The 576716-nt window shown below is 46.1% G+C and overlaps 3 protein-coding genes and 3 long non-coding RNA genes across 13 annotated transcripts in view; 2 read left to right on the top strand and 4 right to left on the bottom strand.

Moving 5' to 3' along the window:
- Positions 1-87744: 87744 nt before the first annotated feature.
- On the bottom strand, positions 87745-105840 carry LOC146854838 (keratin, type I cytoskeletal 19-like). 2 transcript variants are annotated; one of them, XM_085652210.1, is made up of 8 exons: positions 105132-105840; positions 97392-97474; positions 96581-96737; positions 94413-94574; positions 94187-94312; positions 92839-93059; positions 90859-90887; positions 87745-88764 (listed from the first exon to the last, which is right to left on the bottom strand). In XM_085652210.1, the coding sequence occupies exons 1-8, from the start codon at positions 105594-105596 to the stop codon at positions 88742-88744; spliced, it is 1266 nt and encodes a 421-aa protein (XP_085508336.1). In that variant the 5' UTR covers positions 105597-105840; the 3' UTR covers positions 87745-88741. The 2 variants fall into 2 exon arrangements, with proteins under 2 accessions (XP_085508336.1, XP_085508337.1); XM_085652211.1 differs by lacking the exon at positions 105132-105840 and adding an exon at positions 100565-100693.
- Positions 105841-130230: 24390 nt separating this feature from the next.
- On the top strand, positions 130231-452578 carry LOC146854835 (uncharacterized). The gene is made up of 3 exons (XR_014981226.1): positions 130231-130393; positions 261800-262053; positions 452455-452578. It is a non-coding gene; the product is annotated as an uncharacterized LOC146854835 (long non-coding RNA).
- Positions 218046-301549, bottom strand: LOC146854837 (uncharacterized). Its single transcript, XR_014981225.1, has 3 exons — positions 301485-301549; positions 219043-219406; positions 218046-218320 (listed from the first exon to the last, which is right to left on the bottom strand). It is a non-coding gene; the product is annotated as an uncharacterized LOC146854837 (long non-coding RNA).
- Positions 325488-369503, bottom strand: LOC146854836 (keratin, type I cytoskeletal 12-like). Its single transcript, XM_085652208.1, has 8 exons — positions 369069-369503; positions 356407-356489; positions 354607-354763; positions 351159-351317; positions 350374-350499; positions 339602-339819; positions 339389-339453; positions 325488-325814 (listed from the first exon to the last, which is right to left on the bottom strand). Exons 1-8 carry the CDS (start codon positions 369501-369503, stop codon positions 325717-325719), a joined length of 1341 nt encoding a protein of 446 aa, XP_085508334.1. The 3' UTR covers positions 325488-325716.
- A 31163-nt stretch (positions 452579-483741) lies between the features above and the next one.
- Positions 483742-503286, top strand: LOC146854834 (uncharacterized). 2 transcript variants are annotated; one of them, XR_014981223.1, is made up of 4 exons: positions 483742-484212; positions 502522-502645; positions 502729-502796; positions 503157-503286. It is a non-coding gene; the product is annotated as an uncharacterized LOC146854834 (long non-coding RNA). The 2 variants fall into 2 exon arrangements; XR_014981224.1 differs by lacking the exons at positions 502522-502645; positions 502729-502796 and having other exon boundaries at positions 503157-503277.
- A 44311-nt stretch (positions 503287-547597) lies between these two features.
- Positions 547598-576716, bottom strand: part of CACNA2D4 (calcium voltage-gated channel auxiliary subunit alpha2delta 4) — a 1002329-nt gene continuing 973210 nt past the window's right edge. For all 6 annotated transcript variants that reach the window (XM_085652199.1, XM_085652201.1, XM_085652202.1 and 3 more), the window contains one exon: positions 547598-550279. In XM_085652199.1, the coding sequence (XP_085508325.1) occupies positions 550184-550279 (96 nt within the window). In that variant the 3' untranslated portion in view covers positions 547598-550183. The remainder of the gene's footprint in view (positions 550280-576716) is intronic.

Below are 576716 nucleotides of genomic sequence, written 5' to 3'. Positions count from 1 at the left end.
AACTTTTTCGTGTCTACACGCGCTAAGGTACTTTTGAATACTGCACATCCCCTCCCCTCTTTTTCCCCTCTACAGGTCACGACGAAGCTCCGACTGAGGAATGAAGTGGACATGGACCGCACCTTGTTCAATATCAGGAAAAACATAGACAAACGTTGTGGGGTAGTGCGCAAAGTGCAGACCACCATTGGGAACATGAAAAACTGTATGATATGACTGTGCGTGTGTGCTACAATTATACGGTATGACTGTGTATGCATTTCATGCTTGGGTCACTTGAAGAGAGCGTCACCGTATGATTGAAGTGCTCGTCCATCGACCAAAAGGGAGGAGAGTAAAAAGGTCCAACACCCCCCCAAGATAAACTACAAAAATACTGAATATACGCAGCATGCTTAGGAAAAAGGACAGGAAAGGAGAGGTCCCCATACTCAGCGTAGCCCTGAGTCTCCGTCTTAAGTTTCTGCGCTTGATGCATGTGCTGTTGCACCCTATCCGGTATTTGTGTGTACGTGATCACCGAATTTATGTCTTTCCCCCGCTTGTGTTTCCTTACATAGAACAGACCCATGCTACTCCATGTTGTGTGTGCACCAAGTGGCCTATTTTCGTACCCATGTCTCTCTCTCTCTCTCGTTTTGTGTCGTACATATGCCAAATAGCCTACTTGATGCACACGGCTCTCTCTCTGTCTCTCTCTCTCTCCTCTCTCTCTCTCTCTCTCTCTCTCTCTCTCTCTCTCTCTCTCTCTCTCTCTCTTTCCTCTCTCTCTCTCTCTCTCTCTTCTTCTCTCTCTCTCTCTCTCTCTCTCTCTCTCTCTCTCTCTCTCTCTCTCTCTCTCTCTCTCTCTCTCTCTCTCTCTCACTCCCTCCCTCACTAAAAGGCTCTTTCTTGCCCTCTTTCTTCTTGAATAAATTAACGACACATACCTCTTCGGTAAGTGTATAATTGGCCTGGAGCACGGTGGTGTTCGAACAAATTGACTGAAACAAAACGACCGTACTTTGCCACGTTACTACCTCTCCTTTCTACAAATATTGAGCTTAATTGGCTGAGAAAAGAAAGGACAGGTAAGACGACTGATGTCTCCCAATTTGGCCCTCATCACGGGGACTATATGTCAGTGGTTTCCGTTTTTTCAGAGCTTTAACAACACCATCTCCACCGCCCAGAATTACCCCCGCCCAATTACCCCGAAATAGAATGTCTAAAGCACCCCGTTCTCCCAAAATAACCCCAGCCCTATACTAGCCGCCTCAGAGTATTTTGAACGAAACAGCTGATGACCTTATTCTCTAATAATACATCGCCTAAACTGATAAAGGGTTACCTATTGTCGCCAGCAAAAATAATGCTTAGCTTATGTTCCTCCCCGAAATGGATACTCGTGAACCCGTGACAGTAGCACCTCGCACTTTCTTTTCATAAACTTAGCAGTCCTCGGAAGGAAATATGTATTAACAAAACTTGTGTTGAGACGAACGAGTCTCTGCCGGAGAAGCCGGTTCGAATTTTTAATAGACTAGAAGGTTGACAGATGTCAGGCTTCCTGCAACCAGTATCGGGCGCAGGAATCGGCACCTAGAGGGCCAGACGATGGACAGAGACACCCACAGAAATTTGCACCACAGCAATGATTAATAGATTAGTAACGCACACACTAACATCAGAGTTAATAGACACCAACCATACAGCAACCGATAAAAGCATGTCCACAACTACTCGGTGGTTGGGAGAGAGGATGAAGTATGTAAATGTCTTCCCTGCCAACTCTCTAAGATTTTTGTTTCTTGTACCCATTCAAAGATAACCTGCGGCCATCGGAAGAGAGGGGTCGGACGTGACGCACAGCCTGGCTGCGGACCATGGAACATCTATGGCATCGACCAAGAGGGAAGCATCGAAGCAAAAAGGGCGTGAGACGAGGCACCAATATCAGGATGATAAGTGATAGAACGAAGGGCTATATCAAGGCCCCCTGCTCACTGACCAGCGTGCCTGAAGTCCCAACCCATCGGGCCCGATTGATGGGCCCAGTGCTGGAAGATTCTGCTCTCCTTGGTCCGCATTTTGATCCGATCCCACTCCACCCCCTCTTCCCTCGGCATCCCGAAGCACGTCACACCCTTCTCTCTCTCCCTCTCCCCCTTTTATATGGATTATGAATTTGACTTAACTACAGAAGAACAAAAAGCAGGTACCCTGTCTCAAAGTACCTATGACGAACTGTGTTAAGGAACAGGACTGTGATCAGAGAACAGCGAATGGTCACACCCTGCCACGTGAGAGATTGGATTTGAGCTGGACCTTAGCTCCCCCGCCGGTGCTCAACAGTGCCAACGAAAGAAAAACAACAATAAGAGCTTACCAGTGATGGCTCTTCGTAATAGGACACTGGAAAGAAGAACCCATGTTAAAGTTGAAAAATCCTCTCCCAACCACCATTTTATATTAACTATCTTCCTATTGAGTTTTCATGATGTTGCATCAGTCACTTCCGACTGCACACTGAGAAGTTTAGAAAATCTAACTTTGTATAATGACCTTCATACAACACCAGCCATGCACACAACTATACTGACTATCTTTTTGATCCACACGAAGTCTGGGCCATATGTAATGTACGGAATATCCCTTGCTTTACCAGAAACATTTTTTTTGCTTTACAGTATCCTATTTGTGCTCAAACAAGCTCACATCTTCCTACCCCTGGGCCTGACATGCGGCGCAACTGATGTAACTTTGTATGTATTACCTCCTCGCCTACTTTATCACCTGTATGTAACTATGTACAAATGTGTCAGATTACTCCTGCCTGCCCTAAAAACTCTGTATCTTTAAGGAATGTACGACAGACATTAACGATATTATAGCTGAAGGTTAACGAAGGTGAATGTCGGCCAGGCAAGCTGGCGAGATATGTTAAAAGGGAGGACTGTGGAAATTTAGCTTGTAACTGAACATTATCTGCGCCATCTTGCCTCTCCTCAGCGCCACGCACAGCGAACGCACGGCCGCCATTTTAGGCACCCCACTCTCTCCCCCGCTCATTGTCGATCGCCAGCGCGTTCCCCTGGCGCTGCGAGCATCCCCCGCGCGCCGGCCACCCCCGCTCTCTCATACACGGGCCATAAACCCTCTCATTCTGCGCGACCCTGCCATGGAACCACATCCCACGCCTGACCGACATCCCATACATGGTCATGCCTCTCTTTGATAACCCCCTTCCTCTGCGCCCCATTGTCCGAACCGATCCCAGGCCATCACCTAGCCCTGCGGATGCAGTTTATTGCCCCTACTGTAAGGGAAACACCCCACATCAAAGGGATTACAGTGGATCAAAGCCCCTACCCCCTGAGACCCGGCCGGTTGCACACACCCCCGGGAATTGGCGGAATGTCCAGCTGCGTGATAGCCATCTCATACTGTAGATGGGGTGGGGACTTCTACTGTAGATATGTGTGGGAACGAGATTGAAGTGGGGGTTCCAAGGATGTCTTTCCGTACATCAAAGTCTCAATAAGAATGTACCATGTGTAATAAAGCAATAAACCTGTGTATAAGAGGCCAGGCCTCAGAGATGCAGTTAGAGCACCTCGTGACGATACCTTGCTGTCTGATCTGATGTGTTCTGCTCCGACGGAATAAAACTTTGTTTCCTGCCTTCCAGTCTCCGGCGCCTGCCTCTTTCATTGGTAAATTATCGAGTGGTATGAGAGGCGATTACCGCCGGGCAATACTTGAAGGGTTATCGACTGAAATTGCCGCTACCATTTAACACTAACTGCCTAACGTGAGTTTATCAGCGATAATCTCACGTTAGCTTGTTGATAGGGACTCACAAACTTAGCCATGATATCCACCTTCCATAGGATATCATGGCTAAGTCAGTCCTGAAGCAGGCTTAAGGACAGTAGCGATAACAGGGGTTATCGCTACTTTTCCTGCTGCTATGCTTCATAGCATGGGGCTTGATGATAGGAGAAATGTCGCTTAGCGACATTTCTCTAGTCATGTCAGGTCAGGAACGCCCACTTTGCATCTCATTAAAGATGCAAAGCTGGGCGTTAGGAATCCCCACGCTAAAGCAAGGTTTCACGCGTTACCGTGACCTTGCTAATCAGGCGATAATTTATTATCGCCTCCTTGTCCCTAAATTGGTCCATTCAGTGTGATATTAGGGCACACCTGGCGTGCTATAAACACAATCCCCGAGGCACAGGGTGAAACAGGACCCGCTAGCCATTTGACTTATGGCCCCAGCAATCGTCTCTCAAACAGTGAACTAGTGTGCAAGTGGCATTTTACGCACACGTGTCCTTCTACTCTTTGTGCATGGTTTTAAAAAAAAACTTTTACTGAGCATCAAAGAAACGCAGTGGCGTCACTAGGGTTGGTGTCACCCAGTGTGGTAACTCATGGTGTCACCCTTGCGGTCCGCACCCCTCGCGTGACGCCACTGAGAGAAAGAGTTGCCTTTGGGTCAGCCTGCTCATGCCACTGGGTTTCAGGTGTTTTTCTTTCTTTTGCCTTCTCTTGGGTGGGCTGCCTGTCAAGGACATGGCTTTCTGAGGACGGTCACATTCATTGTCTCATATATGTTTCCAGGAGAATTTGATGACGTACTTATCAAGTAGTCTGTCCTTTTGTCAGAATGCAGATGCAACGTTTAGCCTGTAACTGAGACCCAGGGTGTGTTTGTTATATATACTTTGCTGACACAGCAACATTTTAATTGCTGAATTAATACTAGGAAATGTGTACAGTTTGGATAGCTTACTCTTTAAGAAGAAATACTGGTATTCACTAATCGCCCTTGCAGGTTAATTTATTTCATCTTATTGCCATGTTTTACAGCTTTTTTTATTTCCCAAGTAAAGACCCTACTTGGTCAGACATCTCTTATGTGATTAGTTTTTAAGAACTTATAAAATGTATTTTCAACTCATTCGTGCAATATCATTCAAATGAGAGTCACAGGAAGTCCGATATCCATGCTTCCACGGGCATTGAGTTTTATGTTTTGTTCGCTCAAAGTCTGGCCTGGTATTTCAATCATGCTCGGTGTTTAGATAGTTTGGTTACCAGAGTTTCCTGCGTGTCTTTCATTGTTTTTGAACCACGTTTGTTCTTTTTTTGCCCAGGCATCCCCTATGAGTGACAACACCACAAACATCTTGGAAAACAATTCTGCTTACTGTACCAGTTTATGATTGTCTTTGGAAAGGGAATCGGGTTACACTGTCACGGAGGCATTCCTGTGTCTCTCTGTTTTGCCAAAGGCTTGTCCCACAATAAAGCGAAGTGCCCACTTTCACAATGACTTTCTTTTGTCCGCTTTTCGACCCCGCAATTCTCAAATAACTAAAAGAGAGAAAGTGAGGGTGGGGGTCTACAGACTGCGCATGCGTAAAGATGGGCAGGGCCGTTTCTAGGTGTTTTGCCACCCTGGGCGAGAACTGAAAAACGCCGCCCCCACTCTCAGCTGATGTACAGTTCTCAGTGCAGAACTGGTCACGGTGGTACTGCTATGCATGTATGAGAGAGGTGTGCCATGCGTACCCTAAACACCACCTGCTCAGCCTCTACTCGCGGACTCAGAGCAGGTGTTCATGAGTTTTATTGTTGCCAAGAGACAGAAACAATTACTGGGGCCCGGGCTGGGGCACAGGCTGAGGGTGGCGGATATCCTGTGCTATACATAAGCTATAATGCACTTTTGTGAAGGGCTAGAGAGCCTTTCAAGTTCAACAGAATAGTATTATGGAATATGTCTGTTTATCTAGGAGAAGTGTTTCCAACCAAAGTTTGCAATATATTCATTCAAACATGCATAGTTTAAAGTTGTTACCAGTTATTTCATCGTAATTTGCACAACACTGTGTTTGGCTCGATGATCAGAATGGCTTAAAAACATGAAGCTTTATTTTTTAAGCACATGCTCGCAAAAAACACAGCAACATTGTATGCAAGGATGCGAGAGAAAATGAAGCTGTGAAACACCCTATCATGCGGGGAAGCGAAAGGCTGCTTCACAATAGCTTAAAAGCGCATCACAATTAACACCGACGTCTGCAAACACGGTTCCACTTCACCAATTCAGCTGTCATAATTTACAAGCCAGGAACGAGAACCTTCCGTTTTTGGACAAAGGAAGCACTAAGCACGCATTCATTTCTATTGCTGCAGATAAGCATCACTCTAACGGACTTTGAAACGCAAATGTTTTCAAAATGCACGCCTCAAGCTAGGGAACCCGGGCCGGGGTTAAGTGTGCTGCCACCTGCTATTATCAATGACTTGCGCGGATTACTACACACCCGGAACCTACTGCGCAGTCAAAAATCGGGTCCTCCCGAGAACTCACTGGCAACTTTCGTTTCCAGCGACTCCATCAGATGAGCTGGGCAAAACCACGGGGAAAGGAGAGGGCCAGGGGACAGCAGCACAGCGGGAGGAAGAAGCGAGGCTGGCACAAGCACCCCTGCGGCTCCTCCTGCTTATTGCTACCGCTGAATTGCAAGGCAAACTTGCCAAAAACTACTACTGCAATTACTTTTGGATAAATACGGTCTGCTGCTCACTCTGGCACTTACTGATCATCATGCAGGCTCGGCGGCCCTGTCGGCTGCAGTCACGTCGTGCAGCCAGGGCAGGATCCTATCCACATCGTTCCAACTGTTGACCGCGGCGGCGATGAGGAGCTGGCTCTCAGCCTAAAACCGTTACCCCGCACCCCCCCGCCGCATTTGACTCTCACCCCCCACTGACCTTAAACTATAACACCTCAACAAGCAATGATTGGCCGGGCAAAGACTGACTTCAGCTACGCTCGTGTATCGGGCCGGGGGGTGGGGGTGTCTAACATGGATACATTGTTGTAGCGAAGAGAACAGTGCTCGAGAGCTACGAGCTGCCAGCCCTTTAGCCTGCCAGAAACAGCGCTGCATTGACAGCTAAGCAGGGCTATATTGCATGACTAAAGTCACTGTCACCGGGTGTCACCCCATGTGATGGTGTCACCCGGTGCGGTCCGCACCCCCCGCACCTCCCTAGTGACGCCACTGAAGAAACGCCTATGCATTCTTTCATTAACAAACAGGCTGCGATTGTTGACACAGCCATACAGCAATGAAATACTGTTTTTAATGTCACATAGCAACCCCGTCAATGAGAGGGTGCGGCTTAATGGTTGGGGGGGGGGGCGATTTTAAAGCTGAGGGACCATGTTCAAGTCTGCCAGAAGGCTCAAACATCCGGCGATTCTGGGCAAATTACTTAATATCCCTGTGTCTAAAAAAATTAACATGTCCACTTTTAATGCAACTGGTGCTCATGTAAAGCGCCTGATAACTTCGGGTCGGGTTCCCGCTAAATAAACAGTAACAAATAAACCAAACAGACAGCCTGAGCCTAGTGTTTAGATAGCAGCCAAATGCATTCTTGTGGTTGTGCGTAAGAACGAGGGAATATTAGTAGCATTCTTGGGGTTGCTGTCTTGCCAGAGGTGGACTTGTTGGTCACGAGCCTACATTTGGAATTTTAATTTATACTACTAAAGAAGCAGTGACATGGCATACATTATGCTGAGGATAAGACAGAATGGTCCGAAAAGAATGCCACAAGGTATCTGGTGTGTGGGCGGTTTAGCTCCTAAAAGCCTAATGTTTTGACTGCAGTTAGAGAGAAAGCTCTATATTGTAGCCAGTTTTAGATATCTTTCCTCTCAGAAAAACTTAACAAAAGCTTGTCTACCGCTACTATTTATCACCTGCTGGTTAGTTTATTATCACCTGCTCGTTAGTTTATTATCACCTGCTCGTTAGTTTATTATCACCTGCTCGTTAGTTTATTATCACCTCGTTAGTTTATTATCACCTGCTCGTTAGTTTATCATCACCTGCTCGTTAGTTTATTATCACCTGCTCGTTAGTTTATTATCACCTGCTCGTTAGTTTATTATCACCTCGTTAGTTTATTATCACCTGCTCGTTAGTTTATCATCACCTGCTCGTTAGTTTATTATCACCTGCTCGTTAGTTTATCATCACCTGCTCATTAGTTTATTATCACCTGCTCGTTAGTTTATTATCACCTGCTCGTTAGTTTATTATTTAAATAAACAACAGCAGAGCAACAACAAACCTATTCAAACAATACTTCTTATATTTCTTAATATTTGCAGATTAATCTCACATATTTGCCACTAAAGCGAAGTACACTGTGCAGAGAGTCCAGTGGGTCCCCAATTGGTTTACAGATGTCTCGCCTTTGGGACCTTGTAAGTGTTTAGCCACGCAACAGTTAGTGTTGTTGCACCAAGGAAATTGTGCTGCATAACTAAATACTTATAAGGTACCAAAAGCGAGACCTATTGGCTATGCCAATGCTTGTCGGTCTTGGCAGTAAATTGTTCTTTTATGTCAAAGGAGATTTGCTAGAGTGCTATCGTTTTGAGCTGGTGGCTTCCGTATGTGTCCCAGCTGAGTTAAATGGTAAATAAGAGTGTCGTTAAAGTTCCTGTGAACTTGACATGTTCATTCATTCTCTTATTTTCATAGGAAGAGTTTCAGGCCATAGTAGTTGAGAGGGAATCTTTTTACCACCGGCGCACTGCAGGAATTGTAAGCATTGCTTGAAGACAGGGCATGCTGTTGTGATTACACCATGCACATTTCTGCCCCAGTTGTGGATTGTGATATAAGCTGGCAATAACATTATTTTAGAAGTAATTCTTCCAGCAAAGGGCTTCCAGTAGGGGAAATGTAGTTTCTGTTTAAGCAATCTGCTTAATTGCATAGGCCATGCATGCCCCTTAAAGAGACCCCCACGTTTTTCATCCCACTTAAAACCCTTATGTCAGGCTCTTCCATTTCTGGGGCTTTGCAGCAGTTTTAAGATGATCTTAGAGTCTCTCGTTGCTCAAATGGTTGTAAAATCTGATATTCATATGTTTCCCCCTCATCTTCATTGCTTGATTTTGCGTGCGAGAAAGTGTCACTCATAGTCATTGAAATGTGACTCATAATTACACTGAAAGACTGAAAATGTCACACATAGCAATCTGAAACCTTGGCAGCTATGGAAATATGAAAAGTGTATAGCAACAAATGATGTGTGTGAATTGTACAATGTCACAATTTCTTGATGGTCAAGAAAGGTTTAGGAAAATAGTTGAGAATGGGCAAGATATAAGAATGACAACTTTGCTAAACTTACAGACTCTGTGGGCAAACCCACTCCAGCAATACAACAACACCATAGAACTCAAATGCGTAGGCATCACCAACATATGTTGCGGTTTGATGTATTGAGCAGATCAATTAACCAAATGGTGCAGGCCATTACCACGCTATCCAGGCGCACTGTAAATATACAAGCTCAAATGAGTCACTACGGTACAAATGTCAATCAGTCAATCAATCAGTACTTGTTAAGCACGGCTACTCACCCGTGAGGGTCTCAGCTGCTGGGGTAAATCAGGCTGAAGGTCCGACTGGGCGCTGTGGTCCTTTCGAAGAGTCAGGACTTGAGATCCTTCCTGAATTGTGTCACGTGGATTAAAGCATGTTGGAAAATATGCAAACCAGCCTTATATCTGGCCCTGCAGATTTAGGGGAAGGTGAGAGTGAAGAGGCATCAAGCCTAAATGGTCTCTCAGAGACTGATGTCTCCAACCTCAGGCGCACACGCCACCATACCTCTAGTGCAGATGTTAGTGGTACTCTAGAGACAGGTAATGCAGGGAACAGCAGTGCAAGCAGTTCCAGAGGAAAGATTAAATGTGGTTGTTGTATTTCTTATATTTTACCTACTTATCAGTATTTCTTTTTGATAAAACAAAAGTAGATAGAACACATTTGTGTCTGTATACATTTTTTCTTTTGATAATGAGATTATTATGATTCCGTAATAAAAGGACTTTTTGAGCTCAGCAGAAAATCCTTCTTATTAGGGTTGTACCTGCGAAATTCCTTCCTCAGGAACAGAATCCAAATCAATTCCCACATTCCGAAGACTCCTCCTCATGACATGATTGTGCAACATTGCACATGTAGCTATGATTTTACAACATATGCCCGGACAGTACTGGAGGGCTCCACCACTCTTATGCAGACATCCGAATTGTGACATTAGTACTCCAAACATCCTCTCTATGACGGAGCAGGTGGTTTTGTGAGCACAGTTGCATCTCTGCTCACTCCTTGTGTAAAATATGATGTCATGATCCAATACCATAATGCATATGCACTGTCTGTAGGCTTACCAAGTAGAAGGTTATCGCCAAAATCACCCCGAGACAGCCTATTATATATCACAGATATTATATATCCCACTGTGGCAAAACAGGGTCTGTAACAATACAGGAAGCATCATACACAACCTCTATATTGAGGGTGTGACTATTTTTGTGGTTTCTATAGAAACCTATATATCATTTGCAGATGGTGTGCAGATGGTAATATGTGTACCACCTATACATTCAATAACATTTGGAATATGTGCGACGTTATAAAATAACACTTTGGTATGTTGTAAGTCCTACTGAGATGCCGGAAAATAAATGTAATCATGAATTTTGGAGAGTACAATATCAAGAAACCTATGGAACACCCGCGAAGATGTACTTTGGGGCACTCCTCCTGCTACTGATATTACTTTCTGGTAACTTCAGTAGCTAAAAGGAGTAAGCAACACAGTACCTGTGCATGTGGAGGAATAACATTGCTTCTGTCTGTGGGGGGTCTGTAACTGTGGAGGTAAATCAGCTATTAAATCCCATATGACCTGACTACTAAGCCTGCACTTTTAAAATATCTCCACCACAGTTTGAGAAAAAAAGATTTACCCTAACCCTAAAAATCTTCCCCTGTCTCCTTCTTTGCATACCACCTAAAACCCGCATCCTCCTCACCAGAAAATACAATGCTGCCATTGTGAAATTGGCTCATGCATTTTGTGCCACTTTCTCACTTTATATCAGTTGCACCTGATTAATACCTGTTTTGATTTGATGGTAATTGTCTTTCCTGAAACTGCATTTTGTGACAAGCCGCAATTGGGAAATGCTTAATATGTACTATTTGCAGTTCGCGATTTGCTTTCCAACAGATTACCAGGACATAGAAAGATGCTAGTAGTTTTTCATACAGAGCTTGGTGGTATGGGGTTTGTTATAACCACAGACTAGATAGAGCATATTTTCATCCTATTTTCCTTGCAATGAAAAGATATTTTCTATTGTCACCCATTAGCCATTTTCTGGATGTATCTGCAAATGTAGCACAAGTTCATAATCCCAAGTTGAAGGGGTACCTAAACCCCATGATTTACAATTTGTATATTTATAATTGTATTCATATCAATGCTTTTTATTTGCCGTTTTAACTTTCTTTCTTTCTTTATGCTATTGGTTACAAATTAGTAAATGTAGAATTAGTTATGTTAAAAATAGATAGAAATGAACATCATTTCCTTCTCTTCCCCATATTGCCTTAACATATTATATAGTTAAATGTTATTCTATATCTCAGTATTTTAATGAAATGTGTTTATATTATATTAATAAACTCTCCTTTTCAACAAAAAAAAAGTATGCAGGTTTGGTGGTCGGAACACAGGGGAATCAAGAAGAGGAAAGCGAGGATGATGGTGAGAAATAGCAATAGTCAATATAAACAAGGTGAAGAGAAGAGTTTTTATTTAAAAACGTGTTTGTAGAAATTGTTGCACAGACTTGTGTAATGGACAAAGGACGCGTGAAGTTTGCAACTGAGAATAGAGGAATATGAAATGAATGTGTCCGCAAATGAATGTGGCGTACACATTTTGGAAACACACATGTTGCACCAAGTGGTTGAAGGCTACGGGGGACAAAATGTACATTTTAGAAAGAAGTATTGTTTAGGCTAGAAAGTAATGTTTAGGCTAGTCTGGTAAAGACATAAAGCCACACGTACAGTTTGACGTATGCATGAGGATGTAACTAAAGAAAATGCCATTAAGATACAGGTAGGTGTTGATTGAAAACTAGAGGAAGAGGCATCTGATAAATACATATAGTGACACAGAAAGTTTAAAGTATGCGTGCAAATATAATGAAGCAAAAAAATGCTGCTGCTAGAAACCTTTAAGGTTTGGTGTAAAAGTCTGTATGCATTTCTGATAGGTGAACAAGTAAAAGCAACGAAAATAGTACCTCAGAGCGAGCAGCAGAAGGTCACTAACCAAGATGAAGCAATCTGTTCTTGGTCTATACTCCCAAGTAAAGAAGAGGAAGTGAAGCCAGCAAATGCTGCTCAATTAGGAAGTAGAATATCAGAAAAGTAGGTCCCTAAATGTGAGCATTGGAAGGGTATAAATCATCCAATCAAAAGGTAAAGAGGCTATGTTCTTGGTGAGGTGGACCATGAACTTCTATTTTTACCAGTTAAACACTGTCTTCAGTGAGGTAACTGGACATTATCTTGCAAAAGATCAGTGATGGACTGAACTGATCCCGTTACAGATTTTGTATACTTAACAATAATTTACTTTGGCACCACAAGCTGCAAGTGTGCCTTTTTGTGGTATAAAAGGGTGTGGGAAGAGTTAGAAAAGAGACATGGACATGGTTGTGCACATGTGTGCAACTAGGTTGCTATTTCAATGTTGGAAAGCTTGGCTTGCATGTAAGCTTTTAGGTCTGGACCTGAAGAGGTATGCCGTAGACTCTACATCGAGTATAGCTGGATCCAGGCCTCTGAGCCTAATATCGGCACTTTCAGTTGGTTGGTGCAAGTACTATTTTCCTGTCTGCTGAGGATCTCAGTTGATGTGTGGGCCATTCGTGTTGTCTCAGTTTATGAAGAGTTTAGGTCCAGGTGGTCTATGTACATGCCATATTTTTAGGAGGCAAAAATTTACAGGAGTAAACCCATTAACCCAGGTGAGACTGATGCAGCGTGGAATCCAAAATCCTCCCTTTGTCACAGACCAGAGATCTCACTATCACATTCAATCAATACATTCACTGGTGGGGCCCATAACACCAACATTCACACCTCACTGGTCTGTTTTCTCCCGGGAGATGATTGTTCCAAACGCTGACATGAAAGGAATACCTTATAATCCAGGAAAACAATATGTTTACAAAGTTATGCCTCAACATGTCCTATACTAAAACCCTTTAAGTATCACTTCCATGTTACTCAATGGATCTGTGCTAGTTGCGGGTTGAAGTGAACTTCTAATTCTCTCTTATCCCTTCTGAATTGAACATTTCTCATTAATAAACAACACAACTCATTTCAATGATCAATAATAAATCTTTATCTAAATTGATGCGATCTGGAAGGAAATGTTATTCAAAATCACAATTTACCATATTTACTTATTCTGGCTAAAAGTCGTCCTCTAAGTCAATCAGTTTGTCAATCTATGCCCATATAATTGGTTCAGTTCATCAGGAAATTGGGCATTAATTCAGTCCGTCAAAGATTCAGGGAAACAGCCGTCCTGCAGCGTCACCGTCCTCTCCGTCAGCATAACGTCAGGAAATCGAGTTCGTCAAAGAAGAGCAAGTTTTTTTAGTTCAATTCCCTCTCAACTTTTATAATGAAAATAATGTCAAAAAGTATCAAGATCTGGGTTTTAAAAAGTTCTGATTGGTCGTCTTGGGGTCGTCCCACCAAGTTCTCATAAAGTTTATTTCATGGTGTCATCACACTTGCTGGTTCCGGTTTTTAAGACAGTCCTTTGTTCCCAAACTTCTGGCGGGCTTCCCAGGCTGTCCTTGATTGGTACAGTCTGACTAGGGTCAAGACGAGGCCACTATTGCTGGCGCTGGCGCAGGCGCACTTCACCCAGAACCTTGTGGAGTGTAGTCACGTCAATGCGGAAGCCATCTTGTGGCAGGTCAGAATAGTCAACTTAAGCAAAACAAACACAAAACGTAATTAATACGTAGAAATGGCTAATAAATTGTTAAACCCTTACTAATTCCCCTATGTGTGTGTAATTATCCAGCATAATAGCGACAATCAAAGCAATTATACTTACTTTTTATGCGACTTACAATATACTTGACAAAAGCAACACTTAACATGCAATATTCTAATTTCTTAGTATGCGTACATAAGTTAATTCACCTATTAATTAAGCCATGCAAATGCAATTCCCACGTGTAATTCATTTATTAATAAGGTTGATTTAGTGAATCACTTCAAACAATTAGAACAATTATAATTAATTAATTATTCTAATTAGTATGAACATGCAAATGAGGAGGGTATACAAAATTTTACATTACCTGCTCCAGCAATCCCCCCTTTGGTGATTGTATCACCACACCCTTAAAATTTTGTTATCTTCTTTTACGGAAATATTTGAAATGTGTTCTTGCTCTTATTCATAATTCAGTTTCCCCTAATTCTTCTCTCTTCGCTGATTTATACATACTCTCCTTCCACTCTTCCAGTTCTATCTCTTCAAATTCCCTATCTTGTTTCTTATCTTTTCTCCTCAATTTTTCTCTTTTTGATCTTTTCTGGTTTTGATTGTTCTTGCAACAAATACAACCTAATCTTATTACTAATATTATTGAAATTACACATGTTAGTGGAAACAATATTTTACCTATAAATGTACTACCTATCTTGACTAAGAAGTTTTTAATAGCTGATATTTTCTTTCCAATCATTTCCCAAACACCTTCAACCTCCAGTGGTGCAATTTCGTCATGCAATTCGGTAATATTTCTAATGTAAATTTTCAGATCTTTACTTTCATCAGGAATGTATGTACAACAGTGTTGAACCTTAAGCATTCCACAGACTCCACCCTCTTTTGCTAATAATATATCAAGGGCAAGTCGATTTTGCATTACCATAGCGCGCATGGCAACCATTTCAGTATTCACCAATAAGAATCTTCCAGCGGTGCTTGTTGACAAGCGATCCACTACTGTTGATAATTTTCTAATTTTGTTTGCATTCAGAGATATTCCCACTGCTGAGTATCAATGCTCCAAAAATGTCACCCACAATTTCTGTCCAAGATTCTCTCTTACTACGTACTAAATACTTACTTAAACTATGTACACCATCTTCTCCTCTATCCATATGGAAGATTTTTGGAAATACCAGGCCTACATAACATGTGCCATACCAATGGTCTGGCAAACGATAATATGCCCTGTTCCCACAGATAAAATATAGTCCAGGGAAAACTGGATCTCTTCCACCTTTAAATCCCCATCCACCCATGATTCGGTATGTATCATGGCACTCACTGTTACCTAAAAAGTAATTATCATATACAGTTTGATTCCTTCTTATATAAATTTTTCCTTTCTGAGGCCAGTCTAGAGCCATAGTTGGACTAGATTCTCCCTTCAAATGTTTTTCCATTTCTACATCCCATACTGTCTTTTCCACCTTTCCTTCAGATGCCTTTCTTTGCATTTTCAGTCTCCTTTCTTCAACCATGTCTAAGAATGTCTTTTCCTCTTTCTGCAAACTGCAAGTCAAATTGTTTTTAAATATGGATTCTAGTGTTAGTTCTTTAGTTTCTAAGAAAAATTCACCTAATACCTTAGCAGGTTTTACCTTATTTAATTTATTAATTGCAGGTACTTGCGCAAAAATGTTATCTACATCTGAAAAATAATATTCTAATTTTCCTGTTTGATAAAACAAACTAGCTATTACACTACATGTTATTCCATATGTTACTGGAAGGTGATGAGAAGTCACTCCTTCTGAAACAGAGGCAGGTAACTGCATGCAAACGTAGCAGTCCCTTACATCCATGGTCTTCACATATTCATATAATAACTTTGAAAACACATTATTAGAAAAATCTGTTATAGACCTATCTTTGTGTAAGTAATTTTTGTCTGTTACAGTCGGTACTACTTTTGGGATTTTCCCTACATTAGTTTTATTTTCACTATGTCCTTCTTCTAATGTATCTATAGTAACTTTGAAAGAAATCAAAAGAGCAAGTATGCTCCATAGCAGCATTAGTAATCCTGTACAACAACAACACATTTTACACCATCTTCTTATGAAGGTACATCTGCCTTTACTACTTTCTAGGTTAGCCATCTCTGCTAAAATGGACCGTGTCTTTTGACTTAGCCTCTTCTCCTTCACAACTAGTTTTCTAACCCAAGGCTCTAAGCATCTACTCGGTTCTACCAGTTTCTATCTTTTGACTTATTTTATTGTTTCTTCATCAGCGATTTTCTTGATCTATTCAGTTTAGCATATCATCATCTTTTGCCTTCTTTTCGTGATCCAAATACAGAATTTCCTGAACTTCCGTTTCTTCTTCCCCAATGTCGGATAAGAGAACTCTCAGGATTTCAGATTCTTCCTCTTCTTCAACCACTTTCAGTACAGTCTCCTCTGGATTTCCTTGACTATCTGCCTCTTGTTTTCTTTCAGGCAGAGCCACGTACGTCCATTCCGGTGACTTATACTTCTGGTTAGGTTTCCTTGTTCTTCTACTTTCTCTAGTTACACTTATCTCTTCTTCCTTTGATTTCTCCTGACTCGTCACTTCATTCACCTGTTCAGCCCTTGGTGAATTTACTCGTGTTAGCCGATAACTCAATTTTTTTATTTTATTTGGCCATACGTCATCTTTTGCAGCTCTTTTCAACTTACTTCCTTTGTCATTCTTTTCATTTCTCCAAGCTCTCTTTCTTAGAACTCGACCTTCAGGTATCTCATTTTCGCTTTCTTCAGACTCTGTCTCAACTTGCTTTTTCTTTTCAACAATCTCTTTTTCCACCACTTGTTTTGATTTCCCTACTTCTGTCCCTCCTCGAGTCTCCGACACGCAATCTTCCTGCTGACTACTTGTCCCTTCATCTAACTGGATGTTGCAGTTCCCTACACCTCCTCGGGGGTCTTCCGCAGAAATCTGTCCCTCTCTCTCTGTACCTGTCCCTTGTTCACTAAAACTTGTTATTTCAGGTGGAATTTCTCTCAGTCTCTCATCTGGTACTTCCTTCTCACTTATTCCTTTTATTGTCTCTTCATTGTCCTTTTCTCTGATCTTTTTATGTTGTTTTCTGGAACCTAGCTTTCCTTGTTCGTTTTCAGAATCTGAACTGGTATCAGTGATCTGCAATCTCCTTCTCAAGAGTTACTTATAGGGACTAGCGTTAGACTTGGTTCCGTTCCCCCCCTTTCAGAGTTTTCTTCTGCTTTTGACTCTCCGTCATCTGATTCGGTACTTGATTCTGATTCACCAAAATATTCCTTTTCAGTGCTGTCCACTGGATTTGGAATTCTCAGTGTATGACTCGCATGGATCCAGTTTTTCAATCCAGCACACTTTACAGCTGTGGTCGTGGTCAGAATGACTTGTCTCGGTTTTCCCCACCTCAGGACCAAACAGTTTCTTCTTCTGTGAACTTTTATCCTCACCCAGTCCCCTGGGCTCAGATCATGAGCTGGCTTCTTTTCAAGGGTGGTGGCATCCGCTCCAACCTGATGAAACACAGAATGGACTGCGTCAGCCAGGCTTTTACAGTATTCCAACACCATGTCATCAGTTATAGTCATCAGCTGGTTGACTGGTATGTCTCATGGCGCGTCCCATGATGATTTCATGGGGGCTTAACCCTGTTGTTCTGTCTGGAATTGATCTAATAGTCATGAGTACCAGAGGCAAGACATCAGGCCATTTCATACCTGTGGCTAAACACATTTTCTCTATTCTATTTTTGATAGTACCATTCATTTGTTCAACCACACCAGAAGCTTCTGGTCGATAGGCACAATGTAGTTTCTGCTGTACATTCAGTGCCTCACAAATCAATTTTATGATCTCATTATGGAAGTGTCCTCCTCGGTCTGATTCAATCATCACTGGGAACCCAAACCTAGGGATGAATTCTCTCAAAAGTAGCTTTGCCACTGTCATGCCATCATTTCTTCTTGTTGGGAATGCTTCCACCCACCTAGAGAATAGACAGACCATAACCAAAAGATACCTCAATCTGTTACAGGGAGGCATTTCAATGAAATCTACCTGCATTCTGGTAAAAGGCCCTCCTTCTCGGCCTATTGTTCCTAGACTTACTACTGTCTTTCTCCCAGGATTGTATTGCTGACATATTAGGCCTCTTTGACAAAGACTCTGCTACAAGTCTGAACTTTGCATTGTACCAGGTCTGCTTAAATGACCTGATCATAGCGTCTCTCCCTACGTGTCCTTGGCCATGATATATCCGTGCCATGGTAGACATCATGCTATCAGGCATAACTGGTCTTCCATCTCGATACACACCTGATCTTTCTCTCTTGGTGCACATCCTGCTTTTATCCACTGTTTCATTTCCTCATCTCCTGCCTCTTCTTGCAACTGTCTTACTTCTTCCCATGTTCCCATAATGTTAGTAAACATTAAGGAGCAAGAAAACGTTTCTCTTTCCTTAGCCCGATTGATAGAATTCTGATTTTGTGTGCAATATTATGCCATGTCATTTGCGTATATATTCCCTGTGGAGACATAGTCTCCACCATGACTATGAGCAGCACATTTTACAACAGCCAATTGCCTAGGCAGCTGTATTGCCTCAAGCAACTTTCCAACTATTTCAGCATTCTTAATAGGAGTTCCACTCGAGGTTAGGAAACCTCTCTGTGGCCATAGTTGGCCAAAGTCGTGGACAACTCCAAAGCCATACTGGCTGTCAGTTATCACAGTCACTCTCACGCTTTTCCCAATCTTACATGCTCTGGTGAGGGCCACTAATTCTGCTACTTGTGCTGATTTTACTCCTTACTCCTTTACTGCTGCTACTGTGCATACTGCATATGCTGCACTCAGCACTCCTTCATCTGTTCTCAAACATGACCCATCAACAAACATCACAAAATCACTTTCCGGTAAAGGTACATCTTTTATGTCTGGTCGTGGTTTTGTACAATAATCAAGTACATCCAGACAATCATGATCTACTTCATCTCTGACTTCCACATTCTCAGCATCAGGCAACAATGTTGCAGGATTCACATTCAAACATCTCACAAGACTCACATTAGTTGCACCTAATATGACCTTTTCATACTTAGTCAGCCGACTATGTGTCATATACTGAGTACGACTCCTTGTTAAAAGGATTGCCACATCATGAGGTACAAACACTTTCAATGGATATCCCATCACAATTCCTTCACTCTGCTCCAAACTTCGGCATGTTGCAGATACTGCTTTCAAACACCCAGGTAAGGCTACAGCTACTGGGTCGAGCATTGATGAAACATATGCAATTGGTCTCCTTAGTTTTCCATGCTTCTGTATCAACACAGAGAGTGCACATCCATTTCTCTCACTGCAATACAATTCAAACTCCTTCTCATAATCAGGCATACCTAATGCAGGTGCTTCACACAATCCATCTCTCAATCGTTTAAAGGCTGCCAATTCCTCCTTTTTCCGATCAATGGGATCTTTCACATCACTTCTCGTCAATCGTACCAAAGGTTTTGCAATCAAAGAAAAGTTGCTGATCCACTGACGACAATATCCCACCACTCCCAGAAACATTCTCACCTCTCTTTGGGTCATGGGAGCTCTCATTCCTTTTATGATTCTGATTCTGTCTATCGTTATTTTTCTTAGTCCTTTATCAATGTTATGCCCTAAGTGCTGTACTTCCTTCTTGCAAAACTGCAATTTTGATGGTGACACTTTTAATCCTCCATCTGCCAAATGATTCAATAGTGCTATAGTGTCTACCTCACAGGCTTCACGTGTTTTTGGCGCCACAAGGAGATCATCAATGTATTGAACTAACACTGAATATTCGGGCATTTCTAGACTTTCCAAAGACTTCTTCAATAGCTGATTAAATATCGAGGGGCTTTCTGTATACCCCGGTGGAATTCGGCACCATGCCAAGATACGCTCACCAAAACGAAATGCAAAAATTTGCTGACTGTCATGGTGCAAGGGGATAGAAAAGAAAGCATGGCATAAATCAATCACCGTGTACCATTCTGCATCATGGGGAATCTGATATAATATTACTGATGGATTTGGTACAATGGGACAACATGACACATCGATTTGTTTACTTTTCTCAAATCTTGTACTATTCTGAATTTCCCATTAGGCTTTTTCAGTCCCATTATTGGTGAATTACATGGACTACTCATTATTTCTCTCAAAATTCCTTGTCTGATCATTTTCTCTATTATAGGAGCTACTCCTTCAATTATTTCAGGTGTCAATTTATATTGAGGGACATTTGGATAGCTTATTCCTTCCTTTACTGTTATTTTTATTGGATCTACATTTCTCATTAGTCCCACATCTTCTCCAGTGAAATCCCAAACTTCTGCTTTCACAGATTGTTTAAATTCTTTGGGTAATTCGTCAGGGTTGAATACAGCATAGGTTTCAACAGCTTCATTTTCTCGAATGGCTATTGTCATTTTATACAGTACATCATCATCTGGTGTTTCAAATGCTATTCCATCAGGAGTACAAAATATGGTACAATTCATCTTGCACAGCAGGTCCCTACCTAATAAATTCACAGGACTAGTATCGCACACAACAAAGCGGTGCATTTCCGAGAATTTCCCTATGCTATCTTTCACTGGTTCTGGAAGGTAAGTTTTAATCTGTCTGTTGGACACACCAGCTACTTGGATTGTTTCATCCGAGAGAGGAAGATTCTTAACATCAGCTGATCTAACAGTTGATCGAGTAGCACCAGTGTCAACTAGGAAAGTAATATTTTCATCATTAACCTTCCCATCCACAAATGGGCCTCAAGTCAGAAGTACTTATATCGCGCACATATCACTCTTGCGAGTCTCAGGGAACTAGCAGGCTGCTCTGAACAATTAAAAACGGGACCAGAGGCTAGTTTCCAAAAAGCCAGGTCTTAAGCTTCTTACGGCAACAGCTGTGGTCTGACATGTTGCGGAGTTCGTAAGGCATTTTATTCCAAGATGCCGGAGCCAGGAATGAAAAAGCGCGCCACCCCTGTCTAGCAGTGTGAATTTTAAGGGGGGTAAGCAGAGCAGAATCGCTAGAGCGCAATGCCCTAGAAGGTTGGTACCATCGTAAATTTGGCGACCAGTATTTTGGACCTTTTTCATACATATGTTTATGTGTTAAACATAGGGTTTTAAAAAGAGTTCGTTTTCTTACAGGGAGCCAGTGGAGGGTGCTCAGACAGGGTGCCGACGGAGATCTATAAGGGCAGCCAAGGACCAGCCTAGCAGCAGTATTCTGAAGAACCTGGAGTCTGTCTAAAAGATCAGAGTTAATTGATAGCAGAAGAGCGTTGCCATAATCCATTCTGTTGATTATTAGACCTTGTATTAAGGGTCTGCGGGCCTCGAGGGGAAGCCATTTGAAAACTTTACGAAGGCTCCGCATAACACCGAAACAGGTGCCAATAATATGATTCACATGCCCCTTCATGGACAAACAATTGTCCATGTAGAATCCTAGGTTTCGGATTAAGTTCTTGTGGGGGGGACATGGACCAAGCCTAGGTGGCCACCAGTCCTGAGTCCAGTGGTTGGTCGCTTTACCGAAAAGCATGATCTCAGACTTGGTCCCTTTTAACTGGAGATGGTTAGATATCATCCATTTATCCACATGGATCAAACAGTCTTTAAAACGTTTCTTAGTTTCGTTGGGGTCAGGACCTAACGTGACCAGAATTTGTGTATCGTCAGCATAGGATATGACATCGAAGCAATATGTTCTGATCACTGCAGCTAGAGGGGCTATGTAAAGATTGAAAAGGGTAGGAGTCAAAATAGAGCACTGGGGGACCCCCATCTTTACTGGTCTTTCACTAGAGGTGGTATTTCCCATCTGGACAATGGTTTTGCGATCCTTCAAGTAGCTGCTGAACCATTTCAAGGCCTGCCCCCTGACACCAACCTCCCAGAGTCGCCGTTCAAGAATCCGATGGGAGATGGTGTCGAAGGCCGCAGACAGGTCGAGCAGAACGAGGATCGCTGACTGATGTTTATCTAGAGCTAGTCTAATATTGTCAGTGACCTCAACCAGAGCAGTCTCAGTGCTGTGTGCTACTCTGAAGCCGATTGCGAGGGATCTAAAAGTCCGTGGCTTTCAAGGTGGCACACCAACTGTTTATTTACCAAGGACTCCAGTATTTTCCCAAAATAGGGTAATAGCGAAATTGACCGGTAATTCAGAAGTACCTCCGGATCTGCCGGGGGCTTCTTCAAAATTGGTCTGATCCTGGCTGTCTTCCAGCATGATGGAAAATCGGATTCAGCCAAGGATTTATTGAATAGACTGACCAGTAGGACTGTAGGGGCCATAATAGGAAAAAATTTGGAAGGGAAAGGATCAGCGGGAGAGCCAGATTTTATTTTTGTCATGGCCATGGTGACAGACTTAAGGTCACACTCCTTAAAGTCGGTTAAAAATTTGCACGGATCAAGTGAAGGACACAAAGGTTCTTCAATGTACCTGTGGTCTGGGGAGGTGGAAAAGGTTTTGTGAATGTTCAGAATTTTTTTCTCAAAAAATGCTGATAGGGAATCCGTCCACTTTTGAGAGACGGGAACAGTAGGTTCATTAGCAGCAGTAGTGAACTCTTTGAGGATATGATATAGTTCCCTTGAGGCGTTTTCTGCCTTATTTATCGGATTTACCAAGTGCAATTTTTTGGCTAGTTTTATTTCGCGCATATAGCCATGGTGCTGTTTCTTATAATTTTCACGGTCTACGGAATTTTTGGTTTTCCGACACAGTTTTTCTGCGGTGCGACACAGATTTTTGGTGGTTTTTAAATGATCCTTGAACCAAGAAGAGGTTCGATTCTTGGACCTAATGTTCCTGACCGGGGCAATTAGATCAAGTGTAGTTAGTATTGCGTTATTTAATTGCACTGCATCGTAATTAACACTAGCTGCGGAATCTAAGGAATAAGGACAGAAATTATCTTCGAATAGCGGCGAAGTTACATTGCGCCACGGCCTGCAGGATACTTGATTGCTGTCAGAATTTGGTTTCTTTTTAGGGATAATTGGAATGGTGAATTTCAATAAGAAATGATCAGTCCATAACAGCGGCTCCTGGGTTTCAATGACCATTTCCAGTACATTCGAGAAAAGAGGATCAAGCGTATGGCCTGCGTAAGGGGTAGACCCAGCCACCATTTGGGCAAGACCAAGGGAGCTCATATTTGAAAGTAATTTGTCTGTGTCCGGATTGAGAAGCATTTCCGCATGGTTGTTAAAATCTCCAATGAGGAGAAAGTTGTCAGAAGCTAAAACATGTGGAGCAATCATTTCAACTAACTGATCAGAGAAGTTACCTTTTATACCAGGGGGTCGGTAGACCAAGGCTCCTCTCCAAGACCCATTTAAAAGACCAATGATTTTAAAAATGCAAACTTCCATCTGACTACATGATACATTTTCCAGAGCATTGATTGTTAAGGTGCATTTATAAGCAATTAGTAGACCGCCCCCCCCTTTTCTCTTTTCTGTCAATACGAATAATTTTATATTCGGGCGGAAGGGCCACATGCAGATCTGGACTGGCGTGTTCCTGAAGCCAGGTTTCTGTGATGAAGCATATGTCTGGGTCAGTTTGATCCAGTAAATCCCATATTTCCAAAGAATGTTTGGAGACAGAACGGGCGTTAAAATGAATTGCTTTCAGTGAGGGGAGGGGGGCTTTACATTTCCTCAAAGACCTAGGACTGACAAATGTGATTGGGTTGATTAAGGCAGGTAAACGTCTAATTTCTGGGCATTGGAGCAAATCCTGTCTGGCCTGTCTGGTCTACTTCTAGAGTTGCGCTAAGTACGCACTCTTCTTCCTCCCTTCGGCACCGTCAATAGCTTTCTTCTGTGTCGCTTTCATCGCGTTGCAGCCAATACTGCGAAACAGCGCTAGCGCGTGGCAGCTTATTTACCTGTTCTTCATCGTAGAATCCTGATTCATTACTATACTTCTGAGAGTTTCTGCTCTGTGGAAAAGGCGGTTTTGGCACCTGATTCTGTGGTGTAACAACCTGCTGCTGTTGCTGCAGTTGACCACTCACCTCACTCTGCACCTGTGGATTCAATGAGGGATTTTCATTATTAGTACTTGGGGGAAATTTACACTCGGATTTCCAATGCCCTATCCTACCGCAATTATGGCATGGGAACTTCTTTTTAGCTTCTTCTATATTAAAATTCCCTTTTCCTTTTTATCAGAACCGAATTTCTGTCTTGTTCCTGTATTATTAGCCTGCTCTACTAATTGTGCTTCCTGCCTCTCTGCTACCTTTACCGGTGCCCACATAGCCTTTTCTTTTAATTTTCGCTGTTTTGCTTCAATCTCATCACTAAAGTATTTAGCATGTCTCAGTACTTCATCTATTTTCTTATTTTGCCTATCAACAGTATGTTGCTTTATCATTTTACTAATTTCTGGACGTAAACCATATACAGATCTGTATACAAAATGACTTAAATCCTTTTCACTCAGATTCTCATCTCCACTAAACTATTTAAAAGCTAGTATTAGCCTTTCATCCTTACTTTCTTGATGTGTCCGGTCAATTTTTACCCAGTCTGTCTCTTTAGGAGGTACCTTATTTTTCAGGAATGCAATAACCTGTTCATATTTCTTCATTACCTCAGGGTCTGGAGCCCCTGTTTTCGGATCTCTAGGATATTCTTGAGTTGGCCAGTTGATCATAAGCTTACACTCTGTCCATAAATCTGCTGGTACTATTATGTCAAATAGACTATTCAGTTCAATCCATAATACTTTAGACAATTTTACAAATCTATCTACCTGCCTGTACCACTCGACAGGCTTTTCGCGCAGTCGAGGGAAATCATTTGTAAAGGACAAAATGTCCTGTCTTGTCCATGGGACATGTACGTATCCTCCTCCCGGAATCTCTCTCATAGGGCATTCTGTTACTACTTTTTCTTTTTCTCTTACAGGAAATGCTGCAAATGTTTTATCTGAGGCATCATCACGTTTTCTGTACCACCTGCTTTTCCATTTTCCCACATCTCCCCATTTTCTTAATAAGACAATTATATCCTTAATCTGACTTATTCGTCCTGTGGTATTCAAATTTTCAATATCTTTTTCAGTGAAATCAATTTGATATGGTTTCTACAAAGCTTTTACCTTTTCGATGTCTATTCCCATTTCATTTGCTACTTCTTCTAACCTCTCATGTAAGTTTTTCACTCTCCATGTCACACTTTTGCACAGAAATAGTAATTCCTCATCTTGGTAAGTCTTTAATTTCTCTGTAGGGATAGTTCCTACTATTAATTCTTCTAATACCATTCGTAACTTGGCCACATCTATTGATTGGGATTCTTTGTCTTTTCTCTGCAAGCTTCTTAGCCATTTGCTTAATTCTTCCGCGGATGGTCCAACTGGGTTTTCTATGCTACCCTGTTCCGGATTCTTTTGTGGTTCTAACAATGATTCTACTATTGTTCTACTCTTTTCAGGATAAATCTGACTTATGAATGGATTATTCGAAACATGTGGCTCGATCATGCTCATTGTCTGTCTCCAATGATTCTCATTCTGGATCGGTTTTGGCTGTTCAACCTGTTTATGGCCCTTATAAGGAACTGTCAAACAATGTTCGCTATCTTTTTGTTTATCGAATATGGGCATTACTGGACCTATCGTCACTGGAACAGTTACTGCTTTCAAATTTTTAGTCAGTTCTCTTATTTTCTCTGTTAATTCTAAGGTTGTTTTCGCTACTTCTGCAGAATTTTCACCATTTGTTCTACTCTCTGACGTCTTTTCTACCTCTCTAATGGAGTTACTCTTCTCTAAATCTGGTGACATTGGTTCTGTCTTAATAATTCGTAAATTTCTCTCATTGGGGCACTTGGTGTTAACATTTCTGGTTCTGGTCGATACGGTGGTGGATTTTTATAAAACATGTCATCGAGCACATCATCCTCATATTCATTCACTCCATACTCTCTTGATTCTACATTATGTCTTTTCTCAGTACACTTTCGTCCTCCATTGTCCTCTGTAGTTCGTACAGGAAACAGACCTTCAGTCATACTAGCATTCCACCACCTTCTCATCCGATCATTGTAATTTTCATGTCCATACTGTCGACCAAACATGTACCTATATCTCACACCATTCCTCTGTCTTTCTCGATCATGCATCTCCTCTTCCCATTCTGTCAATGCCTCAAATTGCATCGGTCTAGGTCTTGGTTCTAAAGTCATCATTTTCTCTCTTAAGTTTCTCAGAACCGCCAAATTAAATGAAGCATGTTCTGGGAAAGCCAAGACTCCATCGTCCTTTGTGTACCTAACCCAGTTGTCTAACCAAATACAAGTATGATATCCATATTTTGCAACCATAAAGGATGCGGGGGTTTTCGGTGGAGGAAGTAACTGTCCTTCCCTAGTCACAATTGGTTTGTCCGTTTTGAACCACCTTTTAATTTTACCAAACCATGACTATTTCTCTTTTTCCGGTGGATCGAAATACATTTTCCCGTCTTCCGTGTATCGCTAGTCTCTCCTTACAACTGTACCCTTTTTTTGTCCAATCGCAGCGCGACTCACACTAACGCACCTATCCGGAGCGTCTACGTCACCTCGATGATTCTCCAATCTCAGCGTGACTCTTACTAACGCACCAATCACCCTGTATTTTCTCCAATCCTAGCGCGGCGTACACTAGTGCACCAATCAGGAGCGTCTACGCCTCCAGACCACTGGCCAATCCCAGCGCGGTCTTTCTGACGTCAGCAGCCGCTGCTCCTGCTTCTACTGACCCCTCCTTTACAAAATGTTCTCGTTAAGTTTCTCAAACATTTTAAATTTACAAATCTGTTAGTAACTACATAAAAACACCACCATTGTCCGCTTCGCTAACCAAAGAATAGTAAAAATACCTTTTTCACAAGAATTCCGTCTTTCCCGAGAGCAGCGCTTACCTCTGCCTGACTACAGAATAGTTACTTCCGTTAATAAAGTAGCACATCCCTCTACTTTACCCTTCTAACAATCTGTTCTGCTACAGAATTATAACATTCGTTAACAAAGCAGCGCTTCCCTCTACTCTGTCCTTCTAGCAAGCTCAGAGAACACCTGCTGCCTTTCAGTGATAAGCGTTATCAGAGTACCTTCTGGCCTCCTGGTACCTAAGACCAAAATTTCACAAGTAACCTTCGCTATCATACACTCTTCTCTCATACAGAAAATGTCTCTAATGGCAACACACGACGATGCTACCGAATCGAACCCAGACAATGCCTCGTGCGACTTCACTCGTCACACGTTTCTCCCGTGTACCTATGGGTAACAACAATTCCGTCTTTCCCGAGAGCAGCGCTTACCTCTGCTCTACTACGGAACGGTTACAAACTTCCGACTTCCTACATCCCAGAAGCCGTGCAAACAACATGAAACTCGACGTAACTCAACATAGAGTGTTAGTACATAAACCAATACCAATACCAATCAATAACCAATAAGCAATGTACAAGCAATAATCACCAAACCCAAACAATAACAAACCTTCATCCTGCTACCAGGAAAACTGATGCAGCGTGGAATCCAAAATCCTCCCTTTGTCACAGACCAGAGATCCCACTATCACATTCAATCAATACATTCACTGGTGGGGCCCATAACACCAACATTCAAACCTCACTGGTCTGTTTTCTCCCGGGAGATGATTGTTCCAAATGCTGACATGAAAGAAATACCTTATAATCCAGGAAAACAATATGTTTACAAAGTTATGCCTCAACATGTCTTATACTAAAACCCTTTATTTATCCCGTCCATGTTACTCAATGGATCTGTGCTATTTGCGGGTTGAAGTAAACTTCTAATTCTCTCTTATCCCTTCTGAATTGAACATTTCTCATTAATAAACAACACAACTCATTTTAATGATCAATAATAAATCTTTATCCAAATTGATGTGGTCTTGGAAGGAAATGTTATTCAAAATCACAATTTACCATATTTACCTATTCTGGCTAAAAGTCGTCCTCTAAGTCAATCATTTTGACCTGCAGCACGCTACAGTCCCACAGATGGGATTGAGACCATAGGAGCGTACCCGTCAATCTATGCCCATATAATTGGTTCAGTTCATCAGGAAATTGGGCATTAATTCAGTCCGTCAAAGATTCAGGGAAACAGCCGTCCTGCAGTGTCACCGTCCTCTCTGTCAGCATAACGTCAGGAAATCGAGTTCGTCAAAGAAGAGCACGTTTTTTTTAGTTCAATTCCCTCTCTACTTTTATAATGAAAATAATGTCAAAAAGTATCAACATCGGGGTTTTAAAAAGTTCTGATTGGTAGTCTTGGGGTCGTCCCACGAAGTTCTCATAAAGACAGTCCTTTGTTCCCAAACTTCTGGCGGGCTTCCCAGGCTGTCCTTGATGGGCACAGTCTGACTAGGGTCAAGACGAGGCCATTATTGCTGGCGTTGGAGCAGGCGCACTTCACCCAGAACCTCGTGGAGTGTAGTCATGTCAATCCGGAAGCCATCTTGTGGCAGGCCAGAATGGTCAACTTAAGCAAAACAAACACAAAACGTAATTAATACGTAGAAATGGCTAATAAATTGTTAAACCCTTACTAATTCCCCTATGTGTGTGTAATTATCTAGCATAATAGCGACAATCAAAGCAATTATACTTACTGTTTATGCGACTTACAATATACTTGACAAAAGCAACACTTAACATGCAATATTCTAATTTCTTTAATATTAGTATGCGTACATAAGTTAATTCACCTATTAATTAAGCCATGCAAATGCAATTCCCACGTGTAATTCATTTATTAATAAGGTTGATTTAGTGAATCACTTCAAACAATTAGTACAATTATAACTAATTAATTATTCTATTTAGTATGAACATCCAAATGGAGAGGGTATACAAAATTTTACATTACCCGCTCCAGCAAGACCGGGTGAAGTTTATATCAAAACACAATGTCTCATCTTGAAAACATTTAGAAAAGGCAATTCTAAGGTAGTAGCAAAAATCACAAGGGAGGGAACAAAGGGAGACCACAACAGGATTGGTGCAGGGAACAGGATTATTTTATATAAGTAGTTATATCAGCACTACAATATAGTTAAATAAAACAGTGACCGTATCATACAAGTGTGCACTGAACGTGCAAGTGACAGTGGGCGACGCAGTGACACAAGGGTGAAAAAACGATAGAAAAAAAGATTAACGTGGTGAATGATAACAAAATATATACAAGGTCAATATAGGTCAATTGAGTGAATTAATTTGACCACAAAAGTGCCAGGGTTCTGAGCTGGATAGTCGACGGCGTTTCAACCTGATCAATTGCAGGTCATCATCAGGACAAAGGTCACGTGATTTGGGAGTAGTGCAGGAAGTCCGTGGTGGCGATGGTTGGTCCAACACGAAGAGGCAGTCAAGGGCAAAGGAGGCAATGTGATCCTGATTAGAAGCAAGGAGGTGCAATCACTCCGTGGGTCCACGCTATCCTGGGTGTGGAGATCTGGAATAGGGATGTCTGGGGAATCACGGCGTGGTGAGTCAATCATGAGGAGGAACGGCACGCGGACGAATCAAGCGTCTACGTGTACCGGCACACGTAGACGCTTGATTAGTCTGCGGGCCGTTCCTCCCCGTGATTGACTCACCACGCCGTGATTCCCCAGACCGGCGACCTTAATCTTCCAAATAACCCAGCCATTAACTTGCCACAACCCGGATTCCTGGAGTCACCCTCCCTATTCCGGATCACCACACCCAGGATCGTGTGGACCCCCGGAGTGATTGTACCTCCTTGATTTTCCACGCCGGACTCTTGTGCTTCTAATCAGGATCGTATTGCCTTCTCTGCCCTTGACTACCTCCTCGTGTTGGACCAACTAACGCCACCCTCTGGCCACCACGGACTCAGCTTCCTGCACTACTCCCAAATCATGTGACCTTTGTCCTGATGATGACCTGAAATTGATCAGGTTGAAACGCCGTTGACTATCCAGCTCAGAACCCTGGCACTTTTGTGGTCAAATTAATTCACTTAATTGACCTATATTGACCTTGTATATATTTTGTTATCATTGACCACGTTATTATTTTTTTCTATCAAGCCGTTCACGCTGTTTTTTCACCCTGTGTCACTGCGCCGCCCACTGTCACTTATACGTTCAGTGCACACTTGTATGGTACGGTCACTGTTTTATTTAACTATATTGTAGTGCTGATATACCTACTTTTATAAAATAATCCTGTACCCTGCACCAATCCTGTTGTGGTCTCCCTTTGTTCCTTCCCTTGTGATTTTTGCTACTACCTTAGAATTGCCTTTTCTAAATGTTTTCCAGATGAGACATATGTTTAGGAGGAGCACTGCCATAGAAAATCATTACCACTACCATAGATTGTATGTAAAGGTATCCTATGTGGATGTCCTCAAAAGATGATTTATGGTATCTGGAGCAGTCACACACTGTGAGCTAGACACAGCATCTTCAAGTTGATCCTTGCTCAATGTCCCATTGCAGCCTCACTCATCAAGGACCAAGGCCTTTTCGTCCCCAACTCATTAAAGCTGACTGTAGAGAAAGAGCCACTCTTGTAGTCTGGAACCCTATGATGACCATTTTAACTGATTTTAGTGTGTTATATTACCCTAGCCTTAATGTAGGATTGTCCTGCATATACTTGCTTCTCTTCCATCCTGTAATCTTGCTGTCTTTCTTTGACATGGCCTCATGTCATCCTGCCGACTACGCCAAAATGTTTTGAATGTAGCTTCTCACCAATAAGCCACACCCAATCCCTGCACTCCCACCTGGGAGGCAAATATACCACTGCACCTTTGAATAATATACACTTTTGAGCATGTCTTACCACCCCTGGTACAGCAAGACTTCAACACAAAACAAACAGCACCTTTTGAAAAGGGGTATTATTTAACAAAATGCAAAGACTCTATCACTTTTAGAATAAGGCTTGGGGTTTATTACATAATACTCTCTAAACAAAGGCTATCTCAGATACCAAATACATAAGATTCAAATACATGTAGCAAACTTATAATCTAAAGGCATGAATCGGTAACTGAGCAAACTATAATACTGATTAATAAACAAGCAATAACTGATATAAGATAAGATACACTGGACATCCTGCAAGAGATCAGAAAGCTATACATATATATAGAGCAGAGGAGTAGTCTGGATGTGCACCTCCCACACCACAAAGAAAACACCTCAAATGATCAAAGCTACTGGCCACACATCACAATGGCAATAACCACACAACTAAATACATCACCTGGTGCATACACTGCCTACTTCTGACTGGGGGAAGTTAATCCGTGGAGCAGACGTGCTGTCACGGAAGAGTAGAGGCTGGTGTCACCTCTGAGCTTTCGCCCGGTTCAAGCAATGGACTCCCCTTGAGCAAAGTGGGGTGAAATGATGGAGCATTAGGTCAGGTGTCTCTGTTACTAACTGTCTCTTGATTCTTTACTGATTCTCTCCTTTCCTTCTTATTTTCTGATTCTTATATCCATACATATATATTTCTACATATATATTTGCCTTGATTGTGTTTCAATCATACTATTGATATGTTAGAGTCTGCTATGATAGGTGCATTTGGCTTACTGTGTGGTGCTATTTACTCATAAATACATCCCAGATATACCAATTCGTCTTTTCCTTGTAGCAGGAGGTGTGGACTCTTCTTGGCCAAGTATTCTGTTGTAGAAGGATGGGTGAATTCCCTTCTAGCAGGTAATTGTGTTATAGGAAGTTGTTCTACTAAGGGCAAGTGATGTGTAAATTGCACTTCGCTCTAGAGAAGTGTTGTGTGTGTCATATGTTATATTGTTTTCTTGCCTTGCCTTTGGGGGAGTGTTGAATGTTTGCCCACCGTATGAAGTGCTGTGTATATGTTATATTCCATAAGTTTGGAACTGATATTCTCTCCCTGGGAAAGTGACGGTACATACCTTGGTTCAGGGGAGATCTAAAATTTGTCATTACATTTTTGGCAAAGTCGGTTGCAGGATGTGAACGTTGATTTAAAAGGGGAAGAAATATGTTTTCTAGAAATTAAAAGCGGACTCTCAGATACCAATTGATATATGTATATATTTGGATGGGAGCTAGCCCATATGGTGTGCTAGCCCGAGAGTGTGCTAATTGTGCTGGGCCGAGTGAGAATTGGAGTGTGTGTTTAAGTGTGTGTTGTAAAAAGTGCTTATACATAATTTGCTACGTTAAGCAGAAAGGGCTGGATCCCTTTCAAGTGTTTATTAAGAAATGCATACAAAATATGTTCAGTTGCAGTGTGAATTTGAGACATGAGAGACACGCTTTGTGGAGCCAAAAAGACCTCTGCAATGTTAACCTGTCAGAATAAATTATTGCAAATATAATTGGGAAACTTACAAGACTGTGGTAGAAAAGGATATGGTTTGTATCATGTAAAATAAGTATAGGAAAAGCAGAGGAAGGGTTAATAGGAGAACAGTGCGTTTAAAGGTTGGAATTGACTGGAACCCTGAAATGTGGGATGTTCTTTGTTTGAAGGTTTTGGAAAAAGTGCTTGAATTTTTTTTTCTTTTTTAAGAACAGGATAAAATAAAAGAAGCACTTGCAATTGCTTTCCCAGGCAAACTAATGAATTTGTTCCTTTTCTGAAAATGCCTGGATTTCGTTTGTTGTTGTCCTGGTTGTTCTTAATTTGAAAAATGTAACAAATGTAAAAATATGGTTTGATTAGAAGTATTAGAATGTATACATTATTTTAACATAGGAAGTGATTTAACATGAGAGAAATGTTAGGAAAAAGAAATGTGCGTTTAAATCAAAGGCAGTTCTATGACTGCTCAGGCCAGTGTGAATTTGTGCTGCACAGACACGCATTTTAAATGTGCACTAGGACAAGTGAAATACAGACTCATGGTCTGATAGGAGGCAGTTTATAGCTTTGAGATAAGAACAGAAGAAAGGGAGACAATGGTGTATTAGTGTTGAATAAAATGTTTAACTTGTGAATTCTGTTTCGTTCTGACAAGAGGTGAAAGGGTTGAGAAAAAAAACATGTGAGGCTGTTTTCCGTCTCTGACATGAAATTCGTCCTGGGAGTGGATGGCACATAAAAATCTGGTGCAGGTGGAGAAATGAAATACGCAATCTGTATTTTAGTGATGCTGAAGTGCTTGCATCTTTAAAATAGATGTTTGAAAGCTTGCAGTGAGATCATCCAGCAACGCTGAGAAGAGGTCAGGCTATCTGTTAAGACTGAGGAGGAACTCCTACGGGAGGGGTCATCCCAGCTCCTTGCCCCAGTAGACAGAGACAGCTTCTTTGAGATAGATGTTTGGGAGGCTTGCAAAGGCGTAGGTTTCCTCCCCCCCCGCCCCATGAGGAGAGTCACAGAGCAGACGAAAGTTGGCAGGAGTGCATGGCACTTCGGCCTAGAAGGAGATAAGGTGGGGGCTAGAGGCAGCAGAGGAAGAAGGCTCTGCTTGTTATTTTTGGCAAGGGGCCCAGAAGGTTCCGCGGAAGCCTTACAAAGGAGGGGCAGCGCTTAAGGGGGATTGAGAGACACACAGAGAGCAGCTTCTGATAGTGGAAAAAGGTACAGAGAATAGGAGTTAAAAGGTGTCCTTTTGCCATCCTTGTAACAGATTTGAACATTAGATGAAGAGATGTATTTTTAAAGCAATTAGAAAACAAGTGAGTTTTTTTTTTAAAGAGAGAATTAAACATGTACTCAAGCCATTTGTTTTGACCAGCTAGGATGAGTCAGATGTGAAAAAATGTGAGTTTAGAAAACGTGAGGAAAATGAATAGACCCGTTTTTTTTTATTTTAGATTTAACTATCGCTGTTCGTAGGTATAACTTACACATGTTGGTGAATAATAAATTTTACTTTACAGGGAGCAATGTTATTTTAGAAACTGAAATGTAGTCAATTCAGGAATGTGCAGTGTGTTCTTAATAGTTTTTGTAATGAACAGGGAAAGGAAAATATACAATGTGATTTCTCAGGTCCTAATGAAAAGTCCAGTGGTGGAAATTGAGATATAGGATTCCCCAGAGCACAGCTACTGTGCATGACAGCATTTAATTTCCTTTCAGATGAAAAGGCTAACAGAGGTGGTGATACAGGATTCAAATTTGGAGTGCATGATTAAATTTGAGCACCTAGGAGATAAGACCATACACACAGGTGGGCAGACAATGAAAGGACGTATATCCCCCTAGATTTCCTCAGATTTGTGATTCTTATATGTCAGAATGCACAAGCCAGACCAGCCCCACCGATGGTGAAGGGCGTGTTGGAGTAAGGAAAATTACCAGAGCAGATGAAGTGCCTTGGGCTGCTGCCAATTGATAAAGGGAGCACGTATTCAGCAGTGAGTGAAAAAATAGTCAGGAAGTAGACTGCCCCAGCCCTTCTTGCTGTGCAGGGAAAAAGAGAGTTTCATTCTCATACCAAGGATTCAGAGATTAAAGCGTGGGTAGAATTCTCAGACAATTCTCCAAAGCCAGCGGAGAGCTATGCAGACAAGAATAAAAATATTGTACTTTTAAGATAGGGACAGGAAAAAACATGTGCTTTTTGAAAAATGTTCTTTGCAAGAAGAGTGATGCTTGTTTCTTTTTCAGGTCATGATACTGCGACGTGTTGGAGTGCGTGATGCACACTCCCTGAGTGAGTGAGACCCCCTTCCCCTTCCCTCCCCCCCCAAGCCTGGAGTAATCGCTGGACAGTGGAAGCTGGAGTCCTGTGGCTGACTGGACCGGATGGGGTCCTCCTTTGCTGACTGGACCGTATGGGGTCCTCCTTTGCTGAAAGGACCGGATGGGGTCCTCCTTTGCCGAGCAAACTGTACTGATGTGTTGGAGATGGAGAGGACGCGACAAGCGAAAAGGGCTGTGTCTTTCACACAGATGAACTGCTGGTTTGAACACAAAAGAAGGTGTACAACTGAGACGTTGTGCTGCAATTTGAGCAGATGTTTTCTGAGCTAGAGAATGAAACAAAAAAAACTGTTGCCGTTGCTTTTAGCAAAATATATATATATCAGTTTGGCTGCTCCAGCAGTAGAAGTTCTAATATTAACCATTAGAGACATTAGGAGATTGAGTTCCAAAGCTTGATTCATTTATTTTGTGTATTCATTCAATATGTATCCAGATATGCATGAGCTATTTCTGTGCTTTCAGTTCAGCATATAAGTTGCAGTCTCAACATGTATTTAGGAAATGTAGTTCTTTACTCACATTTGTGTTCTGAAATGCAGTTCTTTCAGTTTTAGTTGTGTTTCTTCAGTTCTGAAATGCAGTTCTTCAATCATGGTTATGTTTCCAGTTACAACTTGCTTTCCAGTAATGCTTATCACATGCATTTTTACATTTGTGACTTTCAGTTATAAAATTAGGTTTTTCACTTATAGTTGTGTTTCCAATTAAGGAATGCCGTTTTTGTGCTTGCACTAGTGGTGGTGTCTTTAGTTAAGAGGTTCAGTTTTTGATATATGTGAATGGTGATAGTCGAAGGTCATGGGGTGGAATGTAGTGAAAGAGCCACTCTTGTAGTCTGGAACCCTATGATGACCTCCGACTGCCACCATTTTAACTGATTTTAGTGTGTTATATTACCCTAGCCTTAATGTAGGATTGTCCTGCATATACTTGCTTCTCTTCCATCCTGTAATCTTGCTGTATTTCTTTGACATGGCCTCATGTCATCCTGCCGACTACGCCAAAATGTTTTGAATGTGGCTTCTCACCAATAACCCACACCCAATCCCTGCACTCCCACCTGGGAGGCAAATATACAACTGCACCTATGAATAATATACACTTTTGAGCATGTCTTACCACCCCTGGCACAGCAAGACTTCAACACAAAACAAACAGCACCTTTTGAAAAGGGATTTTATTTAACAAAATGCAAAGACTCTATCACTTTTAGAATAAGGCTTGGGGTTTATTACATAATACTCTCTTAACGAAGGCTATCTCGGATTCCAAATACATAAGATTCAAATACATGTAGCAAACTTATAATCTAAAGGCATGAATCGGTAACTGAGCAAACTATAATACTGATTAATGAACAAGCAATAACTGATATGAGATAAGATACACTGGACATCCTGCAAGAGATCAGAAAGCTATACATATATATAGAGCAGAGGAGTACTCTGGATGTGCACCTCCCACACCACAAAGAAAACACCTCAAATGATCAAAGCCACTGGCCACACATCACAATGGCAATAACCACACAACTAAATACATCACCTGGTGCATACACTGCCCACTTCTGACTGGGGGAAGTTCATCCGTGGAGCAGACGTGCTGTCACGGAAGAGTAGAGGCTGGTGTCATCTCTGAGCTTTCTCCCGGTTCAAGCAATGAACTCCCCTTGAGGAAAGTGGGGTGAAATTATGGAGCATTAGGTGAGGTGTCTCTGCTACTAACTGTCCCTTGATTCTTTACTGATGCTCTCCTTTCCTTCTTATTTTCTGATTTTTATATCCATACATATATATTTCTACATATATATTTGCCTTGATTGTGTTTCAGTCATACTATTGATATGTTAGAGTCTGCTATGATAGGTGCATTTGGCTTACTGTGTGGTGCTATTTACTAATAAATACATCCCAGATATACCAAATCGTCGTTTCCTTGTAGCAGGAGGTGTGGACTCTTCTTGGCCAAGTATTCTGTTGTAGAAGGATGGGTGAATTCCCTTCTAGCAATTAATTGTGTTATAGGAAGTTGTTCTACTAAGGGCAAGTGATGTGTAAATTGCACTTCGCTCTAGAGAAGTGTTGTGTGTGTCATATGTTATATTGTTTTCTTGCCTTGCCTTTGGGGGAGTGTTGAATGTTTGCCCACCTTAGGAAGTGCTGTGTATATGTTATATTCCATAAGTTTGGAACTGATATTCTCTCCCTGGGAAAGTGACGGTACATACCTTGGTTCAGGGGAGATCTAAAATTTGTCATTACATTTTTGGCAAAGTCGGTTGCAGGATGTGAACGTTGATTTAAAAGGGGAAGAAATATGTTTTCTAGAAATTAAAAGCGGACTCTCAGATACCAATTGATATATGTATATATTTGGATGGGAGCTAGCCCATATGGTGTGCTAGCCCGAGAGTGTGCTAATTGTGCTGGGCCGAGTGAGAATTGGAGTGTGTGTTTAAGTGTGTGTTGTAAAAAGTGCTTATACATAATTTGCTACGTTAAGCAGAAAGGGCTGGATCCCTTTCAAGTGTTTATTAAGAAATGCATACAAAATATGTTCAGTTGCAGTGTGAATTTGAGACATGAGAGACACGCTTTGTGGAGCCAAAAAGACCTCTGCAATGTTAACCTGTCAGAATAAATTATTGCAAATATAATTGGGAAACTTACAAGACTGTGGTAGAAAAGGATATGGTTTGTATCATGTAAAATAAGTATAGGAAAAGCAGAGGAAGGGTTAATAGGAGAACAGTGCGTTTAAAGGTTGGAATTGACTGGAACCCTGAAATGTGGGATGTTCTTTGTTTGAAGGTTTTGGAAAAAGTGCTTGAATTTTTTTTTCTTTTTTAAGAACAGGATAAAATAAAAGAAGCACTTGCAATTGCTTTCCCAGGCAAACTAATGAATTTGTTCCTTTTCTGAAAATGCCTGGATTTCGTTTGTTGTTGTCCTGGTTGTTCTTAATTTGAAAAATGTAACAAATGTAAAAATATGGTTTGATTAGAAGTATTAGAATGTATACATTATTTTAACATAGGAAGTGATTTAACATGAGAGAAATGTTAGGAAAAAGAAATGTGCGTTTAAATCAAAGGCAGTTCTATGACTGCTCAGGCCAGTGTGAATTTGTGCTGCACAGACACGCATTTTAAATGTGCACTAGGACAAGTGAAATACAGACTCATGGTCTGATAGGAGGCAGTTTATCGCTTTGAGATAAGAACAGAAGAAAGGGAGACAATGGTGTATTAGTGTTGAATAAAATGTTTAACTTGTGAATTCTGTTTCGTTCTGACAAGAGGTGAAAGGGTTGAGAAAAAAAACATGTGAGGCTGTTTTCCGTCTCTGACATGAAATTCGTCCTGGGAGTGGATGGCACATAAAAATCTGGTGCAGGTGGAGAAATGAAATACGCAATCTGTATTTTAGTGATGGTGAAGTGCTTGCGTCTTTAAAATAGATGTTTGAAAGCTTGCAGTGAGATCATCCAGCAACGCTGAGAAGAGGTCAGGCTATCTGTTAAGACTGAGGAGGAACTCCTACGGGAGGGGTCATCCCAGCTCCTTGCCCCAGTAGACAGAGACAGTTTCTTTGAGATAGATGTTTGGGAGGCTTGCAAAGGCGTAGGTTTCCTCCCCCCCCAGCCCCATGAGGAGAGTCACAGAGCAGACGAAAGTTGGCAGGAGTGCATGGCACTTCGGCCTAGAAGGAGATAAGGTGGGGGCTAGAGGCAGCAGAGGAAGAAGGCTCTGCTTGTTATTTTTGGCAAGGGGCCCAGAAGGTTCCGCGGAAGCCTTACAAAGGAGGGGCAGCGCTTAAGGGGGATTGAGAGACACACAGAGAGCAGCTTCTGATAGTGGAAAAAGGTACAGAGAATAGGAGTTAAAAGGTGTCCTTTTGCCATCCTTGTAACAGATTTGAACATTAGATGAAGAGATGTATTTTTAAAGCAATTAGAAAACAAGTGAGTTTTTTTTTTAAAGAGAGAATTAAACATGTACTCAAGCCATTTGTTTTGACCAGCTAGGATGAGTCAGATGTGAAAAAATGTGAGTTTAGAAAACGTGAGGAAAATGAATAGACCAGTTTTTTTTTATTTTAGATTTAACTATCGCTGTTCGTAGGTATAACTTACACATGTTGGTGAATAATAAATTTTGCTTTACAGGGAGCAATGTTATTTTAGAAACTGAAATGTAGTCAATTCAGGAATGTGCAGTGTGTTCTTAATAGTTTTTGTAATGAACAGGGAAAGGAAAATATACAATGTGATTTCTCAGGTCCTAATGAAAAGTCCAGTGGTGGAAATTGAGATATAGGATTCCCCAGAGCACAGCTACTGTGCATGATAGCATTTAATTTCCTTTCAGATGAAAAGGCTAACAGAGGTGGTGATACAGGATTCAAATTTGGAGTGCATGATTACATTTGAGCACCTAGGAGATAAGACCATACACACAGGTGGGCAGACAATGAAAGGACGTATATCCCCCTAGATTTCCTCAGATTTGTGATTCTTATATGTCAGAATGCACAAGCCAGACCAGCCCCACCGATGGTGAAGGGCGTGTTGGAGTAAGGAAAATTACCAGAGCAGATGAAGTGCCTTGGGCTGCTGCCAATTGATAAAGGGAGCACGTATTCAGCAGTGAGTGAAAAAATAGTCAGGAAGTAGACTGCCCCAGCCCTTCTTGCTGTGCAGGGAAAAAGAGAGTTTCATTCTCATACCAAGGATTCAGAGATTAAAGCGTGGGTAGAATTCTCAGACAATTCGCCAAAGCCAGCGGAGAGCTATGCAGACAAGAATAAAAATATTGGGGCAGATTTATGAGCCCCTTGCGCCACTTTTGCGTCACTTTTAACATGGGAAAAGTGACGCAAAAGTGGCGCAAGGGGCTCATAAATCTGCCCCATTGTACTTTTAAGATAGGGACAGGAAAAAACATGTGCTTTTTGAAAAATGTTCTTTGCAAGAAGAGTGATGCTTGTTTCTTTTTCAGGTCATGATACTGCGACGTGTTGGAGTGCGTGATGCACACTCCCCGAGTGAGTGAGACCCCCTTCCCCTTCCCTCCCCCCCCAAGCCTGGAGTAATCGCTGGACAGTGGAAGCTGGAGTCCTGTGGCTGACTGGACCGGGTGGGGTCCTCCTTTGCTGACTGAACCGGATGGGGTCCTCCTTTGCTGAAAGGACCGGATGGGGTCCTCCTTTGCCGAGCAAACTGTACTGATGTGTTGGAGATGGAGAGGACGCGACAAGCGAAAAGGGCTGTGTCTTTCACACAGATGAACTGCTGGTTTGAACACAAAAGAAGGTGTACAACTGAGACGTTGTGCTGCAATTTGAGCAGATGTTTTCTGAGCTAGAGAATGAAACAAAAAAAACTGTTGCCGTTGCTTTTAGCAAAATATATATATATCAGTTTGGCTGCTCCAGCAGTAGAAGTTCTAATATTAACCATTAGAGACATTACGGGATTGAGTTCCAAAGCTTGATTCATTTATTTTGTGTATTCATTCAATATGTATCCAGATATGCATGAGCTATTTCTGTGCTTTCAGTTCAGCATATAAGTTGCTGTCTCAACATGTATTTAGGAAATGTAGTTCTTTACTCACATTTGTGTTCTGAAATGCAGTTCTTTCAGTTTTAGTTGTGTTTCTTCAGTTCTGAAATGCAGTTCTTCAATCATGGTTATGTTTCCAGTTACAACTTGCTTTCCAGTAATGCTTATCACATGCATTTTTACATTTGTGACTTTCAGTTATAAAATTAGGTTTTTCACTTATAGTTGTGTTTCCAATTAAGGAATGCCGTTTTTGTGCTTTCACTAGTGGTGGTGTCTTTAGTTAAGAGGTTCAGTTTTTGATATATGTGAATGGTGATAGTCAAAGGTCATGGGGTGGAATGTAGTGAAAGAGCCACTCTTGTAGTCTGGAACCCTATGATGACCTCCGACTGCCACCATTTTAACTGATTTTAGTGTGTTATATTACCCTAGCCTTAATGTAGGATTGTCCTGCATATACTTGCTTCTCTTCCATCCTGTAATCTTGCTGTATTTCTTTGACATGGCCTCATGTCATCCTGCCGACTACGCCAAAATGTTTTGAATGTGGCTTCTCACCAATAAGCCACACCCAATCACTGCACTCCCACCTGGGAGGCAAATATACAACTGCACCTATGAATAATATACACTTTTGAGCATGTCTTACCACCCCTGGCACAGCAAGACTTCAACACAAAACAAACAGCACCTTTTCAAAAGGGATTTTATTTAACAAAATGCAAAGACTCTATCACTTTTAGAATAAGGCTTGGGGTTTATTACATAATACTCTCTTAACGAAAGCTATCTCGGATTCCAAATACATAAGATTCAAATACATGTAGCAAACTTATAATCTAAAGGCATGAATCGGTAACTGAGAAAACTATAATACTGATTAATGAACAAGCAATAACTGATATAAGATAAGATACACTGGACATCCTGCAAGAGATCAGAAAGCTATACATATATATAGAGCAGAGGAGTACTCTGGATGTGCACCTCCCACACCACAAAGAAAACACCTCAAATGATCAAAGCCACTGGCCACACATCACAATGGCAATAACCACACAACTAAATACATCACCTGGTGCATACACTGCCCACTTCTGACTGGGGGAAGTTCATCCGTGGAGCAGACGTGCTGTCACGGAAGAGTAGAGGCTGGTGTCATCTCTGAGCTTTCTCCCGGTTCAAGCAATGAACTCCCCTTGAGGAAAGTGGGGTGAAATTATGGAGCATTAGGTGAGGTGTCTCTGCTACTAACTGTCCCTTGATTCTTTACTGATGCTCTCCTTTCCTTCTTATTTTCTGATTTTTATATCCATACATATATATTTCTACATATATATTTGCCTTGATTGTGTTTCAGTCATACTATTGATATGTTAGAGTCTGCTATGATAGGTGCATTTGGCTTACTGTGTGGTGCTATTTACTAATAAATACATCCCAGATATACCAAATCGTCGTTTCCTTGTAGCAGGAGGTGTGGACTCTTCTTGGCCAAGTATTCTGTTGTAGAAGGATGGGTGAATTCCCTTCTAGCAATTAATTGTGTTATAGGAAGTTGTTCTACTAAGGGCAAGTGATGTGTAAATTGCACTTCGCTCTAGAGAAGTGTTGTGTGTGTCATATGTTATATTGTTTTCTTGCCTTGCCTTTGGGGGAGTGTTGAAAGTTTGCCCACCTTAGGAAGTGCTGTGTATATGTTATATTCCATAAGTTTGGAACTGATATTCTCTCCCTGGGAAAGTGACGGTACATACCTTGGTCCAGGGGAGATCTCAAATGTGTCATTACACTGATATATCCACCTAATACAGGTACATACTTGGTTACACGAGGGAGAGCACATCTCCACAAGAGAAGTCTGATGCCTGTCTGTTGTTTATTAATTAATCTTTATTAAAAGTTAGGAACATAGGGAAGACACAATTGATGATCAGTGATGACAAGAGAAATTGCCTGACACTTACAGTTCAAGGCATATGACCCCAATTAAAGGTTACATAGCATGGGGATGCCAAAATAAACAGATACTTTTGTCTGATTTTACTGAGGCACTGGGGTAATGCAGGCCCCTGCAACCGCTGCAATGCAGTGGGGCCCCTAGCCCTTTAGGGGGCCATCAACTTATCAGGGGACCCCTATTGAGCCCATGACCAATGAACGTCTGTGAGATATGGGAGACTCAGGGGATCCTCATCACATTACGCCGGTGGGCCCCATCACTTTGCGTTATGCCACTTTGCAGCACTGCTGCTGTATGCTGGCGTTTAAGACAACTCAGAAGCTGTCTAACCACAGTCTCTGTGAGGACCTCTGAAATCGCCTCCTCATAGGAAATCACTACATCTATTAACAATCCTTTTGGGGAGAGGATGTAGCCTTAAGGCTAGAGCAGTCATCCTCAAAGCTGGGGAACTGGGTTTGAGTCACTGTACCGACGCCCAACATCTTGTGATTCTGGGCAAATCACAAATGGCCAGATGTACGACGCTTGCACTTTGCGACTTGCCAATTTGCGTTGCCTGGTGACTCGCAATTTGCGACTTGCAAAATGCAATGTACAACAGTGGCTCAGACACTGTTAGTGATTCCCAATGAGGCTGCAAATTGCATGCCTCATCAATATTCATGAGGCAAGCCCAATTTGCGACCCCATTGGGAATGGCTAGCACTTACAGGGATGGTGGCCTGCCGGGGTCAGCAGACCACCATGTCTGTGACTGCTTTTACAATAAAGCAGTTCCGTTTTTTTATATGTAGCCTGTTTTCCTTAAAGGAAAACGTGATGCATTTAAAAAACGAAAAATGTAACTTTGCAGTTTCATTTTTTAAGGGCAGGCAGTGGTCCCTGGGACCACTGCCTGCTCTTAAAAAATAATTTTGCACCCATTCACAAAGGGGAAAGGGTCCTCTGGGGACCCCTTCCCATTTGCAAATGATTTACCACTTACTTGAAGTAGGTGGTAAACTGCAATTGTTTTGCGACTGCAAATACGGTCGCAAAACAATGGTACATACCATTTGGACAGCCTATTAGGAAGGGACGCCCTTGGCACGCTCCTTCCTAATAGCGAGTCGCAAATGCTATTTTGCGAATCTGTGACTCGCAAAATAGCGTTGGTACATACCACCACCATTTTTTGCGGTCGCAAAAGGGTTGAATATCTCTCATGTCTCTCAGAACCTTCTGTTTCAGGCCTCAAACAGCAGAGCTATCCCCTGTCCTCCCACACCATACATTTTCAACATTTAGCCTTGAAAGACAATAGTTACACACTCAGACCTCAGGCAGCACAGCTTTAACAAACAGTGTTAAAGCTTGGGTGTGTGTAAGGGTGAGTGTTAACCCTACATGAGGGTAGAGATGGTTAATATTTGGGTTAGCATTAAAATTGTAGGGGATGATTAGGATTAAATTTAGGATTAGCGATGGGATTTGGGTTTGGACTATGGTTAGGGCTTGTGCTAACACAAGGATAAGCAAGAGATTTAATTTAAGGGTCACAGTGGGGCATGTGTTCAAGGTGACTGCTATGGTTTGGGATATGGTTAGGGTTAGTATTTGAGTTAAGTTTAGATTTAGGGTTAGAGTTAGCAGTTATTTTCAGCGTGCTATTGGCAGCTTTTCTAATTTTCTGATTGGCAGCTTATCTAATTTTATTTTTCATTACCATGATTTCTTCATAGCTTATAATTATTATATGTTTCTAATAAGCTCTTGTTCAAAAAGTACATTTCCTGCTTTTTAAATTCTTCATCATGCGAGACCTAGACTGTCCTGGCTGTAATGTTTCAGGTGAGACCCTGAGACATTTTTACGAAGCCGATGGCTGTATCTTTTACTGTATGTGCAGGCTGGAGTCAGAAGTAATGGATCACTGCCTGGGAAGTTGGCAGGCCAGTTATCACCTGGTGTACGAATTTTAGTGAAACAGTAGAGCAGCAGGATGCTTGATTGTTGTACTTTTGCAAAATATTTTGACACAATGCTTTATTTATATATTTTAGCATTATTAACTCTGCAGTAGTCTCAGTGATGCTGATAATCTAATTTGCGTATTTGCAAAACTCATTTTTAAACCTACTCTGCATAGCTGCTTCGGTCTAGCTTTATTTTAGCCATTGCCCTCCCATTTGTTTTCTTCTTCACTTTAGTGCCGCTTCCTCTTCATTGTCCTTCTGCCTCCCAGATTCACCCTGAGGATTAGTGCTTTTCTTTTGTTGCTGTTCCGCTGCCTCCCACTCCATTTTCCATTCAGCCTTCCTACGCAAGAAGCTGTGGCTCTGGTTTGTTTCTTTAGATGGAAATATGATCATGGTTAGAGTTAGGAATGGCTATACTGCTAGGGTGAAAGCTATTGTTAGGGTTGTGTTAGGTTTAGCACTAAATGAAATGTAATTGTAATTGCATTTATATAGCTCTTACCCTGACGAGGCATTGAAATACTATACGGCGAGTGGCACGTAACTCCGCAACCAAAGGTTAGAGGTTAATCCACTGGTTATTGTTAATTATTGTGATTAGTCATGTGCACTCAACAAAAATTATCATGCATTTACTCCAGTTACTTTGTGGTAGATCACATTCGTTACACTTAGATGTGATTATTAGTGGGGGCTAGGTGGTGAGATAAACTAGAGATTAGATAGTGTTAGGTTGCAGGGATAGAGTTTTAAAGAGGGAAAGGCTGTGATCTATGAAATGAGGCATAGCCAATTGCAGAATTACAATAAGAGAGATGAAGGCAGATAGGCATGAGACTCAACAAATGCTACACTAAGGAACAGAAGGCATGCGGATCTTGGCAGATAAGACGAGGGTCACTCTGCAGTCTGAACGGAGAGGAACCAAGGGGGAGGAAGTCAAGGTCAATTTTTTATGTAAGGTTTTAGGAGTATTGTGGGAGGCTTCCTGGGATAGCCAGCAATCTTAGGATATAAGCTGCAGAAATAAATTACATACAGTGCTTCATGTCTGCCGCAGGAAGCTTAAATATGCAAGTCCAAGTGTACACATCATTTAAACTTTAAGAGCCCAAGCCTGCTGTGTGCCAAGCCTAGGGCATCCCTTTAAAACATAGTCCAGATTATCCTAAACTTGGTGCAGGACCTGTACACTGCCCAAGGTTAGGTGGCGCAGATGCCGTCTTTAGGAAGTTTCCAGCAAAATATGTTGTATGTTGAATGACAACACATTCCCCAGTCGCGCAGACTGACTCCCACAGGAGCCCTCCAAAAAAGCTCAACAATGCTATGCAACCCTCCCCAGTCCTCACATATGATTGTTCCATTATGCAATCAAATCTGCAATCTCATCATTCCGGCCAGCCCAGACAACACTCCAGCGACCCAACACTCCTAACTATTCCTACCACTGGTACCCAACCCCACCACACACCCCATAGAAATCACCATCCCAAAATGGCCAACGCATTTCAGACATCCAACGATCCATACCCCCCCAATCCACCCACACCTCCCTCCCTCCCCCCAGTCTAATCAATCATCCGGGAACGAAACTTATGACACCAAAATCCATCCCTCAAAACAACACACCAGTGAGGTGACCAGTCCGTGGCCCACCCACCATTTTCTTATATTTCTTATATGCCACCTTATGTGCCATGTATGAAACCATTGTCAGCAAGACTTATATACATTGGGATGACAACACAAGTCTAATGACTTTCCTTGTGTGGCACTTGTTTTCATCTATACAAAATACTGCCCTCTCCCCTTTATGTTTAATACAGGCAAAGTCACAGTACAGACAACCAAGATCACAATGCGTGTTAATGGATAGCTAGGACTTTCAAATGAAGCACGTAGACCTGTAGATGATGCATACAAACTGTTGATGAGCCTTATTTATATCTGAGTCTGCTTCCTGGAAAGCGGCAAAGAGACAACCCCTTGCACTGATTCCCACAAACAGAGTCCATAGTTGGGATGTATGCCATTACAACACATGCCATTACAATGCATGCCTTTACCACACACTTTTCACAACGCCTGTCTTTACCACGCATATGCCTTTATCATGCAGGTAACTATTACTACGGTAAGTAAAAAAATGAAATACATGTATATATCACAGCTGACGATCACTATATAAATATACATATATGTGTGTGTGTGTGTATATATATGTATATATATTGTGCAGCTTGCTGTGAGATATATATATATATATACTATATTTTTTTTATTATTGCTTTTTTAGGGGGAGTACCCCCTAAATCTCCCACTCTTTTTTTATAAATACATGTAACAATAAATATTGGTAAACACTCCCCAAACCTCCCTTTATTCATTACCCTTGCCAGTCTATGCCCCTACCCACTCCTAATTCCTAAAAAAAATCCTTTACCAACCTATGCCCCTACCCGCCCTAAATCCCTAAAACACCCTTACCACCCAGTACCCTCACCCACCCCTAAAGACTAAAAACACCCTTACTGTCCTATACCCCTACTCTCCTCTAAACACTAAAAATGTCACCCAATGCCCCCATCCACCAATAAACCTTAAAAATACCCTTACTACCTTATATCCAGCCGCAGCCACTGCCGGTAAGAGAGGTGGGGTGGTAGGGCCAGGTGAGGGAGGATTTCGAGAGACGATCACGCTGGAACATCTTATAAATAATTCATTTTCCATCGTGGCCGTCTCTCGAAATCCCCCCTCACCTGGCCCGAAGCCCCTCCGCTCTTACCTGCAGCTGCCACTACTGCTTATACCCCTACCCACCCCTAAATCCAAAAAAATCCCTTTGCCCTTACCTAACCTAAACCCTAAAATACCCTTGCCACCCTATATCCCTACCAACCACTTAAGGAAGTGGGTTCCCTGGGTCTGTTCCAGGGCTCCCACAATTTACTGGCCAGGTCCTGGGGGAATGGGTCCATGGGGTTAATTTTGGCCTGGGGAGTAGGTCTGCATGCCCCCTACCCCCTTTACATACTGGCAATGCCATGGGATGGGGTCCGCGGGGTCAATTTGGGCCCGGGGATGGGGGCTGAGGGCCCCCTTTACATACTGAACACACCCTGGGGGATGGAGTCCCAGGTCCAATGTTGGCCAGGAGATGAGTCTGCCAGCCCCCTCCTCTTTACATACTGGCCAGGCTCAGGAAGACGGGGTCCCTGGGAATAAAATCAGGCTGGGGATGGGGTCAGGGTGCCCTTCCCCCCTTTCAATCATGAAGTGGGTGCCCTGACTGGGTTCCAGGGCACCCACTATTTACTGGGCAAAATTGGCCTGGGGAGAGGGTACTGCATGCCTCCCTCCCTAATAATTTAAGTGATGAGTCCTGGGGGATGGGCTACCTGCGGCAAAATCAGCCCGGGGAGGGGGACTCCATTCCCCCACCCATGTTGACTGCCTTTTGGGTATTAGCCACAGGGCCAGGACCTGCAGCCAACCTCAAGCCGTGCATGGTTGAAGACAATGTTGAATGGGTAGGTCAGTGGGTGTATGATAGGTTATGTATGGGTGTGAGTGATTCTGTCAATGATGTCGTCAGTCATGTCACTGATCATGTCATGACTGATGTAATATGTAAGGTCATCAGCAGTGCATTGCGAGGGCATAAGTTATAGTTAGCGTAGCTAACTATAACTTTTGAATTTCAGTGGTTTTGTATGAGTAAAATATAAGCCTAAGTATAACGTCCCTGTAACCTTTGGTTTTTTCAGTGAATTTCTATGTTTTTTTAAAAATTCGATTTCCCAACTATGTCCCTGTCACCTTTGATTTTTTCAGTGAATTTCGAAGTTTTTTTTAATGTTGTTTCCTAACTATAACGTCCCTGTCACCTTTGTTTTTTTCAGTGATCTCTACGTTTTTGTAATTGTATTGCCCTACTGTAACCTTTGAGAGTGAGTGTGTGAGTGAGTGCATGAGTGTCTCAGTGGGTGTGTGAGGGAGTGCATGAGTGTCTCAACAGGTGTGAGTGGGTGTGTGAGAGTCTGTATGAGTCTGGGAGTGGCTGTGTAAGTGTCTCAACTGGTGTGTGAGTAGGTGTGTGAGTGTCTGAGTGGGTCTGTGAGTGGGTGCATGAGTGTCTGAGTGAGTGTTGCAGTGGATCTGTGAGTAGGTGTGAGAGTGTCTGAGTAGGTTTGTGAGTGCCTTGATGAGTGTGTGAGTCAGTGTGTGGGTGAGTGCATGAGTGTCTGAGTGTGTCTGTGAATGGGTGTGTGAATCTCTGAGTGGGTCTGTGAGTGGCAGTGTGAGTGGCTTTATGTGTCTGTGAGTGGGTGCATGAGTGTCTGAATGGGTCCGTGAGTGGCTGTATGGGTCTGTGAGTAGGTGCATGAGTGTCTGAATGTATGTTTGAGTGCATCTGTGAGTGGGTCTGTTAGTTGGTGTGTGAGAGCCTGAGTGAGTGAGTGGGTGTCTAAGTGTCTGTGTGCACGTGTCAGTAACTGTGTGAGTAACTCTGCCACAAAGGAACCGCACCTGCCCTTTTATCCAACAAGAGTCCACAGTTCTGCATAAAATATCTACCCAAGTAGAGTTCTTTCTACTGGTCAATTACTAAGTGCTACCACCTTGGGTTAATGTCCAGTATGTATTCCACACTACGGCTGCGTAATAGAGCACGAAGAAATATAACAAGTGACCATGTGCGCTTTTGGCAATGCGATTGTTTCTGGTGTGTCTTTATCTAGAAATATGTGATAATATGAATCCTCCTATAGAGAAGACAAAGAGACTACACAGAGGTAAATCTCCACCAAACAAGGGTCCTTCCTCTAAATTATATGAAGTAAGGGCCTCCTTGTTTGAAGGAGGTGTCCTCATATTTCTCTGTATCAAGAACTCCTCACCAAAAACGGTGGTAAACGCGCTTGGGAGTCCACTTGTTAAGCTGTCCATCATCCTGGCATAGCCAGGAAGACCTTTGGATACTTCTAAGGTAGACAGAGCCAAATGGGGAAGCATCCATGTGAGTTCCACATTTGCATACTCCTAGAAATTTAAAAGGAGAACCATGGACTCTGCCCTCACCAGGACAGGACAACATTCAGCCCACTCATCACAGTCACATTCAAATTACGCTCCAAAAGGTCAATGATGAAGTCACCTCCACAAAGGATTTCAGATCATTTTTCAATATGATATTGCCAAGAAAACGCACTTGCTTTGCCTTCGCCAAGCCCAGGAGTGAGGATAATTTGTCCTTTACAGAAGTGGAGCTTCAACGGGGGCACCTGCTATGTTTATATTTGTAAGTGCCTCCTGTTGAAGTTTAATTTCTTTGAAATTAGCATCAGGGCCAGAACAGCCCACCCAATCCCCCGGTCCCTGACCATGACTTAATGGGGAATGGGGGCTGCGGGGTACCTCTCCCCTTAGCCGATTTCAGTACCAGGGACCCCATTCCCTGGGGCCCAGCCACATCTCACTAGGTGCCCTGGCCCCATCCATGGCACCCAGTCTCCATGTTGGAGACTGCGGGTTGAGCCTCAAGTCCCCTGCAGTCCCAGCTGTCTCCACACCTCCTGCAGAAGCCGGCAATACTCTTGCACTCAGGGAGCCACTGGAAATACAGCTCTTTGCATGCAAGATAAATACTTTTATCTCTTTCCCTGCCTGCATGTCTGCAGGCAGGGAAAGAGATAAAAACCCCGCTCGCAGCAAGTGGGAGCGGTTTGACAGCTACCGCTTGCTGGAAGCAGCGTGTTTGCTTTTGCTTGCTGGGAGCTGTCAGCTCCCGCCAAGCAAAAACAAACAGCTATGTCCCGGGGATGGATACCCCGGGACATAGCAGGAGCCGGCCCCGGGTGGTGGTGGATCCCATGACCATAATTGTCTCTGGAAGAGGGCCGACTTTCCTGTTCATGAGCTGGCCCCACAGAGGTATATGGCCAGTTAAAAAGTATTTGGCCCCGGGGAAGTGCTGGTTGCCGGGACTGGGGTTCTGCATGGACCACCTCTTTAATGTTTATTGTAGACCCAGGGAGGTAGTGGTCCCCAGGATTTGGGGGATCCATGCTGCACCCCTATTAATTTTTTTTATTTATAGCCCCAGGTAGGTGGTGGTCCCTGGGGCTCAGAGGGGTTCAGGCACCCCCCCACATTAACATTGTCATGAGCCCCTGGAAGGTGGTGGTCCCGGGGCATAAATAAGCCCTAAGGGGGGGGGGGGGCATGCGCCCCCCTCCCTAGTCATTAAAGGCAGCATGCCCTTGGGACCTGGTTCACCCGGGGGCAACATTAAAAGCAAGTGCAGGAGACCATGCTTGTGTTTTCAAAAACTTTTATTCATGGCGATATTTTCAAATTTCCAATATAAAGGGGACCCCTAAAAGCTGGTAATAGGCAGGAAGGGTAGGGGAAATATAAAGAACCAATACACAGAAGGTGAAGAAAAATTACAGTCGAGATAGGTTGTGGCGGGAATCCAGGGATTCCCGCCATGCTGCAGCCCGGAAATATCCTTCCATAATTCTGCTGTCTCGCACACTCGAAAAAAATCTAAATCCTTATGAGACATCTCCTGACTTTAATCTCACCGATACATTACCTGTACTATTGCGGCAGCCGTCGGCTGGTGGCTCCCTTTGACAGTTGTTTATCAGCTTCTGCTGTATCGAATTTCCAATTTTTGGCAACGTGGAGGCCTCAGGATTAAATCCTGAGTGGATTCACTGACCGCCTTCCTCGATTTATGCTAGTGGGAATCACCATAGTCATTCCCCACAGGTGTGTTTGTCTTGTCCCACACCACTCTTTTATCCTCGCCCTGATGAAGGTGTTGCCCCGGTTGGGGCCTTACACCGAAACGCGCGTTGGCGTTCAACCTATCTCGTGTTTGTGGACTGCAATTTTTCCCACAACCTGGATGATATATGAGAATTTGTCATCTTAACACCATTTGGCATTATTACCATCTTGATGTATTTGTGATGTTATATACTTGCTTTTTGTATAATATGAGTGTATGGGCTTAATTGAATGCATTTTGGTTTGATTGATATTTGTGAGTGAGTTTCGAGTGAGCTTTGTGGGACTTTATATTGATGTATATAACATTTGTTTAAATATGATAGCTTTTAGATATCTTGAATAAGTTCAATTATTCTATTTTTTGATAAAATGAAAATAAAAATGAAAACTATTTTTGATAAAATTATTTGATTGTTGGATAATTTTATATCTGTATTTGTCAGTGCTGGTGCTTTTTGGTCAATGCTTGGGACTCTTTCCTTAGGGCCCTTATGAAAATATTCTATATAGGCGGGTAACCTTCTGTGTATTGGTTCTTGATGTTTTCAAATTTCACCATGAATTAAAAAATGTAATTTTTCTTTGCCCTGCTGTGGTCCCTCTGGGACCCCAGGACCAAGGCTACAGGGTTAGGGTATTCATACCCTGCCCCTTTTCTTTTTTTAAATTTTTTTATTTGGGACTCGGCTGAAGCCGAGTCCCAAGATGGCTACCAACACGTCCTGGTAGAAGTGTTGGCAGCCAATCAGAGGTTTGCAGATCTCTGGACAAGCTCGTCATTATTCGTGAAGGCTTCGCGGTCGTAGATAAACAAGTTTCGATTACTTTTAATTTCTCGCAAACGAATTGACGGATTTACACTAAGTAACTGAAAGTGCAATCCGTGAACCAAAAGCTACCTTTCTGTCAAATTTAGTGTAATTCTGTCCAGCAGTTCAGGCTGTAGTCGTGTTCAAAGCCCCACCATGTGATAATTAGGGGTGGGCAGAATGTGCGTAAAGCAAAGCTCCGCGAAAAGGTAAAAAATCTCCGCGAGCACTCAGAGCTCCGCGAACATGTGGAATTGCTTGTTCCGCCCGTTCGCGATGCTTTTTTCCTGTTCGCGAATGCTGTTTGCGTGCTCTGGGGGAAATATCTCACGAACACGCATTTTGAAAGCGCGAACAAGCAAAAAATTCCACAAAGCCGCGGATCGCGGAATTTTTGGCAATTCCGCGTTCTCCGCGGAACGCTAAATTACCCAAATCTCACAAATTCCGTGAGCGGAACAGAATTTACCGCCCAGGCCTAGTGATAATCTGATGTACCTTCTCACACCCTAATAAAACCTTTGATACATCCACTCTAAAATACAGACTACCAATATCGAAACCATAGACAGACCAATAGCAGTATGTACATACCCACTCAGTGATTCCTAGGTCTACACACACACACACATCCACTTATTCACCCAAATATTAACTCATACATGCAGTCACTCATCAATACAGCACTATCATATGCACTCATACACCTATACATACACTTACACACCACCACTCATCCAGAGACTTACTCACACACCTACTCAGTCATGCAAAGAATCAATCACACCCATTTACTCACCTATACAGTTATACACAGACCACCTCACTTATTTATACAAATGCAAATCCCTCCACAACATGGGACCCAAATACCTCAATGAGAGAGTCTCTTTCCGCATACCCAAAAGGAACCTCCACTCTGCCGACCTCGCCCTGGCAGAGATCCCCCGCATCCGCAAAAACAGAGCAGGCGGAAGAGCTTTCTCCTACATCGCAGCCAAGACTTGGAACGAACTCCCAGTTAACATCAGATGCTCCCAGACCCTGCACACCTTCAGGAAGAACTTCAAGACCTGGGGGCATATGTATCAAACTCCCCTTTAGCGAATCTCAAATTGCGAGAATTTGCGATTCGCAAAATCAGATTCGCTAAACGGGATGTATAAAATATATCGCTAATCATTTGCGATTCCTTAAAAATCGCAAATAATTCGCAGAATCCCGTATTGCGATTTCTTAATAGCGAAATTCGCTAAATAAGAGATCGCAAAAACGGGAATCTGCAAGCCTGGTGCAGGCTGATGACATCACAAACAGGAAACTGTAGTGATTGCCTGCACCTGCTCACCTGAGCCACACCCAGAGGCTGCTTGTGGAGTGTGAGGAGGCTTTCCTGGAGACAGCAACCAGCAATGGATCCCAAACAAAACCAGCAGGGCAAAGATGCAGAAAAAAGAAAGAGAAAACACAAGTTTTCAGAAAAGGAGCAGGAGGTCCTCATTGAGGAGATGGTCTGCAGCCATGAGCTCCTGTTTGGGAAGAAGGCACTCAAAGTCCCAGAGGCCAGGAAGAGGAAAATCTGGCTGGAAATCCAGAGCAAGGTGAATGCTGTTGGAGTCACCACACGCACCATCGAGGAGCTGCGCAAGCGGTGGTATGATATGCGCCAGAGGTCCAAGGAGAGGGTGGCAGCCAGACTCAAGGATGCCAGTCAGACTGGAGGAGGACCATCCACTGCAGAGCAGCCAACCCCCCATGAGGAGCTTGTGGAGTCAACCCTCCTGCCTGAGAGCGTTGGTGGTGTGGCTGCAATCGACAGCTCCGACCCCTCATCCAGCAGACAAGGTAAGATGCATGCCAAATCACCCTGCACTCCTCCCCATCCCTTGCACACTCCCCCAAATGCGCATAGTTAACTCCCAACATGCCAATCCAGCCCAGGTCTTACAGAACACCCAGCAATGCATCATGGTACTCGTAGTACTGTGTCTGACTGTGTGTCCATGACACCATCACAAGTAAATGCAACATATGTGTTTTGGGGATCATTGAATAGAAATGTGTCAGAGATTAGCCGTCAAAGATCTGTAACTTTATTGAGTGCCACATGCAGACAGTAACACAAACTCATATAGTCCCCTTTACATCCACAGCACACGCCATGCCACAAGAAGACAGCGCTGAGGGAGAGGAGCCTGCAGACCCTGCGGACTCCAGCGATGAGACAGAGCAGCAGCCAATTCAGTGCAGGAAGCGCGCACATGTGCCCCCACTGCCTCCATTTGAGGATGAAGTCCCAGCAACAGGCGATGACACCGACAGGAGAGAGGGGAGTCAGGGTGTGACAGACATGCCCCGTCATGACGCACCAACACCAAGGCAAAGGGAACAGGCCATTTCCAGGTCAAGGCCCAGGAGCAGCACTGCAACAGAAGGAGAAGGCACCGTGTTCTCCGGCTTGGAACAGTGCATGTTGCAGGAACAGCGCCTGCAAAGCAAGGCAATGCGGTCAATGAATCGCCAGCTAGGCCGCCTACATCAGGACAATCGCAACATGGTAGCGGCAATACGAGAGCTCTGTGCCACTTTGAGGGACACCCAAGCTGCCAATGACAGGGCTGGACGACGTGCCAATGCACGGCTACACAATTATACCAAGGCAGTCAACCGCCTGTGCACCACCACCAGCGCACTCACACGCAGAAGCGTAACCATGCAGGTGGACATGGCACATTGCTGCCAGGACATAGCGCGAGGGCTGGCGCAGGTGACCACTGCTGTGGAACAGCTGCAGACAGCCAATGCAGGTGGCAGCGCACTAATGGCCTCTGCTGAGAGTGAGGACACATCGAGTCGCAGCAGCATCACTCCAACCTTGCCAGGTGAAAGACGCCGCAGTGGCAGACAGGTAGCAGGCCAAGGGCGCACCATGGGGGTCAACCACCCTGGACGGCACCGACGGAGGTGATCATCTGCGGGGACACTGACTGCAACACGGGTGCATTAACCCGCAAAAGGCTGTTTGCCCTATTTCTTGTGCCTTCTCTGCACTGTGTGTACAACATGTGCTGGGGACAATTACAATTTCTTTCATGTTAAGTGTGATTAAACACTTGACACATCATCAGGCTTTGTAGTCTCATTTCCTCAATACTCACCTAAAATTAGTTTTGTGTGATCTCAGTCCGTCTCTGGCGTCCAGCAGCTGCCCCAACTCCTGGTGCTGGTCTGGCAGGGGGAGCAGGGCGCTCGTCATCCGATGTGTCTGTATCGGTCACATCAATTGTGGTGCCTTTCCTCATTGCCATGTTATGTAGCATTGCACAGCTTGCCACGATTTTACAGCAGGTCTCAGGGCTGTATTGCAGTGCGCCTCCACTCTTATGCAGGCACCGGAAGCGGCTCTTCAGGATTCCGAAGGTTCGCTCAATGACACAGCGTGTGGATCTGTGTGCCCTGTTGTAGCTCCTCTCACTTGCATTTGCAGGATCCAGGTATGGGGTCAGGATGAAGTCGCGCACTGCATAGGCACTGTCACCTGCATGGAAAAAAACACAATAGGTGAGTCAATGTCCCCCCCCTCAACTGATGTAGTGGATGTATTGATGTGTGCAATGTATTTACCGAGCAGGTACCCCTCCCCAAACTCTCCAGCACTCAGACGTCTGTGTATTCCACTGTGTCGGAAGATGAAGGAGTCATGTGTACTGCCGGGGTATTTGGCTACGATGTCGGTGATGTGATACTTAGCGTTGCACACAATCTGTATGTTGAGGGAATGGTAGCATTTCCGATTCCTGTAGACATATTCAGTTTCTGCTGGGGGTGTGATGGCCACATGGGTCCCGTCAATGCAGCCGATGACGTGGGGGAAACGTGCAATCTGGTAGAAGTCCAGTATCGTTTGTTGTAATGCCTGTTGGGTGGTGGGGAAGTAAATGTGATGTGGGAGCCTCAGTAGCATTGCATCTAGGAAGGCATGGAAGAAGCGCGAAAGTGCACTCTGTGACACACCACCAACCTCCGCTATGACCCGTTGAAAACTCCCTGACGCGAGGAGGTGCAGGGAGCACAGGACCTGCACATGTGTGGGAATTGTTTGTGTCCTGCGAGTAGGGTGCTCCAAGTGGGGTTTCAGCTCCTCAATCAGGTCCATTATGGTCTGTGGGTGCAGTCTGTACTTGTCATAGATCTCCTCTTCAGTGTTCTGTAACAGGGTGATGCGCAGCCTGAAGATACGTTCCTGTCTCATTCTCCTGTGTGCAAGGGCCCGAATACGCAGCCTCCTGGCTATCACGTACATTGCAGCCATTGTGGGTGTGTTTGTTGCATTGTGGGCTGGTTTTTGTACCTTGCACCAGTTTACCACCTGCAAGCAATTGGTGTTAATTGCGATTTCTTAATTAGCGATTTTCGTGAAATCGCAATTTGCGATTTTTTCATACATGTGTTTGCGATTTCTTAGCTAGCGATTTCTTGTTAGCGATATTCGCAACGCTAAGGAATCGCAAATTAGGTATTCGCTAGGAAATTCGCAGTTTTCTTGTTTCGCAGCCTAAGAAATCGCTAATTTAGCGATTTCTTATTTTTCAGTTTGGAAGTGTGTCATACATATGAAATAGCGAAAAATCAGTCGCAAACGCTGTTTTTTGCGATTCGCAGCGTTTGCGACTAATTTTTGCTTTCATACATATGCCCCCTGGCTCTTTGACTGAACCAGAGATGCACCCCCCCCCCCAGCGCCTTGAGACCCTCATGGGTGAGTAGCGCGGTTTACCAACATCTGATTGATTGAGTGACTAAACACATACTCGCTCTCTTATACAATCACTGATACAAGCACACTCATCCATACAGCCACTCTCACAATCACTCACTCTAATGTATGGTCATTTATATACTCCAACACTCACATATACGGCCTTTCACATATGTAGTTACTCATACATATACCACTGAGACATCCATTCACTCACCAACATACCCATACACACACTCACCCACCCATACAGCCCTTCACAGATGCACTCTTGAACCCATACACCCAGTGAATCACCCACTCATATTATCTATGTGCAGAGTCACCCTCTCATACAGATGCTAAGGCACCCATACAGATACTCAGACAACCAATCAATAACCCATATAGACAGTCATGTAGCTACTCACCAACCCATCTAGCCACTTATACACTAACTGACATACAGATACAGACATTTACACAGTTTACTCACTAACCCATGCATTCAGTAAGATATGCTTAATCACTCACTTATGCAATCAGTCATGCACCTACTAAATCATCCATTCAGACACTTATACACCCACTCATTCTTCAATACACCTTGGCAAATATATATATAACATATTTTCAACTTTACAGAAACACACATTCACTGGATGATGTCATCAGTGATGTCATTTGAGATGTCATCAGTGATGTCATCAGTGATGTCACTGACCATGTCATGAGTGATGTAATATGTGACGTCATCAGCAGTGCATTGCTTGGGCGCGAGTTATAGTTAGCTCTACTAACTATAACGGACAAATTTCTCTGGTTTTGTACAAGTGAAATATCCAACTAACTATAACGTCCCTGAAACCTGTGTTTTTTTCAGTGAATTTCTACGTTTTTTTAAATGCTAATTTCTAACTATAACGTGCCTGAAACGTATGGTTTTTTCAGTGAATTTCAAAGGTTTTTTTAATGCTAATTTCTATCTATAACATCCCTGAAACCTATGGTTTTTTCCGTGAATTTCAAAGGTTTTTAAATGAGAATTTCTAACTATAACGTCCCCAAAACCTATGTTTTGTCTGTGAATTTCTAAGGTTTTTTAAATGCTAAAATCCTTATTAAGTCCCCTTGAATCCTAAGGGTCCCTGTGGGGCCAACTAGCCCACCAGGTACCTCCAATAAGCGCCACAGAGCCGCTTTGCAGAGAGGTGGTCCGAGGCCACGCCCCTTTTATATATACACACACACACATATACTTATCTTAACTATACTTACTGTGCATGGTAAAAGCATGCGTGGTGAAGGCATATGTGTGGTAAAAATAGGCATGGTAAATGATGCGCGGTAAAGGCATTGCTTGGAATACCTGTGTTGTAAAGGCTGTTTCCTGTAAGTGGCAGTGGCCCCAGATCACACGTTCCTACCCATGACTATTACAAGCTGGATCAAACCTATTTCGAGTTGTGTCCTTTAAATAGGGCGAAACATGCAGCTATAGGTGCTTTATATATCAAAATCTGCATGTACCGGTACCTATCAGACATTCCCAAACTCCACCCCCACCCCACCCAAGTATAACTTGGCAGGTTTCACATGGCAATTTTTACTTCGGGAAAATTGCAGGTTATCTGGTAATTATCACAAAACATATAATTTGATCCCTGAGCCAATAACCCTTGACCTTGTTGGTAGGTCGCTCCCCCACCACAAAGCTCCGCCTGTGTGTCCTGACCCTGCCCCAGCTGCCGCTGCTGTAGAAGTCGAGGCCCTCCTCCACCCGCAGGCTACCACCTGTGCCTCATCCCTGGTGGCCAGTGGTAGGCCTTAGGTTTGTATCACTGTCGCTGTCTGTCTGTCTTTCCCTGTACTGCCATACTGTCTTCTGGTGTCTGTGACCGCTGTTGCCTGTCTCCCCCTGTGCCTGCATTCTTTTCTGTGCCCGAATTTCTTGCCTTCTGTTCCCCTTGTTGCCCCTTCATTCTGTGCCCTCTTTTGCCTTCTGCTCCCCCTCGCTGTCCCTGATTTTGTGCCCGTTTTCTTGCCTTCTGTTCCCCTCGTTGTCCCTTTATTCTGTGTCCTCTTTTTCCTTCTGTTCCCCCTCGCTGCCCCTGATTTGTGCCCATTTTCTTGCCTTCTGTTTCCCTTGTTGCGCCTTCATTCTCTGCCCTCTTTTGCCTTCTGTTCCCCCTCGCTGCCCCTGATTGTGCCCGGTTGCCTTCGGTACCCTCGCCGCTCCTGTTCCCACCGCTGCATCCCCTGCGGCCTGCCCCCCTCACTGCCCATTCGCTGCCCCTGCCTCCCGCCTTCCGCCTCCCAGCTGGTCCTCCCTCCCACATCCCCATATATGGTGGCGCGCCTAAGGCAAGCCCGTCTGCGCCCGTCCGCGCCCAGCGCCATAACCCCTGGTCACCGCACCCGCCACGACGACCACCACCACTACGATGCCAGCACACTCCACGCTCTCAACCCCGGACGGACCCACACCTGCTTCAAGGCCACCCTGAAACACACACACGGTCCCTTCACCTGCCGGTACTACAGCTACACTAGCCTAAGAGCCGCTGAACAACCCGCCAAGAAAGACCTCAACCACCTCCGATGCATCCTACTGAACACCCGCTCCGCACGCAAACACGTCGTCGAGCTCTGGAACCTGCTCGACACATCATCCCTGGACGCCACCTTCCTGACAGAGACCTGGATGAACGACTTCTCCGCACCCGACATCGCCATAGCCATCCCAGATGGCTACAAAATCACCCGCAGAGACCGCACCAACGGAGTCGGAGGAGGAATCGCCATTGTCCACAAGAACAGCATCAGGGTCTCGACCAGCACCGACGACACTCTCAGCACCGCCGAACACATGCATTTCCGGCTCCACACAGACCCCAAATCCACTCTCAGAGGCACCCTCATCTACAGACCCCCCAAACCCGACCCCAGTTCAGCGACTCCATTGCCGACTTCATCAGCACGCATGCCCTGACCTCCACCGACTACATCCTCCTCGGAGATCTGAACTTTCACCTTGAGAACAGCAACGACAGTAACTCGCCAACCCTGATTGATAACCTCGCCAACCTCAGACCGAGGCAACTCGTCACAATGCCTACCCACTCCGCCGGTCACACGCTTGACCCCATCTTCTCCGCAAGCCCCCACGTCTCCTTCAGCCACACCACCGAACTCCTCTGGACCGACCACCGCTGCATCCACTTCTCCTTCCAGAAACCCACCACACACCACCGCACCCAACAGATCCCTCGCCGCTGCTGGAAAAAAATCACTGAAGACCAACTACACGCAAACCTCGCTCTCAGCCCACCCACCGAACCCTCCTGGATCGACGACTGCGCCAACACCCTCACCCCGCTGAAGAAACCCCCCCACAGAGACACCAGCAAGAGGGCCAGCTGGTTCACCCCAGAACTCCTAGCCTCCACGCGAGCCTGCCAGAAACTAGAGAAAAAATGGCACAGCGAATAGACTCCGGACAGCCACGCAGCCCACAAGGACGCCACCCGTAACCACCAACACCTCATAAGGACTGCCACGAGGACCTCCTTCAAGACCGCCTCGACAACAACGCACACAATAGCAAGGAGCTCTTCAACATCGTGAAGGAACTCTCCAACCCCAGCTCCAACACCAACGACATCCCGCCGTCGCAAGCCCTGTGCGACTCTCTCGCCACTTTTTTCCACCGCAAGATAGCAGATATCCACGGCAGCTTCAACACCCAGACAACCCCAACAGACAGCAACACAACAGACTCTCTGCACTCCATCGACCACGACCCCCTGCTAGCCTGGACCAGCGTGAGCATCGATGACACCATCAAGACCATGAGCACAATCCACTCCGGCTCCCCGTCAGAACCATTCCCGCACCACATTTTCAACAAAGCCAGCAGCTCCATCACACCCCACCTGCGCAACGTCATCAATCTCTCCCTTGAAACCGCGACCTTCCCAGAGAGCTGGAAACACGCTGAGATCAATGCCCTACTCAAAAATCCCAAGGCAGACCCTAGAGACCTCAAGAACTTCCGGCCCATCTCTCTGCGCCCGTTCCCGGCCAAGGTCATTGAGAAGATCGTCAACAGACAGCTAACCCGATACCTCGAAGAAAACAGAATCCTGGACCCTTCCCAGTTAGGGTTCCGCAGCAACCACAGCACCGAGACCGCCCTCATCACCGCCACCGATGACATCAGGACCCTGCTGGACAATGGTGAGACCGCAGCCCTCATCCTCCTGGACCTCTCCGCCGCCTTCGACACCGTCTGCCACCGCACACTATGCGCACGCCTCCATGCCGTAGGGATCCGAGACAAAGCCCTGGAATGGACCACCTCCTTCCTCTCTGGCAGAACCCAGAGCGTCCGCCTCCCCCATTCCGATCCGAAGCCTCCGAGATCATCTGCGGCGTACCCCAGGGATCCTCCCTCAGCCCGACACTGTTCAACTTTTACATTACCCCGCTCGCACATGTCGCCCGACAGCACAACCTCAACATAATCTCCTACGCCGACGACACTCAACTGATCCTCTTCCTCACCAAGGACCCCATCACCGACAAAGCCAACCTCCACGAAGGAATGAAGGCCGTCGCCGACTGGATGAAGATCAGCCGACTGAAGCTGAACACGGACAAAACGGAGGTTCTCATCCTCGGCTCCAACCCTTCAGCCTGGACGACTCCTGGTGGCAGACGGCACTGGGGGCAGCCCCGACACCCACCGACCACGCACGCAACCTGGGAATCATCCTCGACTCAACGCTCTCCATGACCAAGCAAGTCAACGCCCTCTCCCCCTCCTGCTTCAACACCCTCCGCATGCTCCGCAAGATCTACAGGTGGATGCCGACAGATACAAGAAGAACAGTCACCCAGGCCCTCGTCAGCAGCAGATTCGACTACGGAAACGCCCTCTACGCGTGAGCCCCAACCAAGTTCATCAAACGACTTCAACGCATCCAAAACGCCTCGGCACGACTGATCCTCGACGTACCATGCCACAGCCACATCACCCCCCACCTGAGAAACCTGCACTGGCTGCCCGTCAACAAGAGGATATCCTTCAAGCTCCTCATCCACGCACACAAGGCACTCCACAAGACTGGCCCGGCATACCTCAACAGACGACTTTCCTTCTACATCCCCAACTGCCATCTCCTCTCCGCCAACATCGCACTCGCCACCGTCCCGTGCATTCGAAGAACAACCACCGGCGGGAGATCCTTCTCCCACCTCACCGTCAAGACCTGGAACACCCTCCCACTGAGCCTACAACAGACCCAAGACCTGCTGACCTTCAGGAGGCTACTCAAGACCTGGCTGTTCGATCAGTAGCACCCCCCCCTCCCAGCACCTTGAGACCCTCACGGGTATGTAGTGCGCTCTCCAAATGTTTGATTGATTGATTGATTGATTGATTGAATAATAGTTTGGGCAGCGATCGCAAAAGGGTCATATTGGATCCCAAATACAATAACAACCTGTGCTTTACTTAGGCAGGGCGACCATGAATTCATCCCCGGATTCATAGCTAATACTCTAACCAGAGTGCTGTCTTTTGTGAAGTATAACAAACAGTCTAAAAAGGAGGGATCGCTACTACTAACCAAATTTCCACCTGATAGTAAGTCAAACATGTAATCTACGAGGCAGACTGATAACTGACTTAGAATGGAAGAGTTCCTCATCGTTATGTTGCTGTCCTGAGACAACACACCATGTTTGTATATCCATGAATACAGTACATGTATGATGAAAATTCTCATTTTCCACCACATATTCATTATTCATTATTGTCAACTTATAGAATTAAGGGGCATATGTACATGCCCCTATCGCCACCAAAACGTCACTTTTTACGACGTTGTGGTGGCGATAGGGGCATTGCCTTATTTACAAGACAGCATTAAGCCATTTAACGGGGCTGCCTTGTAAATAAAGCCCTCTTTCACGCTATGCTTAGAGTGAAAGGAGTGGGCAGTGGGTGTTGTGATGGGTGTTCCACCGCAACACTCATTGATTTTGACACTGCCCCCTATTTACAAGGGCATTGTAAATAGGAGGCAGAGCTAAAATTATGACCATGGAGAACCTGGTCTTAACTTGGCTAAAGCAGGAGAAATGCATTATTTCTCCTCGTTTTTGCTTTTTCCTTGTGTGCTGCCTTGCACAGCACACATGGAAAAAGCAAAATGCCTTGAATTGTTAATGTACAGGAAGGTCCCCCCTTCCTGTACATAAACAATCTTTATTTACAAATGCCACATTAGGCAGCACACGTTGAAGTGACAAAATGGCATTAAAGATTGTTTATGTACAGGAAGGGGGACCTTCCTGTACATAAACAATATTTCCCCTGCACGCAGTGCAAGGGTGTTTGTGATGGCGCTACACTGCTAAGTGTAGCGAGATCGCAGGGGAAACGCAAGGCTGCACAATATCGTTGTAAATAAGCTAGGATGCTTACCAGTTACAACGCTGGACCCAGCAGCAAGGTAAGTGTGTATATATTTTATAAAAAATGTACATGGGACCCCTCACCACCCCACCCGCGCCTGCCCTACCACCCGCAAGCCATAGCTGCCACCACTGTTCTTCAAGCGGGAATGTAGCTAGATACAATCTTATAAGGAGACCAAAATACATGAAATCGGTAACAAAGTACTACAAGCCATATTAAAGAATAAAATAAATTGAACGGCCAATAATGTCCTAAGGATTCCATCAGCTGAAACTAAAAAGCCGTGAATAAACCGTCAGTCTAGCTAACCCACATTTTAAGACCAGGTATGAGTCCTACAAACAATCTGACATTTCTCATGCGAATTTCAATCACAGAAGGGTCCCTGAGTCAGACTGTACAAGCTTTGGAGGGAAAGGACGCTTTATTCGTTCTTTCGCTACAAAAACATCAAACAAAATCTTTCAGAACTCAAGTCTGTCCGCAAGGACATGCATCTCGAATGGTACAGTACATCCAGTCTTCAAAGGTCCCACCGATAGACTAGACTGATGAATGGAAGAAATGGTCAGAAAGTGATAAGGAAGTTGCCAAATTATATCCAAAAAGTCAAGAATGATGTAGCAAGAAAATAAGAGCACACATCCCACAATGTTAACATCTGAGATGACAATGTCTAACTGAGGATCTGCCTGGGCACTGAAAGAGAGGTCCTTCAGATTTGAAACCCATTTGGTGGGACACAGGAACATGTGAGTTTACATTTAAGCATAAGGATTAGTGATAGGGCTTGTATTTCAGGTGATGGCAGCATTTTTTATCATTCTATTCATCATAAAGGTTTTGCCATAATTGTTGGTGCCCCCAATTTTTTTTCTATCATTAAGAGATTCTCATAATCATATGCTTAAAAATGCATTTTTCTATTTTTAAATACTTTCTAATCTCACAGCTCCAGGGCAGTGATGACCACTTAGGTTTTTGACCGAAATTAAGTGATTTGCCCAGAATCACAGCTGTGGACGCGGCCCCGAGGCTCGAACCGTGGGTTCTAGCTCCAAAGTCGGCAGTCTAGCCGTCAGACTACATCCTCTCCCTCTTCATTGCTGCAGCTGCTTTTGTGAAGGGTGAATTGAATGGGAAAGATGCCATGGGGTGAGGGGGGGTTCCCGATCCACGTTTAATTGGATTTTCATATTTCAGCGAGGCAGAGGGGTGGTAGAATGTCTCTTTGTTGCAGCACTGGTTTAAAGTCAAATCTCACTGGACCAGGTTCTGTGCTTTCTATATTCGTTCTTCACAGTTTAATTATGCGAACCCTTGAGTTGTGTCATCATTAATGCTGAAGTTAGTAAGATTTCTTTTGTCACCTTCTGCATTCTGATCGTCCTTGCTTTGTATTCTACAAAACAGTGTATCTTGGTACAGTCTTATTTTTGGCAAATTACATGTATCTTTTATGTTTTACTCTTTCCTTGTAGGCCTCCGGCTTTTTGTTTGGGGGTCTGTTCTTCCATAGACTCCTGGCTGTACATGCCGAGCTTTATTTTGGTCTTTTTTCACTCACGCTCACTTTATTTTCCATTGAGTCTTCTGCGCAAGACACAACATGCATCATTTAAGCCACGGGCACAATTTTTCAAAGTTCCTTCCTCCTCCGAATGTGCCTTTGCATGTGTGGCTTTAGGCTAAGAGGGCAGGTGCTACACACGAGCCAGTCTGACTCTGAGAAATCCAGCTCCTATCGTCATACATAAGAAATGCATTTAATTTTCATTTTAGCACATTGTATATATTCAGTATTTTCATCAGAATCCCGTTGTTTAAAGTGAATGATCCCGTTGCATTGCTTCAGTGTTGAAGGTACTCGGCCTGCACGGTTGTGGCATGTGCAATTGCTTTACTGCACGGCTCTAGTCAGGCGGGCAACGAGAGCCACATTTCGGGGGGGGCTGAAGAAGATTTCGGGGGGGGGGGGGGCTAAGTCTTCCAGCCATAGGCAGAGTGGCTGTAAAAAGGGGTGAAAACACAACAAAAGCCTCATTAACGAGTAAATGGTCTTTTAAAGACCTGCAAGGCTGCCCGGGGGGGGGGGGTTGTGCAGTAGCCCCCCCTAAAAGGGCGGCCGCCTTAGTGCCACAGGAAGGCACGGGAGGCACCGGTCTAGTCCCTCGGCCACGGCCAGGGAGGACGTCCGGTTGACCCACTTCCGGGAAAGGGGGAGGGGACAAGTGTATTTAGGTTGTCCCCCTGCGATGTTCGCCCTCTTGTCCCTCGACGTCTCGCCTTAGTCGCGTCGCTCTCGCTGGTCGTAGTGTTCACATCGCATCTGCTACCGGTGAGTCACTTGCTATCTTCCTCTCGCCCCGGCCCTGTCCCTGGGCAGCACCAGGTCGACAGGGTCCTGTGGTACCGATTACCACGGGCGGGGGGGGCCAGCTGAACGTGCTGTTAGGCCAGGGGGTCGATCGTTCCGTAGTAGGGGCGAGGGGGGGGGGGGGGGCTTGCATCCGGCAATTGCGGATTGGATTGCTTCTGGGTTTCAGGCCTGAGGCGGCCGTGTGGCTGGAGGCTGCAGGCAGCCCCCCCATGACCATTAGACCCCCCTCCTCCTCTCCCTCCTCGTGCGGGGCCCAGTGCAGCAGCGGGGTGGTCATCCAGGAGTATGCGGCGCCAGCCGAAACGCGTCATGTTTTAAAGCGGATGAATTAAAAAGAAACTCTAAAGAGAAAAACCCTGTGAGTGCTTTCCTTATGCCAGAAGGGAGAAAGGAGTGAGCGTGTATATATAGATATATATATATATATATATATATATATATTACCTACTGGCGGTCGCCAGTAGGTAGTTATAGTTAGGACCACGTTTCCATAGGAAAACCTCAACATTCTATTTTGAATAACTTTGGCGCCGGTCGACGAATCCTCGCGAATTTCTCAAAATAGGTGGGGCGCTACGCTCCGCTCCTACCCTGAAAGTCTCGGGGGGATTCGTCAAGCGGGGGCTGAGATAAAAGGGGGGTCCCAAAACGCGTTTTTCCCATGCATTTTTCCATAGGACCTTTAGAACGAGCTACAGCCCGAACGGCTGAACAGAATTACTAGAAATTTGGCAGAGAGGTAGTCCCTAGGTCAAGGAAGTGCCTTTTGTAGGTTTGGTGTAAATCTGTTCAGTAGATTCTGAGAAAATAGCCTTTAAATCAATATATATATCTGAGCCCGCTTACGGTACGCTTACCGTACGCTTACCGTACGCTTACCGTAAGCTTACGGTGGCGTGCGCGAGCGCGATTCTGATTGGCTCTTAGATCTTAGTAAACATTCGAATCGGCCGAAACCAGGAAGCGGCGTCCGCCATTTTGTCTCTCGCACTGAGTGTTGTTTATCAAACATGATGGCCAAAAACATGTTACGGGGCTGTTTTGACAACTCCCTCCCACATAGTCATGTTGAGGGAGTCCCCAAACATCCCCCAAGAGCAAAAACGGTTTTATTTTTTTTTCGGCAATTTCGCGGGGTACGCTTACCGTACGCTTACCGTACGCTTACCGTACGCTTACCGTAAGCTTACCGTACGCTTACGGTAAAAAAATAAAAATAAAAAAAACACTATCCACACTTACCCCACCCCCTGTGCTTTTGGTGGCCGCAGGCCACCAAATGTGCAGGGCTTATTAAAGTTGATAAAAACCGTGCACGGAACGAACTGCGTTAAGTGGGCGCGCACGCCACAAATGGCGTAAAGTAACTTAGCATTTAAAAAACCGTACAAATTCACTGAAAAAACCATAGGTTTCACACACGTTATAGTTAGGAAATAGCATTTAAAAAACCTTGCTAATTCACTGAAAAAACCATAGGTTTCACACATGTTATAGTTAGCTGGACATTTTACTGATAAAAAACCAATGAAATTCCCCCGTTATAGTTACTGTAGGCAACTATAACTCACGCGACCGTAATCCTCTGCTGATGACATATGTGTCTTTATGAAAAAAAATATTTGTAATATATGTATAGCTAAAATTTAATGGAAGAAGATATGGGCAAATAAGTGTCTAAATACAGTATTAGCATCAGCAGAGGATTGCGGTCGCGTGAGTTATAGTTGCCTACAGTAACTATAACGGGGGAATTTCATTGGTTTTTTATCAGTAAAATGTCCAGCTAACTATAACATGTGTGAAACCTATGGTTTTTTCAGTGAATATATATATATATATATATATTATACCTTGTAACCACCACAGTGGTGACAAAGGATGTGTTCGGCAGCGATTATTATATTTGTCTGCGGAAACTTAGACCTACGATGCATTGTTGTGCTGGTTTTATTTCCCTCCTCTTGCATGAATTTAAGCCAAGAGCCTCGCCGTTGTTGTGTTCACCGACCTCTTTGGACGAGCTTATTGGCCGGACACATTGTTCGGTAGCCGAGCATGTAGGCGCGAATCATGGGGCCGGGGCGATGCAGGTTCAGGGCCAGCGGACTAGTTGATACTGGGTTAGGTTCACCGCTGCCATGGGTGCCCAACCCAGGCGATGTGGGTACCTCCAACTTCTGCGCATTCTTGTGTTGCAGAGGTTCTCATCAGAGGGGGCGAGTTAGGCCTGCCTGCGCCTTGTTATTCGGGTTTTTTATTAGCAGTTACAAAGCACAATCATCCTGCATTGAACTGTCATTCTTTCTGTATCTTTCTCTTAAATCCACCAATGTGCGTAAGTCAACCTTGGACTTGCAGAAGTGCGGCCCGTCACTTATTTTCATCAGTTGCAGAGCCTGTTAGTATAAAGGGGAGTGAGTTTATCGTACTATGGAGTACTTTCAGAGATCGATTGTACAGATGTAGCAGTGGTTGATGCATACTTACAAACGGCACATTTAACGCCAGCACATGACACTACTATGCCAGTTGTAGCCATCCTCCTGGTATGGGTGTGGCAGCAGTTGCAGGATACTCGGGTAGACGCTCTCCTGTCCTGCACGGTCCCCTCCAGGAAACAAGATGTTTCTGTTCCTTGGACCTTCGCTCCACTGTGCGTCTGCTGAGGTTTGCATTAGTAGTGTTCTTGGCTACTCTCCTCTTTGGGAATGTTGTCGGGAGCCGGATTGTAATTGCAATGAGCCGTTTGGCGCCTCGATGCCCCTTTTGAGCGAATGTGCCCGGGGTGGGGAATTCAGCTAGTCGCTTTGGCCGTCACAGTAGCCTCCGGACCATGGGGAGGTTCTGGCATTTGAAAAGTGAGAACCCTGGTTTGCAGATACAGTGGTTGTATTGCTGGACACGATATACACAGAGTTTCTTAAGACACAAGCCGTGGTCATCGCAGGCTGCTTACTGCGGTGAATAGAAATGGATAGCCAGACGCCTAGCGGGCAGCTCTGGCTTGGAATGTCATACGGCCTTGCGGAGACTGTCACTTAGCACGTTTCCGTTCTGCATCTAGGCCGGTTCCAATACCCTCTAGCAGAGGGGCTTTGTTATACAGTGTGCTCTGTTTCCAGTGGGGACACACCCGGCCTGCTTTGGGACCGTACACAATTTTAAGAGTAATGTTTGCGAGGCGCTTGGTGACGGGAACAGAGGGGGTGTGCATCCAGTGCCTGGTTTGGTTGCTCGGCAACAGTGCTTAATAGTTGGTCACTGTGACGGCCTGCCACTAGGGCTATCATGACGGTCTTTTGTTGGATGCTGTTGAAGGTAGGAGTACCCATCTTCGCAGTAACTGTGTGCTCCCCTGTGGTAGGATCTGGCTTGTCGGTTACATTCAGCTTTCCTCCAGCCCAAGCTATCCTTCTAGCCTTGGGGGGGGGGCGGGTTTGCCTCTTTTGGCCTCTTGGAGTTCAAGGGAAATAGAGGCGTGTCAGCTCCCCAAGCTTGATTGCCACGTTGCTGCGCTTCTTGACAGATGTTGTATGTCTCCAGACAAGTGCTGCTTGCAATTTTAGTTTACATTGGTTTGGTGAACCAGCAGCACCACAAGAATTTGGGACTCCTGTCTTCTGACCCTCCGTATGACCACATGACATGCTTCCTTCAAAAAAGATCTCAAAGCTCTTCTCTTTGAAAGACACTTCCTTTTGTTCCCACTCACTCTTGAATGTCTGCTTTAATTTTTCCAATGTTCTATCTCAATTGTACTCCTACACTGATTGTTTGGGAACTGTACTCAAATATAGCTTTTCTCCCACTTACTCTTGATGGAAGTTTTTATCTCTAATGTACTCCTGTTGCGATTGTTTGGTAACTGTTCTCTTGTGGGGTGCTCTGATGCCTCCGGGCCATGTCCGCACTATATAAAACCACAGAAATAAATAATATACAAAATAAATAGTGGGCATGAGTAGCAGTAGGAACAGTTACCCACTGCCCCATTTTTTACAACGTTATAACAATGCTGGAGAATTCATTTTTTTAAACGTGTCAGTGAAGCAAAAAAGTCAAACACGTAAGTGTTTGAGCAACTTAACAATGTGATTATCTAGGGAAACCTTTAAGTCCACCATATTTAGTTTATCTGACCAGTTGCAAAATGGATCCAACCATATAAAAATCAATCTTGCTCACACATCACCTGGGCATTACATCAGGAGCTTCACAGGGCCCCCCTTTAAACATGAGTATATGTAATCTGTGACATGTATGATCTTATCTTGTATGATCAAGAGCTAATCAGTGAGCTATGAACTAAGTCTGACCACATTCCTCTCACATGGGAAAACTCACTAAGACACTGAAAAAGTGATGGATGGAACTGTTTGCCCAAAAGCTTAACCAAAGGGAATTCCCCCAGTAAACATTACCCATTATACATTTCTTATATCACATGTTTGTTTTTGGTGACTTAGCTTGAAAAGACTATTTTCTACAAAGTGCAGTTTACAATGGGCACTGATTTGAATACGAATATTCAGATTCTGTGTACTGTTCGTTCATGAATACATTGTTGGGTAAACAATGGGCAATGGCGACGATTGGTAGATTAATGCAACTCTGCGACTGCAGCGTTTTCCACATAATTATTTACCTTACATAAGTTGCCATACAATTTGCTTCAATATTTACGGATTTCACAAAAGATGCTGTTATTAACTCAAGTGGGTGAAAATATTACTGACAGAGAATGTGTCACACGATGAATTCCAAATTCCGGATTAGCTGATATTAGATTCACAAAATACAGATGACCTGCTCTGCACTGCATTGAGCCACAGAGTCACACTAAAAGAGCCGCGTACCAGAAATGAAGGAGTATTGCACACCTACTCCTAAAGTAACAGGTTGTGCTTTAAAGAAAAGTCACAAATTACAAATAATGACGTTGGATCGCTGGATATTTATGTGCTCATCAGCGAATTTTGCAGATCGGAAAAGCTGTGCATTGGCAGAGTTTGGTGCATCCAGTACTGAAAGATGAGAGACCGCATCTCGATACTAATGAGTCCAGTCAGGTAACTGGTACTGTAGTACTGAAATACAGAAGGTGTTTCGGGCTACAATTTAGGTGTTAGTTACACTGGGAGAGATGTGTAAGGTTCCTGTACAGGATTAGAAGAGGGCACTGCTGTTAAGGTTTTATGTACACCGGGAGAGATGTGTACGGTTCCCTGAACAAGGAACAAAGAGGGTGCTGCTTTGTACGTTTTAGGTACACTGGGAGAGATGTGTAAGGTTTCTGTACAGGATTAGGAGAGGATGGTGCTGTTTATGTTTTAGTTACTCTTGGAGAGATGTGTAAGGTTCCCTGTACAAGAAACAAAGAGGGTGCTGCTTTGTACGTTTTAGGTACACTGGGAGAGATGTGTAAGGTTTCTGTACAGGATTAGGAGAGGATGGTGCTGTTTATGTTTTAGTTACTCTTGGAGAGATGTGTAAGGTTCCCTGTACAAGAAACATAGAGGGTGCTGCTTTGTACGTTTTAGGTACACTGGGAGAGATTTGTAAGGTTCCTCTACAGGATTAGAAGAGGGTGGTGCTTTTTAGATTTTAGTTAACTACTGGAGAGAAGTGTAAGGTTCCTGTACAGGATTAGAAGAGGGCACTGCTGTTAAGGTTTTAAGTACACTGCGTGAGATGTGTAAATTTCCTGCACAGGAATAGAAGAGGGGGGTGCTGTTAACATTTTAGGTACACTGGGAGAGATGTGTAAGGTTCCTCTACAGGATTAGAAGAGGGTGGTGCTTGTGCTTTTTAGGTTTTAGTTACTCTTGGAGGGATGTATGACGTAACAACGCGAGTCTTTACAACGCGTGCAGTTACATCGTGGTTTTTACAACGACTGCGATGTTACTACGCTATGCCATTACAACGCAAGTCTTTACATCGACTTGCGCTAGATGGCGTGCTAACATTAGAAAAGCGTAATTTACTATTCCAACTCCAGTCCACTTAACAGTAGGGAAGGTGTTGGGATAGTAAACTACACTATTTGTAATGTTTGCACGCCATCTAGCGTAAGTCGATGTAAAGACTTGCGTTGTAATGGCATCGCGTGGTTACATCGCGTTCGTTGTAAAAGTTTCGTTGTAATGGTAGTGCGTTGTTAAAGTTGAGTTGTAAAGGTTGTTTACCCTCTTGGAGAGATGTATAAGGTTCCTCTACAGGATTAGAAGAGGGTGGTGATGTTTATCTTTAAGTTACTCTTGGAGAGAAGTGTAAGGTTCCTCTACAGGATTAGAAGAGGGTGGTGCTGTTTATGTTTTAGTTACTCTTGGAGATATGTGTAAGGTTCTTCTACAGGATTAGAAGAGGGTGGTGCTTTTTAGATTTTAATTAACTATTGGAGAGATGTGTAAACTTCCTCTACAGGATTAGAAGAGGGTGGTGCTGTTAAGGTTTCAGTTATACTGGGAGAGATGTGTAAGTTCCCTGCACAGGAATAGAATAGGGTGTGCTGTTTATGTTTTAGTTACTCTTGGAGAGATGTGTAAGGTTCCTCTACAGGATTAGAAGAGGGTGGTGCTTTTTAGGTTTTAGTTACTCTGGGAGAGATGTGTAAGTTTCCTGCACAGGAATAGAAGAGGGTGGTTCTGTTTATGTTTTAGTTACTCTTGGAGAGATGTGTACGGTTCCTCTACAGGATTAGAAGAGGGTGCTGCTTGTGCTTTTTAGGTGTTAGTTACTCTTGGAGAGATGTGTAAGGTTCCTCTACAGGATTAGAAGAGGGTGGTGCTGTGTATGTTTTAGTTACTCTTGGAGAGATGTGCAAGGTTCCTCTACAGGATTAGAAGAGGGTGCTACTTGTGCTTTTTAGGTGTTAGTTACTCTTGGAGAGATGTGTAAGGTTCCTCTTCAGGTTTAGAAGAGGGTGGTGCTGTTTATGTTTTAGTTACTTCTGGAGAGATGTGTAAGGTTCTTCTACAGGTTTAGAAGAGCGTGGTGCTTTTTAGATTTTAGTTAACTATTGGAGAGATGTGTAAGGTTCCTCTACAGGATTAGAAGAGGGTGGTGCTATTTATGTTTTAGGTACGCTGGGAGAGATGTGTAAGGTTCTTCTACAGCATTAGAAGAGGGTGGTCTTGCAATGTAGTCTTTAGATACATTAATAGCGATGCTTGAGGCTCTCGTTATCGAAGCAGCAGGGGTGCCACAGCCTGAAGTTTAAATTGTAGTTACAGTGGCAGAGATGAGTGCTGTGATACTCAAATAGGGCTGGGGTTGGACAGTCTTCTACCTAGACCTTATTTACACTGACATGGGAGTGAGGGTCTCAGAACAGCAGAGGGTGGGCGGACCATGGCCTAGGTTTTAGTTACACTATCGGATATGGGTGAGTGACTCAGTACTGGGATGGGAGAAGGTACTGCAGCTTGCAGCCTTGGTTTCATTTAGAATGTCAGAGATGTGTGATAGCCCCAGTACGGAGATACTGGAGATTGTAGTCATATTGGCAGAGATACGTCAAGCGGCCAGTACTGGACTTGCAAAGAATGACGCAGCCTGTACCTTACGTATCAGATATGAGTGACCGACTAAGTACTGCAATACCCTATGTTTCATTTACCTCCGCAGGGATGTCTGAGAGCTGACAGCCTCAGTACAGAAGCACAGCACTGGAATAGCAGTGGGTGCTGCAGCCTGCACCTTACGTTATAGTTACATTGGCAGAGGTATCTTTGGGCCTTAGTACTAGAATACCAAAGGGTGGTGTTGCTTACTGCATAGATTTTGTTTGCATTTTGCTGCAGCAAGCAGCCTAGTTTTCAGTTTCATTGGCAGGCATGTCTGTGTGTGCGGGTATCAGTACCATAACGACAGATGGTGCTCGACCCACTGCTTAGGTCTTATTTACATTATTATCAGGGATGTATCTGGCACTCAGTACTGGAGCAGCAGAGGGTGCTGCATCTATTGGTTTGCTTTACAATCGCAGAGACAGGACCTCAGTACAGATCTGAAACCTGCCGGTTAGGTACAAGGAAAATTGCCAGAGATAAGTGAGAGTCTCAGTACTGGTACAGCAGACGCCTCTGAAGTCTGCAGCACAGATTTTAATTGTACTGCCAGAGATAAGTGAGGGTCTCAGTACTGGTAGAGCAGACGCCGCTGCAGTCTGCAGCACAGATTTTATTTGTACTGCCAGAGATAAGTGAGGGTCTCAATACTGGTAGAGCAGATACCGCTGCAGTCTGCAGCACAGATTTTATTTGTACTGCCAGAGATAAGTGAGGGTCTCAATACTGGTAGAGCAGATGCAGCTGCACTCTGCAGCACAGATTTTATTTGTACTGCCAGAGATAAGTGAGGGTCTCAGTACTGGTAGAGCAGACGCCGCTGCAGTCTGCAGCACAGATTTTATTTGTACTGCCAGAGATAAGTGAGGGTCTCAATACTGGTAGAGCAGATACCGCTGCAGTCTGCAGCACAGATTTTATTTGTACTGCCAGAGATAAGTGAGGGTCTCAGTACTGGTAGAGCAGACGCAGCTGCACTCTACAGCACAGATTTTATTTGAACTGCCCGACATGTCAGAGGGTCTCAGTACTGGTACAGAAGACGCCGCTGCAGTCTGCGGCACAGATTTTATTTGTAGTGCCAGAGATAAGTGAGGTTCTCTGTACTGGTAGAGCAGATGCAGCTGCACTCTGCAGCACAGATTTTATTTGAACTGCCAGACATGTCTAAGGGTCTCAGTACTGGTACAGCAGACGCCGCTGCAGTCTGCAGCACAGATTTTATTTGTACTGCCAGATATAAGTGAGGGTCTCAGTATTCGTCTGGTATAGTAGAGCAGACACCGATGCAGTCTGCAGCACAGATTTCATTTGAAGTGCCAGACATGTCTATGGGTCTCAGTACTGGTACACCAGACGCCACTGCAGTCTACAGCACATATTTTATTTGTACTGCCAGAGATAAGTGAGGGTCTCAGTATTCGTCTGGTATAGTAGAGCAGACACCGCTGCAGTCTGCAGCACAGATTTTATTTGTACTGCCAGAGATAAGTGAGGGTCTCAGTACTGGTACAGCAGACGCCACTGCACTCTGCAGCACAGATTTTATTTGAACTGCCAGACATGTCTAAGGGTCTCAGTACTTTTACAGCAGACGCCGCTGCAGTCTGCAGCCTAGATTTTATTTCTACTGCCAGAGATAAGTGAGGGTCTCAGTATTGGTACAGCAGACGCCACTGCAGTCTGCAGCACAGATTTTATTTGTATTGCCAGAGATAAGTGAGGGTCCCAGTACTGGTACAGCAGATGCCGCTGCACTCTGCAGCACAGATTTTGTTTGTACTGCCAGAGATAAGTGAGGGTCTCAATACTGGTAGAGCAGATACCGCTGCAGTCTGCAGCACAGATTTTATTTGTACTGCCAGAGATAAGTGAGGGTCTCAATACTGGTAGAGCAGATACCGCTGCAGTCTGCAGCACAGATTTTATTTGTACTGCCAGACATGTCTAAGGGTCTCAGTACTGGTAAAGCAGACACCGCCGCAGTCTGCAGCACAGATTTTATTTGTACTGCCAGAGATAAGTGAGGGTCTCAGTACTGGTAGAGCAGATGCCACTGCAGTCTGCAGCACAGATTTTGTTTGTACTGCCAGAGATAAGTGAGGGTCTCAGTACTGGTACAGCAGATGCCGCTGCACTCTGCAGCACAGATTTTATTTGTATTGCCAGAGATAAGTGAGGGTCCCAGTACTGGTACAGCAGATGCCGCTGCACTCTGCAGCACAGATTTTGTTTGAACTGCCAGACATGTCTAAGGGTCTCAGTACTGGTAAAGCAGACACCGCCGCAGTCTGCAGCACAGATTTTATTTGTACTGCCAGAGATAAGTGAGGGTCCCAGCACTGGTACAGCAGATACCGCTGCAGTCTGCAGCAAAGACGTTATTTGTACTGCCAGACATGTCTAAGGGTCTCAGTACTGGTACAGCAGATGACGCTGCAGTCTGCAGCACAGATTTTATTTGTACTGCCAGAGATAAGTGAGGGTCTCAGTACTGGTAGAGCAGATGCCGCTGCAGTCTGCAGCAAAGATTTTATTTGTACTGCCAGACATGTCTAAGGGTCTAAGTACTGGTACACCAGATGCCACTGCAGTCTGCAGCACAGATTTTGTTTGTACTGCCAGAGATAAGTGAGGGTTTCAGTACTGGTACAGCAGACGCCGCTGCAGTCTACAGCACATATTTTATTTGTACTGCCAGAGGTAAGTGAGGGTCTCAGTATTCGTCTGGTATAGTAGAGCAGACACCGCTGCAGTCTGCAGCACAGATTTTATTTGTACTGCCAGAGATAAGTGTGGGTCTCAGTACTAGTACAGCAGACACCACTGCACTCTGCAGCACAGATTTGATTTGAACTGCCAGACATGTCTAAGGGTCTCAGTACTGGTTCATCAGACGCCGCTGCAGTCTGCAGCCTGCAGCCCAGATTTTATTTGTACTGCCAGAGATAAGTGAGGGTCTCAGTATTGGTACAGCAGACGCCGCTGCAGTCTGCAGCACAGATTTCATTTGTACTGCGAGGGATAAGTGAGGGTCTCAGTACTGGTAGAGCAGACGCCACTGCAGTCAGCAGCACAGATTTTATTTGTACTGCCAGAGATACGTGAGGGTCTCTGTACTGGTACAGCAGACACCGCTGCAGTCTGCAGCACAGATTATATTTGTACTGCCAGAAATAAGTCAGGGTCTCAGTACTGGTGGAACAGACGCAGCTGCGCTCTGCAGCACAGATTTTATTTGAACTGCCAGCCATGTCAAAGGGTCTCAGTACTGGTACAGCAGACGTAGCTGCAGTCTGCAGCACAGATTTTATTTGTACTGCCAGAGATAAGTGAGGGTCTCAGTACTGGTAGAGCAGATGCAGCTGCACTGTGCAGCACAGATTTTGTTTGAACTGCCAGACATGTCTAAGGGTCTCAGTAGTGGTAGAACAGACGCTATTGCAGTCAGCAGCACAGATTTTATTTGTACTGCCAGAGATAAGTAAGGGTCTCAGTACTGCTACAGCAGGCGCCTCTGCATTCTGCAGCACAGATTGTATTTATACTGCCAGAGATAAGTGAGGGTCTCAGTACTGGTACAGCAGATGCCGCTGCAGTCTGCAGCACAGATTTTATTTGTACTGCCAGAGATAAGTGAGGGTCTCAGTACTGGTAGAGCAGATGCCGCTGTAGTCTGCAGAACAAATTTTATTTGTACTGCCAGAGATAAGTGAGGGTCTCACTATTGGTCAGGTATAGCAGAGCAGACACCGCTGCAGTCTGTAGCACAGATTTTATTTGAACTGCCAGAGATAAGTGAGGGTCTCAGTTCTGGTAGAGCAGATGCAGCTGCACTCTGCAGCACAGATTTTATTTGAACTGCCAGACATGTCTAAGGGTCTCAGTACTGGTACAGCAGACACCGCTGCAGTCTGCAGCAAGGATTTTATGTGTACTGCCAGATATAAGTGAGGGTCTCAGTATTGGTACAGCAGATGCCGCTGCAGTCTGCAGCACAGATTTCATTTGTACTGCGAGGGATAAGTGAGGGTCTCAGTACTGGTAGAACAGACGCCACTGCAGTCAGCAGCACAGATTTTATTTGTACTGCCAGAGATAAGTGAGGGGCTCGGTACTGGTATAGCAGACGCCACTGCTGTCTGCAGCACAGATTATATTTGTACTGCCAGAAATAAGTGAGGGTATTAGTACTGGTAGAGCAGACGCAGCTGCACTCTGCAGCACAGATTTTATTTGAACTGCCAGACATGTCAAAGGGTCTCAGTACTGGTACAGCAGACACTGCTGCAGTCTGCAGCAAAGACTTTATTTGTACTGCCAGAGATAAGTGAGGGTCTCAATACTGGTACAGCAGATCCGCTGCAGTCTGCAGCACAGATTTTATTTGTATTGCCAGAGATAAGTGAGGCTCTCAGTACTGGTAGGGCAGATGCAGCTGCACTCGGCAGCACAGATTTTATTGGTACTGCCAGACATGTCTAAGGGTCTCAGTACTGGTACACCAGATGCCGCTGCAGTATGCAGCACAGATTTTGTTTGTACTGCCAGAGATAAGTGAGGGTCTCGGTATCGGTCTGGTATAGCAGAGCAGCCACCGCTGCAGTCTGCAGCAAAGACTTTATTTGTACTGCCAGAGATAAGTGAAGGTCTCAGTACTGGTACAGCAGATGCCACTGCACTCTGCAGCACAGATTTGATTTGAACTGCCAAACATGTCTAAGGGTCTCAGTACTGGTACAGCAGACACCGCTGCAGTCTGCAGCACAGATTTTATTTGTACTGCCAGAGATAAGTGAGGGTCTCAGTACTGGTACAGCTGATGCCTCTGCAGTCTGCACCACAGATTTTATTTGTACTGCCAGAGATAAGTGAGGGTCTCAGTACTGGTAGAACAGACGCCACTGCAGTCAGCAGCACAGATTTTATTTGTACTGCCAGAGATAAGTGAGGGTCTCAGTACTGGTAGAGCAGACGCCGCTGCAGTCTGCAGCACAGATTTTGTTTGTACTGCCAGAGATAAGTGAGGGTCTCGGTATCGGTCTGGTATAGCAGAGCAGCCACCGCTGCAGTCTGCAGCAAAGACTTTATTTGTACTGCCAGAGATAAGTGAAGGTCTCAGTACTGGTACAGCAGATGCCACTGCTGTCTGCAGCACAGATTTGATTTGAACTGCCAAACATGTCTAAGGGTCTCAGTACTGGTACAGCAGACACCGCTGCAGTCTGCAGCACAGATTTTATTTGTACTGCCAGAGATAAGTGAGGGTCTCAGTACTGGTACAGCTGATGCCTCTGCAGTCTGCTCCACAGATTTTATTTGTACTGCCAGAGATAAGTGAGGGTCTCAGTACTGGTAGAACAGATGCCGCTGCAGTCTGCAGCACCGATGTTATTTGTACTGCCAGAGATAAGTGAGGGTCTCAGTACTGGTACAGCAGGCGCCACTGCAGTCTGCAGCACAGATTTTATTTGTACTGCCAGAGATAAGTGAGGGTCTCACTACTGGTCTGGTATAGCAGAGCATACACCGCTGCAGTCTGCAGCACAGATTGTATTTGTACTGCCAGACATGTCTAAGGGTCTCAGTACTGGTACGTACACCAGACGCCGCTGCATTCTGCAGCACAGATTTTGTTTGTACTGCCAGAGATTAGTGAGGGTTTCAGTACTGGTACAGCAGACGCCGCTGCAGTATACAGCACATATTTTAATTGTAATGCCAGAGATAAGTGAGGGTCTCAGTATTCATCTGGTATAGTAGAGCAGACACCGCTGCAGTCTGCAGCACAGATTTTATTAGGTGCACTAATAATATGTAAAACTGCCAAAAATTTCAATTCTTGTCACATGCTCCTATCTCCCTCTCCAAGAATTAAGGCCCAAGCATTAGGCTTTGGTGTCTGAGGTCATTCTTGGAGAGGGAGATTATTTAAAACCTGTGTGAATGGAGACTGGCATCAACATTTTAATGTTGGTAGCTTTACAAAATGTTCAAGCAAAAACACGTTTTTTCTCCCAAGGCTATTTCTCACTTTCACTAAATGTTTTTTTTTTCCTTCCCTTTCTTTAACCTGTGTCAGGAGCACGCCATAGCAGGCAGAGGGAACATGATAATATTATGCACTGGCCTGCAGGAACATGTTACCGACAGTGCAGTACTTCGAGCCTCAGTCTCAGCCTCAGGAGAGATGCCTGCAGTGCTGAAGCCGCCCAGAATCCTGAGTTACCAGTAAAAGGAATGCGGGCAAGAATGTTGAAGCATACAGTAGAGACTTGGAAGTGGGAAAAAGAAGAGGATGATGTGGGAAGAGCTGGGCCTGGTACTTGTATGAGTAAGGAAGAGTCCAGAAGAGTGGATCGGTCACTTGTGATTGCTTTTACCAAGTTGATGTTCTGTTCAATGACCCAAAGTTTGAGCTGGTTAGCATGAATCATTAGCTTACTAATGTTATAGAGGAGCGACCCTTGACCTTGCCTGGTAGGTCGCTCTTCCCCGCTGCAGCTCCGCCTGCACCCCCGCTGTCGCCTGCTGCCGCTGCTGAAGTCGAGGCCCTCCACCACCCGCAGGCTACCACCTGTGCCTCATCCCTGGTGGCCAGTGGTGGCCTTAGGTTTGCATCTGCTCTCTGTTGTGCCTGTACTCTGTCTGCCCGTATCTCTCCTGTACTCCGCTGCCCTCGTTCTCTTCACCCATTCCTCTTTTGTGTCTGTACTCTGTCTGCCCGTCTCTCTCCTGTAATCCGCTGCCCTCGTTCTGTTCACCCGCTCCTCTTTTGTTCCCCCCTGCTCGCCGCCGCGACCTCCTTTACTTCAGTGCCCCCACTGCCCGGTCTGCTCTGTGCCCCATTTCTACTCTGTACCCCTTTGCCTGTTTCCTACCCGTTACCGCTCCGCTTCCCTGCTCCTGTTCCCCGCCGCTGCTTCCCCTGCGGCCCGCCCCCTCTGTGCCCATTCGCTGCCCCTGCCACCCGCCTCCAGCCTCCCAGCTGCTCCTCCCTCCCCACCTCCCCATATATGGCGGCCGCTGCGCGGTAAGGAGAGCGACCCTTGATCTTGCCTGGTAAGTCGCTCCCCCCCGCTGCAGCTCCGCCTGCACCCCCGCTGTCGCCTGCTGCCACTGCTGAAGTCGAGGCCCTCCACCACCCGCAGGCTACCACCTGTGCCTCATCCCTGGTGGCCAGTGGTGGCCTTAGGTTTGCATCTGCTCTCTGTTGTGCCTGTACTCTGTCTGCCCGTATCTCTCCTGTACTCCGCTGCCCTCGTTCTCTTCACCCATTCCTCTTTTGTGTCTGTACTCTGTCTGCCCGTCTCTCTCCTGTAATCCGCTGCCCTCGTTCTGTTCACCCGCTCCTCTTTTGTTCCCCCCTGCCCCCCGCTCGCCGCCGCGACCTCCTTTACTTCAGTGCCCCCACTGCCCGGTCTGCTCTGTGCCCCATTTCTACTCTGTACCCCTTTGCCTGTTTCCTACCCCCCGTTACCGCTCCGCTTCCCTGCTCCCGTTCCCCACCGCTGCTTCCCCTGCGGCCCGCACCTCCGTGCCCATTCGCTGCCCCTGCCACCCACCTCCCAGCTGCTCCTCCCTCCCCACCTCCCCATATATGGCGGCCGCGCCGCTGACACGCCGAAGGCGCACCTAAGGCAAGCCCGTCTGCGCCCGTCTGAGCCTGGACCGCACCCAGCGCCAGAACCCCTGGCCACCACACCAGCCATGAAGACCGACTCTGCTACGACGCCAGCACCCTCGTCGCTCTCAACCCAGGAAGGACCCACACCTGCTGCAAGGCCGCCCCGAAGCGCACCCACAGTCCCTTCGCCTGCCGGAACTGCAGCTTCTCTTGCCTCGAAGCCGCCGAGACACCCGCCACGACGGAACCCAACCAGCTCAGATGCATCCTGATAAACACTCGCTCCGCACGCAAACACGCCGGTCGAGCTCTGGGACCTACTCAACACCGCATCCCCGGACGTCGCCTTCCTGACCGAGACCTGGATGAACGAAGCCTCCTCTCCGGACATCGCCATAGCCATTCCCGACGGGTACATGATCACCCGCAGAGACCGCTCCAACGGAGCCGGAGGAGGAATCGCCATCGTCCGAAAGAACACCATCAGGGTTTCAACAAACACCAACGACACTCTCAGCACCGCCGAACACATGCACTTCCAGATCCACACAGACCCCAAGACCACCCTTAGAGGCACCCTCGTCTACAGACCGCCCGGACCCCGACCACAATTCTGTGACTCCATCGCCGACCTCATCAGCACGCACGCGCTGACCTCCACTGACTACATCCTCCTCGGAGACCTGAACTATCATCTGGAAAACAACAACGACAACAACTCCTCCACCCTGATCGACAACCTCGCCAACCTCGGACTAAAACAGCTTGTCACAACGCCGACCCACATCGCCGGTCACACGCTTGATGCCATCTTCTCCTCGAGCCCCCACGTCGCCTTCAGCCACGCCTCTGAACTCACCTGGACAGACCACCATTGCATCCACTTCACCTTCCATAAACCCCCCACACCCCCCGCACCCTACAGATCCCCCGCCGATGCTGGGGCAAAATCACTGAAGAACAACTACAGACAAACCTCGCACTCAACCCACCGACCAACCCCACCAACCCCGACGATGGTGCACGCACCCTCAGACGCTGGATGGACGACTGTGCCAACACCTTAGCCCCACTGAAAAACCCAACCAACAGAGACACCAGCAAGAGAGCTAGCTGGTTCACCCCAAAACTCCTAGCATCAAAGCGCACCTGCCGAAAATTGGAGAACAAATGGCACAACGACAAGACTCCGGACAGCTGGGCTGCCTACAAAGACACCATCCGCAACCACCACCACCTCATCAGGACCGCCAAAAGGAACTCCTTCAAAGACCGCCTTGACAACAACGCACACAACAGCAAGGAGCTCTTCAACATCGTGAAGGAACTCTCCAACCCCAGCTCCAGCGCCAACGACATACCGCCATCGCAAGCTCTGTGCGACTCCCTCGCCACCTTCTTTCACCGCAAGATCACCGACATGCACGACAGCTTCAACCCCCTCGACACGCCGGACCCACCGCATCCCATCGACCACGACTCCCTGACAACCTGGGCCAACGTGAGCATCGAGGACACAATCAAGACCATGGGCACAATCCACTCCGGCTCCCCGTCTGACCCTCTCCCACACCACATCTTCAACAAAGCCGGCAGCTCCATCGCACCCCACCTGCGCAGCATCATCAACCTCTCCTTCGAGACCACTACCTTCCCTGAGAGCTGGAAGCACGCCGAGATCAACGCCCTACTGAAGAAACCCAAGGCGGACCCGAGCGACCTCAAGAACTTCCGGCCCATCTCCCTGCTTCAGTTACCAGCAAAGGTCATCGAGAAGATAGTTAACACCCAGCTCACCCGTCACCTCGAAGACAACAGCATCCTGGACCCATCCCAATCAGGATTCCGCAGCAACCACAGCACCGAGACCGCCCTCATCGCCGCCACAGACGACATCAGGATCCTGCTAGACAACGGCGAGACAGCGGCCCTCATCCTCCTGGACCTCTCCGCCGCCTTCGACACCGTCTGCCACCGCACACTACGCACGCGCCTCCACGACGCAGGGATCCGAGACAAGGCCTTGGACTGCACCACCTCCTTCCTCTCTGGCAGAACTCAGAGAGTCCGCCTCCCCCCGTTGCGGTCCGAAGCCTCCGAGATCATCTGCGGCGTCCCACAGGGATCCTCCCTCCGCCCGTCGCTGTTCAACGTCTACATGGCACCACTCGCACGCATCACCCAACAAAACGACCTCAACATAATCACCTACGCCGACGACACGCAGCTGATCCTCTCCCTCACCAAGGACCACCCCACAGCCAAATCCAACTTCCACCAGGGAATGAAGGCTGTTGCGGACTGGATGAAGGAAAGCCGACTTAAGCTGAACTCAGACAAGACGGAGATCCTCATCCTTGGGTCCAACCCCTCAGCTTGGGACGACTCCTGGTGGCCCGCATCACTGGGGACACCCCCGGCTCCTACCAACTACGCACGCAACCTGGTAGTCATCCTCGACTCGAAACCCACCATGACCAAACAAGTCAACGCAGTCTCCTCTACCTGCTTCAACACCCTCCGTATGCTCCGCAAGATCTACAGATGGATCCCGACAGACTCGAGGAAAACAGTCACCCAGGCCCAGTCAGCAGCAGACTTGACTACGGAAACACCCTCTACGCTGGAGCCCCGTCCAAGCTCATCAACAGACTGCAAAGAATCCAGAACGCCTCCGCACGCCTGATCCTCGACGTCCCGCGCCGCGACCACATCACCCCCCACCTGAGGAACCTGCACTGGCTCCCCGTCGACAGAAGAATCCCCTTGAAGCTTCAGATCCACGCACACAAGGCACTCCACAAAACCGTCCCAGCCTATCTCAACAGTCGACTCTCCTTCTACGTACCCAACAGGAAACTCCGCACCGCTGACCACGCCCTGGCCACGTTCCCGCGCATCCGTAGAACCACATCCGGAGGCAGGTCCTTCTACCACCGCGCCGCAAAAACCTGGAATACCCTCCCCCTCAATCTATGACAAACCGAAGACCTGCTGACTTTCAGGAGACGACTGAAGACCTGGCTCTTCGACCAGTAGCAGCAGCACCCCCCCCTCCCCCCCCCCCCCAGCGCCTTGAAACCCTTACGGGTAAGTAGTGTGTTTTACAAATTAACTGATTGATTGATTGATTGATTGATTGATTGATTGATTGATTGATTGATTGATTGATTGGTTCTCTTCGAGTCATAGGGTGGGTTTTATGAAACTAGGAGGTTCTGCCGGGTGTCGAGAATCGTGAAGGAGATTGGTAATTTTGAGAAATCTTCCTTTTCCAGTTGAAGTTTCATAGCTTTAGAACAGGAGTTCTGTGGTTCCATTTTACAGGACTGAGGTGGGTTTCGGCAATTACAGTTTCATGACGGGAAATATTCTGCTTCTTGGTAAATGGGAAACATTCGACTTGGTGGTAATTTATTGGCGATAGAAAATTTCATAGTTGAAGTTCCATAAAGGGTGAGGTGTACATCAGTATATTTGTGAAGAGTCTTGGTGTGAAAGGTAGGTTCAGGTGGTTCAATTTTAAGAGTCCCACGACTTCAAAAGAGTCCCATTAGAATTTCGGGAGATGCCCGGAACTGAAATTTGTGAGGTGAAGTAAATTAAAAGAGGTTTGCACCAAGAGAGCTTTGAGGGGCCATGATGTGATTCACAGTTGCTGAACAGTCCAGCGCGGTGGTGAGTCAGGTTAGGGCAATTAACTGAGGTGTGAGAAAGGAAACAAAGAATGGATGAACTTTAAAAGCCTGGCGTCAAGCGTCGTAGGAGACAATGAGCAACATAAAGGGTTGTTGGTGAGAAACTGGTGAAGAGAAGCCAGGCTTTCCACTCAATATGGATCCATCCATACTGGCTCACAAAGCAGGCCTGCAGATGTACATTCAGGGACCCCTGTTGAAGCCAGGCTTTCCACTCAATATGGATCCATCCATACTGGCTCCCAAAGCAGGCCTGCAGATGTACACTCACGGACCCCTGTTGAAGCCAGGCATGCCACTCAATATGGATCCATCCATACTGGCTCCCAAAGCAGGCCTGCAGATGTACACTCACAGCCCCCTGTTGAAGCCAGGCTCTCCACTCAATATGGATCCATCCATACTGGCTCCCAAAGCAGGCCTGCAGATGTACACTCACGGACCCCTGTTGAAGCCAGCGTGCCACTCAATATGGATCCATCCATACTGGCTCCCAAAGCAGGCCTGCAGATGTACACTCACGGACCCCTGTTGAAGCCAGGCTTTCCACTCAATATGGATCCATCCATACTGGCTCACAAAGCAGGTCTGCAGATGTACACTCAGGTACCCCTGTTGAAGCCAGGCTCTCCACTCAATATGGATCCATCCATACTGGCTTCCAAAGCAGGCCTGCAGATGTACATTCACGGACGCCTGTTGAAGCCAGGCTCTCCACTCAATATGGATCCATCCATACTGGCTCCCAAAGCAGGCCTGCAGATGTACATTCACGGACCCCTGTTGAAGCCAGGCGTGCCACTCAATATGGATCCATCCATACTGGCTCCCAAAGCAGGCCTGCAGATGTACACTCACGGACCCCTGTTGAAGCCAGGCTTTCCACTCAATATGGATCCATCCATACTGGCTCACAAAGCAGGCCTGCAGATGTACACTCAGGTACCCCTGTTGAAGCTAGGCTCTCCACTCAATATGGATCCATCCATACTGGCTTCCAAAGCAGGCCAGCAGATGTACATTCACGGACGCCTGTTGAAGCCAGGCTTTCCACTCAATATGGATCCATCCATACTGGCTCCCAAAGCAGGCCTGCAGATGTACATTCACGGACCCCTGTTGAAGCCAGGCGTGCCACTCAATATGGACCCATCCATACTGGCTCCCAAAGCAGGCCTGCAGATGTACATTCACGGACCCCTGTTGAAGCCAGGCTTTCCACTCAATATGGATCCATCCATACTGCCTCCCAAAGCAGGCCTGCAGATGTAGATTCACGGACCCCTGTTGAAGCCAGGCTCTCCACTCAATCTGGATCCATCCATACTGGCTCCCAAAGCAGGCCTGCAGATGTACACTCACGGACTCCTGTTGAAGCCAGACTTTCCACTCAATATGGCTCCATCCATACTGGCTCCCAAAGCAGGCCTGCAGATGTACATTCACGGACCCCTGTTGAAGCCAGGCTTTCCACTCAATATGGATCCATCCATACTGTCTCCCAAAGCAGGCCTGCAGATGTACATTCACGGACCCCTTTTGAAGCCAGGCTCTCCACTCAATATGGATCCATCCATACTGTCTCCCAAAGCAGGCCTGCAGATGTACACTCAGGTACCCCTGTTGAATCTAGGCTCTCCACTCAATATGGATCCATCCATACTGGCTTCCAAAGCAGGCCTGCAGATGTACATTCAGGGACCCCTGTTGAAGCCAGGCTTTCCATTCAATATGGATCCATCCATACTGGCTCCCAAAGCAGGCCTGCAGATGTACACTCACGGACCCCTGTTGAAGTGGTTTCCAGGTGAGCTGTGTCAGGATAAATCTGTGCTAACACTCAACAGTTGAATCTGGGAGGTGGGTCTACATCCGAGAAGAACGCCGCTTTATCTTGCATGACATGTGCACGAGATGGTACAAATAAACAGTCAAGGATGCAGTCAGGTCTGTCAGTGAATCAGATGTGAATATGGGCGCCTCCATGTGTTGCTTATCATTCTGCTGATCCTGGCGCTCTCGCACATCTGCCACTGAAGGATGGCCGCAGTGGGGGCTGGTCAAGGCCGTGACAATGACGCTGCAATGGGAGCCACAGTCTTGCTGCCATAGGGCACCATTGATGGACAGTAACTGTCCAGTGTCTTCAAGCTGGCTCTGTGCAGTGCCAGGTGCAGGTTTCTGGGAGCAGGGCGGAGTGCCAGCAGGCACCCCCCAAAGACCTTAAGGGGCTGTCTTCAGCTGTCCCATGGACGCATGTAGCAGTGAGATTGAGCTCACAGGTGGCCAGTGAGAAGCAGCCCAGCCCCAGTGATGCACATGCAATGATGGCCAGGTTGCACACGTCATGTGGCTTCAACGCTGCTGCAGGTGGGATTGACGTTGTTTAGTCATTTATTGTCCAGCTTTTGCATAGGACCCCAGAGCAAGAAGAGAATCCAGCAGATTACAACAGCCTTCTGATGATCTCAGCGGTACAGCAGTGAGCTGGATGAGGAGGCAGAATTTAATGAGGTGTTCACGACAATGCCAACTGCCCCAACTGGACAGGAGAGGGGGACCCAAGGACCAGATTTGTAAGTGTGCAGCCTTTCTAATCTACACAGTCCTGAGTTTACTGTGGCTAAGGCAGACAAACACGGCCCCCCTTTAAAACCAACGGATTGGTATTTATTCCTGACAACACAGCAGGAAAAGGGGCACTGGGAGAAAGAAAGAGCAAAACAGCATGTCGCCCCACGACGAACTGGAGCTGCAGGACAAGCTGGGCAGAAAGAACCCTCTCATCAGATCCGCCCCAGGTATGGGGTCTTCAGTCTGCCAGGCACCTGTTTGATGCTCTTGATGACATGACCTAGGGCACCATGACTGCCACCTGGTCACATGATGTGCTCATCGTCCCGGAAGCCACATTTCTGTCATCAGTGAGTTCTTTTTCTTGTCGAGGGATCATCTATTACGCAGGGCTTAGGACTCGGAGGCAGGTACATAAATTTGTTTCCGGAGTCCTGAACCCTGGGCCCGCCCAAGCTCACTTCTAAACCAATAGCTTTTGGGCTGGGTCAGGCAATAATATATTCACAACTACGGGATATGGGGAGGAAAACAAAGGCTGGAGAGCCAACGTAATTTTGAGCTCTCAGTTTAGCTCAACTTTGAGTTATTTTAAGCACCCGAAGCAGGTCATTCTGTAATTCCTGCTGCAGCCTGTGGAATCAGGTTTCTGGATGCCTGACTCGGGATGCGGGAGACTAGCCTTCAAACCGGTAGTCTCCCGCCTGAATCGGGAGGGTTGGAATGTCTGTCTTTGGTACGGGTCTGGAACGGGTATTCGCTCTGACAAAATAACATAGATGAATTGCGGTTTGGGGGAGCCCAGCGAAGGATTTTTATTAGACAGCCAAAGCAGATATATATATGTATTGGAAACAATAACGCTTTCATCAATTGTGGAAACATATTACCCAGGGATGGGACAGCACCGCCTCCTCCCTGGTAATAAGAAGTGGTTTAAATGGACGGGCTCAATGTGTCACTTGACAGAAAGTCGTGGAAATCAACCTTTCCTATAATAGGAAGCTTAGTGTGACTGTGCCAAGGCATAAAACAAATAGTACATTGTTTATGTTCTGATTGAAATAATCACATAATGCAAACTATACCTCTCAACTCACCGTCACTGGAGAGTATCACATGCCTTTAAATCACCTTCACCCTTCATGACACATGCCTACATTCAGATAAATGTGTTCAGTCTTTCTCTAAACTTCACCACTCTCCCAAAAATTCACCTCATTGGACCACAGCTGGATAACCTTAAAAAACGGAAGTCACTTTGCGGGAGTGTAAATTGTTTGACAGATCTGTACAAACTTTGTTCATGGAAAAAACTAAGAAATAAAAGCCAAACAAATTGGCTTTGCCAATGGTTTTACTTGTATCACACAAGTCATGCAAAACAGCCATGCTTTCTTAGAGACAGTATTCCACTAAACAGGCTCTTGAAAAGCCATCGGTTGAGGGAGAGATAAAAACAAAACATTGTGCTTAGACCATAGTAGTTGACAGAATAATGCACCAACAGAATTCAAAAGGGTCATCATTTCAACAAAATGGCAGGCAGTTTCAGGCCACCGCGAGGAACCTTTGACTTGGAATCACGTTATTGAACCTTGTTCATGCTTGGAAACCAAACTGTGAGACTTAAAATGTCCATCGAGGTTCATGTTTTCTGGCTTCCACCTAGATGTTTCTCCTTTTCTTTTTAGATAAAATGCTGTCTCTTCTTATATCTGAGTCCTCCGGGTCTTTGGTATGCTCTTGGAACTGGGCTCCTCCCGCTTTTTCTCTAGGGGCATGCCTTATTTGCCCCCACTCTTTGAGCCTAGAGTGACAAAAAAGGGCAGATGTTAGGATTTCACACCCTAGGACTGATTTCGCTTTGATTGGTAGAAGGGACGTCTACTCTACTGATAACAGATCTTTTTCTGGTTGTTTTCAGTGCTTCTGAGATATGTCCTAAGAGTGCATGGAAACCTGGAATCCTACACTTTTTTTAATGTACCACATATGGACTTGAGATGTATCTGCCCACACATTATATAGTAAATACAACAGGAACAGAACAGTGGGCCACATTACAATGGCGGTCATTGCCGCGGGAGTAGGACCACCCGACAAGTAGGCAGCGGTCCCACCTGCCATATTTTGATTAGACCGCCGTGCAGGCAGTCGGAAAATGGCGTTTTTTCTACTGCAGCTTGTGGCCTAGAAAAGGGGCGCAGCACAAGCCGCAGTAGAAAAGGGCATTTTTCAGACACCCATGCACCGTGTGCCCGGCATCATGTGGTGCACACGGTGCCTGGACGTGTGGGGGGGACGAGGGAGCTGGTTGGGCCTTGCAAAGTCTAATTCCGTCTGCCTATCCATGGTGGTGGGACCGCCATGAAAAGGCATTTGGAAAGGGATATCGTGATCATGACGGCTGTGCTTAAGCTGGAGGCTCCGCCTCCATTCGGGATCACGATTCTGACCGCCGCCCCAACGGGATTAGTAGATCCGGTTGGAGGCGGCGGTCTGTCCTCTGAGATTTTAGGGTCCAACCACCTGCATCATAATGTGATGGTCGGCCCAAAGGGCTGTATGTCGGTGAGACAGCCATTGATGGCCTGTTGGTGACGGTTCCACCGGCATCGTAATGTGCCCCACATTTTGCAAACCTGGGGACCAGAAGGATGGGACTGGTGAGAGAGACCCAACCTGGGTTGGAAGTACGGACTGCGGACACAAGAGCTGGCCACATGGGGTGAATAGTGCAACAAATGATGAGGGCAGGAGATTGAGAAAGGAAGGAGAAAATGCTGAGAAGAAGTGAGATAGGGTCAAACAGAGAAGAAAGGGACAAATATACAGAAGAGAGAATTATTAGGAAACAGAGGAAGTTAGGGGATGGATGGGACCGAGAAGAGAGGGACGGGGTGAGAGCGAGAAAGACAAAAAGGTGAAGGAGAGAAAGTGTGCACAAAGTGAGCTATAGATTATAAAGAGAGCAAATAAGGAGAGAAAACAGTAGAGAGAGAGATATGAAGTTAAAGTGAGTGAGGTGACAAGCAGAAGAGGGAGCGAGAGAAAGATATAGACAAAGGAGAGGAAAAGAAGTGAGAGTGGGAGCAAAGACAGATAGGAGAGCCACTTTGTCATTAATGCCGCAGGACTTTAAGTGGGCCGGGTCTCAGTTTTTTAAAAGGGGCCTCGAAAGGGCCTCTATCGGGCTCTGTTTTGTGCCCTGGCACAGTTGGTCTGTTTTTCTCCGGACTACAGTGACAGCTGGCGCATCGATGTGCGCTGCTCACTTCTCGCAAATGGATGTTATGGCATGAGCGTTGTAGGGGAAGTGGAATCCTTTAAAGAGAGTCATTTTCTATCTGGTTTTCCCTTCTCTTTTTGAAACTCAGGAGCAGCAACATTGTCGTGGTGTCTCTAGGACTTTAAGTGTTAGCTTTTTCAATATTAATTACAAGCCATAGTTGCTGCTTATTTATATCATGCAGCTAACAACCATTGACAAAGCTAATAGTCCTGACTTGCTGTAGGTATGATGTTACTTGCATCATATATCTGGATGCAATGACAGAAACAGCAAAATACAAGTCGGGTGGCACACTATGAAAAAGTACAGATTTTTAACTTACGTATTTTAAGCCACACCCTTAATTACACTGGCCACGCCCCTTAGAGAGACCCCACAGTTTTTTCATCACACTTAAAGCCCTGAATACCCGGGTCTGTGCTCCTGGCTGCCTCCCATTATCATGAGCAAGGCCAGTTAAACCAGAAATGCTAGACTCTGGAAAGGTAGCCAAGTCCTCCAAGCGCTATTCAAGGTTCATAGCTTTACCGAATATACCCGTTTGCTCAAAGTGACCTGGAAGGGGCCTGCGTTTTGTAAATGTGAGATTAAGTTAAGAGGAATGCTTACCATCTGTGGAATGCGAGCCTCCGGACACACTGCGGGGAGAAGAGCATAGGAACGTGTCAATCTCGGCTCTTAATCCCGCGAGGCCCTCCCCTGCCCCCCTCCCCCGCCCCCCACACACACAGAGGGCGCTGTCTGCTTTTAACCCATTCCAGGGGCCTACACGTGCAACAGGGCCTCTAATTTACATAACACGAAAGCGCACAGTGTCACTGGCAAAGCTAATCTCGCCCTTCAGGCAAACTCCTGGAATCCTTCTGAGTGCATGAACTGGGCACTTAGAAAGGACTTGACAGAGATGATTAGCGGGCAGAAAAGTAACCGCCCACTTCCTGCAGCAGTTCATGGGGCTGTATGGGGAGGAAGACCAAACATTTAACACAGGTGTAACCTAGAATTGGGACGACGTGATGGCATTGCCTAAACTGCCAAAAATAAGTGCCATTTAAAGTGCAAGGGCCCGAAGTTTTGATTAAGCAAGTTTTCTCTCTCTTGCTCTGGGTCAAAGTCTGATGTTGATACATACATTCCTGTCGCCAAAAATGAGTTGTAGAAATTATGTCTGCGCTAACTGTTTATTCTATCAGTGACATTGTCTAGATCTCACTTCCTTGCTGCATAACATTGAGAAGTTTGCCCGCTTTGTTGAATTACAGAATGTGGACAATGAATGGCTCACACAAATGTCACACAAGATACCCACCAAACATTTTTTTAGCTAGCTCAGTCACAAAATTCTTCTTTTTTTAAACAAATTAATTGGTCACAACATTCTTCTTTTTTTTTAAAAACTAATTTCTTGAAATTAGCGGTGGAATTAACTAGATTTTAAAATATGTGCAGAAGAGAAGTATGGCCATTTTTCACGGCCCTGGTACATATTGTGGGGCAGGAACCTTCTTCCAGACACTTCCCAAAAAACAAAGAATTGGAGAGGAGACACATGCCTGAGTGAGTCTACCAATTCCGAACACGAAGGAATGAGGTGAGCATTGATGGACCAATGGTCAGCTAGAAGTGCTAAAGATGACCTGACCAGGCTCTGGATCCCACAGAGCAGGTCGTGCATGTAGTTACAACTGGTGAACAGAGGGTTTGTTGAAGGGTCTCCCAACCTCTGCTGGGGGAAAGTGATTCAAGAGGTGCATATGGAGACAACCATTACCCACTGAGGGAGAAGCTACTGCACTAAAGAGCCAGGTGAGATCCTCAAGGATATGGTTTCTAGATCACCCCCGGCAACCAGAGACATGTTCCGGTCCTGATGTTCCCTCTTCCAGACTTTTGCTTTCTGACATTTTATTCCCAAAAGCTGCACTTAAGTGAACGAAGATCACAACTACTAGGGGGCTTGTTTGTTGCACAATAAAAACTCGGGAATGACAATGGCTGCACAGGTTACAAGAAGCCTTATTGTGCATTTACCTGAATACAGGGCCTCACTAAAGTCAAATTCACCACTTCAAGCTATAGACAGAGCCCTGCAAGTGGACATTTTATGTTTAAACACTTTTCACTAGGTGGGTACTAGTACAAGTTTATGGGGTTATTTGGAGTTTTGCACAAGCAGGACATCTAACAAAATTTGGCAGATGCCTCATATGCCCTATTTAGAGTTTGTAGACACTCTAAATAGGGTGGACAGGACACCCTGCACATTTTGTTTACTGTCCAACATCTGCCAGATTTTAAATAACCCCTTTAGTGCTACAAATCAAACCCAAATCGAAATAGTTTGGAGTTATACGTTTTTGGTACGAAGTGGCTTCTCATAGATTGACCCATCGGCTTGGGTGATCTTTCATCTGCGATGGGATGCACGCATTCTAATAAGGTAATTCTAATGTGATAGGACCAGCAGCCCCTTCATGCTCACATGCAGGCATTATAGGTTAATTTCTAATAAGATATGACAAGAAAGCCCCTCTAGTATGCTCTATACCCTCATGGCTACAACATTGCACATCAGCCAGTCTTACTTACTGGGCATCGCCCCCCTCGAGCAGCTGGCGGTATGTGGCTATCTCCATCTCCAGCCGGTTCTTGATGTCCATCAGCATCTTGTACTCGTGGTTTTGGCGCTCCATGTCTGAGCGAAGGTCGCCAAGCTGGGCCTCTAGTTGCGATATCATGCCCTGGATCTGCTGGAGCTGTGCACAATAGCGGGCTTCTGTTTCTGCCAGGGTTCCCTCGAGGGAGGCTTTCTAAAAGAAAGAGAAGAAAATAACTTCTGTTAGCACACACAGGCTGAGGAATCTGGTGGGAGGAGAGGGCAAAGTGGAACCATGTCAGTTGAGGACAGGCTGCAAAGGGAATGCAGACCACTTCCCCTAAAATTCAGGTTCTGTTTAACAGAGACAGTCATTTGTCAACGGGACTACTCCCCAGGTCTACCGCTTTGATGGCAAAACTCTTGAAATCTTATATGCTTTTCCTCTACAAGACTGACAGGCTCAGTTAGGCAATCGAGAAGATGTGGGCAAGGCTGTAGAACCCTGAACTCATAATAAGGCCCCTAACCCAGAGAAAGGGGCTTTGAGTGTAGACCTGTCCCGGTCGTAAAGGGCCTCGGCCTGAAAATTGACTCTGACCTATCCATGTCCTGTCAGGTCACCACGGTGGTAGGAACCTGCATTGGCCTACTCAGGCAACTGCTGAAACTTGTCCCTCTCCTGTCAACATCATCATTACAATCCATTGTTTCCGCAACTGTCATTTCTAGGCTGGACTATGGGAATGCCCTATACATTGGCTTCCCTCAAAACCTTATCGGGAGACTGCAGGTGGTCCAGAACGATGCGGCCAGGCTTATCTTTGGCCTCCCTAGAAAGACACATGCCACCCCCCTGCTGCATAAGTTACACTGGCTTCCTATCAAACAGAGAGCGCAGTTCAAGGGTCTATGTATTGCTCACAAAGCAATCTACGGCCAGGCACCCAAGTACATAAAAGACCGCCTTAAGAAATACGTTCCCGGCCGGACTCTACGATCCTCTGAGGCATGCAGGTTAGCTCCCCCTAGGTACATCTCTAAATCAAAGGGGGGCAGAGCGTTCTCGGTTCTTCTCCCGCAGATCTGGAATGATCTGCCAGAACATCTACGCAGGGAACCGAACCTCCTCACTTTCAGGAAACAGTTAAAAACCTTCCTATTCAAAGAGGCGGTTACCACCACGTAATCTTCCTGCCTCTCCGCCGCTGCTATACCTCTGCATCAGCTACCGGCTCATCTCCTTCTCTTTCTCTATAAGCGCTTAGAGACCTGTGGTGATTTGCGCTATACAAAAATCATATAACATAACATCTCCAACTACCAGCAAAAAGGATGTACCATGCTAAGCTGTGATTGCAGCTCTATCTCCAGGCCTTGCATGGTGCGCCTGAGGTCGGTGATCTCTGTCCTGCTTGACTGCACCTCCTGCGTGTGGGTGGCCACCTCCTTGTTCAACTCGTCCATCTTGGGATAAAGTAGGATATTGGGAAAGAGAAGAAGAAGGTACGTTAGATGTGAATCGACAAGTCTTGCTTGCTCTGGCAGATGACTGGTGGTACCTTACCTTACTCATGAACCAGGCCTCAGCGTCCAGGCGGTTCTTATGGGCCAATTGTTCGTACTGGTCCCTCATTTCCGCAAGAATACGGCCCAGGTCCACAGCTGGAGCAGCATCCACTTCAACACTGACCTGGCCGCCGACTTGTCCCTTCAGAGCCATAAGCTCCTGCAAATAAAGTGGAACATATTTAAAGATGCCTCAGATACATTACTGATGAAAGATACAGCCCAATGTTTAGCCCCCAAGACAGGGAATCTAAGTTGTGTTAAGGGGCCCTACTCCGATAGGTGGATTATGTTCAAGGCAGGGCCTTCTAGCGGGCCACGTTGGGTGGGCTCGCCCTTAGATTATATGGAATACCTTGGGTGTTTTCTGAGTGGTTCTCAAACTTTCCAACTCTGACACTAGAGAACCTATACAGGTATCCTAGCTAATCCTGGCAGTAGCCAGTAAAAGAATATTATCCTATAGCCTTCTTTTGGAGGGGGAGGTTATATAGCATGAGCTTTACCTGAAGGTACCAGGTATCTGAGCGCTTTACATGAGCACCAGTTGCGTTGTATAAGGAAACATTTTTGCTAGGTATGGGGAGATTAAGTGATTTGCCCAGAACCACAGGATGTTGACGGTCATTGCCGAAACTCGACCCTGGTTCCCCAGATTTAAGGTTGGTCCCCTAGCCATTAGGCCACATCTTCTCCCCAGTCTTTCATAGGCTCTGTCTCAACCACGGTTTCGGCATCGGAGTTTCTATCTATCATATGTGCAGATTGGCCGCTTCTGCCAACGTATCAGAGGGAAATATGGTATTCTTAATGAATCTCCACTCCAGGGCAGATGGGGTAGGTCTGCTGAGTGATGTGGCTGAATATACCACTGGCTAAAAAATGGATTGGCGTATTCAGCAAACAGGCCCCCGTCATATCATCTTGATCACAGTAGAAGAAGCTAAGGGACGACTGATTTTCAGTCTCAATGACAGAGGTTTTACCTCCTCTAGCAAGATCCACACAGATTTAGAACTCTCTGTCTAAGTGTGCTAGGGGTTTCTTCCATACCATGGCTGCATCCACCACTGAAGGAGCCACTTTGACTGAAACCTCTGGTGCCTAATCCTCCAATTCCTTGCCAGGTCCTGGTAGAATTTTCATCATAAATATAGGCATTGAAAATGTACCCACATAGCGATTGTACTTTGTCAGTGCCCACATATTAACTTCTGTATTATGTGGAGACCAATTGCGCAACACAACTGTGATAAGAACATTTGTCATCCTTTACTGTGTAATCTTCCACAAAGGTCAGTCTGCCAGATTTGGAAGTAGATCAGCCATCTATATGGGGCTGCGTGCCGACCAACATTTATTTATTTAATATTCTTATATAGCACACTTGGACAAGATGGTATTATGATGCATCACATGAAACAAACAGCATGAAGACATGTATAGGTGGAGAAGTGTGGCTCACTGGTTAGAGCAGGCAGACCCTGAAGCAGAGGTCAGACCCGGGACCAGGGTTCAATTCCCGACGCGGCAGGGTCTTGAGCTCAAATGTCCATGGACTCGATAATTCTCGCTTCGGTGCCTGACCTAATCATGGGTTCACACTCTGCAACTCTGGGCATTAAGCTTGCTTAATCTCCACAACGGCCCCCCGCGGCGGGATGCCTGGCTTTCACCTTGGGGATGCCCTGTAGGGGCTATCTCACAGGGAAAAGCCAGGACGGGTTCCCAAGGCAAGCGCGGAGATACCCCTTCGGGGGTCGATTCAGGCGCTATATAAGAAACATAATAATAATAATAATAATAGCAGTTGGCTGTAGTTAAAAATGCAAGATAATATCCGAACAAGCTTAAAAGGATTGGGAAAAGAGATATTGCAAGAGGGACTTGCTATGGGTCCGTTTTTGAATTGTCAACAGAGATGTGATTTGTGGCAGAGTTACCTTGGCATACTGATAGAAGCTGAAGAGCCTCTACCGTGAGATAGTTGGCATGCAAGGAACTCTAAATCGGGTGGTTCGGGGGGGGGGGGGGGGGCGGGGGTTACCATTGCCAGCATCCTCTCTAACTCAGGCCTTCAGTGGGCTTGTTAGCTCTAGAGGCGGCCAGTCTTGACGCACCTGCTCCCCCCTGAGGCCTTCACATGCGGTGCAAGGCAGAGCTCACCTCCTCGTGGTTCTTCTTGAGGTAGGCCAGCTCCTCCTTCAAGCTCTCGATCTGCATCTCCAGGTCAGTTCTGGACAGGGTCAGCTCATCCAAGACCCGGCGCAGTCCATTGATGTCGGCCTCCACATTGACACGGAGAGCCTGCTCAGTCTCAAACCTTGCGAAAGACAGATTTGAAATCAGAAACAAGGGAAGAAATCGAAGGTTATTCTTGCTTTCTGAGGGTCTATGTAGGCTCTCTGGTCTACAGGTACAATTACCAAAGCCCGAACTATAACAGACATGACCACTTAAGAAATTTTTTGGGGGAAAATTATCGTTTAGGATTTTAAAAAAAATAGATTCATGAATGGGGAACATCATCCTGTGTTCACAAATCCAGGCTTCTGTATTTTCTACTGAGGCACCACTTGCGTTTGTTTAAGGTCCGGCTAGGTGAGCGCCAACAGAGCACCATGGGGACATAAAGTGTTTAAGTGACAGTCGTCTGCCTCTGAAATGTATGGAGGACTGTGAAAGGGGATGGAAAACAACGACATGGCGGACCAACAAAACCTTTCCTGCTAAGATCCTTTTGCGCCATCGCTCGAAGGTGCAAGATTTCAATGAGAAAAGCCTCCAAGAAAACATGCTGAGTACATGTCCTACTAGGGACTCATTTTGTATAGATTCTCATGCACATCAATGTGATGGTCCGAATGCCCACCCCACCTTTAATTATCCAAATGAGAAAGCATGAGTTCAAAGTTTCACCCAGATGACCTTTAATGTCATACCTATGCTTGCTGGCCAACAGGTGGTAAATACTCACTTGCTTCGGAAGTCATCTGTTGCCAGGCGGGTGTTGTCCACCTGCAAAACCACCTTGGAGTTGTCAATGGTGGCATTGTAGATCTAGTAAAGAAACATAAAATACGAAACCTTAAGTGTCAAGAGCTGGACAGTAGAGGAGTAAAAAAAGGGTCCTTTCACAATAGGAATATCTGCCAACTACTCCTCGTCAGCATGAACAAAATGCATTAATTAATACTTTTACTGTGCATGTCGGATGTTTTTCTATATTATCCAAAGGGAAGTGAATTCCTTCCAGGTGAGTGAGAACATTTGAGCCTACTGAAAAATCCCTATACAAGAGCATTTGTGCCCACTGCCCGCCCAACAGTGCCCGCTGCCTGTAGCATCCCAACTTTGAGCGCAGCTCCTCTTCCTGTTGTTGACGTCCTGCTGGGCGGGGTGCAAAGCTGACGGCGCTTGCTCGCTGAGGCGTCCTTGGTTACCCAGCAACAGCACAGCTTCTCCAGTGACGCGGTCCTCCTCCTCCAGGAACTCGGTCCAGAGCAGTGATCGGCAGACAACAGCTGTGCGCCGACAAGCGCACCAAGCCGTATGGGTGATCCGTGGGGTCAATTAGGTGCAGGCAAATCAGCCTCCGTGACAGACACCAGCTGGGCCCAGGTTAAAACATACATTGTCACAGGGCCGATTAGTACAGCACTTAATATGGTGTAGAACGCGCATGCGCTGCTGCCATGTTTACGTGCGAACAGTGCAGACGAAAACGGTAGTTGGTGGCCGCTGCTTCCGGACTACACGGAAGTCAGTTTGCCATCAACAGCCAGTCAAAACCAAGCTAACAAAAGCTATACAAACATTCAGCAAATGGCAAGCGGCAGGAGAAACTACGTCTGCTTGCCAACATATAGATTACTTTAAGTGTCGCTGAGACAGCGCATGCAGCGTATGCGCTGCCAAGGCGAGACCTAAAAACTATTTTGTCTGCAGCAGTGAAAATTCTTGCATTTCTTTGCTAAAAAAAACCCACAAGAACAGCTGGGCAAGGTGACAAGAATCCACAGAAAAATTGAAATAGGCCGTGCCAGGATGGCTCCTCTGAAAAACTGGCAATGCAGGGGCAGAATCTATCAATGAACTCTGGTCCTGACAAAGGGTTTATCTGAGGCACCAACCTGTGTGGAAATATTGTTCAAATTGGGCAACATCTGAGGGGCAAAATGTGCCCATACCTTTTTTAATTTAACAAAAACTGTTCCCATTCATTTTGTAAAAAGGCAACTGTCTCGGAACGGTTAATTCTGAAAGTTGAAATGCTTCAGCTGAAGCGCAAGGCAGTGAGTCCCTTATGCTGTGAAACTAAGGGTGCGGCAGACAGCTAATCAAGCCTTCTTGCCAGGGTGTAGGCTTACCTGAAAGAAATGTAAATGTGCGCAACTGGTTAATCTGCAAATGTAAAGGTTGCTTGGAAGCCGATATTGGCTTTAATTGATAGAATCACGTCAAGCTTCCTGATGACAGAGATTTATTCTTTTTGAATAGTATTGCAAGGCACAAATTTCCAGCTGAGCGGTGAAGTGTGTGCTTTTAAAAAACAGTTATAAATGATTTGCATTATGTACAGTCTGGGTATTACTAAATCTATATTTTGGAAGCCCTTTTTTATCTTAAACCTTTTTGCTCATTTTACAGCAGCCGATCTTCTAGTGTGTGTAATGCAAGTTTCAAATAATGACTTACATGTTCACAGTGCTATCTGTCACAGATTGGGACCTTGTAGTACTACACATGCACAAGTCATCATTCTCCACTGCACCAACTAGGATTCTTTTCTGTGACTGTCTGATTACAGACATGGACGTCTGCAGTGCATTAACAAATAGAGATTTCATAATGTACAAACACATTTTCCACTGATTAACTTAACTTGCATTTATTTTTCATTTAATCAGTGCGTTATTATATATGTACGTACCTGAAGGTGAAAGACCCAAAAAAGTTACAGAATATTTTGTTTTTTTAGCCACGCCTTTGACTCCACCCCCACGCTCAATCACCTCCCCTCATTTGCGCACAGCATCACAGTTTCCATACTTTTTTTTAATGCACTTCAACCACTGTGTGTAAGTGGTATTTGTGGAGCATAAACCTATACAAAGGGAGTACTGTACAACAGTGCTTTAAATGGGCCAGTACTCACAGGTACTGAGTACCGGCACTTCTATTTTTTATCACTCTGAGTACCGGCACTTCTCTACTGCCGTGGACAGTACCGGTACTCATGAAGGGTAGGCGCATTGGCCTCTAGTGGTGGTTGCCTGTCTCTTTGGCAGCCAATGCACTTGTATAATAGCCCTGAGCTGAGCCCCGCTGAACTACTCAGCGTGGGCTCATTTGCATGAAATCCGGGTGTTCGCCGTCATGCTGTGTAAGGAATCGAGGCAGACCAGTGACAGCACAATGAGGAAATCCATGGGGGGGTAAGAGGGTTAAAGGGGCTTTAATACCACCTGATTCTTTGTAAGGCTGCCCGGGGGGGGGGGGGGTTGCGCAGCGGCCCGCCCCTTTGAGGGCGGCCGCCTTAGTGCCACAGGAAGGCACAGGGGTGGGAGGTCGTGTCCCTGGGATAGACCAAGGGAGACCCCAGCAGATAGCTGCTTCCGGCGGGGAGGAGCCAGGGGGGTACATATTCTGTCTCCGCCCCCTCCTCGCCCTCTTGTCCGCTCGTTCGCCTTGAAGGGCTTGCGTCGTCTCGTCGCTGGTATCTCCAGGCCTGGTCGTGACTAACTGTTGCCGATATTGGCACTATTGTGTGAGAGCCTGCCTATGTTTGTCTGTTTGCCTGCTTGTGTGTGTGTGTTTTTGTGTGAGAGAAAAAGGAGAAAAATATTACTACACAAGGAAATGTTAAAATATCACTGTGTTTAACTTTCGTTTTGTACAACGAATTCACCTGTTTTGTTTATAGAAACACATTTCTCGTGTTTTTGGTATGTGCTGCAACCAATATATAAGTCAGTAAGCTTCCCATGTCTTGCCTTTAGCCCCGCACCCAGCCCCGCCCACTCACCACATTTAAATGAGTACCTGCACTATTTTATTCCCATTTAAAGCACCGACTGTACAGGGTCAATGGTGAAGACCTAGTCAATGAGTGAATGGAGGTTCTAGCTTCTGACTTTACAAACATACCCTCTCCGCCTCCCGCTTACGGAGTCCGCTAAGTCTCACATTCATCGGGGACATCCCCATTCCCAGTCCCTTCACGTGCAGGTCAGCCTCGCGCACATCCTGCCCTTCATTCATTGCCCCGGATCTCCTCTGGGGAAGAGGGCTGGACTGGGCTGCTTCTTAATCACCCAACCTGCCCGACCTGCTCTGCTGCTGCTCAACAGGCAGATGATCAAATATTTGCTGGATCCGTTTCTATAGATTTTTGTTTAATTTTTAAGGAAACAATGACCGCCGGGAGAAAGTGAGCCAAGCAGATCGGAGGACAGCAGAGCGAGGCAGGAGAGGGAGTGGGAGTGGGGGGGCAGACAAAAGCTTGGATTTGGGATGTTTGCCAGGTCCTGTGTACTCGGGTCGCGCCACGCGTGCACACAGGGGAAACGCAAAGGAAAACGGGCACAAAGGCAGCTCACCTCTGAAGTACACAATGGTTGGCTGCTGATAAAGGCCTGGTCGTACAACTCTGCCTGTTTGAGCACTCTAAAAACCTACACGCATCCAACTGTGTCTAATTTTGCAGAGCTGCCTACTGGCCCTATTTCACGGGTTACCCCTCAGCCAGTCCTGGCAATTTAGGCTGCGACACTTCATGGAACTATTCATTACATACTTACAGTGCTCAAACTAAAACTACAAGTCCCAGGGTGCAATCTGGTTAATAAATAAAAAAGGACTTACTGAAAGTGTCACACATGACAGGGGTCCAGTTGGGATGCGCCTTTGTTGTTGCACTGTGTATGCTGGGGGTGGGTAAGGGTCACTGGATGTGAGAGCTGAATGCTTGTGGGTCAAAATGTGTTGCTTCGTGTACAGAAAAGCAGCATCTTCCAAAGCAGTCGATGAAGCCAGTAAGGCTAGCAGATAGAAGTGAGACCGCTGGGCATAGCCGTCGCCTCACCCTAAATCTAGAGTGGGACTTTCAGCCTTTAGTAGGTGCTGCAATTAGCAGTACAAATCATGCTGGGACTTGTAGTTTCTTATTGCACACTACAAGGATGTGCCTATGGGTCTGGGCATATTTTGAGATGTTTGCTTAAAAAATGTTGGAGTGCCCGAAAGTCACTGTCGTGTCATTGGCACAGTAAGCAGCTCTGGTGGAAAATAAGGGAACAAGAGTACACGGCGAGACCAGGTAAAGGTTGAGGCTATGTAGAGCAGGCTTGTACATTTTGTGTTTGGCATACTTTAACTGCTATTTAATAATATAGTTTATAAGTAAGAGTGACACTCATTTGCAGGGTGTTAAAAGAAATATATGTGGCACCCGAAAAGTGGCATTGCCTCCCTCCCCCACTCCACGTATAAAATAACAATGTCTATCAAATTAATTTCCATTTGTCTCCAGCGTTAAGGTTTGTTTCGCTTAGATTAATATTTACAGGAACTCCCTTTTGGAATAAGTACAATGGATTCTTGGCACTTGCCAGGCTGCCGTTAAAATTGCAGCAACCCCAAGCCCCAATAAGGCAATGTGTTTGCTTGCCAAGCTAAACTGTGCAATGTTCAAGGAGGAGGAAGAAACAGACATTCATATTGTTACGACTTGAACAGGCTCCAAAAACCAAAGGAAACAGGCAGGCAGGCAGGCACGAGCGGAGTTCTCATTGTGCACTGTGGTAGCAGTGTCTAGTTTTCTTCTACTAACACGTTTGAGACCTCGAAGCCCTGTAAGGGCTCGAGTCGGGGTACCACGCGGGTGGACGGCGTCCCCCCACTTATTTTACCAGGAGCTCGATAACTGGAGCAAATGGAGCCACACATTCACTCTTTGGCCTCTCTGGGGCGAGATCGGAGCTCATTCGGAACGCTGCTCACTCGCTGGCTTCTCTGATGCAATGGCATCTGAGGGATGAGCGAGGGGAGGCAATGAGTCTGATGGTGCAAAGTCACATCGTGTATCCTCTCAAGCGCCTAGAGTCGGATGGAGCGCTCACGTTTCACAGTACCATGTGCCAGTAGCTTCGCCCTTTCTGTTTTTTTTTCTTCTTGCATTTTGAAGCCTGGAATGTGGATTTTTAAAGGAATAAACAGCACTAAAACTACAGAATGGAAAAAATAACTTGGGACAGGAGGAACTGTTGATGGATGGAAAGGGGCGGCGGCCGGCACAGAGCTCGTGGCAGTCCCCTGCTCGGTGTGTCTTAGACGAGAGCGCTCAAGCGCTCGCGCTGCTGCGCCTGCGCTGTTTATGTGAAATAACTTTGGACAGAAGGAACTGCTGATGGATGGATGGAAGGCTTCTGCGCGTAGCTCGTTGTAAAGGGGCTCTTCATGTGGCGCAGCTTCGGGGCGCTTTTTAGCCTTGGAACGTCATAGTTGCCAGGAAAGACCTTAGCGGTACTTGAGCGGCGACGACAGGTGCGCAGGTAACGGTAACGGCGAGGCAGCCGAGCCGAGAAGCCGCCTTCCCCTGGGGCAGGAGGCGGCGGCTGGAAGGTACCTGTTCTCTGAGCTCTTCTGGGCTCGCGCACTACCTGTTTACAAACGTCGGAACCATTTAACACCAGGCACGCTCTATGGGAGATGGAGAGCAGCTGAAAACACTACTTGCCGAGTTATTCCGCGTCATGCGTGACACCAACAGCCACGCCTGGCCTGTCAGCCAACAGCATGTTTCATTCTAGGACATGTAGTTTTGATATTTAACATGGGAAGCATGGGTTCCAAAAGCTCGGTCTTCCGTTCAAAAAGCCCAGCATGCCAGGGGCTGTTGATTAAACGTCAAGACTGGCTGAAGGCATTGGACACGACACAAAGAAAAACAAAGGGGCTTATTTACAAGCCCCTTGCGCCACCCGTGCGTCATTTTTAACATGGGAAAAATGACGCAAAAGTGGCGCAAGCGGCTTGTAAGTAAGCCCCAAAATATTTTGGAGCAAATGCTTCGCCTGCATGGAGCGCCGAGTTTGCTCAGGTATTATTTCCTGCCTAGTCGAATTCTCCAGTGATGACAACTTCACCAATCGGTAAAAAATAACTAGATAAGCATATATGTATGTATACATGTATGTGAGGGACATGAAAAGCGCACCTTGCTACGAAGCTTTGGCGTACTGTAGAATGGAGGGAGGATATCATCGAAGGGCGTGGGGGCACATTGGAGGGCGGTGTTGCGAGGTTGCCAGATGCCTACATGTCAGCAGGTTCACCAGTTCCAGGCCAGGACTTGCCTTTTGTGAATTATTGTTCACTCGGTTATTTTAGTTGAAATCAGCCAATATTACAGCTCTCAGAGTGCATTACCTTGATACTGGAAAGTCCATGACAGGGAAATAAAGTTCCTAATGACTGATTGATCTGGTAACATTGAGGAGAGATGAAGGAACAACAAATGTATACATCAGGGTGAGGAGTGGCTGGTTAAGCTCTGTTACATTGTAATAAGTACGGGACACTGCTATGGCATCAAACATCACCCACAATGTGGCCCCAGGGTCCCCTGATGTAGTGATGCTAAGAATACCCGGTGCAGACGTTTATGGCATTCACGGCAGGTCGTAGGTAATTTGGTGACAACCTTATGCAATGTGATCAGAGACACTCGTTTCAGTCCTCAGCTTTCATATGGGAACCAAACGCATTGTTGCTATGGCCGTCTAGGTTTGCTACCATTGAACAAGTTACACCAGCAAGACAGTAGTCCAATCCCTAGTTCTCTCTAAAATCGACTACGGGAACGCCATCCTAACAGGGACTCCAAAAGCTCACCTAGCCCCTCTAAGGGCAGTGTTGAACATGGCCGCTCGGCTCGTATCTGGAGTAAAAAGATTTGACCACATCACTCCAGCTCTCAACTCCCTCAACTGGCTTCCCATGGAAGGGAGGTGTATTTACAAACTGGCCTGCATCACACACAAAACCCTTCACTCTCCGGCCCCTAACTACCTGAACTACAAACTGGTAAGAGCAGGTCAATCCAGAACGCTGAGAAGCTCCAACTCACTCCTTCTTATTCCTCCGAAACTGAAAAAGAAAACCACACAAAACCGATCCTTCTCTGGCAACGCTCCCAGGTTGTGGAACGCTCTCCCTAGAGTACTCAGATGCAACCCCTCCTTCTCCTTTTCAAAAGAGACCTGAAAATCTATCTCCTTAACAAATACTTTCCTGACCAACGTCAACTAACCTAGACATCAATATCCGAGTTTACTCCTCTCTCTTGACATTCAAGGATAGTTGGTGACCGGACTGTGTTAACCACCTTATCTTCCATGCTGTATTTTATTTATCCCTAGTTTTGCTTCCTTACTGCCTGCCTACTATGTAATGCAATTTCCGTTCTGTTTTTTCTTTACAGTATGTATGTAAAGCGCTCTGATACCCACGGGACAAGCTAGCGTTATATAAAAGTTTTAAAATAAATAAATAAAAAGAATGAACTGTAGGCATGACGGTCTGATGGGCTGTGATTACCCTAGACACAAAAGTATACAGAATAAAGCATTGAGGGATGCCACCTCTTGTGTGCGGGCATAGCGGCTGCCTGGGCGGTGCTCTGAGCTCTACCACCCAGCAGCTGGCTCCGTACCTTGTCCCGCAAGTCTTCGATGGTCTTGTAGTAGTGGCTGTAGTCACGGGTTGGGCTTGGGCCTTGCTTCTCGTACCACTCGCGGATCTTCAACTCCAGGTCGCTGTTGGCGGCCTCCAGCGAGCGCACCTTATCCAGGTAGTTACCCAGACGGTCGTTGAGGTTCTGCATGGTCTCCTTCTCGCTGCCCCCCAAGATGCCTCCTGCAGCAGCATTGACGGCACCGAAACCCACCCCGTAGCCAGCGCCACCACCACTGCCATATCCCCCACCATAGCCACCACCAACACCGCCGCCGAATCCCCCACCATAACTACCCCCATACCCCGAGGAGACAAGCCTAGCGGAGGAGACAGACACCCCCTGCCCCCCATAGCCTCCATGGACACTTGGGGCCTTGAAGGCGACCACGCGTGGCCCCCTGAGGGAGCTGGCGCTCTGCCTGTAGCTGTAGCTCGACGACATGGCGGACGAGGCTGATAAAAGGGCGGGAAGACAGAGACCCAAGACTGCTCGGCCTGGAGCGCAGCAGCGGTGCGACCGTGACAGGTCTGAGAGCAGGAGCCGTGCAGCCCTTCCCAGTCCGCCTCCCTCCTTTTATCCCCGTGACAAAGGGTGTTGTCGGCAGAGAGGAGGACATCTAAACACAAGTGCAATGAAACCGCCCCCCTCGTCCATGCCAACTTTCTGAGGTATTTCGCATTGGCCCGCTGGTATGAAAGCTCGTGGTTTTTTGTCTTCCTCGCTGCAGACAAAGAGTGATTCATCGTGGGTGGCTCACGGCCCGAGTTGTGGGACGGGAGGGGGGCGGTAGAGGTAGAGCCAGGTTTGAAGGCAGTGGCATTCCTGGATATAATAGGCGAGCTGTGGATGCACACAATAGGTCCTGCTTCGCCTTTACCTGGCAGCAGCGGGGAGGTATGTCTATTGTGAGAAATCACCTGTCGCCCCAGTGAGAGGGGCACCCGTAGCTCCTCCGTGGAATCCACCCAGTTACAGTAGGCGCTGCGGGCACCGGGCCAGCTCGGGTGTGACTGGTGCAGTCGGCAGCTTTTTGCATGTGAAAGCTGTGGTGTGGCAAGCAGTGGCGGCTGGTGAAATTTGAAAGCAGTGAGGTGTAAAAGTTTATTATGAGTGACCTGTAATGAGCGAAGGCCACGAGCGAGTCCAAGCGTTAGAAGGGGTGTTTGGGGGAATTCTCCCCCGAATCATTTTGGGAAAAAGAGTGAGCAAATAGCACATTTTCAAGCACATTTGAGAAAGCAAGAAGGTTAATAAGGCAATTGTGAAAGTGTAGTTATGGTATGAAGAAAGATATTTCATATGAAGAGTTACAGAGGTAGGGAGAGGTTCTTAGGAAAAAAATGGAGTAAAGTGCCTTACAGGGACAAAAGGTACTTGAGCGCTGCAGATAATATCTGTGATTAATGTAAGGGTGTCGGAGACACTTTACTGAAACCACTGAGAGGGATTCTGTTACAGAGCTGACAGAGTCCCTCCTTATATAGGGATGGAGAGGGGAGAACACCTGAGGAGAGCTGGATGCAGGAATGTCTGAGAGAATAGAGGACCAACTGCTGTCAAATGGGGGGGAGGGCAGGGGCAGATTATCAGATGCATGGATTGCTGGGTCCATGAGATGGGATACGGAAGAGTGTACAAGAAACAGACTTGAAAGAAAGTACCTGAGTAGTGTGATGGAGAGATAACACCTGAGGAGAGCTGGATGCAGGAATGTCTGAGAGAATAGAGGACCAACTGCTGTCAAATGAGGGGGGGGAGGGGCAGATTATCAGATGCATGGATTGCAGGGTCCAGGAGTTGGGATACGGAAGAGTGTACAAGAAACAGACTTGAAAGAAAGTACCTGAGTAGTGTGATGGAGCGATAACACCTGAGGAGAGCTGGATGCAGGAATGTCTGAGAGAATAGAGGACCAACTGCTGTCAAATGAGGGGGGGGGCGGGGCAGATTATCAGATGCATGGATTGCAGGGTGCATGAGTTGGGATACGGAAGAGTGTACAAGAAACAGACTTGAAAGATAGTACCTGAGTAGTGTGATGGAGAGATAACACCTGAGGAGAGCTGGATGCAGGAATGTCTGAGAGAATAGAGGACCAACTGCTGTCAAATGAGGGGGGGGAGGGGCAGATTATCAGATGCATGGATTGCAGGGTCCAGGAGTTGGGATACGGAAGAGTGTACAAGAAACAGACTTGAAAGAAAGTACCTGAGTAGTGTGATGGAGCGATAACACCTGAGGAGAGCTGGATGCAGGAATGTCTGAGAGAATAGAGGACCAACTGCTGTCAAATGGGGGGGGGGGGGGGGCGGGCAGATTATCAGATGCATGGATTGCAGGGTGCATGAGTTGGGATACGGAAGAGTGTACAAGAAACAGACTTGAAAGATAGTACCTGAGTAGTGTGATGGAGAGATAACACCTGAGGAGTATAGAAAAGAGGGCATGTCTGTTGCCAGTGGAGGAGCCGTAACCATCGGTGAAATGATGTAGTTTCTGTAACTTCGCTCAGTTTGCGGTAAAGTGTCACACATGAGTCATGAAAGTAGTCTCTATTAATTCATGTAAGGCCACACTTAAGCTTACTGCAAACATGGTAATGTCAAACCTGCAATCCTGCAGAAGGGAGGGAGAGGGTTGCAGAGGGGTCCATATTCCCAAAGCCACTTGCTTTCCAAAGGCCCCCCACTCCTGCTAAAACATTCTTTATAGATTTTCAGCGAATCTGCCCTATTTGTTAATGAGGAGACAGCCAACATGGCTAATACCAGTAGATGGTGCCAGGCCCTCGTCCTATGCAGAGCCCACTTCAGTTCGTTATCTAGGCCTTGCTCAACTTGGCCTGGGTCAATGTGGTGAAATAATGTGCATTGGATAATTGATGTTAGTGCGCGTCCTGGAATGCTGATTGAAATATACATATGCAGTCCTCCAGCAAGGTCGAGTTTGTCTTTTACTTTCTGACACAGCCTGTGTCGGTAATAGCATGAAATGTTCTGCTCATGAAAAGGTCTGCAGTTCTATCTTGTGCAATGGGAGAGGAATTACATTTTAATGGTTCTGCCATGAAACGGACAAGAGCGTGATTTAGAAGCAAATGTTTCGAATTTAACATGATGGCCACCCTATCCATGGAAACGCAGTCTTGGAAAAGGGAAGGGTTTAAAGTAACTATGCAAGTGCACTTTTATCACAAAAGTTCCATGATTTCTCCTCGTTGCAACCACAGACTTTTCTTAATGAGTGTTGTCATTTTAGGAGAACAAGGAATCAAAGGTGAAAATATATTTAGTGCCTAGAAGCCACGGTCCAAAGTAGAGTAAAGCAGCTGGTAACAAGGAGCGCGATTTGCAAATCACTGTTTAATCAGATCTGGTCGGAGGTTGTTCTACAGCCCCCTCCACCACATTAAAATAAACTATTCCCTCCCATCCATGTGTGCTGAGGGGGGCACAGGTGTCCGGTTGCACTGCTGGGGGTCTAAAGCGCCGTGCTGCACACACTCTCTAAAAGGCAGCCTCGGTGCGCTCTATCTAACTCACCCACCTCTCCTGAGCAGGCTGTGACTGCTAGAGATCAGGCTTTCAGCAGCAGGGCCGGACTGGGAACCGAAACAACAAGCATTTACAATGCAATGGTCTCGGCATTGTTAAAGTTAGAGCTATTGGCATTGCTCATGACATTATTTTTGTTTATGTTTTTGTTTTTAAAACATTTAAAGAAACAGCATTGTTATTTACAATGTCAATAGCTTAATCACTCTCAAATGCGAGACCTATTGCATTTGCACCCACACACAGAGCCATACACACAAAGCCACCCACACACACAGAGCCACCCACACAGAGCCACTCACATAGAGCAACCCACGCACAAATAGAGCCACCCACAGAGCCACCTACACACACAGAGTTACCCACACACAGACAGAGCCACCACGCATAGAGCCACCTACAAAAAAAGCCACCTACACAGAGCAAGACCACTAAGTGCTGTACGCGGAGTCTGAGAAGGAGCAAGGCTTACAGGCGAGACTGAAGCAGGGAGACACCGACTGCCTGTGCGAGTTGACAAAAAGAACAGTGGCGGTCCGTCCATTGGGGGCGTTGGGGCGTCGCCCCCCCGCCCGCGCCTCGCGCCCGCAGCTTCCTCGGTGACGACGGTGAGGGAGAACTGTCAGTCAGTATGACGTTGGACCGTCCACCCCCTTCAGAGTCTGAAGGGGGTGGGCGGTCTGGCGTCATGTTGACTGACAGGCAGCCAGCAGCACACAAGTGCGCATGAGTGGGGACGGAGGGCGATTTTTGCACCGTGCCCAGTCATGCGCACTAGTGTTTCCCGAGTCTGGCGCATGCCCATTAGGAGAGCGAGGTTGAGCCAAGGCTCAAACCTCGGTCTCGTAATGGGTAGGCGGGCGGAGCCTAAGCCTGCTGTAAGCCAATCCTGGTGCTGCTCCAGCACCAGGATTGGCTGAGAGGGGTCAGATGGGCTGCGCCTGTTCCAGTGAGTGAGTGTGTAGGCGGCGGCGCCAGAAGTAACGGACGAACCTGAGGCGAGGCAGCGCGGACCCGGACCTGCTCAGGACAGGTAGGATTTTATTTTTTTTAAAAACACCCCCGCGTGACCCCCACCCCACTTCCCCCCCCACACGACACGAGCCGCGACTGCACTACAAAGCTATAAAGACACCAACAACCGTGACCCGCTCCCCCGTACGACCTCTCCTGCCCCAAAGCAAACACCACAGATAAAGAAACGAAATATTGTACTTTGTAATACAAGGGTGTTTTGAGATTATATTCACACTTTTTATTATATAAAATAAAAGCAAAACAAATAAATCTACAGTTTATAAAGATACAAAGTTTACGAACAAAATAAAACAAGAAAATGGTACAACAAACCACCTCCGTTTATTTAAGGATTCAGCAACATAAGCAGGCCAGCCTCAATCAGGCGCTATTAAAAAACATTTTTTGTACCTTGTAAATGTCGGCCTCGGACCTACACACGGAGCTGGGGTCCCACGCTGCAGTTCTGCTATGACATTATTGTGTACATATTTTCAGTAATATAACCACACCAATCGCCATACGGTAGTAGGCTAAAAACGTAAACATAAGCCTAGGACGTTTACACAAAGGGTGGGATCCAACCTTTCTGTCTGGGAAGTCATTTAAATATAAATAATCTAAGCACACCGATATCCAGAAGGCGCTAGAAAAATACATGTTTTGTGGCTCTCATAAACACAAGGCACACACACATACACTACCCTCGCACTGCATTTTCTCTCTGCCCATTCTTTGCACTATTGTATTCTATTCCCTCTATACTACTCGTCTACTCTGATCACTGCAACTTTTCTCACCTCATTCTGTGAAGCCCCTTCTACATCACTACATTCACTGCAGCTTTCAGCTGCTTCTATGCGCTGCATCTGCATTCTGTGTACTCCATCTCTGCTCTCTGTGGCTAGAGGTCGTTCTGTGCACTGTGCTCTCAACAAAGAGCCCCTGCTCTGGCCGCTGCATCTCACTGAATGTCTCTGCATTTTGTTTGTTCACTGGGCACTGAATCCCTCTGTTCTGCAATACATCTATTATGTGTGCACTGCAGTGCACACCACACACTGCACGTTGCGTCACCATGTTGAAATCTCCCCTGTACTCTGTGCACTTCCTCTCTTTTCTCTCTGCTCTGCATCCACATGCCACATGCACACTACGCCATCACGTTGTGCACTGCATCGCTGCCTCAGCGCACTGCACGGCCACTCTGAGTGCAGTGCATCCTAACTCTATTTGCACTGCAGTTCTGTTGTCTGAAATTCGTCCCCACTTTGCACAGCATTACACTGTGCTCTGCATCTTCATTCTCTACACTGCACCCACACTTTGTGCAGTGCATTCTCTGCATGAGCGCTACGTCCACTTTCTGAACACCTTGCACCCCGTGTCCCTTATAAGACCACACTGCATCCTCCTCCGAGGCACTGCTTATCCACACTGTGTGCACTGCATTCTTGCGAACACACTCTCTGTGCAGTTCCCTACCGTCTAGTTTACCATGTAATATAATGTATCTTCCTTCTGGGTCTATGTTGTGGTGTAAATGTTGGAATGGGATCCCAGGGGCCACCCAAATGAAAACCTCATCTAGCGAAATGAGAATACAAGGTGGAGTATAACTGATCCCTCCAGTATTTCTGCAGACATGGAAATGAGTCCTCCCATATGTGTATCTCCTCCAGGCAGGCCACAGCCATGTCATACCACTTCAGCATAAGAGAACACTCTCCCACATTTTTCAAAGGCTGCAATACCAAGAGCGTTCAATGTAATCGTTTTAGTCATGGTGGCTGACATAACATTCCATCATTTGTACCAGTCCTTGGCCTCATTTTCTCATACAACTCAGACACTGTTAAACCCTCTAGGTTCATTTCAATCAATGTACCATGACACAAGTGTCGAGGTGCCCTGCCTACCCTTCCCCCAACATGAACCAACTCCCCCCTCCCTCTAGGCAATAACTACCCCACCTACCCCTTAAAAGAGCCAAGGAGAGGGAATGTCGACCTCACCCCATTTACCGATGAGTCCCATTACACAGAAGAACAAAAAAACAGAAACATATGTCTCAGCGTACAGCTACTCCATTGGCCGGCCGGCCGGTGGGATGCGAGGACGTGCCTTCCCGTCCGGGTACCCGACTCTAGGGGCGCTGAACCCTGTCAACTAATTATCTTTAATGTAAAAGTATCCCCCCTTTTATCAAGCATGTACCACATGCTCCCAGTAGGGTGCTTCGGTTTAATTCTGAATCAATAGTGGTTTGACACTTCAAGACCATTCCAAAACCCACATACTCATTTGGGCACCGATTTAACTTAAACATTAGTGTCTTTGTTCAGAACACTACTTCTAAGTTGTGTCACGGACGACTCTTGTGAGTCCGGGATGCCATCTGGGATCTGTAGTGTTCCGTCCAGACATACTCTGACCCGGCCTGTGCTGCGGTCCCTGCAATTGGCGATTCAGGAGTCCTGTTTCTTTTGCACTCTGGGCGGTCTTGCCAAGCCTGTTGACTTGGATGAATCATGCCCCCGGCTGTCCTCGGGAGTCCAGCCAGTCAATTGCCTCACCAGGGGAAAAAGAACAGCATTTTCCCATTGCTCTCTAACCGCAGTTTGGCCAGGAAAAGGACAATGTATTTGAAATTTAAGTCTCGTAGATGTCGCTTTACCACCACAAAGGTTTTCTGCTGTTCCTGTACCCGTTGCGTGTAGTCAGGATAGATTGATATGTGACAGACCCTCACGGGTACAATAGGGGTACCGGCTGGTTCGAGGTCTGTGCAGTAAAAGTAATAGAGAAATCTCAAAATGTGAAATGTACCATGTGGTGAACGTCTATTGTGTGGAAAGTTAGTTGGTAAAATTGCTGCAGAGCCGTGTCCACGACATTGTGAGGTAAACAATCCTGTGTGGTGTAAGGTGGCAGTAGGGGTCTCTTATTACACGCGAACAAACACAAACGATATCATCGTTTGTGGAGAAGTGTAGCTCACTGGTTAGAGGAGGCATACCCTGAAGCAGAGATCAGACCCGGGACCTGGGTTCGATTCCCGACGCGGCAGGGTCCAGAGCCCAATTGTCCACGGACTCGATAATTCTCGCTTCGGTGCCCACTCTAAGCACGAGTTCACACTATGCAGCTCTGGGCAACAAGCCTGCTTAATCTCCACAACGGCCCCCCGCGGCGGGATGCCTGGCTTTCACCTTGGGGATGCCCAGTACGGGTTATCTTACAGGGAAAAACCAGGACGGGTTCCCACTGCAAGCGCCAAAATGCCCGTAGGTTGATAGCTGCGCTCTATAAGTACATCAATCAATCAGTCAATCAATCTGTGTTAACTAGATTTTTATTAAAATTGCTTGTTCTAGTCTTTTAGTAAAAGCTTGCAAGTGGTGAAAGTCTTTGGATCCTAGTAAAGATATCTCTCACGGACGGTAATGCAGTGACTGGAACATTCTGTGACGAAGTATTTAAAAATCACGTGGTTCTCACTTTATGTGGATATATTTGGATGCCAGAAATGTATGCTCTAGATATCAAATAAAGACATGTTTACAGTTAGTTAAGATTGGAGCTTAACTAAATATTTGTAAAAAAAAATAACGTATAAGCGAGAGGCCAACAGAGTACTTGGTTCACGTTATGTTGCCCTTTTTGGTGACAAAGCTGTCCATTCCAACAATGCGTACTCAATGCTCCCAGTAAGAAGTGACGTGTTCCAACATTTCCAGTGAGCAGGATGGTATTTATTTTTAATATGGCAAAAGCATTTCCAAGTCCACTTGGTGGCATCCTAGCTCTCACACTGAAGCACTGTATATTATGGCTCTCATTTGTGGTCCTGTGTCCTGTGCTCATACTACAGCAGCATGGTATGTCCTAGCTCTCAAACTGCAGCACTGTATATCGTGGCTCTTTTATTGTAGTCCTGTGCCATATCCTCAATCTCTGGTGGCATGTGCTAGCTGAGCTCTCATACTGCAGCTCTGTATATTATGGCTCTAATATTGTGTTTCTATGTCTTGCACTCATACTATGGTGGCACGATTTGTCCGAGCTGTCATACTGCAGCACTGTATATTATGGCTCTCATATTGTAGCCCTGTGTCATGTACTCATATTACAGCGGCATGGTATGTCCGAGCTCTCACACTGAAGCACTGTATATCGTGGCTCTTATATCATAGTTCTGTGCCTGATGCTCAATCTCTTGTGGCACAGTATGTCCTAGCTGAGCTCTCATAATGCTGCTCTGTATATTATGGCTGTTATATGTTAGTCCTGTGTCTTGTGGCCATACTGCGGTGGCATGGTATGTCCGAGCTCTCATACTGCAGAACTGTATATTATGGCTTTCATATTGTGGTCCTGTGTCGTGTACTGATACTATTGTGGCACAATATGTCCTGGCTCTCATGCTGCAGGACTTAATGTTATGGTTCCCATATTGTGGTCCTGTGTCTTGTGCTCATACTACAGCGGTATGGTATGCCCTAGCTCTCATACTGCAGCACTGTATATCATGGCTCTTAGAGGGGGCAACATTTACAATGATTGACCCGCTGTCAAATCCAAGGTCACAGCTTTTGACCCGTAGGTTGGGCACAGATTACTGGCATGATGTGAGTACATTAACTCTCCATCAGCACAAAACATTTTTGCTCCCTCTGTCTCTTTGTCATGTTCTTCATTATGTTGAGTCTCAAGATGTGCCTGTGTATGTCTGTATGTGTGTGTTATGGTATGTATGTCTGTATGTGCGACTGTGTGTGTGTATTTGTGCTTTATTGTACGTGATTCTTTTTTTTGTTTTTACAATGTGCTTAATGCATGTGTGGATGGTCTATGAATGTTCCTAATTTTGTCTGAAAATGTAATGAAGAAACAGGATGGGGAACTCATTTTCTGGGGATGACTCTCTTTGTTAAGTGGGGAAACTGAGATTATAATGTTAATGCATTTTAGTTTCAGCAGGACTTCACCTAAGAACATACCCTCTGCAGTGGGCTCTATGTGTGTTTGCAGCTCTAGTCTCTGTGCTTCTCAAATTTGCTTGAAAATGCACCCTTTTCAAAATTTTCTCGGGGGGAAAAACCCCCCGAACCCCCTCTAAGGTGGTCGAGCTCGCTCGCTGCGCTCGCTCGCCACGGTGCACTCCGACAGAAAGTTTACGCCCCACCACTTTCAAATGTCACCATCCACCACTGAAAAAGAAGAGGCACTGCCTGCACCCAAGACTGAAAGGAATTCTGTCTGCACTGAGGGGTTGCTGCCGGGGGCTTGGCAGACAGGCTTTCAGAAGTGAAGATCGCTGCCTGCCCTCACAGACGGTTCAAAGGAGAGCCTTGCCTGAAGAGGAGCGAGGGGACGCAGCCGCCTGCTCCTAGGGGCTGAGAGGTGCTTGCCTGCACGGACATAGAGCAGTGACTTGTGCCTGAGAACAGGAGCCCGTGAGGCTCGAGGCAGATAGGAACAGTGAACCCTGTGGCCACAGCAGGCACCTGGAGAAAGAAGACAGGCAGGGAAACTCGCGAACCCGTCCTGCCTGCTGCACTGCTCTAAAGCTCTCTTCCCCGTGGAGCCCCTGCAACCCGAGCCAGCATCACCCTGCTGCACCTGCCCTGCTCAGACCCTGCTTCTGCCTCCTCGCTCTCGATGCCTCCTGTGACCCTCGCCTGACTGCTGCCTGCGCTCCTGCCCCCGATGGTCCGCCGCAGAGGCTGAAGCAGTGGTCCCGCTTGTCTCCGGTTGTTCTCAGTGCTACCCTCGCCCCAGGCCCCCTATGAGTGCAGCCTTCCCCCCTCCCATGACGATGATGCATCGCCCCCTTGGAAGCAGCTCTGCCTTCAGCATAGACTCTCTCATAGGGAGCCCCCCGCAGCACAGCCCCGGGCACTTCGTCTACACCGGATACCCCATGTTCATGCCCTACCGGCCGGTGGTGCTGCCCCCGCCTCCTCCTCCCCCACCCAGCCTGCCCCAAGCCGGACACCCGCACCACCAGATGGCCAGCCTGGCAGCGGGCTTCTGCTCCAGCCTGGCACAGGGCATGGCGCTCACCTCCACCCTCATGGCCTCCCTGCCCTGCCCGGAGGGTTCCCCGGCTCCCAGCAGCTTGCAGGAGTCTTCATCTACCCGTGTGTAGGGCCCTGCATTGAGGGGAAAGGGAAATAATGTTTTTGTGAAAGAAAGAACTTGGTCAGACCAGCGAGCTGGCTAGGGGTGGAACTTCCATAGGTGCAGCAGGTGCAGTGGCACCAGGGCACAGAGGCCCGAGGAACCCACTGAACCGTGATTATTGTTGCATTTTATCATTCAAAACGCAGCCAAGGGGGGCCATTTTATTCCTAGCACTGGGGCCCATGACTCACTGGCTACACTTCTGACCGTGGGTCCGATAGTGCGATGCGATAATGAAAATCGATGTAATTGTTTTGTTTTTATGACTTCTCCTATCACGTTCCGCAGGAGGACCTTGGCCCAGCCTCAAAAGAATCGTGAACCCGAACCTTACTCAAATGGGATAATCATAATGCGCTTTCTTCCTCTGATCCCTGGACGCTCTTTCAACCTTATCTTAGTGGGTACAGTTTCTGGACTGTGCCTGGTGGCCTTGCACCTTCTGGCTTCCCAGACAGCGTGCTCACTTTTAGAATTTATGAGTCACGGGTTTCTAGAGTCACTTGATTTAGGCCACGCCCTTAACTACCTAGACCACGCGCCTCGTAAAGGACTCCTGGTCACAGCTCTACGACTATCCCACATTTAGAGGCCCCCCGCTTTTTGAATCTCGCTTAAGGCCCTGATACAAATTATTGTAAACACAGTGCCACAACACCCACGCCAGCACGCACCCCACACGCATGCAGAAGGGCACCACTGCAGAAAAGGCGGCATGACCCCTCGCGTGCAGCCTGAAGGGCGCAAAGCCCTGCCTCACACAACACGACGTGTAAAGAAATGCGTTGGTTCGTCACAGACGGAGTCACGACTGCTGCAAACCATAAACCTTGGTAAACCTTTAACCAGGATGTCAGCATAAACACCTGCATATTAGAGTGCGCAAATCACCTTTAACTCCGCACATCCGGAATTAATGGGGCGCTTGTAACTCCAAGGGTGCGTAAGTAACAACCCTGAATCCGAGGCTGTCTGGATGAGACATGAACAGCTATTCCACCCGCAACTGGGGAAGTGGAATTGGAACCAAGAGGCGCTGCGCAAGTTCGGCTCCCAGAGCCTGCAGGGGGCCCTAGACCGGCCTGAAGCAATGCAGAGCGATGGCGAGGAGGGGAAGACCTACCTGGGCAAGGAAAGCTCCATGCTGGCCTTCAGCTCCGCCGAGGTGGCCCTTGGGTAAGTAAGCGAGCACTTCTAAACGTGTGATCCTCAACAACAGCTAACAGGGTCCTGGCTGGGGGCGGGGTGCCGGGGTTATTGGAGTTCGACACTGGGGAGTGTGACTGGCATCATCACAAAGGGTCTCCTGAATTCAGAAAGAGTCGCCTGCCCTCTGGCCCAGGGACAGTAGCGAAATGTTTGCAAGACTCCCGCATTTTCGTCAACACGGAATACAGCCCTGCATCGCACCATGCGAGTCTACAGCGTGTCTTGCTCACGCTGCCTGCACGCGCCAGTAGGCTCTCTGATTGGTTGACAAGGTCCACCAATCACAGTGCTTATTTGGTAGTTGCCAACCAATCAGAGAGCCGACTGGCGCGTGTAGGCAGCGTGAGCAAGACATGCCGTAGACTCGCTGTCTTATGGGCGTGTTAAAAGGCGTGTCAAAAAAAGCGAAAGAATCGTAAAAGCACGCCCCCGAATCCGAAAAGGACGGGGCTTGTTTGGAGACACAAACCTCTTCTCCAATGGCTGACCAGCATTTAAGAGGCCAGCCAATGGAGAAGAGAAGAGAGGCGGGTTCAAGCCCCTCTTCTCCAAGTCATTAAATCTCGCGAGCGAGAGTGCGCAAGCGGAGCCTTCGCTAGCCGAGACCTAAAAACCGTACCGTGCAGATCGCAAAGTGCATATTAGTAAAGAGGTCAGTGCTTTTGTCAGAGAGATCCTTTTGTTCCTTGCAGTGTATAAGTTCAAATCCTAATATACAACAGTGAGCTAATAACTGACATCAAGGGCTGCATGCAAACTGCAAGGTATATTATTATTATAGCATTATGCTTTTGCACCCAGCCTTTCATTATTCTAACCTTGTAAAATAGGTTCATTTCTGTAAAAAAATATTTTTTTAAATATCAATTTGTATTATTAAGTGTAACCCCCAACTATGGTGTTATGTTTAAAATTCTGAGTTTGTGCTTCTCCAGACCAAGCACTCTTAAACTATACTGACTACCAGTATGGATGACGTGACTCCTACACCTTGTATTTCTCTGGATGTTGTAACATTTACTGTACACTGATTTACATACGTGTGATTGATTGTCTCTGTGTAATGTGTGTGTGATGTAAAGTGCTCTGAAACCCTACACTGGTATGAGCCGCGCTATAAACCTAATTAAATGCATCTCAGTGAGTGAGTGGTGATGGAGACGTGAGGTGCACTGTTAAAGGGTGGTAGTGACAGAATCCGTGGCAAAGGTGTTTGTTGGGGGCGGCCAACAAACATTGTCGCACCAGGCGCCAATAGCGCTAAAGTCAGCCCTGGCTCTTTTGCCACTGCCGAGCCTCTGGCTCCTGGTGGGATATCTCATGGCTCTGGATTGGGGAGTTATTGAAAAGGCAACCTATTCTACACCCATCCTCGAACAAACCCTCTGTCCTGTGCTTCAAAACAACTCCTACTTGATGTTGCTTGAAAAATATCACCAAATAATGATTGTTTTTTAAAGCTGAATCTGCACTGTTTTACCTGCTCATGTTAGCCTGTATCCTAGGCCCTGTGCTCGCAACATGCACTCCAGTGTTTTCTAAGGCATATAAACAGTGATGGTTCTAAACTGCAATCAGAAACCTTTGTCAAAGATAGCACTTAATTTATTGAGGTTCAACAAATCAAAAGAGCGCTAACATTTAAAACAAAATATGTCTTCCTTTAAAGAAATATGACTTCAAGGGGTGGGTCCTTTTGGATTTAATTGTTTCCAGCCTCACAGTAAGATGTGCCATGTATCTTTATATCATAATTTAAGAGTAAAACTGCCCTCATGTTCAGAGTCCAAAATGTGCTTAGTCTCTTTTGGAATTACAGTAATTGTTGCCAGTCACATGGACTGAGATTTGTTCCCTCCATGTAAAATGCCAGAGTTTGCTTTGGCCAAAATGGAAAGATAATCTAAATGTTGAGTAAAGCCCAGCTGGAAAGCCATCAGCACTAGGAGTTATATTGTTAGCCACCAGTCTACCTTCATGCATACTGCAAGGTGTAGATTAGAGGGTTATGACTTTTTCCCCAGTGATTCGTTTTCCCAATGTTGCAAAAAGGGTTCATTTGGGTTCAAAGTGATTCTTATTAAAGAGAAACCCTTAAATTACCAGTTTGTGCTTCTCTAGACAAAGCAGTCTTAAACTATACTGCCTACCAGTATGAATGGCATGTCACTTTTACACCTTGCAGTCCTCTGTCATCTCTAACATTTCTTATACACTGATTTCATACCTATGATTGATTGTCTTTGTTTAATGTGTGTGCAATGTAAAGTACACCCTACAGTGGTATGAGAGACTGTTGGACCTGTCAGCCTTAGGGTGGTCTCCCCCTATATTTTTGCCCTTGTGCCTCCCATTTTCACCGTACCTTTTTGTTGGACTTAGGCCTCTGGGCATCTCACCACTGCTAAACTGTGCTGAGGTGCAGGTGCTCTCCCCTAAAACATTGCGACGCTGCCCTGCTACTGCAGTGAGGCTTAACCCTCCATAGGCTAACATTGGGAACACCCCCTTATGGGATAATTTCTGACAGGGACCTAATAAGTCTGTCATGTTTGGTCTTGTTGGACTCGCGGCGGGGATCCCTTTCGAATGATATATGGGGTTTGGGCACTACTCCTTTAGCAATCCCACGTTTAGAAAGTTGATGTTTTCCTGCCTCCACTTATTCTGGGCACTGCAGACTCCCCCCTCCCATCTACACACTGATAGCTGCCTGGGTTGGGAGGTGGGAGTGGTGATTTGCACCTTCTCCCCTTGAAGGGGCTGTGAATGGCTGCCCACTGGAGCCTTAACGGCCCTGTATCTCGTCACCGTGACAGCCAGGTCAGGGAAGGCAGGGAACATCCCAGAACTCCCTGGACTCTTCCAGAAGCCCCTGCCCCAGACCCTTCCAGAGACTTCTACCACTTTCTAGTAACTGAACTGTAGGGTATAAAAGGGAGGTTCCTGGCCTCACATCTTTGTTACACTGCTGGACCACAACGAAACTCTGCTGGAGTACAGACAGCAGCACCAGGAGGATTGCCACTCTGCTGGAGCTGACTGTTCCTAGGAAATGCTGCCCTGTGGTTGCTGAGCTGCCCTGTCAAGAGGAGACTGAAGCAACATCTCCAGAGTGTCTCCACAACATCCATAAGGACTGATCCCCTGGGCACTGAAATCACCAGGACAGTAAAAACACCAAGGACTGTCCCTGCAGCTTGTGGAACTGCTCAGCTGCAGAACGGAAGTAAAAGGACAAGAGCGCGATCTGTAACCTTTCCATAAGTCACCCTGCAGCGCTGAAAATCACTGCTGCCGCCTGGGGACCCTAATTGAACTGTGAGGCTCTGTGAGGAGGAAGCGCTGTTAGCCTAACTCATCGCCATCTCCCTGGGACCTGAAGGCACTGTGGAGCGCCGGGCTGTGGCAAAGGAGCACTGTGTGGCCGTGACCCGCGCACTACTGAAGGAGGCGCGGTGTGTATACTTTCACCGCCACTTGCCCGGATTTTAAATATATTAAACTCTGCCCCCGTAATCACCGCCGCGGCCCGGGAGCTTCGGGAGCCCTGGGCGCGTCATCCCCAACATCAGGGGGAGGCCGCGCTGGGATTGGTTCCCACCCGGGGCGTCGCCTGAATTAAATGCAATGGTATTTGTATAGTGCATGGCTACCCGGAGGCATCCCAGCGCTGCAGGGTTGGCTAGAGAGCAGGTGGAATTACGGGAAAAGCCAGGTTTTCAGATGTTTGCGGAATGTAGGGAGGTTGGTTTCCCTGCAGATGGTGAGAAGCAGGGAGTTCCAGAGCCTGGAGGCGTTGTCAGAAAAGAGGCGGCCCCCTGTCCGAGTTTTCTTTATTCTTGGGGTGTCGGCCAGGTGAACATCGTCGGAGCATAGCTTTCTATTGGCTTTGTATGGTTTGATCAGGTTTCTTAAGATGGGGGACCCTTACCCTGGAAGATTTTATGCGTGATGCAGAGGGCTTTAAAGTTAACTCTCTCCTGAATCGGGAGCCAATGGAGTGATCTTAAGGCAGGCTTAGCCGAGCACCGATTTTTGTGCCTGTGAGAAGACTTGCTGTCGAATTCTGGACTACCTGAAGCTTAGAGATGACTGTTTTGGCGGCGCCCAGATAGAGGGTGTTGCCGTAGTCCAGTCTGGAGAGGATAAGCCCCTGAATTAGAAGCTTTCTTGAGTGTCAGGGTAAGAGGTGGAGTATTTTTCGCGTAGTTAGAAGCAGACCGTAGCAGACACCAGCGGTTTTCCTTGCTTGGGTTTGGAAAGTGAGGTCCTGGTCGGGCCAGATGCCCAGGCTTTTTATCGCTTTTTTAGGGTGAGGCGCCGGTCCCATACAGGTCGGCCACATAGACTTGGGGATGAAGTTTGAATGGTTGGCCAGCAGTAAAAGCTCTGTTTTTTCACCGTTAAGTTTAAGGTGTGATCTGTTCATCCAGCTAGTAACTTCTTTGAGGCAGGAGCACAAGTCCACCGGGGACTGATCCACCTGATTCAAAGTTACGATTAGTTGGGTGTCACCTGCGTAGGTAACCAGTTTAATTCCAAAAGGGGCTACCATTTCCTCCAGTTGGGACATATACACAGTAAACAGTGTAGGGCTCATGGACGAGCCCTGGGGAACCCCACAGTGAAACGGAATGGGTTGGGATCAGGTGTATGCCTGGAAGGTTCTCTTTTCCAGGAACGATTTCAGCCAGGATAAGGCCGTGCCTGTCACTCCTGCTTTGTTGAGATGGTGTACCAAGATGGAGTGGTTCACCGTGTCGAAGGCTGCACTTAGATCCAGGAGGATAACGGCTGCGGATCCTCCCGAGTCAAGAGTCTTTCTCGCCTCCTCCACAACTGCTATCAGAGCGGTTTCGGTGCCCTGACCAGGGCGGAAACAAGTCTGGGAAGAGTGGAGTAGACCACCGGACTCGAGGTGAGCAGAGAGTTGGCGATTGACGAATTTTTCTGCCACCTTACTGATTCCCGGTAGTAAGGAATTGGGACGGTAGTTGCCCATCTCAGTCGGATCTAGATGGTTTTTTTTAGTAGTGCCTTTACCATGGCCTTTTTCCAGTCCAGGGGGACGGTGACCCTTGTTAGGGAGGCATTGATTAAATTAATAATGGGGGGGTTGATGGTAGGTGCAGCTGACTTCAAGATGTTAAGCGGTGCCGGGTCGAGTGGGGAGCCGCTCTTGATTGATTCTAATATGGGGGAAAATAGTTCATCTGTGAGAGGGGTGAATGATTCTAAACAATGGGCATTTTTCTGAGGTTCAGGTTTGTGGGGCTCTAGGTAGTGATCATTGTTGTTAGGTGGGAGGTGTTTTAGGATATTTTGAATTTTGGTGGAGAAGAATTCTGCCAATTCCTCACATCGATGGCAGGACGGGGCTGGGGTGAGTCGGGAACTTTCAGGAGTTTTTTGACAATGAGTAATGTTTCCCTGGAGGAGTTAGAGGAGGATCACATTTTTTCTTCGTAGAAGGCAGCCTGTGCTGTTTTTATAGCCGCTTTATAGGATGTAATGGATGATCTATATTCGTTTGTTTTGTTGCTGGCAAAGTCTTTCCTCCATGCTCTTTCTAATCTCTTGCATTGTTGTTTTAGTTTACGGAGTTCCAGAGTGAACCAGGGGGATTTGTTTGTCCCTGTTAGAAGTGGGATTTCTGGTTGGCTAAGGTTACACCCAAGCCAGGCAGAAACCACCTCTCTAGTCAGGACAAGGGAGTTACATTTCTAAAATAACCCCTGCTCACCCCCTTGGTAGCTTGGCATGAGCAGTCAGGCTTTTCTTAGAGGCAGTGTGTAAAGCATTTGCACAAAACCAACAGTAATACAATGTAAGCACTACAAACGGACACCACACCAGTTTTAGAAAAATATTCAATATTTTTATATAAACAAGACCAAATACGATAAATATCCACAATACAGTACTTCAGAAATAGTTACTTCTCAAAAGGTCTTTAAGTTGCAAAATACGTTGAAAGACACAGTTTGTACGAGTCAGTAGCTCGGTCCGAGCCTACCGCGATGCTGAAAACAACAGAGTCTCGCAGTTCCAGCTGACCGCGTCGGTATGGGCCAGCAACAGCGGGACAGATTCGTTCACAGTACCTTTCTTAGTGCGGCTCACACGGGTGTGCGAGTCGGTCTTGGCATCCGTCGCGGTTGCAATCCAAAATGGAAGCGGTGCAAGGTGCGGTGTCCCTCGATGCGGTGCGAGCAGCGGCTCGGTGACGATCGTGCAGATGGCATCGGTGAGACCAAGGCTTGCGGTGCAGGGCGAGTCGGTGCTCAATGCAGTGCTGGCAGGTTGCGGTGCAGGTGACAGAGCTGGTTGTGGCGTTCGTCGTGGTCACGGTGCAAGGTGGATGCGGTGCAAGGTGCGGTGTCCCTCGATGCGGTCGAGCAGTGGCTCGGTGACGATTGTGTAGACGGCGTCGGTGAGACCAAGGCTTACGGTGCAGGGCGAGACGGTGCTCGATGCGATGCTGTTAAGTTGCGAAGCGAGCGACAGAGTCGGTTGGCGGGAATTGGCGCTGGCCGAGCCGGACAGCTGTGCGTGACGAGTCGATCACGGGTGTCGAGCCAGTAGCGACCGTGTCGGTGAGCCCAGGCCAGCGAAGTGAAGCGAGGCGATGCAGGCTGCGGTGTCTCTTTATGCGGTGCAGGCAGCGGCTCGGTGACGGAGTCCGTGAGACCAAGGCTTGCGGTGCAGGGCGAGTCGGTGCGGCCTGCGGTGCCTTCAGGACACAAGGCCAGCAACGGAGTCGGTGACGGAGTTGGTCGCGGTTCCCTCTTCTCTGTGGCAACTGAAACAGCGGTTCCAGGAGCGGTACCCAGAGGTTGGTGAAGTCTTTGCAGTCCCTGAGACTTCTTAACAGGAGGCCAGCCCAGTTCAGGCCCTTGGAGATACTCAGCACAAGTAGAGAAAGTTCAGTCCAGTCCTTTCACTGCCCAAGACAGAAGCAGCAGCTGCAGGCCAACCCAACAAAGCAACAACACAGCAAAGGGGCAGTACTCCCCCTGGCAGCTCTTCCAGCTCTTCGTCTTGGCAGGTTCCTTGATTCCAGCGAGATCTAAATTCTTGGGATCAGGGTCCCACTACTTATACCCAAAAATCCTTTGTCCTCTGAGGGCAGATGGGCCTTTGCCTAGTCCAAACCAGTTCTGGTCAGTCCTGGAGCACTTTGTTTACATGACTCCTTCCTTCCTTTCAGAGTGCAGGACAGAGACATCAGACGCACCACAGGAGGTAGAGCCAGCATTGTGGAGGGAAAGCACAGCCCTATTCAGGTCCCAGGTGCAACTCCTCCCACCCATCTACATGGAGATCTCTCTATTCAGCACTGTGCTGACTCACCCTGTCTCCGGGAATTCCCCAGCCCTGTCACTCAAACTCCAGACAGGGAATACACAACCTAGCAGAGGCAGGTTTGGATAGGTAGACAAGAAAATACCTACTTTCTAAAAGTGGTATTTTCAAACACAGAATGTTAAAACCAACTTTACTAAAATATGTATTTAATCATTCTGAGTTCAGGCATACTAAATTTGAATTTCTACCATGTTCCCTGAGTCAGTTAGGATTATAAGATGTATTAATCAAACTGCCCATGCTGGCCTATGGAGAACAGGTAGCCGTGCAATAGTGAAAAACGAAAATGGCTGTAATTCACTATTAGGACATGCCACACACATGTCCTACCTTTCACATACAAGGCACCCTGCCCACAGGGGTACCTTGGGCCTACCTTAGGGGTGACTAACATGTAGGAAAGGGAAGGTTTAGGGACTTGCAAGTGTGTGCACTTGCCAAGTCGACATGGCAGCCCCAGGCTGCACACAGGCTCTGCAATGGCAGGCCCTAGACACACTGTACCGGCTGTTTGCGTGGGTGGCACAATCCAGTGCTGCAGCCCACCAACAGCATTTGATTTATAGGCCCTGGCACTCGCAGTGCACTTTACTAGGGCCTGACACATAAATCAAATAGCCAATCATGGAAACACCAATCAAAACACAATTTACACAGAGAGCATATGCACTTTAGCACTGATCAGCAGTGGTGAAGTGCCCAGAGTCCTAAAACCAACACACACAGGTCAGGAGAAAATAGGAGGAAAAAGCTAAAAGTTTAGGGATAACCCTGCAAAAAGGGCCATTTCCAACAGTCCCACTTTTTTTTATTAGATTTTTCTGGGCAGTACTATGTCCAGTGCGTTCTCGACCCATGAGGAGGATTTCTTATCTGCTACTGAGGGGTAAGTATCATATGTGGGTTTGGTTAATTCTAGTTGGCGCGTCCAGTCCTCTATAGCCAGTTTGGGCCAGGGCCGTTCTAGGGTGTGTGCGGCTGATGTGTGGGGGCCCTCAGTGAGTGGATGCCAGATGAATGGTACTAAAAAATGATCTGACCAGGGGACAGGGATAGGTTCCATCCCTTTAAGTTCTGTTATGTTTGAAAAAATAGGGTCTAGGAGATGATCTTTCATGTGTGTAGCTTGATCGATCTTAAGGTGGAGTTGGTAGGCTGCGAGGTCAAGTGCTAATTCGTCAGCTACTTTTTCCATGGGTTGTCAAAGTACAAATTTATGTCTCCAAGAAGACTAAAGTTGGGTGAGACACTGGCCAGGGAAAGTACTCTTTCCAGTAGCGATCTGCAGAATTGTCCCTGTGCTCCCGGGGGGCGGTATAGGAGGATGCCAGAAAAAGATCTAGTGGGGGAGAGTTCAATGGTGAAGTGGGCGTTTTCACAATCTAGAAGGGGGCTGTCCAGGATACGACAAGTTAGGTATTCTTTATAAATGATTGCTATTCCACCACCCTTGCCACTTGTTCTGTCAAGGCGTTGAATCAAGTATCCCGGGGGAGAGCCTGCACAACGTCTACGTCAGAGCTTGGAGAAAGCCAGGTCTCTGTAAGAAACAGAACGTCAAATTTTGTGTCCTGTAGGAGAATGGAGATTTCCAGGGAGTGTTTAGGTAGAGATCTGCAGTTCAGCAGGGCCATGCTAAATGGATTCCCTGCTGGGTGTTGGATTTCTATTGATGAAAGTTCGTATGGGCAATGGGTGCAGTTGTTTTGCAGTTTCTCAATGGAAATTGAGTGAGAGCATAATATCTTTGGGGCCTATATTAATTGGAGTAGTTTTTCCCTGGAGTAGCGTAGGGGGGCTGTGGGAGTAGGAACGAGTTTCTGGCCCTGGGCCTGATCTGGCGTGGACGGGCGTAGACGGGCTTGCCTTTGGCGCGCCTTCGAAGCGCCCGCTGGGCGCATCCGCTGCGCGTCGAGGCGTGCATCAGGCTTTATGCAGGTGCTGTGGCAACTAAACCGCTAACCGTCCCAGTTGCAGTGAGGCACTTCCGGTCTGCGTTAGCCTTCCCTCCACTCAACTGGAGCCCGTGGTGGACCGGGTGAAGATGCAGACCTGGTGCACGTATGGGATACAGTGAACAGTGAGTGATTGTAAAATCAAATGCGGCGAGTTAAGAAACGGGGCTCGTCCCGAGGAGGAAACAGTGCCTAGAGAAGGAAACGTGAGGCGTTGCCAGGAACCTCCACCGCGTTTCAAGAATCAGCTGCTGCTGCGCCTGGTGTAACGCTGAACTTGCTGCGGGACAGAGGCGTTGCGGGTTACTGCCTTTCCGAGGATCGGAGGAGCCTCCTGCCGGCGCCAGGTAACACTCTGAGCGGGGCTCTGGAGTTCTCACGGGCGGGGCTGCTGAGGGACTGTTGGGCATTCCTCCTGTAATCGGGCCCGAGACTGGGTTAGGTTAACCACGGGCCTACTGGGACTGCTTGCGCCTGCCTCCTGGGAACGGGGGTCATTGACTATGCCTCTCTAAAAGCGAGACTGTGATTACCTGCATTATTAAAAGCGGGACGGCCCTCACTTAATAGCGGACAACTGGAGACTGCATTGTGAACAACAGGGCCTGCCAGGGAGGGACCTGGTATATTTGAGGGCAATTTAAAAGCACAGCCCGAACAGTGGACTCTGCCCCAAGCAATTGCTTTAAGGACATAACCCCCCCACCCCTGTCCCCCCTGGCAATCACGTGTTTCAGAGCCCATCCTCCACTCCGCTGGGGAACCGTCTTTGCCTGAATGTACTCCCCCTGAAAGTCAGTCTCTACTAGGAACTGAGTATCCACCTTGCCAAAAGACATTTGACTGACCCCTGCTGACTGCCTATGGGGAATTCTTACTATGGTTGAACCTTGCACAATTTCCAGATAAGGATAACTTTACCTTCTTTATATGCAACTGGATTTATCTGATTGTTGATCTTGCCTGGAAACTGGATTTACCTGCTTTTGGATCTCGCACAATTTTAGATAAATATTCTTTTTATTTTTATATAAAAACTGGAGTGGTGTCCCCTTTTATGTGTGTTTTACTGTGTTACTATTGGTGTGTGATGCACAAATACTTTACACATTGCCTCTGAAGTTAAGCCTTCCTGCTCTGCGCCAAGCTACCCTGTCGGAAGCAGTGGTCCCTACTTGGACTAGGGTGCATAGCCCGGCCAACTAGAGACCCCGGTTCTAACATAGACGGTAGAAAACAAATTAAATGCATCTCAGAGAGTGTGGTAATGGAGACTTGAGGGGCACTGTTGAAGGGTAATAGTGAGGGAATCACTGGCAATGGTGGTCATTGATGGGCGCCAACAAACATTGTCGCACAGGCCGCCACCAGCTCTAAGGACATCCCTGTGCGGGGCACATTGTGTGCCTCTGAGAAATAATTCATGTTAATTGCAGCACATGAATGGCGCTGCGATTAACATGAATACTCACACAGTCTCCACTTGATATTTGTCGCTGCACCCACACGTGCGGTCAGCTTCCTGGCGCACATAGCCTTGGCTGCAGTGCACAGAGACTTTACACTGCTGCGCACAGAGGGAATATTGGTGGTGAAATACATTTTTCATGGATTTGTCAAGCATGGGGGGATCTGCTAACCGTTTTTAGGTCTCGCTGAGACAGCGCTTTAGCGCTGCTCTCGCGAGAGCTTTTGTAAATGGGGGATCTGGAAGTGCAAACGAGTGCTTTCAGGCCTCCAAATACAGTGCATGTGTGCCGGGCGCGCGCACCATTTGGCAGCCTGAAAGCACTCGTTTGCAGTTCCTGATCCCCCACCATTTGGCAGCCTGCACACCATTTGCTTTCACTTTCGTGGCCGCACGGCCGCTTTGATGTTTGATCGCGATCAAACATCAATGTCTTCCTTACATTTTCCCCTGCGATCACTTCGCGGTTAACTTCCTTGTATATTTATGAAGTGCACTGCTTTGACTTCAAGCCCACACGCGCTGTTTTAATCAATTGCTTTCTGTTCCATTATCAGCCGCCCTCCACCCTCCGAACACAAACACAGCAGAAGCAGTCCTCCGGTGGTCCGCCCATTCTGGGAGCAGGCTTCCACCATCTCCCTGCTCAGGTAGGGAGAAGCCCGCCGAGGCGTACTGCACATTGGCAGACACAAATGTCGGACATCGGCAATCTGAAACTTGACCTTGCCAATGCTTGTTATCTTCGCTCCGGAACCACTCACGTATACTTAGATGCCCCTACTCGAGCTGTAGACCTAAATGTTTCCTAGTAAAACAGGACATAGCACAGCGCTGTCACTGGCAGTGGACATCAAAGACGGACGAGTGTACATTCCTGTCTGCGGGAAATAAATGTAAACATATTTGCCTATAATCAGAGTCCAGCCCCCTTTGCAGAGCAAGCTACCCCGGGCCGGGGCCTAGCCTTCCCAAATGCAGCATATGTTTGCCCACACCCCAGGCCCCGTGCAGCTGGCTCACCCCCGCAGAGTAGGCCTGACATGTGAGGGGGCTGGCAGGCACAGCATCAAAGCCCAGAGTGCTCTGTACCAACCCTGCGTGGCATCCCCCAGCCCGAGGGACATCTACGGCCTTTGTGCACGGTGGTCGCACCCACCGAGCAGGGCACACGGCTTCCGTGATTTACGGCTCCAGCTTAAGCTGCACTTCCCGTGGCAGATAAAAGGTGGAGCTGCCGACTGTAATTCTGAAGTAAAATCACTCCTTCCACTAGCGCGTCTTATTACAAGCAAATGGCTGATGAGAAACATTCTCGTACTCGCTTCTACTCCCTTCCCCGTCTTTAAATCCCAGAGTGCCCCGTCCTTTTGTGCAGATGCCATTGGACACTGTAATTTGCCAGAGGAGTTTTCCCTCTGTTTTAAATCTGTTTATTGCAGGCTTTAAACGTCAAATACGTTGACACAATAACACTGTTCATAAACACCCAGGGCAGGGGATTCCTTCTCCACGACTGAGTTTCTCTACACTCGGTGTTATACATATGCGTGTTTCGAGCAGCCCAGGGTGTCAGCATTGGTTATCGGCGCCACCTAGTGGCTGTTCCACCCGCGAGAAATGAACTGACAACATCGCCACGGTTCTCACTAACGGGAAACGCGAGAGTCTGAGCAAAGTGGCCAAGGTCTGAATGGGCACTGAACCTCAAAGTAACGTGGTTCGGTAGAAATCTCACAAACCATGATGTAAAATGTGCAACCATCTTAAATACTATTACTTAAGACAGCAGAACAAAATGTCACATAGCATGCTATGTCAGAATATGGCACAGCATACTTGACAAACGTCAAGCAGATAACAAGACAGTGCAACAAAATGTACCATAGTATAAATCCATTTTATTGCATAGCGTATAGTAGCATGGTAAGAACAATATGACCGTTATCTCCGTCTTCCTCAGTCACCCTCCCACTAGGCACCCACCCTTAATCCGTTCCTCTCTTTTGTTTCCCATGGCTGAGCACCAAACTCGCAGAGCCAGGCATCCAGAGTCTCTCTTGCAAGCCCTCACAACAACCACATGCCGCGCATACCTTATCTCCCTCCGGACCATAAATCTTATCAGGCTGCTCATTTGCTTTGCTCTCATGTCCTATCTCCCGGTGTCCGTGTGCTACAAATGCTTGTTTATGGTTGTTTCCTGGTTACGCATAAGCGTCTCTTACATTCAGTTGTTTATGCTGGGACATCTTCCCCAACCGGTTGAGAAGGCGGGCGGGAGATAAGGGCGCCAGCGAAAGTCTCAACAATGTACCATTACGGTGACTCAGATGTCATTAGTCCATCCTCATTAGCACGTGCTCCTCGCTGGAAACATACTTGGAGTAAGAGTGCGAGTACACAAGGAGAAAACCGTGGAGATGCATGGCTGGATGTGGGACAATACACACTTAATACACGCCCATGCAGAAGGTATCCTTTAATTTAATTTAATTTAAAGTTACAATCTCTCTTTAAAGAACAGTTCCCTGTTTAGCTGTCTGAAGAGGTGAACTTGAACTGTGCAAGTCACAGCACCACAGTAATGGAGTAACTTGTCATATTTCCCTCCAAACCTTTCCTCAAACCATGGGACGATCCTAGAGAAGAGATGTCTCAGTGGGGGCAGCCCTGCGCTGGATGATTAGACTACGAACAGTACTATTAGGATGGATTGTGAGCTAAAGGAATTGAGATTTGCAGCAGTTTTCTTTGAATAACCATTGTAAGGACACAATATTGCTGTAAAAAAATATGTTTGCATTATCGAGATTGCTCTCATGGTCTTTACACAGCTGTAATATTGAAAGTAATCTTTGCATTACTGCAAGCTGATATGTAGTTAGTAACATAGAATGTTGGCAGATGCCAAACAAGTGTATTCCACCATGCAGCGGGAGGATATTAAAATTGAGAGGGAGGAGGGGAAAAGTTCGACCATTCTGTTTTGACCTTACTTTAGACCTTGCGCCTACTCAAAGTAATGTGATATGTGTTTCAAATTATCACGATAGGTTCTATTATATTATTTTGTGCATTAAATATATTGAGAGAAAATCTTTCTCGACTAGTTTCTGCAAAGTACTTTTTCTGGTTTTCTCAAGCAGTCCAGTCTAAGTCGAAGAAAAAGACGGAGAAAGTTTGCAAAGCATTTAAAAATTCAGTTTGAAAACTGTTACAGTGTGTTACGTCACATCCCTCTCCTTGGATGCCATTGTGTGCCTGCTTGAAGTGAGTCATGCATTGTGCACAGTGATGCAGGAGGCCAAAGTGTTTTTATAGTCTGTCAGCATAGGCCATCTTTTAACAAAGAAATATGTGGTTTGTTATGATATGGCTCTTCCCGATGCTTGCAGTGAAATGTAAGATATACTCTGCAATATGTGCCTGGCTGACAAAAGCTTTTAGAAATTTTTGAAACTGCTCATTTTCCATTGGCTCTTTTGATTTGAGGAGTTGGGTTTGCACTTTGTTACTGTGTTCAACAAGCATTTGCAATGCAATGGGTCTCGCATTTGCGAGAGTTTAAGCTATTGGCATGTAAATGACAATACCGTTTATTTATCTGTTTTGAAAAACAACACATAAATAAAAGGCATTGTCATTTACAATGCCAATAGCTCAAACTCTCGCAAATGCGAGACCTATTGCATTGTCAATGCTTGTTTTGTGTGTGCCTCGTCAGAGTCACCTTATGATGCTTTTTTGTTGAGGATGAAGGAGAAGGGGACATGGGGAGTGGATGCTCCTTCCTGGCCTTGACCTCAAGGACTCCTTCATGGCTTTCCTCCTTTTCCCCTGATTCTTGGGTTTTTGATCAGGGTCAGGGAACAGAAGGCCTCAGTGGTTCTGACTGCTCTGGCATGGCCCCTACTCTTGCTGGGATCCTCTTCTGATCTCAGTGATGGTGTCGCAGGCGATTCTGCTTCAATCTCCTCATCTCCTCTGCAGTTTCCTCCTCACCATCATGATTCCTTGGAAAGACTGAGGGTATGGAGGTTGAAAGTGAAGGACCGAAAAAGAAAGAAGGGTCTTTCAGATGAGTTAGCGTAGTCTGTCCAGTCTTCCAGGAGGGCTTCTGCACAACTGGCACACAGGAAGCACTGGAGCGCTTCCAAGGCATGGTGTCAATCAAGGGAGTTGGTTCCCCTGGAGGTAGGTTTTGTTCAGATTCTTTTCTTTCTTAATGGTGGGTTTTCATTACGCTTGAAAGGTTCATCATCGAGAGCCCAGAGGGCAGGGTTCAGATGTGCCTGGGATGATCTATCAGATGAACATGGGTAGTCCAGAAATGATTGAGAGGGTGTAATAATGTAAACTCTCACACTCAAGCGTGTTCTCCAGCCATCCTTGCCAGAGGTCTTGGTGTCCGTTTTATCGGATGTAAGGACGCTTGAAATAGGTGCTGATTTTGCATCACTTGTACTCTACGTGTGTGCGCATGCAGGCCTATAATACTGTTCTCCTTTTTGATGATCGGAACAGTTTAAGTTTAATAAAATATAGCATTCGACAAACGACCTTTAACTTTACCATATAAGCTTGTATTAAGATAAGGAGACATTACAAAATTGTAGGGCACAGGTGAAATCACATTTGCTGGCTGGCTTTTAGCAGCTTGATTCAGTTGGCATGACCTACTCACCAGTAGTTTGCAATGGCGACAACACCAGAACAAGAGTTATTTGATACAATCCTCTGTCGCAATATTTAACTGGCAGTCTGTCCAATGCATAAGTCCAGAGGGACTTGCACTTAGTAATACATAAAGCTGTGATATCAGGACACAATGGCGTCGGAGAGGAAAAGCGTAGATGTGTAGTACGCTTTCCTTCTTTCAGCAGCTTCCAGCCTCAGTGTTTATATTGCCCCGTTGTCTTCTGACAGGCAGCGTCGGCCCATGAACAGAGAGTACAAACACACTGCTGCGGCGAGAGTTCATCGCAGGCTCACACACTGTACCTGCAGCAAGCGCGAAAGAGAGCCTGGCATTCAGAGGGCGAGGGGGGAGCGGCAGCAAGCGCGAACGAGAGCCTGGCATTCAGAGGGCGAGGGGGCGGGAGACGCTTCTATATTTTTAACATGGGAAAAGTGACGCAAAAGTGGCGCAAGGGCCTTGGAAATCTGCCCTTTAGTGTCTGTTTAATCAGGTGCACTGTGGTGTGACAAGCACATGCAGCTCTTTTGCTATCAACTTTACTCTGCGACGTCCGTGCGGGGCGTTGTGCCTAGTACTACAGAGAGCACACTACTTACACCTGTGCTATTATAGGTTTCAAGAAGGGCCCCCAAAACTCTGTGACATCCCAGTCTCTGTGACGTCAGGGCGTCCCCTCGGTAGTCTGATACACAATAATATCTTACTACATTGCCTTCTAAGCGCCAACATTCACGATAATAGACTAACCTAGCGCTTGAGGGGCGCGCACTGCTGTGGTGGACTTTCCGGCTTCTTCCAAACTGGCCTCTTCGATGAGCACCAGTCCCACCAGGGGCTCGGAGAAGATTCTGTCGCAGTGTGCATGCGTCATGAAGTAAAACTCGAGTGCACGCCCCCGTGCGCCCCGAGCTCTCCAGCCCTTGGGATATTCCACCTGTCTGCCTCTTTTTAGCGTCTGCGGGTTTCCCATGGAATATAAAAAGACCCACGGCCGGCTTTAGGGCAGCGCGACTGGTGCGGCCGCAGGGGGCGCCGACCTGATTGAGGGGCGCTGTGTCTAGCAGTAGCTTATGATTATAGAGATGAGGTGCACTTTTGCTGGTGGTACTGAGAGAATGTGAGGAGGCGGACATGGGGCGCGGGTGCACAAAAAATGATTGTCGCACCGGGCGCCACCAGCTCTAAAGTCGACCCTGAAAAGACCTGAGAGGGGAGGAAGTGGTGGGCCACTGGTGCCTGCCGGCGGCTGCCTCTGCTTCCAATTTCGGAGGATGTCTTCTGATTGCTGACATGGGGTCCAGAGCTGAGCATCGTGGACGGCTTCCAGAGAGTGGACCTGGCTTATGATGATATAAACAACAACGATGGCTCCCTCGGAAGAAGAATTAAACTCCCTTGGCTAACTTCATTTTGCCATCCAGTATATTGTGCATTTATTCCTTGTATGCTTACTTCTATTTTACAAGTAACGCATTTTTCAACATAGCGCAGTGCAAGTAAATTGTGACAGTGGTGCAACAGATGTGCACAGTGCCATGAATAAAACATGTATGCAGAACCAGGGGATGAAATAAATGCAGACGTTCACAGCATGGCTCAGATTGAGAGTACAGTGTGTGCATGAATGTAATTGAAATCAGTCCACAATATTACAATAATCAGTACAGTTGCAGAGAATGGAAAATCACAATTAAAAAGGTTTATTTTTATTTTCTGCCCATTGGCTTCTTCCTTTGCTTTTATAGCCAGCCAACAGGTGTTTCGTGATAGAAGGGAGTGCCTCACGACTTCTTCAGGACTGCAAGCTTGGCACTGTGCTCTTGAAGAAACCTGTAAACTGGCAGTCTAGTAACACATATGAATCCAAATCCACTGAGAGTTCTCTGTCGCATGAAGAGCAATCCTATAGTATGCGGCTACTGCACTTTTGACCACTCTACTCTGTGCCACTGCACTCTTGACCACTCTACTCTGTGCCACTGCACTCTTGACCACTCTACTCTATGCCACTGCACTCTTGACCACTCTACTCTATGCCACTGCAGTCTTAACCACTCTACGCTATGCCACTGCACTCTTGACCACTCTACTCTATGCCACAGCACTCTTGACCACTCTACTCTATGCCACTGCACTCTTGACCACTCTACTCTATGCCACTGCACTCTTGACCACTCTACGCTATGCCACTGCACTCTTGACCACTCTACTCTGTGCCACTGCAGTCTTAACCACTCTCCGCTATGCCACTGCACTCTTGACCACTCTACTCTATGCCACAGCACTCTTGACCACTCTACTCTATGTCACTGCACTCTTGACCACTCTACTCTATGCCACTGCACTCTTGACCACTCTACTCTATGCCACAGCACTCTTGACCACTCTACTCTGTGCCACTGCACTCTTGACCACTCTACTCTGTGCCACTGCACTCTTGACCACTCTACTCTATGCCACTGCACTCTTGGCCACTCCACCCTGTGCCACTGCACTCTTGACCACTCTACTCTATTCCACTGCACTTTTGACCATTCTACGCTGTGCCACTGTACTCTTGACCACTCTACTCTATGCCACTGCACTCTTGACCACTCTACTCTGTGCCACTGCACTCTTGACCACTCTACTCTGTGCCACTGCTACTCTGTGCCACTGCACTCTTGACCACTCTACTCTATGCCACTGCACTCTTGACCACTCTACTCTGTGCCACTGCACTCTTGACCACTCTATGCTGTGCCACTGCACTCTTGACCACTCTACGCTGTGCCACTGCACTCTTGACCACTCTACTCTGTGCCACTGCACTCTTGACCACTCTACTCTATGCCACTGCACTCTTGACCTCTCTACTCTATTCCACTGCACTCTTGACCACTCTTCTCTGTGCCACTGCACTCTTGACCACTCTACTCTGTGCCACTGCACTCTTGACAACTCTACTCTGTGCCACTGCACTCTATGCCACTCTACGTTACACCACTTTATTCTACTGTGCACAGCTGCACTCTGTGCCACTCTACTATACTGTGCACTACTGCACTAAACGCAACTCTACTCAATTCTGCACTACTGCACTCTACGCCACTCTACTCTGCACCACTCCACTTTATGCCACTGCACTCTACACCATTGCACTCAACACCACTCAACTCTATTCTACTCTACTGCATGCTACTGCTCTTTACGCCTTTGCACTCTACGCCACTCTACTCTATGCCACTCTACACTACGCAACTCTGCACTACACCGCTCCACTCTTCACCATTGCACTCTATTCCACAGCACTCTACAATACTCTACTCTGCTGTGCACCACCACTGCACTCTTTGCCACACTACTCTACTCTGTACCACTGCACTGTACATCAATGTACTCTATGCCACTGCACTCTGCAACACTCCACTCTATGCTTTGCCACTCCACTACACTGTACACCACTCCACTCAATGCCAATCCAGTCTATGCCACTGTACTATATGCAACTCCACTCAATGCCACTCTACTCTATAGCATTTCACTCTACATTACTTTGCTCCATGCCACTCTACTCTACATCACTCCAAGTCATTCTACTCCACTCTATGGCACTCTACTCTATGCCACTTCACTCTACGCTACTTCAATCCATACCACACTACTCTGCCCCACTCCAAGACATTCTGTTCCAGTCTATGGCACTCTGCTGTATGCTAGCTTACTCCACTCTACGTCAGTCTACTCCACTCAACACCATGTCACTCCACTCTACTCTGCACCACTACATGCCACTCCACTCAAACCTGGTACACTACACTATACGTCACTCTACTCTATGCCAGGCCACTCTACACCACTGCACTTTGCGCCACTCTACTCCACACCACTCTACACATGCCACTCCACTTCACTCTACTGTACTCCCCTCCACTCTACTTTGCTGTACAACATGGCTAAACAAAATTGGCAAAGCCAATAGCATTCACATAGGTGAAACCTATTGGCTTTGCCTACGCTGGTTACAGTAAAGTTTGAAGACACAATCCGTGTATGTTCAAGGATTGAAGATACAATCAGTGAGTAATTGAAGAGGAAACTGGGTTGTAATAGTGGAAATGGGCTGTTCCTTCATCGTGATGTAGTGTTTTCCAAGTAGGGGTGGCTTCAGCTCTTACACTTAGAGGGGCTGGAAATCCTCTTTGGACAAAGTGCTGTAAAAAGAAATATGACTAGATTGATAGGCGGATTGATGGAAAAGTGAACAAACAGCCAGTGTCTCAATTGACAGTCCTAAGATTCCACCTGCAGCTGTATACTTTAGGCATGTTTTACAGTTGTACTGTGCTTCGGTTGAACCTGAGAGACAGCCTATTGGTGATGGTTTAGCTGATAACCGAGTGGTGAATGTGCCATACAAACTTTTTGATTTACTAAACATAACCCATAATTCCAGTGGTTCCAAGATCAACAGCACTGCTTGTGACAATAATTAGGTCTCGCCTACGCAGCGCGCATACGCTGGATAGGAAAAATACCTCTTGTAAACGATTCAGGTTTGGCCCCAAAAACGTGCACGCGTTGCATTGCTTTCAATGGCAACACGTGCACGTTTGGCGATTCACTTGCAGGAGCGAGCTTTGAAACCATATGGTTCCTGCTCGCTACCGCAAGGGAAACAATTACAGGCCCCCTCCTCTCTCCCCTCCCCCTGCTGCCTCCTCCTCTCCTCGTCAGTGCTTGCCGCTCTCGCTTGTTGGGTTTGTAGCCATCCTTCATGACTCTGCGAACAAAGAAACATACTTTTCCGGATACTGCTGTACAACTCAAACCTTTCGCCACAAAAATGCAAACTTGGACTTTGATGCAAATTAAAAAATACATCAATCAATTACAGCAGCGCACTATCAGAGCAGTACTGATTGTTATCGAAGGAGACGTAAATGAAGAGAAACTATGTTCGGTTTACGGATGCCCAGAATGCACCTTGGCAGATACCGTTTCCCGCGAATTCATTTCAAAGAAGGGGAAAGGAGCGCAAACTTCCCAGAAGCGGCTCGTCAGCGTGATGGTGACTTTAGCCAATGGATTGAGAGCATCCGACAGCTCTATCGCCGGATTGCCTAGCGTCAACACGAGGGGGCGGTGTGGGCCGAAGGTGGGCGGATGGGAGGGGGAGCCGCCCAAAGAGACTGGTGTGTGTTGTCTTTGCAGTGAGGTGGGGGGGTTCTCGCATGGAGTTTTGCCTGATGGATCCGGGCGTAAACGCCTTTGATTCCCTATTTATGGGTTTCTGCTATATGTAGAATTTATTTTATTTAATATAGTCTTGGACAAAGAGCGGCCTCCTCCCTCCCTCCTGATACCACCGCCCCTTTATTTTTAAGTACACCTACAAAGATTTTTTGTAATCCTGCATATTTACATTTTTTTAAATAAAAGCACGGAAAATAGATTTAGCACATTTCTATGGCATCCCTGGTCGCGGGTTACAGAGGCGGAGGGGCGGATGGCACCTCATAAGCATGGCAGCAGCGGCTTGGGTCCCGGTTCTGGAGGATTTAGCGGCGGGTCTTCCTTGGGCAGTAAATCGAGCAGTGGGTCCGGTAACTTCCCGTGGTCGCTGCCTCTGCCACGGTGCTGCCGGTGAAGAAGCCGAAGATGGAGCAGCTTCAAGCCGACCACGAGCTCTTCCTTCAGGCCTTCGAGAGCGAGTGCACCGAGCAATATTTTGCCCTGAACGGAATCTGAGTCCAGGGGTTCTCTCGCAGGCCCAGGTTCCTCTGAGAACAGCAGTGGGCCCTGAGGGCTTCTTACATGGCGTGGATAGATATTGGAGCACGTGTGCATGTTATTACATGCGTGTATGTGGGTGACAATTGTGTCCATAAATAAGCATCTGCAATATTAAGGATGATGCTCGTACACTTATAACTTGTCAAGCGTTCCTCTGTGTATGACTGACTACCTCTATGATGTGAATGTGCACCTGGGCGTGAGTATAGCATACATTCCGGCTCTTCACAGACCTATATGCCCACTTCAAATGTGATACTGTAAAATATGTAAGCTATTCTTCATAAAAGCTTCCTCTCTTTTCCAATGTGCTCGTATGCATACTGTTAGAACCGGGGTCTATCGTTGGCAGGGGTATGCACCCTAGTCCAAGTAGGGACCACCGCTTCCGACTGGGTAGCTTGGCGTAGAGCAGGAAGGCGTAACTTAAGAGGCAATGTGTAAAGTATTTGTGCAACACACAGTGACAGTGACACAGTAAAAGCACTCACAAAAAGGGACAGCACACCAGTTTTTATACAAAAACAAATCTATCTTTATCTAAAAGTTGTGCAAGATCCAAACATATTGCACGCATATTCATGGACAGTAATAACGTTTCCAATGGGTAATGTCTCTGAGGAGATTGCCACCAATACCTGGTAGTAGCTGTCTCTTAGATGGGAAGTACTGGGACAACGAAACAAAACCAGTTCCCAAATGTAGGAGGTTACACACTGTTCGCAATATTTCTGAGCCCGAGTCCCTTTTGTTAGCACAGACTGTCCTTCATTGGGACCAGATTTAAGGCAACCAGTGCTGGGAACTGTTTGGGCTCCCACAAGGAGGAATACAGCAACGCTTGGATTCAGTGAAGTTCCCAGAGCAAAGCAAGTCCCAGACACTGGCCCGGCCTGCAACGGAGTAAATGCCGCCACGGGCTGAGGTGAGCCAGTTCCGAAGGCCAGCCCGCAGTTAGGAAGCGGAATAGTCCCCAGCAGCTTGCACAGTCTCTGCCATGAGCCCAAAAAGGAGGCTTCCTGTTTCCCCGCCAAAGTACACAGTCCCTGGAAGGGAAATGTCCCGTCAGTCAGCCCCGTTTACCAAAGGCATGAATACACATTCCCGGGTAGTCCCGATAGAGACACACGTAAGCTTAGTTCCTCAGCGGGGTAGCACTAGAGCCCGCAGGATTGCATGGTGCAGGGGTTGGGCAGGCGACAGTTTTGAGCGGAGCCGAATGCAACGATCCCCAGCAGGCCCCCTTTCAGCACGGCCGCCCACAGCCTCCCGGAGCGCACAACCACAAGCATTACCTGGGAAGTGGAATCTGCCGCTGGTCCGAGGCTATTGCTGGTGTCACCCGGTTGCGAGCAGGCAGCCCTTCCGTACTCCGAGGGCGGCCTCGCTCTGGGATGAGCACCTTGTTGCCGGGCAACGCTCCACGCTGACACCAATCCCAGCGCGGCTCCTCTCTGATATCAGAGGAGCTGCGCATGGGATTCCCGAGGCTCCCGGGCCCACGGTGGTGATTCTCGGGGATTTTTAAAAGCGTCTCTGATGCGCTTTCACTCGGAGACGCATCGCCATCCTTTGGGAGCAGTACGGACACAGGGCTACAGGGCAAACAACCACAAGCCCCAGGAGCCTGAGGGGCAGCGTCAGATACGGAGGTCCCGCCTTCTGACCCCGGGGCTCGTACTTGAGCACCTCGTGCCTCCCACTCCTCGGGAGACGCATCACCAGCCTTTGGGAGCAGTACGGACACAGGGCTACAGGGACAAACAACCACAAGCCCCAGGAGCCTGAGGGGCAGCGTCAGATACGGAGGTCCCGCCCTCTGACCCCGGGGCTTGTACTTGAACACCTCGCGCCTCCCGCAACGCGGGACACGCGCGGGCGAGCGCCGGGCTAAGCCCGGGCCAAGGGCGGGCCCATTTAAGCCTGTTCAAGACCGTGCAAGGACGGGACGGGCCACCCCCCTTTTATCCTGCCTGGGGGTTCGACGTGTGAGTGTACTGCATCCGATTCTTCTTATTGACTTACCGGTCTTGTCATGCCACCAAAAGAGGCCAGAGGTAGCGTGGTCAATGCTAACCTCACAGGAACTATGGACCAGTTCATTACCAGGGTAAATAGTGTTATAGATCAGGAGATTACGATAATAGAACGTCGAGTTTCCCAGGACCTTGCGATGGCCAGGAGGTCTTCAATGGGGCACATTGCTAATGTGCGGTCTCCTGCCCAGCAAGGCCAAAATAGTGGTACTGTTGTATTACCAATTTTAGAATCCCCGATTACACATTTATTACCCTGTGGTATAACTAATGTCTCCTCGGGAGAACAGTCCACGGCTTCCGACTCGTTACTGACATCTCCCCATATGTTGCCGCCTGTCCCCAGCTTAGTAATAGAGAATAACACCAGGCAACTGCGGGAGAGACACCCAGAGGCTATTCCTAAGTATAAGCAAGGGCTGTCTAATAAAAATGGTGGGAAGAATAACAATGGCGGGAAGAAAAAGAAAGCCACGAGACACACTAGAAACTCTAGACCAATCCCTGTTATATCGGAGCAGCCCGATATGGATGCTACAGCAAATATAGTTGCATCTTTAGTTGACCCATCACCCACCAGAACGGTATATCAGGCTGCAAGCGGGGGGACCAACCAAGCTGACAGGGCAGAGGGGATGGCTCCCGAGCTGACCAATTTATGTGATATACTTAGACTTCTCCTTCGTCCAGTGGAGGATAGATTAAGTAAGATTGAACAGCACCTAATACGGATTGAGCATGACTTTGTGGGAATCATTGACTCCTTAAAGAAGGATGCTCATTCCAGGGTTTCCCAACCACTGGATAAAGTCAGAGGAGAAAAAGTCCCGGTTGTCCCGAAAGACCCCTCAGCACTGACTACAGATCATCAGGTCCTAGTTGAAGCCAATAAGGGCATAGCTGCGGCTGCTGACAGTAAATCTTGCCAGTATAATACACCTCAGTTTAGTGAGGGTGGTGGGGTCTCCATAGCCCAGGTTCCTAGGGGGAAAAATATCCTAAATTTACCCCCGGAAGTCTGTCCGTTTGTGGTAATTCTAGCAGGGGTCCCTGAATTGGGTAAGACTGAAGTTGAATCTACCATAACTTTGAGGAACAGGGTTGTCCATTGGTTAAATAAAAACAGACCATTGCCACTACACATAGTGTGTAAAATACTTATGGTTAGGAGGGTGCCATGGGTAGGCCACCTGGCCAAGAACATAAGGGGGGATTGCATTCTGATCAACTTCAACGACCCCAAAATAGTTGAGCATATTTGTAACTGGAGACACCCTAGCTTAGGAGTAACTATACGCTCTCTTCCATTGACCTACTTTTATCCTCCAGGTCACTTTACATCTTTAGCGGATGGGTGGACATTAGTACAGCGGAATGGGAGGGGGCTGTCGCAAGGGGGTTGGCATAGGCCTTTATCATCCTTAGATCGTACCCCCATTCAAAATCGTTTCAGCAGTTTGGAGGCTGTCGATTGACTCCAGGATAGAGTAGGAGTACCGACTAGTCCCTTGTTCCCCTTAGGCAGCAGTACTTCTAGTCCTTTTGTACCACTCCAGTTTCTGGGTCCTGAATTACTAATTCCTGCCAGTGTATCACAGAGGGTTATTAACATTGCTGGCCGACACTTGGATCATTCTCCAGGTGCCTTAACCTCCTGTGATGGTCTTTCCAGTCATTTTAAGATTGTTTCGTGGAATGTGGCGGGCCTACGAAATAAGCTTTCTTTACAGGACTGGAGTGATTTTATTGATGGGTATGACCTGTGTTTATTTCAGGAAACCTGGAGCCCCGAACCGCTGTATAAGCCTGGTTTTTCCTGTTTCTATGTACCAGCTACTTCGGTAGGTCGAGGTCGTCCATCTGGAGGGCTTATGGTATGGGTTAGGGTAGAGCTCAATCTTAAGATTACCCACCATTCTTGTCCTACACTAGATGTAATGAGACTTTCTCTTAAGGCTACGAAGAGTAATAATACCTGGGAACTCTTTAACATATATGCTAGAGGCACCCACGGGGGGTAAAATCCTCTACCATTTCTGTTCTCTCTGATATGCTCCTTTCCTGTCCTTCTGACTCCTTTATTCTGGTCGCCGGCGACCTCAATTGCTCATTTGAGCCTCTAGCAGCAGATGACATCCTGGAAATTTATGATGAGGATGCCAGATGGGGCATCCCCTCTCTGTCGCTTAAGCCAGTGAAGAGATGGTCACCGGTTGTCATCCAATTCAATGCTCTAATGCTAGAATTTGGGCTAAGAGTTGTAAATGGGCGCACGATTTCTGATGTAATGGGAGCAACTACATACAACAGGGTCCCCTGTCAAAGTCGAATCGACTATATACTGGTTGACAGGAGGGCATGGAAGTTTGTGGATGATATGGTCATTATACCATCAGTAAATAGTGATCATAACCCCCTGTCTCTTACAATGTTGGAAATGTGGCATAGAAAGGAGCACACCTCTATCATTGGATTGAGAATGCTAACTAAGACAGTCTTACCATCTAATTGTAATAGGTTCCTCAAATGGCCTAAGTTCATTTTGAATGAACTAAGATTAAGTAACCTAGAAGAAATTCTTAGTGATCAGACTCTTAGACTCTCTGCAGCATGTAAGGATAGGGCTGCCCCCGTTGCTGCAGTAACAATTTATGCGGATACTATAGATTTGATTGGTAGCCTGTTTTTAGACCCCAGCAAAAAGCGCCCGATGAGTGCTAAGGCTGCACAGAAGTGGTTTAATAGAAACTGTAGACTGAAAAAAGCCAGTTTGGTCCTTGCTATTAAATCTAACAACCAGGGTGACGTCCGGTTGGCAAGACTACAATACAGGCAGGCCATTGTAGATGCAAAGAGGGAATAGGAAGAATCGCATTGGGACAGTCTAAAAATTGCGAGCCAGTCTAAGAACGGCAAGCTTTTTTGGACTTTAGTGAGAAGATCCAATGGTCGTGATTTGGATCAAATTCCTAATCATATAACGGATAGGGAGTGGTCTGAGCATTTTAGCAAACTGTATGTAAGGGATGAGCAACTAGGCGGCCTAGGGCCTCCAAGTGAAACCACAGCCACTGATCCTGTTCAGGTTTTATTTGATAGGATAGAGAAGAAAGAGGTGGAGGCCGCTATAAATAAGATTGTACCCGCTAAGGCCCCGGGACAAGATGGAATTCCGGGCGACCTATTTAAAGCAAACACTGAGAGATGGGCCGCTTACTTTGTGATTTTTATTAAAGCTCTGCTGGAAGGCTCACCGGTCCCGAATTCTTGGAAGGGGGCCGAAGTAATTCCTATTTATAAGAGGGGTCCCAGGGGGGACCCTGCCAACTACCGCCCAATTAGTCTTATAGACGCTGGACAGAAGTTGGTTGGCAGGGTTCTCCTGGAGAGGGTCCTCTCATGGGCGGATGAAAATAATATTATCTCACAGTTCCAGGCGGGCTTTAGGGCCTGTACAAGCACGATCGATCAGGCATTTATGCTGGCGTTTTTACATTGGAAGGTGGTTACCATTGCCAGGGGCGGTCTTTACTTGGCATTCATTGACCTGAAGACCGCCTTTGACTTGGTCCCCCGTGACCGCCTTTGTCTGGTCTTGCAGGAGATGGAGATTCCTCCGCCCATTTTGAATCTCTTGGTCCGTATGCATGATGGTAATTATGCCCGCATCAGATGGGGGTCGCAGGAGCAAAAAACTGATAAAATCCCTGTGAACAGAGGGGTCTGCCAAGGATGTGTATTGGCTCCCACACTCTTCACGCTTTTTGTGAACGGTGTAGTTTCTTTTTTGCTTGAAGTCAATGCCGACGCCCCGGTCCTGGCGGGTGATAAAGTCCCTGTATTACTTTTTGCAGACGATACGTTGTTAGTATCGAAAACTCCGACAGGACTACAGAAGCTGTTGGATCGCTTCTGTTTGTTTTGTAAGCTGAGGGGCCTAGCCATTAATACTTCCAAAACTAAGCTTCTTTACTTTAACCCGAGTAGAGCGTCCAGTTCTACCTTGTTTCTTGACGGGATGCCATTAGAGCGCATCAAAGAGTTTGACTATTTGGGGATCAGAATTTCCGACAAGTTTAAATGGCAGGCTCACATTGATAAAATGGCGTTAAATTAAAAGCAGTTAGTAGGAGTACTAGGGAGGGAACATCGTGCCTCTACTACTAAGCCCATTGCTCCTGCTTTGGAAATCTACGCTGCAAAAGCTATCGGCTGTGCCCTTTATGGTGCAGAACTTTGGGGCTTTGGCTGTGTAGACGTGCTCGTGTCTCCTCAGAAAATAAGTTCTTTAGGGAGCATGTATCCCTCCCGAGGGGCACCCCAACTAAGCCACTCTTGAGCGATTTGGGTCGGCGCTCTATTAAAGATTTAGTCACTCTGCGTCCTCTCTTATTTTGGGCGCGGTTATGGCGTACTCCAGAGATTTCTAGGTACGCTGATGGCTTAAGAGAGGTTATGAATCTTCAAGGAGCTTATAAAATTGGATGGCTAGCTAATATAAAGAAGCTTCTTTTGGCAATAGGCCTTGTAACTGCTTGGGAGTATGGGGCACTGTTATCTAAGGCAGAAATTAAGAGAGCCTTTTGGGCATGGGTTGACAACCAAGAGCAGAGGGACCCTAACCAAGGCAGTTTGACTGAGGCATTTCGGCAGCATAAGTCTATGCCCCGCCTGGAGCCCTATCTAGACTTTATCATGAAGCCTAGGGATAGATCCCTCTTCATTCAGTTTAGGATGGGCACTCTTCCTCTTCGTGATCGTTCCAGCAAGTGGATGCCCCCGCATCAATCCCCCGTGGATTGCCCAAACTGCTTAGGTGCTACTGAAAACATTCTCCACCTTCTCTTTGTATGCCCAGCCTATTCGAAACCTAGACTGAAATAGTTAAAACCTGTGTGCCTGCAGCTTGGAACTAGGGACCACTCTTTTGCACTTAGAATACTCAAGGCTGACGTTAGTACAACCTTAGTGTGTGGGGTGGCTAAATTTCTAAGTTGGGCATGGTTGATTAGGCGGAAGGCTATATGATGTATTTGTATTAAATGTTTTTTATTATTCACAAAGCTGTTAAAGTTTAATACACTGTTTTAAATTATTTATTGTAACAAAAAGTCTGTACATGACTTTTTCTCTTAATGTATTTTTTATGAATCGTGTTTTAATGTATAAATGTGCTTTTATGATATCAAATAGCGAAATAAAGCTTTGTTGATTGATTGATTGCTTTCACTCGGGGACAATTCCTCACGATGGCAGTTGCTGGTTATGTCTGATCCTCAGTGGGGTGCAGGCACTTGCTCTCAGCCCCCCGGGGGTAATTTTAAATAATGCTCTCACTCCGGGCCGGCGGGGGTGACTTCGGGGGTAATTTCAGCAGCATCTTGACTCTGCAGCGCTCCCCGTCACAGCGCTACACAGTGCATTAAGGTCCTGGGCCGCGACAGTGATTTTGGGAGCAGTTTTGGTCACGGTGGAAGTCCCACGTTTAAGCCCAGCCTCAGACACGCTGCGTGGTCACGATGTCGCATACAAAGTCCTCTTTAAGCAGGGCCGGTCCTCGGGTGGTTGTAGGTCCTGGCACCTAGCATTACAGAGGCAGTTTATAGGGACAATAGAACGTTGTAGTCCCCTTGGGGCAAAGGCAGCTCCCCGTGCGCAGCGTTGCAGAGGCAGTCCTTGTAGTTTCCTTGCTGGTCTTGTGATCCCAGTGTCCAGGGGATCAGTTAGTCTTCTTGGTGGAGACACCCTGGTGCTGTTATTTTGTTCTATTGTCTTTCTGGCAATGCAAGATCAGCAGGCAGCAGGGCAGCTCAGCTAGTTGGGGCAGCAGTTCCTGGGAGCAGTCAGCCTCCAAGCAAGTGGCAATCCTCCTGGCGCTGCAGGCTTTACTCCAGCATTGTTTCTCCTTAGTCCAGTGGTGTAACAAAGATGTGAGGCCAGGACCCTCCCTTATATACCCTACAGTCCAGTTACTAGAAGGGTGCAGAAGTCTCTGGAATGGTCTGGGGGAAGGGGCTTCTGGAAGAGTCCAGGGAGTTCTGGGATGTTCCCTGCCTTCCCTGACTTGGCTGTCACAGTGACGAAAGACAGGGCCGTTAAGGCTACAGTGGGCAGCCGGTCACAGCCCATCCAAGGGGAGAAGGTGTGAATCACCACTCCCACCTCCCAACCCAGGCAGGCTATCAGTATGCAGAGGGGAGGGGGGAGTCTACAGTGCCCAGACTAAGTGTAGGCAGGAAAATGTCCACTTTCTAAAAGTGGGATTTCTAAAGTAGTAGGGCCCAAACCCCATATATCATTGGAAAGGGTTCCCCGCCCCGAGTCCAACAAGACCAAACATGACTGACTTATTAGATCCCTGTTAGAAATTATCCCATAAGGGGGTTCCCAATGTTAGCCTATGGAGGGTTAAGCCCCACTGCAGTAGCAGGGGCTTGTGGCAGATATGCCAGCGTCACAATGTTTTAGGGGAGAGCACCTGCACCTCAGCACTGTTTAGCAGTGGTGAGGCACCCAGAGGCCGAAGTCCAACAAAAAGGTACGGTACAAATGGGAGGCAAAAGGGCAAAAATGTAGGGGGAGACCACCCTAAGGCTGACAGGTCCAACACATACTATTTGCAAAAAATTTAATCAACGATCAAGTTCTAGGTTTGATATTTGTGGGGGAAAGATAAAGGCTCATGATATTACGATAACTGTGTAATTTATCAGCCCATCCTATTACTGATCTGAATTGTACTACACTTCCCAGCATCCCCTCACCCGGTGACGCTCCCGCCGACCAGCTTCCCGCGCCTGGAGGCGCTTAAAACATCGAACGGTGGCGAGGACTCTGTGTGCTGCTACTGGGGGTTTGTGTGTGCGGCCGGGCTTGTGCTCCGCTGAGCACGCTTGTTGCTCCTTCACCCCTCCATCCTGCGACCGGCCGGGCTTGGCTCCGCCGGCCGGACTACACTTCCGGACTACACTTCCCAGCATCCCCTCACCCGGTGACGCTCCCGCCGACCAGCTTCCCGCGCCTGGAGGCGCTTAAAACATCGAACGGTAGCTCGTCCCGCGAGGACGCGCGCGGGGCGCGCCGGGCTAAGCCCGGGCAGAGGGCGGGCCGTCTGTGGCCGTCGGAGGCTGGGCTGGGCCACGTCCCTTTCCTTCGCAAGAACTGTGAGTACCTATTCCGGTTTTGTACCCAGCAAACTATGTCTACGCGCTCTGGCAAGTTGTTAAGGAATGAAGGCGCTAGTGGGCCAAATGCGGCAAGCCCCATTATTGGATCTATGGACCGTTTTATTACCAGGGTGGCGGCGGTGATTGAAAAGGAGATTGCCATGTCTGAGCGACGTCTATCTGAGGTTTACCTCCCCTCAAGACGTTCATCCCTGGGGGTCGACGCTCAATCATCATTTATAACTCCCAGTACCCTGGTTCAGGCTGCTACTCCGCCTAGTGTGTTTAGTACTTCCACAGACCCACCCCAGTTGGTAGGCATTGAACAAAATATAGGTAGGTTAGAAAGTTTGGCTGCTCTTTTTCCCATAGTTACCGTGGAGCCTGACAGTCTTGGTAAACTGATTGCATCACCATCTATTAATACCCCAAGTGAAATCATCAGTGATCTGGAGCCCTTAACATCGTCCACTTCGCCCTTGGCACTACCAGAAGGGGAGACAGTTAGGTCCCCCAAAAACTCCCAAACACCAATCATTAGTCAGGAGAATAGGCCCTTGAGTAAAAAGGATCGTAAACGTAAAAAGGGCTGCCCAGTTAGACAGGCCGCTCTCTATCAAAGTTTAAGAAAGCCTTTTGGGGTAGGTATGAGAATTACAAGGGGAAAAGCTATAGTGAATAAGCCGGACATAGCTGGGGATGTTTTGAACCCTTCCGAGGAGTTATATCCTGGTGCAAATAGTGCAAATAGTGTGAAACTTTTAAAGCTTCCTGATTTAGCAACGGCAGAAAACATTTTCGAGAAGGTTTATAGCCTCTTGAATCCGTTGCTAACTCAAGTTAAAAACCTTGGGGAAAGGATAGACAAACTCGAGCAATCAACCCTCGATGGCTTCCACTCACTTAAAGCAGTAGTTAAACAAATAAGTAGAGTGACCGTAGCTAAGAATTTGGTTGCAAATGTAAACGAGCCTTCATCTCAGCGAGTCCCTAAGCACCCAATATGCTGCGATGAGGGAGTCTCTAATAGTCCATCAACTTTGGCCCCAACATCTATCCCAACTCCCAAAGCAGGACCCCAGCAAAAGGGTTCCATAACCCACATAGAGCCCGTTAAAAATAAGCTTAAGTCTCCCCATCAAAAGCAGCCTCAGGAACCGAGTGGCATATTGGAAGTTCGCAAAAAGCTAGGGGTATGCACTAACTTTAACAGGCCAGCCCTAGATAAAACCCCTAGGCCCGTCCCCCATGCTACCACTACATCTACCCTTTCACTGGCCTCTAGTAAGCAAGTACAACGAATCCCCCCAGTAAACCTTCCTCCAGACTGTCAACCCTTTGCGGCAGTCATGGTTAATGTGCCCCCTCTAAAGGACGGCCAGTTGGAAAATCATCAATCACTTAAGAATAAGTGTATCCACTGGCTAAAGGCAAATAAGCCAATCCCACTAGGCGTGGATGGCATTATACTGAGTGTCCGTAGAGTGGACTGGGTTGGACAGGGGAAAAAAATGCAGGAGGGGGACTGTATAATTATAAATTTTCAAGATCCAAGAGTGGTACCATCGATTTGCACCCCTATTCCCAATATGGGGGTTCCGGGGGTGAAAGTGGTAGATCTTTCCTTCTTTTACCCCAGGCAAATCGTTGATTTTACCGGTGGAAGTTTAAGTCCCCCTGTCCTTGGTCTGAATTGGGATGGGGTTTCAGGGGACTGCAGGGAGAAACATCTGCGGCCAGCAGGACCAATCTGACTGGAAGTTGGGCATAGAGTAGATTTAGTGGAAGCATTATCATTTAGTAATATAAATCCTACTAGTGGGATAGGTGATCTTGTACCCGACTTGCATGACCCTCGCTTTCCTCATGTGTCTCCGAGGAGCTCTACAGGTGGGGGTATTCCAGGGCCCTGCGTCATATCAGCTGTGACGGACCCTGCCTTTAAGGTTTTCAGCTGGAACGTCGCAGGGATTGCAGGAAAGCTGGCCCTGCCTGACTTTATTGCTCCGGTTGACGAGCACTCTCTGTGCCTTTTCCAAGAGACGTGGAGTTGTGTGCCGGTCCACAGGGTGGGTTTTTCCTCTTATTTCGCCCCTGCGCTTGTTTCGTCTTCAGGGAGGGGGCGCCCAGCGGGTGGCCTCCTTATTTGGGTTGCGGCATCTCTTGATTGCAGAATTATGGAATTCCCCACAGGTTCTCCTGACATACAAAACATCACCCTAATAGATCCAAGGGGGAGAGTTGTTTTAAACGTTTATAATGTTTATGCCCGGGGAACCGTGGGCGGGAGAAAGTCTCCTGTAATATCTCTACTCGAGACTTTGTTAAATAATACCCCATATAAGTCTCGTATATTGGTTGCAGGTGATATGAACTGTACGTTCGAGCCCTTGGGCTCGGACGTTTCCCTCGACCAAGAAGAGGAGGATTCCAGGTGGGGGATTCCGGCTCTGGAAATCCCACCGATTAAAAGGTGGTCAGAAGTGGCGCTTCAGTTATACTCCCTGAGCCTCGAATTCAATCTAAGGGCTGCTAATGGGAGGACACCCTCGGATAGGGTGGGCGCCCACACTTACAATAGGCCTGGACATACCTCTAGGTTAGATTGTTTTTTAGTAGATGTATGTCTGTGGCCCTATGTGAACGACATGCAGGTGGTCCCCTCGTCTGAAAGCGATCACAACCTCCTTTCTTTGAGTATGGCCCAATGGTGGCGAGACTCAAGTAAGGATACTATTAACCGGGTAACAGCACCACCTGAGGTCTCGGAAGTCTCTCCTTGTGGTAGGCGTATTAAATGGGCCAAACTGGTTTTATCAGAGGGGAAGCTTGGAGAAATACAATTTCACCTAAACCATACGGTATTAAACCTCGGATTATCTTCGGAGGGCGTGGGTAGAGTGAGTGCGCTCTTTGTCTCCCTGATTGAAGCCTTAACTAATGTCTTTACTCTACACTTTAACAAATTGGGTAATAAACATTCTAAAAAACCTATTGATGGCTGGTATACCCAATCATGCAGGGTTTTTAAGACTAAGCTAGTTGAGGCGATCAAAGCTAAGTCCCGCCCTGTGATACAGGAAGCAAGGAAGGCCTACAATAACTCCCTTAAATTAGCCAGGAGGGAGTGGGAAGACAAATATTGGGATGACCTGCTCCAGGCCAGTAAATCCAGGGACTCAAGGGCATTCTGGCATCTTATAAGTACACGGAAAAATCCCGATGCACTTGTGAGACCCTGTAACATCCCGCCACAAAGCTGGGTAAAGCATTTTGGGTCCTTATACCTCCCTCCAGATGGGGATTGTAATGTGGGGGTGGATCTCACTCGAATAACTGAACCTCATGCCTATGATCTTTTTACTCCGTTAGAGCTTGAGGGGGTTATAGGGTGGGTAGCCCCACGCAAGGCTGCGGGTCCCGATGGCCTCCCGGGGGACCTTATGAGGGCATATCCAGCGGAATGGGCACGGGTCATATCAGCACTACTTAATGACATCATGATGGGAGGGGCAGTACCAGAATCTTGGAAAGGGGCGGTGGTGGTACCGATTTACAAAAAAGGGTGCAGGGAAACACCGGGGAACTACCGACCCATAAGTCTGATCGACTCCACCCAAAAGATAGCTGGTAAAGCCATCCTTGGAAGGATTCTCCATTGGGTGGAGGAGAACAAAATTCTTTCAGACTTTCAGGCAGGTTTTCGGGTTGGAATGGGGACAATTGAGCAGGTGTTTAGGTTGGTATTATTGGGGTGGAAGGTGGTGGAACTGGGCAAGGGCAGTCTTTATCTGGCCTTTATAGACCTGAAGACTGCCTTTGACCTAGTCCCCCGGGAAGATCTTTGGAGGGTACTTCATGAGCTGGGCTTACCCCCTTACATCCTGTCACTTCTCATCAGCCTTCATGCCCATACCTTTGCCCAGGTCCGTTGGGGCAAAAACGGTGAACTCACTGAGAAGATTCCAGTCTCTAGGGGCGTAAGACAGGGCTGTGTCTTGGCACCCACCCTATTTTCACTTTATGTGAACGGGGTGGTAAAACATCTTCAACAAGAACCAGCCGACGCCCCCTGTCTCGGAGGAGTCCGTATCCCCACCCTGCTTTTTGCGGACGACACGCTCCTGATTTCGAAGACCCCTCAAGGTCTCCAGAAATTATTAACACGATTTCAGGAGTTCTGTGGTGCAAGAGGATTAACAATAAATGTGGATAAAACAAAATATCTAGTCCTAAATCCTCCTAAGAAACTGGGCCGCCCACCGACTCTAAACTCGATCCCCCTAGAGAAAGTAGCCGAATTCGATTACCTCGGTATTCGGATCACGGATAGGATGTCTTGGGCAAGACATATTGACAAAATGGTCCTCAGCCACAGGAGAGTGGGAGGTGCCCTTATGAGGGAGTTCAGGGCCTCTCCAAGGAGATCACTCACCCCAGTAGTTGATATTTACAAGGCTAAAGTAGTGTCATCAGCCTTGTATGGGGCAGAATTGTGGGGTCATTGTTGTTTGAAAGACCTAGAGACAGCGGAGAGCAAGTTATTGAAATCCCTTATCTCCGTGCCCCTGAGCACTCCATCCGTACCTGTCCGGTTGGATATGGGCTGTAAAAATATTAAAGACCAGGCCCAGCTTCGCCCGCTTTTGTTATGGACAAGAATCTGGAGGGGTGAAGAATTAAAATCTTATGCTGATGCCCTGGGGGAAATAATGAGTTTGGGGGGTTGGGCTAAGATAAAGTGGCTAAGAGATACTAAAAAGCTTCTGGAGAGTGTCGGTCTAGGAGGCTGTTGGTCATCACGTTTAGCCCCTCCAAAAGAAGTTGTCAAGGCGCTTTATTGGAACTGGTGTACGGAGCGGACAATTACAAACTCTAATCACTGCAAGTCGACTGTCGCCTTTTTGCAAATTAAAGACACTGTGGTTTTTGAACCCTACCTGGACTTGATAACTCTCCCTTTTGATCGAGCCCTTTATTTTAGATTCAGAGTCGGATGCCTCCCCCTCGGTGCACTGGTATCGTGTTGGTCACCTGTGCCCCATATTTCTTCCAACTGTGCGTGTTGCCCAAGTAAGGCCGAGACCATTGTACACGTCTTATTTGTTTGCCCGGACTATGCAAGGCCTAGGAGTGTCTGGTTGAAACCCCTTTGTCGCAATATGGGCACACGTAGTTACCTTGAAGCCCTGCGTATCTTAACTACGGACACTTCCCCCCTTTTAGTGTGTGGAATTGCAAAATTTTTAAAGTGGTCCTGGCTTATTCGTTGTAAGAGACTGTCAGTAGCTGTTTAATTCTCTTTTTAGATAATTTATTGCGGGCAATTTATGTCCTTTTATCTTCTTATGCATTTTCTACTGGCTTCTTGTTGCTGTGTTTTTTATGTGTCTATTGTAATAATTGTATTTTTTATGTGCTTACAAGATATCTTGCATATCGAATAAAAGCTTATGACTGACTGACTGAATTGTACAATCAGTGTTTGTCAAAGAAGTTCCCAAAACAACCCTTCGAAGAATCGTGAAATGCATATGTTACTGTGATATTGCACGTGTCCCGCAACTTGCATGATTTGCAATTGATACAAATCACTTGAAACCTTCGATGCAGTGGCATCCTGGCTTCATTTCTCTGTATATCGCCAACGTCTTGATTAACGATAGAATGTCGGTTTGTTTAAAGTAGTAGATGGTGGGTGTCGGTGGATACCATGGCTCACTTGAATCTTGTCACTATCTAAATTGCTAGTTTTTGTTTTATTGGGTAGAACAGTCGTAAGTTCCTGTAGTATTCCGTTCTTCATTACTGTATTTGTCTGGAGAGGTGAACAGGTGCCACAGTGTTGACTTCTTTGCAGTGTACCTGCAGCACACCATCAACACTTGATGTTACTTTTAAAGTTGATCCCTGCTTTTGTCCATAACTTGTCGCATCGGAAGCTTCAAAGTGCCTGGTGTAGACATGGCAGCATCTTGTCGTTTCCGTTTAAGCTTCTGCCACACGTTCACCTGCTGCCTCTGCGAATCATGTTATAGTGATGAACATGTCTAGAGGTAAAAGGAAGCATAAGCACTTGCGCATAATGCAGAAAGCTAGGTGCACTCTAAATCGAGGCAAGTGTTTTTTGGTAAGGGCCGACGTTGACTGGGTGCTCCATTATCCAGCATGGTATCACTATGCCTTCATAGGCGCTGGAAGTAGGGGTGCTACAACTCCTCTTAAATAACCACCCTGGAGTTCAGAAGGTGAATGAGCAATAAAGAGGCCTTCATTTTTAATCTTGTTTTATTTACGGAGGGCCCGATTCACAGAACTAACTTAAGACAAAATCCTAAACTTACTACCATTTTCGTATTCACAGAAGGCACTTACTCATTTTGGTATTCACAGAAGACACTTACTCACTTCGGTATTCACAGAAGTTAGGAGTCCTAACTTTAGGACTCCTAAATGCCTTCTGTGAATACCGAAAGTCTTAAAATTAGGATTTTTCTCAGTTTAGGAGTTCTAAAGTTAGGACTCCTAACTTTACTACTACTAAACTGAGAAAAATCCTAATTTTAAGGCTTTCGGTATTCACAGAAGGCATTTAGGAGTCCTAACTATACTACTACTAAACTGAGAAAAATCCTAATTTGAAGACTTTCGGTATTCACAGAAGGCATTTAGGAGTCCTAAAGTTAGGATTCCTAACTTCTGTGAATACCGAAATGAGTAAGTGCCTTCTGTGAATACCAAAATGAGTAAGTGCCTTCTGTGAATACCAAAATGGTAGTAAGTTTAGGATTTTGTCTTAAGTTAGTTCTGTGAATCAGGCCCCGTGTGTTCCCAGACAAAGGTCAAATGTCATTCTATATCTTCTGTCAAATTACAGCTTATTCTTTTAACATATGGATTGGTGTTACTTTTATTTCTCTGACTGCAACCGTAGAGGATTTTGTAAAGTGAACTATCTGACTTTATTTCAGTAGTACAAGCAGTGTGAATGGAAAGGATGTAGGTTGGCAGTTATGTTTTTTCTAACACATTTATATAACAGTAAAATTCCTGGACACATTATAAATATATCAAGTTAAATAAGCTCAAATGAGGCACATTTTTTTTAAAGTTCTGAGATGGGCACAGATTTTTATCAGGATCAAAACACTACATGGTGATGTGGAAATTGTACATAAGTGCAGATACCCGATTTCTACACACAATTTTGTTTGCGATAAGTGGTTCTATCAGTACAACAATATAGTATGTTGGTGCGAATTGTGTGTGCGTTTCAGTGGAAAATGTGCTGACTGTAAATGACAGTGCGCTGCTACATCACGCTTTGGTGATATATTCGCGACAGTGTGCTCTCAAATTAACCACCAGCTGCATACCCCACCTATACCACTGTCCTGCTAAATAGCAGTGGCTCATGTGCAATATTTCTTCTTAGTGTGATGCTTGCATTGTTCACAATTCCTATGACTTCAGTGATGTAACATTGAGGTCAGCACCCCCACTCTGCAAATTGTTCCAGTGCACTGCATGTGTTACCAATAGAACACAGCCTCTTTGGCTGAATTAGAAGTTGCCATATTCTACAAGTAACGTTTCTCCAATGCTTCCCATAACCATGTTTATTATCTTTTCTTGGCTATGATAGCAACGTTTTCTTTTTAAATTCTGACTTCTTTCGTTGTTAAGGAAAGGACACCTTTTTAAAACATTTGTGTACTGTATTTGACTTTGTTCATTTAACTTATTTACAAGACCTGATGCATTCTCGTTTATGTGTTTTTTTTATTTTATAAAGTTCTTGCCGGTAATAATCTTGGGGACCAACAAACTGTTATTTTAGTAAGTAGGAATGCAAACTTCGGTTGCATCTCTACTGCTAATATGTATTTATTTGCTTGTGTTACTTGGCATACTAAGGGCACCGCTTGTAATGCAGATATTTGAATTGTTAGCTGAATAAGAAATATGCAAGCTACACAATAGCATTAAAAAGTAGCCGACGCATTGTAAATGACAGATGCTCTGCTTTACTCCTGCACGGAGTATGTATGTCGTATTTCAAACCAACGAGATCCTTCATTTGTCGTTTAATTGAAAGGTTTCCATAATTCGGAATCCACCACCAATGCATTCTGCTGTTGAAATCGTGCTCTGTATCAAAGGTTATTTCTGTGAAATACATGTAAACCTTCTGCTGGTTGGTGGTGTTAAAATAATTTTTTCAGTGGCTCATAGTATATTTTTCCATAATTTGTATAATTTATGATTTTCCTATTTTTCCAATTCTGTTATTACTTTGGGAAATATATACCATTCCGTGTTGTCATAACGCTTTGGCAACTTCATTCATTTTTAATGGTATGGCCAGATAAAAAAACAAGCATTGGCATAGCCAATAGGTCTCGCCTTTGGGACCTTATAAGTGTTTAGCCATGCAACAGTTGATGTTGTTGCACTAAGAATATTGTGCTGGATAACTAAACACTTATAAGGTCCCAAAGGCGAGACCTATTGGCTATGCCAATGCTTGTTTTTAATTGCCATTGAGTGGCACAGACCCCAAAAAACTGGCCCGACCCATACACAACAAGAACCAAAACCAATATTACCATTAATCTTCGAACGATAAGACAAACAAAAATAAACACTTTGACTCAACACTCAACCAGGTACTAAATGGGGTTCTATGGTTGGGAAACGAAAAACATTGTGGTGAGAAGTGCCAATGAGGCAGTCATCGGGGGCTATGAGGTGAGGGCAAGGAATGAGGTTGCATTCTGGTGCTTGGTTTAATAATGCTCACCCCTCTACGAGTGAATCATCACTAAAGCTACTTTTCCTGCATGTTCCAGCAACAAAGCTCACAAACCTATTGCCTTCTTTACATTAACTGTAATTGCATAATAGGAAGAAGTATATGATTATTAGTGTCTCGGTGTTGGAACACGCATAATGAAGTAGTTTTAGTAATCTCGATCACTACTTTAGCTATTTGACATTTTTAGCAATATACAGTGCAGGACTCATAGTGACCTCCCATCATGATCGCTTACTCATGTGTTGGAAGTGTGTAAAGAAAGGGACTAGAGTATAGGGAGGTTCAGCACCAGCATGCATGCAGCAGCCTACATAGAGAAAAGGGAGAGTGCACATGACTGCTTTGGTCGGCCACAGGGCCTACCAAAGCAGTCAGGACCCACAACAGTGGGCATGCCACTCCCCCCTGCCCTCGAGCAGGACCGCCCACCTTCCCTACCACAACCAGGTACTCCAGGTACTTATGCTTTCTCGCAGTGCGAAAAGCAGAAACATAAAATGGTAGTTTTAACATTTTATGTTTCTGCTTCTCGCACTGCGAGAAAGCAGTGAGTTGATGCCCCTACGCCCCAATGGAGGAGCCGCTACTGGTGGCAAGGGAGCATTTGAAGGCCAAGGAGCAGGAAACGGTACATCTGCCACACATGGAGTGTCCCCCAAAGTTAACATTAGATGGTATGCCCCACAGCCAAGAATTTGTTCAGTATTGCTGTTAATTTACTGACAGCTTTGTTTTGGACCCATGCAGCCTGGACATTTCACCGCAAACACTGCAGGCAGGCCTCTAATCCAGCATGCTAATGCACAGCTTGAATACAGCAGAAATAGAAAATAAACCTTCTAAGGTTTTTTAACACTCCAAATAACTTGGACTGCAGGTACCTAGCTCCTGGATACCTCACCTGTGGCAAGCAGTGCTCTACAAACAACCTTTGTGTGTGTGCCATTGGATGGCAATGTTATCTTCAAGCCAGGCATGGAGGGGATATTACCCTGCACTATAAGGATCAGACCACTTACTCCATCAGACCTTGTGAGGAATGATACCTGGTTCTAGCCTGTTAGCCATCATGCTGGCTGCGGCATCCTAGCTATGGTCTTCCATGGGCTCACAGGAGGCAAGGATGGCTCTCAGTTTGTAGTGGTCCAATCCTCTTCCAACTACCTCATACCCCCCCCCCCCCACTAGGTCTTAACACCTCAGAATTGCATTACTTTATTACACACATGTTCTGATGAGACTGGATCTAAATGGTCGGATAGGCATGTGAAGAACATATTCCGCTTTTCAAGGAGAACCAGGGACATAGTGATATTCGGGCGTGTGAATCTCAAATGTCCCATTTAAAAAAATGAAAGGGGTAAAGGGTTGAGATGACCAATGTTTGGGATGGACTGCTGCCATGAGGACCTGGGCCAATACTGATTTGCATTAGGTGGGCCTCTGTCTAGAGTGGCACAGTGAGCAACACACGAATGGCTGGAGTGCTACATTGAGCGATTGACACTGGTTAGACTATTAGCAAGCATTCATTTAATCTTTTGGGTGTTTGATTGCCACTAATATGTCTAGAAACTTGAGAATCTAGTAGCTTTCTAAGCCTACTACTGCCAAAACGGTTCTGAATTCCAAAAAGTAGTACATTTGCACTCTTTTAAGGATTACTTCTCTGGGTGCAGTTGTACTACTTTTTTGGTAAAACAGTCACAATATGTATTTAGGATCCCAAACAAATACATGAACAAGTTAAAACCTCATAGTGAAATAAGAATGAGAAAAACCGACAGACATAGAAGAGCCAACTCAGGGCCACTGACCCAACTTCCAAACCAAGAAGGCATTTGAGGGGCTTCACACCCCACAGACCTTTGCTGAAGCTACGCTCCTACCCACCCCACCTGAGCATGGAAGTTTTCCTTTGAAACTCATGACTGCGCTCACATACAACACAATGGCTTGGAGTCCATTCCATGTGGTCCCGAATGTTAGGTTTATTTTCACTCCATGCAATCTTCTTCTTCTCTGCTACAAGATGCCTCAATGGTAGTTTTATCAAATCTGAGCATGTGGTCAGGGTTTCATGGTTCTAGTCCTCAACTTTTACAAATCATTTTATCATGTTACTGATGGACCATGTACTAAGCCCGAGCTGCAAATAGAGGAGGGTGCATGGGCAAATTAGTAGGGCAGGCCGAGCCAAAGTCCAACCATGAGTCTGTCTGTCTTAGCTCTAAGACTATATGCATGAGCAGAGCCAATAAAACGGTTGGAATGTATATATTGCAACAAATATTATGTAAGAATATGATACAATCTCTTTAAAATAGAAAAGAAGTGTATTTCTTTCACACTGAAGCGTTTCACCACAGTACATCAGATTATATTACTTGATAGACAGACATACATTAAAAGTGATGTTTTTTAGAAACATTCACGGCTTGCCCCCAGCAGTGTCGATGCCATCAGTGAATTAAGAAGTAAATCAGTAGCCAAGTAAACCCTAAATTTGGCCTAGATTCTTACTATAGATGGTGCACCATTATAGTCCATCACATCAAACATAACGGGCACTTGTACAGCGCACATCTTGAATGTGAGTTTTTAGAAGGGGGCTCATATGTGAAATGAAAAAACAAGGTCTGTAAAATAAAATATTTGCCTAGGATTACACAATTGTGGCAAGTAGGGAAGCTAATATTGATTCCGGGTTATCTGGTTTCACACTTTGAAATTGAGTTACCAGATGGGTATCTCTGTCTTTCTCGCTTGCATCAAAGGTCACTGTTTCGTCTTTCATTCTTGGCTCACAATGAGAAAAACTGACACAGTGATAGTAAACCCGTCTCTGGCCTACCAAGCCAAGAATGCATTTATTTGGGGGGTGTCACACCCCAAACACTCCCCCTGGAGCTTTGCCCCTGTGAAGAATCAATCTCTTCCTGTTGACCATCAGACAACTTAGGAGCGTTTACAGTGAACTTACAAGTGCTCCAGGTTGGGGAATAAATGTAGAGGTTTCTGTACCATTACAGCTTTCACATATATACTCCAGGACCAGAGTTGCTGCAAACCCTTTAAGAATGGGTGTGGTCCTCCAGCTTTGTGTTTGTATTTAGTAAAGCTCTTCCATGATGCTTTCCACAGTATGAAGATGCCACACATCCTTCAGGATGAGACAATTCTCCTATATTCTTCATTCAGACTTCACATTTATTTATTTAATAATGTATTGATGTATTTATCCATTTTGTATTAAATTATTCTTTTTTGTTTTTTCGCACTTCAATTTGTCATCAGTTCTGTGCAAGAGTATAGCATGAATGTTGGTGGGGTCTGTGCATGCGGGCGGCTGTCTGGTAGTTGTGAGTTTTACAACTATTTACTAAGGATGTGCGAAGTTGTGAAGCCCTGGATCTTGCAACATTGTAAATGGATTTTTTTCCCAACTTTGCCAGCTTCTTCAACTATTAAAGTGCTAAAGTTTAAAAAGTAAAGAATTAGGTGGGAAGTGAAGGGAATAATGCATATCCCTCAGCACCCACTTTCTGCGGGTGTGAGGTGGTGCAGCACCATCTCCTTACACAGCTGCTGCAGATGCCAGGACAGGTTTTCTGTCAGCAGGGAATGGGGAAGATGTGCTGCAGTGCAGCATTTGTTATGTTCCCCAGCTACCACACATTGACAATGGGCAAGCATGTTTCTCTCCAGCCTGATTTCCCGTCCTTGTTGAGTTGAATATCCAGCCTCAGGGATTGGGGTCAGGCAAAGCAAAATTATGCCTCAGGTGAAGTCGGTAGACTTTGCAATTCTTTGCCAAATTCCAAGTTTCACAACCATGCCTGGTTTTATGGATATATTCTTTGTATTTATGTATGTGGTATTTCTATAGTGCAAACCTAGCCAAAAGGCAGTAGAGCTCTGAACATGGTCAAATACAAGCTTAAAGTCAACAAGTGATAGGAAAGATAGCTGAGTTATAGATGGTTAATGCATTGTGAGGTAGTGTTCTTTAAAGAAGTGGGTCCTCAAGTGTTTCCTTCACCCAAGCCCTAATCAGCGGCAGTCTAGCCTACGACTATGCACTCTACGCAGGGATCAACAAGAACCTCACCCGCAAACTACAGAACGTCCAGAACTCCGCCGCCAGACTAGTCCTCAACCTACCGCGCCACTGCCACTTCAGCCAACACCTACAGACACTACACTGGCTCCCCATTGAGAAGAGAATCACCTTTAAGCTTCTCACCCACGCCCACAAAGCCCTCCGCAACACCGGACGCACCTACATGAACCACCGCCTCACGCTCCACACACCCCAAAGATCCCTCCGCTCGGCCCAGCTCTCCCTTGCATCGGTAGAACGCATCAAGAAGACCAGATCAGGAGGAGGCTCCTTCTCCCTCCTTGCTGCCAAGGCATGGAACTCCCTCCCTCTCCACCTCTGACAGACTCCATCACGACCCAAGGTTTGGAAGGACCTCAAGACCTGGCTCTTCGACGGAGCTCCGTAAGATTTCGGGAGCTGTGCCCCCCCCCCCCTCTGCCTTGAGACCCCTTCGGGTGAGTAGCTGCGCTTTATAACCCCTGATTGATTAATACTGTGGTAAAAAGGTAAGTAAATGCGGAGTTCAGAGTTTTTGCAAAAAGAAAGATGGATATGGACGGGCAGAGTTTGGAGGCTAGAACAGAAAAGCTAGTGCCTTGGTGAAGCACACATAGGGGTGTAGGCATGCACCACCATATAAATGCAGTCACACTACAATACAAAGAGGGGAAGCGGCTAATGAATGAAGCTTTCTTGGTGCTGTCACAGCAGAATGATTGTGTTAAACTGAAAGAACTCTCTCTTTGTGCACCACCTGGCGCAGTCAGTTGCACACAGTTAACTCCCCAATGTGATCTCTTATGTAAACTGTGTCTGACAAGGCTTTGAAAGTAAACATGTCTTCTGTGTGCAGAGGCCTGTCTGCAAAGAGAAATGATGGCTCATGACCAGGGCCACTGCAAATATGGGACAGACAGTGGCGGCTCTTCCGCTAAGGCGTTGCCCCACTGAGTGAGCAACTAAAAACAGAAAAATAAAATTATACTAACTTTTTAATGTTATTTAAATATGCTGGCTCTGTTGTTTGGGGGCTGGACGTGCTGGACTGTTAGGAGGCTGGGGGAGGAGTGGTGGCACCCTCCTAAGTGCGCATGAATGTTTGGCCGACTCTATGGGGACAGCCAAACATTCATACACACTTTGCATGTTCTACACCCAGGCTGCATTACAGCCTGGGTGGGTAACATGCCCAGGGACCCATTCCCTGTCAGAGTGCCGAACCATGGCACTTAGACCAATCACAACGCTGCATTGCAGCATTGTGATTGGCTCAGGGGAGCCTGGATACTCACCAAACACAACGCTGCGTTGCAGTGTTGTGATTGGCGTAGGGGAGCCTGGGTGCTTCCTGCTTCCACAGAAACCAGGAAGAGGACAGAGGAAAGGCAGCGGCTAACCGCATCCAGGTAAGTAGTTTTTTCAAATTTATTTTTAATTCCCTCCCTCCTCTCTCTGCCACCTCCGCCCCCCACCCTCCCCCCCCACACCTGTTCGGTAGTACCCGCTACTGGGGACAAAGAAGGATCAAATTATGTGGCAGGGTTGGCTTAATTATGTGCAGAGAAAAAAAGGCAAATAATTCTGCAAAATATGGCTCATTTTGTGACAGTATTACGGCAATCTTTTGTAATTTCTACATATGTTACCACTGTCTGGGCAAAGGTTTCAACTCCTTAATAACAGTTTAACACTCACATACAGCAATAAGCAATTGAAAGACAATCAGTCGACTTTTGCAAGGAGCCTTTCACTATGTGACAACGTGTCACTGTGTTTTTAGTAACATTTAATTTGTTTGAGCTACCATTTTGTTAAATTCTGCAAATTATGCAGAAGAAGGTGGGCTATGTGGGAAATGCGGCAAATCCATAATTATATAGAAAATGCGGCAACCACAAAATCACAAAATTCCAGTGGCTTTGCTTATAAGTGAGGATGGGGAGTGACCCCACGCTTAAAGGCATGAAAATTGCATTCTGGAATAGAGCCAAACAGCTTGGTCATTTGGGCGCTATCTTGGTCTGTGCGATGGAATTGGTGAGCTCGCTTTAGCCCAGTATCATGCACCCCATCCTTACTGGGAGCCTCGAAGGGTACGTGGGACCCTTGCAGACCCCTTACAAAAGTCCTTTTTTCAGGGTTTTTAAAACAGACTTTTAACCTCGTCATTCTCCACCAATCCAGAGAGATGCTGCTTTACCTGGACACTCATCTCTGCAGAATTACCCCGGTGTGACCATAATAATGTAGCAACTTTTCAATTCTCATGTAACTTATCATTTCTTTATGGTAAGTGCTCTGACACCTTCGGGAAATGTCTTCTCTGTATAAAAATTAACCCTGGGCGGAGTACGTGGAGTGACACTATGCGGATTTAACCGGAGTTTCAAAAACAAGTCAGTGGAACGCCGTTCTGCTCTGTTTTGCTCCACCCTCCCAAACTTAAAAATAGTTAAAAAAAACACTTACCTGCTCTGGCGTCTCTGGCTGCCCTCCTCCTGGCTGTGGTCGCTCCTCCTCGCCGTACTCGCCGGTCGCAAACCCCTACGTTGTACATCTTGCGAGGACTGCACATGCACATGCTCAGTCCTCGCAAGAAATGCATCTTGTGGGTTTGAGACGTTCAAGGAGGAGAGACCATGGCCAGGAGGAGGGCAGCCCGGAGACGCCAGAGCAGGTAAGTGGTGTTTTAAAAAAAACTATTTTTTGGGTGTGGGCAGGGGCTAACTCTGCCCTGCCGCGGAGTCGGAGTTTTGCCTGAAATCTGCATTGAGTTGGCAAAACTCTGCAAACTCCACTGACGGAGTGGATCTCACCACCCGGGCCTAATAAAAATGCCCACATCAATAAATAAATAGAGGACAGGAGCGAAATGAAGAGATTAGATCATGTGACAGAGCAGCAGCAGCAAGGCTTCCAATTCAGTAGAATTCATGTCTAGTCTGCCCATTTCTGTCTCTCTTCCGTCTCCATGAAAACAAAGAAGTACTCACTCAGTTCCCGTGCTCAGAGTTTGAATAAAAGGCAAGTGTGAAGCCTGTGGGGAGCTTTTCCATGTAGTGAGGAGCAGGGAAAATCCAGTCGGAGTTGACACGTTCTAGGATTCTGCTCTTCTCAGAGGAGAACATGCCCATATTAATCCACCACTGCCAGTAACACATGAAGCCAGAGTTCCTCAATTGAAAAAAAAATCATGGATATTTCACAAAAGTCCACATTTATCATGAAATGTGGTTTGTATGTATCGATATCTCACATTACTTTTCTTTTTACCGCTCTTCTACGACCGCTCATGCACTTTCCTTTGCAAGACTCTTTGATACTTTACAGTGGGCTTAGAGGTCACCCATTGCTTACCATTGGTTGGTTGCATTGTCACTCTCATTTCGTTGCTTCTTATTTATCAGCTGCCGTAGCCTTCCTCTTTGATACTTTACAGGGGGCTTAGAGGTCACCCATTGCTTACCATTGGTTGGTTGCATTGTCACTCTCATTTCGTTGCTTCTTATTTATCAGCTTCCGTAGCCTTCCTCTTTGATACTTTACAGGGGGCTTAGAGGTCACCCATTGCTTACCATTGGTTGGTTGCATTGTCACTCTCATTTCGTTGCTTCTTATTTATCAGCTTCCGTAGCCTTCCTCTTTGATACTTTACAGGGGGCTTAGAGGTCACCCATTGCTTACCATTGGTTGGTTGCATTGTCACTCTCATTTCGTTGCTTCTTATTTATCAGCTTCCGTAGCCTTCCTCTTTGATACTTTACAGGGGGCTTAGAGGTCACCCATTGCTTACCATTGGTTGGTTGCATTGTCACTCTCATTTCGTTGCTTCTTATTTATCAGCTGCCGTAGCCTTCCTCTTTGATACTTTACAGGGGGCTTAGAGGTCACCCATTGCTTACCATTGGTTGGTTGCATTGTCACTCTCATTTCGTTGCTTCTTATTTATCAGCTTCTGTAGCCTTCGAGCCTCTTCAGGTGTTCTTCAAGCCCTACTTTTAGCTTTTTCTTTAAGCACTCTAGGATGGTGCATGTATTTTTCGTTTGTCCCCCTTGCATACTTCTCCCCCTCTGTATTCCTCCCCTGTCCGGTCTTTGTGCTTGACACATCCCCGCCCAACCCACTATTGTCCTTGTGCTTGCCCCAGCTTCTCCCATTCACCCTCCATTGTCCATATTCCTGCCCCACCCCCTTCTGCGACCCTCCATTGTCTGTTTCCTTTCCCTAGCCCCTCCTATCCACTGTCCATTGTCTGTCGTCTGCCTGCCCCCTCACCCACCATCCATCTGCTTAACAACCCACCCACTCTCCGTTGTCTGTTTGCTTAAACCATCTGTTGTTTATCTGCATGCCCTGAGCCCCTCCCGCCCACCTTCCATTGTTCATGTGCTCTTCCACTCCCTCTCATCTGTCCTCTCCCTACATCCCTTCCTGTTACCTCGGCGAGCACATGGCTAAAAGAAAACAAGCATTGGCAAAGCCAGTAGGTCTCACCTGTGGGACCATATAAGTGTTTACCCATGCAGCACATTATCCTGGCCAGGGCAGAAGGCGTACACCTGAGACCTGGGTCTGTGGAGGGGCCCAGTTCACAGGAGGCGGATACCATTTGTACAGCTGGGGCACCAGTCTCAATGACAGCAACTGTTACCAATGACTTCTGTAATACAGTTATAATGACAAGACACTAAGATCAGAAGTAATCCAGAAAGACCAAGTGGCACAATGGGGTAAGAGCAACTGCAGTCATGCAGACTGCTCCAGTCTGCTGAAGTCGATACATTTGTCAGCATTAACTAAACTGGGTAGTTATACTTCTTGCGATTAATAGCACTTCAAAACCTTTGGAAAAGTGGTTTTAAGTGCTATATTTAATAATGGTTAAAACATGTCATGCTTACAATGGGAAGCCATACCATTAAACATACAGACAAGGAACGGAATAGTCTAATTCAGATGGCCAGGAATTACCATCATAATTCAATTCCACGGGGCCACTGGTGACCCGGAGAAATGGAGCAGGAGAACAGGTCAGTTTCCCCCATGAAGTGCATGAGAAAGCTCCAAGTGAAAAAATGGGAGACAGACAAGGAAACACACAGTAGGATTGTTAGAGTGGCAGTTGAAAATGTATTTGTGATTTTATATAGCATGAATATGGCCCAGGGTAACGGCAGCACTTTACAAGCGATGCAGATCGGAATCCCGAAGATCCTTGATCCTGGATGCTTCACTACGTTTGCAGAAATACAATCAAGCCAACTAAATATCATAGAGGTAGGAAGGGACAGCACATGTCCATTCATGCGTTATAGCATTACAGTAAATTACATTACCATGGCCATTATGTGACCTTTGACCATAGTGACAATATTGAATGCAACACCTTTCACACCAAAAAAGATAACAAGCATTTGCAACGCAATAGGTCTCGTATTTGTGAGAGTTAGGGCTATTGGCATTGTAAATGATAATGTTTTTTACCCATGTGTTTTGGTTTGTAGTAGAGTGGATGTATGTGGTGTGGAGTGGAATGGATTGGATAGGAATTGTTAGTTGTGAAATTGTGTGTGGTGGAATTGTGCAGTGTGAAGTGGATTTGTGTAGTGGAATTATGTGGCAGGATGTGCCGTGGAATTATGTGGTATTTTGTGTAGTGGGATGATGTGGATTGGGATTGTGTGTCTGTAGTGATGATTGCTATCTATATACGTACAATGCTAAGTTAGCACAACCACGTTAGATGTTAGAAAGCCATCTTGCCGCTTTTGCTGCTTTTGCACACAACACTGTAGTCACATGTTATTAATCAAGAAAATGCTTGCTCGACTTTGCTTCACATGATGTGAGAAAGTGCCATCTTTCTTGCATGGTATGCCCCCACTTTTTGCTAAATTGCTGAATGTACTTTGACTGAGTGCACCCTGGACTCCTGCCAATCAGGTGCCCAGGGCCTATGTTCCTTCCTTAAAACACACAAACTCCAAATTGGCAAACCCTGGCCACATGTCAGCCCCTGGTAAATGGTACCCTAGGTATCCAGGGCCTTGTGACCAGGGAAGGCCTCTAAGGGCTGCAGCACTCATTGTGCCACCCTTAGAGGCCCTGTACCCTTACACACACACACTGCCTTTGCAGGCTGAGTGTCTGGGTGCAGGACAAAATGAAGAGTCGACATGGCACACATCTCTGTGTGCCATGCCCATCACCTACACTGCCAAGGCATATATCAGCCACCCCTCTGGCTGGGTGCCTTATGCCCATGGTGTGGGCACAGGAGCAGGAGCCCTGTGCCCCTACAGTACCCAGGTCCATTCCTGGGCACTGTAAGTGCAGTGCTGCCATTTAAGAGTACATGGTGCTGAGAGTTCGTCAAACACGAGCTCCACAGCACCATAATGGCAACACTAAAGACTGGGAAGTTTGGTATCAAACTTCTCAGCACATTAAACCCGCACTGATGCCAGTGTGGGATTTAATGTACCAAGCACCCCAGAGGGCATCTTAGAGATGCCCCCTTACAACTAACCTACAATCCACGTCTGCTCTGAGGCTGCCCAGGCTGCCACACAGCAGACACGTTGCTGGACCCCTGGGTGGGAGAGCCCCTGCTCTCCCGGGCCTGCAACAATGCACATCCTGGGTGAGGTGATAAATCTCCTCCCCCAGGATGAGCAAAGGGAAGCTTCAAAGGCATGCCGCCTCTAGGAGTGTCCCCAGGCCACTGCAAACCCCCACTCTGGCGGGAAGCTTGGCCAGAAACCCAATACAAGGACAGGGGATGTGCCAGCCTGCCCACCCCACCCCTCAGGTGGGGGAGGCGAGGTGTAGCACATCTCCGGGCTCTCGCCATCTTGAAGATGGGAGGCCCTACCCTATCAGGATTAGGCTACTGCCCCCCTCCCACAGGAGAGAGGCAGGATAGGGGGTGTACCCACCCCAGGACAGGGACCCATTGGTCCCTGGCCTTCACCTACCTGTAACGCCCCTAAATCTAGTATTTAGGGGCACCCTGAACCTTCCTTCCCCAGATTCCAGATTCCGAAACTACAAGAAGAGCGAGAAGAAAAGAAGACCTGCCCTGCAGCTGCGAAGGAGAGGGAGACACCAACTGCTTTGGCCCCAGCCCTACCGGCCTGTCGACCTCGAACCTGCTCCTGCGCCAAACCCGGCATCTCTTGTGGCCAGCAACCTCAGAAACCCCGGAGGACCTGGCTACCTTTGAACTCTGATCCCCTGGGACTCCCATGAGTAGAGGCTCTACTCAGAACCTACCTTTCACCCCTGGCAGCAGCCCGGAACCGCGATCCCAGCCCGCTCTGCACCAGCTAAGCCTGGCCGGTACCGGAGTGAACTAAACCCACGAGGACGACCCCACGGCGACTGTGACCCCGAGTCCGGCACCCAAGGACCCCCCGCGACAATCCTGAAGAAGCCTGCAGCCTCAGAACAGAGTGCCACCCCAACCGCGATCAATAGAGGGTAAGATTTTCCGACACCAAAAGGCACCCCTGCACCCGGCGCCCCATGGCCCTCTGTGTCCAATCCCGGGGTACCTACCTATCCTCCAACTACCCAACTTACCTCTCGAAGTGGTGGTGGCACCTAAAGAGTCCTCGTCCCCGAGCCTGCAGTCTTTTTCCAAACCGGAGATTTCCCATAGAAATCAATTGAGCGCCCGACGGCTCAAAAGCACCCTGCACCCAGCTGCCCGAGTGGCCCTGGCAGTGAAAACTCTACTCTAACCTACTTCCCCACTAGCCCTGAGAAAGTGACCAGGAGCCCAGCTCCCACAGCCGCGTGGCTTGCCAGACAGCAGCCACCAAACAAGGCCCCCCTATCCCTCATAGGATAACATTGGGCCTAACTCTCTCTGCACCCGGCTGCCCTAGAGTCGCTGAGGGTGAACCAACTGTACCTACCTGACCCTGGGAGACCCCTGAGTCTGTGGCCAGAACTTTAACTCTGCCAGTCGAGTACTTACCCTTAAACCGCAAACTCTATTTTCCTCATAGGGTAACATTGACTGGCTTTTTCTTGAAAATTCTTCGAAGTGTGAACTTTTCAAAACTGCAAATATTCACCAAAAATCAGCCGAGTGACAAAAACGAATTTACTCACCTGCTCTTAGGTGAGCTCCCAGTGCTGGATCTTGGTGCCCAGCACTGACTCTGAAAAGTACCCACAACTATACTTACCTCTAACTCATTTTTCTTCCATAGGAAACCATTGACTGTTTTTCTGTGAAATTTCTTCTAAGTGTTGATTTCTGCAATTTCTAAATATTCCTCAAAAATCGTACAACTTCTAAAAACGTAATTATTTACCTGTTTTGCATAAGTGTCCCAGTACTGAGTCTAGGCACCCAGTACTGGATTACAAAAGTAACGATAACCTACTGCACCGATAACCTGAATTTTCTTCCATAGGGAATCATTGATTGTTTGCTCTGAAATATTTTCTAAGTGTTAACTTTTAAAATAGCTAAATATTAGTTAAAAATCATTACAGTACCAAAGTCGACTTTCATCAACTGATTCTGAGAACTGATCCAGGGCTGGATCTAGGATCCAGACCTGGAATTACAAAAGTAATCCAAAAAGTAATCTGTTACAAATATCTTGAAATTATCATTGAGCTCAATGTATTGTGTTTAGAAATAGAGTTGCCTACTGCAACTACTTGTAGCTGTTTACTGAAAAGTCTATTGCATATACAAAAGTATTTTTTATGAAACATCTCCTGTCGAGAAATTATATTTTAATTCCAAGTGTTGGTTCTAAAATAAAACAATATATATTTTTTATATACAAACCATTAGCCTAGAGTTCAGTTATTGAGTGTGTGGAACTATTTGCTGACTGAGTGTATACAACAAATGCCTTACACTGTCCTCTGCTATTGCCTTATTGCTCGACCAAGCTACCACTTTAGAGAGTAAGGTTATATCTAACTTTAACCTCTGTTAAACCCTTAGGGTCTGTGGACTCTGTACACCCTGTACCTATTAAGGAACAGTATATACAGAGCCACTTTCTCACACATGAGAACTGTCTGTTGTTCACATCCCGAACAGTGAGCAGCGACCTTGGTCTGTATATCGTGTAAAGAAACAGTCTGGGTCGCTAGACGGTGCATGTTGTTGGGTTCAGGTTGATCAGCCCACTATTTAGCCATAACACGCACGCAGCTGCAAATACCTGAAAGTCGGGTGCTTTTAATATTGCAGTGTTACATGTTTTTCATTACATTCGGAAGAAGAGCTTTCCCAGGAGCAGAGCCTAGCTGATTCTGTGATGTGATCTCACTGAGCTGATCTTTACGGTATGGGGTTCCCCATTCAAGCCTAGAGACCTTTTACTAGTCTAATAATAATAATATTAGTTTGCTAGAGAAAGGAAGGTGGCTGAGATCCACTGTCATTTTAGTATGATTACTCCTTTCATTTTCTATGGTATTGTAACTATGCTGATGGTTTTGATCTTAATCATTTGTCTGCTTATGTTAGCCAAAGTACTGCATCTTAGGACACGAGGTTTATAAAATAAACTCTTTAAACTTTACCGTGTCTCTGTTCATTCTGTTGATGACTGATATGAAAATAATTATGAACAGGTATTTCTGATTCCCACCATTCCTGAGAATACCCTAAGTCGCTTGTTCTGGGTTGTCTATACATTGGCACCGCCGAGATAAACCTCGGATAACGAATGGGACACTGATGCTGGTCGGATAAGGGGTTCTGGGTTCTGAGGTGAGTTTTTGGTACACCACAATTCACTGAGGTCCTGGTTTCCTGTACATAGTTCTGTGCATAAGCAGAATCCCTGCAACATGGCGCACCTAACGTTTGGTCTATTGATTTGAAATGCCTTAGTAGTGCTTATATTAGTCCACAACACCCTCACTCTAGTTTCCGGTTGACGGGAGTGACGGTTTAACCTACCTGTGTTTCGACTAATAGGTTCCTTCAAGCTTGATCATTAAAAAGGTTATTTTTACTGAACCCCAGTGCTACTGTTGATATCGTTGATACTCTTTAGTGTGTCCTGATGGCGGTTGAGATAGCCGCGCATAGTCGTGCAGCTCTACGCCGTCATTTGACGACGCATGGGGTGCCGGATGATGGGATGGCTGTTATTTTTTTGGTGAGCGCTAATGCGTCTTACCCGTATGAGTTGTTTTACTCTTGGGTGACTTTTCCGGCAGTGGATGACGATGATACGTTTCATTCATTTACTCCCACACAGCTACCTGCGGTCTATACCCCGTATAGGACACAAGGAATTCCAATCTCTACCTGGCAGCATACCATTTAGTTTAATGGCGCCCTTCCCCATTCGTTGGCACCGGCAAGAATGGGCCCGTTGTCTATTGCAGGGGCCACATGGCCGAGCTGGCCGGCTTTACGCGCCATCCCCGCTATCTCACTGTGGCGGTGGCTGAGTTGCGAGTACTACACTCAGCCCTGATTACAGTCCATAGGGCTTTGGTGCAGTATGTGTCACGCAACATGCAGGTGGGGGCACCTGCTGTTGCGGGACAACCAACGGACCACCACGCGGTGGTTATTAGTCCTGTTATGGTTAATTCGGTAGTCGGCAAGCGCCTCCAGAGTAAGGATGAATTTCCTTACTGGCTTGCTGAGAAATTTGACCAACTGGAGGCGGTTTTTCCGCATACCACTCCTGTGGAGAAACACAGGATACTCACCATTAGTTTGCCGAAAGACTTAGTCCCAGATATGGCTGATTGCACAAACTGGGGCAAGGTCTTTGCCGCGACCTACTCGAAGTGCTATGGCACTCCGTCTATGTCTGTACTACCCTCCGTCATCAAAAAGGTTCAAGAGAATCACGGTGCGGAGGCTGCTATTGAATTGGGAATGAGGCTTGTCGACAGCTTCGATGTGGTGTGTTCCATGGTGATGGGCAACCTCAAAGGGGATGCCATGCAGTTCCAAGTTGCTAATATGATGGACCGCGTGGATGAACTCGACAAGCCCAAGGAGTTCGCTAAAATAATTGCGAAAGCATACAGGACCGTGGGCCGTAGTGCTTTGGGTGTAAAACCAACTGTAATCATTCCTGATATAGTACAACAAACTTAGGTGAGCTCGTCCACTAAAGACGAACGCCCCAATTTTCCTAAACAAAGTTGGAGAGCAAAAAAACAGGGGAAGCAGCAACAGAAACAGGGGTCTCGTCCTGCCTCACCCGTCCAGTCGTCCAGTGAACGCACATATGATCTGCGCGATCGATCTCGTATTAAGTCACCTGATAGATTTCAGGTTTCTGAACAACGCTCTCCTCGTTCTTCACAGGAAACATCGGCTTCACAATCCGGTGGCGGAGACCGTGGGAAAGGAAGGGGTGCCCAAGGTCGTGAGCAACCCCGACAGACTGACGGCAAAGGCAAGCAGGACGAGTCTGCACGTCAAAGACCCCCGTTTCAGAAGAAGAAAGTTGCTGCACTAACAGCGAGGTATGCCACAGATAGTACGGACGCAGCTTCAGAACCTGACATGGGCACTAAAGCTGCTCGACAGCGCGGCGGAAGTTACAGTAGTGCGACGAGCACTGCGTCCATATCTGGTGGCGACAGCAACTGATACATTCGTGAATATTGAAACTGCTGACACTCGCGTGGCTCCCCCTGATAGACTGTATAATATAGTCCTTTTAATTGAAGGTGACATACAACGTACAATTCAAGGTTTTTTTTGGGATAATCTGACCACTTCCTATGATATTCTATTGGCGGAGGCAGATTGGCCCCCGGCTTTCGTTTTAGATGCTCCTAGAGGGGAGGAGATGATCCTCCCGTCCATTGCGCACACAGTGCCGAAGGACCAAGCTAAAAAGTACGCCGAGGAGTGGGCTCAGGTGCTCGCACCTGCGTTATATCGTAATCAGGTTGGCTGGGATAAATTGTCTCCCAGCCATGAGATTCCGTTGCAAACCACGCCCCAGCCACAACCCCAATACCCCATGCGTCGCGAAGCAAGACCTCACGTCGCATCTATCCTTGAACAATTGGAATATGAAGGAGTAATTGAAACATGTGTGTCAACAATGAATAATCCTTTATTAATTGTGACGAAGCCTGACGGGTCGTACCGCCTAGTTTCGGATTACCGGCATTTAAACTCTCATTGCCGGACATGCGCAGTACAAAATACCCACAGTTTGGCTCTCGTCGATAGTCTCGTGAGAAAACGGTTTAAAACCACACTTGACATTTCCAATGGCTTTTACAGCCATAACCTGTCCTCTCTTAGTAGTGAGTGGACGGCATTTACCTCGGGTGGCAAACAAAAACATTTCAAAAGATTACCGATGGGCTATAAAAACAGCCCTTTTGTCTTTGCCGCTCGCGTGGTCTCTCTGTTTGAGAGCATAGACCCTGATGCGTACTCGTATGTGGATGATATTTATCTACAGATGACGAGTTGGGACCGCATCTCCGTCGCGTTGATCGCATTATTGTTTTGTTTGCAGACTTCAGGTACAAATTCAACTTTGCGAAGTCTCACATTGCGGAATATACAGTGTTGTTCTTGGGATACGAACTCAACAATGAAGGTCGAGGATTGGCTCCGCACTTCCTAGAGAAGTGCGCATGCCTACGTGCTCCTACGACACTGAAGAAATTACAATCTCTGCTGGGTTTTCTGAATTTCGGTCGAACTTACATTCCAGATTGTGCCCAGCGTATCAAGCCGCTTTACGCCTTGATACAACCTACTTTTTCCAAATCATGTTGGCTGCTAGAGCATTCAGCTATATTGCAATCATTGCAAGCTGATCTTCTTGCTTCAAAATACTTACTGACTCGTGATAACCACACTAACCTGGTAATACAAATTGTGCTGGGCGCAGTGGGTTTCACATACTTAACGTTCAATGAGGGCGACACCGTCCCCATTGCCTACAAATCACACTTGTACACTTCGGCTGAACTGCGATTTTCCGCTGTCGAGAAAGTTCTGACGCAGTGCAGATGGCGATTCTGAAAGAACGAGCGCTATCGCAAGGTAAACGCATGTTGGTGGTAACACCATATCCTGCCCTTGAGGCGGTGACAAAAGCAAGTGTACCAAATTCCAAAGCTTTGCATCCAAGGTGGATACAATGGGCCACTTCCTTGACATCGCCTGACGTCACATATATCTTTGACGCGGCTCTACAGACTCATGAGTTTTTACAGTATGAATTCGTTCATCCAGCTCCTCTGTCTTTGCGCCCGCTCGAGGATTACCATTGTGTCATTTACACTGACGGTTCTGCGAAACCGACTACTGGATCGAAGCACGCCTATTCAGCGGCCTGCGCGATTGTGGTTGGTACTTTCGTGAATGGTGAATTCCAATCGATTATCGTACATACGCAGTCATTGGGTGATTGTACCGCGCAGTTGGCGGAGCTTCGTGCTCTTGTGCTAGCGCTAGAGTTTGCTGATCCCCGAGTCACTACCCTTATAGTGAGTGACTCATTTTATTGTGTCCAATCTTACAACGACAATCTACATATTTGGTCTCAGAGTGACTACCATGATTCCAAAGGTAGCACGATTAAGCGTAAAACGCTTTGGGTTCGAGTGGCAGAACTTAAAGAACATCTGCCTCTCGTGAATGTGATTCATACTCTTGGTCACCAACGAGTTGGTGCCCATGCCGTCGGAAACAGCTTGGCTGACGAGGCAGCAAAAACAGCAGTGGCAACATACTTAGTAGCAGCAGTTACAAGATCCAAAAGTAAGATCGATGATGACATCTTGGCAGCTATTGCTGCTACAGAGAAGGGAACGAAATTTCCTAGAGGTTTCCCTTCTCGTTACCATTATCACTTAAGTCCTGATAACGTCCCTTTTGTGAGGATTAATGACGTTGGTGACAGATTGATTCCCAATGCGGACTGCAGACCATCTTTGATACTAGCAGCTCACGAGGGCATGGCGTCCGCGCATGCCGGCGTTGCAGCTCCTGTATCTCTGTTGCAACAATGTTACTGGTGGTGCGGTTTATATAAACAAGCCCATGCTTATGTTCTTAACTGTGACATTTGCCAGCAGATAAAACCTTCAACTGCGGCGTGCCCACCACAAACTCAGTTGTACATATCCAATAAACCACTGGGTTGTGTTTATTTGGATCATTGCGGTCCATTTACCTCTGATACTGCGTACAAATACATCTTGGTTGCAGTGGATTCGTGCACACGTTTTCTGTGGGTGTGGCCACAAAGAAGTGCTGATGCCCGCACTGTCATAAAGGATTTGCGTGTCTTTGTTGGAAGTTTTGCATGTGGTACCTTTCATTCTGATCAGGGCCCTGCGTTCGCCTCTAAAGCTTACAAAGATGCCATGAGAAATTTAGGTGTCCAAGTCAAATTTTCGTCTCCATACCGACCTGAGGGTAATAGTGTAGTGGAGCGGATGAACCGTGACTTAAAGCAATCTTTGACAGCCAGGGTTTTAGGTACTGGCCGGAACTGGCTAGCCCACTTATATGACATGCAACGTGCACTTAATAATCTCCCTAGAAGGTCTCTGGGTGGGCGGACCCCATACATGATGCTCTTTGGCATACGAATGTTTGTCCCGGACCATGATGGTCTAGACATGGCGGCGTCAGCCGCACCCTTTGACGTAGATGATCACTGTGCTGTATTGCAGAATCTTCAAGAAGCCAGAGACAGTCTAGCGAAGGAACACGTACCCTCCTCATCTGATGCTGAGCTTCAGAGTCCGGTAGTCGGCTGGCTACCTCGAGTTGGTGATCTGGTCCGTGAGAAGGTGGAGAACAAGAAGGAGTTCGGCCCCTCTTATCGTGCACCAGTTCCAGTGCTTGGAGTACAGGGTACAAGAACAGTCATTTTACCTCCACTTCCTGGTCGCAAGGATAACAGGTACATCTCCATTGACAATGTTAAGCTACAGCGAGTGGCCGATTCTTCTTAGTATGACACCGGCAGTTTCCTGCCCTTCGATGCTGAGAAATTCTGTTGTGGCCCGGCTTCTGACACCTTGCCTGATGTTGCCATTGAGATGTATACAGTTACTGGTCCTTAATTGCCACCGACACCTGGTGGTCTACCTGAAGATATTGAGTATGCTTATCCTGCGGATGTTCCATTGCCTGTTTTACAATCCACCACAGTTACCCAGTCACGATACTCTTTTGACAATGATTCAATGACTTCCATTGCCCCGTCCAGAGTTTCGATTTTTGTGGCCTGGTTCAAAAGACACTTTTTAATTCCCCCTTGGACTTACATTTGGCTGGTGCTCATATGTATTTTTTTGTTTATGTCCATTGGCTTTGTGGTAGTGTTTTTTAGACTTATCAATGGACACTACCTGAAAGAACGCTCTACAATTCGACTAATTGATGGAACTTTGGCACTCCACTCCTCATCACATATCATGAAAAGGGACCAGACTTTTGTGAACATTACTGCCTGGCCTGTACGTGATGGAATCGCTTGGGATGCTGTAAAATTTCAAATTCATGGCCCCACTGAAGTAATCAATGTGCCAAATGTATTTCGTGTTTCTATGGGTGATGTCGTTAGCAGAACATCCACTCGGATGACTGGGATGTTCAGGCCATAGAAGCACTGTTTTCTGATTTGAAATATTATGCTGTATTTGATGCTGAGGATTTGTATTTAGATACTGCTAATTATGATGAGCAATTCTGTTATCAACATTATGGCACGCATTTCCTACACAAAGCAAATACGTTTAGAAATTTTGTACATTTTACACAATGGGAACACTGTCCCGCCCCTAGGCTGGGCAGCTCCGCCACATTAGTGGACAAATTCACTTATTTTTCTGATTTCAGTGTGTCAAATCCGCCCTCCTTTTATTTTAAGGTTGCGCCTGAGTATGCTTCTAAAGTTAGACTGACACATACCAAATTGTTGTATTCCAAGTCCTTTATGGACGAGTTGGCAATTGGAGGATATGATCTGTGGAAAGCTACTATCGATCTTAAATCGGTTTGGGGTTCTAAGCCATGACAGCTACAGGGAACAGAAGCTTTGTATCGTGCCTGTCTTATCCCGAATCACATGTTATTTTTAAATTCGTCCATTTTTCAGACCACCTGTTTTGGATTGGCTACTTTTAAAAAATTAAATTCTCCCTCCATTCCGGATCTGGGTGCTCATCCAAATTGGGGTAATCATACGGATCTATCCCTTGCTACGTTGCAGTCATACATTTCCAACACATCCTTCAATATTTCTGAATTTAATCCAGAAGGGTGGTTGGTGTGGCAAACGAGTTCGGATTCCTGTCAACATCGGTTTCTGGATTTGGCGCCGGGGTATACACAAGTTTGTGTAGACCCCCGTTTTGAGTCTTCTCACACTGTAACTACCTACTCAGTAGGGAAGTTATGCCAATCTTGGCTGCAACATTCCACCTTAGCATCTGTTAAACTTCATTTAGCACGATTAAACGACAAAATAGATTTGAATGATTTTGTTAAGGGTCCTGCGGTTGGCAGACCCAAAGGATGGGTGTATGCTGTTTATAACGAAGTTTGGAAGTTGTCACAAATTGAGGCTGCATCCAGATTACGTGCTATTGATCAAGCTAATATGGAAAAGGTATTCGCTGTAATAGATAATAGCATTAACACCCTGTCTTCCAGAATTTATACCTTAGATAATATTGTTTCATCTGTGGTAGACATTGTGCAGAATGATTTGTCTGTTTTGTATCATGGTCAGAATCAATTGCGTTCTGTCATGCAGTTTGCATGGACATTGCAGACGTTAAAGGCTGGGAAAGTCCCTTGGGATTACATGAATACTTCATCTTTGTTCCTTCCTTTTAATTTAACCGCAATACAACAGTTCATGTCCATGAAAGAATGTGACTTATTCATTGCTACACATTGAAAAGTTAGAACCTTTACCTTTCTCTGTTGCTGAATTAATTTCCGCTGTGTGGCTTATACACGGGTTGATCACATTACCGTTCCCTCTGTTTAAGTTCAGTTTGTGCATGAAACATTATGCCCTTGGCAGATATGAAAAACTTGGTTCTGCCTTCCTGCAAGAAGTTTGGTCACTCCCATTCACGTATAGATGTGTGAGAGACGGAAAAGAGGTATACTTGAAAGGTGCACTTCCACTCCGGATAACTCTGTTGTGTGTAGGCACATTCAATTGCATGGTGCATGTAATGTGCACGCTCCTAATTTAGCTTGCGTCCTGAAAGGGATCCCTGTGCCAGTTATAACACCGTCATTTACGCTGCTTGCTAACGGTAGTTATTTGCTATTAGATAATGAAGCTTGCTGTGGGATGTTAGTGGGAATTCCCTACATAGTGACTGTATCACAGAGAGTGGTTTGCTGTAATAACGTCCTTTTCCCACCACTGCATGGACGGCTCGATGTGTCCATCTGGCCTTCCATTCCAACCTTGAAAGCAGAGTTCAATAAGATGAGCAGAATAAGGGCTCTATTGTCTCAAAAAGAAGTCGTGTTGACTTCGTCCAGGGAAACATTTGTCCTTCACGTAGCAAACACGCGCACCGAGGTGCAAGCGCTTTTGAATACTGATCTCCCACTTCATTTTGGGGCCCTGATTCAAACTATCTTTAATGCCTCGTCAACAAGTGGCCTGGCTCATTTTTTTTTAAATTGTGGGCTCCGGCCTCGTGACCTCCTTTCAAACTATTTTTGGTGCGATCCCGGCATTTTTTCATTCTATTTTTTCCAGCGTCTTCGGAGGTCTCCCTTTGCTTCTCGCCCTCGTAGCTGGGGTGCTTTTGTTGATCTGCGTACTACGCTATGGATGCACAAATTGCGTCACACAACAGCATGTTCCGGCTGTTCCATCTTCGTAACCAGATGCTTGAATACTATGGCACTTTACCACTGGCGACCTTAAGCATAGCCTATGGATTGTCCTTCCGGTTTCCTTACTTTACTTGTGTACAGCCCGTCTTTCATTGCCTAGATTGTCCATTCCAATGGGCTCTGGATTTGTGTCTGTCGAACTCGGTGTCTCCTGCCCCGGATTATGATCCGCTGATGAGCCCCTTAGTGGCTCATGAGTTGGACTGTTCTGGAGTCGGGATTATGGCCTGTGGAGCAGCACATGGAGTCCTTGGGAATCGGGACATCGGAACGGCTGCAACTGAATTCTTAGCGAGAAGTTATCGTGAAGAGAACGCCAGTTGTCCTCGAATGGTGCTGGAGGCTCCGGTGGTCGGGGAGCATGTATGTTCCATCCCCCTACTGAACTGGATGGCAGATAATTTTGCAGAACGTTCCAATGATTTCCTCTTCGAAGCTGTTGCAACTTATTGTGCTTATACATTGATGGATTGACCTTTTTGCACTTTCATTATGTCATTTGTCCTTCAATTATGTTTTTTTTATCCTTTAAATGGTTTTTTTCAATTCTTTTAATTTTTTCTTTGTTTTTTCTCTTCGAACTTTTTCACTTACCTTATATGGACTTACAGTTCATGCCCTTGGTTCCGTTCTATCAAACTTGAACTCTGCGTTCTTGCAAGTGCGCCTCTACTGGTTAGTGGTCCGATCAAGGGGGGGGTGTAGTGATGATTGCTATCTATATACGTACAATGCTAAGTTAGCACAACTGCATTAGATGTTAGAAAGCCATCTTCCCGCTTTTGCTGCTTTTGCACACGACACTGTAGTCACATGTTATTCATCGAGAAAATGCTTGCTCGACTTTGCTTCACATGAGAACTGTCTGTTGTTCACATCCCGAACAGTGAGCAGCGACCTTGGTCTGTACATCGTGTAAAGAAACAGTCTGGGTCGCTAGACGGTGCATGTTGTTGGGTTCAGGTTGATCGGCCCACTATTTAGCCATAACACGCACGCAGCTGCAAATACCTGAAAGTCGGGTGCTTTTAATATTGCAGTGTTACATGTTTTTCATTACATTCGGAAGAAGAGCTTTCCCAGGAGCAGAGCCTAGCTGATCCTGTGATGTGATCTCACTGAGCTGATCGTTACGGTATGGGGTTCCCCATTCAAGCCTAGAGACCTTTTACTAGTCTAATAATAATAATATTAGTTTGCTAGAGAAAGGAAGGTGGCTGAGATCCACTGTCATTTTAGTATGATTACTCCTTTCATTTTCTATGGTATTGTAACTATGCTGATGGTTTTGATCTTAATCATTTGTCTACTTATGTGACCCAAAGTACTGCATCTTAGGACACGAGGTTTATAAAATAAACTCTTTAAACTTTACTGTGTCTCTGTTTATTCTGTTGTGGACTGATATGAGAATAATTACGAACAGGTATTTCTGATTCCCACCATTCCTGAGAATACCCTAAGTCACTTGTTCTGGGTTGTCTATACATTGGGACCGCCGAGATAAGCCTCGGATAACGAATGCGACACTGATGCTGGTCGGATAAGGGGTTCTGGGTTCTGAGGTGAGTTTTTGGTACACCATAATTCACTGAGGTCCTGGTTACCTGTGCATAGTTCTGTGCATAAGCAGAATCCCTGCAACATGTCATGGAGTGTAATTATGTGGAATATAATTTTATGTTGTAGAGTGGTATGTAGTGGCTAGAGCTGCAGGCGTGAGAGTTTGAAGGGGAAGGCATTAGGTTCTGCTTCTTCTGATAAGACCTGAGTCATGTCATTTTGTACATGGTATGAATAAATAGGCTGCAGAATATTTGGTGATGTTAAGCGCAGGATCTAGAGGGTGTAAATAGTGTAGTGCCAATGTACTTAAACCGTAATATAGGTTAGTAAGGTAAATCTCCAAGGATCAGATTTCCTACCTGTAACATCTTAATATGTCAACACAGATACAGACAGGCAACCAACTGTGGCTTGCAAATGTTCTCAATGAGGGAAATGTTGGAAAGGAATGCAGAGCACAGTGGCAATGGAAGCAGACTAGAGGTGCTGTATTAAAGGAAGCCAATGTAATAACCTGACCTTTAATACCGACTATAAGGGGTGTGTTTATCCTAGCAGACGTCTTCAGTTTGGCAGCTAAAGTGTTATTTAACTGCAGCAGTGAGCAATAAACCACATGACATGCAGTTGTTATATGCCGGCCATTCGTTGAATGGGAAGAGTAAAGGCCTTGAAGTCTGCTTCTCAGGCAATCTACTGGAAACATTAGAACACGGAGTCAAAATAAAGCCATAGTACTAGCCATTAAAAAAACATAAATAATGCCATGGACTCCGGAAAATGAGGAAGTGAGACCATTGAAGCACCTGAAAGTAATGACAGCTCTGGAAGGGTGTGAAGAATGTAATTCCCCCATACTTGGTAATTGTTCAATGACAATATGCACCATCTATAGATGTTTGTTGACTGGTTGACTGCCACAGTGCCTTTAGCCAGGCTGCAACTCGATCATCAACAATTGTTTCATACTGCAGGCTTGTCTCAAAATATTCAGAACAAATGACAAGGTTTATCATTTTAAAACTTTTCTTGAACCAAAATTTCAATTCAGAAGAGTACCCTGCACACCGCCATGCATATTTCATGCTAGTTTCAATGCCTTTGGATTTACAGGTCAGGGTTTCCCATAACAGAATAAAGCAGAAGAGACAAATGTAGCTATGTACGCCTCCAAGGAACTGTTGCTCATTACTCAAGTTGCTTGTGTTGGGTGTCATGTTTTTGCGAATGGCCAATATTTTGTATGGAGACATTTCTAGGACCAGTATAATGGAAGTGTCCTGTCTCCTCAGACACCAGTGGAGTTGCTCTGTTCACTGGTGAAGGCCTCACAGATTTAACAAAACTGTTAGCATTGCACTCGTCAGACTGACACGGTTAGAATAGAGAAATTGAAAAGTGGGACCACCTCTTGATGCCCCCCCACCTCAGCAATTCATAGCCATCCATTCCTGAGCCTCTGCCATTCATGCCAATTTCTATAAATCCCTCACTTACTCAAACACAGATGTAAGCTCAAGTAAACAATGCCAGCCTGTTGGATCCATGGTCAGACATGGCACTGCAACAATACTGGAAAGAAGATCTTACCAAGAAGCAGGTGCATTTGGAAACGCAGAGTACAGCGGGGCTCTCCTGAAACCCAAATATGAATACTGAAGACAGCGCTCTAACTGCAACACAACCTTCTACATTTAAAACTGACACAGCAGGCATTAACAGTTTCTAAATAATCCTTCTGCGAATGCTAAGCAAACAAATTTACAAGAAACAAAAAGCATGGGGTCAATCCAATACTTACTGCACGGAGTCCGGAGTTTCCGTCAGTGACACAACTCTTTCTGGTGTTGTTGGTGGCTGATCAGCTTTTGCAGGGTACGAAGGGGAGGTGGGCAGGTGTGAGCCTGTTCCGTGGCTGATCAGATGCTGCAGGGGAAGAGTGGAGGTAGGCAGGTTTGAGTCCAGCACAGCAGGTGATCACCGTGGCCCCTGTGACTGAAGAGGTGATCTCGGGAGAGGCTGAGCCCAGCCGAAAATGAAGGCACAGTCTCCTTAACCCAGCAGCTAGGGTGGGAGGAGCGTAAAATAAACACCCTGTTTTTGGTGGTGGAAGGGAGGGCACCCTACATGCGATGCAGCTTTGAATCTGCAAGCTAAAGATAAAGTGCAGCGATCGTGAAATGGGCGCCCGCTGAGTTAAAGTTGAGTTATTAAAAAAATGGAGGTGGGCGAGTCACGTCGTGCAGAAGAAAAAAAAGGCGTGACTGTCATGCTTCATAAGAAAGTGCAGCTGAAGTATTCTCTCTTTCTCTTGTGCACCTCTGGGAGTCCCTGCTCTGAAGCATGTCATGTTTATAAATACAACACGGCTGGTTTTGTTCTAACCTATAAACGGGTGCTGTGCTGAAACAAAGTGAGGTGCCCATGTACATAAAACGCATGTGATTGGCTACGAGTGAAGTGGATGCCATGGTAATAAATAAGTGGTCCCCAAAGAACCTACAGTGTAACGAAACTGTAGTTGGCCAGAGCTCGTGGCCTAAAAACTGAAGTGATGTGTCAGCAGCACCAACCAATAAGGAGCTAGGAAATAAGAGCGATGCAGGAGTAAACAAATGGCAAGCAGCAGGCGGGATTGCACTCCATAGAGTGATTACAGCAGGTCTTTCAGACAGCGCATGCGCGCTGATGCTCGACCTAAAAATGAAGTGCAAAATAAATACACTAAAAGTAAGTTATTTAGGAGATACAAATATGTTTTAGTTTGGATACATACATTTAGTAGCGTGTTACCACACAAAATATGCTAGGAAAACAGCCTTAGTGTATCAGTCAGAAGTGCAGATATGCTGTGCCAGGGTCACAATCAGCTAGAGTCTTCAATGGCCAAATTGCACTCTCAAAAATTACCTCCCAATGGTAAATTGCACCCCTAAATTTGCAGACAGAGCCTAAATTGGTCCAGCAATGACAAATGCCCAGGAACAACGAGCACAATCAGAGGTAAACCTCATATATCAGTGTGTAGATTTGCACCCCTGCTGCAGATACTCTTTGAATGATTCAGCACAAACTCACCTTGCGACTGTGGTCTCATTATGATCCGGTATATCCTTAAATGCTCAGTGTTGCTTCCCTAGTAAAGGAACTGCAACCTGTGCAGGCTCCATGCATATGCATAGCCTCCAACGTCTAGCTGCAGCCTCCCACACATAGGCCTGGCTTCATACCAAGGGCAGGCTCCATATGAGCAGGTAGGGCCCTAATTGAACAATGCAGCTTCCATGGGTGAAGGTGTATTCTAAAAAGGACAATTTTGACCTCCCCATAAGGGAATGTTTTTAATAACATATTTTTATTGGCTTTCAAGAACAATACAGGCAATGTATATACATTAAGAAGAAATTGGTATCAAATTGCGTATAGGGTTTCAATAAACAATTTCTGTCAGCCTCCCAGCACCACTCATTGTAGCATGGCTGCTTTAATGATAATGATGTAGGGGCACGCCCATGGGTTTTGCCAATTAAGTCTCTGCTTTTTTTTTCCAGGAGCCCAAAATTCTTGGTTATTCTTGCATACATCTACATGCCTTATAAACAGACTTTTCTGCTGCTTCACAATTGTCCATGCCCTGATGCCATTCCGCCAGGAATAGAGGATTTACTCCTCCAATGCCTGGTGATATCACGTTTTGCTACTAGGAACCCAATGCGTAGTAGGATCTTGGAGGATATAACTTGTAATTTCTGGAGCAAAATGACCAGCAAGTCCAGAAACTCAACATGTCTGCATCACCTGTAACTTTGAGATCACCCAAAAAAGCCAGAATTTAACTGTAGCTGTTGTACACCACTCTCTTTGAAAATTGGCCAACGGAAGGGTATCTGAGATCGGATGAGATTTGCCCAAATCACCTGGAACTACGGAAAGCTTTTCCAGCCATAGCATAACAATTACTTATTATTTATTTATTTGAAATGTTTTATAAAGCGCAAACAAGACCCAGAACGGGTATCAAAGCGCTGTACAGAGAGGACAATTGGCGTTGCCATGGGGAGACAGTAAAATTACAATACACCAAAGGTGGCATAGGAAGGGCCAGGCGAAGGCCCTACTAGAAGAGGCTGCGCAGTTTAAGCAGAGCACTACACCCCAAGAAGGATACAGTACATTTCAAATCGAGTACAAACGTAAACCATATTAGAGAGAAAGATTGTATCATAAGTATTTATTTCAACACTTTATTTACAAAACAAGAGTTGGTATAGGTGGTAGTGAAGTTTAAAGTTCCTGGGTATGTGAATTTCGAAAAATATATATTTTGTTGGGTAAAGAGTCCTTTGTGAAACCTGATGTTTTACTAATCAGTTGTAGCCTGACCAGGGAGAGATGCGAGTCACTGAATGTCGAGGCAGAAAGATTCAGGCCAGGACATATTCAGGCAGGGCTGCCAGGCCTTTGATGTAACATGAACTGAATTCAGTAATATATTTTGTAATCTGTTCTGTGAAGAAGAAAGAAATGAGTCCAATATTAATAGTGATGAAATTATTGTGTTGAGCAAAAATCATAAGCTTTCCAAATGTGTCCAACACATAAGCAAGTTATTTTTAACCCCAGTTTACATCTAAAATGACAGCTGTAAAATGACACAGTATGGGTCATATTGCAAGACAGTGACATATTAGGCGCTTATGTTCAAATGAATCTGTTATTTACAGTTGTCAGATTAATCTAATTCGCTCCCTAGTAATTGACCAACTGACAGGTGAAATAACCAGTGGTAATAAATGGTCTACTAGTTGTCCCATACCCTTAAGTCACACATAATTTGTGTTGTTTCATCTTTGAAATCTAAATCCATGCACATTACATGTTTTGTGTAATTTGTTTCATCTTTGCACGAGCTGCATATAATAATCAGACGGTGTGCTATATATCATACTACATGTGTCTATTTATGTCATCTTTGTAAATACCTAGCCCTGTGTTGGATTATTTGTGTTCTATATTGCAAGTTTCAAGATCTCTACTAAGCCGAAATACAAACCAGCAAACAATGGCGGGGGTCTTCATGCCCGTGGCAAAATGATTAGAATAGTAAAAGTAATCTTCAAATACGTAATGTATTTCTAAGAAAGGGGCATTTTTAATTTAATGTGTTACATCTGTTTTTTATAAACTACAAACCAGTGCGATTGTTGGAAAATCTGAAGTTCTCAACCGCACTGCCCCTCTCCCCTACCCCTAATCTTACTGACCCTGGATAGAGCGGTGTGGCTGAGGAAAGGCCTGGCTAATGAGCCCGCAGTGTGGCTTGTGAGATGTGTTGCTGCGCGAGGAAGCGGTACCTGGGTGCCTAGTTAGGGAGCGAACATTCGAGGAGCACTTTCATTGGAAACGCTCTCAATGTAGATTGTACGCGGATAGGTGTTGAAAGTCATAGCTTTAAATGTAATTAGTGGGTCTGCATCTTTTTAGAAACACTTTCTCACTTTAAAATAAGCGTTCCCCTTTCCAGATTGTTGGTAATATATCTGCTGAACTGTAGAAGGGTAAAGGAGAGTCCGGGCATCTGCATTTATAGTCACGCTGTTCCTTTATGCCAATGGTACTCATGATGCATGCATGAACACAGAGTTACAGTAGACTGTAGGAACGAAAACACTGATGAAATGCACTGAACACACTGCACCAGCGACACCCCTATGCTCCCAAGAGGTAACACGCATTGGCAAAGCAAATAGGCCTGTGTTATTACTGAAAGTGCCTTTTGATGGCTTATCTTAGGAACTCAATCTCTCGGCATGCATGCACTCTGCCACTCATCCTAGCATCTGTGCATTCATGAATTCACTCATTGACTCATTCTTGCACTCAGCAACTCTCTACTCATGCACCAATTAGTAGATCCTTTTAGATACTGCGAGCCTCAGCAACTCTCCACTCATGCACCAATTAGTAGATCCTTTTAGATACTGCGAACCTATATCCTAGACCAAGACCCTGGTGAGTCCCCCGATCGCTGCCCACTTAACGCCTTGGGATCCAACACCTGCTGCCCGCAGGGGGCTGACCCCCGGAGCCGGGACTCCTGGGAACGGCTGTGGTGCTGGGTGCTTGCCGAGCCCCTGGTTCGCTGTTGACCCTATTAAGGGTAGGCCCTCTTCTTCATGGTAGCGATCGTGCTCCCCTCACCGGGGGTGTCAGCTGATCCTCCGGTAGAGAGCCCTCCCATCCATCCCGGTAGCGGCTGTGCGTTTGTAAGCCCTTCCCTACCATGGAACTGATTAAGCCTTTGTACGTGAGAATGAGCTTCCAGCCACGGGTGGCAGTGGACCATTTACTGCCTGACGGTCCACATTTTACTTGCGGTCGCTGGTCGTCCCACTGAGCGTGGAGAGCGCACTGTTCGGGGGAGCCTAATTCCTTGCCGTGTGCCTCTGCAGCTGGCACGGTCCAGCGATCGTCCCAGGGAGGCACACGATTAAGTTGACTCTGAGTGTCACTTGTGGTAGGGTCACGAACGGGATGAAGAAGACCGCTTGCTACTAAACAGACAGATTGCATTCATTTGCCTCTGCTGACACAGTCACACAGTTTATTTTTTAATATTGTGTTTCCGGTCACTATCTGCAGCCGTGATGCTGTGGGGGAATAACATCCATTTTGATTCCCACCGCCGTAGCACTATGACGAAAACCAACTGCCTGTCAATACAAAATGGAAGCTTATCTTGCGGCCCTGAGGGGAAGACCACCCAGGGATGGCTCCTGGGAAAATCAAAACCATGCGATTCGCCCTTAGGACTCTCCAAGGAAATAGGACTCTGTTGCGGACTTGGCACTGAAAATAAACAAAGGACTACAACTACCAGAGGAGTCAGTCTCGACCTAGTGGCGGCCATCTTGGAATGGATTTTTCAATCTATAGTTTCCAATGAAAGACCTGATGGCTCGGAATTAGTACAGGGAACTACTTATTATTTACACACCCTAGCCAATTTTTAACAACGATTCCCTTATGAAGGTACTGTTCAAATGGTCTCGGACATGCAAATATTTGTGGATAGTTAAACCACCAACTGTGACTACAGCACTGTCCGTAGTTTGTATTATAAAAGGTGTGCTCCATCCCTAACACTTGGCGGCCATCTTGGAGTAGTCATCCTACCTGTACCCCTATCTCACACACTGGGGCGCTATGTCCTCCATGTATCTTTTGGGCATGCTATACTCTACAGGATCTCCCTTATACAAATAGGAGACACACACCCTCATACGAATTACATGCAGGTGGTGTCCTTCTACTCATATTCCGTACTATTACTAACATACCGTCCCTATGAGTGACCAGAATTGACTCTTGACTTCACCGTCTCCTTACATTGTGCCCTCCCCCCACCATGGCTGCTTCTATCGTCAGCCCTATTGAAGGCTCACTCTCTCAAGTGGGCTTCAATGCTTTTAAGATTACTTATCCCCCTAACCTTACTAAGAATGCGGCAAAAAAATTCCAACACATTTTAATCAAAAGTCACCTGGAAGTACTTATGTCGGATACTTATTTCTGTATGTCTAATGACAACATCCTGAACGACCTAATCTTCTTCACGAACAGAAGAGCCCAATGGAGAAAACCCTCATATCCTTTTTTGGAAAAGGGACCTCTGAGATATCAACACAGCCGATCTAGCAACCTGCTGTAAATTTGCCCTCTCTTCCCAAGTGGACGTGTACGAGGTCCATGCATTCACAGACTTTTACAACTCTACTATCTCTAGCATCATGGATTCCACGGCTCCGCTCCATCATAAAATGCATCTACAAAAATATCCAAATCATGGTTCAATGGCAACCTAAACTCGGAACGTCGCAACCTAAGGGCAATCGAACGCTCCTGGAGATCCACTCCATCCGCGGACCAGCTAAAAATCTCTAGATCGGCAAGAAGCTCTTATAACAAACAAAGAGTTAAGGAGGACTATTTCAGATCCCAACTTAACCAAGCTGCAAATCGCCCCAAGAAACCTTTTGAACTAATTAAACAATAATCGGTGGAAGTCTCTAACCGATCTGACTCTAAAGTCAGCCCTCCCTCATGTGATGATCTGGCTGCTTTCTTTATGGAGAAATCAAGACTCATCAACATGGATCTGGAAACCAGGAGGGCTCTACTGCTACCCAATGGGTCTGCGCCCCTACCCCCCCGGCCTTATTAGACAAGTTCGAGCCAGGATATCAAGAACAATGCATCCTGGGACACCTTTACCCACCCCCTCAATGAAAGTGACATCAAAAAGGTTCTTCGGAGTATTAACCCATCTAATCACTTCAGCAGCCCGTTACCACCTTCCATCTTCAAAGAAATTAAGGATGCCATCTCTCCTATCTGGACAAAGATCGTCAATGCATCTTTGTCACAAGGCACGATCCCAGAATGCCTAAAAGCTGTACAGGTAACACCTAGACAAAAAATAACTACCGCAGACTGTGCTGATCTTAACAACTTCCGCCCTATCTCTAGCATCCCCACACTAGCCACTAGTCACAACTCTGTGTTCACATCGAAAATGTCCATCTCCTGGACCAACATCAATCTGGCTTTCGTAGTGGGCATGGCGCTGGATCGGCTCTCACTCACGTGATGGATAACATTTAAAAAATGCTTGACCGAAATTAATCTTGCCTCCTGTCAATCACGACAACCTCCTAGCCATTCTGGAGCCCAAGATGGGCCTCTCTGGTCAGGTGCTGCTATGGTTTTCGTCCTTCCTCCAGCACAGATCCCAAAGAGTGAAGGCGAACCACTATCTCTCCCAGCGATCACCAGTATCCATGAGGATTCCCCAAGGGTCCACACTATCTCCCATACTCTTCAACCTGTTCCTGGAACCATTAGCTAATGAACTAAATTCCATGGACATTCTCTTCCATATGTATGCAGATGACACTCAACTCTATCTGAAAATCTCCTCCCCAGATAACATCACTTCACTCAACTCCACCCTATTGACTACTTAAAACTGGTTAACTGAGAACCACCTCCTGCTAAACACCTCTAAAACAGAATTTCTCCTCATTTCTCCCCCAAAACACACTCCTAAATTCGACCTCTGGGTGAACCAACTCACCGGCTCCAACTGCTCCCCCCGCATTATTGACTCAGCTAAATCTCTCAGAATCACCCTGGACAAGCACTTGAACATGAAGACTCATGTCAGCAATGTGTGCAAGGGAGCTAACCACCTTCTGAGGATACTCAGGAATTTCAAACCTTTCCTACCACAAGCTGACTTCAAGCAGGTGGTCCAAGCGCTTGTTTTACGGAGGCTTGACTATGGCAGTGCTACGCTCTGTGGCCTCCCCAAATATACCTTGGCCCACTAAGGGCATCATTGAATGCAGCGGCCAGATTGGTTACAGGCACCAAGCGAAATGCACACATCTCCCCAGTCTTAAAATCCCTAAACTGGCTGCCCTATGAAGCAAGAATACAGCTAAAGATTGCCTGCCTATCTCACAAACCCTCCACTTCAAACCCCCCAACTATCTAGCGCAAAAGCTAGAACTATCCGGAGGGGGTAGACCGTCGAGGAGTGCTAACTCTCTCCTCCTGAATCCTCAGATCTTTCACAAAAAGAGAACAAGCCAACGAGCTTTCTCCGGCTCTGCACCGAAAATCTGGAACTCTCTTCCACCGGAAATTCTTAGAATCTCTTCCAAGGTTGCTTTCAAATTGGAAGTAAAAAGATTCCTCATGAACAAGTTCTTACCTTAATAGGGTGCGCGATCGTCTGCTCTAATGCATTGGACTTACTCCTTTAAGCCCAGACCTGGATGCTAATCATGTATTTTTTTTCTTTTCTTTTCTTTTCTCTTCTTCTTCTCTTGTTGAATCATTTGCTCCACCCCCCCCCCCCCCATGTCGCTATGTATCAGTTACTAGCCCATTCTTTGCTGACCCCTATGATTTGTAACTGGCCTTGTTATCTGAGCCCTATTTGATGCACTGTCTGTTTTATATTCCCATTTGACTCATGTACTGAACTGTTACCTTCCTTTCCCTCAGCATGTAAAGCGCTCTGATATCCCTAGGGATCAAGTTCGCGCTATATGAAACTTTATAAATAAAATAAATATCCTTGCCAACGCTTGCTTTTGTTATTCATGTTTCATTACAATTTGTATAATGTGATGATTTTGAATAAAAATTATGTTTCAGATTCATTTGTTTTTAAATATTAATTGGTTGCCTAACTTCAGGGTCAGCAAAAGGCCTGCCATGTTAGGAATTCACAAAAGACGCCATATTTCCCCATCCCACCGGGTTTGAACGATTTACAGAATGCATATGAATTGTATCAGCGGTGGGAGAGGCCCTGCAGATACAGTGCCAAAGAAGAAGAATAAACAGACCTGCCTCAGCAGGAAGCGAAGAGAGGAGTTGAAAATGAAATGAGCCTGACTCTCCCTCCAACCCCAACACCCACCCCCACCCTGGCCACAGCCGCATTTATGGACTTTGCTTTAGTCACGGATGATAAAACCCTCATGCGCGTGCACAGCATGAAAGGGCTGCCTCTGGACCGTGACCCGTTCTCCACACTCTGTGTCAAACCACTGCCCTCCTGCTCAGTAAACACCTTCACCCCAGGGGTGTAACACAGGCCCCCCGCATCCCCTGCAGTGGGGGGGGGGGGGGGGGGGGGCAAGCTCCAGGGGCCCCCTCAGCACTGCACTTCGGCTGGGGAGCTCCTGATAGAGTCCGGAGGGGGCCTCTCCACGTACCTTGCAGGAGGGCCCCCTTAATTATTGTTACACCACTGCTTCACCCCATGACACACCCACGCATTAAACAAGGTCCGTGCCTTACCCCTCCCTCGGACCCCCTCACCTGTCCCGGCGCACACACGGCGATCAGCCGCCCCATGTTAGCACTTTCCAGCTTGGATTTATGGATTTGCTGAACATTTGGAACAGAAACACTTTACTACTATACTGAGGTCACGTCAACAATTGTAGAAGCGCGTAGAGGTGTGAGAAGGCCGTAAACGGTAACTTGCAAAGCAATTTAATTTTATTGCTTGTTTATTTATTGATAGCATCTGCAAAAGCTTGTGGTGAGGAATCAGTTAGTTTAGACAAGGTCTCAGAAGTCCCTCGATTCTGGTGGAGAGTTGGTGTGAATTTAGTGTAAAGCTGAGAGAACATTTGAGCAGTTACGTGGAACATTATGTAATAGATTCCAGAGAGAGAGTTCGGGATAACCCTTGAGTGGAGACGTAGCAGTCAAAGTTCTTTTTGTAAACTATTTGGAGGGTGAGGGAGTTTTTAAACTCTTTGAAAAGTAAGCGGTCCTGTCATCTTTTTAAGGGTGAGGAATTTTTCTAAACTGTTCTAAAAGTGAGGGGATTAATAAACTGTTTAAAAGGTGAAATGTTTACAATCTCTTAAAGGCGATGGGTTTTGAATACTCTCGAAGAACAAGCATTGGCATAGCCAATAGGTCTCGCTTTTGGGACCTTATAAGTGTTTAGCCATGCAACAGTTGGTGTTGTTGCACCAAGGATATTCTGCTGCATAACTAAATAGTTATACGGTCCAAAAAGCGAGACCTATTGGCTATGCCAATGCTTGTTGATAATATTCACCGTAACATAGCCAGCTGTTTTCATCAACAGCACTTTGGATTTTTGGTCTTGTAGGTTTGCTTTTCTTATTGCAACGCTAAAGTGCATTGCATGATGTCTGCGGTGGTAACGTGCAGCACAACGCATGACTATGTCGGTCCATTGAAAGTAAATAAAACCAATCCATGCCTTGCGGTGCTGGAAGGGGTGAGGGTTTTTTGTTTTTTAATCTGACTTCAGTCGCAATTATCTGATTCGAGTAAGTTCTCTGAATCCAGACCCATGATATTTTGAAGTTCATTAAACAAGTCCTCATTTTCAGTTGGGAACTTGCTCTGAAACCTCTGGGGATTAGTTGATGTTCCCGAAGAACTAATGCGGGAAATTACTTCCTATTCTATTTTCTTTCGTACTTTCAGGCTGTATAGGGAGGTGGCCAGATCAACAAGATGCATTTTAACTTCACTTGTTCTTCCATGCTGCGTGCTGCTGTGGATTGATCAGCCCTCATGTTTTTTTCTTTTCTTACCTTCTTCAGTTTCAATATTTTCTTGCTTTGCCTGAAAAAATCAAGGGATATTTCTGATACTTCAGTTTTTCTACCCTTGAAATAAGTATCAACGTTTTCCTTCATCTGCTTTCCCTCTGAATTCAGATTTAATCTGGATTCATTGAAGGCTAAGGAGGGCAGCTGGCCTTTTCTGCACTTCAAGATAAACAAAACTGCATTGTCAAAGGGACCTGCCCTAGGCAAGTGTTCTGACAACTGCCTGCTCTCTGCAAGGCCACCAACACAGCATCCAAAGGGAACCTGTCCCAGGAGAAGAAAGACTTGTCTTTTTCGAATCAGTTTCCATCCCAACCCAAGGGACAACTGTAGGGGCAACTCCTCTGTTTGCACGGAGGAGCGTCTCCCCACAAAGAAAAGCCCCAGGCCAGAACTGAAAAATAAAATGCTCATAAGGTTTATTTATAATCATTATTTTTTTTAGCAACCAACCTGTTCCAAACTGAGTGACAGGACGGGGCTGGGCCAGTGATCCCGAGTGGCAGCAGGGAGCTATGCGCTTTAAAATGCATGTCTCTTTGGCCGACCGTCTTGGGATGGCCAGACAGACATGCACATTTTAAAATTCTTTAACCTAGCTGTCTTAAAGTGGAGTTAGAGAAAGAGCAGGGCTCCAGTGCTCTTGAGAGCGCTGAAAGAGGCCGCCCCCTCCAATACTAACACTGCTCTCATGCTGGTGAGAGCTATGCCAGGATTGGTTAGCGGAGTTAGCTGGGTCCTGCTTTGGAGCCTGCGTTCAGAGAAGACCGAAAGAGGAAAACGTTGTATCGCGCAGGAAGGTAAGTGTCTTTTTTTTCTGTCGCACCGCCCTTGACACATGCCAGCCACCACTGGGTAACTGACCAAAGGCATGTGACTGCAATTACGGTCACAAACCATTGATACAGTTCATTGCAAATTCCAACTGGGTCGACAATACCTCTTCATATTTGTGATTCATACAGGACTGCAAAATCCGTTTTACGGGTTACAAATCATTTTCCGACTTATATAAAAGCTTTGAACCATTTTGAAATGTTGCTTAGCAGATGCAAACCCTGGGTTTTTAAGAACCACAAGCTTTGTAAATGCAAAACACCCTTGTACATGAGGTCCTTATTTCCCAGTTTCTTCCCTTGCCTGCTATATATAGTCACATTTCTGAAACCCCGTAGTGTGTAGAGCACTATGCTAGCCTTTCCTGCGAAGCATTTTTCTATGACTACTTTTCGGCCTCAGAAAGTTTAAAATCATTTTTATTATTCAGAATTATGGCTATATTTCAAAATAGATTGTGATAAAATCAAAATTTAGAAAACTAAAAGTATAAAGAAAGTTGTGAGTTTCAAAAAATGAAAAAATAAATTAATTAAATGGGTAAGGAAGAGGTTAAAGGTAAAGGTAAGAGGGGCCATTCAAATCGGAGTTAGACTTTGGGGTAGGGTTTGGGTAAGAGTTATGGTTAGAGTATGAATAATGGGAAGACTAAGGGCAAGAGATAAATTAGGGTTATGGACAGAGTTCGGGTTCAGGATAGATGTTCGAGGTTGGGTTTAGGGTTAGGCTTAGCGATAGTTAGAGATGAGGTAATGATGAGGGTAAAAGAGACCTGATTAGGGTTAGGATAATGAATACTGTTAGTTAGGGTTAGTCACAATGTTAGTGGTAAGGATAGAGATGAATGAATGGTGAGGTGAATGTTTGGTTTAGGATGTGGATTAGGATTAGGACACATAACAATAACTAATATGGTTAGCATTAGGGTTAGGAATGGGAATTAGGCGTTGGATGCCTTACACAGAGGGCTAGAGCTTATAGAAAATGTGAGTATAATGAACAATAATTCCAACTTTTGACTTTCAAACTAATTGCTAAAAACTTTGACTACATCAAAGCTCAAAATGTTGGTTTTTCAACGCAACTTTGTTTGGAAATTTAACTGTCTCAATTTATATATTGTTCAAACTAGTTTCAAACAATTCACCTGCAGGCAAATCAATGGTGTCCTTTAATGGTTTTCATCCACTTTTCTCAGAAATCCCTTTACTTTTTCAGGGTAAATTAGATTCTGTTATCCGGAACTAACTCTCTTGCAACTGTTCCTCAACGAATGGCTCCCTCAAAAATGTCATAACAATAAGGTTACTTATTCTATCAAAATATCTATGCAGATTACCAACACCATGAACTAAAATCCTACTGTCTCAAATCACCAATCGCCACTTCAATATCAAGAATTAATTTCTGTCTGACACAACTTTTCTAGACTTGCAACTGGAGGTAATGGAGGGTTCTTCAGAGTCTTGAACATTCAACTAGCCGTACACTTCCCATAGTTCTGAAACTTCAAGTCCTAGTTATCTCAGGCATACATGATCCCCCTAGCCAGCACCATCTGTTCTCACAACATCAACGTCCTCTACTACGCCGACAACACACAACTCATTCTCTCCCTAGCTGCCAAGAACCCCCAGTACCTGGATCGAGTTCAATGTCTGCATGACTGAAATAGTCCGCTGGGTGAAGAATAACTTCATGAAGCTGAACACCTACAAGACAGAAATTGTGAACTTTTTCAAGAGCTCTTCACGTGGTACTCCACCTGATGGCCAACAGAGGTAGGACCGACAATGCAAATAACCTCAGGACCATCATCAACAGAAAACTCAACATGACCTCCTAGGTCAAAATCGTCAGCACCTCATGCTTCCATATCCTGAAAATGCTTAGGAAGATTTGAAAAGGCTCCCAATCAGTACCCAGAAAACCATCACACATGCCCTGGTCACAAGCTGGACTATGGAACACTCTCTATGTCATGATCAACAAAATAAACTCAACAGAAGGCTACAGATCATTCAGAATTCAGCATCCCGAAATCACACTCAACCTCCCACGCCACACTCACATCACTGAAGGAGCTCAACTGGCTCCACATACACAAATGAGCATGATTGAAACTCTTCGCCCACACTTTGAAGGCACTACATTACTCTAGGCCCAGCATACCTCGACAATCGCATCTGCTTTCACAAACCTTCCAGACACCTCCACTCATCCAGACTCCTACTTGCACATTCCCCACACATAAGGGAAACCAGATCAGGAGGTCGAGACTTTTCCTACATCGCTCTTAAAGCATTGAACCACCTGCCGCTACACATAAGAACCTCATCTTCATTTCTTGAATTTCGCAAGAAGCTGAAGATCTGGCTTTTCAAGTAGTCCCACTAGGACCTATGTTCGGCTAGACTCACACCTGCTCAGAGCCAGGATACCTGCTGGGTGATAATGCAGTCTACAAATCTGCATAGCACAACATAACACCCAAGCCACCAACACATTCTGTATCTGGCTTTGTATGATCAAGGCTTCCCATGTTGTATCTATCCAGGAAGTAAATGAAGCTTCTCCTGCTGCCCATGCTCTACTTGTTCTATCCTGGGTTGTGTGAAGGCCAAAGGCCTGACAGCGCACAACTATGTGCAGTTTTTACCTGCTTGGTTAATTGCATAAATGACAATGCTTGTTTTAGAAAAACTGAGCTCTTGCTGTAGGGGACTCTTTCTCACTGCTGTGCAGGGCCAACAGCAGCAGATGCTTACAGTCTTGGTTGGTTCTGTTGTCTTTTAGTGTATCCTGATCCCAGACGGCTCAGCATGCTGCTTCCGGGACTGGGGAGCAGAGACGATGCAACTGAGCAGCTGCCTTTCGGCCCCCCCCCCCTTGACTCACAGTAGGAAACACAATGGCAGCTGCTTGGCCGCATCATCTTCTTTCCCCACTGCTGGAAGTTTTACCTTTGGGCTAGGGGACCAGAGGAGTATATCATCCGCCTAAAAAAAGGTCAAAATGATCACATGTCTCTCTCTCTCTACAGCTGTTTATCCTTCTGCATCTTCCTGACAGTCCAGTGTCACCAGTGACTGAGTGATCACTGCCTCTAATGCCAGACTCTCTTCTGCTGTACCTTCTAATGGCTCTCACCTACACTAGGGGTGGGTGATGAACTCCGCTCTGCCGGTGGAGTTTTGCCCGCTCCGCATAGTGTGTGGATTTTCTAAAAACTGCACGAAGTGTCGCAGAGTGGAGTTGTTCCTCTCGCGTGGCTCTCGAACATGAAGTTGGCGAGCATGAGGGAGGAAAATGATATGCTAGACCACCTCCCGGCGAGATTTCTCAATGGAGACAGCAGCACTACCGCTTGCATTGAGAAACCTGCCACTCACGTTGAGGAAGCTGCTGCTCGAATAGAACATCTACTCGAGTGGCAGAAAGAAGCAGCTCCATCATGCGCTCTGCGTGGTGGCATTCACACTGATTTAACAGCAACGGACAAACTCCTGTTGCTAATAATCAGAATGACTTACCATACTCTGCCACTTGCAGAACTTTGCGGACCATGGTAGAGTGTTTTCAGCACTTCATGGAGTTCCACATTGTAGAACTCCGCAAACTCCAACTAGGCCTAACCTGCACAAGATCCATTAACTTATTCACAAGATGACTGTGAGGCCAAAGCAATGCTATTGTCAAAGCAGCCTCTGGAGTATACAAACAGCAGTAGTGGGAATTATTTAAAGGCTCAACTCAGCACTTCATCCTATTCAGAGGTTGCATAGCAGTGATAATCATAGCATCCCACCTCTTGAGTCGCAAACAGCCAACACTCAGAAAATAATAAAAGAAAATTCCCCAAGGACATGGGGACCATGAGCTCTGAGTTAAATACACGTTCAATGCTCTGGTAAGCTTCTGGGAGTTATCTCTTGCAGTGCACGTTGCAACAGATGGCCTTGTGTATTCAAATATGAATTAGCTCATAAGAATCTATGAAAATTACATATTAGTGAAACTGTAATCACTGTAGCCATGTTTTCCTGTTCATTCTAGCATTGCCTAGGGCAATGTATAGCCTCCTTTTCATGATCTTGGCTTGCGATACATAAAAAGCATTAATTAACTTGCTCAGCCAAAATGTTATGTTCTTGTTTCCTTCAAAGGCTATTTCTCTCTTTCTCATGACTTTAGACTTTATTGCCTGCAATACTCCCTTTGTTTAATAAGACAGAGTAAACTGCAGTGAAAACCTGATTTTGCAATTTTAGACACGGCTACAGCCTGAACCTCTGAACGGAATTACACCAAATTTGGCAAAAAGCTAGATCTTGGTCCAGAAAGAGTGCTTTTTGTTACTTGGTGTCTTCAGTCATTAAACGAAAAATAAATTTTTATATCTCGGGATGCGAATCCTTCTTGGATCCACTCCAAGGGATCCCGGCAAAAAGGAAGGCAGTGATTGGCTGGCTGCAGACTGACAGGAAAGTTGCGGTAGCCATTTTCTTTGTCACTTGGCCCTGGGGAGGGAAACATAAAGCGTGAAAACAGATAAGTGGTCAGGATACAGGTATCCTGACTCCATAAGGCTCATGGGCGGCTCCCTGACGGACCCCTCATGGGCAAGAAATTGACCAATACATATTTTGGGGGCGATTTGCAGACCCACAAATCCACCTCGCCATTCAGCGTGGCCCCCAGTATAACTACACAATGGATCCATAGATCTGAAGCACAATGAGAAAAAAAATACACTCACTCACACACCATACCCCTGGCATGCACGTTCAAAGGCTTGCACAACGTAAGGTTGGGTGCATGCAGTGGGGGTTGGCCGCAGGCCCTGCAGCCAACCCCTGCCATGCAAGACCAATTTCCATGCGCATCAGTAGTTATATTAATCTATGGTTATTATATATTACTTTATGTTGAAAAAACCATACAAATTAAAAATATATAGGTTACACGGATGTTACAGTTAGGTTCAAAAGTTACCCACCCAAAGCCATAGAAATTCAGCATTTATAGTTACACTTATAGTTATACTTATCTGAAGAAACTCTAAATCAAGCCATGAGTCACAGTTTCTTAACATAATTATAACTATAAGTATAACTATAACTGCTGGATTTCTATGGTTTTGTGTGGGCAAAATGTGAACCTATCTATAACGTCACTGTAACTTTTATTTTTTTTTCAGTGAAAAACAAATATATATATTTTTTTTAAATGTTTGTCATCTGGTTTGGGGATCCTTCTGTCCAATAAATATTTGACACACAGATATATTTCTGTTCATAAACATTTTAAGACTTTGACTGGTGTGTTCTGTAGATTTTTCTTTAACAATCCTGGTGCTTTGGTGCTGGGAAGTGCCAGCACTTACCTGATGCAGGGAAGTGAGCTGGACCAGGCTACACATGACAGTCCTAGGCACAAAAGGTAACACAGAGCATTCTATGGGGTAGCATTGGTGGAGGAAGGTCCTACGATTGACTCACCAAACAGGCCAGACATTGCAAGCGTGCTTAGTCTGATTCTGTTTATTAACTGTATAAATCTAAAGAATTGAGTTGCTGTAATTGTCATCATTGTAGGTGATGATGAGATAAACTGGTTTGGCTAGGTACTGTTCAGTGCCAGGCCTTAAACATCTTCCCAGTACATTCTCCTGGGGCAAATTCACACGGCCTAGATTACCACAAAGCTATACCAAGGCAACGTCTAGCAAGTTCTAGCTTATCACAACTCTCAGGAAGGGTCTGGAACCCAATCTTCCCATAATTCAGTATGATCAACACTGGTTCAGTGTATAAAGTATTTATTGGTTGCCTTTAGCTCATTAGAGCAATGCATGGTTGACTCCCTGTATGACTCGTTGAATTACCCTAAAAGTGTATAAGGCACCTGAAAATAAGGTAGAGTTCTCCTGATCTCATATTAGACATTTAGGTCACAGCATCTTATTGAGCGAAGAACACCCGACTGCAGACTGAATTGAAAGTGTCCTTAAACTACCCCGCCATGTTACTGTCTCACGGGAATGCACTTTTTTGAGGAAGTCAAAGGTGGTTTGTGGCTTGCTCAACTGTTGTCAAACCCTTCCAATATTTTGTTGGGAAAGCGAGCCTTGAACCTCTGTCCAAGGATGCAGAGCAAGCATTTGTATCTCTGAAGGTAGCTTTAGGATCTGAATCAGCATTAAGGGTACCCAATTATTCTAAGCCTGTCACATTCTATTGTTGTGAGAGAAAGGGGCTTAGGTCTGAAGATTCTAGTAATGGACCACAATGACAAAAAGAAACCTATAGTCCATTATTCTTTTACTCGTGATGATGTAGCCACCAGGCTACTTCCATTCCTACGTATGGTGGCCTCCGTTGCCCACATTGTTAAAGCATTTAAACACAAAGTACTTGGTTCTCTTCTCAATGTTCCTGTGCCCTGTGCTGTAACTGCACTTCTATTAACCAATAAAACTCAGCACCTTTCTGCTGCTCTCACTAAAGGACGGCCCATAACCTGTTCTGAGGGAGTGTGTGTTTTACCCATACCTCCTGCTCTTTCCTCATTGCTCTGCAACCAGTGCTTACAATGCAACTAAAGAGGTACATGTGCTCCCTACCAAAGAGTACTTGCTACTGAGAACTTCTGGGACTGTTCCATCAATAAGTAATGCATCCTTTCTAACAAGCAATAGTACTCGCCCTTTCAAATTAAAGAAGCACAGGTACTGGGCGCTTGATAGTGCCTTGCCATTTACACCCTGTCTGCCTCGCATATGTTTTTACCATGCATGCTTTAACAGCGAAAATTTAAATATTTCCCAAACAAGTGTATTATATATATAGTAGGGCAAGGGCGTTTTTAGGGTTCATGGGTGGGTGAGGGTATTGGGTGGCTAAGGTATCTTCAGGGCTTATGGTAGATGAGGGTGTTTGGGTGGCAAGGGTATTTTTAGGGTTTGGTGAGTAGGGATATTTGGTTGGCAAGGGTATTTTTAGTGTTTAGGGTGGGTAAGGGTATTTGGGTGGCAAGGATATTTTAGTGTTAATGATGGGTAGGGGTATTTGGGTGTTAAGGGTATTTTTAGGGTTTAGGATGAGTAGGGATGTTTGGGTGTAAAGAGTATTTTTAGGTTTTGGAGTGGGTAGGGTATTTGGGTGCTAAGGGTATTTTTAGGGTTTACAGTGGGTAGGGGTATTTGGGTGCTAAGCGTCTTTTTTTAGGGTTTATGGTGGGTAGGGTGTAGGGGTTGATAAAGAAAGCTCATTCGGTCATTAAAAATAAGGGCCTCAGAAGCTTGCAGCATGTTTGAAGCCCACTGTCATTAAAACTGTGTGTGGGCAAAATTAAACTTGACCCTTGATTTAGATGGCCAGCTTTTCAATGTCACTTTACAGGACACTTTGAATGTTCTGGTCCATCGGAAACCTTTATTTTGATGTGGATGGACCATGAGTCAGGAGGCGCATTGTCAGGGTTTCATTCTGTATCATGGTCCTCTAAATAAGACCCTTACTCTTTTTAAAGCGTATCACTCTTTTGTGGCAATTAGTTTATCAGTGTTATTACAGTGTTGTTCTGTATATTTTTTGCAATCCCTTTATTTGTCCTGGAGCTTGCTTTGACGCTTGCTATTCCTACTCTGGGAGCATCAAATATACAAAAGGTGCAACATATTGATTGATTTCGAATTAAATAATATATTAGCCCTGGGACACCAGCGGGGGAAAAAAATGTCCACCTACTTTCCTACGACCCAGAGAAAAAGCTTCACAATTTCCTTCTGCCTTTATTCACTTATCTGCAGATATGGCCAGTGCAATCAAAAACACTTAAAGAACCTACAGCAAGGTGGGCAATTCATTGCAGTGAGCTGGTAGCACCATTCCCATATCCATATGTTATGTTATGTTATGTTATGTTATGTTATGTTATGTTATGTTATGTTAACGGGTTTTATAGAGCGCGACAGTTGCCTCGGCTAAGAGGCGTCCAGGCGCTAAGCATCAAAAGAGCCATACGCAAGTAACACTAAAAGTCCTACAAGGAGGGTAACAAAAATGTCTTAATGGCTTTCCTAAAATGAAAGTAGTTGGTGAGCCCACGAATACAAGCCGGTAAAGAGTTCCACAGAATTGCAGCTCTGTTACGAAAAGAGCGCCCACCAGCTCTCATCCTTCTCACCCGGGGAACCACCACCAAGCATTGTCCCATAGATCGAAGTGATCGTGTAGGGGTGTAAGGTAGAAGAAGGTCAGACAGGATATGTGGAGATGCCAATTTCAGGGTTTTAAAGGCAATACACAGTGCCTTAAACTCAATTCGCCTGGCAACAGGCAACCAGTGAAGGTGACGAATTGCGCTGGTCACTGAGCAAGTTCTGCGCAAGCCCAAAAGCGATCTTACAGCCGCATTCTGGACTCTCTGTAGCCTCTGAACTTCGGATTTGTTTGCTCCCAGATACAGTGAGCAGGCATAATCCAGCCTGGACAAAATCAGGGCCTGAATAATAGTCTGTCTGGTCGAGGCATCAAAGAAGGCCAAAATAGGCTTGAGCCCGCGCAGCAGACCGAAACAAGTTCCTGCCACCCTTCTTGTCTGAGTCTGGAAGCTAAGTGAGCTGTCCATCCAGACCCCCAGGTTCTTTACTACAGGTTTAGGGGTAGGAGCCACCACCAAACTCTTAGGCCACTACAGTTTACTCCAGCAGTCATGGTTCCCTCCCACCAGCAGCACCTCAGACTTGTTGGTATTCAGTTGAAGGCAGTTGGCGGACATCCACTCGGCGATCACCGAGAGGTCGCCCTGAAATTTCCTGGCGTCCTGCTCGGGGTCACTCGAGAGAGCCACCACCAACTGAGTGTCGTCGGCATAGGAAACCATGGTTAACCCTCTGCTCCTGGCTACATCCGCTAGAGGCTGAACATAAAGGTTAAAGAGCAGGGGGCTCAAGGGCGAGCCCTGTGGGACCCCCTGGCCAATCGGAAAGACACCAGAAGCAAAAGGGGGAGCAACCACCTGAAACTTCCTATCAGCGAGAAAGGAGGACAGCCACCCAAGAGCCAGGCCAGTAACTCCAGCCTTAGATAGACGATTCAGGAGAATGGCATGAGACACGGTATCAAACGCGGCGCTGAGATCCAAAAGGATCAGCGCCGACGTTTGCCCTGCGGCTGTCCACAGATGTTCAGTCACGGCCAGAAGCGCTGATTCATTGCGGTGGCCATGTCGAAAACCATTTTGAGAAGGATCGAGCCCCTGATTAACAGTAAGAAAGTCCATCAGAAGGGAGTTGATATAAGCCTCAGTGATCTTCGCGATCCAATGTAACTGGGAAATGGGACGAAAGCTATCAGATTTATGAGGGTCTAGAGATGGTTTCTTGAGCACTGGCAGAACCCTGGCCTGCTTCCAGGCCATGGGCACAGCTGCTGCGCTCAAGGACCCATTGATCACCATTTCCAAAGGATAAATTATAGTAGGTAACAGTTTTTTAAATTGGTCCGGCTTCAGAGAATCGGCAGGAGAGCCCGACTTAACCTTGGAGCAGAGTGTCAGTTAAACCTCTTGCGTTATAGGGGGAAAGGCTTCAAGGACACCATCAGTAAGGTTACAAGAGGTCTCAAGAGGACCTATGGAAGCCACAGATGTGGTCCAATATGTCCTTTTTGACACATGGACCGTGCGGTGCGGCATTTAATACGGCTTTACTATTTTACCAAAATTTGCTGGTAATAATCACTGCACTAGAAATTTGAACAGGGTCCTCAACACTGTGACATTTCCCAGTAGAGGAATAACCCCTCACTATTTGAAGTATCCTATCCCATTTGTGGTGTAGTGGGCAAGTTGCAAACTGTGGAAGAATGGAGAGTGTGCCGGGACTACAGTTACTACAGACTCTTGCATCTTAAGCTTCGGCCACAGTAATTAGGGAACCATTTCTTGAAGCAGGACTCATCTCCAGCAGCATTAGACAAGGCCGGGCAAATCATAGGCCCACCGCAGGCCCATGCTGCCAGAACCAACTTCCACAGATGCATGACAAACATCGCCGACTGGATGAAGAACAAGTGCCTGCAGCTGAGCACAGACAAGATGGAAGTACTTATCTTTGGCACCAGCAGCAACACATGGAAAGATTCCTGGTGGCCATCATACCTAAGACCCACACCCACTCCCTCCAACCACGCCAGAAACGTTGTAATCATCATTGTCAACAAGCTCATCATGAAATCACAGATCAACGCCGTCTCCTCTGCCTGCTTCCTTACTCTGCGCATGCTATGTGAGATCTTCAAGTGGCTACCCCTACACATGAGACGCACCGTGACACAAGCCCTCATCACCAGTCAACTGGACTACGGCAAAGCCCTCTACGTAGGAATCGCCGCACACCTCCTACAGAGACTTCAGACCATACAGAACGAAGCAGCCAGACTCATCCTCTGCCTTTCCCGACATACCCACATCACACCCTACCTCAGGAAACTCCACTGGCTCCGCGTACAGAAGAGATGCCAACTCAAGCTGCTGACCAACGCACACAGTTTTTAATTTGGTGAGCACTAGTTGTTTTTTTCAGGGTCTGGTAGGTCGTTTTATCTTATAACACCCATGGTATGATAAATATCTTTGTATCAATTGATTTAATCAGATGGCCAGGCTACTGCAAGGTTATGTCAACAACTTAGAACAATCAAAATCCCCTTGTTTTAATAAGCCCACTTTTGTCTTTGAATCCTGTGATGTTAATTCTTCCTCATGGAGGAATGGTTGCAAAATGGGACACGACTGGCCCTGTCTTAGTTACCAAAAGGTAAGTCTATGCATCAATCTTTTACACAGTTGTTTAAATGAGGAAGCAGATAGCAGTAATATTTTGTCATATTTTCAAAGATTAACTGAAACTGTTGATTTTTATTTGAGGGCCTCTTCTCGAAACTCTTTTGTATCATCATGAAACAGGCAATTTAATAAAAAAACTTAAGGAAACTAGTTAAGCTCTACAAGTAGCCCTTAAACGCTTGCCTACGATTACAGCCACAGTTACATCCTGTAGGAAGTTCTTTAAGGCCTGTGTTTCATCTAGGAAAAGAGCATTACAAGATAAAGTTGAGGGCAAGTGGATAGAAGCATCTTTTACTAGCAATGCCCAAGATTTCCGGAAGGTTATTACCTGTCTAACAGCTGCCTGGTAACCGAATAGGGCACATGATTGTTCTTCCTTGATTTTGTTTCAACATATTTCTTCTCTGGAATCACTCTGATTCCTGGCCATTCTATATTCTCACTTGAGGATGTCTTAATAGCTCTAACTGCTAGCCCTAATAATAAGGCCCATGGCTTTGATGGGTCCTAATGGATTTGTTTCAGATTTACCCCTAATGTTTGGAGATCTTTATTGATAGTGATTTTTAATATTGCTTTGAAACATGCTATATCAGACTCATGGCGCAAAACTCTAATAGTTCAAATAATGTATTATAGGGAGCTAGGGATAACCCTCGGTGTTATCATCCAATATCCCTGATTGGGTCATTTGTCGAGTACTAATGTTCTGACTTCAGTGTTGGGCTAAAGATAGAGGAATCTTAGAGGAATCACAACACAGCTTTAGACCAGGGTTGGTACTATGGATCAATGCCCTGATCTCTATTTGTTAGCTGCAAATAGGTCAAAGTCCTTAGGGGCACCCTGTCCCTGACTCCCATGGATGTAACCATGGCCTAAGAAGGCTTTGTTTAAAATGTAGTAAACAATGGAGGATACGAGTTTCAAACACCCTCTACTTAAAAATATTCATCGCTTATATGAAAACGTATGAATTAGCGTTTGTTATGGTCCAGCAGGGGAATTACTGAATTCATGTCTGCTGACACAGAAAAGCCAAGGATGTGTCCTGGCTCTCCTGTTGTTCACGTTATATATAAATTAAATTAACACATTGTTATAAGGTTCTAATCAGGAACACTGTCGTTTGGTAGGAAACACATCCCAGTTCTTCTCTGCATGAACAATACAGTCCTCTTGTCGAGAATGTCTAGTAGATTACATGATGTATATGGAACATTTATAACTGGAAACTAATTTGGCTAAATCTCATGTAATAACCACTAGCCCTAAAAATATCAAATAGAGGAATGTGCTTGTAGGTATAACCGGAGTTAACACTGTGAGGGATTTTGGTATTTTGTGGTGATGTTTGACTTAAAAATTGTTATGGCAAATCCACTTAGAAGTAGAAGGCTTTGTTTTCACAAACTCCAGGAAATTCCTTAGCTTAAGCATATTAGCAATATTACTTTAGCTTACAAGTATAATAAACAAAGTCTAAACAAAGTCTTGTTGAAAAAATAAAAAAAAGGGTTTTAAAAACTTTTGTATCTTGGTGTTCAATTGATCACTGTTAAAGAATATCTTCCCATTCAGACTGTAGGATGGATGGAACCTTACCTGCAGCTAGTATATAATCTCTCTGAAAGAGGCACAATCCATTATCTATTGTCACAAACTAATCTTTCATGTAAAAAAGGAAGCCAATGAGTTATGCCTTTGTGACAATTTTTCCAGTCAAACTCCAATGCACTTTACCTTTTTTGTCAGAATGATTCAACTTCTCGATGGCAATTTACTATTCCTTTGTAAGAGGGCCAGTTTAGGAACTGTCAATCACGTTTGCTGTTTCTTAAGCTATTGTCAACGCCTGTGATTATGTTTGCTGTGGGAAAGTTATTGTAAGACATGGTTGATGAAAGAAGCATAGGTGCCGATTCCAATCCTGTAGAACCCGGGTACGAATGGTCGTACGGAGCGTATTCTCCATACGACTCGTACCCGGGAAATCCACCTTACAAACCAGCAAGTACGAATCGTACAGAAATACCATTTCCGTACGATTCGTAAAAAACACCGACCGGCTACAAAATACCTACTATTCTGATCCTGGACAGTGCGTACGCGACGTCCGCAGGGAGTCAGGCAGCGTTTTACGGACCAGCAAGTACGATTCGTCCCTACATCATTCCGCACAGCTATTTTTTTACGGCAGCTAAAAAAAGCCGGAAACCTGAGTCCGACGTGAAAAAGGAGCCCCGGTACGCGACGGGCAGACATGGACCCCATCCTACGTGTCATCCTGGCCCTCTTAGCCTACGACCTGGTGCACCGAACCCGACGCACACGCCGCAGAAGGTGAGAACAACACCCAGGGGTCAAGGGGGGGGCGAGGGGCAGGAAACATACCCCCTACCCAAATTAAAACCTACAATATTGAGGACATACATTACCTACAGGGTCTGGTCACTTCGGGGGGCATGTCCACCAATCCCTACGTACAGCAACAACGGAAGTGGACATGTACGCGTACCCCTATGGCAACACTACAATAGTGATACGCACCGTACTCACACATACATAGCGTGGGTACGGTCCGTAGCACTATATTAGTGGTGCCGTGGGGGTGCGCGTGGTACGGACCGTACCCACGCTCTGAGGGCGTGGGTACGGTCCGTACCACGCGTACCCCTGCGTCACCACTACAATGGTGGTACGGACCGTACCCACGCCCTCAGAGCGTGGGTACAGTCCGAAGCACTATATTTGTGGTGCCGTGGGGGTGCGTGTGGTACGGACCGTACCCACGCTCTGAGGGCGTGGGTACGGTCCGTACCACCATTGTAGTGGTGACGTAGGGGTACGCGTGGTACGGACCGTACCCACGCCCTCAGAGCGTGGGTACGGTCCGTACCACGTGTACCCCCACGGCACCACTAATATAGTGCTACGGACCATACACACGCCCTCGGAGCGTGTGTATGGTCCGTATCACAGTATGGCACAGTCAACAACACCCGCAACTGTCCCCTGATGCCAGGAACAGGGGGGACACTAACAACTGACATTTAACGACCAGCGTGCCCCAATATGACGATGTGTGTGTCATGTGTTCCCATGAGCTTGCTGTTGGTGTTCCGTCAACTGCATCTGCAGTTGCTGCATCCAACATGTGTCTGTGTGTAGATGGGCATGGCACACATCGACGCACACCATGCCACATGTGGATTCCCACGTAACGTGTGTCTGTATGCATCGAACATGATATTTTGACATGAGGACATATCTGCGTCATCTCAATGTCTGTGTTTTCTGTTTTCACGTGTACCCCTTCATCGCAATGTGTGTGATCTGTACATTTGACATTCTATGTGACCTGTGCGTCTAGCTTGCTGTCAGCTGTCTGAATGAGATGACATCCTTCTAATGCAGATATGTGGATGTATTTCACTCCTGTGATGTCTCTGGCTGTTCACTTACACTGGCCCACAGCTCGTCTCAGGGCATGTTCTGTAGACTTGCCAATCAACGGGTGTAGCTGGCTTTTCGTAGGAGTATCACCTGGCTAGCATACGTGTCCTGGATGTATTGCACAGACCAGACTCTGTATTTAGCAGATGTGTATTAGCAGTTGAGCATGTGCTCTGTTCATTGACATTGATGTTGTTATGTTCTCGCTCTTCGTTATTCATTCCAATTTTCTGCAGGGAACCGCCTGTCCCCCGACCAATGCCAGACTTGGGTGCCATGAGGGAACGTGACTGCATAAGACGTTACAGATTCACTCAACAGTTGGACTTGACCGCCAAGCTGGCACCACACCTCCAACCGCGACACAGGTATCCTACTGCGCTGACCCCCAAGATGAAGGTGATGGCAGCCCTACATTTTTTTGCCACTGGTACGTTTCAATTCACCATAGCTGATGTTGGTGGCATGTCACAGACGATGTTCAGCCGTGTCCTGCATGATGTTTTAGCAGCCATGTTGGAGCACCTGGATGAATTCATCCATTTTCCGACTCCTGAGGAGTTGACAGGTGTCAAGGGTGATTTCTATGCCCTGGGAGGGATGCCCCATGTAATTGGGTCCATTGATGGGACAAATGCGGCTTTGGTACCACCACAGGCACAGGAGGTAGCCTATCGCAACCGTAAACATTACCACTCTATAAATGCCCTTGTGGTGTGTCTTGCTAACATGCTGATTTCCCATGTCTGTGCACGTTTTTCAGGGTCAGCACACAATGCCTACATCATGAGGCGTAGCAGGGTGCCACAAATGATGCTGCGGCTGCACAACGAACGAGCATGTCTTGTTGGTGGGTACACTCTGTTTGTCCTGTCTTTTGCGGTATCTTTGTATCTTACGGCATCTCCTGTCCCACTTCTTTACATGACGTTTCCATGTAGGGGACTCTGGCTATCCCAACATGCCATGGCTGATGACGCCTCTCCGCAACCCAAGATCAGCTGCAGATCACCGGTACAACAATGCACACGGGCAGACCAGGCGAGTGATTGAGAGGACATTTGGCCTCCTGAAGAGCAGATTCCGGTGCCTTCACAAGACAGGCGGGTCCCTCCATATGCACTGGCGAAGGTCTGCAAAATCTTCCTCGTGTGCTGCATGCTGCACAACATGGCAGTGGAGAAGGCAGTGCCACTCATCCTGGAGCAGGAACATCCACCCGTGGAGGATGAAGAGCTTGGTCACGAGGCAAGTGAGGAGGAGGAGGAGGACATCCGGAGTCAGCTCATACGCAACTTCTTCTCATAATGGTGAGTCACTGGGTCTGAGTTAGGCCTGGGCAAAAATTTCGTTCCGTTCGCGGAAATTGCGATAATTTGACATTTTTGCGTTCCGCGGAGAGCGCGAAAATGTCAAAAATTCCGGTTTCCGCAGCTTGGCGATAATTTGTTTCTTGCTCGCGCTGTAAAATGATACATTCTCGCGCGCGCGCGATCGCCTTACCTGAATCCCTGCGTTCGCCGACAAGTTTTCTTGATCCGGTCGCGTTCTCCATGAGATGTTGTATTGTTTTTAGCCATTTGCGCTGTCTCGCGACAGTTCGCGCCCGCAGTGACGTCATGCGTCGCGCGATCACGTCTTTCTTCTCGCGATCATGCACCGCGAGAACAACTCAAAACAAGATGGCCGCGCCCGCAAGCAACCACATGGGTAAGTTGGCGACCCGCAACCATGCAGAAAATCTCGCGAACATGCCGGAAAAAAACTTCCGCATCTTTGCGATATTTCTGCTTGTTTGCGATAATTTTAAACATTCTCGCGATAATTTGCGAAGGTTAATTCCGCAAATTCCGCCCACCCCTAGTCTGAGTGTGCACGCTTGGAGCCTTGTGTGGCATGTGTTGCAATGTGTGTGTCCAGCTGACTGTATGCTAAGTGACTCAGAGGTGTGTTCTGATGTGTCACTCAAGTGATGATCATTCCCCACATTTTAGCTGAGACACTAAATTTTAAATTAGCATGGTGACAACATTATTCCTGTAGAGTAAAGGACCATGTATGCGGATAACAATCGTTTAGCTGACTTCTTGTGTGTCTGTCATCCCCAGGTTCTTGCACATGTTGTCTGCTCGTGTCATCGTTGGCCTCCTGCTATTTCCCATGAGTATTGCAACGTGTGCTGAATCAGCGTTCCATGCACGGACATGGTGAAAAGTCATTTTGGGTAAGGATTGCAGCAAGGCATTTTGGGGGTGGTACGTGTTTGGAATGTGTGGGGACTGCTCCTGTGCATGTCGTGTTACCATGCATACATGTCGACTCACCATGGGGCACATGACATGTGGCATGACTCCCAGGAATTTATAGTCACCCTTCGTGACAGTCACCTGTAATGGTTTGTTGATTCTGATGAAGGCATCCATGTGTGTAAAACTTCCCTCAGAAACATACGGGATGCTACGGGTGGACATAGTGTGGGACATCCCCATAAGAGGCTCAATGGGGAATTGCAGCCTCTCTGTGTGCAGCAGGGGGTGTTTGGCTCACCCCCTTAACTTGTGTGCCAGTTCATTTGGATTTACAACATCTATGTTGTGAAGGGGGTGTCCAGTGTAGGTCCCACATGTTCAGCCAAATGACCTGTGAGTCTTTTCATATTGATGCATTTCCCTTAGTTTGAGCCTGAGTAATAAAGGTGTTCCTCACCCTCCAAGGTGCCTCATCTCTGTCAATGCAGGTCTCTTGCCACTTTGCATGCGGCATCTCTGGCATAGTTGTCAAAGATTGTGCATATGAGTCTATGTGTAGTTTTGCAACATGCATGCAGTTCTTCATGGATTCGAATCTCTATTGTGCATGAAGTCCATGGTTGTGTATGTATTTGGGCATGTTGGTCCCCACAACGGGCCGTCAACGCCTGCTGAGGGTGTGTCTCCTGTGCGCAGCTCGGCCTTCTGTTTCCTGATCCTGTGTCAGTCATCTTTGGTGATTGTGCATCCATTTTCTCTGGGTGTGCCATGGGTAACCGGACACTCCTTCCTTTACATACGCCTGTTGCAGTTGTCCTTTCTGACATCCTTGTCTTTGTGTGCTACTTTTGGCATCGTTTCCAGGACATGCCGCCTGCTGCTGCGGCCCCTGCAGCAAGGACCCACAAAGTTGCCGGATTCGGCAACACACACGCCTCAAAGACTCCCTTCCTCACTCCACCCATTCATTTGGCTGTCATCAGCTTGTCTGTGTCACTGTTGCGGCCACGCGGTGCTAAAGGCAGGACCGTCAGCGCATGCAACGTGCACATTGCACGGCCCTCATGTCCTTGCACGACCCACATCACACTACAGTCTGATTTTGCAGCCACCCTCCAAGCAATGTCCATCCGAAAATCAACTGCCTGCTCTCAGGCATACCCTAAGCGCACACACAACACCTTTGCATGCTGAGTGTGCAAATCCAACTGCCTACAGAGCGCGGCCCCGCCTTCCAGGCCCTGTCACAGCAACCAGGTCATGTCCCTCCTACTCCACACCGGCTCCGTACACCAGCAAGGCCATGGGAGTGGGACTCAAGCCTTCAGCATGTAGTATAGTGGCGTCATCTGGCACATGGCCCAGGGATCATCTCTCAGTGTGTCAATCTTCAATGTGTCCAGGGCCCCCCTCTCCACCATCACATGCGCACACAACCTCATCATCAGCTCGTATGCCAATGACAGCCAGGTGCTCCTCACCCTCACCAAAGACGCAGCCATTGCCATTTCCAACATTCAAGAAGGCATGAGGGCCATTGATAAATGGCTGAACATCAGCCACCTGAGGCTGGACTTGTACAGGACTGAGGTAATCATCTGAGGATTGTCCCCTTACAGCTGGGTCAACTCCTTGTGTCCCACCCGCAAGGGCCCTGCACAAGCACTCAGTGGCCACACACACAAGACACAAGATGGTGTGTATCATGGATTAGTCGCTCACATTTGCCATGCAAATCACCAGCATCTGTACCTCATACTGCAACACCCTCTGCATGATGCACATGATCCACAGATAGATCCACTCCAAGGAAAGACAGACCATCCCCCAGGTCCACGACAACAGTCGTGTCAACTACTGCCCCGCCCTCTACGGAGCAAGTACATCCAAAGTCCCAGGAAACTTGTCCACATCCAGGGTGCATCTGCACACCTCAGCTTCAACATCCCGCGCCCCAGCCACATCACCGTCCACCTGAGATAGCTGCAATGGATCACTGTCTGCTGCAGGATGACCTTCACACTCCTCACCCACACTCAGGAGGCAGTCCACAACCCCAAACCCCAAACCAACCTTGGACGTCTGTCATCCGAGACCCCGTTGGGCCAACTCAGTGCATCCAACCTTGCCCTGGGTACCATTCTTCACATCCACCGTACTCCAGCATGCAGGACATAGTTCTCCCACCTGGCCAAACATACCTGGTACTTCCTCCCCGGGAACATCCACATGAGCCATAACCTCTACGCCTTCATGATACTCTTCAAAATTGGTCTGTCCGCACAGTATTGCAAGCCCCCCCTCAGCAGCTTGAGGCCATCACGGGTGAGTATTGTGCTCCATTTCTGTATTGGATGATACATTGCGACCCATGTGTGTCCTGTACCAGACTCAGATACCAGGGTATGGTGGCTGGACTTAGTTCAACACTCAGGCATAGTTTGACATTTCCCCACACATAGGTTGTGTACTCATGCAAAATGACTGCAACATCTAATTAAAGAAATTTAGTCTTATTCTCGGGGGGGGGAGGGGTGTTTAGTGTGGATAAATTGTTGCTAGACAGTGTGCATGGAATCCAAAGTACACAGGGGGAGATGGGATCCTTGGCATTTGAAGTCATCAGAGTCCAGACCACAGTGTTTGTCATCATTGGTCAGACTGTGACCAGCAAGTCCATGTGGCAGAGAATGTCATTGGATGAGGTGCTGCTGTTGCGCATGAGGGCCAGGTGCCAGGCCAGGTGACCTGGGAGATGTGGATGGTCCGCTGCTTCTCACGGTCTTTTCCGTGGATGACCCACCTTCCTCGCGGGACCCTCAGATGCAGGCCTTGACGATGCTTGTGAGGCTCCGTCGGACGATTCCTCCTCCTCCTCCCTCCCTGTGGCTGGTGGTGGTCTTCGCCTGGTGGCACAGGGAGGGTTGCCCATGTTGTCGGCGATCTGACGGAGTGAACGGCTTATGTCCGTTTGCACCGCCAGGAGCTCAGCCAGTCTTGCCTCCATCCATCCTTGGTGTTGTTGTTGACTGGCGTGTTGCTCGGCCTGCTGGTTTTTAATCTCATTGAGGGTCTCCACTACCTGGCTGATGCCCCTGGTGTCACGCCGGTATGTGTCCAGGATGTGGCGTATGTGTGACATACCGGTTCCTTCAGCTGCCTGGTCAGGCTCTCGCCTCCGCCTGCCTCCACTCCCACCACCCCTGCCCACACGAGCCTGGCCTGCCGTTGTGGGCACATCGGGTCTACGGGACCCCTGAGGGATGGCATTTGCAGGGTTGTCTGCCTCCTCCTGGGTGCCCGGAGTACCTTGTCCCTCCAGGTCAGACTGGCTCAGTTGTTCTGTGCGGGCAGGGCTCCTGGGTGTCTCCTGGGATGTGGCAGGAATGGGGGTGGTGGTTGGCACAGATGTACCTGAAGCAGGTGCTGCAGGGGCTTGGGCACCAGAGGGTCCAGGTTGGTTGGGGTCATCCACGGAGTGTTGAGAGTCGTCGCTGCCGGTGGGATCATCTTCCTGCCGAGCCTGGGACTGTGATTCTTCCCCCCCAGTGTTGGGGGGAGATCCATGACGTTGCCCTGTGTGTGAGAGAGAGACAATGTTAATGCTGTTTCTTGCGACATCCATGTTTCAGACATATTCAAGTTGGCACCGTTCCTCCAGGTAGTTGGATGTGCCTAGCATTCCTCTCAATGTTTACTTGTGGATGGGTATGTTGCAGGGGACAGATTGATATGTTCTCCTGAGTGTTTGACATGTAGATTTTTGGTTTGGATGCTTATTTGGCTACGGATTGATCTTGTTGTGTCACATGTCCATTGTGAAAGTGGGTAAATCCGTTGCCTGCCCCGGGGGTGTGTGCTTGTGTAAGGGGTGTGTGTGACAGAGCCTGCTGTTGGGTGTAGTGTGATTTGGCATTGGGTCTCACAGGTGATGTGTCTGTCCCCTCACGGAGCATGCTGGCATTACAGTTAGTGTGAGTTCCTGTGCTAGATATCTGAGCTTGTGGTGTTGGTGTTTGAGTTTACAGTGGTCACAGGAGGGCCTTGTGCTGCCTACAGCAGGGCCGGGTGTCAGCTACGTTGTCAGTGCTTAGCCAGTCCCTGTGCATTGAGCATGGTGCATGGGTATGTACCTGGGCCATATGGGCTGAGGGCAATGGTGTCTGCTTCTGAGTTGAACAATGTGTTTTGTGAGCCCCACCCTCCCAGCATCACGGACATCCAGTCTTGGGTTTGTGGTTCGTGTAGCCTGGGACATGGCATGGCCTTGCTTTGTGAATGGGGCATGGACATGTTAGTGGCATGAGCATTGTTTTTGAGTGTGGTTGTGTCCGGTGAGGGCTTGGGGGTAGTTGCGTGCATTTGGTGTAGTTAGGGTGTGGATGTCATTACCCCCATGTTACGTAAGTTGTTTGTGTACTCACCAGGCCCTGCGACTCCTTTGACTCCGTGTACTCCCACCGGCGGAAGCAGGGCCATCACCTTCTCCTCCCAGGGATGGTAATGTACTGGTCTGCGGGCAGCCCACCTCCAGTGATGTTGCTCTGGGCGTAGTCCTCGTTCATTTTGCGCTTGACTGCCCTCCGCAGATCGTACCACCTGGCTTGGCATTCATGCCTGGTCCTTCTGATGGGCGCAACAGCATTCACCCTATCAACTATCCTATGCCACATGCATGATTTTTCTGCTATGTTGGTGTGTCTGACCAATGTTCCAAAGAGCTGTGGCTCGACTCTGATGACTTCGTTGACAAGGATGTCCAGCTCCTCCCTTGTGAACTTTGGATTCTTGTCTGTGGGCATGGTGTGTGGTGTGAGTGTGGATGGTTGTGGGTGTGTGTGTGTGAATGTGACAGTGTGGGTCTGAATGTGAAGAGGGGGTATGTGTGAAGGAGGTTGTGTGAAGGTGCGTAAGTTAAGGTTTATGGGTGCAGTTGTTTGTGTGTGGTGTCTGTCAGCAGTGGGTCTGTTGCAAAGGCTCATGGTTTGTGTGTGTGGGCCCTTTTTATTGGTCCATTTGTGGGTGTGGCTGGGTTTGAAATTTTGGTGGGTGTGTTATAAGAAGTGGTTGTGAGTTTGAGCCTCTGTTTGCCTGTTTGGATGTGCCAGGTCAGTCATTTAGATGTATTTTCTACTGTAGACGTGTTTTGTGGTGTTGTGCGAGTCGAATTGACCCTCCTTGTGCTGTTTTACAGTGTCCTGGTTCTGTACGAGTCGTTTTAGCGTATGTAAGGTGCGTACATACGCGAGGTTGTTGTACAGTGCTCACATATGCAATGTTGTTGTACGGTTCGTACATACGCTATGCTGGGGGACGGTGGTGGTGTACGGTGCGTCCAAGTAGGGTGTTGGGGTACGGTGCTGGGGTATGGTGCGTACAAGTACGGGGCAGGGGTACGGCGCTGGGGTACGGTACGTACAAGTACGGGGCGGGGGTACGGCGCTGTGGTACGGTGCATCCAAGTACGGGGCTGGGGTACGGTGTTGGGGTACGGTGCTGGGGTACGGTGCGTACAAGTACGGGGCTGGGGTACGGCGCTGTGGTACGGTGCGTCCAAGTACGGGACTGGGATACGGTGTTGGGGTACGGTGCGTACAAGTACGGGGCTTGGTTTACGGTGCTGGGGTACGGTGCGTACATGTACGGGGCTGGGGTACGGTGCATATGAGTACGGGGCTGGGCTACGGTGGTGGGGTACGGCGCGTACATGTACGGGGCTGGGGTACAGTGCGAACATGGTGGGCTGGTACGGTGCTGACATACGTGGGTACAGTGCTGACATACGGGGGGAGAGGGGTGCTGTGCAACTGTTATCCCGGGCACAAGTTTACCCGGATACGAGAGGTACGGCGTTCGCTCCGTACGGGGCGTTTTCCATGCGCTTGTGTTTTCGGAAGGGCGGTACGGATCGTACTTGCGCGCTCGGACTTCAGTTTTACTATTTGTACGTGAAACTGTCTGGCTCACTCTCGTACACCTTTTCCCGAAGCGATTCGTATGTATTTTTCACATACGAATCGTACTTCACCGGTTGTACGAGACTTGTACGATTTGTACGTAAAAAAATACTGATACGAGTCGTATGGGAAATTTTTTCAACGGATCGGAATCGACACCATAATGTGTAAAATTACATGGGCGGGGTTGCAAATAATTTTTGCTTTTTACAGGATTTTGTATAGATTAATTATTTTACATGTTTTTATTGTAATTAGTACAGTGAATAATGTCTGCTTGTTAGAGACTGTCTTAAAAATATATATAAATTGTTTTATGGATAATACAAAATCAAAATACATGGCTTTTAATCCTGGCCTCACCATAATACTAAATTGCGTGTTGTTGGACAATCGGTTACATGTTGGAAGTAAGTGTGTGGCTTTAAAGCTGTACTGGAATCCGTAACACTTATCAGTGTCTTTACATCTCTCTCTTGGCCTCTACTTTCTCTGTCTATCTCCACATTTCTAGCTTTTTACTCTCTGTCTACATCTCACCTCTCCCTTCACCTCAATCCTGTTTCAGCTCACCTCTCTTGTTCTCTCCTCCATTTATTCATATTTCTCTCTCAACCCCATTTGTTTCATGATCTCACCTCTCTCTCTCTCTCTCTCTCTCTCTCTCTCTCTCTCTCTCTCTCTCTCTCTCTCCCCAGCTCTGTAAATTTCATTTCTTTCTACCCCTCTACAATCCCTCTCTCTTTGTCACCTCCATCCTGCATCAGCTTGCTCGTTTTCACTACCTAACCTCTCCATTCACCCTACCATTCATTGGCTATCTCACCTCTCTCCATACGCTATGTTTCTTTCTTCTTCTCTTCCCTCTACCTCCCGTTACTTTCTAATGCCTTTCTTGCTACTTCTTTTTCTGTACCTCTACCTCTGCATTCTCTCTCTCATCTTCCTCTGCATCTCCTTTGTATTTAAGCTCAGCCCCTCCACTTTACCCATCTCGCAGCCTCTCTCCTTATACATTTCGTTAACTCGCCTCTCTGTCTCTGCCCCCTCTCTATCTCACTATCACTGTACACCACCCTTTTTCTCTACCACCACATCAACCTCACCTTTCTTTCTCTATCTTAAATCAGTCTGTCTACTTCACCTTTATTCTCTTTATACCTCCACCCTGTAAGAAATTGGGTAATTAGTTGAGAGGGGTGAGAGCCCCACCCCACTCAAGTAATAAACACAATCCTATCACTATATAATCTGTGCTTTTTTTTTCAGAGTTTTATACAGAACAAACTTGACCCGAAGTTATCAGGTATCAGAGTGCTTTACATGAGCACCAGTTGAGTTACATAAAGACACATTCATTTTTGTTAGGCACGAGGAGATTAAGGGCCATATGTAGGTAGAACAGAATTTGCGATTCTGAAATTGCGATTTTTCGCGAATCGCAATTTCAGAATCGCAAATTCCGATGTAGGTATTTTTTCGCACATATTTTGCGATTACCAAAAATTCGCAGAATTATTTTGCGATTACCCAAATAGCGATTCCTTAATTGCGAGAACGCAAATAAGGAATCGCAATTCTGTGAATCTGCAATTCAGGTGCAGAATGATGACATCACACCCAGGAAGTGTGACTGCCCATGCTGCATCTGATTGCCAGCAGCTGTGTTTGAGCCAGTAGCTGTGTGAGAGCCTGTGTGGAGAGGAGAACAGTTGTGCTCAGCTACTGAAAGCAAGCCAAATGGAGTCCCAGGGGCCAGAGAAGCAGCATGAATAACCAACAAGGAAAAGAAAACATAAATTCAGCGACAGGGAGCTGGAGGTCCTCACCCAGGAGGTTGTCACCAGCCATGATCTCCTGTTTGGCAAAAGTTCCCTATGTGTGCCAGAGGCCAGAAAGCGCAAGATATGGAGTGACATCCAAGAAAAAGTTAATGCCATTGGTGTCACACACCGCACAATCGAAGACCTCAAGGTACGACATGCGGCAAAGGTCAAAGGAGAGGGTGGCCACAAGACTTGCAGAGGCCAAAAAAACTGGTGGTGGGCCGTCCACAACAACAGAACCGACGCCCCTGGAGGAGCTGGTGGAGGGCACACTGCAGCCTGAGAGTGTGAGTGGAGTGGCTAACCTAGACAGCTCCGAACACACAGACATCAGACAAGGTAAGATGCATGACAAAACCCCCTGATACATCCCCAACCCACTCACACACCCCAAAAGGCAACCTGAGTGCAACTCCAGTACATGTCAAACAGCACTCCCAGAAATGCATTATGGGAGATGTAGTCACATGCACTGATAACTGTGCCAGTGAGACAGCCAGGTGGAATAGGGAGGACTCCATCATGCAAATAGGGAAAAAGACAGATAGTACCCATGTGAATTTTATTGTGTAAAATATAATGCATTACAAATGCTAGACAGGACACAGAACTAATGTGTGCCATTCAATCCACAGCACCACCACCAACACAGGAAATTGAGCCTGAATGTGAGGAAACAGCTGAGATGGAGGAAGAGGCAGGGCAGGAGGAGCAGGGCGAAGCCAGAACTTCAGACGCTGCACCATGCAGGCGGCGCAACATTGTTACACCACTTCCACTGTTGGAGGCACAGGCACCAGACACAGCAGAAGAGCAACAGCCAGTGCACAGGCAGCGTGCAGGACAGCAGCAAACACAGGCCCCTGAACACACCAGAGTAGGTAGAGGGATGAGACGCAGGGCACGCCCGTCCACCAGCACTGCTCCTGCCGAAGAGGACACGGTGTTCTCGGGCCTTGGGGGCAGCATGCTCAAACAACAGTGCCTGCAAGTAAAGGGGATACGGTCAATCTAGCGGAAACTGGCTGCACACAACCACAATATGACCGAGTTGCGCGCAGGTGTAATGGCCATGACTGGTGCTTTGGAGGGACTGTGCAGGGAGATCATGAGGGACAGGGCAGCCCGGCGCAGGGAGAGACATCACCTCCACACACGGCTGGACTTGTACAACAGAGCAGTCAACCGCCAGTCAACCGCCACATCCCTGCTGGCCAGAAGGTGTGTGAGCATGCAGCGTGAGATGGCCCACTGCTGCCAGGACGTTGGCAGTTTCCTGGTGCAGGTTACACATGCGGTGGACCAGATGCGCGCAGCTGCCACAGGTGGCATAGGCACACTTAGTGCAATGGACACAGATGAACAGTCAAGCAGGAGCAGCATCATTCCCCCAATTCCACAGGATAGACGCCGGAGTGCACGCCAGGGCAGAGTGGATGATGACTCCAGGGAGGGCACTGCGCAGACACAGCGAGGCTCAACAGGGCGTGCACATAGGAGGTGAAGGGACACCAGGGACTAATGGCCATGTGTGACGCAACACAGTCCATACTGACTCAGTGGCTGATGGCAGTTATTGCACTGTGACACAAACATGTGCAAGCACAAACTATGAAGTCACTATGTAAGATAGATTTATTCCTGAACATAAGGAAATAAACATCACTGTAAAACACCATTCAGTGGCATTGTGTCCTCATTACTCACTTAGAAGTAGTTCTGTGTGATCTCATCTCGTCTTATGCAACCGGCAGCCGCACCGGCCCCACCTGCTGGGCCGCGATGTGGAACTGGTCCCTCCTCATCTGATGACTCAGAGTCTGTCAGGTCCACTGGGGTTCCTTTTTTGGTAGCGATGTTGTGTAGCATTGCACAGGCAACCACAATTTTGCAACATGTCTCAGGGCTGTACTCTTATGGAGGCATCGGAAACGGCTCTTTAGGATTCCAAAGGTCCTCTCAATGGCACAGCGTGTAGCTCTGTGTGCGCTGTTGTACCTCCTCTCACCTGCAGTTGCTGGATTCAGGTACGGTGTGAGGATGTAGTCTCGTACAGCATACGCACTGTCACCTGCAGGGTATAAGCAGATTCATGTTCAATACTGTCCTGCCACTGCATCACTCTACTGGTTCTGTGTCTGTATGGCATGCATTTACCTAGCAGGTAGCCCTCTCCAAATTCGCCATTTGTGAGTCTGCAATGTAATGAACAGTGGCGAAACATGAATGAGTTGTGTGTGCTTCCTGGGTATTTGGCCACAATATCAGTGATTATATGTTGGGCATTGCACACTACCTGGATGTTCAGGGAATGATATGACTTTCTGTTCCAAAAAACATACTCATTCTGTGATGGGGGTGAGATTGCGACATGGGTCCCATCTACGCAGTCAATGACATGGGGGAATTGGGCAATTTGGTAGAATTCCTGCTTGGTCTGATCTAGTGCCTGTGGTGTGCTTGGAAATTGTATGTGGTGATGCAGCCTCTGTACCATTGCATCCAGGAAAGCGTGGAGGAAGCGCGAAAGTGCACTTTGCGAGACACCTCCTGCTGTGGCAATGACCCACAGAAAACTCCCTGATGCCAGGAGGTGCAGTGAGTACAGCACCTGAACATGGGTGGGAATGGTGTGTGCCCTGCGTGTGGGGTGTTCAAGTATGGGTGTCAGCTCCTCTATTAAATCCAGGATGCTGTGTGGGTGCAGCCTGTAGTTCACATGGATCTCCTCCTCGGTCAGTTGGAAGAGGGTGATGCGTGCTCTGTAGATCCTTTCCTGGCGTCTCCTTCTCTGCGTGGCATCCCTGATTCGCAGCCTCCTGGCTATCACGTACAGGCCAGCCATAGTGGGAAGTCCCAGTGGCATTGTGGGCCTGTTTAAATTGGTTGAACATGGTTACCACCTGCTCAGAGTTGGTGGTAATTGAGAAGTGCAAATTTGCGAATTTTGAGGAATCGCTATTTGCGATTTTTTCCTACATCTGATTTTGTGAATTAGCAATGTGTAAGGTCGGTAATAGCGATTTCCACAAATGATGGGACGCAGACTGCGAATACGCTAAATAATTCACAGAATCTGCGTCACGCTAAAATGCTAATCGCTAAATTAGCGAATCGCATTTTAGAGCAGCGGAAACATTTCCTACATAGGTACAGTCTGTTTTGCGATCGCAAACACCCAGATTCTTGCGAATCGCAGTGTTTGCGATCGCAAAAGTGATTCCTACATATGGCCCTAAGGGATTTGCGGTCGACCGCCCTAGCCGTAAGGCCACATCCTCTCCCCAATGCTTAATGCTCTAATAGCTTGGCACAAAAGTAGTCAGAGTTGTCTTAGAGGAAATGTGTTAAGTATTTATTTAACATTCAAACAGTGATGCATTGAGAATCAAATACAAGAAAAATCCCGAATAAATTTAGAATAATGGAGCAAATTTTTCTAAATACAATGACACCGAAACAACAACATCTAATAAGAAGACCCAGAGCTATGAATTTATAACATTTTAGGTAAAAATAGTGCCAAAAAGCACCACTCGCGGTCATCCGGCCTTGATGGACCGGGTCAAACGTTCAGATGACCGCGATGGAGCCCGGATCAGATACAGGGAACACGTTTGTCCTGATGAAGAGTTTATCCTCTAACAGTCCAAGTCCACATGAAGATCCGCATTCAGAGTTTCGTGTTGGCAGGACCCCCTAGGAAATTGCTGTCACCGTGAAAAGCAGGATGCAGCTGGAGCTTCTTGTTGGTGTGAGGCATGGGCGTTTGCTGTTGATGCAAAGAGCAGGTCACCATCTGTAGTTCGCTCTTTGCTGATTTGAAGTAGGCAGAATACAGTCTGGTGTCAGTGAAATAGTCCAGGACCTGGTGGCGCACCTCTTTAGGATCAGTGCTCCCTCCAGCAGAGGCCAGCTGCAGGGCTCGGGCAGGTCCAGTTGGTGCTGGTCAGCTGGACAGTTGCATGCCAGGCCTCTGGAAGTTTGTTGTGTCCCTGTAGCTCAAACATGAAACTGGTCAACTGACCCTTCAAGTCACTTCTGGGGATCCTGTGTTCAAGGGAGGTAGGTCCAGTCTTCCTTCTTCAGACCACTTGGCAGTCTTTCTTCTGAATATTCCACAGGTCCAAGAGTGTTCTGATGAGAGGTTCTGACTGTGTCATTTTTTTACTCAGTGCCAGTTTGTGTGTGGACGTTCTTCTCTTTGACCACCCTTCAACTGGTAATGGTCAGTTCTCACCATTACCCTGGGTTTAATTCCAAATTGTCTAGCGTAACAAAGGGCAGGTAGGCCCACGTGTCAGCTGCATTTGCCAGGGACAGAGCAGGCAGCTTTAGAAGTCACGAAGAGGGTGGGCACAGGCTGCCCTTTGAAGCTCAGGAAGTTGCTGAGTACAACCTCCAGACCATCCGGCTCAGGAGAGGAACACCCTTCCCAACACACAAGGCCGTTTTGTTGACTGTCTAGAAGGGATTGAGTTCACACCACAGGAGAGTTATAACAGCCATGTGACCCTAGGCACTGACAGAAAGTCAAATTTGGTTTAGGCAGGAAAATATATGTCCCACTTTTCTCTTTGCCTCAGGGATCTCTTTACCTGATCTCCCTTTCTATACCTATTTATACCTCTTCTAATTTCCCATCTTTTCCTGTCATCTCCCAATATGTCTCTTAATTCCTGACCCCTCTTCCTCTCTACCACTACCTCTCTATTCTTATGCCTCTCTCTAACCTACTCCCCTGGTGCACTCCACTGCTTTCCGTGCATTTCCATCTCTCAAGTTCTAGCTTGCTCTACCTATCTACCTCACTCTAAAATATTACCTATGTCTCTATACCTCTTCTTGAGTTGTCTCTTCCTCTTTTGACTTCTCTGTATCTTTCTTACTGACTACCTCACCTTTCTCTCTTTAACTTGCATCTCTCCTTATCTCACCGGTCTCGCAACCATATTTCTAGCTTCCTTTTCCCTCTATTTCACTTCTCTGACTATACATTTCTCTTCACCTCTGTGTCCTTCTCCTGTCTGCTGCCATCTCCCATTTATTATCCTTAATGGAGTTAAAGGTCACCAGCCACGACCCCTGCAGGTAAGAGCAGTGGGGCCGGGTTAGGGGGGATTCAACAGACGACCACTTGGGAACATTAAATAAATAATGAATTTTGTCTCGTCGTTGACTGTTGAAAACCCCCCACCCAGCCCCACCGCTCTTACCTGCACGGGCCGCGGCTGAAGGTCATTATATAGCCAGAGAAGTGAGCACGTAAAAAGAGAAGAGGAAGGCCAAGACAGGGGAAGAGAATTAAGGAGAAAATTATTACTTTTAACCCGGGTGGAAAGATGAAGCAATGCTTTGATTTTACCTGTTGCAGCACGAATTGAGCTGTGAAAGAAGGTATATTCGTGCTTACAACTAGCCATGAATTACATCGTCAATACCACATACTAGGTGTGCATGTCTTCTTTTAAAAGTATGAATAAACTAAACATCCTCCAAGTCACCCTTACTGTGTCTTGCCTACAGTAGGAGGAACAGACTGATTGAACACCAAATTCTATATCAAAAATTATTTCAAGACAAAAAAGTCCAGATCCAAGTGCAAATAGAAATGGCTTTATCAATGGCTGTTCAAACTTTATTTTGAGAATGCTGGGCAGCTTTAGCTATCAGCAATTTTTGTGTGCCCCCTCATTTCTGAAAATCAAATGCATAATTCAATTTTTTTTTGTTCTCATGAGGTCTTGAATTAGCTGAAAATGGGTTCATAGTTGTTCCCCACTGGCGGGCTCAAAGTATGTCTTGACCAGGGCCGCAAATATCCTTAAGATGGCACTGATATACAAAGAGTTGGCTTTGGGCCCACTCATTTCAACTACTGGCTTCCTTCAGCCAGCCTCCTTTGTGGAAATGAGCCTTTTTAGGGGCCCACCGGTGCAGGGGTTCACCCTTATCTGTCCACTGGTTCTTAAACCAAAATAGAAGATATTGGCACGGAAGCTGGAATATCAAATAACAAGTTTATGAATCTCTCATGAGTGGGACTACGTCAATACAATACCCTCGAGCCACTGTAGAAGGTAGTCCATAGAATACAGAAACCAAGGGTCTTATATACCCTGTTTACAGCTGAGTAAGCATGGAGACTCAAAGAGGAGGTACAGGCATATACAGGAATAGGTATTGACTAACATGGGCAGACAGAAATCGCTGGGTCAACAAAGTGGAAGGGGAGATAGAACTGCTTATGTCAGTTGGAATAGCCTGACAGTTACACTCTAAGACAGGTGCTTTCTAGCAGCTACAGGCCTTTCGGAGCATGCGCAGTGCTCTGGCTCAGTACTGAAGGAGTTAACTATAGTTGATGACTCAAGCAGAATAGAAAAGCAGGCAACAGTGAAGACGAAAGAAGCACATGGCTAACACATGGCTAACGAAAATGGATGCCATAAACAAAATGGCTTCAGCTTATGCTAACGGTAATTTCTGCGATTTCCACACTTTCAGCCATTGGTTTGAGACTTTGTGAGTCACATCCTGGCTCAGTCCAGTGGAGTATTCCTCTCTCAATTAATACTATTCGCTGTTAGGGTGTATCCTTCTGCCTCTACTCAAATGCTTGTTTTGAACCACATGAGGGACTTTCTAACAACTATAGCTCTCTATTTCTGCTCCTGTTAACTCATCCTGTGTGTTTTGGCCTGTTGCTCCATTTTGATCCCTTCAACTTTTCATGGTGAGTTCCTCATTCCTCATCTACCACCCTTGCTTATCTCCATGCTACCCCTCCAGCTTTCCCCATGGGCTGCTCGTTTTTCCTACTGCCAGTCTGTCGTACCTCTCTGGTGCATTTTTATCCCCACCGTGAACATTGTTAACCGCCCCGTCTACCCATCTTTCGCGGCAGTTTTGGTATAAGCAGGGTCGGCTTGGTAAGGCGGGCACTCGGGCAATGGGCGATTGGCTGGTATCTATGTTGCAACTGTGGGCCGCTTTTTTGGGTATCATGGAAGTCCAATTTGTGCTTTGTCTGTGCTGTTCAGATACCACCAGCAGCTCAGTGGGGGCCTAAACATTCTTTCTGGAGGCAAGTGGGTCTCTGTTACCTTCCTTTTACCAACTGGGGGAGGGAACGGGAGTGGGGAGGGGGTCAGAGTTGTCTTTCCCAGTCTCTCGCTGGGCCAGCCCTTTAATTGAGCAGGGGCAGGAGGCCTGAGAAGTGGCCTCATTTATATTCAGGTCTGGTTCACCGGTGTGAACTAATCCCAGCATAAAGCGTACAGGCAACATTTGCATTTTTTCTTAAATCTCCCTGAAGTTAAGAAAACATACCTCTTTTAGAGAACATCCCCCCACCACCACCAGTGTTTTATGGAAAGGCGCAATCTGCAAATGTAGGCCAATTTCTTTAGCTTGCTCGGGCCGATTTTTGATCCCAATCCAACCGTGGTCATAAGTGCCGATGAGACTGGGCATTTTGTATTAAGCTTCCTAGAAATTAAATATGGGATGCACGGGAGGCCTGCTCGCTCTCTGTACTGACTTTTTTTGTCAAAAGGAGGTTAGTTGGCTAAAGAATCTTCATTATGGTCTTTGCTTTTTATGTCATAGAAACTAAAATATATAAATAGAAACAAAAAAAGCACTGTGTCAAAGTCAAGGAAACCACCAATACAGTCTGCCATTTGTTTTTTTATCTGGCTTTAATTTGTTTATACTACATGTGTTATCAATGCATATTAACCTCAAACATATTGGCTTTGACAATGCTTGCCTATCTGTAGGCACTATACTCATATACAGCAACGACACACAGAAGGCCTATGCATGGATTACACACGCAGGCGTGCATTGCCTGCAGGCCGCATGAGCCCACCTATTTTGTTACAAAGTTTCTTCAACTCTTGGCCCACGAGGGCACATTTTCCTCCATTGCATATGCGCATTTTTCAGATGACTGCACCTGCGATGCTGAGGTGCGGTTTCGGGTAACACCCAGCACTTGATACTCCATTCGACCTCTCCATCTCAGGATGACATCGGCATGCATGCGTTGCCATGGTGACGGGAACTGTTGTGACAAAACAGCATGTGTGTAGTACTGTCTCGTGAGAACGTTTTCGAGGCCAGTGATGTGTAATATCTGGTATCCCCTTGGGATCGTGTATCCCCTTGTCTTCGGCTCTCTTCGGAAAATAAACTCAGCCCAGGCAGGATCAGACAGAAGCAGTCGATTTCTGCTTGGGCTGAGTGCAGGGATACACGATTTCACGGGATACCGAACGGTGCTCAGGCTATTAATTAATTAGCTATTAATTAATTACCAGACGTTTCTTTAAAATAGGAGTCAAAGCTGCACATGAAGAGACAGGAAGCAATTAATTACCCAGTGTTTCTTTAACATAGGAGTCAATCCTGCAAATGAAGAGACAGAAAGCAAATCTCGAATACAATAAAGAAAGACACGTGAAAAAAATAAAAAAGTATTCGCATGCAGGGGGGGAAAGAATGGAATACATTTTCGAGGCATGCATGGAGTGAAAGAATGGAATACGTTTTCGAGGCATGCACAGAGTGAAAGAATGGAACGAGGCATGCACAGAGTGAAATAATGGAACGAGGCATGCACGGAGTGAAAAAATGGAACGAAGCATGCACGGAGTGAAAGAATGGAACGAGGCATGCACAGAGTGAAATAATGGAACGAGGCATGCACGGAGTGAAAGAATGGAACGAGGCATGCACAGAGTGAAATAATGGAACGAGGCATGCACGGAGTGAAAGAATGGAACGAAGCATGCACGGAGTGAAAGAATGGAACGAGGCATGCACAGAGTGAAATAATGGAACAAGGTATGCACGGAGTGAAAGAATGGAACGAGGCATGCACAGAGTTAAATAATGGAACGAGGCATGCACGGAGTGAAAGAATGGAACGAGGCATGCACAGAGTGAAATAATGGAACGAGGCATGCACGGAGTGAAAGAATGGAACGAAGCATGCACGGAGTGAAAGAATGGAACGAGGCATGCACAGAGTGAAATAATGGAACGAGGTATGCACGGAGTGAAAGAATGGAACGAGGCATGCACAGAGTGAAATAATGGAACGAGGCATGCACGGAGTGAAAGAATGGAACGAAGCATGCACGGAGTGAAAGAATGGAACGAGGCATGCACAGAGTGAAATAATGGAACAAGGTATGCACGGAGTGAAAGAATGGAACGAGGCATGCACGGAGTGAAAGAATGGAACGAAGCATGCACGGAGTGAAAGAATGGAACGAGGCATGCACGGAGTGAAAGAATGGAACGAAGCATGCACGGAGTGAAAGAATGGAACGAGGCATGCACATAGTGAAATAATGGAACGAGGCATGCACGGAGTGAAAGAATGGAACGAAGCATGCACAGAGTGAAAGAATGGAACAAGGTATGCACGGAGTGAAAGAATGGAACAAGGTATGCACGGAGTGAAAGAATGGAACGAAGCATGCACGGAGTGAAAGAATTGAATACATTGTCAAGGAGAAAAGGAAGAGATGTGACACTGTATGGAAGCGCAGTTATTGGCTAAATTACATAAATAAACTCTTATTGCATGGAATTTCCATTCTAATTTATAACAAGTATTTCATAGAGCCAAGGTTTTAGATTGCTATGAGTGACATTTTCATAATGTCAGAGTAATTATGAGCGACATTTGAACGACTATGAGTGACACTTTCTCCCAGCAGAATCAAGCAATGCAGAGGAGGGACCACCACACTGAAATGCGTTACGCCTGGTGAATGGTACTAGGCAGGAATCGTTGGCTAGGAAGACAGATCAGTATTTCTGTCCTATGACACAGTCTGTCTTCGTTGATATTTCATATTTCATAATCCCATCTACGTGGACCTGTTTCTTCTTCTCAAATTCCATTCATTTCTGATTACTTTATTCTATAGATCATCCATTCTCCCCGATTCATTTATCATTATTGTTGCCAATATAATTGTCGCTCACCCGTAAACAAACCATACTGGGTGTACTTCACTTATATTATATACTAGTGCGAGCAGTTACAGCCGCTAGTTTGACATTAAATAATTACCATGTAAAACTATTGTTTTTCACCTTTAGCAATCCTACATTTTGTTAAATTATTTTGCTTTCTTTTATTGTTATTTATTACTACTACTGTTTTTTAGAAAAATAAATGCTGCCTTTAACTTGACCTCCAGTGCTTGGGGCAAGGGGTACTAAACTGAAATAGGCACCGGGTAATATGGCTAAGTAGGTTCAAGTCCCTGCTGCAAGGATCGGTGTGAAATCTGCAAAGCCCATTTATGGACTTGGTCTCCATTATTCATTTTTATCTCATGTTGATTGAGTGGGATGGTGTGCTGTTATTTATAGTGCTGCGAAGCTCCAGTGATGACACCTCGAGCACTGTAGAAAAACACATTTTATTGCTACTGATACCATGAATCTGTGTCATTGTATTTCAATTGGACTTCAAGGCATGATTTAAATTTCTTTATGCGTGGATGTTGTCCCTGTTTTTACTTATTTCTTACAAGCATGGTCTATGGTAACTGTGTGTAAGATGAGATTTGTGCAAAGTATGGCTCCGGGCACACAGGGGGAATATTGTCACATAGAAACTTCGCTCCTAAAGAGCGACAGTTCTTGTTAAAATAAAATCCTTCTGTTTGAACATGATGTAAAGTGGAATGTCTGCTTGGGAGTGTATACAAATCCTTCTATGGCGTGTTTCTGCCTCTGCAGAGCGCCTTTGACTAGGGAGTGTGGAAGTTGTTGACAACGACAGCAGACCCCACGCTCAGCTCGTCCGGGAGCTGAGGTCCACCAGGGGCTTACTATGGTACGCATTGCTCTGCAGCCCCAAGGAGGAACTGCCAGTTCTTTAGCTATGTTTGAAATGCTTATCCTTATAGATGCCCCACTGGATGGAGCCTGGCCGTCGTGCCATTAGCAACTACTATACTGAACTTAGGCACACTTACTTCTTTCAAGGGGGGCAAGGATTCCTCATGTCACTTGATTCTGGCTCAGCTGGGACCTGAGCATACACACACGTCTCAGGCGAGGCCGGTGGGGTCGGGTCCGGTTGCATCATACTGCGTGCGTGCACTGCAGCTGTGAGCTCTTTCCCATAGTGCCAGCTGCAGCAGTGTGTCAGTGTGCCATCAGGAACACGAGCCACCGGTTGGGTCAGGTCCGTCGCTGGGAACCTGCCATGTGGTGCAAGGGGCCATCTACCATGCCATTGCCCCACAGGCCTTAGTGCAGGCAGCAGCCCATGAAAGCTTTTTGAAATGCTGCCTGCTCAAGCTGCATGCCTCAAACAATACAACATCTTGGTAGGCATTGGGCTGGGCAGGCACTGACTTCGACATCCTGACGTCAGTGAACCCTAATGCTGCACGTGTGTGCTAAGAGTTACATTGTAACACTTTGAAGCTCTTGCAGCTGCGCCAGAGCCCACAGGCCTGCCAGGAACAGCGGGCACTGCGCGATGCCACTTAAGTTTGTATAACGGTATATTATTATATAGCAGCGCTCCGGTTTGACAGCTGAGGGAGCGCTATAATGCATGACTTTGCATTTCAGTGCGGTGATGCGGATCACCACACTGATGAAATGCATTAGTCTAACGCCTGATGTGTGGTACTTTGGAGAGCTGGTATTTTGCAAATCATGCTTGTCTTTTACATGAACGGTTGGCAATGTGGGTCAGTGTGCATTCATTGACTTCCATTCACCACTGATGTGAAGCATGGTCAGTTTACAATTATCTTGCAGTCCTATAAGATAAGGATGCGGTGATGCGGATCACCACACTGATGAAATGCATTAGTCTAACGCCTGATGCGTGGTACTTTGCAGAGCTGGTATTTTGCAAATCATGCTTGTCTTTTACATGAACGGTTGGCAATGTGGGTCAGTGTGAATTCATTGACTTCCATTCACCACTGATGTGAAGCATGGTCAGTTTAAAATTATCTTGCAGTCCTATAAGATAAGGGTTTATAAATGGCAAGATGTTTTTGAGCTTGAAGAGTGTGATTATAACGTGTGGTGGAGCTGTCGGGATTAGGCTGGGGAAGTGATCTACAGGTCTGATTTTGCTATGGATGAAGACACTAGAGCACTGTGCTTGCAGGTCATTGTGCAAGGCAGTAAATTGACTGCTGGCACGATTTAGTACCTCTACATCCTTGTTGGCATAATGCATCCCATCCCTTGTGTAGAAAGCGGTGAGGGTTGCTGGAATTTATATGGCGCAGTCACGTGAATCCTGTCTTGCACATGAGTCTGGAGGAGGCTTTATAGACTGGATATTCCATATTTGAGTCTTGTATCAGTTGGCAATAGCCATTAATACTTTGTAGTTATCGGTTGTGCATATGGTCAAAGTTCCTGTGATGGGTAGAAGTAAGCATATTTGCACTCTGCTTTCCTACCTAATACCGAAGCAGGCGCAATTGGTTGTATGCACACTCAGTTAATAAGAACATCATGCATATGCACGTACCTCATGAAAACGTTATGCAGCAGGCCAATAGATGACAATACAAGTCTTTTTTCATGTTTCATGTGTCGCTCTGTCCCTGTTTTAACAAGCATCTGCAATGCAATAGGTCTCACATTTATGCAAGTTTGAGCTATTGGCATTGTAAATGACAATGCCTTTTATTTATGTTTTGGTTTTCAATACATAAAAAGGGCATTGTCATTTACAATGCCAATAGCTTCAACTCTCGCTAATGCGAGACCTATTGCATTCCAAATGCTTGAACGCATCGCTGAGTTGCCCCCTTCTGTCTCCCATGGCCCCTGAAGATTTCCCCGTTTGCTATGAGTTCAATAAACAAGCCAGTGGCCACTCTTGCAGTAAGAGAAACTAATTAAAGAAAATAGTGCTTACAGACTAAAGAAGACGTACCATGTAACAACCGAAAGTGAAAGGGCCAGTCCTCATGGGAGGTTACAAATGAAGACAAGGCAGTACTAAGGAGGGACTACAAGCCTAATAGAGAATCAGAAGCCAGCCTTTACGAAGGTCAATGACAGAAGCCAATGACAAATATCAGCGGAGAGTGGGCGGGGCTTCAAGTACATACTCCAATACAGCATGGCACGCAGCGCATGCGCTGCCTAGGCTCAACCTAAAAAGACATGGAATACTCAGCTGTGCTCCTCTGTAGTGCTTCTAAAGTACTAAACTGAATAAGTAGTGTTTTGTGGTGCAAGATTAACACCCTTTTCAATATATCAACCACCTTAATCAGGGATAGATTTCTTGTCTTTGCTGCTGTTTGGATGAAATGAACAGCAAACTCTTTCGATTTCCTCCATTAATCCTTTCTATCGGTACAATTGGATTATGAGAATGCTATCTATGAAACTGTGCCATTTTGAAATTTGCAACTAGACAGATTCTTGGTCAATAGAGATAATGCCCTGGTGGACGAGAGGCTGTGTCTAGCCACGACCTGAATGCTGGCAGAATTATAGCACAACAGCACATTACTCTTGAGATTTTGAAATAGATCAGCTTCTTACTTTAAAAAAAATATATCGTCCTGTCGCAGGACCTTGTACCTTTTTGTGTGTTCATAAGGATTGGAATGTAACGCAAGCAAAATCTGATGCATTGTTTTATGTTTGTATATTTTGTTCAGGGTTCATATTTACTGTTTGTCTTTTGTGATTTAAGTTAATTAACAGACTAGTGCAATTGGTAAGTGGATCCGATACCGCAAACGCTTGCATTTTCTAGTTTGAAAAAAATGCATTAAATGCAATTAAACAGTAGTGTTGGACCCAAAAATATTCCAGCCGTATGATGCTCAAAGGAACTACCCAGCCAAATGTAATACTTTGTGTAAATATCACACACTGTTTATCCACAACTTCCCACGTCATTCTACAGTTTCACAGTTATGTTGTTTTTATTTTTTATTATGAAACATGCTATATGGCTCATCCCATATGGTTAAAGACTACAAATACATGTATTCGGCCACTTAAAAAATGTATTAGTTGTCAGAACTAAGCCTACATTTCTAGCCATTTTTTCATAGTAACATGCATAGAAGTTAACCTGTACTATAAAGGTTATTTTGATGGGGATGTTAACAAAGTACATAGACATACATGTTTAAAGCATGGCGTAGGATGATAGTCTCTGTAGTGGACTCCCACCTTGTGCTGAGAAATCAAGAAACACGATTAGAGTTCATTAATTTATATTCAGAAGTTGCCACCTGGACTTATTAAGTACTTTGTGTGTTATTAAAATATGTTGTAAGCAGTCCTTTCTCGCTAGTCCACCGTTCATCCAAGGTGAGGATATTGGTAGCATTGTAAACAAGTAGTAAGTGTATGAAATGAGTCCAATGTGCCACAAACAGTTCTCTCTTAAGCCTCACATATTTGGTTGTTTTGGATACACATGTATTGAGTGCAAGGAAAAAGATGCAGCTACATAGCCCTACAAGTCTCATTCATCTCCTGGCGCACGACATTCCTGCCCCTAAAGACATTATGCTGAGCTGCAGGCAGTCAGGAGGACCTGCCACTCATCCCTCCTCTACACCTCCTGGCTCACCCCAAACATCACTATACTACTAGGATCTCCCAAACAACCCTAACAAATTCTCCCTGATGTTATCTCTCCTTTGACCCATTCCAAACCTAATTGTTTTGCTCTTGATTCTTTCTCCCTAATCCCTGACTACAGGCTCTTCCCTCCTCCATCTCTCCGTTACTCATCCCAGAGCTCAACTAACTACTATGATCTCCCAATTAACAGCTATGAATTTCTTACCGTCTCTATCCCTCCATTACACCATTCAATCCAACTAACCGACTTACATGTCCTTCGCTCAAATTAGCTCATACCTTCGAGTACTAATACTAATGCTAATACTAATACTATGCTCATATCTCCCTATACTAATCCACCACTAATCCTTTGGGCTCCAGAGTAGCGTGCTACTCACCAAAAAGTATTTTGACTCCTCATCAGGGGTTGTAAGCGCTATTTAGATATAAATAAAATTACAATTGCAAGAGATGGAATCAGATTATAAACTTAAACATGAGGAGAGAGAATGACAGAGAAGTGAAACAATGGCAGAGATTAAAAACCCTTAAAGGGTAAAACATGACAATCGGACAAAATATTAAAGTGTGACGGATAGAAAAAGGCAATGAGAGAAAGCAGGAGAGGAAAATGGAGAAATAAAACATCGCAGATTTTGTAAAATGAACAATTTACAAATCGGATTTCAAAACGTCACTCGCACTGTAGGTGCATAACAGTGATTCTTTCATTTTGTACATACAATAATAAGGCTGCAACCTTACTGACATATCACCAGCCTGCATTATATTTCTATACCTGTGCCTAATAAAACAAGCATTGGCAAAGCCAATATGGTTTGCCTGTGAGAGAGTTCAATTCAATTCAAATATCTTTATTCGGGTATTTGAAAATAACCATAAAAGAGGCACATCTTAAAATCAACATTGTTTTGTTTAAAAAGCACAATCAAATATACAGAGTAAAAAAACAGGACAATCAGAGGCTATAATTCATTATCTAAAATCTTCACTTGACAATTAGTAATGGCTAAGTCTTTCAGGAGCTTTTTAGATCATATATACAAGGGAGCAATCCTACAGGTTAATTCTCACCTCTAGTGTTTCTTAGTCTAACTGCCAATCGCAAAAAGTGCACAGTGCTAAATAATACAAATGGATCAGCGGAGAGTTTGAGAAATAAGAGGGCCACTTTGGCCTGTCTAATTTCTGAGCGTTTCAAGATGTTTTTTAGAAACCGCTTTCTAGGGAGAGCATAAAAAGGACATATAAGAACAAAATGCATGGTGTCTTGCGGAGATCGTTGATCGCAGCCGCAATACCCTTTTTTGCTAACATCACTCACGTAACCAGCTGGGACTGATAAAATGTGGTGCAAGAGGTTTAATCTAAATCTTGTTATCAGGAATCTATCCTGTCTGTTATGTATATTAGACAGGTAAAATTCCATACCCACACAGGTTTTTAAAAGCTGGTGTTCTTTTACAGTACATTTCCGCCCTTCCCTTGCCTCTCTAACACTTGCTGAGTGACGTAAGAAGTCTGCCTTAATGGTGCCCTTATCTCTATTAACTATTGTGGAAGGCTTGTCGAAAAGATTAGCATGGCCCAAACTGGTTAGTGTATCCTTTACGTATTTGAGCCAGGGTATTTGCATCCCCTTGTCCCTATTCATGCAGTCCTCCAGGATTTGTCTGCTGAGGCTTGCCTCAGGGTTTGTCCAGATTTTGATCCAGCAAATGATGGGTTTGAGGCAGGCCCTTTCGCTGATATAAGAGATCCCCAGCTCTTCATGGACTATGAAAGAGGGAATACTTTGGGGGACTTGCAAGAGTCTTCTTAGAAACTTATCTTCCTCCAGCTGAATTTTTCTGTCACATGTAAAGCCCCACACCTCACTTCCGTACAGGGTTTTCACACAACAGATGAGGTTGTATAACTTTACTATTTCGTGGGGTGACCAGCGGCCCAATCTGCGTGCATAGTTCATGATTGAGCCCTCCACACCAAGTTGTTGGGTACATTTATGACTCACAAGAGGTTTAAAGTTTAAGTCTTTATCAAAAACCATACCCAGGTAATTAAATTGTTTTACCTTCTCCAATTTGTGGGTGCCTATGGTAAAAACACAGTTCTTGTGTGGAATTTTACCCACTTCCATGATAAAGGATTTTGTGATGTTAGGGACCAGATCAAGGTCTGCCATGAAGCTAACAAATCCCCCAATGAGGGCCTGCAAGCTCCTTCCAGTACGCGCCAGGAGGACCGCGTCATCTGCATATAGGAGAACGGGTATTCCTCTTCTCCCAATGCATGGACAATCTGCCTCCAGGGCTCCGAGCGCCTTATCTAATCCATTAATATAAAGCGTAAACAGGAAGGGCGCCAGGATGCATCCTTGCCTCACCCCACCCTTACACTGAAAATCCTCTGTGACGTCACCCTCATTTGTGTATCTGACCCGCGCCGTGGTGTTTTGGTGGAGCATACGCAGAGCATGGATCAATCCTGGATCCACGCCCATGGCACTCAGGATTTCCCACAGCCTTCTTCTGTTTACACAGTCGAAGGCCGCGGAGAGATCCATGAATGCCAAATACATTGTCCCCTCCCTGGCCACAGTATACTTTGCCACCAGATGGTAGAGATTGAGGCATTGATCAGTTGTGGAGCGCCCCTTTCGAAAGCCATACTGGACGTCAGTGATAATAATATTTTCGTCAGCCCATATCATTAGGCGGTTTAAAATGACTCTTCCCAAAACTTTCGCCGTTACATCTATTAGGGATATTGGGCGGTAACATTGTGGGTCATTTTTATTGCCCTTCTTGAATATGGGCACAATAACGGCCGTAGACCAAGATCTCGGCATGCCCACTTCAATCGCTGTGTTGAAAACCCTGGTTAAAATGGGGGCCCAAAGGTCTGTCTGGCTTTTAAATAGATCCGGGGGTATCCCGTCTGGTCCTGGTGCCTTCCTCATTACTAGACCTTCTATCCCCGATTGAACCTCGTCCACTGTAATGGGAATCCAGTCACAACTGGGACATCCACTGACTGATGTGGGCTGCATCAACGGAACCCCACGGTTATACAAACTAGAATAGTGTGCTTCCCACGCCTCTGGTAGGAATGAGACGCCATATGCGGTTTATCTTGGGATTGAAAACATGGGGCATTTATTATCCTCCAGAAGCTGCTCATATCTCTGAGCTCGGCAGCCTCTCTTAAGGATTCCCAGGCTTCAATTTGTAAGGCTGTTTTCCTCAGCTTGGTCGCTTTTTTATAGCGACTCCTGCATACAGCTATATGCCCTTTGTCCTTGGGGACCTTGATTAGTGCCAACTTCAAGTCCCTATGGGCCTTTGAGCAGTTCTTGTAGAACCACCTGGGACAAGAGTCAGCCTTAGGCTTGTGTTTGCTTCTCAGGAGACTATCAATGTGCTGGGCGGTGCCCTCAAATGCTACAATTAATTCAGTCCCCTCTACCTTGGGATCTAGGTACCTCCAGGTGTAATTGTCGGTGTTGTCTAGGAGGGCTCTATGGAGTTCAACACCATCAATATTACTCCATTTAATTCTTCTCCCCTGATCCCTGGCCTTATATTCACCCACAGTAGGAATCTCCGCCCTCTTGGAGCGAGGTGTGTCCATTATTGACAGAGTCAAAGGGTTATGGTCGCTGAACACACTTGGCATTATCTCAAAATGAGCTACCCTACTTTCTAACACGGTGGATATAAAAATATAATCTATAATTGAGTCCCTTCCTCTCGCCTTAAAGGACGGGGTCAATACATTAGATGTCCCATGCCCCATCAAGTCCATCGTGTGGGTTAAGGCAAACTTACACAGAATTCTGCTTAGTGCCAGGCCCTCTCTGGAGTGCTCCGGATGCCAGCCCTTAGTGGAGGGACACGCATCCCACGTACCGCCTTCCCATTTCAGGTGTGGGCACTGATGACAGTTAAAATCCCCCATAAGAATTAACTGAGAGCCTGCATCCCTTGAATCATTTAAACTGGTCAGCCTCTCTTCCAACTCAACCAAGTTTAGCATAGATTGACCTGCATTATAAAAATTTATAAAAATAATCTTTTATCCCTTAGAATTAAATTTCACGCAACTTGAGTCCCACCCCAGGTCTACCCACCTCCCATTCAGTGCCAGTGCCACATACATAATTAACCCCCCCATGGCATGACCCATAGTTGATTTCCTGGCTGCAACAAAAAATGATTTATAACCTTCAACAAATGAGGCATTATTACTTGTTTCCCAAGTCTCCTGTAGGCAAATAACATGATATTTTTTGATAATGTCTTGCCAGTCCGGGTTTTGAATCTTAGATGCCAGACCAGCAGTGTTCCAGGAGATCAGCCTCAATTCATTATGGTTTGGGTCTAGACCTTGGAGTGCTCCGGGCAGGCACCTTGGAGTGGTGCCCCTGGTTATACGATTAACTGGAGGGGTTCTGGTTTCCTCTTCACTTCCCAGCACACCTACAAACCCAGCTTCTTGGTCAGGATCGGAGGCCCTCAAAACCAGGTCCGGTACCACTAAAGGTAATGTTTCTACATGAGTGCTAGAGATGTCTGAGTCTATCTCGTACTCCCCATTTCCACATGTCTGTAGTCAATCTTGCTCATCCAGGGCAGACAGGCTTGTAAGTGGGGCAAATCTATTCCTTAGAGGGCCATACGCCTCCTCCCCTCTTACCAGGGCTGCCCCTAGCCCCTGCCAATTCATGCCCCTAACCGAAGCTTTGTTTCTATAAAAAAAGTGTAGGGGTAACAACCTAATGCAGGACCCAGTGCCTCCCTCCTTATGTCGATTGTCCATCAGTTCTCTAACTAATTCAGGGTGCCTAAAGTTAACGATCACACAGTCACCTGCAAATTTTTTCTCGGACTTTCCAATCCATGCTACCCTCCTAGCCATAAGGATGTGCCTGTGCTGCAAACTTCTGGCAGATGTATTACTAATTAACCAGTGGGCAGCTTTGTTAATCAGAGCGTTGGTCGTTTCTTCTCTATCGTTACCAAGACCAGGCACTCCAACCAGCACAATCGAGTAAGGGCTAGAAGCGGGTGGTAAATCCAGGGTCTGGAGACCTGGGGTGCTCTGAACGCCGGCATTCATGGTGGTTTTTTCCGCGTAGGCTTGCTCGTTTGGTCCCCGACAGGCCTCATTAGGAATGGTTCGTGTGATGTCCTGGACCATGCCACCAATGGGTCTATTACTTATATTCCCCTGGTCCTGTGATGTTTTCCTATGAACTCTATCCTCGGCGTCGGGGTTCGTTACAAGCTTTTCCCCACTGTCTGCCACTGCTGACTCCATATTCCTCCTCAGTGGGTTAGCCCCAGAGGGCTGACCTTTGTCTGGGTCTGCCAGCCTACTTATCTTCTCCGCTAGATTTAAAATTGCAGTCAAGACTGGGTCTAGGTGTTGAACTATAAGCTGTTCCATTTTTTCCCCAAAAGCTAAAATGATGTCCTGCAGCTCGCCCGCCCTGTTTATGTTCTGACAATCTGGGCAATCTTTAATCTCGGGGTTTATCTTCCCTCCTTTGCTAGGCTTGGTTTGCCCTCTGCGGCCAGGCTTGCTGGAACGGTTAGCGGCGCAGCTTCCGCCACTCACTAGTTGCCCTATCCCAAGTTGAGATCGTTTGGAGCGCGTAATTACTTCGCTACTGGGTGGCTGTGTAGGGTCCGAATTAGGCGTTAGTAGTTGTGCGCTAGTCGCCCCCCTTAATGTTTCGTCCCCCGTGGTGCTGATATCATTTACCAACTGAATGTTGTTACTGGTGGGCAATGGCTTTGGCCTACCTATATTATCCAAATCTGTTGTTAGTAGGCCTGCTGAGTCTGGGACCCCCTGGGGACTTCCGTCTGCTACTATCGGCAAGTCAGGGGGTTGAGGCTGAGGTGGTTGTACTTGCGTCAGGTGAGATGGACAAGTTCCTCCACCAGGCGTAGGGCAAAGGGCTATGTTGCCCAGTGAGGACCGTTTATTAGCTATTAAGGAGTCCAGCGAGAGCCGTTTCTCCGTCAACATAATCTCGTGGGTTAAGAGTGACTCCGCTCGTGTGATAAAGGCATCCAATGTTCCTCTTACCCCTCCCTCTGCCCTTGTATGATGAATCTTGGGTTTGACCATGGTATGAATAGGTCTGCACCACTTGCTTGCTCTCGTGCCTTGGTGGAGGTATTTGTGCCTTATATGTCTTAGGGGTGTACAAGTTCACAACAATCCCACTCCTGTTGTCCACCTGGCACCTCTCACTTCCATATGCAGGCAAGGGGGTGTGAACGAACAGAAGACTTCAGCAGATTAACTTCAGAGCAGGATACTTACAACTCGCCAGCAAGGGACCGGGCCCAGCCCTGCCTCCTCCTGCCCCGGACGGCCACAGACGGCCCGCCCTCTGCCCGGGCTCAGCCCGGCGCCGCCAGCGCGCGTCCCGCGATGCGGGGGAGCCTGGATTGAAGTAGCGCCTCCGGGCGCGCTTTCCGCCGGATGTGGGCGGGTCGGAGAATGGCTGCTGGGGGCTGTAGTCCACCTCTACAGCGGCCTCGGAGCGACAAGAGGCGACGAGGGAGACTACCAGCGGCAGCTCAAGGAGGTAAGAGGGACTCTGCCCCCGAGCCAAAAGCCAAGTGGAGACTGCTGCATGGCGTGGCGCTGTGTGGCAATGTGGGCTGAGGTTCAGGTTCCGTCCCCCCGCTCCACCGGGGGAGCCTGGATTGAAGTAGCGCCTCCGGGCGCGCTTTCCGCCGGATGTGGGCGGGTCGGAGAATGGCTGCTGGGGGCTGTAGTCCACCTCTACAGCGGCCTCGGAGCGACAAGAGGCGGCGAGGGAGACTACCAGCGGCAGTTCAAGGAGGTAAGAGGGACTCTGCCCCCGAGCCAAAAGCCAAGTGGAGACTACTGCGTGGCGTGGCGCTGTGTGGCAATGTGGGCTGAGGTTCAGGTTCCGTCCCCCCCTGTGAGAGAGTTATTTGTGTATGTTTTTAAGTAATGTTGTGTAGCAGCATGGCTGTAGAGCAGCATGAAAGAAAGTAAAACATGCATTTGCAATGGAAATTGGTCTCTCATTTGTGAGAGTTAGAGGTATTGGAGATGTAATTGCCAAGGTCTTTTTCCCTTGTGTTGTGGATTGATGTGCAGTGGATATATGTGGTGTGGAGTGGAATTATGTGGGTTGGATTGGAATGTTAGATGTGGAATAGTGTGGTGTAGTGTGGATTTGTGTAGTGGAATTAAGTGGAATGGTGTTCAGTTGCAACATGTGTATAGTAATTATGTGTTATTGAGTGTACTGGAATTATGTGGAGTGGAATTGTGTGTCATTAAGTGCAGCTATGTGGAATGGCATTTTGTGTTGTGGAGTAGTTGAATGTTGTGGGTTTTAATTATGTGGTGTTCTGTTGAGTTTTTTGCATGATGTGGAATTCTGTGAAGTGGTTTGGATGTATGTGGTGTGTTGTGTAATTGTGTTGTTGAGTTCAAATAAGTGGTTTGTTGTCGAATTATGTGGTGTTGAATGAAAATGTGTAGAGTTGAATTGTGTGGCTTGGAAGTGTGTGGTGTTGAGTGAAATTATGCTGATTGGAATTATTTTGCATGGCATGGAGTGTATTTGTGTGGATTGTGTTACCAAGTTTTAAAATGATGAAACATAATTAGAAAGAAAGGCAGTCTTTAATTCTGCACACATTTACAAAACCTTATATATGTAAAGACTTGTCCAAATATCTCAAATATAACATGCATATTGAATACCAAGTGACATTTGTGTTGGCGAATTTTAGGGAGGGCTTGAACAATGTAGGGTGCTGTTTGGGTTGCTAATGGTGCTAGGGCTCTGCACATCTGTGGCGGAGGGAATGTTCATCTAAACATATCCTGGCACATTTGAGACTGGAATTCTGATTCGTGGGGTCCAAACAAAGCACCCAAGTCCCCAGCTAGTATTAGCGGGGGACTTTAATTGTTACCAGTGCCCCTTTTTAAGTATGAAGGGGGGAACTGGTCGGCCTGTCCGATGGTAGAGGGGTGGCATTTGAATCATACAAGGGATGGAGGAGCGCTGAAGAAGGTCTTAGGCAGGCATGCACTCACACACACCATGGATTTGATTGGTGGGGAGGGAAGCAGTATGGTTACCCCAACCTTGGTTAACCCAACCTTTAAAGGTAGGGGAAAGGATTCTATAACTGATTTTATTTTTGTCACAATCACGTTAAAGGGTCAAGTCATAAGGTTCAAAATAGAGGTCAGTATTTTTAGTGACCACAACCCGCTGCTCTTATGTATTAGAGACCCAAACTCAGTAAACCAATTATGCCGAAGGGAGGCCGGAGGCATAATTAAAGCCACTGACCAGGGTAGGAGATTAAGGTGGGTCAACATTGACAGCAAAGTATTTTACAGAACCTTACTAACACAGGATGAATCGGATGTTTGGAAGTGTCTGGACCTAGAAGTTGAGGGGGTAGACCTGATCAGGGCATTTGAGGGTGTTGCTCTACAAATTGATGGTTTACTTAGGGGTAGGAAGATTAAAAGGGACCATAGCAACCCCGGGTGGTTTGACCATGACTGCACCCTCGCCCTGAGGGAATGGAAGTTAGCTCTGAAATGTGTACTCAAAGATGGGATGAAGGTGTCGAGGTGCAGGGCACGGTATAATAAGACACTGAAATGCCGTAAGACCGCACTGCAGAATCAGGCATGGGAAAACCTGAGAGAAACAGCCGAGACAAAGGACTCAACTGCCTTTTGGAAAGTCATCAATGAACCATGTTTTCAGGATTTAAATAAACCCAAGTTGGCCTGTCATATTCTCCCAGAAACCTGGCTTGAGCACTATCGGGGCCTAAACTATGGTACTACTGTTGATTTGATCACAATAGAATCGGAAAGTGTGAGTCCATCACAGATTATCTTTTCCTTAGGAGAGATAAAGGCAGGGATCGACGGGCTGACACGTAAGAAGGCGCCGGGCCCTGACGGGATTCCCCCAGACCTCTTCCTGAGCCAGAATGAACTTTGGGCGCCCATATTGCAGTGGAGACAACGATGCCAGCGTCCTGGTCTATGGCCACAATAGTCCCCATATTTAAGAAAGGGAATAGAAATAGACCACATTGTTATCGGCCCATTTCACTTATCGATGTTACCATGAAAGTTTTAGGTAGGGCCATTCTTAACTGATTGTTGGACTGGGCGGAGGAACATGAGATTATCACGGATACCCAGTATGGGTTTAGGCATGGCCGCTCCACTACAGATCAATGTCTCAATTTATATCTCCTGGCAGCCAAGTACACTGTGGCCAGTGAGGGGCCATATGTTATGGAGATAGGGAAAGGACCAACTAGGAAAACTAAGTACACAAGAGGCACACATGAACTGGAGAAGGTCAAGTCATTTTCATATTCGGGGATCTTATTTGATAGTCGACTTAGCTTTAAAGCCCTTGTGGAGGAGATATGACATACACTAATTAACTCCACAGGCGCAACTATGAATTTTGCAAAGAGGTTAGGTCGATGGTCCCCTGAGCAAATCCTGAACCTTTACAGTTCTGTAAGTTGTGCCAAAATCCTCTATGGTAGTGAGGTTTGGGGCTTTATAGACCTACATAAGTTACAAATAGAGGAAAATAAATACCTGAGGCGGGTACTGAAGGTCCCCCAGAGTACATCTTCTTATGTTGTTCATGAGGAATTGGGCATAGCCCATCTGTGCGACAGGTTGCAGTGGAAACCCCTTGCATGCTCGATCAAAATATGGACAAACCCAGAGGTGATGTTAAGCCAGCAGATAATATTGGACTGCATGTCCCGGGCCCAGGGCCATAATATTCTGTGGCTCAAATATGTTAAGGAAAACCTGGTGGCCATGGGTCATGTTGAACACTTTATGCACCCAACAAAATTGTTATCTAAGGACAAGGGCCCCATTAAGTTAGAATTTTTAAATAGAGCAAATTTTAATAGGGAAGATAGGGAGTTGATTAAGTTAACAGTGAGAACACACCAGCTAACGAAGTCATGTTTGGGCTTGGAACTTTATCTGTACCTTATTTATAATCCCCAGGACAGATTCCTTATAACCCGCTTCAGGCTAAACTTGTTACATTATAAGTTGGCAGTTTCAGCAGGGTATATAACGTTCCTGGCGTCGAAGGGTCCTTGCAGCTGCGACCAACGGTCTCCGCAGGACACGCTTCATTTTGTCTTATTTTGTCCTTTTTATGCTCACCCTAGGCGATTATTTTTAAAATATATTTTAAGAAACGCTAAGTTTAAACAAGCTAAGGTGGCCCTATTGTTCTTGAAATTGTCTGTAGAGCCTCTAACGCTTTTCTGTACAATCAATTTTCTAAGATTGGCAATGAGATTTAGAACCAGCAGAGGGGAGGAATAAAGGTCTGTGTATTTACTATTTGCCATGTTGAGAAAGGAAGTGTATCCCTCAGGTATTGAAAATGGTCTATCGGTGTCTTGATTCTGTAATTGCTCATTGTATTATATTGTGGAGGAATTATTTTTATTGTAGGACATTTTATGGTTGCTCCATGAGATGAACCTTGTGTGGAATCAATTATATTTTATGCATTATTGGTAAAAAGATTTTTAGCATGGTTTTATAAAAAAAAAAAAAAAACAATGTTTGAGATACCATTTTAATATTGTACTTTTATGGTATTGTTTTATGCCGAATAAAGTAATTTCGAAATTAAAAAAAGTATGTGATTCATGGGATTTTTAATTAATTCACTACTCAGCAGGCAGCGTGTGGGTTACTTGTGAAACTGTAAACATATTAAATGCCTCAGCCTTAGATAGCTATTGAGTGAGGTAAAAAAACAAGCATGAACATTTATGTCACATTAAAGAGCATCGTTGCTTCTGGCTGCGCAGAGTAGGGTTACTGTTATTCCTGAACTTTTCTTCGCTGCATTCTCAATCTGTAATTGCCTTGTTTACCTTTTGAGAAATTAGATGGGGGTTGGATCTCACTGGGGCCAGTTTCTTTTATAATGATGATGACCTGCCTTGACGCCAATGTGATTGCTTTGTGTGTTTAGGGCTGGTGTATTTGGGATGGTCATTGGCCACCAGTGACTTAGATCAACTGCCAAAAACAATAAATTACACTTTCTTCCAGAGGGCTTGGAAGACTTGTGATTTTATTATTACTCTACTTCCTGAGAAATGGTCATATTCAAGTGGAATTCTAGCTTTTCTGCACAATAAATCCTAGTCAGCTGGTCTGCTCAGGAGGTTATGTGTTCCCTGCTGATATTACTGTGTGACCTGCCAGGTTGAATTCTTTCAGGACCAGCTCAGCCTTGCATCCATCCTTCATAGATAAAATGAGTAGCATTAAGTTGTGTTACACTTGTTATAAAAGCGCCCACAGCTGCAAACCTCTGTCATTATGCACTATATAAAACTATGTATCATCATCATTATTATAAACTTCCTAGTCACAGGTTTGATAGTGGCATGGCCAACTGACCATCTCATCACTCTAAAACCAGCTAAGTGAGTTGGGTAATGATGACCACTTGTTATTCACAGCGATATACACCGTAAGCACATGCAAGCACTGTAAAAATAACTAGCTTCTTATTTGATGGTAAGACCAACAAGTGCACCTAGTAGGTAATCTGCTTGAGATATCACCTGTGCTCTTCTATTTGCAAAATCAAACAGAAGAAATGAGTGGGTTTAATTTGCTCATATGGACATCGGGCAATGGTGCAGAAAACAGATGGCGAATCAGAAGAGTAAAAGAAAGCGCATTCAGGAAGAGCTGGGAGGAGAGGGAAGCCTGCCTGACAATGGACTGGGCCAAGAACCACATCATCACTACTGTGGACAGATTCTAGCCGCAGTGGAGGGCCCGCTATGGAGTGGAGTTTCAGTGTGAAAAAGGTCTTGTCTTCCAGATTCAGTGCCAAGAACAAGGCAAGAGCAGGTAACTGCCTTAAGTCTAGAGGAGCTGAAGACCATCGGGGGAGGGAACGGGAGAGGGGAGGGGGGCAGAGGTGTCTTTCCCAGTCTCTCACTGGGCCAGCCCTTTAATTCATGCAGATTGAGCAGGGGCAGGAGGCCTGAGAAGTGGCCTAATTTATATTCAGGTCTGGTTCACCAGTGTGAACTAATCCGAGCACAAAGCGTGCAGGCAACATTTGCATTTTTTCTTAAATCTCCCTGAAGTTAAGAAAAAATACCTCTTTTAGAGAACCAGTGTTTTATAGAAAGGCGCAATCTGCAAATGTAGGCCACTTTTTTTAGCTTGCTCGGGTCAATTTTTTATCCCAATCCAACCGTGGTCATAAGTGCCGATGAGACTGGGCATTTTGTATTTAGTTTCCTTGAAATTAAATATGGGATGCACGGGAGGCCTGCTCGCTCTCTGTACTGACTTTTTTTGTCAAAAGGTGGTTAGTTGGCTAAAGAATCTTCAGTATGGTCTTTGCTTTTTATGTCATAGAAACTAAAATATATAAATAGAAACAAAAATAGCACTGTGTCAAAGTCAAGGAAACCACCAATACAATCTGCCATTTGTTTTTTATCTGGCTTTAATTTGTTTATACTACGTGTGTTATCAATGCATATTAACCTCAAACATATTGGTTTTGACAATGCTTGCCTATCTGTAGGCACTATACTCATATACAGCAACGACACGCAGAAGGCCTATGCATGGATTACACACGCAGGCGTGCATTGCTTGCAGGCCGCATGAGCCCACCATTTTTGTTACAAAGTTTCTTCAACTCTTGGCCCACGAGGGCACATTTTCCTCCATTGCATATGCGCATTTTTCAGATGACTGCACCTGCGATGCTGAGGTGCGGTTTCGGGTGTCACCCAGCACTTGATACTCTTTTCGACCTCTCCATCTCAGGATGACATCGGCATGCATGCGTTGCCATGGTGACGGGAACTGTTGTGACAAAACAGCATGTGTGTAGTGCTGTCTCGTGAGAACGTTTTTGAGGCCAGTGTTGTGTAATATCTGGCATCCCCTTAGGATCATGTATCCCCTTGTCTTCTGCTCTCTTCGGAGAATAAACTCAGCCCAGGCAGGATCAGACAGAAGCAGTCGATTTCTGCTTGGGCTGAGTGCAGGGATACACGATTTCACGGGATACCGAACGGTGCTCAGGCTATTAATTAATTAGCTATTAATTAATTACCAGACGTTTCTTTAAAATAGGCAAAGCTGCACATAAAGAGACAGGAAGCAATTAATTACCCAGCTTTTCTTTAATATACGAGTCAATGCTGCAAATGAAGAGACCGAAAGCAAATCTTGAATAGAATAAAGAAAGACGTGTAAAAAAGATAAAAAAGTATTCGCATGCACGGGGTGAAAGAATGGAATACATTTTCGAGGCATGCATGGACTGGAAGAATGGAATACGTTTTCGAGGCATGCACAGAGTGAAATAATGGAACAAGGTATGCACGGAGTGAAAGAATGGAACGAAGCATGCACGGAGTGAAAGAATTGAATACATTTTCAAGGAGAAAAGGAAGAGATGTGACACTGTATGGAAGCGCAGTTATTGGCTAAATTACATACATAAACTCCTATTGCATGGAATTTCCATTCTAATTTTTAACAAGTATTTCATAGAGCCAAGGTTTTAGATTGCTATGAGTGACATTTTCATAATGTCAGAGTAATTATGAGCGACATTTGAACGACTATGAGTGACACTTTCTCCCAGCAGAATCAAGCAATGCAGAGGAGGGACCACCACACTGAAATGCGTTACGCCTGGTGAATGGTACTAGGCAGGAATCGTTGGCTAGGAAGACAGATCAGTATTTCTGTCCTATGACACAGTCTGTCTTCGTTGATATTTCATATTTCATAATCCCATCTACGTGGACCTGTTTCTTCTTCTCAAATTTCATTCCTTTCTGATTAATTTATTCTATAGATCATCTATTCTCCCCGAATCATTTATCATTATCGTTGCCAATATAATTGTCGCTCAACCGTAAACAAACCATACTGGGTGTACTTCACTTATATTATATACTAGTGCGAGCAGTTACAGCCGCTAGTTTGACATTGAATAATCACCATGTAAAACTATTGTTTTTCACCTTTAGCAATCCTACATTTTGTTAAATTATGTTGCTTTCTTTTATTGTTATTTATTACTACTACTGTGTTTTAGAAAAATAAATGCTGCCTTTAACTTGACCTGCAGTGCTTGGGGCAAGGGGTACTAAACTGAAATAGGCACCGGGTAATATGGCTAAGTAGGTTCAAGTCCCTGCTGCAAGGATCGGTGTGAAATCTGCAAAGCCCATTTATGGACTTGGTCTCCATTCTTCATTTTTATCTCATGTTGATTGAGTGGGATGATGTGCTGTTGTTTATAGTGCTGCGAAGCTCCAGTGATGGTGACACCTCGAGCACTGTAGAAAAACACATTTTATTGCTACTGATACCACGAATCTGTGTCATTGTATTTCAATTGGACTTCAAGGCATGAGTTAAATTTCTTTATGCGTGGATGTTGTCCCTGTTTTTACTTATTTCTTACAAGCATGGTCTATGGTAACAGGTGTGGTCGATACAGTTTGCATCAGAGTGGTGGCACGAGGGGCCTAGTCAGCATCTTATCCTTCTGAGCTCAATAGAGTGTGCATCAGAGTGCTGACACGAGGGGCCTAGTCAGCATCTTATCCTTCCAAGCTGGACAGAATATGGATCAGAGTGCTGGCACGAGAAGCCTAATCAGCATCTTATCCTTTGGAGCTGGATAAAGTAGGCATCGGAGTGCCTGCAAGAGGGGCCTGATCAGCATCTTATCCCTCCAAGCTGGATATAGTATGCATCAGAGTGCTGGCACGAGGGGCTTTGTTAGCATATTTTCGTTGCGAGCTGGATATAGTATACATCAGAGTGCTGGCACGAGGTGCCTAGTCAGCATCTTATCCTTCTGAGCTCAATAGGGTGTGCATCAGAGTGCTGGCACGAGGGGCCTAGTCAGCATCTTATCCTTCTGAGCTGGATATGGTACACATCAGAGTGCTGTCACGATGGGCCTAGTCAGCCCTTCGTCCTTCCAAGGTTTATAGTTTGCATCAGAGTGCTGGCACGAGGGGCCTAGTCAGCATCTTATCTTCCCAAGCTGGATATAGTACGCATCAGAGTGCTGGCATGAAGGGCCTAGTCAGCATCCTATCCTTCTGAGATGGTTATAGTATGCTTCAGAGTTCTGGCACGAGGTGCCTGATCAGCATCTTATCCTTCCGTGCTAGATATAGTACGCATCAGAGTGTTGACACAAGGAGCCTAATCAGGATCTTATCCTTCCAAGCTAAATATAGCATGCATCAGAGTGCTGGCACGAGGGGGCTGGTCAGCATCTTACCCTTCCGAGCTTGATATAGTATGCATCAGAGTGCTGGCACGATGGGCCTAGTCAGCCTTCCGCCCTTCCAAGGTTGATACAGTTTGCATCAGAGTGCTGACATGAGGGGCCTAGTCAGTATCTTATCCTTCTGAGCTCAATAGGGTGTGCATTAGAGTGGGGGCTTGGTCAGCATTGCATCCTTCCGAGCTGGATATAGTACGCATCAGAGTGCTGGTACGAGGGGCCTTGTCAACATCTTATCCTTACAAGCTGGATATAGTATGCAACAGAATGCTGGCATGAGGTGCGTAATCAGCATCTTACACTTCCAAGCTGGATAGAGTATGCATCAGAGTGCTGGCATGAGGTGCGTAATAAGGATCTTACCCTTCCAAACTGGATATAGTATGCACGAGTGCTGGCAAGAGGGACCTACTCAGCAACGTATCCTTTTGAGCTCAATAGAGTGTGCATCAGAGTGCTGGCACAGTAGGCCTAGTCAGCCCGCCGTCTTTCTAAGGTTGACACAGTTTGCATCAGAGTGCTGGCACAAGGGGCCTAGTCAGCATCTTATCATTCTGAGCTCGATAGAGTGTGCATCAGAGTGCTGGCACAAGGGGCATAGTCAGCAATTTATCCTCCTGAGCTCGATAGAGTGTGCACCAGGGTGCTGGCATGACAAGCCTAGTCAGCCCTTCGTCCTTCCAAGGTTGATAGAGTATGCATTAGAGTGCTGGCACAACGGGCCCAGTCAGCATCTTAACATTCCGAGCTCGATAGAGTGTGCATCAGTGTGCTGGCACAAGGGCTAGTCCGACCACCTTCATTCCGAGGTACAGGGTGCATGGGTGTTCTGGAAATCTTCTGCATGCTTACAACAGCCAGATTGTCTGCAGAAGGGATGACAGGACTAACTAGCCTCCCACCCTTCTGAGCTTGATACATTGTGCCTCAAAGTACCGGCACAATGAGCCTGGTGAGCCTCCCATCCTTCCGAAGTCGATACAGTGTTCTGTGCCGTGATGACTAGACAGACAGACAGACAGACAGACAGACAGACAGACAGATAGATAGATAGATAGATAGATAGATAGATAGATAGATAGATAGATAGATAGATAGATAGATAGATACACACTGCGCACCTTAGACACACCACCCTAGTTTTTTTAAATCTTCATAACTTTGTAGAGGAAAAATGGCTCTAAAGTACTGGCAGCATTTTGACTTGCTGTCTTCAAATAAACATCAGGGACTTGGTTCTTCATGGCTTTGGAATGTTATCTTCCTTGGAGAATCCCTTACCCCATAGTCTACCTGCGTCTCAGGAAAGTGCTCGGCCTTAGGACCGCTTATTTTGTACATGCCAAGCGCGCAGCGCCCATAGGGCTGAAAGGGCTTCAGTGCCTCCCGTTGTGTGTCCCAGCCCGTGTTGCTGCAGCTCAAGCTGCTGTGAGCTAGACTAGGCAGTGTCTGGAGTGTCCGGCACGCCCAAGTTTTTCACAGGTCTTTAAAGACCATTTGCATATTTGCATACCTTTGTAAACTAGTCACCGAGGCTTAGTTTTTTTTCTGGTTCCAGTACCCCTGGGCCCCCTTACATTTGTATTTTACATTTACTGTTGCAGTGTAAGAATGCATTTCATGAAAAGGAATGCAATGTAGGGTTGCCGAAAGAAAAATGCCAGGCATGTGTTGTTTAAAGAGCCTGCAAAGACCTTGTCTTGACAATAAATTGGGTTATAAATAAAAAAGTATGTATTCATTTGTAATGTGACTTCTCTGTCTTTGCTCCCTTTAATTATCAGTCATGGATCATTCAGGCAGCCCTAGAACACAATTAGAAGTGCTTCCTATATATATTTGCTGCTTGAAGTATGCACAGATAAATGCTGAAAAGACGGCTTCATGTGACTGTTCATTTTTGTACCGTCTGGGACATCAAAATAATGAACTGGCAACCCTAATCATAAGACTGGAAGTTTGTTGCAGGATCAGCACATTATTTATTTCCTCCTCCCTTGATCCCTGATTTTAATGCCATAATAGCAGGGCTTTAAGTGGGCCGGGTCCTGCGGGTGCTCAGCACTGCAGTTCTTAAAAGCAGGTGCCTAGACGGGTCCCTATCGGGCTCTACATTTTCAACTTCATACTCGGAATGGAAAGAAATCTTAACTGTGCAGCTGTTCACTGTTTTGATGTAACTTTTATTTTTTTGCTGCTCTGTATTGCCAAACTCAAAGTGCTTTACACCAACAATGACGTCATTTATTTTTTGGTAGGCACGGACGATTAAGTGATTTGCCCTTATAACACAGGATGTTGAGCCAACGCTGAGATTCAAATCTGTTTACTCAGCACCAAAGTTGGCAGCTCTAGCCATTACGCCACAACGGCTTGCGAAAGAACTAAAGCATTTTCTATTATATTATACCACAAAGCCATAGTTGTATGTATGCATGTAGTATATCTATCGTATGCAACTAACAACCTTTGACAAACCCAATAGTCCTGGCTTGTTGTAGGTGGAATGTTACTTATTTGGTGGCAATAACAAAAGCAGCGAAATACCAGTCGGGCGGCACATTATGCTGAGCACAGAATTTTAGCATAAATGTTTTAATTATATCGGCCACGTCCCTTTGAGAGACCCCCCGTTTTTTTATCCCACTCAAAGCCCAGCATATTAGCATTAGTTTACCTTTAATCTGAAACACTATGCCACAGTCAATAACATGCTGAGTTACTCCAAGTGTCTGGGAATGCACCCTGCATTCAGACAACTCACTCATTCTCGCCCCTTCACTTTCATGCTCACCCTGCCCTCATAGCGATAACAATGCACTCACACCATTCACCCACTCGCCCTGCACTCACAGTGATCACTCTGCACTTACAATGCACTTGTGCTGTTCACCCTGTACCTCATCCTGCAGTCACACGAGCACACTACTCACCCTGTACTTATGTGACACTTCACTCACCGGTCCCCCTCAATGCTCACTCTGCAATCTCACTCAAGCAAGCCCATCACTAACCATGCATTCATTAGTCTCACTCTGCACTAACATGCGTGCCCAAATTCATATGGTCACCTCACTCACCCTACTCTCACACTGTCGCATCGCTCACCGTGCACTCACATAGGCACTCCTGCCACCAACACAGCGCAGAGGGTTAATGTGTCTGCTACCAAGAAAGTGTACCATGCAGATCACAGAACTGAGTGTAAGTAAACTATGAATAGCGCTATAAAAAATGAAATGTTTGTCAGAAAGGTGCTACAGCGAGATGAGGTGCATTGTTGGTGAGTGGTAGTGAGGGAATTGATGAAGAAGAAGGAAATGGGGCCCCAAAAAAGACTGTTACACCGTGTGCAGAGTGTTAGCCACCCTCGCCCCCGAAGTTCGGGTCTTGTTGTGCCCCTGGTACATGTCCACACCCAAAGCGCACTGGCGCAGGGATCTTGTGTCTAGTAGCGCTTTACAAAAGCCCTTATTATTAAAATAAACAAAAACATTATCATTCTACATATGACAATATACAACATAGCGCTGTGCTTACACAGATGTAAACCCCTCAATTAATTAAAAAACGAATGTCTGCCAGAGAGTTTCAAAATTGGAGCAAGGTACACGCATTTCGCAGTACTAATGTGGCATTTCCTCTGTTGCTTTTTAAATGAGTGAAAGCATGTCCTAAATACAAGTTAGAGGGAAAACAACTCGTACAACAAGGGCTAATAGGAAAATAATAAGTACATAGAAGACATGCCACCAAGGTCATGTGCACTGCTCTAATCATCCTGTTTACGGACTGCCACTTCCCAATCATACCATTTCTTATCATTTGTAAACTGATGATTGTAGCGAAAGAGTCACTTTTGTAGTCTGGCACCCTATGATGACCTCCAACTGCCACCATTTTAATTGATTGTAGTGTGTTATTTTACCCTACCTTAATGTAGAATGGTCCTGCATATGCCTGCATCTCTTCTGTCCTGTAATCTTGCTGTCTTTCAGTGGGAGCTGTTACGGAGTGGAACAGTCTTGCCAAGAGCAGAGCATGTGGGATGTGCATTTGAAGGTGTGCAGTTGTGCAGGAATGTGTATAGTATTGTGCATTGGTGAGAATTATGAGTTCTTACTATTGGCTTTGACATGGTTTAATGTCATTCTGTTTTCTGACTTTACCTTGCTTCATGGCAGTGCTTAGCTTTGACATGCTTTCATGTCATCTTGCTTTTCAATTCCATCTTGCTTTGGGCCTTTCTATGTGCATGGCCTAACTAACTCAATTTTCACGACTAAAGCTATTTTCTGTGCTCACACGTAGCTGCAAAGTGGGGAGGGCATGTTCTGCTCTTCCTTCTGTTTTTCACACTTTACTGACTAGAAAAAAACTGGTTCTTATCAGAGGAATGTACATGGTCCGTCTCGAAGCCATAGCAAAGGCCTGATCAACCGATGCCGTGGCCTTGGAGCAGACTGGTACGGGCTCTCATGAGAACGAGGGGGCAAGGCTTGCTAGATGCTTCCTTATGTTTGGATTTGTATTAAAAAGGGGAGTCTCCAGTGGTCTGGCGGGAGTTTGGGAGTTTGGATTTCGAGCGAGGGCAGACGTGTCTATCTCGGATTGAACCCTGATTGCTGAGCTCTGATCCCCGGTTGTGTGAAGACTTCCCCCGGCCAGAAGTGGGCAGTGTATGCATCAGGTGATGTATTGAGTTTTGTGGTTATTGCCATTGTGATGTGAGCCAGTGGCTGTGATCGTTTGAGGTGTTTTCTTTGTGGTGTGGGAGGTGCACTTCCAGAGTGATCCTCTACTGTATATATATATATATCTCTTTCTGATCTCTTGCAGGACGTCCAGTGCATCTTATATACATATATTTGAATCTTATGCATTTGGTATCTGAGATAGCCTTTGTTTAGAGAGTATTATGTAATAAACCCCAAGCCTTATTCTAAAAGTGATAGAGTCTTTGCATTTTGTTAAATAAAACCCCTTTTCAAAAAGGTGCTGTTTGTTTTGTGTTGAAGTCTTGCTGTGCCAGGGGTGGTAAGACATGCTCAAAAGTGTATATTATTCAAAGGTGCAGTGGTATATTTCCAATTAGAAAGGCTTTATTTCGACAAAAAGCATGTCTTAAAAAGCAATACATATACACACACATTTAAAAAAAAAAATAAAAGGAGCCAATTCATATCAAAAGATACATACAATTCATAATACGAAGGCGCCAATAAATTACATAAAAAGAATACATTGTAAAACCAGGATTAAACAAGATACAAAAGCCTATTTGATCTAATTGACCATGCCCAGCTTAGAAACTTCGCCAGGCCACAGGCAAAAAGGGGCCGCGAGTCCGTTTTCAAAATTCTCAAGGCCTCCCTATGGTGTCTGGTGCCTAACTCTCTACAAAGAGGTTTCAACCACCAGCGACGTGGAGCTTCATAGGCAGGGCATTCGAATAGGAAGTGGGGAACTGACTCTATCCTTGACATACAATGCGGACAAAAAGGAGTAGTCTGGGCTGGGGTCTTCCACCTAGCAGTTAGATCACCCACAGGAAGTATTCCTACTCTAAATTTAAAATACAATGCCCTATCTCTAGGTTTTGATATAATATCGAGATAGGGCTCGCGGAATGGGACCTCCTTCACTAATAGGAACTCAGCAGTGGATCTGCATTGCTTGGGATTAGTGTTTCGCCCGTCTAACACCCATCTCCAATACAGTTTCTTCAAGACAGACTTTGGGGGAGCAGTTCTTAACTGCCAAGCTTCTTCTAGACCCAATTCTACCAGTAGTCGCTTAACTTCCCTCAACCAACTAATTTTGGGCCAGCCAGGCATCGATAAGATCTCTTTTAAACCGTCTGCGTAGCTGGCCAGTTCGGGGACTCTCCAAATGCGAGCCCAAAGAAGAAGAGGACGCATCCTTGCCTGATCACTAATGGGACAACTACCCATGTCAAGCAATAATGGTAAGGTTGGGGTGCTGTATGGGAGCCCCATTAGGTCCTTGAGAAATGTATTTTCAGAGCAGGACAGCTGATCCACGTTTTGCACACCCCAAAGTTCCGCCCCATAGAGCGCCACACTCACGTCTCTTGCCCTATAAATATCAAGTACCGGGGCAATTGGCTTGAGGGAGGAGGCCCGTTGTTCTTTAAGTAATGCCCCCGCCACCCTCTTATGGTTCAACAACATCTTGTGGAGGTGGCAATTCCATCTCATGGTGTCACAGAGGCGAATTCCTAGATAGTCAAATTCTTTGACCCTTTCTAGGGAAACTGATTTTAGTGTGGGTGGCCTACCAATCTTCTTTGGGGGATTCAAGACCAGATACTTGGTCTTACCAGTATTAATTTCCAATCACCTCAAATCACAGAAAGACTGGAAACTAGTTAAAAGGTTCTGAAGCCCTACCGGGGTCTTAGAAATCAGTACGGTATCGTCTGCAAACAGAAGGGTAGGTACCCTCCTGCCTGCCAACGATGGGGCATCTGAAGGGATTTGTAAAAGGTGATCCACCACTCCGTTAACATACAATGAAAACAGAGTGGGGGCTAGAACACATCCCTGACGGACACCTCTGTTTACAGGTATTCGTGATGTCTTTTGATCCTGGTTTCCCCACCTGATCTGCGCAAAATTTTCAGCGTGCATCTTAATTAACAGGGACAATAAATATGGGGGCAAACCCAGCCCAGATAGCACCCTCCAGAGATGGCTACGAGGAACCAGGTCAAAGGCAGTCCGGAGATCTATAAATGCCAGGTACAGACTGCCTTTGCCCAGAACAACCACTTTCCAGAAGAGCATCAACAACCGGAATGTTTGCTCAATAGTCCCAGTACCTGTTCTAAAGCCTGCCTGGAAATCGGACAGGATACCCTTCTCCTCTGCCCACTGTAAAACCCTCCCCAGGACCACCTTTCCTGCCACCTTCTGCGTGGAGTCTAATAAACTTATGGGGCGATAATTTGCTGGGTCGTCCCGACACCCTTTCTTGAAGATCGGGACGACCTCAGCGCCCCTCCAGGATTCTGGGAAAGCTGCATCTGAAAAACGAGCATTTAATAATGAGGCAATAAGTTTCCCCCATTCTATTGGGTTGATGCGTAACAGGTCCCCTGGTAGGCCATCCGGCCCCGCAGCTTTGTTAGGGACGAGACACTTAATTGCGTCCACCACTTCCTTGGCCGTAAACATAGAGTCTAAGCTCAGCTCACGGAGGTCTAATAAAGGGGTATCAATGGAAACTTCCCCATTGTCCGTTACTGCATTATATAAATGGGAGAAGTGGTCGAACCACGAGGCCTCAGGGATATTACATGTTATAAGCGAGTCCACAGGTTTATCTCTGGCTCTAATCAGTTCCTAAAAGCCCTTCGAGACCCTAGCGGAGCTTGCCAGTTTCAGATCACACCAAAACTGGTTCTCCCACTCTAGCTTTGCCCTAGAGAGGGCACCTCTATAACTTTTCCTAGAAGTGCAAATCAGACCACTGTCCTTAAGTTTAACTGCATTGATTAGGTCCCTTTTGGCGTTACGACAAGCAGGCGAATACCAGCCAGGATTGCCCTTTGGGCGACATCTATTATTGGCCCTAATGCTTGCATTACGAACTAAAAAAAGGTCGCCCAAGGCTTTAGTGGTTTGAACAAACAATGTGGAGATCTCATGGGCACTAATTGTGGCAAGGTCCAAGCTGGACAAGACATTTGCCATGATTGATCTTGCTTCCAGCATCTTATCCTCATTGCCAACAATGTTCCTCCATCTTAGCCGCCTCCCACAATTTGAAGGACATACTTCACGTGTTGACTTCCAATCATGTGGAGTTTGTTCATTAGACCCTACAGTCCACAAAGGGGACAAAGACAAGGACAGGGGATTGTGGTCGCTATCAGTAGAAGGAAAAACCACCATATCCATCAAATGACCCCAAAGTTTATAGTTCAACAGGATATAATCAATTCTGGAGGATTGGCCAACCCTGTTGAATGTGTGTGCCCCACAAGAATCTGACTTTGTCCTGCCATTTACAGCCCTTACACCGTGTTCCAAGCAGAGAGCATTAAGATCAATGGCACTTTGAGTCCATCTCTTAATCGGTGGTACTGAGAGATGGGGGATGCCTCTCCTAGCATCGTTCTCCTGGATACCCAGTATATCTTCCACTGCTAGGGGTTCGAAAGTACAATTAAAGTCCCCAGCGAGCAAGACGAACGAATCAACACCACAAGATCTAAGCTCGTCATCGACGCCCGTAAGGGACAATGTCGACATACCACCCCTAGAACCTCTAACATAAATGTTAAGAATCTCAAGCGCCCTCCCCCCATGTGGCCCTCTAACTATTAGTCTCTGTAGGTCGAGGGACTTAGTATCTATGCACCGAATAGAATAACCCAAGGAGATGTTTACCCAGATTAGTAGGCCGCCGGAAGGGCGACCTCTCCCTCCGGGCGATGGGATAGCTGGTACAAAATAACTAGTATAGCCCACTTTATGTCGGGGCTCCAAGCACCAAGTTTCCTGGAACATACATATCCCGAATGATTCAATAAATGAGTTCCATTCGGGTATGTCGATGTTACGTGCCAGACCAGCTATGTTCCAGCTGACAACCTTCAAGGCCCTGTTGCCATCTACAGCCTGCCCCGGTGAAGACCCATTTGAAAAAGAGCTATCCCTAGGGCCAGAATGAGATGTCACACCTATAACTAGGCCCTCCCCACTAGGGACCACCAAGATGGGCGTAGCAGGCTCAGGTTGCTCAGTACACTCCCATCCTGAAAGGCCGACATTAATAACAGAAGGTGAAGGGTGGTAAGGAGGTGGCCTCACTACTTCCATTCTTGTGGCTAGACTACCGCAATCATCCTCCCCAAGCACTGCAAATAGCTTCGCTGTGGGTTGGCAGACAGCGTGTCAGTAGCCATAGCATGGGCGGTGGACATGGATCATTACAAAACAGGCTAAATTGTGACAGGTTTTGGTGGGCTTGTCCACCAACCCATCCCTCCCAAACGGGGAATCTGGCTGGCCTAACAGGGTTTTTTCGGGGATTAAAGTAGCTAAGGTCATACATACCAATACCTCCACTACCTCCAATTAGACTGCCCTTTCTGGTGGAAAGACTACACACATAGCTGGCAATCCTAGGGTCATCAAAATTAATTATAATGCAGTCCCCCCTTATATCTTTCGGCCTAGTGCCTATCCAGCTGACCCTTCTTACGTGGATGACCCGTCCACCCATTGCGCTAGGCAAAGGTCTATTTTTCTTTAGCCAGAATAGCGTTTTGTTCCTGAGTTCGGCATAAGTCTCATATTTGCCTGGTTTAAGGACTGGCACCCCGGTGAGAACTGCCACACAAGGCTGGCAGTCAGGGGGTAAATTAACAGTAAGGACCGGCCCTACGTCCGAATCCATTCCTGGCTGTGGGGTGGGGATTGTCATCATATTGTCTGTACTAGCGTTAATCGTCTCAGGGCCATTACTATTTCCAGAACTCTTTAAGTTATCTGGACAACTACTACCAGCATCCATTGTCCGAGCAGTCCTTTTGGTTGGGATGGTACTAGCCTTAGGTGTCTTGGGTCGCACTATGCCATCTGTTTTGTCCAACCCTGACTTCCAGGCGGCCCCGGAGGAAGCCACAGGATGTACAACGGGAGCATTTTCCACGACCACCCCGGGTGCTGATACAGCTACAGTGGTGGGGCCTGTAGGGATATAGGTGTCACCCGGGGTACAAATTCCCCCCCTAGGTCATCTTCCCTAGTTCTTGAATGTAATTTAATAAGGGATTTTATAGAGAAAAAATTGTCCAGGGTTACCTGTTCAAACCTATCCAGCCGCTCTGAGAGCCCCTTAACTCTCTCCAGAACCGGAATCAATAATGAATTCATCATTTTCTCTAAGTTGGCAATGGAGAGAGATTCGTAGGATGGAGCCTCAACAGAACCAGCCGTCATGTCGACACAGGTGTTCTCTACTATGATACCTTGGGATACCTCCCCCTTCTCCCCCTGGGGGCAACTAACGCCCTGCCCCACTCTCTGGGTCCCGCCCCCCCTAGCACCTGACCTCCTAAGCTTCTTATAGAATTTAGCATGGCTTCCTTTGCGTGGGCTAGCAGTTCTTTTTCTTTTGCTAAGGGCTGGATTGTTTACTGCCAGCGTAGCCAATACTGGCTGAGGAAGGGAGACCCCATTGCTGGAAAGAGTAACAAGAGGGAGCATGGGAACTGGGGACTCACTAAGAAGTGGGACTGGTACAGCATTATCATCGTTGAGCTGTACTATAGCTGTTAAATTCTCCAGCCTGTCCAAACTGACCCTTAGATCTGCTACCCGTGGATGATCTAAAAGGGGTGAGGCAGCCACCAAGGGATCAAGTGGACGTACTGGGGATGGCACTAGAGCCAACGGACCCAGCGATGACCGTTTGTCAGCAAGATGTCCCCGAGAAATACGCCGCTATGTCAAGGCGATTTCCTTCTCGATAACTGTGACAACGCGGGTAATAAACTGGTCCATGGTACCCGTTACACAACCAGGGCCTCCCCCACCACTCCCTCTCAAACTCTTGCCCGACCGGGTAGACATTAACTTGACCACTCTATACAGTATGTGTGGAATAAGCCTATAGTACGAACTTCCTAACAGAAAGACAACAAACCAAATAGTCGCTAATTGGACATACAACCACAGATAACTTATCAGGGGGGTGGCCCAGCCCAGCCTTGGTCATCCCCGGACGGCCACAGACGGTCCCACCCTTGTCCAGGGCTTCTCCCGGCGCATCCCGCGTGCGTCTTCGCGGGGCGAGGGACAGGGACCGCCTTTAAGCGCCTCCTGGCGCGTTGGTGTGAGGCGTCCTGCCCCTGAGGCTCTTGGGGGGTGAAGTTCGGCGGATCAAAGCCCGGCCGTCGAAGGCAGGTAACGAAGGGGTCTCAGGTGGGTGTTTTTGGCGTTGAATGTGGGGGTGGAGCCAAGCCCGGTCCCCGACCAGCTTGACACGACAGCACAACACCTCCGACCCAAAAACAGCAGCAGACCGAGGGGCTCAGCACAGGGACCGCCTTTAAGCGCCCCCTGGCGCGTTGGTGTGAGGCGTCCTGCCCCTGAGGCTCTTGGGGGATGAAGTTCGGCGGATCAAAGCCCGGTCGTCGAAGGCAGGTAACGAAGGGATCCCAGGTGGGTGTTTTTGGTGTTGAATGTGGGGGGGCGGAGCCAAGCCCGGCCCCCGACCAGCTCGACACGACAGCACAACACCTCCGACCCAAAAACAGCAGCAGACCGAGGGGCTCAGCACAGGGACCGCCTTTAAGCGCCTCCTGGCACGTTGGTGTGAGGCGTCCTGCCCCTGAGGCTCTTGGGGGATGAAGTTCGGCGGATCAAAGCCCGGCTGTCGAAGGCAGGTAACGAAGGGATCCCAGGTGGGTGTTTTTGGCGTTGAATGTGGGAGGCGGAGCCAAGCCCGGCCCCCGACCAGCTCGACACGACAGCACAACACCTCTGACCCAAAAACAGCAGCAGAGGTATATTTGCCTCCCAGGTGGGAGTGCAGGGATTGGGTGTGGCTTATTGGTGAGAAGCCACATTCAAAACATTTTGGCGTAGTCGGCAGGATGTGAACGTTGATTTAAAATGGGAAGAAATATGTTTTCTAGAAATTAAAAGCGGACTTTCAGATACCAATTGATATATATATATATTTGGATGGGAGGTAGCCCATATGGTGTGCTAGCCCGTGAGTGAGCTCATTGTGCTGGGTTGAGTGAGAATTGGAGTGTGTGCTTAAGTGTGTTTTGTAAAAAGTGCTTATAAATAATTTGCTATGTTTAGCAGAAAAGGCTGGATCCCTTTCAAGTGTTTATTAAGAAATGTATACAAAATATGTTCAGCTGCAGTGTGAATTTGAGACATGAGAGACACGGGTTGTGGAGCCAAAAATACCTCTGCAATGTTAACCTGTCAGAATAAATTATTGCAAAGATAAGTGGGAAATCTACCAGACTGTGGCAGAAAAAGGACATGGTTTGTATCATGCAAAATAAGTATAGGAAAAGCAGAGGAAGGGTTAATGGGAGAACAGTGCGTTTAAAGGTTGGAATTGACTGGAACCCTGAAATGAGGGATGTTCTTTGTTTGACGTCTTTGGAAAAAGCACCCGAAATTGTTTGGTTTCTTTGAGAACATGATAAAATAAAAGGAGCATTTGCAACTGCTTTCCCAGGCAAACTAATGAATGTGGTCCTTTTCTGAAAATGCCTGGAATTAGTTCCTTGTTGTCCTGGTTGTTCTTAATTTGTAAAATGTAACACATGTAAAAATATGGTTTGATTAGAAGAACTGGAATGTACATTATTTTAACATAGGAAGTGATTCAACATGAGAGAAATGTCAGGAAAGAAATGTGCGTTTAAATCAGAGGCAGTTCTGTGACTGTTCAGGCCGGTGTGAATTTGTGCTGCACAGACACGTATTTAAATGTGCACTAGGACAAGTGAAATACAGACTCATTGTCTGATAGGGGCAGTTTATAGCTTTGAGATAAGAACAGAAGAAAGGGAGACAATGATGTATGAGTGTTGAATAAAATGTTTAGCTTGTGAATTCTGTTTCGTTCTGACAAGAGGTGAAAGGGTTGAGAAAAAAATGTGAGGCTGTTTTCCATCTCAGACATGAAATGCGTCCTGGGAGTGGATGGCACATAAAAATCTGGTGCAGGTGGAGAAATGAAATACATAATCTGTATTTTAGTGATGGTGAAGTGCTTGCGTCTTTAAGATAGATGTTTAGGAGGCTTTCAGTGAGATCATCCAGCAGCGCTGAGAAGAGTTCAGGCTTTCTGTGAAGACTGAGGAGGAATTCCTACGGGAGGGGCCATCCCAGCTCCTCGCCCCTGTAGACAGAGAAAAGCTTCTTTGAGATAGATGTTTGGGAGGCTTGCAAAGGCGCAGGTTCCCCCCCCCCCCACGAGGAGAGTCGCAGAGCAGATGGGAGCAGAGGAAAGTTGGCAGGTGTGCATGGCACTTCGGCCTAGGAGGAGATAAGGTGGGGGCTAGAGGCAGCAGAGGAAGAAGGCTCTGCTTGTTATCTTTGGCAAGGAACCCAGCAGGTTCTGCGGTAGCCTGTGTAAGGTGGGGCACCGCTTAAGGGGGATTGAGAGACACACAGAGAGCAGCTTCTGATAGTTTGAAAAAATGAAGTAGGATAGAGGTACAGAGAATAGGTGTTAAAAGGTGTCCTTTTGCCATCCTTGTAACAGATTTGAACATTAGATGAAGAGATGTATTTTTAAAGCAATTTGAAAACAAGTTAGTTTTTTTTTGAAGAGAGAATTAAACATGTACTCAAGCCATTTGTTTTGACCAGCTAGGATAAGTCAGATGTGAAAAAATGTGAGTTTAGAAAACGTGAGGACAATGAACAGCCCAGTTTTTTTTTTAATTTTAGATATAATGATCGCTGTTTGTAGGTATAAATTAGACATGTTGGTGAATAATAAATTCTGTTTTACAGAAAGGAATGTTATTATAGTAAATGAATGCAGCAATGTTTTAACTCTGCACAAGCTGTTTGTGTAGAATGGTTTTAAAATGTAGTCAATTTAGAAATGTGACAGTGTATTTTGTGTGCCAGTTCAAGAGAAATGTGTTCTTTGTAGTTTTTGTAATGAACAGGGAACGGAAAAATATGTTTTTGTTTTTTAAAAAGTTACAGATACTCTTTATGTGTTATTGCGCATTGACAAATACTGGACAGAGGGCAATAAAATATAATACTATGTGATTTCTCAGGTCCTAATGAAAAGTCCAGTGGTGGAAATTGAGATATAGGATTCCACAGAGCGCAGCTACTGTGCATTTAATTTCCTTACAGATGAAAAGGCTAACAGAGGTGGTGATACAGGATTCAACTTTGGTGTGCATGATTAATTTCGAGCACCTAGGAGATAAAGATCATACTAACAGGTGGGCAGAAAATGAAGGGATTTCCCCTAGATTTAATCTTCAGAATTGTGATTCTTATGTGCCAGAATGCACAAGCCAGACAAGTCCCATAGAAGGTGAAATGCAGGTTGAGGAAAGGAAAATTACCGGAGCAGATGAAGTGACTTGGGTTTCTGCCAATAGATAAAGGGATCAAGTATTCAGCAGTGAGTGAAAAAATAGTCAGGAAGGAGACTGCCCCAGCCCTTCTTGCTGCGCAGGGAAAAAGAGAGTTTCATTCTCAAAATCAAGTATTCAGTGGTTAAAGTGTGGGTAGAATTCTCAGGAAATTCCCAGAGTTAGAGGAGAGTGATGGAAATATTGTACTTTCAGAAATGCAAGACTGGAAACGCGTGCTTTTGAAAAATGTCTTTTGCAAGAAAAGTGATGCTGGTTTCTTTTTTCAGATCATCGTACTGCGGCACCTTGGTGTGTGTGGTACCCAGTCCCCGTATGAGTGGGATTCCCTCCCTTCTCCCCTCCCCCTTGCCTCCCTTCCCCTTATCCCCCCCCAAGCCTGGAGTGATCGCCGGACAGTGGAAGCTGAAGTCCTGTGGCTGACCGGACCGGATGGGGTCCTCCTTTGCTGACTGGACCGGATGGGGTCCTTCTTTGCTTAGCGAACTGAACTGATGTGTTGGAGATGGAGATGACGCGACAAGTGAGAAGGCTGTGTGTCTTTCACACAGACAGACTACTTTGTTTTCCAGTGAATAGTGAGCAGCAGATAATGCTGCAATTGTAATTGTTTTATTGACATGAGATGAAAACATAATGCATGAGGGCTGTCTGTCTTCCACACAGAAGAACTGTTGGTTTGAAAACAAAAGAAGGTGGAGAACTGAGATGTTGTGCTGCAATTTGAGCAGACATTTTCTGAGCTAGAGACTGAACAGAGAAAAACCTGTTGATGTTGCTTTTATTTTTTAGCAGGCAATTCATATTAGTTTGGCTGCCTTAGCAGTTTACCCATTAGAGACATTAGGGGCGTTCAAAAGCTTGATTCATTTATTTTGTGTATCCATTCAACAAGTATCCAGGTATGTATGAGCTATTTTTGTGCCTTTCAGTTTAGCACCAAAGTTATTGCTTTTACATGTATTTGGGAAATGCAGTCTTCTTTTAATTATGACATGTAGTTTAAGATGGTTTTGCTTTCAAATAAGAAATGACATAGTTGTGCCTGTGGTTGAGAAATGTTGTTTTTGATATTTGTGAATGGTAATAGTCGAAGGTCATGGGGTGGAATGTAGCGAAAGAGTCACTTTTGTAGTCTGGCACCCTATGATGACCTCCAACTACCATCATTTTAATTGATTTTAGTGTGTTATTTTACCCTACCTTAATGTAGAATGGTCCTGCATATGCCTGCATCTCTTCTGTCCTGTAATCTTGTTGTCTTTCAGTGGGAGCTGTTATGGAGTAGAACAGTCGTGCCAAGAGCAGAGCGTGTGAGATGTGCATTTGAAGGCGTGCAGTTGTGCAGGAATGTGTATTGTATTGTGCATTAGTGAGAATTATGAGTTCTTACTATTGGCTTTGATATGGTTTAATGTCATTCTGTTTTCTGACTTTACCTTGCTTCATGGCAGTGCTTAGCTTTGACATGCTTTCATGTTCTCTTGCTTTTCAATTCCATCTTGCTTTGGGCCTTTCTGTGTGTATGGCCTAACTAACTCCATTTTAATGACTGAAGCTATTTTCTGTGCTCGCACGTAGCTGCAAAGTGGGGAGGGCATGTTCTGCTCTTCCTCCTGTTTTTCACACTTTACTGACTAGAGAAAACTGGTTCTTATCAGAGGAATGTACATGGTCCGTCTCGAAGCCATAGCAAAGGCCTGATCAACCGATGCCGTGGCCTTGGAGCAGAGTGGTACGGGCTCTCATGAGAACGAGGGGGCGAGGCTTGCTAGAAGCTTCGTTATGTTTGGATTTGTATTAAGAAGGGGAGGCTCCACTGGTCTGGTGGGAGTTTGGGAGTTTGGATTCCGAGCGAGGGTAGACGTGTCTATCTCGGATTGAACCCTGATTGCTGAGCTCTGATCCCCGGCTGTGTGAAGACTTGCCCCGGCCAGAAGTGGGCAGTGTATGCATCAGATGATGTATTGAGTTTTGTGGTTATTGCCATTGAGATGTGAGCCAGTGGCTGTGATCGTTTGAGGTGTTTTCTTTGTGGTGGGGGAGGTGCACATCCAGAGTGATCATCTACTGTGTATATTATATATATATATATATATATATATTCACTGAAAAAACCATAGGTTTCAGGGGCGTTATAGTTAGGAATTGGCATTTAAAAAACCTTAGAAATTTACTGAAAAAAACATAGGTTTCAGGGGTGTTATAGTTAGCTGGACATTTCCCTCGTACAAAACCCTAAAAATTCCCCTGTTATAGTTAGTTCAGCTAACTATAACTCGCGCCCCCGCAATGCACTGCTGATGACGTCACATATTACATCACTCATGACATGGTCAGTGACATCACTGATGACATCACTGATGACATCTCAAATGACATCACTGATGACATCACTGATGACGTCATCCATGTGATAAATTAGTGCATCTTCTCACACCCTAATATAACCTTTGATACACGACTCAAAATTTCAGACTTCCATTCTCAAAACCATAGATACTCCAATACCAATAACTACATACACACTCATTGACTCTTAGGTCTACACACACCTCCACTCACTCACCTGTAGAGTCACTCATATTTACAGTCACTCAGTACAGGACTATCATATGCATGTATATACCTATATAGACACTCAGACACCGCCAATCATCCATAGACATACTCACACACCTAGTCAGTAATGCAAATAATTAATCACACTCCCATTTACTCACCTATACAGTTATACACACACAAGTTCACTTACACATAGAAATAGTACCACATTCTTACGCTCTTATACAATCACTGATACAAGCACACACTCATCCATACAGCCACTCTCACAATCACACACTCTCACATATACCCACTTATATACTCTTACACACATATATACTGCCTTTCACATATGTAGTTACTCACACATGTACCACTGAGATATACATTCAATCACTAACACACCTATACATACACTCACCCAACCATACAGTCCATCACAGATACACTCTTAAAAACATGCACCCACTGAATCACCCACTTACACATCTAGTCACAGAGTCACACCCACCCTACCCACACAAACACTCAGGCACCCATACAGATACTCAGACAACCAATCAATAACCCATATAGACACTCATATAGCTATTCAAAAAAACATGCAGCCACTTATACACCAACACACAGACACATACAGACATTCACACAGTTTAGTCACTAGTCTGCAGTAAGATACATTTAATGACTCACTTATAGTGTCAGTTACGCACCTAGAAAATCATCCATTCACACACTTGTACACCCACTTATTTTTCAACAGGCCTTTCCCTATATATATTAAACATAATAAAACTGTTCAGGAACACATACTCAGTGGATGATGTCATCAGTGATGTCATTTGAGATGTCATCAGTGATGTCACTGACCATGTCATGAGTGATGTAATATGTGACGTCATCAGCAGTGCATTGCGGGGCGCGAGTTATAGTTAGCTGAACTAACTATAACAGGGGAATTTCTAGGGTTTTGTACGAGGGAAATGTCCAGCTAACTATAACACCCCTGAAACCTATGGTTTTTTCAGTGAATTTCTAATGTTTTTTAAATGCCAATTCCTAACTATAACGCCCCTGAAACCTATGGTTTTTTCAGTGAATTTCAAAGGTTTTTTAAATGCCAATTCCTAACTATAACGTGCATGAAACCTATGGTTTTTTCAGTGAATTTCAAAGGTTTTTTAAATGCTAATTCCTATCTATAACTTATCTCTGAAGATATCATGAAAAGCATTCTTTTTTAAAAGTAGGGTGCACATTAGTTTTGTGGAAAAGCATCTTTGTGATTAGTTAAGAAAAAGAAGTTTCAACGTGGAGTACATATCATAGGATAAAATTTGCTCAGCTCAACCACACCTGCTACTTGCATTTGGAAGGCACTGTTCGAACTTAAAACAATCGTCAACTTTTAACCTGCACATGTCGTTAAATGTTCAAGAAAATGTTACAAAAAAATATCGTAAAATTTTAAAGAAATTGATGAACTTTTAACCTGCACGTATTGTGGAATGTTCTAGAAAGTGTGTTGATAGAATACGTTACACTTCTGACTCCTATGTGTTATTGAATATTTTTACAAAACGGTTCATATGGAAAATTAAAAAGAAACCAATAGAGAAGTTTTGAAACCTAAAAGAATCAAGGAACTATTCTAATTTATTCTTTACATGTATTTATGTGTGCAGCAACAAAATTATAGACACAACAGCACTAGGAAAAGGAAGAAACAGGGAGTGGGGGGAAGGGGGAGATGGGCAGAATGGCACACATGCACAATTAAGTACAACACACATATAGACTAACAATGGCCAAAATGAAACACACCAACAAGGAGCACAAGTCACACAACCTGCCAACATCACACCACTGAACGAGCATAGAAGTGAAAACCACGCTGCATTCATACAGGGTGTGTACAAAGGCCAGTCGTTGGTGTTGTGGGATGTCTGCGACCATGGTCATCATGGATGAGATGCCCAGCATGTGGCACATGGTCGAGTTCACTGTGTGTCATGTTGCCAAACGGCTGCTCCTCCCTCCCACAAGCCCCCACACTTTTGTACGGTGAGCTGTTGTATCTCGCGCACTCGTATGGCACGCCATTGTAATGCCTATTTGCGCATGTCCTGCTACATTCCAACTACAACATCACTGTGCCGTTTGGAGGTGGTGCATGCCACTTTACAACATCGACTGCTGCGGCTCTTGTAACAGGCCACACCAGAACACAGAGACACACTTACCGCACTTCCTGTACACGGACATGTCCGAGACACCCCGTTCCCCTTGCTGGATAGGCACACCCCTGCACTGACCTGTGAACGACAGACCAGCACACGCCAGTTGTGCATGCAGGAGGATGCGTACGTATCTACACATCCAGGCTCACTGCCAACGCTGAGGTGACAGCACACTGTGATGTTGCAGGGCTCGTGCCTATCATGCTAAGACAATGACCACAGGGACACACTAACTAAGATGTGGGTTTGGGGGGCATTGGCGGTCCTGGAGTTGTTTAGATAAGTCTTCTGGCCCTCATGGGTATCCCTGTATCATGCTCATTGACTCTATGGCACCTGTGGGTGTTCTGGTGTGGCTCTTGGCTGTGTTCCCTTTCATGGTGCAGGTAGTTGTCCTGCTTAACACCAGCAGAAAGCAGGTGTAAAATCCCTGGTGCTAACGTGTCTTATCGCCGGAATTTGTATCACATTGCAATTGGTGTGAAAGTTGTAATGTGATTTATTTCATGTGCACAACAATATACGAACTGAGCAGTGTATCTCGTCAAGATCCAGCACCTGATGCACTATTCCCAATCAATATAAATACAATGAGATTTCTTAATAGATTTTGTGTGTACACTGTAAGTGCAGCCAATACCTCAGTGCAATACAATACAGGATTTTAGTATTTAGAATAAATCACAAAGGTGCACCTCGTGTCTTTTTGCACGGGAACGGCTACTCTCCATTTCATTATCAGCACTTTAACGGAAGTAAAGTTGAGATAAATCTAACACACTATTCAGAAGTTGGTGCAAACTGCAGATATCACCAGTATTCCAGCGATAAGGGCCCCAAAATTTAACACCATGGTGGACTCCATCAAATAACAGTAATAAGAACAAGAAAGAGTCACACAGCAGTTAGGAGAACAACCAAAAACATTATTAATTTTTTTTTCAAACTTTATTTTTTATAATAATAAATATATAAACGATAAACTATTTTCAAACTTTATTTTTTTATTAACATAAATATAAACAATAAACTAATAAACAAAATGTAACAACAATAATACAAAACAACAAGGCGGAACACTCCTGTGGGAACCACGGATGTCGACGACAGACCTGGAAAATCAGAAAGATTGTTAAAAAAAAAAACAACATGGTATTCTCAACAAAATACCACAAGAAGCAAATCACAGACATATAAAATGAATACAGCTAACAAAATTTTATAAGTTTAACTTACAAAAACTGTAAATGTTGCCGCTTTAAAATATTTACCGAATCTGAGGATTTTTTTTGCAGAAGGCACCACGCCCACAACGTTTTTCTTCAGTGGTGAAGAAATTTTTAACTTTCTCCAAGGGGCAAACAAAGACCAATGCCACCTTCTTCATTCACAAGATTTGCCAAAGAGTTCTGTTACGAGGGGATCCTAACAAAAAATACTCGTGCGGCACAGCAAGTATGATGAAACACCTAAGGACCCTTCATCCAAACAATCTTGCACGAGAAGAGTGCAAACAGATGAGAAACACCCCTGTTCTGTATCTGTAAAAAATAATCACAAATAAATGTATATTAATAACTTTCAAATTTATACTATTCTGTTGCAGGGATTCTGCTGATACACAGAACTATGCGAAGAACCCCAGGACCTCAGTGAATTGTGGTGTACCAGAAACTCACCTCAGAACCCAGAACCCAGTATCCGGCTAGCATAAGTGTCCCATTCGTTATCCGAGATTTAGCTCGGCGGTCCCAATGAATAGACAACCCAGAACAAGCGACTCAGTACATACTCAGGAATGGTGGGAATCGGAAATACCTGTTCGTATATTATTCTCACATCAGTCCACAACAATAATCAACAGAGACACGTTGTAAATAAAAGGGGTTTATTTTTATAGACCACGTGTCCTAAGATGCAGTACTTTGGCTAATACAAGCAGACAAATGATTAATATCAAAACCAGCAACATAGTTACAATACCATAGAATATAAAAGGGGTGATCATATTATAATGACAGTGGATACTACCACCTTCCCTTTACTAAGAAGCTAATATTATTATTATGCTAATAGAAGGTCTCTTAGGCTTGAATAGGGGACCCCATACCTCAAAGATCAGCTTAGTGAAATCACATCACAGGAGCATCAGGAGTCTTCTCGCAGGAAGGCTCGTCTTCGGTCTGAATAATAAACATGATGTCTGTGATGTTAAAAGCACCAATTTTCAGGCATTTTCAGCTGCGCGTGTGTTATGGCTAAATAGTGGGCCGATCAACCTAGAGTGAAAAACATGCATTGTGCAATAACCCAGACTGTTTGTCACACCATGTACAGACCAAGGTCGCTGCGCAGAGCTTGGGATGGTAACAACAGATTGCTCTTGTGTGAAGCAAGTCTCGAGACAGCAGTTCGTTTTAAGAAATAACATGTAAACGCAGTGTCGTGTGCAAAAGCAAAAAGATGGCTTTCTAACATCTAACGTGGTTATGCTAACTTAACAATGCCTGTACGTATTCAGAGAGAACTCACTACACGCCCCCTTGATCGAAGCACTATTTGGTAGGCAAGAAAAGAGAGAACGCAGAGTTCAGTTTCGTCAGAGCAGAACAAGGCGTAACCAATCCAAAGGTTCAGAATGAGTTAAAGTCTGAAACGAAAAAATTGAAAAGCAAAAGGGGAAACTGTGGTGTCCGAAAAAAAAATATAATCAATTAAAAAAAAACTCAAAACAACCATCAGGGAGAAAGCAAAAAAGAAAAATGTAAATGCCGCGGCAGGGTGCTGTCCAGGAGCGTCAGGCGCCAAGGACGACAGTGCAGTCAATCCATGAATGTATAGGCAGCATGTGTGGCAACCGCTTCCAACAAAAAATCATTTGCAGGGCCAGCGAAAGTCTCAGCCATCCAATCCATCAACGAGAAGGAACACACGTGTTCTTCAATCAGCGGAGCTTCCAGCACGATCAGAGGGCATCCGGAATGTTCCTCCAAATAGCTCATAGCCAAGAAGTTGTAGGCAGCCGTAGAGATGTCCCAATTACCCAGGATCCCATGTGCTGCTCCACAAGCCATTATCCGGACACCAGAACAGGTCAACTCGTGAGACACTAAGGGCCTCATTAGTCTATCGAAATCCGGCACCGGAGACACCAGGCTGGTCAAGCACAAATCCAACGGCCATTCAAAGGGACAATCCAGGCAGTGAAGCACAGGCTGCACGCAGGTGAAGTAGCAATACCGGAAAGATAATCCATATGCCAGGCTTAAGGTCGCCAATGGCAGAGTTCCATAAAAGTCAAGCATCCTATCCCGAAGAAGATGCAGGCGGGACAGGTGCACGTGCGGCACAGAAGGAGCAGCCATTCCGTAGTATGAAAAGGAAAAGCAGCACACCCGCCACTAGTGCCAGAAGCAGCGGAACACCTCCAAAGATGCTCGAGAAAAGTGAATGAAAAAATCCCGGAATCACACCAAAAATAGTTTGGAAAGAGGTCACGAGACCCGAGCCCACAAGTTTAAAAAAATGAGCCAGGCCGGTCGTGGACGAGGCATTGAAAATAGTTTGGATCAAAGAGCCGAAATGTAGGGGGAGGTCAGTATTCAGAAGCGCCTGTACCTCAGTGCGCGTATTAGCCACGTGAAGGTCGAATGTTTCACGAGATGAAGTCAAAGACACCTCTTTTTGGGACAATAGGGCTCTTATTCTGCTCAACTTGTTGAACTCTGCTTTCAAGGTTGGAATCGAAGGCCAGATGGAAGCATCCAGCCGCCCATGCGGGGGTGGAAAGAGAACATTATTGCAGCAGACCACTTTCTGCGAGACAGTTACTATATACGGGATTCCCACTAACATCCCACAGCAAGCTTCACTATTCAAAATCAAATAACTACCGTTAGCAAGCAGTGTGAAAGAAGGCGTAATCACAGGCACTGGGACACCTCGTAGGATGCAGGCTAAGTTCGGTGCTTGTACATTGCATGCGCCGTGTAATTGAATGTGCCTACATACCAAGGAATGGTCTGGTGACGTGGTACATTCCTCGCCTTTCAAATAAACCTCAGTCCCGTCCCTAGTACATCTATACGTAAAGGGGAGGGACCAAACCTCATGTATGAAAGCGGTGCCCAGCGGTTCATATCTACCCAAAGCATAATGTTTCATACAAGACGTAAACTTAAAAAGCGCAAAAGGGAGAGTTATCAATCCGTGGATTAACCACGTAGCTGAATTGATCTCCGCTACAGAAAAAGGCAATGGTTCTAATTTTTCAATATGTAACAATGAAAATGTAGCATCCTTCATGGACATAAATCGCTGCTTGTCAGTAAGGTTAAAGGGAAGGAATAACGATGTAGTGTTAAGATAGTCCCAAGGGACTCTCCCTGCCTTTAACGTCTGCAATGTCCATGCAAACTGCATAACAGAACGCAACTGGTTTTGACCATGATATAACACAGACATATCATCATGCACAATATCAACAACTGATGAAACAATATTATCCAACGTATAAATCCTAGAAGAGAGAGTGCTAATGCTGTTATCTATAACGGCTAAAACCTTTTCCATGTTGGCTTGGTCAATAGCCCTCAATCTGGAAGCCGCCTCAATCTGTGACAACTTCCAGACTTCGTTGTAAATAGCATACGCCCACCTCTTGGTTCTGCCACCCACAGGACCCTTAACAAAATCATTCAAATCTATTTTGTCATGTAATTGTGATAAATGAACTTTGACAGACGCCAAAGTGGAATGTCGCAACCAAGATTGACATAACTTGCCCACAGAGTATGTAGTTACAGTATGTGACGACTCAAACCGAGGGTCTACGCGTTCCTGAGTATACCCCGGTTTCAGTCCCAGAAAACGTCGTTGACAGATATCTGAACTGCTTTGCCAAATTACCCAACCCTCACTATTAACTTTCGAAATATTGAAAGATGTATTTGAAACTAAGGAGTGCAAAGCAGCAAGGGACAGATCTGTGTGGTTATCCCAATTGGGATAAGCGCCCAGATCCGGCACAGAAGGTGATTTTAATTGTTTAGAAGTAGCCAATCCAAAACAGGTGGTTTGGAAGATGGATGAATTTAAAAATAAAATATGATTTGGTATAAGACAGGCACGATGTAAAGCCTCAGTACCCTGTACCTGCCACGGCTTGGAACCCCAAACCGACTTTAGATCAATAGTAGCCTTCCATACATCATAACCTTTGATTGACAACTCGTCCATAAAGGACTTGGAATAAAGTAACTTTGTGTGTGTCAGTCTAACCTTTGCGGCAGACTCAGGCAGCACCTTAAAATAAAACGCTGCCGGGTTGGAAACACTGAAAGCGGTAAAATATGAATACTTGTTAACTAGTGTTTGTGAACTTCCGAATTCGGGAGTAGGACAGTGTTCCCATTGGGTAAAATTTACAAAATTTCTAAATGTATTTGCTTTATGCAGGAAATGATTGCCATAATGTTGAAAACAATACTGTTCCGCATAATTAGCCGCATTTTCGTATAAATCTTCAGCATCAAAAGCGGCATAATATTTCAAATCAGAAAACAGTGATTCAATGGCGTGTACATCCCAATCATCAGAACGTATGTTCTGCCTAACCACATCACCCATAGAAACACGAAATACATTAGGTACATTAATGACCTCTGTAGGCCCATGAATTTGGAATTTAACAGCATCCCATGCGATACCATCCAAGACGGGCCAGGCAGTAATATTCACAAAAGTCTGGTCCCTCTTCATGACGTGGGACGAGGAGTGGGGGGCCAAAGTTCCATTGATAAGTCTAATTGTCGATCTCTCACTCAGATAGTGGCCATCCACAAGACGGAAAAAAACTATCACGAATCCAATGGACATAAACAAAAAAATACTGAAAAGCAACAGCCAAATGTATGTCCAAGGGGCAATCAAAAAATGTCTCTTAAACCAGCTGAAAAAAACAGCAATGTTCGATGGGGGGCTTGAGGGCATCGAGTTAGTGTCAAAGGAGAAACGGGACTGTCCAAGCGCCGTAGATTGTAAAACAGGCGAGGGACCACGTGTAGGATAAGCATACTCAGTCTCTTCGGGCAAACCCCCAGCCGATGGTATCAACAAGGGATCAGTAACCGATTGCATCTCGATGGCAACATCAGGCAAGGTGTTAGAAGCAAGAGTCAACATTGAATTTCTTTGCATCGTCTGGCATGAAACTGCTGGAGTCATGCTAAGAAGTATCGGCCACTCGCTGAAGTTTGACATTGTCAATAGAGATGTACCTGTTTTCTTTGCGACCAGGAAGTGGAGGTAAAATGACTGTTCTTGTACCCTGCACTCCAAGCACCGGAACTGGTGCACGATAAGAGGGGCCGAACTCCTTCTTGTTCTCCACCTTCTCACGGACCAGATCTCCAACTCGGGGTAGCCAGCCGACTACCGGAACCTGAACTTCAACTTCAGATGTGGAGGGCAAGTGTTCCTTCGATAGAGTGTCTCTGGCTTCTTGTAGAGTCTGTAAAACAGCACAGTGATCATCTACGTCAAAGGGTGCGGTCGACGCCGCCATGTCTAGACCATCAAGGTCTGGTACAAACATTCTGATTCCGAAGAGCATCATGTACGGGGTCCGCCCACCCAGAGACCTTCTAGGGAGATTATTAAGTGCACGTTGAACGTTATACAAATGGGCTAGCCAGTTCCGGCCTGTGCCTAAAACACGGGCTGTCAATGATTGCTTTAAGTCACGGTTCATTCGCTCCACCACACTATTACCCTCAGGTCGGTAGGGGGACGAAAATTTGACTAGGACCCCCAAATTTCTCATAGCCTCCTTGTAAGCCTTAGAGGCGAACGCAGGGCCTTGATCAGAATGGAAGGTACCACACGCAAAGGTTCCCACAAAGACACGCAAATCTCTGATGACAGTCCGCGAGTCAGCACTCCTTTGTGGCCATACCCACAGAAAACGTGTGCACGAATCCACTGCAACCAAGATGTACTTGTACGCAGTATCAGAAGAAAAAGGACCGCAGTGATCCAAATAAACACAACCAAATGGTTTATTGGATATGTACAACTGTGTTTGTGATGGGCGCGCAACAGTAGAAGGTTTAATCTGTTGGCAAATGTCACAATCAAGAACATAAGCGCGCGCTTGTTTATATAAACCAAACCACCAGTAACGTTGTTGTAGCAGAGATATTGTGGCTGACACTCCGGCGTGGGCTGACGCCAACCCCTCATGAGCAGCCAGAATCAGTGCGGGTCTGCAGTCCGCGTTGGGAATAATTCTGTCACCAACGTCGTTAATCCTCACTAATGGGACATTATCAGGACTTAAATGGTAAATGTAACGAGAAGGAAAACCCTTCGGGTAATCGCCTCCCTTTTCCGTAGCAGCAATAGCTGCCAAGATGTCATCATCAATCTTACTCTTTGATCTGGTAACTGCTGCCACTAAGTATGTAGCCACTGCTGTTTTAGCTGCCTCGTCAGCCAAGCTGTTGCCGACAGCATGGACACCAAGTCGTTGGTGACCAAGAGTGTGAATTACATTCACGAGTGGGAGACGTTCTTTAAAGTCTGCCACTCGAACCCAAAGCGTTTTATGCTTAATTGTGCCACCTTTTGTGTCTCGATAGTCATTCTGAGACCAGAAGTGTAAATTGTCATTATAGGACTGGACACAGTAGAAAGAATCACTCACTATTAGAGTAGTGACTCGGGGATCAGCAAACTCCAGTGCAAGCACTAGAGCCCGAAGCTCCGCCAATTGCGCGGTAAAATCGCCCAATGACTGCGTATGCACTGCGTCAGATTGGAATTCACCATTTACGAAAGTACCTACGACAATTGCGCAAGCCGCTGAGTAGGCGTGCTTTGATCCAATTGCGGGCTGCGCAGACCCGTCAGTGTATATGACACAATGGTATTCTTCGAGCGGGCGCAAAGACAGAGGAGCCGGATGAACGAATTCATACTGCAAGAACTCTTGAGTCTGTAATGAGGCATCAAAGATGTAGGTGACGTCTGGCGACGTCAGTGTTGTGGCCCATTGTATCCACCGAGGATGCAAAGCTTTAGAATTTGGTACACTTGCCTTAGTCACCGCTTCTAAGGCAGGATAGGGTGTTACAACCAGAATCTGTTTCCCATGTGACAGTGCGCGTTCTTTAAGGATCGCCATCTGTACAGCAGTCAGAACTTTTTCGACCGCGGAAAAACGTAATTCAGCAGAGGTGTACAAGTGGGATTTGTACGCAATGGGGACTGTATCGCCCTCATTAAACGTCAAATACGTGAAACCCACGGCGCCTGGCACTATTCTTATTACCAGGTTGGTGCGGTTATCACGTGTCAGCAAATATTGTGAAGCAAGAAGGTCAGCCTGTAAAGACTGCAAAATTTTAGAATGTTCCAGCTGCCAGCTAGACTTCGAAAATGTGGGTTGTACCAAGGCGTAAAGCGGCTTGATACGCTGGGCATAATCAGGAATGTACGTACGGCCGAAATTCAGAAAGCCCAGCAGAGATTGTAATTTCTTTAGTGTCGTTGGCGCACTCAAGCATGCGCACTTCTCCAGAAAGTGGGGAGCTAACCCCTTACCTTCATTATTGAGCTCGTAGCCCAAAAACAACACTGTATATTCCGCGATGTGAGACTTCGCAAAATTGAATTTGTAGCCATAGTCAGCAAAACTCACTACAATATTGTCGACTCGAGACAGATGCGGCAACAGCTCGTCATCCGTGAGGTAGATATCGTCAACATAGGAGTATGCCTCGGGGTCTATTCTTTCTAAGAGAGAAACCACGCGAGCGGAAAAGACGCCAGGGCTATTTTTGTAGCCCATGGCTAATCTCGTAAACTGTTTTTGTTTTCCGCCCGAAGTAAACGCTGTCCACTGGCTACTCAGTGTGGACAGGTTATGGCTAAAAAAGCCATTGGAAATGTCAAGTGTCGTTTTAAACCGTTTACGCACGAGACTGTCGACTAGAGCCGAGCTATGTGTATTTTGTACCGCGCAGGTCCGGCAATGGGAGTTTAGGTGCCGGTAATCCAAAACTAAACGGTACGAGCCGTCAGGCTTCGTTACAGTGAATAAAGGGTTATTCATAGGGGACACACAAGTTTCAATTACACCCTGATATTCCAATTGTTCAAGGATCGCCGCGACGTGAGGTCTAGCTTCACGACGCATGGGATATTGGGGCTGAGGCTGGGGCATAGACCGCAATGGAATCTCATGGCAGGGGGACAACCGGTCCCAACCCACTTGAGTACGATATACCGCTGGCGCAAGCGCCAGCGCCCACTCACCAGCGTACATTTCAGCTTGGTCCTTAGGCACCGTGTGCGCAAAGGACGGGAGGATTTTCTCCTCCCCTCTAGGAGCTTCCAAAATGAAGGCTGGGGGCCAATCTGCCTCCGCTAGGAGGATATCATAGGTGGTGGTCAGATTATCCCAAAAAATCCCTTTTATAGTACGTTGTATGTCACCCTCTATTAATAAGACTATTTCATAAAGTCTATCAGGGGGAGCCACTCTGGTGTCAGCTGTTTCAACAGTAACCAATACATCAGTTGCTGTCGCCGCCAGAAATGGACGCAGAGCTTGACGGACTATGGTAATTTCTGCCGCGCTGTCCAGTAGCGTCAGCGCCCATGTCCGGTTCTGAAGCTGTGTCCGCACTATCTGAGGCATATTTTGCCGTCAGAGCCGCCACTTTCTTCTTCTGAAACGGGGGTCTTTGTCGAGCAAACTCGTCCTGCTTGCCTTTACCCTCAGTCTGTCGGGGTTGGTCACGCTGTTGTGGAGCACCCCGACCTTTGCCACCGCCTCCGCCACCAGACTGTGTAGCCGATGTTTCCTGTGAAGAACGAGGAGAGCGCGGTTCAGAAACCTGAAATCTATCAGGAGACTTAATAGTAGCACGATCTCGCAGATCATAAGTGCGTTCACTACTTGACTGAACGGGAGAGGCAGGCCGAGAGCCCTGTTTCTGCTGCTGCTTTCCCTGTTGTTTAGTCCGCCAAGGTTGTTTTGGAAAAATTGGCCGACCATCCTTACCAAAAGTTTCTGCCTTACCCTGCTGCTTAGAATCGGGATTTTTGACCACAGGCTTAACTCCTAAAGAGCTACGACCCAAATCACGATATGCTTCTGCAATTATTTTTGCAAATTCCTGCGGCTTGTCCTCTTCAGCAACTTTCTTCAGTTCATTACGAACCTGAAAGTGCAACGCATCACCCTTAAGGTTTCCCATTATCATGGTAGCCACCAGGCCAAAATCTCCGAGGAGCCGCATCCCCAATTCTATCGCAGACTCCGCTCCATGGTCCTCTTGAACCTGTTTAATTATGGAGGGCAGCTGTAACATAGACGGAGTGCCGAAGCACTGCGCGTACGTCGCAGCAAAAATCTTACCCCAAGATACACAATCATCTATATGGGGAACTAAGTCTTTAGGCAAACTAATGGTGAGGATCCTGTGTTTTTCCACAGGAGTTGTATGCGGATAAACCGCCTCTATTTGGTCAAATTTTTCAGCAAGCCAAAAAGGATAATCATCCCTTGTGAGGGGGCGCTTGCCCACAACAGAATTGACCATAACAGGACTAATGACCACCGCGTGACGATCACTAGGTTGTCCCGCACTAACAGGCGCCCCCGCCTGTACAGTGCGCGACACATACTGCACCAACGCCCTATATACTGATATAAGGGCAGTGTGTAGTACACGCAATTCAGCCACCGTCACCGTGAGGTAACGGGGATGAGGCGTAAATCCGGCTAGTACCGGCCAAGTGGCCCCTGCAATTGATAAAGGGCCCATTCTCGGCGGTATAACCACATGGGGGAGGGCGCCATTAAACCAAATCTGATGTTGCCAAGCAGATATTGGTATCTCCTGTGTCCTATACGGCGCATAGTTAGCAGGCACGGCAGTAGCAGTGTAAGAATGAAAGGTATCGTCATCCCCACTGACTGCCGGAATCGTCACCCAGGAATAGAACAACTCAAACGGGTGAGCCGCATCGGCTCCCACCACAAAGATGACGTCCATGCCCGTGTCCGGCACCCCATACTGCGTCAAATGACGTTTCAGAGCTGCACGGCTGTGCGCCGCAATGTCTACTGCCATAAGGACAAACTATACTTCAAGTATTTAGTAGCACAAGGGTTCAATAACCTTTTTAATGATCAAGCTTGAAGGAACCTATATCAATAGAACTAGGTAGGTTTAAATCCGTCAGACTTGTTATCCGGAAACAAGAATGAGGGTGCTGTGGACTAAATGTAAGCACTACTAAGGCGTTTCAACTCATAGACCAAACGTTAGGTGCGCCATGTTGCAGGGATTCTGCTGATACACAGAACTATGCGAAGAACCCCAGGACCTCAGTGAATTGTGGTGTACCAGAAACTCACCTCAGAACCCAGAACCCAGTATCCGGCTAGCATAAGTGTCCCATTCGTTATCCGAGATTTAGCTCGGCGGTCCCAATGAATAGACAACCCAGAACAAGCGACTCAGTACATACTCAGGAATGGTGGGAATCGGAAATACCTGTTCGTATATTATTCTCACATCAGTCCACAACAATAATCAACAGAGACACGTTGTAAATAAAAGGGGTTTATTTTTATAGACCACGTGTCCTAAGATGCAGTACTTTGGCTAATACAAGCAGACAAATGATTAATATCAAAACCAGCAACATAGTTACAATACCATAGAATATAAAAGGGGTGATCATATTATAATGACAGTGGATACTACCACCTTCCCTTTACTAAGAAGCTAATATTATTATTATGCTAATAGAAGGTCTCTTAGGCTTGAATAGGGGACCCCATACCTCAAAGATCAGCTTAGTGAAATCACATCACAGGAGCATCAGGAGTCTTCTCGCAGGAAGGCTCGTCTTCGGTCTGAATAATAAACATGATGTCTGTGATGTTAAAAGCACCAATTTTCAGGCATTTTCAGCTGCGCGTGTGTTATGGCTAAATAGTGGGCCGATCAACCTAGAGTGAAAAACATGCATTGTGCAATAACCCAGACTGTTTGTCACACCATGTACAGACCAAGGTCGCTGCGCAGAGCTTGGGATGGTAACAACAGATTGCTCTTGTGTGAAGCAAGTCTCGAGACAGCAGTTCGTTTTAAGAAATAACATGTAAACGCAGTGTCGTGTGCAAAAGCAAAAAGATGGCTTTCTAACATCTAACGTGGTTATGCTAACTTAACAATGCCTGTACGTATTCAGAGAGAACTCACTACACGCCCCCTTGATCGAAGCACTATTTGGTAGGCAAGAAAAGAGAGAACGCAGAGTTCAGTTTCGTCAGAGCAGAACAAGGCGTAACCAATCCAAAGGTTCAGAATGAGTTAAAGTCTGAAACGAAAAAATTGAAAAGCAAAAGGGGAAACTGTGGTGTCCGAAAAAAAAATATAATCAATTAAAAAAAAACTCAAAACAACCATCAGGGAGAAAGCAAAAAAGAAAAATGTAAATGCCGCGGCAGGGTGCTGTCCAGGAGCGTCAGGCGCCAAGGACGACAGTGCAGTCAATCCATGAATGTATAGGCAGCATGTGTGGCAACCGCTTCCAACAAAAAATCATTTGCAGGGCCAGCGAAAGTCTCAGCCATCCAATCCATCAACGAGAAGGAACACACGTGTTCTTCAATCAGCGGAGCTTCCAGCACGATCAGAGGGCATCCGGAATGTTCCTCCAAATAGCTCATAGCCAAGAAGTTGTAGGCAGCCGTAGAGATGTCCCAATTACCCAGGATCCCATGTGCTGCTCCACAAGCCATTATCCGGACACCAGAACAGGTCAACTCGTGAGACACTAAGGGCCTCATTAGTCTATCGAAATCCGGCACCGGAGACACCAGGCTGGTCAAGCACAAATCCAACGGCCATTCAAAGGGACAATCCAGGCAGTGAAGCACAGGCTGCACGCAGGTGAAGTAGCAATACCGGAAAGATAATCCATATGCCAGGCTTAAGGTCGCCAATGGCAGAGTTCCATAAAAGTCAAGCATCCTATCCCGAAGAAGATGCAGGCGGGACAGGTGCACGTGCGGCACAGAAGGAGCAGCCATTCCGTAGTATGAAAAGGAAAAGCAGCACACCCGCCACTAGTGCCAGAAGCAGCGGAACACCTCCAAAGATGCTCGAGAAAAGTGAATGAAAAAATCCCGGAATCACACCAAAAATAGTTTGGAAAGAGGTCACGAGACCCGAGCCCACAAGTTTAAAAAAATGAGCCAGGCCGGTCGTGGACGAGGCATTGAAATACAAGCAGACAAATGATTAATATCAAAACCAGCAACATAGTTACAATACCATAGAATATAAAAGGGGTGATCATATTATAATGACAGTGGATACTACCACCTTCCCTTTACTAAGAAGCTAATATTATTATTATGCTAATAGAAGGTCTCTTAGGCTTGAATAGGGGACCCCATACCTCAAAGATCAGCTTAGTGAAATCACATCACAGGAGCATCAGGAGTCTTCTCGCAGGAAGGCTCGTCTTCGGTCTGAATAATAAACATGATGTCTGTGATGTTAAAAGCACCAATTTTCAGGCATTTTCAGCTGCGCGTGTGTTATGGCTAAATAGTGGGCCGATCAACCTAGAGTGAAAAACATGCATTGTGCAATAACCCAGACTGTTTGTCACACCATGTACAGACCAAGGTCGCTGCGCAGAGCTTGGGATGGTAACAACAGATTGCTCTTGTGTGAAGCAAGTCTCGAGACAGCAGTTCGTTTTAAGAAATAACATGTAAACGCAGTGTCGTGTGCAAAAGCAAAAAGATGGCTTTCTAACATCTAACGTGGTTATGCTAACTTAACAATGCCTGTACGTATTCAGAGAGAACTCACTACAATTCCATTACTGTACAAACACATTGTATATAAAAACTGACTAAGAAACTGTAGCCCTGAACCACAAGTGTGACAATCTTTAAAACACTACATGCATAGTGCATACTACTTTGAAGCAGTTCATGCCCTAAAGCCTACCTCACTAAAAGACTACATGCTAACTGACTAAATGATTACACTACTATAAGGAGACACACTGGGTGAGTGACAGGGTGTTTGCTAGAAGAGTATGAATACTAACTAGGGAATTGAAGGTGTGAAACACAACTATGTAGGTGATTAGAGGACTGCATCCATACTGCATAGGCATTTAAAGCAGTCCATGTGCTAAGGCCTGGCTCACTGCATGACTACTTGGGTACTGACTGAATGATTAGAGTACAGCAAGGAGAGTGCCTAGGTGAATTTATAACTGCTAGGCTTTTCGCACAGGGAATGGATTAGTACTTGGTACTGAATGGGTCACTAGAGGAGTGCAAAGGCAGTCACAAGTGTTGGACTGTATGGATACTGACTAGGAAATTGAAAGTGTGAAAGACAAGTGTCTAGGTGGTTAGAAGACTGCATGCATAGTGCATAGGGGTTTGAAGCAGTCCATGTGCTAAGGCCTGGCTCAGTGTATGAATACTTAGGCACTGACTGAATGATTAGAGTACTGCAAAGATAGTATCTTGGTGAATTTATAAGTGTTTGGGTTTTAGCACAGTGAATGGATTAGTACATGGTGCTGAATGTGTCACTAGAGGACTGCAAATGGAGTGACAGGGTATTTCCTGGAAGTGTATGGATAATGACTAGGGAATTGAAGGTGAGAAAGACAATTGTGTAGGTGGTTAGAGGACTGCATGCATAGTGGACAAGGGTTTGAAGCAGTCCATATACTAAGGCCTGGGTCACTGGATGAGTACTTGGGTACTGCCTGAATGATTAGAGTACTGCAAGGAGAGTGCCTGGGTGAATTTATTAGGGTTTGACGCAGTGAATGGATTAGTACATGATGCTGAATGGGTCACTAGAGGAGTGCAAATGGAGTGACAGGGTGTTTGCTGGAAGTGAACGGATACTGACTGGGGAATTGAAGGTGTGAAAGACAAGTGTGTAGGTGCTTAGAGGACTGCATGCATAGTGGATAGGGGTTTGAAGAAGTCCATGTGCTAAGACCTGGCTCAGTGCATGAATACTAAGGCAGTGACTGAATCATTAGAGTACTGGAAAGAGAGTGTCTTGGTGAATTTATAAGTGTTTGGGTTTTGGCACAGTGAATGGATTAGTACATGCTGTTGGATGGGTCTCTAGAGGACTGCAAATGAAGTGACAGGATGTTTCCTGGAAGTGTATGGATACTGACTAGGGAATTGAAGGTGTAAAAGACAAGTGTATAGTATGTTAAAACACTACATGCATACTGCATAGACATTTGAAGCAGGCTATTTGGTACTTAGAAACTGACTAAATAATCAGACTATTTCTAGGACAGTGCTTAGGTAAAACTTTTAAAGTTTCAGTTCTGCCACAGTGAACAGAATAGTACATGGTACTGCACCTTAGTGTCAAACCCCGACTCATTTTATCAATGCATAAGCAAAGACTAGCTTCTAATGCTACTAAAACTTGACAACATGAGACGTTTTAAATTAGTTATCTCTCAGCAAATACACGATCTTACCAAATGCTTCTCTCCCAGTGGTTCTCAAATGCACACAAACTCACAGTGTAATTCTAGACAACAACCACTATACCTAGGTGTTTACCAAAACTCATTCACTACTGTGGAAGTGGTAAGCGAACATCACACAATCTTCATATTTCAGGACTGCACTTTTATGTCAAAGCCTGACTCATATAATCAAAGCATAAGCAAAGACTGGCTTCTAATGCTACTAAAACTTCACAACATGACCGGTTTTAAAACAGGTATATGTCAGCAAAAACACGATGTTACCAAATGCTTCTCTCACAATCCTTACCCAAATGTACACAGACTCACAGTGTGATTTTAGACAAGCAACACTATCCTAGGAGTTTACCAAAACTCATTCACTACTCTGGAAGAGTTAATGGTACTGCACACAATCTACATATTTAAGTACACCACATCAGTGTCAAAGCATGACTCATTTAATCAACGCATAAGCAAAGACTGGATTCTAATCCTACTAAAACTTCACAACATGACAGGTTTTAAAACAGTTATCTGTCAGCAAATACATGATGTTACCAAATGCTTCTCTCACAGTGATCCCAAATACACACTAACTCACAGTGTGATTCTAGACAAGCACCACTATCCCTATGAGTTTACCAAAACTCATTCACTACAGTGCAAGTGGTAAGGGAACTGCACACAATCTACATATTTCACAACTGCAATTTACTGTCAATCCCTGACTCATATAATGAAAGCATAAGCCATAACTGTCTTCTAATGCTACTAAAACTTGACAACATGACATGTTTTACAACACTTATCTGTCAGCAAATACACGATGTAACCAAACACTTCTCTCACAGTGGTTCCCAAATGCACACAGACTCACAGTGTGATTCTAGACAAACAACACTATCCCTAGGAGTTTACCAAAACTCATTCACTACAGTGGAAGTGGTAAAGGAACTTCACACAATCTACATATTTCACAACTACACTTTAATGTCAATGCCTGGCTAATTTAATCAACGCATAAGCAAAGACTGGCTTCTAATGCTACTAAAACTTGACAACATGACAGGTTTTAAAACAGTTATCTGTCAGTAAATACACGATATCAACAAATGCTTCTCTCACAGTGGTTCCCAAATGCACACAGACTCACTGTGTGATTCTAGACAAACAACACTACCCCTTGCACTATACCAAAACACATTTCTTCATCTAGAAGTAATACCACATGTTCCTACACAAGACAGAAAGTGTGCTTGACTTTTCAACATATCAGCTTATCATATATAATGTTCCTTACAATCTGTTTTTGTTAACCAATAACAATCATACCTTTAAAAAACAGAAATATACACCCTACCTTTCAGTGTAGAAAGTTGTCATACAACCAATGATTTCTTGTCGTCTTTCAAAAAACGTTGCCGTGGATCCGCTCACCCACCGCGAGAGAATCCGTGCATCCAAAGCGATAGGATGCGCGCACCGTGCACGCATTTCGCCGTTTTTTTAAAAAAAAAGTGGGGACCCAGGGGGTCCTTCTGGGACCCCCTAAGCACCTCTAGAGGGTCAGAGTATTTCCACTCTGCCCCTTTTATATGTTTTACACACTTATTCCCCTTGCATCTTCAGCCTAGCTTCTACCGAGGCAGAAAATGTCCGCTAACAGTTCCTGGTTTCGAATGTAGAGAGACACTCGACAGCCAATTAGCATTCAGTGGGCGATCGGGAGGGTGCGCGCTCGGTTCAGGGAGGGTGCGCTTACGGTGAGGGTAGGGTCCGCGGATCCTCCCCGGCCATAGATATCACTAACTTTTTTACCCTAATTTTCTCAGGAACTGCTGAACAGATTCACACCATATATGCAAAAGGCACGAGTCCGAACTGAGGACTACCTCTTTGCCAAATTTGGTGTCATTCCGTTCAGCAGTTCGGGCTGTAGCTGCGACATCAGATCCTATGGGAAATTGCATGGGGGAAATGCGTTTTGGGACCCCCCTTTTTTCTCGGGCCCCCACTTGACGGATCACCGCAAAACTTTCAGGGTAGGAGCGGAGCGGAGCTGACCAAAAGTTTCGAAAATTTTGCGAGGATTCATCAACCGGCGCCAAAGATATTCCCAATAGAATGTTGCGGATTTCCTATGGAAAATAGGTCCTAACTATAACTATCTACTGGCGACCGCCAGTAGATAATATATCTTTCTGATCGCTTGCAGGACGTCCAGTGCATCTTATATACATATATTTGAATCTTATGCATTTGGTATCTGAGATAGCCTTTGTTTAGAGAGTATTATGTAATAAACCCCAAGCCTTATTTTAAAAGTGATAGAGTCTTTGCATTTTGTTAAATAAAAACCCTTTTCAAAAGGTGCTGTTTGTTTTGTGTTGAAGTCTTGCTGTGCCAGGGGTGGTAAGACATGCTCAAAAGTGTATATTATTCAAAGGTGCAGTAGTATATTTGCCTCCTAGGTGGGAGTGCAGGGATTGGGTGTGGCTTATTGGTGAGAAGCCACATTCAAAACAGTGATTTCCTTTAACAATTGCCATGAGGGATCGACAAACGGCCTCTTAACCCTGTATGAATGAGATGGCTCCTCAGCTTTAGAGCAGAAAGGTGCAGTTCCAACAGCAGCTTTGCTCGGAGCGCTGCTGCATCTGCCTGCTTAAGCCGAGGCTCGCCTATCCAGCGGTGGGCGGGGCTTCCGTAGGCTCGTCTGAGGTGTCCAATAGACGGGACCACCGGAGTCTGCCGAAGGCCAGGGGATACACGATCCCAAGGGGATGGATACCAGATATTACATAACACCGGCGTCCTCTCAACATTTTGTGATTCTAGGCAAATCACGTCATCTCTCTGGACCTAAAAAAATATATATATATGCCTCTGACTCTGTGTTGGAGAATGGGCGCTCATCTAGAGCTCCCCAATGACCTCGGGACGGGTTTACGATATAAAACTGCAAAAAAGAGGAACTTCCTCCTATCCACTCTGGGCTGAAACTTGCAGTTAACATTTATTTTCATTACACTTGCAGCAGGACATAGACTAGAATACACAGACCCAAAGGAAGTGATGACCTCTGATGAGGACGCTTAATTATTGCTTTCACTTTTTAAATGCAGGGAAGTGGAATCTCTGCCCCTCCTACTCGGATCAAGAGCAAACCACAGGAGACTGAGCTAACGTGGGGCACGTTTCAGGCAAATCAGGCAGACACTAATCACCGATAGGCCTAGGTCAACTGAAGCCACTCTCACCTGGAGCCACGCCTACTTACACCTGGAGCCACTCCCACTTACAAATGAGGCCCTTTCGTCAGTGTGATAAAGGAAGATGCGCAGTCCAGCTGTATAGATAGAATAATCCTTTATTGTAACTTTGTTGTAGAGAAGTAGTTTACTACAGTCACCTACAGGCGCAGCCAGTTACAGAGAAGGCCACGCCCCTCCAGAGGAAGGCATGCCCATGTCAGCTGCAGACATTGCCACTCCGGCTGGATCAGCACAGTGAACAGTCAGTAAGATTATGAGGTTCCTGTGAGGGCTGTGAAGAAGACCAGACAAAGACACGCCCACTCCACCTAACTTCGAAAATCAAAACTTTTATATAGGAAGAATGGCGGCAAACAAACAGCTGAAGGAGGAAGCCACCTGCTCCATATTCCTGGAATATTTCACAGACCCCGTGTCTGTGGAGGGTGGACATGTCTTCTGTCTGTCCTGTATCACTCGGTGCTGGGAGGGGTTGCAGGCAGACTTCACCTGCCCTGAGTGCAGAGAAATCTCTAGGAGCAAAACCCCAAGGCCACACAGAAGGCTGGGAAATATTGTGGAGCTGTTGAAACAGCTTCACACCCCGAGTGCGACCGCCCAGGGGGGAGAATCTGTGCACAGAACATGAAGAGAAACTGAAACTGTTCTGTGACGATGACCAAGAGACCATCTGTGTGATCTGTCGAGAGCTCAAGGACCACAAGGCTCACTCCGTGCTTCCCGTGCTAGAGGCTGGCGAAGAGTACAAGGTGAGTAAAATCCAGATGTGTGATAGGGGTGGGGCCTCACCAAACACTCTAACTGCAAACACAGCCCAGGATTACAAAACGTGTATGCCACAGACTTGACCTTAGATAGGTTCACATTCAAAAACCTTTTTTGATTTTGTTTTTGTACCTGGATTATATATATGTTTAGTGCATACCGTGCTCGGAAGAGTACTTTTTGTGAAACTAAACATGTTAGGGAGTCCAGAGTGGTTCAATCAAGTGAAGAATGTTGAAAATGGTAGCGAAGCGTGACATTGCACAACTGTGGGGCTCTCAGAGGCCACCAACGGTCTCAGCGTGGAAGGAACACATGGACTGGTGTATGTTCAGAGAGAAAACGGTGTATGTGGCGAGGGGCAAGCCTGGGAAGTGGATTAAGGTGTGGGGTCCCTGGAACTCCTATCGTGGAGGTATTTGCGCCCCGCCCCAGACGCGTGAGATGGATGCTGCTCTGTCTCCCTAGCCCGCGCGTTCCTCTATGCTCCTGCGATATGCGCATTTGGTTTCTTCTGCCTGCCCCCCCCTCTTTCTCCCTGGGTTTGTTTACTCCTTCGATACGGGGAGCACATGGTACTACTATTAACCTCCTCTGCCTTGTGTGTGTGATGTTTTTCGTTTTCTTCAAAAACATGAAACCTTTCTTTGCTTGTCTATGGACTGCGGCTGCGGCCGGCTGAGTTGATTAGCACTCCAGTGGCTCTCTTTTTGCTTCATTGATGTGGTTGTTAAGCTGTGTCTAGGCTTATAATGTGCATTAGCGGCCGGCCTGTTGGTTGTAGGCCCATATTTGTATGTCTCTGAAACTGTAATAAAGGTTTTAAAAAAAAAAAAAAAAAAAAGAATGTTGAAAATGCCACTGAAGAGGGAAAGTGGGAAACCTCAAACGAAGATTGGATAAGAAAAGTAACATTTTGACTAGGAGATATCGTCGGGGATTCCAAAACAAGCATTTGCAATGCAAACGGACTCGGCTTTGGGACCTTATATGTATTGAGCGAAGCAGTACCTTATGCGCTGCCTGCCCCCAATTGTGCTTTTGAAAGTTAAGTATATGATAAAAAGGAAACGTCAGACCAACAAAAGCGTCCAGTAACCCCATTAGACAAAGCTGTTAAGGACAAGCAATACCTTAATGCTGATGAAATATAAGCAAGATAAATGGAGAGGGCTGACCAGAAAGGGGCTCACTAGATACGCAGAGGACAGACAGGTCCGTCCTCGAGTTTCATGTAGAGTTTAAAAATAAAAGCTTGTAACTTAAACAGGCGTACTCTGGCAATTACAGAGCCTGGCAATTTGGGGACTGGCTGCAGGCTGTCGAGGGGAAAGGCAAGCAGGCAGCTCGAGGGAGCCAGCCAGCGACTGGTAATGAGGCGCAGGAAACAGGGCTCCATTATCTTTCGTTACATACAGGTGCATCAAATTCCATGCACTGAAAAACAATTAAGACGAAACGGTGTGCGGCAACGTTTCGATAGCATCACATAAAACCCATTGGAACACGCACTATACTATTTAAAGGCAGGTACTGATTGATGCTTCATGCTGAGAGTCGACTGTCCACGTTATTAAATTAGAAACGTGATTGAACATACTCTGGCAATTACAGAGCCTGGCAATTTGGGTACTGGCTGCAGGCTGTCGAGGGGAAAGGCAATCTGGCAGCTCGAGGGAGCCAGCTAGCGACTGGTATTGAGGCACAGAAAACAGGGCTCCATTATCTTATGTTACACCCTGTGTAAGACCCCGTGACCTCCAGTCCAACAGCACACACACTGACCCGTTGTGCCCACCAAAGGGGCTGAATCGCCCTCCTAACCGCCAGTGCCCGCTAGCAGCTCCCTAACCACACCCATCCCATTCACACCCTTCTCTGGTGCACACACGGTATTTGTACGCGGATTACGATGTGTCCCGGTGTGGCACCCTGCACCCGCGTGTGCAACAGCGGGGACGCCGGGTCCCATAGAAAAGGTGTGAGAAAGTGGGTTTCTGTTGCAGTAACCCCCCCTTTTTTGCCTAATAGCTGATGCACTTTTTCTTGTTGTGCCCTGGGCTCCTGCCAATCAGGTGCCCAGGGCCTGTGTTCCTTCCCTAAAAACTGCCTAACAGCCAAAAACCAAATTGGCAAACCCTGGCCACATGTCAGCCCCTGGTAAATGGTACCCTAGGTACCCAGGGCCTTGTGACCAGGGAAGGCCTCTAAGGGCTGCAGCACTCATTGTGCCACCCTTAGAAGCCCTGTACCCTAACACCCACACACTGCCCTGGCAGGCTGAGTGTCTGGGTACAAGACAAAACAGAGTCGACATGGCACACATCCCTGGGTGCCATGCCCACAAACTACACTGCCCTGGCATATATCAGCCACCCCTCTAGCTGGGTGCCCTATGCCAATGGTGTGGGCACAGAGGCAGGAGCCCTGTGCCCCTACAGTACCCAGGTCCATTCCTGGGCACTGTAAGTGCAGTACTGCCATGTAAGAGTACATGGTGCTGGGAGCTTGTCAAAAACGAACTCCACAGCACCATAATGGCAGCACTGAAGCCTGGGAAGTTTGGTATCAAACTTCTCAGCACATTAAACCCACACTGATGCCAGTGTGGAATTTAATGTACCAAGCACCCCAGGGGGCATCTTAGAGATGCCCCCTGACAACTAACCTACAATCCACGTCTGCTCTGAGGTTGCCTAGGCTGCCACACAGCAGACATGCTGCTGGACCCCTGGGTGGGAGAGCCCCTGCTCTCCTGGGCCTGCAACAATGCACATCCTGGGCGAGGTGAGAAATCTCCTCCCCCAGGATGAGCAAAGGTAATCTTCAAAGGCATGCCGCCTCTGTGAGCTTCCCCAGGCCACTGCAACCCCCCACTCTGGCGGGAAGCTTGGCTGGAAACCCCATACAAGGACAGGGGATGTGCCAGCCTGCCCACCCCACCCCTCAGGTGGGGGAGGCGAGGTGAAGCACATCTCCGGGCTCTCGCCATCTTGAAGATGGGAGGCCCTACCCTATCAGGACTAGGCTACTGCCCCCCTCCCACAGGAGAGAGGCAGGATAGGGGGTGTACCCACCCCAGGACAGGGACCCATTGGTCCCTGGCCTTCACCTACCTGTAACGCCCCTAAATCTAGTGTTTAGGGGCACCCTGAACCTTCCTTCCGCAGATTCCAGATTCGAAAACTACAAGAAGAGCAAGAAGAACAAAGACCTGCCCTGCAGCTGCTAAAAAGAGGAAGACACCAACTGCTTTTCCCCAGCCCTACCGGCCTGTCGACCCTCGAACCTGCTCCTGCTCCATCGCGGCATCTCTTGTGGCCAGCAACCTCACCAACCCCGGAGGACCTGGCTACCTTTTGGCTCTAAGCCCCTGGGACTCCCATGAGTAGAGGCTCTACTCAAAACCTATCTCTAACCCCTGGAAGCAGCCCGGAACCGCGAACCCAGCACACTCTGCACCTGCCAAGCCTGGCCAGTGCCGGAGTGGACAAAGACCCCGAGGACGACCCCACGGCGACTGTGACCCCGAGTCCGGCACCCAAGGCCCTCCCTCGACACTCCGGAAGAAGCCTGCAGCCTCAGAACAAGGTGCCCCCCCCAACCGCGATCAACAGAGGGTAAGATTTCCCGACACCAAAAGGCACCCCTGCACGCGGTGCCCCACGGCCCCCGGTGCCCAATCCCGGGGTACCTGCCTATCCTCCAACTACCCAACTTACCTCTCAAAGTGGTGGTGGCACCTGAAGAATCCTCGTCCCCGAGCTTGCAGTCTTTTTCCAAACCGGAGATTTCCCATTGAAATCCATTGAGCGCCCGAAGGCTCAAAAGCCCTCTTCACCCAGCCGCCCGAGTGGCCCTGGCAGTGAAAACTCTACACCTACCTACTTCCCCACTTGCCCTGAGTAAGTGACCAGGAGCCCAGCTCCCACAGCTGCGTGGCTTGCCAGTCAGCAGCCACCAAACAAGGCCCCCCTATCCCTCATAGGATAACATTGGGCCTAACTCTCTCTGCACCCGGCCGCCCTAGAGCCGCTGAGGGTGAAGTAACTTTACCTACCCGACCCTGGGGGACCCCTGAGTCTATGCCAAGAACCTCAACTCTGCCAGTCGAGTACTTACCCTTAAACCGCAAACTCTATTTTCCTCATAGGGTAACATTGACTGACTTTTTCCTGAAATTTCTTCTAAGTGTGGACTTTTCAAATCTTCAAATATTCACCAAAAATCAGCCGAGTGACAAAAACGAATTTACTCACCTGCTCTTAGGTGAGCTCCCAGTGCTGGATCTTGGTGCCCAGCACTGACTCTGAAAAACTCCTACAACTGTACTTACCCTTAACTCAATTTTCTTCCACAGGAATCCATTGACTGTTTTTCTGTGAAATTTCTTCTAAGTGTCGATTTCTGCAATCTTTATATATTCTTCGAAAATCGTATCATATCTGAAAACGTAATTACTCACCTGTTTTGGATAAAGGTCCCAGTACTGAGTCTAGGCACCCAGTACTGGATTACAAAAGTAACGAGAAAGTACTATACCTGCAATTTGAATTTCTTGCCGTAGAGAATCATTGAATGTTTTCTAGGAAATATTTTCTAAGTGTCAACTTTTGAAATAGCTCAATATTACTTAAAAATCAGCACTGCAAATAATTCGACTTGTATCACTTGATTCCAAGTACTGACCCAGGACTGAATCTAGGATCCAGTCCTGGAATTCCAAAAGTAATCCGAAAAGTAATCTGTGACAAATAACATGAAAATTACATTGAACTCAATGCACTGTTGTGTTTGAAATAGTGTTGCCTATTGCAACCACTTGTAACTGTTTACAAAAATCAATTGCTTATTGCAAAAGTATTTATATTCAACATCTCATTCTGAGAAAGTATATTTTAATTCCACTTGTTGGTTCTAAAATAAAACAAGCATATATTTTTTTTTATAAACTATTGGCCTAGAGTTCAGTTATTGAGTGTGTGAGACCATTTGCTGACTGAGTGTGTACAACAAATGCTTTACACTGTCCTCTGGTACTGCCTTACTGCTCGGCCAAGCTACCACTTTAGAGAGTAAGGTTATAGCTAACTTTAACCTCTGTTAAACCCTGGGGGACTGTGGACTCTGTGCACCCTGTACCTATTAGGGAACAGTATATACAGAGCCCCTTTCTCACATTGGTGGATCAGCGGTGGGATACAAACTTGCATTTGTTGGACTACTTGGTTACCATCTGATCGCACGGCAGAACTCTTAAAATTGTCTTTAGAATTCTGATTGGTCTTTTCCAAAATTACTAAAAGTCTTGTTAGGGCCTTGCTTAAGTCCCATTAGAATTTTAGAAAATAAGTCACTATAGTCAGGGTAGAGGGTTAGAACTGTCAGGTTAGAATGTCTCAAACAAACCCAGCTATTAGTGAAAATAATAGCATGGACCTGGTGGAGGAGCTTGACCTCACACCTTACACTTGTCTTTCAAGGAATTGAGGTCCCTATGCAAAATCAAAAATATACAAATGGGCCTGCATCCAACCAAACTAGGGCTCCAGGAGCTCTTGGCTGAGTATGCTAAGGACCACCCATCTGAACATGGTGATGACCAGTCAGATGAGGAAAGGGAAGTAGAGGAGGTTGACAATAACCCCCCCCCCCCATACTAACCCTTAGGGAGGAGAGGGCACCCATACCCTTCAATCCAAGAATTATCATCTGGGCACCTAGAGATCACCTAGGTGACTCTGGTACCAGAAATATCACTGGGGGAACCACCAGTGAAGAGGACAGCCTTTTAGAAAGGCTGGCCAAAAGAGTAGCGCTAGAGTCCAGGTTCCTGGCTCTAGAAAAAGAAAGGAGAGAGATGGATTTAGCACCCATCAATGGTGGCAGCAATAATAAAAACAAGGATAGGGAGGAAACTTCTGAACCTAAAATCCCCAAAGGGATTGTCCCCAAATTTGAGGAAGGTGATGACATCACCAAATGTTTCACAGCCTTTGAGAGGGCTTGTGAAATAAGAAGAGTAGAGAAACCTCTCTGGGGGGCACTCCTGTGGGAACTGTTCTCTGGTAACTGCAGAGACAGGCTCGTGACCCTCTCTGGGCCAGAGGCAGGATCCTATGACCTCATGAGGGAGGCTCTGATTGAGGGATTTGGATTCACTACTGAGGAGTATAGAATTAGATTCAGGGGGGCTCACAAAACCCAGACCCAGTCCTGGATTGACTTTGTAGACTTCTCAGTAAAGACACAGGATGGTTGGTTAGCTGGACATGGTGTGCAGGATTTTACTGGATTGTACAATTTATTCACGAAGGAACATATATTGAGTAACTGCACAAATGAAAAGTTGCATCAGCATTTGGTAGACCTAGGTCTAATTTCTCCCCAAGAATTGGGAGAAAAGGCAGACCACTGGGTCAAGACTAGGGTGACTAGGACATCCACTGGGAGGGACCAAAACAAAGGGGTCCCAAAGCCTGCCCAGAAGAAAGAGAGTGAACCCCTTGTGGATAAAAGTAAGGAGTCCCAGGTAGCCCCCCAAAAACCTGACCAGGAGGGTGGGCCCAAAGACACCTCACAAACTAAACCAGGGTACCAAGGTAAGAATTGGGATCCCAACAGAATATGGTGTTTCAACTGTCAGAAGGCTGGACACCACACCCAGGACTCTAGCTGTCCTAAAAACAAGGTCCCTAGTACAGCTCCAGGGGTGACTAGTGTAGCCCCAGGGGTTGCCAGTGTAGCTTGGGAGGGAGGGTCCTCAGATGAGGAAGTCCTTCTAGCTTTCAACTGGGGAATGGGCCCAAGAAGCAAGCTGGAGATGCCAGAAGGGAGTAGACACTTCCACCACCTACTGGTGAATGGAATCCCAGCCACTGCCCTGAGAGATACCTGTGCCAGTCACACTGTGGTACATGACAGGTTGGTATTTCCACACCAATATGTCCCAGGGGAAACAAGAAAGGTAAGGACTGTCCCAGGGGGAGTCACTGTTAGGCCTGTGGCTATAGTGCCCCTAGCCACAGCTGGGTCCCTTAGATGGAGAAAAGTGATAGTCAGTAAAAACCTCCCCCTTGATTGTCTCCTGGGGAATGATCACTGTAGTGTCCACCGGACAGAGGACACGGACACTAGGCCTGATTCACGTCACTCCTTTATTTCGGACGTCCTTCCACGTTCCTCGCCTACACTGTACTGCCCATCCCCGGGCATTCCCTTGTCTCCTCCCTCATCCCGCCTCCAGCCAGACTCCTCAGCCGAGGAGGTCCTAGCGCCCCACATCAGCACACAATATAACATCTCCCCCTTTCTTGATAAATGAGTTAGTCCCAGTCTCTACTGAATAACCCCAGAACAACTTATCACATAGTTACAGTTCCTCTATCAGGCGCCTCGGTTTCTTGATCGTTCGAAGAGGCCAAATATGGATGTCGGGACGGTCAGGTTCTCCTTCATCAGGGGTCACTCTTGACTGCTGGTCCCGGGTTTCCGTGGCACTAGACTTAGTCTCTCCCGTGACTGGACCCTTGAGCACCTCTTTAACCTTAGGGCTGCACTTCTGAAGAGGTGCCACATTTCGGTTAATTTTTTCCTCAACGGATTCAGCAGTGATCGTGGTTCCCTCTTAGCGAGCGAGTATTACTGGACCTTTCTGATAACAACAGTCAGTTTTCTTTTGTTGTTCTTGTTTTGTTAGTGCTGAGTCACCTCCAGTAATCAAGTGCGGTGCAGTTTTCTACGATGATCAGCAGACGTCTTCATTTCTTCTTTCTTGAGCTGGTCAGTGATAAGTACGTCAAGGGCATCAGAATCATGGGATCGTGTTCTCCCACTCCCGTCAACCATGGGTGTTCTCGTTCGCACTGGATGGCCCAGCATTACAGTCGCGGGGCACTCACCCGTGCTAGAATGAGGCGTGTTTCTATACACCCGCAAGACTTCATTTAGAACCATTTGAATGTCGTGTCGCGACACTTCAGCTCGTTGAACCGCCTTCGTTAAGGTAGACATGACTCCCTCATCCATTACGTTGGCCTGTGGCCACAGCGATGTAACTTTCCGATGTTTGAACTTGAGATCCTTGGCAAAGTCTGCAAAGTCTCGACTATTAAACGGAGACCCATTATCCGTTGTCACTATATTGGGAGTACCCCAGGCGGCAAACACTTCATCTAGGACAGGTATTGTACTGGATGCTTTGGTTGACGCAATGAACTTGGCTATCGGAAAATGTGAACACTCATCCGTGATGACCAGGATGTATTGTCCATATTTGAAAGATTGAGAGTAGTCTACCACAATCTGCTGCCACACACGTCTGTCAACTATGCTGTTTGAAGTGTCGACATCATCTGAGTGTCTCCAGTTATTGTTTTGGGTGCGACACATCACGTCTTGCAGAGCACTATCTTCACGAGTGGCGTCTACGATGGCTTCCAGTGGAGCTGCTGGCTGTCGCGCCGTCTTTCCCAGGCCAGCAAATAACTTTGTAGGTCTTTGAGCCACCTCATGTTCGTCATCCACCTTGTACAAGATGTCCACTAATTTTAGCCGCTCAGCAGTCGGAAGACTCAAAAGGCAGTCAGCCTCTGGCCTTTTGATGACATGGATGAATGCAGGAATGGTGCGATCTTGGTACGTAAGGTGTGTTAGGAACTTTCCCACGCAAGGGAGGGGCTTCTTGGACATCCACGGATAAACTCTTACGTGGGCCGGGCTTAACAGTGGAGGTGACTTCATCCTTTGGTATTCCGCCATTGTTATGTAGTTGAGAGAGGCTCCGCTGTCCATCACAGTGCGTACCAATTCGGATGTTAAGTCTGCGATATTTCATCAATCGATTGTGGTCAGCGACCATCCACACGTATTCATCACTGTCCTGTGAGACGGAAGCCGGTGACCTTGAATCTGGAGAGGACGTGCATCGAGATCGATATCCTCGGTGAGACTGACGGCTAGAGCGAGAGGAACCCGTTGATGAGTCTCTGCGATCACTTACTGCTTTGGCTTGATGCCGCGTACCTGCAGATCGAGATGCCTTTTCATGATCTCTCGGTGCACTTCTCCTGTGGTTTCCGCAAACATTTTCAAAGTGATTCTCCCCGCCGCACTTATGGCACTCCTGACCCATGGCGGGACATCCATCTGTGTGAGGAAAGTCATAGCCACAGCGATAGCACTTGAGATGCCGATCTCTACGTCCGTGCGATTGAATTCTGAAGGCTTGCTCACGCTTCTCACCTCTCCCAGCCTCCATTTTCTTGGCATGTTCATTCGCTTGGTCATGCACACGCGTCATCTCTTCGATCTCGTCGAGGGAGTAACTCTTCTTTAACAATTTCCTTCTCAGCGATTCGGATTGACACCCTTCAATGACCCTCAGGCGCAGGACATCCTCTGTCGAGAAAGAATCAAATTCGCAGTAGCGGGCCAAGCGTCTGAGGCGGGTGATGAATGTGCACATGGGCTCATCTTTTTCTTGAGAAGCAAGATTGAAAGTGTACCTCTCATAGTCTATATTTCGTTTGTGAAGGAATTTTTTGTTAAGCGCCGCACACACCGAGGCATAGGATGCCGCATTCACAGCCGGTAGTTCTTTTATTATTTGCCCAACATCCTTGCCTATCAGGTTGCGTAACGCTATTAATCGTTGGCCAGGATCCACCACCTGCGACCACGCCATGAAATCTTCGAAGTCCTCGAGCCATTCCTTCCATCGACGGCCCATGCCTCCGCCAGTTTCAAGGACCAGCCGCTCAGGTGGGCGCAGGAAAGACACACCGAGCATGCCCATCTGCCCAGCGATGGGTGACGTAGACCCAGACTGGTGGACCGGTGACGTTGACATGACAGCGACTTGGTACTACCAGATCCTACTTCGTGTTTCTGTTCACCGTCGCCGGACGTGGTTACAGTTACTCAGCTCCAGTCCGCTTTGTCTTGCTATCAGGTAACAGTTACTTGATTTTTTTATATATATATTTTTTTTCTTGCCAATGCTTGTTGAATTTTACACTTTTCCTTACAGGAACCAATGCTTGATGATTTTTCCAGCCATTCGGTTGCATTTACCAAGGCTTAGTGATTTTGAGGCTTGTATCGTTGTATTTACCAATGCTTGATGACTTTGAGTCTTTCTATTGCATTTTCATTTGAATCCGCCAATGCTTGATGACTTTTTGACTATTCAGTTGAGTTTTCCAATGCTTGATAGCTGTCAAGCTGTTCCGTCGGCTTTGCCAGTGCTTGATGAATTCCAGGTTAATCCGTTGCATTTAACAATGCTGGGTGACTTTCAGGCTTTCCAGTTGCATTTACCAGTGCTTGGTGCTGATTATTGAAGCTCGCCTGACTTCAAAATGGCCGCCAGGGATTCTTCGCAGGGGATTGGTGCAGGCACCAGATTCCAAGATGGCCGCCTAGCCACTCGCCCCTCGTGATGCAGCCTCGCACACACCGGCAGACCCGTCTCAGGCAGCCGGGCTACATCCAGCACTCGGCCCAGAAGGAAGGCACTCACCCACAGGTAAACGGGGCACAGGAGACACGCGACTGGGGTGGGCACCCAGATCGTTCTTCCGTACAGGGACCGTGAGACCTTCACGCCACTTCACCGTCTGGGGGGCGCAGATACCTTTCTCTCCCTCTCTAGCCGCCACTTCTCGCGTCGGGGCTCTCAGCGACCCGCAGGCAGACGACACTCCAGATGCGACCGGGGTGGGAGCCCGCGTCGCAGCCCGCCTTATTAAACACGGTCGGGGTAGGCTCCCGCACCGTGCTACGTGAATGCAGCGGCACGCTCCACACGCGCGCAGCTCTTCCAGGCCACCTCGTCACAGGGATCCACGCCGCATGAGCCGATCCCACCCTCGTCGTCAGCTGTAGTGTCCACCGGACAGAGGACACGGACACTAGGCCTGATTCACGTCACTCCTTTATTTCGGACGTCCTTCCACGTCCCTCGCTTACACTGTACTGCCCATCCCCGGGCATTCCCTTGTCTCCTCCCTCATCCCGCCTCCAGCCAGACTCCTCAGTCGAGGAAGTCCTAGCGCCTCACATCAGCACACAATATAACAATCACTTAGATGTGGAAGTGAGCCAAAGAGAAGTGCTGGCCCAATGCCAGGGCTCGCCCAAAGAACCTGTGGGGGCTCAACCTGCAGTCAGTGCAGCTGAGTCCCCAAAGAGTGAGATGAAACAGGGTAGGAAAGGGGGGCAACTGTTAGCCACAGTTCTAGAGAGCCAGGGAGATTCTATCCCAGTGAGGGAAAACTCCAACAATGGCACTGGTAAAGCCCCCCCCAGCCAACAACAAGACCTGACTAGTCAGGCAACTGTCCAACCTGAGTTAGTGGCTCCTCAGATGGCAGAACAAAGGGTGGAGAAGGGGTGTTCCCTACAATGAGTAGTGACCCCCTATCCTCAAACAGACAAACAGCCAGGACCCAAAGAGACCTATAAAATAACTCCCTCAATTGCCAGTCAGGAGCTAAAGGTGTGGTTCTGGGCACTGACAGCTGTCAGCAGCCTCTGCTGGGTGTTAGCCTTCATGGCAGCCCTATCCTTGGCATGGTGGCCTAACCCCCTGCCAAATAGCAAGTCAGGCCCCCTGACCTTATTGGTCATGGTGGGGTTGCTCAAGCTGTGGGTAGCCTCTGTGTGTAAGCTGGGCCTAGCCCTGGCTAAGTTGGAAACTACAGAGGTATACACCTCTAAACCCAAAATAGAGAGATGGGACAAGGACAGTAAAATACAAGGAGAGGAGCCTTGGGAGTTAGGTCCTGAAACTAATAAGACAGGCCAGCTCCCCAAAGGGACTGACCTAGACAGAAGGATATAAGGCAGAGTAGGCCCTGCAACTTTCAAACCACTTCCCCAACTCTTCCTCGCCTGAAAGGCTAGGTAGACTCTCCCAGCATTGGCAGAAGTCTCCTGGCCTTTGGGCTGGGGGGGGGCTTGTGTGAGAAAGTGGGTTTCTGTTGCAGTAACCCCCCCCTTTTTTGCCTAATAGCTGATGCACTTTTCCTTGTTGTGCCCTGGGCTCCTGCCAATAAGGTGCCCAGGGCCTGTGTTCCTTCCCAAAAAACTGCCTAACAGCCAAAAACCAAATTGGCAAACCCTGGCCACATGTCAGCCCCTGGAAAATGGTACCTTAGGTACCCAGGGCCTTGTGACCAGGGAAGGCCTCTAAGGGCTGCAGCCCTCATTGTGCCACTCTTAGAAGCCCTGTACCCTAACACCCACACACTGCCCTGGCAGGCTGAGTGTCTGGGTACAAGACAAAACAGAGTCGACATGGCACACATCCCTGGGTGCCATGCCCACAAACTACACTGCCCTGGCATATATCAGCCACCCCTCTAGCTGGGTGCCCTATGCCAGTGGTGTGGGCACAGAGGCAGGAGCCCTGTGCTCCTACAGTACCCAGGTCCATTCCTGGGCACTGTAAGTGCAGTACTGCCATGTAAGAGTACATGGTGCTGGGAGCTTGTCAAAAACGAACTCCACAGCACCATAATGGCAGCACTGAAGCCTGGGAAGTTTGGTATCAAACTTCTCAGCACATTAAACCCACACTGATGCCAGTGTGGAATTTAATGTACCAAGCACCCCACGGGGCATCTTAGAGATGCCCCCTGACAACTAACCTACAATCCACGTCGGCTCTGTGTCTGCCTAGGCTGCCACACAGCAGACATGTTGGTGGACCCCTGGGTGGGAGAGCCCCTGCTCTCCTGGGCCTGCAACAATGCACATCCTGGGCGAGGTGAGAAATCTCCTCCCCCAGGATGAGCAAAGGGAATCTTCAAAGGCATGCCGCCTCTGTGAGCTTCCTCAGGCCACTGCAACCCCCACTCTGGTGGGAAGCTTGGCCGGAAACCCCATACAAGGACAGGGGATGTGCCAGCCTGCCCACCCCACCCCTCAGGTGGGGGAGGCGAGGTGAAGCACATCTCCGGGCTCTCGCCATCTTGAAGATGGGAGGCCCTACCCTATCAGGACTAGGCTACTACCCCCCTCCCACAGGAGAGAGGCAGGATCTTGGTTTCCAGATTGATGTTGGTCTTTCCTTTAGATCTCAGATCCTTGGCCTTGCGGGAAAATGTTTTGGCATCTTGAAGATGTTGCGTAAGTTTCTTCCGCTGTTGTCTTTGCAGCATAGAAAGATCACGGTGCAGGCCCTGATCGGCTCTCGCCTTGATTATGCGAATGTGCTTTATCTGGGATTGCCAAAATTTCTCCTTTCACGTTTGCAGATTGTGCAGAATTCCGCTGCAAGAGCCATTTATGGTCTTCAGCGGAGAGCGAGAGCATCTGATCTACTAAAAAGTTTGCATTGGCTCCCTATGTCTAAAAGGATCACCTTTAAGGCATTAACTCTTGCCTTTAAGGCACTTCATCAGGTAGGGCCGAAATACATCAGGAAGCGCTTGGCTTTCTATGTTCCTTGCAGAACTCTAAGATCTACATCTATGTCCATGGCCTCTGTCCCTTCCATTAGACTGGCTAGAATTGGAGGTCGCTCTTTTCGTTTTCTGGCGCCTCAATGCTGGAATTCTTTGCCTGTCTCTCTGAGGAAAGCCTTTTTTTCACTTCTCGGGTTTTTGTCAAAGCGCCGGGACACTCTTCTGAGTAGCCGTGTGCTATAAATGATCCAACTTAACATAACATAACATAACAAAACAGGATAGGGGGTGTACCCACCCCAGGACAGGGACCCATTGGTCCCTGGCCTTCACCTACCTGTAACGCCCCTAAATCTAGTGTTTAGGGGCACCCTGAACCTTCCTTCCGCAGATTCCAGATTCGAAAACTACAAGAAGAGCAAGAAGAACAAAGACCTGCCCTGCAGCTGCTAAAAAGAGGAAGACACCAACTGCTTTGGCCCCAGCCCTACCGGCCTGTCGACCCTCGAACCTGCTCCTGCTCCAGCACGGCATCTTTTGTGGCCAGCAACCTCACCAACCCCGGAGGACCTGGCTACCTTTTGGGTCTAAGCCCCTGGGACTCCCATGAGTAGAGGCTCTACTCAAAACCTATCTCTAACCCCTGGCAGCAGCCCGGAACCGCGAACCCAGCACACTCTGCACCAGCCAAGCCTGGCCAGTGCCGGAGTGGACAAAGACTCCGAGGACAACCTCACGGCGACTGTGACCCCGAGTCCGGCACCCAAGGCCCTCCCTCGACACTCCGGAAGAAGCCTGCAGCCTCAGAACAAGGTGCCCCCCCCAACCGCGATCAACAGAGGGTAAGATTTCCCGACACCAAAAGGCACCACTGCACGCGGCGCCCCACGGCCCCCTGTGCCCAATCCCGGGGTACCTGCCTATCCTCCAACTACCCAACTTACCTCTCGAAGTGGTGGTGGCACCTAAAGAGTCCTCGTCCCCGAGCTTGCAGTCTTTTTCCAAAACGGAGATTTCCCATTGAAATCCATTGAGCGCCCGAAGGCTCAAAAGCCCTCTGCACCCAGCCGCCCGAGTGGCCCTGGCAGTGAAAACTCTACACCTACCTACTTCCCCACTTGCCCTGAGTAAGTGACCAGGAGCCTAGGTCCCTGTAGTGTACTGCTCAGCCAGGATGTGCATGTTAGAATGTTGAAGATTAGAATGTTGGTATGGTTCAGGTAGTTGCTGAATGGGCTGAGCAGATACAGAGCGCTCCTGGTGGGGCTCTTCTATTATACAACTTAATACCAAATAAATCTACATGAAAACTACCAAGACTGGACTACTTCTTGTAACATTACATTTGGCGACGATTTGGAAAGGCCCTGCGCGTCTACTTCCAAGAAACCTCAAGATAAAGCTATCTCAAGATTCAAAAATTCTGAAGCAGCAGCTCAACTTCTCTGGCACTATGAGCCCCACCAGTGACCCCCCACCGGTCGCCCTCGACTCCAAAGTGCCACTTCGGATCCTGCTGCCTTCCAGTGCCTTTCAAGAGCTTCTTGTCCGCATGCCAGTTCCTGCCTGCATGCCAGCTACTGCGACACCTATCACCCTCAACGACAAAGTGCCAATGCAGATCCTGCTTCTTCCCAGTTTCTGACTACAGTTCCTGCCTGCATGCCAGTTCCTGCCTGCATGCCAACTACTGTAACACTGGTCGTCCTCAACTCCTGGTGCCACCCCTGCTTCATTTCCCTCTCCACTGCTTGCCTCAGCTGCCGTTAAAGAGATGCCTGTTCGTTTTCCTCCTAACGTTATTCAGTACCAGGCACCTTCCCTGAGTTTACTCTGCCCTGATCCTGCCTTCAAGGATAAGTCCCCTACTTTTTATGGATAGTGCTTCCTTGGGAAGTTTATGGGAAAGCTGTGAGAGTTGCCTGCGTATGTGAGATTTGCCTGCCTTGGCAGCTGTTCGACATTTCCACTCATTCACCACTTCACTTTGCGTGGTTCAAGATCTTGGCGGTGAGTTATTAATTTAATTTACACTCTTTTACGGTAATCCTTGGTGCGCACCTCAAAAGCAGTTCAACTGCCTTCCTGACATTTTTAAAAATCGCTCGAGCGCACATACATTAAGCCAGCTCGCGCTCTCACCGTCATTTCTGCTGCCTAGCTACCCCGTCTCCGTTCTCCAATGACGTTTCATGCGTTCAGCTGCGTTATCCTCCCTCCACCCCAGCAAGCATCTACGTGCCTGGAGCCACCCGGTGCGCCTCCGCGCTGCATGCCTCCATTTTGTCTGGCACTTTGACTTCCTATGTAACTGCCAACCACTGCCAACCACGCTTTAAAGCTTTTCATAACTTCGTTATTTTGTCTTCACGTCCACATCAAGCTCTTTCATTTATTTGCTGGTGCTAACACGGAAGTATTTTTCAGCTTATGTTCGGTACTGTGAGTACATCAAATTCCAGTTTATTTTATTAAACAACAGTGCCACCTAGCGGTTGTTTTTCATTACAGCTCTTCTAGGAACTTCAAGTTTACTCGTTTTGACAGCACAAATTTACTTTTTCCAGTGTTTCATCGTGCAGATTTTCCTACCAAGGTACTATTACATTCCTTTTCATCGGTTTTCCCTGGAACTCAGCACAGTTCTTCACAAGTTTCCAAACCACGGTGACCGCCTCATTTACTTTATTTTATTATTTTCATGGGACATTGACACACCTCATCTGAGCAGAGTGTCTCTAAGTTTTAATGTGCTATGCTCAGTACATCTTGCAGTGCTACAACTTCCTCCATTCTCAAAATGTGTATTTTATGGTGTTTTTACTGTTTTATTTGCATGTTCATATTTTATTTCTATGTGCATTGTATTTCTCTGCTTTATGTGGTCCTCCTCCACATCCTCCACATTGTGCCGTGTGCCCCTTCCGCACACCCTTCACCCCAACTTCCTTTGGGGGTTTTCAATGTTCAAGGTGCTTCATACGTTACTTTACGTTGCTTTACAGTGCCTTCTTCTCAAGCTCCTAGGAGAATTTTCCAAAGGCATGTTTCACAATAGCAGAGCATAGCATTAATATTTGTTTAATTGAGTTACTTTTCTTGCATATTCCCTGTTCATGGGATCTATGACAGTTCGTAATTTCACCTTACATGGTACCAGTTTGTGATTTTACATTTTCCTACTGTCTAGTGGATTCATTTTCCAAAATCCACCTAGGTGTACTTTCCACACCTCCCTTACATGTTTAAAGTGCTTTTTCTCTTTCTTTTTTCTGCACTTACTGTTCTTTTCCTTTCCATTTCCTTTCTGCTCGCCACCTCCACAATGGTCTGGCCAACCAGTGTTTCCTGGTGGTGATTATCATCTCAACTTCTTATTCATGTTTTTGCGCTTCCATTGCCGCGCAAACTTCTTTCTTCATTTCTTTGCTTGTTTTTCTTTACAGTACTCTTCCCTTTGCAACTTCATCTTAATCACATCTGTTGTCTCCGTTAAAGGGGGAAGAAGGGTGTTCCTTTTCTATACATGCTTTGCTTTCATTGTTCTTACTTCAGTGTTTTTCGCAATGCTTTTCTTTTAAAAGGTTCAGAACGTAGTACACATTCATTACGTGTTTTAAAATGTATTCTTATCACATCACTTCAAGATTTATTCACCTTATGTTTTGATTGTAACCTTTTGTTGTACATCTTTGAAGTCTCCTTTCTCATTGTAAAGAAGGGAGAAGATGTAGTGTACTGCTCAGCCAGGATGTGCATGTTAGAATGTTGAAGATTAGAATGTTGGTATGGTTCAGGTAGTTGCTGAATGGGCTGAGCAGATACAGACCGCTCCTGGTGGGGCTCTTCTATTACACAACGTAATACCAAATAAATCTACATGAAAACTACCAAGACTCGACTACTTCTTGTAACATTACAGTCCCACAGCCGCGTGGCTTGCCAGTCAGCAGCCACCAAACAAGGCCCCCCTATCCCTCATAGGATATCATTGGGCCTAACTCTCTCTGCACCCGGCCGCCCTAGAGCCGCTGAGGGTGAACTAACTTTACCTACCCGACCCTGGGGGACCCCTGAGTCTATGCCCAGAACCTCAACTCTGCCAGTCGAGTACTTACCCTTAAACCGCAAACTCTATTTGCCTCATAGGGTAACATTGACTGACTTTTTCCTGAAATTTCTTCTAAGTGTGGACTTTTCAAATCTTCAAATATTCACCAAAAATCAGCCGAGTGACAAAAACGAATTTACTCACCTGCTCTTAGGTGAGCTCCCAGTGCTGGATCTTGGTGCCCAGCACTGAAAAACTCCTACAACTGTACTTACCCTTAACTCAATTTTCTTCCACAGGAATCCATTGACTGTTTTTCTGTGAAATTTCTTCTAAGTGTCGATTTCTGCAATCTTTAAATATTCTTCAAAAATCGTATAATATCTGAAAACGTAATTACTCACCTGTTTTGGATAAAGTTCCCAGTACTGAGTCTAGGCACCCAGTACTGGATTACAAAAGTAACGAGAAAGTACTATACCTGCAATTTGAATTTCTTGCCGTAGAGAATCATTGAATGTTTTCTAGGAAATATTTTCTAAGTGTCAACTTTTGAAATAGCTGAATATTACTTAAAAATCAGCACTGCAAATAATTCCACTTGTATCACTTGATTCCAAGTACTGACCCAGGACTGAATCTAGGATCCAGTCCTGGAATTCCAAAAATAATCCGAAAAGTAATCTGTGACAAATAACATGAAAATTACATTGAACTCAATGCACTGTTGTGTTTGAAATAGTGTTGCCTATTGCAACAACTTGTAACTGTTTACAAAAATCAATTGCTTATTGCAAAAGTAGTTATATTCAACATCTCATTCTGAGAAAGTATATTTTAATTCCACTTGTTGGTTCTAACATAAAACAAGCATATATTTTTTATATAAACTATTGGCCTAGAGTTCAGTTATTGAGTGTGTGAGACCATATGCTGACTGAGTGTGTACAACAAATGCTTTACACTGTCCTCTGGTACTGCCTTACTGCTCGACCAAGCTACCACTTTAGAGAGTAAGGTTATAGCTAACTTTAACCTCTGTTAAACCCTGGGGGACTGTGGACTCTGTGCACCCTGTACCTATTAGGGAACAGTATATACAGAGCCACTTTCTCACAAAAGGTCACTAAAGCGGTCTGTTTTAATACAGTAGAATTTAGGGTAGAGAAGTAAGTTTGGTCTTTCAAGTGGGTGGTGTGTGTGTCAGCATGTATGAGAAGTGAACGTATGGCTGTGTATGTATATGGGACGTTTTTATGACGATTGGATTTGTGGCTGCTTTTGTGTGTGATTGTGTGCTTTTGTGTTTCTAGCCTTATGTGTGGTGGCCTCCCCACTCCCTTGCACCATGAATGGCCCGGCTGCTCCTGTTGGCCCCTAGGCTACCTGATATGGGCCTCGCGCATCCCCGCGGGCAGCCAGGGCAGCCCCCTAGGCGGCCTCTATATATTCCTAGCTGGCAGAGAGGCCTGCACCCAGCACCTGACATCTCTGGAGCAGGCTCCTCGCTGCTGAACTGGTGAGTATTCAAAGCTGCTGGGGCACCATGGAGCATTTGCTATGCAATCGGTCTCGCCTTTGGGACCTTATAAGTGTTTAGCTAGAGCTATTGGCTCTGATAATGCAGAAGTGTGGTGAGCTGTCCTACGTAAACCACAATGTGTGATCCTAGGCAAATCCAGTTCTTGTCCTGTGCTTTGTTCCTCTTTATTGACAAACAATGGGTGTTTTTGGAGACTGTGCGGATGCATTCACCTATAGACAGACATACAATGGAATAGACTCAGCACAGATAGAGGGAAGTATATTTAATTATTTATATAGGTGTTTGTAAGGCGCTGTGTGCCACATAAATATTGCTTCAAGGCGCCAGGAACAAAGTGAATTTCGGGTAGTGAGTTTGACAGGGGAGAGGAGTGAAAAAGGCAGACGAAAGTTACATGAAAACATGGGATGGCCTCAGGCAAGGAGTGGTAAAGTGGCTCGTGGTAACAACATGGGGGAAGATATTGTATAAAACAATATAGGAGACAAAATGGTGGAAACAAGAGCTTGTGAATGGAAGAGAGAAGCAATGAGAGGGAGGGAGGACTACGGCTGATAGTGAGGGAAAGATGGATTTACAAGAAGGAGCAACAAAGGAGAGAGCAGAAAAAAGAGCAAATAAACCCCGAAAGAAAAGAGTAAATACTGAGTACGCAGGATAAGACGGTGGGGACTAGTGGGGGGCGTGACAAAAGACAAGTAGCCGGAAGGTTATGCACGTCCCCAAAAGCGAGGCTTACCCTATTAATCAGTCCAACTGGTGACTCCCATGCAAGCAATGTGCACAGGCGTATAGTGCATCATAGTGCAAGGGTGTCTGCTTGCAGGGGAAAGATTGTTTATGTACAGGAAGGCCCCCCTTGCTGTATATAAACAAAATGTCATTTTGTCACTTCTATGCAGCACACATAAAAGTCACAAAATATATATTTTTTTTAAAGAATGTTTATGTGCAGGAAAGGGGACCTTCCTGTTAACTAACACTTACTATTCCCACTCCAGTTAGTGGAACAGTAGGGAAAGAGTTGGATAGCAGAGGGGTAACAATGACAATGCCCACTCCAAAGTGTGTAACAGTTATTGAAAGTGTTGGATAAGGGAGGGGTAAAAATTACTATTCCCACTCCAGTTAGTGGAACAGTAGGGAAAGAATTGGATAGCAGAGGGGTAACAATGACAATGCCCACTCCAAAGTGTGTAACAGTTATTGAAAGTGTAGGATAAGGGAGGGGTAAAAATTACTATTCCCACTCCAGTTAGTGGAACAGTAGGGAAAGAGTTGGATAGCAGAGGGGTAAAAATTACTATTCCCACTCCACTGAGTGCAACAGTAGGGAAAGTGTTAGATAGTGAAGGGGTAAAAATTACAATGCCCGCTCCAAAGAGTGTAACCGTTATTGAAAGTGTTGGATAACGGAGGGGTAAAAATTACTATTCCCACTCCAATGAGTGCAATAGTAGGGAAAATGTTGGGTAGTGGAGGGATAAAATTAACAGTTCCCACTTCAGTCAGGGCAACAGTAGGGAAAGTGTTGGATTGCAGAGGGGTAAAAATTAGCTTTCCCACTCCAGTCAGTTCAAAATTAAAAACACACAAAATATCAACAACAAAAACAATATTTAAAAACAAAATTAATACAAAATATATAAATCTGTTAAAAATTAAAATATACATATTTGTAATATTAAAATAAACAAAATAAAAACATAGTATAATGTTAAATACATATGACAAATACCTACAAATATTATATTAAATGAAGTAAAAAAATCATTTTTTAACAAATAAATATTTTTAGTTAGAAACTATTTAGAAACAAAAACATTAAATATCACATACATTTAGTTTATTTACTCCCTACCCTACAACACCACACAATTCACAACCCACAACTAAATTTAAAAATAAATGTATTTCCATAATTACCATAATTAATAATCAATTAAAGAAATATTGTTAATTAAAAAACAAATTAAAACACGTAAAAATTAATTAACTTCCCACCCTTTACCCCTATAATCCCCACAACCCACAGCTAAAATGAAACTATAAAAATAATTACACAATTAAAATTTATTTTCAATTAAAAACCTAATAGTATTTAACAACTAATTATGAAGTAAAATTAATTTACTCCCCACCCTTTACCCTTATAAAACCAAAACCCACACACAAAAACAAACAATTACACTGATTGAAAATCAATGTATTAATTAATATTTATGATCAACTAATTATTAATTAATTAAACATAATTACTTCCCACCCTTCCCCCTTTAAACTCTTTAACCCACACCTAAAATGAATTACACAATTTCCATATTTAATTTTCAATTAATTAATTAATTAATATTAATTAACGAATTATTAAACATAAATTACTTCCTACCCTTTACCCCTGTGAACCCCACAACCACACCTAAAATTAATTACACAATTTCCATATTTAATTTTCACTGAAATAATTATTAATGTAAAACATATTATTAATTAATTAAACATAAATTACTTCCTACCCTCTACCCCATCAACCCCACAGCTCACACCTAAAAAATAATTACACAATTACCATAATTAATTACAGTTAATTAATTAACATTAATTAACAACCAAATAATAGTGAATTAACAATAAATTACTTCCCACAATTAACACTATAAAATCTGAATTAAATAAATATTAATAAATTTTAAAAATCATTACTTTATTATAATTAAATTACCTCTCACCCTATTCCCCTATAAACCCACAACCCGCTATGGAACTAAAAAACACATCATTTAATTCAAATAAAATTGATAACTACTAAAAATGTAACACATATATTGAAAAACATAAACAATACTTCACATAAATTTAAAATATATACTAAAATAAGTAACACTAAGTAAAAACATGATATTTTAAACAACTGTATTTTAACAAACGATATTAATGACTTCTATATTTTGTTAAATGATGTTTCTTACCTAAAAATACGATATTCTTGCTGTCGATATTTCTGTGTCACGATATTTACAACTCGATATTTGTGTTAGTAGACATTTCTAACTTGATATTTTGTCTAAATACCAGGGGTGCCAGTGTGGAGTCTGAGAGGCCATGGAATAGGGCATTACCATCATCCAGATGCATGAGTACTATTGCTAACATCGTACATTCCACCGAGTAGTGGCTAAGACAATAAAAGAACAGTACAGTGTCTGGATGTATGTCGCTGTTTTTACATATGGTATAAATAGGCGGTCCAGAATTCGGTTAAAACCGACTCTGCCCGACAGTACCCTACCGGATGAAAATCAGCTGACCCAGTTTAAACCGAAGGTCACTGATTTTCATTGCTGTTGCACCACTTGGCCACTTGATGGAGCCAAAGCAATAGAAGCAAAGCTCCAATATAGGCCCGAGAACGAAGCAGTTTGGAACGTGTGTCACCCCTATTAAATTCGGGGAGACACATTGGTAGGCAAGGTTGGTGGGTGGGGCCAGGTCCCATTGAAAATGCTGTCCGGACTTTGTCTGGCCCCACACACCGCAGCACACTTCAGACCCCCACGACAACGAGACGACGACCAGACGACGACCGCCAGTGCTCCAAGTGCTCCAAGGCCCAGCAGGTAAGTGGAAAGTGCGTGTTTTGTCGAACTGTAACATTGCTACAGAATCAGAGAGCAGCAGAGAGGCTCTGATTGCTTTGATGTCCCCATACCTTGCGAGCAGGGGTTGAATAGCAGAGGGAGGACAGGGTTGGCCTATTTGTGTCTTAGTGTGTGTGGAGGGCAAGGACTTAACTAACTGCAATCCTCCAGTGCACTAGTTCTTGGCCTCCACACGGAGCCACAACAGTAAACAGCAACTGCACTGCAGCTCCGTGGGTATACGACACTTCCAGGGCAGTTGACATGTGCACAAAGATGAGAATTACGTTGACACCTCTGAGACCCCGATCGCCCTCACCAGAGTTCTGTAACATCAGCTATGGTGTCCACAGCCAGGGGCCAGGATCCTAACACTTAAGCACCACGCAGCTCTAGGGACATCAGCCTGGCGGGCCTACCGGCGCCACCCTTCCCACCAGACTCAGGGTAGGCCACCTGAATGGGCACAGTGAAATTTGGAGCCCGTAAGCTGAGGTAATCTGATATCATGTGCACCAGTCAAACCCGGGGGGGCCAGGTGGCGATATTATAGAGGCACAGTCATTGCAGTAGGCCCCCGCAGCGACAATCCAGGGGGCTCAAAGCGCCTCTGCAGGCCTCACCTCCTCGTTTAAATTTTTTTTATTTTATGGGATCAGCAGGGCCCTCCCGCCCCTCTCACCACACACTGCAGGTCCGCTGCTTCAGCATACCAAACCATGCGCCGATGCAGCAGTCACCAGCGCCACCCCAGCGAGTCAACAACAGTTCACCCCAGGTAGGCCTCCGAACACCAGGCAGAGCCCTGCGGCCCCCGCGAGTCCCCACAGCCAGCTCACCTTCCACCAGCATTGGTGCGCAGGACCCCCCCCATAATGCCGCATGCCGCCTCAGATCCAGTAGTGTAGATCAGTGCCATGTGTAGTCCTCAGTCGCGACTGGTAGCCGCCATGAGGTCTCTACTGTTGTGCCAGTCTGGAATCTCCTCGCTGCCCCGCACACCTGCCCAAGTCAGGACAAGCAGTCCGACACGCACCCAGTAGGCGAAAAATACAGCATTTTGGAAAGCGAGTGCCACGCTTGGGTAGTTCGAAGTATCCCCATATACAATTCCAAGGGCCTCAAATGACGCATTCTGGGGTGCATTTATAAAACCAATTCTGTGATTGCCTGCATGTGGAGACGTTCTAAAGAGGTTTGATTTATTGCTGTCTTCAGTGCCAGCGTTTCACAGCACTTGCAGATTGTCGCAGATTGTGTAACATATGTCTACGGCCTGCGATTCAGCGGTTCCGAGAGCAAAGTCAGAGAGCTTGGGGGTTAATAGCTTTTCATATGTACAGTTAAATGGATGGAAAGCCTCAGCAAGTTCTTCTAAAACAAGTCTAACAAATCAGTGGCGGATTATTATAAATTTTTTAGGGGGTATGGTTTTATATAGCGCACACAAAACCTGGAGGTATCAGAGCGCTTTACATGAGCACCAGTTGCGGTACAACCTCTTCTGACATTGGACACCCGTATTCTACACTATGTGAATAATTGAAGATATGTGTTGCACTAAACAGTGTCCCACTGTTTAGTGCAACACAGCGTGCAGAGGGCGAAGACAAACAAGAGAATGGGGAGCCGAGTTGTGAATGGCCAACGGGCCAGAGCAACACCAGGCCCCCTGCCTGGCTCACGTGGGGGGGAGAGGAGCTATTGTGTTCTGGCGTCTGTCTTACTGCAGCCTCACCCGAGTACTTCACAGGTCTGTAAAAGACCATTTTACTTAACAAGGCTTTCTTGTTTTTCACCCCTTCTTAGAGCCCCTGCATCTGCATTCTGCCGATTGCTGGAAGAATCTCCCCCCACCCCCGAAATTTGACTGTAGTTGCGCATCTGGGAGCTATGTCAGTATATTTACGCCACTGGTCCTTATTACTGTTGAACTGTATATGAATGTTTCATACTGGACACATGGATTCAACATTCCCCTTTCATTAAGCTGAACATTCTCCTGACAATAGGTTACCTGACCTGCATCTGTATATACATCGCATTTCTTTGCAATTTTATAAAGTGTGAAATTGGCCTAAGGGCTTTCGACCACCAAGTATTAATCACTTTTAGGCACGCTGGAGGTTAGCTAATTTGCATACATCCAGAACCAATTTTTTTTTAAAGCATGATGGTTAAAAGGCATTTAGGGTACCAAGGATACAGATTTTTAAAGTTTTAAATCAAAAGTACTTAGAAACTGCAATTCAGTTTTTGTGAATGTTCCTGTTAGCTCCCTGATGGCTGAAGGTTTTGCTTCAAGGTCCGCTATTGGAACAAACACATTTTCAAGACTTTCCAATCAATTCAAGGTCAAGAGGACAAGGGAGAGGGTCCCAGAGCGAGGAATCTGAGCCACATTGTGCCCATCGTTGAAACTAATTTTTCATTTGTGATTGGACTGAGAGTCTCATTTGGGTGGCTGGGTAGACTTTTTGTTTGGTGTCATCAGGCTTCTTATGCTATGCCTCAAATGTGTGTTCTTCAATTTCACCAATTGGTTGGCAGCCTGTTTAGTGGCATCATTATTTTCTCAACAGTACACAACCGGTTTCTAAGTGTTTTTTTTTATGATCTAGTTTGCGCAGAAGAACATGCCCCGCAGAATAAAGACGGCAGAAGATTATGTGCTGGAAAACAAAGATTTCATGGTTGAAGAAGTGCGTGCGCAAAAGATGTTAATTTGCAGGTTTTGCAGCGTGACTGTCCCAATAGTAACTGGGAAGACTGTAAGCCGAATTGCTGAATATCTTGTCACCAAGACCCACTTGAAATTGAAAGAGCCAACAAATAGCGACAGCCTATGCCAGATGTCTCTTGCTGAGACAATGACATGCTTTAAAAGAAAACGTGAGGAAGAAAAGGATGTGGCACATGAATTTGTACGTGCCCTAGTGCAATCTGGAACCACATTACACCAAGTCGATGGACCGATTGGGAATCTGTTCCGCAAGCGTGCACCAGCATGCAAAACATTACCAAAAGCAACACAAATGTATGACAAATAACTACCAGAGGTGTTCCTTGCAGATATTGAACATATTTCAGAGTTACTCCAAGGTGATGTAAAGATCTCAGTTACCCTTGATGAAACTCCAGAGATGTGTGGCGACCCAGCAGTGGCAGTGCTAATCACATTTTGTGATGCAAAAAATGGATGGTACAGACGTACCATCATGGCAGATCTAGATGTACTGGAAACATGCAACGCAGTGTCACTTGGAATGGTGCTGCAGAGAGTTCTTACCAAGTTTAACAAAGATTGGAGTGATATTGTTTGATTTGCAGTGATTCAGCTACGTATATGAAAAAGTTATGTGATGACCTGTCAAAAGCAATACCTGAGCTGAAGTGTTTCCCTGTAAGAGATCCGTGCCACTTGCTAGATGGTATGCTGAAATCATCTCTACAATCCTCTGAGCTAATGAAGAATGCTATTGATTTTGTAGTCCATTCAGGTGCACTGTTTTGTTATGCGCAGGAACTAAAACGCAAATATTTCTCATTTTGTGTTTTGTGTGGCAGCAAAGAAAGAGCCATCCCAACTGTGTCATTTAGTCGGTGGTTCTCAGTCCTAGAGGCTGTGAATGCAATATTATCTATGTGGCGACCGTTTACTGATTTTTTGCTTAGTGATGATGCAAAAGGCAAGAAATGTGAGGATTTTCGGGTGTATATTGATAGTGATGTCAAAAAATGTACACTGTACTGCATTCTTAGATTTTTGCAGGAAAACATGACTGCTGTACAGAAAACACCCTTGTCTACCGAGGTGCCGATTACGATCCGGTAAAAACCGGGTACGAACCGTCGGTCGGAGCGTATTCTCCGTCCGACTCGTACCCGGTTGTAAAACATTACAAACATGGAATTACGATTCGCACGGAAACACCATTTCCGTACGAATCGTAAAAAACACCGATCGACGAAAATATGCATACGAATGTGATCCGGGAATGCTGCGACGTGACGTCGGGACACTTCTAGGCAGCGTTTCACGACCCAGGAATTACGATTCGAACCGACAGCAGTCCGGACGGCAATATTTTCACGGCACCCAAAAAGTGCCGCAAATGCGAAGTACGGCGCGAAACGACCAGAGTAGGTGGCCCGGTAAGCGCCGTACCCCCCCCAGCCCCCGCATGTACGCGCCGTACCCCCCCCGCCCCCGCATGTACGCGCCGTACCCCCCCAGCCCCCGCATGTACGTGTCGAACCCCCCCGTGTATGTACACCCGAGTACGTGTTGAACCCCCGTGTATGTACACCCGAGTACGTGTCGAACCCCCCCGTGTATGTACAACCGAGTACGTGTCGAACCCCCCCGTGTATGTACACCCGAGTACGTGTCGAACCCCCCGTGTATGTACACCCGAGTACGTTCGAGTCGTACCCCCACCCGTGTATGTGCACCCGAGTACGTGTCGTACCCCCACCCGTGTATGTACACCCGAGTACGTGTCGAACCCCCCCCGTGTATGTACACCCGAGTACGTTCGAGTCGTACCCCCACCCGTGTATGTACGGTGCGTACCCCCAGCGCGTAGCGCTGGGGGTACGCACCGTACATACATGGGTGGGGGTACGACTCGAACGTACTCGGGTGTACATACACGGGGGGTTCGACACGTACTCGGGTGTACATACACGGGGGGGTTCGACACGTACTCGGGTGTACATACACGGGGGGTTCGACACGTACTCGGGTATACATACACGGGGGGGTTCGACACGTACTCGGGTGTACATACACGGGGGGGTTCGACACGTACTTGGGTGTACATACACGGGGGGGTTCGACATGTACTCGGGTGTACATACACGGGGGGGTTCGACACGTACTCGGGTGTACATACACAGGGGGGTTCGACACGTACTCGGGTGTACATACACGGGGGGGTTCGACACGTACTCGGGTGTACATACACGGGGGGGTTCGACACGTACTCGGGTGTACATACACGGGGGGTTCGACACGTACATGCGGGGGCTGGGGGGGATACGGTGCGTACATGCGGGGGCTGGCGGGGGTACGGCGCGTACATGCGGGGGGGGTACGGCGCGTACATGCGGGGGCTGGGGGGGTACGGCACGTACCGGGCACCTGTTTGGACGTCTCCATGGTTGTTATAGGAGTTCGGTGCGGACGGTCTTTTAACCATACGGTTCTACATTCGGACGCCCGGGACGGATCGTGATTCCCCGGTCGGACTTCGCTTTTCACGTTTGTACGGTAAATCGTACGAGGACGTGTCGGACACTTTTTCCGACCCGAGGACGTGTGGGGAATTATTCCCAATACGATTCGTATGGTCTTTTTCCCATGCGAATCGTGATTGCCAGTTCGTACGGCACTTGTACGATTCGTACGGTAAAAAGACCGGATACGAGTCGCACGGGGAATTTTTTTACCGGATCGTGATCGGCACCCAAGTGTTCAGCATAATTGGTGTAGATGTCAAACATCTCCTCGAGAGTAGGCTAGGCAACACTTTTAGTGACTTTGGCACTGCAACATGTTCCCTGTTAGAATGCTTGCCACTGGGTAAGCAAAGAAGTGTTGAGGACCAATTCGGGACATTTTATTTTACAATGCATGAGAAATGGCTAGGTATGATGCATAGAAATGTCCCTTCACCAACCATGGCGTTTGAAGTCAATGAAGCCTCACTTTGGTACGCTGCGCAAGTGTTAGGTCCCTTCCGTAAAGGGGAATCTTCTCCAGACTTTGAAAAGTACATCTTAATTTTTGACCGCTTTAACACCTCTGAGGGCATATGCACCCAGTTCAACGCATATGTTGCAGAACCTGGCCCAGAGAATGTCAACCTTGAGGTGCACCAGTATTGGTATGGAAAGCTACGTCAGTGGCCAGAGTTGGCAAATTGTGTACTGGCTGTTTTGACATTGCCAGTCTCAAGTGCCAATGTCGAGATGGCCTTTTCACAAATAAAAGTGTACATGGGAAGGAAAGAGAGAGCGCAAATTACCAAAGATTCACTGAAGAAATATTGTATGGTGTAATACAATAAATTTGACCTGTAAAAATGTATTTGGACCTCATAAACATACGTGATCTCTATTAGGAAAAGAATAACCGTATAAAAGGCAGTCACCACTATTAACTGTGATTATGTGCTTCTTAATGATTGTGATGTTATGATGTATTTTAATGAATTGTATTGCTTTGTTATTTATACACTTTTATGATTGTTCTTATCTTACAATCGAATAAAGTTCTTTTGACTTGACTTGACCAATATTGTATGGTGTAATACAATAAATTTGACCTGTAAAAATGTATTTGGACCTCATATACACTGTACATAGACTGTCTATATACCATGCATCAATTAAGAAAGCAAGCAACAATAAAAGCAAAGCGTCCCATAAACACCAGTAAAACACCGTTTCAGTTGTTTTTTATGGCGCGAAAATGAGTAACCACTGAAAAGCACTGTTTTTTTGAGGTATTGAAATCACTGGAAAACACTGAAAAAACACCACCAGAATTTACCAAAAATCGAAACTGAAAACAGGAAAGCCTTTGTGGTCCAGATAGCCAGCAGCGGCAAACAGGATTGAGGACGAGTCCACTTGCTGGGTCCATACAGGACAAGATTTGTGTGCTATCCGGATCACATTTCCCACAATGCACAGTCTCATTCAAGCTTCCCATTGGTGGGTGTGCAATATGAAAATGGCGAAGTGGGTTCAGCGTTTGCACACACCGTCTCCGTTCAAGCCTCTGAAAAGAAGCATATGGAGCTTCTAAATGCGTCAGGCAATTCCATTACGGAGCGGCTTCTACAAGCGGATGCTCATCTCTGCCTATCATGAATGAAGCTGTTGATCGAGTGCTACTCACCAGGTGGACAACCTTTGGAGCAAAATATATATATATAGGTGAGCAGTCTAAATATCGAGTTTTAAATGTCGACCTACAAGTATATCGAGTTGTAAATATCGTAGGTAAAGAATATCGAAGTCAAGAATATCGATGGACAGAATATCGACCCCAAGGTAAGAATTATCGAAGTTAATAATATCGAAGTCATTAATATAGATGTAAGTAATATCGTAAGCAAAAATTTCGATGTTAAGAATATCGATATTTTATTAGTGTAATGTATTTTAATATGTATTTTATTTGTATGTGAAAGATTATTGTAATGTATTTTAATACATTTAAAAATAAATGTTTAGAGATTAATAATTATTTAAAATATAATTTAGCGTTTTAGTATCAGAGCGGGTTGTGGGTTTATAGGGGAATAGGGTGGGAAGTAATTTAATTATAATTAATTAATTAATATGTATTGTTTAATTGGTATTTATGATAAATTAATTGTTAATTAATTACTAATCGTTAATTAAATATATTAATTGATTAATTAATTGTTAATTGATTACTAATTGTTAATTAAATATATTAATTGATTAATTAATTGTTAATTAATTATTAATTGTAAATTAATTGTATTAATTGTTTAATTATATAAGTTATAATTAGTTTAATATTAATATTTCTTTATTGGTATTGTTAATTAATTAATTGTTAATTACTAATTAATTGGTGATTTAATTTTATTAAGTGATTAATTGATGCTTAAATTAATTATGTGAATTTTTATGTGTAGTGGGTTGTGGGTTTATAGGGGAATAGGGTGGGATGTAATTAAATTAAAAAAATTACTGATAATTATTAATTATTTGTAATTAATAATAATTATTTGTTAATTATTAATTGGTAATTAATTGTTATTAGTACGTTAAATATAGTAAATATAAATAATTTATTATTTCATGTTCTTTGTTGTTATTGCTAATTAATGTATTGTTAAATAATAATTAATTTGTGAATAATTGTAATTTGGTAGTTAATATGTATAAATTTGTAAATAATAAGTATATTAATTATAAAGAATGTATTATTAATTGTAAATAATAGATAAACTGATATTTAAATGTATTGTGTATTTTGTATGTGTAGTGTGTTGTGTGTTAAAGGGGGAATAGTGTGGGATGTAATTTAAAGTTATTTATATAAATATTTATTTTAAATAATTGGTATTTAATAATACATATTTTGTAAATTAGTTATTAATATGCTATTTTTTTATAACTAATTATTTAATTGGTTATTATGTTTATAGAATCCCTATGCTATCCAGTGCTTTCCCAACTGTTTTACTATCTGGAGTTGGAATAGTAATTTTTAACCCTACGCTATCCAGCGCTTTCCCTAGTGTTTCACTTACTGGAGTGGGAATAGTAATTTGTACTCCTACGCTATCCAGCGTTTTCACTACTGTTGCACTCTCTGGAGTGGGAATAGTAATTTTTACTCCTACGCTATCCAACGCTTTCCCTTCTGTTGGACTCACTGGAGTGGGAATAGTAATTTTTACCCTTACGCGTTCCAACGCTTTCCCTACTATTGCACTCTCTGGAGTTGGAATAGTAATTTTTACCCCTACGCTATACAACGCTTTCCCTACTGTTGCACTCTTTGGAGTTGGAATAGTAATTTTTACCCCTACGCTATCCAGCGCTTTCCCTACTGTTTCACTTACTGGAGTGGGAATAGTAATTTGTACCCCTATGCTATCCAACGCTTTCCCTACTGTTGCACTCTCTGGAGTTGGAATAGTAATTTTTACCCCTACGCTATCCAGCGCTTTTCCTACTGTTGCACTCTCTGGAGTTGGAATAGTAATTTTTACCCCTACGCTATCCAGCGCTTTCCCTACTGTTTCACTTACTGGAGTGGGAATAGTAATTTTTACCCCTACGCTATCCTGCGCTTTTCCTACGGTTTCACTTACTGGAGTGGGAATGCTAATTTGTACCCCTACGCTATCCAGCGTTTTCACTACTGTTGCACTCTCTGGAGTGGGAATAGTAAATTTTACCCCTACGCTATCCAACGCTTTCCCTACTGTTGGATTCACTGGAGTGGTAATAGTAATTTTTACTCCTACGCTATCCAACGTTTTCTCTACTATTGCACTCTCTGGAGTTGGAATAGTAATTCTTTTCCCTACGCTATCCAACACTTTCCCTACTGTTGCACTCTCTGGAGTGGGAATAGTAATTTTTACCCTTACGCTATCCAACGCTTTCCCTACTATTGCACTCTCTGGAGTTGGAATAGTAATTTTTACCCCTACGCTATCCAGCGCTTTCCCTACTGTTTCATTTACTGGAGTGGGAATAGTAATTTGTACCCCTACGCTATCCAACGCTTTCCCTACTGTTGCACTCTCTGGAGTTGGAATAGTAATTTTTACCCCTACGCTATCCAGCGCTTTCCCTACTGTTGCACTCTTTGGAGTTGGAATAGTAATTTTTACCCCTACGCTATCCAGCGCTTTCCCTACTGTTTCACTTACTGGAGTGGGAATAGTAATTTGTACCCCTATGCTATCCAACGCTTTCCTTACTGTTGCACTCTCTGGAGTTGGAATAGTAATTTTTACCCCTACGCTATCCAGCGCTTTTCCTACTGTTGCACTCTCTGGAGTTGGAATAGTAATTTTTACCCCTACGCTATCCAGCGCTTTCCCTACTGTTTCACTTACTGGAGTGGGAATAGTAATTTTTACCCCTATGCTATCCTGCGCTTTTCCTACGGTTTCACTTACTGGAGTGGGAATGCTAATTTGTACCCCTACGCTATCCAGCGTTTTCACTACTGTTGCACTCTCTGGAGTGGGAATAGTAAATTTTACCCCTACGCTATCCAACGCTTTCCCTACTGTTGGATTCACTGGAGTGGTAATAGTAATTTTTACTCCTACGCTATCCAACGTTTTCTCTACTATTGCACTCTCTGGAGTTGGAATAGTAATTCTTTTCCCTACGCTATCCAACACTTTCCCTACTGTTGCACTCTCTGGAGTGGGAATAGTAATTTTTACCCTTACGCTATCCAACACTTTCCCTACTATTGCACTCTCTGGAGTTGGAATAGTAATTTTTACCCCTACGCTATCCAACACTTTCCCTACTGTTGCACTCTTTGGAGTTGGAATAGTAATTTTTACCCCTACGCTATCCAGCGCTTTCCCTACTGTTTCATTTACTGGAGTGGGAATAGTAATTTGTACCCCTACGCTATCCAACGCTTTCCCTACTGTTGCACTCTCTGGAGTTGGAATAGTAATTTTTACCCCTACGCTATCCAGCGCTTTCCCTACTGTTGCACTCTTTGGAGTTGGAGTAGTAATTTTTACCCCTACGCTATCCAGCGTTTTCCCTACTGTTGCACTCTCTGGAGTGGGAATAGTAATTTTTACCTTTACGCTATCCAACGCTTTCCCTACTATTGCACTCTCTGGAGTTGGAATAGTAATTTTAACCCTACGCTATCCAACGCTTTCCCTACTGTTGCACTCTTTGGAGTTGGAATAGTAATTTTTACCCCTACGCTATCCAGCGCTTTCCCTACTGTTTCACTTACTGGAGTGGGAATAGTAATTTGTACCCCTACGCTATCCAACGCTTTCCCTACTATTGCACTCTCTGGAGTTGGAATAGTAATTTTTACCCCTACGCTTTCCAGCGCTTTCCCTACTGTTGCACTCTTTGGAGTTGGAATAGTAATTTTTACCCCTACGCTATCCAACGTTTTCCCTACTGTTGCACTCTCTGGAGTGGGAATAGTAATTTTTACCTTTACGCTATCCAACGCTTTCCCTACTATTGCACTCTCTGGAGTTGGAATAGTAATTTTAACCCTACGCTATCCAACGCTTTCCCTACTGTTGCACTCTTTGGAGTTGGAATAGTAATTTTTACCCCTACGGTATCCAACATTTTCCTTATTGTTGTTTTTGTTGGAGTTGGACTAGTAGTTTTATTGTGTCTGATATTTCATATGTTTTGTATTTTTTTTGCTATTGTAATATATCATTAATAATAAAAATTAATCACATTAAAAATATTGATTATTATTTGCTAAATGTAATTATTAAATATTTATTAATGATATTATTTTATGTGTATAGATGTATTGGTAATTTTTAAAAACATTTAATAATTTATACGTTACAGAAATTATTAGTAAAAATTAATTATTCAGTAAGTATATATATTATATATTATATGTACATGTTTAATTAAAGTTTTATTACATTATATATATTAATAATACATTTTAAATATTATACAATATATTTAATTATGTTTATTTAATTTCTAAGTATAATTTGGTTTATTTTACATATATTTTTTAAGTAAAAGAAAAACGATATTTTTAATAACGATATTTTTGACATCGATATTTAATTTTCGATATTTTTTTACTTACCATGTTGTAGATAGGATGTCGATATTCTTGACATCGATATATTTGTAGGTCGTTATTCTGTCTGTCGAAATTATGTCATACAACCATATTACCTACTGGCGGTCGCCAGTAGGTAGTTATAGTTAGGACCACGTTTCCATAGGAAATCCGCAACATTCTATTTTGAATAACTTTGGCGCCGGTCGATGAATCCTCGCGAATTTTTCAAAATAGGTGGGGCGCTACGCTCCGCTCCTACCCTGAAAGTCTCGGGGGGATTCGTCAAGCGGGGGCTGAGATAAAAGGGGGGTCCCAAAACGCGTTTTTCCCATGCATTTTTCCATAGGACCTTTAGACACAGCTACAGCCCGAACGGCTGAACAGAATTACTAGAAATTTGGCAGAGAGGTAGTCCTCAGGTCAAGGAAGTGCCTTTTGTAGGTTTGGTGTAAATCTGTTCAGTAGATTCTGAGAAAATAGCCTTTAAATCAATATATATATCTGAGCCAGCTTACGGTGCGCTTACGGTACGCTTACCGTACGCGTAAGGTGGCGTGCGCGAGCGCGATTCTGATTGGCTCTTAGATCTTAGTAAACAATCGAATTGGCCGAAACCAGGAAGCGGCAGCCGCCATTTTCTCTCTCGCACTGAGAGTGTGGATTAAAATACAAAGCACAAAAACATGTAAAGGGGCTGTTTGGACAGCTCCAAAACACCTAGCCATGTTGAGGGAGTCCCCAAAGATCCCCCAAGGCCAAAAACGGAATTTTTATTTTTTCGCTAATTTCGCCGATTACGCTTACCGTACGCGTACGGTAAAAAAATATATAAAAAAAAAAAATTATCCACACTCTCCCCACCCCGTGTGCAAATGGTGCCCGAAGGGCACCATTTGTGCATGGCTTATAACATGTGTGAAAAATTAAAATATTACCTTTCAAAACGAAGTGCATCATATGTCCTCCATGTGCGCACGGTGCGCGAAGCGCATCGTGCGTACATGGCCCATCTAGCGTAACGTGGGCACGCGGTGCGCGTAGCGCACCGCGTGCCCACCGTGCGTGCACGGCACTAACTGCGTAAAGTGGGCGCGCGGTGCGCGAAGCGCACCGCGCACACGGAACGAACTGCGTTAAGTGGGCGCGCACGCCACGAATGGCGTAAAGTAACTTAGCATTTAAAAAACAGTACAAATTCACTGAAAAAACCATAGGTTTCACACACGTTATAGTTAGGAATTAGCATTTAAAAAACCTTGCAAATTCACTGAAAAAACCATAGGTTTCACACATGTTATAGTTAGCGGAAATTTTACTGATAAAAAACCAATGAAATTCCCCCGTTATAGTTAGTGCAGGCAACTATAACTCACGCGACCGCAATCTTCTGCTGATGACATATGTGTCTTTATGAAAAAAAAATATTTGTAATATATCTATAGCTAAAAATTTATGGAAGAAGACATGGGCAAATAAGTGTCTAAATACAGTATTAGCATCAGCAGAGGATTGCGGTCGCGTGAGTTATAGTTGCCTGCACTAACTATAACGGGGGAATTTCATTGGTTTTTTATCAGTAAAATTTCCGCTAACTATAACATGTGTGAAACCTATGGTTTTTTCAGTGAATATATATATAGATATATATTTACGAAAACTCAGGAACACAAAAGTTTTCAGGAGAGTCTCAGCGACGCTGTGTGCATGTGCTTTTTGCAGCCTGAGACCCTTGTACGGAATGCCCTGTGATCGTGGGCACCTGGAGTCCAAGCGAGTCCCAGCGACGCTGTGTGCATGTGCTTTTTGCAGCCTGAGCCCTCCGTAAGGATCGTCCTGTGATCGTGTGCATCGGAGTCCAAGTGAGTCTCAGTGACGCTGTGTGCGTGTGCTTTGTGCAGCCTGAGACCTTCGTGAGGATTGCCTTGTTATCGTGCACCCGGAGTTCAACTGAGTCTCAGCGACGCTGTGTGCGTGTGCTTCGTTCAACCTGAGACCTTCGTGAGGGGTGCTCTATGATCGTGCTCCCGAAGCTCAAGTGAGTCTCAGCGACACTGTGTGTGTGTGCCTTGTGGCAGCCTGAGATCTTCGAAGCAGTAGCAGCCCGGACCAGCAGCCCTGGAGGAGCAAAGCCGCTGGCCTGAGCCTGCCATTGCTAGAGCGGGACCTCGAGCCAACCTCGTCGAGGGAGGGCCCGAGTCCCACTGCCCGGAATTCACAAAGATTGCATCGGAGGCCCAAGTCGCTGGAAGAGGAGAGGAGAGTGAGGTCGCACCCCCAGGTAACGTGTGTCGATGCCTGGGGTGGGGGGTCGGAGGGAGATGCTCTCGGCCTCTCATTCCGGCAGCGCTAGCCTCTTCTTCGGCTCGTATCGCGGCCCGTACTGGCAAAGGGAGCGGCAGTACCGGGGCCGGAGTGCGGGCTGCACTTTTTGTTACACCATACCCGTGTTGGGGGAATCGTTGACAGAGGCTGACTGTGAGCCAGCACGAGTGGAGGAGAGACCACCTAAGGCACCGTGATCGGTGCTGGAGTGTATTACGCATTACCTTATTTCTGCATAACGGCACCTGATTGTCATATTACACATTGCATTGTTTCTGCATAACAAACTACCTGATTAGCGTATTACGCATTGCATTATTCTTGCATAACGAACTACCTGATTAGTGTATTACGCATTGCATTATTTCTGCATAACGAAGTACTTGGTTGTTGCATTACGCAATGCATTCTTCTTACATTGCAAAGTGCCTGATTGTTCTGTTACGCATTGCATTATTTTTACATTGCAAAGTGCCTGATTGTTGCGTTACGCATTGCATTATTTTTACATTGCACAGTGCCTTATTGTTGCGTTTCGCATTGCATTACTTTTCCATTGTAAAGTGCCTGATTCTAGCATTATGAACTGCATAACATTGTGTTAGGACTACAGTGGAGTGTTTAGAAGTGCTCATTAATATCGCCAGAACTTACAAGGGCTGGCTGGACTAACAGCTGGCCAGGAGGAATACTACAAATACTCATATGTTGGATTTATATCATGTGGTCTTATCGTATATCTTTTTATATAAAATTTGAACTTGTTTTTATGAAACTCGTGTGGACTCCATTTGTGGTGTCATCATTGGGTTACTGTGAGCGTGGTTGCAAATACTTTACACATTTGCCTTGAAGATAAGCCTGGCTGCTCGTGCCAACCTACCAAGGGGGTGAGCGGGGGCTATCTCAGGTGTCCTTCCTTTCCCTGACGTTGAACCGAATGTCCCTATTTGGCCTAAGGTACCTACAGCAGCCAACCAGGGATCCTGGGACTAACAGGGGCGATGCACGAGCCAAAGAGGTACCACTACGTTATGGTCTACAATCAAAGATACCATACAGTGATTGCAAAGTGAGGCAGAGAATTTGTTTTTTGTCTCCAAAGGGTAGTTTGGTGCATTTATGGCACAAGTGCACTGTGGCTGGTTTGGGCTGCGTTGGGTGAGTTATAGGGGGCTTCTTGGCATGAAATGGAAAGACTCTGTAAGCCATACAGTTGTGCAGCGAGATACCATGGACAGAAAGACCATGAGCTCCTCTGTATTTCACACAGTAATGCAGTGAGGTACACAGACAAGAAACACCTTTTGATGCCCTGTAATCTATGCAGTGATATAGTGACATAGAAGCGGGAGGAAGACTTGAGGGTTCTCTGTAAATCCAGGACCAATGGATTATGTGATTGTGCGGCTGCAGCGTTTTCTGCATAATCATGGATTTGCCTAATTTTCCACATAATCCAGCATTGGCAGCATAATTTTCAGATTTTACAAAAAAATTAAAAACCAGATTTTTGCTTTTAGCTCAAACGTATCAAAAGTTATTAAACAAAAGACACACACATTTCCAGTGGCAGCTCGCATGACTTGCAGCTGGGGGGAAGGTTGGGGGGCGTCGCGCAGGGGTTCGCGTGGGGGGAATACAAATAAAAAAACGTACCTCACCGGGTCCTGCGCCGCCTCCACTCCTGGCCGGGAGCCGCGTTTTCGTGCTGCTTCAGGAGAACAGGAAGCAGGCATCCTCCCTCCCCTCCCCTAAGCCAATCACAACGCTGCAATGGCAGCGTTGTGATTGGTGTGGATGGCGCTCAGTCGGGCGCCTGTAGGGAGGCCATTTTCTCTATGTAGGCTGCATGCAGACTACATAGAGAAAATGAAGAGTGCGCATGACTGGTTTGGTCGGCCATAGAGGGCCGACCAAACAGTCAGGACCCACAGCAGGGGGCAAGCCACTCCTCCTGACCCGACCACCCTCCCTCCCACAACCAGGCATACCATTCTGCTTTCTCGCAGCCTGAGAAGCAGAAACATAAAATGGTATTTAAAATACCATTTTATGTTCCTGCTGCTCGCACTGCGAGAAATCAGCGGGGCAACGCTCCTCCGCCCTAATGGAAGAGCCGCCCCTGCACATTTCTACACAGAGGTAGAGCCTTTGCAAAAGTTAAGGGATCACCTTTTAAGTGCTGATTGCTGAATTTTGGGTGTTAAACTATTACTAAAGAGATGCACCTTGGGTATAAATAGTTGTTTAAATGGTGAAATAAGACTGTTCCAGATTGTGCCATATTAAGTCACATAATTTTCCTTTCACTACTACATAAATTTGTCAACTCTGCCACATAATTTGGTCCTTCATTGCCACATAATTCTAAAGGCCCTGTGTATATCATGCAGTGATACAGAGAGGTACACAGACCAGATACCTGGAGAAGCTTGCTTTTTTCATGCAGTGAGAGAGGAACAGAAACTTCTCGTGTTGCTCTGTATCCCATGTAGAGAGGTAGTGAGGTACGAGCAACAGAAACACCTGGGGGTTCTCTGCATATCATGCAGTGATGCACAATGCTGGAGTAAACCCTGTGGAGGCCCCAAGGTTGAAATTTCAGATCCCCCTTGCAAATTATCTTCTAATATGTTTTTCAATTTACCAACTAACAATTTAAAAAAAACAATTTTATTGCACAAAACGAAACACTAACAAGTATTAATGTTATTAAACAAAAAGTAATTTTTATAAATTTTAATAACCAAGCAAAACTTTAAATCTTTTAGGATATCTTGGAAGTCTATTTTGCAAGGCGTCGTATTCAGTGGAGTCTTTAATGCAAAGTTTTCGTTTCTTTGAGTTCATTCATTTTTTCCTATCTTTTTCAAACAATTTGAGAAAGCTTGATTGTAATTATTATTATTTTTTTAAAATCAAATCAATATTATTTTTATCCGTTTGTCGCGTGGCTCCTAAAAGGAGTGGGCCCATAGGCCGGTGGCTACTTTGACTATTTGGTAACCCGGAACTGGTGATACAATAAGTTACACTGAACAGCAACACAGTGCTGCAGTCAAAACCTTAATTTCCTAAGGCTGACACCTCTTATAGTTCAGAGATGCCCAGTACTTGCCTTGCATATTATCCTATTATGCTATGTTCAATATCCACTTTGAACACGTTTCAGTAAAATAATAAAAATATAACTATCTCAAAAGGGTTGGTATTACTTACGTTTGTGACAGGAGGACTCCAAACAAACATGTCATGTTTAAAAGCAGAAATAAAATTTATTAGATATTGAAGAACAGGGAAGTGCAAAAAGACAGTGCCCAGGCTTTTAGATAAATTGATTACACCGACTGGGAGCCAAAGGTCATTATTTCTCTTGACCAGAGACAGACTCCTCCCCTTCTCGCCAGACTGTCGCCTTAGTAAGAGTCTGTTTACGTCCTTCGCCGCCAGGACGTGGTGACGTCATTTATAGCCGCACCTCACATCGGCTCTTCTACCTGCTTCACGGTTTCCGAGACCACCTTTCCATCGACCACCTCCTGAACTATCGTGTGGATCTTCCGTGTTTTGTGTTGCCCTGAAAGAAAAATATATTGCACGAGATGAGGAAACGGTTATGTTCATGTCTCTTTATAGTTTGCTGTGACATCTTACAACCCATTGGTGGTCTTAAGGCCTTACGTTTTGGGCTAGAATGACCCTAGTATGAAGACTGTATATGACCGTGGGTGGGCCCTCGACTTATCCTTCACCATGCACAGGTCTGTCAAGGGTCCAGTCTGCTTATGTGTAACGTTTCTCTGTCTGGAGTGGGGTTATGTGTGACATTTCACAGTCTGATGTGTGACGCTTTGAGTGACATTTTATTCAATGACGCAAGCAGTGCAATTCCATCCACGGTTAGCAGGTTTTGTCCCTCCTGGCCTAATCACTGTTCCTAATCTGAGGACTCGCATTAACAGCTGCAGGAATTATACTGGGAACACATATGAACTGCAGTGCGGGCTCTTCAGGAGTCCCCCAATCGGTAACATTTCCGTGAAGGGCGCCTACCACCATCGCCTGCCTAGAACAACAAGTGCCTTTTCTCTAGGGCCGGTAGACCCCGCATTACTTTGGGATTAGTGAAGACAGCATGAAATGCATACCATTCATAGTAGCTAAATAATCTGGCACTGCATTTGTTGTCTGAATGAGTCACAAACTATGTTGAATTAACCATATGTTGCTGTAAGGGGTTATTATTTTAGCCACCTTTTGCCAGTTCTGACTTTTCAGTCCAGTCATTGCATTCTGGGACTAGTCGTTTGATTTTTCCATTAAGAACTTTAGTTTAAAGTGCCACAACACCAACCTTTGTACAGGCCTGGGTGAAGGTGTCAAACACAGTAGACGCACTTGGCAGCTATTGTAACTGAAGTGAGTCTAGACATGTTGCCTGAGTTCCTTATCCTGCAGTGGTATCAAAGTGCTTTCTGCACTGCACAGCCATCTGTGGCCTGCCCTCCTCGTCTAAACTGAGGGCCGGATTCAGAAGGCACTTACATGTAGTAAAGTTATGAGTGTGGCGGATCCGCACACGTGGCAGAATGTCCGCACGCGGGCGGTATCTCCGCAGGGCGCACTCTCTGCTGTGTGCCCGGCAGAGATTCTGCTCTGAGTGCAGATTCCACCAAAAATTCTGCTCTGAGCGCAGATTCCACCACAAGTGCGAAGAATTGGCACTCATAACTTTACTACATGTGAGTGCCTTCGTGAATCGGACCCTGAGTCTGACAGCTGATCGCTCTGCTGATGTGGCAATCATTTTGAAACAACCCCTTTGGGGGCTGGCAAGGGGATAGACGGGTCTAGAGGGGTGGCGTGTTGAGCCAAGAGAAGCTTTCTGCAGAGAGTATCTGCTTCGGGTCAGGAGGGGCAAACGCCCAAATGTTGAAAAGACAGATTTGTCGGGGCCACTTTGCAACTACAAAGCTAAACTGCCAGATCTCTCTCAGAAACGATCAGACAGAGCTCACTTCAGGCAAGAAGAGGAGTGGCGCAGCAGCCAGAGCGGCTGAGTCTGGAGTACCAGGGCTCACGGTTTGATCGCCGACAACAGCTCAGCTCAGCACCATGTGACTCTTGGCAATTGCTCGCTTGATCTCTCCGACAGCCCCCGGCGCCTTGAAACCTTAAGGGGTGATATGTTTGCGCTTTACAAATAAGAATTATTATTATTAGCTGCTGCACTGTATGGCATGGTAGGGGGCTTTGAGGTGAGGTCCTGTTCTTTGGCAGGTACTGGCATGAATAGTTGCAACACGAAACCAGGCGTGGGCAGCAGCCCACATCAGGCCCAGAAAGCGTGCGTTCACAATACGGGGGCCAAATGAAGAGCCCCTCAAAAGGGAGCTTTCAGGCTGACAATTGAGCTCACATATATGTGACGTATTTCGGACCTTGCATTAATGCGTAAAATATTTGAATTTGCGTTAGTTTCACCCTACATGTGTGGTACTTGGTAGGCCTGCATGCAGTGTTTCTTCATTTGGGTGATGATATGGGAGTAGTACCATTCCCTCTTCCCTGTGGCGAGGTTCTAACTATGCAGTCCCACTTTCTATTTTTAGGAGCACTTTGTGGGCTTCAGGAGAGTGCGGATACTCTTTGCTAGCGTATGGCAAGGGGAGAGCCAATGGCGGGGCCCTGAGCGTATAAAGAACGCAAGCCCCAGACGTGGCCCTCTTTGTTTCCTGCACCGTTCTTACCCTTAAGCTGCAATCTCTTGCCACCCTCTCAATCCCCCTTTTAATTGGGCCCAGAATTCTAGGGACAACCATACATGCAGACATTTTACAAGAGGAAAGTGGGAGATTTAAAAAAACATAATCAGGAGAATGTATTTCCCCATTGACTTCTATTGAATCAAAGGCAATCGGTTCTCTTGCATTTATAGGTATAATATGAAAGCACCTATTCTGGATATTCCTATGGCGACCTTTTTGTGGACTGAAACCCGTTAGCTGCTTTGTGGCTGGCTATAGGCAGAGTTGGCCTGTTGGTAGCCCACCTTTTAGGTCCACAGTTGCTCGCATGGTTCTTTTCTGTTCATAAACAGGGCTGTGTGCAGGCTCAATCACAGGTACAGCTCACTGAGTGAGATACCGCGAGGCATGCCGAATGTAGTGGGCGTGATTCAGAAAGAAAGATCGAAGAGTACAGGCAGCGATCTCTGCATCCGACTGCACATACTTTGCTTCTTTTATGCAATTCAGACATTCCCAGAGTAACACTGAGAAAGCTGTGTCAAGCGTAGGCTTCCAGACGTACTTCTGTGAAAGTCATGTGACATTCCCAGTGGGCACCTGTCCTCGCTGTGCAGAGTTCTCCATAGGGAGATAAGAATTTCCAGTGCAGTGCAAATGCATCTTTTTCTCCTCTGGGAAAATAATTTTTCCGATGGAGAAGGCTTTTCCTCTAGTTACCCAACAAACGTGAAGAAATAGACGTTCTGTCACTCTGTCCATCCCTATTCTCCAGTCAGTAACGGCCAGCATGGATTAGGGAGTGGCGGGGCGGGAGACAGGGGGGCGGTACAGCATGGGGAGGCGGATCTCACAATAGAAGACTTAAATTATCGCCGCGTCTCTCCTCTGTCTCTCCTAGAGTCTGGAACAGAACAGAAAGAAACAAGGCTCCCCTGACTAATCACATTGCTGCAATGCGGCGTTGTGATTGGTCTGAGCGCTGTGATTTGGTGCTCAGCCAAGGAATGAGAGCCTGGGCATGTTCTCCACCCAATCTGCAGTACAGCCTTGGTGGAGAACATGCAAGGTGTGCATGAATGTTTGGCGGCCCGAGACGGCCGGCCAAGCATTCATGCACACTTGGAGTGGGCAAACCACTCATCCTCCTGCTCCTCTGTCATCAGAGCCGCCCCGCCCGCTCTGGAAAGCTGCCACACCAGGAACAAATAAAATGATAATAACAAGAGTTATTATCATGTTATTTTTCCTTTATTTTGCTGCTAACAAGCAGTGGGGCAAAGCTCCTCTGCCTTAGCGGAGGAGCCGCCACCGTCTTCAGTTCTCTTTGAAAGATTTATGACTTATCCCTGCACACAGGAGTCTTTCTGTGTTTTATGGGCCGTGTGCACTTTATGCTTTTATTTTGGTTTATTATACGATGGTTATTTGTCCTAAATTCAAATATGAAGTGAAGTGAATTGAAAAATGTTTTTGTTCACTTAATAAAAATTTACAATAAGCCACATTTATACACATTTCATACTTATCCATTATTAAACCATTTAAAAAAAAAATGTAGTATAAAAGTTGGGAATAAAAGTTTGCATCCGTGTTTTTGATTCCCCATGGATCACGGAACTGTTTTCTGCTAAGTATATCTTATGCAGGCTTGTTAGAGATAAATAAGGATATATGTGATTTATATTTTCTCAAAAGTCGCCATTTCCATGTGAATGTGGCAAAGGGAAAATCGTTGCAAAAGTTTTGAGATCAGATTTACAATAAGTTTATTGGGACAATTGTCCATAATACATTTAAATTAAATAAAAACAGTTACATACTAAAACATCCTAAAACCACAAGTATACACAAATAAAAAAAACAACAACTTACTCTAAACCTTTTTTAAAACACTGCCTGACAGAAAGCATGAATCATGCAATTTCTACTGCAACACCCTTAAAGCACATTTCAGACAGGAACCCCATTGCATCGGACCTCGAATATGTTTGATATTTTAAAAATAGGGGTCTTAAAACTTGATGCGGGCAAGCTTATAAACCTATAGAAAACACAATCCATGAGAAAATGACACACTTAAGAAAGTTGGGTTACACCCCAGTCTCACTTTTAAGATTTCATTGCTTTGCCTGGGATCAGGAATATAAGCCCAAAAGGGCAAATCAACTTCCTGGCCAAGAGACTTCTGTGTGAAGTTTATAGAAGGTTTTTCTGTCAAGTAGGCCAAATCCAATGTACAAAATCATTTTTCTGATGATCCTCTTAGAACTAGTTTGCTTAGAAAGGGAGTCCATGTTCCAATTGTGCCTCATAAGGAATGCACTGTTTTAAGGTCTCCTATCTTAAGCCGAACATCTCAGGCCCATTTCCTTTCACTAGCAAGAATTTCTTCCCAGCATTATTTGGAAATCTGTAAAGTTTCGTTATCTAAAGATAACTTATTAGGAAAGATCAAAATGCAGGAATTGACGTGCAGCTAGCTGCCAAGGAGCCAAATGCAATTCCCTCCTTATACTCTGTATCATGGTTCCTGGTAGAGGCAACAATAGCCTCCTACAGACAACTCCCCCCAGTGTATCCCAGTTACAGGAGGGGTCAAGTGCAGCAATCTCTGCCCATACAACACCAGGGGGCCTATTCTCCCTTACTAAGCTTTCATGAGATGAGTGAGTGCCAAGTCCCCATTCCTCTGGTTAAACTTAACCAGGCATCCAGTTGGTAACATGGATCTGGACTTGGCGCTCCCCACGAGAGATTGCCACTTTAAATCCCATAAAAAGTTAACCCCAAGAACCTATAGGAGGACTCCACCACTTCCACGGCTAGTGAATTCAAAGCCTATTGAAAATTATCTTTGTCCCCCCAAAACCATTACCTTTGTTTTCTCTAGGTTAATTTTAAAGGAGTTCTGTTTACTGTATACATCGAGGGAGTTCAATTTTCTTTGCAAAGCAAGGGGTGCATAGCCTAACAGAATTGAATCATCCGCACACAACAGGCATGGGATATGCCATCCACCAATGTTTGGAAATCATGACATTGATCATTTTATAGCTGCTGGTATGTCTGACAATGACAAAGACTGAAAAGCAATGGAGCCAAGACACCCCCCTGATGCAGGCCATTCTGAAGTGGAATCTTCTGGGCTAATCTCCCAGACTTGTCAAGTTCCACCTGTGCCTAGTTATCAGTATGGAATGGCTGGATCATACAAGCAGTAGGTGGTATCTTCCAGGAGTGGAGAGTTTCCCAGCGCGGACCCCCGTCTACTCTATCAAAAGCCATACGGAAACCAATCAAGCAAACACAAAACATCGAATTAAGTTTTGAAGATTTTCGAATAATACCCCAAAGAGCAAAGAAATGATCTACCGTAGAATGACCCTCCTGGAACCACCCCTGCTCAGTGGGAATGATCTTATTCTCTCGTGCCCATTTGGGCAAACTTTGCTTTTTTTTCCATACACCTTTTTGCGAAGATGAAAAAAAAAGCTTTGCCAATTTAAACACCTTTACTCTGTACACCAGAACCCGGGTACACAAAATTGTGACTTTGCAAATTGTCACTACAGGTCAGCTGAGCTACTTCTGCCAATGTCAAGTTGGCCATTTTAAATTATGCCATGTCCAGACAACATGTCCTATTAACAAGCGTATCATGTAACCCGCAAACCCCACCGACACAGATCTTTCTATACATAGGCCCTATAGGCAGATGGTTATTACACTGCTTTATGCGGATGGGGTGCAATAAGCACCAAGTCGGGGGCTCAGTGGACTGATGTGTCTACTCCAGGGATCTGTGTTTGACCTCATGATCCCAGGTTTGAATCTCGATCTGCTGAACATTTTATCCTTCAAAGGTTGATACAAATGAGTGCCACTGAGTGGGATACAAATAAACATCTGTTATTGAAGCGCCAAGAGACCAAAGACTTGGGTTATTGTGTGTTTTCAAATACACGTTATATCACTAGTTTGAACACCTGTGCCGCGAGCCTGTAGCTGTGAGTGTAAACAATAATAGAGGGATGACAAACATGTCCCTCAGCTACGAAGGTAATACACTTTGACAAATTCCTATTCCCATAATCTCACCCGCTTAGTCGATTTAGGATTGTTTCCTAGCAAGTAGGAAGTAACAAAGCGGGGAGAAATACAACAAACCATGAAATGCAGCCTCAATAGTAAACTGAAAAATACGACTTCAGGGGCTCGTTGGAGGACTATTAGACCTCCGAATAAGATTTTGGGGACATGCATCAACATAAGGGATTGCGATTCCTAAATAACGATTTTTAAGGAATTGCTATTTAGGAATCGCAAAATAAATTGGGATTCCTACACGTTACCTAATAGCGATTCGCAAATTATAGGCCCATATGAATTAATGGGAATGCAATCGCAAATTGCAATTACCAAATAAGTAATCGCAAATTGCAAATGCAATTGCAAAGGTGCCAGGGGGCCTAAGGCCCCCCTGATGCACCCCCCCCAAAAAGGTAAGTGTGCACATGTGGCGCACACACATGCCCTAAGGGCATGTGTGTGCGCCACATGTCACTTTGAAAAATGCACTCTTGTGCAGTTTTCAAAGAATTTGCAAATTACCATCAGCTTGAAGTTGATGGTAATTAGCGTTTCCTAAATGCAAAGTGGCATTTAGGAAAAGCTTGATTCATCTCAAATAGGTGCGATTCCCTAAAAGCATTCGCAATTTAGGTAATCGCAATTTATTGCGATTACCTGTATTGCAAATGCAGAACAGATAAATGCATTGGAAAGGGGCTTTTTCCAGTTGCAAACAGGCTGATTCTGCGAATCGGCCCTTTTGCGACCGGAAAAAAGCTTGATGCATGCGGCCCATAGTGCCTAACATCTTGGCAAGTATTTAAGCTCGAAGCTGCAGGACAGAGGTTTTGAGTTCTATGGGTTAGATCATGAACATCATAAAGGGTATATGACCCAGTGCTTAATTTTTAGAAAACTAAGTGCCAGGGCTCTCGTCAGGAGGCCACTGCAGCTTGCACCATACATTGCCCCAGCCATGCTGCCAATGATTGTAAGAACACAACTACTAACTGTCACTTCCACAAGTGTGACAATTCAGGCTATTTTAGGCCTCCAGAGCTATAAGACTGGCTTGGGCTGCAGGTAATAATTATTTTAATGTATCTTGAGTTCATAACTACCTGCTGTTGCGGTCATCTCTAAATTACCCAGACTGCTCCAAGTGGCAGACTGTCAACAGCGCTGGTGTTGGCAATTGAGTGCCAGTGCCGAGTACCGAAAACCATTGGTTCAAATTAAGCACTTATACAAACTGAAATTTACTGTTTATGAAATTTGATTGATGTAAAGAAAGAGACGTTCATGACATAAATCGTAGACCTCAAAAACCCTGTCATTCAGATATGTTATATAGCATGTCAATATTTATATCAACAAATGAAGTCAAATTTATAGCCATTGATCAGTATTCAGTTTCTTGCTAGATCATTATCTCTAGTTCACCCATTTGAAATCCATTACCCTGCCCAATGCTCCTTGTTAACATTGCCCCATTACATTTGCCCCTAGAACAAACAACAGTCCACCTGCGAGCGAGTGAAAGGTTTGTGGAGAATTGTATGCCCCGGACTAACTCTCCTTAGCATCGGCCATTCAATAGCACTGAACCGAAGGTAAATCCCCAAATTTCCTACCGATTAATATGCAGATCAATGTTCATTATATGAACCTCCTCTAGCATGGCTGTCAAAGTAGGAGCTCTTCTGGACTTGTAGACACAAGCAAGATGAAACAGAAGCTATGTAGCAAAGCACCAGTTTGCCGGAAATAATATATGGTTTTTAGATGTTCCTATCTACAAGGCCAAAATTCCTTTTAAAAGATACTTCTCAGCATTGGGGAGCGCGTTGCCACGTTGGCGGATAAGGGAGACGGCCGAGACACTGAGCTGGCGGCGTTGCAACAGGAACTCCTGCAGCTCCACGACCAACAGGTGGATCTCCAGTCGCATGTAGAGGACCTGGAAAACCGGTCCCGGCGCCATAACATACGCATTCGAGGGGTGTGGAATACCGACGATTCTAAGGACCTCGTCGCTTTCACGAGGGAACTTTTCAATCAAATCCTGGAGCGCCCACTGGACACGGAGTTGCGCATCGACAGAGCGCACAGGGTGGGTCCCCCACGCCCCGCAGCAGCCAATCCGCCCGATATCCTAGTATGTATACAGGACTATCGCACCAAAGAGTAGATATTACTCAAAGCCCGTCGGCAACACCCTGTGAAATTTCGAGATCATGCACCGGTACTGTATCAGGATCTCTCGGCGCTCACGCTTCACAAACGCAGACTTTTTAAGCCGATCACAGCGCACCTCCGACAGCGCAACATCCAATATAGTTGGGGCCACCCTTTTTGCTTGGTGTTTCGCATTGACAGCACACTCTATCAGCTGCGGTCCCTGTCGGAGGCGGCTAAGCTATTGGGAGTGGATCTACCGCAGGAGGATAGTGAGGCGGAGGAAGGCTCAGCGGCTACAGCGACGACCGGGCCTGGCTGGCGACGCCAGGGCCGCCATAGACGTGCTAAGAAACCTCCGGCGGCGGAGATCCTTAGAGGACAGCAGGCGGCACTAGAATCGATCTCCGTGGGGTTGCGAGGTGCCTCGCCCGATGCAGCTGAGTGATGACGGTGGCTGACGGTACCACTGGATCTTTGAACGGGTCGCCTGCGGGAGAGATGCCTTCTCACTGTGCCGTTGCACCTTGCGTCCCTACTTCACCATCCACTGGAAAGTGGAGGACAATGGTTCTGGACTTTTGTTATTCAATGTGGGGGGGTTGGAGAGGGGGGGGTGGGTTGGGAGGTCTGGGTTGGGGTTTGGGGGAGCGGGGCAGGGGAGGGAAGGGGGTTCCACGTCCATCATGGGGAAGAGTCAGGACCGTCGCAAACACACAGGGCCCACACACCGCTTACCCATGGGGCACTGCTCCCACGCGACCTGCGCAGCCCCCGTTGCATGTTATGGAAGGAACCGGACGGGGTGAATGGCGCCTCACACACTTACAATCTTGACCCTTAATGTTAGGGGTCTCAACAACCCGGTAAAACGCAGGGCCGTGCTGTCCTGCCTAGAGAACTCCCAGGCAGATATTTGCCTCCTCCAGGAGACCCATCTACTAGCACAGGACTGTCACCGGCTCAAATCCCGCAAGTTCCCGGTACAGCTCTTCTCTTCTAGCCTCACCAAGACAGCGGGGGTAGCGATCCTGGTGGCTCAGCGGTTTAAGGGGGAAGTATTGCAGAAGGAGGCGGAAATTAGAGGGAGGCTGCTGATTTATAGGTTCGCCCTGGGAGACATAACCTTCACCGTTGGCTCGCTCTACGCTCCCAATGAGGGTCAGGAGCGCTTTTTGCAGTCCGCCCTCACGGAGGTCACGGCGACGAGTGACCGCCATATCATCCTGGGGGGAGATCTGAATCTCGTTTTTGACAGCATACAGGATAGATCTTGCCAACGCACGCATCAGACGGGTGCACTTTCAGCGGCGGGCTTTGCCCGTCTTGGAGAACTGGGGCTGGAGGATTTGTGGCGCACGTTCCACCCACAGGGTCGGGAGTTCTCTTATTACTCTCATGCACACAAAACATATGCGCGGTTGGATTACCTTCTGGTTTCGTCGGCGGTCAAAGCAATGACAGCGGCAGTTGAGATAGGAGTAGCCTAGCTTTCGGATCACGCTCCAGTGTTCGCGAGTTTGTCTTTGCCGCCGGTGGTACGCCCGGACAGGATTTGGCGCCTTAGAGACACCCTGCTACATAGGGAAGACGTGCTGGGGCAGATTCGCGGATCAATCACAGATTTTCTGGCGCATAACGCCAATACCGACACTACCCTAGCGACACAGTGGGCGGCGATGAAGGCAGTCCTTAGGGGAGAGTTCATTGCTATCTCGACAGCCGACAACCTAGAGCGGCGGCGAAAGCGGGAGGAGCTGACGCAAAAAACCAGGGAGCTGGAGCAGATGCACCAGAGGACCGGGGCTCCAAGGGTGTGGCGGCAATTGAGGGCCACACGACAGCAGCTAGCGGCTCTGGACCAGGATAGAGCGGAGTATGCGGCTCTCCGTCTAAAGCACGCCTATTACACGGGAGAGGATAGGTGTGGGCGCCTTCTCGCGCATAAGCTTCGGGAGGTCCGGAAACGTCAAGGGGTCAAAGAGATCTGCCGGGAGGACGGAAGGAGAGTTACTGAAGACAGGGACATAGCTGACGCCTTCCGGGCATATTATACTGACCTGTATTCTGACTCTCGGCTAGACGCTGATGAGGGGACTGCCTTTCTAGATTCGGTCACGCTCTCAACCCTGACACAGGCCCAGGCCGATCGGCTCGATGGGGACATCCGCCCGGAAGAAGTGATTGCGGCTATTTCCCGGTTGAAATTGGCGAAAGCTCCGGGGCCGGATGGCTTCACAGCCATCTTTTATAAGAAGTTCTGCGCCCAGTTGGCGCCCCTCCTCACCCGCCTCTTCAATTCCTTCTCGGTCGCGGGAGCCATCCCTCCAGACCTGTTGGGGGCCCACATTGTAGTCATCCCCAAACCAGGGAAAGACCGGACGCGCTGCGGGGCCTACCGCCCTATCTCGCTGCTGAACGTCGATCTTAAGCTTTACTCGGGAATCCTGGCCAGCCGGCTGGCATCTTATATGCCGGGCCTCATTGACCCGGATCAGGCGGGGTTCATCCCAGAACGTCAGGCCCCTGACAACACGAAACGCGTCCTGCATTTAGTCGAGAAAGCCTCTCGTTCAGCGGGTAAATATATGCCACTCACGGTCGACGCCGAAAAGGCGTTTGACCGCGTTCATTGGCCCTACCTGGAGCAGGTATTGCAGCGGATGGGGCTGGGAGAGAAATTTTGCACCCATATCTTTAACTGCTACAGATTTCCGTCAGCGATGGTTCGGGTACACGGCCACACGTCCACTAGCTTCGCCATAACGAGGGGCACGAGGCAGGGGTGCCCGCTGTCGCCGCTGCTTTTTGCGGCGTATATGGAACCCCTCGCCCAGAGGATCAGACAAAATCCGGGGATTTCCGGAAGTAAGTTCGGGGGGGTATACCCATACCATCAGGCTCTATGCGGACGATGTGCTGCTGTCTCTGTCGAATCCGCGGGAGGCGCTGCCGGTGTGCGTCACAGAATTGGACGCCTTTGCACGCGTGGCGGGGTTCAAAGTGAACCGCGGACAAGTCAGTGGCCCTGGGCCTCTCTCTGACTCCTTCCACCCGAGAGCACTTGCAGGGCTCCCACCCCTTTCAGTGGGCGGAGGAATCGGTCCCATATCTGGGGATTCAGTTGGAGCCTACGCTCCCACGAGTGGTGGCCCTTAACTATGCTGCTTTGCGCCGGAAGATTCGCAGAGAGCTGGGGCAATGGAAGCACTACCCCCTCTCATGGCTAGGCAGGGTCGCGGCGGTCAAGATGACTATATTACCCCAGATCCTCTATCTCTTCCGCACCGTTCCGCTCTATCCGCCAGCAGGGTGGCTCCAACAGACTCAAGCAGAGTTGGCCCGATTAATTTGGAACGGCCGGAAACCGCGCATGAAGGGGTCACTGTCCACTCTCGCACCTGAAGCCGGGGGACTTGGGATCCCTGATCTTCGGATCTACTTCTGGGCCACGCAGCTGCGTTATTTGGTGGAGTGGAGCCGCTGGGAGTTGGAGAAACATTGGCTGTTTCAGGATCAGGCGGTGGCGGCCCGGCCCCTGCAAGAGATCCCCTTCTTGCGTAAACAACACAGGCCCCCCAACCTTTATGCCTCGCACATCACTCGAGTCCCTCTCGAAATCTGGGACCGGACGAACGCTCCGCATGAACTCACTACCTTTCCCTCCCCGCTGACGCCCCTGTTTGACAACCCGGACTTCGCTCCTGGAATGGACTCGGCGGCCTTCAGCGGGTGGAAACCAGCTGGCTGCCGCTTCCTTTATCATATGTATGATGCAGAGGGGGTGTACCCGTTCCAGCAATTTCGCCAGGAGTACGGGCTGCCGGAGGGGGAGAGGATCCGCTATCTCCAGGTCCGACATTGGGCGCTCGACGGACGGGTTCGCCCGGTTGCAGACCGGCGGCTCTCCCAATACGAGCGGTGGCTACTAACGCGATCGTCCGATAAGCAGCTCATCTCTGACCTGTACAGAATGCTTCAACTGCGATTCGCGCATACGTATAACGCGGGACGGACACGCTGGGAAAGAGAGCTCGGTCGGAACTTGACGCAGGCAGAGTGGGGGGGGAATAGCTTACAGAGCCAGACACTCTGCTTACCACATGGGCCTTACAGACACCCTCACGAAGATTACGACCTATTGGTACTACACCCCTGAGCGCTTACACGCGATAGATGGGCGGCGAGATGCACACTGTTGGAGGGGGTGTGGGCAGATAGGAACCCTGACTCATCTGCTATGGGAGTGTGAGAGAGTTCAGGCTTACTGGACCCAGGTGCTTGATGAGGTGGACAAAAATTTCGATACTGCGATCCCGCGCTTCCCAGCGTACACTCTGTTAGGCCTCCCTAATCCTTTGACATATCCGCTCAAATCACGCAGGGGGCGACAGATAGCAATAGCGTTGGGATCTGCGGTGCAGAATATACTTACTCATTGGCGCACTCCCATCATACCAACGTTTACAGGCTGGCTCTACCGACTGTGGCATGTCCTGGGTATGGAGAAGCTCACTTTGACATTGGCCGGGGAGGGTTCCAGGTTTGGGGAATTGTGGAGGCCCTTTCTGGCATTGTTGTCCTCCGAGTTTAGGGAGGTTACTTGCCCTCGCTATCTGCGGCTGCTGCGGCTACCTGAGGACCAGACAGAGGGGTAGGGCTGGAGTGTGCCTGAGCTGCGGGAGGTAGGGAGATCGACGGACGTGGAACGGGGGGGGGGGGGTGGGGTAGGGGAGGTGGTTGTTTTGCCTTCAACATAAAGTTTGCTCCACGAAAGCTATCAGGGAACACGTCGAATTCCCCAATCTAGCACCACTCAGAGACTAAGCCCGGAGTTCGCCGTAAGCGAGGTTGGAGCCTGTTTGTATGTTTTTGAAATGTCAATAAAAGATTTAAACCATAAAAGATACTTCTGAGAGAACAGGGTTCCTGTAGCTCTGTTTGCGCCACATCTTAGTTATAACTACATCGTTAAGAAACGAAGTATGCTTCTTTTGATTGTGCTTTGACGCATGGTCTTCTAGGAAGCAAAGATTTTGACTGCTTAGTGAGCATTACTCTTACTAAACCCAGCTATAGAAAATACAGGAACCTCATTGGAAGATGAAAGACAAGGCTGGATCAGCTTAAAACTATTTTCAGCATGATTTACCTCTGCTTTTTTGGGATCCAGACTGTGATCCGCCACCTGAACTCTCCGGTGAATTCAGTGAAATTCTGAAACAAAAATACAGATGATGACATTGATGGATTTCTCAAGTACTGCAGTCACGAGCTACTTCAAGTAATCCTGTTTCCCTTCTCAAACCAAGAATGTTCATCTAGGTCAGAAGACACCACAATGATGAACAGACTGTAGGCTTACCCTCCATCGCCATCCAGGAGCCGTCGGTAGGTCTCGATCTCCATCTCCAGCAATGTCTTGACATCCAGGAGCTTTTCATAGTCCAGACTCTGATTGGCTATCTCACTCCTGATGGCCGTAAGCTGCTCTTCCACTGCACTGATCCTGGCTTGCAGCTGGGAGAGCTGCTGGCAGTAGCGACCTTCTGTTTCTAAGAATGTATCTTCAAGGGATCGTTTCTGTCGGGAAAGACAGAAAAGAACAAGTAGTGGTTTGGAAGAACTGGCTGGTAACGGAGAAAAGGGCTGGAACGGAAGAGCAAGAAGCGGGAAGGATGGGTCATGAATAGCCTTGACGAGCAAAGGAGGCTACATTGCAAGGTATAATAAGGAAAAACAAGGAATAACAGAAAAAATAAAGAAAAAGCAACATATGAAATGTATGAAGAATCAAAGGTAAGAAAACCATAGGAGTATTTTAAGCCATTTTGAGTAAGATAGACAATTAGCCATATGTTTGTATCCACTGACTGTTTCAATGTGGGTTTTAGCACTCTGCTCATTGGAGCAGGTCCCAGCCTATTGAACCAGCAGCTATGGGCATCCTGGCACACATAATTAGATGAGGATTTTCTTCATCATCCTTACAACATTGCATTATGTCTTCCTTACAGTAGCAGCTAGGAGTATAGCCCACTTGCCCAGCTGTGGTGATTTCTGACCTGGGGTCTTCTTCAGTTGTACATAGCAGGTGCCCATGGAAGGCCACACTCTCTGCCTGAACTCGCCAGCCACCCAAATCTTGTGCCCTTTGCAGAGTGGTTGTGGGCAAATGCACCACAGAAGGACCACTCCAACAGAAGTCCACAGGATCCCCTGATTGATCCCCAAGCTCTCTACTGTGCCTGGGAGAAAGTCCGGGAGCTGGTGCCACCATCTCTGTGGAAAGTCCATAAAGTCCCTAAGTTCACCCCAAGGCCCCTAAAAGTTATTACATTGTTGCTTGCACATCCTGTGTCCTTTCCAGGCTTCCTGTCAGCTGTAACTGACTGTGTAGGGGCTCATGAAGAGAAGTGCAGATTTATGTGGGTTGTGGGTCACCTACTCACTTTAGTGCCACTTCATTCTATCGCCAAATGGATGAACCCACCTTCCTGTTGCTGCTCCTGCAATGCCTTCTAGGGCTCCTTGGTACTACATTTACCACGTATTCTGTGAAAACTACAACATGACAGGCCTCTTCAAAATCATAGCACATTATTTTCTGACTTGGTCAACACCCACCAGGACTGGCCCTTGCCTCAAAGGAGCAGTAGAGACAAAAGTGTCAGTTTCTCCATTGCCAGTGCTGGGAGATTCCCTCCTCTTAATTGTCAGGTAATTGTTAATGGTGGCTCTGACAATGTCAACTCCATCTCCTTCTTTGTGCAGAAGATTCCTAATTACTCTATGATTGGCCTTCTATTCACGGGGTCTTTGATCTGCCAGGTGGTGCAACACAGTCATTAACTCACTGAACCAGGCAGCTTAAGGGGTGAATTGTATTATTGGTTGTGTCAAAGAAATATACTCTATCATGAACTATATTAAGTAATTCACCTAGTGAAAATCTCACCTTAGATATAATTATGGGTATAGGAAATGGTAATTGTTTCTGATCCTTGTACCATGTTCTAATCCAGTGTTACGGTTTTTGTTAGAACCGGCGGTCTCTAGTTGGCAGAGGTATACACTTCTGACAAATAGGGACCCACCAACTCTAGTCAGGGCAAGGGGATTACACACTCAGATAACCCCTGCTACCCCCTTGGTAGCTTGGCAGAGCAGACAGGCTTATCTCAGAGGCAGTGTGTTAAGCATTTATGACCACATACAGAATAAAGTGAATACACTACAAATGGACACAACACAGGAGTTATTATAAAAATAGTATTTTTATATAAGGCTTAGCACAAGACCAAATAACGACAAAAATATACCACAGTCTTAATAAATACTCTTTGGAAGGAAAAATAATAGTTCAAGTAAAGTTTCTTCTCAGGAAATAGTTATTTAGCAACAAAAGTATGTATTCTTCTTAAAACACAGTTCTTGGCAACAATGTGACCCCCACAGGAGTCACACGACGTCGAGTTTACGATATTCCCAAGGTTCGGCGTCGACCGCGAGGAGCGCTACGTCGAGCCTGGAGTCGCAACAGAACCCCCAAACACAGTACCTTTGGAAATGAAGAAAACGATGATCCACGGCGTCGAGATGTCGGCGTCGAGGTCGGCGTCGGTCGTGCCTCGGATTCGGGTCGATCTGCAGCGGCGTCGAGAGGTGTCGGGCCAGAGCAGCGCTCACGGCGTCGAGAAGGGCGTCGAGTCGAGTCGATGCGATCAGCAGCGGCGTCGAGACGGGGTCGCTTAGAGCTGGAGCCGATACTCACTACTCAGCGGCGTCGATACCGGCGTTAAGACGGGGTCACTTGGAGCTGGAGCCGATACTCACTACTCCTGGCGTTGCTGCTGGCGTCGATCGGGCCCGGCGGCCGGCGTCGAAGGCTCGGAACACTGGAGCCGTTACTCACGATGTCGAGCTGGATTCGGCGGCGTCGGCGGCGTCGAGACTGCAGATTTTCCCCTGTGTACTGGAAATAGCACTTTCCAGCAACCAGCAATTCAGTAGAGGGTGAAGTCCTTTGGCCCTGTGACTTCAACAGGAGGCTGGCACTCTTCCAGCCCTTGGAGATTTTCTAGCAAGCTTTTGAGAGTACACACCAAGTTCCTCTCTCCTTGTTCCTTGGCAAAAATAAAGAAGCAGCTTCAGGTTCCCCCCAGCAAACAGCACACTGGCAAAAGGGGGAGGCAAGTCCTTAGATCAGCAGGCTTCTTGTCCTTGGTAGAGGTTTCCTTGTCAGAAGTGATCTGAGTTCTTGGTTCAGGGGTCCTTCTCTTATACCCCTTTTCTGCTTTGTTCCCTTTGTCCAAGCAGGGAAATTCCCCCCATCCTGGGTTTGTTGTGGGTGTTGCCAAGCAGAGGCACCTGGCCTATTCACTGAGCAGGGCAGGGTCCTCAGCCGCCCAGCAGGAGGCGGAGCCAGTATTGTCACTGGCAGGAGCAGGGCTATCAGTCGCCCGGCAGGAGGTGGAGCCAGCATTGTGTCAGGCAGGGCAAGCTATCAGGGACTACTCTTCCCCCACTCTAAGTGTAGATGCCTCATTCACCCCACACTGACTCATTCAGACCTCTGGAGCCACCCAGCCCCTGACACACACACCAAACCAGCAGAGACCGGTGGATAGTTGGACAAGAAAATATCCACTTTCTAAAAGGGCTATTTTCAAACACAGAATTTAAAAACCATCCATCCTAAAGGGTGTGTTATTAAATTCTGAGTTCAGGGATACTAAACTCGATCTGCTACCATGCTCCCTGAGTCAGTTAGATTATAATGGAGTTAATAATCAGTCTGCCCAGTCTGGCCTATTGGAGGCAGGTAGCCCTTCAATAGTGAAAAACGAAAATGGCTGTAATTCACTATTAGGTCATGCCACACACATCAGGGCATGACCTACCTTTTACCCACAATGCACCCAGCCCTAGGGCCTACCATAGAGGTGTCTGAAATGTGGCAAAGTGAAGGTTTTAGAGACTGGCAAGTAGGTTTCCTTGCCAAGTCGACATGGCAGTCAGGGACTGCACACAGGCTCTGCGATGGCAGGCCTGAGACACATTTTACACGCTGCTTCTGTGGGTGGCACAACCAGTGCTGCAAGCCCACCAGCAGCAGTTAACTTACAAGCCCTTGGCACACGCAGTGCACTAGACTAGGGTCTGAACAGTAACTCAACCAAGCCAATCATGGTAACACCAATCAATGTAACAATTTAACATAGGGAGCACATGCACTGTGGCACTGATCAGCAGTGGCACAATGCCCAAAGCAATAATCCAGCAAAAACATCGTAAACAGAGGAGGCAAACAGAAAAAAATGGAGGAGAGACTCATGCCAATGATGCAGGTCTAACACGTGTCCCCTCCAGCAGAAATGTGGGGAGAACTACCCTTCACCCAGGGAATCCTCATCACTAAGGCGGAAAAATCTGGACAGACCATCAGCATTGGCGTGATCTGTACCAGGGCGGTGTTCCACCGTAAAGTCCATCCCCTGTAGGGAAATGGACCACCTCAACAACTTTGGGTTTTCACCCCTCATCTGCATTAACCATCTGAGGGGCCTGTGGTCTGTCTGAACCCGGAAGTGAGTCCCAAACAGGTAGGGTCTTAGCTTCTTCAGCGCCCAGACCACAGCAAATGCCTCACGCTCTATCGCACTCCACCTTTGTTCCCTGGGAAGTAACCTCCGGCTGATGAAGGCTACAGGTAAGTCTCGGCCCTCCTCATTCATCTGTGCTAGAACAGCCCCCACACCATGCTCTGAAGCGTCTGTCTGGACAATGAACTCTTTTGAAAAGTCGGGTGCCTGGAGGACCGGTGCTGTACACATTGCAGTTTTCAGGGTGTCAAAGGCTTTCTGACAGGCGTCAGTCCAGATCACAAGTCTCGGCTGCTTCCTGGAAGTCAGCGAGGTCAAGGGGTGCACAGTGTTGCCATACCCCTTGACAAACCTCCTGTAGTAACCCGTGAGACCCAAGAAGGCTCTCACCTGAGTCTGGGTTTTGGGCGGTTCCCAAGCCAGGATGGTATCTATCTTGGGTTGCAGGGGGGCCACCTTGCGGCTCCATACTTGGTGCCCCAAGTACACCACTGAACCCTGCCCAATCTGGCACTTACTGGCCTTGATTGTGAGGCCTGCTCTGCGAAGGGCCAATAACACTTCCTGGAGGTGGCGCAAGTGTTCCTCCCAGCTGGCGCTGAACACTGCTATGTCGTACAGGTAGGCGGCGCTGAAATCCTCCAGTCCAGCCAATACCTGGTTGACCAACCTCTGGAATGTGGCAGGGGCATTCTTCATCCCAAGGGGAATAACCCGAAACTGGTAGTGCCCATCTGGTGTGGAGAATGCAGACCTCTCTTTTGCCCCATCAGTTAAGGCGATCTGCCAGTACCCAGACGTTAGATCAAACGTACTAAGGTACCGGGCAGCCCCCAACCGATCTATGAGCTCATCAGCTCTGGGGATGGGGTGCGCGTCAGTCTTGGTGACCAAATTGAGTCCTCGGTAATCCACACAGAACCGAAGTTCTGGTGAAGCACCAGGCGCTGCAGCCTTTGGGACCAAGACCACTGGGCCGGCCCAAGGACTGCTAGAGGACTCAACCACCCCTAAGGCAAACATCTTGGAGACCTCCTCCTTGATGTATGCTCTGACCTTGTCAGTCACTCTGTAGGCCTTGTGCCTCACAGGAGTGCTGTCCCCGGTGTCCACATCGTGGACACACCACTGAGTGACACCAGGGATTAAGGAGAACAGATCAGGGAATTGTCCCAGCAGATGGCGACAATCTTGCTGCTGCTCAAGGGTCAGTGTGTCAGAGAGGACAACACCATCCACTGACCCATTTTGCTCTTTTGCACACAGGAGGTCAGGAAGAGGCTCACTCTCCTCCTCCATTCCAGCATCTGTGGCTAGGAGCATGCCCACTTCGGACCTTTCTAAGTGGGGCTTTAACCGGTTGACATGCAGGACCCGCAAGGGGTTCCTGGGAGACTTCAAGTCCACCAAGTAGGTGACATCGCTCTTCTTCTCCACAACCTCAAATGGTCCAGTCCACCTGTCCTTGAGTGCACAAGGTTCTACAGGGGCCATGACCCAAACTTTCTGACCAGGTTGAAGCTCAACCAGAGTGGCATTCTGATCGTACCACCGCTTCATCTCTTCCTGGCTGGCCTCCAGATTTGCCTGAGCAAGATCTCTGAAGCGCCGAGTCTGGTTCCTAAAGGCCAGCATGTAACTATATACATCCTGGGGAGGTTTCCTGGGAGATTGCTCCCAGCCTTCTTTGACCAGACTCAAAGGTCCTCTTACCGGGTGACCATACAAAAGCTCAAAGGGGCTGAACCCCAGAGACTTCTGTGGCACCTCACAGTAAGCAAACAGCAGGCATGGTAAGAGGACGTCCCATTTACGCCTCATTGGTTCTTCAAGACCCATAATCATGCCTTTTAGGTTCCGGTTGAATCTCTCAACCAGCCCATTACCTTGAGGGTGGTAAGGAGTGGTAAACTTGTAGTTTACCCCACACTCCTTCCACAGAGACTTCATATAATTAGAAATGAAGTTGGTGCCCCGGTCTGACACCACCTCTCTGGGGCCCATGCGGGAGAAAACACCCATCAGTGCCCGTCCCACCACGGGGGCCGTCACTGTGCGGAGGGGGATGGCTTCCGGGTACCGGGTGGCATGGTCCACCAAGACCAGGATAAACCTGTTGCCCATGGCTGTCTTGGGGTCCAGTGGCCCCACAATGTCAAATCCCACCGCTGCCACCAATGTTAGAACCGGCGGTCTCTAGTTGGCAGAGGTATACACTTCTGACAAATAGGGAACCACCAACTCTAGTCAGGGCAAGGGGATTACACACTCAGATAACCCCTGCTACCCCCTTGGTAGCTTGGCAGAGCAGACAGGCTTATCTCAGAGGCAGTGTGTTAAGCATTTATGACCACATACAGTAATAAAGTGAATACACTACAAATGGACACAACACAGGAGTTATTATAAAAATAGTATTTTTATATAAGGCTTAGCACAAGACCAAATAACGACAAAAATATACCACAGTCTTAATAAATACTCTTTGGAAGGAAAAATAATAGTTCAAGTAAAGTTTCTTCTCAGGAAATAGTTCTTTAGCAACAAAAGTATGTATTCTTCTTAAAACACAGTTCTTGGCAACAATGTGACCCCCACAGGAGTCACACGACGTCGAGTTTACGATATTCCCAAGGTTCGGCGTCGATCGCGAGGAGCGCTACGTCGAGCCTGGAGTCGCAACAGAACCCCCAAACACAGTACCTTTGGAAATGAAGAAAACGATGATCCACGGCGTCGAGATGTCGGCGTCAAGGTCGGCGTCGGTCGTGCCTCGGATTCGGGTCGATCTGCAGCGGCGTTGAGAGGTGTCGGGCCGGAGCAGCGCTCACGGCGTCGAGAAGGGCGTCGAGTCGATGCGATCAGCAGCGGCGTTGAGACGGGGTCGCTTAGAGCTGGAGCCGATACTCACTACTCAGCGGCGTCGATACCAGCGTCAAGACGGGGTCACTTGGAGCTGGAGCCGATACTCACTACTCCTGGCGTTGCTGCTGGCGTCGATCAGGCCCGGCGGCCGGCGTCGAAGGCTCGGAACACTGGAGCCATTACTCACGATGTCGAGCTGGATTCGGCGGCGTCGGCGGCGTCGAGACTGCAGATTTTCCCCTGTGTACTGGAAATAGCACTTTCCAGCAACCAGCAATTCAGTAGAGGGTGAAGTCCTTTGGCCCTGTGACTTCAACAGGAGGCTGGCACTCTTCCAGCCCTTGGAGATTTTCTAGCAAGCTTTTGAGAGTACACACCAAGTTCCTCTCTCCTTGTTCCTTGGCAAAAATAAAGAAGCAGCTTCAGGTTCCCCCCAGCAAACAGCACACTGGCAGAAGGGGGAGGCAAGTCCTTAGATCAGCAGGCTTCTTGTCCTTGGTAGAGGTTTCCTTGTCAGAAGTGATCTGAGTTCTTGGTTCAGGGGTCCTTCTCTTATGCCCCTTTTCTGCTTTGTTCCCTTTGTCCAAGCAGGGAAATTCCCCCCATCCTGGGTTTGTTGTGGGTGTTGCCAAGCAGAGGCACCTGGCCTATTCACTGAGCAGGGCAGGGTCCTCAGCCGCCCAGCAGGAGGCGGAGCCAGTATTGTCACTGGCAGGAGCAGGGCTATCAGTCGCCCAGCAGGAGGTGGAGCCAGCATTGTGTCAGGCAGGGCAAGCTATCAGGGACTACTATTCCCCCACTCTAAGTGTAGATGCCTCATTCACCCCACACTGACTCATTCAGACCTCTGGAGCCACCCAGCCCCTGACACACACACCAAACCAGCAGAGACCGGTGGATAGTTGAACAAGAAAATATCCACTTTCTAAAAGGGCTATTTTCAAACACAGAATTTAAAAACCATCCATCCTAAAGGGTGTGTTATTAAATTCTGAGTTCAGGGATACTAAACTCGATCTGCTACCATGCTCCCTGAGTCAGTTAGATTATAATGGAGTTAATAATCAGTCTGCCCAGTCTGGCCTATTGGAGGCAGGTAGCCCTTCAATAGTGAAAAACGAAAATGGCTGTAATTCACTATTAGGTCATGCCACACACATCAGGGCATGACCTACCTTTTACCCACAATGCACCCAGCCCTAGGGCCTACCATAGAGGTGTCTGAAATGTGGCAAAGTGAAGGTTTTAGAGACTGGCAAGTAGGTTTCCTTGCCAAGTCGACATGGCAGTCAGGGACTGCACACAGGCTCTGCGATGGCAGGCCTGAGACACATTTTACACGCTGCTTCTGTGGGTGGCTCAACCAGTGCTGCAAGCCCACCAGCAGCAGTTAACTTACAAGCCCTTGGCACACGCAGTGCACTAGACTAGGGTCTGAACAGTAAGTCAACCAAGCCAATTATGGTAACACCAATCAATGTAACAATTTAACATAGGGAGCACTTGCACTGTGGCACTGATCAGCAGTGGCACAGTGCCCAAAGCAATAATTCAGCAAAAACATCGTAAACAGAGGAGGCAAACAGAAAAAAATGGAGGAGAGACTCATGCCAATGATGCCAGGTCTAACAGTTTTAAACACTGTTCATACATAAAGTGAACACATGATACAATATACACCTTACCAAAGAGGAATGGCACAGTTACTTTTAGCCCACAATCAAATTATATCAATTTAGTCTAGAATGCATCTGCCACAGTTGGGACTCATATGGCAGGCTGAGTCAGACAACATTCTTCCTCTCTCAGCCTTCATGTGTGCAAACACGTGTATGTGTGCCATGGGCGATCTCACCAGAGCCAATACCCAGTTGCTACAGCAGCTGGCTTCATTTGAAAGAGATGGCAATGGAGGTTTATAGCTTAAACCCATTGTAATAGAGCACTACATTACTTGTGACTCCATTAGGGGGTTCCACTCCAAATCAAAGGTCCAAATACCAGTAGTTCAAAAGTGAGGGAACTAGGGAAATTTAGGTGTACAACTACCTTTGATACAGCAAGGAAGACCTATGCTCTGATGGTTGGAACAATTCATGTGATCCAAGTGAAACAGATTAAAAGAAAAACTAAGGTGAATAGGAAAATAATGGCAGAGAGAGAAAGAAAAGAAGAAAGGGTTGTGCAGGAAATTTGAAACCACAGATGTTGTGTATCTAGGGTAAGACAAGAGAGTTGTGATAATGTCTCTCAGACTTGAGAAGAAACGGCTTTGGCCCAGGAGGACCAGGAGGACCTTGAAAATCAGTATTTGAGTGCTCTCTGCTGAGGTGCAAGCTGTTGTGTTTGAAATGAGTCAGATCAATTGACTGCCTGCTCGAGTGAGGCCATGCACATTGTTTTGATCTGGGATATCGAACTGATGCTGCTTGGTATTCTCAATGATGGAAGAACTGGATGTAGGAATGAAAAAGTTGTGCTCTGGTTACTCAATAGTAATGTTCATTATTCCAATTATTTCATCCTTGCCCTTATGACTCGCCCATCTCCAGCTACAGGCTATTTTCCAAAAATATAAGCCTTCCTGCCCGCTTTACTTTTCCTCTGCCTTTTTACTATCCACTCCTCACTTCAGGAAAGTGAGATTGTATGGCCACTTGTTTGACTATTTGAAGACTTCAGATTGGAATTCTCTATCCCATTCATCCTCGTTGTACAATTCCTCAATTAGAGTCCAGAAAGCACTTAAAAATCTACTTCTTCAACCTTTAATTTCCTTCCCCATGCTGCTTCTTTGAAGATATTAGCGCCAGGATACCCATGTGGTTAACCGTGTACTGTGTAAGTCTACAATTCAATCAATCAATCCCCCAGACAAGTTGTTTTTTTATGCAGATGTGCTAACACAGTCAGAAGGTTTGGGGCATTTCTTTTAGTAGCATTCTAATTGTTGTAGTAGGGTTAAAGAACAACCATCTTTTTATCCATATTTCTCCTATTTCCTTTTGCTCTGGACATCTGGTATTTCACCCATGAAGTAGCTAAGGCCTGCTTCACAGGTTTCAGAATAAAATGCACTGAAATCTACATTTTTGCTGTACAATAGAAGTGTTTATCCCAGTTGCAACTAAAAAGGTAACAAGCGCTGCACAGCCCATATACAACACTAAAAACTGACTCTCTTACTGACAGAGGACCTGTCCAACGCAAAACAAACAACTTGTGCAACACCATGACCAACATAGTCAAATGGATGAGAGACAACTGCCTCCAACTCTACTCCGACACAACTGAAGTACTGATCTTGAGCAACATAAGTGAAACATCCTTAACTCTTTTTTAGTTAATAGCTAAACAAAATCAGAAAATTGCCTTTTTACAGAACAATTGTCCCCCCCAGACATTTACCTGAAAAGGAATGAATAACTTTCGATTTTCATCAAATTGCAAAATTATGAATTTTGCCCAGTTACGTCAGCAGAATTTTAAAATTCAGAAGTCTCTGCTGGAAAATCTGAATATAGGTTGGAAAAGCCATGAAATTAAATATATTCTAAGAAAAAAAGAATGTATTTGCAATAGTTTTGCGACTGTCCTTTCTGCTAGAATTTAAAAAAGCTCTGAAGCATTCAGGGGCCTGAGATATCTAAAGCCACTTCTCACCTACCATGGCGATGGCCGCCTGCAGCTCTATCTCCAGGGACTGGAGGATGCGCTTGAGTTCACTGACCTCACACTTGCTGGACTGCACCTGCTCTGCCCCAAACTGGAGTTCCTGCTTCAGGCTCTTACACTGGGGAGAAAGAAGAGAAAGATTGGGGAGTGTGTCAAACGATCTCACATGTCATTAATATATTGATGAAAATATATAGAAACTGATTAACAACAACATTTGGGCACCTGAGGTCAACTTAATAGTACTAAGGCTTCATTCACGCACGCCAGTTCACAACTGCAATTTACAAAATAGTCATAAATTGATGTACTCACACTTGATATTACACTAGCCATGGAAACTCGGTGAGGATCCGTAAACCCACAAGCTTGTGGATATTCACAGCTTTTCCAACACACAACCTGACCTTGGATTTAGTCAAAGAGTAGCTCCTCTCAGGAGGGATTGGGACAAACACCTATGCAGAGTGGGAATGGGTTGATTACACCTGCAAAGCTCAAGGGTGTATAGGGTAAGATTTTTTTCAATGGGGGAAAATTAATTTCCTGGGAGAAAATAAAAAACACTCAATCATATGTACATTGACTTTCGTAAGGCATTTATCTGTATACCATTACTAAAGTCTAACTGATTATACCTATTAAACGTAAATTGTCGCAGCTTTCAAGGTGTACTACTTGAGAAGTGCCAAAAGTGCATAAATTCCATCAAATGTAGGTGGAAACCTAAAGGTGTAGATTAGCTCTGTTTTCGTGCATTTGCCAATGTGTTTTTACCGCCTCATTGAACTGGCTTTCAGCTTCCATCCTGTTCTTCTCTGCCATTTTTTCATACTGTGCCCTCATTTCGTTCAGGACTTTCATCAGGTCGATTCCTGGGACCGCGTTCATTTCCACGCTCAGCTGGCCGCCTACTCCCTGGTAGCCCTTCATCTCCTAGACATTGGCATAAAACAGTGAAAAGTAAAAAAAAAAAATCCTCATACAGTACGCATTAAGATTTTGTTATTTAACTTTAACTTGTGTTGTTTTTCATTAAGATTTGGATGACCATCATTTTGATGTTTAGAAACAACACCAATATAACCCAATAAATGGTTATACAAACATAATCAATATAATTGTAAACTGGTACGCATAACCTCAAAATTCTGTTAATTTCTTTTTATTGTTTTTGGTTTATAACGGACTGAGTTGCTGTTTTTGGTAGAGTTTTTAATTTTAGTCCTTTGTAAAGCATCCTTGTATTTTTCTATCAACTAAGTGCTAAAATGTTGTTAATGTGCCTTGTTTGTGTTACTTTTAGTTAGTCTGTTTTTTTTTGTGTGATTGGCACAGTGAAAATATTAATAAACTAAATTAATTGAACGTGACACTAGCCCAAAAAAGAAATAGCAGTCTGTGTGGAAATACCAAAGTTGGAAGGTCAGGAAGAACAGGGCAGTTTATCACCAATGACTGATTGTGTTTCCACCTTTATTCGCCCATTGTTCATTATAGCCTTAGTGCCTGCGTAGCGAGCTTTACCGGCAATTATAGGCCTGCTCCAGAACCGAGCCTAAGGCAAGGGCCTTTAACAAGAGAGCAGGCCTTTAATAGCCGGTAGAGCCTGCTATGGAGGGCTCTAAGGCTATTAGAACATTCCACCCCTTAAGGGCAGAATGTTCTAATTTGTAAAAAGAGCCGGAGGGGGTTGAAATCCCATCTGCTGCTTGAGGCCTTTGTTCACAGCAACGGCTGTTGATGCTCAGGGCTTCTACCAACCATTAGAAGCTCGGATCATGCCATTGTCTTCAATGGAGCGCTCAACATTCCAATGTTCTAATATACCCTTTTTTCTGTTGCTGTCGTCTGTTTCACTATGCCTTAAGTGAATTGGGAACCGACCCATGATTTAATAGCCCTTAGTACTGTTGTGCAAATGGCAGAATTTAATCACTTCTAAATGACCAAGAGGGCCCGACAGATGAGTGTTTTTTTTTTTTTATGGACAGAAATTTGGATACCTCCCTCGTGGAATCAGCTCCCCTTCCAGGAGCAAAAATAGACTTAGGACCTCAGTATGTGTGGCCAGTGTTTGTGATGATAAATTTGACTGGGTGCGTCAAATAGTACCCAACTACGAGATTGTCCCTGATAATGGGGATAACATGAGGATTTTGGTGCTTACTACACTAAAATCCACATGTTCCAAGAATTACGGGCGTTTACCCCCCAATATACTTTTCTGGTTTGACCTGTCGAAATTAATCCGGTAAAAACTACAGAAGTGCTGTGTGAGCCGCCAAACTCAAATTCTGTTATGTGTGGAAACAGCAGTTATCACATACACAGGAATTATCTGGTCCCAACCACCTCATAAGGATGCGACTGAACACTGTTCGGTCGCATTCCTGCATTTCCCTATGGGAGCATGCATTACGGCTGTAAACCGGCCGTAATACATGCTCCCAAAGGGAAATGGGAGGTGTTGTTTATCCCTGCACCCCGAAGCAGGCCTCTTGAGGTGACTGCCACGAGGTGCATGGATCAACAGGGGGGGCATCATAGGTGCCCCCTCAGCTCCCAACTGGAGGCTGCGCACCCAAGGGGGCCCTCTTGTGGGCCCCCAAACACGCTTTCAGACATGGTTTCCATGTTGGACAGACAGGCTTGGAAACCATGTCGGACACCGTGCATTGTAATCCCAAGGGCAGAAAGGCCCACCCTTTGGGATCACAGGCCAGCTCCGACTGGCCTACAGACTCCATGAGCCCGTCGTAAGCCAGCCGGAATGCATCATAATGCGGTGGTTGGAAAGTAAACCGAGTGGTCCAATACAATGTGGCCAGGAAGACTCAGACCATTGGTCTCCAAGGTATCTAACATCAGTTCACACAGCCTCCTTCAGAACACCAGGGTGCACTGGTCACTGTATTGGTTAGTGATTATATTGATACATTTCTTGATTTTGATAATTATAGGTCACTCACACTCCACCAATTGTCTTTGTGCTAGGATATGAACATTGAAATTGGTCCTGGCCTTGACAATGACATAAATTAATAACCAGACAGGACACACTTAACCCAGGGCTTCATTTACAAAAAATTGGGGAAGGCCAGTGCTGCAAATCTTTTTGCTGCCCTGCCCTACGCCAATTTGAAAGGGCGGAGTGCACCGTATTATCAGATACCGTACATTCCTGTCCTTTGCAGGGTGGCTTTGCATCACCTCATAGATATGATTGAGAGGCCGGCGCCAAAGGAGCGGAAAAAAAACGGATGCTCCAGTGGCACAGGCCGCTTGTAAATAAGCCCTCTAGTTTGGTGGTTACAAACAGTTTTAAGGACACTTTCTAAAGACTAAGGGCCTACTTTATACTTTGGCATATAGAGTGTGTATCCTTGCAATGGCAGAGTAGTTTACGCCTGCCATGGTGAGGGTACCCTGCCCGTCAAAGTTACTGATGTCCGCCAGCCTAGTGAACATCTCTTACATTTCTAGGAACCACCGCCATGGTAGTTCCGACAGGCAACTCTACCAACATGACAAAGCTGTCTGTCAAACTTATGAGATTTTTTTATTTTCAAAAACAAAATCATAAGGTGGAATTTAGTTTTTGAAACTAAAAAGCACAATAACCTCCTCACCATGGGAGTTTTCTCCCATGGCACGAGGGTCATGTTGCAGTTTTCTCTGCCCCTCACATCTAGGTTTTACCTCCAGGTTTTACCTGGCGGTGAGGAGCAGTTAAAACTGGCCATATTTTCACCAGCTATAAATAAGGCAAAAACCCACATGTCCAAACATACAACAGCCCTTACTCCGTTGCACCTTTGGATGTGTAGGAAGGCAGAAGAGATGGATTAGACTCCACCATCTACATACTGAAGTTCCGCCCAACTCTTAATGAGGCAGTCACAATTTCACTTTTGCAGGGAGGGTACTCCGACGCTGTTTCGATGGAGTACGCTCTCCAACAAAGTTTGAATCAGGCCCTTTAGGGGTTGGGTCTTTAAGTTACCAGTGCAATAGAGCAAATGAAGATTTATATGATTTATGTATCTGTATATAGTGGGACTTTAGAAAGACTAGCAAATCTGGAAATAGAGTCAGCCCTGCATAAAGCTACACTAATGGCTCTGGCATAGCCTCACTCCGAGTGGCACGGGGTTGCCCATTCCTGAATTTTCAACTTCGTGTAACCACTTGGGAAGCCTCAAAGATGAGCAGTGAAGCCTACCTCCTCATGGTTCTTCTTGAGGAAGGCCAGCTCCTCAGCAAGGCTCTCCAGCTGCATCTCCAGATCTGATTTGGAAATGGTGAGCTCGTCCATGACTTTGCGAAGACCATTCATATCAGCCTCCACGTTCTGCCGCAGGTACAGTTCATTTTCTCCCCTGAGCATGAGTACAGATAAGCAGGTGTCATTTTATCCAGGAGAGCACAAGGGTGAGATGAGACATAAGGATACATGGCATGACTTAGAGTTTGCCGGATGGAGTGTACTTCCTTAGGATGGTGGCGGACATTACCTTTGCAATCCTGAGGGACCTCCACCCTCCAAATGCAGAGTTGTTCACCAGCTCAGCAGAAAAACTCTGTACACTGACATGGACCGCCGTCACAGAGGCACTTGTTAATGTATGAAAAGTTTGACGGACAGTACTGTCAGCCATGATGGCATGCAGTCAAGCATTTCAAAAGTTTTTCGTTTTTCCAAAACACACACCCAAATTGGGATATTTTTTTTAAGTAAAAGAATCAAAAATATATACATAAAAAACTAAGCCCCCCTACACCCTGGGCGTGTTTTATTGTCTTTTTCTTGTTCCTTAACAGCAGGTTTTCCTGCGTTGAACAAGAGAAAAAATACAAGTCTTTACACCATCCACCCTAAATATGGCAGATGGTACAAAATTGTTCCTCCGACTTCCTCTACTCTCTTGGGTCATCGGAGAAAGTATCCTGAAGTATTCCATTGACCGAGCTAATGTTGGCTCTGTCGACAGAACACTATAGGTCTGTCCAGAAGCACCTTTTGATAATTTAGGGAGGAGGGAAGATTAGGTCAATAAGGTGGTCGCCTGCTGGGTGATGTCCTTCACCTCCTGAACAAAACCTACATTTGTTAAAAACTGTGAAGGTTCAGTAGCGTAGCCCCTATTAAGGGGTTCAAAACATAAATAAAAGTTGCTGCAAAGCCACTGTGTGAAGAAACTAGAGCCCAGGTGACGTAGTAGCTTGACAACAGTATCCAAGAAAGCACTGCTTGCTGCAGGGGCCAATAGGCATCAAGAAGAATCAATCCCATGCAGATTTTTCAAGTAAGATCTGAATTTTATTCTGAAGTTTAGGGATTGTTAGCAACTCCTTGTATGTTGGAATGTACACTGTCAATAAAATGGTTTGCTGTGCTTCCATACAGGACAAAGCACCTTATTAAAAGTATTGCCGAATTGACTCTGTATTTCAGCGGGGAGGAAATGTCCGTCAAATTCAAATCAGGCCCAACATTATTAATTGCTGGTGAACAAAATTCTGATTTTGTTTAATGCGTATTATTTTCCTTCTTAAGAAACCTATTTACTTTTATAGCAGGCGAATCCAATTTGTATCAGTGTGTTAAAATGTCAGAATAGCTAAATAACAAAGCCACAGAACGTTTAGCATAATTTGAATAATTTACAAAACATGCCGCATAATTCTTCTTTCCTTGCCATGTAAATTGTTCAATGCTGCTGTGCTATTGGTTTGTCCATGATCACAACTGTGCCTCTCCACAGTTCTTTCAGCTGTTTGAGAATGGTTTATTCAAAATGTGTCAAATAACATTTAAAAAAGATGTTATTATTATGCGATAGCTCAGAATCTTCATTGTTGAGGGCAAAAGACCCTACAGGAATACAGACATTTCATTTGATCCAAAAGATAGTTTAATTAGCCACCCTTTCAATTCAAATGACTGTCATGTGGGTAGAACCGAGAAGAAAGGACTCCTCCCAGCCCCCCTCCATGCTCAGAGTGGCTGCCCCACACTCACTTCAGTTTGAAGTCATCCGCTGCAAGCCTGGCGTTGTCAATCTGCAAGACGACCCTGGCGTTGTCAACTGCAGCACCAATGATCTGTAAGACAGGAGGATAATAAGTGCATGACTATGCATCCTGGTAGGCAACAAACACTGAGCATCTTTCACACTGAATATCAAACAATACCATCCCATCTCACTAGATCCATAGAACTGTCCTGGGTGTCACCCATGTGTGTGTCATGTCTGTCCCCATGGGTTTACTCTAAGAATATTCTTGGTACAAGGATGGTTGAGAGGTCATTCCACCACTCTGTCCCCCACTTGTATCCACATCTAAAGTGATACTAACATATGGTCGAAAAACTGCCCTTCTTTCACTATATGGCATGATGGTATCATCACATCCACTACATCGACTTAACACTACATTCTGTGCTACATACAGAAATATGTAAGTACTGTACTTACCTCCCAATACAGGTGGAGTTCAGCAAGTATATACTTACCTTACATTGTGAAGGTAGGTTAATATAAGGATTGTGATAATATTGTAAAAATCTACAGATCATGACTAAAGAATTGGGCATCCTAACAGCAAATGTTACAGTTTGTGCACGTGAGTGACACTTGAGCGCACAAAATGCTTTCCACACTATCTGGATTTAGTGATTTTAGAGCCTTGGAAATATATAAAAGTGTGTACTGTTTGCCAGAGCCACCTTCCCTTTTCTTCGTCTTCAGGCCTTGGTAGTCCTTTCAAAGAACAGTTGTGTTAAGGGTCACCTTTCACTTTATCTCTTCTCTCCTACAGTTTTCCTAAACTGATTTCCATATACTTCTGAAAGTGAATTCCAGAGTTGCAACACAAAACAACTTTACAATTATACTTATAACTCGTGTTCTCACAAACAGACCTCTCTGGAGAAGCCCTCGACACCTTGATGTGCACATTGTGGCAGCAAACCACATGTAATAGGGTTAGTATTATCACTAATAATTCATAAAGCATTTGATTACCTATAAATGCTCCGTTAAGATGAGACTGAAAACATGTAAAACAACATATTGCAAGATGCTGGTCATCCAGTAGCCAGGCCAGAAGGATCTGGGGCTTATGATGCACTGGTAACTCAACAGTACACTGACTGCTCCACACCAGTATAGATCTTAAAGCCATTCATATGAATCAGCTTAAACAAACCTCACCTTTAAGCGAGCAGCACCAAAGCGTAGCTGTTTACCTGGCTAGCAATGCAGTCTAGAAAACAGTCTGCACAGGCTGGCAATTGCATGCAAAGAAATATAAACAAAATACACTACAGAGGCCCCTGTCTGGTTCCAGCTCATGTTACTGTCACACTTCAGCGCCAGGATACTCCATGGAGTCACAGTGCGCTTTACAAGTACACCTACATTTACATTTACATTTACATTAACCAAATGAACTCATTGAGAAGCCAGCCATTATACAATTATCTGCTAACCGTTGACAACGCTGACAAGCTACCCCACACTCCTTTATGTTTGAATTCGTCAGAATCATTCGAAAAAAGCCACTTAGGAAAGCACTACAGTTCCCTACATTATTGTAGAAGACGCCACACAAAACCTCTTAAAATAAGCCAACATTCGGCACTTCATCAGTCCTGCCGAAATAGAGGCCCCTAATTTACAGACCCCAAATACCTCAATATGAAAGACTTTAGATCTATAATGCTAAACTAAAAGTGCTACAAAATGTTTTATATTAGTGCTAAGTAATGACACTACTTGACAGGAAAACCTTTCAGACATGTATTATAAATGGATTTTTTTGTTTTCCTTCCACGCTTGTTAAAGAACACAGCGCTGCAAGGCAGTCACAAATAATCCAGTCCAATTACAGAAAATCAGGGCATCTTATTTCCTCTTTCTAAAAAGTTAATTATTTGCCAAATGCCAACTGATTAATCTATTTCCTTTTTAGGTCTCGGCTAGGCAGCGCATGCGCTGTCGCATTAAGAGATGCTGTATACAGTATAGCGGGGGAAGCACTGTCCACTTTCCAGCCTTATTTTTAATTGGCTTAAATCATAATTTCTGCATTCTGATTGGTACTTGGCTTGTTAATCCCGCCTCCTGACGTCCATGTCCTCATTTTTATCCTTACAAGGCTATCGGCCCCTTTACTAGAAAAACAGTTTTGATCCCCTAACTCTCTGCGTTCCCTCCCACAGTCTGTAATTTTTTTTTACCACAACCACCCCCCACCCCCTCCCATTGGTGCCTTCTTTAATGCCCGCAATTCTGTTTAAAATGCAATAGGGCTCACGTAAATACGAGTCCTATTGCATTTTCAGTGCTTGTTTGTTTCATGATTGGTGGCTGAATTTGCACTCTTTGTCTCGCATGCATGCGATGCCTTACATCGTACACATGCATGACAAAACAGTGGGGTTTTTACAAATCACTGTGGGAGGCAGAGACAGCACAAGCAGCAAAGGGCCGGACGGCCTGGCCATTCACCGGTCGCCGCTCCTTGTTTTTCTGCTTCTGATCTGCTGCTACTGGAGACCCGGCGATTGCAGGGCCTCTGAAGACAAAGCGGCCCCTCTCTCCCAGCTCCGGTCTTAGGTGTCCGGCGTAGGGGAGCTATTGACGGAGTTCCGGCGACAGGGTCAGCTCAAATATGAAGCCTCACAGGGAGCCATTAAATAATCACAGAAACAGTCAGTCGGTAATATGCAAATGTTTTGGGCAGAAGTTGTTTCTCTTTCCGGTGGAGGATCTCAGGTGAGCTGCGAGGATGAAGGTGAGCATCAGACCCTGGCAGCCAAGACGCACACGGAATCATGAAATGTGGTGGCCAGAGGGTTATGTTGGTCTTGAGGGTGATATCCGAGGACCTGTGGGGACTTACAGTGCAGTCCAAGGCACAGGCTGCAGACCGATCCCATGGCGGGAGCAGACGGTTTAACAGGAGGCCTCAGCATGGGACAGGAGAGCTAGGGGGTTGCAGATCATGCGCTTAATGCAGCAAGGTTCATTGGTGTCCTGCAATGTGCACACTTACCTGTAGGCAAGGCTTGTCGTAGACCCGATTTGCCACGGTGACAGCAGCGTGTCATCCTGCGTTTTAAGTAGACGCCTGGCTTTTAGAACAGGTTCTTGTCCAGCGTGTGACTTGGTAATGTAGTATTTACAAAGCTGCTTTGTTGGATCGGTGACGAATGGCAACATTGGGGCGAGTACCATATTATAGCATATAATGGAATAGTGACAGCATCTTCGTTTTCCCTTGAGCTGTAAATTCAATGTTCCCTTCTTTGGTGTTCTGTCAAAGTATTCATCTATTACACGTCACACATTTTGTTGCCTCCTTATTCAACTCCTTTGGTTTTGTATTTTACAAGTCTGCATTGTAATACGCTTAACTTGCTATTGTTAGCTAATATTTTTGCAACCTCTCGCATAAATCACGTTGGCTACAAGTTAATTGCTGTTGCTTTTAAAATACACACCGTGCCCCTCAGATCCCCCCCAATTTGACCACTGTCCTGGAGAGGGGATACTGGTGTGGTTGTATTTTCCCAGAGAACATCAGTATGCGGGCAGCATGCGTACACCTGCCCAGTGGATCCCGATCCTCCCGTGTTCGCGCTAAACTCTGGCTAGTCACGTCTTTAATACGTTTTAACTTTAAGTTTAAAGTTCGGTGTTCAGTTTTTGGAGTACCCCGGTAGGACCTTGAGAGCCATAGGTCTGCATTGTGCTGGTGTCCGTGGTCGTGTCCTAGTGTAAAGGGTCCCTTGCTCTGGCTGTACGTTTGCACCTATGGAATGTGCACTCCATAGGTAGGTGTAAGCGCACTTAATGTGACAGACATTGTCATGGCGTGAGCGCGTGTAATCTTCGGGCTCTAAGAGTATGTGCGTGCGTGCATGCATACATACATACGGCTCATGTGTTGTTTTGAGGCACATACTGTATCTGCATACACCTGCGTGAAGTGTTAATGTGTATGTCATGTGCTATTTTTGAGAACAAGCATGTGTAGACAAGCGTGTTGGGTGCATGTGGTCTTGAAGGCATGCTTTTTGTGTGCATATGTTCTTGTTGCTTATTGAACTTATGTTGTTGCGTGGGTATGTGTCAACAGGTTTTGTGTATGTGTAAATGTACGCATTTTCGAAATGAGCATGCCAATGTGTTTTATAAAAAATTGAATTTTTTAGACGAGTGTATTATATAATCTCCTGTAACAATATTCATTGCACGTTTGTGTCGATTTAATGTTTTGTTAAGATGCACGTGTGTGTTTGTGAGTACTGTGCATGCATTGTTTATTCTGTGTATTTCTAAATATGTTTTATTCAGGGATTATGTTTGTGTGCACATTTTGTAATTGTGTGGATTGTATCAGTGTGCTTGTAGATATGTTTGCTAAGCCATGTGATCTGTGTGGGTACATACACTTGAATACAGGAATACTGGGGAGTATGTGAACATGTGTATATTGCATGGGTGTTAATTGTGGGTATATATTTCTAGACCTGTTTATTGTGCGGATGTCTATGTGCATGTGCGGCATACATACGTGGTAATTATATGTAGGTGCTTGTGTTATAAGTAGTTATGTGTGAAGACTTATTACCAGCTTCCTCGAGGAGAACAGCATTCTGGACCCGTCCCAGTCCGGGTTCCGCAGCAACCACAGCACCGAAACTGCCCTCATCGCCGCCACGATGACATCAGGACCCTGCTAGACAATGGAGAAACTGCGGCCCTCATCCTCCTGGACCTGTCAGCCGCCTTCGACACGGTCTGCCACCGCACACTACGGACACGCCTCTACGACGCCGGAATCCAGGAGAAGGCCCTAGAGTGGACATCCTCCTTCTTCTCCGGCAGAACACAGAGCGTTCGCCTCCCCCGCTTCCGCTCCGAAGCCACCGGGATCATCTGCGGCGTACCCCAAGGCTCATCCCTCAGCCCAACGCTGTTCAACGTCTACATGGCACCCCTTGCCCACGTCGCACGACGGCACGACCTCAACATCATCTCCTACGCCGACGACACCCAGCTGATCCTCTCCCTCACCAAGGACCCCCACACTGCCAAAATCAACCTCCACGAAGGAATGAAGGCCGTCGCCGACTGGATGAGGAACAGCCGACTGAAGCTGAACTCGGACAAGACGGAGGTCCTCATCCTCGGATCCACCCCCTCGGCCTGGGATGATTCCTGGTGGCCGACTGCACTAGGAACACCCCAAACACCCACCGACCACACACACAACCCAGGGTTCATCCTCGACTCTACCCTCTCCATGACAAAGCAGGTCAACGCCGTCTCCTCCTCCTGATACAACACCCTCTGCATTCTCTGCAGGTTCTTCAAGTGGATCCCCACTGAAACAAGAAGGACGGTCACTCAGCAGCAGACTGGACTACGGGAACGCCCTCTACGCAGGAGCCTCGGCCAAACTCCAGAGACGGCTCCAACGCATCCAGAACGCCTCCACACGCCTGATCCTCTACATCCGTCGCCGCAGCCACATCACACCCCACCTGAGAGACCTGCACTGGCTCCCTGTCAACAAGAGGATAACCTTCAAACTCCTCACCCACGCACACAAGGCGCACCACAACACCGGACCAGCATACCTCAACAGCCGACTCAGCCTCTACACCCCCACCCACCAGCTCTGCTCCACAGACCACACCCTCGCCACCGTCCCCCGCATCCGAAGAGTGACCGGTGGCGGCAGATCATTCTCCCACCTCGCCGCCAAGACATGGAACACCCTCCCCATCCGCCTACGTCAGACCGAAGACCTTCTGACCTTCAGAAGACTTCTCAAGACCTGGCTCTTCGAACAGTAGCAGCTTCCCCCCCCCCCCCCCAGCGCCTTAAGACCCTCACGGGTATGTAGTGCGCTTTACAAATGCTTTGATTGATTGATTGATGTATTGTTTGAATGTGTTTCTGCAAGTATATGCAGGGTACAGGTGTTATTTGTAACCAACATTTGAATAAATGTATGTAAACCTGTGTGTTGTGTAAGTAAACCTATACGTGCTATGCATGTATTCCACAAATGTAGTTTGTGAGCAAATATATGCCCAGACTTATGCATTTTGTGAATGTTTGTGTGCATGCATGTAGTGTACATGTGCTTTTTTGTGAGTACATATACGTTTAGACTCGTGTTCTGTGAATGTGCATGTCTGTAGACTGCAAGTCTTTATTTGTGATTACATATATATGAAAACCCGGGCATTGTGTGAATGTCCAAGCAGATGTGTGTGTACTTAAGGCCATAGTTTAATTAAAAGAAGTAGGGACCAAAGCAAATCTATACACAAACTACACTTTAGATTCAGAGTTATAACAACCAAGATTTTGACAGTTGACTCAACCCCAGTGTAGAGCAGTAATTTTTGCCATTTTGCTAGATATGCCGTCCACTAAGGTAGATTGAAGGTAAATGGAGCCGCATTCCTATTGGGAATAGATGGCGTAACTTGTGTGAAACTCTTTTAGGCCCCGATTATCTACTCCTTTATCTTCCTGGATTTATTGAAACTTAAAAAAATATTTCTGGCCTGAAAAAGAAAAAAAAACTTGCAACAAAACGATTTGTTACTGCAGTCAAAGAATGTTTCAGGGACCGCTTGAATCTTATGGGTTATTCTTATGAACTATATGCTGCTTCTATTAAAAGTGATGAAATAAGATAATGTGTTATTGACAAGCATAGTTGATGTTTTGATCTATGAATTATGGACTTTACGTTTTGTTTTATTGATTTGGTTTGTAAAATGCTTTTGACATTTTACCACTTAGTCGTTCTAGGTCTTCCAGACTCAAGCGGGCTTCTCGTGTGAAATCCGCTGTCGATGTGAGCTTGTAAACTCCAGAGATTGTTTTAGGTATCAGGCCTCGAAAACCCTAAAACTGTTAACAGGCCTGCAGGTCTAGTGACTTAAATAATCTACTTGACCTAATTGTAATTAGGGCTCCCGGTTTTATGGTATTTATTTTTTTGCCATTTCCGTCTGTATTTATCCATATTTATTTTTTGGGCTTTTTTTCTGTATTTATCCATATTTATTTTTGCCACAAGCAAAAGGCGACGCTACAGCTAGTATTTTTCCACATTTATTTACATTGACAAGGCACACCTGCGCCCGGTTGTTATTGGGCAATAAATATATCTGTGCCCGCCACATGGTGCAGTGATATGTTGTGGGGCATCATAGATGCCCCCCAGGACCCATGTCTGAGGGCCAGGGGTAAAGGGGCCTGCTACGGGCCCCCAATGTCCCTTTCGCCAGCATTTCCATGGCAGGTGAACCGCCATTGATAAACTGGCGGGTAAGGGACATCGTAATCCCTGCTGCGGTGCATGGTAGGCACCACCAGCATTGTAGGAACCACGAGCCCCTCCACCACACCGGCGGGCTCAAGAAGCCCGTCGGGTGCGTGGTGGTTGGTCTTTCCGACCGCCAGGTAACCACCCGCCATTGTAATATGGCGGGCTGTGATGCAGTCACCAATGGCGGTGGGACCGCCACAGACGGGGTGACGTGGCGGTCCCACTGCCATTATAATCACCCCCTAAGTTAGGTGTGCATGCAAAGCCTACATTGCCAACCCCTGGCAAGTTGCACTGCTAGTGCTGGAAAAGGGCCAATGGAGGTACCAATGGGTGAGGTGGACTGGCCTCAAGGGTCTTGTGACCTCAGTGACAGATTCACTGTCGATCTAGGATGTGCTTCTTCATATGCCTGCCCGTAAGACTGGAAGTGAACTGCAGTATGGATTGTGGTGGACAGGTCCACCTGCGGGTGCTAAGACACCTGGGCTTCTAAGGTCTATCGGGCCTTCTAAGGTGTAGCATCGGAATAAGCTCTGTCAGGAGTGTGGTATGGTGAACTGGTCATGAAGGTCTGAACATGGTTCTCCAGTTCCAAATTCAGCAGCTCTGGCCAGAGTGGCACATCCTCTCCCACACTGAACACCATACTGCCCCACTGAGAGAAACTCGCACTGCCTTCAGCTACAACTCGATTGTGCTGCGACTAAATTCAAATTATTCACTAGACAACAGTAAAATGCTGCCTGAAAAAAAAATGAATAACACCCTGGAAAAAGCAAACACTCATAGGGAATGCAAGAATAAGCAAAGCATGTGAACTGTAATCAGAAAAAAACATGGTTACCTTAACAGTTTTAAACTCATTATTCAGAAATCAGTGAGTGATTTTGCCTGAAAAGTTCAAGACATGGCTACAGGACCAGGAAGGGACCTCTTTCAATGTCCATTGCTTATATCCTTTCAAAATGTATGCAGTTTGGTTTAAAAAAGACCACATCCCCAACACAGAGCCGCATTTTATAAGCTAAAATAATTACAAAGTTGAAAACGATCATATTAAACGTTTCCACTCTACCCATCAACCAGGTATTGCAGTCCCTTTAGGAATGGCGCACTTACCCACCCTGGGAAAACAATGTTGTTCAAAAAAAGAAGATAAAAAGAAAGTAGCGCTTTCACTGGCAAACTCTGTAAAGTGGCGCTATTGTGTGTGGGTGTAAATAACAGTCTGGCCTGTCTGCTGTCCACTCTGTATTGCTTTATTTAGGTATTTAACTATTTTTTCTCTCCATTCCGAGGTTTTTCTTTTCAATAGAAAACAGTCAGAAAATGAGGACATTTACAGCCAAAGTGTTCAGCCTTTTTTGGATCAATTTCACAGGGGAACAAATAAAGAAAAGGAGAGGCAAGAGAGAGTACCTTAAGAGCTGCCTCTTGAAATCAGCAGGTAAGCAGGAGCGAGACAGAGACAGAAAGAGATGGAGGAATAAAGAGAGGAGGGCAGCCGCCAGAGGCAGATCAGGAGTAGTGGACACGGTCCTTGCCATGAAGGAAAAGAGACATCGTTTATTTTTTCTCCGTTCTCTGCCCTTCCCAGAACGGCTGAGCCTTCCTGCAGCATAACAAAAGGCAGAGGGCGGGTGGCCTCTGACTCCAGGCAGGTCAAGTGCAGGGCCATTAGGTAGCGCTTTCGCGTGCTAATGGCCCTGCGATAACGGAAGGGAGAGAGGAAATTCCTTTGTCCCCTCGTCCCCCCCACCCTTGTCCCCCGGGTCTCCCTCCCTCACCAAAATCTGTGGGGGATTTTTCCCCCGTGTCCCCCACACTTCCTACGCCCATGCATCAAGTCATGAGATTTTAATGTGAATCCTACAAAACTTTAGTGTTTGAACCCGTCCATTCCTACCGCTTTTGAACCAGTCCATTCCTGCCGTCGCGAGGAATTGCTGTGGAAAGTTGTCTTCATGAAATAGATGAACTGTTTCTGCCAGGACATCTTTCAAATTCTTACCTGCTGTAATCTCATGTTATGATAACAATAAAACTTTCAACGTGTTACGAACCCCTTTCCACTGAGGCGGACTCCTGGCCCACCCTGGGTGACCGAAGAGACCCCGCTGGAGGAGAGGCCTTAACAGATGGCATTATTCGGCTCCCTTTCCAACCACCGCCGACAGCAGGAAGGCAACCGCACGGCTTGAAAGGTCACGCATACCTTGTGAGTCTATGACAGAAAGATGCTGTAAATGGTAAACCTGTAAGCATAGGTTTGCAGCCTGTGCTCCTGTACTGCAGCCTTCCATCTTCCGAGCGAGAGGGTAAGAAGAGGAAAGAAATGATAATGCGTTTCACAAGAACACACACAATTCACAGGCCGGGGGAGGTTAAATCTAATAAAATTGGGTTTGTGCCACAGTATATTGTGGATTTAAGGATTACATGCTCGCGAGTAAACAGCAGGAAGCAAGCCTGCATCTGACTCAAAAGACTTTGAAAAAACAACTTTTAATACTACAGACCCACCACTAGAGATAGAGAGCAGAAGTGTGCTTAGGATTGGATCTTCTGCATCCGCAAGAGTTGTGCACTGGCCTGGCAGGTTGCTGGCAGAACGTACCTCCCCCCCCCCCCCCCCCCCCCACCCCATGTTTGTGTCCCGGGCTGAAACAGCTTACACACAGCCGCCCCCGAGCACTTCACAGGTCTTTAAAAGACCATTCGCTTGTTAATGGGGCTTTGTTGGTTGTTCACCCCTTCTAGAGCCCCTGCATCGCCACTCGGACTATTGCTGGAAGAATTAGCACGTTACACAATACTGCCCTGTCAGCTGAAACCCAGATGCATCGGGTTTTTGCTTGCAGGAATTTACTCGTATTTTACCGTTTATAAATATAAATACAGACAAAGGAAATATCGATTTCCGTCTGTATTTATATGTATAAATCCGTAAATACGGAAAACCGGGAGCCCTAATTGTAATGCTCTTGACCCATAAACTGGTTTCAAATGACGTGGTCCTGGGCAAGTATTTTAATTCACCGAGCCACCATTTTCTTCATTATCATATGAGTGCACCTCCATATATGTGTGGGGGTTGAGAGATGAAGTAGTTTGAATTGCTGTTAGTAAATGCAGGCTAGGGTAGAGTGCGGAGAATTTAATCTATTGTCATATTCAAGGCATTTCAAAGAGACTATTTCTGCTATGCATCTTTACAAATGTGTGGGGGGCACAGCTCCAGCAGATGTGTGTCCCTCTCACAGCAGCTTTAAAGAGGGCAAGCAGTCTGCAATTGCAGAAGAAATAGGATGGTAGCATTGGTGTCTGTTTCTGCACAGTGCTGCATGGGCAGCATCAATATGTTTTCATAGCTTCTTTTACACACTGAAGTGTACTTTCTTTCTCAGAGGTGCAAATGGTTCTTATAAATATTTCAGGACACAAGTGTGATAATGCGCTGCATCGTTAAATTCTTAGAAGGTCCCAAAGGCGAGACCGATTGCATTGCAAATGCTTGTTGTGTGAGTTATCTCCAGTGAAGCATCCTGAACCAGTTAGTGACGGTAGAACTGCCCTGCCCGGCACACCCAACCTGCTCATTTTCTGCCTCTCCTTACAGAAGGTCAAAGCAAGTTCTTGGACTTTCTGCTGGCTTCCTCAGCGCAACCATTCTCGGGGCCTCTGGAAATATGCCTTATGAGACGTGGCGGGTAAATTATGCGGTGAAAATAGGCAAATTATGCGGTATAATTCTGCGCATTCAGTGGCAATACTATCTCAAATTATAAGACACATCAACATACATGCTAACATCTAGATTGTGGTAAAAGGGAGATTTATTTTTTTACCCTTGACTTACATTGAAGAGGAGGAGATTTTAGGCGGTAGACATCTAAAATAAAGTCATTTTGGGCTTTCAAAATTGTGAGTCTCCAGATCGAATGGCATACATGCATTAACACAATATGGGCAAAGTTTTCACGTCATTAGTTCCTCCTTGACATCCAAAGCAACTGGACAGTGGTCAGTTAGATTGTGAAAAGGGACTGGTAATTTATGTGAATGCGTTTGCCCCTTTCTTTAGTATCTTTTGGTCCGTTTCAGCTATAAACAAACATTTTATGTTGAAATATACAAAGTATGCTGTAAATGGTTAAGTATGCGTGTATTTTTAGTATCTCTTGATCCGTTTCAGTTATAAACAAGCATTTTTTGTTGAAATGTACAAATTATGCTGCAAATGGTAAGCTATGTGTGAAAAAATCTAAATCATACAGAAAATCACGAAGGCGCGGAATCGCACAACCCCATTGGCTCGGACTATACTCCTTGTGACCGCGCTGGAGAACAGTACTTCGCGTTATGGGAGACAACAGATCTACGGTTATCAGATAACTCAAAGCCACCGGGACACCGAGGGGGAGATTTACAAAATCACCATGCAACGCAGGGGAGTCCCCCGCGAGGCTGCGCTGCGTTGCGTGACAGGGTGGGAGCAGGAGAGCATCATAGTTTTAAAGATATGGCTCTCTCCTCCCCTTTTCCTTGCGCCAGAGCTAATTGCAGCTGCCGTGCGCCATGCACACACCTTAGTGCCGTAGCGCAAGGGTGTGTGCATGAGTGTAGCATAGGTTATGTACAGGAAGGGTACGCTTCCTGTACAAAATACTAGGCTAGGCACGATGCAAAGCTTTTCCCACTTTACATACGTGTTGCACAGTGCAACACGCATGCAAAGTCGGAAAAGGAAGGAGAAATGACAGCATTTCTCCTTCCTTGTGCCTAGTTGAAAAGGGCGATTTTTCTCACACTAATCTCAATCTACTGTTTTAGTAAATTGGGTTCAGCGTGAGAAACCTTGGGTAGTTGCATAGGAATGCCCATGCACCAACCTTGGCATGCCCCGTGGCGCAAAGTAATGCAAAGCAGCACAGTGCGCTGCTTTGAATTACTTTTACGTTATTTCCAGCATTAAACAAGTTTAGCGCTGGAAAGTTAATTAGGAAAAAATTCTTTTGCGCTGTTTTGTGTCACTTTTGTGATGCAAACACAGCACAAAATCTTAGTAAATGTCCCCCCTAGTTTCCACCCCAGGGCCTTCTTTAAACAAATCAGTGTATTCTGGGAGTTTTAGTTGGATCCTATATAACCAATTAGACTACCCCTTAAACTATAAAACGTGAAAGTATAGCCAACAACTGCAAAAGTTGTGATCCAGTGGTGTGGACTCATCTGCTGATCCTAATTAAAACCCCCACACAACTTAATATGTAGATTCACAAGTTCAAGGCAGTGCCGCATCATGCTTACCCTATTGGTGAGATCCTGAATCTGCTTGTAGTATTTGCTGTAGTCGCGAGCTGCGGCCCCCCCAGCACATCCGGGGTGGTTCTTCTCGTACCACTCCTTGATTTTCTGCTCCAGGTCGGCGTTGGAGTCCTCCAGAGCCCTCACCTTCTCCAGGTAGGAGGACAGGCGGGTGTTGAGGTTCTGCATGGTCTCCTTCTCTCCGGCGGAAAGAAGAGGATCCCCTCCACCACCGAAACCTGCTCCACCACCGACTCCATTAAGCACACCACCAGCATTGACAGATCCAAAGCCGACTTCCATCCCCACCTGGCTTAGATGGATCCCTGGTGCGACACTGAAGCTGCTCCTAACCACTCCACCACCACTGCCAAAACCTCCACCACCACGACCAAAACCACCACCGCTCACCACACTGGAAGCACTACTCCGTCTCATTTTGATGCTATGATAAGCCATGGTGGTGAGCCAACAAGCTTCTACTAAAACGGTGTATGGGGATCTGACAACCAAAAATGTATCCCACCCTTTTATGCAGTATAGAGTGGGCGTTCCATTTCTCATACCTGTCCTCTGCAGGGGTCAAACACCAACACCTGCACCAACTCCTGCTCATTGGGAGGTGCCCTTTTTTACGAAGGTCCTTTTCGCTTGAGTTGTTGGCACCCCAGGGCTGTTTACCATGCATTGACAATGGTCTGATGTGATAGGGGTGGAGTGGAGAGGCCATGCTTGATGCGATTTCTGTTAACACAATTAAGCAATCATTTCCCCTTGTTTGAACCAATTCTCTCTGCCCTGTTTAAGTACATATTTTTCTAGTCCTTCCTTTGTCATCTGTCAACTTTGTGCATGTTCAATGCATTACCATTTATGCATGTGCAAATGTACATGCTGTACATTTACTCATGCATTAAAGGTACAGATAATTTTTTTCTTCAAAAGGAAAATTGTTTTTCCCCATGCAAAAAATCCTTCCCGTTCACATCCACCAATTTTGGAGGTTTTTCCTCCCCATACACACCTGGGGGACAGATGAACACCAGCCATTGACAGGAGTGAATCTGCTACCACATCCAGAGTGAAAATGTGCCTGACATTACCAGGAGTACATGTTTTAACTTCTTGAGAGTGGGACCGTGCCTGCCCTTAACTGGAGTTAAATTCTGACACTATCCAGAATGAGAGCATGCCTTGCAAGAGTATGTAAAGAGCCAGAAGCTTGAACACTTGTGGCCGTGCACCAACTTTCCAACACACCCCAGTCCTACAACGTGCACTCTTGGCCCTGAGATATGATGAGGTCTCATGTAATATTTAGGGGTGTGCGAAACTCGTGTAAAACTTCCACGAATTTTGCTGAAAATTATGCGTAACTATCCAAATGCAGAATTGTCATTTAATGCTATATTTTAGGGCAAATGCATCCTTGTGTCGATTTTTGACACAAGCCACATTTTGTGTTAAAGAAAGCATGAAAAACACAATTGCCGCAAACATCAGACATTCTAATTATGATTGTTTGTGTTGGTCCTTCCTCCAGTACTATAATTTTGCAGAGAATGGTGGCAAAATTACTCAATGTGGCATAATTGCGTAATAACATGCGTAACATGGACTTCTGCGAACTGCGCTGGCATCATTTAAATTTTACCCAGACCTACTAATATTATGCCATACAGATGTGGTAAATATGTCAATACATTGAACTCACGTTTTTTTATGCTATGCTTTTGGCATTTGTCTTGTGCGCAGTCTGGCACTGTATGACGTTGCAGGGCTTTCAGGACTCTGGAGGGACTCTGACGTTTTCATCACAGATGAAGTATAAATGGGCATTGTGAGAATTTAGGTTATTGGTTGAGGGGTAGAAGCCACACTCAGGCAACAACCACAGTCCTGGTCAGGGTGGACCACAAAAGTCACTAAACTAACCTGTGCTTAGCCTGATAGTAGCTTGGCACAACTCAGTCAGGCTGAACTTAGAGGCAAAGTGCGAGCACACAAACAGTAAAAAAGTGAAAACACAACACAAGAAAAATCTCAAACCAGTTTAGAAAAATAGGATACATTTTAATAAATAAAATTACATCAAAATGAATTAAATTCAATTTGTAGAACCGAAGTTAAGATTATTTAAGTTTTTAGTTAAATCTTGCACCCAAAAGATCAAAGCGCCAACCGCGTAAAACTGGTAGCACCAGACCAGGGCAAAGTCAAAAGTTAAGGCAGACCACTATGTAGCATGGTTCGGATACAAGAGGTGGGTTGGCCATGGTCTCTGCTTACCTTTTGAATGTTGTCGCAAAGTTCCTGAGAAGGTGAAGTTTGGCGGGGCAAGGCATCTGGCAGTGTCGGAGGAGGAGCCATTGTCATCAGGGAGCCATTGGGCGGAGTCACTGTGAAGATTTCTGCCTTTGGACATTGTCACTTTTTTGGAAGTCGTAAATTCCCAGTTGGACAAAGCTGCAGGCTGTATCCAACATGGGTTCCACCTTCGCCTAGAGGTCCCGCTGAACAGGGTTTGCTTCTACAGAGCAGAATGTAGCAGGAGCTAAAGCTGAGTCAGGCCGACCGGGAATGCAACTTAGGCAGATCGGCTGGCAAGTGGGACCCAGTCTTCTGTCAGTTTAAAGGCCACGTTTTGGTGGACAATGTTCTAAGTTCCAAGTTTAGGGTTATGCAGGAGCAGTACCACCAACATCACTTACAAGGGTCCAGGACCTGGGGTCACCACTTGAAGGTTAGGACTTGTTGGACTTGGCCCTTTTTGCAGGGTCATCCCTAAACTTTTTGTCTTTCTCCTAGACTTTTTTCTGACATGATGTTGGAGGATTGGTCTACACCTGTTTGGCATATTTAATTTACCCGTCAGACCCTTGTAAAGTGGTATCTCAAATACCCAGGGCTGGTAAATTAAATGCTACTGGTGGGCTTGTAGCGCTGATTGCGCCACCCACCAAAGTAGCTTTTCAAACCTATCCCAGGTCTCTGCCATTGCAGGGCCTGTGCACGCAGTGTTACTGCCGCTGTGACGTGACACCTAAAGTGTGTGCTATGTCTGTGACCCCCCTTTTACTGCATGTCAGTCACCCCTAAGGTAGGCACTAGCTAGCCCTATGGGCAGGGTGCATTGTAGGTCAAAGGTAGGACATGTACCTTAAGTACGTGACAAACAGCCATTTTGGTTTCTCTCTACTGTGAGGCTGTTCTCCCATAGGGATGCATTGGGGATTGCCCGATAAGTGTTTTAGTGGTAATTCCTGATATGAGAGGAGCAGTGTGGTCAAGTTTAGCGTGTTTGGAATAGTATTAATAAATGCTATGCAATGGTTTGCACAGATTTATTATAACTATTTTAGAAATGCTACTTTTAGAAGTTGGCATTTCTGTGTGCTATGTGTCTGCCTGCCTGATGTGAATTGCATGTCTGGCTTTTGAGTGACAGGGGCTGGTGAGGTGTGTGTGGCTCCAGGAGGGGCAGGGTGAGTCAGCACTAGGCTGAATGGGACATCTGCATTTGGAGTAGTGGGAGGAGAAGTCCTGGTCCCTGAATAGGTCTGTGCCTAGCCTGTACAATGCTGGCTCCGCCCCCGGTGGTGTGTCTGATCACTGAGCCCCCACCTGACAAAGGGGAAGAGGAGCCTTGTAAACAAAGTGCTCCAATTCCCCCCTAAACCAGTTTAGGCTGGTTCCCAAAGCTCTGTGCCAGGACATACAAAGCAAATATGTACTATAAAAATGTTGTGCTTGTTTTTGTGCTGTTCCTGTGGTGCTGGGGCCCAGAAGGAACCGCCACGAGGGCTTGCCTCCCTGCTGGACGGCCCTGTGTGCTGGCCTCCCTGGGCCCAGCGGTGTCCTTGGACCGTGAAGGACCCCTAGCACCTCGTGAGCGCTATATTCAAATTGCCAGGCGAGAGGAGCTGGCGTCTGCAGCGCGAGGCTGCGAGGGAATCCCTGAGTGTGGGGTTCCCTCCTGTGCTCCTCATCTAAGAGTGGGTGGCCATCCCGCATTTGGTGTTTTACTGGCGGGTGCCAACCCCGCTTCTGTGCATATTTTAGAAGCGGGTGCCCACCCCGCATTGTGGCGCCAATGGCGAGTGCCCACCCCGTCATGATCTTGATTTAAAGCATGTACCCACCCCGCATGCGGTGTTCGATGGCAGGAGCCCACCCCGCAATGATCTTTAATTGAAACAGTCGCCCACCCCGCGTTTCACCACAGCGACCCGGGGACGGCAGTGCGGCCTGCCTGGAATCCAGGCAAGCTGCCTTACTGTGGGCGGGGCCAAAGAGAAGCGTGCCGGAAGAGAGGCACCGGCCAGAACCCAGGCGGAGTTGTGCCTGGGTGCTGGGAAGCCGCAGAACGTGGAGAGGAGACCGCACCCCGGCGGAAGCGGAGGAAGGAGACGAGGCCGGTCGAGGCACATTGTCGGTGCCTGCCCCGCAGCCTGAAAGGAGTCTCCGGAGAGCCCAGTGAGTGGGCCTCGAGTGGGACAGGGGTGCCTGTTCCAATTTGGAGACCCCCTTGGTTGCAGGGGGCATTTTTCCAAGAGAGGAGCCCTGAGACGGAGGGGCTTCCCAGGCACAGTGGTGCCCGGTCAAATTTCACAGCTGCGCCGCAGTTGCGGGCAGCTGCACCGTGGGGGTAATTTTGTTTATAGACTTCCAGTGGGAACCCACCCAGGCACAGTGAGTGCCAGTGCCTGCATCTATTTTCACAGCTGCACTGCCAGTTAGCGGCAGCTGCAACGTGGGGGCACATTTGTTTTGCCAAGTCCCAGTGGGGACCCAGTAGGCACAGTAGTGCCAGTGCCATTATTTCTTTGGAGGCATTTTGATGAGAAAGGAGTGAGATACACTCCTGTCCTGCCCCAGCGCAGTAAGCGCCCTTTGATGTTGCTGCATTGGCAGCCAAGCCCTGACATTCTGGACACAAGGGCATTGGGCCCCAGAGAGAGGCCAGTTGGCCTGGGAGTCAGGTTTAATGTTGGTAGGGCGCAAAGCTATAATGTGATGCCCCTTACATCATGTGCTTATGCCTATGATGATTCATGTTTACGATTTTTTATGTCTACAGATATTGCTATGAGGTCTATGCGTAATGTGATTTATGCATAATGTTATGCCTAATGTGATGTCTTCTGTGTGATGTGATTTATGCCTACTGTTATTGCCTCAAGGTGGTAACTATTGCTTAATGTGTTTATGCTTATGAGGTTATTGCATAAAGTGTTCATGCTGGTGAGGCCTATTGCGTAATGTGTTTATGCTAATGAGGTTTGGGCCTAATGTGCTTTAGGCCTAATGTGATAAGGCTGAGTTCATTATTGTACCAGTAGTTACTGGTTGTGTTTTATGTTTATTACCTGCATGCTGATGGTTCTGCCCGTGGCACGATTGGCCTGGTCCTGTATATAACCCTCTGTGAATATTGCCTAGTGCCAGTTGACACAGTGTAAATGTGTGATTATGTTTCTAATGTGTTTATGATAATACAAAGGCTATTTTTGATATAACCTTGTGTGGAGTTTCTTTTGTGGTGTACCTAGTGTGTTGCTGCTGTGAGTCTGAGTTGCGCAAGCGCTTTACACATTGCCTCTGGGATAAGCCTGACTGCTCGTGCCAAGCTACCAAGGGAGAGAGCAGGGGATATCTTCAGCGTGTAACTCCCATGCCCTGGCTAGAGTGGTGATTTCTGCCTGGCTTTGGCGCATGCCCTAGCCAACCAGAAATCCCATTTCTAACATTGGTTGTCAGCGGTGAGGATAGGACTTACGTTTGTGCAGTACTACAGCGACAACTGGTTGCACTACAAACTCTGCATTTAGAGAATCACAGGTTTGGGGATTATTTCTACTGATTATTTTCCCCCTAAAACTGTCAGTTTTTTAATTTAATTGTGTTCTCCTGTTCCACTGTGGGTTGTGTATCTTTCCAAGAGGGGGTTAACCTATAATGAGGATAACCTTTTGGAGTACACCCAGAAGGAGAAAGAAAATGACAGGGTAGGGATCACAGTAGGTGGGGAGTATCCCATAGATAGGGAGTCCCTTGCTGGGTCCAGTGCTGGGGGCAGTGCCCCATCCCTTTTCCTGTCCACAGAGGAGTGGGTGGATAGGAGGGAAGAAAGGGAGCATCTGCTGGCGTTGGAAAGGCTCAAAGTGGAGCTAGCGCAGCTGAGTGTGGAGGAGAAAAAGCTAGCTCTGGAGGGTAGGTTATCCCCTGAGTGTAGTTTGAGTTGTCTGGATTCACCAGTGAGGGTGGGGTCCAGTGGTAGCAGCAGAAGTGACTCCAGCAGAGCCCAGAAGATGGTACCTAGTTCCCAGGAAGAGGGTGGCACACCTGAAGGGTATAGGTTGAAGTTCAGGGGCAGTAACAAACTGTCTCACCAGTCTTGGGGGGAGTTGGTGGATGAGTGTTGTGATGCACTGGAAGGTTGGGTGATGGGTAGCATGGCAAATGATTTTGCAGGGCTGTTCAATCTGGTTGTCAGAGATTACATGTTCAGTAATTATTTTCCGGGGTAGTGCCAACACCTGTTGGAGTGTGAGTTCACTGATGCCAGGGAGCTTGTACAGGAGGCAGACCACTGGCTGTGTGCCAATGGGTCTGAAGAGGCATTGGGGAGTGATCCCAAAAGGAGTGGCTAAGGTATCTTAAGGTCCTGTGTGGTGGAAGAGGTTCAGAGTAGCCCACCTAGGTCCCAGTGTAGTGGGAGGGGTGCAGGGGCTCACGTCCTGTCTCATTGGAGAAGGAGTGAATGTGGGACTGTGTGTCCCAAGGTGCCCGAAACCCAGTCTCAGGGCCTGGAGGGTTCCATAAGGGAGTGCCAGGTCGGTGGCCTAGGCTGTACTTGCAGGTCATTTGAGGAGGATTCCTAGTGTCAAGAGAACCTGGAGCGTCTGTAAATGGAGCTCCAGTGGTTCTGGTGTCTGGTGGTGCCGCTCCAGTTGGAAGGGGCAGAAGTCCAGTTTGAGGGGTGAGAGGGGGATGTGTTCCCCAGTGGGAAAACCAGTGGGTCAGGGACCAGCCAGAAGGGCTGAGTCTCCTAGAAGTGACCATGGCGACACCACTTCTGTCCTGGGGGATCTTTGCGCACTGTCAGATGGACAGGGGTTGGGAGCTCTGCGCCAGGCAGACTGTCAGACAACACATTAGTAATGTGTTACCCCTGGGGGATACTGTGTGCATCCCCAGAAGTCCTAGTGTGCCAGGCAATTGCTCAACCGCGGGTTTTTTTTTTATACATTTATAAAGCGCACTGTAACCCTACGGGCATCCTGGCGCTAAGATCCCGGAAGAAAGCTAGCGGGTAGACTGCAGAGCTAAACCAAGTGATTATACCCTAGGAAAGTGCCATGTCTTGACTTTCTTACGAAACATCAATAAATCCTGTATTGGCCTTAGTTCAGTTCAGCCCCAAGGTTGGGAGGCCAGGTTCCGGTTCTGCCTGAACTGGAGGGAAGGACATCTGTAATCAGTGTCCTGACCGGTTTGGCTTTCAGGGGTACCACTCCAGGTGGGAGGGTGCAGAACTCTGGAAGGGGGTGCAGAAGGAGGGAGCCCTCGCCTCTGACCCTGGTACAACCTGAGGGTTTAGACCTAAGGTTGGGAGACTACTTCATGATCAAGAGGAACTTGTTGCCAAAGAGGATAGCTAAATAGACTGAGAGGACTGCCCTTGCTGTGTGATCTGGTGCTGACCTGCAGTTTGCTGTTCTGCTAAGGAGAGGACATGGGACTTTGCCGTGTGCTGTGTCCCCCTGCTTGAGAAAAAGGACTTTGCTGTGTGCTGTGTCCTGAAGGACGTCTCCAAAGGCCTGAGTGAGCTGGCCTCCTGTTAGGAAGTTTCAGCTGGTGGGAGAGTTGTGTTCTGAGGGTGCCTCTCCAAGGAGGAGGGTACGGAACCCCAGAAGAAGAGGTAGGGGGAGGAGAGCCTCGCCCATGACTACTGGTCAACCTGAGGGTGCGGACCCTAGGCTGGAGCATCAGTGTCAGTTTACAACTGCCCTGATGAGGGGTAGAGTGGAGAATGGGTACTATGTGCCTGGGGTTACTGCCCCCCACTCTGAGATGGAAAGGATCAGATACATCTGGATGGCCTAGGGCCTGGTCCTGGCCACGGACAACTACGGAATACCAGTGGGGTAGCCTAGTTGGTCCTGGGAGCTTTTACAGAGTGAACCACATGGTTTCAGAATGGCGTAGAACTGGAGTGTGCCCCTGCAGTTGCGGGCCCGCGTCCATGTTCTATCGCCAAAGGCAGGGAAGCCCATCAAGAAGGTGATTGGTCTACCCTGCGTTTTGGCTGGAAGGGGGCTGTGTTGGACCTGGCCCTTTTTGCAGGGTCTTCCCTAATCTTTGTGCCTTTCTCCTAGCCTTTTTTCTGATATGGTGTAGGTGGTTTTAGGACTGTGGGCACTTTAGCACTGCTGTTCAGTGTAAAGGGTGTGTGCTCTCTGTGGTAAATATGGTAAGGATTGGTCTACACCTGTTTGCCATATTTAATTTACCAGTCAGTCCCTTGTAAAGTGGTATCTCATATACACAGGGCTGGTAAAATAAATGCTACTGGTGGGCTTGCAGCGCTGATTGCGCCACCCACCAAAGTAGTCTTTTAAACCTATCCCAGGCCTCTGCCATTGCAGGGCCTGTGCACGCAGTGTTACTGCCGCTGTAACGCGACACCTAAAGTGTGCGCCATGTCTGTGACCCCCCCCTTTTACTGCATCTCAGTAACCCCTAAAGTAGGCCCTAGCTAGCCCCATGGTCAGGGTGCATTGTAAGTCAAAGGTAGGACATGTACCTTAAGTGTGTGACATGTCCTGGTAGTGACAAACAGCCATTTAAGTTTCTCAATGATGTGAGGCTGCCCTCCCATAGGAATGCATTAGGGATTCCCTGAAAAGTGTTTCAGTGGTAATTCCTGATATGAGAGGAGCAGCGTGGTCAAGTTTAGTATGTTTGGAATAGTAATAATAAATGGTGTGCACAGATTTATTATAACTATTTTAGAAATGCCACTTTTATAAGTTGGCATTTCTGTGTGCTATATGTCTGCCTGCCTGATGTGAATTGCATGTCTGGCTTTTGAGTGACAGGGGCTAGTGAGGTGTGTGTGGCTCCAGGAGGGTCAGGGTGAGTCAGCACTGGGCTAAATGGGACATCTTCATTTGGAGTAGTAGGAGGAGAAGTCCCTGGTCCCAGAATAGGTCTGTGCCTAGCCTGTAAAATGCTGGCTCCACCCCCTGTGGTGTGTCTGATCACCGAGTCCCCACCTGACAAAGGGGAAGAGGAGCCGCCCTGTAAACAAAGTGCTCCAATTCCCCCCTGAACCAGTTTAGGCTGGTTCCCCAAGCCCTGTGCCAGGGCAGACAAAGCAAATATTTACTATAAATATAAGGGCTGTGACCCATGAATGTCGTGCTTGTTTATGTGCTGTTCCTGTGCTGCTGGGGCCCAGGAGGAACCGACACGAGGGCTTGCCTCCCTGCTGGAGGGCCCTGTGTGCTGGCCTTCCTGGGCCCAGCTGTGTCCTTGGACCGTGAAGGACCCCTAGTGCCTCGTGAGCGCTATATTCAAATTGCCAGGAGAGAGGAGCTGACATCTGCAGCGCGAGGCTGTGAGCGAATCCCTGCATGTGGGGTTCCCCCCTGCGCTCCTCATTTAAGAGCGGGTGCCCACCCCACATTTGTTTTTTTACTGGCGGGTGCCCACCCCGCTTGTGTGCATATTTTAGAAGCGGGTTCCCACCCCGCATTGTTGCGCCGATGGCGGGTGCTCACCCCGCAATGATCTTGATTTAAAGTGGGAGCCCACCCTGCATGCAGCGTTCGATGGCGGGGGTCCACCCCACAATTATCTTTAATTGAAACGTGAGTCCACCCCGCGTTTCACCGCCATGACCCGGGGAAGACAGTGCGGCCGGCCCGCAAGCCAGGCAAGCTGCCTGACTGTGGGCAGGGCCAAAGAGAAGCGGGGCTGGAAGAGAGGCGCCAACCAGAACCCAGGCGGAGTTGTGCCTGTGTGCCGGGAAGCCGCAGAACCAGGAGAGGAGTCCGCACCCAGCGGATGCCTATCCCGCACTGGCCCAACCGCGACGGAAGCAGAGGAAGGAGACGGAGATGGTCGAGGCATATTGTCGGTGCCTGCCCCGCAGCCTGAAAGGAGTCACCGGAGAGACAGGGGAGTGGGGCACGAGTGGCACAGGGGTGACCGTGCTAGTTTGGTGGCCCCCTTGGTTGCAGGGGGCATTTTTCACAGTGTTACCCGGTCAAATTTCACAGCTGCGCCGCAGTTCCGGTCAGCTGCACCGAGGGGGTAGTTTTGTTTATAGAGTCCCAGTGGGGACCCCCCCCCCCAGGCGCAATGAGTGCCAGTGCCTGCATCTATTTACACAGCTGCACCGTCAGTGAGCGGCAGCTGCAACGTGGGGGCACATTTGTTTTGCCAAGTCCCAGTGGGGACACAGGAGGCACAGTAATGCCAGTGCCATTATTTCTCTGGGGGCATTTTGATGAGAAAGGAGTGAGATACACTCCTGCCCTGCCCGCAGCACAGTGTGCGCCCTTTGATGTTGCTTGATTGGCAGCCAATACCTGACATTCTGGGCACAAGAGCATTAGGCCCCAGAGAGAGGCCAGTTGGCCTGGGGGTCAGATTTAATGTTGGTAGGTCGCAAAGCCCTATTGTGATACCTCTTACATCATGTGCTTATGCCTATGATGATTCATGCTTATGAGGTTTTATGCCTACAGATATTGCTATGAGGTCTATGCGTAATGTGATTTATGCGTAATGTTATGCCTAATGTGATGTCTACTGTATGATGTGATTTATGCCTACTGTTATTGCCTCAAGGTGGTTCCTATTGGGTAATGTGTTTATGCTTATGAGGTTATTGCATAATGTGTTCATGCTGGTGAGGCCTATTGCGTAATGTGTTTATGCTAATGAGGTTTGGGCCTAATGAGCTTCATGCCTAAGATACACAAGGGGATTACCCCGGTTCCTGGTCGCCCCATTGTTTCTGGAATTGGCTCTATACTAGAGCCTCTTTCAAAGTTTTGTGATCATTTTCTGCAACCCCTGGTACGAGGAATACCCTCCTTTGTGAAGGACACACCAGATGTCCTTAGGATTATTGAGAACATACCTGACACAGGAGAGATTGACCTCCTCGTCACTCTCGACGTGGAGGCCCTTTACACCAATATTCCCCAGAGAGCCACCCTGGAAGTTATCAAGACTGCTCTGCAGGCACTGGAATGGTCTTCCCCCACACTGGTCTCATTCATAGTGGATTGTGCTACCCTGGCTTTGACTGAACATTTCTTTGAATTTAATCAAAAACTCTATCATCAAAGCTAGGGTACATCTATGGGGAGCACCTTCGCTCCAAGTGTAGCGTGCCTCTATATGGCAGCATTTGAGAAATATGTGATTTTCAACATTACTAATCCTTATCTTAACAACCTGAAGTTATGGAAACGTTTTATCGATGATATCCTGATTTTCTGGCAAGGGGAACGCTCCACCTGTGATGAGTTCATTAGATGGATTAATGACCAGAATGAATACCTCAAATTTTCCCACACCATATCAGAGCGCACAATATTATTTCTAGATCTGAATATTACACTCTCTGAGGGCACTTTGTACAACTCTCTACAAAAATCCCACTGACCGCAACAGCCTACTGCTATATAATAGCCACCACCCCAAAGCGTTAAGAGACAACCTACCCTTTGGTCAATTTTTGCGCATCAGGCGCAATTGTACATCAGTTTCTGATTATAGAACAGAGGCCAACGTTCTAGCATCTAATCGTAAGGCCAGGGGCTATCCAGAAAAACAAGTGCGGGACTCTATGAAAAGAGCAAGGAACAATCCATGAGAGACACTGCTTGAGACACACACAAAACCGACCTCTGACATCCTTACCTGCGTCATATCTTTTACACCTGACTCAGCCAGAATCAAGAAAATCATTCTGAGACATTGGAGTATTTTGGATACCGGTAATTTACACATACCAAAACCCAGGTTTGTGTATAAAAGAACACAAAACCTGAAGGATGTTTTGATTCACCTGAGACCAAGAAAAAGCACAGCTAATACACAGAGAACTCTTTGGGGCCTCCCCTTGGTAACTGGACATTATGCTTGTGGGTCGTGTGTTGTCTGCCCACTCACCACTACAGCCAAAGAAATAACTTTCCAGACCAATTTCAAATGGATTCTGACAAAGCACACGAACTGTAACACCAAACAATGCATTTACATGATTACCTGCCCTTGCAGCTTGAATTATGTAGGTATGACCATGCGCACTGTCAAAACCAGGATAACTGAACACAGGAGTAATATACGGTGTCTAAGGGTCACCACCAAACTGTATACTCACTTCAGAGACGCACAACACTCCGCAGATTCACTACATTGGATAGTGCTGGAGGCCAACCCACAGATTTAAAAAAACTCGCTGTTCAGGCTTGAACAGAGATGGGTACTCAGAGTGTCCACACATACAACCGGTCTTTACGATGAAATTCCGTGGGGTGCACTCACATAGACTGATTTTCCAACCTATTGCTTTCTACTTCCACTCTATAGTGTGAGCCTCTCCTGTACCTCGCTAGTTTGATTGTACCTTTTTCTATTAGGGTTGTGAATCTCACTATCCTGACTGGCCCCCTTTAAATATACACACCGACCTATACCTCAGAGGATGTATCATTACACCACCGTGAGTAACCGCTCACCGTCGCTTCCTTCCTCTTTTCCTTACACTGCCTTTTTACTGGGTGCTTCTATACCATTCTAGCAACCCCAGTGGTTATCCTCCACTAGGGATGTATGACGTTACAACGCGTGCTGTTACAACTCGTGCTGTTACAACAAAACTTTTACAACGCAAATGGATTTACAACGCTATGCCATTACAACGCAAGTCTTTACATCGACTTGCGCTAGATGGCGTGCTAACATTAGAAAAGTGTAATTTACTATTCCAACTCCAGTCCACTTAACAGTAGGGAAGGTGTTGGGATAGTAAACTACACTATTTGTAATGTTAGCACGTCATCTAGCGCAAGTCGATGTAAAGACTTGCGTTGTTATGGCATGCGTTGTAAATCCACTTGCGTTGTAACAGTTTCGTTGTAATGGTAGTGCGTTGTAAAAGTTGCGTTGTAAAGGTTGTTTACCTCCACTAGTTTTATATATTACATCTCATGACCATCATGAACTAGTTGAGAGTTTTTTGTTTATCCCTTTCATCGAGATCATCTGTCACCGAGATACCTATGGACAGTTGTTGACATGTTCTGACTCCCCTTGCGAACAGCATTTCAGCACCGCACACTGGATGTAATGCTCTGCAGCTTACTCATGTTATTTTGATATGGTCCTGCGGCATATCTACCTACTACAAGATGGCCACCTCTCATCTCCGACTTCCCTCATTAATGTCAGCATCCACGTGAGAGCTGAGGCCGCCACATGACAGTGGTTACTCGTTTTTAACTACCTTTTATCTTAATTTATGACTTTCCTAACTAGTTGAGAGAGAATTGTTTATCCCTTTCATGGAGATCATTTGCCACCTACATACCTTTGTAAAGTTGTCTACACGCCCCGACTCCCCCTACGATCAGCGTTTCAGCGGCGCACGTTGGATGTAACGCTCTGCCGTTTACTTATGTTTAATTGACATGGTCCCGCGGCATTTCTACCTACTACAAGATGGCCGCCTCTCTCCTGATCGACTTCCCTCATTACTGCCAGCATCCACGTAAGAGCGCAGGCCGTCACATGACCACATAGACATCATGACGAAGACGTGCTTTAAAGCCATGGCCGCTGGCAACCAGATACCATCCCAGCGGCAGGGTAGGTCCTTGCCTGTTTGCGTTCTTAGATGCTGGTTAGTACCCCTTGACTTCCCAACTACGATGCAGAGACAACATTGGTCACCTATTCAATGTGAGTGTCCTATGTAAAGTTCGGCCGGACTCCTTGGCTCGAGCCGATCTTTCTTGGTGCTGCATTCCACGATCACCCTTGGGATCCGGAGCGACCGGCTGTGTGTTCGGCGCATCAGGGGTTATTGGACTACCGTCGATGCCTCCATTGTGCTGCGCTATTGGTTGGCCCCCACTGGGTTCCAGGTTTTCCCGGCTGCACGATGAGCCCTCCCTGGTCTGGCCACCATGTCTGTGACCTTTATATCCACGCTCCCTTAACTGGCCCAGTGAGTCCTGCAAGGTAATCCTTCCTATTTACGGCTCTTCATCTAGGGACCCCACCTCTGTGTTTATACCCACTATTCTAGGACCATATTGGAGTCCATATGCCCGCCGGAAACTGTTGCAAGCTGTCCTTGCTATTAGTTTAGGTGAGTTCTACCTCTTAAGTATTTTCTTGTCCGTACTGCCATAGTTTCCTTGCTTTTAACCGCCATAAGATAACCCTGGTATCACTATACTCACTGATACACAGGAGACTAGTATGTTTTTATAATGTTGTCTTCACAGTCCCACCTGTTTCTTGGGACTATATCCTTGTAAGTTTTATTGAAGATAAGATTGTTTCACTGTGTGAGTGCACCTTCACGTATTGCTTCTATCTACCCCCCCATTTTCTCGTTTCAGGTTAACTAACCAGCCAGAGTGGTATGTAGAGTTTCCGCATATCCACCTAGTGTAGATAGTATTATCACTGATCCTGAGGAAGTACCTACATCGTTATGGCTAATATGGCACAAAACATGTAGATCATTTGAGATTAGGGTATACACAACTAGATGCATCATGTCTAGCTTTAAAACAGGGGGGTTGAGGTGGGTACTAATTAGGCTGTTTACCATTATAATAAAAAGTAATTCTTGGACTAACTGACCTATTTTAGATTCACTTCACCTACACTCACATCTACACACACTAGGACCCTCACCCCCACTGCACCCACCGGCAGGAACAAAAGATCCCCGACACAGAGCCCCATCTCGGGTGCCCGTCAGGTAGTGCAGCGTCGACCTGACGAGGGGCAGGCTCATATGATATAGCATGACACTAGCTTGCTGGGTGTGTGAGAGCCCTAGTTCCGATAAGGGGAATTCCCCCCTTATCACAGCACTACCAGTGGGGTCCTTTTGAAACCCTACATACTTGACAGTAATCCTTCTTATCTTCTTATTACCTTAGAGGAACTCTGTACCAGTTCTTGTACACAACTTTCGAAATGTGACATTTTCAGAATTGTGACTTAAAAACTGACCTTACCATTAAAAAGGACTTTAAATTAGAATTCATCTGAGTCCAAACTTGACATACCTATCTGTTCCCAATCAAACGTTTGCACTTTTTAAATGTAATAAGGTAACCCACTGTTATCCATTGGTAGAGACAGGACTCGTCGTAGTAATCAAACGTTTGCACTTCTTAAATGTAATAAGGTAACCCACTGTTATCCAATGGGAGAGACAGGACTTGCCATAGTAAAACACAAATTTAGGAGCTTTTCACTACCAGGACAAGTAAAATATAGAAACACATGTCCTACTTTATTAATACAATGCACCCTGCCCTATGGGTATTTAGTGACTACCTTAGGGGTGACATATGTATTAAAAAGGAAGGTTTAGGCCTAGCCTGGAAAAAGGATTGTTCTGTCAAGTCGAATTGACTAAAAAAGTCATAATACGGCGGGCGGGTCTCACGGGGGTTTGCCAGTGCGGCGGCGGGTCGGTCTTGCCGCTGCACTGTCAAACTCATAATCGGGCCCTGAGTGTTAGTAGTGCAAGCTTCCCTCATCTAGGTCACAGTCAGTCAATAAAAAGTACATTTCTACCACATATGGAATATGTACAGCACATGTAGTAGTAGTGCAGCCTTTCCTCAAGCACAAACATGAGCAGTGTAATCTTCTACAAGAAGCAGAACATGGACAGCCTACAGCAGTAGTGCAGCTTCACTTATGTACACAAATGTGTCGGGGCAGGCACAGTTTTGAAAGCTTCTACTATACAAAGGAGCTTCCTCATTCACAGAAAAGGTGCCCCATGGACAGCAGGAGTGTATGTTTTCCTTACATTCAGCCAAGAATGGCACATCACAGTCATCAGAAATGTAATCTTGGCTCACTCAATTAAATAACCTAGGGGCATATGTATCAAACCCTTTTCCCGTTCGCAAACGGGCCGATTCTCAGAATCGGTCCCTTTGCGAACGGGAAAAGGCATTTTGAGATGTATCATCCCAAAAGGACATTGCAAATTAGAGAATCGCAAAATTTGCGATTCTCTATTTTGCGATTGCATTTAAGGAATCGCAAATTGCGATTCCTTAAATGCAATGTATAAAGCCTAGAAAAATTACAATTTCGCCGTAAGAAATCGCAAATTACCACCAACTTCAAATTGGTGTTAATTTGGGATTTCATTGAAAAATGCACTTTTTGGCATTTTTCAAAGTGCCATGTGACGCACAGACATGCCCTTAGGGCATGTATCTGCGCCACATGTGCATACATACATATTTCAGGGGTGCAACAGGGTGTCCTTTTGACACCCTAGCACCCTTGAAATTGCATTCTCATTTTGCGATTCTCAAATTGCGAATTGCAAAATGAGAATGTTTTCCCATTCATTCCTATGGGCCTCCTAGCCCATAGAAATGAATGGGAAGGTTTTCCTTAAGGAATGCCAAGGAATCGCAAAACATTTGCAAATTTTTTATTACATCCCGTTTTGCAATTCTCAAATAGCGATTCCCTTAAAATCGCTATTTGAGAATTGCAAAAACGGAACTTGATACATATGCCCCTGAGAAACTTACATGGCGTATTCCTATCCTCACAGCTCTGTCCTAGGTATATTGCACTCGTCCAACTCCCGCCCAACCCACAAAGAGTTTATTTTTATATTTCCACAGGGATGTGGCTAGCATTGGATCATTGTATGGGGTCTGCAAAGGAAGAAGTACCTCTGCAACAACTGCTTTTTAGTTGCACTATTGTTGCTGAACAAGGACCATACAATGCTCACAATATCCCTCAACCCTGTCCTGCATTCCCCAATCCAGGACTTGACTTACAAGCCCATTACGCCGCTGGCACATCACATTTTTATTGATGCACCGACAGCGCAACGGCCTTGCCCATATTTACAAGGCTACGTAATGACACCCTGCATGACTCTTCATGGCCTTGTAAATAAGGGCCCCTTTTTAAGCATTACTCTGCGTCAAAGGGGCACATTCCCAGATTCCCATTTCCAGATTTACAACGTTTTGTAATACTGGGATGGTATCAAAATCCTATGCCTCCCCAGGGGAGGCGTAGGAGTGGCGCAACGAGGAGAAATACTTCTATTTCTCCTCGTTTTTTCCTCTTTCTATGCATGCTGCATTCTGCTGCACACATAGAAAGAGGAAAATGTCATTAATGATTGTTTTTATGCAGGAAGGGATACACTTGCAACATGACACATGGGTACCTGCGCTGGCGCATTGCAGCCTATTGTGCGCCAGCGCAGGGCAAAGCACACAGATGTGTCATATTGTTGTTAACACAACGCATCCCTGTGCTTCTAACTGATGCAGCTCGGCTCAGCAAACGGCTTGCGGCGCCGTGCTGTGTCATTTTGTAGTAAACGAGGCCCTCAGTTCTGATAATACAACAGAGACAAGTGTGAAGTGTTGATATTTCTCTCTAGACCTTGTACATGTACACTGCTCAGATAACTCGCCCTTCCACCACTGACAAACTGGGCAGAAAGGGCCAAAGAGCAAAGGGTGAAAGAGTAAGAGGAGGTGCAGTACCCTGGGGCACTGGATAATGCCAGTGCCAGGGGCACTGGATAATGCCAGTGCCATCTATCTTTACAGAACAGGCTGGCTTAGCAGAAGGTGCAAATTCAATGCCTCGCATCAGCGCTTTTATACTTATTGCGTTCGCAGTCGAGTGAATTCAGAAAACTTGAAGAATCATGCCCAATAGTTTACCTCTTCTTGTTCCCTTTAATAAGAAAGACAGATTTACATACACACTCATGAGGGCCGAGTGAGGATGAGAACACAGTCAAGTTGGCTCAAAGCCCCAGCGCAAGTAAGAACATGATACATGATTTAAAATATATATATATTTTAGGCCGACAGCTAAAGCTGTATCAAAGGCCAGACCTAAAACGGAGGACAGGAAGTAAAGAGAATATAGATGTGTGGGAAGAGAGAATGTGAGGTTGAGAGGTCATGGACAGTAGGAGGAAGGGTCTGCTGGGAAGAGATGGGAGCAGAAGGCATCGAAATTGAAAGAGAGTGGAATTTATTCTTATAACAAAAGCCGTCGGTCCAATTCTCCAACTTGGGGGCATATCAGCAACAACCTGCAATAATTATCGCTAAGCGCACTTAGCGCTAGGATAAATTATCGCCGGCTAGCGTGGATTTTTATCTCTGAGATAGCGTGCTATTAGCAACGCTTATCTCAAAAGCGATAAAAATCCTAGCGCTAACTGCCTAACGTGAGATGTGAAACCCAGTGATAATCTCACGCAATGTGGCGTTAGCTTGATGATAGGGACTCACAAACTTAGCCATGATATCCACCTTCCATAGGATATCATGGCTATGTCAGTTTCAAAGCAGGCGTAAGGAAAGTAGCGATAACAGTGGTTATCGCTACTTTTCTTGTCGCTATGCTTCATAGCTTGGGGCTTGATGATAGGAAAAATGTCGCTTAGCGAGATTTCTCGCATTATCCTGGGGAGGAACGCCCCCTTTGCATCTCATTAGAGATGCAAAGATGGGCGTTAGGAATTCAGGTGCTAAGGCAAGGTTTCACGTGATAGCGTGACCTTGCTAATTAGGCGATAAAAGCTTGCCGCTTTTCGGCTGAAAACGCCCGCAAAAGCGGCGATAATTTCATATCGCCGCCTTGTAGATATGCCCCTACTTGCGGGAAAGGGGAAAGAGTGCGATTTCCTGGGTGGAGAAAATGAGTGATGGTCCCACACCTTGAAGAGGGTGGGTGACTGCCACTATGACGTCACGGTCCGCCGGGTCAAGAGTGTTTGTCAACAGAGAGAGCTTAAGCTCTGCAGATGGAAACCCGCCCAGTCCTCTACCTGTGAACAGGTAAATGAGGTGGGTGAGTTGCGACACTGCTGGAACGGCGAATTTGCCATATTGTGGCACCTGCATCTTTCTGCCATATTCTAAATGACCCTCACAGTCTGTTAGGAGCACAACTCATAATATGTTTCTTCCTGTCACCAGAAGAGACAAGGCAAATATACAGTGCCGGATTTAACCCTGTGGAGGTCCCTAGGCAGTCGAAATTTCAGGCCCCCTCGCATATTATCTCCTTACATGTTTTTAGGTCGAGCCTAGAGGCAGTGCGCATGCGCTGCCCAGCGAGGCATGCTGTATTGGAGTATGCAATTGAAGCCCCACCCACTCTCCGCCAATATTTGTCATTGGCTTGTGTCATTGTCCTTCGTAAATGCTTACTTCTGATTCGCAAATAGGCGCGTTAGTCCCTCCTTGGTACTGCCTTGTCTGCATTTGTTACCTCCCATAACGACTGGACCTTTTGCCTGGTTTGTTACATGGTCTACGTTATAAGTCAGTGAGCACTATTTTGTTTATTGGCTAATGGGGACAATGGCAGCTGCTTCTTGTATTTGCAGTGCGCTCACACAGGACAATGGCGGTCGCTTTTCGTATAGTACGCTATGCCGCTCTAACTTTAAAAGTGGCTGCTTCCTACCCCCACAGCACTCACCGTACAATGGTGATGCTTTTTAAAAAACATTTTTTATTATTTTAAGGTGAACTTGGCGTCCGCTTCAGGGACACCGCACTATCTTTCAGCCTTATTTTTTTTTATAAGCTTGAATGCTGATGCTCAGTTTAATTGTTTTGAAACTTTTTGTTGAGCGTGGTTCCCTCTTCAGGGACACTGCTCACTGTTTCATTTTTTTTATTTTTTTACTTTAATGGTGAGCGCGGCGCCCTCTTCAGGGACACCGCGTTCTGCAATACAATAGGTCAATAGGTTTTGCTTTTGCCAAACTTTGTCCTATTGGCATTGTAAATGACAATACCTTTTAATATTATAGAAGGCATTGCCATTTACAATGCCAATAGCTCAAAATCTCGCAATGGCGAGACCTATTGCATTGTAAATGCTTGTTAATTTTACCAACCATCAATTTATAAAACCGATTTTATTACACAAAACAAAGCATTAACAATTATTAATGTTATTAAACAAAAATTAATTGGAAGCAATTTAAAAAAGCTAGATTTTAATTTTCTTTCGAGATCAAATCAATATTATTTTGATTTGTTGTTGCTGTCCCTAAAAGGAGTGGGGCCAACAGGCCGGTGCCTACTTGCCTATTTGGTAATCCGATACTGCATATATATTAAAAAAAACATTCTACAGAAACCTCCTGGAAAGGAAATGTACAAAGCCATCCTGTATATGCTTAGGTACCCATTTATTTGCTTTTGCAAGATTTTCCTGGCTTGTCATGCCAGTAAAGTATTTAGCACCGTATGTTCTTGTAAGGTCTTTCCCAAATGCCTAATAATTATCAGGTAGTTTTCCTGGCTTTTGTGCAGTGCAGTGTCGAAGTGTCAAGCTGCACAAATCAACCAGTTCTTCATCGTAGGGTGAGGCTTGAGTGCTAAGAACATATGACCACAGTAGGGTCTATGAGCGCCAGAGAGAACCCTTCTGTGCCCAGTGCATGGCTCCTCCTTCTACTCCAGTGCCTCTGTTCTCTCAGAGACACAGGCCCTGGAGAAACGAGTAGGCCCCACCGCCCACCTCAGATGTGGACAACAGGGAAATGCACATTTTTATTACCAACTGCAGAAGAGATCTAATTGTAGACCCTGTAGAGAGGATGGTGGGAAGAGGTGGGCTTTTGTGTCCACATGCTTTCTCTGGCATGCTCTGCGCCTCCCTCGGAGAGAGAACCATGTCTGTCAGACCAGAGTACTCTCACTATTCTCCCTCCCTAACTCCCAACACTGTCCCCTTCCACTCTCTCATGGTACCCCCTATATATCCTCCAACCCTGCCCTCTCAGCAAACCCAATACCCATAACTGGTCTTCATGACACAGAAGCATGGGGCTTGAGGCGGGTGCAGGGTCTTTAAAGGGGAATGTACTGAAGCAACAAGATGTCCAAGCAGCAAAAGGAATCCCCTATCCCCAGGGTTTAGTATGGTCGATGGCACATGGCAGAGAGCTCACTTCACAGGCTGGGATGAGAGCTCCAGCCTGCGCCCAGATACCCCTGCTATTGGCAGGTGAAAGGATCTGCTGCAAGGGTCTCCAACTTTTTCTGTAGGGAGAGTTACTTGTGATTAGTGAAAATCATCGTGAGTTCCTGAAGGTCAAGAAACTCGTGCATTGTTACCAGCCACCCCCATGCCAAGCTTCTTTGACTTCAAGCCCAATGTGTATAGAGCCAGATACTATGGTTTGAACAAAATACTTTGGCCTAGATTTACAAATGTGTTCCACAATGCAGCACAGCAGCCAAAAATGCTGTGTTGTATGGCAGGGAGAGCAGGAGTGCGCCCTATCTACAGAAACATGGCACTCTCCTCTCCTCTTCCAAGTGCTGGCACAGAATTTTGCTGCCCAGCACTCCACACACACCTTTGTGCCATAGTGCAAGGGTGTGTGCATTAGTCTAGCATAGGTTTTGTACTGTATGTCTAGACCAGTTTTAAAACAGTGTAGCACACATGCAAAGTCGGAAAAGAAAGGAGAAATGAAACTATTTTTGCTTTTAATGCATGCTTTGAAGTGGGGTTAATTTTGTGGTGCAAAATCTTGTCTTCTATTGTTAGTAGATGGGGTTTTGTGTGAAAAAGCATGGGTGGTTGCATGGTAGCCCATGTACCACCCTCGTAGCGCCCCATTGATGCTAAGTAATGCAAATCAGTACTTCGCGTGACTTTACGTTACTTTAAGGCTGATTTCCAGTGCAAATCAAATATTGCGTTGCAAAGTAACCAACAAAATAAACATTTTGTGCTGTTTTGTGTCACTTTTGTGGCTCAAACCAAGAACAAAATATTTGTAACTTTACCTATTTGACTAGGGGCATTATGAAAGGGCTGCCAGGTTTGTCAATGAGAGTGCGCTCAGTGAGGATGAGACCTGGCATCCTTGGCGTGGGTTGGACTTCGTTTTTGTTGGTCTAGATGCTTTGGGCACTTTGCCACTGCTGTTCAGAGCCAAAGTGCAAGTGCTCCATCTGTAAATCGCCGTCATGGATTAGTGTTTCCATAATTGGCTTATTTGGTTTACTGTTAAGTCCGTAGTTCAGTGCACGGGTGTAAACCAAATGTTGCTAGTGGTCTTGCAGCACTGATTGTGCCACCCACACAAGCAGCCTTGAAAAAGGGTCTCAGGCCTGCCATTGCAGTGTCTGTGTGCAGTCTAGTACTGCCATGTCGACCTGGCAAGTGCACCCACTTGCCAAGCCCTAACCTTCCTTTTTCTTACATGTGAGTCACCCCTAAGGTAGGCCCAAGGTACCCCTGTGGGTAGGGTGCAGTGTATGTGAAAGGTATGACATGCCCTGATTAGTGTGGCATGTCCTGTTAGTGAAATACTGCAAATTTCTTTTTTCACTATTAAAAGGCTATGTGTCCTTTAGGATAGAACTGAGAGCTTACTTATAACTACCCATGGGAACAAGATAGGAAAGTGGAGTTTGGTATGCCTGAACTCAGGATATAAAGATGCATCTTTTAGTAAGGAGGATTTTGAGTTTGAAAATACCACTTTTAGAAAGTTTTATCTTGCTCAGCCATCCAGTGTGCCTCTGTTAGGTTTGTGTATTGAATGTCTGACTTTGGAGTGACAGGGGCTGGCGATTTCCCTTCTGTTCAGACCGCTGTAGGAGAGTAGGAACTGCTTCTTATAGTTACCCCCACTTGTTGCTGATGTTTCACTGTTTTCGACTTAGACTGGCTGGGATCCTGCTATCCAGGACCCCAGCCTAGCTGCTTTCTACTATAAATTGATTGCATGTACTTTAGGTACACTCCAGATTGGATTCTAGGGTACCTTTATAAGTCCCTAGTATATGGTATACTATGTACCTAGGGCATAGGTACCCCAGAGGCCTCTCCGGGGCTGCAGCATGTATTATGCCACCCCTGGGAGGCCATTTAAAATGACACAAAAGGTCTGCTACAGCAGCCTGTGTAAGGTGGTACATGCTCCCCTTACTTAGATATAGGTTCACTATATCTATCCTAATCACTGCTCATATAAACCTATCAGCCACTCCTATGGCAGGCCTTATCAATCCTGAAGGCAGGGTGTTGGGTTTTATGTCGTAGGGTGCCCATGCATGAGCAGAGCCCCTCTGCAGCTTTCGGAACCTATATTCCGGGGTTGTTTGTGATGCAGCCAACCCTATATACCTAAGTGCATTATAACCTCGCTGTAGATGCTAACTTTAAAGCGGATGCATGGAAACATGTTGTGTTTGGTGTCAAATACCTTGGAATCATACCTCCACACCAGTAACCGGTGTGGGAGGCATGATTCCACCATACTAGAGGGAGAAATATGACAGCACCGGTACACCCGGTACCAGCTTTACAAACCCTGGCATCACAAAATGGATGCTGCCAGCCACAGACACGAGTCTGCCCTCCTGCTGCTGGACGAAACTCCGGCAGGGGAAGGCTGGACAATATGTTTCCTGTCACAGGGGGGTGTGACCACTTCCTAGACAGGCTTTAGTGTATTGGGGCTGGGTGGGTGCACTCTGACAGTGCTTTGATGTCTGCACTGGTGTCAAATTAGGCGTCTCTGTGCATAGTTAAGCTCAAACCAGTTGCAGGGGCTATCAGCCCCTACACTGGCGCAAAACTCAACAAAGGACATGGGTGTAGCCACCCCTCTGTCCTGACCTTCCCATAGGTGGGTCCCCAGAGTTTGTCCCACCCCTTACTTGGGTATAAAGTAGGAATCCCTGGCTACAGGACTTTAGATTTACCTGGGCGAAACTCTGCTACAGGAACCAAATACTTCAACTATCTACACTACGTTGGATGACCGAAGAATCTCCCTTGGAGTAAATGAGTTACTCCCCTGCAAGGCAGGCACCTGAAACACATCTGACCGGTTTGCATCTACGCAGCTCCTGAAGGACTATGAAGATTTTGCAACACAGGAGGTGGGTTCCCATGCTTCCCCGAGGCCGACCAGTGCTCTCAGCAAACCTGAGACCCACAGCCCTTGTGGAGACCGTGCAACCCATACCCCTGGACACCGTGCACATTTGCTGCAGCATATGTTTTTTGGCAATCCCTGAGGCAGTGCTTTGGGCTACTTGTAGTCCAGACCCCGAGCAGTGATTTCACGGAAGATTACCAGCCTACACTCCATGAGTGTTCCGTGGGCTGGTATTTTGTGGTTCCTCTCGAGGTCCCTTTGCGATCCCTGGTCCGTCGACCTGTGGGTCCCTGAGAAGGGTACTTTAACTCTCAGTGGGCTTTCCTGGTTGCTCTAGATGTGCCCTGACTCTCCATCACTTGGGGAGTCCACAGGACCTTGCTGGTCCACACCGAAGCATCTTTTCTCTGACTGCGTGGGTTGCAGTTGCCAAGGCTTGTTGGTCTCCAATCCGGACACTGACCCCCAAACATTTGACATCCTTCATGGGACAGCTCGCCTGCAGATTTTGGTCATCATTGACGTCTCCTGGCCCCCGTGGCTGCAGAGTCAAGTTTCACCTCTTCGCACCTGAAACACCCGACATCAGTGGGCATTCGTCTGCCGAGCCCCTGGTCACCCTGAAGTGACCCAGACTCTGTCCCCTCTGCTTTCAGGTTCTTCTCAGCTCTGATCCAGGCTTGGATCACACCGGACACTTCTCATCTTCCTGTCAGTAGCATTTGCAGCATCACGCCATTGAAACCTACGAAGATCCCCGACACCACTTGACACCTATGCACCCGGCTTCCCCGGGTTAGGTAACACAAGCACTCCGGTGCTCACATGGGTGCTGGCCTTAGAACCTTCTAAGTTTCAAAGGGTTTGCTCAAAGTCCTCTCCTAAGTGTCCTTAATCTTTAAAATTCCAACCACGACTTTCCCATTGGATTGTACGGAGCTCGCGGCTGTGTTCTCACACTGCACGCGTCCCCCGTGGGTCTCCTGTGTCACTACCTTGGGTGGTACCTTGGGGTCCCAGTGATTCTACGTGCTCTAGGCACTGTGTCTAGTCAAGTCGTGGTTGTTATCCCACTTTCTTAATATATGGTTTGGTCTCCCCCTGGGGTCCACTGTGTATTGTGCTATTTCCTGTCGTTCTAGTGTATTAATATTGTGTGCCTTGTTCTCTAATCTCATAAAGAGGTTAGTTTAGATTGTTTAGAAATAAATACATATATTTTATATATACCTTGTGTGGTTCTCCTTTCATTAGGTCATTCAGGAGGTTATAATCTGGTAAACCAAGCTGCTTTACATTCCTTCGCGACTTAGCCTGAAGGCTGCTCTCCATAGCTACTACTAGGATAGCTTTCAATAAAGGTTGTCTTAACCTAATCATCAATGAGGGTCGTTTGGACTGGTGCAAGGTGCCCACTATAACTAGTGGACAGCATATACCAGGCCAACTTCTCACAACCACCACTTGGTGGGGTGAGGTGTGTCCTGCCTTTCCGGGGTGAGTCAGGGCTGGGCTGAATATACCTGGGCTGCATTTAGAGTAGGGGGAGGAGATTTCCTTTCACCTGAATGGGCCTGGTCTGCCTTACACAATGCTGTCTCCACCTCCTGCCTGGCAGCTGCACCAGAGCTGGTTTTGGCTGAGCACAGAGTCTCTCTGACCCCAGAGAACAAAGAGAAATGGACTATAAAAAGTGAATCCCAGTCCCCAGACTTTTAGATTACTTCTGGAATTCAAGAGGAACCTTTGCCAAGGAGAAGAGCGGGAGAAACTGAAGGAGAAGTACTGCTCCTTTGCTGTGTGTTGTCTGGGGTTGGCCTGCAGTGGCTGTTTCTCCCAAGGAAAAAACAAGGACTTTGCTGTGTGCTGTGTCCCCTGCTTGCGGAAGATCTCCAAGGGCTTGAAGTAGAGCTTGCCTCCTGTTTTGAAGTCTCAGGGATACAGAGACTTCCCCACAAGCTCCCCTGAACTTCCTTGCTGGGAGTTCTGACCTGCCAGGAGGTGACTATTTCTGAATTGGGCCTCTGGAGGTTGTTCCTGCTGTTGGTAGCTGGAAAAGAGAAGCAACTTCAAGAAGTGCGATGCATCCACACCTGTTCCCGATGCATTGCCGAAGAAACCAACACAGCGCCTGCCTGTGACTGGAGAAATTGCTGAACGCTGAATCCCGTGCACCGATCTCTGAAGTCCGAGATCTCTGCACCGCACCGCACCGATTCTGACGCCGGCCTTGTTGTGTGGCTGCAAGAACCAACACACTGTGGGACCGCGGCTGAAAAAACCAATGCAGTGCCATTGCTGAATTGAGAACCGACGCATCCCCAATCTCCACGCAGCGCACCAGGGCACCCAGTCTACGAGAACCCTGGGGTCGTAGTATGAAACCAATGCATCACCTCCCCACACAGTAAGAAACCGACGCATCACCTCACCATCAGTAAGGGATCGATGCATCACCTCCCATGTGTGGCAGTAAGGAACCAACGCATCACCTCCCCTGAAGTAAGGAACCAAAGCATCACCTTTCTGCCACCCTGGGGGGCAGATGGGGGCAGTAGCCCCCAATCTCCTCCCCGGGGAGGGGCAGAAAGCCCACTAAAAACCATGGATTTCTTTTTTATTGACGTTGGGGTGAGGACGCAGATTCCAGAACTTTCCACCAAAGAAATGTGAGGAAAATGTGTTTTTTGGGACAATTTTTTAGGTTTACAAGGGGTTCTAGGTAACATAACCTGGTGAGAACCAGTAAAGTCACTCCATCCTGGATTCCCTTGGGTGTCTAGTTTTCAAAAATGTATATGTTTGCTAGGTGTTAGGTGCCGGCAGAGCTAGGGTTCAAAAACTACAGCTAGGCACTTTGAAAAAAAGGGTAATTTTTCACTGTGAAAATGTGGTAGGTCTACATTGCGTTTTGGGCCGTTTCCTGTTGCGGGCACTTAGCCTACCCACACAAGTGAGGTACCATTTTTCTCGGAAGACTTTGGGGAATGCGGGGTGTGTGGAATTTTGTGGATCCATGTAGATTCCAGAACTTTCCACCAAAGAAATGTGAGGAAAATGTGTTTTTTTGGACAATTTTTTAGGTTTACAAGGGGTTCTAGGTAACATAACCTGGTGAGAACCAGTAAAGTCACTCCATCCTGGATTCCCTTGGGTGTCTAGTTTTCAAAAATGTATATGTTTGCTAGGTGTTAGGTGCCGGCAGAGCTAGGGTTCAAAAACTACAGCTAGGCACTTTGAAAAAAGGGTAATTTTTCACTGTGAAAATGTGGTAGGTCTACATTGCGTTTTGGGCCGTTTCCTGTTGCGGGCACTTAGCCTACCCACACAAGTGAGGTACCATTTTTCTCGGAAGACTTTGGGGAATGCGGGGTGTGTGGAATTTTGTGGATCCATGTAGATTCCAGAACTTTCCACGACAGAAATGTGAGGAAAATTAGTTTTTTGGGACAAATATTTGGTTTTCAAAAATGTATAGGTTTGCTAGGTTTCCCTACGTGCCGGCAGAGCTAGGGCTCAAAAACTACAGCTAGGCACTTTGCAAAAAAAGGGTAATTTTTCACTGTGAAAATGTGGTGGGTCCAAGTTGCGTTTTGGATCGTTTCCTGTCATGGACACTAGGCCTACCCACACAAGTGAGGTACCATTTTTCTTGGAAGGCTTTGGGGAATGCAGGGTGGGTGGAATTTTGTGGCTCCACGAAGATTCCACAACTTTCCACCATAGAAATGTGAGGAAAATGTGTTTTTTTTGACAAATGTTTTAGGTTTGCAAGGGATTCTTGGTAACAGAACCTGGTGAGAGCCAGTAAAGTCACCCCATCCGGGATTCCCCTAGGTGTGTAGCTTTCAAAAATGTATAGGTTTGCTAGGTTTACCTAAGTGTCGGCAGAGCCAGGGTTCAAGAACTTTCCACCACAGAAATGTGAGGAAAATTTGTTTTTAAACACTTTTTTAGGTTTACAAGGGATTCTAGGTAACATAACCTGGTGAGAACCAGTCAAGTCACTCCATCCTGGATTCCCTTGGGTGTCTAGTTTTCAAAAATGTATATGTTTGCTAGGTGTTAGGTGCCGGCAGAGCTAGGGTTCAAAAACTACAGCTAGGCACTTTGAAAAAAAGGGTAATTTTTCACTGTGAAAATGTGGTGGGTCTACATTGCGTTTTGGGCCGTTTCCTGTTGCGGGCACTTAGCCTACCCACACAAGTGAGGTACCATTTTTCTCGGAAGACTTTGGGGAATGCGGGGTGTGTGGAATTTTGTGGATCCATGTAGATTCCAGAACTTTCCACAACAGAAATGTGAGGAAAATTAGTTTTTGGGGACAAATATTTGGGTTTGCAAGGGATTCTGGGTAACAGAACCTGGTGAGAGCCAGTCAAGTCACCCCATCCTGGATTTCCCTGGGTGTCTAGTTTTCAAAAATGTATAGGTTTGCTAGGTTTCCCTAGGTGCCGGCAGAGCTAGGGTTCAAAAACTACAGCTAGGCACTTTGCAAAAAAAGGGTAATTTTTTACTGTGAAAATGTGGTGTGTCTACGTTGCGTTTTGGGCCGTGTCCTGTCGAGGGCATTAGGCCTACCCACACAAGTGAGGTACCATTTTTCTCGTTAGACTTGGGGGAATGCAGGGTGGGTGGAATTTTGTGGCTCCACGAAGATTCCACAACTTTCCACCACAGAAATGTGAGGAAAATGTGGTTTTTTTTACAAATGTTTTAGGTTTGCAAGGGATTCTTGGTAACAGAACCTGGTGAGAGCCAGTAAAGTCCCCCCATCCGGGATTCCCCTAGGTGTGTAGCTTTCAAAAATGTATAGGTTTGCTAGGTTTACCTAAGTGTCGGCAGAGCCAGGGTTCAAAAACTACAGCTAGGCACTTTGCAAAAAAAGGGTCATTTTTCACTGTGAAAATGTGGTGTGTCCACGTTGCGTTTTGCGCCGTTTCCTGTCGCGGGCACTAGGCCTACCCACACAAGTAAGGTACCTTTTTTCTCGGAAGTCCTTGGGGAACGCGGGGTGGGTGGAATTTTGTGGATTCACGCAGATTCCAGAACTTTCCACCACAGAAATGTGAGGAAAATGTGTTTTCTGGACAATTTTTTAGGTTTGCTAGGGATTCTGGGTAACAGAACCTGGAAGAGAGCCTGTCAAGTCACCCCATCCTGGATTTCCCTGGGTGTCTAGTTATAAAAAATGTATAGGTTTTCTAGGTTCCCCTAGGTGCCGGCAGAGCTAGGGCTCAAAAACTACAGCTAGGCACTTTGCAAAAAAAGGGTAATTTTTCACTGTGAAAATGTGATGGGTCCAAGTTGCGTTTTGGATCGTTTCCTGTCATGGACACTAGGCCTACCCACACAAGTGAGGTACCATTTTTCTTGGAAGGCTTTGGGGAATGCAGGGTGGGTGGAATTTTGTGGATCCACGCAGATTCGAGAACTTTCCACAACAGAAATGTGAGGAAAATTTGTTTTTTAACACTTTTTTAGGTTTACAAGGGATTCTAGGTAACATAACCTGGTGAGAACCAGTCAAGTCACTCCATCCTGGATTCCCTTGGTTGTCTAGTTTTCAAACATGTATATGTTTGCTAGGTGTTAGGTGCTGGCAGAACTAGGGTTCAAAAACTACAGCTAGGCACTTTGAAAAAAAGGGTAATTTTTCACTGTGAAAATGTGGTGGGTCTACATTGCATTTTGGGCCGTTTCCTGTTGCGGGCACTTAGCCTACCCACACAAGTGTGGTACCATTTTTCTCGGAAGACTTTGGGGAATGCGGGGTGCATGGAATTGTGTGGATCCATGAAGATTCCACAACTTTCCACCACAGAAATGTGAGGAAAATGCGTTTTTTTTGGACAAATGTTTTAGGTTTGCAAGGGATTCTGGGTAACAGAACCTGGTGAGAGCCAGTAAAGTCACCCCATCCTGGATTCCCCTGGGTGTCTAGTTTTTAAAAATGTATAGGTTTGCTAGGTTTCCCTAGGTGCCGGCAGAGCTAGGGTTCAAAAACTACAGCTAGGCACTTTGCAAAAAAAGAATAATTTTTCACAGTGAAAATGTGGTGGGTCTACATTGCGTTTTGGGCCGTTTCCTGTTGCGGGCACTTGGCCTACCCACACAAGTGAGGTAACATTTTTCTCATAAGACTTTGGGGAACGTGGGGTGGGTGGAATTTTGTGGATCCAAGTAGATTCCAGGACTTTCCACCACAGAAATGTGAGGAAAATGTGTTTCTTTGGACAAATGTTTCGGTTTGCAAGGGATTCTAGGTAACAGAACCTGATGAGAGCCAGTCTAGTCACCCCATCCTGGATTCCCCTGGGTGTCTAGTTTTCAAAAATGTATATGTTTGCTAGGTTTTAGGTGCCAGCAGAGCTAGGGTTCAAAAACTACATCAAGCCACTTTTCAAAAAAAAGGGTCATTTTTCACTGTGAAAATGTGGTGGGTCTACATTGCGTTTTGGGCCGTTTCCTTCTGCGGGCACTTGGCCTACCCACACAAGTGAGGTACCATTTTTCACGGAAGACTTTGGGGAACGCGGGGTGTGTGGAATTGTGTGGATCCACTTAGATTCCAGAACTTTCCACCACAGAAATGTGAGGAAAATTAGTTTTATTAGATAAATATTTGGGTTTGCAAGGGATACTGGGTAACAGAACCTGATGAGAGCCAGTGAAGTCACCCCATCCTGGATTTCCCTGGGTGTCTAGTTTTAAAAAATGTATACGTTTGCTAGGTTACCCAAGGTGTCAGCAGACCTAGGGTTCAAAAACTACAGCTAGGCACTTTGCAAAATAAGGGGTAATTTTTCACTGTGAAAAATGTGGTGTGTCTACGTTGTGTTTTGGGCCGTGTCCTGTCGAGGGCACTAGGCCTACCCACACAAGTGAGGTACCATTGTTCTCGTTAGACTTTGGTGAACGCGGGGTGGGTGGAATTTTGTGGATCCACGCAGATTCGAGAACTTTCCACCACAGAAATGTGAGGAAAATGTGTTTTTTTAACACTTTTTTAGGTTTACAAGGGATTCTGGGTAACATAACCTGGGGAGAGCCAGTCAAGTCACTCCATCCTGGATTCCCCTGGGTGTCTAGTTTTCAAAAATGTATATGTTTGCTAGGTTTTAGGTGCCGGCAGAGCTAGGGTTCAAAAACTACCGCCAGGCACTTTGCAAAAAAAGGGTCATTTTTCACTGTGAAAATGTGGTGGGTCTACATTGCATTTTGGGCCGTTTCCTGTTGCGGGCACTTGGCCTACCCACCCACAAACAAAGAGGTAGAGAAAGAAGCGGCCAGCTCAGAATAGGCAAATGTAAAGACTAAAGGGGAGCACACATACTCTGAAAAAACTGCCCTCACCCACAACAAGTTGTGGCATGCTTCATCATTGGGCTGCTAACAACGCCTCTGCGCAGACCAACGCTAGAGGCGGAGCAATAGGGAGGGGAAAACAATACAACAGTGATACAAACATACAAAAAAGGCAGGATCCTATAGAATATACACCATCCTACAATTAATATTTGCCTCCGCTAGTGTCTCACAACACTCCAGTGGAGTGTTGTGAGCTTGACACTTCATATAGAATAAATTCAGCACGAAATCTAGATACTGTGGAAACTTTAATCCTAATAGAGCAGACACTAGCGGAGGCAAATATTAATTGTAGGATGGTGTATATTCTGTGATTTCCCTTCTACAGTGTTTGACTACAGAGGGTCGCTCTCTACTCCAGTGCCTGTTCCAGCAACTTGCTTAATAAACTCTGGTAAGAAGTGGGACAGGTGGCATATGACATGACATGTTTTTACAAGAATGATAAATGACTATCTTTGATTGGTAGAGTTACAACTAGATTACTCCTAATGGCACATTGGCGTTTGGATATGTTTGCACTCACTCGTTTCCAGCACGTTATCTTTTTGTGTGTGAAGTTTACAATTTTCATTTTAATGGATATGAGGCACAAACTATGTGTCTCTGGATATACCATTGGAAGGGTACATATATAAAAAAATGTTTTGCCTGTACAAGTATGATGGCGGATTTCGCTTCACATATGTATATTACTAGACTGGCCACACCAATTAGGTATTTGGCAATTGTTTTTGTTAGTTTGTGAGCATACATCTTAAAAGACTGTTCCTGCTTTTGTTTGTATAGTTATGGGTGTATCACTTTTTCTTTCAGTTCCTACTTTTGAGAGAGTGAGTTACAACAAAGACTCCAGACCTACAGGTGGAGTATATACCCACTAGTGTGTGGGGGGCAAGAGGGTTTGAAAAAGGCTTAGGGATCTAACTTGTCCTGAGGAATGCCGGAAATTTGTCTTGAACCGGCAGAAACATGTTGACCGCTATGCAGAATGGAGGGGTGGTGAGGTCTTAATTTACTCATTCCACCACTATCCATTGGGTATATATAGTATTATATATACCATTTTAGACTGACTAGGGAATCCAGGAATAAAAGTATTATTGAGATATCCCTGGGCCAGTTTTAATATTCATTATTTCTGCACTAGAGGATCCTGCCTTTTTTGTATGTTTGTATCACTGTTGTATTGTTTTCCCCTCCCTATTGCTCCGCCTCTAGCGTTGGTCTGCGCAGAGGCGTTGTTAGCAGCCCAATGATGAAGCATGCCACAACTTGTTGTGGGTGAGGGCAGTTTTTTCAGAGTATGTGTGCTCCCCTTTACACTTTACATTTGCCTATTCTGAGCTGGCCGCTTCTTTCTCTACCTCTTTGTTTGTGGGTGACTATATTCTTGAGGAGGACGAGGTAGGGTTCTTTTTCCTTCTCCCCCTTCTTTTCATTGTGAGTACTACTTGGCCTACCCACACAAGTGAGGAACCATTTTTCTCGGAAGACTTTGGGGAATGCGGTGTGTGTGGAATTTTGTGGATCCACGTAGATTCCAGAACTTTCCACCACAGAAATGTGAGGAAATTTAGTTTTTTGGGACAAATATTTGGGTTTGCAAGGGATTCTGGGTAACAGAACTTGGTGAGAGCCAGTCAAGTCACCCCATCCTGGATTTCCCTGGGTGTCCAGTTTTAAAAAATGCATAGGTTTGCTAGGTTTCCCTAGGTGCCGGCAGAGCTAATGTTCAAAAACTACAGCTAAGCACTTTGCAAAAAAAGGGTAATTTTTCACTGTGAAAATGTGGTGTGTCTACGTTGCGTTTTGGGCCGGGTCCTGTCGAGGGCACTAGGCCTACCCACACAAGTGAGGTAGCATTTTTCTCGTAAGACTTTGGGAAACGTGGGGTGGGTGAAATTTTGTGGATCCACGCAGATTCCAGATCTTGTCCACCACAGAAATTTGAGGAAAATGTGTTTCTTTGGACAAATGTTTAGGTTTGCAAGGGATTCTGGGTAACAGAACCTGGTGAGAGCTAGTCAAGTCACCCCATCCTGGATTCCCCTGGGTGTCTAGTTTTTAAAAATGTATAGGTTTGCTAGTTTGCTAGGTTTCCCTAGGTGCCATCAGAGCTAGGGTTAAAAAACCTACAGCTAGGCACTTTGCAAAAAAAGGATCATTTTTCACTGTGAAAATGTGGTGGGTCTATGTTGCGTTTTGGATCGTTTCCTGTCGCGGGCACTAGGCATACCCATACAAGTGAGGTAACATTTTTAAAGTAAGACATTGGGGAACGTGGGGTGGGTGGAATTATGTGGATCCACATAGATCCCAGGACTTTCCACCAGAGAAATGTGAGGAAAATGTGTTTCTTTGGACAAATGTTTAGGTTTGCAAGGGATTCTGGGTAACAGAACCTGGTGAGAGCCAGTCAAGTTACCCCATCCTGGATTTCTCTGGGTGTCTAGTTTTTTCAAAAATGTATATGTTTGCTAGGTTTTAGGTGCCGGCAGAGCTAGGGTTCATAAACTACAGCTAGGCACTTTGCAAAAAAAGGGTCATTTTTCACTGTGAAAATGTGGTGGGTCCACGTTGCGTTTTGGATCGTTTCCTGTCGTGGGCACTAGGCTTACCCACACAAGTGAGGTACCATTTTTCTTGGCAGGCTTTGCGGAACACAGGGTGGGTGGAATTGTGTGGATCCACGAAGATTCGAGAACCTTCCACGACAGAAATGTGAGGAAAATGTGTTTTTTTAACACTTTTTTAGGTTTACAAGGGATTCTGGTTAACATAACCTGGTGAGAGCCAGTCAAGTCACTCCATCCTGGATTCCCCTGGGAGTCTAGTTTTCAAAAATGTATATGTTTGCTAGGTTTTAGGTGCCAGCAGAGCTTGGGTTCAAAAACTACAGCTAGCCACTTTGCAAGAAAAGGGTCGTTTTTCACTGTGAAAATGTGGTGGGTCTACATTGCGTTTTCGGACGTTTCCTGTTGCCGGCACTAGGCCTACCCACACAAGTGAGGTACCATTTTTCTCGCTAGACTTTGGGGAACGCGGGGTGGGTGGAATTTTGTGGATCCACGCAGATTCCAGAACTTTCCACCACAGAAATGTGAGGAAAATGTGTTTTTTAACACTTTTTTAGGTTTACAAGGGATTCTGGGTAACATAACCTGGTGAGAGCCAGTCAAGTCACTCCATCCTGGATTCCCCCGGGTGTCTAGTTTTCAAAAATGTATATGTTTGCTAGGTTTGAGGTGCCAGCAGAGCTAGGGTTCAAAAACTACAGCTAGCCACTTTTCAAAAAAGGGTAATTTTTCACTGTGAAAATGTGGTGGGTCTACATTGCGTTTTGGGCCGTTTCCTATTGTGGGCACTAGGCCTACCCACACAAGTGAGGTACCATTTTTCTCGTTAGACTTTGGGGAACGCGGGGTGGGTGGAATTTTGTGGATCCACGCAGATTCCAGAACTTTCCACCACAGAAATGTGATGAAAATGTGTTTTTTTTTACAAATGTTTTGGGTTTGCAAGGGATTCTGGGTAACAGAACCTGGTGAGAGCCAGTAAGGTCACCCCATCCGGGATTCCTCTGGGTGTGTAGCTTTCAAAAATGTATAGGTTTGCTAGGTTTACCTAAGTGCCGGCAGAGCTAGGGTTAAAAAACTACAGCTAGGCACTTTGCAAAAAAAAAAGGGTCATTTTCACTGTGAAAATGTGGTGTGTCTACATTGCGTTTTGGGCCATTTCCTGTCATGGGCACTAGGCCTACCCACACAAGTGAGGTACCATTTTTCTCATAAGACTTTGGAGAACGTGGGGTGGGTGAAATCTTGTGGATCCACGCAGATTCCAGAACTTGTCCACCACAGAAATTTGAGGAAAATGTGTGTTTTTTGAATTTTTTTTAGGTTTGCAAGGGATTCTGGGTAACAGAACCTGGTGAGAGCCATTCAAGTCACCCCATCCTGGATTCCCCTGGGTGTCTAGTTTTTAAAAATGTATAGGTTTGCTGGTTTGCTAGGTTTCCCTAGGTGCCTGCAGAGCTAGGGTTCAAAAACTACAGTTAGGCACTTTGCAAAAAAAGGATCATTTTTCACTGTGAAAATGTGGTGGGTTCCATGTTGCATCTTGGATCATTTCCTGTCACGGGCCCTAGGCCTACCTACACAATTGAGGTACCATTTTTCTCGTAAGACTTTGGGGAACGTGGGGTGGGTGGAATCTTGTGGATCCACGCAGATTCCAGAACTTGTCCACCACAGAAATTTGAGGAAAATGTGTGTTTTTTGAATTTTTTTTAGGTTTGCAAGGGATTCTGGGTAACAGAACCTGGTGAGAGCCAGTCAAGTCACCCCATCCTGGATTCCCCTGGGTGTCTAGTTTTTAAAAATGTATAGGTTTGCTAGTTTGCTAGGTTTCCCTAGGTGCCGGCAGAGCTAGGGTTCAAAAACTACAGCTAGGCACTTTGCAAAAAAAGGATCATTTTTCACTGTGAAAATGTGGTGGGTCCATGTTGCGTCTTGGATCGTTTCCTGTCACGGGCACTAGGCCTACCCACACAATTGAGGTACCATTTTTCTCGTGAGACTTTGGGGAACGTGGGGTGGGTGGAATTTTGTGGATCCACGTAGATTCCAGGACTTTCCACCACAGAAATGTGAGGAAAATGTGTTTCTTTGGGGAAATTTTTTCCAGGATCCATTATTGCTTTCATACCCATTTCAACGATTAACTGGAAAGAGATTGAAAGCACAACAAATAGCAAAAATAGGCTATGTCCCAGAAAAATGCAAAAACTGTAAAATATTTTGGTTTTCTGGCAAAAGTCTGCTTGTTCCTGAAAGCTGGGAAGATGGTGAGCTCAGCACCGCAGCCACTTTTGTTTGCCATTTGCAGTGAAAAAAATGGACACTTTCATCTGTAGCCCTTTTTCCTATTCCCCCCCAAAAATAAATTAGCTGTATTTTGGCTAATTTTTGGGCCCCTCTAGGGGAATCCACAAACCCTGGTTACCTTTAGAGTCCCCATGATGTTGGGAAAAAAAGGACGCAAATTTGGCGTGGATACCCTATGTGGTCAAAAAGCTACAGGGGCCTAAGTGCAAACTACCCCAAATAGCCATAAAAAAGGCTTAGCACAGGGGGGGGGAAAGGTCTAGCAGCGAAGGGGTTAAAACTACACAGCAGGAGCACAATAAAGCTCTCACGCAAGTGTGTCATTTGCTTGCTGATGCAGGTTTAAGTTTGAATGCTGAGAAATGTGAGTTCCATAAGACAAAGTTAAAATTGTTTGCCCATATCTTTCTGATGGGGACGTGACACCCGGTCCAGTTAAAGTGCAAGCCAGTCCCCCACAAGTTGTTTTCATGTTATGTTCATTCCTTGGCAAGGCCAGCTATTGTTCTAGATACATACGAGGCTTTGCCACTCTCAGTGCGCCATTATGAGATTTCCTGAACAGTATTGTTTCTTTTCATGTGTTACCTGAATGCGAGCAAAGCTTTCAGAAAATCAAATAAGCTATTGAGAACGCTACTGATATGGCATACTTTGATCCAAAGCCTCATATCAAGGGTGTCATTGACACTTGCCCAGTCAGGTTAGGCGCCATACTGAAACAGGACAGCTGACACCCAAATGACCAAAGACATATTGTGTAATATGCAAGCAGATGTTTGCTTCAAACTGAACATTATTATTCACAACATGAGAAAGAAAGCTTAGCAGTGGTGTGGACATGTGATCATATCCAGGAATTATTGTATGAGAAGTCCTTCACGCTTGTGACAGTTCATCTTTGGCAATACAAAGGTAAAAATGCATCCTCACATTGAACATTGGCGTCTACGATTACAAGAATACAATTACACCATCATGCATTATCCAGGGAAAGATCAAAGCCCTGCCAACTACTTCTCACAGGTGCCTCTACAGTGCCCTGGCAATCCTTCCAAGATGGCTGAAGCATACATACATTTAATTGTGAAATCAAGCACCCCAGCTGGCATTTCGTTGGAAAAAATGGTCACTGTCATGAGTCAAGACAGTGACATGCTAAAACGGAAAGACATTATTACACATCAGTCCTGGTGCCAGCACTCTCAACCTATTACCAGTGACAGCAAATACCAGAAGTTTAAAAGTGTCAAAGATGAACTGACCAATACTCTGGAAGGCATTAGTCTAAGAGGTTCAAGAATTGTCATTCCGGAGAGTCTGCAACAACATGTAGTTGAAGTGGTTCATGAAGGACATTTGGGAATTGTTGCCACCAAATGAGCTCTCCGAGACTGAATATGGTTTCCACATCTTGACGAGAGAGTTGAATGAGAATTGAAGACCTGCCTTCTATGCAACTGGCTGTCATCGAAAACCATGAAACACACCCTAAACATGTCAGAGTTGCCAACAAATGGATGGGAAAGAATTGCTGTTGACTTTTTCAGTCCTTTTCACAACGGACATCACCTGATGGTGATCGTTGATGAATACTCCCATTGCCCATTGATAGAGCTCTCATCTATCACTCAAGAAAGAGCCATTGAGGCAAATGTATTTCTTTGATGGCCACCCTTACCCAACAAAGACCACAAGACTGGCAGGCACTTGAGGCAGAACTTAAATTACCTGAGCTTGCTCATGAAGAATAATCCACCTTTACTACACATAGGAAGGTAACCGCGTTACAAGGGAAGCTTAATGCCATTTACACTAATAGAGAGGGATGAACCCTGCTATGTCTTACAAAAACCACATATGAGCATGGAAACAAGATAGGTACCCATCTGACACGACAACTGCGTGTAAAACAAGAAAAAGAATACATAGGCCAACTGCACGGAGACTCAAGGGAAGCCATTACTATTGAAGAGGGCCTGCATGTTCCGTAACTTTTACGAACACTTATACACCTCAGACCCCAATGATGACATAGAGCAAATGGATTACTTGACTGGAGTAGATCTCCCCAAATATCAGTAACACACAACGAAATCTTAGAGGTGCTCACACGAGATGAGGAAGTCCAAAGCGCCATTGACGTACTTAAACTACGTAAATCACCAGGGCCTGATACGTTCACTGCGCAATTTTATAAAACCTTTAGCTCAGATTTAGTTCCCTTCCTGCCGCCTTTAGTTAACTATGTAGCTGAACCTTGCACAGTGAGCCTGAAAATGGGAGAGGCTTTGATATTCGTCATTCCGAACGCTAGGAAAGGACCCCCAGTATTGTGCATCTTTTTGACTTATTGCTCTGCTCAATCTTAATGCCTATATACCAGATACTAGTTAGTAGACTAGAAGACATAATAAGGGAGTTGATTCACTCCGATCAATCAGACTTCATTAAGAGGTGGCAGACACACAATAATTTGAGGAGGGTGATCGATCTGGTCGATAAAGCTACTAAAAAACGCATCCCGTCTGTACTCCTGGCATTAGATGCCGAGAAAGCTTTAGACCGGGTGGACTGGTCCTTTGTGTTCCATACACTGCCCCGTTTTGGCTTTGGGGACTGGATCATAGCTATGATACAAGCCAACTATGTCTATCCATTATCCTGAGTGCTGGTAAATGGGATTGCCACAGACTTCTTCAATTTGGAACGCGGAACGTAACAGGGGTGTCTTCTCTCCCCACTCCTTTATGCCCTTAGTATTGAACCCCTGGAGGCTAGAGAGTGTGCGCCGCCCTCAATCCACGGTATGTCTTTTAGTTCCATTGACCACAAAATATCCATGTTCGCAGATTATGTGTTATTATCCCTCACTTCCCCCCTGACTTCTCCTACAACACTGCAAACTGAACTCCAAACCTACGAAAAAGTGTCCGTTTATTGTCTTAACCTTAAAAATCCTTTCTCCTCAACCGGACCTTACCGACAGAAGATGGAAGTGTTAACAACCTCTACCCCCTTCCAATAGGTTAAGAAAGACATCACTTACTTAGGGATAAAGATCACCCCCAAGATCTCAGACTTATGTAGAGCAAACTATCCCCCTCTCCGGTATCAGCTGAATGCCAACCTAAAATGTTGGGCCCCACTGTATTTGTTCTGGATAGGGCTTAATAATGCTGTGAAAATGTCAGTGTTGCAGAGACTTCTGTACCTCTTCCAACGACTCCCCATTGAAATCGACCAGGCGTTCTGCTTTATTATCACTTGCTTTATCTTGAAAGACTGCAGAGTGAGACTCCCTTTCAAAGTGTTGATCCGCCCAAGAGATTGCTTTACTATAATGCGTCGCAACTACAGGTGATCTCTGAGTGGTCACTAAGAGAATCAGACAAACACTAGCTCCATTTGGACAGAGCGGTAGTTGGAAGACCCATCTGGGATGTACTGTTGAAGCCAAAGCACATATAGTCCTCTTAACGCTTATTTAAGTACCCCGACTAAAATGGCCCATGGGGTCTGGAATGGGGTGAATTGATCCACTGGTTGGGCAATATTCCCTTCTTATTATACCGCTTAACACTTTAATGCAGCCTTGGGGTGAATTGATCCACTGGTTGGGCGATGGCTCCTTCACCTTCTGCCTCTTAACACTTTAACCCAGCCTTCCCACTTGCACTCAAACCGGGCCCTTTTTGCTTATGGTGGGTAGGGGGTTGTCTCACTGTATGAGATCTATTTCACAGAAGGGACATTCTACCTTTGAGAATTGTTAACACGACGAATATCATTACACACGATTGAAACATTGGGTACTCCAACAAGAGATCAGACAGGCAGCCACCAGGGGACTCTCCACTGTAGAAAAATTTGTACGATGTATAGGTGGGTCAAAAAGTTGTATTTCCTTTCTGTACTCACTCTACTTGTGCACCCACTCCTCGCCATATGGCATTCCGGGAGGAGACACTGGGAAAAACAATCGCTATAGAACAATGGCGCATATTATGGAGGGATATCCCTAGATTTAACGAAAGAGGCTCCTTATAAAGTGATATATGACTGGTACCTCTATCCAGCACAGCTCCAGAGGATCTATCCTGACAATTCTGAGCAATGTTGGAGGGACTGTGGACTATTAGAAGACTTTAAACATATCTGGTAGAACTGCCCTGCGATCCAACCGCACTGGGGTGAGAGTTCGGCACAAATTAAAGAAATCTTGGGATACCCCCTCTTGACCACTCCGGAGTTAGTCTTCTTGTGATTACGGGACGAATCCTTGAAATATCAAAAAGCTGGAAATGGCTGCATTTTATGGCTGGGTCAGGGGGCTTCCAAGATAGCACTAGCTGGCGAGCACAATGGAAAATCAACAAATAAAATAGATTTTGCTGCACGAAAAATACACATTTAGAATAATTTGGCTTTTTTAAGGAGTACTTCAACTTATAAGTGCCCAAAGCGGCAAAAATTTAAAATGAAAGGGTAATTTAAAGACACATTTGAAATAATTTTGCCTATTGTAAATCACATGGATTTTGTACCCATTTTAAGGAGTAGTTTAGTTTATAAATGACTCAAAGTAAGAACAATTTAAAATGAAAGGGAGGTAAGTATGGTGGAACATTTGAAAGATTTTTAATGAATAAAACAGATGTTTCAAGTGATGATGCATTGCTGCTCATTCTCTCCTTAGAGTGGGAGTTGCCTTGCAGATGCGCCCTCCTAGCATCTTTTAGCCATGCTTAGCAGCACCTATTGAGAACCTTGAGGCGTTCTTCCAGGACGCAGGCACCTGGCAATACTTCTAGCTGGAGATGAAAGGGTTTCCTCTTCAATGGCGGCTGGCTTGTACAAAGGGTGGTGGAGCAGGTATACGGCGCAAAAAAAATATCACTTCCCTTTCTAACTCGCCGCGCAACGTCGTCCTCCCTTGGGTGGCTTCTCTCATCTTGGAAGCTCTGGACCAGGAAACCGCACTACCCGATTCTGGTGCTGCTCTCACAGCATGAGTGCAGCGCCGGATTGGATACAGCAGGCTCTCTGAGCGCTCCTAAGAGCACTGGAGGCCTGCCCTTCCTCTAGCCCAGCTGTCTAAGACAGCTAGGTTAGAGACCTTAAAAATGCGCATGTCTGGGTGGCCGTTCCAAGACGGCTGGCCAAAGAGACATGTGCATTTTAAAACGCACAGCTCCCTGACGCTGCCACTTGGCAGCATTGGCCCCGCCATGTCCTGACACTTAGTTCTGGATGGGTCAGTGGTTGCTAAAAAATAAAATGGGAATAAATACACTTTAAAACCATTTTATTCTTAAGCTCTGGGGCTTGTGGGATGACACTCCTCCGCTCAAATGGAGGAGCCGCCCTTGTTCCTCTGCGTTGTCGGGTGCCATGCCCCCTCTTCTTCATTCTCTGTGCACCACTTAAAGTAGTGCATCACTATTTACCCCGCCTGCCTCTCAGATGTCAGACCAGGATAAGCAATGTGAAGGATCCAGCCTGACCCATGGGCATCTGACATGAATAATTGCTAGCTCCCAGCCCTACAGGCCCACACAACTTGCCGCCTCCACTGAGGTATCTGATGCGCATTAGCGCGCTTGTGCACTCGCGTGTATAGCGCTGTGGAAGGCGTGCTTTGCCTACTTGCTATTTTTAAATTTCCCGCGTTTAGTATTTGTGTTTAGTTTATTTAGTTTTCCTTGTTTTTACTGTCGGGGGGTCGCCCTCTTACCTGCACACTAATCTGTTGTTCCACCGCTGTTAGAGCGGGTCCTGTCCCAGGGGTCTGTTGGTCGGGGGATCTGGTGGCCATATTGGACTGGGAGCTGTAGTGACCTTCTTTGGGCGCCATCTTTAGCGTCCTAACGGTGCTGAATTGACGCTGCCACCCTACTTAAGGCGGTGTTTTAAGGGGGTCAGCCCTGACAAGGTATCTGATGCGCACTAGCGCGCTTGTGCACTCGCGTGTATAGCGCTGCGGAAGGCGTGCTTTGCCTACTTGCTATTTTTAAATTTCCCGCGTTTAGTATTTGTGTTTAGTTTATTTAGTTTCCCTTGTTTTTACTGTCGGGGGGGTCGCCCTCTTACCTGCACACTAATCTGTTGTTCCACCGCTGTTAGAGCGGGTCCTGTCCCAGGGGTCTGTTGGTCGGGGGATCTGGTGGCCATATTGGACTGGGAGCTGTAGTGACCTTCTTTGGGCGCCATCTTTAGCGTCCTAACGGTGCTGAATTGACGCTGCCACCCTACTTAAGGCGGTGCTTTAAGGGGGTCAGCCCAGACAAGGTATCTGGTGCGCATTAGCACGCTTGTGCACTCGCGTGTATAGCGCTGCGGAAGGCGTGCTTTGCCTACTTGCTATTTTTAAATTTCCCGCGTTTAGTATTTGTGTTTAGTTTATTTAGTTTCCCTTGTTTTTACTGTCGGGGGGGGGGGGGGTCGCCCTCTTACCTGCACACTAATCTGTTGTTCCACCGCTGTTAGAGCGGGTCCTGTCCCAGGGGTCTGTTGGTCGGGGGATCTGGTGGCCATATTGGACTGGGAGCTGTAGTGACCTTCTTTGGGCGCCATCTTTAGCGTCCTAACGGTGCTGAATTGACGCTGCCACCCTACTTAAGGCGGTGCTTTAAGGGGGTCAGCCCTGACAAGGTATCTGGTGCGCATTAGCACGCTTGTGCACTCGCGTGTATAGCGCTGCGGAAGGCGTGCTTTGCCTACTTGCTATTTTTAAATTTCCCGCGTTTAGTATTTGTGTTTAGTTTATTTAGTTTCCCTTGTTTTTACTGTCGGGGGGGGGTCGCCCTCTTACCTGCACACTAATCTGTTGTTCCACCGCTGTTAGAGCGGGTGCTGTCCCAGGGGTCTGTTGGTCGGGGGATCTGGCAGCCATATTGGACTGGGAGCTGTAGTGACCTTCTTTGGGCGCCATCTTTAGCGTCCTAACGGTGCTGAATTGACGCTGCCACCCTACTTAAGCCAGTCCTTTAAGCGCGCAGCGGTGACGCGCAGCGGGGCGCCCTCCCTGCGCCTGAGTCGTGCCAGAGTCCTGGCCGTCTGCGCCCAACAGCGTCTCGGAGGTGACTGGAGCGGCGGAGGGGGTTGTATCATTGCGAATACCGGCTCCTGCCGTTACTATGGTATGTTATACGTCGCTTGAGCTTCGGTCTTTGCTAAAGGCCTCCTGTGCTTGTCGTAAAGTCTTTCCCGGCCGATACAGGGGTAAGAGACGATGTCCTGGTTGTGGTTGGTTCCCTAGCAATGCTCCGGCCACTATATCAAATAGGGAGCTGGACAGTGTGAAGCATCTCTGCCTGCTTTTAAATACTAGATCAGTGCGCAGACATGCTCAGGATATCTATGATCTCCTGGCCACAGAAAAACCGTTATGTCTGATGTTGACAGAGACATGGCTAGGGGATTCCTCTAATCCCGACATAGCTACAGCTATTCCCCCAGATTACAATATCTTTAGGTAAGATAGATTGGAGGGGAGGGGTGGGGGTGTGGCACTGGTAGTGAATAAACTCGTCGCATGCTCTATCATTCCCATGGATGCCATCACAGGATCTGAATCCCTTGCTTTCTCTATAGCATTGGCGCCTCAGCAATCTCTTAAAGGGCTTTTAGTTTATAGGCCCCCTGGACCGGCTGGATCCTTCTTTAATGAGCTCCAGTCGGTGCTTGCGGCGCTGGTTCTGAGAGCGGAGCACTGTGTATTGGCCGGGGATTTTAATTTTCACATGGATGAGGGATTGGACCCTGACACGACCAAATTGATTGATGTCACGGCCCCCCTAGGTCTTGCCCCCTATCTCTCTGGTCCTACGCATGACAAGGGTCATACCTTGGATCAGGTCTTTTCCACGTACCCCATTGAGGTGTTGTCACTTTTGCCGGTGCTCTGGTCGGACCATAGGCTGGCCAAATTTTATGTATTGGGCACAAAGAAACCATCGAGCATTGCTCCTAGGCAGCTGCGACGCCCCCTTAGGGCGTATCATCGGGTGACTCCTGAAATGTTAGCTCAGGCATCTTTTGATCATCCCTGCCCTCTTACGGGTGACCTGGAGAGGGATTTAGAGTCCCTGCAGGCGTGGCTAATGGATAGGCTGAATGATCTAGCCCCTGAGACGGCCCCCCGATTAATATCTAAGCGGGTCTCGGCCCCCTGGTTTACTGAAGCACTGTCGGCTTCTTGGCGGCAGTGCAAGGTGGCTGAAAGGGCTTGGCGGTCACAGTATGATCCCGCAGCCAGGCTTGTCTATAGGACAGTGGTTAAAGCATACCACCGGGATATCCTCCTTGAAAAAAAAGGCTACTTGGCAAGGAGGATAGAGGCTGCCTCTAACTCCTGTAAGGAGATTTTCTCGATCGTTAGGGAATTTACGGTCCCGCGACTTAATACAACCCAGGCCGCTCCTTCTGAGTCGTGGGTTTCTGCCCTTGCCAATTTTTTTACCACCAAGATTAAACTGATCCAGGACTCCTTTCCCTTGAGGGTGGCTGAAGTTCCTTCCAGCTCTGAGGACAGCTTAGTTCCGTTGGCCCCTTTGGGCCCAGTTCTGGCAGATTTTCCGTCAATTTCAGTTTTTTCGTCATTAGCACTTATGGCCAATCTTAAATCTGGGTCGCCTCTTGACCCATGCCCGACCAAATTCCTGGCGAAAATGGCTGAAGTTGTAAATCCATTGGCGAACCCACTTTTGAATCTTTCCTTGAGTCGAGGGGTCGTCCCGCAGGCCTGGAAGCAGGCGATGGTTATCCCCCTTCTTAAGAAGCCCGGCCTGGATCCTGAGGTTTTGGCCAACTATAGGCCCATCTCTCTTCTCCCTGCGCTGGCTAAGATCTTGGAGAAGCATGTTCACATTGTGCTCTCCAATTTTTTGGAATCGCACAATTTGCTGCACCCTACTCAATCTGGCCTCCGCCCCAATTTAAGCACCGAGACAGCGCTTTTGGAGGTGTCGGAAACCATTAAAGAGGCACTGGACTCGGGGGGCAAAGCTATGCTTGTGCTTGATTTGTCTGCGGCTTTTGACACCGTCCCCCATGAGGGTCTCCTCTCCAGACTTTATGAGATTGGTCTGAGGGGAACGGTGCTCAGCTGGTTCAGATCATTCTTGGCTGGCCGTCGACAAACTGTCTGGGTCTCACCCAGCTCTGCCGTGATGCCGCATTTGGGAGTCGGAGTTCCGCAGGGCTCTGTGTTGAGCCCGACTCTTTTCAACATCTTTATGACCCCTTTGGCGGCATTGGCGGAGTCTTTTGGGGCCCAGATCGTTTCCTATGCCGACGATACACAGCTCCTCTTTTCGTGCAGGAAAGGAGAAGATTTTGATGGAGAGAGTATCCGTGAATGCCTTGGGGCTGTTTTTAAATGGTTCCAGCTCAACAGCCTCAAGTGCAACTCAGATAAATCTGAGGTACTCTTCTTCGGATGTCCATCTGACCCAGACCGGCAGGAATGGTGGCCTGTTAATATGTTTTCTCCAGCGTGCTCGTCCCAGCTAGCTAAGAATTTGGGGATCAGGATTGATAATGGCCTGTCGTTAAGAACTCAGATCCTGGGTCTTTCGGGAACATGTTTTGGCCTCCTTAGGATGCTCCGCAAGTTTCTTCCCTTGCTGTCAGAAGATCATAGGAAGACGACGGTGCAGGCCTTAATTGGTTCAAGACTGGACTTCTCCAACGTCCTATATCTTGGCCTACCGGAATATCTCCTGCAGCGATTGCAGGTGGTCCAGAACTCGGCCGCGCGGGCCATTTTTCGCCTGCATAGGCGAGCCAGAGAATCCGGTCTTTTGCAGTCACTTCATTGGCTGCCTATCCAGAAACGGATAGTTTTCAAGGCCTTGACTTTGGCTCATAAGGCTCTCCATGCTTCGGGAGCAAAATACCTCCAAAGGAGGATTGCCTTTTATCATCCGGCCCGATCTTTGAGGTCTGAATCGCTGTTCCTTGCTGTGGTCCCCCGAGTAAAAAGGGCTCGCATTGGAGGTCGCTCTTTCAAGCTGCTGGCACCACAGTGTTGGAATACTTTGCCTTTGGCATTACGCAGCACTACTAATTTGCTGACTTTTAGGAAGGGCCTTAAAACTTGTCTTTTTGCCCCTTAATTCATTATTTTTCCCTTTTGCTGGGTTTGTCTCATCTTTTTTTTCTTTATTTGAGTTGTGTTACTTTGCCACAGGTTTTGTCAATAAAGCGCCGGGACACTCTATGGAGTAGCCGTGCGCTATAAAAGACCATATTAACATTAACATAACATTAACATTAACACTGACTTCCGTGGGGTCACCCTGCCAAAATGATTTGCCTCCATTGCAGTTTCCCCAAAATGGTCACCGGTAATGTCCGCAGCTGCGAGCGGTAAAATTGCCACCTATGCATATATTGCTTCTGAAGGTGCCAAGAAAGTGTCAAGATTCAAGCACAATTGTGGACTCCAGTTTAAGTTTACAGCATCTAGGATAAAACCTAATATAGAGTGCGAACAGAAAAATAACATCAGCCTCCCTCATCTTAACGAAACAGTGATTAAAAATAATTAGCAAACAGATCCTAATAAAAAGTGCATACATAAAATTTTAATTGCTAAGAACCATACTGCTAGGTTCCACACAGGCCTCAAAAGCCTCAAAAGCGTCAGTCAAAGTATTAGGATCCTACAGCACCCAAGTTGCTGCAGTTTTTTTATGACTGCTTAGCAATTTTAAACCTATTTGTAGGCAAATTTATAAAAATGAACTAAACCTCCACACTCCTGTTTTTTCAAGGAAGAGTCACAAAACTGATCTGCATCTGCAAGTATTGGTATCTGATAATTTCTTCAATACTTCAACAATTATGGTGGAAGGATTGAGAATTCCAATAGAAGTCCATGTTCTGGTGTGAACATTGGCTTCTATGGGAATTCTCTGTGGCATATTATCAAGCCCATTATCGCCGCTTTAGCTGCAGTTTTCTGCCACTAAACCGGCGATAATTTTTAACGCCGTCCTTGTTAATATGCCCCTTGTTGAGGCGACACTCGGCCACAGAAACCACACAGAACCGTGTGACGGCCATGGTTCTTCCAACGTGCTGTCATCTCCAAACATTCCTCATGTCTTATAATTAGCTTTGAAAGAAGGCTGACATGCTTTGTGTGACATGGGTTCAACCGGATAACGCTGGCCATAGTGCATCTGGAATACAATTCAAGGCAAGTGTGCTGGGGCTACGTATATGAGCAAACTTTGCAAAGCTAAATTCAGCCCTAATTGTGCCTTTCTTTACTAACATTGAAGTGGATTTGTTCTCCCAATCATCTTTTAGCTCCTATTTAGGTGACATGGAATCCAAATAGGATCTGTAATCCAGACCACTCTTATTCATAAATTCACTATTTTAGACATTCTTCAAATGTGCTGCAATAGTGTTAGAATCCGACCTTCTGAGGTTAAGGAAGTAGTACAGACTCATTTTGTTGACTACTGTGATTCCAACCTACAAACGCAGCGGTGATAGTAGTATTGACCTGCTTAAATTGAAAAATACTCTAAAAGCATTGCACTCAATGCCATTTTATTTTTAATTGTGTTTAGAACCATTATTAACAATTCAAGAGTATAACAGTAAAGATACAGGCTTACTGGATAGGGCTGTCAGAAGGCCACCAAATTTTCTATCAAAGATTTTCAGTCGGTTACTCGCTTTTAATGTTTGTTTGATTATTGATCTTAGTATGGAAATTGATGTGTTCAATGACAATGAAATCTTGCCCTTATTAATAGAATCGCCCATTCTGAACTCCACATCTACCTCGACTCGCAAATATGTAGTCAAGTCGGCCCTAAGACCTAGGCCCAGGATTACCGATTGATGGGTCACAGGTGGAAGGGTGCGTAGCTGGCAGGCAAACACTCGGGCAGGAACCTCTTGATCAATCCCACAGGTAGGCAAATCCACATTACAAATGGTCTGGGGATATTGCCCCCAAAAAGCACACATGGCCATAGGAGGTATGCACGCTCCTAAAAATCACATAAAAATACAGATGCCACATGAGTTAGTAGCACATAGCCAATCAGAACCTAGCACTCGTAGTGATCACGCGCTTCCATGCCGGGCATCTGGACACGTTATCCACTGGCCACACTGTGTCCAAGTGAGGTCGAGACCCACCTGTAGTAACTATTCATTTATGACTCCAAAGGCAGCAACCAACATTCCTCACCATATATGGTACGCCGGAAACTTTATAACCTGTTGCGCTTTATATAAAAGAAGGACTTTTACAGAGTGTGAATTGAGACAATCCTGTAACTGTTTTTCCAGCCGTAATGTGTAATTAAACACATTGTTCCTGTTTTGCCAAACACCTCTTGTCTTCTGTTTTTTTAAAGAATCTCTAACTTAAGCAACATTGTGATAACCATGGTTTCCATTATAAAGGCAGTGCTGAATTTGAGCTAGTGGTTTCAATGCTCGACAGCGGCATTTAATTGTTGGCTCCAGCACTAATGACAGTCCACCACATGGTGGTGCTGTCTGTCTAATTTTGGAATGAACACAACTTTTGTTTAATAATTTTACATACATGAACAATGACTAACACCTGCCACCCAAGCAGTTCTTGTACTTTTAGGTGGCCTAGAATTATCTGCATGGTCACACTTCTGGAAGTGTCATAGTTAGTAGGCGTATTGGTACGGTTATTGGCAGAACTGCCAAAGGCAATGGGTGGTGCCTCCTGACAAGGGCCCTGGCACTTCTTTTTTTTTATTACAAATTAAGCACTGTACAGAGCTGTACTCACAAACATCTTACTAAGAGTAAGGTTTTACTTCCTCCAAGGACATTCAATTTATTCTTCAGCAGAGTCAAGCTCAATCATAGCTAAGATTCTTAATTCTGGAAATATTCACTGCTATGTAATTCTCTGAATAAAAGTCTTTCATTTTACCTAACAACCTCTGTTAATGTAAGTCAAGAGATGTTTGGTCCATCAGGACCAGGTTCTTTACTTACATCAAGAGAGATCATTTTAATGGGACCAATTTAGATGGATGTATATTAAATCCCCTGAAATAAATCAGGTAAGTCGGCTATATATAAATACATTGAAATACAGAAATGTGAATATGTGCACTGACAAATTCCAAGAATGAATTATACTATCTTCCATGGTGCATTGTGGGACATTGAGGTATTCGGACTACGCAATCACAACAGTCCGCCTTTGAATTTGGTCACTTGACATCACAGACTGCCCACCAATGATTAAGGCTGTTATATATGCAGAAACACGTCTGGAGAGAGTGCTGCCGCATGGTATTTATTAAAGCATGTTTCATCTGTGAAGTCAAGCCTCGGCTTGTTTCTTCTGTGCTGCTGGCAATTTATCGAGATACTCCATTCCCATGGATCTGAGGCCGCCCTGTCAGGGTCGGAGGGCCCCCTATTACGGATATAATATATATATTACCTACTGGCGGTCGCCAGTAGGTAGTTATAGTTAGGACCTAGTTTCCATAGGAAAAGCGTTTTTTGATTTGCCAATATCTTAGGTGCCGGTTGACAAAATCTTCGCAAAATTTTCAAAACTAATGGGGTGCTCCGATAAGCTCCTGTCTTGAAAGTTTTGGGGTGATTAGTCAAGCAGGGGCCGAGAAAAAAGGGGGGTCCCAAAACGTGTTTTCTCCATGTTAATTTACGTAGGAAACTTTAGACAAAGCTACAGCCCAAACTGCTGAACGGAATTACACCAAATTTGGCAAAAAGGTAAGTCTTGGTCTAGAAAGTGTGCTTTTTTTAAAATGGTGTAAATCCATTCAGGAGTTGCTGAGAAATTAAAAAATAAAAATATCGATATCTGAGCACCGAGAAGGATTCGAGAACCCTCCCGGACACGAGCTCCACTCTGATTGGCTGTCAACACTCCAAACCAGGAGTCGGTAACCGAGTCACAGGAAAAAGGGTGAAAAAAAGGTGAAAAACAAGAAACGGGAGACGGCTACAACCACCCTGACCCCCTAGGCCTGCTCAGGGGGTCCCAGAGGACTCCCAGGGACAAAATAAGCATTTTTTTTAAAAAACACAAATCGGCTAAATTCACGCAGGGTGCACAAATCCAGCCGGAAAAACACCGAAGCGCGAGCTCCCATGCTTTGTTTTCTATAAACACCTGGGTAGACCAGGTCCCAGGGGCAATACCTAAATATGTTGCAGGGGCCCATGAGGACCCCCGCAGCCTGGGGGATGGGGTCCCCGGGGCCAGAAGTGGCCAAGGGAAGGGGGGCAACATGGCCCCCCTCCCCTACTATTTCATAAAAAAAAAAAAAATGAAGCAATACCCCGGGGATGGGGTCCCCGGGGCCAATATAGGCCTCAGGAGGGGGGCCACACGGCCTCCCTACGAAATAACAATAAAGAAAAAATGCTGGCCAGGCCCTGGGGGATGGGGTCCCCGGGGCTAATAGCGGCCCCCTTCCAGTTTTTTTTTTTAAAATGCTCATGCCCTGGGGGTTGGGGTTCCCAGGGCCCAAAAAATAATAAAAGAAGGGGGGCCACACATCCCCCCTTCTAAAAATACTTTTTTCCAGGCGGCGCGTTTGCAGAGTGGTGTAAAAAGGGAGTGTGGCCTCGGACCACTCTCAGCAATCCAGCTGTGTGGGGCTTACTGTAGGTACCTGGTGGGCTAGTTGGCCCCAAGGGACCCTCAGGAGGCAAGGGGACTCCACCCCCCACTAAAGAGCATGCCAGGAGGCACGTTTGCAGAGTGGTGGAGAAAGGGGGCGTGGCCTGTGTCCACCTCTCAGCAATCCCACTGTGTGGGGCTTACTGGAGGTAAGAGGTAGGCTAGTTAGCCCCAAAAGACCCCCAGCAGTGAAGGTGACTTCAATCCCCATCCAAGAGCGCACCAGGGAGCGCGTTTGCAGAGTGGTGGGCAAAGAGTCATGGCCTGCTATGAGCACTTAGCAATCCTGCTGTGTGGGACTTACTGGAGGTAATAGGAGGGGTAGTTGCCCCCCCCAGGTTGTCCTTGTGGGCCAACTAACCCTCTTGTTACCTCCAGTAAGTCCCACACAGTGGGATTGCTAAAACGTCTTCGGAAGGCCACGCCCCTTTATCCACCACTCTGCAAACGCACCTCCTGTCAGACTACGGGATGGGGGATGAAGTCCACTTTACTCCTGAGGGACTTTGGGGGCCAAGAAGCCCTCCTGGTACCTTCTGTAAGTCCTACGCAGCAGAATTCCTGAGCGCTGGTCGGAGGCTCAGCACCCTTTCTCCACCACTCTGAAAAACGCGACTACTAGTGAAAGAAGCATTTGCAATGTAATAGGTTTTGCATTTGCGAGAGTTAGAGCTATTGGCATTGTAAATGTAAAAGTTTTTTACTAATGTTTTTTGGTGTAGAGTGGATGTACGTTGTGTGTAGTGGAATTATGTGGTATGTTGTGTAGTGAAATTATGTGAATAGAAAGTATGTGGTATTTAGTGTATAGGAATTATGTAGAGTGGGATTATGTGTTTTGGAGAGTAATTATGTGGTATTGTAGTCTGTGTTGTGGAATGGTAACCTCAGATTTAGTCTTCCTTGTTTCCATAGAAGCTAAACTTTAAACTCAATGAGACACAAAAAAAGAAGGAACCACTGAGGTGCACTTCTGGTCCTAGTCGGAGGTATGAGCAGGGCCACTGGAATTATGTGACAGGTTCGGCTGCACCAATTTTCAAATAATTAAACATTTTCCGCATTTGCCAAATATTCCATCATCTGCTGCCTAATCTGCAGATTTGAACAAAAAAAGCCTTGTTTCTAGCTCAAACGGCTCAAATGTTCCTAAAAATGCAGCGTCACATGTTACAGCATGGTGGAAGGCCCTTTGCAAAGCTGGAATGGTCACGTGTTACTTATGAATAGGTGACATTACAACACATGCCATTACATCGCATGCCGTTGCAACGCAAACTTTTACTCTGACTTTCTGTCGGGGGCGCTGGAAGTTGGTATAGATTAATTTTCTATTCCAACTCCAGTGTATGCAACAGTAGGGAAGGTGTTGGACTTAAATCCAACACCTTCTACTCACTGCTGCACAACTTTTGCGTTGCAACGACATGCGATGTAATGGCAAGCATTGTAATAATTTCGTTGTAAAGGCTGTCTCCCGTTACTTATTGCATAATGTGGGTGTTAAACTGGTACTAATGATACATAATCTTCTCTTCTTTCTGTGTCTCTCTTGCCTCTTTATGCATTTCTCTTGCTTCTTTCTGCACCTTTCTTCCTCTTTCTGCTCCTCACTGTCTTCTTTCTGCACAACACTTGCCTCTTTCTGCACTTCTCTTGCCCCTTTCTGCACCTCACTTGCCTCTTTCAGCACCTCTGTTGTTTTTTTTGGCAGATCTCTTGTCTCTTTCTGCACCTCTCTTGCCTCTTTCTGCACCTCTCTTGCTTCTTTCTACACCTCTCTTGCCTCTTTCTGCTCCTCTCTTGCCTCTTTGCGCATTTCTCTTGGCTGTTTCTGTAGTTCCCTTGCCTCTTTATGTGCCTCTCTTGCCTCTTTCTGCACCTCACTCTCTTCCTTGTGCACCTCTCTTGCCTCTTTCTGCACTTCTCTTGCCTCTTTCTGCACTTCTCTTGCCTCTTTCTGCACTTCTCGGGCCTCTTTCTGTACCTCTCTTGCCTCTTTCTGCACCTCAAGTGCCTCTTTCTGCACTTCTCTTGCCTCTTTCTACACTTATCTTGCCTCTTTCTATACCTCTCTTGCCTCTTTCTGCATCTCACTTGCCACTTTCTGCTCTTCTCTTGCCTCTTTCTGAATCTCACTCTTCTTTCTGCACCTCTCTTGTCTCTTTATGCACCTCACTTGCTTCATTCTGCACCCCTCTTGCCTCTTTGTGCACCTCTCCTACCTCTTTATGCACCCCTCTTGCCTCTTTCTGCACCTCTGCTGGTTCTGTCTGCACTGCTCTTGCTTCTTTCTGCACCTCTTTTGCAAATTTCTGCATCCCTCTTGCCTCTTTCTGTACCCCTCTTCCCTCTTTCTGTACCTCTCTTGCCTCTGTCTGCACACCTGATCCCTCTTTCTGCACCCTTTTGCCTGTTTCTGCAAATCTCTTGTCTCTTTCTGCACTTCTCCTGCTTCTTTCTGCACTGCTCTTGCTTCTTTCTGCGCCTCTCTTCCAAATTTCTGTTTCTCTCTTACCTATTTCTGCACCCCTGTTCCCTCTTTCTGTACCTTTCTTGCCTGTTTCTGCACCTCGCTAGCCTCTTTCAGCCCCTCTGTTGCTTCTTTCTTCACTTCTCTTGCCTCTTTCTGTACCCCTCTTGGATCTTTAAGCACCTCTGTTGTTTCTTTCTGCACCTCTCTTGCCTCTTTCTGTACTCCTTTTGCCTCTTTGTGCACCTCTTCTGCCTCTTGCTGCACCTCTCTTGCCTTTTTCTGCAGTTCTCTTGTCTCTTTCTGCACATGTTTTGCTTCTTTCTGCACTTTTCTTGCTTCTTTCTGCACCTCTGTTGATTCTTTCTGCACTGCTCTTGCTTCTTTCTACACCTCTCTTGCCTCTTGCTGCTCCTCTCTTGCCTCTTTGTGCATTTCTCTTGCCTGTTTCTGTGGTTCCCTTGCCTCTTTCTGTACCTCTCTTGCCTCTTTTTGCACCTCGCTTGCCTCTTTCTGCAGCTCAATCTCTTCCTTCTGCACCTCGCTTGCCTCTTTCTGCACTTCTCTTGCCTCTTTCTGCATTTCTTAAGCCTCTTTCTGTACCTCTCTTGCCTCTTTCTGCACCTCAAGTGCCTCTTTCTGCACTTCTCTTGCCTCTTTCTACACTTATCTTGCCTCTTTCTATACCTCTCTTGCCTCTTTCTGCACCTCACTTGCCACTTTCTGCTCTTCTCTTGCCTCTTTCTGAACCTCACTATCTTCTTTCTGTACCTCTCTTGCCTCTTTCTGCACTTCACTTGCTTCTTTCTGCATCTCTCTGTCTGCACACCTGTTCCCTATTTCTTCACCCTTTTTGCCTGTTTCTGCAACTCTCTTGCTTCTTTCTGCAGTTCCCTTTCACTCTTCTGCACCTCACTTGCCTCTTTCTGCACTTCTATTGCCTCTTTCTACACCTCTCTTGCTTCTTTTTGCACCCCTGTTGTCTCTCTCTGCACCCCTGTTGTCTTTCTGCATGCGTCTTCCCTCTTTCTGCACCTCTCTTGCTTCTATCTGCACTTCTCTTGCATCTTTCTGCACCTTTGTTGCCTCTTTCAGCAGCTCACTTGCTTCTTTTTGCACCCCTTTTGCCTCTTTCTGCACCCCTATTCCCTCTTTCTGTACCTCTCTTGCCTCTTTTTGCACCCTTGTTCCCTTTCTGCACCTTTCCAATCTCTTTCTGCACCTCTCTAGCCTCTTTCTGTACCTCTGTTGCTTCTTTCTGTACTTCTATTGCTCTTTCTGCACCCTTCACGCCTCTTTCAGCACCTTTGTTGCTTCTTGCTGCAATTCTCTTCCTTCTTTCTGCACCCATTCCTGCCTCTTTCTATACTTGTCTTGCCTCTTTGTGTACCTCTCCTAATTATTTCTGCACCTCTGTTTGTTCTTTCTGCACTGCTCTTGCTTCTTTATGCACCTCTTTTGCAAATGTCTGCATCCCTCTTGCCTCTTTCTGTACCCCTCTTCCCTCTTCCTGCACCTCTCTTGCCTCTGTCTGCACACCCGTTTCCTCTTTCTGCATCCCTTTTGCCTGTTTTTGCAACTCTCTTGCCTCTTTCTGCAGTTCTTTTGCCACCTTCTGCACCTCATGTGCCTCTTTCTGCACTTCTATTGCCTATTTCTGCACCTCTATTGCTTCTTTCTGCACCCTGTTGTCTCTTTCTGAACCCCTGTTTCTTTCTGCACTTGTCTTCCCTCCTTCTGCACCTCTCTTGCTTCTTTCTGCACTTCTCTTGCTTCTTTCTGCACCTCTCTTGCTTCTTTCTGTACCCTCTTTCCCTTTTTTGCATCCCTCTTCTTTCTGCCATTTTCTTGCCACTTTCTGCACCTCTATTGCCTCTTTCTGCACCTCACTTGATTCTTTCTGTAATTCTCTTGCTTCTTTCCACATGCCTGTTGCTTCTTTCAGCAATTTTCTTGCCTCTGTGCACATCCCTTGCTTGTTTCTGCACCGCTCTTGCCTCTTTCTGCTGCACCTTTGTTGCCTCTTTCTGCACTTCACTTGCTTCTTTCTGCACCGCTTTTGCCTCTTTCAGCACCTCTTTTGCCTCTTTCTGCGCTTCTCTTTCCTCTTTCTGCACCTCTGACTTAGAGGTAGTTTTAATCCCCCTGCCCTATTATGTACTAGGGCCTTACAGGGGAGGTCATGCCAATCACAGGGGTACCCCAAACCACAGTGTACCCTAGTGTATGTACGTGTTTTCACTTTTTTCTAAGTGTCTTTCAGAATAGCACTGGCTCCGGGCCTGGTTAGTCAGCGTCAGTTACCACCAGTACCAGTCAGCAAAAAGTTGGGGGCACAGGGTGACTTTGCAACAAGGCCTCTTTCTGCACCTCTGTTGGTTCTTTCTGCATATCTCCTGCTTCTTTTTGCACCTTTCTTCGTCTTTCTGGAGTTCTGTTGCCTCTTTCTGGATTGTTTTGTTTCTTGCTGCGTTTGTTTTCCTCTTTCTGCACATGTCCTAACTCTGTAGGAATAGTTAGAAATTAGCATTTAAAAAACGTTCGAAATTCACTAAAAAAACCATAGGTTTCAGGGGCGTTATAGTTAGTTATTAACATTTTTAAAAAACTTAGAAATTCACTGAAAAAAACATAGGTTTCAGGGATGTTATAGTTAAAAATTCTCATTTAAAAAACCTTTGTAATTCACAGAGAAAACCATAGGTTTCAGGGACGTTATAGCTAGAAATTAGCATTTAAACAACCTTTGCAATTCACTGAAATAAACATAGGTTTCAGGGACGTTATAGTTAGAAATTACCATTTTAAAAACCCTAGAAATTCACTGAAAAAAAACACAGGTTTCAGGGATGTTATAGTTAGTTGGACATTTCACTCGTACAAAATCAGAGAAATGTGGCTGTTATAGTTAGTTGAGCTAACTATAACTCGCGCCCCCGCAATGCACTGCTGATAATGTCACATATTACATCATTCATGACATGGTCAGTGACCTCACTTATGACATCACTGATGAACTTGCAAATGACATCACTGATGACATCATCCAGGTGATAATCTGATGCACCTCCGCATACCCTAATATAACCTTTGATAAACCAACTCTAAAATACAGACTACCATTTTTGAAATCATAGACACACCAATACCAGTTACTATATACCCACTCACTGATTCCTAGGTCTACACACACATCCACTCATTCACCCATACAGTCACTCATACATGCAGTCACTCATCATACAGCACTATCATATGCACTCACTGCCACTCATCCATAGAGTTGCTCACACACCTAGTCAGTCATGCAAGAATCAATCACACTCCCATTTAGTCACCTATACAGTTATACACACACCACCTCACTTATTCATACAGATACTAGCACATACTTACTCTCTTATACAATCACTGATACAAGCACACACTCATCTATACAGCCACTCCCAACGATCACTCACTCTCACATATAGTCATTTATATACTCCAACACTCACATATACTGCCTTTTACATATGTAGTCACTCACACATGTACCACTGAGACATCTATTCACTCACCAACACACCCATACACACACTCACCCACCCATTGAGCAATCACACATGCAGTCTTGAACCCATACACCCAGTGAATCACCCACTCACACACCTATGCACAGAATCACACACTCCCCACCCACACAGACACTCAGGCACCCATATAGATACTCAGACAACCAATCAATAACCCATATCGACACTCATGTAGCTACTCACCAATCCATGCAGCCATTTACACACCAACTAACAGACTGATAGGGACATTCATACAGTTTAGTCACTAACCCATGCATTCAGTAAGACACGTTTAATCACTCAGTTATACAGTCACTCACGCACCTACTAAATCATCCATTTAGACACTCATACACCCATTAATTCTTCAAAACACCTTGGCATTTATATATTAAACATTTTTGAACTTTACAGAAACACACAGTCACTGGATGATGTTATCAGTGATGTCATCAGTTATATCATTGAGATGTCATCAGTGATGTCACTGACCATGTCATGAATGATATAATATGTGACGTCATCAGCAGTGCATTGTCGGGGCGCGAGTTATAGTTAATTCAACTAACTATAACAGCCGAATTTCTCTGGTTTTGTAAGAGTGAAATGTCCAACTAACTATAACGTCCCTTAAACCTGGGCTTTTTTGTGTGAATTTCTAAGGTTATTTAAATGCTAATTTCTAACTATAACGTCCTTGAAAAAATAAAATATATATCTGGCTACCTCGGGCCAGAGCTGCCCTATTAATTCACAGGCAAACTTTCACCCAGGTGTTCATGTGAAGAGCTTTAACCAATGTCAGATGGCCTCGTTTAACCCCCATCAATGCCATTTTTCCCTAATTGTCTCTACTGCCACAGTCAAAAGCGCAGGAATAATCAATTAAACAACAAAACAACTTATTTTCATAGTTAACACGTTTCCACGTAAACACTCAATTCACCAATTCTGTAACATCTTTGTTTTATGAGAGGTGTTGAATTATCGGTAATCTATAGAATTAGACAAGCATACAATTTCCCATCACAGTCCAGATGTGAAATCCTTTTAAAGTTTGACGGACAGCCACCTTATGTCCTTATATATAGGTACCAGGGCCAGGATTTATTAAGTCCTTGCATTGCCACTGCATCACGCAAGGCAACGCAAGGGCTTAAGGGATAGTTACTAAGCCATGCCAAGCCACCTTGCGTTGCTCTGTGTGGCTTTGTAAATTCTGCAGCACACATAGAAAGAGGAAAATGCCTTTGAGGATTGTTTTTGTACAGGAAAGTGTCCCTTGCTGCTCAAAAACAATCCTGTCTATAATGCAGGCACCCTTGCACCATGGCGCAGGGGGGCCTGCGTTGGGGCTAGGCACAACTCAGTGTGCCAACGCAGAGAAAGAGCAAGAATGGGCCATACCTTAGTAAATATTGTGCATTCCTGCTGTCTCCATTCGATACAGCACAGCAAGTTATCGTGCTGCGTTGTGTTGTGTTGCGTTGCGTTGCATCAAATGTTAGTAATTCTGGACCTAAATTACTACCTTGTCAAGGTTCTAGAATGAGGCGTGGCCAAGAAACAGTGGCAAATTATAGGAGAAAGCAAATGGCCCAAAATCTGGGATAGATTTCCATAATTGTGATTGGGAGGCCATTATGCTCGGGTGACTCCATAATTGCCCATATAGTTATCCAAGCGGACATTATCACACCACTCTACAGTACTAGCATTTCTGGGTGCATTAATTGGTGCATACACCTGCAATACACAACCACTCATTGTGCCTCTAGTTTAGTACAATCAGTACTTTCAGCGCCAATTCTAGAGCATTTCGCAATAATGGACCAGAATTCCCATACAATATTACCCTTAATATTACCCCTATTTCCCATTAGCGCATTAACTCCGACCACATTTCACTATGTGTGCCTTTCAACGCAGTTTCTATACTTTTTCCTGCCTGCCAAAAGTGCATGTCGATGCTCAATATTGTTGGGGTGTTTTAATGTCCTATGACAGTCACTCATCATTTGAGACTTCTGTTACTTACCTTCTTTGTTGAACCACAGTGCCCCTCTATTAATTAAGATATTTTTCTAACAACTCCCAAAAGAAATTGGCTACTTCAAGATGTTCCACAAATTCATCAGGGCTTCTCCCCAATCATGACACCCTTTAACCATATGAGAATGTTTAAATATTTGAACAAATGTGATTTAACTCCAAACCTTGAATGTGACAAGCTTCTCTGCATGCTGTGTGCAGTGCCCATGGTAAGGGCACTGACACCGAGTTAAGGTGTTTATGGCAGTAATAGGAACTTCTGTGGCTCACAACTGTATTTTGGTGGACAATACACTAAAGCTGTTACATTTCCAGAAATTGCAGGAGCTGTGATCTCTGTGTACTCCTAGCAGACTTGCTCCATGTAACCCAAATGTACTCTCTGGAGACACGTTTGCTGCTGTCAGATAAACAATCGTGTCTTGGTAGCATCATCCTTCAAATGAATTGTACTTCAGATCAAGGTTTGATGAGTCAAATACAGAATGTCACTCTTTTTTGTCACTGTTTCTGAAATTGTACATATTAGGTAATAATGTAGTCGTTTTTGACTGCGGCCCATAGTTTCTACATTCTAATCTGAGCTTCTCATTGAAGTAAATTGTGTGATCTTGGGCAAATCCCTTAGGGCCCACTTCATAATGTTTGGGGGAGTTCTTGACTGCTGTGCAACAAAAAGTTGTCGAGCACCCATAAATTCATAAGCTTGTAGGTAGTGCAGATGCTTTGAACGTTCTTTCCTACCCTACAAAGGTACTCGTGCGAAGAGTAGGAAGCTTGGAAAAGGAATAGCTATTCCCCTATATTGCTTAGGGTGTTGTCTGTTGTGGAAGTCGTTTCTTCATGTAGGAAAAAAGTTCTACATATTTTTTTCATGGTCGCTTCAGCGGATTGCCCGTCATGCAGACACTCTGCCTGAGAGCGCATAGTGGACATTGAGTCAACCTGGAAAAATAATTTACATTATTTCTACAACATAGGAATTAAGATTCAATCCATACCTACGAAACCTTTAATCTACGTAATTTATAGAAGCAACTCTATGGCAAGTAGATTTGCATCTATTTTTGTGAGACAAGTATTTTTTTCAGTGTCTTCCACACTTCCAACCAGGAACTCCCTGAGCCTTAATTAATATATAAAACTTGTCATATACATTTATCACGTGTTTAAGGAGATCGTTTACACAGTAAGCTCTCTGGTACACTGCCCTGGCCCTATATCATATTGAAGCAGGCTCTAAAGGTGTAATCCAATTTGTTTATAAAATGCGCGCTGCAGGGAAGAAAATAAGTAACGGGGTAACTAATGTTGTCATTATTTAACCTCCCACTGACATTCCAAGGGGGAGGAATATTTATGGATAAAATAAGGAACTAATGAGAGCGAGGCTGGTCACCAGTGCTAGCCACTGCAGAGGGCTGCTGAAATAGTCTACGATGTTGATTGATGTTGACCATAGAAAGATTAATGTTGACTGGAATGGTTTTAAGTTGAACCATGGCAAACTGGTGTGCACACAAGGCCTGACGGGAAACACTTGGCGGTCTTTTCCGGGATTTACCTGGGTTTCATCGTAAACTATCTTAATTTCAGCATTGCTCATGGAATGCGCACCTGCCTGGCCAAAACAGCTGACCTGGGTCCTGGTGGACCTGGGCACTTCAGCCTGTGGCCAGTTCCCAGATGGCTCCGCGCCTGCACGGGTACAAAGAATGAACGAGACCCCATTAGGCCTAATTTGGGACAGGTGGCCCATGACGCTGGAAACCGCGCTCGGGTGAGACCTAGACCCTTTGAGTACCCTTACATAGGTGAGTCAGTGCGCAGCTAGGAATGGGGGTCATTTACGGGTTCCCGCAATGGTATCTGGGGGCCGGGTTGGCTAACTCCCTCCGTTTAGATACACGTTCACAGAAATGACGCCTTTCATGTGGTGGGCGGGGCCGGCGGAGGACGTGAAGTCGCCACATTAGCGCGCGCTCCAGGCTAGGCTGAGTCATGGGTACAGTTGCAAATTACAAATGCTCGCGAGCCGCCAAGTCCGTGTGCTGCATTGCAACTATTATATAAACTAATTACAACGTACATTTTGCAGATGCGTGTAGCCATTTTTTTTCTCAGAAATCCAATTTTAGCCCGCCTAGGGCGACAGGGAGAGCAGATGAGAATTCCTTTAACATTGCGCCCTGGGCTCTTTTTTGCATATGTTCCAGCCAGTTTTTTTTTCTCATAAACCTCTGTCACTCGTTCGACATCTTTTAAATTTACACAATGACTGTGGTATCATAGTACATTCTTACACCTTGGTCTCCAAGTGGTTTTCTGAGAGTATTTTTGCCATGGCCCATGTTTTAATATGCTCAGCTACTACTGGTAGGTATCCTGTAACACTAGCATGAATGACCACCCTTGTGATCCACGGCTCTTAATGTAGCCTAAATGAGTAACAAAAAATTGACAAATTCTGAAAGGCCGGGAAGGAATGAACTGGACTAAAATCAGTGTTAGTTCGTTCCAGGTGCGTGTTCCGGAGTCATAGAGCAGGGTCAGATTGGTAACGCGGGCACTCAGGCAATGGTCGATGGGCTGGTATACGAGTTCCATCTGTGGGCTGCCAATTTGGGCAGCCTGTGGCAGATATGGGCAGTGTGTGTACTGTTCGGATGACGCCAGCGGCCCAGTGGGCACCTGAGTGGCCTTTCTGGCGTCAAATGGGCATCTATTACCTCCCTTTTATCAACGGGCAGAGGCGTCACTCCCTTTCTCTCGCTGTGCCTGCCCATTAATGTATGCAGATTGAGTGGGGGCCTGAGCAGAAGTGGCCTCAGGTGTGTTTCACCAGTGTGAACTAATCCATGCATTAAAAAAAATATCTAAATAAAGTTAAGAAAACATGCCTCTGTCAGACCCCCCCCACCCCTTCTTTAAAAAAAAAAAAACTTTGCGGAAAGGCAATATGCAAATATGGGCCACTTTCATTAGTGTGCCCGGGCCAATTTTTAATCCCAATCCAACCGTGGGAGAGTCTATAACTAACGCAGAGGATCAGAGAGTCAAGGGTTTATATAGAAGTGCACTAGTATGCTGTGGCATCTAAGAAATTTCAAGGGCTAGTCTGTTTGTATAACATACCTAGGGCTGGATTAACCTTTAAGCAAAAAAAGCATGTGCTTATGGCATCAAGGGAAGGGAGGGCACAACAGAAATTTTCTGTTGCCAGATTACCATGGACCATATGGTGAAAAACTGCAAATAGTGCTGCGGAACCTATAAATAAAGTGGAAGTATACAAAAGTAAACGTTATTTTCCATTTTACTGTAAGCTTTGTTTCATTTTGAAAAATACAGTTTTATTTTCTGGTTTATTATTGTTTATATTTTGAATTAGATATATATGGGGGCATTAAAATCTTTTAAGTGTCTCGCACTCTGCTGATTTTTTTTATCGATCTGTTCGGGCATCTCGGCCAGTATCCAGTAGGCTTAAAGGGCTAAGCCTGGTGACATAGCTATCTCTACTTTTCTGTTTACGCACTTCGTGCTCCAGCAAACTGGATGAATAAAAAGATGCTGTCTCTCGTGAAGGTTGCGATCGGCAGGTTCAGTTTCTGTGACCTACGTACCATAAAGGGCGTGGTTAGCATGGTAGCAGCACTGAAGGGGCGAGATGGCGCTAGAGAAGGGGCCTGTGTTGTGAGGGGCTCTCACAATGGGGGCGAGTCCTGGTGTTAGGAACGGGTTGCTCTTGCCACAGCAGCCCGGCCCTGTACCCCTCTGCCCTGGGAACCACGCTAAGAAAGGCCACAGAGCATTGGCGCAGCCGAATGTAGCCCTCGGCCTGAGATGGCAATGGAGCCGAGGCCTCCCGCTGCTGCTGGGGAGCTGCAGAATGCTGCTGCACACCGGCGGTGAGTCCGGTTTAATGCTAAGGGAATGGGGTGCTATGTTTAGACGTGAGGGCGTAAGAGGGAGATGTCTGAGGGAGATGTCTGTGGAAGCTGCTGCAGAAGCCCCTTCCCGCCCCCATGGTGTCACCTCACAGCACTAGCAGGAACTTTCTGGTGAGTTCAAAGCTGAAAAGAGCCCTTCGCTCTTTGTGCTTCCTGAGGCCACAGCCTTGGTCACGGAGCAGCTCTGTGTGGCTCTGGCATCTTCTTGGCTGCAGGCGCTGTTCAAAGCATGGTGTATCTTGAACTGATTACCATGGCCCCCCAACTGCAGCGCACTGAACCCTGTCAAGATGTGACCGACCTTTACAGTCTATTACAGCACCTTTAACGTGAAGTTAGAATTGCCTCGCACCAACAGCGCATGCACAGACTGATCGAAAAGTGCATGTACAAAATGCACGTGTACGGACTGCTAAAGGGCCATGTACTCTGTCTTAAGCTGACGAGATAAGGGCCCCTATGTCCCTCCCTTCTCCTACCCCCGCTCACGTGCTGAGTCTCCCTCCAAGCCATATCACTCCCCCGATATTGAAGTACCTTCTTTGTGGTATTCTGGGAGATATATCTTTCGCCCAGGCTCACAGGATGTTCAGCCACGCCGAGATTCAAACTTCACTCCCCTGCTGCAAAGTCGGCAGGTCCGAGCCTCCCCATTATACCCTGCAATTACTGCTATTGTCTTGCGTAACAACCTTGCGTTCCTGCACCCCACTTACCACTTGCACCACTCCTAAAATGGGCCTCCTGCATACCCTCTCGCTGCTTCCATTCGGATACTCAGTGTGTCAACCCCAGGCCAAAGGTGTTGTTTGTGGTAGTTTGAGGACTTTAACCTATCTGCCTAGGATCACCGTATGTTGACCCGCTCTCCCGTCGGGCGCTCTGCCCATAGGGCCACATCGCTTCCCCCTTTGGTCTCTGCTACTGCCTACGGTGGTCCAGCGGGCCCCATTGAACACTCGCAAACCTACTCTGAGCCTCCAGCATCCCGAGAAACCATCCTACCTCATGAGCATTACCTCTACCCCCAAGCCTCTCTCCCCCCACAATCGTATCCAAATTAGTGTCCCCCTTTGCAATCCATGGGCATTTCACCGCTCATTATCCTCATCCTATGCCCCACCTTATATCCTGCGCGTCGCTGCATCTTAGTGGCCTAAGCCCCCTGTACACCATCCCTCGCCTATGAATGGCACTTGAATCCCCGCTGTGCCATTCCCACTACTCTGCCAATTTGTTACCACCCTCAAACCAGCCCGCCCCCAGATCAACAATTTAGCCCTACATCACACATCGTCCCCCCGCTCCAAAATCGGCAGCTTTGAGCACAAGGCCCTGCCCCGCCCCCCTTGGTTAATGATATTGCCAACAGTCGACTTCCGTAATGCCCTTGTGCTCCTGAGCCCCATATACTAATCCGCCACTCCTAAACCGAGAATCCCGCAGCCCGAGCAACCGCCCCCCTCCACAAGCGTTATCCCTGCACCCAAGCCTTTGTATCCAGACGTCCCTACACCCCACCTGCTGTCCATTGCACATTCACTGTAGTCCACCTAATCACTCACAGATTGTAACATGTTAGTGACCTGAGCCCCACAACACTCCATCACCTCTGAATGGCGCTTGAATCCCCGCTGTGCCATCTCCAGGTATTTGTGTGTACCTGCCGTGCAGTGATAACGCCAACCCTACCACACTTTAAAGCCACCTGATTGTGCCCAGTCTCTATAACACCCCCCACCATCACACATCATGCACATCTTCTCGAGCCCATTGCTCCACTCCTGCTGGCACATGAACTTCCAGTGGGGCAATGCAGTCCTCCATGCGCGCCGCTGCTTGGCCCACAGGTGGTACCTGGGCTGAGCGTCGGGTGCAGCCCCACCGTACCGGCATTGGACGAGGCGCTGGAAATGGCCTGTCTCCGCGTGAAACAGTCTTACACACTATTGCCGGTGTGAGTATGTGTTGGTGTACTTTAGATATGTTCTTGGAGAGGTTATGTTCTTTTTCAATGTTTGAACCACTTGTATATCATGCGGTGTATGCCAGAACACTGAGATAACCGGCTCGCGACCTCTGAAAAGGCGTGCCTTTTCTCCGTTTATGTTTTTCATTGAGTGTAAATTGTGCCTTCTTTTTGTCATCACTGTTATGTATCTGCTCCTCCTTCTGATTTTGCAAAGGTCTTTTATAAATATATTTTTACACAATCTGTGTCCCCGCTGTTGTACACTTGCATTCCTTTTCGTCTACCAGCTGTACGTGTGCCGATCTATTTGCAGGCATTGTTTTTTATTCCTGACACATCGGGATAATTGTTGACTTTTACACATTATTAATGCCTCTGCATCTGTAATGTCTCTTTTCAATCATGTTCCGTTACTGTCTATTTGTTTTCTTTCTCCTCCTATGTTTCCCTGTTCTCTTTTTCATTGTCTCTTATTGTCTGGTTTCACTGTCCCCCTTCCAGTAGTGTTCATTTTCCTCCTTTCATTTTCTGTATCTAGAAGTTCTACCTCCTAAACAACTACACTGGCAGAAAGCATCATTAGGAAACTTTTCTCACCTTTTCTGTTCATTACTTCTAGCAGGATTGTTGTTAAGACTTCCTGCCTCTGGTCATTCAGCTACTTAGATAAAGTGATGGCCATCCGAGCCCTGTACAAAATCCCAGCACAGATGTCACGGCCAGGGTTGCACAGGACTGGGTTTTGCACCAAGATCCTTGCAGGTACAATGTCTATATAGTCAACAGGACTACTGACAATGACCAAGAATTATTCATCACAAAAGAGCTGCTCCTAGTGTGATAACCCAAACGAGTTACAGGAACGTCGTAAGTGTGGGCATCTCACAAAAAGATACGGACTGGTCTCACACACCACCTGGTGTCATGCTTCATCATTGACCAGTCCTCGCCCTCCAAAACCTTCGTTTGATGGAGGGCGGGCATACACTTGACGACAAGGATGCACTTCTAAGTGGATGAGTGGGGGCCCGTGACTATGTGAGTGAGGTTAAAAATCATTATAGTAATCAGTAGCAATTCTTTAATGTGAAATGAATACTATATGATATTAAAATACAGGTGTGACGGTAATTGGGACGGTTATTGTTCCCAACCGTCTAGTGAATGGTCTAATGGATGGTCGACATGTTTCTGCCTGGATGGCCCCGAAGGGTCCGTGGCATTCATCAGGACCTAGAAAAAGGGATAAAGGGCTCCGTCCTTACCAATTTTGGTAATGTGTTACCACTGCGGGAGTGTGGCACAAGGCACACTTCACCGTCTTAGAACTGCTTCCAATAGTGAAGCCCTAGTAATTTGGACAACTTGTCCCATGGGGGAGGGGGCGGGGGAGAAACCACAGTTGTGTTTCCTTGTAACTTGTGATCAATGCGTCCCGAAGCCTATACGTCCGCTCCCACCAGCGGACGTATAGGCTTCGGGACGCATTGATCACAAGTTACAAGGAAACACAACTGTGGTTTCTCCCCCGCCCCCTCCCCCATGGGACAAGTTGTCCAAATTACTAGGGCTTCACTATTGGAAGCAGTTCTAAGACGGTGAAGTGTGCCTTGTGCCACACTCCCGCAGTGGTAACACATTACCAAAATTGGTAAGGACGGAGCCCTTTATCCCTTTTTCTAGGTCCTGATGAATGCCACGGACCCTTCGGGGCCATCCAGGCAGAAACATGTCGACCATCCATTAGACCATTCACTAGACGGTTGGGAACAATAACCGTCCCAATTACCGTCACACCTGTATTTTAATATCATATAGTATTCATTTCACATTAAAGAATTGCTGCTGATTACTATAATGATTTTTAACCTCACTCACATAGTCACGGGCCCCCACTCATCCACTTAGAAGTGCATCCTTGTCGTCAAGTGTATGCCCGCCCTCCATCAAACGAAGGTTTTGGAGGGCGAGGACTGGTCAATGATGAAGCATGACACCAGGTGGTGTGTGAGACCAGTCCGTATCTTTTTGTGAGATGCCCACACTTACGACGTTCCTGTAACTCGTTTGGGTTATCACACTAGGAGCAGCTCTTTTGTGATGAATATTTAGTATTGGAGGCTGCTGCTCCTAGAACCCCATGCCTCTCGTTCCCTCCTCCACACATCCAGTGGAGTTCTCTTGTGATTGAATGACCAAGAATTGACAATTCTCTACATAGTGTGACCTAGACCTGCCAATGAGATTGGCTGGTGAGCTAATCCTTTGGTCTACATTCTTGTCTCCAATTGGCAGCTGTGACCATGATCCCTTACAGCTACAGCTTCTAGGGAATCTGTCTGCAGGCCTCAGTTACCCTACTTAACCACAGACTTTGGTTCTAACACATGACTTTGGCCCCACTAGACCCCTTACAACTTTCGGTTATGTTCATTTCACCACCCCTGCGCGCGGCAGAGGCAAGCATGTATTGCTGACTCGCACTACATGACCCAGTGTGTAGTAATTTTATAGCTATTCAATCCCTAGCGACACACGACCTAGGATAATATGTTGCATGGCTAAACACTTATAAGGTCCCAAAGGCGAGACCGATTGCATTGCAAATGCTTGTTACTTAAACTGATAGTATTTTTACTGTGTTTGCTGTATTAGACCCGCCGGTACTTCTTACGTCCTCTTTGTCATTGTCAGCTTTTCCTGTTTGTTTTGTTTTGTTCATGGGTCAGCATCCTTCAGCAGGTGTGTTTTGTAATTATGGCAGAGATTTGTAATACATTGGCTTCATTTAGGTCCACTTCAGGGGCCTATTGACACACCTCTCTCTTTTTCCTCACACTTCCACTTTGCTTGCTTTAGCTGCAGGTGGGACGTTGCACACCTGGAAAGGGTCCCGGGAATGCTTATTTAAAGGTATATAATCTTGTCAACAATGAGAGTTGAAGTAACCGAAGGGTGTTTAATGCAAGTTATAGCAGGGGCTCTCCTTTGAGTTGCAAGGATGGAAGGGAGAAAATGCGCGTATAAATGAGAGACTCTGGTGGAGAGCGTCTCCTCTCCTGAAGAACAAGGATTATCTCTACCACGCCGGATGACCTGTGGAGACTGGTGGACTGGGCAGGAGCACCTGCCTTACGAGCGCAAAATAAGAAATCCAATCTAGATACTTCTGGTCAGTGGTGGATTCTCAGCTAAGGCGGAGGAGCGCCGCCCCACTGCATTTTTTGCAGTGGAAAAAGGAAAAATAAAATGATAATAACACTATGTTCTTATCATTTTATTTTACGTTTATAATGCAGCTTTACAGGGTGGGGCGGGACTTGGCTGTTGTCACAGCTAGCAAGGGGAGAGATGGTGGGCACATAAGTGAACATAACTGTTTGGTCTGCCTTCTTGGGCCAGACAAACAGCCCTGCGCACTTTGCATGTTCCTCAACAGGCTGCATTACGCAGCCTGGTGAGGAACTTGCCCAGGCTACCATTCCCTGTCTGAGCGCCGATCCGTGGCTGCATAGCAATATTGTGATTGGCTTAGGGGAGGGAGCCTGTACTTCCTGCTTCAAAAGACGACACAAAGTGAGGCAGCGGTCAGCAGCAAGGTAAGTTTATTTAAATTTATTTTTCAATCTACCCCTCTCCCCCGCCCAAACGGGTTACTCGGTGGCAGTTGCTACTGCTTCTGGTGAAAATTAGACTGAGCTAGAACCCCCCAGAGGGTGATTAGAGTAAGGGGTTCAATGACAATAACTGGTAAATCACATAAGAGAAAAAATGAATTTTCCTATAGGGGAATAATCAGTCAGTGTTGATGGGTTCATTGAATCTCATCCACCGCAGTCTCCGGATTCTCAAAGCCATTCTTCTCAGAGAGGGGAGGAGGGGATTGACAACATGAGGTTTCCCAGGTTCTTAAATCAGCAATATCCTTTAACAGAATGTGACGGAGAGTTCCCACAATCTGTCAAAGTGAAAACATCATTAGCAAACTATGACGTCATCCTGGGTGACTGAAGACTCACAACCGCCAGATTTTGTAGACAAAAAAGTTGAGAGAGCCCACAAGAGAGCTTATGCATCAATTAACTTGGCTTTTTGGGCAGGCACATATGCTTCACAAGGTCTATGAAATTATTCACAAATGTAATATGATATCTTTCTAGGAGAAGATGGTACAGGGCTTCTTACCACATTTGAACTAATGGTGTGCTTCCTTTCGGACATTCATTTTGATGAAGTATGCCCAGCTGCCACATCAGCAGAAGCTATAAGAGTTGTCAGAAGGTGTATATAGAGGCGACCGTGGGAATTAGATGCAGCATTCAAAGCACTGAGATCCCACCTGCCTTTTCTGGCTTCTAAGCCATTTGGTCCCCAACTAGATGAGCTGATGAAACAATCTGCAGAAAATCTGAATCTGTTGAAGCCATTTAAAGCACAACAACAAAATCACAGAAGAGGCCAGCAGAAGAAAATAAGGCCCTTTTAGGGGAAAACTTGTGGTCAGGGGACGGCGCTGACTTGCTGAAAAATTCCAACTGGCAAATTCAGGAGTCACCCAGCAGTCACCAAAAACCTGACTATGCTGGGAAAAGTACAGTTCCCCTAGGGATCATCTTCTCTACTATGAATAATAAATAGAAATTACAAATAGCAGAAGAAGTATATCATTTAGAGTTCAAAACCTTGACCTCAAAGGCAGTTTTGGGAAACTCAGCTATGGAAAGACCAACTAAAAAGACAAGCTAACAGAAGGAGAAAATACATTATTGGAAAAAGAGCCGTAATTCAAGTTCAGCAAACAAATAGAGATATTGGCATGTATTTGATACTTTTTTTCCTAAAAAAAAAACTTCATGAGACCTTGACCAGTTATGGACTTAAAAGGAGTAAACCACTCTTAAACGTCATAGACTTTCAAGATGGCGTCACTATTCTGGAGAAAGTGTTGTTGTAACGCACGTCAATAAAAAATAAAATTAAAAAACAATAAATGCATTACAAGAGCAGACACAGTGTTCAATAAAAATTATTTTATTCACAAATATAATTCCCAAAAAGCCAAAGGAATACAAAGGCTGTCCAATGTTAATGGTTTCACAATAAGAATTTGCATTTTGTATGACTAAACCTCAAACACACGTTTTTTTTCTGGTCTTTATAGTGAGCTAGCCAGTAACATGTTTTCTTTATAAAAATGTAATTTAATAAAAAAAAAATTAAAAAGAGGGCGTCACTACAAACCTCCATTCCTTTAATATCACCAGGAGATTATTTTGCAACCTATGTACATACTCCCATTCATTGAAATTGCAGAAATATCTTCAATTTGCACATGGAAAGGTTACTTGTTCAAGGTACCCCCATTTGGACTCTTAGCTACACCAAAAGCCTTCATGAAGGTACTTGTTCTTTTAATAGCCCATTAGCATTTACAGTGAATTAACATATCCCTCGAACTTGATGTTTGTCTAATCTGTGCTTCGACTTTACTTAAGGGACACAAACAGATATAAAAACTGTGTGCTCAACTCTCAAAGATTTCAACTTCCTGTTGTATCGCAAAAGCACATTTGGAACCATTTAAATTTCAGGGGTTTATAAGGGCACGCAATAAGACCAATTGGTGAAAGTGTTCCTTCCAAAATACCATAAATTGCGACTTTAATCTCTGCTATTTTCTCCTCTACAAACAGATCGCGCTATGGCAGCGCAATTCCTGAAAGTCCATGGATTGATGGCAGCAGTGTGGTCCCATGGTCTTGGTTGCATCTAAAACCTCTAGTATGGCATCTCCAGAATCACTAGAATCCCATTTTGTTGAAAACATACCTGTTAATTCATTACACAAACAGCATGAGAGATGAGCTGGCGGATAGTCATTTGTTGAAGGAGGTTCACACAGATGCCAGCCGCAAAGGTTTGGGAGCTGTCCTAGAGAACGAACAGGTGCGGTGGAAATGGTCCCCAACTGAGAAGATACAAACTTCCAATAGGAGGAAGTAGAAGGCTACATTTCTAGCAGTAAATTTGTTTGCATAATTCAAGGAAAATGTGTTCTGACATGAACAGACAGTCAAGCAGCAAGGACAGGTGTAAACAGGGAGCAGGGGAAGAAAATCCCCAACACTAGCCCCAGTAGCACATTCAACAGGAATATGGATAGAAGAGAATCTAGCTTTATTAACAACAGCCTCCATTCTAGGTCAGATGAACAAAGTGGCCGATCATCTCAGTAGAAACCCCCTACATCAACAGATTTTCACTTAAAGCACATAGTGGTCGATTCCGATCCTGGAGAAACCGGGTACGAACCGTCGGTCGGAGCGTTTTCTCCGTCCGACTCGTACCCGGTAAAAACACCATACAAACATGCAAGTACAATTCGTACGGAAACATCATTTCCGTACGATTCGTACAAAACACCGACCGACACAAAAACACATACAAATGTTATCCGGGACGGCGCGTACGCGACATGCGGACGGAGTTAGGCAGCTTTTTACGTACCAGCAAGTACGATTCGTACCGACAGCACTCCGGACGGCTATATTTTTACGGCACACAAAAAGTGCCGGTAAAGCTAAGTACGCCGCGAAGCGTGAGGAAAAGTGGGCCCGGTACGTGCCGGACACCCCCCCAGCCCCCCTGTATGTCCGTGCCGTCCCCCCAGCCCCTCTGTATGTCTGCGCCGTCCCCCCAGCCCCCCGTATGTCCGCGACGTCCCCCCAGCCCCCCGTATGTCTGCGACGTCCCCCCAACCCCCCGTATGTACGGTGCGGACCCCCACCCCACCCCCGTATGTACGGTGCAGACCCCCAGCGCGTAGTGCTGGGGGTCCGCACCGTACATACGGGGGGTGGGGTGGGGGTCCGCACCGTACATACGGGGGTGGGGTTCCGCACCGTACATACGAGGGTGGGGGTCCGCACCGTACATACGGGGGTGGGGGTCCGCACCGTACATACGGGGGGTGGGGGTCTGCACCGTACATAAGGGGGGTGGGGGTCTGCACCGTACATACGGGGGTGGGGGTCCGCACCGTACATACAGGGGTGGGGGTCCGCACCGTACATACGGGGGGTGGGGGTCCGCACCGTACATACGGGGGTGGGGGTCCGCACCGTACATACGGGGGGTGAGGGTCCGCACCGTACATACGGGGGTGGGGGTCTGCACCGTACATACGGGGGGTGGGGGTCCGCACCGTACATACGGGGGTGGGGGTCTGCACCGTACATACGGGGGTGGGGGTCCGCACCGTACATACGGGGGTGGGGGTCCACACCGTACATACGGGGGTGGGGGTCCGCACCGTACATACGGGGGGTGGGGTGGGGGTCCGCACCGTACATATGGGGGTGGGGGTCCGCACCGTACATACGGGGGGAGCTGGGGGGACGTCACGGACATACGGGGTGGCCTGGGGGGACGTTGCGGACATACGGGGGGGCTGGGGGGATGTCGCGGACATACGGGGGGGCTGGGGGGATGTCACGGACATACGGGGGGAGCTGGGGGGACGTCACGGACATACGGGGGGGCTGGGGGGACGTCGCGGACATACGGGGGGGCTGGGGGGACGGCGCGGACATGGGGGTGGGTGTTCGGCGCGTATGCGGGCACATGTTTGGATGTCTCCATGGTTGCTGTGGAGGTCCGCTCCGTACGGTGTTTTTACCATACGGTTGTGGATTCGGACGGACGGGACGGATCGTACTTGCGCATTCGGACGTCGGTTTGCCGAGTCGTACGTAAAAACGTCCGGGGATGTGTCGGACACTCTTTCCGACCCGAGGACGTGTCGGGGTATATTCCCAATGAGATTCGTATGGTGTTTTTTACATACGAATCGTACTTGCCAGTTTGTATGGGACTTGTACGATTCGTACGTAAAAAAATCCGGATACGATTTGTACGGGGAATATTTCTCCAGGATCGGAATCGACCCCATAATATTAAAAATACTAACTCAAATTTAGAGGTGAGCGTGGCTGCATCCTTCTGCATCCAGAATCAATGAACAACTTCAGCTCGAGAGATCAGACATGTGAAGCATGCACAGTTGATGCCTTGTCAATAATGTGGCTAGAAGGACTTCTGAATGATTCCCACAATGTCCCCTCCTCCCGAGGATGCTGAAGAAGATTCGGCGTGAGAAGATACAATTAATTCTAATGGCTCCTTTTTGGACAGAAGGGCCTGGTTTCCATAACTACAACCAATGTCAATGTGCCCTGAGAGAACATAATGAAATTCAGGAAGCCTCATTTTTCTGAGCCTACGCTTCCAAATAATTTGCAGGCTAAGATTGACAGAATTCCTTCATTTCTTCATCAGCATGTTTTCACATTTCAGACCAATGGCAGCAGAGGATTTGGGTCACATGTCCAGCAATGGAGGACAGGAGACTTTTATGATTAAGGTTCAAATACTAGTATGAAACTTTTGCCAATATGTGCACACTCTTCCCTTGAGGAATATAAGAGTGTGGTTCCAGGGACATGTATACCTGCAGCAGGTGAACTATTCACCTGAGCCTGGTATGAACAATAGCTTTCCGGGCCCAAAAGGAAGCTGGCGTGGAATCTCTTTTAAACAAGCATTTGAAATGCAATTGGTCTCACATTTATGAGAGTTTGTGCTTTTGGCATTGTACCTGACACTGACTTTTAGGTATGTGTTGTTTTGAAAACATAAATAAAAGGCGTTATCATTTACAATGCCAATAGCTTAAACTCTCGCAAATGCGAGACCTATTGCATAGCAAATGCTTGCTATAAAAACAAATAAAAGCATTAGCAGAGAGCGTGTCCTGCCTGCACAAGCCAATGAAAAAATGTGAGCGGAGAATGGGCGGAGCTTCAAGACCCTACCTCAATACAGCACGCCTTTCAGAGCAGCGCATGCGCTGCCCAGGCTCGACCTAAAAAGGAAGGGTGATGCAAGCTGTTTCGGGCACTCCTGTTGTGTGACTGTATGTCTGTGTGTGTTCATGAGTATGAATCACTAGAAATTTGCAGTTGACACATGGCCTGATTTCAAGTTTACCAGAGCAGGGACACACGCATAAATGGTGACCCTCTCACCCCATGAAACTGATTGTTCCCTTAAAAATTTTGAGTTGGTAAAAGCCTCAAGTTTACATCAGTTATGGTTCCGCTTACTGCTAAGCCAGTGTAAATCCCTGACCTGGCAACCCATCCACCAAAAAGCAGTCAGGTCAAAGTGATGGTCACCATGACCTTTTGAGGTTGGAAAATCTGTCACTCATTTGCCATGTCAGACACTTTATACCTCACACAGCTCTGCTGGACAGTGGCCCAATGACAATCATTTTTCCTTTCACCCTTCCTAGTATTAAAGTTGTGGATTTTTTCACTAATGCTTCTTCAGAACTGCCTATATACACTTTGCGTCTGATTCATAAAGGTAAACTTACACTTTTGTGTAAGTTCACAATTGTTTGCTATTCACAAAGGGGTTTACGAGTAGTATCTTTATGAGTGCGAAGTCTCCGCATATAAAAAGATAGGACTTTTATATTCAGAGACGCCGCACTCGTAAATACATTACTGGTAAAACCCTTTGTAAATAGCAAACAGTGGTAAACTTACACAAAAGTGTACGTTTATCTATGGAATCAGGCCCTTTATCTTTTTCCCAATTTTTTGGAAAATGTAATTCTCACATTACCATGCAGCCCTGTTGTTAAATTTTCTTGAGAAGGAGTGCCATGTAATCCAACTCCCCCCAACGGTTTATGAAGGGTGATGCGCCTTGCTTTGCTAGGCACTGTGGGAACCAGAATTTTTTAACACACCATTCTAAAAATAATCCATGCCCCCATGAAGGAGAGGTTGCCCAATGACAAACCTTTTATCCCTAGTCATCCTTTCCCATTATTGAAAGCTGCCTTCCCATTTGTCATGAATCTGAAAGCGTACAGACCCTACAGCCGATGCAGGCAAGGAGAATGTGCAATGGCACCAGGCTACGCACAACAATTCGTCTGGAAACAGAAATACATGCCAGAAGTACAGACACAGGCCTGTCAGGCATGGCGTGCTGGGAATCGTAGTCTTGTGGAAAGAAGTGAATGGCTCTATGTGCTTCCTTCCTGGTAAGTGTGCCCAAGACAAGGAATGTTGGTGATGCAACAGAGATGCTTAATCCTTTGGAATCCAGATGGGACATCAATAGCAAAATAATCAGTCTGGTGAGAGGAACTGCTTGGGGCATACATTCAAAACAATCAGTGGAGCACCACTTGAGTGCCACAGCCCAGTGAAGGGGAACCTGTGACTTTGTTACCCTCCGTGGAAGTGAAAGAGGCTAGAGTACTGATTGAGTCACCAGATACTGCCCCGCTGCCACCGTAGCCGTCTCCCAGGCTGATGAGGGACCTGACATGAAGTACTTGAGAAAAGATGAGGGACCACACCCCATCTAAAGGTACCACAGTGGTCTTCCCACGTCATGCTGTCTGTCACAAGCTTATCATGATACTTAAAAATCAATTGCATCTCTACATTTCCATTATCGATGCCCATTTCGGCACAAGGAGGAGAACTTGCAGACAAGGGCATCTGCTTATGGGATGTCATGGTGAACCTGCCAGTGAGTCCTGCAGAAGTAGAGCTGATGGGCTTAAAGCTTTGAAATATTGAACTTTCTTCTGTACCGAATCACACATTGGCCTCACAGCTGACACGCGCAACGAGTTCTGGGGCTCTCAAAGTGAAACCACAAAATGCCATCTCAGCTGGGGCAAAGGACACCATCACTGACACGCTCCAGACTTGTGAGTATGAAGAGGTAGAGACTAGATAAACCAGTGGCGGCCCTGCACTCTGCATAAAATAGATTAGATTGAAGGATCATCTGGTTGAGAACCACTTTACCAGACAAGTGTGCCATTTTTCTGTGACATTTCTAAAACGGTGTGACATGACTACAAACTGTGGAGAGAAGTCGTGGGTACTATTGAGCAAAGATAGCAAACACAAGTTGTTGCAACATCAAAGCACACTGTAGAAGGATTGTATGTAAAATATGGGGATTCCGCCATAACAAATCAATTCTTGACTGATGGGAGTGAATGGAGTGAGTGAACAGTCATGATGGAGCATATAATCAAAGTCCAGCTTTCAGAAGGTGAAACTGTGACCACTCTGCACCCTAGATGGTACCTAGGGCCAACTGACGACTACTCAAATGGTTGTGAACTGTGAGTGAGGAATATGCTTTTACATCGCGTTCCATTACAACGCGGTCGTTACAATGACTGCGTTGTTAGAACGCGATACCTTTACAACTGAAGTCATTAGATCGATTTGAACTAGATGGCGCTCCAACTTTGGGAATAGTATAATTTACTATTCCAACTCCAGCCTGTGCAACAGTATGGAAGGTGTTGGAATACTAAATCATACTATTCCTTATGTTGGAGCGCCATCTAGAGCAAGTCGATCTAATGACTTGCGATGTAATGGCATCGCGTTGTTTCAACGTGGTCATTGTAACGACTGTGTTGTAAAGGTAACTCGATATAACAACCACGTTGTAAAGGTTGTTTCCCGTGAGTGAGAGGCCTGTATCTTCCTGAAAAATCTTCAGGAGTTTCACCTCTTTTAATTTCCCATTTCATCTAAACATTGAAAGTATCCATTCTGCTGTATTTTGACCCTGATGGGTCCATTTAAAAAATGTGTTGTCTGGGGAACTGCTTGTGGTGCCCGGGATGTGCTAAACCCCAAGAAAGAATAATAAATATTGTGCTAAGATTTAATTGTTTTATTTGTTTTCAGTTAGGAATGCTTTTCACTTGTTGTTCATCTAACTTATCTTGCTGAGTGAGAGTGGCCCTGAGAGACAGAAAAGGGAGTGGGTTGTTGGGATTTTTAACTTAGTCATCGGAGTGCATGATCAATAGTTTGTAGATTTGTATTTATTTATTTATCTAGTTTTCTGCAGCGCAGCCATGGCCCAAGAGAATTAGTACTTTACAAGAGAATGAGAGGTAAGTGTCAAAACAACAAACAATAGAAACAATTAGCACCAGATCAAAATCGTCAATGGGGATTGGTTGAAGGTGCTTGGGGCAATCTTAACTAAAGTGTTTTTGAGATAGGAGGGCTTTGAGTACTCTTATGATGTTAAAAAGAGAGTGGGTCACGTGGATATCTGTAGAAGATCGTTGTTGCACAGCTGGAGAAGGACTCCTCTTCTGAGATTGCCCGTGATTGAAAGTGGGAGGCTCAAGTAGGAGGCATCCTGCACTGCTTACCCCTGTTTGGCACCAGAGATTTTCAATTTGTTCAACATGTTGGTGGATTTGGAGCTGTGTAGGGCTTTGTGAGTGATGCAGGCAGCCTTAAAGTGTGTTCCCGCATCAATGGTGAGCCACTGAAGAGTAAAAAGGACAGGAGAGATGTGATTACATTTCTTGTATCAGGAAACAAAGCAGGCAACAGCATAGAGATACCCTTGGGGTCATGTTTGCGGTATATAAAACTCAAATTATTTATTTAATGAAATAATATAGTACAGTTCTGGGAGTGGATTTGAGGAGGGGGAGCTAATGCCATGACTACAGACTTTAAGTCCTGCTCAGCGATGAACTGTCTGATTCACCAAAATAGCCTGAGTTGGTAGCATGTGTCCTGGGCAATGGCAGAGATTTGTTTCTGAAGGTTGCACCCAGGGCCGGCTCTAGGTCGGTGCCCCCACCCAAAGTCAGCGACGGGCACTGACTTTGGGTGGGGGCACCGTGATTGCAAGTATATTAGGTTTTAAAAGCACCTGCTACACCATTCCTTGCCACCAGCAAATTTCAGGCAACAATAAAAATGTCAGGATAACTCAGGTAATCAATGTTCTTTCTAGCGAGAGACTGGAGACAAGAGTTTTGTCTAGTGGAAGTTTTGACTCATCATAAGGTAGTGCAGAGAGTTCATATGCCTGCTGCAAAGAGCATGTACCATGCAGATCACAAGTGCATATAATGTAAATAGTTCAGAGGGTTACTACTTTTGTCACAGAGATCATTTTTTTACTTACAGTTTATAAGTTAAAATCCTAATATAGAACAGTGAACTATTAACTGTTGTCAAAGAGCTGCATGAAAACTGCAAGGTACAAATTACAGCTTATGATTTTTTTCCTCAGTATTTAATTATTGTAATTTTGCAAAAAGGGTAGAAATACATTCTTATTATTAAAGAGAACCCCCAGCCATGGTCTTACATTTTCAATTCTGAGTTTGTGCTTCTCCAGACCAAGCACTCTTAAACTATACTACCTACGAGTATGGATGACATGTGATTCTCTTACACCTTGTAGCCCTCTGTCTTACGTAACATGTACTCTGATTTACACAGGTATGATTCATTGTCTCTTTGCAATGTGTGTGTGATGTAAAGTGCTCTGACACACTACACTAATAGGAGTAGCATTAATAAAATGATTTAAATGCATCTGAGAGAGAGGGAGAGTGGTTATGGAGACTTGAGGAGCACTGTGAAGGGTCAAAATGAAGAAATCCGTGATGGATGTGGTCATGAACGGGGCACCAACAAACATTGTCGCACTTTGTGCCACCAGCACTCTAAAGCCGGCCCTGGTTGCACCGATTTTCAAGTATGAATTCCAGGAATCTGACATCCTCCCTAATAGGTGATTTGCAATCCTGGGATGACCATGAGTCAATCTATGCATGGACATGAAGACTGGATTTTTCACTGAGTTTTATAGGAATTTATGTTGGGTTTAATGTTAGGTGGTAGTGAATTTTGGCCAGCATGTTGGAGAGCACATAGCTCTCCAACATGAGAGAGGAAATCTTAAGATAGATCTGGGTATATGCATATTATTGAAAATATATACTAGAGAGTCTGAGAATCTCTCAAAAGGTCTGAATTAGAGGTTAAGCAGAGTTGGAGACAAAATTGAGCCCTGGTAACTCCTTACGGCAGGTTGACTTTGCTAGATATAGACCTCCCTAATTTAACTGCTTGGGACTGAGCCAACAAATAGGTTGTGAACCAGTTTAGAACTTTTCCATCACTGCCTATGTGTTCTTTTGAGATGTTACCAGTGAGCTATGTGACTGTATCAAAGGCCATCAATAGGTTTAGAAGAACATGAAGGCTGGAGTTACTAGAGTTCAAGAAGCAGCAAACTACATCTTCAACAGCATGTAATAAGGCAGTCTCTGTGCTGCAATCCTCTCTAGATCTAGATTTTAAATCTTCAAGGAAGCTGTTAGCAAGGATATGAAGGGAGAATTGGTGGTCTACACAGCATTCTATCACTCATTTTGCATGAGCTGAGTGCTACTTGTTTCATAAGGAGGGGGAATTGGCCTATTTTCAGACAATTAGGAAATATAACTGAGAGAGATTGGGTTACTGTTTGACTAGTGAGCGAACCCTGGTCAGGCAGCAACCACAGTCCATGTCAGGGTAATGCACAAGAAAACCCCAGATTAACCTGTGTTCAACTCCCTGGCAGCTTGGCACAGCAGTCAGGCTTAACTTAGTGGCAATGTGTAAAGTATTTGGGTAACACCTAAAGTGAAAGCACCATACAAAAGGAGTCCCACACCAAGTGAGAACAATACCAAAACAAGACCAAAACAACAACAATCTAATCAGTAGAACAGGAGATTTGGAATTTTTAAGATTCTAGTGAAAATAGCGCCAAAAAGCACAAAGCACCAACTGTTGATATCTGGTCGCGCTGGACAGGGACAAAGCCACAAGTTCAGTCTAACTGCGATGGGGTGTGATCCAGCTACAGGGACCCAGTTAGGCCCACTGAACAAAGTACCTTAAATCCTGGATTATGGAGCGTTGTGAAGATCTGCGTCATGTGACGTCACAACGCGATCAAAATGATCGCGGTACGTTACATCGCAGTTTTTACAACGCAAGTTGTTACAATGACTTGCGCTGGAGGGCGCTGGACTTAGGAATAGTATGATTTACTATTCCAACACTAGTCTACGTACAGTAGGGAAGGTGTTGGAATAGTAAATCATACTATTCCTTAGATCGGAGCGCCATCCAGCGCAAGTCGTTGTAACGACTTGCGTTGTAATACCCGCGATGTAAAGGCATTGCGATGCAATGCCCTCGTGGTAATGGATATTTCCCATTTGAAGCGATGTGTCGGTTCTGAGATGTGGTGAGGCTGCGATACGAGGGCTTGCGTTGTTGTCGGGATTTCCATCAATGGGCCTTGCAATACGAAGTCTGGCATTGGCGATGTGGCGTGCAGTCGGGGGGATGCATCCTTTTTGAAGAGCTGTGAGGCTGCAATGCGGAGTCCGTCGTTGTCGTCAAGCCTAGCCTGGATGAGGGATGTGTGATCCTGCACAGAGGATGTGTCGCACAGTGGTGGTTCTAAAGGCATTGCGGGAGGATTTTTGTGATGGGTTCAATCCATGCAGCAGGGAAGGTGTGGCGGTTTTGCTCGGGCTGCACCACGCGGCACGGTGGTCGGAATCCTGTTATGTCCCTAAGGCTTCAGATCAGGGGACCAGCAAACTAGCAGCTGGAGTCAATCTGGGTTCTAAGTTCCTGAGATGAAGTTCCTGTCCTTGTCACCCAGACAAGAAGGCAGAAGGTAGCAGGTAGGCACAGCAGCGCAGCAGTTCCTTCAGAGCAGCAGTCCCGCAGAGTAGCAGTCCTTTCAGCAGCACAGCAGTCCTTCTTCCTGGCAAAGTACCCACAGGTCCAGAAGTGTACTGAAGTGGTGGTTTCTGAGGTCCAGTATATACACCGAGCTGTGCCTTTGAACTGGGCATGCCTTTGAAGTGCACAGGTGCCCTGTCTTCCTGGCTGCAGATTAACTACAGGGGGTATGCAACCCTTTGTGTAGAAAGAGGACACAACCTATTTTCTTGCTTTAGTCGTTTGGTGCCTGCATCACTGGGTGGGTGTTCACATGACTGGGTGTGGGTGACAGTTGGGCATTGTGTATTCCTTCTAGACAGCATCACACAATGGGGAGCTTAGGTGTGACTGGACGGGTCATCACTGGCAGGATGAGAGGGAGGAGCTGGGTCCAGCCCCACTTACACTCAAATCAGTTGAATGGGCACTTCTCAAACAGGAGGAGTTGTAAGCAAATAAGGTTTTTCTTACTGGAATTGTTGCTATTGTGTTTGTACCATCAAATTGAAGCAAAAGTATTTTCTCCAAGCTAACGGAACCTCCATGGGTTTTTCCGGGGCTCCTAATTATGCCAACATCTTTATGATGAAATTTGAATCAGAACATGTTCTATCTGACAGCAAATGGATTGACCACTTGATACTTTATCGGAGATATATTGATGACATATATTCATCATTTTGCAAGGTACACAGCATGATCTTGAAACAAGCCTGAGTTTATTGAATAGCAGGAATCCTAGGATCCAGTTCACATTTTGTATGGATCAACAACACATTTCTTATCTCAATGTCAACATTGAGATTGTGGGTACTAACAACAAGACCTCCGTGTTTAAGAAATCCACTGATCGCAACAGCTCTTTGTCATATAGCAGCTTCCATTCCTGTCCCTTAAGCAGCATTTACCATATTCTCAATTCAATAGAGTGAAATGGATCACCTCGGACACTGAACAATATGAAACAACACTGGGTGAATCCCCCAAAAATTTATTAGATCAAGATTACCCCATTAAGGTGGTGGATTCTGCAGAAAAGTGTGTTCAAGCTCTACAAAGAGTAGATCTGTTGAAAAAGCAGGCCAAGGAGTCAGCAAAAAGATACGTTTTTGTGTCCACTTATTCCACACAGTCACCTGCCATTAAGCGCATTATTCTGAAGTGTTGGAAATTATTGCAATCTGAACCTGATTTTCAAGGTATTTTTGCCGATATTCCCATTTTCGCTTATAAGAGATCGCACAATCTGAAAGAGATTCTTTCCAGGCCTAACGCAGCCACGGAAGTGGAACACAAAGGAATGCGGAAATGTTCCAATTGCTCTCACTGCAATAATGTGTTGACTGGTCATAACACGTGGTCTGGAAAAAGTATCAATTTGGACTTAACGGCAGACTGCAATGGACAAAATGTTATTTATGCGATTAAATGCCCATGTGGTTTGTATTATGTGGACAAGACAGAGAGGACACTACGTACACGCATAACTGAGCACAAAAGTCGGATTAGAACCAAAACCACCGCTCACCACTGCAACCCATTAGAATGAACACCATCACACCATAGCACAACTAAGGTTCACCATCCTAGAAGTTGTAAACATACAAGATGACAGTGACATGTCTAAGCTTTTGACGCCACGAGAAACTCATTTGATACATTTTCTGGATACTCTCATGCCTGAAGGCCTCAATGATAAGCTTGAACTTTCCTGTTTCTTGTAATACACAGGGATTTCTTCTTTAAATCTCCCAGATTTTCAGCCTAAATTTTTACATCACCTCTTCTGTTGCACTTTGGCCACATTTCTATTTTCACACACATTGGGTTCTGTTTTCTCTATGAACTCTACCTAGTAGGATATGATGCGTTGTGTATCATCTGTCAATTCCAGCAATTTACATTCGTCTTACTTTGTATTATGTTCCTCCCATCTCATTCACATTATTGTACATGAGCAATGTAATGTTCTTTGTCAGAATTACTATTGTCCACCATCGCAGTGTTTTCTCCAGCAGAGCATCTGTTGGTGATTTGTTTATGGTTTTATGTGTCTGTTCCTTTTTCCTTGTTATATTCATATGGTAATGAGGTTACAACATGATACTGACTTCTATTTACAACTCACAGGTCATTTTCTGTGGAGGATACATTGTATGTTGTGCTAATGCATATTTCATTCAGGGGTTCATTCATTTTTAACATTGAGCAAGTGTGTAAGATGTAACATCTTGAAAAAAAGGGATTTATACTTTGTTTACATTGCTCGAAAACGGGGTGTCCAACATTGTTCATAAGATAGTAATTGCATCTTATGATCAATATGTGTCACCACATTTTTGTGTTCTGTTCGCATGCCTTTTACAGATTTTTTTGATACACAATTAGTACAATATTTATATGTTAATAACATGATGTTTCCCAACTCCAATACAGTAATACACTTTTTTTGGGTTGTTTCCACTTTTACCTATTTTGCACGCGCCTCTCAGCTTTCTATCACAGTCTTTCTTTCGTGTTTCTCAACCAGGAGTTGGCTTTCTCTCTCTCTTTACATTACTTCCGGGTTGCACGTTAAGCAGCGTGGCCTCCTTCCGACAACGCGCAGGATTGGGATGACTGTCTCTCCTTATCGGTTTGAGCCTATGGTTACGGTAAGCTCAGCACACAATCCACATTTCATTTTTTAATTTCAGGATTGATTAATGACACCTCTTTCTTATTTTGTTCCTCGTAGCATGCACGCTTATTGAGATTACGGTGACTGACAGTTGACTGTTTGATCCCCGACCGCGCTGTTTGGAGGTATAGGTCATGTGTGATTTTAGTGTATTGCATGGCATGCTCTGAAGCACTTCAGTCAAGGCATTATCACGGTTCGGAGGTGAATTTCTTACACAGCCTACGGCTTTCAGCTGTTTTTTCTACACACTGCTTCAGTTGGTGATGGTCTTTCCTTCTTAGTGGTTCTTTTGGGTTTTCACATTTGGTTTTTCAAGGAGGGCTGACATTACTCTGTTTCTAGGGTTTCTGGCGAGAGATCGTTATTTGCTCTGGCTTAATCCATTGATGTCTGACTTATGGTATTGACTGGTCGTCTTTGAACTTTTTGTTTTGTTAAAAATTGAACCATGAATACTCATTGTAACATTTATTTGCTTGTAGATCCCCCTGACGAAGGGCAACTGTTCATGCCCGAAATGTATTGGCAATTGTTTACTCAACGTGGGAGCTGTTCAATCACCATTTACCTCATGCAGAATTTTTTATTACTGTGACTTGCCTGCGTTTGCACAATAAAAAATTAATGAGCTACATCCAGTGCTTCAGTGATGATTGGATGATGAACTTTTTCACACTGTGATTGTTGCTCTTGGATTCAGTTTTTGTATATGTAGTATTGAAGTTCGTTTACTTAACTGATGTAAATGGTTTACACTATCCCAGTGAACAATAGTAGTGCACCTTGTGTCTAGGACACCAGTCCTAGTTTTTTCTTTCACTTCGAATTGGACAGCTGGGTGGAGCCTCCTCAGAGGGTGCACACTTTAGAAAGCTACTTTGTTTCTCCAGTTTATATTGTATTATACTTTTGTCTATTTAGAGTGCCACCCAGCTGTTGTTTTGCCTTTCAACTTTCTAAAAGTTGCATTTTCAAAATTGTAATTTAAAATTTGAGTTCACCATTAGATGAGGTTTTAAATTCCAGTTCCAGAGACACCAAACGTGAATTGGGTACCTGTTCCCATTTGGAAATTAAGCTTATAAAATTTAATAAAGTAATTCCAATGTTAACCTATGGGAAAGGTAGGCATCACAGTAGTGAAAAACAAACTTAAGAGTTTTTCACTACCAGGACATGTAAAACCTAAAAGTCCCACTTTTTAAATAAATTGCACCCTGCCCTCTGGGCTGTCCAGGGCCTACCATGGACTTATATGTATGAAAACAGAAGGTTTGGGACTGGCAAAAGGTTTACTTTGCTAAGTCGAAATGTCAGTTTAAAACTGCACACACACAGGCTGAAATGGCTAGACTGAGACATGTTTAGAATGCTACCTAAGTGGGTGGTACAATCAGTGCTTCAGGCCCAGGCCCTAGGCCCAGGTAGTGCCACTTTATAAGGGACTCACAAGTAAATTAAATGTGCCAATTGGGTATCAGCCAATCTTACCATTTTTTAAGGATAGAACACAATCACTTTTGAACTGGTTAGCAGTGGGAAAGTGCACAGGGTCCAAATGCCAGCAAAAACAAATTCAGCAAAAATAGGAGACTTGAAGGCAAAATGTTTAGGGATGACCCTGCAGAAAGGGCCAAGTCCAAAATAACTTACTTAAGTGACAAATTAACCAAAGTGACCCAACAGGGTAGCTGATGTTTGTCAAGCTCATTGCTAATTCAGTGGTTACAAGGTAGGCTTTCCAATTTTCAGTTTCTTTTTCTTCTGAATTCAGGTGGGGTTTATCAATATTTTCAAAATTTTAAAGATCAGTGGTTATCAGTTTCTATGCTTTTTTACTCTGTAAATAAATCACGCATATGGTATTTTTCCAGTTCCTATAAAGAATGTGGCTTTTATTTCCATTCTTCCCTTGTTCATTTGTGTTGTCAAGTGACAGTGATTCTTGAAGCACCTGTTTGTACTGTGATCTTTATTGCTACAATTCTGATACCTTATTTTTCAGAAAGTAAAGCTACATCATGCTCTCAGTAAAGGAGGTTGGCACCATAGTCGTGCTACATGCTCTGCTCATTGTTCGCCTGCAAACCTGCTGGCCAGCACCCAGCAATGTGTAGTGAATCATGAGCTGAATCACAGCCATGCTCCCATAGTGGGAGTGGAGGTGGTTCATGGAGTCCAGGGTAGCCAGGGACCTTTTGGATAGCAGGGGCATCCATCTCTGAAAAGTGCATAATGGCAGAGGCTGCATTTATATCGCTTGACAGTGGAGGGCACAAAAGCAGTATAAGTGCAGAAAAACCCAGTATTTTCTAGTCTCTAATAAAAAGTAAATCTTCCAATCTGTGGTATTTTATCTGTTAAAATTGTTTTTAACTGAGAACTGGAAACCCTAATTATAGTTTTAAGTAATCCTCTTAACCGAGATGTCATCAAATTAAGACCAGGTCATTAATGCTTTGCAGATTAACTTGTGGTCTCCTGCGTTGTCCGATCTTGAGGGATTAGATAGTTCAATAGGCATTACTGTCTCAGCAAAGACCTTCAAAATGTCTTCACATTCGTCTTCGAAAGTATGAGCTGTGGTAATGGAAATCAGCAGTTTTCACGGTTTAATTCCTTCTAAGTGTTGTTTTGGTCAATTTTTCGAGATACTCTGAAGCATTTTGATGTGAGAGGACTTGGCTCTGAAACTGTGAGCTTTCTAGCTTCTTCTGGCAGCACTCTTTGAGTTAGATTAGAGGGAGAGGGGGATTGTCTCCAGGTTTTCTTGTGTTTCCCTGCGTATTTTATCATGTAGATCTTTCAAGAATCTGGAAATGAGGGTTTCAGCTTTCTGTTTTTGCTTTTCCACGGAGCAAATTCCTCGATTAGGTGCTTCATGCACTTATCATGTCTTTTTTTTGTAAAACATTTTTATTGGTATTTAAGATTATAGCATATATCACAATGCCGATGGTATTGGAGTACAAGTGATCTCGCATGGGTACATCATAATTTGACATATGAGCATATTATTTGAAGGTTGTAGATCCCTCTAGCTCAGTCTGTTGTTTGGCAATGACCCTCAGCGGTCTGTGTCCATACGCCGTTAATGTTTGCACAGAACGACCGCTGCGTCACGCTGGGGATGTGAAGTGCATTGTCCCCCCACACATGTTCTCGTAGGGGTTGTGGAATGTCAGCCATATTCTAACCGTGAACAAACTTGGGGTATAAAACTGGGATGCACTGTGTCTTATGTTTGCATTCATGTGTACATGGGCGCCTAAGAGCTGCACTATTGCGTGACACCATGTTGGAGTTGCGTTGGTGCGGGTAGGGGAGAGGGAGGGATATCGCTAAGAGCTGTCAGTATGAGGGTGTGGTGATTGGTCATTGGTGGCCATTGGGGTGTGCCCATTTGTTGTCTGGACCCATTGCATACTCTCCCGAGCATCCACTGGGGCTATGTGGGCCCTGGGGGAACCACCCCTCTGTGTTTCCGCCACTGTTAGAGTTTCTTGTGTAAAGGAGTGGAGTATCATGCCCAGGGCATGGAGATTGGATGTTTGCGAGTTCCCTGGACTTCCTCCCCTCAAAGTATTCCCTCTTCCACTGCGCCCCACTTTTTGACTGCACCCACCCAGGCTGCCAGGGGAGGGCCCTCTGGTGCCTTCCAGTGCATAGTTATGCATCGTTTGGCCAGGAGGACCACTAAGGAGGCAAAGCGCATTTCTACTTTCATGTGCTTGTGACGTTTACAGATACCAAGGGCGCTAGCTTCCCATGTGTATAGGTCTCGTAGTCCCGTGATCATTCGAAGAGTAGTATGGACTGTACACCAGTAGCTGTGGAGGGACGGACAGTCCCATAGCATGTGTAAAAATGAGGTAGTGGGCTCTCGGCATCTAAGGCAGGCGAAAGAACAATCAGGGAAATACTGCTGGAGTTTTTCAGGAGTGAGGTATGCCCGATGCAGGATATGCAATTGTATGTTTTTGAAGCGGTAGTTGCGAGATACCTTCTTGGTGTATGCTAGTGCTTTGACCCATTCCCTATCATGTAACGGCCTGCAAAAGTCGGTTTCCCATTTTTCCCTGAGGGGTGCAAGAGTGGGCTGCTTAAGGGATCGTATGGCTTTGTATATGCAGGTGACTAGATGTCGCCCTGGGCCCATCTGTAGGATTGCGTGGAGGACCGGGTATGTATGGGGTTCTACATCAATTGTGTGCCATTGTTTGCGGCAGTCATCTAAGAGCTGCCTATGCAGCAGGAACTGTCCCCTAGGGAGTTCAATGTCAGTCATGAGTGCCTCAAATGTTTGCAGTTGTCCGTTAAAATATAGCGCCCCAGCGTCCGTCAGGGCGTATTCAGTCCATATGTGCAGCATTCTCTCCATATAATGTGTGCGGCCTTTGGGGAGCCCTACCAGTGGCAGGAGAGGGGAGTACGGAGGCGCCGCGCGATGCATTCTGTGGATGCGTGCGAGACAGGCGTGCGCCGTCATCAGTTGGAGTGGCTTGGTCGGGGGAGGCACAGCCCTCGGTAGCAGCATGCGATGGATGACGGGAGTCTGAAGTTGTCCAGCCGTAGTGATAAGATCTCTCTGCGCCCGGCCCGCTGTCCAGCGGGACACCCATTGTAATTGAGTGGCCAGGAAGTAAGCATCAAAGGATGGGGCAGCTAGCCCTCCTTGGTCGAGAGGCAGCTGCAGCTTTGCCAGGGCGATACGCCTACGGCCAGAGCCCCAGATGAGGGCCCCTAGCAGGGCATCCAGTTCGCTGAAAAACGAGCGGGGGGAACCACCGGCAGATTGGAAAAGAGATATAGGAGTCTTGGGACTAGGATCATTTTTGTGACCGCTATCTTGCCCGCGACTGCCAGCGAGAGATCTTTCCAAAAGTGTATGGATGATCTAATGCCCGCCATCAACTTACGGTAGTTGCCCTCGTAGATATCCTGCGGCGTATGATATAGCCAAACTCCTAGGTAACGTACTACCTGGGGGCTCCATGAGAGGTCAACGTTGCCCAGCCTCAGCCGGCACTGGGGCATGGCCTGTACCAAGGGGTAGACGGTGGACTTGGACCAGTTGACTCTGAGTCCAGCCACTTCTTCAAAGTCTTGTAAAATGTGTAGTATAGAGGTGAGGTCTGCTGCAATATCTCGGACATAAATTAGTACATCATCGGCGTATAATGACACCGCATGGGTGGAGTTGGCAATAGGGATTTCCCACTCCTCGCCCGCGGCACGGAGATGGATTGCCAAAGGCTCCATCGCCATGGTGAAAAGCAGGGGGGAGAGTGGGCAGCTCTGCTGGGTACCACGGCGGACCGAAAAGGAAGCGGAGATGAGGGGGCCTATTCGCACTCTGGAGGTGGGTGTGGAGTTTATGAGCCTAGTATATGCCTGAAGACGGGGTCCTATTCCCATATGCTGTAAGACCCGAAATAGGTATGCCCATGAGAGGGTATCAAAGACTTTTTCCAGATCCAAGACCAGACACGCTGCACAGGGGAAGCGGTCACGGATCTGGTCCTGTAGGTGGAACAGCCGCCGGATATTGTAAGAGGTGTTTCTGCCCGGCACAAATCCATTATGATCCGGGTGGATCAGTTGCGAAAGGATAGTGGCGTATCTATCTGCCAGGATTTTTCCGTAGATTTTATAGTCCGCAGGTAATAGGGCTATGGGCCTATAAGAGCCCCGATGGTGGGGATCCCTGTCCGGCTTGAGAAGGGACACTATGACTGATTCGCACATGGATTGGGGCAAGGCACCCTCATCAAGGGCCGCTCAAAACTGCCTCTCTAGTTTGGGGACCAATTGGGATGCGAAGGTGCGGTAAAATTCTAGTGGGAGGCCGTCTAAACCAGGGGCATTGCGGGTAGCTAACGCCTTCGTGGCGTGTCTGATTCCTGTCGCTCGGATGAGATCGTCAAGGTCTCGGCGGGTGTCGCTGTCTATCTGGGGTAGCTGGTGCCGATTCAGGAAATGGGAGAGGGCCCCTGCCAGTATCTGCGCAGGGCTAGCATATAGTAGTGTGTAATGCTCTTGAAAGGCGCGCAGGATTGAGTCTTGGGAGTATAATAGAATATCTCGAGTACTGCGAATGGCCGTGATCGGCGGGAGGGTCGAATCTTGTTTGACGAGCCACGCCAATAACGTACCCGCTCTGTCACCTTCCTTGTCAGCACGGGCTTCATATGCCGCAAGCTTGCTAACGCCACTTCATATGCTGTTTTTGCGGCAGCAATATGGACCGGCATGGCTTTGTTCGGATCAGTCTCTTTTGTAAGGGCGGCCAGCGTTTGCTCTGCACTTTTGATGTCACGCTCTAAGACTTAACAGACTCCCGTGATGTGCCGGATACATGTGCTCCGTATAACTACTTTAAAGGCGTCCCACTCTGACGCACGGGTGGTGGCTGTATCAGTGTTCTCTTGGAAGTACTGTCGGATGTGGTCTGAATGAATGAAGAAAGTATTTAATAAAGCGCACTGTGGCCAAGCGGCTTCCTGGAGCTGAGAGCTATGACCATAAGTCACAAGAGACAGCCCAGGGGATTTAGCAGGAGTACGCCTGAGAAAACAAAAAAGTTTTCAGCGCTTTACGGAAATGAGAGTAAATGGGAATGGATCGCATGGAGAGGGGAAGGCTGTTCCAGAAACGGGGGGCCAAGACAGAAAAACGGGTGCCTCCCGTTCTGGATTTACGGAAGCGAGGGACATTAAGAAGAGCCATAGTAGAGGAGCGAAGAGTGCGGACGGGAGTATGAGAAGAAATAGGAGAACAGATAAAGGCCGGGGCAGAACGGGCGAGAGCCAAAAAAAAAAAAAACAGCCCAATTTAAAAAGAGACCTCTGATAAACAGGAAGCCAATGGAGGGACTTGAGCACTGGGGTAATGTGATGAGTTTTAGAAAGATGAAAAATGAGGCGGGCAGCCTGATTCTGAATGGCTTGCAGACGGCGTGTTTCATAAGCTGGAATGCCCACATACAGACTGTTCCCGTAATCGAGACGAGAAGTGATCAGGGCCATGATGATGATTTTAAGTTCATCAGAAGAGAAAAAGCGAGAAATCTTTCGGATGAGCCGAAGAGATAAAAAACAAGAAGAGACAACAGAACTGATTTGGGCGTGCATGGAAAGATCATGACTGACCTTGATACCCAGGGTTCTAACCGAAGAGACAGGTGCAGGAGAGGAACCAAAGGTAGGGGGCCAAAAGACAGAGGACCAAGGACTGGATGAGCTGCCCGTCAAGACCAGCTCGGTCTTGTCCGGGTTAAGTTTAAGATGGTTAAAGCTCATCCATTCAGAAATAAAAACCAAAGTAGATCGGAACTTAGAGAGAGACAGAGACGAGGGGGAAAGATCAAAGACGAGCTGGAGGTCATCTGCGTAATTATACACCGAGACCCCCAGGTCGAGAAGAGAAGTAATGAGAGGATAAATGTAAAGGTTGAAAAGAAGAGGGGAAAGAGAAGAACCTTGAGGAACCCCACAAGAAACCAAACGGGTGGGGGCGGAGAAACCGGACAGATGAACCGCTTGAGAACGTCCTGAAAGAAAGGACGCGAGCCAGGAGAAGGCAGAGTCCCGGATGCCCGCTGCGCTGACACGGTCGAGAAGGATGGCATGGTCAACCGTGTCAAACGCAGCGGACAGATCAAGAAGGACCAAAGCTTGTGGGAGAGAGGAGTTGGCCTTTGATTTCAGCTCATCTAGGACCGCGAGGACCACCGACTCTGTAGAGTGGCCCCGGCGGAAGCCTGCTTGATGGGAAGCCAAGAGATGGTTCTCCTCAATATAAGTAGAGAGGCAGGAGGTGACGTGGCTTTCCAAAATCTTGCCGAGATAGGGGAGAAGGGAAATGGGCCTAAAATTAGAGGGAAGCGAAGAATCTAGGCCAGGCTTTTTGAGAATAGGCAAAACAATAGCAGATTTAAAGGATGAAGGGACTAAGCCCAAAGCAAGGGAGGCATTAAGAAGGGAGAGAGGGGGAAAGGGACAATTAGTGAATAATGCTTTTAGAATGCGGGCAGGGGCACAGTCGGCCGGTGAGCCGGACTTAATCTTAGTAAGCAAAGTAAGAAACAAGTCTAGAGAAATAGGGGGAAAAAAATCAAAAAAAAGAAGAGGGCACCGAAAAAGGAGAGGTAAAGGGAGGAAGGGGAACCAAGGGAATATTGGATTTAATCTTAACGATCTTTTCAATCACAAAATCGTTAAGGGAGGAGCAGAGGTCCTGAGAGGGAATGAGACTAGAGTTGGCGCGGTCTGAGATCGCTAAATCATGAACCAAAGAGAAAATCTCCTTGGATTTATTAACAGAGAGGACAACTTTCTCAAAAAAATACTTGGTTTTGGCCAAAAGGACAGCTCTCTTGTATTAATTTAGGAGACGTTTATATTGAGCCCGAAGAACGGGGCAATAATTACTCTCCAAGCATCTAAGATCTAATTTCAGAACTTTAAGATCAGTGTTGAACCATTTATGAGCGTCATAAGGACGAACGGCCTTAATTTTCCTGAGCGGAGCAACCCGGTCGCAAGAGGAAGACAGCCAGGTGCTGAGCGCTTCAGCTTGAGAATCCAGGGAAAGCTCAGAAAGATCAGGGGTAGAAGAAGCAAGAGAGAGAGAGAGGGAATTCAAATCAACCCGATTCCAACTACGTGCAACAAGGTTTTTGGGTAAGGGAGGTTTATCAGGAGCACCAAGATTGATAAAAAAAGAAATGCGAGAGTGATCGGACCATGTGCAAGGAAGGATGCTGGGAGGGAAAATCGTGCAACGTAATGACCAAATTTGGTCAAGTATATGACCCTGGTCGTGAGTAGGAGCAGTAACATGGGTCAGAAAGTTAAGACACTGGAGGGTAGCCGAAAAATCCTTGGAGGACAAATCTTCCTTAGGATCGCCCGGCCAAAAATTAAAATCACCCAGCAGAAGAACCGAGGAGTTATTAACCAAAAGTGTGGCAAGAAGTTCCTGCAGGGTGGCTTCGAACAGGGGCATGTGCTGAGGGGGACGATACATAAGGACGACCGTGAGGGGAGCTGAAAGGTTGAGTGAACGGGCCACCAAAAAATCCACATTAGATATAGGAGAATGGGGAAGAAGCTGAAATTGTAAGCTAGAGCGAACAATCATGGCCACACCCCCACCGATCTTGCCATCGGGGCGGTCCGCCCGGAGGGCATAATAAGAATTGGGGAGGATGGCCAGGACGTCAGGAAGTGAATCGGTCGAGAACCAAGTTTCAGTGAGAAACAAAAAGTCGGGGGACTCAGTATGCAAAAGATTAAATAGTTCCAATTGATGCTTAACAGCCGAACGGGTATTGAGGAGACAAACAGAAGCAGTATTAGGAGAGGAAAGAGAGTGAGTAGTAGAAGGGCACCCCGACAGAGAAGAAGGGGCAATAGGCAAAGCAGGGACATCAGAAGAAGGGAAAGAAGCAGAAATACCAAGAGAGTCAAGATGCTGCTGTAGTGGAGGGGTAAGTGATAGATTAACTATGTGGGAAAGCAATTGAGCAGAGGAGTAGACCACCAAGGGAGCAGAGTCTGTGGCCCCTGGTCCCGGCCTGTCGCGGACGGGCGCAGACGGGCTTAACTTAGGCGCACCTTCGGCGCGCCTTCGTCGCGCCCGCTGCGCTGCCGAGGAAATAGTGGCATGATATGAGATGCACAAGCAACACAATTTGGGCGTGGCAGGGGGGGAGGGACCAAAAGACTGCACCGCCAACCCCAGAGCAGCCCAAGATGGCGACCTCGCCCGTCCCCGCTCCAGTGACCAGCCTGCAATGGAGGAGAACGATCAGCGGAGGGCGCTCGGGAGCGCGTGCAGGTAAGGAAACTAAAAACGTAGGAATGCGCAGAGTCCAGAGCGCAGACACAGGAACTCACAGGGTTCCGATTAAAAGTACAGCAAGGCAGGTAACGTTGCTCCCGGTAAGCGCCTCGGGAGATCTGTGATGCAAGTCAAAGCTAGGCGTTGGAGTGGCCGTACGCCGGATATACTTGCCAGGGGGGGGAGGGACCAAAAGACTGCACCGCCAACCCCAGAGCAGCCCAAGATGGCGACCTCGCCCGTCCCCGCTCCAGTGACCAGCCTGCAATGGAGGAGAACGATCAGCGGAGGGCGCTCGGGAGCGCATGCAGGTAAGGGAACTAAAAACGTAGGAATGCGCAGAGTCCAGAGCGCAGACACAGGAACTCACAGGGTTCCGATTAAAAGTACAGCAAGGCAGGTAACGTTGCTCCCGGTAAGCGCCTCGGGAGATCTGTGATGCAAGTCAAAGCTAGGCGTTGGAGTGGCCGTACGCCGGATATACTTGCATGGGGGGGGAGTGACCAAAAGACTGCACCGCCAACCCCAGGGCAGCCCAAGATGGCGACCTCGCCCATCCCCGCTCCAGTGACCAGCCTGCAATGGAGGAGAACGATCAGCGGAGGGCGCTCGGAAGCGCGTGCAGGTAAGGGAACTAAAAACGTAGGAATGCGCAGAGTCCAGAGCGCAGACACAGGAACTCACAGGGTTCCGATTAAAAGTACAGCAAGGCAGGTAACGTTGCTCCCGGTAAGCGCCTCTGGAGATCTGTGATGCAAGTCAAAAGCCTGAGTTTGTTGGAAAACCGGGTCATCGAGACAGTCTCTGGGAAGCCGCCATGTAGGAACAGGGCGGTGTGGTGGGCGCCATCGGATCGTGAGTGTGTGAGCGTCGTGGTCCAATATGGTTCTACCCAGATAGTCCGCATCTGAAATGAGAGACAGGATAGCGGGGGAGCAAAGGAAACTGTCTAAGCACACTCTGAGGTCGTGTGGCACTGAGTGGAACGAGTAGAGTCTGGTAGTGTGGTTCCGAGCACGCCAGGCATCTATGAGGGACCAGTGGTGTGCCCATGTTGTGAATCGCTTTGCCACTTCTCCTGCCGTGAGGTGCATCTCTTGTATGAACGCAATTTGCGCATGATGGCGTTTGATGTACGCATATACTGAGTATCGTATACGCGCGGTGTGCATAGCATGCACGTTCAGTGTAAGGATGGTGATAGTGCCGGTGTGTGCCATTGATGCATGTGTGTGGTACGCAGGTTTGAGGGGGCACTTGGACTCTCCTTACAGTCTTGAGTTCTAACCTGTTCCTCCGATGCCCGCACTACTCGGGCATCTGTGCAGCTATTCAACCGCATATTGGCGGGGACACAGTGCAGTATTGGTGTGTTCAGTGGTGGGGGGGAAACTGGGGTGGGGCAAAACATAGCCCCAATGCGGGGGACCCATCGTCAAAGGCGATACGTCAAAACTAGCTCTCGGTTGGCATGAGAACATCAACATGTTGTGGGGGTGGCGGCCTGCATCTGTGAGGTAGCTCAGAGTGAGGGCTATGCGCGCAAGTTAATGGCTGCTTGCCGGTCTGCTTGAGTATATAAAGGGCTAACCAGGCCGAAGTTGGCATATGAGCACGCGCGTAATGAGACTGCTTGTGCCGGCGCCCAAGAGGCATCTCCTCCCGCCCGGTTCTTTCTGTATCTTGCAAATGTCCATTTATATCAGGTCATCAGCTGTTTACGCGGTGTCCGAAGGCAAGGCCACTGAGTCCACCCCTGATTGCGATGTTTCGCTGTCTCCTTCTTCCTCTGATGTGAATAGGTGGGGAACCCGTTCAATGTCCGTTGCAGGGGAGGTGGGACAGAGGCTCGCCACCGCCTTCAGGGCTTTTCGTCTTTCTTGAACTATTTGCTCCAGGTCTGGGGACCCCAGGGTGCGTGGGAACGAGTTGGAGGCGCCTGTCAGTTGCGACGCCCTGCGCGCTGCCTTCTGGGGCCCGATGTTCCAGTGTGTTGCTCGTGGGTGCGCTCTGCACGATGACCCATGGCCCCGCATTGGTCCATCCAGTCATGCGCCTCCTCCAGGGTCATGAAGAAATGAGTGGTTCCATCATGTATGACTTCCAGGAAGGACGACCTTTGCCGCTGGACCGCTCGGGAATAGTCGGGGAAGAGCATGATGGTTCTGTTCTCTACCTGGAGTGGCCCAGCCTGACGGGCCGCCCTCAGCACCGCATCACGGTCTCTGAAGTGCAAGAACTTTGCCAGCATTGGGCGTGGTGGGGCTCCTGGCTGGGGGCGGCAAGCTGGGACACGGTGGGCCCGTTAGATGGAGAAGAACGCTGTCCGCTTTGCGTCAGGAGTGAATGACTTGGTCCAGGTTTCCATGTACTCCACTGTGTCCGCCTTTTCAATTCCTTCCGGCAATCCAAGCACGCATATATTGCAGCGTCTCGATCGCCCTTCCAATTTATCGATTCGTTATTCCATGGTGGACACTCGGCCTATCAACGTTTGTATCGAGTCTTGGTGAGTCTGTACCATAGGCTGGATGGAGGTGACCTGCCTTTTCGTTGTCAGAGACCCTGTCGGATAATTTTCAGTGGTCATCACAGAGGAGGCTAATGTCCGTCGTTAGGATGCCTGGTTGCTGCTACATAGATAGCCTGGATTGCTCTGTTGCCGCCAGAACCCTGTCTAGTTTGCCCGAGAGGGAGATGTCCGTTGTTGCGGCATCGTCCTTGGGGGGGTCCGCGGAGTGATTATTGGTAGCGTCTGAGGTAGCCCCTTGGGTTGTCGCCGCTGCTCGGGGCTTGCCCATTTCTGTAGCTGGGACCGCGCGAGCGCGGCGGGTGTGGGTGTCTGGGCAAAGCGCTGGCTGGACTAGTGTTGTGTCTCCCGACGCCTCAACTAGTTGGTGCCTCTTGTCAGTGGGAACCTCTCAAGAAGGAGTCGGGATTTGGGTAGGCCTGCGGATGCCAGGGGTGCCAAGAGGCGAGCGTTACTCAGTAGGTAGCTGGAGTGGGCGCTCAGCAGGTAGTTGGGGTGGACCCCTGTGCCAGTCAGTCACGCTTGGTTTAGTCCAGCTTAACCTATTGTGGTTTGCGCCTGTCGATGAACTACCACCGCCCAAGCAGTAAAGAAGCCCGCCGCGCCTCCTCGCCTGGTGATCAGCCTGGTAGTCAGCCCCTCCTGACGTCAGGGGTGGTGGCGCAGTCTGTCTCCCGGGACTCACTGCGGGCTCGCCGCGGTGCGCCGCTGCAAGTGCCGCTGTCACCAGTTGCCGACAGGTCTGCTTCTGTATGCAGCAGTAGCGGGCGCCGCCCAGGCCAGTACTTTCGCGCCTCACACTTCCCCCAAGGACCAAGGATTTTGTGGGCAACCCTCTCCGGTGAGGTCAGGCTGGTTCTTTCTCCACTGCAGAGTGTGGGAACATCAGTTCTTGCCAACCTTCAGGCACTAACAGATGCTGATGCGGGTGCTGGCTGTGTGTACTGGTGAAGGATCTCACTGCTTGCCGCACTGCGGTGTGTCTCAGCAGTGTATGTCTTCCAAGGCCGCCATTTTAAGGTCAGGCAAGCCGCCTAACGGTTGCGACCCACGGCAGTGTGCACAGGGTGAACAAGGCCTCCCGCCAGCCTTCCAGTACCGCCGAGCGGGCTCACCTGGGCGTTGCTGGCAGTCCGGGGCCACAGGAGGCAGGCCGCATGGATCCTCCGCTCCGCCTGTGATCTGGGAAGGCTCAGAACAGGCTGCGCTGGCGGCAGCGCCCACAAGGCCTCCACGTTTATCAAACCGCCCTCGGTGTTGTCTAGACATTCCGCCTCAGTGACGGCTCATATGCAGGGAGCCTCAACCGCGTCTCGGGCGGGAGACAGGTAAGGCCCGGGAGGTGGATGGCAGTCACTCCGGGGCTCTTGCCACTAGTGCAGTATGAGCACGCGGCGCTCCTATGTTCTCAGGGCGATTGTTACTCCCTCCGGTGTCCGCTGCTCAGCCAGGTTGTCTTTGTGGTGCCAGGATCCTTTCACAGGGCCACGGAAATTCTGTAGGCCGTCGGTTGCTCAGTTGCTGCGGCGGGGATTTTTTCCGATAAGACGGGTGCCATCTTAAGCTCTGCGCCGGTCCCCTGTCGTGGAGCCGGATTTTCTGCCACTACAAGTCTGTACGGCCGCCGCAGGCACAGGCAGTGGATGCCTGGTGTAGATCGGTACCGCTGGGCATTATCGGCGACCAGCTGGGCTACATATAAAGGGTCGAGGTGGAAGCCCGCTTACTGAGCCTCAGCAAGGCACGTCCGCCATGGTGGCCATCTTGGCCATGCCTCCCATGCACTTATCATGTCTTGCTGAGATCCAGAGATGCAAAGATTCCATTGAACCCTGTAAGCAAAGCGCTAATGTCTACGTTCTTGGTGTTGCAAACCCACATTGCCTCTTTTTTCTGTTGACCTAAAGTAGTCTAGTAGACAGAGGCCAGAATGAATGGAATCTGCAGTTGAGCAGACCACGCAACTGGGATGGGGTCATCGGTAGTCAGTGGTATACATTAGAGATAATCAGATCAAGCTTAGATTCTTAACAGTGAATAAGGGTTTGACAATGTTCTAGGAGATCATTGTTGATGAGAAAGTAGAGAACACATTGACAGATTTTGAGAAATTGGGTTGTTGGTTGAGGGGGTTAAAACCCTACTCAAACAATAGCCACAATCCTTGTCAGGATGAATACTGAATCACTAAATTAACCTGTACTTAACCCTCTGGGTGATTGGCACAAAAGCAGTCAGACCTTCATTCAGAGGCAATGTTTAAAGTATTATGCAGGCAGGAATAAAGTGGAAACATAACACAAGAAATGTCCCTCAGCAATTTAAAAAAATAGAAATAAAATAGATTATTTGACACTAAAATGAAAACATCCAACCAATAGAACGGAAGATATGCAATTTTAAAGATTTAGTCTGATTCTTCTATAGGTCAATAAGTAAATTGGATCTGAGGGTCCAACATTTATAGCTGGTGCCAGCTTTTGAAGTGGGAGAAGCTTCTACAGCTCCCCCTGCCCGCATAGATGTGTCTGGAATTTACTTTCTCCCTGCCCTCACCCCAGATTGTCTGGGGGTCACAAAAGACTAGTGTGAAATCCTTTCGGAGTGGGCTGAGGCAGCCCTTTTGAGGTGCAAGTGGGATAGGTGACAGCTCTATTCCCCCATCCTGCTAGAGATGGCCCTAGTGCCCCTTTGTGATACTCTCTGGAAGGAATACACAAAGGCGTACTGCCAACTACACCCAGTCATGTGACCCAAGAAACAGGCTGCAGGCGTTAAATGGTTAGGAGAAGAAAATGCCAAATTTCTAGAAGTGGCATTTTCAGAACTGTGACTTAAAATACGACTTTACTATAAAAGAGGGTTTTGGATTATAATTGTTTAGAAACCAAGCTTGACAATCCTACCAACTCCCAATCAACAGTTATCACTTAATAAATGTAGTAAGGTAACCCAATGTTATCCTATGGAAGAGATAGGCCTTGCCATAGTGAAAAACACATTTTTTAGTTTTTCACTACCAGGACATGCAAAACTTAAAAGTACATGTTCAACTTTTTAAATACACAGCATCCTGCCCTATGGGCTGTTCAGGGCCTACCCTAGGGGTGACTTATCTGTATTAATAAAGAAAGTTTAGGCCTGCCAAAAAGTTTATTTTGCCAGGCCGAATTGGCAATTAGCAATTGCACATACAGGCTGTAATGTCAGACATGAGACATGTTTAAAGAGCTACTTAAGTGGGTGGCATAGTGTGTTGCAGACCCACTAGTAGCACTTAATTTACAGGCCCTGGGTACATGTAGTACCACCTTACTAGGTACATACAAGCAAATTAAATGGGGAATTTCACCATGTTTAAAGGAGAGAGCACTTTACCATTAGTTAGCTGTGGCAAAAGTGAACAGAGTCCTAAGGCCATCAAATCAAATTTAGCAAAACAGGAGGAGTGAAGGCAAAATGTCATGGGGAAGTTAGCCCCAAGGTAGACAGATTTAGCACAGGTTTTTGCTTGTATCACCCAAATGCGTATTGAAATCACCCAGGAAGATGCTGACCTCTAATATCCTCAGTTCGGTCATGATCAGTTCCATTCATTTTTCAAATAATGTTTTATTGCCAACGGGAGGTGGTAGATAACATTTTGCTTAAGAGAAGATGCCTTCTGAACCGAGATTTCCAGAGATGGGCACTGGAATGAGCGGTAGGGAACAGTTGAAGCCTATCATGTTCTTATGGAAAACAGGTACTCCACCCTGAATCTGTCTGCAATCCATACATTGTGGAATGGAGTAGTGCGAGTGTAGAAAGATGTCCAAAACATTATTTGAGGGGCTGTGGAACCAAGGTTCTGTGAAACTACTGTCTAGATGTTCAAAATGTTTTAACAGCCAAAAATGCTCCTATTCAACACTTGCCACCATTAAAATGCTTTTTCTTATGCACTAATCCCATTTTAGGAGTCAGAAAAGTATTTTTGAATTTTAAAATGAGATTCTGAATGAATACCAATTCAGAATCTGGAATGGGCCTTTTGTAGGCACCACTTGCAAACACCGAATTGGTACCTTATATATATCAATGATTTCCGATCGAAATCTGATTTCAAAACATTGATATTTTATCAACACCTAAAAAGGACTGATAATGCTTTGCACAACGAAAGAGGTCCCGTTTGTCAATGTAAAAAAAGTTTGTTGAGAGTAGGCAGTGGTCCAGTGGACCACTGCCAACTCTTTAAGAAACAAAAACAAGCATTTGCAATACAATAGATCTCGCATTTACGAGAGTTTAAGCTATTGCCATTTACAATAGCAATAGCTCAAACTCTTGTAAATGCGAGAACTATTTCACTTCAAAGAAGCAGCCGTCATTGCTTGAGAGTGAAAGCGGGCATGCAGAGGAAAGCACATTGTGCCCGCAGTAGGAGAAACCCATTAAAGAAAAGAGTGCTTACAGTCTAAATAAAACATGCTGTGTCACGTCCAAAGTAAAGGGGCCAGTCGCCATGGGAGGTTACAAATACACATACAAAAGGGGTAACAGTTCCTACAAATACAGACAAGGCGGTACCAAGGAGGGACTAACAACCCTAATAACAACTTGCATGCCAGTGTTTACGAAGGACAATGACACAAGCCAATGAAAAATATGGGCGTAGAGTGGGCTGGGCTTCTCTTACATACTCCATTACAACAAGTCTCGCAGAGCAGCGCAACTAAAAAGTAACATTTTCTTGATAAATGCAATCCTGTTTCCTTTAAGGAAAACGAGCTGCATTTAAAATTATTTTTATTGTATTAAAAAGAAATCACTGACATGGTGAGCTACTGACCCCAGCAGGACTCCAACAGCAGTGAGTTGAATTTGCGACCTACCTCCTTAATACTCACGAGGTAGGTGGGATTCTGACTTTCTATGATATGATATGTTAAACACAACCTATTAGCACATAGCTCTGTTCTTAAAATTGTTAACTGGTCGCAACATACTTGCGAAAAGTATTCTGTGACCAGTAAATAATACATCTGACCCTAGGATATCTAAGGCACAATTCGCAATTGTCTCAGAGATCTCCAAGCAAAACTAACTGAAAAACACCAGTTGTGCAGTAGGTACCAACGCAAGGGGTGGGTGGTATTGGACAAGGACCTTTTAGGCTGTTTGACGGGTATTTGAATGAGGTTAACCAATTCCCTCTCCTTCAGAGTTAGGCATGTATGAGGAGGTCTGTGGTTTATGAGGATGGGGAAGTTGACTGAGTCTTGGTCACACAAATGTTTTGTGGTAATATATGCGTAATTCGCAACAAGCTGACAGAGTTTTCCGTGACTGCGGGTAGGTTTTGTTGCTTGTGCAATGTACAGATAGGCTGATGTATAGTATTTGTGTCAGTATGTGTGAATGGGATCTCCATGAGTGGTCAACTTGGATTATCCCAGGTTTGAGGGGGCGGAATTGAACCCACTTTCCTTAGTTATGCACCTGGGACCATGTAGACAGCTCTGCGACTACTGTTTGGCAGAGCCTGAGGAGTGCCATGTCCATGGAGCGCCTTCCGAAAGGAAAGATGAGGCAGAGGTGATGATGTCACTGACTCTGAGATGCATGGCCTCCTCTACTGGTGTCTGATTGGTTGCCAGTGTATGTGAGCAGCACTTCCTAGTAGTAGAGGGATTCAAAAGCTGAAAGACAGAGGCAAACACTAATGGGCAGAGCTGTTTAAGGCATGGGCAAAGTGGGGCATTGTCCAGCCCCCCCCTGCCTTCCCCCTCCACCTTTCTGGGGTTTTCCAGGCAAAGTGAACAGGAAGTCCCATAGGTACCACCATAATGACGGCGAGTATTAAAAACTAGTTTTTTTTAGTTTGACAGCTGGGCAAGTATATTTCACAGATGCGTTGTGTGCATGACCAGCCCGCTCCAACGGGTCCCTGGCACTCTTGGGCAGTTGGAGGCAATTACATTTAAAAACAAAACCTGTCAGTCTTATGTATCTCCCTTTCTTTCCCAAACCTCTTCACACCTCTTATTTTACTTTTCACTCTCTACAAACCAATGTATCTCCCTGCCTCACTCTCAGCACCTCACCTATGTTTTCCTCTCCTCTCTCTCAATACACTCTGTCAATCTATAGGTCTTTCTCTACATCTCACCCACTGCCCACCTGTCTTTATCTGCACCTCAATGCTCTTCTCGATTTCCCCCCCTTTTATCTCCTCTCCGTCTATTCACTTTTTGCTCAACTTCCTTTCTCTCTTTACCTCACATTTCACTTTCTGTTTCTCTATTCCTCACCTTTTTCAATCCCACCCCTCTCTACACTTCCTCCTTATGTGTCTCCCTGCCTCTCCCAACACTCTACTTCCAAATCAACCTTGACTTTCTTTTTCTAACTCACGTGCCTCTTCACTTCACATCTTTTCTCTCTGCACCTCATCTCTGTCTATTTTGCTCCGCTCTAGTTTTCTTTCTCCTACCCTCGTACTTTCCCCTCTACCTTCTTATTCTTTATCTGACCTGTCTTTCTATACTTCTCATTGTAACCCTCTCTCTACCTTCCATAACTCCATACTTTGCTCACCTGCCAGTCTCTAGTTCAGCTCTCTTTCTATGTCGCCCATCTCTACAGTTCTATTTCCCTTTCTCCGGCCCTCTCTACCTCACTCTGAACCATACTGATCTCTCTACTTCTCTTTCTCTTCCTAACTCTGTCTTTCTGCCTCTCTGTATCTTTCTGTCTGGCTATTTCACATTTTTCTCTTTACGTCTCTCCCTGCCTCACCTGTCTCTCCATCTCATCTCTATCCATAACTCTTTTCTCCCTCTTCTTCACCTGTCTAGACCGACCAATCTCATTACCTCTCTGGCCTTCCTCTGTTTCACGACTCTCCCATCTCTCCCAATCAGCAGATCGGAGTTCACTGTCTAGCCAGAGAAGTGTACTGTTGCAGGGATTCTGCTTATACACAGAACTATGCATAGAACCCCAGGACCTCAGTGAGTTGTGGTGTACCAGAAACTCACCTCAGAACCCAGAACCCAGTATCCGGCTAGCATAAGTGTCCCATTCGTTATCCGAGATTTAGCTCGGAGGTCCCAATGAAAAGACAACCCAGAACACGTGACTCAGTACATACTCAGGAATGGTGGGAATCGGAAATACCTGTTCGTATATTATTCTCACATCAGTCCACAACAAGAATCAACAGAGACACGGTGAAAATAAAAAGAGTTTATTTTTATAGACCACGTGTCCTAATATGCAGTACTTTGGCTAATACAAGCAGACAAATGATTAAAATCAAAACCATCAACATAGTTACAATTCCATAGAATATAAAAGGGGTGATCATGTTATAATGACAGTGGACACTACCACTTTCCCTTTACTAAGAAGCTAATATTATTATTAGTCTAACAGAAGGTCTCTTAGGCTTGAATAGGGGACCCCATACCTCAAAGATCAGCTTAGTGAAATCACATCACAGGAGCATCAGGAGTCTTCTCGCAGTAAGGCTCGTCTTCGGTCTGAATAATAAACATGATGTCCGTGATATTAAAAGCACCAACTTTCAGGTATGTGCAGCTGCTCGTGTGTTATGACTAAATAGTGGGTCGATCAACCTAGAGTGGAAAACATGCATTGTCTAACAACTCAGACTGTTTGTCACATCGTGTGCAGACCAAGGTCGCTTCGCAGAGCTCGGGATGGTAACAACAGATTGCTCTCGTGTGAGGCAAAACTCGAGTCAGCAGTTCGTTTAAGCAATAACATGTGAACGCAGTGTCGTGTGCAAAAGCAGCAAGATGGCTTTCTAACTTCTGACGTGGTTATGCTAACTTAACAATGTATGTACGTATTAAGGGAGTCCTTACTACATGCCCCCTTGATCGAAGCACTACTTAGTATGCAAGAAAAGAGAGAACGCAGAGTTCAAGCGCGACAGAGCAGAACAAGGCGTATCCAATTTAAAAAAAAACTGGTCAGTTCAGGCAAAGTTCGAACAGAAAAAACCAAAAAAAAACCAAACAAAAAAAAAAAAAAAAAGAGAAAAAACAAAAAACCTCAAACGTGCCGTGGGGGGTGAAAAAAGGAAAAAACGCCTCACCGTGCTGAACGCAGACGTACAGGGACAGTTCAAGACACGCGAGGAAAACACAGTGGACGAAAGTTCACTCAATCCATGAAAGTATATGCAGCATACGTGGCCACAGCCTCCAGCAGAAAATCATTGGCACAGCCACTGAAGGTTTCAGCCATCCAGTTAAGCAAAGAAAAGGAACATACGTGTTCTTCTATCAGCGGAGCCTCTAGCACCATCAGAGGGCAACCAGCGTGTACTTCCAAGTAACTCATATTCAAGAAGTCATATGCCGCTCTCACGATGTCCCAATTACCCAGGATACCATGCGCCGCACCGCAGGCCATAATCCGAACACCAGAACAGGCAGACTCGTGAGACACTAAGGGCCTCATCAGTCGATCAAAATCCGGGTCCGGAGACACCATGTTGGTTAAGCACAAATCCATAGGCCATTCAAAGGGACAATCTAGGCAGTGGAAGACAGGTTGCACGCAGGTGAAGTAGGAATACCGGAAGGATAATCCATATGCCAGGCTCAAAGTCGCCAACGGCAGGACACCATAGTAATCAAGCATCCTGTCACGAAGAAGCTGCAGACGGGACAGGCTGACGTGTGGCACAGAAAGAGCAGCCATTCCGCAAGATGAAAAGTAAAAGTAGCACACCTGCCACTAGAGCCAGTATTAACGGGACACCTCCAAAGACGCTGGAGAAAATAGAATGAAAAAATGCCGGAATCACACCAAAAATAGTTTGGAAAGAGGTCACGAGGCCCGAGCCCACAAGCTTAAAAAAATGAGCCAGGCCAGTCGTGGACGAGGCATTGAAAATTGTTTGGATCAAAGCTCCAAAATGCAGGGGGAGGTCAGTATTCAAAAGCGCCTGTACCTCGGTGCGCGTATTTGCTACGTGAAGGACAAATGTTTCCCGGGAGGAAGTCAATGGCACCTCCTTTTGGGACAATAGCGCTCTTATTCTGCTCATCTTGTCGAACTCTGCTTTCAAGGTTGGAATTGAAGGCCAGATAGAAGCATCCAGCCTCCCATGCGGGGGTGGAAACAGGACGTTATTGCAGCAGACAACCCTCTGTGTTACAGTTACTATATACGGGATCCCTACTAACATCCCGCAGCAAGCTTCATTGTTTAAAATTAAATAACTACCGTTTGCAAGCAGCGTGAAAGATGGCGTAATCACTGGTACCGGGATACCTTTGAGGACGCAGGCCAAATTCGGAGCGTGTACATTACAAGCACCGTGCAATTGAATGTGCCTCCACACAACAGAATGATCAGGTGACGTTGTACATTCTTCACCCTTCAGATAAACCTCAGTACCGTCCCTTGTACATCTATACGTAAAGGGGAGGGACCAGACTTCATGTATGAAAGCGGTACCCAGCTGTTCATATCTACCCAGAGCATAGTGTTTCATACAAGAGGTAAACTTAAAAAGCGCAAACGGTAGACTTATCAATCCGTGTAAGAGCCACACAGCGGAATCGACTTCCGCAACAGAAAAAGGTAACGGCTCCAATTTCTCAATATGGAGCAAGGAATATGTAGCATCCTTCATGGACATGAACTGCTGTTTGTCAGTAAGGTTAAAGGGAAGAAATAACGATGTTGTATTCAGATAGTCCCAAGGGACCTTCCCTGCCTTCAATGTTTGTAATGTCCATGCAAACTGCATAACAGAACGCAACTGGTTTTGACCATGATACAACACAGACATATCATCCTGCACAATATCCACAATTGAAGATACAATATTATCTAATGTATAAATGCGAGAAGAAAGAGTGTTAATGCTGTTATCAATAACTGCTAATACTTTTTCCATATTAGCCTGATCAATAGCTCTCAATCTTGAAGCTGCCTCAATTTGCGACAGTTTCCATACTTCGTTGTAAATAGCATACGCCCATCTCTTGGATCTGCCACCCACAGGACCTTTAACAAAATCATTCAAATCTATTTTGTCATGTAACTTTGATAAATGAACTTTGACAGATGCCAAGGTGGAATGTCGCAGCCAGGACTGACATAATTTCCCCACAGAGTATGTAGTTACTGTATGTGACGACTCAAACCGGGGGTCCACGCGATCTTGAGTATACCCCGGTTTCAGTCCTAGAAAACGACGTTGACAGGTATCAGAACTGCTTTGCCAAATTAACCATCCCTCACTATTAAATTTCGAAATATTGAAAGACGAATTGGAAACCAATAACTGCAAAGCAGGAAGGGACAGATCTGTGTGATTATACCAATTTGGGTAAGCACCCAGATCCGGCACAGAAGGCGAATTTAGTTTTTTAGAAGTGGCCAATCCGAAACAGGTGGTTTGGAAGATGGTTGCATTTAAAAACAACATATGATTTGGTACTAGACAGGCACGGTGTAAAGCTTCAGTTCCCTGAACCTGCCACGGTTTGGAACCCCAAACCGACTTAAGATCAATAGTAGCCTTCCATAGATCATAACCTTTGATTGACAACTCATCCATAAAGGATTTAGAATATAGCAATTTGGTGTGTGTCAGTCTAACCTTGGAGGCAGACTCAGGCTTAACTTTAAAATAAAAGGATGCCGGGGCTGAAACACTGAAATCAGTAAAATAAGTAAACTTATCAACTAATGTGTGTGAACTGCCAAACGAGGGGGTGGGACAATGTTCCCACTGGGTCAAATTTACAAAATTTCTAAACGAATTCGATTTATGCAGGAAGTGATTGCCATAATGTTGAAAACAATACTGTTCCGCATAATTAGCCGCATTGTCATACAAATCCTCAGCATCAAAGGCGGCATAATATTTCAAATCTGAAAACAGTGCTTCAATGGCGTGTACATCCCAATCATCAGAACGTATGTTCTGTTTAACTACATCACCCATAGAAACACGAAATACATTAGGCACATTAATGACCTCTGTAGGTCCATGAATTTGAAATTTAACTGCATCCCATGCAATTCCATCCATGACGGGCCAGGCGGTAATATTCACAAAAGTCTGGTCCCTTTTCATGATGTGGGATGAGGAGTGGGGGGCCAAAGTTCCATTGATAAGTCTAATTGTCGATCTCTCTTTGAGATAATGGCCATCCACCAAACGGAAGAAAACTACAACAAATCCAATGGACACAAACAAAAAAATACCAAAAAGCATCAACCAGATGTATGTCCAAGGAGCCACCAAAAAATGTTTCTTAAACCAGCTCACAAAAACAGCAATGTTTGATGGGGGAGTTGAGGGCAAAGAGTTAGTGTCAAAGGAAAAACGGGACTGGCCAAGTGCTGTAGATTGTAAAACAGGCGAAGGTCCACGTGTAGGATAAGCATACTCAGTCTCATCGGACAAACCACCAGCCGGTGGTATCAGCAAGGGATCAGTAACTGAATGCATCTCGATTGCAACATCAGACAAGGTGGTAGAAGCAGGAACCATCATTGAATTTCTTTGCATTGTCTGGCATGAAACTGCCGGAGTCATACTAAGGAGTATCGGCCACTCGCTGAAGTTTGACATTGTCAATAGAGATGTACCTGTTTACTTTGCGACCAGGAAGTGGAGGTAAAATGACTGTTCTTGTACCCTGCACTCCAAGCACTGGAACTGGTGCACGATAAGAGGGGCCGAACTCCTTCTTGTTCTCCACCTTCTCACGGACCAGATCACCAACTCGGGGTAGCCAGCCGACTACCGGAATCTGAACCTCAGCTTCAGACGTGGAGGGCAAAAGTTCTTTCGAAAGAGAGTCTCTGGCTTCTTGTAGAGTCTGCAAAACAGCACAGTGATCATCTACGTCAAAGGGTGCGGTCGACGCCGCAATGTCTAGACCATCAAGGTCTGGAACAAACATTCTGATTCCGAAGAGCATCATGTACGGGGTCCGCCCAACCAGAGACCTTCTAGGGAGATTATTTAGTGCACGTTGGACGTTATACAAATGGGCTAGCCAGTTCCGGCCCGTGCCTAAAACACGTGCTGTCAATGATTGCTTTAAGTCACGGTTCATTCGCTCCACCACACTATTACCCTCAGGTCGGTAGGGAGACGAAAATTTGACAAGGACCCCCAAATTTTTCATAGCCTCCTTGTAAGCCTTAGAGGCGAACGCAGGGCCCTGATCAGAATGGAAGGTACCACACGCAAAAGTTCCCACAAAGACACGCAAATCCCTGATGACAGTCCGCGAGTCAGCACTCCTTTGTGGCCATACCCATAGAAAACGTGTGCACGAATCCACTGCAACCAAGATGTACTTGTACGCAGTATCAGAAGAAAAAGGACCGCAGTGATCTAAATAAACACAACCAAATGGCTTATTAGAGATGTACAGCTGTGTCTGTGGTGGGCGCGCAACAGTAGAAGGTTTAATCTGTTGGCAAATGTCACAATCAAGCACATAAGCGCGCGCTTGTTTATATAAACCAAACCACCAGTAACGTTGTTGTAGCAGAGATATTGTAGCTGACACACCGGCGTGGGCTGACGCCAACCCCTCGTGCGCAGCCAAGATCAGTGCTGGTCTGCAGTCCGCGTTGGGAATTATTCTATCACCAACGTCGTTAATCCTCACTAATGGGACGTTATCAGGACTTAAATGATAAATATACCGAGAGGGAAAACCCTTCGGGTAATCTCCTCCCTTCTCTGTAGCAGCAATAGCTGCCAAGATGTCATCATCAATCTTACTTTTGGATCTTGTAACTGCTGCCACTAAGTATGTAGCCACTGCTGTTTTCGCTGCCTCGTCAGCTAAGCTGTTGCCGACAGCATGGACACCAAGCCGCTGGTGACCAAGAGTGTGTATAACACTTACGAGAGGGAGACGTTCTTTAAAGTCCGCCACTCGAACCCAAAGCGTTTTATGCTTAATTGTGCTACCTTTAGAGTCGCGGTAATCATTCTGAGACCAGAAGTGTAAATTGTCATTGTAGGACTGGACACAGTAGAAGGAGTCACTCACTATAAGAGTAGTGACTCGGGGATCAGCAAACTCCAGTGCAAGCACCAGAGCCCGGAGCTCCGCCAATTGTGCGGTACAATCACCCAATGACTGCGTATGCACTGCATCAGATTGGAATTCACCATTTACGAATGTACCCACGACAATTGCGCAAGCCGCTGAATAAGCGTGCTTCGATCCAATTGCGGGTTGCGCAGACCCGTCAGTGTATATGACACAATGGTACTCTTCGAGCGGGCGCAAAGACAGAGGTGCCGGATGAACGAATTCATACTGCAAGTACTCTTGAGTCTGTAATGAGGCATCAAAGATGTAAGTGACGTCTGGCGACGTCAGTGTTGTAGCCCATTGTATCCACCGTGGATGCAAAGCTTTAGAATTTGGTACACTTGCTTTAGTCACTGCCTCTAAAGCAGGATATGGTGTTACAACCAGAATCTGTTTCCCATGCGACAGTGCGCGTTCCTTGAGGATCGCCATCTGCACAGCAGTCAGAACTTTTTCGACCGTGGAAAAACGTAATTCAGCAGAGGTGTACAAGTGGGATTTGTACGCAATGGGGACTGTGTCGCCCTCATTAAACGTCAAATACGTGAACCCCACGGCGCCCGGAACTATTCTGATTACCAGGTTAGTGCGGTTATCACGTGTCAGCAAGTATTGTGAAGCAAGAAGGTCAGCCTGTAAAGACTGTAAAATTGCAGAGTGTTCTAGCTGCCAGCTAGATTTCGAAAACGAAGGCTGTACCAAGGCGTAAAGCGGCTTGATACGCTGGGCATAATCAGGAATGTACGTACGGCCGAAATTCAGAAAACCCAGCAGAGATTGTAATTTCTTCAGTGTCGTAGGAGCACTTAAGCGTGCACACTTTTCCAGAAAGTGGGGGGCTAACCCCTTACCTTCATTGTTGAGCTCGTAGCCCAAAAACAACACCGTATATTCTGCGATGTGTGACTTCGCAAAATTGAATTTGTAGCCATAGTCAGCAAAACTCACGATAATATTGTCAACCCGAGACAGATGCGGCATCAGCTCATCATCCGTAAGATAGATATCGTCAACATAGGAGTATGCTTCGGGGTCTATTCTTTCTAAAAGAGAAACCACGCGAGCAGAAAAGACGCCAGGGCTATTTTTGTAACCCATGGCTAATCTTGTAAACTGTTTTTGTTTTCCGCCTGAAGTAAACGCTGTCCACTGGCTACTCAGTGTGGACAGGTTGTGGCTAAAAAAGCCATTGGAAATGTCAAGTGTCGTTTTAAATCTCTTACGCACGAGACTGTCGACCAAAGCCGAGCTATGTGTATTTTGTACCGCGCAGGTCCGGCAGTGGGAGTTTAGGTGCCGGTAATCCAAAACTAAACGGTACGAGCCGTCAGGCTTCGTTACAGTGAATAAAGGGTTATTCATAGGGGACACACATGTTTCAATAAAACCCTGATATTCCAATTGTTCAAGGATTGCCGCGACGTGGGGTCTCGCTTCACGACGCATAGGATATTGAGGTTGAGGCTGGGGCATAGACCGCAATGGAATCTCATGGCAGGGGGACAATCTGTCCCATCCCACCTGAGTACGATACACCGCCGGCGCAAGCGCAAGCGCCCACTCCTCAGCATACACTTCAGCTTGGTCCTTAGGCACTGTGTGCGCAAAGGACGGGAGGATTACTTCCTCCCCTCTAGGAGCCTCTAAAATGAAAGCTGGGGGCCAATCTGCCTCCGCTAGGAGGATATCATAGGTGGTGGTCAGATTATCCCAAAAAATCCCTTTTATTGTACGTTGTATGTCACCCTCTATTAATAAGACTATTTCATAAAGTCTGACAGGGGGAGCCACTCTGGTGTCAGCTGTTTCCACAGTAACCGATATATCAGTTGCTGTCACCACCAGAAATGGACGCAGAGCTTGACGGACTATGGTAATTTCCGCTGCGCTGTCCAGGAGCGTCAGCGCCCATGTCCGGTTCCGAAGCTGTGTCCGCACTATCTGAGGCATACCTTGCCGTCAGAGCCGCCACTTTCTTCTTCTGAAACGGGGGTCTTTGTCGTGCAAATTCGTCCTGCTTGCCTTTACCCTCAGTCTGTCGGGGCTGGTCACGCTGTTGTGGAGCACCCCGACCTTTGCCACCGCCTCCGCCACCGGACTCTGTAGCCAATGTTTCCTGTGAAGAACGAGGAGAGCGCTGTTCAGAAACCTGAAATCTATCAGGAGATTTTATAGCAGCACGATCGCGCAGATCATAAGTGCGTTCACTACTTGACTGTACGGGAGAAGCAGGCCGAGAGCCCTGTTTCTGTTGCTGCTGCTTTCCCTGTTGTTTAACCTGCCATTTTTGTTTAGGAAAAAAGGGCCGTTCGTCCTTACCAGACGTTTCTGCCTTACCCTGCTGTTTTAGATCGGGATTCTTTATTACAGGCTTAACTCCTAAAGAGCTACGACCCAAATCCCGATATGCCTCTGCGATTATTTTCGCAAATTCCTGCGGTTTGTCCTCCTCAGGAACTCGTTTCAGTTCATTACGAACCTGGAAATGCAAAGCATCACCCTTCAGGTTACCAATTATCATGGTAGCCACCAGGTCAAATTGCCCGAGGAGCCGCATCCCTAAATCTATCGCAGACTCCGCACCATGGTTCTCTTGAACTCTTTTGATAACGGAGGGCAGCTGCAACATAGACGGAGTGCCAAAGCACTGCGCGTACGTCGCTGCAAAGACCTTGCCCCAATTTACACAATCATCAATGTGGGGGACCAAGTCCTTAGGCAAACTAATGGTGAGGATCCTGTGTTTCTCCACAGGAGTAGTATTCGGGTAAACCGCTTCTATTTGGTCAAATTTTTCAGCAAGCCAAAAGGGGAAATCATCCCTAGTTTGGGGGCGCTTGCCCATAACAGAATTAACCATAACAGGACTAATGACCACCGCATGATGATCAGTAGGCTGTCCCGCAACAGCAGGTGCCCCCGCCTGCATATTGCGCGACACATACTGCACTAACGCCCTATATACCGTAATGAGGGCAGTGTGTAGTACACGCAACTCAGCCACCGTCACCGTGAGGTAACGGGGATGAGGCGTAAATCCGGCTAGTACCGGCCAAGTGGCCCCTGCAATTGATAAAGGGCCCATTCTCGGCGGTATAACCACATGGGGAAGGGCGCCATTAAACCAAATATGGTGCTGCCAAGCAGATATTGGTATTTCCTGTGTCCTATACGGCGTATAGTTCGCCGGCACTGCAGCGGCAGTGTAAGAATGAAAGGTGTCATCATCCCCCACCGCTGGAATCGTCACCCAAGAGTAGAACAACTCATAGGGATGAGCCGCATCGGCTCCCACTACAAAGATGACGTTCATACCAGTGTCCGGTACCCCATACTGCGTCAAATGACGTTTCACAGCCGCACGGCTGTGCGCCGCAATCTCCACCGACATTAGGACAACACACACTCAAAACTATCAGTAGCACAAGGGTTCAATAACCTTTTTAATTATAAAGCTTGAAAGAACCTATATCAATAGACCTAGGTAGGTTTTAAATCCGTCAGACTTGTTATCCGGAAACAAGAATGAGGGTGTTGTGGACAAACGCGAGCACTACTAAGGCGTTTCAACTCATAGACCAAACGTTAGGTGCGCCATGTTGCAGGGATTCTGCTTATACACAGAACTATGCGTAGAACCCCAGGACCTCAGTGAGTTGTGGTGTACCAGAAACTCACCTCAGAACCCAGAACCCAGTATCCGGCTAGCATAAGTGTCCCATTCGTTATCCGAGATTTAGCTCGGAGGTCCCAATGAAAAGACAACCCAGAACACGCGACTCAGTACATACTCAGGAATGGTGGGAATCGGAAATACCTGTTCGTATATTATTCTCACATCAGTCCACAACAAGAATCAACAGAGACACGGTGAAAATAAAAAGAGTTTATTTTTATAGACCACGTGTCCTAATATGCAGTACCTTGGCTAATACAAGCAGACAAATGATTAAAATCAAAACCATCAACATAGTTACAATTCCATAGAATATAAAAGGGGTGATCATGTTATAATGACAGTGGACACTACCACTTTCCCTTTACTAAGAAGCTAATATTATTATTAGTCTAACAGAAGGTCTCTTAGGCTTGAATAGGGGACCCCATACCTCAAAGATCAGCTTAGTGAAATCACATCACAGGAGCATCAGGAGTCTTCTCGCAGGAAGGCTCGTCTTCGGTCTGAATAATAAACATGATGTCCGTGATATTAAAAGCACCAACTTTCAGGTATGTGCAGCTGCTCGTGTGTTATGACTAAATAGTGGGTCGATCAACCTAGAGTGGAAAACATGCATTGTCTAACAACTCAGACTGTTTGTCACATCGTGTGCAGACCAAGGTCGCTTCGCAGAGCTCGGGATGGTAACAACAGATTGCTCTCGTGTGAGGCAAAACTCGAGTCAGCAGTTCGTTTAAGCAATAACATGTGAACGCAGTGTCGTGTGCAAAAGCAGCAAGATGGCTTTCTAACTTCTGACGTGGTTATGCTAACTTAACAATGTATGTACGTATTAAGGGAGTCCTTACTACAGTACACATAGGTAGAGGACAGGAGAATCAGGACAAGACAGAGGAAGAGTATTAAGGAGAAAACGAGCAGAGGTCACCTGATGAAAAGGTAAAAGAACGTTTTGGACTGGAATATGGCCGAGATTAATTCAAGCATTCCTAACACGAGTTTTCTGTTTGTTGGTCTTAGCTTTTGCAGAAAAAATCCAGTTGTGAAGGGGCTGGTTTTTTGTGATTAGGACTATCCGGCAATCAAAGTTACATTTCAAGGGCTACATGCATATAATATGGCTTATTTTAATATTGTGCAATAGTCCACTACATAATCAAGACACCCCCACCTTGTCCTTACAACAACTTCAAAACAACCATTGGCATAGCCAATAGGTCTCGCCTTTGGGACCTTATAAGTGTTTAGCCATGCAACAGTTGCATAACTAAACACTTATAAGGTCCCAAAAGCGAGACTTATTGGCTATGTGAAGCGGCCTGTGCGGCCGCAAAAGTGAGCGATCAAACATCAAAGCGGCCGTGCGGTCGCAAAAGTGAAAGTAATCACGGTAAAAGAGGCGCGCGCGCCCGCGCACATGCACTGTAGCTCTAGGCTGGCCTGGTAGCACTTTTTGGAGCCCTCTCAATAAGTCTCGCCAGTCCAGCGCATGCGCTGGGTCAGGCGAGACCTAAACAGTCTAGTTAAACACTGTGGGGCTTATTTACAAGCCCCTTGCGCCACCCGTACGTCACGTTTCCCATGTTAAAAATGACGCAAAGGTGGCGCAAGGGGCTTGTAAATAAGCCCCCATACTTCTTATGACATATTGTTGCGAGACAAAAAAATCTAGATGCAAGTGCAAAAACGAATTGCCTTTATCAATGATTGTTCGTGCTTTCTTTTGGTACTAATTGGCTGGGAAGGTGGGAAGTTTGAGCCTTCGACTTTTTGGGCGTGCCACTGGTTCTGAATATGAAAGATATAATTCAATATTTTGGCATCATAAAGGCTTGAATTAACTGAAAATGGGTAATAAATTCAAAGTTGAACAGGGTGCTCCAAAGTAGTCCTTCCCCAGGGCCTCAAAAATCCCTAAAATGGCTCTGCTTATCGCCCCTATGCCCAGCCAGCCGCCATAACAGGCGGCAGTAGATGTGAAACTGGCAAGATGGCCGCTGACTGACCGCCTCTGAAGGCAGCACCGACCTCTCTCCCCTTTAAATGATTTATCACGGCTAAAATCGAAAATAACCCCAAGAGCTATGCTACAAGCCTTTATTTCCTCGCTTTCTACATACCTCTCAGTGAGTAGATTTCCCCCCGGTTTCAATTTCAAAGAAAATTTGCAGATTGAGTTGCCGGGGCTTCTACCTGCTTACCTCCGCGGTCAGCCTACTCGACGCAGGAGAGTTAGCGGGTCTGGATATCTCTTCGGCTCACTGTCTTCAACGCTGGGTGCAGTTGAGGATGGCTCCGAGGATGGCGAAGACGCGGGAGGCTGCTGGGTCCGGAGACCAGAAAGAGCTGAGGAGAGAACAGCTGCAGGGCTCGGCTACAGATGCAGGTGCAGGTTCGAGTCAGGGACGGACACGGAAAGGCGGTCCCAAAAGGGAAAGGTGAGGTGGGGAGGACGGCTGATGGCGGGACTACCAGAGTAGCAGGCGGGACAAGATTACGGGCTGGTAAAGCCAATGAGGGCGCTCTCAGACAGCCATCAGTGATCGAGGCATTTAGTATGTCAAATTCGACACAGGCACTCTCTGGGGGAATGTGAAAATGCCTGTATCCTCCTCTGATGTATCCTTGCAATTGGAAGCAGTTTCTCGTAAGTTTGACTCAGCCTCACTAAGTGACAATCTGACCATACCGATCATTGTACCAGTGGATTCTGGGAAACGTAGTCCTTCTGTTTCTTTGCACCAACGGGCTGTTAGTATGGACTTGGACATTAGTATTATGCAGCAGCATGCAGATGTAACATCTGATGGCTCTCTTGGGATTCTCGGACTGCTTACCGCGGAGGTGATAGAGGGAGAAAATCTTCTGTTAAAGTCACATGATATAAATAGCCACAATAGTAGTCAAGACAGCAGTGATGGAGAGGAGCTAAATGAGGTCCGAAGTAGCTGCCAGAAGATTGTAATGGATGACCACTGCACAGAAGGCGCGGATGTGGCCACAGATTTACTTCTTGAAATAGTTCAAGATAACCCTGAGACATCTATACAGTCTCACGACAATCTGGGGTCCTCTGTTCTCAAATCTGGTGATTTAAATGGCACATCTAGTAAGATAGACAATCAGGAGTCTGACATCCCTCAGGCAGGCGCGGCTGGTGACATCCGAAAGTGGTAGGGCGTAAAATTTGCGGGGAAGTGCACATCGCCAAGCGAGCGTAGTGAGCAAGCCTGAACAACCTAAGGGGGGATCGGGGGGGGGGGGGGAATCTCCCCCAAGATTTTTTTTTAAAAAGAGCAGGCAAATGGTGCATTTTCAAGCAAATTTGACAAAGCAAGAAGGTTAATAAGGTAATTCAACTGTTCGTCTGCATTAGAAGCCACAAAACTGCAAAAGTTTACTTATTTTATTCTGCTTTTTTCAAAAGCACTACTAGAATAGAGAGCATATTAACATGAACAAATACTTAAACACAAAAAACCATAAAATTAAATAGAAAGTAAAGGACATCTGTCATCGTCTCGAGGCCCAAACAAGGGCAGAGTGGCGCTATATAAAAGCAAAGTATTATGGCTTCATATTTTGCTTCCCGATATCTGTACATTTCTCATTTTTCTCAATCCCACCTCGCCTCTTCCTCCCACTATCTCCTTTCAGTTCACTTCTTTATTTTACCCGTGCCCAGCCCCCCTCTCCATTTTCCTCACCCCATACTCCCTCTCCTCTACCAGCTCAAGCCCACGGGAGTTTGGTGTCAATCGGTAAACCCAAGGGTAGGCTTATTTGAGAAGCTTCACCATTTCCAACCCGAAGATGGTTCGCTGCATTAAATAACTCAAATGCAAACTCATCACAATCCCCAGACCGCAAGGGCAAACACAGAATCACAACTGCTAACAGTTAAATCAAGTGCAGAACCACCGCAGCCCCAACAATGTAAACAAGCGTGCACAAACACCACATGCACAAAGGCAGAATGACCACTGCTAATAGTTCAAACGTGCACAGAACCACGTGACATACACCAGCGACGGCCCGGGTCACAGTCAGGAAACCTTAACCACCCTAAAATAAATTAAAAAACACTTACCTGACCGGTGACCGCCTCGTCTTCTCCTGGCCCGCGTTGGCGCCTCTCTGCTCCTTCAAACGGTCCGGAACACCGTGACGCAAGTGACTGGCAACCCGGCCCTCAGCCAATCCTGGCGTTGCAGCAGCGCCAGGATTGGCTGACGGCACCGCCTACTTCTCGCCCGCCGCCTGCCCATTAGGAGACCGAGGGGCTCCTAATGGGCATGCGCAAGGCAGCAAAAACACAAGTACGCATGACTGGGCACGGAGTAAAAATTAAGCTCCATGCCCACTCATGCGCACTTGTGCTGCCTTTCCCAAAGGCGTCTGACAATGATGTCAATCAACATGACGCCGGACCGCCCACGGTCCGACGTCATGCTGACTGACATTCACAGAGGAGGGAGAGCTGCGGGTGCGAGGCGCGGGCTTCACAGAGGAGAGGGAGAGCTGCGGGCGCGGGCGGCGGGGCTACGCCCCCACGCCCCAATGGACGCACCGTGTGCCATTGCTTTCACCGGATGGTGATCGATTTTTCTCGCTAAATGATGACTCTGATTCATCTTTGGAGAGTGAGCTTGATTCGACACAGGAGAGTGTCTCTGGAGAGGAGTCCCTGGTGGTACAGCGGCAGGACACCACCCAGTCTAAGCTGAAGTCTAAGACTATTAAGCTTCGGAGCAGGGGTAGAGGTTAATCTTCGGATTCAACCAGCAGACGGCTTGAGTGGGACTACTCTGCCTCAACCCTCACAGCTTGCTCAGACAGCGGGCCTGGGGGTGGCAGTGGAGCAGAAGGAACCAATAAGTCAGGTAGTGCGCCCTCATCACCAACGTTGGAGGTGCTGTATGCAACATTAAAGCAAATGCAGAGTGAGGCCCGGCAAGAGAGCAAGAAATCTCAACTTGCTACCAATAAGTTACAAGGGGCAATTCGCAAAACAAATAAATTATGCTCTGATATGTCTGAGCGGATAACCCAGTTTGAAGCGCGGACGGTTGCCGTAGAGGAAGATGTGGAGAAACTACTTGTGGGAAAAGGTGCGCAGGAAAAGCGCTCACAGGATGTGGATTGGAAACTTGAGGATTTCGAAAATCGGCAGCGCCAGAATAATATCCGACTACTTGGCTTGGAGGAAAAAGTGGAAGGGGAGAACATTTTGAGCTTTGTGGTGAAGCTTTTGAAGGCAGCTTTTCCAGATTTGGCTCATTGGAACTGGGAGATGGAAGTGCAAAGGGCACACCGTTTCCCAATGTTCAGGAAAAATCAGTCTAATAATCAACGAGATCATCCTAGAGCGATTCTTATTTTTATTGGAAATTTTTTGTTGAGACAGGCAATTTTGGACCGTGCTAGACCTGATTCTAAGATCACAGTGGAGGGGCATACCTTCTTCGCTCGGCCGGATTTTTGCCACACTACGGTCGAGCGGAGGTGGAGGCTGCGCCAGTGGATTTCTGCATTTAAAGGGGCAGGTTGTGATGCCTTTCTGCTGTTCCCCGCAAGACTTAAGGTTATTTACAGAGGTCGAGCTAGAATTTTTTTTTCAGAGATTAAAGCACAAGAGTTTCTTACTGATTTAATCAAAACACGAGGGCTGAGGGCACTGTCTAGCACGGGTGAAAGCAATAAGGGTGATCAAGGAAAAGTCTGATGTGATTTTCAAATGCTGATTATATGTTGAGATTTCTCTTCCACATTGGTGGATCTATTTGGGGATGATACATATTATTGTTGGGGTTTATATTTGTTTTCTTGTTGGGAGGTGGGGGACGGGCGCTGCCTTTATGGAAGATGTCTCGGCCATATTTAGGTCTTGGGTGACCTAATTGCCTGTAAGGGAGGTAAGGGGGGGGAGCGGGGTGGGTGGCTCAGGGGTCAGGTTGTTGGGGGTGGGGGGGGGATCAGCGCAGGTCAAGGTGTTTCATATTATTAGGCAAATAAAGAGGCAGCAGAGTGGTGCTAAATGCGTTTTGGTTAGGTTACTTGGTAAGGTTTGGAAAATGAGTATGAGTATGAACGGCAAGGCAAGGTTGGATGGATTAGCAGCTGAATTGGTTTATTGTGCGATTGTAAAGAGAGAAAACCTTAATTTTAAGACATGAATCTCCGGATCTTGACAATAAATATTTGTGGGCTGAATGTTCAGAAAAAGAGGAATAAGGTAGCGACTTGGTTGAAACCTTTACATATAGATTTATTATGCATTCAAGAAACCCATATGGAGGGTAATAGAGCTTATTTAATGGAGCAACTTGGTTTTAGATTGATTGCATATACTACACAAGGTGCCCGAACTCGTGGGGTAGCAATCCTTACTCAGGGAAGTGATCTAAGGGTTCTTCGTAATTCAGTTGATCAATGGGGTCGGTGAGTAATAATTGAATGCTTGGTTAACAACTTTAAATTTACACTTTGCTCACTGTATGGCTCAACCGGTGATGATCCGGAATTGTTAGAGTACTTAGATGCAAGATTGGCATTCTGGTCTGTCCCAGTTGTCTTATGCAGAGATTTTAATATTAATGGTCTAGGGGTACAATGGGATAGTCAAGGAAATAACTACTTAGGAAAAAAGAAGAAAGCTAGCACTGCCCTATATAATTTAGCTTATAACAATGGTTTGACAGATGCTTGGGCTCATTTAAAACCTACTGATTTAGGTGGTACCTTTTTCTCAGCTCCACATAAAGTTATTACCCGTTTGGATTACTTTTTTGTTTCCAATCAACTTCTTACTAATTTGGGTATTGAGAAGTATCCACGTATTATATCAGATCATAATCCATTAGTTTTGACAATTAATATAATTTTGATGGATAAAAAAGAATGTTGGCTGGACCTTTGAAAGGAGGTTATTATATGATCCAGACTATATTGTCAACATGAAGGGGTGGGTTAAAGAATTTTAGGAGTTTAATCGAGGGAGTACAGGGGTTGGAGTCGTTTGGGATGCCTTTAAGGCAGGGGTTAGAGGGGAAACCTTAAGTTTCAGCTTGTGTCGGCAAAAGATGGAAAGACTAAGAGAAAGAGAGATAAGGGAGGAACTAAATAACCTTGAGGGAATCTTAGCTACAGCCATTAGTACCGGTGACGGAACAGATAGAATACTTTCACAGTTGGCTATTAAAAAGGCCGAGATAGGTGATCATTTGGCTAAAAAAGCAGCAGAGATTTTTTTGGCTAAAAAACGGCATTGCCATGAATTTAATGAGAGAATAGGTCACATGCTGGCAGTAAGAGCTAGGCAGAAAACCTCGGCCGAGACGATATCTGAAATTTATGACACTAATAGAAAGGTTATTACTGATGCAGCAGGTATTCGGGAAGTTTTTAGGTTATTCTATCAGCAATTATACTCCGGTGGACCTGCTGCTATACCTGGTGGTATTTGTGAATACTTAGATAATATACCCAGTCAGAAGGTCGATCCTATAGATATGGAGGAACTCGAGAGGGTCTTCTCCGAGGAAGAAATAATGGGTGCTTTCCAAGGTCTACCGTCTGGTAAAGCTGTCGGTCCAGATCAGATTCCGCTGGAATTTTATAAAATGTTTATTGATTAGTTAGGACAGGATCTGGTGGAGGTTATGCTATCAGCACAAAGGGGAGACTCTACCCCCGAGTCATGGGCGGGGGCAGATGTCGTTATATTTCTGAAAAAGGATAAACCAGCCAAGGATCCCGGCTCTTATCGCCCAATCACTTTAATGAATAGTGATGTTAAAATCTTCTCAAAAATTTTGGCCATGAGATTAAATGGTATTTTGGAAAAAACTATCCATCCGTGTCAACATGGGTTTATTATGGGCCGGGGAACCACGCAACATATAAGGCGAATGATCACCCTTTTTGATGTAACAGAGATCTCAGGGGACCCTATGTCTGTGTTGTTATTAGATGCTGAAAAGGCATTCGATAGGGTCTCCTGGGATTTTCTTTGGGAGGCCATGAGGTGGTTCAGGTTGGGAGAGAGATTTATTAAATCTGTTCAAGTATTATATTCGGCCCCAACAGCTCGGCTGAAGATTAATGGCAACTATACATCCCCATTTTATATACAGAGGGGGACCCGGCAGGGTTGTCCCTCTTCTCCATTGCTGTTTGCCATCTATATTGATCCCCTGCTACGATTATTTGAGGCTAATAGTGGAATTCGACCAGTTGTGTGCCAGGGGATAGAAACTAAAGTTCTTGCATACGCTGATGACGTGGCTATTATTACTACGGATCCGCAGTTGGCTCTGGAAAGGGTTGAGTCAATCTCAAGTGAGTTTGGTATTTTTACAGGATATGCATTAAATAAAACTAAGACTCAAGTTATTAAGAATCGTTTTATTAATTTTGAAGATACCCGTGCTGTTGATTCAGCAGTGTATTTGGGGATACGAGTCACCTCAGAACTTAGGAAATTGGTTGCCGTTAATATGGAACCAGTGATTAGTAAAGCGAGGGCGGATTTTGATAGATTAAATAATCTCCATCTCTCTCTTGTGGGACGGTGTAATCTTATTAAGATGTTATTTTTACCGAAAGTATTGTATCTGTTTAGGTCAATTCCCTTAGAATTTCTAAAATCTTGGTTTATTATCTTAGTAGGTTTAGTTAATAGATTTATTTGGGCACATGGGAAAACTAGGCGGGCTCTTCGGTTTTTGTGTTTATTACGGGAGAAAGGAGGATTTTCGGTGCCGGATTTTCGTAGTTATTATTGGGCAGCAGCTCTGCAATATATGAGGATATTGGTAGGGTCGTGCTCCGGGGAAATGGAAAGGGAAAACGATCTCCCGGATGTTTACAGACTATCATTGGGCCAAAATGCTGAATATTGTTTTTTAAAATTTACAGAACCCAGTTATTACAAACGCACAAAATTTAAGACGTTGATAGCTGCTTTTAAGATTTGGGGGGGACTAAAGAAAAAGATTGGATTAGGGGGGCTCAATTTTTACACAGTTTTGTTTAAAAATCCAATGCTTCCCGAGGTATTCTCGGATGAAACTATGGCTGGTTGGGCTAGTAAGGGTATTCGTAAGGCTGGGGATATAATAGAAAAACAAGGTTTTCGTCAATTTAAAGATATACAGAAGGACTTTGGGTTGGAAAGTTGTAATTTTTTAAAGTATTTACAACTTCGTAGTTTTTTCTGTAAGAAAATTGGTGGGGCATGGGGGTTCGCTAGTAATTGCATAATTGATATAATGCAAAGGGGACGATTAAGTTAATCTATGCAGAATTGATTAATTTGAAACAAGACGATTTAATTAAACATGAGGGTAAGTGGGGTGAGCGAGTGGGGGCTGCCCCCGGAACAGTTATGAAATCTTTAAAGATGGCTCAGTCAGTCCTATTTTTGGCTGGGCTTCAGACACAACATTTTAAAACTGTTTTTTCTTTATATTATACCCCGGCCAAAATAGCACAATGGGGCGGCTCTACAGGGACTTCATGCCCACAGTGTGGGGGACTGGAAGCGGATCTGGTGCACATGTTTGCTTCTTGTCCGCGGTTGCAGACATTGGTGGATTCAATTATGGAATTTTTAGATCATATACTTGGGGTAAAAACAATACTAACCCATGAAACTCTTTTGTTAGGATTAAGTTCCTCAAATCAGGATAAGACGGCTTATCAATTTATTTTTGTTGCTATGGCGGTGTTAAGGATACACATTGCCTCTGCCTGGTTAGATCCCCTTCCCCCTACATTTCAACAATGGTTAGCTCGTTTACTTTCTATTTATACAATAGAAAGTGCAATTTATGAAAGGAAGGGAAAAAAAGCGAAATTATTGGGTAAAAATATTTGGGCACCTTTAGGTGTCGGGTACAATGCCAAGAGCACAAACTCTCATAAATGTGAGAGATTCCACGCCAGCTTCCTTTTGGGCCCGGAAAGATATTGTTCATACCAGGCTCAGGTGAATAGTGCACCTGCTGCAGGTATACATGTCGCTGGAACCACACTCTTATATTCCTCAAGGGAAGAGTGTGCACATATTGGCAAAAGTATCATACTAGTATTTGAACCTTAATCATAAAAGTCTCCTGTCCTCCATTGCTGGACATGTGACCCAAATCCTCTGATGCCACTGGTCTGAAATGTGAAAGCATGCTGATGAAGAAATTCTGTCAATCTTAGCCTGCAAATTATTTGGAAGCGTAGGCTCAGAAAAATGAGGCTTCCTGAAAGAGCAAACAACGAGCAGAAATTAATAATTTTTCTTCGTTTTGCCATTCTAACGCTTTGCCATGGCATTAATTTTTGCCGCTGCCTCAGCCTTATAAATCTGGGGCAGCGTCAAAAATCAATGGGTGTTGCGGTGGAACGCCAACAGCCTCACTCATTGCACACCCCTGTGCCCCAGAGGACAGCGGCGGAAAGGGGCATATTTACAAGGTGGCGTTAAGCCACGCTAAGTGGCTTAGTGCCACATTGTAAATATGGAAAATTGCGCTACGCCACAGGAGCATCAAAAAAAGTGACGCTCCGTTGGCGATAGGGGCTTGTAAATATGTCCCTCAGTGTCTAGCATTCCCTCCTTGTAAGGTGCATTGAAGCTCATGGGGCCGGGTTCCCTTCTCTCAATTTACTCTGGAACCCCCGGCCAATGGACGGTGGGAACCTGCTTAGGAGTGTAGAGGGGAGAAATAACTTGTCACATCAGCACATCAGGTTCAAAAGCACAATAATTCATTGAGTTAATTTAAAACAAAGCCAAAACTGGACATACAGACACCTCAAGATGAGGTTGTAGAAATACAGTGGGACTAATAGAAGCCAAACCTATGGGCAAGGTTAAGTCTCTGAAGCATTAAAAGAATTACAAATTCTAGAAACAGAACGCAGGCAATGAGTGCCCCAACGTCAGGATCAGACTTCATTGGGGCTTCATAAGTGAAATACATTAGTCTGTCCCTACTCTACCACTAACGTGACATCCCTACTTAGCATTCCCCAGGCAAGTTCAGGAAAAATGGTGTCAGCATGTGAAGACTCCCTAAGAAGTACACGCACGTAGTATGGGTCAAGTAGCCAAAGGCTACAGAGCTTGTTCTAAGATGCTCCTTCTCTCTCCTCTCCTAACTCAATCCCTGGGGCGCTGTTCCTAATTCCAACACCAAAATCCTAGGACACTCCCATCTCACACCATCTGATCGCCTCATCGAGCCAGACACCTCTTCGTAGGTGATTTTCCACTTAGTTTCGATCCTCCCAACCTCTGGCTCATTGACCTTGATTCCCAGGCCTTCTCCGGTGAGAAAGAACACCGTCCCACATTATCAGTACTACTTGTTCAGATGTATCCTCTCCTCCCCAAGCCTAGCTCCTAAAACAAAAGCGTTACTCTAACTAACAAGATTAATCTCTCCACCTGCAACAGAAACTTGAGAAAGAACTAATCCAACATGATCATGAAATTCAACTATTAATCTAATGTGAGAGCTTCCATGGACAAATGCATTTCAGGCCTGCAGAAATCGGCCAACATAAGAAAATAGCACACAGGCCGTATGAAACTACATGTTAATGAACACTTTTACTGAGCATTTCCAAATCAACACGTTACATGAGCACATCAAATACATGAATAATTGTAAGCATCATACACAAGTTCTACACGTTAATGTTTTCAACTAAACATGTATGTATGGCAACATTCATTTCTTCACCTTTATGTGGAAAATATCTCCAGCACATCACCCTTCACGTTATTACAGTACACATTCTACTATCCCATATCAATACGACAAGAGTATAAATGCAGGTGCAAATTACTTATGATTATAATGCACCCCTACAAATGAAAGAGCATAATCGCACTCTATCAAAGCACACTTGACGGAGGAATCGTTGGAGATAGACCTGCCAATTCTTTGAGAAATCAATAAGTGGAGAACATGTAACGAGTCACCACTAAGTGCACTAAACCTGTGGATAGGTTCATGGCAGTATGAGAGAAGGAGTATGCAGTTTCTGTGAAGCGGTGCGTGGAGCTCACAGAGTTTCACTCCGTGGAATTACGTGGAGTTGCCAAAAAACTCCGTGAGATTCCGCGGAGTTCCGCTTGTGACTGAATGCCTCCCGGTTATAATTAAGTAAGTCTTACCCTTGCCAGTCTTCAAAACCTAGCCAGCATTGTGAGTCAGCAGTGCGTGACAGTGAAGCCCTCCAGCCTAACAAACCATTCACAAGCTAGTATAAGCCGACAATAGCCTCTCACTGATTGAATGCAGGATGCCGATGCTCGGGTCCTGGTCCAATCTGAGCAGGGTCTGCTGCTCCAGCTGAAATTACACTACCGCCGCCATCTTCCACTCAAAGCAGCAGCAGCACCAGGCTATGCACGACAATTCGTCCGGAAACAGAAATGCATGCCGGAAGTACAGACACAGGCCTGTCATGCATGGCGTGCTGGGAATCGTAGTCTTGTGGAAAGAAGTGAATGGCTCTATGTGCTTCCTTCCTGGTAAGTGTGCCCAAGACAAGTAATGTTGGTGATGCAACAGAGAATGCTTAATCCTTTGGAATCCAGATGGGACATCAATAGCACAATAATCAGCCTGGTGAGAGGAACTGCTTGGGGCAGACATTCAAAACAATCGGTGGAGCACCACTTGAGTGCCACAGCCCAGCAAAGGGGAACCCGTGACTTTGTTACCCTCTGTGGAAGTGAAAGAGGCTAGAGTACTGATTGAGTCACCAGATACTGCCCCGCTGTCACCGTAGCCAAGAAAGAAGCTGGCATCTGCCGACTCCCAGGCTGATGAGGGGCCTGACATGAAGTAGTTGAGAAAAGATGAGGGACCACACCCCATCTAAAGGTACCACAGTGGTCTCCCCACGTCATGCTGTCTGTCACAAGCTTATCATGATACTGAAAAATCAATTACATCTCTACATTTCCATTATCGATGCCAATTTCGGCACAAGGAGGAGAACTTGCAGACGAGGGCATCTGCTTATGGGATGTCATGGTGAACCTGCCAGTGAGTCCTGCAGAAGTAGAGCTGATGGGCTTAAAGCTTTGAAATATTGAACTTTCTTCTGTACAGAATCACACATTGGCCTCACAGCTGACACGCGCAACGAGTTCTGGGGCTCTCAAAGTGAAACCACAAAATGCCATCTCAGCTGGGGCAAAGGACACCATCACTGACACGCTCCAGACTTGTGAGTATGAAGAGGTAGAGACTAGATAAACCAGTGGCGACCCTGCACTCTGCATAAAATAGATTAGATTGAAGGATCATCTGGTTGAGAACCACTTTACCAGACACGTGTGCCATTTTTCTGTGACATTTCTAAAACGGTGTAACATGACTGCAAACTGTGGAGAGAAGTCGTGGGTACTATTGAGCAAAGATAGCAAACACAAGTTGTTGCAACATCAAAGCACACTGTCGAAGGATTGTATGTAAAATATGGGGATTCCACCATAACAAATCAATTCTTGACTGATGGGAGTGCTGTTACCATTAAGTATGGAGTCTGTAGCCAGGGCGGAGTATCTACACACACCATGTGTGAATGGAGTGAGTGAACAGAGTCATGATGGAGCATATAATCAAAGTCCAGCTTTCAGAAGGTGAAACTTTGACCACTCTGCACCCTAGATGGTACCTAGGGCCCCCTGACGACTATTGAAATGGTTGTGAACTGTGAGTGAGGAATATAGCATGCTACAACGCATGCTTTTACATCGCGTTCCCATACAACACGGTCGTTACAATGACCGTGTTGTTAGAACGCAATACCTTTACAACGCAAGTCATTAGATCGATTTGAACTAGATGGCGCTCCAACTTTAGGAATAGTATAATTTACTATTCTAACTCCACCCTGCGCAACAGTATGGAAGGTGTTGGAATACTAAATCATACTATTCCTTAGGTTGGAGCGCAAGTCGATCTAATGACTTGCAATGTAATGGCATCGCGTTGTTACAACATGGTCATTGTAACGACTGTGTTGTAAAGGTAACTCAATATAACAACCACGTTGTAAAGGTTGTTTCCCGTGAGTGAGAGGCCTGTATCTTCCTGAAGAATCTTCAGGAGTTTCACCTCTTTTAATTTCCCATCTCATCTAAACATTGAAAGTATCCATTCTGCTGTATTTTGACTCTGATGGGTCCATTTAAAAAATGTGTTGTCTGGGGAACTGCTTGTGGTGCCCGGGATGTGCTAAAACCCCAAGAAAGAATAACAAATACTGTGCTAAGATTTAATTGTTTTATTTGTTTTCAGTTAGGAATGCTTTTCACTTGTTGTTCATCTAACTTATCTTGCTGAGTGAGAGTGGCCCTGAGAGACAGAAAAGGGAGTGGGTTGTGGGGATTTTTTTAACTTAGTCATTGGAGTGCATGATCGATAGTTTGTAGATTTGTATTTATTTATGTATCTAGTTTTCTGCAGCGCAACCATGGCCTAAGAGAATTAGTACTTTACAAGAGAATGAGAGGTAAGTGTCAAAACAACAAACAATTAGCACCAGATCAAAATCGTCAATGGGGATTGGTCGAAGGTGCTTGGGGCAATCTTAACTAAAGTGTTTTTGAAATAGGAGGGCTTTGAGTACTCTTATGATGTTAAAAAGAGAGTGGGTCACGTGGAGATCTGTAGAAGATCGTTGTTGCACAGGTGGAGAAGGACTCCTCTTCAGAGATTGCCCGTGATTGAAAGTGGGAGGCTCAAGTAGGAGGCATTCTGCACTGCTTACCCCCGTTTGGCACCAGAGATTTTCAGTTTTATCAACTTGTTGGTGGATTTGGAGCTGTGTAGGGCTTTGTGAGTGATGCAGGCAGTCTTAAAGTGTGTTCCCGCATCAATGGTGAGCCACTGAAGAGTAAAAAGGACAGGAGAGATGTGATTAAATTTCTTGTATCAGGAAACAAAGCAGGCAACAGCATATAGATACCCTTTGGGTCATGTTTGCGCTATATAAAACTAAAATTAATTAATTAATTAATGTAGTACAGTTCTGGGAGTGGATTTGAGGAGGGGGAGCTAATGCCAAGACTACAGACTTTAAGTCCTGCTCATTGATGAGTTGTCTGATCCACCAAAATAGCCTGAGTTGGTAGCATGCGTCCTGGGCAATGGCAGAGATTTGTTTCTGAAGGTTGCCCCCCGGGGCGGCTCTAGGTTGGTGCCCCCACCCAAAGTCAGCGACGGGCACTGACTTTGGGTGGGGGCACCGTGATTGCAAGTATTTTAGGTTTTAAAAGCACCTGCTACACCATTCCTTGCCTCCAGAAAATTTCAGGCAACAATAAAAATGTCAAGATAACTTAGGTAATTAATGTTCTTCCTAGAGAGAGACTGGACACAAGAGTTTTGTCTAGTGGAAGTTTTGACTCATCATAAGGTAGCGCAGAGAGTTAAGCCTGCCGCAAAGAGCATGTACCATGCAGATCACAAGTGCATATAATGTAAATAGTTCAGAGGGTTACTGCTTTTGTCACAGAGATCCTTTTGTTACTTGCAGTTTATAAGTTAAAATCCTAATATAGAACAGTGAACTATTAACTGTTGTCAGAGAGCTGCATGAAAACTGCAAGGTACAAATTAGAGCTTATGATTTTTTTCCTCAGCATTTAATTATTGTAATTTTGCAAAAAGGGTAGAAATAAATTCTTATTATGAAAGAGAACCCCTAGCCATGGTCTTACATTTTCAATTCTGAGTTCTGAGTTTGTGTTTCTCCAGACCAAGCACTCTTCTGCCTACGAGTATGAATGACATTTGACTCTTACACCTTGTAGCCCTCTGTCTTACGTAACATGTACTCTGATTTACACAGGTATGATTCATTGTCTCTTTGCAATGTGTGTGTGATGTAAAGTGCTCTGACACACTACACTAATAGGAGTAGCGTTAATAAAATGAATTAAATGCATCTGAGAGAGAGGTTATGGAGACTTGAGGAGCACTGTGAAGGGTCAAAATGAAGGAATTCATGATGGATGTGGTCATGAACGGGGCACCAACAAACATTGTTGCACTTTGTGCCACCAGCACTCTAAAGCCGGCCCTGGTTGCACCGATTTTCAAGTATGAATTCCAGCAATCTGACGTCATCCTTAATAGGTGATTTGCAATCCCGGGATGACTATGAGTCAATCTATGCATGGACATGAAGACTGGATTTTTCACTTAGTTTTATAGGAATTATGTTTATGTTGGGTTTATTGTTAGGTGGTAGTGAATTTTGGCCAGCATGTTGGAGAGCAGGTAGCTCTCCAACATGAGAGAGGAAATCTTAAGATAGATCTGAGTATATGCATATTATTGAAAATATATACTAGAGAGTCTGAGAATCTCTCAAAATGTCTGAAATAGAGGTTAAGCAGAGTTGGAGACAAAATTGAGCCCTGGTAACTCCTTATGGTAGGTTGACTTTGCTAGATATAGAACTCCCTAATTTAACTGCTTGGGACTGATCCAACAAATAGGTTGTGAACCAGTTTAGAACTTTTCCATCACTGCCTATGTGTTCTTTTGAGATGTTACCAGTGAGCTATGTGACTGTATCAAAGGCCATCAATAGGTTTAAAAGAATATGAAGGCTGGAGTTACTAGAGTTCAAGAAGCAGCAAGCTACATCTTCAACAGCATGTAATAAGGCAGTCTCTGTGCTACAATCCTCTCTAGATCTAGATTTTAAATCTTCAAGGAAGTTGTTAGCAAGGATATGAAGGGAGAGTTGGTGGTCTACACAGCACTCTATCACTCATTTTGCATGAGCTGAGTGCTACTTTTTTCATAGGGAGGGGGAATTGGCCTATTTTCAGACAATTAGGAAATATAACTGTGAGAGATTGGGTTACTGGTTGACTAGTGTGTGAACCCTGGTCAGGCAGCAACCACAGTCCATGTCAGGGTAATGCACAAGAAAACCCCAGATTAACCTGTGCTCAACTCCCTGGTAGCTTGGCACAGCAGTCAGGCTTAACTTAGTGGCAATGTGTAAAGGATTTGGGTAACACCTAAAGTGAAAACACCATACAAAAGGGGTCCCACACCAAGTTAGAACAATACCAAAACAAGACCAAAACAACAACAATCTAATCAGTGGAACAGGAGATTTGGAATTTTAAAGATTCTAGTGAAAATAGCGCCAAAAAGCACAAAGCACCAACTGTTGATATCTGGTCGCGCTGGACAGGGACAAAGCCACAAGTTCAGTCTAACTGCGATGGAGTGTGATCCAGCTACAGGGACCCAGTTAGGCCTACTGAACAAAGTACCTTAAATCCTGGATTGTGGAGCGTTGTGAAGATCTGCGTCACTGACGCGTCATGCATTTAAAGGAATATGTGACGTTACAACGCGATCAAAATGATCGCGGTACGCTACATTGCAGTTTTTACAACGCAAGTTGTTACAATGACTTGCGCTGGAGGGCGCTGGACTTAGGAATAGTATGATTTACCATTCCCACACCAGTCTACGTACAGTAGGGAAGGTGTTGGAATAGTAAATCATACTATTCCTTAGATCGGAGCGCCATCCAGCGCAAGTCGTTGTAACGTCTTGCGTTGTAATACCCGTGATGTAAAGGCATTGCGATGCAATGCCCACGTGGTAATGGATATTTCCCATTTGAAGCGATGTGTCGGTTCTGAGATGTGGCGAGGCTGCGATACGAGGGCTTGCGTTGTTGTCGGGATTTCCATCAATGGGCCTTGCAATACGAAGTCTGGCATTGGCGATGTGGCGTGCAGTCGGGGGGGATGCATCCTTTCTGAAGAGCTGTGAGGCTGCAATGCAGAGTCTGTCGTTGTCGTCAAGCCTACTGTGGATGAGGGATGTGTGATCCTGCACAGAGGATGTGTCGCACAGTGGTGGTTCTAAAGGCATTGCGGAAGGATTTTTGTTACGGGTTCAATCCATGCAGCAGGGAAGGTGTGGCGGTTTGGCTCGGGCTGCACCACGCAGCACGGTGGTCGGAATCCTGTTATGACCCTAAGGCTTCAGATCAGGGGGCCAGCAAACTAGCAGCTGGAGTCAATCTGGGTTATGGGTTCCTGAGATGAAGGTCCTGTCCTTCTCACCCAGACAAGAGGGCAGAAGGTAGCAGGTAGGCACAGCAGCGCAGCAGTCGCTTCAGAGCAGCAGTCCCGCAGAGTAGCAGTCCTTTCAGCAGCACAGCAGTCCTTCTTCCTGGCAAAGTACCCACAGGTCCAGAAGTGTACTGAAGTGGTGATTTCTGAGGTCCAGTATATACACCGAGCTGTGCCGTTGAACTGGGCATGCCTTTGAAGTGCACAGGTGCCCTGCCTTCCTGGCTGCAGATTAACTACAGGGGGTATGCAGCCCTTTGTGTAGAAAGAGGACACAACCTATTTTCTTGCTTTAGTCGTTTGGTGCCTGCATCACTGGGTGGGTGCTCGCATGACTGGGTGTGGGTGGCAGTTGGGCATTGTGTATTCCTTCTAGACAGCATCACACAATGGGGAGCTTAGGTGTGACTGGATGGGTCATCACTGGCAGGATGAGAGGGAGGAGCTGGGTCCAGCCCCACTTACACTCAAATCAGTTGAATGGGCACTTCTCAAACAGGAGGAGTTGCAAGCAAATAAGGTTTTCTTACTGGAATTGTTGCAATTTTGTTTGTACCACCGCTACTTCAAATTGAAGCAGAAGTATTTTCTCCAAGCCAACGGAACCTCCATGGGTTTTTCCGGGGCTCCTAATTATGCCAACATCTTTATGATGAAATTTGAATCAGAACATATGCTATTTGACAGCAAATGGATTGACCACTTGATACTTTATCGGAGATATATTGATGACATATTCATCATTTTGCTAGGTACACAGCATGATCTTGAAACAAGCCTGAGTTTATTGAATAGCAGGAATCCTAGGATCCAGTTCACATTTTGTATGGATCAACAACACATTTCTTATCTCGATGTCAACATTGAGATTGTGGGTACTAACATCAAGACCTCTGTGTTTAAGAAATCCACTGATCGCAACAGCTCTTTGTCATATAGCAGCTTCCATTCCTGTCCCTTAAGCAGCATCTACCATATTCTCAATTCAATAGAGTGAAATGGATCACCTCGGACACTGAACAATATGAAACAACACTGGGTGAATCCAAACAAAATTTATTAGATCAAGATTACCCCATTAAGGTGGTGGATTCTGCAGAAAAGTGTGTTCAAGCTGTACAAAGAGTAGATCTGTTGAAAAAGCAGGCCAAGGAGTCAGCAAAAAGATACGTTTTTTTTTTGTCCACTTATTCTACTCAGTCACCTGCCATTAAGCGCATCATTCTGAAGCGTTGGGAATTATTGCAATCCGAACCTGATTTTTAAGGTATATTTGCCGATATTCCCATTTTCGCTTATAAGAGATCGCACAATCTGAAAGAGATTCTTTCCAGGCCTAACGCAGCCACGGAAGTGGAACACAAAGGAATGCGGAAATGTTCCAATTGCTCTCACTGCAATAATGTGTTGACTGGTCATAACATATCTCATCCGTGGTCTGAAAAAAGTATCAATTTGGACTTAACGGCAGACTGCAATGGCCAAAATGTTATTTATGCGATTAGATGCCCATGTGGTTTGTATTATGTGGACAAGACAGAGAGGACACTGCGTACACGCATAACTGAGCACAAAAGCCGGATTAGAATCAAAACCACCAGCTCACCACTGCAACCCATTAGAATGAACACCATCACACCATAGCACAACTAAGGTTCACCATCCTAGAAGTTGTAAAGATACAAGATGACAGGGACATGTCTAAGCTTTTGACGCAACGAGAAACTCATTGGATACATTTTCTGGATACTCTCATGCCTGAAGGCCTCAATGATAAGCTTGAACTTTCCTGTTTCTTGTAATACACAGGGATTTCCTCTTTAAATCTCCTAGATTTTCAGCCTAAATTTTTACATCACCTCTTCTGTTGCACTTTGGCCACATTTCTATTTTCACACACATTGGTTTCTGTTTTCTCTATGAACTCTACCTTGTAGGATATGATGCGTTGTGTATCATCTGTCAATTCCAGCAATTTACATTCGTCTTACTTTGTATTATGTTCCTCCCGTCTCATTCACATTATTGTACATGAGCAATGTAATGTTCTTTGTCAGAATTACTATTGTCCACCATCGCAGTGTTTTCTCCAGCAGAGCATCTGATGGTGATTTGTTTATGGTTTTATGTGTCTGTTCCTTTTTCCTTGTTATATTCATATGGTAATGAGGTTACAACATGATACTGACTTCTATTTACGACTCACGGGTCATTTTCTGTGGAGGATACATTGTATGTTGTGCTAATGCATATTTCATACAGGGGTTCATTCATTTTTAACATTGAGCAAGTGTGTAAGACGTAACATCTTGAAAAAAAGAGATTTATACTTTGTTTACATTGCTCGAAAACGGGGTGTCCCACAGTGTTCATAAGATAGTAATTGCATCTTAGGATCAATATGTGTCACCACACTTTTGTGTTCTGTTCGCGTGCCTTTTACAGATTTTTTTGATACACAATTAGTACAATATTTATATGTTAATAACATGATGTTTCCCAACTCCAATACAGTAATACACTTTTTTTGGGTTGTTTCCACTTTTACCTTTTTTGCACGCGCCTCTCAGCTTTCTAGCACAGTCTTTCTTTCATGTTTCTCAACCAGGAGGTGGCTTTCTCTCTCTCTTTACATTACTTCTGGGTTGCACGTTAACCAGCGTGGCCTCCTTCCGACAACGCGCAGGATTGGGATGACTGTCTCTCCTTATCGGTTTGAGACTATGGTTACGGTAAGCTCAGCACACAATCCACATTTCATTTTTTAATTTCAGGATTGATTAATGACACCTCTTTCTTATTTTGTTCCTTGTAGCATGCACACTTATTGAGATTACGGTGACTGATAGTTGACTGTTTGTTCCACGACCGCGCTGTTTGGAGGTATCGGTCATGTTTGATTTTAGTGTATTGCATGGCATGCTCTGAAGCACTTCAGTCAAGGCATTATCACGGTTCGGAGGTGAATTTCTTACACAGCCTACGGCTTTCAGCTGTTTTTTCTACACACTGCTTCAGTTGGTGATGGTCTTTCCTTCTTAGTGGTTGTTTTGGTTTTTCACATTTGGTTTTTCAAGGAGGGCTGACATTACTCTGTTTCTAGGGTTTCTGGCGAGAGATCGTTATTTGCTCTGGCTTAATCCATTGATGTCTGACTTATGGTATTGACTGGTCGTTTTTGAACTTTTTGTTTTTTTAAAAATTGAACTATGAATACTCATTGTAACATTTATTTGCTTGTAGATTCCCTGACGAAGGGCAACCGTTCATGTCCGAAATGCATTGGCAATTGTTTACTCAACGTGGGAGCTGTTCAATCACCATTTACCTCATGCAGAATATTTTTTTACCTGTGACTTGCCTGCGTTTGCACAATAAAAAATTAATGAGCTACATCCAGTGCTTCAGTGATGATTGGATGATGAACTTTTTCACACTGTGATTGTTGCTCTTGTATTCAGTTTTTGTATATGTAGTATTGAAGTTTGTTTACTTAACTTATGTAAATGGTTTACACTATCCCAGTGAACAATAGTAGTGCACCTTGTGTCTAGGACACCAGTCCTAGTTTTTTCTTTCACTTCGAGTTGGACAGCTGGGCGGAGCCTCCTCAGGGGGTGCACACTTTAGAAAACTACTTTGTTTCTCCAGTTTATATTGTATTATACTTTTGTCTATTTAGAGTGCCACCCAGCTGTTGTTTTGCCTTTCAACTTTCTAAAAGTGGCATTTTCAAAATTGTAATTTAAAATTTGAGTTCACCATTAGATGAGGTTTTAAATTCCAGTTCCAGAGACACCAAACATGAATTGGGTACCTGTTCCCATTTGGAAATTAAGCTTATGCAATGTAATAAGGTAATTCCAATGTTAACCTATGGCTATGGGAAAGGTAGGCCTCACAGTAGTGAAAAACAAACTTAAGAGTTTTTTACTACCAGGACATGTAAAACCTAAAAGTCCCACTCTTTAAATAAATTGCACCCTCCCCTCTGGGCTGTCCAGGGCCTACCATGGACTTATATGTATGAAAACTGAAGGTTTGGGACTGGCAAAAGGTTTACTTTGCTAAGTCGAAATGTCAGTTTAAAACTGCACACACACAGGCTGAAATGGCTAGACTGAGATATGTTTAGAATGCTACCTAAGTGGGTGGCACAATCAGTGCTTCAGGCCCAGGCCCTAGGCCCAGGTAGTGCCACTTTATAAGGGACTCACAAGTAAATTAAATGTGCCGATTGGGTATCAGCCAATCTTACCATTTTTTAAGGATAGAGCACAATCACTTTTGCACTGCTGGCTAGCAGTGGGAAAGTGCACAGGGTCCAAATGCCAGCAAAAACAAATTCAGCAAAAATAGGAGGATTGAAGGCAAAATGTTTGGGGAAGACCCTGCAGAAAGGGCCAAGTCCAAAATAACTTACTTAAGTGACAAATTAACCAAAGTGACCCAACAGGGTAGCTGATGTGTGTCAAGCTCATTGCTGATTCAGTGGTTACAAGGTAGGCTTTCCAATTTTCAGTTTCTTTTTCTTCTGAATTCAGGTGGGGTTTATCAATATTTTTAAAATTTTAAAGATCAGTGGTTATCAGTTTCTATGCTTTTTTACTCTGTAAATAAATCATGCATATGGTATTTTTCCAGTTCCTATAAAGAATTTGGCTTTTATTTCTGTTCTTCCCTTGTTCATTCATATTGTCAAGTGACAGTGATTCTTGAAGCACCTGTTTGTACTATGATCTTTATTGCTACAATTCTGATACCTTATTTTTCAGAAAGTAAAGCTACATCATGCTCTCAGTAAAGGAGGTTGGCATCGTAGTGGTGCTACATGCTCTGCTCATAGTTCGCCTGCAAACCTGCTGGCCAGCACCCAGCTATGTGTAGTGAATCATGAGCTGAATCACAGCCATGCTCCCATAGTGGGAGTGGAGGTGGTTCATGGAGTCCAGGGTAGCCAGGGACCTTTTGGATAGCAGGGGCATCCATCTCTGAAAAGTGCATAATGGCAGAGGCTGCATTTATATCGCTTGACAGTGGAGGGCACAAAAGCAGTATAAGTGCAGAAAAACCCAGTATTTTCTAGTCTCCAATAAAAAGTAAATCTTCCAATCTGTGGTATTTTATCTGTTAAAATTGTTTTTAACTGAGAACTTGACACCCTAACTATAGTTTTAAGTAATCCTCTTAACCGAGATTTCATCAAATTAAGACCAGGTCATTAATGTTTTGCAGATTAACTTGTGGTCTCCTGCGTTGTCCGATCTTGAGGGATTAGATAGTTCAATAGGCATTACTGTCTCAGCAAAGACCTTCAAAATGTCTTCACATTCGTCTTCGAAAGTATGAGCTGTGGTAATGGAAATCAGCATATTTCACTGTTTAATTCCTTCTAAGTGTTGTTTTGGTCAATTTTTCGAGATACTCTGAAGCATTTCGATGTGAGAGGACTTGGCTCTGAAACTGTGAGCTGTGTAGCTTCTTCTGGCAGCACTCTTTGAGTTAGATTAGAGGGAGAGGGGGATTGTCTCCAGGTTTTCTTGTGTTTTCCTGGGTATTTTATCATGTAGATCTTTCAAGAATCTGGAAATTAGGGTTTCAGCCTTCTGTTTTTGCTTTTCCACGGAGAAAATTCCTCGATTAGGTGCTTCATGCACTTATCATGTCTTTTTTTTGTAAAACATTTTTATTGGCATTTAAGATTATAGCATATATCACAATGCCGATGGTATTGGAGTACAAGTGATCTCGCATGGGTACATTATAATTTGACATATGAGCATATTATTTGAAGGTTGTAGATCCCTCTCGCTCAATCTGTTGGTTGGCAATGACCCTCAGCGGTCTGTGTCCATACGCCGTTAACGTTTGCACAGAACGACCGCTGCGTCACGCTGGGGATGTGAAGTGCATTGTCCCCCCACACATGTTCTCGTAGGGGTTGTGGAATGTCAGCCATATTCTAACCGTGAACAAACTTGGGGTATAAAACTGGGATGCACTGGGTCTTATGTTTGCAATCACGTGTACATGGGCACCTGAAAGCTGCACTATTGCGTGACACCATGTTGGAGTTGTGTTGGTGCGGGTAGGGGAGAGGGAGGGATATCGCTAAGGGCTGTCAGTATGAGGGTGTGGTGATTGGTCGTTGGTGGCCATTGGGGCTGGCCCATTTGTTGTCTGGACCTATTGCATACCCTCCCGAGCATCCACTGGGGCTATGTGGGCCCTGGGGGAACCACCCCTCTGTGTTTCCGCCACTGTTAGAGTTTCATGTGTAAAGCAGTGGAGTATCATGCCCATGGCATGGAGATTGGATGTTTGCGAGTTCCCTGGACTTCCTCCCCTCAAAGTATTCCTTCTTCCGCTGCGCCCCACTTTTTGACTGCACCCACCAAGGCTGCCAGGGGAGGGCCCTCTGGTGCCTTCCAGTGCATAGTTATGTATTGTTTGGCCAGGAGGAGCACTAAGGAGGCAAAGTACATTTCTACTTTCATGTGCTTGTGACGTTTACAGATACCAAGGGCGCTAGCTTCCCTTGTGTATAGGTCTCGTAGTCCCGTGATCATTCGAAGAGTAGTATGGACTGTACGCCAGTAGCTGTGGAGGGACGGACAGTCCCATAGCATGTGTAAAAATGAGGCAGTGGGCTCTCGGCATCTAAGGCAGGCAAAAGAACTATTAGCGAAATACTGCTGGAGTTTTTCAGGAGTGAGGTATGCCCGATGCAGGATATGCAATTGTATGTTTTTGAAGCGGTAGTTGCGAGATACCTTCTTGGTGTATGTTAGTGCTTTGACCCATTCCCTATCATGTAACGGCCTGCAAAAGTTGTTTTCCCATTTTTCCCTGAGGGGTGCAAGAGTGGGCTGCTTAAGGGATCGTATGGCTTTGTATATCCAGGTGACTAGATGTCGCTCTGGGCCCATCTGTAGGATTGCGTGGAGGACCGGGTGTGTAGGGGGTTCTACATCAATTGTGTGCCATTGTTTGCGGCAGTCATCTAAGAGCTGCCTATGCAGCAGGAACTGTCCCCTAGGGAGTTCAATGTCAGTCATGAGTGCCTCAAATGTTTGCAGTTGTCCGTTAAAATATAGCGCCCCAGCGTCCGTCAGGGCGTATTCAGTCCAGCATTCTCTCCATATAATGTGTGTGGCCTTTGGGGAGCCCTACCAGTGGCAGGAGAGGGGAGTACGGAGGCACCGCGCGATGCATTCTGATGTGGCTTGCGCCGTCATCAATTGGAGTGGCTTGGTCGGGGACAGCATGCGATGGATGACGGGAGTCTGAAGTTGTCCAGCCGTAGTGATAAGATCGCTCTGCGCCCGGCCCGCTGTCCAGCTACCCATTGTAATTGAGTGGCCAGGAAGTAAGCCTTAAAGGGTGGGGCAGCTAGCCCTCCTTCGTCGAGAGGCAGCTGCAGTTTTGCCAGGGCGATACGCCTAAGGCCAGAGCCCCAGATGAGGGCCCCTAGCAGGGCATCCAGTTCGCTGAAAAACGAGCGGGGGGGAACAACCGGGAGATTGGAAAAGAGATATAGGAGTCTTGGGGCTAGGATCATTTTTGCGACCGCTATCTTGCCCGCGACTGCCAGCGAGAGATCTTTCCAAAAGTGTATGGATGATCTAATGCCCGCCATCAACTTACGGTAGTTGCCCTCGTAGATATCCTGCGGCGTATGATATAGCCAAACTCCTAGGTAACGTACTGCCTGGGGGCTCCATGAGAGGTCAACGTTGCCCAGTCTCAGCCGGCACTGGGGCATGGCCTGTACCAAGGGGTAGACGGTGGACTTGGACCAGTTGACTCTGAGTCCAGCCACTTCTTCAAAATCTTGTAAAATGTGTAGTATAGAGGTGAGGTCTGCTGCAATATCTCGGACATAAATTAGTACATCATCGGCGTATAATGACACCGCATGGGTGGAGTTGGCAATAGGGATTCCCCACTCCTCGCCCGCGGCACGGAGATGGATTGCCGAAGGCTCCATCGCCATGGCGAAAAGCAGTGGGGAGAGTGGGCAGCCCTGCTGGGTACCGCGGCGGACCGAAAAGGAAGCAGAGATGAGGGGGCCTATTCGCACTCTGGAGGTGGGTGTGGAGTATATGAGCCTAGTAAATGCCTGAAGACGGGGTCCTATTCCAATATGCTGTAAGACCCAAAATAGGTATGCCCATGAGAGGGTATCAAAGACTTTTTCCAGATCCAAGACCAGACATGCTGCACAGGGGAAGCGGTCACGGATCTGGTCCTGTACGTGGAACAGCCGCCGGATATTGTAAGAGGTGTTTCTGCCCGGCACAAATCCATTATGATCCGGTTGGATCAGTTGCGAAAGGATAGTGGCGTATCTATCTGACAGGATTTTTGCGTAGATTTTTAGTCCGCAGGTAATAGGGCTATGGGCCTATAAGAGCCCAGATGGTGGGGATCCCTGCCCGGCTTGAGAAGGGACACTATGACTGATTCGCACATGGATTGGGGCAAGGCACCCTCATCAAGGGCCGCTCGAAACTGCTTCTCTAGTTGGGGGACCAATTGGGATGCGGAGGTGCAGTAAAATTCTAGTGGGAGGCCGTCTAAACCGGGGGCCTTGCGGGTAGCTAATGCCTTCGTGGCGTGTCTGATTCCTGTCGCTCGGATGGGATCGTCAAGGTCTCGGCGGGTGTCGCTGTCTATCTGGGGTAGCTGGTGCCGATTCAGGAAATGGGAGAGGGCCCCTGTAGGTATCTGCGCAGGGCTAGCATATAGTAGTGTGTAATGCTCTTGAAAGGCGCGCAGGATTGAGTCTTGGGAGTATAATAGAATATCTCGAGTACTGCGAATGGCCGTGATCGGCGGGAGGGTCGAATCTTGTTTGACGAGCCACGCCAATAATGTACCCGCCCTGTCACCTTCCTTGTGAGCACGGGCTGCATATGCCGCGAAGTTATACCGGCGCAAGCTTGCTAACGCCACTTCATATGCTGTTTTTTCGGCAGCAATTTAGACTGGCATGGATTTGTTCGGATCAGTCTCTTTTGTAAGGGCGGCCAGCGTTTGCTCTGCCTTTTGATGTCACGCTCTAAGACTTAACAGACTCCCGCGATGTGCCGTATACATGTGCCTCGTATAACTACTTTAAGGGCGTCCCACTCTGACGCACGCGTGGTGGCTGTATCAGTGTTCTCTTGGAAGTACTGGTGGATGTGGTCTGCCTGAGTTTGTTGGAAAACCGGGTCATCGAGACAGTCTCTGGGAAGTCGCCATGTAGGGACAGGGGGGTGTGGTGGGCGCCATCGGATCGTGAGTGTGTGAGCGTCGTGGTCCGACATGGTTCTACCCAGATAGTCCGCATCTGAAATGAGAGACAGGATAGCGGGGGAGCAAAGGAAACTGTCTAAGCACACTCTGAGGTTGTGTGGCACTGAGTGGAACGAGTAGAGTCTGGTAGTGGGGTTCCGAGCACGCCAGGCATCTATGAGGGACCAGTGGTGTGCCCATGTCGTGAATCACTTTGCCTGTGTTGCAACGGGGGACGCCGGATAGGGGGGGGGTTGGATCTATCTAGTGTTATGTTTTGTACGCAGTTGTAGGTCCCTCCTAAGATCCAGGGGATCTGTGTGTATGTGCTCTGGGGTGGAGAGTGTGTCCCAGAATTTGCTTTGGTCAATGTTGGGCCCATATATACTCCCCAATAGCACTGCTTGACTGTCCAATCGTCCCTGCAAGAGAACGTATCGGCCATCTGGATCAACGGTGCAGGACTGTTCTTGGAATGGAACGCCGGGACGTACCCATATAAGGGTGCCTCGAGCAAAGGCCGAATAAGTAGTGACGCATATGATTCCCCTCCATCGCTTATGCAGCTTTGCCACTTCTCCTGCCGTGAGGTGCGTCTCTTGTATGAATGCAATTTGCGCATGATGGCGTTTGGTGTACGCATATACTGAGTATCGTTTACGCACGGTGTGCATAGCACGCACGTTCAGTGTAAGGATGGTGATAGTGCCGGTGTGTGCCATTGATGCATGTGTGTGGTACGCAGGGTTGAGGGGGCTCTCCTTACAGTCTTGAGTTCTAACCTGTTCCTCCGATGCCCGCACTACTCGGGCATCTGTGCAGCTATTCAACGGCATATTGGCGGGGACACAGTGCAGTACTGGTGTGTTCAGTGGGGGGGGGAAAAACTGGGATGGGGCAAAACATAGCCCCAATGCGGGGGACCCATCGTCAAAGGCGATTCGTCCAAACTAGCTCTCGGTTGGTATGAGAACATCAACATGTTGTGGGGTGGTGGCCTGCATCTGCGAGGTATCTCAGCGTGAGGGCTATGCGCGCAAGTTAATGGCTGCTTGCCTGTCTGCTTGAGTATATAAAGGGCTAACCAGGCCGAAGTTGGCATATGAGCACGCGCGTAATGAGACTGCTTGCACCGGCGCCTAAGAGGCATCTCCTCCCTCCCAGTTCTTTCTGTATGTTGCAAATGTCCATCTATATCAGGTCATCAGCTGTTCATGCAGTGTCCGAAGGCAAGGCCACTGAGTCCACCCCTGATTGCATTGTTTCGCTGTCTCCTTCTTCCTCTGATGTGAATAGGTGGGGCGCCCGTTCAATGTCCGTTGCAGGGGAGGTGGAACGGAGGCTCGCCACCGCCTTCAGGGCTTTTTGTCTTTCTTGAACTATTTGCTCCAGGTCTGGGGACCCCAGGGTGCATGGGAGCGAGTTGGAGGCGCCCTGTCAGTTGCGACGCCGTGCGCGCTGTCTTCTGGGGCCCGATGTTCCAGTGTGTTGCTCGTGGGTGCGCTCTGCACGATGACCCGTGGCCCCAGGGTCATGAAGAAATGAGTGGTTTCATCATGCATGACTTCCAGGAAGGACGACCTTTGCCGCTGGACCGCTCGGGAATAGTCGGGGAAGAGCATGATGGTTCTGTTCTCTACCTGGAGTGGCCCAGCCTGACGGGCCGCCCTCAGCACCGCATCACGGTCCCTGAAGTGCAAGAACTTTGCCAGCATTGGGCGTGGCGGGGCTCCTGGCTGGGGGTGGCATGCTGGGACACAGTGGGCCCGTTCGATGGAGAAGAACGCTGTCAGCTTTGCGTCAGAAGTGAATGACTTGGTCCAGGTTTCCATGTACTCCACTGCGTCCGCCTTTTCAATTCCTTCTGGCAATCCAAGCACGCATATATTGCAGCGTCTCGATCGCCCTTCCAATTCGTCGATTCGTTCTTCCATGGTGGACACTCGGCCTATCAACGTTTGTATCGAGTCTTGGTGAGTCTGTACCATAGGCTGGATGGAGGTGACTGCCTTTTCGTTGTCAGAGACCCTGTCAGATAATTTTCAGTGGTCATCACAGAGGAGGCTAATGTCCGTCATTAGGATGCCTAGTTGCTGCTCCATAGATAGCCTGGATTGCTCTATTGCCGCCAGAACCCTGTCTAGTTTGGCAGAGAGGGAGATGTCCGTTGTTGCGGCATCGTCCTTGGGGGGGCCTGCGGAGTGATTATTGGTAGCGTCTGAGGTAGCCCCTTGGGTTGTCGCCGCTGCTCTGGCCTTGCCCATTTCTGTAGCTGGGACCGCGCGAGCACGGTGGGTGTGGGTGTCTGGGCGAAGCGCTGGCTGGACTGGTGTTGTGTCTTCCGACGCCTCAACTAGTTGGTGCCTCTTGTCAGTGGGAACCTCTCAAGAAGGAGTCGGGATTTGGGTAGGCCTGCGGGTGCCAGGGGTGCCAAGAGGCGAGCGTTGGTCAGTACGTAGCTGGAGTGGGCGCTCAGCAGGTAGTTGGGGTGGACCCCTGTGCCAGTCAGTCACGCTTGGTCTAGTCCAGCGTAACCTATTGTGGTTTGCGCCTGTCGATGAACTACCACCGCCCAAGCAGTAAAGAAGCCCGCCGCGCCTCCTCGCCTGGTGATCAGCGTGGTAGTCAGCCCCTCCTGATGTCAGGGGTGGTGGCGCAGTCTGTCTCCCGGGACTCACTGCAGGCTTGCCGCGGTGCGCCGCTGCAAGTGCCGGTGTCACCAGTTGCCGACAGGTCTGCTTCTGTATGCCGCAGTAGCGGGCGCCGCCCAGGCCAGTACTTTCACGCCTCACACTTCCCCCCAAGGACCAAGGATCTTGTGGGCAACCCTCTCCGGTGAGGTCAGGCTGGTTCTTTCTCCACTGCAGAGTGTGGGAACATCAGTTCTTGCCAACCTTCAGGCACTAACAGATGCTGATGCGGGTGCTGGCTGTGTGTACTGGTGAAGGATCTCACTGCTTGCCGCACTGCGGTGTGTCTCAGCAGTGTATGTCTTCCAGGGCCACCATTTTAAGGTCAGGCAAGCCGCCTAACGGTTGCGACCCACGGCAGTGTGCACAGGGTGAACAAGGCCTCCCGCCAGCCTTCCAGTACCGCCGAGCGGCTTCACCTGGGCGTTGCTGGCAGTCCGGGGCCACAGGAGGCAGGCCGCATGGATCCTCCGCTCCGCCTGTGATCTGGGAAGGCTCATAACAGGCTAGGCTGGCGGCAGCGCCCACAAGGCCTCCATGTTTATCAAACCGCCCTCGGTGTTGTCTAGACGTTCCGCCTCAGTGACGGCTCATATGCAGGGAGCCTCAACCGCCTCTCGGGCGGGAGACAGGTAAGGCCCGGGAGGTGGATGGCAGTCACTCCGGGGCTCTTGCCACTAGTGCAGTACGAGCACGCGGCGCTCCTATGCTCTCTGGGCGATTGTTACTCCCTCCGGTGTCCGCTGCTCAGCCAGGTTGTCTTTGTGGTGCCACGGAAATTCTGTAGGCCCTCTGAGGCTCAGTTGCCGCGGCGGGGATTTTCCGATAAGACGGGTGCCATCTTGAGCTCTGCGCCGGTCCCCTGTCGTGGAGCCGGATTTTCTGCCACTACAAGGCTGTACGGCTGCCGCAGGCACAGGCAGTGGATGCCTGGTGTAGATCGGTACCGCTGGGCATTATCGGCGACCAGCTGGGCTACATATAAAGGGTCGTGGTGGAAGCCCGCTCTCAGAGCCTCAGCAAGGCACGTCCGCCATGGTGGCCATCTTGGCCATGCCCCCCATGCACTTATCATGTCTTGCTGGGATCCAGAGATGAAAAGATTCCATTGAACCCTGTAAGCAAAGCGCTAATGTCTATGTTCTTGGTGTTGCAAACCCACATTGCCTCTTTTTTCTGTTGACCTAAAGTAGTCTAGTAGACAGAGGCCAGAATGAATGGAATCTGCAGTTGAGCAGACCACTCAACTGGGATGGGGTCATCGGTAGTCAGTGGTATACATTAGAGATAATCAGATCAAGCTTAGATTCTTAACAGTGAATAAGGTTTTGACAATGTTCTAGGAGATCATTGTTGATGAGAAAAGTAGAGAACACATTGACAGATTTTGAGAAATTGGGTTGTTGGTTGAGGGGGGTAAAACCCTACTCAAACAATAGCCACAATCCTTGTCAGGATGAATACTGAATCACTAAATTAACCTGTGCTTAACCCTCTGGGTGATTGGCACAAAAGCAGTCAGACCTTCATTCAGAGGCAATGTTTAAAGTATTATGCAGGCAGAAATAAAGTGGAAACATAACACAAGAAATGTCCCTCAGCAATTTAAAAACAATAGAAAAAAAAATGATAAATTATTTGACACTAAAATGAAAACATCCAACCAGTAGAACGGAAGATATGCAATTTTAAAGATTAAGGGGCCTATGCATCAACAATGCCATTTGCGATTCCTTATTAGCGAAAAATAAGGAATCGCTAATAAGTAATAGCAAAAGGCTATGCATGTAGGAATCGCTATTCAAATAGCGATTCCTTAATATTCCTTATTACCGAATCGGTAATACCGAATCGGTAATAAGGAATACCTACCCATTCATTCCTATGGGCTTGGAGGCCCATAGGAATGAATGTAAAGCCAGTCTGTATTAGCGATTCGGTATTACCGAATCGCTAATAGCGGGAGCACTTTCAAGGGTGCCAGGGTGTCAAAAGGACACCCTGTTGCACCCCTGAAAATGATATGTGCACATATGTTGCACACACACATGCTCTAAGGGCATGTGTGTGCGCAACATGAAACTTTGAAAAATGCACAAAAGTGCATTTTTCAAAGTTTTTGCAAATTACCATGCAGTTCATCTTCATGGTAATTTGCTCCCCCTATTAGCGAAATCGCTAATTTTTTAACTTTGATGCATTGCATTTAAGGAATCTCACTTTGGGATTCCTTAAATGCAATCGCTATTTAAGGAATCGGTATTTAAGGAATCCCTATTTAAAGAATCGCTATTTAAGGATTCCTTAAATAGCGATTTCTGCTTTTGGGTTGATGCATTGGGATTGGGTATTTTTTACTTAATACCGGGAGCTATTACCGAATCGGTATTTTACCGACTGGATTTTGGGTTGATGCATGAGGCTGTTAGTCTGATTCTTCTATAGGTCAATAAGTAAATTGGATCTGAGGGTCCAACATTTATAGCTGGTGCCAGCTTTTGAAGTGGGAGAAGCTTCTACAGCTCCCCCTGCCCGCATAGAGGTGTCTGGAATTTACTTTCTCCCTGCCCTCACCCCAGATTGTCTGGGGGTCACAAAAGACTAGTGTGAAATCCTTTGGGAGTGGGCTGAGGCAGCCCTTTTGAGGTGCAAGTGGGATAGGTGACAGCTCTATTCCCCCATCCTGCTAGAGATGGCCCTAGTGCCCCTTTGTGATACTCTCTGGAAGGAATACACAAAGGCGTACTGCCAACTACACCCAGTCATGTGACCCAAGAAACAGGCTGCAGGCGTCAAATGGTTAGGAGAAGAAAATGCCAAATTTCTAGAAGTGGCATTTTCAGAACTGTGACTTAAAATACGACTTTACTATTAAAGAGGGTTTTGGATTATAATTGTTTAGAAACCAAACTTGACACTCCTGCCAACTCCCAATCAACAGTTATCACTTAATAATTTTTCACTACCAGGACATGCAAAACTTAAAAGTACATGTTCAACTTTTTAAATACACAGCATTGGCAATTAGCAATTGCACATACAGGCTGTAATGTCAGACATGAGACATGTTTAAAGAGCTACTTAAGTGGGTGGCATAGTGTGTTGCAGACCCACTAGTAGCACTTAATTTACAGGCCCTGGGTACATGTAGTACCACCTTACGAGGGACATACAAGCAAATTAAATGGGCAATTTCACCATGTTTAAAGGAGAGAGCACTTTACCATTAGTTAGCTGTGGCAAAAGTGAACAGAGTCCTAAGCCGTACAAATTAAATCAAAGCCCATCAGCCTAGCAAAACAGGAGGAGTGGAGGCAAAATGTAATGGGGAAGTTAGCCCCAAGGCAGACAGATTTAGCACAGGTTTTTGCTTGTATGCGTATTGAAATCACCCAGGAAGATGCTGACCTCTAATATCATCAGTTCGGTCATGATCAGTTCCATACATTTTTCAAATAATGTTTTATTGCCAACGGGAGGTGGTAGATAACATTTTGCTTAAGAGATTTCCAGAGATGGGCACTGGAATGAACGGTAGGGAACAGTTGAAGCCTATCATGTTCATATGGAAAACAGGTACTCCACCCTGAATCTGTCTGCAATCCATACATTGTGGAATGGAGTAGTGCGAGGGTAGACAGATGTCCTAAACATTATTTGAGGGGTTGTGGAACCAAGGTTCTGTGAAAACTACTGGCTAGATGTTCAAAATATTTTAACAGCCAAAAATGCTCCTATTCAACACTTGCCACCATTAAAATGCTTTTTCTTATGCACTAATCCCATTTTAGAAGTCAGAAAAGTATTTTTGAATTTTAAAATGAGATTCTGAATGAATACCAATTCAGAATCTGGAATGGGCCTTTTGTAGGCACCACTTTCAAACACCGAATTTGTTCCTTATATATATCAATGATTTCTGATCGAAATCTGATTTCAAAACATTGATATTTTACCAACACCTAAAAAGGACTGATAATGCTTTGCACAACGAAAGAGGTCCCTTTTGTGAATGTAAAAAAAGTTTGTTGAGAGTAGGCAGTGGTCCAGTGGACCACTGCCAACTCTTTAAGAAACAAAAACAAGCATTTGCAATACAATAGATCTCACATTTAGGAGAGTTTAAGCTATTGTCATTTACAATGGCAATAGCTCAAACTCTTGTAAATGCGAGACCTATTTCACTTCAAAGAAGCAGCCGTCATTGTACGGGGCTGCTTGAGAGTTGCACCTCGTTTTGCATTTAAGAGGGCTAGAAATCTAAGGGACTCTCTTGTTAAGGCCTATAAAGAACCAGTTCCCACTACATTGACAAATTTATGGGGGCTATCACCCGTCATGGGCCATTACCCATGTGGACATTGTATAGCCTGCCCTACAACATCGGTGGTAAAATCCTGCGTTCTAAATGGGAAAGAATGGATACTGCGACAACACACAAACTGTCTCACTAAGAATGTAATTTATTGCATAGAATGCCCCTGTGCCTTATATTATATTGGCAAAACAACGCAAGAAATCAAAAAACGCATAATCCAACACCAATCACGCATTAGATGCAAAATTGTAACAGCACCCCTAGTGGAACATTACAAGGAAAAAGAACATACCCCTTCAGATATGAAATGGTTTGTGTTGGAGACTTTGAAAAACACAAAATGTAGACAAAATGTGGATCGATTACTTACATTGAAGGAAAACAGGTGGATTTGGTCTGCTAAAACAGTAGAGATGGGATTAACCCCTTCCATGCTGCGCAGATTCCGCCGCTGTGCTGACGGAATCTTGCGCGGGCGTGGTCATGACGGAACGGTTCCGTCATGAGCACAGCTCAACCGTGGCTCATGACGGAACCGTTCTGTCATGAGCACCGAAGGGGTTAAATTCTTACATTGAATGGCAAGCTTTGGCGACATTATGAACTATATAGCCTCCGAGGTCCTTTTGTTGGGGTATGAAGGCTTGTGTTTCTGGAATTTTAAAGTTTGCTTTGAGCCAGGATAAGACTTGTTTTTTCAATTTTGTGTTGTCTATGAGCCATGACCTTAGTTACCTACTATTGTGGTCATACCGGCGGTGTTTTACAAAATAAGATGTTAGTTCCTTGGGACATATGGGACACTATCGGCCCGTCTAATGGAAAGAGTTTGTGTTGCTACTGTTCAGCATCTTATAGAGTGGCCAATTGGTTGGATATTTCGGCCATTAGTTAAAAAGGGCCGTTCCATGATTGTTTATAACTATCTCTTAATATAGCCCCTTGATCTGGAGACAGAGTAATTAAGTATTGGCACATAAACTGCCATCCTACCGTGTTAAAATGGCCGATATGTCTGTTAACTGCCTGGCTATTATGCATGATCTTTTTCTTAATACGTGTACGAGAATAGATTTATGTTTATTTTTACAAATATCTTTTTAGACACAGCATTGCGATCTTAATTGGTTACGTCGCTTGAGTCATGTATGTTATGGCTTGTTTGAAAACAGCTTTCATCTGTTAATATGTGGTGATGTATAAGAGTTAAGATTGGACCCAACCCGGAATGACATACTACATTTTTGCACTACATCTTTGATCTTTAAATAGATTCGTGGTATGCGATGTTTACACTACGGACAACGAAGGCTACGTTCTAAGATTGCCGACGTGTTTTCCGTCAGTCTGTGGCGATCTTCATGACGTTATCTTTTAAATAACTCTCGCCCTAACCCGAGTTTGCTGCTCGGATTTGTTTAGCGAGTTGAATAGAAGAAGCCGACTTGGTGGAGAACGAAGTGAGCTTGACATCTCAGTGGGGTTCGTAGCTCTTACGTAAGACAAGGTGACGAGTCTTGATTGACTTGTTTTTTGTTTTTTGGTTCTGTTATAGATTTGAGAAGCGCAGACGAAAGCAGCCGCTTCCGTGTAAGTAAAGGCGGGTTACATCATTGTTTGATTCTTGTTTCGCTCTTGGTGGTAGTGATGGTTTAGGTGATTGGTATTGAAGATTGTGTTCCTCTGTTTGATCCTTTGATTTAGTGCTTCCGTGAAAAGTAAAAACGAGATATAAAAACGAGACTGAAAAGGTTCTGCATTAATGAGGGAGTAAGTGCTTATAAATCCTTTTTTAATAGGAGAGAGATATTCACAATATGGAGTTTCTTTATGGTATATTTGTGGTAGAACTATGTGTGTTCGACACATTTTTCACACTGTGGTGTGTCCTTTAATTTTGGTGGCTATATAGGTGTTGGGGACTGGGTACTGATACACTATTTCGGGTGGTCAAAATGGGATACACCTGCTTTCCTGTCTTCCTTCAGTGTATTGACAATACTAAAAGATGAACTCAGATGTTGGTATGTGTTAAAAAATATTTTTTTGTTATTTATTGTATGTGTATTTTTATAATAGATACATGGTGCAACTTTGGTCCTGAGGATGGTCTCGGGGATTAAGCTTCCAGATAGGAGACCGAAACGTCGACGCTGTGACACTGCTTTGATGCAAATTAATTCCATTTGATGTTGACATATATTACAATTGTTTAAACCAATGGTTTGTGTCATATGACCAACTGTGGATGGTACATATTTGAAAAAAGTGTCAGTAACTACTGCTTAGGTATCGGATTGAGACAGTAGTTTTTTGTTGCCAGTGTTCAAATATAAATTGCATATTCCTTTACTTTTTTGTATGAAATCAATGAAAGTCATTTAAATAATCAAGAAAAGATTAATTTCAGATAAAAAAACAATACAAAAGAATGAACTGTGGCTTTTTTGTATATTTTTCTCTCTTGTTCTGAGTTTTTTTAAATTAAGTTCACTATGGTGACTATTTAATTTATCAATAGAAGTTGAATAAATCCTCAAGGTTTATTATTGTATCGACATATTATACCCAATTCCTTGGGGTTAAGTGGGTTGCCCTATTGTTGTATACATGAGAGTGAAAGCGGGCATGCCGAGGAAAGCACATTGTGCCCGCAGTAGGAGAAACCCATTAAAGAAAAGAGTGCTTACAGTCTAAATAAAACATGCTGTGTCACATCCAAAGGGGCCAGTCGCCATGGGAGGTTACAAATACAGACAAGGCGGTACCAAGGAGGGACTAACAACCCTAACAACAACTTGCATGCCCGTGTTTACGAAGGACAATGACACAAGCCAATGAAAAATATGGGCGTAGAGTTGGCTGGGTTTCTCTTACATACTCCACTACAACAAGTCTCGCAGAGCAGCGCAACTAAAAAGTAACATTTTCTTGATAAATGCAATCCTGTTTCCTTTAAGGAAAATGAGCTGCATTTAAAATTGTTTTTTATTTTATTAAAAAGAAATCACTGACATGGTGAGCTACTGATTCCAGCAGGACTCCTACAGCAGTGAGTTGAATTTGCGACCTACCTCATTAATACTCACGAGGTAGGTGGGATTCTGACCTTCTATGATATGATATTTTATACACAACCTATTAGCACATAGTTCTGTTCTTAAAATTGTTTACTGGTCGTAACATACTTGCGAAAAGTATTCTGTGACCAGTAAATAATACATCTGACCCTAGGATATCTAGGGCACAATTCACAATTGTCTCAGAGTTCTTCAAGCAAAACTAACTGAAAAACACCAGTTATGCAGTAGGTACCAAAGCAAGGGGTGGGTGGTATTGGACAAGGACCTTTTAGGCTGTTTGACGGGTATTTGAATGAGGTTAACCAATTCCCTCTTCCTCAGAGTTAGGCATGTATGAGGAGGTCTGTGGTTTATGATGATGGGGAAGTTGACTGAGTCTTGGTCACATAAATGTTTTGTGGTAATATATGCGTAATTCGCAACAAGCTGACAGAGTTTTCCGTGACTGCGGGTAGGTTTTGTTGCTTGTTCAATGTACAGATAGGCTGATGTATAGTATTTGTGTCAGTATGTGTGAATGGGATCTCCATGAGTGGTCAACTTGGATTGTCTCAGTTTTGAGGGGGCGGAATTGAACCCACTTTCCTTAGTTATCCACCCGGGACCATGTAGACAGCTACACGACTACTGTTTAGCAGAGCCTGAGGTGTGCCATGACAATGGAGCGCCTTCCGAAAGGAAAGATGAGGCAGAGGTGATGATGTCACTGACTCTGAGATGCATGGCCTCCTCTACTGTTGTCTGATTGGTTGCCAGTGTATGTGAGCAGCACTTCCTAGTAGTAGAGGGATTCAAAAGCTGAAAGACAGAGGCAAACACTAATGGGCAGAGCTGTTTTAGGCATGGGCAAAGTGGAGCATTGTCCAGCCCCCCCTGCCTTCCCTCTCCACCTTTCTGGTGTTTTCCATGCAAGGTGATCAGGAAGTCACATAGGAACCACCATAATGACGGCGAGTATTAAAAAAGAGTTTTTTTAGTTTGACAGCTGGGCAAGTATATTTCACAGATGCGTTGTGTGCATGACCAGGCCTCTCCAATGGGTCCCTGGCACTCTTGGGCAGTTGGAGGCAATTACATTTAAAAACAAAACCTGTCAGTCTTATGTATCTCCCTTTCTTTCCCAAACCTCCTCACACCTCTTATTTTACTTTTCACTCTCTACAAACCAATGTATCTCCCCCCTCTCTCTCTGCCTCACTCTCAGCACCTCACCTATGTTTTCCTCTCCTCTCTTTCAATACACTTCTCTCTGTCACTCTATAGGCCTTTCTCTACATCTCACCCACTGCCCACCTGTCTTTATCTGCACCTCAATGCTCTTCTCGATTTGCCCTCCCTTTATCTCCTCTCCGTCTATTCACTTTTTGCTCAACTTCCTTTCTCTCTTTACCTCACATTTCACTTTCTGTTTCTCTATTCCTCACCTTTTCAATCCCACCCCTCTCTACACTTCCTCCTTATGTGTCTCCCTGCCTCTCCCAAGCTCTCTACTTCCAAATCAACCTTGACTTTCTTTCTCTAACTCACGTGCCTCTTCACTTCCCATCTTTTCTCTCTGCACCTCATCTCTGTCTAATTTGCACAGCTCTAGTTTTCTTTCTCCTACCCCCGTACGTTCCCCTCTGCCGTCTTATTCTTTATCTGAGCTGTCTTTCTATACTTCTCATTGTAACCCTCTCTCTACCTTCCATAACTCCATACTTTGCTCACCTGCCAGTCTCTAGTTCAGCTCTCTTTCTCTGTCGGCCATCTCTACAGTTCTATTTCCCTTTCTCCGGCCCTCTCTACCTCACTCTGAACCATACTGATCCCTCTACTTCTCTTTCTCTTCCTAACTCTGTCTTTCTGCCTCTCTGTATCTTTCTGTCTGGCTATTTCACCTTTTTCTCTTTACGTCTCTCCCTGCCTCGCCTATCTCTCCATCTCATCTCTATCCATAACTCTCTTCTCCCTCTTCTTCACCTGTCTAGACCGACCAATCTCATTGCCTCTCTGGCCTTCTTCTGTTTCACGACTCTACCATCTCTCCCAATCAGCAGATCGGAGTTCACTGTCTAGCCAGAGAAGTGTACACATAGGTAGAGGACAGGAGAATCAGGACAAGACCGAGGAAGAGTATTAACGAGAAAACGAGCAGAGTTCACCTGATGAAAAGGTAAAAGTAAGTTTTGGACTGGAATGTGGTCGAGATAAATTCAAGCATTCCTAACACGAGTTTACTGTTTGTTGGTCTTAGCTTTTGCAGCAAAAATCCAGTTGCGAAGGGACTGTTTTTTTGTGATTAGGACTATCCGGCAATCAAAGTTACATTTCAAGGGCTACATGCATGTAATATGCCTTATTTTAATATTGTCCAATAGTCCACTACATAATCATCAAGACACACCCACCTTGTCCTTACAACAACTTCAAAAACAGTCTAATTAAACACTGTGGGGCTTATTTACAATGTTAAAAATGATGCAAAGGTGGCGAAAGGGGCTTGTAAATAAGCCCCTATACTCATTATGACATATTGTTGCGAGACAAAAAAATCTAGATGCAAGTGCAAAAAAGAATTGCCTTTATCAATGATTGTTGGTGCTTTCTTTTGGTACTAATTGGCTGGGAAGGTGGGAAGTTTGAGCCTTCGACTTTTTGGGCGTGCCACTGGTTCTGAATATGAAAGATATAATTCAATATTTTGGCATCATAAAGGCTTGAATTAACTGAAAATGGGTAATAAATTCAAAGTTGAACAGGGTGCTCCAAAGTAGACCTTCCCCAGGGCCTCAGAAATCCCTAAAATGGCTCTGCTTATCGGCCCTATGCCCAGCCAGCCGCCATCACAAGCGGCAGCAGATGAAGCTATGTGACCCAGCCCTGCTCTTTTCAGGACCCTGCCTGGCTCTCACTATATCTATGAATATATTATAAAAGCATGCCGGTCTACTCTTGTGCCCTGCGGTCAATAAGACGGCTAACTTTAGCTGCAACTATGTGTCGCCACCATAAAACCAAAACATGGCGTTTGTGACCTGAGCGCCACAAAACGTCTGACAAGGCTGGCGCTGCACGAAGAAAGTTGGGGGGGACATTTCCTTGCCAAGGCCAGCATCGAAGGCCAGAAACCATAATAATCCCTAGCAGGAGAAGGACAAGGCCTGAAGGGAATGAAGGGCTGTGTTGGTAATTGAAGGAAAACAGGACTACATGAGCAAGAAACATCACTCTTCGCCTTCAAGGGATCTTGAAGAAACTCTAGCATCCAAAGGTTTACAATGGATGCAAAATAATGACATGTCTCCAATTAACAAGGGAACCTGATTAGCGATTGGAAAAGACGCGCTAACCGTGCTTAACGCAGGTTCCTGTACGCCTGCTTTCAATCTGATTTAGCCATGTAATCCAATGGGAGGTGGATTACATGGCTAAATCCACCCTGCCCTATCAGCAAGGTATCACCAGTCACAGTGCGATTATCGCTGGATTTCCAGCGATAATTGCACTGTTTTGTAGCTAACGCATGGATTTCTATCGCTTTGGAGATAAGCGTTGCTGATAGCATGGTATCTCAGCGATAGCCGGCGATAATTACCTAGCGATATGTGCGCTTAGCGATAATTATCGACCATATAAGGTATGGGGGAGTCTGATTGACCCCCCCCATTAAGATGTGCGATAACGTGCCATCCCCTATTATACCCTGCAGGAGCTGTTTCTCCCAGTTGTCAGTATCCGTGAGCCATCTTGCAGCATGTTTCAGGTGTGCTGCAAAATAAATAAAGTTGTAGTTCCTGAGGGTCTGACCGCCTTCCTCCATATTCCTTTTCAAAATAGTTAAAGCCACCCTGGTGCGTTTCCCCGTCCACACCAGCGAGATGAGGAGGCTATTCAATGTCCATAGAAATTTCTCGTGTCTAGGGAAGAGCACATTTTGTACTAGGTATAGGCACGGGGTGAGGAAGACCATTTTAGCTACAGCCGCTCCCCCATGATCAACAGGGGTAGTGTGTTCCAGAATTCGACTGACCTGACTAGACCCCACACCACCCTATCTATATTGATGCGTTAATGATCTGCTGCTGCCCTAGAGACTATAATGCCAATGTACCAGAAGTTCTCCCACTCCAATTGGATGCCCAGTTCAGACAGCTGGTTCTGCAGTATCATGGCCAATCTCCAGAGGGTGTATAGCAGTGTTTTCCTAATGTTCACACATGGGCCAGACACTCACCCAAAGCTCTCCAGGTGGCGCAATAGGACAGGTATCGCCTCAGCAGGTGAGTGGTCATATATCAGCACATCGTCAGCATATAATGAGATGATGTGTGTCGATTCTCCCACCCAAATTTCCCAAGGCTCCAGCTCCCTACACAATAAAATGGTGCCCCGCTCCATCCTCCAGGCCTTCGAAACCACCTACTCCACCATGACATGGGCCATGGGGTTCGGGTAGAGGAGCTGCACCCAGTCCCGAAAGACTGGGTGCATCTCCCTCAGGACCGTACCGAGACCGTACCGAGATAGCTCCAACCGACCAAGTCGAATGCCTTCTCAATATCAAACGACACAAGTGCCAGATCCTGGTTCGACCCAGCAGTCTCATGTAGTACATGGGTTAGACGCCTCGGATTAAGGGCTGTGCTGCGCAAGGGCATAAACCCACGTTTGTATTCATGGATTACGCCCTGTAGAGGCTTTGCCAATATTTTGCAGAGAATGACGATTCTCCAATTATTATGCAGAGAGAATCTTGATTTCATTAAAGACAAACGGAGGCTAACATTATGCAAATACTTTTATTTGCTGCCCAAACATGCAGCACTTTAAAGAATGTAAATACATCATAATAAGTAGAACGTTGACAATATGATGAGTGGACTGAGTAGGCTCTCATCTTCCTAGTGGGCTGCGATGACACAGCTGAACAACTTGAAGAAACTCCAGAAAAATCCAATTAGTCTTTAATATTGTTATCTGAAGATAAAAAAGGTACAATGTATAGTGAAATGTATAAGGACTATTAAAGTAATGTATTACAATAATAATCTAAAAAAATTAGCGAAGAAATATTAATACATCCAAAATGTAAATGAGTTGAACCCAAACCTCTTCAGGCAGAGGAGGGTGGGATAATGTTAGCCTCCGTTTGTCTTTAATGAAATCAAGATTCTCTCTGCATAATAATTGGAGAATCGTCATTTCATTACAAGACCGGAGGCTACCATTATGCATGTTTAAAGCTATGTAGAATCACACTGCTAACATGCTCAATAGGTCTCAAGTAAAACTTAGAGAAGGTAGCTGCGTTAGACCAATCTGCTGCTTTAAGTATTTCGGGCAGAGAACCTCCTGCCCAGAATACTTTGCTAGCCATTGCACCCCTTGAAGAGTGAGCTCCAAATTTAGAAAGGTCAATACCAGCTTCATGCATGATCGCCCTTATCCACCTGGCAAGGGTGGCTGAGCTTACAGGTTTAAAAGGTTTAACATAGGATAAAAGAAGTTGATCCGAATTTACATCTCTAAAATTTGAAATTTTGTTTTCATAACATTTCATACAATTAACAACACACAGTTTTTCACATTCATGGAAATAAGGATAAAAGATAGATTCAGACATTGTTTTTGTTCTTTTCCAGATGTCAAAATGGACCCCTTCAGAGGAGTAAAATCTGTTAGAAATTTCTAGAGCTCTAATATCAGAAACCCTTCTAAAGGAAATTAAGCATAAGAGAGTAGCCAATTTCATTGAGATCCTTTTAAGGGAGAGTACTTCATTGGCAGGCCAGGAAAGGAAGAGATTAAAAATAAGATTAACATCCCAAAGGGAATGGTAACAGGCCTTGGGAGGTCTTTTAAGTCTAATACCCTTCATAACTCTTTTAACAAGGGAGTTGCTACCGATGGCAAGATTATTAATGAGAGCGTGACCCGAAGAAATTGCAGATCTATAGCAATTAATAGTTCTAAAGGAAAGACCCAAATCAAAGAGGTGAGCAAGGTAGTTAGCTATTTGTTGAAGAGGGCAAAGTACGGGATCCAAATCTCTCTCCAGGCACCAACAAGACAATTTTCTTCATATGCCCTTGTATCTTTTTCTTGTACCTAGAGCCCATGAATCTTCCAATAGGCTTTTAGCTTCTCTTGAAAGATCAGAATATCTTCCTGAATTCCTGATATCCTCCAAGCAAGAAGGTTCAAATTCCCTTCTAAGACCAAGGGGTGTTCTTCTCCGTCTGGGCCCTTGAGAAGGCCCGGGGATGAGGGAATCAGAAGAGGAAAGTCTACTGCTAACTCCATCACCCCCGGAAACCAAACCTGCGATTTCCAGAAGGGGGTTATCAGAATGATTTAATAAGACTCGAGTTTGACTTTCCATAATAGTCTCTGGATCATTGAGAAGGAGGGAAAAGCGTAGGCTTTGAACCCTGCCCAAGATTGGAGAAAAGCATCCACTCCTGATGCGTATGGGTCCGGTCTCCAACTGAAGTATCTCGTTACTTGGTGGGTCAACCTGCTGGCAAAGACTGGTCTAATTCTATCGGGCCCCAAATCATTTGAATCTGAGAGAAGATCTCCTTCCTCAATTTCCAATCGCTTGCATCGTGGAGGAAACGTGAGTTCCAATCTGCTCTCACATTCTGAGACCCAGGGATGAATTCTGCTCTTATGGTAATCTTGTGTTCCCAACAAAAATACCATATTCTTCGGGCAAGGTCCGATAGAATTTTTGATTTTGCGCCCCCAAGGCGATTTATATAGGAGACAGCTGAGAAGTTGTCTATTCTTATTAGTATGTTTGAGTTTTTCAACATTTCCTTGAAACTCATAATTGCATTGAGAGCTGCAAGCATTTCCAAAGAATTTTTGTGAAGGAGTTTTTCTTCCAGAGACCACCTCCCACCTGTCTCTGAAGTCTTTTAAGCGGGCACCCCATCCTTGGTTGCTCGCATCTGATTCTAAGGTAAAGTCTGGTACATTGCCGAAGATAGCTTTCCCGTTCCAGGCTTTGAGGTTTTTCAACCACCAATGAAGATCTTCTCGGGCATCTTGTGAGAGAGGTACGGAGTCTTGGTACCAGAGCCCTTTCCTCAGGCCTAAAGCCTTTAATTTTTGTAGGCCCCTGTAATGAAGCGGACCTGGTGATATTGCCTGGATGGATGAACAAAGGAGTCCTAAGATCCTGGCCAGGTCTTTTAAACGGATAGACTCTTTGGAAAGAGTATGAGAAACATGTTTTCTTATTTTGGCAACCTTCTTGTGAGGGAGGGTTAAATTGGAAAGAACGGTATTCACGTTGAAACCCAGGAATTCTAGGTTTTGAGAGGGAATCAAAATAGACTTTTCCATATTTATGATGAATCCCAAATCTTGAAGGAGATTCATGGTTGTGCTTAAATGTTTCGTAATTTCCAGCTTGTCTTGAGACATGATAAGGATATCGTCTAGATAGATTATAAGACGAATCCCTCTTTCTCGGAGAAAGATGACTACTGGACGTAGGACCTTGGTAAAGCACCAAGGGGCTGAAGATAGGCCGAAATGAAGGCATTGGAATTGGTAAAGGGTTCCTTTCCAGGTGAAACGAAGGTACTTGCGATTTCCCTCGTGCATGGGAATGGTAAAATAGGCATCCTTCAGGTCTAACTTTACTAACCAATCCCTGTTCTGTAGGATGTCCCTCAAAAGATGGATACCTTCCATCTTGAAATGTCTGTATATTAGAAAATTGTTTAATAATTTGAGATTTATGACGGGACGCCAGCCCTTGTCCTTCTTTTTGACGAGGAAAATGGTACTTAAGAAACTCTTTGAAATTTGTGAACGTGGGATTATTATAATGGCTCCTTTGTCTATCATTTGAGAAATTTCTATTTCTATTAATTTTGAGTTTTCCTTGTCTAGAGCGATTTCCTTTGGAATTTTCTTCTGGAAGGGTTCCTTCCAAAAATCTATCTTGAACCCAGTTACGGTTTTTAAAACCCATGGGTCTTGAGTGATTCTGAGCCAATTGTTCGCAAAATGTTTGAGTCTCCCAGCCACTTGAAAAAGGGGGGGAATAATTCACACTTACCTTGGAAGGATTGGTACCTAGGTCTTCCACCACGGGACCTTGAACCTCTTCCTCTTTGGGGGTGAAAGTTCGATCTGGTTCCTCTGTAAGGACGAGTGTCTCTTCCTTCTTGAGGGTAAAATTGGGACTTAAAGTAACCACGGCTGACAGGTTGTCCCCTCCTGTCAGCCCTTCCAAAAAGTGGTCTTCCACCAAAAACTCTGTGCATGTTGGATTGCGCCTTACTGAATGCGTTAAAGGTGGAAACGTATTTTCCCAGAGATTTTACAAAGTTGTCACCAAACAACAAGCTTTTAGCATCGCACATGTCCTCTTTCGCAGAAAGGTCGGCGAGTTTGGGGTTCATTCTAAGGAGGACAGCTTTCCTCCGTTCAGTGATTAAGTTTGCGTTAGCATTTCCAATTAAACAAATTGCGCGCTGAGCCCATCCCCTTAAGACTTCAATGTCGAAGGGAGTATTGTTAGACCGGGCTTGTTCAGTCATATCAAGAATTCTTGAAAGTGGGCCCAGAACATCGAGAAGTTCTTGGCATTGCTTCAGGCATCTTTCAATTCCTTTTCTTGGGTCCCTGCCTGACTTAAAAAGGAAGGTAATCAATTCCGGGTCAAGGTTGGGAGTATTGCAAATCTTGTCCTCCGATGAGGGGCGAGGGCACTCAGTACGCAATAAATTGCGTGTATCTCTGTCCAAAGGTTTTCTTACCCATTTTGATAAATATTTACCCACGTGAGGCATAGGCCACCACTCTTTGCTGCGAGGGTGACGAATGGCAGTGGGATTGAACATTTCTTGACCAAAGGAATCTTTAACGGTGAGTGAAGAAGTTGAGGGTAAGTCCAAATCTTCATCAAGATCCTCAGGGGTATCTTGTGGATCGAAAATAAATTCGTCCTCCTCTAGGTCTGAGTCATCGGTAAAATCATTGGTAATTATAATAAATACCATCCTCTATAATGCCGCTAAGGGCACCTCTTCTCCTAGTCCCAGGAAACTGGGATCTCTCTATTGTGCTGCTATGAGCACCAACATCTGTTGTAGCGCGAGGGCTACCAATTCCAATAGCATAGGTGGATGCCTCCTTCGTGTGTTTTTTCTTCTGGAGTACTTTCCCCCTAATTTTTATTACATTGCCAGAGGGGGAATCCCCATCGGAAAGAGAGAAGTACGTCTCTTGTGGGGGGGAAATTCTTTTTCTTTTCAGTAGGGCAGCATTAACTGCTTCCTTAACGGATGATTTAATTTCATCGTCTATTAATTTCTTTAAATTATCCCCCAGAGGTTCTTTGTTTGACTGAAGGGGATTAGACTCAGGATTCATTTTAATAAATATAGTTATTTTCAATAAGGTTATAAGAATAGTCTTAATAAACTTATAGGGGTGCAAAAACAATCAGAAGTTGGTATTTCCTCCTGGCACTGTTTACTCACGGTTGTATGTATTGAGATCTCGAAATAGCCTGCAATCTAATGGAGTAAGTTGAAATTTTATTACAAGAGAAGGCCACCGGGTGGCGATCTTGTATCAAATCTCTTTAAAATTCGTCTTTCGGGGGTAGCGAGTCCGTAATATCCTCCGTGTGTGTCGTTAGGCTAACGCGCTCGATATGAATAGCGCGTAGCTATGGAAACTGGCATCCAAAGGGGGAGACGCGACTTCCTGTTGAAGCGCGTCTCATTTGTTGTCAGGGTAACGTGTCAACAAAGAAGTTGACATTAGCAAGGAGACACGTCTTACTGTGGAAGCGCGTCTCGTTTCCTAGCGTGTTGCTAGGGAACTGCCTCGATAAGAAACACAGAGCTCCGAATGGGCTCAAAGTAATGAAAATTCACCATTAAACGGCGCTTGATGTTAACAGCGCTCGATACTAAAAGGTCCCTTATGCCCTGAATTCCTCCCCGAGAATGGCAGCATATTGCATGAGGAGCTGAGGCCAGGGCATGTCCTATGACGATACGATCGTAAGATCGATGTCCATGAAGGAAAACCAGAGCACTCTCCCTGCCATAAATTGGACAGGGGTGGACAAACAAACCTGAAAATCAAATGTTTGGTTACAGAATACAAGCAAGCTATATAGTTAAAAAACGTTTATACAAACAAGGCTCCACAATAGAAGATATAAACACAGAGCCCAGCGCTGTATGAGAAATCCCATAGAAATAGTAAAAGACACTCCTGGTTAAATAGTATAAGCTAACAATCACAATCATAGGAGAGATGGAAAAAGGTACTTAGCTGTGTCAGAGCAGCGAACAAAAGAGGAAGATGAGAGCCTACTCAGTCCACTCATCATATTGTCAACGTTCTACTTATTATGATGTATTTACATTCTTTAAAGGGCTGCATGTTTGGGCAGCAAATAAAAGTATTTGCATAATGGTAGCCTCCGGTCTTGTAATGAAATTTTTACATCAGAATTAATCACAGTGAGTGATCTGTAGAAGGAGGAATCCTCAGAGTCCCCTCCAGACTTCAAAATAAGGCATATTATGCGCTCTCGCTTCCATGTCTCCGGGCTTCCGAGAATACTTCCAATAATTTCTCCCCTAGAATGGCAGAGTAGGCTTGGTAAAACTCACCAGGGAAGCCATCCCCCAGAGTGCAAATTTAAGCTCCGCCAGGGTGAGGTCCTCGGCTATGCATTGTGCATTGGTAGGGGAGAGGTGGGGTAGAGTCATCCCCACGAAAACCTCTCTATCTTAACCAGGCAGATCTCGTCATCAGCTTGGTATGCAGCCTGGAAGTGCATCTGTAGGGCTGTCAGTATGTCATGCCTTTGTGTCACTAGTTGTCCTCCCAAGTCTCAGATCCTCGTAATGGGTGGGATCTCCTGCTCATGTTTTAGTATCCAAGCCAACAGTCGGCCAGATTTGTCAACTTCCTTATGCAGGCATTGACCATAAGATGTGAGTGTATGCCTATCTAGGGATTCCCACAGTTACTGTGAGATACGTTGAGTGCGCAGAACCTCGTCCTGTGTGACAGCAGAGCCTGCTTCCTCCTTATCAAGCATTGCTAAGCTTCGGTCTTAACCCTCGATGTCCACTACAAGTTGTCGCCGGACCTTACATGTCATCCCAATGCAGTCCCCCTTTCAGGATGGCCTTAAGGGCCTCCCATTCTGTGGCCCTTGATTCGCTGGAACCCCAGCTACCATCCAAGTATTTGTGGAGCTCATCCACCTGTGTCTCCCGGCAGGTCATGTCTGTCAGGCAATCTGGAGGCATGCGCCAGCACCGCACGGCAGGGGCAACATCGCCACCAACATAAATGGAGCAACACTGGTGCATGGCCGAATAAATATCTCCCCAGATCATCAACCCTTTACAGAGTCCCGGGATCCATTTCTGCAATGAGGAGCCTGTCTAAGCGGCTGAATGTGCAATGCATCAGGGAGTTACATGTATATCCATGTATCTGTGGATGAAGAGTGTGCTAACAATCGAGTAACGCAGATTCTGCATGACTCGGGCAAGGGACTCTGTCATCTGCGGTTTCATCCCCAGCCTTGGTGTGTGGTGATCCCATTCCCCATCAAGAGTACAATTAAAGTCTCCCGCACATACTAAAGGGGAACCTACACTGTCTTCAAGTAAACCCTGCATCGTGTAATAAAACTGCCTGTCATCAACATTGGGGCCACAGGTGTTCAAGATAGTAATGTCCCTGCCATCTAGTGTGCCTTGCAAGAGTGTATAGTGACCCTCAACCTCTGTCTCACTATACACATGACGGAGCGGCATCCTTCCTTTTCTGACACAAAGGAGGGCTCTTTCTAACAGCAATGTAGCACCTCTAGCTAAACTTATTTGATCTTTTCATCACATAACCTGGCAATACTCAATCTGTCACCCAGTTGGATGGACCCACGACCTCATGACGGCACGGCACCCCGGGGGTATCCAGATCACAACCCACCTTGCATAGAAAGAGTATGTTGCAGAAAAAGTTGACCTCTCCAGTTTTTTCGCTAGCTTCTGAACTCTGAGCCCATCAAGTGTGTTTCCTGTACACAGGCTATTTAGACCCTACGGTGCAAGAGATACGAATGGACTCTGTATCGTTTTGTGTAATCCTGTAGACCCCTGACATTCCATGTGAGGATCTGTAGATTGTGGCACCCTCCCAATCCCAGCCCCCGCCTCCCACAGCGAGAGGAAACCAGTGCATTAATCCCCCAGTAGAATTACTAACCTCTGTACCTGCTCATGCTCTGCACAAATGTTAGGGAAAAAAACAATCAAAAACATACCCCCACCTCAGATAAACAGCTAAGCAACAACCAAACATACTTCTCATCCATATGTACTACAGCTGCCAAGACCTGCAGCCTAAACCCACCACCCACAAAAATGGCCTACCACAAAATGTGGAGAGGGCTCCAGTTTGTGCTGCATGACCCCTATCTGTACGGGTTCCAGATCTCCATGAGCCCACCTTGTCTCTAGGGACCTTGTCCCACATCTCCAGCCATCTCCACACATCTTCCCGGGACTCAAAGAAAGAAGACGTGCCCCCCTGTCTTTATGAGTTCATTACATTAATTTGAGATGCATTCCTCTGGCTCATTCACTTGGGACCAGGTTTAGACCAGTTCTGCCCCTTTAACACTTGTGCGATTGAGAACATTAACCATGGCATTCACATCTGGCTCACTCCTGGACATCTTTCCAGTGCGTTTTTTACACCGTGCCATAGACAGAATAACGACTGGCCACACTCACTTGTGCAGTGCATCACATGTGACAGCGGATTCAAAAGACACCTCAGTGGATCCTGTGAACCCTAGTAATTATCCTCCCATTCCTCGGCTGTCTTGTCCCATTAACAAATTGGACAACATGTTAATAAGGAGCTTTCTTCTTTCTTAGGGATTTACTCTATTCTTGACCCTGATCGATGTGGGTTCAGATCATTTTAAAGTACCAAACCTGCACTTATAGCCATAGCTGATGGACTTCACTGGCTCCTGGACAGAGGAGGCTGTGCAGCTCTGATCCTTCTTGATCTATCTGCAGCCCTTGACACCATATCCCATGAGATGCTCATATCTGGGCTACCTTGGATTGGTGTCAGATGCTCGGCTTGGAAATCTAATGTAAATGATGAGAATCAAGTTGGTAAAGTTGCTCCTTCCTTTTCTGACTCTAAGGAGGCTCTTCATTCCCCACCCGTGTTTTCTAACTGCAATGTAGCACCTCTAGCTAAACATATGTGATGTTTTTATCACATAATCAGACAATTCTCAATCTATCTCCCTGTTGGATGGACTCACGACCTCAATTGGGCTTAGTTTAAGTGTTGTCTCTCCGAAGTTGCACTTGGATGCATCGTAATTCCCTTAAACTCAAAACTAATAAAATGATTGATTCTGGGACATTAGACTTCTGCCTGCTCAGATGCCTGGTCGCCTTCAGATTTGGGTACTTTGCCTCTACAGCCAGATCTTTAAGAAACGTTGGACGAGATTTGTCGAAATTTAATGCATCGCAGCGTAGCAAGATAACCTGCGGCGCTGCGTCAAATGCAGAGGGCAGGGATGTGCCAAATCTATCAAGATATGGCCAGTCCTGCTTTCTCCTTGCGCTGGGGCACTTGTGGCTACCTAGTGCATACTCGGATCATGGTGCAATAGTGCCTCCATTGCAGGCAGGATTGTTTTTGTGCAATAAGGTGCACCTTCCTGCACAAAAACAATCCTTTGAGACTTTTTTCTCTTTTTAAGTGTGCTGCAGAGGACAGAATTTAGAAAGAGGAAACAACGAGGAGAAATAAAGATATTTCTCCTTGTAGCGTCTCTATTGGGAAGGCGTACAATTTTGGTGAATTCCCAGGTTCGCCAGTCTTGGTAAATCTTGAATGCACCTAAATATATAGGCGGATGTGTAGGAACACTCATGCTCCACCAATTAAACGCCTTCCAGGCGCAGAGTAATGCAAGGCAGTGACTTGTGCTGCCTTACTCTCAATTTACCAGGCCACGCAGGGAAAGGCAAGGTGGTCTTGCGCAGCTTGGTAAATCTGACTTAAGGATTATGTTGCCCTTTTGTCACCTTGCGTAATGCAAGGGCAGCACAATCCTATGATCAATCTGTGCCTTGGTTTTCAGCTTGACGATGCTCTCAACTTAGTACATCTGGTCAATAACATTACTTCTACCTGTTTTTTGGTGCTGAAAATGGTAAAGAAATGTACCATAACATATAAAACACAAAACACATAACACAACACTACACATGACACATCCAAAAACATAACCAAAACAATAGAGTTATGAAAAACATAACATAACCAAAAACGTAACATAACATAACACACCATAATATAACATAAAAAAACAATAACATATAAAAAAAGTATAAAATATAAAATAACAAAAACATAATGTAGGAAAGTAGGATCTGCTTTTATGGTTACCCCTACTTTTTGCCAGGTGCTAAGCTGGTGTTGACTAGTCTGACTGGGATCCTGCTAATCAGGGCCCCAGTCTCTCTGCTTTCTCCCTTAAATTGCTGAGGTTAGCACTTAGGTACACCCCAGATTGGATACTGAGGTACCCTTGTCAGTCCCTAGTATATGTTACTAATGTACCCAGGGCATAGGTACCGCAGAGGTCCCCCATGGGCTGAAGCATTCATTATGCTACCCATGGGAGACCATTCAAAATGCAACTAGGGATCACTGCACTTAAAACCTATAAGTCACCCCTATAGCAGGCCTTATCAATCCTGAATGCAGGGTGCTTGGTTCTAAGTGTGAGGGTGCCCCTGCATGAGTAGAACACCCCTACAGCCTACGGAGTCCATTCTTCTGGGTTGTAAATACCATATAGAGGGGCATCTCGTAACTACTCGATGACCATCTCGAAACTGGCTGCAAATCCTATCATGTTTGGCATCAAACATGTTGGAATCGTACTTCCACACCGTAAACGGTGTGAGAGTATGATTCCAAGCTCTGGATGAGCCCTCCGTTAGGCTCTCAGGGCCATATTCTCAAGGAGCTATCGCCGAGTTAACGTCACTTTATTGCTGCCAAAGTTGCGATAAATTTATCACCCCATTCACAAGCCGGTGTCAACAGCCCATAACACCAGTTTATCCACGATAGCAGCCGCAAAAAACATCGCCACAGATGACCCCGGCAACTATCACTAAGGAGATGCAGAGTAGGCGTTTCCGTGCAAAAAGCCGCGAAAACACCACTCCACAACATTCTCACCGACCAGCCAGATCGGCGATAAGTCAACAAAACATGCGATATGCCGCGTTAGCAGCAGGAAACCAACACCTGCTCCGACCTGGTGCAAAGTCGGATGACAGCCTGCACCACAAAAGGGAGCCTAGCCCACAGCCACACCTGAAGACCAACAGATGCCATGGAGCCACGGATCATGCCGGCTGGACACCCAAGAGGGCCACAACACCCACTGCCACCACCCCCAGGACCACACCCCTCCCCCCGGACCCTTACCGCCCCCCCCCCCCGGACCAACACCGAGGCAGCACAGGCAAAGACAGTGACCCCCTGAAAACGCACCAACCTCACACACCCAACACCAGGGAATGACATTACACACCACAGGCACAAAGGGACAACCAACATCCCACCTCAGACAAAGCTGCTGGCCATGCTGCACCTGTTGGCCTCTGGTACCTACCAACCAACAACTGCCAGAGTTGGAGGAGCCCCATCAAAGTCCCACAAACCTTTCCTGGATGCCATCATCAGCTTGGCACCCCAGGACCCATACTTCCCACACACTGCGCAGGAACAGCTGGAGACCAAGCAAGGCATCCACGCCATAGCTGGCTTCCCACACATTTTGGGTGCAAATGACTGCACACGTGTCCTACTGGTGCCCCCTGGCAACACTGCACACAATGACCAGAACAGAAAGCACATGCATCCCATCAATGTGCATGCAATAGCGGTCCCCAGGGACATCTCCACAAATGTCGATGACAACCACCCAGGCAGTGTGCATGACTCCGACATCTCCCGACAGTCCATCATCAACCAGCGCTACCAGGATGGCACCTAAGGAAATGCACTGCTTGTTGGCAAGTACCAATGGAACACAACACACACTTCAACTCCACAATCATGCAACTCACACCACTGGGAATGGACACGTCACAAACTCACATACCACATGCCAAACAACACGCCCACCAAACAGACACAACAGCACAACTCACTGTGGGAACCTGGACCAGCCATGCACATGAGCCATCAACGTCATGGCACCTCAGCCACACAATAGCTGAATGTGGGGAGAGGTGGGAACCAGGCATGTGCGAAGGAGGCAAGTGACCCATGAATGAGAAGGTACCCATTGCCAAGTGTGGCGTGGATGTGATGGCCAGACTGCATTATGCAAACAACACACATAAACATGTCAACATACACCGCTGGTATATGGAGTGTAGTGGACAGAGGACGCAACCATGTTACCCCAGCCAGTGGGGAAGATCTTAGAAATGCAGCTTGTTACGTCCCCCCCGTAAGCATGAGCGGAGTGGGCTGCCCCGTAGTATGCCAAGCCAGCGTAGGGGTGTGAATAAAAAGCACGTAGCTCTGGGCGTGGTCCTATTCCGGAATGTCCAATTTCTGCCAGGGTGGCGCCCCTCAGCCCGCCATGAGGCCGACGACATCGCCGTGAGCGGTGTTGCCTGTGAACCTGTGTGCCTACTGCACCCCAGGCCGCTGGTTCCCGAACCCAACTTGCCCGCCCCTGCGCACCCAGGCCTCACTGCTCACCCGCCGACACCGGCGTGTGTCGAAGAGGGCCCACCATGTGCCCCTGCGAGCTGCAAGCCTGAGGCACGCGAACCTGGCAACCTGCTGCGACCATCACAGCCTCCGCGAGCAAAGTACTCGTTTTTCGTTTACATACTCTACCGGCATACACAGCGGACTAGTAGGTCACACATTTGGAACTAAGTCTTATTACACCATGGCAGTGAAGATTATTTAAGGCAGAGTTTATGTCACTATACTCCCTTCGATGTGGTGCCACCAAGTCTGTGCATGGCATCACAACCGCACGTTTCTGTGGGCCATGCGGACTACTTCCCTCGGTCTACGCTGCGCCCAACTAGGTCACACAATTGGAACTGAGCATCGATTTTTCAATGGCAGAGTACATATAATTGCACACAAGGAGAGGTGTAAGAGGATGATGCGTTGCAGTCCGGAGGGAATAGGATCATCGTTATGGAGGTGATCAAACACTACCGACAACTGCCCTGGTGTCACTAACTCTGTGCATCGCAAGCCAACGACACGTGGCTGTGGGCCACTGCTGACCGCTGCCTCCGAAATACACTGCTGTCAAGTAGGTCACACATTTGGAACTGAGTCTTGATTTAGCAATGGCGGAGTGCATATCATTGTACCGGCATCATCGCAGACTGCAACCCCTCTCAGCCTCGGTGCCACTAAGTCTGTTTCCTGACAGCCATGGACACTTTCTGGTTGGACTTTGGTTGCGGCTGAGTCTATGGTCTGGTGGTTGTCATCATCCTCGTGTCCTGACTGGCCCGGACGTCGCATCACAACAGGAGGCACACGCCACCATCGACAGGACCAACTCCAACTGCCAGCTGCCAGTGCCGAAACGGTCGTACTGGCAGACTGACGGAGTTGCTCGCACCTGTCGTGGATGCTATCTTCTGCCTGATCCCCTGCTCAGCACTCCAGGTGCCACTAACTCAGTGCACCACAAATCATCTTCCATTATTGTTTTGGTTATGTGCTGTGGAGAGCTCACGCAGCAATGTCACCTCCGGCAGTGTGGGAGGCCAGGGACGACGATGAGGAAGATGATGCAGGTGTGACACCCCCCCCTACTCCAGCTGCATCAGGAATAACCCAAAGGGACACAATCCTAGACATTGTCTTCACATGAGCGCGCTCATCTCTAGTTCCCCAACCTCAGTGCACTGCAACTCACGGACACTTCTGTTTGCTCATTGTGTGACCTTGGGACTTGCTCCGGCTACCTCATGATGCTCCGCAGTTGCCGGGCCCTACAACATTACATTGTGCTGTGTACAGCGGACGCAAACCATATCATCGCTGGCAGCGGGTCGGACCTTGGATATGTAGCTTTGTTGTCACCCACTCAATACGGAAGAGGAGTGGACTGGCCCGTCGTACAGAGGTCCCGTGTGGGTGTGTGAATGATAGTTCCGGGGCTCTGGGCGTGGTCCAGTACAGGACATGTGCAAATGTATGTGTCTCTGTCGCAGTGTGGGTCTCCTTTGTGGGGTGTAGGTGATCCCTGATGGGACTTCGACACCCCGTATGTGATGTAGTTCTTCTATGTGCTCTGAGCCCACCCGCACCTGTTCGGCCACGTCCTTTTGGCATTCTGACACCTGCCATTGGAATGCGATGTGTGCCTCGGTGAAGTGTTGGGAGCCAGCCGTGGTTGCGGGTGCTTCCTACTGTGTGGTCTGTGCAGGGGCTGAGGTCTTCTCTATGTAGCTTGACTGCCCTGCTCCTGGGGGTGGGTTGCCTGAGATGTCGATGAGCTGTTGTAGGGTGTCGGTGTCGAAAGTGTGGTGGTCGTCTCCGGCATCACTGATGGGTTGTCTGGTCTGACCTAAGGGAGGTGTTGTGTGTCCCTCTGCAATGTGAAGGGGAGATGCATGTTGACATTGTGTTGACATGTATGTTGGTGCATTGTTCATGTTTACATGCAGACTATGTGACAATGTACATTGTGACTAGGCGGTGCTGGCAATTTTAGGGGTGAGAATGGACATTTGGACTACATGACGGATGTGAGATTGTACCAGTGCATATGCATATCCCAGTTCCCTGCACTGTCAAATGTGATTGGCCTGTTTCTGCACATGAGCAGACCCAGTTGTGTCCCCTGTTCTGCAGTGTAGGTGTTGTACTTGGTGCCACATTGTCATGGGTTGTGCTGTGATTGCTATGTGTGTGTGCTGCAGTGTGACACAGGGATGAGGGACATGATCCTGGGTCGTTGTGGGTGTGCAGTGTTCTATACTTGATTGTGCATGTGTGCCATTGTGCCCATCTCCCCTGTGCCCCCAGTCCCTGGTCGTTATTCACACTGTTGTTGTTGTGTCAGGTCCTCTGGAGCTTTGTCCGTACTCCCACCTCCTTGCACCGTCTCCACAATGATGACTACCCTCCATTTGCTCCTGCTCCTCCTGTGGTGCTGGACTCCCACCTCCTGTCGCTGTTGCTGCCTTCCTGTTGGCAGCGTCTTTGTGCCTGGTTTAGGTTTTCACGTCATTCCAGTGCCTCTTGGCCTCGTCCATTGGCCTTCTCGACACTCTGGCTGCATTCCAGGTACTCTGATTGTGGGACAGTTGCTGGAAGTGTTCTGTCACCTCCGTGACGCTGGTCTTGTTTTCCTGCGGACTGCACCCCGTCTTCCTCTCCCTCTTCTCCCTGGCCTTCCCCGACCCCATTGTACCTTGGTGGTCTGTGGGGCTTGTGGGGTTCACTTTGGCATCTGCGCTTGGTCAGTGTGCATCCATGGTACTGCGCACTTTGGATTGTTTCTGGTGTGTTTTTCTTGTTCTGCTTTTATAGTGCATTTTCACGCTGGACGCGTTGGATTTGCAGGCCTGTGACTGGTTTTTGCAGCTTTTTGTATCGCGCTGGGCCTCATCGCAGCTTTTTTGGCATTCGTGTTTCGCATTTTGGTGGCGTGGCGTTGATTTTAACACGGCCATTTGACGACTGGTGACTATCGCATGGTACAGCCATGTTGTGAATACTTGGTTAACACGGCGTAATTTTCCTGCGATAGACTGTGATGTTGTAGGTTGCGTTAAGTTATTTTTGCGATGATTATCACACGTTCGTGAGAATATGCCCCTCGGTGTTCCTGGTACCAGTGTTCCAGACCCGGACAGCACAAAATGGTTGCTGCTGACCAGAGATACGATTCTGCCCTCCTGTTGCTGAGTCAAGCAAGGGAAGCCAGAACAATAGGTATCCTGTCACAGGGAGGCGTGACGACCTCCCAGGCAGGATTTAGTGTATTAGGGCCAGGTGGGTGCACTTGCCAGCACCACTCAGTCTGCATGAGGGGCACATTTGGTGTCCCCCTGCATAGTCCAGTTCAAACCAGCTCTGGGAGCCGTTCGCAAAGGACAAGGGAATAACCTCCCCCTGTCCAAACCCTCCCCTGGGAAGGTCCCCTGAATCGTCCCAACCCTTTCCTTAGAGTACTTAAGGGCTTACCTGAGGGTGGGTCCCTAGATCCATAGTGGGACAAGATTTAATTCAGACAACACTTCTACTTCTACCGTCTGGGTACTCTGGACTTCGCTAGACTTTGTTTGGTCCCAACTTCGTTCCCCTTTCAGTCTGCTGCATCATCTGTGCCTGTGCACCATACAGGAACCTTCCAAGGCCTGTGGGCATCCAAGATACCTGAAGGAATCTCCCTTGAAGTGAAGGCGTCACTTGCCTGCATTCGCAGGCACCGCAACTAAGCTGACCGGTCTGCTGATCCTGAGCTCCTCTGCACTCTGAAAGGTTCTGCAACACAGGTGGTGGTTCTCCACCGCTCCCGAGGCTTGCCCTGCCCTCTCACCAAGTTTGAGGACAGTATCACATGTGGGAGCCGCATGAACCGAATTCCTGTGTACCACATCGACTTGCAGTTGCAAAAGCTTGTTGACTGTCTTCCATCTTCGAGCTCCAAGTAGCCCCAACCTCAAGCATCTCCAGTGACCAAAGTCTTTGTCCACATTGCATCGTTTGCACAGTGGCCTGTATCGTTTGGTGAGCTGCTCAAGGTCCTCTTGTGACTCCAGAGCCTCTGGCTTGTGGGTCCTGTTGAGGGTCACCTTTGTTTCTTTTGGGCTCCGTAATTGCTCAGGCCATCCCTGACTTCCCTGCTTCTGGTGAGTTCCCTGGATCTTGCTGGTCTCGACATTGCACCTTCTTCCACGTCTGCATTGGTTGCATTTGCCAAGGCTTGTTGGTGCTCCTGCCAGACACCGATCCCTCAGCACTCGACATCCGATGTGGGACAGCTCGTGCATGGCTCCTGGTCTTCCTCAGTGTCGCTTGGTCCTCACAGCGGCAGAGTCAAGGTCATCGTCAGATTTCCTGCAACTCCCGACATTGGTGGGCATTCGTCTTCCAGATCTCCTGGTCACTCCTGAGTGACATAGACGTTGTCCCCTCTGCTTGCAGGTACCTCTCATCCAGAATCCACCTTTGTATTCCACCGGGCACTTTCTCCTTCTTCAGCAGCGGCACTTTCCTGAAGTCCTCCATTGGGTTCGACGGCGGTTTCCGACACCACTTCACACCTATGCACCCAGCTTCCCTGGTGTAGGTAACGTGGGTACTAGGGTTTCCACTGGTGGGGTGGCTCTCTAATCTTCTTTCTTCTACTAGGTTTCCTTAAGGTCCACTGGGAAGGGTCCTTAATACTTAAAATACCAACCGCGACTTACACCTTGATTTGTACGGAGCATGTGGTTGTGTTCCCACAATGCACATACTCGCCGAGGGGTTCCTAGTCACTCACCTGGGGTGGTTCCTTGGGTCCTCAGCACTTCTACGTCCTCTTGACATTGTCTTGACCTGAGTCGTGGTTCTTATACCACTTTCTTAGTATATGGTTTGGTCCCCTCATGGGGTTCACTGTGTATTCTGTGGTATTTACTTGATTTCTTCGCATAGTATTGTGTGCATTGTGCATATCTCTAGGTAGGAGATATTTGTATGTGTTAGAGAGTATTATATAATAAATACACCTTTTTATTATACCTTGTGTGGTTCTTTTTCACTTAATCTATACATATAAGATTGCATTCTGGTTAAACAAGCTGCTTTACACTCCTTCTGGACTAAGCCTGAAGTCTGCTCTCCACAGCTACCACTTAGATAGCTTTCTAAGGTTGTCTAAGACCCCTTAAATCACCATAAAGGTTGTCTGGACTGGTGCAGGGTGCCCACTTAAATATGTGGACATCATATACCAGGCCAGCTTCTCACACATAACATGAAAAAGTGAAGTACCCACGCTGCCATCTCCAACAGCAGAGGTGCACTACAACATACAAGTCCAACATGGTATCACTAAGGTGGCCTCAACTGCCATCAGTTACCAGCTTCAAAATAATCTTGCCCTATGTGCCCACAATAGCTATTGTGCCTTTTCAGAGCATCAAAACATTGGCTTGAGGGTGAAGCCTGTAATGGTTTGTAGGCAGTGCCAAAGGCATGAAGACCCACAATATAGACGGCTGCTTTTTCAAAGGTGGCACCAAGACTGGAGCCTGTTGAGGTGTGGAATGGAGTGGCATCAGAGACAGGACTGTTTGATGAACCCATAGTATGGGCCCTCCCTTGGGCAATGTCCCAGATAGTTGCGGGTCTATGCAAAAACTGTCCAGTATGGCCGGCAGAAAGTCCTCAACCTGAGAATGGTCAGCTATTAGAGTCAGAAACGTTTGTCTCTTCTTCAGAATTTGAAATGGCTCTGATGAAGAAAAGAGTTGCACCAGGAATTGCTGTCAAGTCTCTGAACTGAGTAAGAGAGGCCTTCTCCTTCATATAGCATTTTTGTATTTCTTGGGGGAAGATTCTTTGGAGGTTAATTCAATGTCCTCTGCCTTTCTAGAAGGAGGAGAATGAGACTGCTCTGGAGTGTCCTTAAAGGCTATAGCCTAAAATACTCTGACTTCCTGATGGCCTTCAGATGCACAGGCCAAGGGGTTGTGGCCAGATCCAAGACACCACACACAGAAGTTGTGTTGATCCAATGATTGCATTTTGTATCACATCATTGACAGTTTTAAATCCCAAGACCATACAAGGTAAAATTTGATTGAGTCACTTTTGATGGGTGAGTAATTTTGTCAGTTAAACACAGAGAAGAGCTTGATGACGGATGGAGAAACAGGAACTGACATCAGTTCACCAGTTACTGAACGGTGATTCACGCCATCTGGTTGAGATTCTCTTCAAGTCAGATGTCCAGAACATCTTTCAAGAAGTTTTCTGTTGGTGGTGGTTTTCGAAATTTCTTCTGCAGCATCACCTAACATATTTTCCTTGCATCCTTGGAATTATTCAATCTACCAGTGCTCTCTTTAGAGGCCTCAGTTTAGTGATAGCAAGGGACAGTTAGATATTACTTGTTTGGATTGTGAGAGTCCTGTGGGGCCCGAAACTGTCTACAGCATTAACATACAGGGATTCTGCCAAACTCTCAAAGTTGTACTGTAACAACTGTTTCTTGGGTCTTAGCAGTATGATGTACACATTCTGTCTGTGTATGAACCTTTTTTCTGATTGGTGTCTCAAGTTGTGGAGCATTAACAATGAATATAGGACATCGGAGCTAGACCAGTGTCATGACAATTCTTTCAGCTGTACAGTGGCAGTAACATATTGAATATTTACCATAATGTGTGAGTTACTAGAATACATTTTGTGTGTGTCCCATTTCATCTAGAATATTACCATTCATGCAAAATTCATATAAATGAAAAAACTGTATACATTTTAAGTTGATGTCAGAGCAGATAGTAATAGTGATCTGTTTAGTACAAAAAATCTGTCACTTGTGAGAGACCGCAGAAAATCTGAGAGGATATCCATCTTATGTGACAAACTATGTGACTACAAACTGATGATGTATCTTGTGTGGTTTCTCTTCTTATATCCCTATTCTCCTCACTGTCTCTTCTCCATCCATGCCAATCACAGTATTGGACATGGCAGCACTATCGATGGGGAAGGAGATTGGTTTGTTCCATGTTTTTCCAGCAGCAACATTTGGATCTATAGATGAGTGGTGGCTTGAATCTGATAGACAGCCAAGCTTAATAGATAATTAGCAGCACTACTCAACCTATGGGTCAGAGCTTATGCAGATTGAAGGGGTGTGTAGTCAATTGACCAAGGAGAGAAAGGTAGGTGTTGGTAGAAGAATTGATGCTTGGAAAGCAGGACACTTCACTAAGGAATGCCAATCGAAGCCTACATCAACTAAAGCAGTAGCAATGATGCTGGATGCAACCCTAGAGGTTCAATCGCTGACAGTCAGTAAAACCTCTCATGTTCAGGTCAATACTTCAACCCCAAAATACTGTCATCTTGCCATACTCATTATCTTGGCCCTCCCTACTCAAGCTGAGTAGCCATACCTGTCCTACTGTGATTGAGAATTTTACTGACATAGCATAACCTTAGTATATACCTATTTTTAAGAAAGAGTGCCCAGAGCCTGTTAAAGCTGTGATGGCACAGAACTGTGCATGGCAAATTGCATATCAAATTGCCATGGAATGTGATTATGGCCATGTTGAAAAAAATATTTTATATCTCATTGGCACTCCTTTATTTGGTTTCATACTGGTAGCCCCTGGCTCTTTGCACATAATCAAAATATTGACTGGTGCTCGCATAACTATACAGTAGATTATACGCTTTAACTGAGCAAGAACATTAAGATCTGCAAGATCTCTGCATGCTCCTGGCAAATGGGGTTATCCAGCATTTGACATTTCCTGTGTCCTCCCCACTCTTTTTTGTGCTAAAAAAGAATGGAGAATTCAGGGTCTGTATAAACTACAGTGCCATGGCCAGAGTCACCATTAAGAATAGGTACCCATTTCCCTTGATCCCACAGAAATATATCACAGAAAGGTCAACATTTATGTTGAACTGGCCTTTACTTTCTTGGTCAAGGAAGTTCAAAACTTCCCATGATTTGCAAATTTCAACACATGTTTATTGCTAACTTCTCTAGTATTGTTGCCCCTACAAACTATGTCTTGCAGAAAAGAGCGTTTTTTTCTTGGACCATGGAAGCAGAAGCTGCCTTTCAAAGTTTATAATAGAATTTTACCTCAGTGCCCATCCTAAGACACCCAGTGGCCTATCGAGCTAGGGCGGTCAATCTCAAATCTGGGAAACTGGGTTCAAGTCTTGGCAATGACACTCAACATCCTGTGATTCTGGGCAAATCACTTAATCTCCCCGTGCCTAACAAAAATGAATCTGCCCTTGTGTAACGTAACTGGTGCTGGTGAAGCGCTCTGATACCTGATACCTTCGGGTAGAGTTCATGCTATTTAAAAACTCAGAAAAAAATAATATAACCTCATAGTGTGCCATTTTTCTTCCAAAAACAACTCCCCCGCAACACAATTATTTCATTGTGGAGAATGAGCAATAAGCCTTCCAGGATTGGAGACATTACCTAGTAGGGCCTGTCATATCATAGCCATTTTATTGGACCACAAAAACCTGCTTTCTCTAAGCTGAATACAAGTATTGTCTCCCAGACAACTGTGCTGGGTGTTGTTTTTCAGTTAGTTTGGCTTTGTCATAATACATCAAACAGGATCAAAATCTGCAAAAGCTGATGCTTTGGCATCCTTCTAGAAAGAACTGTGACAGGCAATAGCCTTGGACAAATTTATTGAAGTGGTCCACTCTGATTCTGTTCACAAACATCCACTTTAGTGGCTGCAAGAGCCAGAAAGCACCATTCAAGATGTACTTCACAAAAAGGGGCCTTGCATGTACCTACCTCGAACGCGTGCCACCAAGCACATCAGTGGTGTGATTCTACACCCCTATCTGGACATCCAGGTGAGTGCATAACTCTTCTATCCAATCAAAATTGGTTTTGGTGTGAACCTCAGACAAAGGTTGCATAGGCTTTTGTTCGGACCGGCACAATTTGCACCTGTAATAATAGGAAACATTCTTGTTCTGCTGGCCTGCTACAGCCTTTACCTGTGACACCTTCCCACTGGCATATGGACTTTGTAACTGATTTACCCCAGTCCATGGCCAGAACCCCATCTTGCTGATAGCGTATCTGTTAACCAAAATTACATCTTTTGTTTCCCTCTGTAAGATACCAAGTGCCAAGAAATTGGCAGATATTTTCATTCAAAAAATTGTATGACTACCTGGGGTGCCTGCTACCATTATATTTGACCACAAGCATCAGGGTGTGACAGAGGTTTGGCTCATGGTATGTGCAGTTTCAGACATTGACATCTGTTTGTCCTCAGCCTTCCAGAGTGATGGACAAACAGAACATGTAAACCAAATTATGGCTCAGTTCCTATGATGCTTACTATCCATTAATAACACCGACTGGGTAGTAACCCCTAGTCTTGCTGAGTTTGTTTACAACAACTCAACTGTGATTTTACCCTTCTATTGCCTTTTGGGTACCAACGGAAATCCATTCAATTATAAATACAGGGGGAGAGCCCTGTGCCCTTCCGCATCTCCAGAAAATGTTGGAACAGGCAAAGAAAAATCTTGGAAAAGCCAAGATCGCTTACCAAAAGCAGTCAAATAAACATAGACAACCAGCACCTCAATACTAACCTGGAGTTTGCGTTTGGTAAGCCACCAAGCACCTTTGGTTATAAAGGTCAAGAAAGTTACAGCCACACTTTTTAGGCCCATTTGCAATAAAACATATGATTATACCAGTGGCAGCTAAACAGTTCTGCCAATCACGTGCAGTTTTCATGTTTCGTTGCTCAAGCCCTATGATGAACACAGTAGACCTGATCCACCTCCTTCTCCTGTACACCTGAATGGTCATGTGGAATATGAGGTCAAAGCCATTTTGGACTCCAGGCATATCAGAGGATGATTGTTTTACCTTGATGACTGGAAAGGATACAGTCCAAAGGATAGGTCAATGGTGCCAGCTGGGCATGTACCTGTCCCTTGTTTGGCTTCTCTATTCCACTTGTCATTCAAACAAACCTCCTCTTGGGTGGCCTTTGGGGGGTGGGAGGTGCTGTCATGCCCTAGTCATGGGTGCTCACCTTAACTCCTATTCACCTGTAGTCTTGAGCATTATTGGCCACCTGTTTCACCTATTTCTCAGGGCACCTTCCTCAGGATATCATCCATGCTGCGGGACAGAAGTCAGATCACACAGGACTGTGGTCATCAAGTGTGCTGCCCTGTTGGTCTCTCCCCAACCATCTCCAGCACAGTCAATCCTGTCCCCAAGCGGACACTCCAAAGTCATGAGCGTACGTCGCATCTGAGTGGCAGATTACAATGGGATTCCAGATCTAATGCTGGATTGGAAGATCCTGAAATTCAAGGATCACCTGCAGTATTCAATGATCCTACAGTCTGTAAAAACCACACACAGGGCTTGGTCAGGTGCTTGTCTTTCTTCCCTGTTGATGAGAGGAAACCTCTACTTTGTTCTTTACCTGTGTTAATCTGCTTGCGCTTAGCTCTTCCTTTGTGCTCCGGGCACTCAAGTTACAGGTATGTTCATGTCAGATGTTGAAAACATCCTCTCAGAAGTTTTCTATTTATGGCCCTTCTTGAATTCATCCATGGAAGTTATTGACCTCCACCATCACTGTCTTCAGAGGCCTCTGGTTAGTAGTTTAATAGATCCGGCCTCAGGTTAATAGCTAGGGAGTGTCAGATATCTCTTGTTTGGATTGTGGGACCCCTGTTGGGCCTCCGTACCGTCCCAAGGACCTACATACTGAGATTCCGTGATTTCCTCAAAGTTGTATTGTAACTTCTGTCTCTTGGGCCAGTACAGTATTTTATGCAGATCTTGTGTGAAGTTTTGTTTCTGATCAGTGTCAGTTGTGGAGCATTAACAACTGATATAGGACACCAGAACAGGACCAGTCTCAGGATGAATCTTTTGGTTCTAACAAGACAAAGGCACAGTAGGGCATCAGTTACTGGAGTAAATGTTTTGTATGTCTTATTCCCTGTAGAAAACAGTGTATTTTAAGCACATGTAAGAGCACAGAGTAACTGTAGTTTTGTGTTGTTTTATATTAAAACAAAACTCACTCGTGAAAGACTGCAGAAAATCTGAGAAATCCTCCATCTAAGGAGACAACCTGTGTGACAACAACGACTGTCTTTGTTTCTTCTCTCGTATCCCTGTACCACTTCCCACTTTTTCACCACTGGCGCCGAGTGCTGTCTTGGACATGTTTGGAACTGTCAACTGGGAAGGAGACTGCATGGGTTCCAAATTATTTCCTGAGCGATATTTGGATCTACCGATTAGTGGTGAATTTAGACTGGCAACAGCAATGAATACAGAGCAAACAAATAAAAGCAAGATACAACCTCTAGAGTTTAGTTACCTGGGAATAGAGTGTGTGCAATACTGAAATCAGAAAAGAGGTACCAGCATCTGAGGAGAAAATAAGGTAAAATCCGGAATTTACTGGAACACAGAGCTAAGAAAGATACAGTAATAATTGCTTTTATTTATGAATTTGATTAGAAGAGTTTATAAAAAACGTTAAGGTGCACTGCTGAGTCACATGCATCAAAGTTTGAGCAATGTTTGCTTCTGAGTATAGCTCGTGAGTTGAAATGCATTAGCCTCAGAAGCTCTGCCGTCACACTGCTTCATCACTCCCTACTAGCTCCTCGGTGCAGTTGTGGGCATCAGCTGCTTGAATCTCTTTATACAGTCCATTTCTACCCAGCCGATTACAAATTCAGACTCTCCAACCTATTGACCATACATGCATGCATCCCCATGCATGCACCACCATGCCAGTGGAGGGCGCAAGCTTCTCAGGGCTCCAGTGGTTCATTTCAAGAGGACTTCTACAGAGACTAGAATACTGTTTTGACCTTTGACTTTTGAAAATGAAAGAGACATTTCTATTGCAGAGTGGTGAAGGATTGCCCAGTAACTGTACAGCCCTGCCAGAGGAGATGACATCATGGAAGGCCTCAAAAGTGGACTGGATTCTTTTGATATCTCTTGGCCACACCTGTTTGTATCATCATTTAGTAGAGCAAACCTAAACATGTTTACTTCCTGGTCCTGGTGGGTCTTCCTGCTGAGGGTGATACAGATTGGCAAAATTCTTAGTCACCTAACAGCATCCAGCTTAGATCGTTTTTGTAACAAGTTCTCATGAAATAGGCCAGAAGACAATGTTTATTCAGTAAACCAGGTATGGTATGTTCCAAACAGAAGAGGGCCTCAGTGTAGCATTCATGTGTCATGCAGAAGGGTTGCCTGTAGACCACGGAGAAAGTGGTGCGATTTAGCACGAAGAGGAGTCTGGCTTTATCTCTGATACAAGGGAACAAGATGCTGAAAGCAAGGAACTGAAGAACCAAGTTTGCCTTTTGATTATCTTGTTGGGCCACAAACGCTTCTACGCAAAGTCTCCTCCAATTCCACGCCTTTTTGCATAGATAATTTCCACATTCAGTCCACAACAGCGTGGTCCAGTGCAAAATATATTCTCTCTGCAGACAGTATCTCCTCTAAAAACAGAATATGGGGAGAAGCTGAAGGGAAAGGAATAAGGAACAGAATGATCTATAGAAACTGACTAGGGCAGATTTGGGAGGACAAATGAAGAGGGTTGTCAGGCAATAAGAGGGCAGGTAGACATTAGGATAAAGAGACTAAACAGGACTAAATAGTGAGTTGTAGACAAATGGTGGGAACATGCAGAAAAAGTAAAGAGAGGCGTAGACAGAGGATAGACAGATGCAGAAAGAAGACAGAGAGGTGTAGAGGGAGGAAAGGGTGGTGCTAGCAGAGGATATGGGGTGCACAATGAGAAAGAAGTGCAGACAAAGAACATGTACATGGAGATGCAACCAGAAGATAAGAGGGTACAGACAGAGGATGTAGGGGGATCGCAGTGAATAAAGAATGACAGACTGAGGATAGGAATAGCAGAGAACAGGTAGGTTTAAATGGGGATAGAGAGAGAAGGTACAAATAGAGAACAGAGAAGTTTAGATGAGGATAGGAGGGGACGACAGAGGATAGGGAGATGAAGACAGAGGATAGGGAGGCAGAGAGAGAGAACAAGGAGGTGTAGACCGAGGATAGGGCGCTGTAGACGGAGGATAGTGTAATGCAGACAGAGGACAGGGAGGCATAGGCTGAAGATAGGGAGATACAGACAGAAGATAAGGAGGCACATACAAAGGATAGAGAGTTTCCGGCCCGGCTAGGGAGGTGCAGACACAGGATAGGGAGATGCAGGGAGATGGCAGGGAGGTGTAAATAGAAGACTGCGAGCGCAGACTGAGGATATGTAGATGGAGTAAGAGGGTACTGTATGCAGACAGAGGACAGGGAGACACAGACAGAGGATAGGGAGGTGCAGACAGAGGATAGGCAGATGAAGACCAAGGAAAAGGTAGGGGAGACAGAGGACAGGGACATGCAGGCAGGAGACTGGTGGGGGAGACAGAGGTCAGTGAGGTGCGGACAGAGGATAGTGATATTTGCTCAGGACGGATTGATATGAGGGCTGTGGACAGAGAAGGACATGTGGGGAAAGGGACAGTGAAGCCTTGACAGATGGTAGGTAATGTGTAGGCAGAAGGTAGGGACCTGCAGGAGGAGGATATGAAACAGAGGTAGAGGATATACTCTGGGCATGCAGGTAATGGGAGAAGCATGCAGTCCATGTAGAGGTGTAGGAAGAAGAAGGAGCAATAATCAAATAAGAGGAACGTGAAGAAATAGAAGATGTGGAGGTCCAGGGAAAAGAGAAGGGGTTGAGGGTAATCTGGCAGATGATTTGAAGTAGAGGACAGGATATAGTAGTGTGGGCAGGGACAAAAGTAAAAAGGAGCCGGTGAATGATAGAGAAAGAAAGACATTTTTAAAGAGATCCTGCAGTTTTGGACCAATCAGGCTGTGAGCTGATGCACAGCGTGGTGCTGGGAGGGATTTACCCATTTTCCTTAGCCTTGGAGATTAAATACGAGTCGGTGGGGTGGAGGCCTTCCCTCAAATTGCAGAGTCTTTCTGTGCTGAGCACTCAACCCATGGTGCCAGGGTCACCGTAGAAGATACGCTGAGGGTCCGAGTGACAGAAGCAGCAGCGTCAACGAAGCTGATATACCCGAAGCCCCTCCACAGTCCTGCGCGTTCTCCTAAGATGGACAAAGAAAAGGGAGATGTTACTTCTTAGAACTCAAATATACCATTACGGGCAATTTCCATAAAGATGTGGGAATCCCAGACCTCTAGAGACAGTGCATGAGCTAGCACAGCAGTGGAGCAAGAACCCTCAGGATTCTGAAAGTCTTGGAGCTACACTCGCAATGGTCAGCATAGGACTTATACTTCATGTTACCTGTGTGGTGAAGGAACCCTCAATACAGACTCTGAGGACCTCAGGTCAAGCTTTCTTTTGATTCTGATGGGGTCAGTGGTAGCAGCCACAGGCCCCATGGAATTATGAGAATGCTACTGGTCAGTTACTTTCACCTGGAGGTTTTAACTGCTGACTGCAACCAACATTTCCAGGTTAAGGTTTGGGGCAAGATCAGGAATTTCAGGGAGCTTCAGTAGTTACTGATTCCATGGTAATTCTTCAATTCTCAGGGATTCTCTGCATACAACCTGGAATGATACCAGGGACTCCAGGTATCATTAGCTCTGGGAGTGTGAAATTAACAACCCGTGTTCGGGGCACTCGTAATGATATTGTAGGTAACAATGCACATACAGATGCACACACACACACGCACACACACACACCCACCCACACATACGTGCTATCTTCACTAATCCATGCATGATCATCTCCTCTGTGTGGAATAAAAGAGCACAATTAGATGCCAAGTGACATAAATGCATTCAACCCCCACCCACCCATTTGACCACACATGTGCACATGCTGGGTGTTGCCTGTATGTAACAAAACAAAACAGGCATATTTGTAAAGCGCATGTTCACTTAGAAGGGAATCTTGGCGCTGAATAACAGATGTTTATTGCTACCCATCTCAATGGTACTCATTTTATTGACCTCAGAAGGATGAAAAGCTGAGTGGACCCACTGGGATTTGACCCTGTGACCATGAGACCGAACACAGGCCCCTAGAGTGGATGCATTATTCCACTAAGCCCGAAGGCCTTGTACGTGGCTAGGATGTGCACTGAATGTAGGCTGAGATGCACATGTCTACCAGTGCTTCGATCCTCATTCATAGCCTGGTATTGTGCATTTCTCAGCATAATATAACTTTACAACTACAACAAGGTACAAAGGAGAATGAATTCCAAATAATGCATTTTATAAGCACTGAATGAATACAAATGGTAGAATGTGGAATGGCGGGCTCTGGGATCTGGGGTCATTAGTGACATACAGCGCATTCTAAAGCGCACTGGGACTGCTGCTCTGGTCTTCATGATCTGAACTTAAAAGCAAATTATACAAGAGGATTGTGTCCCACCTGGAAAAAAACTGTGTAACATTGGTGGCAAAGCCCATTTTAAGCGTACAATAGATTTATATTTTTTTACACATTACTTGTCAGTAGAGGAAATAATTCTCTTGCTGACAGTGTTTAGGTTGCCTCATGGTACAAGTGACCCTGCAGCTCTGGAAAACACACAATAACAAATCTGAACTCAGTGCCACCACTGAGCTGTAGGTTCCTGTGAAATAGTATTTGCTTCCATGTGCTTGGCCAATCTCTTGCATTGAAATTCTCCCTATATTTAAAAAAAAATGTAGGCTGAAGCAAATAAACTAAGAACAATGTATCCTTATCAAATGGCTATTGTCACAGCACAGGAATGAACCAAAACAAAATGTCCATACACTATAATAGCAGCACAATAACAAAACACAATACCCTTTATGAAAACAGTTGCCAGCACTGCATAAATAATGACCCTGTTATACAATATCTCTTTGCAGGCCCAACATCTCCAGCCTTGCCCTCACTGGCTGCCTCTAAACCTTTCCTGACTTTTTTCGAGGAGGAGAAAAAACACCCAGTGCTTAATTTGTAAAATATTAAGAGCCAGGGCCCTCGTCAGGAGGCGACTGCAGCCAGCACCATGCATGGCCCCTGCCAGTGCTGCCAATAACAGTACCAACATAACACCAAACCATCGCACTCCCACAAGTGTGACAATTCCAGGCCGCACAAAGCTATAATTATGGCGTGAGAGGCTTGTAAACAAGGATAATGTGTGTAGGAAGGTGGAATCTGACTGCATGGTTACCCCCACTTTTTGCCTGGTGTTTTGCTGGTTTTCGACTTAGTCTGACTGGGATCCTGTTAATCAGGACCCCAGTCTATCTGCTTTCTCCCTAAATTGGTTGTTCATGTACTTTAGGTACACTTCAGATTGGATTCTGGGGTACCCTTATAAGTCCCTAGTATATGGTATACTATATACCCAGGGCATAGGTACCCAAGAGGCCTCTCAGGGGCTGCAGCATGTATTATGCCACCCCTGGGAGACCATTCAAAATGACACAACAGGTCTGCTACAGCAGCCTGTGTAAGATGGTGTATGCACCCCTTACTTAGATATAGGTTCACTATATCTATCCATATCACTGCACATATAAACCTATCAGTCACCCCTATGGCAGGCCTTATCAATCCTGAAGGCAGGGTGCTGGGTCTTGTGTGAGAGGGTGCCCATGCATGAGCAGAGCCCCACTGCAGCCTTTGGAACCTCTATTCCGGGGTTGTTTGTCATGCAGCCAACCATTTACTCTTAAGTGCATTATTACCTCGCTGTAAATGCTAACTTTAAAACGGCTGCATGGAAACATGTCGTGTTTGGTGTCAAACACCTTGGATTCATACCTCCACTCCAGTAACTGGTGTGGGAGGTATGATTCCACCCTACTAGGGGGAGAAATATGACAGTACCGGTACACCCGGTACCAGATTTGCAAACCCTGGCATCACAAAATGGATGCTGCCAGCCACAGACACGAGTCTGCCCTCCTGCTGCTGGACGAAACTCCATCAGGGGACGGCTGGACAATAGGTTTCCTGTCACAGGGAGGTGTGACCACCTCCCAGACAGGCTTTAGTGTATTGGGGCTGGGCGGGTGCACTCTGAGAGTGCTTCGATGTCTGCACTGGGGGCACATTTGGTGTCCCTGTGCATAGTCCAGCTCAAACCGGTTGCAGGGGCTCTCGGCCCCTGCTCTGGTGCGAAACTGGACAAAGGACATGGGTGTAGCCACCCCTATGTCCTGACCCTCCCATAGGTGGGTCCCCAGAGTTTGTCCCACCCCTTCCTTGGGCATATAGTAGGAACCCCTGGCTACAGGACTTGAGATTTACCTGCACGAAACTCTGCTACAGAAACCAAGTACTTCAACTATCTACACTACGTTGGATGACCGAAGAATCTCCCTTGGAGTAAAGGAGTTACTCCCCTGCAAGGCAGGCACCATAGATGCATCTGACCGGTTTGCATCTATGCAGCTCCTGAGGGACTCTGAAGACTTTGCAACACAGGAGGTTGGTTCCTAAGCTTCCCCGAGGCCGACCAGTGCTCTCAGCAAACCTGAGACCCGCAACCCTCGTGGGGACTGTGCAACCCGAGCCCCTGGACACCGTGCACATTTGTAGTAGCATGTGCTTTTTGGCGATCCCTGAGGCTGTGCTTTGGGCTACTTATAGTCCAGACCCCGAGAAGTGATTTCACTGAAGATTACTGGCCTACACTCCACGAGTGTCCCGTGGGCTGGTATTTTGTGATTCCTCTTGAGGTCCCTTCGCGATCCCTGGTCCATCGACCTGTGGGTCCCTGAGAAGGGTACTTTAACTTTCAGTGGGCTTTTCTGGTTGCTCCAGACGTGCCCTGACTCTCCATCACTTAGGGAGTCCACAGGACCTTGCTGGCCCACACCGAAGCATCTATTCTCTGACCGTGTGGGTTGCAGTTGCCAAGGCTTGTTGGTCTTTAATCCAGACACTGAGCCCCCAGCACTCGACATCCTTTGTGGAACAGCTCCCCTGCAGACTTTGGTCATCGTCGACATCTCCTGGTCCCCGTGGCTGCAGAGTCAAGCTTCACCTCTTCGCACCTGAAACACCCAACATCGGTGGGCATTCGTCTATCATGCCCCTGGTCACTGGCAAGTGACCCAGACTCTGTCCCCTCTGCTTTCAGGTTCTTCTCAGCTCTGATCCAGGCTTGGATCACACCGGACACATTTCCTCTTCACGGCAGCAGCACTTTGCAGCATCACGCCATTGAAAACGACGAAGATTCCCGACACCATTTGACACCTATGCACCCGGCTTCCCTGGGTTAGGTAACACGAGTACTCCGGTGCTCACGTGGGTGCTGGCGTTAGAACCTTCTAAGTTTAAAAGGGTTTGCTCAAAGTCCTCTCCTAAGTGTCTTTAAGCTTTAAAATTCCAACCGCGACTTTCCCATAGGATTGTACGGAGCTCGCAGCTGTGTTCTCACACTGCACGCGTCCCCCGTAGGTCCCCTGTGTCACTACCATGGGTGGTTCCTTGGGGTCCCAGCGATTCCACGTGCTCTTGGCACTGTGTCTAGTCAAGTCGTGGTTGTTATGCCACTTTCTTAATATATGGTTTGGTCTCCCCCTGGGGCCCACTGTGTATTGTGCTATTTACTGTCGTTCTAGTGTATTAATATTGTGTGCCTTGTTCTCTAATCTCATAAAGAGGTTAGTAGAGAGTGTTTAGTAATAAATACATATATTATATATATTTACCTTGGGTGGTTCTCCTTTCATTTGGTCATTCAAGAGGTTATAATCTGGTAAACCAAGCTGCTTTACATTTCTTCGAGACTTAGCCTGAAGGCTGCTCTCCATAGCTACCACTAGGATAGCTTTCAATAAAGGTTGTCTTTAACCTAATCATCAATAAGGGTTGTTTGGACTGGTACAAGGTGCCCACTTTAATTAGTGACAGCATACACCAGGCCAACTTCTCACAATGTGCTCATCCTAATTTTAACCCCTTCAGTGCCCGCCCCTTTCCCCGCCCAGTGCCGGCCGTTGCATTGGCGGGCGAGGTCTATGACGAGCTGGACTCGTCATGGGCACAGCGCCACCGCGGCCCATGACGAGTCCAGCTCGTCATGGGCACTGAAGGGGTTAAACAGACAGCACCACCATGTGGTGATTTGTCACTAGAGACGGTGTTGACAAAGAAGTGTTCCATTTCGACCAGAGCGCTATCCACTTTCGGGGACAGCCACGTGCCACATATACAGTTTTCTCCCGTGCCATACACCAGTCCATATTGGTCTTCCAGGCGGCAAGTGTCGGTGGTATTGTTGCTCCCCACAGGCGTGCAATATTCCGCTTAGCTACCATCTGGCCAAGCGTTGTCCAGAGTTTGCCTTTGGTGTTCAGGTCCGTGGGCTCCCAAACATTCAGGAGACACCTTTTAGCTTCGAGCTGCATTTCTAACCCCATACATCACTCATACATTCATGTATTTTCTTCCAATAGTTGTGGATTAGCGGACACTCCCAAATAATATGCAGAAAGGACCCCTCTAGGCCATAATGTCTTTTATACAGCCCCTCCTCGCTCCTGCCCATCAGTACCAGTCTAGGACCGGAGAGATATACTCGATGAAGGATTTTTAATTGGATCAGCCTCAGTTTTGCTGAGATGGCGACTTCCTTCGACAAGGAGAGTGCTTCCTGCCACTCCTCATCGTCCAATTCCAGGCCGTCCCACCCCCACTTCTCCCTCAATGATGTTAGAGGATCTGGAGTGTTGAGTATTAACTTTTTGTATGTAAGGTAGAAAGCTTTTTCTGGCAGGTGCCCGTCTAGCAGTCTGTCCTCTAGAGGGAAGGACTCCGGTAGGTGGGACCCCGCTGGGATATTAGCTTGACGGGAGTGTCTAACCTGCATGTATCTAAAATATTTTGATCGTCTAGCTCGTGTGTCTGTTGTAGTGAAGCAAATGAGATCATTCCGTTGTGCCCTCAGAGGTCCCCAATTCGGGAAAGTCCTATTAGGTCCCATTTGTCAAAACCCTTAGTTCGACCCAGTGTGCCCAGGGATTCGGAGTCCCATAGTGGCGTGGCAAGCGTGAGGTTTTTGGCCCACCCTAGGGTGTGGTTTACCATGTGCCAGATTAGTACTGAAAGCTGTGTGGGTCCTGTAAGGGGATGTTTGTTGGGTCTGGAATATAGTGCCCTTGTGAAGCTACCATCTGGGAGTACCCACTTGTCCATCCTGTAACCTGGGTTATCCCCACTGCAGTAAGTGCACTGGTTTATGGCTGAGAGGTGTGCCACCCAGTAATATTTTTTAATATCAGGGAGTGCTATGCCTCCATCGTACCAGCCGAGTGTCAATTTTTTTAGTGATATACGTGGATTACCGTCCCTCAGTAGGTCTCTTTGGGTAGTTTCGATGTCTTTGAACAATCTCGGCGGAACTGGGTCTGGGAAATTCTGGAGGGCGTAAAGAAAACGGGCAATGCGATCATTTTAAAGAGGGCTGCTTGCCCCAATAAAGAGAGTGGGAGTGTCTTCCAGGTAGCTGTGTCTCGCTTGAGCCTTTGTGAGGGTGGGAGGAGTTTCCGTTCATAGCGTATCTTAGCATCTGTTGAGACGAAAATGACTAAGTATTTGAATCCGTCTGTGACTGCTTGAATCGGGCAGTCTTTTGGTACTGGGGGGGGGGGGGGGTCACCATGTAGAACGTATAGCAGCGACTTGCTCCAGTTAATTCTATAGCCAGAGTTTTTCCAGAAACTTGTGAAGATATCAAGGACCACCCTTAATGACTTCCGATGGGAGGTCAAATATAGGAGGATGTTGTCTGCGTATAGTGAGATTCGATCTTCACATTCTTCGGCCCATCTAAATCCCCTGATGGAGGGATCCCTCCGTATCCAGGCTGCCAGTGGCTCAAGGGACAGAGCACAAAGTAGGGGTGAGAGGGGACACGCCTGCCGCGTCCCTCTGCCGAGGGCGAAAACATTTGAGATTTTGTTGTTTACTACCACCTGTGCCAGTGGTTCAGTGTAAAGGAGCTGCACCCATCCAATTAAATTGGGCCCAAAGCCCAGCTTTTGGAGGACTGCCATTAGGTATGCCCATTCGAAGGTGTCGAACGCCATTGTTGCATCTAGCGATACCACAATGGCGTCTTCTTGGATGGTGGTATGTCGCCCCAATACACCGTGAAGTCTTCTCAAATTAAGTGCGGTGTTTCGGTGTGGCATAAAGCCCGATTGGTCGGGTGGACTAATTTGTCTATTACTTGCCTTAACCGGTTTTCTAGTAGCTTCGCAAGTATTTTGGGCTCAGCATTCAATAAGGAAATGGGTCTGTATGAGGTACATTCATCTTTTGGTTTCCCTGCTTTGGGTATGGCCACTAGCGTGGCAATACGTTGGTCTCGTGGGAGAATACACAGTTCTTTACTTTCTTCGAACATGCTCTTTAGATAGGGGGCCAGTTTGTCAGGCTTGAGTTTATATAGCTCAATGGGCAGACCGTTTGGGCCCAAGGCTTTTCCTGGCTGTAGAGCTCTGATCGCCGTAGCTAGTTCGTCATTGGTAAGTGCACTTTCTAATGCCTCTCTTTCGGAGTCAGCGAGGACGGGTAATGAGATATCTGCAAGCAGTGCAGAGGAGTCCTCTTCCGGAAGCGCCGAACCATTCCAGTACACTTGTGTGAAGTGGGTAGCGAACTCGCGTACTATGTCATGGGGTTCTGTCAGCACAGCACCCGAACTACTCTTAAGCTCTGGCACTAGCCTATTTGCCCTTTCTTTTTTGTCCAACCAGGCAATCAGTTTGCCTGCTTTGTCACCTTGGTCGTACAGGCGTCCGTCCTTGTCTCTTGCTAGGATTTTGGCAGCATCGGTTGCTAGCGCTTTGTATTTGGCTTGCTTGAGCTGCATTCTGTGAAGAGCAGCTTGATCTTCGCCGTCTTTTGCTGCCTCCTCGAGGCGAAGGAGATCACATTCAATAGTGACCATCTGTTTTGTGTTTTCCCTGCGCGGCCCAGCTATGGCTGAGAGGATGTGGCTCCTGAGTACTGTTTTGAACGCTTCCCATAGGGTGGTAGGGGAGTCAACTGTGCCTTTGTTTTCTTGAAAATATTGATCAAGGGTTTGGGTGAGCGCAGTTTTGATTTCCAGGTTGCGGAGATACCATGGGTTGATGGGTGCTACACAACCTACCCTTTGTTCACCAATGGTGAGGTGAGCCCACAGAGGAGAATGATCAGAAATACCTCTCGCCAGGTGCTTGACTTCTTGCATGATAGTGTTTTGTTGTATGGGCATGAGAATACAGTCTATTCTAGAGAATGTGTGGTGGGACCCTGAAAAGAAAGTGTATTGTTGGAGGTCTGGATGGCGCATTCTCCACAGGTCCATGAGGCCGAAAGCCTCAATGAAGTTGGAGAGTCAGTTGTGCCCAGTGCTAATGTCCCGGAGAGGGTGGTGGTCGAGAACCCCCAAAGCAACCGCTTTGCAATCCCCACTCATCATGAGTTGCCCTTCAGGAAGGGAGAGTGCAAGTATCCCAAGATCTTTATACGTTTCTGTTTGGAGACCTGGTGGAATAAATACCACTAGTAGCATAAGGGTTTGCCCTTCCCAGTGTCCCGAGACCGCCGCATAGCGCCCCAGTGGGTCTGTCCATGTGTGTTTGATACTGAGCGGGAATGTACGTTTGAGTAGGATGCCTACCCCTCGGGACCCAGAGTCAAGCCAGCGTGTGCCACCATTGTGTATCCCCATCTGTTGAGTGCCTTACAGTTGTTACCTATTAGGTGTGTCTCTTGGAGCAATGCGACATACGGGGAGTGGCACTTTATGTGTTGGAAAACCAAATATTTTTTTAACTTTTAATTACATTTTATATAAGTTCAAACATCTCTGTAATCATTGAGAAAATAAATTTGAATCTAAGCGATTTAAGCAGTGATTTGAAATAAAGCAAAAGAAAAGATGTCTTGAAATGAAATGCACAATAATTGTTGATGTTCTGGTTATTTGTAGCCAAGGGCACAGTTGAACTTATTGTATACAGAGAGAAACCTACCGTGATTCCTGAAGAAGGCTGGGATCAAATTTAAAAACAAAAATTGATGGCCTCATTCATTAAAAAATGGACACATCGCTAGGCAAAAACAGCGATGAGTCTCTCTTCATAGCACCATCCTTATGCCCCCATGGATGCGTCATATTTAAAATAAGGTGCTCCATGGCGCAAGGATTTACAGATACGTCAGGAATTCTGATGTATCTGGTAGTACAAGAAATAACATATTGCTGGAGTGTGTCAGAAAACTGACGCAACTCCAGCAATGTGCCATAACCCATGGGCGAGTCCCATCTGAAAAGACTTGCTTCTATCTTTACGCCTGCTTGAAGCAGGTGTAAGGATTTTAAAGCAGTCAATTCGTAGAAGTGGCATAGTTTAATCACATAAATGTGACTGCGCCACTTCTACTAGTTTTATTTTATGGGGAAACTCCCGCCTTGCATACATTATACCTGACCCAGGTATAATGTAGCGCAGGTCTTTACAAAGTGACGAATCTGCCTAGATGCGTCGCTATGTAAATAGGGCGCAGTGTGGCGCAATCATTACGCCGCCGCAGCGTCACAAAAACAGTTATGCAAAAGTGGCGCAATCTCTTCAAAATGTATTCTGCCATGCCATAGCCGCCTCTCAGGAGTAAAACTGCTACCTCTAGGCCTCATGCCTCCACACTTACGTGGGACTGCTATCGACTACAAGGAAAGCACAGCACAGAGCAAACTGCTCAAAACTTGGGAGCATATCAACAAGGGCTTTATCTCTGCTTTTTTTGGCTTTAAAAGCCAAAAAAGCAGAGATAAAACTAGCACCCTATCAACAACAGGGTGCTAACATGCAAATTTGCATGTTAGCACCCATTTACTCTACGCTTCCCCTTGCATCTCTAATGAGATGCAAAGGGGGCGTTCCAGAGTAAAATAATAGGAGAAATGTCGCTAAGCGACATTTCTCCTATTATCAAGAATATCGCTAACCCTGTTAGAGACAAAAAAAGCACCGCTAACCGCGGTTAACGTTGCTTTTTTACGTCTGGTATTTTTCTGACTTAGCCATGATATCCTATGGAAGGAGGATATCATGGCTAAGTTTGTCTGTCCCTATCAATAAGCTAGCGTGAGATTATCGCTGGTTCCAGCGATAATCTCACGTTAGCCACTTAGCGTGAGGATTTTTATCGCTATTGAGATAAGCGTTGCTAATAGCACGCTATCTCAGCGATAAAAATCAACGCTAGCCGGCGATAATTATCCTAGCGCTAAGTGCGCTTAGCGATAATTATCGCCGGTTGTCGTTTATATGCCCCTTGGATTTTTATGTTCCAGTGTGCGCCACGCCTCGCCTGTCTGTAACAGAATGGTGCTAATGAATGTGTTCTGCACGTAAGAACAAAACATTGCTTCGCAGAATGAGTGTGTTTTTAGGATGGAGCATATCTGAAATGGGACAAAGCTTTCTCCCTCGCATGGAGTATAAGTTTAACATGTGAAATTCTGACTACAACGCGTAACATTAAACCAGGCCTGGCTGTGAGGAAATATGAATTTTTGTGATCAGTTATGTCCCCTATCTTAGACCCCAACGGCTCCATGTATATGCTACAAGTACATGTATGTTCCCTCCAGTTCCAGTTATGAAGACGCAAACACATGTGCGTCCACCGTCAACATGTCCTCTTTCAGATCCGCCATGAATGGGTCAGATATTCCATTCCTAAGTATGAAAGGCCACCGACTTTATGTGGTTCACTTTCCCCGTTTTACAGTTCAGGCGAGTAGGCCCTGAATCCTGTCATCAAGTCTTTTCCTGCCTCTTGTCTCTGAAAGCTCCGGCCTGAGCCTGCATCTGTATCCATGAACTTTGTCCTACTCCCTGCGCGGCTAACGATGCCTGACGCGGCCTGTCTGCCTGCCAAAAACTGTATTTCACCTTCAAGATTATCTGCTCCGCTCCTCATCCAATGCATTCCTGTCTAGTAGTTTAGGTAAACATTCTTCCAGCTACCGAGCGAAGAGCCCGGCCTTGCTGTCCTCGTGCAAGTAATTCATAGCCCCTGTTACTATGGAAGATTTCTGCCCTTGCATCTCATGTAGACATTTAGACGCTTGTACACGCACTAAGCAGCCAGTATAGAATAGATTTCGCCCGAGAAACCTTTCCTTTTGGATAACATAGTTCTTTAAACATAGGATGTTAGATATGATTCGGGATTAGGTTGACTTGACCCCCCAGACTTCTGTCTCCACATGTAGAGCTAAATGTCAAGTCCCCTTCACCCCCTAGTTGCACGTCAATCACACGTCATGCGGCTGCGCGCGCATCTCTGCCAAATATTTCTGCTGACATTGCAAGATCCCTTCATGGATCCACCCATTCGTGACATCACGCATAATGACGTTTTCTAGTTACGCCCAGTTACGCCTATTTCTAGTTACGCATGCATATCTTTACCTATTTTATCAGCTGTTACGCCTCCTGCATCTGTTTCATTGTAATGCCTTTTCTATAAAAATGATTACTTGTCAATAATGTATTGCCCTTCACTTCCTGAACCTCCGTGGTGATGGAACATGATGCCTACAATTCTGAATTGTATAAGGAATAAAGTCCTTTCAGAACCTCTAATACCACGGATTCTGCCTCTCATTTTACTGAGTTATTCTTAATAGTTTTCCGCATCAAAAATAGTACAGGTAATTAAATTATTTACCACATAAATTGGCGCCCGAACAGGGACACTTTCTCATCTCACGCGCCGGAGGTGCGTTGCAGGCCCGGTCTCCTGCCACAGCTGAACGGACAAAAACGCGTACCTGCAGGATTTCCTGTATCTCCCTCCGGCCAAGCGGGGGTGACTGAGGCTGCGATCAACACCCAGACGAGGCGGTGAGAAGTGCGAAGTATCCCGACCAGAGCCTAGCAGAGAGAGCAAGATCCGAGGTATACAGAGGCCCACCAGGTTCCGAAGTACCGAAGTTCCGAAGTTCCGCGTCGAGTCCAGTCCGGTCCAGTCCAGTCCAGTTCAGTTCCGAGGCCTTCCGTTCCGAGCTACCCAGTGAGTACCGTTGCCGGGGAGGCGTTTAGACGTGCACATAAGTCGTGCCGGTCAAGACGGGTTTGGGTACACAGATCCGGTCTGCACTGTTTTAGCAGTGTATCTGTACTGTTTAGCAGTATATCCAGTATGTCTCGTATATAATTCAGTATTATCTAGTATTAAGTATTATGCCGGTAACTAGTTTTCTTCTAATCATTATTGTTCGTCAAATGTTAAAAGTTAAATGTTAAATGTTTTAATATGTTTTGAAGATTGTGGTATGAATGACTGTTCATTATTGTGTTTATCGTATTAAGTGTGTTTCATATTAAGTAACCAGTTCTCAAAATGCCGCTCTTCTCGAAATTAAGACAGATCAAAACTAGAAAAGGGGTACTCGAAGAAGCTGTTCCCATTCCTCCTAGGGACACTCCAGGGTACTTCATGTATCATAAACACGGCCTAGATGCCGTATTATTTCTTGATTTATGGGTGGACTACACCAAGGAATTACCAGAAAGTCAGAGGTGGCCCGCAGCTGGGACCTGGGATGCGGATTGCATCATGAAAGTAGAAGAAGAATTATGGAAAAAGAAAGCTAGACAATCACAGAAAGATGCCATTGAACTATAGCGTAAAGAATCATATAGACGTACAGAGAAAGCACTCAGACAGGAAGAGAAAAGTAAGGAGAATGCAAATAAAGCCCAAGAAAATCTCCTAATTGAGGAAGGTACCCGAGTAAAATCAGAACAAGTAGATAGACAAAGAAACGCCCTTATGAATGGTATGTATCCTCTTCTGACCGAGGGGTTACCTAAGGCTACCCCGGAAATACCAAAAGATTTGCCACCTCCATTGTTTCCGATAAAAGTACATCCCAAAGGGCATCCCAAAACCGCAGAAGATGTTTTCCTTTCCTCTTATTTAGATGACGCAGCTCCCGAGTATGTTAACACCGCACCACATAGACCGCTTACCGATGGTACACAACGCCAAGATCATCCGCCTGTACCTCCGCAACAACAAACTCTGACACACATTCCGACATCCACATCTGTTTCTACCGCTTTTCCCGCATCTACGGTTTCTGTCTTACATCCAACAAATCCTTTCACGCCCAGCACCTCAGATGGTGCTACAGGAGGTACGACAGACATTTTTTCTACGCCACCCAGAGGAAATAAACTTTCGCTTAGAGAATTAGCACACCAACGTACGCCCAAATTAGCAACTCCCGACATGCTTAAGGAACTTCTAGTAGATTGCGGATATGATCCGGTGCCCGGTAAACGGGACGAAATGCTGCTGTCATCATTACGTATCCGACGAGCTGCAATATATTTAACGAAGCTACCAGGAATGACTACACATTTAGAAAATATATATCACTTTGCCCAGACAGGGCGAGGTCCTGAAAGTATTAGCAGAGCCATGGAGTACCAGAAAGCAGAGGTACAGGGGCAACTGTTACGTTTCCTTATAAACTGTGTAATCAGAAATCAAGACCGACCAGGGGTAAATCCGGAAGAAATGCAAAAACTTGTCACTTGGGGACAGAATATATCAGAAGGAAGACATGATAGACAGTCATGTATAGTAGCTATGTACCGAAAGATCCGCAAAGAAATAGAACGAATACACGAAGAAAGATTAGAGGTAGACGAGCATGAACTAAACAGAGAGGAGGGGGAAGAATCAAGAATGCCAACAGGACACGTGGACACGATGGCTTATGTAGGTAGAGGAAGATTTTCTAATAATACTAGATGCTTTAATGATCCAGTACGTCCGATACGTCCAGAAAATAATAGAAGTTTCCAAACACCTATAATAAATATAAGATCTCCCGAACACTTGTTCCAAGCCGCCGACAACTTACTCCGAGAACGGAGGGGATATCATATACTTGACTCAATGGACGAACAAGAATTAGCTAGATCAGCAGTACTATGGGCTGACAGTCCCGGAAAATACAGTGATGATGCACTAGCTCGCACGTTTTTGAACGTTACCCCAGATGAACAGCGTTTAGCTGGTATATACATGATCCAACATCTCCTTATATTATATAAAAGCCAACACTCCGATCCTGGTCCTTTACCTGATATATTGACTGAATTACTCACGAATAAATGGAGAGGTTCAGGTACTGATTTAATTAGAGAAATACTAGAATACAGAAACCAGTATAGTCTTTTTGTATGCCCAGAACATGTCTCACTGCCCATCAAGGAAAGAACGACGTATTATATGGATAGACAGAATCCCTTACGTGAAGTACACCCAATAAAAGGTGATGACAATGAGTTTAAACGTGTATTTGTATACACACCCATATCTAAAATGGAACTATTAGAAATGAAGAAAGTGGTACCCAGTCATGACAAAGATCCAGCGGGTTTCCACCGTGAGATTAAAGACATGTTACTCATGGGAGAATATACCTACCCTGACATTATGAAAATATTGAAAGTATTAATGCCTGCTGGCATTTACGAAAAACTCAAGGAAAAAGATTGGGAGGTGGGAGACCAAAAGATAGATTGGACAGCATTAGAAACAGAAGAGAAGGCCCGAGCCCCAGGTTCAGGACTTGGGGACAAGACTAAAGTGTTACCAGGTTTACTAGTACAGGTACTGCCACGTTTATTAAGTACGAAAAAGGAAGACTGGGGTGCAATCTCAGCCTGTAAACAAAAGCAAGATGAAGACACTAGTGATTTCTATTCTCGATTCGAAAAATGTTTTGGTATAAATAGTGGCCTAAAAGCAAGTAGCGAATCCTATCCACATCTGTTTGTGACAAAATTAGTTGAAAATTCCCTGCCCCAAGTTAAGAATAGAGTATTGAAATTCGAGAGTACCTGGCAAGGTAACACCCCGTCACAAATGTTACAGATGTTACAATATCACCACAATAGAATTAGAGAGGAACAAGACCATGAACAAAGACGCATTAAAGACACAAAAATGAAAATGCTTGTTGCACAGTCAGTTCCAGTTGACGGTCATAAAAAGGGTATGACACAGTCCAGTGATTCAGCAGGTCCTGTGAAAGGGGCATGCAACTATTGTAAGCAGCCAGGTCATTATATACACGATTGTCCAGTCTTAAAACACAATATCGCCATAGGTATAACAAAGGAAAGACCACGGCCACCTAGACAGGATCAGAACCAACCAGGAGTCCCTCAGCATGCACAGTCCATGCCAGCTCCACAACAGTTCATGCCAGCTCCACAACAGTCCATGCCAGCTCCCCCAGCGCAGCCTGTTGCTACCACACAAACTACGACACGACAGATGTACCAGTATGCACAATATGACTATCCTGACTATCAACGATACGCATGAAACAGCCTAGAGAGGGAAGTTGGCTTACCCCTTATCGAGGTCCCTGTAGATCAAGAGGGACCTTATGTACACAGTGAACTATTAGGCCAAGATAGAAAATTTTTACTTGATACAGGGGCAAGCAGAACAACAATACGACGCAGTGAAGTTCCAGGGGCACCCCTCTCAGGCTCACAGAATATTTCCCTTGGTTTTTCAGGAAAACCTATCATTAATGAAGTATCGCAACCCCTTCCACTTACGATTGGTCCCTTGACACGAACTACAGATTTATTGCTTACTAAATCATGTCCAGAAAACCTGTTAGGTATAAAAACATTGAAAGCTCTAGGAGCTATAATATGTTGTTCTCCGGAAGGAGTAAGATTATTTTTACGTGATTTCAAAGGACACTATGTGTCCCGAGACATGGATCACCGACTGCAGAATTTACCTACACACTTATGGGCACAAGGCCCCACTGATGTTGGTTGCATGAACATTACACCATATCGAGTCACACTTAAAACAGGAGTAGTATTACCACGAATACGACAATACAAGTTACCTCCAGATGCTGTAGTGGCTTTACTGCAAATCATTGACGAGCTTATTTCCCAAGGAGTGGTTGTGGAAACCAACTCCAATGTATGTAATTCCCCGATAATTCCGATTCTTAAACGAACTGATCCAAAAGCCCCGCCAGTATATCGATTAATTATTGATCTGCGCGAATTAAATAAATGCATTGTACCACAATACCCCGTGGTCCCAGACATCTCTTCATTACTGACAGCCATTGACTCCAAAGCAACGTTCTTTACTGTAATTGATCTCAAGAATGCCTTTTTCAGCGTCCCGATAGATCCGGAAAGCCAATACTTGTTCGGATTCAGTTTGAATGGACGAAGTTTTAAATTCACACGCGCACCTCAAGGATTCACAGAAAGCCCCAGCATCTATAGCCAAGCACTAAAACGAGAACTTGACAGTATCCACATGCCTGTTAACACGGCCCTGCTTCAGTATGTCGATGATCTGCTGATCACCGCCCGAAGCGAGCCTGAATGTGAAAAAGCATCACTGACGGTTTTACAATTTCTGGCCGACAAGGGGCACAAGGTGTCCCCTTCTAAGCTGCAATTCTGTGTCCAGCAAGTTGTTTATCTAGGACACTCGCTGTCCAAGGAGGGAAGGCAGCTTACACGCGACCGCATCCAGTTAATTGCCAACATGCCAATACCCAAGACACAAAAGGAGGTGCGGGCTTTTATAGGCCTCACTTCATACTGTAGACAGTGGATCCCTCAATATGCATTTCTAGCAAAACCACTCATCCAGTTGACAACACAGGAGGCAGCCACATCGACTGTCCTCCCTTGGACTCAAGAACATACACACGCCTTTGAAAGCTTAAAGAAAGCTTTATGCCGAGCACCTGTCTTAGCAATACCATGTTACAGTAAACAGTTTACACTCTTTGTTACGGAACGCGAAGGTACTGCCTTGTCAGTACTCACACAGGAACAAGCAGAATCACACAAACCGTGTGCTTACTTTTCTAGTACATTAGATCCCGTAGCTCAAGCTCTTCCTGCGTGCCTGAAATCAGTGGCAGCGACAGCTTTAGCAATCAGACAAAGCGATTCTATAGTATTAGGACATCAATTGACAGTACAAGTACCACACGCAGTAGAGGTTCTCTTGAACCGAACACAAACACAACACTTGACTATAGCAAGATTGACGGGTTATGAATTAACCTTGTTTCAGCCACACATAGAAATCAGACGTTGTAGTACATTAAATCCTGCCACACTTTTGCCAGTAAACGGAACAGACCCACTATCACATGATTGTAGTGAAGTTATTACTATCACGACGAAACCCAGACAAGACTTGACAGATGTCCCATTGTCAGATCCAGACCTGACGTTGTATGTAGACGGTTCATGCATGAGAACAAGTACAGGAGAGTTAGTGGCCGCGTATGCAGTCACAACAGAAACTGAAGTTATTGAAACAAATTGTATTAACACTTTGTCAGCTCAAGCAGCAGAGCTCATCGCTCTGACACAAGCCTGTATTCAAGCCACAAATAAGAAAGTTAACATATACACAGATTCACGTTATGCATTCGGAGTCGTCCATGACTTCGGCGTGCTGTGGCGAGAGAGAGGGTATTTAACTTCTCACGGTGCCCACATCCAACACGGATCCCTCATTCAAGCCCTATTAGACGCGATTCATTTACCCACTGCAATATCGATTATGAAATGCAAAGCCCATACAAAAGTTACCGATATCATTTCTCAGGGTAATGATTTAGCTGACAGAACAGCCAAACAGACTGCTCAGAATCAGACTCACACAACTGACGTGACAAAGACAATAGTTCCGACACCAACACGTTGCATGACAGTTAAGGATCCCGCTCTTGATGTAATTGACATACAGACACATGCTACACCAGATGAAATAAAGAAATGGACTGAATTAGGAGGGATCCAAACGGATCAAGGATGGATGACGAAGGGAAAATCTATATGGTTTCTCCCCGATTCAATGGTTCAAGTTATCATTAACACAATACATAGTCCAGCGCACCTAGGAGAAAAAGCTATGCTAGACAGTATTCAACACATTTGGTTCAACAAACACTTGCGAGCAGCAGCTAAACAAAAAGTCCGTACCTGTATGATATGTTGTCAGTTTAATCCAGGTAAAAGCATCCCCGTAGAGCAGGGTGGATTTCAACCTCCTGATCACCCTTTTGAAGTCCTCCAGATGGATTATATCCAGATGGAACGTTGTCGAGGATTCAAATATGTCCTCGTAGTTGTATGCGCTCTTTCCCGTTGGACAGAGGCGTATCCCGTCTCCGATTACACTGCCCCGACTACTGCCAAACAGTTAGTTCGAGAATTCTTCCCACGGTATGGTTTACCACGTGTTGTATACTCAGATAACGGCCAGCCGTTCTCATCCGAATTAATGAAACACGTTTCACTTTTGTTAGGCTATCAATGGAAATTTCACTGTGTCCGACACCCCGAGGCTGCAGGTCTCGTGGAACGCCATAATCAAACTCTGAAAATTAGATTGTCCAAAATATGTAGAGACAAAGGTGTCGATTGGATAGTAGCCTTACCAGTTGCACTCTTTTACATGAGAATGGTAGCACATTCTCGAACAGGGCTATCCCCGTATGAGGTGATCTTCGGTAGACCACCAAATATGTGGGGGACGCCTATACCTCGCAAAATCACTGATGTTGACTGTAATATGCTGACAGATTACCTGGCTTCCTTGATGTCTGCACTACAATCTTGTCGTTCACAGGTAGCTGCAGCCTTTCCCGATAACACCGAGGTAAAACCCCATGACGTAGTTCCCGGGGACTTGGTGCTAGTCCGAAATTTTGACCGGAAGACTCAGCTGGATCCTAGGTGGAAATCGCCGCAACTCGTGCTGCTAACGACGAGAACAGCCGTGAAGATCGAAGGTCGCAAAGGATGGTTACATTCGAGTCATATCAAGAAATTTCATGGACTACCGTCTGATGTAAACGTTACGCCCTGCATTCCCTCACAGACAGACTCAAAGCTCCCCTTGACTGAATTAACAAACTCTGAACTTTACAAACTAAAACTAAGGTCTAGTAAGTCAGACAATTTGATTGTTTAAGTCCTCTCTAAGGTGAAGCGGTTGAATTTGTCCCTGACATGTATCCTCTAGACCTGAATAGAGAAAGAAATCGGAAGATGCAGTTGAAAAAGCATGCGTATTGTAAATCACTGCGTAGTCATTGCACAGTAACGTTATTAATTTTGTTTTTTCTAAGTCTTCTGATCATCATTGTCAGCATACTATTGCACATGTATTACCCTATTCTTACGCATGCTCTCAATGTAACTGCAGAACATTCTTTTAGCGAATTACCTCCACATGAATTGTCCTATAGATTTGCGCTGCGTAATAACACTTTCATTAGTATGTTACATCATTCCCATCAGACCAGCAATGCTACAAATTGTTGGATATGTGGCCGACTTCCTCCCTATCAGAATTATAAGGGAGTTCTGCCTCTCTTTCCATATCCGTTCACACACAATGGCTCCTGTGGAGCATGGTTTAGTTTAATAAATTCCTTAGATTCAAACTCGGTAGTTTATCAAGACAATTGGGTATGGGGAAACCTGAACCTAGTTTTACTCAAAGTCTGCTACCCTGACAAGGAGGGACTTCCCAAAAGAACAGGAACTGATCTAGAAAATGAAGTATATGGATTAGGTAATTTTACACTTAACCTCATGATCCTGAACATTGAATCCGAAGCTACACCAATCTTGCCCGCCATGTCAGTATTCCCAGTAAAAGGGGAATTATGTGTAAGAAAGAATGGTTCCATACACATGGGCCATAGTAAATGCACCACTGTAATACAATTCAGGGATCAAGGCAAGTCCACATTTAGAGCTTCTCGTCATTCCTATTTTATATGTGGCCAGACCGCATATACACGCTTACCTCTAGATTGGGATGGTACCTGTTACATAGCATTCCTTCTGCCACCTGTTTTCCTAGCCCCTCCTGATTATCATAGGAACATCCATTTAGTACACACTAGACAGCAGAGAGATATCCCAATTGTCGATTACACTGAAACGGCATGGGAACAATACACAGATTTCAACAAAGGTCTCTTTCCCTACTTAGGTGTTGTCACTAATAGTAAGCTGATACGTAGATTAACTAGGACCCTTGAAGCCGTAGTAAATGAAACTATTTCCGCCTTAGGCAACATAACAGAGGAGCAGTCTGCGATGCGGATTGTTGTTCTTCAAAATCGTCTTGTCCTTGACGTCATCCTGGCCGATAGGGGCGGAGCTTGTAGGGTCATCGGATCAAGTTGCTGCATTTTCATACCAGAAAATTCGCCATCTGTATATAAAGCTATAACTCGCCTTCATAAAATTGTAAGCCAGATACACCAGAATCCAGGCGCCTGGACTTGGTCCGGTTGGTTTTGGAGCGTGTTGTCAGCCTGGGGATGGAGAATACTATCCTTCCTAGGTATTGGCTTCCTCATACTATTCAGTTGCTGCTTATGTTTACAATGTGGGCCAGCGATTTGTGGTCTGTGTGCCACATCGTGTATCCCACATCCAAGTTTTCGTTCACAATACCGGATGAAGAAAGAAGAACAAATGATGTTATATGAACAGATCGATGGATTAATGAAGATTGATATCTCCTGAGGGTCCGTAGGGGACAAGGAGGGAATGAGGAAATATGAATTTTTGTGATCAGTTATGTCCCCTATCTTAGACCCCAACGGCTCCATGTATATGCTACAAGTACATGTATGTTCCCTCCAGTTCCAGTTATGAAGACGCAAACACATGTGCGTCCACCGTCAACATGTCCTCTTTCAGATCCGCCATGAATGGGTCAGATATTCCATTCCTAAGTATGAAAGGCCACCGACTTTATGTGGTTCACTTTCCCCGTTTTACAGTTCAGGCGAGTAGGCCCTGAATCCTGTCATCAAGTCTTTTCCTGCCTCTTGTCTCTGAAAGCTCCGGCCTGAGCCTGCATCTGTATCCATGAACTTTGTCCTACTCCCTGCGCGGCTAACGATGCCTGACGCGGCCTGTCTGCCTGCCAAAAACTGTATTTCACCTTCAAGATTATCTGCTCCGCTCCTCATCCAATGCATTCCTGTCTAGTAGTTTAGGTAAACATTCTTCCAGCTACCGAGCGAAGAGCCCGGCCTTGCTGTCCTCGTGCAAGTAATTCATAGCCCCTGTTACTATGGAAGATTTCTGCCCTTGCATCTCATGTAGACATTTAGACGCTTGTACACGCACTAAGCAGCCAGTATAGAATAGATTTCGCCCGAGAAACCTTTCCTTTTGGATAACATAGTTCTTTAAACATAGGATGTTAGATATGATTCGGGATTAGGTTGACTTGACCCCCCAGACTTCTGTCTCCACATGTAGAGCTAAATGTCAAGTCCCCTTCACCCCCTAGTTGCACGTCAATCACACGTCATGCGGCTGCGCGCGCATCTCTGCCAAATATTTCTGCTGACATTGCAAGATCCCTTCATGGATCCACCCATTCGTGACATCACGCATAATGACGTTTTCTAGTTACGCCCAGTTATGCCTATTTCTAGTTACGCATGCATATCTTTACCTATTTTATCAGCTGTTACGCCTCCTGCATCTGTTTCATTGTAATGCCTTTTCTATAAAAATGATTACTTGTCAATAATGTATTGCCCTTCACTTCCTGAACCTCCGTGGTGATGGAACACGATGCCTACAATTCTGAATTGTATAAGGAATAAAGTCCTTTCAGAACCTCTAATACCACGGATTCTGCCTCTCATTTTACTGAGTTATTCTTAATAGTTTTCCGCATCAAAAATAGTACAGGTAATTAAATTATTTACCACAGCTGGATGGAATTCCTACACTAAATCTAAATGGGTTGCAAAACAGATATTAATACGCGAAATGGGGTTTTACGGTGATTGTAAGAAGTTGCTACTTTGGACGTTAGATGGCAGTGTTGTGCTTTTTGTAAAGTCTGACGGAGGCTTGAAAAATCTAAACGTCTCAACGCCAGTGTATATTTGTCCATCAGCTGCATGGTGATGGCCCACAGCAGGCAGCAACGTGTGATTAGACAAGAGGGCGGTGCGTGACATGAGTAACCAAGTACAGTTTAACAAGATATATATATATATCATCTTCTGCCCTGCTTGAGTCCTCCTACTCCACAGCTGCTGCAGAACACACAGGTAAAAGTTATACACCGACGGCCTAGTTATTCTGTGTGCCACTGAGGAAGGCCACCAAAGAAAGCGGATCTGCCAGAGAATTAGTGCTGTGCGGGCCGTGCAGATCAGGGAGCAATAAACAAAAACAAATCACTTTCAAATAAAGCTAGAAACTACCACGATAGTTTCAGGAATAGACAGCACTGTCGCAGGGGCGGCCTCTGTTGGAGCGGAGGAGCTTCGCCCCACTTATATGCCCCGAGATGATAAATACAATGGTATTTTATTACCGTTTTATTTTCCAGCCTCCCGTCCTGAACCGAGTCAGGATGGGGCGGAGCTTAGTGAGATCAGAAGGAGGGAGGACTGTGGGCCGTAGGTGCACTTTTCACAGAGCGCATTTCCCTTTGGCCGGCTGTATTGCGACGGCCAGCCAGACATGCGCACTTTGAAACCTCTAGCAAGTGCAGGCCTCCAGAGCGCTGGGGAGCGCCGACACAGGCCGCTACATCCAATCAGGGTGCTGGTCTCATGCTGGTGAGAGCATTGCCAGGATTGGTCAAAGGAGTTTCAGCGGCCTGCACTGCAGTCACGACGAGGTCCAGAGCAAGGTGGTCCTGTAGTGAGGTAAGTGGTTTTTATATATTTTAATTTTATTTTTGTGTGAATGCCCATTTATTTTTATATTTTTCAATTTTCTTTACACATGTGCGCCGCCACCTGCCTGCACATAATCAATCATTCCCTGCAACACAGGCACCCTTGCACTATGGCACAAGGGGATCTGTGTTGGCGCTAGCTAGGCAGCTATTTTTAGCGCCAGCACAAGGGAAAACACAGGGGTGTGCTGTATTGTTGTATATACGGTGCATTCCTGCATTTTGGAAATGGCAGAGCGTGGCGTTGCACATTTTACTGCATCTCCGTGCTCCACCATTTCCTTGTAAATATGCACCAGAAAGTTTGGTGAGTGGCAGATGCTTATCAAACTTTTCTGATTTTCAAAAACAAACTCCCAAAGTGGGGCATCTGCTAATTAGCATGAATCCCTGGTGATCATGAACAGAAAAAAAAGGCTCTAAATAGGGTGGGTAGTCTAAAGTTCTTCCACCATAGTCCTTACTACGTTAAGCCTTCAGTGTAGGTTTCTGATGGTGGAACCAGCAGGGGCACTGCCATCAAAATCTGCCGGTCTACCCGAGTCATGATAGAGTGGGCGGTTTGAGGGTTTGACAGATAGGGTATTCTGCCACGTTTGCCAGCAGGCCTTTTATCCCACCTCACCCATATAGCTCTCTTTGTCAACTGCCGACACATCTTACATAATACATTCCATGCTCATGTAACAGCCCGATGTAGAACCCAGCAACATCACAATACCCAGTCTGCCAAACTCAAAACTGACCCTACGTGTCACTCTAAGCGAACACAGAAAAGTCACAGAAATGTCTACCAGATATGTTACATCCTGCACTCTGGCTATACAAAAAAATCTAATAACACACAAAACTTTGGGGCATATTTGCAAGAGAATGGCAGAGAGTGGCGATAAGCACAAAATACTAACGCCACACTCCGCCATTCCCAAAATGTAGGGATGAGCCGTATTTACAATGATACAGCACATCCCTGTGTTTTCCGTAGTGCTGGTGCTAGATGAAGCTGCCTAGCGCCAACGCACCATAGTGCAAGGGTGCTCGCGTTGAGGTAATAATTGTTTATGTGCAGGAAGGTGTTCCTTCCTGCACATAAACAATCACAAAGGGAGATTTGATACTTCTATGTGTGCTGCTTTGTGCAGAAAAAATAGAAGTGGTAAATTGTCAGTTTTGTAATGGTTGTTTATGTGCAGGAAGGGACACCTTCCTGCACATAAACAATCATTCATGGTATTTTGCTGTTTCTATGGGGCATATTCACAAGAAACTATCGTCAAACTAACGTCACTTTATCGCAGCCAAGGTTGTGATAAAAATACCTCCCCATTCACAAGCCTGTGTAAACAGCCCACAGCACCAGTTTACCCGCGATAGCAGCCGCAAAAAACATCTCCACAAAGGCCCATCGCAACTATCACTAATGAGATGCAGAGTGGGCGTTCCCGTGCCAAAAGAAGTGACAACATCACACCTCAACATTCTCAACGACCAGACAGAACTGCGATAAAACACAAAACAGGCGATAAGATGCGTTAGCACCAGGAAATCTACACCTGCACTGACCTGGTGTAAAGTCGGACAGCAGCCGGCACAACAAAAGGGAGCGCAGCCCAGGGCCACATCGGAAGGGCAACAGATGCCATGGAGCCACCCATCATGCAGCCCGGACACCCAAAAGAGCCACAACACCCACCGACAACACCCCAGGACCACAACTCACACCCGGAACCCCCCCCCCCCACAGACGCAGCACAGACAAAGACAGCGGACCCCCAGGAAGCGCACCAGCCGCACAGACCCAACCCCTGACAATGTCACCATCCACCACAGGCTAAAAGGGACACCATCTTACGCATCCAGACCAACAACGCCCAACAGGCCGACGGCACCAACACAGCGGACAAACAACATCTCACTCTACACAAAGCTGCTGGCTTGGCTGCCCCTGTTGGCCCCTGGAATCCCCCAACCAACACCCGCCACAGTCAGAGGAGTCACACAGCCAGCCACACCCAAGGCCCTCACACCTGACCTGGACAACACCTTCATCTTGTCACCCCAGACCCATACGTCCAACACAATGCGCAGGATCCGCTGGACACCAAGCAAAGACCATACGCCATAGCTGGATGCACACACCTGTTGGGGGCAATCCACAGCACACATTTCATACCCGTGCCCCCTGCCGACACAGCACACAATCACCGCAACAGAAAGCACACGTCTCACAGCAATGTGCAGAAAACAACCGAACACCATGGAACCACCACCAATTTAGCCTCCAAATACCCAGCCAGTGTGCATGAGTCCGTCATCCTCCGACAGCCCATCAACAACCAGCGTCCCCAGGATGGCACCAAGGGAAATGCACAGCCCCCTGGCAAGTCCAAAAGTAACACCCCCTCCCATCAACCCCACAACCATGCAGCTGACAACTCCGGCAATGCACACGTCACAAAATCAAAACCAACATGCCAAACAACATGCCCACCCACCAGACACGACAGAACAACTCACAATGGTAGCCTGGGCAAGCCCTGCACATGAGCCATCAACGGCATGGCACCTCAGCCACACACTAGCCCAATGTGGCGAGAGGTTGCAACCAGGCATGTGTAAAGGAGGCAGGAGAAACATGATTGGGAAAGCACACAATGCCAAGAGTGGCAGAGATGTGCTGGACAGACCGCAGTATGCAGAACACACCCATATCCATGGCGACATACACCTATGGTGTATGGAGTGTAGTGGACAGTGCACACAACCATGTCACCCCAGCCAGTGGGGGAGTTCGCGCAAATGTTGCCTGTCATGTCCCCCCCGTAAGCGTGAGCAGAGTGGGATTGCCCGGCATACGCCAGGCCAACATAGGGGTGTGAATAAAAAGCACGTAGCCCTGGGCGTGGTACACTTCCGGAAAGCACAACGTCTCTGCCAGGGAGGCGCCTCCCACCACGCCACGAGCCAACGCTGTCCTCATGAGTCGAGTTGCCTGTGATCCTGTGGCCTGCCAGACCCCGGCACGCTTGACCACGAACCTGTCAGGCCCGCCCCTGCGCAGCCAGGACACACTAATCACTTACCAACACCGGCGTGTGTCAAGGAGGGTCCACCACGTGTCGGTGCAAGTTCCAAGCACCAGTTCCGTGACTTCTGCAGCCTTCGCAGTCCATCCCTGGCCCCTGATGCTGGCCGCATTACTCCTTCCACAAACACATACTACACTGGCGTCCTCTTCGGCCAAGTAGGTTCCATATGTTAAACTGTGTCGTGAGTCCTGAATGGCAGTGACCCCAAAGCCTGGGCAGCGGCCACAGCACCAGACCCCCCCCCTGATCAGTGAGGCATAGTTCCATATGGGCATCTTGCGACACGTGATGCCACTAACCCTGTTCAACGCCAGCTGGTGACACGTGGTGCCACCAACCCCATTCAATGCTAGCCGGCGACATGTCGATGAGGGCTCAGGCCTACCCTGTCGACCAGTAGGTCCCACATCCAGCACCTAGTCGCGAATCATGAATGGCAGACTCCACACCAGTGAATGCACGGAGAGGAGTAAGAGGAAGATGCGTCTCAGTCCGGACAAAACCCGGATTCGAGTCTCGGAGGTGAATGCACACTATCAACAACTGACCTGGTGCCATCAACCCTGTTCACCGCAATTCTGCGAGCCGTGGTGCCACCAAACCTGAACTACGCAG

Source organism: Triturus cristatus, chromosome 4_1 (genome assembly GCF_964204655.1).
Source record: "Triturus cristatus chromosome 4_1, aTriCri1.1, whole genome shotgun sequence".
NCBI lineage: Eukaryota > Metazoa > Chordata > Amphibia > Caudata > Salamandridae > Triturus > Triturus cristatus.
The sequence above is the reverse complement of the archived record's forward strand: the minus strand, read 5'-3'. Positions and strand labels throughout refer to the sequence as shown.

What these genes read in the sequence shown, in the direction of transcription:
- LOC146854838 (XM_085652210.1), bottom strand. Translation starts at nt 105,596, where the DNA reads ATGTCGTCGAGCTACAGCTACAGGCAGAGCGCCAGCTCCCTCAGGGGG. An exon ending in TCAAGAAGAACCACGAGGAG is followed by an intron (nt 94,575 to 96,580) that starts GTGAGCTCTGCC and finishes CTTTATTTGCAG; the next exon opens with GAGCTTATGGCTCTGAAGGG. An exon ending in AGGCTCGCATTCCACAGATG is followed by an intron (nt 88,765 to 90,858) that starts GTAAGCATTCCT and finishes TTGTCACTCTAG; the next exon opens with GCTCAAAGAGTGGGGGCAAA.
- LOC146854836 (XM_085652208.1), bottom strand. Translation starts at nt 369,503, where the DNA reads ATGAGACGGAGTAGTGCTTCCAGTGTGGTGAGCGGTGGTGGTTTTGGT. An exon ending in GCGGATGACTTCAAACTGAA is followed by an intron (nt 354,764 to 356,406) that starts GTGAGTGTGGGG and finishes ACTCATGCTCAG; the next exon opens with GGGAGAAAATGAACTGTACC. An exon ending in TGGATCCCAAAAAAGCAGAG is followed by an intron (nt 325,815 to 339,388) that starts GTAAATCATGCT and finishes TTTTTCTTTCAG; the next exon opens with GGCAACACAAAACACGGAAG.